This window comes from Thamnophis elegans, chromosome 11 (assembly GCF_009769535.1).
Source record: "Thamnophis elegans isolate rThaEle1 chromosome 11, rThaEle1.pri, whole genome shotgun sequence".
Taxonomy (NCBI): domain Eukaryota; kingdom Metazoa; phylum Chordata; class Lepidosauria; order Squamata; family Colubridae; genus Thamnophis; species Thamnophis elegans.
This window is the reverse complement of record NC_045551.1, coordinates 44,417,259-44,824,246: the sequence shown is the minus strand read 5'-3', so window position 1 is coordinate 44,824,246 and position 406,988 is coordinate 44,417,259. Positions and strand designations below refer to the sequence as shown.

Genomic DNA, 406,988 nt, shown 5'->3' with positions numbered 1-406,988 from the left:
TCAGAATAACTGCAAATGTTCTTGTGGACCATCATTTCACCTTGCTCTGAGCCATCCTCCCATCTTTTCTGAGTTCTCACCTCCTTATCAGCCTGCCTCCTGAACATTTCCAGGGTATCTTCAACTGGTACCCATTACTGAGGTTGCCATTACCACACTGCAGCAGCAGCAGCAAATTTCAAACAAGGACGTATGAGCTATGCCTAACCAAGAACCTAAGAATCGTTAATGATCCAAGATTGATAATGATCTAAGAATCAGGCATCCAGCATATGTTAAGGAGTCTGGAGTCACACTAGTATATTTCTGTTGCTCATGTTTTTATTGCTAGATTTTTCAATCCCTGTTCCTTAAAGAAGACCCGGGTTTTGGCATCAGCTGAAGAATACAAGGAAGAAAGTCAACTGTAATGGCCGGTTTTATACTCTGCACTGCAAACCATCTGGCCCCATCTGCCACAGTGCAGAGGAGACTATTCTAAAGTACAGCAGGTTGAGAAGCAAAGAAAGGAGAAATTAGACAGCACCTTTGTGGACAAAGCTGCATTTGCCATCTGCCAGACAGCACTGCAGTGCTCTGGAGATCCCTGCCTGCCTGGATGGCTCCTAAGTTGGCAGCTGGACATGCTGTGTCTTTTAATTCTTCCCCGAGCATCATTCGTGCTTTTAGGCCAGAATAATCATGCTGATCTGCCATTTACATTCAGCCAGATATTGGTTTCTCATGGAGTTTTAGAAGTACTAATACTATTAAGAAACCCTTTGATGTAATTCCTTGGTTTAAGGATCAATATATAACTGGCAGGAAATAGGTCTAATTCTTTCTCCAGCAAAATATTGGTAGCTGAAATTCAGTCAGTCTTCTTAATCTGAAGAACTTTCCTGAATTTTAAGGGAGGAGGATGCACTATCAAGTTTTGCACTTGAAAACAAGCCCCCCAACACCCCCAAAAAACCCAGTAACATTTCTGTAGCTATGTGTTGCAGATCAAGCTACTGCTGCATAGATGAGCTTCCATCCATACAGGGCAGTGGTGGGATTCAGCCGATTTGCACCTATTCGGGAGAACTGGTTGGTAACTTTCCAGGCAGTTCAGAGAACCGGTTGTTGGAGGAAATCTCCTTTTGTTTTTCCCCACTTTACAGGGCTAATGCTGTAAGGAAGGCAGGAAGAAAACATTTTGGTGTTGTTTCTAGCCTCATCTTTGTTGACCTGCTTACAGAAAGTGTCTCTCCGGTTAACCCTGATTACATTGTAAGATGTAATCGCTTGTAAGAGCTTAGGCGAAAGACCCATCGACGGGAGTGACGTTGAGTTGGCCACACCCACCCAGTCATGTGACCACTGAGCCCCACCTACCCAGCTGGCCATTAGGGCAGAGAACTGGTTGTTAAATTATTTAAATCCCACCACTGATACAGGGAGTATTCTGTGGGTGAGTTGATACTTTATGTATATCTTGATTACTTCAGCAAGATCTATTGAATGAACAGCCACGATAGCCTGGCTTTATACCCTGTGCCAACACCCCAGAAGATGAGCTCAAGATCCAGATGGATGCCGACCGACTTGAACACTGGGCTCTTATCTAACAAAATGAAATTCAGTGTAGAGAAAAGTAAGATTTTACACTTAGGCAAGAAAAATCAAATATACATTAACAGATTAGGTAAAACCTGGCTCAATTGCATTGACATTGAGAGAGGGATCTTGGAGTCGTACTGACAATTACTTAACTATGAGTCAAAAAAGCCAATGCAATCCTAAATTGTATTAACAGAGAGATACAAACAAGATCATGTGAAGCATTAGTACTGCTTTATAAAGCCTTAGTAAGACCACACTTACCTGTAGAATACTGCATCCAGTTTTGGACACCATATTATAAAAAGATGTAGAGACTCTGGAAAAAGAGCCGAAAACAGGAACGAAGATGATTGGGGAGCTGGAGGCTAAAATATATAAAGAACAGTTGCAGCAATTTACTTCACATTCTAGTGAAAAGGACTTGGGGAAACATACTAGTGTTGCAATATTTGAGGTGCTGCCACAAAGAAGAGGGTGGTCAACCTAATTTCCAAAGCCCCAGAAGACAAGAAAAAAATGGATGGAAACTAATCAAGGAGAGAAGCAATCTAGAACTACGGAGAAATTTCCTGACAGTGAGAACAATTAATCAGTGGAATGGGTTGCCTTCACTGAACGCTTTTAAGAAGTGTCTGGACAGCCACTGTCTGGAATGGTATAGGACCGTGATGGCGAACCTATGGCATGCATGCCCAAAGTGGCACATGGACCCATGTTGCCTGATATGTGCAGCCTCACCCATTCCTCTTCTGGGTTTCTGGAGTGCATGGACGCATGGCAATCAGCTGGCCTCCTTACTTGCGGCAGTGCTGGAAACTGGAAGAGTTTTCTCTTCTGTTTTCTGGTGTGAGCATGCCTGCCGGCTAGCTGATTGTCAACACACATGTGTGCCATTAACTAGAAGACTAGCTGGCCGGCGCGCATGTGCATGCTGGAAACAGGAAGTTTGTTTTCTCCCTGGGCAGCTCCACTTCCGGGTTCGCCATCACTGGTATAAGATCTCCTGCCTAAGCAGAGGGTTGGACTAGAAGACCTTCAGTGCCCCTCCAACTTTGCTCTTCTGTTCTGTTCTGCTAAGCCATATTTAATAAACCACAGGTTTTACAAAAACCTATACTTCTGCTTAATATAGATGATTAACTCAGATGGCATCATCCAAGCCATAACCTGAATGTTTGTCATTATACCAAACACTACGATCAAAGATTTCATACCATATCAATAAAAAGTAGTTTGCACTTTCTAACAAGTCAGTGTTTTGAGGGATGTTTATACGTGAGAATGTCAGCCATGGTTACCTCCATAAACTCCCTTAGATCTGCTCTAATTAGGGTTTCCTCCCCCATAATACCAAATTTCCACTTTATTTCTGATTGAGCTGCGGCCTACTTGAAATTAAAGCTGAGCTAGCTGAACTATTTGAGATATTGCAACGCCATACAGCTTATAGATGATTCCCCTCCCCCAAATACTTTTATCCATCCTTCCTTATCCTGGACTGAATCTGTACTAATGAGGCTTTCAAAGAGAAAGATGGCTTGACAGCTTGGTGGCCTTTCAGCTCCTTCCTCATAGGAATCATGAGGATTTTATTTGATTGATCAGTTTGTTTATTTGCGGAGAGCCAGACAAATGACTGCAACTGTAGGAGGTGTCTGTAAGTTATTCATCTTTCCTTTGGCCTTGAGCAGAGTGGAAAAGATGGTGTATTGTTGTGGTGTTCCTGCAGACTCCGTGCCAGTGGTGGGTTGCAGACGGTACACCCTGGTACGGGCATACCAGTGCCGGGAGCACTGGGTACCATTCCAGTATGGTGCTCTGGAGGACCCGCCTGCCCGCCTAAACTCCTTACCTGTATTTGAGCTCTTTGGTGCTTCCACATACGCTCACGGAGCGTACAGCACCTGCACGATGCAGCTGGAATGTTGTGGAAGTGTCATGGAGGTAAGGACGCATGTGCATGCTGCCACTTGTGCGCGTGTGCTCTGCGCGTCCATGTGGGGGACGCTGGGCCCCATTGTACCGTACCAGTTGCAACGGGATCCAGAACCCATCACTGCTCCGTGCGCAGCGATTTCTGGGATTTATCATGGCTTCTGAGCCTGTGATGGTGGCATTCATCTTCAAACTCCACTTGAGGAACTGAGGATTAAAAATGATAGCAATATTCAAGAGTCAAGAGTCATGTGTTGCTATACTTACTCCTAGTGTGAAGATGTTAGCTGTTTTGTAAGTATCTTTTAGCTTTTGAACACTAGAGGGCCAGCATTCCCTTCACAATAATTTCCCTCAGCGGAGAATTGGACATGAGAAAAATTTTCTCTCCCTTCCACCCTCTCAGAAGGTATAGTAGCGAAAACGTTTGTTCAGTTTTTAAATTAGACTGATTAGACATGTACAGTACTTTTCTACGAATAAGCTACTTTAAACTAGTTTTTCAGTGGATTTTCAAGCCGATTGTTGGTCTCTTTCTTGTTTTATTCCTGTGTCACTCTTTGCTTTTTTAAAAGCAAAATTTCCTTCGAGTTAATTTCAATTCCTGGAGATTCACATGTAGGTGGGCATATGATTTTCTTGACAAGAATATGGGTGCCTTATGCTACGGTGTTTTCTTCTTCCAGAAAGGTCTGATGATGTCGTTATTGTAGTAACTCCCCTGTTGGGCTTCTTGCCAAGATATTTCATGAGAATCTCCTATCCAAATACTAACCTGTATTTACCTTGCTTAGCTTTCCAGGATCAGCCAAACTCAGGTAACCCTTTCCTATTTTTTACTGTTAATCAATTAACTTGTTTTTATAAATATCTCATTGTTAATCATGGACATTTTATGTTACTGTTTGAATATAATACATCCTGGATATTTGATAAAATAATAAATGAATAAGGACTTGCATAGGTTCTTGCTCAGGATAAAAATATTTGGTAGTGTTTATCCCAACCAGCAGTGGGTTTCACATTTTATTACCACTGGTTTGCTGCGCATGCGCCTGGTCTTCCACGCATACATTTTGCTCTTACATGCATCTGGCCTCAAAAATATGCCTAAATAGGATGGCATACAGCTGGGGGGGGGCACCCACGATTTCCACTATTTGTTGGGGCAAACCGGTCCAAACTGGCTGAATACCACCACTGATCCCAACTAATAAATTTTATTAAGAGGCATGAGAGTTTAGCCACTATACACAGCTGTCCCGTTACAGTCATTTAGTAAAAGGAGATGAAAATAATATTACGTGCTTTATTTTTTGTTACATTTTTAAAAGAGATTACCGTATTTTTCGGAGTATAAGAAGCACCTTTTCCCTCAAAAAGGAGTCTGAAAATCTGGGTGCATCTTATACACTGAGTACAGCATTTTTTGCCTCCCGAAACTCCCCCTCCCCCTCACCAAAGTGGCTATGCATAGCTTTTAGAAGGCTTTCAGAGAGCTCCTGGGGGCTGGGGAGGGCAGAAATGAGAGAAAAACAGCCCGTTTTTGCCCCTCCCATCCCCCAGGAGCACTCTATAAGCTTCCTAAGGGCTATTCATGCCCTTTTTTTAAAAAAAAAAAAGGCCAACTTTTCCTCGTTTTTGCCCCCCCCCCAGCCCCCAGGAACACTCTACAAGCCTCCTAAGAGCTATTTATGCCTTTTTTTGTTTTTTGTTTTTAAAATGGGCCCGTTTTCATGAAAAATGGGTCATTTTTGGGAGGTTTGCAGAGTGCAAAAACTGGGTTTTTTTCCCTCTTCAAAACCTTGCTGCGTCTTATACTCCGGTGCATCTTATACTGAAAAATATGGAACTTAAGCTGAGAAAAAAAGAAATTTCTAGCAAATGTAGAGATGATAATAATAATAATCAAAGGTAGTACTAATAGTGACATGTATCTTGGGTTCAATCCTCAAACAACTGGAGCATCAATTGAATACCAATGACAAATTCACCATCAGTCAGTTGAAAAGGGCAGCTTTACTTGGAACAGTTTACATCCTGTGATGATATCTCTAACACCATAAAACATCAACATCAGCCTATCTCAGAGCCTTGGGAAGGACTTGATACGTGGATAAAAATGCCAAATTCACTCTGAACATCTGGCTGACTGTGCAACGAACCATAATAATAAAGCAGTTAGAGCTTTGTTAATGATTTGCCTGACTTAATTTCTGCCCCATGTGGTTTCAAACATGTCAGGAACCCTATCATGAAAAAAGTTGGCACTGGTCCTTCACATATGAATATTTTATTGATTTATGACATTTATACCCGACAGCAATCCCACAGAACTGTTGGCAATTCAGATTTGCCCTGTTGCAACTTTTGAAACCTGTGTCCAATGGTAAGATTACGAACCCCCATATGCTAGATTGCACACTTCTAAGACAAGTGATTTGTTGTGTTTTCTGTTTGGACTGAAAACAAAAGGTATGTTGAGTGAAGTTAATCTGAGCCATTGGATCTACAGCGAGGTTTTAGTGCTTTTAGAAGACCCAGGGACACAGTGGCTCAGTGGCTAAGATGCTGAGCTTTTAAATCAGAAAGGTTGGCAGTTTGGTGATTCGAATACCTAGCGCCATATTTATTTATTTATTTATTTATTTATTTATTTATTTATTTATTTATTTATTATTTATTTATTTGTTTGTTTGTTTATTTATTTGATTTATAGGCCACCCAATCCCAGAGGATAACAGAGTGAGCTCCTGTTACTTGTCCCAGCTTCTGCCAACCTAGCAGTTCAAAAACATGTAAAAATGCAAGTAGAAAAATAGGAATCACCTTTGGTGGGAAGGTAACAGCGTGCACCTTTGACGTTTAGTTATGCCGGCCACATGACCATGGAGAACGTCTTCGGAGAGCACTGGCTCTTTGGCTTTGAAAAAGAGATGAGCACTGCCCCCCTAGGAATGACTAGCACATATGTGTGATGGGAACCTTTACCTTTACTTTAAAGAAGACCCATAAATGTGAATGTCTGGGGAATTTTTGTCTTTACAGGTGTTTTTAAACCACTAATACATGGTGGTAGGTGAGTTTAAGAAGGTTTCTTTCTCACTCTACTGAAAGGAGGGGAAATGAGGCAACCTTTGCCATTATAAGCTAGAATTGAAGGTTTTATATTAAGGATGAGTGAGAGTCAGTTTGACATAGTGGTTTCTAGACCAGGCTAGAAAGCACGAGATCATGGGACCTAATCCTGCCTTGGCACAAAGATAGCTGGGTCAGTCACTCTTTTTCTGAATGAGAAAGAAGGCAAAGTCACATCCCTTTTGAAAATCTTGTAAAGAAAACTGCAGGGATCTGTTTAGGCTAGTGTTTCTCAACCTTGGCCACTTGAAGATGTCCGGACTTCAACTCCCAGAATTCCCCAGCCAGCGAATGCTGGTTGGGGAATTCTGGGAGTTGAAGTCCGGACATCTTCAAGTGGCCAAGGTTGAGAAACACTGGTTTAGGCAGTTACAACAGAGGGAACTTTGGCCTGAAAAGTGGGTGACATAGCCAATAAATCATGATAAAATGAAGGAACCGTTGCTTACCCCAATATGTGAACCCAGTCATTATCTGTTCCGACATTATATTAAGGTAAGATTTATGAATGAGACATACTAATTGTTGTTTTACAATATCTGAATTCTCATAAATGGCTAAGCACTAGACAAATTATAAGACTTAGCACAATATATGAAATTAGTGAAATTGAGGTGCATTAAACCATGTTTAAGGTAAAATGTCCTGTTTCCATGGAATACCTGACATAAATAGTGGATTTTCAATCTGACAATATCAGATTATTGCTGATAGACAAACTCAGTATTAATAGCATATAAAATGGCAATTTCAATACAACATAACATTTGTCTGAATAAACTAGTTCAATTGCTAATCAAAAATAGTTGCTGCCTGTCATCATTGTAATGAGTTTCATATAAATCAACTTTTCGTGGCATGAAAATACATATTTCTCCCTTCTAGATATTTTTGTTTTCTGTTCTTTTTTTCCTGACTCCTTTCTTTTTCTCTTTTCTTTTTCCCCTTTTTTATGTACTATATTTTTTCTTGAGTGTTGTTTCTTATAATATATGCAAAATCTTTTAATAAAAACTACTTTCCAGTCATTAAGAAAGACCTTATAAGCCTGCACAGCAATAGATAGTAAAAGCCAAAAGATGCAAATAGAATAAGTGACTAATTAAAAGAGGAGTGGTTGCTGAAATGTGTTGTTTGTTTTAACATTTTAATTCATGATTTTAAAAAACACATTTTTAAAAAAAAAATTAATTCATTCAGCTTTTTTTATTTATTTGAATCTTGAATCATTCAACTTTATTTATTCGAACCTGCCACTCCTAGGCATTATACTTTTAGCGTTACTTTGACCTAGTTGGATAATTGAATTAAAGCTATGATTCAATGAATTTTGGTGAAGTAAAGATGGCCCAGTTGATTATCACAATGAATAAACGGGGTTCTAAAATTTGGTTGAGGGAAATATTATTACCGCGCGTGTTCTAAATTCTGATTGGAATTAGCAGTAAGGATCCATCTTGTATGAATGAACAGAATGAGAACAGAAGGATGAAGAATTACTCATTTAAATAAACAAATAAATAACCTTTGTTATTTCTTTAGGACATACCTTTCTTCTCTGCAACAGTTCTCATGCAAGTGTTTGGAGAGGCAGATTCTTAGCAAAATCAAAACTATATTAAACATTGATTTCCTTTGATGTTTCATTAATACAGGTTTTAACTGGAGCTATACTTAAATGCATAACACTAGTCAAAGAGAGAAGCAGGAAATTGCTAGCAATCTGTGAGAGGGATCTAAAAGTCCTAGTGGACAACTACTTAAATATGAGCCAGTAGTGTGCTGCAGCTGCCAAAAAAGCCAATGCAGTCCTAGGCTACACTAACAGAGGGATAAAAGCAAGTTCACGTGAAATATTAGTTTTATTTTATAATGCCTTGGTAACCAGCTACCCCCAGAGGTCCGGACCTTATCCACTCTCATGGCCTTCAGAAAAGCTGTTAAAACCTGGCTGTTCCAGCAGGCCTGGGGTTGTTGACCTTATTGTTAAGGTCCAGCCCCGATTAGAAATGTATGCGTGTTGGGAATTTTTAAATTATTCTTTTCTTTTGCTTTTCTTTTTTTCTTTTTTCTTTCCTTGTAAGCCGCCCGGAGTCCTCCGGGATTGGGCAGCCTAGAAATTTAACAAATAAATAAATAAATAAATAAAATAATGCCTTGGTAAGACCACACTTGGACTATTGCTTCCAGTTTTGGTCGCCACGATATTAAAAAAAATGTTGAGGCTGTAGAAAAAGTGCAGAGAAGAACAATAAAAATGATTAGGGGGCTAGAGAAACATATGAAGAATGGTTACAGGAATTGGGTATGTCTAGTGTAGTGAAAAGAAGGACTAGGACTGACATGGTAGCAGTGTTCCAATATTTGAGCAGCTGTCAAATGATGAGCGGGGAAAACTATTTACCAAAGCACCAGAAGGCAGGGCAAGAAGCAATGGATGAAAACTAATCAAGGAGAGAGCCAACCTACAACTAAAGAGAAATTTCCTGAGAGTACAGCAATTAACCAGTGGAACAGCTTCCCTTTAGAAGTTGTGGGTGCTCCATTACTGGAGGCTTTTGAGAAGAGACTGGACAGCCACTTGTCTGGAATGGTATAAGATCTTCTGCTGGACCAGGTGGTTGGACCAGAAAACCTCCAAGGTCCCTTCCAACTCTGTTAGTCTATGCATTTTTGTGCCTTTTCCCATGTGTTTTAATTTAATGATCTGGAGCAATAAACAGGAATGACCCAAATTGATTTGGGTTTCAGATGATCCTGGTGTAGCCAATCTTTCAGGTTTCGGATGATCCTGGTGTAAGCCAATCTTCACCTATTTAGAGTAATAGAAAACAAGGAGTGCTGTCATTTTGCCACTGATTGAATTACATGTTGGTTTTCTCAGTCCTCTGCAACAAAGGAGTGGAAAAGAGAAACAATTTCCCCAACCACCATCTTACCTCTTTTTTGAAAAGTGCACATTTCATTCAATTGCAAAATACTCTTCTTGCAAGAACTGAATGTTTTCAAATGGCTCCGAAATTGAAATGGAGTGAGGGCAATACGAAGGATAAAAGCAGGATGTGGCTATTGAGATGTCAGCTACTGGAGATTTTTAAGTAGAACAAATTCTTGTTTGAATAGAGCGAGTTTTAGAAATAATTTGTATTAATAAAACAACTGTTAGCAGATCAGGTGGAAAATAAAATCTTATCAAAGAAAGCTTCTGAACTGGAGTCTCTATATTTCTCATTTTGAATGACCACTTATTATTGAATCTCCAAAGCAAGAGAGCAAGAAGACATATTCTCATTAAGTGTTTATTTATAGTTTGTATTTAGAGATAATACATTTAAATGTAAATAAAATTGAAATAATTATCAGTTTGATATAGTGGCGATATACATTATGGCATATTGCTACAATAATGTATAAATTGTATAGCATTTTGGAAAGGCCAGTTTCATCTTGGTGTTGAATTAACTGCTCAATGTTCCACAAAATAACACAGGATATATAAAATTCTAACTAGAATTTTAGAGTAAAGATAAAGGTTTCCCCTGTCCAGTTATGTCTGACTCTACAGAGTGATATTCATGTCTATTTCCTAGCCAAGGAAGCCAGCATATTCTGAAGAGATGACTAAACCTAAGGCACGTGGAATGCTGTTACCTTTCCACCAAAGTGGTACCTATGTATCTACTTGCATTTGCATGCTTTTGAACTGCTAGGTTGCATTAATTTTAACTCAGATATAGTCATGCTGGCCACATGACCATAATTGTTCATAGCGTGGTGATTTAGGTTTCATTATATTTTCAATATAAAATATGGTGACTTTCTTTGATATAGTGTCAGAGACAAATTGCCATTCATATGTTTATGGAGAACAACACCACACTTTTCTGTGTAATCTTGTTTAATGGTAGTCAGCCTGGAGTTCTCCAGATGTTTTGCATCACTCTTCTCTTTCTCCATAGTGCTGATGCGTATTGAAGTCTAAAGTATATGGAAAGGTGTCAGATTGTTTACATTATAAAAATTTAAAGGAGGTAGGCAAGAAAGTTTAATTCATCTTGTAACTTTGCTTGGAAATGTGAAAAACTGTTAATAAGAAATCCAGATCTCTGTGAGCTGGTTGGGAAATTCTGGGAGTTGAAGTCCACATATCTTAAAAACACCATCTTAAAGTTTTTTTAAAAAAAATATTTTGTCCAATACTTTGGACAAAAATTTAGTTAACACAGAATTTGGGGGATTATTGCTTGTACTTAATTCATTTTTCTTTGGCCAAGAGTAACACCTTCTTATGCTATATTGTTTTGCCTCCAAATGTAAACCTCTGAACATGTCATGTCCATGAACCCAATCCAATTTCCATAAATAGCTTTGATCGCTGGATATCCTCTAGCGATGGTGCTTTAAAAGTCTTTAAAAACGCTTTAAAAACATCCTTTCAGGATGTTTTTCACAGCCAGGTGATCCAGGGTCAGGATGTTTTTCACAGCCAGGTGATCCAGGGCCGGTGGGTGAGTAGGGGAGGGGCAAGTACAGCAAGGACAAAGGCAAAATGGACTGCTAAATTGGCCACGCCCACCAGAGGTGGGTTCCTACAAGTTCGCACCTATTCAGTAGAACCGGTTCATCAAATCTACCGAACTGGTCAGAAGAGGTTCCACCAGTGGACCCGGAAAGCAGGCCACACCTACAGAAGAGGTTCCAAAAATTTTTGAAACCCACCACTGGTCCTTGGATATGATTATTCTACACTATCATGCTCATATTTATAAAACTCAGTGCCTCTGTGAAAGGTAAGGATGACTACTGTGTTTGTGGTGCAATCAGAACATTGTGTGTGTTGAAGTTGTTTTAACGCAAACCAAAGATGCCTTTTAAAAAACAAGTTTACATCATATTCTTATGCATGCCAGTGCTGTGTGTGAGGTAATTTAAGGTGATTCTGACAAGTGTCATCGGCATCTTCATATGCAGTCACATGGGCGGCAAGCCACTCCCATCCGGTCACATGGGTGGTAAGCCACTCCCACAAAGGAGGCCACACCCACAGAGTAGGTTCGAACAATTTTTGAAACCAACCACTGATGCCCACCCAGTCACATGACCACCTAGCCTCATCCAGCCAGCCAGTCCAGCCCCCCAACAGTCTGAGGGACAGTGAATCAGCCCCCTGTTTTAAAAGTTTGAGGACCCCCGCCCCGGTATACACAGACATATTATTGTGGCCAGTAACATTGCTGCAAACCATGTGTCTGGGATGCACATTCAGCCTCAACAATGGGACTTTGCTGCAGTCATAAAATGTTCCATCTCATTATTCTTATTCAGTACTGCTTGCTCATTCTGTTATTCTTGGAAGACTGTGGCACTGATCGCAAGGCCTCCTGCTTCCTTTCCTAATGAGACCCTCGGTGAAGAATGTTATGCAACCTGTCAGGATGACAGTTGTTTGAGCATCAGCTTCCTCAAACCAACCCCCCACAACTGAGGAAAAAAATGGCACCATGCCTTGCCTGCTTTGCACATTTGAAACATACTAAATCTCCAGTGCCTTGTTTTCTTCTTCTCAACAAGTACGCAGCTTTCGAAATGAGATCATTTACAGGAAAAGAAGGAGGAAACTGTTTTCCAAAGCACCAGAAGGCAAGGCAGAAACCAATGAATGGAAACTATCAAGGAGAGAAGCCACCTAGAACTAAGGAGAAATTTCCTGACAGTGAGAACAATCAACCAGTTCAACGACTTGCCTTCAGAAGTTGTGAGTGCCCCACCACCAGACATTTTCAAGAAGAGAATGGATAACCACTTCACTTCAGGGAGTTGGACTAGATGACCTCCAAGATATCTTCCAACTCTGTTATGCTGTATTCAATGTTCTTTCCCATCCTTAAAATACATCTTAAAGAAGATAATGTATATATGAAAGTTGAAATAGCAGGGATCCCTTTGCTTCTCTTGCCCTCAAGTTGCTTCACTATTTATGTTTTGAAGGAGTCTACCAGTAGCAGCTGCTGCTACTGCTGGTTCGCTCAGGGATGCGCTGTGTACATGCGCTTGATGCACACTATGTACGCATGCACAGTACTAAAAAATGCCAAAAACAAGATGGCACTGCCTAAGGAGCTGCCCATGGTGCTGCCGAGAGAACCGGTTCGGGGGCTTGGCAGGCCTGAGTCACTACCAGTTCCAGCAACCCAGGCCGCCAAGTTACTACTGGTTCAGCCAAACCAGTCTGAACCGGTAGGAACCCATCTCTGGAGTCTACGTAAAATAAACCCTTGCCTGGCTTCCACATTCAGAATTGTGCAAAGAGAAGCTGCATTAGAAAAAGTTCTCCATTGCCCAGAGTTGATTTGAGTGCATGAAAGTCAATGAAGAAAGTGGAACTGGCATATTTTTCCTCTGTTCTATCCCACTACTCGTTAGTCTGTGTGCAGATCAACATGCATCTAAACCCACCTATCCTCCAATAAAACAGACTGTCTGCATAGATCTGAAAGCTTTATTGAAAGAACAGGATATGGTGAAACTGGGGAAAATAGGAATACATACAATGAGAACCATATACAAGATAGGCAATATTGAGTTACTGCCGAACATAACGATTAATAAATACAAGTAATTTAAATCTCACCAGTGATGCTCTGTGTGTGGGATGTGGATTTGTCTTTGGATGACCATGTGCCACAGATTGAGATGGATTCTTCTTTGTGCTTCTGCCGTCTCCAAATGCTAAAGGAAATGGAGTCTGGCTTCCCAGCGTGCACTTGTTTGAGAGTGCTGGCTGATGGGTAAAATGGGTTGGGTCAGCTTCAAACAATATAATTGGTATTTGTCTCTCCAATCACTAGATGGGGCTAGAGAGCAACAACAGTATATAAAGATATGTTGGGGCATATTTGTCCCACTGGCCACTAGATGGGGCTATAGAGCAACAACAGTATGTTTAAAAGTTATATGCTGGGGCATGACATCCTCATTGGCTCCCTTTATTGTGAACAAATAGCTTAATTTTTGTATCCTTTGGTTAGGCATTTCATATTTCTCCCATTATCTATTTTCATTCCCATCCACATGATTAGACAACTAAAAAATGTTTAATGGAATTTTGCTAAGACTCAAAAATATATTACCCAACTGTGGCTTTGAAGAAAGCTATTTCCTCCCCATGGGTCTACTTTTGCAACAAAAATGTTAAATTTGACTATGCTTTGATCTTTTTAGATTAATGGAGATGTGCATTTTCTTCCTCTATTTTGTTTTTTTAATAAATAGATTACAATTTCTATCATCTCATTTTTCAATCCTGTTGATGAGAAACAAGCTGAAAGTGTTGCTTTAGCCAAAAACAGATATAACTTTTGTCAAATTAAAACTGATTGGTCAATTGGGAATCACTGATACTACCATTTACTAATTCTTGCTATAATTTAGAAACATTTCTACAAATTGATCTCTTAAGAAAAAATTGCAGATAGTCTCTAACTGCATATTAAAATATAAAACAGGTTGCCTGCTGTTTGATGACATTATTACTGCATGAGGCACTCATCAGATTAGCTCTTAATACTCAACAGAAATCATCAGCGGTATCTTAAGGATATAATCTTTTTTTCCACTAAAGAAAAGAATATGTTTCATATTAAAATATGTTTCATTCCTAAATTTGTGTTAGCATTGAAAATCAATAGCAATATACATTTGTATTGAAATTATTAGTTAGAAACTCAGTAAATCTCATATCCAGTAAGAAACAAGCTGAATTTAATTCATTTCTCAGGGAGGGAGGAAGGAAGGAACAAGAGAAGGAAAGAAAAAGAGAGAGAGGATGGATGGATGGATGGATGGATGGATGGATGGATGGAAGGAAGGAAGGAAGGAAGGAAGGAAGATTTAAAAGAATGGAAGGCTATAATCTTACAACTTTTCTTTCTATAAAACCATCCACAAGGTTTCAATATGGGTACAGTAGATATTCTAGAAGCATATCATTCTTCCTTTCTTCTCAAGTATAATTGGAAGTAAACCTTCACTAATTTCCATGGACCAAAACTAACATCCTAAATGCACAGACATGAACACCAATTTTTGCTACTCTAAAGTCAGTTGCCTTTTGGAAAAAGGCACCTTTGGGACAACCATGACCTGGGTGATTGACAATCTCCACATAAGGACCCTTTCGATTTTTGCAACCTATTTCTGATAGACCTAGCCAGATGCGTGTGAGGCATCTGATTAATTAGTGTTGCTAACATTTAATTTATATTCTTTAGTCCATCAAGAGGAAAATGAAGAAAGTTTATAATTTTTTCAAAATTCTTCTTAAAAAGCACTGAAAAGTGGGATGGTGATTGAGATAATAACAGAATTACAAAGTTGGAAGGGTCTTTGGAGGTCTTCTAGTCCAACCCACTACTGAATAGCAATAGCAATAGCAGTTAGACTTATATACCGCTTCATAGGGCTTTCAGTCCTCTCTAAGCGGTTTACAGTGTCAGCATATTGCCCCCAACAATCCGGGTCCTCATTTTACCCACCTCGGAAGGATGGAAGGCTGAGTCAACCTTGAGCCTGGTGGGATTTGAACAGCTGAACTGCAGAACTGCAGTCAGCTGAAGTAGCCTGCAGTGCTGCACTCTAACCACTGCGCCACCTCGGCTCATAAGCAGGAAAACCAATACAAATGCAGATATATGATTGTCCAATCTCTTCTTTAAAACCTCCAGTGCTGGAGCACCTCCAGAGGAACTTGTTCCACTGAATAATTGTTGTAACTATCAGGAAAGTCCTCCTTAGTTCTAGTTCTCTCCTTGATTAGTTTCCAAGTGTTGCTTCTTGTCCTGTCCTCAGGTGCTTTGGAGAATAGGTTGACCCCCTCCTCTTTCTGGCAGCCCTTAAATATTGGAACTCTGCTATCATGTCACCCCTAGTCCTTCTTTGTCAGCTTAGATGTCTTCATTGTTAAAGATGTTCTTTTGATAGGAACCCAATGAACAGAAAAAATAGCAAAAAGATATACGGTAGATAGTAGACAGCAACATAGTTTGGTTGAAGAGGAGAGGAGCTGTGCACATGCATACAAGCCCCGCATGCGATCAAAGCACATGTGTGGAAGGCTGAGTGCATGTGTGGACAGAGAAGGCCCCATTTGCGAACTGGTAGGGAAAGTACGTGAATACCACCCCTGTTCCTCACCTATTTCCACTCAACACCACTCAACCTGAATATTCAGCATCAGAAAAAGGGAGAAACTGCTACTTTCACATGAGTGAAGCTAATGCTATCTTAGATTTTCTTAGGCTGGGGTGAGATAAAGGTAAGGTCATGAGGACATGGCAGAAAAATAATATTTCCAGCAACTGGGAGGTGGAACAACAGACACAGACGGTGAGAAGCTCCTAACACAAACTTCAGTCCTTTATCTTGTCCTCTTTCAATGAATTCTTCCTACCATGTGCTCCCAATTTCATTAGAGTAAAGGAGACACCCTTGCCTGTAATGAGACCAGAATAATTCCACTGATACCAGTGGGGACTCAATTGCAGCTCTGCCAAAATAAATCACTCCTGTTTTGCACTAAGGATGATTTGCAGGGAGATTGTCAATCTCAGGTCAGGGTATGGCAAAATAACAGCTTTCTCCCTTCCCTGCCTAATACCTTTGTCTAGGATTGGGTCATTTCCTGTAAATGGGTTCATAAAATGCTTTCAGACAATGTTTGTACAGGGATGCAGTAAACGCTGCCGGGGCTAAGATGCCCCTTAACAGAATATCTGTTCTCCTAAACTATTTTAAGAGTAAGGTGAAGGTACTGTGAATAATACCTTAATTGCCTCTTATCTTGAATATTGTAAGATTCCTTGAATGAAACTGCCTTGAAAGGACTTTGGCAACTTTAATATGTTCAGAACGTTGCAGCCAGTTTTCTTCTAGAAGGGAACTATAAGGCTGTTATTATTTCTCTTTGGGATCAACTGCATTGATTGAGCTATTGATTTCCAAGGACAATTCAAGCTACCGTTTTTGATCCATAAAACACTGAGTTTCTTTGAGACAGATCACCAGCATCCTGCCTTAGAAGTGAGATAGAAAGTCCATTTATTGATTGAGGAAGAGGTAAATCTCGTAGGTAAATAAAGAGCCCATCGATAAAGGTAAAGGTTCCCCTCGCACATATGTGCTAGTCGTTCCTGACTCTAGGGGGTGGTGCTCATCTCTGTTTTTATGCCAAAGAGCCAGTGCTGTGCGAAGATGTCTCCATGGTCATGTGGCCAGCACTGACTAAATACCGAAGGTGCATGTAACTCTGTTACCTTCCCACCAAATGTGGTCACTATTTTTCTACTTGCATTTTTACATGCTTTCGAACTGCTAGGTTGGCAGAAACTAGGACAAGTAATAGCAGCTCACTCCATTACACAGCACTAGGGATTTGAACCGCCGAACAGCCAACCTTTCTGATCGGCAAGTTGAGCATGTTAGCCACTGTGCCTCTACGTCCCTATATAAGATAAAAGAGTATATAAGATATAAGAATATATACCTTGCTAAATAACATTTGTAATCTATCAAGAGGAACTTCATCTTTGTGGATTAACAAACCATTAATTAAAAAAAAACAATTTTCAGAATATTTATAGCTTACGCTGCTGGCTGACTGGCTTTCACTCTACATCTCTAAAAAACATTCTTTCTCCTCCTGATTGGCTTCCTAAAACCAAAGTATTCTGCAAAAAAAGTTAATTTGCTCCATTGCTCTTGAGGTTTTTGCTTGGAATAACTTACTACTGTGAGAGCTGTCTGGCCTGAAAATTTATCAATTTCTCATCAAGCATATTGCAGGTTTGTTCATTGCAAACTTTTCCCATGTTACCATTTATCTCTTCGCACGAAAGCGATGAACTGAACACAAAAGGGGGATGGGGGAAAGAGGAGCTCCAATTGCCCTGACAATCTTCCCACTGGCTGTTATTAGATCTGCCTCATTTTGTCTCCTTTTTGCAAGTGTCAACACCTCCCGTTGTCAGCAATTTTCCACATTTGCAGCAAATACATTGTTCTTTTTGGGGGGGGGTTCTTCCCATCATTGCCCTCTAGGTTCATTTGCTGCAGCTGCCATTTAACCCTAATAGATGGAGCAGCAGTTCACACAACTGCACCACGTATTTCCCAATCCTGCTTCGGAGATGATATTGTTGTGCATGAAACCGTCTCTTTAAAAACTCAAATCAAATATAGATCACTATTGCTGGTTCCATATCTCCTAGAAATTCCTAGAAAGGATATTTATTTCCAAACACACACAGCAAAGGAGAATCCAAAAACTTATTTCCCTTCCCAGAAAATAATAGAATGGTTGATGTATTTGGAGTGTGAATGCCTTGTGGGTGGTGTGGATGGTGTGTGTGTGTGTGTGTGTGTGTGTGTGTGTGTGTGTGTGTGTATGGCTCTGTCCGTGTGTGTTCCAGTGTAACTCTGGAATGCCTCCATCAATTTCAACCAAATTTAGATTAACACAAATTAACTACTCTCGGGAAAAAAAAATACTGTGGAGATAAGACACCCCTAACACCCCTTGAGGTGTGTGTTATGTTAAGATACAGCCTGTTGTGCCTTAAAATGGCTTCTACTGTACTGCCGTAAAATGGCTTCTACTGAACAGCACAGTGGAGTTGCCATGGTAATAGCTTCACAGTACTCGACAAGGGGGCTTCCTCTGGTAAAGGGGAAAATCCAACATTAGAAATTACGTTTGGTCAGAACATTTTCCCCCTATAAATAAATATCTGGGCAACGCCAGGTTATCTGATAGCATGATTTCAAATGCAGCTGGCTTCTCCTTCCATAGACCCCCTCCCAGTCACATGACTCAGAGCCAAACACATGCAGACCCCTCTCTGCTTCTTAGTGCATGCACACATATCAACTCTTATAGAGAAGTTGGGAGAAAAATCTGGTTTGGTTCCAAGCTGGGAGAAAGGCGCTGTAAATAAAATGGAGACTGATCGGAAAGAAGGGCTCTGTTTATTGATGACAAAACCAGCAATAGCACGTAGTTCTGGGGCAGCTGATCAAAATGGGGTTGGGATAGGTAAGCTTATGTACATTCTTTGAGGTTTTGTTTTTGAAATGTTGTGGTTGTGCAAGGTAGTGAGCTTCATGTCTTTGATGGCCTTCTTGGCCAGTGTTGTTGAGCAAATCACTGACATTAAGTGAATTAGTTGGACATTAGGCAAATTCCGCTTCCCCCACTGACTCTACCTGTTACAAGCTGTCTGGAAAGGTCAATCACATGACCTTTCCAGTAATGCAAGTGTTATAAATATGTGTCAAATGCCAATCACCCAAACTTTGATCACATGACCATGGGGATGCTGCCATGGTCACAAGGGTGAGGACTGACTGTAAATCACTGTTTTTATTACTGTCGTAACTTTGAATGGTCATTAAATAAATGGTTGTAAGTCAGGGAGCAAGTAAATCTTATTTCATTCTTGGACAAAGTGACTAAATTAGTGGACCTGCAAAATAGAATGGACATAGTATACTTGGATTTCAGTAAGGCATTTGACAAAGTAGACCCCAACCTACTTTTTGGTCAGCTAGAAAAATGCGGGGTAGACAGCACTACCACCAGGTGGGTTTGTAACTGGCTGACAAATTGTACTCAATGTGCAATCCTCGATGAAATTACATCCACATGGAGAGAAGCAAGGCTCCGTTTTAGGCCCAATACTCTTCAACATCTTCATAAACAATTTAGATTAGGCAATAGAAGGGGAACTCATCAAATTTGCAGATGACATCAAGCTGGCATAAATAGACAAAACCCCAGAAGATAGGCTCAAGATCCAGATGGCTCTCAACCAGGGGTGGGTTCCTGCCAGTTCTAACCTCTTCTACAGAGGAGGTTTCACAAATCTACAGTGTCGTTTAGAACCGGTTCCAGCTCCCTCCCCCGCCCATCCGCACATCATCAAGATGAAGAGCGAGAGGAGGAATTCTGGGAGTTGAAGTCCACAAGTCTTAAAGCTGTCAAGTTTGAACACCCCTGGGTTTTTTTTCTAAAGAGTTATGGTGCAAGGGTCTTGTAACTTGACAGCTTTAAGACTTGCATGCTTCAAATGCCAGAGTTTCTGAGCCAACATTTTGGTTGCTAAGCAAGAGCGTTGTTAAGTGAGTTTCACCATATTTTACAAGTTGGCCAGGCCCACCCAGTCACATGGCTGGCAAGCCACTCCCACCTGGTCACATGGCCAGCAAGCCACTCCCACAAAACAGGTCATGCCTACAGAAGAGGTTCTAAACAAATTTGAAACCCACCTCTGCTCTCAACATACTTGAACACTGGGCCCTATCTAACAAAAGGAAATTCAATGTAGAGAAAAGTAAGGTTCTACACTTTGGCAAAAAAAAACACCAAATGTTCAGGTACAAATTAGGTGAAACCTGGTTCAATAGCAGTAACTGGGAGAGGGATCTTGGACAATCACTTAAATATGAGCCAGCAGTGTGTGACAGCAGGCAAAAAAAAAGCCAATGCAATCACATGAAGTATTAGTACCACCTTAATAAGAAAACACTTAGAATATTGCATCCAGTTTTGGTTACCATAGTATAGAAAAGACTCTAAAAAGTATGCAGAAAACAGCAACAAAGATAATTGCGGGGCTGGAGGCTAAAACATGAAGAACGGTTGCAGGAACTGGGTATGTCTAGTCCAGTGAAAAGAAGGATTGGGGAAGACATGATAGCAACTATTGGACATGTTCCAATATTTGATGTGCAGCCACAAAAGAAAGGAGGGTCAACCTATTTACCAAAGCACCAGAAAGTGAGACAAAAAACAATGAATGGAAACTAATCAAGGAGAGAAGCAAACTGGAATTAAGGAAAAACTTTCTAACAGTGAGAACAATTAACCAGTGGAACAGCTTGCTTTCAGGAATTGTGGATGCTTCACTAGATGTCTTTAATAAGAAACTGGACAGCAAATTATCTGGACTGGTATAGGATCTCCTGCTTAGCAGGGGATTGAACTAAAAGATCTTTAAGGTCCCTTCCAACCCTATTAATGTGTTCTGTCCTGTAGCTGTTTTTTAATGACTAAGTGGTTTATGAATATCTGAAATACAAATACTTTCTCAGAGCTATGTCCTTGAATTTCTGCCTGCCCAGTTTTCAAATATAAGCCAGATGTGATCTTCCATTGAGTTGATTCCCTTTCTTTTACCAATTTTTTAAACTGTGAGAAGAGAATGGAAATCAGCAGCATTAAAGTCTGCAGGCAACATACAGTTTAAGCTTTCTATTCCTATTTGTCCTTTGCAATATAAGGGACATTAGGCATGCTCAGAATCCCACTGCAGTTTGCTCAAGCTACCAAAAGTGTTAGAACTATAAATCCCAAAATCCCAAATCCAAAAAGGTTTCTTGGTGTGCTTTTGGTCACTATAGAAGCACAGAGAAACCAGAAAGTTTAGCACACAAGTTAAGTTGGAGAAGAAGAGGAAGTTTGGGAATTGTAGAATGTTAGAATGGACCTATTATTTTTTACATTTTTAAAAGAATTCTAAAAGCTCAAGAATTCTCAAGAATTCTCCTTAAAAACTCAGAAAAGGGTTCTTGAAAAATTGAGATGAATGCTTTTCGATGAAAATATATTCCAGTGAATAATAAGCTGCAGCACAGTTCTAGGCTACATAAATATAGGCATAGAATCAAGATCGCGTTAAGTATTAATGCCAATTTATAACGCCTTGGTAAGGCCAAACCTGGAATACTGCATTCAGTTTTGGTCACCATGATGTAGAAAAGATGTGGAGATTCTAGAAAGAGTGCAGAGAAGAGCAACAAAGATGATTAGGGGTCTGGAGACTAAAACATATGAAGAACGGTTGCAGGAACTGGGTATGTCTAGCTTAATGAAAAGAAGGACTAGGGGAGACATGATAGCAGTGTTCCAATATCTCAGGGGTTGCCACAAAGAAGAGGGAGTCAAACTACTGTATTTTCCAAGGCATCTGAGGGTAGAACAAGAAGCAATGGGTGGAAACTAATCAAGGAGAAAAGCAACTTAGAACTGAGGAGAAATTTCCTGACAGTTAGAACAATTAATCAGTGGAACAGCTTGCCTCCAGAAGTTGTGAATGCCCCAACACTGGAAGTCTTTAAGAAGATGTTGGATAGCCACTTGTCTGGAACGGTATAGGGTTTCCTGCCTAGGCAGGGGGTTGGACTAGAAGACCCCCAAGGTCCCTTCCAACTCTGCTATTGTATTATATTATTGAATAAGGCTGTTTTTCAGGGTATGCTGCAAGCTGGCCTTATCCCTGAGGAACATTAAAAACAGCATTCATCCAGATTCTTCTGGAATGCCAGCTTATTTGTTTATTGTACTGTTTGCAGTGTCTGATCTTCTTTATTTATTTTTACAAATGTTCCTGTTCAAAATTGAACTGCAGCCTGGTGCACTTCTGCTGAATCTCCTAAATGCCAAAGGCAAAACAGCCTGAGTGTTTTGTGAAGATAATCATTTGTAGGGAAAATAGCAGATGTTGAGTACGTTCTGCCGTGTCATGAGTTTCTCTCAACACTAGGCCTTTTTTTTTCCTGAATGAGCAATCTAGAAAATTTGGATGCTACAATCCCAGGATAATTTGCAGAGTCTTTTTCTGCACACAATTTTTCTAATTTGCTCAGGTTCATGAAACTTCACCATATGTTTCTTGTTTCTGTGATAAGAAAAAAAAACAGGTGTTCCAAAGGTTTATTTAGTTTTAGTAAATAATTGGTTTACCTTTTCTCCAGAAACTCAGCGCAATCTATGATATTGCTTCATTTTTCCTCTTCAACCAACATTTGAAGTAGGTTAGACTTAAGGAGTAATTAAAACTTAGCCAATAAAATCTCCATAAATTGAGTGAAGCTGAACATAATCTCCAATCCCTGAATTGAATGGTGGGTGATGTGCACATGTGGGGGAGCCGCACATGCATGTGGGGTGCATGCAAGGGCTCATGTGCATATGCATGGAGGGCGGGGCGCACGTGGGTGGTTGTGCACATATTGCATTATGGGTATGTCCGTGCATGCTTTCGGCACTCAGAGACAAAAAGATTAGCCATCACTGGTCTAGTAGCTATTGACTGTCACAGCTTCTTAAATGCGTCTAATCTCTTTATAAAGCTGATTAAATAATAGCAAGCCCCATAACTTAACTACGGTCCATGGGATGAAGTACATCCTTTTATCTGTCATCATTCAATTTCATTGGATGATTCCAAGTTCCAGTACTGGAAGAGGAATTGTTTATCTTCCCCTGTTTTCTCCATATCATGCCTTATGCTCATGTTGCAAGCTTACTTTTTTCCTAAGCTAAAAAGCTCCCGATGTTGCCAGCTTTCTTTCATAGTAATGCATTTTCCTGAATGCTACATGTAGATGTTCCTTATCTTGCTCTACATGCAATGGGCTGATTTGTCATTTATGTAGTAAGAAGAATATGATGCTAAAAGTAATCATTTTTTCCAACAGGAGTCAGGCCAGTGGCAATTAGCTACAACATAGTAAAATATCTACTTTTTAAAAACAAATTTAACTTTTATCAACGGTTCTAAGCAATTCGCATTCTGCATCCTAAACATTTCCAAAACAAGAAATAAATGTTTTCTTAATAGATCCACGGAATGGGAATGTATTAGGTAAGGATTTTAAGGAAAAGAAAACATCCAGAAACTTCCTGAATGTTACATGGATCCCAGCTAACTGTAAATGACCATGAAGGAAAAATATCTCAGTAGCCAATATTTTTCTCTGCTGGTATCAAATGAAATTCATTTGGTATCAGCTGGAGTTTCTGTAGTGTTAATGGAAGTTATTTTCAGTTATCACATCAGCTCCTAAGTATACAAAGACTGCAATTTTGGTGGTAATCTAAAGATCAGTCGGAATGTAGGGGGCATCTTTAGGCTGCTTCTGCAGTGACAAGTCTTTATTTTAATACATGGAGTATACCATAAATAAAAAAGAGAAAAGAATGGCAGAAACATTATACTAGCTGGAAGATTAGGGTTGGGAACATTTCACAGTGTGAACATCTGAACTCCAAAACACTAGCAATACCCAGAAAAGCCAGTGTTTAATAAAGGAGGATTCTGCCTGAGAACTAATTTTATGCCAAAGATTTCTTTTTTAAAGCTTCAGAGATGATGGATGACAACACTGAAATGGACCTCTTTCTTGGCTACTGCTCAGTACAATATCTGTAACAGTCTTCCTTAGTCAAGTGATTCAATTACATTAATTGGCATTGTGAGGAGTTAAACCTAATACCTCTGAATGTCAAACGATGGGCGAAGGTTAAATCTGACTCTTGGCCTAAAAAAGTATGGTTTTATCCAATATTGTTTATTGCATTTGGCCCCTGCAACATTTGAATTAATTGGAAGTGCTGCCAACAGCTTGATCATGTTTATCATCTTTATCTGGAGATAAGAGTTGGAGAAGCAACTTTGGTGCCATTTCTGTTTCTTAATCTAGGTGTTAACATATGCATGATAGACTTGGTAATGTCTTGTCTTCATACTTACTAACCAAGAGTTGTTCATTCAACTCTAACCAAGGCTTTATAAGATCCATTTTAGAAAACATGTGCAGAACCCAAGAATTTGGTCTCTCCTGAAGCTTAAAATAATCATACCACAGTACCCAACAACTGGAAGAGAAGGGTGTGTCTATAGCAACCCACGTGGCTCATAAGAATTGGACTTCAACACCTGATTGCATTGTCAATCACATCATTAATGAAATCGCTTAATCATTTCCAGAGCAGAAAACCACATCCAATAAAGTGGAAAGACGCTACTTTAGAACTGGAATAGCGAAAGGAAACCATCAGGTATCTCAGTGATGGTTTAGCAAAAGTAAAATTATAGGGACAGGGAATTTTTAAAAACACATTGATAATAATGATACCATGTTTGAACAATATGTGACCTACATTTGTCCTGAATTGATTAAGAGAAGGAATTTCTAAGTACAAGCATCAACTGATTTCCAGGTGTCCATCCATTCTGACTTGCCTTGAACCACTCTTAAGTATTAGTGTCCCAAAGAATAGATGAGTATTAATTAAAGGGGGTGCCTAAGCTTAAAGCCTTGTTTTCTATATATCTCCAATGCCACCCAAATGCATTAGTCAGTTAGCTTGATCTTCAATGAACACAACTCACAGGACCTTCCTTGATCTCTCCTTTCATATCAATATCAAACTATTGGTCCTATTATACTCTCACAACCTGAATCAAATCTAGAGCTAATATTCATTTACATTGAAATTCTTTTGCTATAAAATTCAGCTTGGAGGTTCCATCCGGTAGATAAATCCACATCTTCTTGTATTTACAAACAGAGGTTCGTGCCTTGAAGAAGCTTTCTTCTCCATTTGAACTGTTGAATCATGAGCTAATGGTCATGTTAACATAGAACATAGAATAATAGAGTTGGAATGGATCTTGGAGGTCTTGTAGTTCAACCCCCTGCTCAAGCAGGAGACTCTATACCAATAGTTGTCCAATCTCTTCTTAAAAGTTTCCACTCATAGACAACTTCTGAGGGCAAACTATTTCATTAATTGATTGCTCTAACCTTTAGGAATCTTCTCCTTAGTTGTCCATTCCTTCTTTCCTTGGTTGGTTTCCATCCCATGTTTTGACTGTCTCATCTTTGTAGAAGCCCCTCAAATATTGGAACATTGCTGTCATGTCTCCCCTAGTCCTTCTTTTCATTAAACTAGACATGCCTAGTTCCTGTAACCGTTCTTCATATGTTTTAGCCTCCAGCCCCCTAATCATTCTTGTTATTCTTTTTGGCATGCTTTCCAGAGTCTCAATACTATGCAGTATTTTGCATACAAAACTGAATGCAATATTCTGAGTGTGGTCTTACAAGGCTGTGTAAAGTGGTACTAGAACTTCACGTGATCTTGATACTATCCCTCTATTAATGCAGCCTAGGATTGCATTGGCTTTTTTGGCTGTCCTCACACACTGTTGCCTCATATTTGTCCACTAGGAGTCCTACATCTCTGTCACAATTGCTGGGATTAAGCCACGTTTCACTGAGTCTATACTTACATAGTTGGTTTTTCTTGTCTAATTGTAAAACCTTAGTTTTATCTACATTGAATTTCATTTTGTTAGATACTTTTTCTTTTTAGTAATTCATATAATTTACATTGGGTACATACATAGTTTGAGACTTTAAAGATATCAAGCAAGCAAGCAGAAACACCTGGAAAAATGGGCTTTTAGTTCTTTTTTCTTTCTTTCATGCTCTCTTCCCCACTTTTCCTGCTTTTTCTTGTGCTCACAAGTAGTCTAGATTAAAGGACATTTCTTGACAAATCAACAATTAATCTATGCCAACTCTTAGTTATAAAGTATCTTTACAATAGTTGATGTGAAAATAATCAGTCATCAAGTCTGTGACTAACATATTAACAGTTTTCTCATGATAAATAAAGCTTCACGTTTAATCTGCACTATAGTCTTCAGCTATGTTTCCCCACTTGATGTAGCTATTTCCTTACTTTCTTGAAACACAATGAATGAATCATTGTGTACAAGTTGTTCTTTGTTCCTCCATTTGTTATCTGTGTGTAGTTATGAGTTTCTCCAATGCACAAGAATGAAAACATTCAGTTACAGCCCTCTGTGTAAAGCCCTTAGCTTCTTGCTTTGTGTTTTCTTCTAATATATTGTCTAATTAAGCAAACCCATTACTCCTTAGTCTGTTTTAATGTTTGCAGATTGATCTCTTTACCTATTGCTGTTTTTGTAACTGTTGATGTTAGGTTTATATTTAGTCCGTCTTCCAAGAGCTCAAACAAAGCGTTCCTGTTTCCAAATTTAATCCCACAACTGACTTTGTAAAATAGGTTGAGTTAAAACCTACTGGCCAACCTCATGGCATCAATGTACTTATTTCTGTGGCTAAGGAAAGACCAGCTGAGATATTCAACATAATCACTAATCATTTTTGTTCTCTTCCTTCTTCACTTCCTACCCTCTTTTGTCCTTATTCTGGATATTCTATTAGTCAGACAATGAATGCACTGGAGTTCCAGCTACACAGTATATCAAAGCCAGACAAGTCATAATAGCAAACACAATGATAGGATGCATATTTAAAATCAGGCAAGGGCATTGGTCATATTTCTGTAGCTGTTACATACTGACAAACAGTATGGTAGTTTCCACCAAGGTCCTCTGTTTCAGTGGCGACAGTATTCAAATCTGATTGGTTGAATGGTCTGACAGCTCCCTATAAAAGGGCTGCTGCCAGACAGAGTCTTTGCTGTATTGTACATAGTTGTCATTTAATAAAGAGCTGTTTGTTGCTGAAGCCTGAGTCTGCCTCATCCATTCACCCTATCTAACAGTAGCTACCATCTTAACTTTTTGCCACACTTTGCAAAGTTTTAAGAGAGCCCAAAAATGATTTGGAAAGCAGTCATAGCACAAGGGACACGGTGACTCAGTGTCTAAGACGCTGAGCTTGTCAATCAGAAAGGTCGGCAGCTCGGTGGTTCGAATCCCTAGCGTTGCATAATGGAGTGAGCTCCCGTTACTTGTCCCAGCTTCTGCCCATCTAGCAGTTTGAAAGCACTTAAAAAATGCAAGTAGAAAAATAGGAGCCACCTTTGATGGGAAGGTAACAGCGTTCCATGCATCTTCAGCGTTAATCATGCCAACCACATGACCAGAGATACGTCTTCAGACAGCGCTGGCTCTTCGGCTTTGAAATGGAAACACTCCCTAGAGTCGGGAACAACTAGCACATATGTGTAAGGGGAACTTTTACCTTTACCACAGCACAAGTACAATGCAATCAGTATTACTTCGTGACAGCTTCTATCTACTTGAAGCTGCTGCTAAACACAGTTACTGTGATGTATATAACCTGAACAAGGGAATCCTGATTATAGTTCTGTCAAGTACAGCAAAGCTAAAATCCAAATCTGTTGCATTTTGCAATGGGAAATGATGTTTGAGCTTTGGAGAGCAGTTACCAATAGACTAGGCAGATGCAGCAACCTCAACTGGTCAACAGGAGCTGGAAAGACCCAGAGTGGGTTCCTACCAGTTCGCACCGGTTCGGAAGAACCGGTTCGTCAAATCTACCAAACCGGTTAGAAGAGGTTCCACCAGTGGACCCGGAAAGCAGGCCACACCTACAGAAGAGGTTCCAAAATTTTTTTGAAACCCACCACTGGAAAGACCCCATCCTTGATTGGGTTACTAATACCCTATTACAGTCCAAATAGTTCTCCCTTAGTTCCAACATATATTTTTCTTCAGGCCACAAGGCTATTCTGTAAGCAGGGGGAAAAAATCACAGCTTTGTTAAGGAACTGCACCCAAGAACAGATAGAGTATCCACACCTGATCCTGAAACACCTTTCCTGCTTCAATTCTGAATTCTGCAGACTTCTAATCTTGGACATTTTACTCAACATGTGTAGATAAACTTGTAGGAAAAAATGCTCTGCAGTCAGGGTGTTCATTCTATAGGAAGGAATATACAAAGAATGCACAAATTTGCATAGATAATACACACATTCAACTTTTCATTGCCATGCTGGCTGTTTTGCTTGTTTGTAGTCCTTTAGTCCTTCTTCTGTAAGAATTTGTGATGGGGTGCTGTTTCCTCTTCTTTGTTATATATTAAAATGAACCAAAAGATTCAGTAAATTAATTTGCTGTTGTCTTGTATCAGCAGATGGAAGCACTGCCCAAGTTTTCTGAGCTCAAAAGCTAAACAGAAGCAAACCTGGGGAAATCTAGGCATTGAGATCATCCCAGAAGAAGTCAATGACACTTCCAATGTCATTGCATTATATAGTTGCATTATTTTGTTGTGAACAAAATAACACAATTGTATTAATGTAGCCAGAAGTCAAGTTTAACACTAGGGCTTCTTTAAGAACTCTGGCTTAAAATTGATAAGACAGAAACAATGTTTAATATGTAAATGTAGACTCAATCATCCAGGACAAAAGCATGTAAAAGTTTAAATCATGGCAACTGGACCAAAGTTTATTAAACAGAGACATTTCATTACTTATCCAAGTAACTTCTTCAGTCAAAAGGACATTTTTTGTTTAGGCATAGAGTCAGAGAGTTGTTGGGATAAACTAACTCTTGCAGGGATTTCTCTCCAAAATGAAATGCAATTGAGTCTACATTTACATATTGCATTTCATTTTGGGGGGGGAAACCCTGCAAGAGTTAGTTCACTCCAATGACTCTCTGACTCCATGCCTAATCAAAAATTGTCTACATAAAATTACCTATAGGAAAATGCAAACTTTTGAAGTGCTCCAAATTTTTACCAATTCCATAAGTGGGGTGGATGCTGCAGAGACTCTGTAATTAGATGCTATCTCCTCTCTTCCATCTGCAATTCAAATTGTGTTGAAGTGGAAAACCAAGAATCCATCTTCACTTTCAGTGGTATAACAATACATGAGACATACACTTAGCATTGAAAAGATCCCAGTTCAGCTAAAAATGGTAATCTACTCTAACGGGAATGTCATTATTGGGAAAAGTAGTTCCCCTTCTCTGTTTAAAGCAGACACTATTGAGTGAAAATCAGATATATTGATTAGCCTCTTAATTAAAGAGCCTTTAAACTTATATTTGTTTTCCCTTTAATAAAAGCCTATCAAGCTTGCTGGCATTTCTATTAAATGCCTCTATGTCTGATTCTTTTCTAAATCTAAATCTTCATTATTCTGTCATGCTTATTTTTAGTTGCTAAATTACCTATTATTGTTTTCATCTCTTTTGTTTTACAAAATATAATGGTTCCATATTTATATTTATACAAACACAGACAGAACATTTTTAAACAGGGACCGGCTCCCATTAATAGCAATCATCATAAACATTCATGAACCTATTTTAAAAAACAGATGAAGATAAAACTATAGATATGAAAGTTATTTTATGTATTGCCATGCTGTTGAGCACACTATGAGATTTGTCATGTTTTACCCCTTCCTTCCAAATTTGTATACTATCAAAACATTTGACTTCTGGCAGCTTTTAACAAAGTAAAATACAGTATAATAAAAAAAAAGAACTTTGACATTTAAAAATTCCCAAATCAATGAAATATTCAACACCAAAGTCAAAATGAACTCAAAATGAGCAGTAATAATTAAAAATGAAAATAACCAATAAACACATTTTTGATATGAATGTTTGTAGATTCAGAAACACACAGAAAATAACCCAGCCAATGTGTCCTACATTTCTAAACTGTAGCAAACTATATTCTGTTGCCTTCTTTCTCATTTTGATTGAGTTCTGCAACTGCTTATCAAAGCAATTCCACATTTCATAGAGTGGGTTGCGGATTTCTCTTTACTGAAAGATGAGTTTTATTGTGGCCTCATTATAATATTGTTATACTTAAATAGAATATCCATATGATTTACATGCTTAACAACACACCCCTGAATCTATATCCTTCTTTTTGCAATTAAAGTTTTTTTTTCCTACCATTACTTTTTAAAAAAAAATGCTAGTGAAAGAGAAAAAGAGAGATGAATTGACTTATATTTAGGTGTAATAAAATGCACAATTAAGTTATGGATGTAGAAGAGTGAGAATTATTGTACCAGTAGGAATTGAAGATAAAAGAGAATTGTAGTCGATAACATGTAGCAGAAAAGGACTGAAAAATGCCAAGAGCATGTCAGAATCCCGTCCTACCGCTAAGATGTTGGAGTGATTTTATTGAGCGATCCTTTTCCAATGTCCCAGGTGTAATTGAGGTTTAGTGACCCAGTTAATCAATTGATCATAAAAACAGTTGTAATTTAAGCCCTTCTATATTTAGGAATGTTTCTTGCTCCATTTGGTGACCTGAAATAAGAGACATTTGTTTCTATAGCCTCCTTCTTTCATCTTACATATTCAGAGCTGGTCAGATGTATAATTCTGGCAGCTGTCTAAAGAGGCTTTAGGTGGGATTGTTCAGACCAATTTTAGGGAAAAAAGAATATTTATTATTTTAGCAGAGCAAAAGAGAACAGGAAATCTTTCTGGCATTAGAGAACTTACTTTCAGTAGTCAATGAATGTGGAGAATGTGGCCATGATTGGTGGAAACAAAGAATGTTAAACTTTGGTTTGTTTAATGACCATGGTTTCACTTAACAATTGTGGTGATTTCACTTAATGACCACTGCAAAAAGGGTTGTAAAATTGGGTTAGGGTTAGGGTTGAATTGTTGTTGTTTTGCTCCAGTTGACAGAATTGCTTGAAGCAACATTGTTACAGTCATTACTTTCAAACTCAGGGTTGTGATTTCCAACAATCTATTTTTTCTACCTTTATCTCCTCTCAAGTATCAAAAGACTATCCTACTTGTACTGTACTTACAAAATTATATAAAGGAGAGAAAATTTTAAAAATAACAGCGGAGGAAGATTTTAAGAAACTCAATTTACCAATGATAACATGCAAACAAAAACAGATGATAAATGGGTCTATGACCTATGATGAATGGCAATTTTTTTTTTAAAAAAAAACTAAAATAGAGAAAGTGCCTGCACCAAATAGCCTGCTGGCTTTCTATTATAAACATTTCAAAGGTAAATTTCTACAACCTGTTAAAAAAATATGAATTCTATTTTAGATAGCCAAAAAATAGAGACAACTGGATAGGTGCAAATATTGCATTAATTCTTAAAGAAGGTCAAGATTAAACTCAACCAAACAACTATCAACCAATGTGTTCAGTGAATAATGATTATAAGATATTTATAATGGTTTTAGCTAAAAGGATGTCTTGCAAGATTATATTTATGAAGATCAATACAGTTTTTTTAACCAAAAAGAAAACTAAGAGACAATATTAGAAATATTCTTGATATATTAGAACATTTGGAGTAACACAATGAAAAACAAACCACACTGATTTCCTTGATGTGGAAAAAGCAGTTGATAATTTGAACTGGACTTTTTTGGTCAAACTCCTGGAAGATAGGAGTTTGACTTTGGAGATAATTCTATTAAACTGATGAAATTAATTTTATTATTAGTTTAAAGGGAATTGACAAAATCAGGTTAAATATGCAAAGGGACAAGGGAAAAACATCCCCTTTCACCATTGCTATTCATCCTAGCTCTGGCAATTTTAATGGAGACATCGGACAAAATTGCCGGGGTGAAGGTTAAAAAAGAAGCATATAAAGTTAACTGTCATAGCTACCATTCTGCTAGCCAAGCATTGCAAGCTGACAGTCTGACATGAGCAATGGGAAGAGGGAAGGGAGGATTGGAATGTAGGTAGGAATTAGGGAAGGGGAGGAAACAAAGATATGCTAACCCAAGGCATGAGAGACACCAGCCAGCTGAAGGTCAGCCATTGGTATTCAGAGCTGAAAATCCCACAAACTGGGGGTCTGTTACCCAAACAATATCCAAGTACCAAACTGGATATTAACTGATAACAGCGGGATGGCTGGGGGGAAAAGAAAAGCTAATTGTATCATTTGCACATGAGAACGCCAGATTCAGCTTTGCTACACCTGTAAACACTTAAGCTTTAATAAAGTATACTGTTGGTGAAACCTTGGGCCAGGAGTCTTTCCATTCTAGATGACTGAGTGGGATGGTTGACCTAAACTAAGGGCATTTGCTTATGATTTGGCTTTCATTTTGGAAAACCCTATGGTGAGAATGAGAAAGGCAAGGCTAGATAAATCAAAAGTTGGAATTAATATTGCCAGGAGAAATATCAACAATTTCACATATGCAGATGATACCAATCTAATGGCAGAAAGTGAAGAGGAACTAAAGAGCCTCTTGATGCGAGTGAAGAAGAAGAGTGAAAAAGTTGGCTTCAAACTCAACATTAAGAAAACTAAGATCAAGGCATCTGGCCATCTCAATTCCTAGCAAATAGATGGTGAAGAAATGGAGTCAGTGACAGATTTTATTTTCCTGGGCTCCGAGATCACTGCAGATGAGGACTGCAGCCAAGAAATTAAAAGATGCTTGCTCCTGGGGAGGAAAGCTATGGCAAATCTAGACAGCATACTAAAAAGCAGAGACATCACCCTGCCAACAAAAGCGCATATAGTCAAGGCTATGTTTTTCCCAGTTGCAATGTATGGCTGTGAAAGTTGGACCATAAGAAAGGCTGAGCATCAAAGAATTGAGGCCTTTAAACTATGATGCTGGAGAAGTCTCCTGCGAGTCCCTTGGACTTCATGGCGATCAAACTGGTCAGTCCTAGAGAAAATCAACCCTGACTGTTCTTTAGAAGGCCAGATCCTGAAGACGAGACTCATATACTTTGGCTACATAATGAGAAGGAAGGACTCACTGGAGAAGAGCCTAATGCTGGGAAAGATTGAGGGCAAAGGAAGAATAGGATGACAGAGAATGAGATGGCTGGATGGAGTCACTGAGTGGAGAATGGTAGAGGACAGGAGGGCCTGGAGGAACATTGTCCATGGGGTTGTGATGGGTTAGACATGACTTCATAACTAACAACAACAACAAAAACAATATGGCAAGAATAGAACTATGAATGGGGGGAATAACATATATATATATATATATATGTTATATTTATGCTGATAAATAAATAAAGGGAGACTAGTATAGATCTATTTCAAGCTATTTAGCTCTCATCAGCTAGCCATACCCATATTGGGAATCGAACCTGTGCTCTGTTGCCTCTCAGGCAGATGTGTTAACCATTGAGCTACAGAGCTCGACTCCTTATATATATATGTAAACACATATATATGTATATATATATATACGACTCCTTATATATATATATGTAAACACATAGAAAGAACACCACCACTTATTCAGGGCTACATTTTGCATTCTTCATCTGGTCAAGAGAACACAGCTTGAATATGGAGTATTCAGTGTTTTGAAGTCGGCTGTGATGAAGGCAAATGTAGACCAGCTTAGCTCAATATCTGGCACCGTATTTTTCATATGTGGATTTGCATCAGAGTTTATTAATTACATTCACAAAAGAGTGCTACCGAACCGAGTGCTCTCAAATGTTTGTTGGCTGTCTTGAATTTACAATAAAATTGTGTTGCTAGGCATTACGGTATAGTTATAATTTGTATAATACAATTAACCAGAACTGAAAATTGTTTTTACCAATACCCGCTGCTTCAATGCCAGATAAAGGAAAGAAGAAGAAAAAACTTCCTGTGAGTTGAGCTTGACTCATTTTGATTTTGTGAGCATGTCTGTGCAATTTTCTTGGCAACAGGAACAAAAGAGATTGCCACTGCTTTCTTCCTGGGTATTTTTTGACATCTCAGTCTAGCCTACAGCTCTCCTAGAGACAGCTTAATCAATAGAATAATATATTTTGGTTTGTATCTAGTGCACGGGTTTGTAAAAAGAAAGCTGATCATATCCAAGATATTTTATGCCTGTCATAATAAATATTCTCTTGCTGCTTCTTCTATGTCTTGGAAATCATGCAGAAATGTCATTTCCAAGGTTTATAAGGATTGACAAGAAAGATGATTTTAATCTGCATTGGCAGAAAGATGCAATTGTGTTTCCAATCGTATGTGTCAGAAATTCAAGGCAATAGTCAGCAAGGGAGCCTCATCCTTTAATCATTATCTACTTCAAACATAAGGTTGCCACTGAGTTCAGGTATCAGATGGAACTGCACTACTTCATAGTACTGGAAGCTACTTGGGGAAAAAATCTTGGGTTTATAGATCAAAGTGTTGCACTCCTAAGGACAACATGCATTTTTTTATCTGCAGTTTCCTATCTACATAGAGGCTTGAAAGTAGATGAAATTCTGTGGGAGGCAAGACAGAAAGATAAAAGTCTGATCAGCATTACAAGGAGAACGACATGGGGCATGCAAAGAGAAGAAGGCAAAACCTACCTGGATGTTGTTGTTCTTCCAGCCAAGGAGAACAACCCCATCTGACAAATGAAAGTTAATATAAACACTGCAGGATAAAACAGGATAAAAACACTGCAATGAACACATTCATCTTTGCAGCTATTAGGATTGTTGGATGAGCAGGCAGAAAACAGCCAGGGAATTGATCGAAGCCTGGGAAATAGGCCCCTCATCAGTCAATAGGAGTGCTGATTTACCATCAGCTTACCAAGTACTTAGAAAGTGTGGGCTGGGCAGCACAAGCGAACAGCCAATGGCTTAAAAGCCAGCCATCAACACACCCCAATCAGCATCTAAAAAGTCACATACAACAAGCACCATATAAATGCCACACACAGAACAGCACACACCCTGCTAGAGAGAAGTTCCAGGAAGATGGGCTGAAACCTTGGAAGACAAAATCTCTGGTCCTAGTGACTGACATAGATTGGACCACATCTGAGATTAATTCTGATCATAGAAAAATATTTAGAAGGCATCTGCTGTGGATGCAGGCATGGGCAAAGCAATCACTGAGTAAAGCAATCATTTTATCTCCCACTTTTCTCAGCTTTTTTATTCATTCATTCCCTATCTCACACACAAAATCCAATCATGCAAGCATATGCCCCCTTCACACACACACACACACACACACACACACACACACACACACACACACATATATACATACATACCAGAGGTGGGTTCCTACCAGTTCGCACCAGTTTGGTAGAACCGGTTCGTCAAATCTACCGAACCGTTTAGAAGAGGTTTCACCAGTGGACCCGGAAAGCAGGCCACACCTACAGAAGAGGTTCCAAAAATTTTTGAAACCCACCACTGATACATACATACATACATACATACACACACACACATACATACATACATACATACACATAGACACATCCAGATGTAAAGACAAAAAGAAATAAAAGTAAGTAATAGTTAAAAAGTGATAAGTAATTGAAAAATAAAAAAATTGAAGGCAGAAAAGAAAGAGATAAAAGAAAAAGGTTATTTATTTATTTATTTATTATTTATTTATTAAATCAATTTATAGGCCACCCAATCCCGGAGGACTCGGATAATAAAGAAGTAGCTTCCAATCTTCTTTACATTTACATTTCAAAAAATAATAGCCCTACTTTCTATATACACAGATTTATTTAATATTAATATTAACATTTTCCCCCATGCTATCACTCTTTTAAACAATTAATTTCTACAACACTGTCTTATGCCCTGAGATGTCAAGCCATGTAGTAGGGCTGTATTATTATTATTATCCTTCTCATCATCCCTATTGCCTATTTCTTTAGCTTCTTATCACTTTGTTGTTTGTATCATAGGATTTATGTTGATTGCTTTTATGTTTGTGATCATGATTTTTCACTTGTTGGTTGTGTGTATATTGAGAGTTTACACACTGGAGACAAATTTCTTGTGTGTCCAATCACACTTGGCCAATAAAGAATTCCAGTCCATTTCATTCCATTCTATATGATTTAAATCATGGTGAATACAATGGCTTTTTTGTTTCAAGCAATTCCTTTTAACTTTATTTGCTACGACAAAACTTTTTACTCAACATCAGATTTGACTGATTATGTGCCATCAAGTTTCTCCATGATGATCAATCTATATCTGTCCCTAACCTGTCCTTTCAGGACTCTCAAGGCTGTACCACCAGAGGTGGGCTGCTACAGGTTCGCCCTGGTTCGGGAGAACCCATAGCTAACGTTATGGCCAGTTTGGAGAACCTCCAAAGCCCACCTCTGGCTGGCTCCTCCCAACTCATCCCTCCCAGGAGTCTCCATGCAGACTGAGCTTCCATAGAATTTTGAAGATCCATGATGCTTACCATTTCTAGTTTTCTTTCAAACTTGCTTCTACAGTAGGGGTGTCAAACTTGCAGCCCACAGCAGTGCTGAAATCAACTTACCTTCGCTACCGGTTTGCAAATGTTAGCTCATGCGAGCTTCTGCGCATGCGCAGTGTCAAAAACAGGACGTGATGACGTCTGGGTGGGTGGGTGGGTGGAGCCTCCCGCTGTCTGTTCTCCCGAACCTGTTGGAACCGACTAAATTTCACCATGGCTCACAGGCTGGATGTGTCATGCACTGGCCACGCCCACACATGGTTTAGCGAAGGGAGGGAAGTCCTGGTACATCACGTGTCAACGCCATGATGATGTGACTTTGACACCCCTGTTCTTGAGTTTCTGTTTCTTTGCAACAAAAATAACTTTGAATGAATGGTTTCTGTCTCCGTGCTTTCTATCATTGGGAATAGTACTATCTGAGTTGGTTGTACGAGGGATTACCCATGTCAACCACTGGAACACTGGCCCTCTTGGTAATATTGTAACCAGGGTATCCAACAAAGTAATGATGTAATAAAATCCATTGTTACCTGTGTATGTTAGTGGAGATCTTTTCTTTAGCACATTCCAGTGAGGCAAAAACTGGTGCACCAGAAAGAGAAGTCTGTAACCCTGGTTCTAACCATGCTAATTTGTAAGTAGATTATCTCAGTTTGTCAAATACTTCGTAAGCCTCCATTAACTTTTCAGAGTTTGCCAGGTCACAAGTCACATCTATATCCACACTGTTTCTGTGGTTCTGATGTGTCATTCATTCTTACAGGAATCTATTCTGTCATCTAGATTTATTTCATAACAAAGTTATTGTATTTGTCATGTATCAGATAAATGAAATTTAAATAAATATCAAGAAAAATGATCAAATTTGATTTGTTTATAAGTGAAATCAAGGCAATTTTCTATAGCACATGCAATTTGAACCTCTAAGACTGGGAGCAAGAGATTTCTGATGTCAAAGGTTAAAATAATCAAGAATTATCACTTAAAAGCTATAATCATAATGTCTTTACTCTTTTTTCATATGCATATGTTTGCCATGAAGAAAATCCATGTGGTCACAAGAAGTAAAACAAAAAACAAAAACAATGGCACCTCCATCAATCAATGACTCAATCAATCAAATGTGTATTCTCTGTATGTTTAATTAAAAATAAATGGATGGAAGTTATTCATCTCAGTTTTCCATAGTTTAAGTAAAAAATTCTTGGGCCTTTTTTGTAGGAATATATTTTGTAGGAATATCATTGGGCATGTCCATTGCCTACATTTCTTATTACAGTAGAGGAATTTGAATTAAGAGTTCTGGAAGAGAATTGATTAGTTCTTTATACATCTTAAAAGCATATCTACATATATGCCTACACATTATTACAATAAAATAGATATGAAAATAATTATCAATTGTGATTATAGAATTAGAATAAAGGAAATACTATAGAAACACTGCTATGAATTGTACAGGTGAATCACCACAATATTTTGAGCAAAAGCAAAAAGCCATGAACTATGGGAGTAATTTTATTTCTGAATTTTCATTGAGAAGGTTAACAGCTTTCTTACAACAGCAACATTTTTATTTCTCATTACTATATACAGGTAGTCCTCGACTTACAACAGTTCATTTAGTGATCATTCAAAATTAAAATGGCGCTGAAAAAAGTGACATGATCGTTTTTCACAATTACAACCTTTCCAGCATCCCAATGATCATACAATCAAAATTCAGATGTTGGCAACTGGTTCATACTTATGGCTGTTGCTGTATCCTAAGATCATGTGATCACCTTCTGACAAGCAAAGTAATGGAGAAGGCAGATTCACTTAACAACCAGATTATTAACCTATCAACTGCAGTGATTCACTTAACAATGAGCCAAGAAAGGTCATAGAACATGGAAAAAATTACTTTAAAAATATCTCACTTAACAACAGAAATTTTTGGCTCAGTTGTGGGTGTAAGTCAAGGACTGCCTGTACACATTTTTATGAAATCCTTATTTCAGGGATTTTGTTTCCAAATCCCATAGGGTTTAGCTGAAAATTCTCCTCATCAAATTCAGCATGCTTTAGCCAAGAATAATTTTAGAAGTTCTTTTGAGGTGCCACTTCACAATCTTTCTTTCTCTCCTAGAGCAGCTATGGTTATAAAAGAAAAAATAAAGAAGGCCGATGGCCCACATCTGAGGCTGAACATACCCTTTGTGAGTGAACCAGAGTTTATCTGCTTTGACAAAGCTACACAGACCTCCTCTGAGGACATATTAGATAATCCACAGGAAGCTCACCTATTTGTGCCAGAAATAGAAGAATACTATGTGAGGAAAAGAAGAAGAAGCCTACAAGAGAAATGTCCCGCAGTCCAATCAGGGCTGGATCTTGAGAACTTCCTTCTGGAGGAAAAACATGAAACAGGGATTACAGGCTTGGATCATCATGGCAGTATCTCCTTGACTCCGATTACAGAAGAATGTAATGAGGTACAATCAATCTATGAATCGGAAGACTATTAATTCCAAAAGTCTTCTGCTTATGTTCCAGTTCTTCATACTTCATAACTTCTATTTTATTTTTATTTTATTTATTTCGTTTGTCAAACATATAAAAGATAACAGGTATAAGTATAAACATGGACATGAACAAAGGAAATGAGTACAAATAAATCGGGACAGGGACGGTAGGAATGTTGCAGTGGTGAGATTCAGCCAGTTCACACCTATTTGGGAGAACCGGTTGTTAACTTTTTAAGGAGTTGGGAGAACCAGTGGTTCTCCTTTTGTTTTTCCCCACTTTTCAGAGCTAATCTTATAAGGAAGGCAGGAAGGAAATATTCTGATGTTGTTTCTAGCCTAATCTTTATTGCCCTGCTTGCAGAAACTGCCTCTCCCGTTAATCCTTATTACATTGTAACAGCTAAGGCGAAGCGCCCATCGACGTGAGTGACATTGAGTTGGCCATGCCCACCCAGTCACATGACCACCAAGCCACACCTATTCAGCTGGTCATTAGGGCAGGGAACCGATTGTTAAATTATTTGAATCCCACCCCTGGAATGCTTGTGCGCTTATGCACGTCCCCTTTACGGACCTCTTAGGAATGGGGTGAGGTTCATGGTAGACAGTTTAAGGTTGAGGATGTAACAATGGAATCAGGTAGAGCATTCCAGGTGTTGACAACTCGGTTGCTGAAGCCATATTTTCTGCAATCAAGTTTGAAGCAGTTAACCTTGAGTTTGTACATATTGTTTACCTATGTATTATTGAGGTTGAAGGACATTGTAGCAGACAATTTTGTGCACTATGCTTAGGTAAGACCATCGGTGGCGTAGTTTCAGGTTGTCCAAGCCCAAAATTTCAAGCCTGGTGGCATAAGGGATTCTATTGTGAGCTATGCAGCAGTGGAACTATATACTTTCCCAATACAGCTACTGAAAGCTATTAATAACATTTAAATTAAATCAAATGCATTTTTAATCTACCTCAATCCACTTTTTTAGAGACTCTATCTGTTTTGGAATATGGCTTCTAGTATATGCTGCTCAAAGACTAACTTTGGTTCTTAGCCAATTTCTGCATATATATTGCCTTGAGGCCCAGTTTTCAATTTATTTTAGTTCATTTAATTTCATGTCCGATCACCATATACACTTCAACTAGCATTTCCCAGTTTGGTCTCCTCCAGCCGTGTTGGAATTCAACCCCCATCTTTGCTAATTAGCATAATTTGTGGTCTTACTACTTAAGCATTAGGAGAATTGTAGTCTCACACAGCTGTCAAACTTTATATTGGAGAACCCAGAAGTAGACATAATGTTATGGTCCAGAGCTAATGCTTAGAGCAGTGATGGCTAACCTTTTTCCCATCGTGTGCCAAAAGCAGGAGGAGCCCAGGTGGGGGTCATGCATGGGCGTGCCCACACCCATAATTCTAAGTGCGTAACCCCCCCCCATGCATATGCACGCATGACCCCCTCCCCCCCTGCTTTTGGCATGCAATGGACCTGTTTTTCACCCTCACCAGGCTCCAGAAGCTTTCTAGGAGCCTTGGGAAGGTGAAATGGCCTCCCCCGCCCCCCTGGAGGCCTCCAGAGGCTTCAGGATGCTTCCCTCAAAGTGAAAAATGACCCTACAGACAACCCAGAAGTTCGGGAATGGACTTCCGGTTTGTCTGTAGGGCCATTTTTTTGCCCCCCCCCCCAGAAGCTTCAGGAGGCTCCCCTGAAACCTCTGGAGGGAGAACACACCCAACACACAAACTTTCCTGAACTTCTGGTGAGCTCCTGTTACTTATCCCTGCTTCTGCCAACCTAGCAGTTTGAAAGCATGTAAAAATTCAAGTAGAAAAAATAGGAACCACCTTTGGTGGGAAGGTAATAGTAATAGTGGGAAGGTACATGACCACGTTGGATTGTTTTTCACCCTCCAGAGGCTTCAGAGAAACCTCCAGAGAGTGAGAAACAGCCAAAAATGAAGGCCAAAGTCAGCTGGAGCTGACAGGGCAATGTCTCGCATGCCCTAACAAATGGCTCCTCATGCCACCTGTGGCACACATACTATAGGTTCGCCATCACAAGCTTAGAGTGACTTGTCCAAGACTTTTCCTTGCAGCAAGGAGTAAAATTTAATAAAAGCACAAGTGGGCTCTGCCACTTGCTTAAGAATTGCAGATATTTACACTTGATCTCCGATTATAAATATGTGTTCTATGGCGGCCTCTTCTCTGTCTCTTTCAGAAACCTCTCAAAACCGATCCAACAGCCACCGTTACTGGGCAGATCCTCTTGGCAGTGGCTAGCCTGCGGGACCCAGACAGAAACAATATCCAGGCAGCTGCAATTATGCTGAATTCTCTTTTGAAGAAAGAGAAGAACAAATTAAGGGGAAAGGTAAGAAAAGATGAGAGTTTTGCAGGTCTCATTGTCAGGTTCTATGTTGATTTGATGCTCAGATTCACCCTGCAGGTATCTTGAAATTATGCCTTGCCGTAGCACTGCAAGTTTAAATAGTAACAAACTGATTTGCACACTGTTTCAATAGCAACCAACCTATTTTGATTTTTTTTTCAGTGGTACCTGCCCCCATAAATGGCCATTACCAGTTGCTAATTGCATTATTGTTTCTTTAAATCAAACATCATATTACAGCATAATCACTGTAATCAAAAACAATTTTGATTTGCTGAGCCATCTCTATAGTGATGTTCCTGAAATAGATGTAGAGGTGTCAGACTGGCCACAAACCTCTAAATAAAAAACAACCCTGTCTCCATTTGTTGAGAAAGGTATAATTTATTAAAAACCAAGTGTAATGCAAAGTAATGCACCACAATCCCTAAATTCTACTTTTCCCTCCCTTAACTGTCTCTCATTGCTCACCCCAGCATAACCAATCAGGTTCAGACAAGACGTTTTCCTAATGGTTGGTCCAAGTCAGTGGTGGGTTTCAATTTTTTTTAGAACCTCTTCTGTAAGTGTGGCCTGCTTTGTGGGAGTGGCTTTCTGGCCATGTGACCGTGTGGGAGTGGCTTGTCAGCCATGTGACTGGGTGGGAGTGGTTTGCCAGCCATGTGACCTGGTGGGAGTGGCTTGCCAGCCATGTGACTAGGTGGGCATGGCCAACTTGTAAAATGTGATGAAACTCACTTAACAACGCTCTTGCTTAGCAACCAAAATGGTGGCTCAGAAACTCTGCCATTTGAAGCACGCAAGTCTTAAAGCTGTCAAGTTACAAGACCCTTGCACCCCTAACCCTTTAGAAAAAAACCCCGAGGGGTATTCAAACTTGACAGCTTTAAGACTTGTGGACTTCAACTCCCAGAATTCCTCCTCTCGCTCTTCATCTTGATGATGTGCGGACGGGCAGGGGCAGGGAGCTGGAACCGGTTCTAAACAGCACTGTAGATTTCTATAGAAGAGGTTAGAACTGGCAGGAATCCACCCCTGGTCCAAGTGCAGCTTGGGAAGCAGCCCCACTCCTTCTTCTAGCTGGAAGACCTTGAGGCAACATCTTCAAGGGATACAGGATTTACTTTCATTTCCCTCCCCACCTGCTCATTCCCCCTCCCCACAGTTCATGGCAGTCTTTCACCACATAGCAGCAAAGCACAAGCAAGCATAAGATGGCAGCTAACATTAAGGATGCATTGATTATCAGTAAAAACTTCATCATCATCATCAGAAATACCTATAATTCTGAATTCCCTAGATCAGTGTTTCTCAACCTTGGTGACTTTAAGTCCTGTGGACTTCAACTCCCAGAATCCCCCAGCCAGGAATTCTGGGAGTTGAAATCCACAGGACTTAAAGTTGCCATGGTTGAGAAACACCGCCCTAGATGAAGCTGGGTGCAATTTTACTCTTCAATACTAAGAATTCTAGAAACAAAAGAATATTTTTCCATCTGACATTACATGCGCATTCACTGATTGTAATCTGTATTCTGAAATACATGTGTCCAAAGATTACTAACTCAGAATTGCATTATTGTTCCGAAGCAACAGGATTCATGTCATTCATATTGCTCAATCCTAATATGATGGAGATAGTCCTACACTGGGAAAAGTTGTATTGCAATATTTAAAGTTCTAAATAAGTGTTTCCTAAGAGAAGTGCTCTGAAAATATTTTGTGACTTCAGTCAACTAATACACACTTTTCAATTAATAGGGTGCACTTATTCATCTTTCAAGAACTTCCAATTCATTATGATCCAGTTTTGGTCCTTTTTTTTTTTTTTTTTTTTGCTTCCTTTTGTTGTTTAGATTTTCAAAACCTTCATCAGGAAGTCTTACACCAGCCTTGTCACTTAAGGTTCTTACACTTCCCAGTGAGGTGCCCTCTAACTCTAACTAAGTGCCTGCAATAACAATAAAATCATCCTATATCAAAAGTGTACTAGAAGGCAAGGAGGTGCAATAATAAGTCATGAGCTATTCCACTTCAGAACCCATTCTTTTTCTTCAAGTACTATTAAGATTTTTGAAGAAAACTTGAAAAATAAATGAAAGTGCATCCAGCCCATTTCATGTTAGTTACTTAATCTCTTTCCAAGCCAGAGCAAATGAACTTATCATATTTTTCAGAGTATAAGACGCACCTTTTTCCCTCAAAAAAGAGGGTGAGAGGACTTCCGGGGGGTGTGGCCTGTTGCCGAGGAGGGCTCCACCGAGCTCCTCAGAGATCTGGTCTGTATATCTAAATAAGATCATAGATAGCACCCCTTTCTGGCTAAGAAAGGGGCAGGGAGAATAGCCCCGTAGGTTAGGATCTAATCGTAAACCACAGCCTTTTTTCTTTTTTTGGCTGTGGAAAGAGATTAGTTCCGGCCGAAGCGGAGCTCTTATCTCCAGCCATTTCTTCTCAGCTGCCTTTTTTTTGGCAGCCCCAGACAGGCTAGCCCCCCCCCAGGACAAGACAAAGTTTTTTTTTCAAGCTAGAATTGATACGGGCGGGTCCCACCCCTGTGAGATTTATGTTTTTAGTACTATCGTAAATACCAGCACCATTCGTCTTAGAGACTTCTTTGTCTAATTAGACCTCAAAATGGCGATTTCTCTCCGTGGATGATTGATATACTTAGCCGGTGTTATCTTCCTGCAGACTGCTCCTTAAGAAAATAAATTTTTCTTTTTTGGAAATAGAGGGGAGCGAAGCTCTGCTTACTTGCTTATTTATTATGCCATCCAAATCAAAGAAGCGTCTTGCTACAAAAGAATTTAAAGAATTTTCATTGGAAACACAGCCTTTGTCTCCTATGTCTTCTGTTGAGGAACTTTTAACACAGGAATATCTCCTTAAAATGCTTAACGCTTTTAAGAAAGAAATCAGGGAATTTGTATTGGAATTATTTGATGATTTACAATCTAAAGTTAATCAAATGAAGGCGAATACTTTTGCAGCTGTGTCTGCCCTGTCAGATTACTCTGCTGAAATAGAAAACAAATTGGAAAGTCTGGAGAAGGCTAATTTTAATTTGACTACCAATATTCAAATTTTACAAGAAAAAATTAGAAATAACGAAGAACAGCTTATGATACTAAATTTTAATAGGAAGGCATTTGCAATTAGAGTCAGAGGATTCCGTGAAAAGAAGCAAGAGAATTTAAAACAGACCTTTGCTGAAGCCTTCAGCCACGCGCTGGGAAGCCCGGGACTTAACTTTGATTGGCAGATTCGGAAAATCTATCGCCAGAACTCATTGATAGCGGAACAGCGACAGCTCCCGAGGGACATAATTATATATTTCTCTACAAAAGAATCTAGAAACGCGATTGTGCAAAATTTTTATAATAATAGGCTCCGAATTGATGATCAGGACCTGATTGTCTTCAAAGAGATTCCTTTCCAGATATTGAGAGCAAGAAGGGACTACGCCTTTTTAACTAAAGAGCTTAGGAGTCAACAGATTCGATACAGATGGGAGGCCCCTGCCGGCATCACGGTTACATTTGAGAATCAAAGATTTCGTCTTAACTCTATTTCGGAGGCTCAAGATTTCTATTGTAGGATTCTGAAGGCGGGACTTCCTGACGCGCTCGGAAGAGAGGAGAGACAAGCGGAAGGAGAAAGCAAACGGCTGGCCATGCGGCTGCAAGATGGAGGGGGTAGCCCCTCCTCTCTCGGAGAAGCAGAAGAACGCAGATCGAGAATTTAGATACTTCAAAAGACTTCCTAAAGTTGAGGACTGAATGGGGGTTTGAGACCTCTCTCCGGTAGAAAAAGTGGACTAATTTTTATCAGAAGGGAAAGCTGGATGAAACTACTTTGAGCTAGATTCTAAAGTAACGTTAGCACAAATTTGATAGTGGTTAAAAGAATGCGGAATGATTTATGTTGTTTAAACTTTGTTAGATGGGACTATTTTAAAATAGAAGGTTAACTGACTCTTGCTGAAAGTATTATTTGAAAATGATCCATGCTATTTAACTTTTATTTGAAGGGAAAGTTGGTTGTTATAGTTACTTTTTAAATAAACGCTAGTATAAATTTGATAGTGGTAAATATTAGACAAGCAAGAGATGAGGGTAAAATGTATGTGGAATGAATTATGTTATTTGTGGTAAATACCAGACAAGCAAGGGAAGAGGGCAAAATTTACGTTGTTTAAAGCTTATTAGAACAGGAAGCCGCTTGGGATTATCTTAAGATAACTGTAAAAAGAATGCGGAATGATTTATGTTGTTTAAACTTTGTTAGAAGCGACTACCTTAAAATAGAAGGTTAACTGACTCTTGTTGAAAGTATTACTGGAATATGTGGAATGATTCATGCTACAAATCGCTCTGAGCTATATTTTAAACAAATGTTAGCATAAATTTGATAGTGGTAAATATCAGACAAGTGGGGGATGAGAGTAAAATGCATGTGGAATGAACTAAGTTATTTAAATTCTACTAGAAGGGGAAGTCGGTTGGAATTATCTTAAGATAGAAATTGATTCCTGTGTAAAGTAATATCTGATCTATGTTGCTTAACTTTACTAAGAAGGGGAAATCTGGTTAGATTATTTTGAATTACGGTTTGAAAAAGGGGTAAAGAAAGATCATTCACGTTGTTTAAATTTTACTAGAAGGGAAAGTTTGATTACTTGTCTGTAAAGTTATATTTGAATATATGGCAGGAACTATGCTGCCTAAATCTTATTGGAAGGGATCATGAGGTTTAGGAAGGGAACGGGAGAGTCTACAGAAGATCGGGGTAAATAGCAAAGAAGTAAGAGACGAGAATAAAATATAGATAGAATGATTTATACTATTTAAGCATAGATAAAGATGGGGGGCTGAGATCAACACAAAGAGTGGTTTTTTTTTTTCTTTTTTATATATTACTTTTATTTTTTAATCCATATATTTTAGATAGAAGGTAGTGCCAGGTGTGGGCCCTGGGAAGCCGGGAGGATTAGGGATGGGGATTGTGGGGGGTGGGGTGGGGGGGGGTTAACATAATCTTAATAAGAACAAGAATGTATTTATATACGGTGGTTCCTTTTTTTTTTTATTATTATTATTATCTTTTTTTTTTTTCCCTTGGTTCATTTTACATTTATTAGATCAAACAACACTCGAATAAAGGCATACACCAAGGAGGGAGGTAGAGGGAAGGAAGAGGGAGGAGTAAGGAAGGAGTAAGGGGAATGTAAGGAGTATGTAAGGAGGGTGTCTGGGGAGTAAGGGGAGAAGGAAGGTTTGAGGGGAAAGGGAAGTAGGAGGGGAGTGTTAGAGGGAGAAAGGAAAGTTGGAGGGGGTAGATGGGGTGTATGGAGGATGCAAGGGTTAGGTGGGGTTGGGAATGATGAGTTGTGTTTCCTTTTTATCTGTTCGTTTTATTCCTTTTTTCCTTTTTTTTTTTTTTCTTCTTTTCTTATAGTAAATACCCTGTGTATAAATGATTGCAAATGGAATGTGAAAATTGAAAATTGAATAAAATATAAAAGATTAAAAAAAGAGGGTGAGAATCTGGGTGCATCTTATACACTGAATACAGCACTTTTGGCCTACCGAAACCCTGCCCCTTTGCAAAAATGGACAAGCAGAGGGTTTGGGAGTCTTGCAAAGTGCTCCTGAGGGTTGGGGAGGGCAAAAATGAACAAAAAACCAGGCAGTTTTTGTTCATTTTTGCCCCCCTCATCTCCCCCCCACCCCCACAGGAGCACTGTACAAGCATCCCAAAACTCTGCATGCCCCACTTTTTTTGCAAAAAATGAGGCATTTGGAGGGTTTGGGAGGCCTGCAGAGTGCAAAAACTTTTTTTTTTATTTACCTCTTCAAAATCATGGTGCATCTTATACTCCGGTGTGTCTTATAGTCTGAAAAATACAGTATGTAGCCAAGTTCGGAAGATTGTAGGGAGGGTTTACCAAAACACAAGAAAGTATGTAGTTATCAATTAACCATGGACTGTCTATTTCACTGAGATTGTTACTGGCGGAAGGGATAACCTGCAGTAAGAGTGCTATTTCAAACCAGAAACACAACCAGTTGTACTAAGTCTATCATTATTGTAAGGTTACATTAACAGAATCTTGCAAAACTAAAAGGATTTCACCTTCCTTTCCTTTTATTCTCCTGAAAACTAGAGTGAGTCCCTTCTGAAATGTTTCCCAGGCCCTCCCTCCTTCAGTAGACTGAGATATCTTTTTCATGCCAGCTGTCCAATCTATACTCTCCCTCTTATTTACCAAGGTCATTCATGCATATCATTAGAAAGAATAATGGATTTGATGGAGTTTTAGTCAATACCATTCCAAAGATCATACCATCTTCATCCAATTCTACTACATCCTTCCTCTTGCTCTTAGTGTCAAAGTATACATTTCTTCTTCCATTTCTTCATTCATTCATTTAATTTGCTACTTTAAATGCTCTTTACCATTTGACCCTCTAACATTGTAAGTAACAATCTTCCATTATCATCACTAGATGAAGTTCCATAGATTGGCCTCCACTGCCTATCATGTTTTGGTTATGCTTTCATAATATTTGTGATATTTTGAATGTTTGAATTGTAATTTGTAATATTAGTAGACTAGAAAAAGATGTAGACACAAACTATAGATATGCTTGTGGCACATACAGCATTAGCTACTAATGATAAAGACCATAATAATCAATGTTGGCACATTATTTTGTACAACCACAGCCCAATTTAATTTTAAGCATACTTGTGCTATTTGTTGCAAGCCAGGATCTCTAACCTAAAGATTACCCCAGAAGTCAATCTACAGTTGTTGTTACATAAATCCCATTGGCACATAGTGTACTAAGAGTGTACCGTAGTGTACTGAACACCCAGAAGGCTGATACCCATCAGTTCAGATAAATTTTGATCCAGGGAATAGTTCAAATTCCTGACTTTCGTCAGGATTCAAAATGTATGGCAAAAATGGGTTGCATTCTTATTATATTTTGCAACTTACAGTACACTAATCTCCAAGATTGTTTTTCTAAGGACCATTTTCCCAAGAACAACCCAATGTTATCCAGATGCTCAGTACATATTTGAATGAATCAATTATGTCAAGCTCTAGAAACTCAAGAAAATACAACCCTTGGCAATCTCTCTTTTCTCCTTTCTAGGTGCCAGAAATCATAGATATTATTTATTTCCACTTGAATGCTATCCAGGATCGCAGTGCAAGAGAAGCAGCAATAGGAGCTGTTTGCCTGTTGGTTGAAGCACACACAGATGAGGCCATCTCAAGTCTTCTGAAGCTCTCGCTCTTTTGTGACAGGTTAGTCTATTAGTGCCTAAAGTGATGGACTAGGAGTGCGGAAATCTGAGTTCTGTTCCTGTCTTAAGCAAGCTGGGGAAACTTTTAGCCAGTTATTTTCAAAAATCCCTAGGAAGAAGGCAATGGCAAGCTAGTTCTATAAATGGTGGAAACTAATCAAGGAGAGAAGCAACTTAGAATTAAGGAGAAATTTCCTGACAGTTAGAACAATTAATCGGTGGAACAACTTGCCTCCAGAAGTTGTGACTACTCCAACACTGAAAGTTTTTAAGAAGATGCTGGATAACTATTTGTTTGAAGTGGTGTAGGGTTTTCTTCCTAAGCAGGGGATTGGACTAGAAGACCTCCAAGGTCCCTTCCAACTCTGTTATTCTATTCTGTTCTGCTCTGCTCTACTCTACTCTACATAATACCAATGACCCCACCATTTTGAATACTCTGCACTTTTATTACTGGAATACTGCACATAAATGCACTCATTTGTCTCTTATTTATTGGGTTACTGATGATTCACTTCAATTGTTGAACTGAAGCAGGGGATGCTAATGCAATTGTCAGTCTCTCTTTATTTGGTATCAATGCACATGTAATCAAAATACAAAGATTCATTCAAATCTATGAGCTTGGGGCATGTACTTATGAAACCCTACCATGGCAAGACAAGCCAGTAATCTGCAGAGTCCTCATCCGGTCATAGTTTAACAGCACTGCCCAGACAAAAATGAGCATGAAATACAAGAAATTGCCTTATGTCATAATCACATCCTCCCACAATTACTAATGATAGCTTTTGAGAGATTTCGATAGGGATCTTTTCCATGCCTGAAAATACCAAGGGCTGAATTTGGAATTCTTTGAATGCAAAAGAAGATTATGCCAAAATTGAATATTATCTTTTGAGTTGATTATATAGGTAAAAGTAAAGGTAAATGTTCCCCTCGCACATATGCGCTAGTCGTTTCTGACTCTAGGGGTGGGTGCTCAGCTCCTTTTCAAAGCCGAAGAGCCAGCACTGTCCGAAGACATCTCTGTGGTCATGTGACCAGCATGACTAAATGCTGAAGGCGCATGGAACACTATTACCTTCCCACCAAAGCCGGTTCCTATTTTTTCTACTTGCATTTTTACATGCTTTCAAACTGCTAGGTTGGCAGAAGCAGGGATAAGTAACAGGAGCTCACCCTGTTATATGGCACTAGGGATTTGAACCACCAAAGTGGCAACCTTTTGATCGACAAGCTCAGTATCTTAGCCATTGAGCAACTATATCCCTTTGATTATATAGATTGTGCTGTAAAAATGTCATCTTCTGAAAAATTCCATGTTCAGTCTTGGGCTATTTTCTAATTAGCAATTTAGACCATTTTCTGGAATCACCCTATATTTCTTTTGCCAACATAACAGTAAAACAGACAAGCTTTAGGTTGGCACAACAATGGTTAGACAATTCTGTAAATCATTAGTTGGAATATAGTCATAAATAAGAACAGCAGAAATGTTCCAAAGCAAGATGCTGAAAACATAAATTTGAAATGCCTAATCTAAGAATTAATCCCCTGTGATCATCTTTGGATGAACTTGAATTTGGTTGCATGACATAAAACTAAATTCAGGGCAAACTGCACTGCGAATCTGGTTTCTGAGGTTGTTGCTTTCAAGGTGCTACGTTATAAGATTGCCTCCTGGAGACCCAGCCACACAAATTGTGCATTGAAGACGAAACATTGACTTTATTGATGCCAAGAATTGTACGTTATTTGTCTCCTTCTGCATTACTTAGCTGAACTTTCATGAGCCTTCCGTGTATGCTTCAGCAGCATGGAGTGTGCTTTCTTTGCCGCTCCAATTATTAAAAAGATGAAGCAGGGACCAATTCACAAATCTACTAGAAGAAGAATGCTGGGAACAACAAAGCAAAGTTGGCGAGTGAAAGGCAGCGTCTGAACCGGCTTGTACAATCTGGAGCTGTGGTTATTGAAGACAACAGTGTCTCAGTTTCAGTGAAAAACAATGACAAATGCTCCTTTAAAATACTTCTCTAATCTTCGTAGTTTAAAAAGCAAATCACATACTGTATGTATCCTCTGCAGTCTTTAATAGCCAAGAATCTCCAAGTTTATGGAGATTCTCAGTCATCCAGGTCATGGTTGTCCCAAAGGTGCTTTTTCAAGAGGCAACTGGACTTTCTGGTTTTCTTTGAAGACTTATTGGATAAGAAGCAAAACACGAGGTGGCGCAGTGGTTAGAGTGCAACACTGCAGGCTACTTCAGCTGACTGCAGTTCTGCAGTTCGGCTGTTCAAATCTCACCGGCTCAAGGTTGACTCAGCCTTCCATCCTTCCGAGGTGGGTAAAATGAGGACCCGGATTGTTGTTGGGGGCAATATGCTGACTCTGTAAACCGCTTAGAGAGGGCTGAAAGCCCTATGAAGCGGTATATAAGTCTAACTGCTATTGCTATTGCTATTACCTTCAAAGAAAAACCAGAAAGTCCAGTTGCCTCTTGAAAAAGCACCATTGGAACTGTATCCCAAACTAGGTTTGAGAAAGTAATCAGCAATGGCTCTTTTTTAAAAGAAAAATCTTTGTGTGTCTTGTTTTCTATTTTCAGACATGTTACTCAAATTTGGGAAGCCCTGGGCCAAGCTAAACAACCTGTCAGACTCCAGGTCCTTGCCAAACTCCTTGAAGTCCTAAAAAGGAGACCCAGCCTCAACAGTGAGCCCCTGGCCTCAGACCTAAATTTCAAGGATAACAATATTTCCTATTCCCCTCTGGCTGTGAGTTTCTTCCATGGTTACTTACTCATTTGAGAATCCAAATAATGAATGATATGTGTTTGGCACATAAGCACCAGATTGTCTAGAATTTAGATAATGTGTTTATCTCTATTCTTTTCCCAGGCAACAAAAGCCCTGGGCATAATATTTAAGGATAAAAGATGCAAAGTTCCTATGAATAGCTTTTACGTCTCTGTGATAATTTTCCTGGTCATTCAACTGCACTACTTGGTGAGCTCTTTAGATGCTGACTACGAGCAGGAGGAGATCCTCAAAACATCGCACTACATAAGGTAACTAGTGGGATACAAAACAGGTAATATCGGTGTTAGATGTTACATAATAAACTTTTTCTTATTTCCTGTTTCTCAAGGACAGAGACTTGTAGGGATATTGATGCTTGTGTACATCAGCGTGAGAGAAATTAAAATGTTCCCCTAGAAAATTCCTTAACCTTGAAAGAATGATTGTCACATGTTGTGACTAATCATCAATTATGGCTGAACATTCAGTACATTGAGAAGTAAGTTCCAGTGGATTCAGAAGCAGTTAGTATCAAGGTTGAAGCCAGACCTTAATCATACTTCTACAAATCTGGTGACCTGGAAAGAAATTGGAAAAATTGGAGAAAGGACAGGAAAGGGTGAGAGGCTTTTGGGGGGATTCATTCAGAATTCCTCTGATTGTTTCTCCTAAGCCTTCACATCTTTAGCAGTGGAACACTTTTGTTCTTCTTCAGAATTCAGATGAGAAGGAAGAAAGAAGGGAGATAGCATCGTTCTTGAATGCTTCTCCAATCTTTATTGGATACTTTTCTTCTCTTTTGATCAATTAATAGAAGTCATCACTTCCACAACACTTCCTGAACAGAGATGACATGGCCTTCTGATATCATTAGATTTATAGCATTCAAAATGGCAGTTTATTAAGGAGATATGTGGTATTTCACCCTTTACAAAACTTCTTTTCTTCACTTCCGCACACCTTCTACAATTACTGCTCAGAATTTGTTTGGATTGCAGTGGTGTGTGTGCATCAGTGGTGGGTTGCAGGAGGTATGTCCGGGTACGGGTGTAACAGTGCCTCCCGGGAGTACTGGGTACCGATCCGGTATGGTGCTCCGGAGGGCCCACCCACCCGAGTTCCTTACCTGTATTTGAGCTCTTCAGCGCTTCCGCACACGGATCATACAGTGCCTGGGCGACGCTCTGCCGAGCAGCTGGAGCGTTGCGGAGGCATTGCAGAGGTAAGGACACACACGCATGCTGCATGCATGCGGTTGCATGGGGATCCGGAACCCACTGGTGTGTGTGTGGATATGGGTGGGAGACAGAGAGGGAGGGAGGGAGAGAGAGAGAGAGACTTATTTATCTCCTTGAGAGATAAACTCTTATGAGAAATGCTAGATTCTCCATACTCCACCAGTCAAACGCTTTTCTTGTCCTTAATTCAGCTGTACCATGGAAACCTTAAAAGCCTTGATTAAAAGGGAGAGATCATCACAGACATGTTTTACAAGTCTCACAGAAAACTGGGAACTTCTATCTTCACCAGATAATTATCTTGAAGGTGTTCTCCTCTTGGCCAGGTAAACCATAGAGGGGGAAAAAAAACTCATGGTAGAGTTCGCCATGTCTGTGATATATAATAATTTGATTAATGTTGTTGTTCTAGAGCTCTTGTCAAGCATCATCATGGGCTTGATTACGCTGTGTTCACCAAAGTGATACCATTTCTCCATCATGGGGATGACCAACAGAAACTAACAGCAATGGCCTTTTTCACCGCAGTAGGTTTATTTCCTCCTTCATGTAGCTATTTGGGACAGATTAAGCCTAAGCACTTAGGAGCTCTAGCTGAGAAATGACATATAAAACCCTGAGCATTCAGGGATATAGGGGAAGGTTTCCAAAAAGATCAAGATTGTGGCCACAACCAGTGCAATACAAACACAAATGGACAAAGCTTTATCCATGCAATGGTGACTGACATCAATATTTTTATTGCCATAAATGTCTCTATGAGAAGATATGATAGTTCACTGTTAATAGGCATTTATGGGTTCATTTATTTGCAATTCATGTATGGGTGATGATTGAGACATTGGTTGCTACATTCCTGTTCCAACTAGCTAAAATCTGTAGGTCTTACCACCTGCCAGTTTGGCAAACTAATATTCTAATTTTCATCCCAGCTAAACCGGGTATCATAATGTTATTTAAAAAAAAAACATTATAAGGGGAAACCCAAAATTCCAAATGGAATTCTTATTCTTAGGTCATCTCAAGATTATACACCAATATTTCTGTTGTCCTTTCTATCCTGTAGCATTACATGGCCTTTTTAATTCATCAACCAATAAATGAACAAATTCCTAATGCCTTATTTTGCTGCTTTTTCTTAGGGATCATAGATGAGTTAAAAATAGATGTGGAAGAAAAAGAGGAAATAGAAGCAGGGAAGGGTTAGAAAATCAGAGCTCCCTCCAGGGCATCCTAGAGAGGACAAAAAAGTCATGACCATATAGCAAAATCCCTAAACATGTCCTTCAATTGAGCGGTGATGGCCACCATCTTGACTTTCTTGACCTCCTTCCCCAAAAATATAGCCCTGATTTCATCTTTATCTTTCCACAGCTAATGGGGGATAGGTGAAGTGCTCTGATTTTCTGCCACATATTTACTGATATATGTTGTTCAGCTTCTTTCTTCTGAGTCTACCTATACAGTGCTACAAAAGCATTATATCTTGAGCTTGTTAAAGAGTTGGCAGATTGATTCAAATCCAACCTACCGCTGGCTAAGTCTTCACGGGATGGGGAATGTAATTCAGCATCTGCAAAATGTGAGTGATCATGTTTTTCCCCCCATCAGTGATTGAACCTGGTGTATTATTTGCATGTTTGAAAAAAACTTTAACTTATGAATAAGATTAACGTGATGAATAGATCAGTTGTTTCTGAAGAAATGAAGCTAATTTGGTGCTGGTACCATTCAGTCAGGCTACTGTGAATAATGCCTTAGCCGCCTCTTATTTTGAATATTGTAAGATTCCTTGCATGAAACTGCCTTAAAAAGACTTTTGCAACTTCAGTATGTTCAGAGCGTTGCAGCCAGTTTTCTTCTAGAAGTGAAATATAAGGCTGATATTATTACTCTTTGGAGTAATTAACTGAATTGATTGAGCCATTTATTTCCAAGGACAATTCAAGCTACTGTCTTTGATCCATAAAACACTTTCTTTGAGACAGATCACCAGCCTCCTGCCTTAGAAGTGAGATTGAAAGTCCATTTATTGATTGAGGCAGAGGTAAATCTCATAGGTAAATAAAAAGTCCATAGGTAAAGGTAAAGGTTCCCCTAACACATTTATTATTATTATATTTCTATGCTGCCCTTTTCCCCGAAGGGGACTCATATGTGCCAGGCGTTCCTGACTCTAGGGGCGGTGCTCATCTCCATTTTAAAGCCAAAGAGCCAGTGCTGTCCGAAAATATCTCCATGGTCATGTGGCCAGCTAAGTCATGCTGGCCATGACTAAACGCCAAAGGTGCATGGAACACTATTACCCTCCCACCAAAGGTGATTCCTATTTTTTCTACTTGCATTTTTGCATGCTTTCATACTGCTAGGCTGGCAGAAGCTGGGACAAGTGATGAGAGCTCACTCCGTTACGCAGCGCTAGGGATTCAAACCGCCAAACTGCCAACCTTTCTGATCGACAAGCTCAGTGTCTTAGTCACTGAGCCACCTTCCCTTAAATAGTCCATAAAAGTGCAATTTTTACCTCTTCAAATATTAATAAGGTGGGAAATGTCTTTTATATTTTTGTAGCCTAATTCTCTAGAAGCCCTTTGCTGCCTGCAATTTTGGGAAGAATTACATCTTAAACTTTCAAATCCTAGAAAAAGGTTTTATTATATTTAGCATAACCATTGCTGATCTATTCAAGAATAGTGGTATCAAAGTATATAAATAGAGAAATACAAAAAGAAAAAAAGAAGAAGAATATGTGTTGATGTCATTTCAGGGGAAAGAACTCACATCCCTAATCCTGAGTATACTTCCAAACTTCAATGATTCTGATGAGAAGGTGACATTGACAGCTTTTGAGGTCATAACCAAGGAGGTTGCACACCACAAAACTGCCAGCCATGTACTTCTAAAGATTGTCAAACATCTTCAGCCACTTTTGGCAGATGTAAGTTTAGAAGATATCATTCATTCACATGAGGGAGGCTTTTCAAACTGGGAGGATAAATAGAAAAATGGTGGATTTGGGAAATCTTTAAAAATATCTTTTTCTTCTATTATAGGAGAAATGTGGCATAAAGCATTTCCCTTTTTTATCATTAATAAATTAAGTTGTTTTATGCCACTTTTCCTTAGGAAGGAGCCTAAGAGAAAATAGCTTAAAAAGCTAGATCTTCGTTTTACTTCCAAAGTTGATATTTACAAATCTGATAGAAATTGAAGTATTTCCTTTTCTTCTGAAATTCCAGAGGAGGAACAATATATGTTGTGCTGCAAATCAACTGTTTCAAGACATCTTAAACACTTTGGACACAAAAGACAAATCCTCTATGCAGGATCAGGCTCTCAATAGTATTGTAACACTGATGCTAAATCTAGAAGATCCACATCTAGATGCGACAAAGGTAAACCAAGTTGTTCATATTTGTACCCACCTGGTTCACGCTAGGAGGAGGAGGAGGAGGAGGATAGCAGCACAAACATCATGAAATGATGACATAATCCATATTGTAAGATGGATAAACATTACATCTTTTGTGCTTTTGAGCAAAGGCATTGTGATGTATCTGACGCAGGGGTGGGTTGCTGCCGGTTTTACTACCGGTTCATAAACCCCGCACACAAACCCCGCATGTGCCCAACATGCACTGCATGTGTGTGCATTGTTCAATGTAAATTGTTCTTCGCGCATACGTGAACTGTGCACACGCAATCACGAAAAATCAAAATGGCAGCAGCCCGGTGGCAGTGAGGGAACCGGTTCAGGGGCATGGCAGGCCTGGGTCGCTGCCGGTTCTGCCACCCAGGCCTGAATTCCACTATCGTTTTGGGAGAACCGGGAGCAACCCACCTCTGATCTGACATCATTTTCTCTCTGGTTCTCTTCTATGAATTCCCACAATAGGGACAGAAGCAGAATGATATCAAGAAAGTCATGGTGTAACCACAACTGCATGATCCTGTTACACAGATGTAACCACAACTGCATGATCACAGCCCATCAATTTTTACATGTGACACAAATTAAAAAGAGCGGGGGGGTACAGGGCTTCCATTGCACATTTGTAAGTGTTGCTTTGATTTTTTTTTTTTTTTTTACATTTAACTTATAGAGTCTCCTGCACAATACACACCCTGAAACCGGAACATAATAAATTATAATGCTCAAAAAAAAAAATTAAAGAATGTCAGACTTAAACAACTGTCTTATTTGACAGAAGGAAAAGCATCATTTTCAATATGGAAAATGCTTATGGGTTTAAAATTATGTATAGCACTTTTTTATCATAATTGTAACATTTTTCAGGGTGCCACTGTGATTTAATTTAAAAGCATTTGTCATAGTAAAAGTCAGAAACTTCCCTCTCAATATTAAAGCTCAAAACATATTAAACTTCCCTGAAAGAATTATAACTATATATCGTAGTGAACTCGGGACCCTTTTTCTTTATTATCTGGATAAACATTTGCTTGTAATAGCTTGTTAAAGAATGTTCTTGCCTTCCTTCCCTCTTATTTTTCAAATCCTGGTCTATTCACTCGGAGGAACGTTTTTATTTTCTCTGGATTTGCAGTCTCGTGCTGACAGTTTACAACTTTGCAAAGCCTTCTTGGGGTGGACAACAAGTGACAATGAGAATTTTTGGAATGTGCTCTGTAAGCATCTGGTAAGCCCATTAAAGCATATTGGGCTCTTTTTAGTCCTATGTTGCTCCTTTTAATCTATTGATTCCAAATCATCCAGTAAAGATGAAGACGGTGAAGGAGGGGGGGAGAAGCTTCCTTTGTTTAGCATGCATGCTTCTTAATAAGCCATTTACCCTACAACAATTTCCCCAACCAGGTAGGAATGTATTCCCAGCAGTGGTGAGCTCTGGCTCCCATTGCAACTGGCACACTGCAATGGGGCCAGGCATCCATCACGTGCATGCGCTCAGCGCACACATGTGTACCCACTGCCCACGACACTCCAGCTGCTCGGAGGAGCGTTGCGCAGATGTCGTACGCCCCGTGCATGTGTGCACATGCCCCGGTCGGCTCAAATTGTGGTAAGGAGAGTGGGTGGGCAGGTGGGCCTTTTGGAGCACTATACTGGAACAGTACCTGGTGCTCCTAGCAGGCACCGGTATGCCCGTACCGGGGCGTACCAGTCATATCCCACTACTGATTCACAGCTATCGTTTTTCTCCCTTTTCTTATTATTAGGAAGAAAGATTTCTCTGTGCGCTACCCAGGCAACATGCTCACACCAACCCTGCCTATCACACAGAGCATATACTGTTGAAGCATATTAGTTTTCTCCAGGGTTGGGCTTCAAAAATATTAGCAGGGGGGGTCTCTGCCCGGTTGCTGGGTGGGCATAGCCATGGTGGGTATGGCCTAGTCAACCTCCTGCAGCATGGAAGGGGGGTGTTTTTACCCTCCCCGGACTCAGGAGGCTTTCCTCGAGCCTCCAGGAGGATGGAAACATTCTCCCCAGGCTCCGGAGGCCCTCTGGAAATGGGCCCATTTCCGGCCTTCCCAAACTTCAGGTAGGCCCATTTTCTGCCCTCCCTGAGCCCCCATGTGCACCCTGCACTTATCAGCATCCAAAATGGGCTGGGTGGGGACTCCTGGGAGGTGCAGGGTGGGGTGGGTGAGGCCAGCCAGGAGTGGGATTAGGGGATTCTCCGAATTGCACAGAATCATAGCTGGAGGTTCTCCTGAACCCCTGCGAACCCCCAGCAGCCCACCACTGGTTTTCTCCATCTATCCAATAGCTCTTCTCCACCCTTTACAATCTCAGCATGTTGTGCAAGGAAATCACATTGTTGAGAATCTTTCCTAGGCAAGGAAAATCCAACATATCGATCAGCCTAAGGCTGATCAATTACCAGGTTTTGTTCATATGCACTGAATTTTTCAGTATGATATATTCACATGTGGGGTCTTGACATGGATTGCCAGAGATACAAAAATTGATCGGGGAACTGCAGATGGGTGCTGTAGGGATCCAAGAGATAGATATTGTGGCAGATGAAATATTTAGATTAAATAAATGATGAAAGGAGTTACAAGATACCGGGGGAGAAGCATGAAAGGTTCACCAAAAAGTTGACATTCTAAAAAGGGTAAGAGATGATGGATAGATATAGAATATTTTTTAACATGGTGGGTTTTTTTTATTAAGTGTTAGAAAAAAGAAGTAGAAAGAAGAAATTGGGAAAACAGTATTGTGTATACTGAAATATAATAAAATATATTATAATTATTATGTATACACAAATGTTGGAAGTTGAAATATTACGATTGTGTATATTTAAATAGTACTATCGTTATTAGAATTGTGTGTAAAGTATATTGACCCAGACAATACATTGTTCACCAAGCACTTTTGGATGTTAAAGAAAAAATATATAAATAAAATTATATATTAAAAAAGAGATACATTTCAAGAGATGTATAGGCATTATACATACATTACACATGTATAGGCATTATACATTATACATATAATGCCTACATTATAGGCATTAGAGAAAACATCCAAAGAGACTACCATTCTAGTTCTGCTTTCTCCAATCTAGTACCTTTCAGACATGTTAGGGCTGTAATGGCTATGAGCTACAGCGCGCATGCAGGTAGCAGCCAGCTGATTTTCGGCCTTATGGAGGGCCAGGAGAGGCCATTTTCACCCTCCCCAGGCTTCAGAAAAACCTCTGGAGCCTGGGGAGAGGGAAAAACAGGCCCAATGAACTTCCGTTTGGCCTGTTGGGGTTGTTTTTCACCCTCCCCAGGCTCTGGAGGTTTTCCTGGAGCCTGGGGAGGGGGGAAACAGTGTTGTCGTCCCCCCGAGTAAATACCAAGCTCAGCTTGGAGAAGAGTAGTGTGGCGCATGTGGGGTGGGTGGGAGGGGGAGTGTGGCCGCATGTGCATGTGGGGGCATGTTTTGCATTATCAGTGCCAGCACGCACACACGCAAGCTATCACACATGTGCCCTCGCATTTTTGGCACCTATCAACAAAAAGGTTAGTCATCACTGTGTTAGGGAATGGGCTTCCAAAATATCATGATGGCACAAAGTTGGGGAAGCATGGCCTAACTCAATGGGGATTTCATTCTTATTGTATCTTGTAGATTACATTGAGGAGTGCTCCTTAATATGGAACAAAATTATTTTCTAGGTTAAAGAGCATCCTGGAAAACTGAGGGGCTTCTTGGACCAAGCACAGGAATATACTCAGAGCCCACAAAAGTCTTCAAGGATAGCAGCTGCCACATTTATAGGTTAAAGTATCAATAAAATTATTTATATTTCCTTTTTCCTATTCTTCCACAGGCCCCAAGGTTATTTCATGTAATGGTCAGAATAGCTCACCTATTTCGTCTGAGGATTCATAAGTCATATAATCGTTGCTTGCATTGTGAGCAGCTTAATAAAACTTTATAGCAGTAAGGTCTTGGTATTTCTGGAGATCATCGGTTTCCCCCAGATCGATTGCTTTCAAATGGTGTTCTGAAGAACCATCAAGTCTTCAGAAGAGTATCAGGATCCTTCTCTCAGATAATTTCCAAGGCCTTAAAAGATTCTCAAAGACCCAGTTTGATTCAAATACCCAGCATTTGAATTGTATGGTACAGAAAATGATGAGACTCTAGAATAGCAACATGATATCCTTCAAATATGTTGAAAGGATGACTTCTAAAATTCCCATCTAGCATGTCCTGGCAAAGTTCTGACTTTGCCCAAGCATTTCATGGCTATAATGTCGTTCCCATCCCAAATTAGCAGTGGGGAGACCCATATTCTGGAAAAATCTTCCCATGGATGTTTGTCAGGATTGCTTTGTTAAGCACGTAATAATGACTGCAAAGAGCTTCAAGCTGCAGTCAGTCACCTAGAGTCTGGTGCTATTTTGCTGTTTTTATTTTATTAATCATTTCTTGGAGTCACCTTTGGGCTCTGAATGAGCTACATTGTAGAATATCATCATCACTGATGATCTGCACTATAGTTCATTGACATTTGTCTGTCCTTTCTGTCTGTCCATCCATCTGCCTGTCCTATACAGCTGGAATTTTCTAACAACCCAACATTCAAATCATTCTGCTTAGATTTTTCAGGATCAGCCAAGATTGGGTACACATCGTCCACTTGCTTAGTAATAAATATAAGTGCAATATGTACATTGGTCTCGAATAGGACAACTTGTTGGAGCGAATTCTCCATGGCCAACTTACCACAGGACAACTCACTGTGGGATAATTCGACAATTCAATTTAATTAATTAAAATAATTTAAAAATCATTTTATTTTTTGTCATTCATAATTCATTTTGTCCCTCCTTTGGTATCCTTTCTTTAATTATTGAATTCCACTATTTCTTCGATATTAGCATAACTCTTGTCCCACAGAAAGTTATCCCATGGTGAGTTGGCCATGGCAAGTTGGCTGTGCCAAGTTGACTGTGATGAGTTGGCCGTGCTGACTTGTCATAGACCCTGGTTAGTCAGTGCAGTTGCCATATAGCCGTGATGGCGAACCAATGGCATGTATGCCAAAACTGGCATACGAAGCCATGTTGCCTGGCACACATGGCCTTGCCTGTTTGTCTTCTGGGTTTCTGGTGTGCATGCACATGAGATGATCAGCTGTTCTTCGTATGTGTGGCAGTGCCAAAAACTGGTGTGTGCATGTGCGCTGCCCAGCTGATCATTGGGCATGCATGCATCCTAGAACCTGGAAGTTCAGCTTTTCTGGAGCACAGCTCTGACGAGCATGAGTGTGCAAGTGACATTTCCATGTGACCTTTTTGGCACTCTGTGCCAAAAACGTTTGCCATCACTGCCATATAGCAACCTAATTATTGCAGAACATGGTGAGAAACATAAATAGTAATCCTCACCTCCAGGAAGCAGGAGGAAAAGTAAGAGAAGGTAATGAAGATGTGCTTTTTGATGTACATTTAATCTAACTTATCTTTAGATTGTCTCTTCCAGCACATGGAATCCAGCCATATGCAAAAATCAGAAGTAGACTACTTGAGGAAAGGTGAATGTATTAATAACTTTTTATGATATTCATAGGAGTTTTTTCTGTTACCACTGGATTTATCTCCTCATTGCCAGCCACACTGATAAAAACAACAACAAGACAATATGCAGAGAAATAGGATTCTGTGGAAACAATGTGCATTCAAAAGACTATTTTCAACAGTATTTAGCACTATCTGTTTAAGGCAGGTGTTGTTTCCGGCAGAGACTACTGCCGGTTTGTCCAGTAGGGGCGCACACGCTTGATGTGTGCTTTGCATTCATGCGCAGCACAATTAAAATTGCTCTGCGCATGCACAGAAGTAAAAAACAAGATGGCTGTACCTATGGCGCTGCCAAGAGGACCAGTTCGTGGGTGTGGTTCCAGCGACTTAAGCCACCAAGTTACTACCGGTTTGGCCAAACCAGTTCAAACTGGTAGGAACCCACCACTGGTTTAAGGATATATATACTTTTACAAAGCAAGCCATTGCTTTCTTAATGTTGTTTAAAAAAATTATTTCAAAGAGTTGCGTGCTTAATATGCCCTTTTGTTTTTCTTTCTCCATCCCTCTAAGGAAAGCTTTGGCCTTGTTTAACCTGCCACAAATCCTCTTTTTTTCTGTAATCCAGAGATAACTGACAGAGATTCCTCATCACTTACCAGAGTGGTTGGGACACTCCTTTGCCTAGTAGGTAGCAATTCCCAAACCGAGATTGGACCCTTCTTCAGAAATCCATCCTTAAGCAAAACATTGGGCTACCTAACCAGAAGCAACCTGGTTCATTGGGTTTCCCCCAGGTCCACTTGTTAAACAACCCTTGCTCTTTGTTTTAGCTTTGAGGTCTTTTCCATCCGAAAGATGTTCTGTCCCGGTTGTTTCGGAACCAGAGAAAGTCTGCAGGTATTGCCCAGATCTATTCAGATGTTCCCGCTATTTCCCAAGGTATGCTATTTTTCCCATCTGGAGTGAAAAAGGAATAATTGCAAATTTTGTAATGGCAAGATGGAGAGGAAATATTTAATTAAATATTTAATTAAATATTCATTTAAGTCATGATAGGTTTGGTTTGGTTTGGTTTTGCGTGATTGTGTTGCACAAAAATACAGCCATTATGATTTGTGAATTGTGAATTATAATTAATAGCTTCACCCAATGGGCAAATATAGGCAATTGTGCTTTATATAACAAACTATCATTAACCAGCTCTTTTCTTAGTACAAGCCCTAACTTGCTGCTTGTTATGCCACCCAAAATTAGCTGTGGGTGTCCTGACCCAGCTCCCCGAACATGACGAACCCTCTTCAGTTAAATCAATGGTTCCTTTATTAGGAGCGCCAGCAGCCCCAACAAAAAGTTTCTCTTTCACCCCACGCTAACAGGTCTGTCTGGCAGGGGAGATGAATAGTTCCCTGCCACATCTATTCATCTCCGCCCCCTGCCTGTTATCCCCATAGGGCTTCGCTAGCAGCAGTGGTTCTTCCGTCCCAAGGATCAGCCCACAGATTTTCACTGCTCTCCTCTCCTCTGTCTTCTGCGCATTTGTGCATCAGGCACTGGAGTCAGCTGTTCCTCCTCTTCATCATCATCCACCTCCAGACCTGGGGGCTGTTGACTCTCCATCTGAAGGCTGATGTATGGCCAGAGGTGGGTTCCTACCGGTTTGGACCGGTTCAACAGAGTAGGTAGTAACCTGGCTGCCCACGCCCCTGAACCGGTTCTATCGGTGGTGCCATAGGTGGCGCCATCTTGTTTTTCTGCACATGTTTCTGCACATGTGCAGAAGCAATTTTTTCACTACCGTGCATGCCTGCCCGAAGCAAATCGGCAGTAAAAAAAATCTGGCACTACTGCGCATGCACACCCTGAGCGAACCGGCAGTAAAAGAATCCGGAACCCACCCCTGCATATAGCTTAGACTCTGGCCCTCCCTCTCTGCCAGCTCCATTCCCTCTTCTCCCTCAGAGCTCTCAGGTTGTCTTGAGGATGACCCTGACTCCCATGCCTCCTCCTCCTCATCTGATTTAGCTGCTGGAGGGGCCAACAGCCGACAGGCCACAACAGTGTGACTCTGCCAGCCACAATTTTCCACCTATTTTAATCTATGAACATGGCAGACATATGCGTTATAGTCTTTCCCTAAGATTAATCTGACTTGGAATGTAAAGGTTTTTTTGCAGCGTGTATTCTCTGTATGGTATCCCAGTCTGGATCCTCTGTGTCTCACCATTACATCACCCAGATCAGGGTTGGGTTCCTGCCAATTCTAACCTCTTCTATAGAAGAGGTTCCACAAATCTATAGTGCTGTTTAGAACCGGTTCCAGTTCCCTCCCCCCGCCCATCCGTACATCATCAAGATGAAGAGCAAGAGGAGGAATTCTGGGAGTTGAAGTCCACAAGTCTTAAAGCTGTCAAGTTTGAACACCCCTGGGGTTTTTTTTCTAAAGGATTAGGGGTGCAAGGGTCTTGTAACTTTACAGCTTTAAGACTTGCGTGCTTCAAATGCCAGAGTTTCTGAGCCAACATTTTGATTGCTAAGCAAGAGCGTTGTTAAGTGAGTTTCACCACATTTTACAAGTTGACCATGCCCACCCAGACACATGGCTGGCAAGCCACTCCCACCCAGTCACATGGCTGGCAAGCCACTCCCACAAAGCAGACCACACCTCCAGATGAGGTTCTAAAATTTTTGAAACCCGCCCCTGACCCAGATCCACTATCAATAAAACAATCCACAGCAAGCAATAAAATCTCTCAATTAAAAATGGCAGGAGGGGCAACAGCCCATATAGATAAAACACCTCCTACTCTCCATTACCAGATATTTAGGCATCTTCCAAAAAAAATTGGTAAAAGGGGAGGAGCAGTCTAAGTTCACAGAGCAGTTTGTTCCACAGGACTATGATGTCCTGTTTTCAAACTTCCACCCCTCTCGCTGCATGATTGGTGGGGGGGTCTTCATTTTCCATGGGCAGGGTGGGAGGTTCCACATGGAAGAGATTTCTTGCAGGTAAAAAGGATTTAATCTGCATAACTTTTTTGAAGCTGAGTGGCAGACAATGCAACACCCTTAGAATAAGCACGCTATCCACAGCCAGCCAGCCAGCTAGTGGGCCTTCTGAGTCTTCAAGGGGAGCCCCACATAGAGTAATTTACAATAGTCTAGAGGCAAGAAGCTATGAGTATAATTGTTGTGCTGAGTAATCTAATCATACCCAGATTCTCATTTCTTGCTGCTTGTTTTTCAGATCCTGTATTTGATGCCTGAAACTGAAGCTGATATTCATCTGAATAAAGAACACTGTATGAAATGGCATGAGAGAATATCATTCTGGATCCCCTTGGTAGGATTACCCACCTTGCAATGTTTTTATTCTGACCCAGCACCTGGAGGAAATCATGGCAACGTAAATTATGCGGTGTCCACAGCTGTCCCTTCCTATGCAACTAAATGGGCTCCTATCCTGCTGCTGTCTGTACAGTTCCTTCATGTGATGCCATCAAGGCAGCTGTTGGCAAAACTCCCCAACTAAAATGTAGATATCACCAACCGTGCAAAGAGTGAATGTAGTTTAAAAATGGTGGCCAGTTCCTCGAGGCCTTCAGGCCAAAAATTTTCCTCTTTCTCTTTGAAAAAAATAGCCATCCTGTTGACCTAATCATCGCAAGATGGCAGCTAAGAATTTATCTTAAATTTGCACAGGACTGTTGTAACTGCTAGAGTTCAAGAGAGAGATGTTGGTATATGTGTGGGAGAATGGTGTGCTCTTGGGTTTATCCAATAATTCCTTCACCATTATTATTTGCTTGTTGATTATCAATCTGTCAGCCATTAGATGGCAGCAAAGAATTGGAGGGTGGTTTCTCATGTCTGCCATCTACTGGTCATCCACATTCATCCAGGTGAGATACAGCTGCTAAATAAATCTACCTCAACAGCTGGAATTTGATACTGATATCAGATCACAACTCATCCATGACTCTGCTTATACGATAGGGAAAGAAATACTAATGTATAGGTGGGAGCCATACCTTTACCAGGATACATTCTGGGATGAAGTGAAATTATTTTTTAAAAATTCTACGAGGTGAGAAACTGAGAAGTCAGGGATCCGTTGCTAAAAGTGACCTGGGAAGTGAATTCCATGCCACATAGGCTACAGATACTGAACAGAAGAGTCATTTCAATTGCACTTTCAGTTACATGCACTTCAGCTGCCTCCTCCATACACCATGTAGTGTCTGGATGCATCTTCCAACATCACAGGGAAAATATGACTTCCATGCCAAGACCCCATGAATTGGCTTCATTCAACCTGCCAATATATGATTGAGGCTCTATTATGAGGACAAAGCTTGGCAAACAATAAATGGGGCATCTTTGGACTAAGATCATGGACATTTCTCTGCCCGTCCCTATTTGAGAAAAGGCTGGTTTGGATGACAGAACGTAACACCAGAGAGAAGACAGTGAAGGTTGAGAAGGTAACCTTCACACAATATGCTAAGTCTTCCCTGGATGTTGCCCAGCCATGATTTCCATTCCCTGAATTCCCCAGTCAACCTAACCATTGCTAAGCATTCTGGAACTTAAAAGTTTGCACCTCTGTAGGAAGCAAGTTTACCAAAGGCTACATCAAGAATGATAGGGATGCAGTGGCTCAGTGGCTAAGATGCTGAGCTTGTCGATAAGAAAGGTTGGCAGTTCCGCAGTTCGAATCCTTAGTACCGCATAATGGAGTGAGCTCCCTTTACTTGTCCCAGCTTCTACCAACCTAGCAGTTCCAAAGCATGTAAAATGCAAGTAGAAAAATAGGTACCACCTTTGGAGGGAAGGTAACAGCATTCCGTGAACCTTTGGCGTTTAGTCATGCCGGCCACATGACCACGGAGATGTCTTCGGAGAGTGCTGGCTCTTCGGCGTTGAAGTGGAGATGAGCACCGCCCCCTAGAGTTGGGAACAACTAGCATATATGTGTGAGGGGCACCTTTACCTTTTTACATCAAGAATGTGTTTTGTTTGAATTTAGCTTAATATAGCTTGCAAACTCAACCAACCATGCTTATTCAATAAACAATGGTTGAACAAACTAGAGCTTTGTCTGACATAACTGTTCTTTTGCATTCTCTTATTGGAAACCAGCTCTCTTCTAAATAATACTCAAAATTCTCCTTTGGACCCTAGTGCTTCAACGTTTCCTTTTAACAGTTTGTTAGCAGCGTAGAATTGTCAGCATTCAGCAACTTGTTCCACACTCAGACTGACAATATAAAACCAGTCATCCAGCAGGTTTATATGGGGAGGGAAACAGACTGAATAAATGTGATGGATTTCAGAATAGGAAGAAACAGAGAGGCAGGAATGAGAGCGCACAGCTGGTGGAAAGGTCTCTTATTCATAAATAAACAATGCTTATTTGTGGAAATGATTATAATGAAGATTTGACATTTTAAATGATGAGCTGGTTCAGGAAGCTATACTTTCGAGTGAAAGGTAGCTGTCGTCGCGTGTGTGTGAAGAGTTCAATTTTTTTCTGATGGGTTTTTCTCATTAAAATGGCAGCCTATCAGAGGTAGTATTCAGCCGATTTGGACCAGTTCAGACGAACCGGTAGCTCTGATGATCAGCTGACCCTACCCAACTGCCCGCCCCTGTCCTATCCTCTCCTTTATTTCCTGCTTTCTAGCTCATCTCAATTACGTGGCACAGCTGATTTCTCCCCACCCCCTTTCACTGTTCTACTTACCATTGGTGACTTAGAAGGTAAGCAGCTGAGCTTCTAAATGCTCCATTTTCAGCACTGGGCGCAAGTGCTATAGGCACGCATGCACACGCCTCACTGAACCTGTTGTTAAACCATCAGCATCCCACCACTGCAACCTATCTGCTATCTTCTCCACGTAGTACGGTTGAAAGCTTCCCTAGCAATCTATGAGATGGGATATGGTGATCTTGCTGGAAAACATGACTGTCATGGCATTGTCCATTCTATCATTGGTTGTTCCAACTCCCAGCTTCCACAAATTACTACCATGTTTAAAAATGAAGTACAATTCCTACTTCGTTTTCTGAAAGAGCAGGAGCAGTTGGTTCTTTATTATTCTGCCCTGAACAATGTCTAGGTTGTAGCATCATGACTAGTAAGTACCACAAGTTGCAAGTAAAAACCCAGTCTGGAATTACAAGAAGCAATGAGGGATTTGTGCGCCAGAAGGAAAACAGTCAACAATACAATTATCTGTGAAATAGAAAGGATGTTGCTAGAGCCATTCACCTGGCATGTTCTCCAGAGCAATTCAAATAGCAGAGACTTGCAGTAATGACTAAACCTGACCTTTTCAGATGAAAAAGTTACTCGCATATTCATTTCATTTGTGCACTAACCTGGGTGCACAAGCTGGAACAGAACGTTTTCACGGCTATTTCTAATGCCGCCTAATGAGCTTTTCATTTTCTTCATAAATCCACAGCAGCAGGAGCTTGTAAGTCGCTTTGCAGACAATATTGTTCACAGAACTTAAACTTCAGAATTAGCCCCCAAATAATAACAACCTGCCAGTACACTCCACTGATAATATATGTTTACAAACTTCGTTCAAGACAAAGTCTGACAGCCATTTCTCAAGAACACTAAGGCGAGTTGTCCTTTCAGTTCTTTGATTTGGCTCCAAGGAATTAGAAATTCTGTTTACAAATGATGTGCCTTGGAATGTATCCTGAAAGCTTGCAGCTGCTGGCAGAAATAACGAGGTGATGGAGGAACACAAATAGAAAACTGAAGAGGGGGGCAGAAATACTGTATCTTATTTTTTTGTCCTTTGATCTATATAACATAATTTATATGTAAAATTATTATATAATATAACATAGTTTTCTACATAGCAATAGCACTTAGACTTACATACTGCTTACAGTGCTTTACAGCCCTCTCTAAGCAGTTTACAGAGTCAGCATATTGCCCCCAACAATCTGGGTCTTCATTTTACGGACCTGGGAAGGATGGAAGGCTGAGTCAACCTTGAGCCTGGTGAGAGTCGATCTGTCAAACTGCTGGCAGCCAGTGATCAGCAGAAGTAGCCTGCAGTACTGTACTCTAATCACTGAGATCTTCTAGTTTGATTTATCTGTGCTGTGCTCCTTGGAAACTGATTAATGTGTACCGGTAGATAGGAACCGGTGGAAAGGGAAATTTAGGAAAACTAAATTACAGCCCTCTCTAAGCGGTTTTACAGAGTCAGCATATTGCCCCCAATAATCTGGGTCCTCATTTTAACAATCTCAGAAGGGTGGAAAGCTGAGTCAACCTTGAGCTGGTGAAACTCAAACTGTTGACAGTTGGCAGCCAGAGAATTAGCCTGCAATACTGCATTCTAACCACTGCACCACCATAGCTCATTCAAGAATATAAAAGAAGCTAATAGAATGCAACTACGTCACACTATTCAAATATTATAATAAGAGATGTGTGACTTACAAAAGCTGCTTGGGACTTCAGACAAAAAAGTTGTTTTTCTTCCCCAGGTATGTTTAAATGGAGTCTTTGTGAAAAACAATAATGAAGTTCATGGAAAAAGGCTTTATGTGTTATCAGTCCATTTCACTGGGACAATAAAAGAATGAAGTCACTATCCCATATTGTATTGATGCCCTGCTTAGTTCCAGCATTTTTGGTCAATAACTAATCAGATGCATCTGGGATGTTTCCAAGCAGAAAAAAAGATCATATTTCTCATTCTTTATTTTCCCCTGAAATTGGTATTTGAAAGCCTGCTGCTCCCAATATGGAGGTACATTGAATTCCAAGAGTAGTGGTTCTTGATAGCCCCACTTCCAATAATTTATTGAATCCTATTTTAAAAGCAATGGAAGTTAATGATTTTCCTTGGTATCATAATAATGAACTCCCTGGATTTGTAGTGTGTGAAAAAGCACTATTTAAGATTCTGCTCTAAGTTTCCTTCTAATCAGTCTCGTTAGCTGATTCCAGTCTGAGAGAGGCAGAGGGGTGCACTCTCTCCATTCAAGGAAAAATTTTATCCCTTGATCACCTCAGATTCCTTTTTTTAAGTCTAAAGAGTCCCAAACGTTCTAGTTATTTTCTCAAAAGGTGTTTGAACTCTCTGAATATTTTGGTTGCCCACTGCTGCATGTTTCCCAGGTATCTTAGATCCTTTTTCAAATGTAGCCCCCAAATGGGTGACCAGAACTCCAGCTATTCTAACCTCACTATATTACAGATCTGAAAGGTAGCATTTACACCAGACTCTTTTTGATACCGTATTGGTCCACTTCTCTACAAAGTAGGTGATATCCACACAGTTTATGCCAGGTGAACAAGTTTTCCTGTGAGCTATACAGCCATTGTAAACCTGTTGCTCTGTTTCTAATGATTGAATGAACCACAATCAGATGTCCTCCTTAAAGGGGTGGGCTGCTATGGGTTCGGGAGAACCTGTAGCTAACATTATGGCTGGTTCAGAGAACCTCCAAATCCCGCCCCTGGCTGGCCCCGTGCACCCTGCCCCTTCCTGCCCCTCCCAGGAGTCTCCATGCGGCCTGTTTTGGATGAGAGGTAAGTGCAGGGCCTGTGTGAAGGCTTGGGGTGGGGGAAAAACAGGCCTCCTGGAAGCTGCGGAGGGCCTCCAGAGCCCGGGGGAGGCAGTTCCCCCCCCCCCCGAGGCTCAAGGAAAGCCTCCAGAACCTGGGGAAGGCAAACCCCCATGCCATGGTGCGGAGGCTGACAAAGCCCATGCCAACCATGGCCATGCCCACCCAGCAATCGGGCAGAGACCCCATTGCTGAAACTTTTGAATCCATCACTGACCTCTTACCTCAAAAAGAGTAACCTTACGACAGAGGATTGGCTTTGTTCCCCCAAGAGACTGAGGTTCCTCAAAAAGTGTGCGCACACTCTAATCTCAGTTGAAGAACTCTAGTCAAGATCCCAATTCTCCCTGACAGCAAGAGATCTATAGTCCCACAACAAACCTATCTCATCAAAGAAGATCTCATCTACAAATTTCTAGGCTGCTCTAACATTGTCTGTCCATCCACAAACGGAAAGGATTTTTTCCTGAGACCCGGAGCTCATTACGCTGAGCATAAACCCATGACTAATTGTCAAAAGGCAGATGATACTTTTGACACACTGTGCACTAAAGTAGAAAACACCTTCTCCCCTGCTACTTTTCACCTTTCCACTAATGATGTTTGGTTTTCTACTTCTTTAGGAACTGTTCATCCTGAAAATAAAAATCTAGTCATGTTTTATTTTTTCATAGCTTGAGCCTTGGCTTATCATCTTTATTTTGGCTATCAGAGGTCAATACACCTTTCCCCTAGCACACACACACCTTTCCTCTAGCAAAATCCCCATGTTTCTGTTTGCCTTCCTATTGCTCACTCGTGTTCAGTGGTTCTCAATCTTTAAGAAATGGAAATTTCAACTCTCATCTGGCTGGGGAATTCTGGGAGTTGAAGTCCACACTTCTTAAAGCTGCTGAAGGTGAGAAACACTACTCTAGTTGCAGGATCCTGGCTGAGGAAAGCCACTCCATCCACTAATCATACAGACTATTTTGAAGACTACAAGTAGCTATCAGGAGTGAGAAAGCAACTTTAAACATAGAATAACAGGGTTAGAAGGGATTTGGATCAGAGGTGGGTTGCACCTACTTTAACAACTGGATGGGGGTAGCTTCCTGCACATCTGCTACGTCAGCCATAGTTAGTAGAACAGGAGAGGCGTGCCAATTAGCTGGGCTGTGGGGTGAGCCGGAAAGTGAGATATCTAGGACCATATAGCATCGGGACAAGTGGGCGGGGCCAGCCAGTGCTTGGAACTACCACTTCGGGCAAAACAGTCCAAACTTGCAGCAGCCCATCACTGATTTGGATGTCTTCTAGTCCAAACACCTGCTCAAGCAGGAGACCCTATTCCATTCAGATAAATGGCTATCCAATCATTTCTTGAAAACCTCCAGTGATAAAAGCACCTACAACTTCCAAAGGTAAGCCATTCCACTGATTGATTGTTCTCACTGTCAGAACTTTATCCACAATTTCTAGGTTGGATCTCTCTAAATAAGTTTCCATCAGAGCCGAGGTTACACAGTGGTTAAGGTGCAGTACTGCAGGCCACTTCAGCTGACTGTTATCTGCAGTTCAGCAGTTCTAATCTCACCGGCTCAGGGTTGACTCAGCCTTCCATCTTTCCGAGGTGGGTGAAATGTGGACCCAGACTGTGGGGGCAATATTCTGACTCTGTAAACCGCTTAGAGAGGGCTGAAAGCCCTATGAAGCGGTATATAAGTCTAACTGCTTATTGCTATTGCTATTACTTCTTGTCTTGCTTTGGAGAATAGATTGACTCTTTCTTCTTTGTGACAGTCTCTCAGATATGGACACTACTATCATGTCGCTTCTCTTCATTAGACTAAACATACCCCATTTAGGGAACTGTTCATCATAACTTTTAGCCTCCAGTCCCTGATCATCTTTGTTGTTTTCTCTGCACTCTTTCCAGTGCCTCAATATCTTTTTTGCATTGTGACCAGAACTGGACCCAGAATTGCAAGTGAGGTCTTATCAAGGTAATATCTAGCAGTAGTAAAAGGAAGCATAATTCTTCTTCGGTTCCTTCATCTATCTTGAAATCAGAAGGAATATAATAGCACCTTTTACAGAGTAACATTTTATTAAAAGTCACAACTTTCAGGAATGTCATTCATTTCATCACACTTACGTAGCAGTTAAACTGTAGTAAGGCTTAAATTACGATAGGTTAAAACAGAGGGAAAGGGTGGAGAAGACAGGATTGTTATGCAGATCTAAGTATACATAAGATTACAAAATCCTTATCAAAATCTTTATCAATTGTGACATTTTAAAAACCCATTGTTCGTTGAGACTTTCAGAAATAGCCTGAAACCTAGGTGTCCAACGTGTTAAAATATAAAATTAAATTGAAATCATAATCATTATAATATGTAGATATAGACATATATGCGATAATATCAATCATTGAATACTATCTTCCATTATAATATCAATTACATAACCATCAAAATATTTACTAATCAATTTTTCTTTCTCATGTAGTTTCTATATTGAACACTGTTCAATATAGAAAGGGAATTGTGATATAAACAATAAAATATATTAACAAAGAAATAGTCTGAAATCTTTAATGTACATAAGCTCCGCATTCTCTCTCTCATTTGTTTCTTGTTTTCAAATGAGTACATAGTTTAAAATCTGTAATGGAAAGTCAAAAGTAGTAACACACATACAAAATAAACATATTAAATGATCTTGTAGAACAATAGAGTTCTAGAGTTTGACTTGCTGTCTGATTAATAAATTGGTCATGAACATTACATACATCAGCTTGTGACAGTAACAAATTCAGGTTGTCTTCTCAAAATAATATTTTTTTAAAATGAAGAATACTGTTATTTTTGCCACAAAAGATCATTATAGAGCAGTGATGGCTAACCTTTTCTGGTTGGAGTGCCCAAAGCCCCGCGCGTGCACCCAAACCCCCAAAATGCAATGTGTGCATCTGTTCTGAACCCCCTCCTCCATCCAGTAATGAATGCTGAGACAAGCTTAGCTGGAATGCCACAACACTTTATTAGCAGGACTAATAATCTTGGTGGCTGAAAGCCCAAACACGAATGAACAGATAAAGAACCTTGGCAGCAACCCAGACTCCGACAGATACAGATAACAGCTTCTCCAGCATTGATAATTAAGTTGAATCCTGCAAACAGCCTCCTCCCAAAGTCTCTGCTTATATACTATCTTGAGAGGAGCCTAATTACAACCACCTGGGTCCAATTATCTTCTGTATCTGCATAGTTGTTCTCTGCGTCGATCTGTCCGCCATTGCCGGGCATCCAGGACCAACTCCCTTGTCTCCTCCCCACTGCTCCAAGGCCTGAGGTCAGGAGCACCCTCCCTTTGGCTTTCACTGCTGCTCCATGCCTCAGGCGCCTCCTGGTGGCCAAACAGCCTCTCTGGTCCCTGCTTGGAGTCAGAACCCTGTCCAGGGTCCTCCACATCTTCCAGAGCCGACTCATAGGGCCCCTCTCTGTCGGAGTCTGTTTGCAGCTCCAACGGCTCCTGCTGGGACACAACAGCACCCCTGTGCATGTCCCCCATGCATGCGTGTGCGACCCCCACACACTCAACCCCACACATGAACAGCAGAGAGCCAAAGACCAGCTGGCTGGTGAGAGGCACACACTCATGTGCGGTGGAGCTAAACTAGAGCGACGGCTCGCATGCCATCAGGGAGGGTGTCTGTGTGCCACCTCTGTAGGTCCGCCATCACAGCTACAGAGATTATAGATACATTAATGAAGGAATGAAGGAATGGACATTGAGTTGAAAGCAAATTCAACTCGTGATCTTGTGAATATTTCAGCAAGGAGTGAGCTCATCATTTTAATGCTGGTCCCCCCGTTCTACTGATACAAATCATTCTGCATTTTTGTGGGAGATGATTTTTGGGTATGCACACATACAGCTAGGAAACAGTAAAGATCTGCCTCCAATTTTTCTTTCCTTTATCATATAGCCCTGAAGGAAAAAGAGGAACCTGAACTTTTGCTGCTTCAAGCCATCTACTTGAGTTCTGTTTCCAGGGAGAGGAAAGAGAAAAATCTGTTTTAAGTTATTCCTGAATGAGAGTAATGAAGGAAGTGGGTGGTCTGCAGAAGAAAGAGAAGGTCTGGGGGCAGAGGTGAATGTGAGAGAGGAAGGGGGGAATGTGTGCTTGTGTGTGTGTGTGTGCGCGCGCTTATTCTTTGAATTTAGCTTATTCTTTGGAGATGCTGAGGAAAAACCAAAACAAATCCATGTTCTTACAGGTTTTGTTTCCTGCCTGGCTGTGAAGGGCAGAGAATATTTGCATTGGGTAATCTGTGCCTTTCCCATGGTGAACATTCAATCACAACTAAGAAGTAGCCGCAAGGACAACTTGTGGGGGGGCGGTATTTATGCATTTCCAAAAGTGTATATAGTTTTACCTTGATTTTTAAAAAGGATGCTGTCTGGCTGGAAAAAAAAGAATGTGGTTTATTCCAAATTGGTGTGCGTGATTAGCATGCCAAGATTGTGTTGGCTGAGGAGCTGGAGCAGGGATCCTGTAATGTTATCACAGTAGGACAGGCGGACTTAAATATAGCCAAAAGGTTGAGAGTAAGGTCAATATGTATTGGGGAAGAAAGACAGGTCTCTCTTTCTCCATTCCCCTTGAAATTGGAACTCACAGTCCCTATTAATGATATTTCCAAGTCTGCATCATTATTATTTTCAACAGAGATATGGATAATATTGGCAGGGGGCAAGAGGCAGTGGTGGGCTTCAAAAATTTCAGCAACTGGTTCTCTACCTCGGTTGCGGGTGGGTGTGGCCATGGTGGGGCCTGGTCTAGTCATCTAGCACAAGGGTCTCCAACAGTGGTGGGTTTCAAAAAAATTTCGAACCTACTCTGTGGGTGTGGCTTCTTGTGGGAGTGGCTTGCCGGCACATGTGACCTGGTGGGAGTGGCTTGCTGGCCATGTGTTTTCTCTCTCTCTCTCTCTCTCTCTCTCTCTCTCCTTCCTTTTGTCTCTCTGACCCTCTTTCCTTTTTTTCTTTCATCTCTCACTTTTTTTTCTTTTTTTTTTTTCTTTCTTTCTTTCTTTCTTTCTTTCTCTCTCTTGTGAGTCTATGTGTGTGTGTGTCTGTGTGTCTGTGTCTGTGTCTGTGTGTTTCAGTGGTGGGTTTCAAAAAATTTTGGAACCTCTTCTGTAGGTGTGACCTGCTTTCTGGTGGAACCTCTTCTAACTCGTTCGGTAGATTTGACGAACCAATTCTACCGAACTGGTGCGAACTGGTAGGAACCCACCTCTGGTCTCCAACCTTGGCAACTTTAAGACTTGTGGACTTCAACTACCAGAATTCTTCAGCCAGCTGAGCAATTCTGGGAGTTGAAGTCCACAAGTCTTAAAGTTGCCAAGGTTGGAGACCCAAAGCTGGCTGAGGAACTCTGGAAGTTGAAGTCCACAAGTCATAAAAGTTGCCAAAGTTGGAGAGCCCTGTGCTAGATGACGCTTTTCTATCCCCAAGGCAGGTCATGCACTGGCTTGCTGAACCTTTCTGACCAGGCTAATTAAATTTACTGAAAATATTCCACATTGAGACAGGATTCTAGATTTACATCCAGGACTGGTTATGTGCTACTCTGCAGTTAAGAGAGAGTGCTACTCAGCTCTCAGCTTTCACTTTGCTTCCGGCTTTAAATAGCTTTGCTCAGAGAGAATCATGACCTCTCCCACATTTTCTTCATTAGAAAAAGCAGTGCTAATATTATTGATTGAGGATTTTGTTTGTATGGGGGCCTCTGTGAATTGATCGCATGATTTCTCCCCATTTCCAGAAGGGAAACCACCACGTTCCAACGAAAGAAAACCCTCCCTCAAAGTCTTTTTTATTTTTATTTATTCATCTTCCACCCACCCCACCCCCTGCCCTTCTGTTTAGGCAAATGTTCAAAGCATCTAGCAACATTTCTTTAAAAATTGCAAACATACAGTACATCAGCCCTCCAGGGTCTGTCCAATTTATTATCATTAGGAGGACTCTGTGTCCTTGGAGGCCCACAGACCAGGGGTGAAATGCTCTGAAGGTCTGCTACTAGTTCACTTTGCATGCGTCGTGTGCCAGTGGTGGGTTGCAGGCAGTACACTCACCTGCCCGCCCGAGCTCCTTATCTGTATTTGAGCTCTTCAGCACTTCGCGCACATGCACAGAGCGCACGGTGCATGCGTGACGCTCCACCAAGCAGCTGGAGTGTCGCAGAGGCTTGCAGAGGTGTTGCAAGAGGTAAGGATATATGCGCATGCTGTGTGCGTTCATGTGGTGGACGCCGGGCCCCATTGCACTGTCCCGGTTGCAACGGGATCTGGAACCCACCACTGGTATGTGCACCAAATGTGTGCTTCGCAGGTGCTACCACACAGTGCTAAAAAAGGAGAAATTAAGAAGCCTTTTCTGAGTCTGCAAAGGTAAGTAGAAACAGTGAGGAGGGAAACAGCTGTGCCGCGAATTTAGATTTGCTAGGAAGTAGGATTTCCTGCTTTCTAGCGATATAAATCGCGTGGCACAGGGATTGTCACACAGCTGATTGTTGGAACATTAAAAATGCTATCGGTTCACCCAAAACAGTAGCTTTTTTTTTTATTACCGGTTCGGGCGGTAGTAACATTTGCCCTAACTTCAAGGTGTCTCCAGGCTTTTGCTCAAAAATTTATTAGATATGAAATGATTTCTGAAACATTCTAGTCCTGGACCAGGTTGTGAACCCGGGAAATCCCACCTATTTACATCCCCCCCATCTTGCAACTTTTAGAGTACAAATACAGGAGAACTTCATAGTAAACCTAATGATCTAATATACCGGAATTCCTGTCAAGAGGCAGAGATCTAGGGATAAGAAAATTAGCTGTGTTTGAGCAAATCCCAGGCTTCTATGAAATAAAGTTTGAAAAAACCCGTGGAAGTAGTGGAATGTTTTGTAGGATGAAAAGCTTTTTTTCTGCTGCTCTGCCTTAATATTGTATTTTCTGGGTCTAAAACACAACAAGAGAAGTAATACTAATTATAATAGTCCAATCATTATGTAAAAATATGACATCCTGTATCCAAAAGGTCATGGGAGCACAAAGTGGAAAAAGTCACCGAAAATGGGACGGTGAAGATCTTCTGGGACTTTCAAATACAAATGGATTGTCATTTGAAACACAACACCCCAGATATCACAGTTTTTGAGGGCCAAAGCGTAGTTTATTGATATCACTGTACAGGAGATGTCAGACTCAAAGAAAAGAACTGGGGGGAAAATCATGAAATACCATAACCTGGCCATCAAAAGTATGCGATTATGGATGAAACATGTAACATTTTAAGAAGATACTTGGTTGATACCTAGGATACTGGCAGCAACCCGTATCAACCATTAGCACCAGTCAATGGTATTTGTGAAACATTTTTAAATGTTCAGTTGACTGAGGTTCATGTTTAATGAATAAAAGGTAAGGTAATAGAAATAAACAATGAAGGCAAGCAAGGGAAGTACCAACAGTAATAGGCACCTTGGGTGCAATCTCAAAACAACTGGAGCACCACTTGAACGCTATTGGCATCGACAATTCGACATCAGTCAATTGCAGAAGGCAGCTTTACTTGGAACAGCTTCCATCCAGCAATGATATATCTAGCGCCATCAAAAATCCATCCCTGCCTATCCCAAGTCCTGGCTGACTGTGCGATGATCAATAAAATAGATTAAGATCTGCCGTACTGGGTAGGTCAAAAGTCAGTTTGGATTTTGGGTCATAATATTTGGTGGCCTTACCCCTCTGGCATTACAAAACGAAGAGCAGAAACATTGCTTCTTGTTTAAATTGTAATGAAACAGGTGCCCAGAGGAGTGAGACCACCAGGAACTCACTTTTGTTTTATTCCCCTACTTGGTCAAGTTGCCCCTCAATCCTGACAATAAATAACAGATCTTGAGGTTAGGCAGAACTTTCTGGTAATTCATCAGTGGTGGGATTCAGCCAGTTCGCACCTATTCAGGAGAACCGGTTGTTGGAAAAAATCTCCTTTTGTTTCTTTCCACTTTACAGGGCTAATTCCTGTAAGGAAGGCAGGAAGGAAACATTCTGGTGTTGTTTCTAGCCTAATCTTTATTGCCCTGCTTACAGAAACTGCCTCTCCCGTGAACCCTTATTACATTGTAACTGCTAAAGCGAAGCGCCCATTGATGTGAGTGATGTTGAGTTGGCCATGCCAACTCAGTCACATGACCACTGAGCCATGCCCACTCAGCCGTTCATTAGGACAGAGAACCGGTTGTTAATTATTTGAATCCCACCACTGTAATTCATCTATTCCACTATGAACAGTCCATTTCTGGCTAGGCAATCCTTATAAAAATAACACCCTCCCCTCAAAACTTGGCCCTCTTTACTTTCCTTTTACCTCAGCGTCACCGTTTCTTCCTGCATTTTAGTTTGTAAAGAGCCAAGAGCAGGGAGTATCTTATTTTAATAATCTTCATGCTGTTCTTGGAATCATTCAGGAGGAACAGTGGGGTATCATTGCTTTAATGTGTAATTCAATATACTTCTAATGTTTGGCCATTGGCTATCACAAAATTTAAAAATAGGGAAATCAAATAATCTACATAGCCAGATCTGGAAAAAGTTTACATGCCGCATGCAAATTTAGCATATGCCTCAGTAAAGGTCATAAACTATAAAGGAAAGCCAATTTTTGTGACACTGAGCTGCTTGGCAACTTATTTGAAGTAAATGAAAAATATGTCTCTGCCCTTCAGATATTACTAAAATATGCATATTAAAATGCATATTTCCCAACAATTCACAGATGAAACGAAAGAAATTTGCATAGTTTATTCTTAAATCAAGGATTACTCATTATTCTATATAACCAGCATGCTGCTAAGTGCAAGACTTTCTGAGGAAAATAAATCTGTCATATTATCATTGAAATTATTCATAATCCATCCTATCCAGAAAGTCTCATATCTAACTATACCATTAATAAAACTTTGGACTAATTTCTGAAGCAGGCATCAGGAAGGTGACAGCTGAAATGTCATGACATCATTGATGAAAGGGCATGAATGCTATTTTGTTATTGTTAGTTGCGAAGTTGTGTCCCCATGGACAACGTTCTCCAGGCCTTCCTGTCCTCTGCCATCCTCTGGAGTCCATTTAAGCTCACGCCCACTGCTTCGGTGACTCCATCCAGCCACCTCATTCTCCATCGTCCCCTTCTTCTTTTGCCCTCAATCTTTCCCAGAATTAGGCTCTTCTCCAGTGAGTCCTTCCTTCTCATAAGGTGGGCCAAAGTATTTGAGTTTCATCTTCAGGATCTAGCCTTGATTTGCATCATTTCCATTATGTCACCAAGGATGTCCTTGCGAGAAGTTCTTTCATATAATGCAATCCTGTATGTATCTACTCAAAGTAAACATTGAGCTTAATGGATTAAAGTTTAATTAAAGAGCAGATATATCAGACTCAAGAAAACATATAGCTTGAAATCATGACTAATCAGACTGCAGTTTTACAATCTGCGTATAGCACATGATACAGAAGGATGAAAGAAACAATGTAATTTACAAATTCAACAGTAATATTTGCAACCAATTCTACAATTCTACAAACATCAATTGAAAACCAGGATCCATGAACACCAGTTGGCAGTCAAACACCATGATCCCAAATTCTTAATCTCTACCCACACTGACACCAAACAATACCAATTTGATTGGAAGAATACAAGAATCATCGGTTATGCCACCACCTGCCACACTCACAAGCATATCCATCAACAGACATACAACCAGCCTATGAACCCCTCAGAATTCAGATTAACTGCACAACCAATCAGAGACAGCCCCAATCCTCAATCAACCAATGCAACTACCTCCAACTAGCACATCACCTCCCAACGTGACCCTCTCCTAACGTGACTTCCCCATCACAAGACCCACACCTGACCCACCACAAGACCCTCACTTGACCCAACTCACACTTGACCCATCACAAGATCCACCCCAAGATCCATCACAAGAACTTGACCTGCTATGACCCTCACTTGACCTGACCTCACCATCACAAAGCCTACTGACCACACAAAATAGCTCTGACCCAACTCCCCAAGCACAACAAACCCTCTGTAGTTGAAACAATGATTCCTTTATTAGGAGCGCCAGCAGACTTGTTAGCACCTCAGGCTAACAAGTCTGTCTGGCAGGGAGGGATGAATAATTGCCTGCCACATCTATTCATCTCTGCCACCTGTCTTTATCCTCAGAGCTAAGGTGGGGCCTCACTAGTAGCAGTGGCTCTTCCTTCCCAAGGATCAATCCATAGATTTCCACTGTTCTCCTCTCCTCTGCCTTCTGCGCATCCACATGTCAGGCACTGGACCCTGTTCTCTTCCTCATCAGCAACTTCCAGACCTGGGGGCTGTTGACTCTCCATCTGAGGGTTGAGGGACGGCCCAAACTCCACCTCTGTCTCTCACTCTGCGAGCTCCATTCCTGCTTCCCCTTCAGAGGTCTCAGGTTGCCTTGATGCTGACCCTGACTCCCACACCTCCTCCTCATCTGATTCAGCTGCTGGAGGGGCTCTTGGCCAACAGGCCATAACAGAAGCCCCTATAAGCAGAAGAATACCAACACTGGCATCCTCTAAATTCTGCTGAAAATGTTACGTAGCCAAGTAACGAAACGTTCAGAAACTAACCCCAAACCTCAGAGAATGATCCTGTACCCTCATCCTACACCAAAGCTACAGATATTCACCATTATCGTATATTAGAGGTGGGTTGCTACCAGCATTACTGCCAGTTTGGTGCACGTGCATGCCCATTTGCACAAAAATAGGTCTGCACATGCGCAAAACATTAAAAAAAGAAATAAAATTAACTTGTGCAATTACAATTGTTCTGTGCATGCCCAGAACTGAAAATCAAGATGGTGGCCCTGCAGGATAACCAGTTCGGGGCGTGGTAGGCCTGGGTCACTGCCGGTTCCAGCGATCCAGGCTGCTAAACCACTACCGGTTCAGCTGAACCAGTCAGAACTGGTAGGAACTATTGTATTCAATGGGGTGGCAATGGACTGAGGCAAGGCAAGACTTGGCTAACAAGGCTTTATTAAAACAGCTAACGCAACAGCAACTCCAGAACCCAAGATAAAGAACAGTTCCCGCTTGACAGCAATTTATGTGCAGACAGGTCCCGCGGTTAGCCAAATAAGAGAATGGTGGACTCTCCCGCTCTGGCATACCATGCGTCTCGACCAAAGGCAAAGCCTCAGTGACAAAGCCACATCTCCGAGGCTAAGACATAACAGGAATCCACCTCTGTCGCATGTAACACATTTTCAGACACATTTATATCTTAGTGTGAATCAGGTGATGTGGGTGGGACTGATAAGACAGAAATTGTGTATTGGATTTCTAGAGTCTTATCATCTGCAGCTTTTTAAAGTATACATTTCACATGCCTTAGAATATATTCATATGGAAATTCAAGTAGATGCATAAGCATTAGGCCATCCTTCCCTCTCAAAAGAAGTCCTATTTTTCACCCCAATTAACAGTGAGGAATTGGGATAATGGCCAAGTTCATTATGTTAATATTTATACTAACAAGTTTTAAGGATATTTTCCAACTCACCCAAAGGAGAATTGATTCAACCCAACTATTACTTAAATATGATGTTTAAAAATACATCTTCCCAAGTGTTTAAAGCACTGGTAGTCTTAGTGCCAATAATAACTTTTATGAAATAATAGTAGTAGCAAGCAGTAATTATATGCTTATAATTAAAGGCAGAACAAAAATATAAAGCAATGATTGATAAGTAATGACACCACAGTTTAAAATTTCAGAATAGTTAAGGAGCCCTTGAATTAGAAACTTTATGAAGTGTAATAGTATTAATTTCAATCCAGTCAAATTGATATGTAGGAATCTACCCCTTCTCTCTCTCCTCCTCTCTCTCTCTCATATCTCTCTCTCTCTCTCTCTCTCTCTCTCTCTCTCTCCCTCCCTCCCTCCCTACCTCCCTCTCTCTCTCTCCTCTCCTCTCTCTCTCTCTCCTCTCTCTCCCTCTCTCTCTCTCTCTCTCTCTCTCTCCGCTCTCTCTCTCTCTCACACACACACACACACAACACACACACACACAGACTTTTATACGGCTAAGGCTCTGAGGTGGTATCAGGCAATGGATATTTTTCTTCAACATTTCCCAGCAGTATGCAGGTAGTTCTTGATTTGCAACAGTTCATTTAGTGACCGTTAAACTTACAACAGTCCTGAAAAACATGACTTATGATCGTTGCAGCATCCCCATGGTCACATGATCAAAATTTAGATGCTTGGCAAGTGGATCCTACTTATGATGGCTGCAGTGTCCAAGGATCTTATGATCAGCTTTGCGACCTTCTAACAAGCAAAGTCAATGGGGAATTGAAATTCACTAACTTAACAAATGCAATGATTCACTTAAACTGAGGCAAGAAAAGTTGTAAACTGGGGTAAACTCACATAACAAATGGTTCGCTTAGCAACATAAATTGTGGGCTCAATGTGGTCATAACTCGAAGACTATTTGTATACACTTAGCCTGTCGCTTCTGAAACTGGGCTCATGTTGCATCAAAGTAGACTTGTTAGGCTCATTAGGATGCATTATGGCCATTACGGCTTACCTTAAAAAATGATGTAGAGACTGTAACTTAGCCATGAGTGCAAAATTCTGAGTGATGAAGTGGTTGTGTCATTGCCTTCTTCGACGTGTATGTGTGTGTGTGTGTGTGTGTACAGCATATGTATGTATGTATGTATTTATTTATTATATATACGTATAGATAGATAGATAGTGTTCTGACCCCCCTCGTCCCACACCAAAATACTCCAAGCCAAAGATACTTTACGGAATTTATTCACAGACAGACAGGTCCTTGGCAGCAAACTGGCACAGATAAGCTGGGGCAGCAATCCAGCACAGATAAGCCCTAACAGCAATCCAGCCTGCCAAGCTCACAATACTGTTCATCCAACATTAGTTAATGCATTGACTTCTGCAAAAGGGACGTGTGCACAAGTATTCCTTTTATAGTCTGGAGAGGAGCCTAATTACCACCAGCTGAGTGCAATTACCTCCTGTAACTGCGTAATTGTTCCTTACACCTATTAGCTCTGTGGTGCCGGGCATCTAGGAACAACTCACTGCTGACGTCCGGATCACACTCCCTTGTCTCCTCCTCACTGGTCCAAGGCTCAGGGGCCTCCTGGTGGCCAACCAGCCTCTCTGTGCCCTGCTCGGAGTCGGAACCCTATCCAGGGTCCTCCACATCCTCAAAGCCGACTCATAGGGCCCTCCTGCTGGGCCACCTCAGATGATAGACAGACAGGCAGACAGATAGACAGATAGATAGACAGACAGACAGACAGACAGACAGACAGATAGACAGAGAGAGAGAGAGAGAGAGAGAGAGAGAGAGAGGAGAGATGGAGAGAGAGAGAGTTTCTGGAGTATGGGTTACCTTTGGACTGACAGTGTTCATTGATACTTTGAAGACTGCATCCTTTTATATCCAAGTTTTAATAAACGCCCCTTCTTAAAGATCCAACTCATCCTTGACATCCTTTTTTTTGAACTATTACCATCTGGCAGACAGTACAGGATAATAAAAACGACAGTGCAGTGATGACTAACCTTTTTGTCCTCGTGTGCTGAAAGCATGTGCTCGTGCGGGATAGTGCCCACACCATAATGCACTGCAGATGTGACACACTCATACATTCCCTGCCACCCTGCACATGTGCGCATGATACTCTGTGCTCCCCCCACCCCCCATGCATGCGTGCGCAACCCCCCCCAACACACACACACTCCATTTTGGGCTTAGACCTCCCTGAAGGCTCCTTGAACCAAAAATGGACCACGGAGGGGGTACCGCACCTTCTCCGTACTCCTCCACCCCATGCATGTGCATGCAACCCCCCGCATATGCATGCATGGGTCTCCCACACATGCATGTGAATCTCCCACATGCACGGCAGAAACCTGAAAATCAGCTGGCCGATGGGAGGTGCATGCACATGCATGGTGGAGCTGAGCTGGGTGAATGCTCGAGTGCCCACAGAGAGGGCTGAGCATGCCACCTTTGGTACACGTGCCATAGGTTGGCCTTCATGGGTATAGTGCTATATTAATGCATATGGGTTTTCAATTTAATTGTATAGAATGTGAAGGATGTGTGTTTGTGTTTTATTTTTATAGTTATAATGTAGACTGAAGATGGCATTAATTTCGTTGTACAAAGGGCAATGAACAATAAAGCAAAGGAAACTAAACTCTCAAAGCCAAACAGAGCCTTTCATCTTTCCCCAGTCCTCACGTAGCAGTTCCAGTAAATATGAATCAAAATAGCATAAGAAAAGATCGCAAGCAATAAATCTTCTAGGCTGGAAAATTATAATCCACAAATAAATATTCCCTCACTTGCTTCATTAAATGATGCAAAATTTTAGAGATGATTGCAGCCCTTGAGTTGTAATATGCAGATCACTTACATACATTTCACTTCGGCTTGCAACCAGGACGGGAGCAGGAAGAGTAAAAGAGCTAGATGCTTATTTTGAAAAGAATTATTAATGGGAGTAGCACTAAGCACCAAACGATGTGGATCATCAGATAATATGAGTTGCCGTTGCTTTCAATAAATCATTCTTCCCTGGCAGCAATTAGTGATAGGTGAGGAAGCAAAAGATTAAAAGGCCCTGGCAGGTGTTTGAAATTGCCAAAAGCTGTTTATTCAGCTTTGCTGTTAAATTATTAAGGCAATGAACTTAAATTACCCATATATAGTAAACATGAAATGCTCATTTCTAGCAACCAATCACTTCTCTAAATGCTGGAGTCAGCATCTTTTGAATGAATTTGCATACCCTCTGGTGTTCAAAGTCCATTTTAGATCAGTGTTATATGATACGTGTGTTGGGAATATAATCTAACGGTTGGGTTGGCAATATATAAATCATATAATAATGCCACATCTGTTTCTTTAAATCATACTATAATGTGATTGGTTGCTGTTTTCCTCAATCGGCCATAAGAGGGAGCCAGAATGACTGTTAGCTCTCTGTTAGATGCTGGGCTGATCTGATCTGAGTGTTTTGGAAGCTGGCTGTTAGAAAGTGCTGTGAGCTATTGTAAGTTTTGCAACTGCTAGCAAACTTTGAGTACTGAACTGATTATGATACTGGACTATGTTATTTTGATTATCCCTTAACTGAAAGACATTGATGACTGACTGTCTTATTCGTGTATTACTTGGACTGTTTGATGGACTCTGATACCTCTATTGTGACACATTTGTAAACTTCAAATTTCATTGGAGATTGTGGTAGATAAAGAGGTTTCCAATTTCATCAAAGAAATATCTTTACATTTAAATGTACTTTCTCTATTATTTTCTCTCTCACACATACATATACAGGCAATCCTCGACTTCTGAGCACAGTTGAGCCCAAAATTTGTTGCTAAGTGAGAAATTTGTTAAGTGTGTTTTGTCCCATTTCATGGCTTTTCTTGCCCCCATTTGCTAATGGAATCACCGCAGTTGTTAAATTAGTAGCACCGTTGTTAAATGAATCTGGTTTCTCCATTGACTTTGCTTGTCAGAAGGTCACAAAAGGGATCACATGACCCCGGGATAATGCAAATGTCACAAATGTCAGTTGTCAAGAATCTGAATATAAATCACATGAACATAGGGATGTGCCAATGGTCATAAGTGTGAAAATGGCATGTTACTTTTTTCAGTGCCATTGTAACTCCAAATGGTCACTAAATGAACTGTTGTAAATTGAGGACTAGCTATATAAGCCCCCACGCTCTCTTAAAGTAATAGACTGAGTGTCAAGTTCAGCTGTAACTTACGTGAGGTCAGATCTGACTCTCTGTCAGGTTTCCGAAAGATGCCCTAATTAATTTATGAGCCTCGAGCCAAGTTTCAAAAGAAATCCAGTCATTTATTAGGAACATTTCAGCAATACCCGACTGAGTCGGATCTGACCTCATATAAGTTATGGCTGAACTTTGTCTCTGTTTCCCCCCTCCCCTAAGCCTGTGTCATAAATCACATTATCCAACGAGGTGCTCTAGCAGGCTGTAGAATCCCACACCTCACAACTGCTATGGTAGTCTGAGATCCGACTCTAGCCGAAGGTATGTGTGGAATGCGCTCCCCCCTTTCCTCACATGGCAACTCGATCACAGACATGGAAATGCTTTATGAGTTGACATTCAGCATTTACTAGGGCCATTCAGATCATTGGATTCCACCACCTGAGTATACAGTAGTTTGGTCCTCTGTGGTGACCAAGCCATTCAAATATGGTAGTTTAGAATAAAAAACATATAACTATGGCAAATCCCATTTATCAGATCAGATTGAGAGCCACATGGATATTTTGGGAATTCCCCTGAACTGAAATCTGAGTGGAGAAGCTCAAGTGGTGTTGATGGCCATCAATGTTACCAGCTTAAATTGCTTCCCTTATGACCTTGAAAGTGAACTTTCCATCAGAATTCCATGCAAATATGATTTGTGCTGAATAGTATAACGCTTTCTACACTGGTTTCCTTTTAAGAGACAGTTTGGAAACTTCAAAATGTGCAAAATGTAAGGAAGGAAAGGTGAACAATTTATTTAACACCTCCTGGGATTTGCATTATGAGTGAACATCAAAGTCTTCTGCAGTTATTGAAAAACTCTGGCTCCATACATAAATTCTACAATGCTTCCAAACCTCCCTATAGCAAGTGCTAGATTAGTAGAAATGAAGAGGAGAATGGCTATACAATTGTGAAATGCTATATCAATCAGGGAAACCTTTTAAAGGCCTCTAAAGATTCATCTTTCTTACACAGAATTCTTTGTAATTGGATTTTTGGAACTTAGATGCACATTAATTGCATTTATTTACTGGACTTTAGAATTTTTATTGGACTAGATGTTTTGATCCTATTATTAATTTTCAGCTGTACGGCTTTTGAAATATATAGGTGTCATGTTTTAGATGTCTGAAACTGCTGCCAGACGGTTTTCAGTACTAAAAAATAGCTTTTTATGTTTTAATTTTTTAAAAAAAGATGAGCTGTGAAATGTTTATAGTGCAATCTAATGCCAGGGACACTGCAATGCACTGTAATCAGAGACAGTATCCTTCAAGATTGAGCGCTATCACAGGCAGTTCATTGTGTCCAAGTATAATCTTGTCCCGGTCTTACAGAAAACAGATTGTGGGTCATTTTTTAATAGTAAAGGTTGTGTGGGTCAGAGGAGGGCAGAGGGAAGGAATTGTCCTTTGTCCTGGCACGATATCCATCTATATTTTGGTATTTCAGGATATTTTCTTCCCATAAGTGCAACCAGCATAAATGTGCTCAAAAAGATGCTTCAAAAGGGGAATTGATGAGAGCAGAAGCAGGACTGAAGATTTTCTATAATCCCCAGATGAATAGCAATCGCACTTAGATCCAGATCCCACTTAATTGTGGTTCACAGCACTCTGTAAGCGATTTACAGAGTCAGCATATTGCTCCCAACTATCTGGGTCATCATTTTACCGACCTTGAAAGGATGGAAGGATGAGTCAACCTTGAGCCGGTCAGGATTGAACTCCTAACAGTGAGCAGAGTCAGCCTGCAATACTGCATTCTAACTACTGTGCCATCATGGCAGGCTGTCCTTTCTGTTATTAAAATCAGGTCATCCAATATTTGATCAAGTTGAGAATGATGGTCATCTAGTTTGGTTTTAAGTTTGGAGCAGGTCACATGATGTGCATATATTTGCTCTGATACCTACCAGACTCTTTCCTATCTGTTTAAAAAGGTCTAATTAAAGTATTAAATAGGAAATTAGATAAGGTAACCTTTATTGTCATTTTTTACTGTGAGCCACTGGCAGACATTAAAATTAAATTCTGTTGCCCGCTGTCAAAAAGTGTGCGTGTGTGCGCGTGCGCTCGCATGTCTGTATACACATACACACACATGCATATACACATACACAGACACACACACAGACCACACACACACACACACCACACAGACATAACACATACATATTCATGTTGGGATTGATGTCTTTGTCCCCACAGAAATTGATATGAGTACCCCCCCCCATTCCACATCTGAAAAGTGGAATGTTTTATCTTTTTAGTGAAGACTTTCATTGTACCTCTTGGAAAGCCTTGCATTTCTTAGTGTTTTCCCCAGAAATTGTTTGCATACAACTTGAAATTTTCATATACAGTCAGTACTATAGCACAGCATCAATGTATTGCATGTCCCCACCCCATACATACATCTAGTGTACTTCCAGAACTTCTCCATTGTGGGTTGCTTCATCACTGAAAGCTTTCAAGAAGAGGCTGGACTGCCCTCTGTCAGAAATGGTGTAGGGTCTCCTGATTGGGTGGGGGGTTGGATTAGATGACCTACAAGGTCCCTTCCAACTCTGTTATCCCCTTATTTCCTTTATATTGAGACTTCATGTCACACCAAAATGCCCCACCATGTCAGAAAATGCTGCAGAAAGATAAGGAGCAAGAAGCTGTGTAGGCAAGCAGATGCCCACTCAAATCATGTTGGATAACATTAATTTAAAATGCCAACCAATCTTGGGTGACTTCCATTAATCAAAATACGCAAGGAGCCAGGCTCTGCTTAACAAGCCTTTTAATTAGGAGTTCCTAATCGGGATTGTAATATGGTCAGACAAATCTTATAGATTCAATAAATGAAATTTAATTTAATAAATGACAAAACAAGTGACAAATTTTCTATTTGAACCCATTAAATATAAGCTTGCAAACTACAAGTCCTGCTCTAAAAGTCAGCTCACTTCTTTATCTGGTGTGATGGTTAAATACTCCGAATTGTTAAAGCTGAACCACATTGTTGAACTTGGACCATAAGAAAGGCTGAGCGCCAAAGAATTGAGGCCTTTAAGCTGTGGTGCTGGAAAAGACTCCTGCGAGTCCCTTGGACTGCAAGATGATCCAGGTCAGTCCTAGAGGAGATCAACCCTGATTGCTCTTTAGAAGGCCAGATCCTGAAGATGAGACTGACATACTTTGGCCACCTAATGAGAAGGAAGGACCACTGGAGAAGAGCCTAATGCTGGGAAAGATGGAGGGCAAAAGAAGAAGGGTGACGACAAAGAATGAGGTGGATGGATGGATGGAGACACCGAAGCAGTAGATGTGAGATTAAATGGACTCCAGAGGATGGTAGAGGTGCTACTTACCACCATAAAGCCCTTCATGGTAGTGGATCTGCGTACTTGAGAGACCGCCTCCTGCCAATTACCTCCCTGCGACCTATTAGATCGCATAGATTAGGCCTCCTCCGAGTTCCATCTGCCAGTCAGTGTCGACTGGCAACCACACGGAGGAGAGCCTTTTCAGTAGTAGCTCCGACCCTTTGGAACGACCTCCCCGTGGAGATTCATACCCTCACCACCGTCCAGACCTTCCGCACAGCCCTCAAGTCCTGGCTATCCCGTCAGGCCTGGGGATAAAGATCGTAATCTGTCCCACCCGAATGATGAATGAATGTTGTGTATTATTTTTTACTCATGTATTGTTTCATGTCTACTGTTTTGTATCCCCTCCCCTATATTTTGTAAGCCGCCCTGAGTCCCCTCAGGGAAAAGGGCGGCCTATAAATAATAATAAAACTAAACTAAACTAAACTAAACTAGAGGACAGAAAGGCCTGGAGGAATGTTGTCCATGGGGTCATAATGGGTTATACACAACTTTGCAACTAACAACAACAAATGCATGAGTTATGGCAGCAGGTCATCATTTTGTAAGCATTGTTGAAACAACCATTGGAATGAGCACTGCACAACTCAGAATGCTTCATGGAAAGCAGGGGTGAAATTCAATTTTTTTTACTACCGGTTCTGTGGGCGTGACTTGGTGGGCATGGTGTGGCTTGATAGGTGTGGCAGAGGAAGGATACTGCAAAATCTCCATTCCCACCCCACTCTGGGGCCAGCCAGAGGTGGCATTTGCCAGTTCTCCAAACTACTCCCAAATTTCCGCTACCGGTTCTCCAGAACCTGTCAGAATTTGCTGGATTTTACCCCTGATGGAAAGAGAAATTGAGCAAAATGTACCATTTTCCCAGATCACCACTATCCAGACTTTTCAGAAGTCATCCAAAGGCTTTCTAAAAGCAGGAAGAGGGGAGGAGAGAGAGAAAATTACACACTCGCTGTCCTCAATTTCATCAAGCAAGGATGGGAATCATACAATTCCCTTTCTTGTTCTCCAAGAGCATTAATGAGTCTCACCTATGCCAGTTGGCTGGAGGACAGCCTTCTCTATTATGAGAATTAGGGCTCTCTTTCTATTAATGCTGGGGGTCTGCTCCTTTTTCCAGTTTGCTAGAAGACCAATATGATAATCTTGGCAGGATATCAGCAATGAGTGAGAGAAAATAAATTCCAAGTACTACCAACTGGCCAAGCAGAAGACATTTCTCCAGGAAGCACTTTGAAAATAAGCTCCTTTCATGCCTGGAGATTTTCATCACAAGGAAGCAACTAACATTAGGGACAATGACTGGTGTTAGTTTTGTTTTTGATCAACGTGTAAATTACAGAGGGAAATGTCCATCTCGGTGCCTCTCATGTACTCCGGCGAATCTAAAGTAATGGTGGTACCAAAATCATAATGGGGAAAAACAGGAGCCAATTCTTCTATTTCTATTTTCAATTTTCTATGGGTCTGCCAATAAAGAGGTTCTTGTTACAGCATATAGAAATCAACCATTTAAAGCAATTTTAAATTTAGATCAACTTAGAGAGCCAAAACCGATATTATGTTCATAGCAGGTGTCCCTTGCTACTTTGCATAGCATCTGCTCAGTATAATTCTACCAGCCAATAGGCAGTCATTTAGTGAAGGGGCTTTTGGGTTAGGGGGGAGTTCGTTTGAAGCTTTGTTTCTTTGAAGAATTTGTAGCGAATTGTACAAAGCATGTTTCTACATACATACGTGATTCAACTGAGTACAAATTTACCAGATGTCACTTTTAAATCAATGGAATTAAGGAACAAAGATGGCATTGTAACCAACTGCTACAAAGCGTATTTGAGAGACTCTCCTTTACCTTCTGGCAGGAATCAATGTTAAATTCTTGCTTACTGAGATGCCAGAACTACAAAAGGAGCATTTAATAACTTCTGCGCCCGAATCATCGCAACACATTTTGCTGCTTGGGATGTAAAACAAGATGGCACCATTTCCTGTTTCTTGCAAACAAGAAGACTGGAAGGCATTCCTTCCACACTGCTGCTATGGAACAGCGTCCTCTAAACTGGTCTTCCTCAACCTTAGAATAAGTGTGGACTTCAATTCCGAGAATTCCCCTAGCCTATTTTACGACTGCCTCCCAGAAGATGTAGAACAGTGTTGGTGAACCTTTCCGGCACCGAGTGCCGAAAACAGAGGTGCATGCGTGTGCCGGAAACCAGAAGAGCAGCCACCCAGTGCGCATGCTCATTCCGGGAAGGTGATCTTCCAGGTTCCGGCATGTACATGCACACCGCCCAGCTGGTCTTCACACACCAGATACCGGAAGATCAGGTGGCCAGTGAACATGCGCACACTGGAAACTGGAAGATCATCTTCCTGGCACACGCATGTCCTCTGGGGAGCTGCTCTTCCAGTTTCTGGTGCTCCCGCACACATGAAGACCAGCTGGTCAGAGTGCCGGAACCCAGAAGAGCAATGGACGACGGCTCGTGTGCCCGGAGAGATGGCTCTGCGTGCCACTTCCAGCACAGATGCCATAAGATCGCCATCACATGTATAGAATTTTAACTTTGTTCTCTTATTTGGTGTGTTCAGAGATTTCTAGATAGTTTTGGTGACAAATTGCACACTTTTCTTTTCTGGGTTTATCTACAATAGAAGAGAAATATAGAGCAGATATTAGAAGGTGAAGAAAGAGATGAGCTGCCCGTTGTAGCTACAAATGTTATTTAATTTGGTGGATGGCAGCAAAGACTGAGGTGGATGAAACAATAAAGTGAAATGAATAGTAGTCATATCATATGTAGCTGGAGTTGGTATGTCTCAAACCAGTAACTCTGCAACGTATTCCGGAAAATTTTATGATGCAATTCATATTTCTTGAAATTCAAAACTTTCATCTCTAGTACGTTGCAAGATTTATTCCCCATACTGCATAGCAACAGCTCTATTCTGAAAGCCTGACATGATTGCTACCTAGTTTTCTATTATTTTAATAAGAATATGCTTATTAAAAATTCTTGCCATATTCACCGTACATACTGTATACCATTTTATTCTTTTGGTAGTTCCCCTATAAACATCCATTGTGTAAAGCCAGCACAGCAGGTAGCCAAACTTCAGTGTGATAATAACTGAGTGTATCATTGCCATCTCCTAAAACCTCAGCACCAGCATGAGGGTCAGATGCCAGGGCAAGCCAGGAAAAAGAAAGGGGCATTCTGTCAGTGTAGCAAAAATCAAATGAAAAATGAAGCTGGCTTAACCTCCACACCGCCTTTGCCCCCTTTCAGGAAAGCTTCCAAGTCCGCAAGACACTCATATATATTAGGATTCTTGAGATATGACAGTAGCTATACTGTATAACTGATATTAATATTCATACGGCATTGTGGGACAATTTGAAACATGAAAATGAGAGGGAAATTATGGGAAAGGAGACATCTCCCCTAACTTCCCTTCCCTACTTAATGAATACATGATTTTATCATTCTAAATTTAATCATTAAAAGAATGAAGTGGATAAAAGAGGAATGTCAAGATGCAAGAACACCATTGCCCTTGAATATTTCTTAGCAATTGATATGAAATTAAAACTACTGGTTGCAGTGAATATATATTTTAAATAGTAAGTGCAGGAAAGATTCTGATCTGTCTGAAGTATGAAACCAGAGAAGGATTGCAAAATAATTAGAAATCTTAGCCATAGCACAACTAGTCACTTATACTACACAACTAAGAATATGTATCTGATGTGACAGCGGATACAAGGAGGAGAAATCCCTCTTGTGTCATTAAAGTTAATTTGGAATAGTCCTTCTCAAAGAACTTTGTATGGTTATTAGGGATCTGAATATGCAAACTGGACTATGGTACAAGGAGTGTTAATGAACTTCTCTACTGGAAGCAGTCTTGGGTTGGAATTTATGTTACTACTGGTTCACTCATGTGTGCATGCTTGCATGATTGCGTGACACTTCTGTGCATGCACAGAAGCGTCCAGGCATGTGGACGGAGCCTCCCACTGCCGCCACTACCGGTTTGCCCGATCCGAGCCAAACCGGCAGCGATCCACCTCTCACTAGAAGCCATCACTGGAATGCGACATTCTTTCATTTCCAGTCTGAGCATCAAGATCAATGATTTAGATGAGAGGATAAAAGGCAAACTCATCAAATTTGCAGACAAATACCCTGCAAATAGCCTAGAGGAATAGCCAATACTCCAGAAGATAGGTTCAAGATACGAAGTATATTGACAGACATGAACACTGGGCCCTATTTAACAAAATGAAATTCAGTGGTGAGAAAAGTAAAGTTCTATATTTAGCAAGAAAAGCCAAATGCATAGGTATAAAATAGATCGGTGATGGCACGCGTGACACAGGTGGCACACAGAGCAATTTGTCATGGTCCGTGAGGCTTGCTCTGCCCGTGCTGGCCAGCTGACTTTGGCCTTCTTTTGAGGTCATTTTTCGCTTAGCCTCCGGAGCATGAAAAACCGGCCCTACAGGCAAACCGAAAGTTCAGGAACAGACTTCTAGTTTGCTCGTAGAGCGGTTTTAGCCCTCCGGAGCTTTCAGGAGCCTTCAGGAGGCTTCCCTGAAGGCTCCGGAGGGCAAAAAACAACACTACGAGCAACCAGAAGTGACTTCCAGTTTGCTCTTAGGGTCATTTTTTGCCCTTCAGAGCCTTTAGAGAAGCTTCCTGGAGGCCCCTGAAGGTTCCGGCGGGCTAAAACCGGCCCTACGAGTAAACCAGAAGTCCATTCCCGAACTTCTGGTTTGCCCATAAGGCCGGGTTTTTGCATTCTGGAGGCTTCAGGGAAGCTCCTGAAGTCTCCAGAGGGCCTCCGGGTGGGGCAAGGGAGGCTGTTTTCACCCTCCCCAGTCTCCTATAAAGCCTCTGGAGCCTGGGGAGGGTAAAAAGAGCATGCCAAAAATGGGGGGGAGTGCTGGACATGCGCATATGAGTGCTGTGGTCATGCACATAGCATTATGGGTGTGGCATGCCCGTGCATGACCCCCATGTGCTCCCCCTGCTTTTGGCACGCGAGCCAAAAAAAAAGGTTCGCCATCACTGGAATAAGAAATACCTGGCTCAACAGTAGGAACTGCAAAAGGCATATTAAGTGGGCAATCACTTAATATGAGCCAGTAGTGTCCTTCACCTGTCAAAAAAGCCAATGCAGTCCTGGGCTGCCTTAACAGAGGGATAGAATCAAGATCACGTGAAGTGTTAATACCAGTTTATAATGCCTTGGTATGGCCACACTTGGAATATTGCATCAGTTTTGGTCTGTGTGATACAAAGATGTTGAGATTGTAGAAGAGTGCAGAGAAGAGTAACAAAGATGATTAGGAGACTGGAGGCTAAAATGTATGTAGAACGTTTGCAGGAATTGAGCATGTCTATTTTAATGAAAAGAAGCACTGGGGTGATATTATAGTAGTGGTCTAATATCTAAAGAGCTGCCACAAAGAAGAGGGGGTCGACCTATTTTCCAAAGCACCTGAAGATAGGACAAGAAGCAGTGGGTGGAAACGAATGAAGGAGAGAACCAACTGAGAACTAAGAGAAATTTCCTGACAGTTAGAATGATAATCAGCGGAACGACTTTGCTTCCAGAACTTATGAGTGTTCCAACACTGGAACTTTTAAGAAGTTGGACAAGTATTTGTCTGAAATCATATAGGGGTCACCTGCTTGAGCAGGGGTCCCTTCCAACTCTGTTATTCTGTTAGTCTGTTAAATAACCAAAAATGCAGGGCAGTTGCTGAGTCCCCAATATGCAGTCATCTGACCACAAGGACTCCCAGGTGTCAGAACTTTGAATTCAGATCATAAGTACCTTTTTTCAGGTCCATGGGAACTTTAAAGCATTGCTAAGCAACCCATCATTAAATGAGGACTATCTGTTCAAAAATCCAAAAGAAGTGTTATCTCAATAGAACTCAGAAAGATGATAACATACCAGAAAAATGATATTATTACCTGCTCACTAAAACTGGGAATGAAATAGTCACTTCTCTGTGACAGCATATTAGGGGAATAAATAGAGAATTTGCAAGGAATATAATACAAATAGTACTAAGAACTGTACAGAGAAAAACAAGGGGCATTACAGCCAGACTTTAGATATGTTTTCATGCAATATCCTTGCACAAGACAGAATATTACCACTTACCATTATTGCAACACACATTTCAGTTCTGTTTTAACATGCTGTGTGGCATCTGTTATGTACAGTATTTTAGCAGTTTCTACCTTCTGGGCAGGAAATAAAAGAAAAAAGAACATTTTAGGGAATATCTAACCATGTGACAGGCTTTTTTCAAGTTTGCACATGTACTTTCACTCTGAATGCAGAGTCTCAGGCTCCTTAATGAGAATGCCTTTCCTTTGGTCCTAGTCTTTCTTTAAAGTAAACATAGCATAATAGAAATTATTCCCTTAATCAGTAGAGAAATAATATCTGTTCCTTTCTTATGAAACTAATGGATTAGATAGAATTATTTTATGGATCAATCACAGGTTTTCACCACTTTGGATGTCTTTTCTGTCCATACAAGCCTCTACAAGCTTTTATAACAGAATAACAGAGTTGGACTGGACCTTACAGGTCTTCTAAGCAAACCCCTTTGCTCAGGCAGAAAGCCCTGTGTACCATTTCAGACAAATGGTTGTCCAATCTCTTCTTAAAAACTTCCAGTGTTGGAGCATTCACAACTTCTGGAGGCAAGTTGTTCCATTGATAAATTGTTCTAACTGTCAGGAAATTTCTTCTTAGTTCCAAGTTGATTCTCTCCTTGATTTGTTTCCATCACTGTTTCTCGTCCTGCCTTCTGTTGTTTTGGAAAATAAGTTGACCCCTTTATATGTAGAGGCTTGTCAATGTAGAGCTGTAAATTCATAAAATTCCCATAACTTCTAACTGCGAGATGATGTTGCAAATAGTTCATGATAGAGATGATCTGATCATCAATGCTTAGTAACTAATGAACCAATCCTAATAATATGCAGATGTCTCTCCATTCCTTCAATCACTAAATGCCTTACTTTTTCATGAAAACTATCCTCTTTGGATAAAGATATCTTGAGACAGCTCCATACCTAGAATCTATATCTGTTTTGATCTTATTTAGAAAATCAATATATTAGGGGAAAAATGGGGCCATCCATCAGTCTATCTATTGCTCCATTTGTCTATCCATCTATTCATCTTCCTGTCTGTCCATTCATCTGCCTGTCCATTTCTTTAACCATCCATCTCTCTGAATGTCAGTCTGTCTGTCCCTTAGTCCATCCATCAGTTCATCTCTCTCCCCATCCATCCATCTGCCCAGTAGTCTGCCTGACTGGCTGTCCATCTGTTGACCCGTCTGTCAGTCCATCAACTTATCCATCTGTCTATCGATCTTTCTGTACATCTTTCTATTGTCCATGTGTCCATGCATCCATCCATCAGTCTATCTGTCCATCTGTCCATCCAAGTGCCCATTTGTTTGCCCATTAGTGCAGTTATTTCTCTATCTGTCAGTATAGGTGTAGTTTCAGCATCGGTATAGGCTGGAATTGAAACATCATTCCTGATAGTACATTCACTTTTATTAGATAGTCTAACAAGCCACTTTTCCTGTACCAAGGTCTAATTAATTATGAAAACAGCCACGCCAAGACTTTAATGTACCGTATTTTTCGGAATATAAAACAAACCTTTTTCCCTCAAAAAAGAGGCTGAAAATCTGAGTGCCTTTTATACACTGAATACAGCATTTTTTTGCCTCCTGAAACCATGCCCCCTTCACCAAAATGGTCGTGCATACCCTTTAGGAGGCTTTCAGAGGGCTCCTGGGGACTGGGGAGGGCAGAAATGTGCAAAAAACGGGCTGTTTTGGGGAGGTCTGCAGAGTGCAAAAACTTTTTTTTTAATTTTTTTCCTCTTCAAAGTCTTGGTGCATCTTATACTCCAAAAAATACTTTGGTCACTGGAATACAACTTTCACTACAGCAAAACTGCCATGAATCTATTTGCTTTGTATGACGTGAATGTAATCTGGATCACTCCAAGTTGAGAAAGGAAGAAAAGCCACATTGAGCCTATGTTAACCAGGATTAAAATTCTCTTCATTTCCAGCTAGGAGGCAAATTTGGAAAAATGCTCAAACATATACAATAAAAGGATGCCATAGGGAAGCTGAGCAGAAGCTACTTTCATTGCTGTGGAAACTAGAACCAGAAATAATGGCCAAGTTGCGGTTATCTAGATTTCATTTCAACATATTTAGTCCTCGATTTATGACCATAACTGAGCCCAAAATGCCTGTTGTTAAGTGAATCTGGCTTCCCTATTGATTTTGCTTGTTGAACGGTTGCAAGAGGGGAATCACATGACCTTGCGACACAGCAATGGTCATAAGTAAAAACCAGTTGCCAAGCATCTGAATTTTGATCATGGGGCTGCTGGAAAGATTATAAAACTGTGAAAAACATTAATAAGTCATCTTTTTCAGTGCCATTGTAACTTTGAACGGTCACTAAATGAACTGTTGTAAGTCAAGGACTACCTGTAGAATGAAATGCTTTCGGATTGCTAAGAGTACACCAGAGTGGAATATGCTGCCCATGGAGACTGTGAATCTTCCAAGTCTTAAGAGCTTAAGCTGGATAGCACCTCCCAAGGGTGATTTAATTGGTTTTCTTGCATATGTTCCCATCAAACTTCATAATAGCAATAGCACTTATATACCACTTTCCAGTGCTTTCCAGCTCTCTCTAAGCAGTTTACAGAGTCAGCCTATTGCCCCCAATAGGGTCCTCATTTTACCCACTTTGGAAGGATGGAAGGCCGAGTCAACCTTGAGCCTGGTGAGATTTGAACTGCCAAATTTGCAGGCAGCCAGCAGTCATCAGAAGTAGCCTGCAGTACTGCACTCTAACCACAGCACCACCATGACTCAAGATTGCCTCTATAATTGTGCAAGAATTCTATAGTTTTATCATTCATATTAAAGTGAAGAGAATCAAATGTGATTTTATTTTTTTAGATTTCTCATATATATTTAAATAGGTTTTATAACTTTTAACGTATTTTATTTCTTTGCCTTGAATAAATGGATTGGCAGAGGATTCTTTGATTTTATGATCTGTTTATCTTTGTCTTGGCCTATTAAGTAGATAATCTCAACTAAAACAAAGCAGACAAAGTTGGCTTTCAACAATCAGGACATATTGTGAATGTGTGTGCATGTTATCTAAATAATACATAATATTTATCTATATATATAAAAGCCAAATACCACTCACTCATCACGAATTCTTCAGAACCGTAAAGCCTACAAACTTGAAATTTGGCACATATGTTCCTCTTGGCTTTTAGGTGCTCGCTAAGAAATGATTTTTTTGAAATGACCATCAGATCATTAGTAGTTTCTTATACAGTAATTAACACTCTCTGATGCTAAGGAGGTCTACTCCCCCTCACCACCTGAAAAGAACTCTGTTCCAAATGCCAGTTGCCTTATATTAACACACTCTGATACTAAGGAGTTAGACATTCTACTCCCCCTCCCCACATGAAAAGAACTCTGTTCCAACTGCCAGTTGCCTCACATTCCGTTACCTCAGTTCAAACTGGCAGATGTTCCACTCCTTCACTCGGGAGCGGTCTGGGGTTCCTTACAGTACTAAAGATCGGTACCTCACCACAATATCTATGCCTTCTACCTATGGAACTGCTTCCAGAGTCAAGGCAGCAGGAGCGATATTCTCTTATGTGTTTCAATCACTGACCACCATTGAGCCAATGGATTGAACGAGAGTGACCGAATTTCTCTAGAATTGCCTGATGGCTGTTTCGTCGCATGGATATCCAGCTAGTTAATAAATAAAGCTTTATTTGTCATTTTATTAAAGCAAGCAGTCTTTTTTAAAAATGATGTTTGATTTGGAAATAAATCATTTGGGCAGGCTTATTCCTGTGGTGTCATAGAATACCAAATGCAACTGAGGTAAAAGATCCAATTTCCTTGACTTCTTTGCAGTTTTCCAAGAAATACACTGTCTCTGAGGCTACTTTGAATTCTAGACTAGAAAGATCTGAGTTCTAAAGCAGCAGGGTTGTTGTTTTCTTTGCATCTGGTTCATTATAATCTTTAAAAATCAATGATTATCAAATTCTGCCTCAATCAAAGGGCACACAAGGCAGTTTGGTGTAGTGGTTAAGGTGCTGGCCTAGAAACCAGGAGGCTGTGAATTCTAGTCCTGACGAAGCATGAAAGCTGGCTGGGTTACCTTGGGCCAATCACTCTCTCTCCAACCCACCTCACAGGGTTGCTGTGGAGAAAATAAGAGGAAGAAAGAGTATTATGGAGGTTTGCCCCTTTGAGTTACTTATAAAAACGATAAGCATAGGATAAAAAAATTCTAATAAATAAGATACTTAGAACATAAGCCATGCCCATGAGTTATACTCATGCATTTTTAGCAGCTGAAAAAAAAGTTTAAGGCAAGGCAGAACAGTGGCCATCTAATACTGCTTATTCAGTTTAACTAAACAATGACCAGGAGATGCTTCCAAATTTATTAGCCTTCATTTCTGAAGATGCTTAAGCAGAGACTCGACAGCCAATTGCAGTCAAAGCCATTTGTTGGTGCTTCCTAGAGCATCCCATTTCATTTTAAAAGCGTGATACTTTCCAGCATTTACAGAGTTGAAAACTCCTCAATTTCATGTATTTTCTTTTCTTCACAAAGTAGTGCCTATTTCCCCATCGCTCTTCAGATTTAGGTTAGAGTCTAAATTAATCTTCAGCAACCCTACAGTTTATACTGACATATAAACAATTACTGTCCTTGTAGATTCGACCGCCTTGGATATTTCTAAAAGAAGTTTAGGAATTCTAAAAGAAATTCAGAAATACAGTACAATATAGGAGGGGGTCAAGAGAAAGACCTCACCATTTCAGAGCCCTCATAAATTTCCATTTCTTTTGGGGAAAAAAACTCTTCTCTCAGGATCAATTTCTACCTGTCTTTGCTCTGCTCCATGGAAGACGAGGCCTACTTGAAGTAGTAGCTAAGTAAATCTGTGCCCCAAGGCCTGCCTGTGATGATGATGATGATGATGATGATAATGATGATGATGATGATGATGTTAATCTTTGGTGAGATTCACAGCCTTTGGTGCTTGTTGGTAATTCAACAGCTCGAGTCCTAACCAAGGACCTAGGAACTGTTAAGGTAACATCGGAGGATATAAGTTGTTCCAAGTAAGGTGGTTTTTTGTAAAATCAGAATGTTCAAGTCCAATAAATTTAAAATTTCCAAATAACGAGGTAGCCCTTTAGGTACTGCTCCAAGGACTCCAATTACAATTGGGACAACACTCGATTTCTTTTTCCACAGTCGCTCAACTTCAATTTGCAAGTCCCGGTACTTTGTGATTTTTTTCTTGCTGCTTATCTTCAATTCGCACATCACCAGGTATTGCAATGTCAATGAACCAAACTTTTTTCTTTTCAACTATTGTTATGTCAGGTGTGTTGTAGGCGAAGTGCTTGTCAGTCTGAATTCTGAAATTCCACAAGATCTTGACTTTTTCATCCTCTAGGACCTTCTCAAACTGATGTTCCCAGTGATTTTTGCTGTACTCAAATCCAAACTTCTGGCAGTTTCCAGTGAATGATCTTAGCAATGCGGTCATGGCATTGTAGGTAGTCAGTTTGTGAAATTTTGCTGCACCCACTGATCAAGTGATCGACTGTCTTGTCTTTCTCATTACAGAGGCGACATTTGCTGTTGGTGGTAACATGTTGAATTTTTGCCTTTATGCAGTTTGTGGCTAAGGCTTGTTCTTGAGCTGCCAAAATAAAGCCTTCTGTTTCTTTTTTTTAGTGCTCCTGATCATAACCAGTTCCAAGTTAACTTTTGGTCAGCTTTGCCTTCAATATTTTTCAAGTATTGGCTACGCATAGCTTTGTTTTTCCAATTTTCAGCTCGCTTCGCAATTACTTCTTTCTTATATTCAGCTTTTGACTTAGTTGTCTTTAAAAAGCCTCCTTTATTTACTTCCTTAATCATTGGTTCTTCACTTTTCTGGATGTAATCATTCAAGCTGTGTTTTTCTTCTTCCACAGTCTGTTTTACTTGTAGGAGTCCTCGACCACCCTCCGCTCTTGGTAGATATAATCAGTCAACATCACTTTTAGAGTGCAAAGCATGATTCATTGTCATAAGCTTCCTTGTTTTTCTGTCCAAATTGTCCAACTCCATCTGGGTCCAGTCAATTATTCCTACAGAGTATCGAATCACCGGTATAGCACAGGTATTTATGGCTTTTATGATGTTCCCTCCACTCAATTTGGACTTTAATATCTTGTGAATTCGTCGAATGTACTTGGGTGAAGTTAATTCCTTGACTTTATTATGCATTAAGTCAGAGGCCTCTAAAATCCCCAAGTACCTGTAGCCTTCTTCTGGTTTTACTGCCTTTATCATTTCTTCATTCTCAAGTTCTATTCCATCATCTTTTATTAGTAGCAGCAGCAGCAGCAGCAGTAGTAGTAGTAGTATTTGTTCATTAAACATGAAATGTAGTCAATTGAACATTCAAAAATGTATTACAAATACCATTGATTGGTGTTAATGGTTGATATGGGTTGTTGCCAGCGTCCTAGATATCAACCAAGTACCTTCTTAAAATAAACAGGTAGTTTCGACGGCCAGGTCGTGGTATTTTGTGATTTTTTTCCAGTTCTTTTTCTTCGAATCTGGCATCTCCTGGTATTGTTGTTGTTGTTGTTGTTATGTTAATCTTTGGTGAGCTTCACAGCGTTTGAGGCTGACTCAACAGCTCAAGTCCCTAGGAACTGTTAAGGTAACATAGAAGGATATAAGCTGTTCCAAATAGGGTGGTTTTTTGTAGAATCAGAATGTTGTTATTGTTGTTATTATTATTATTATTGGAATTCATAAGTGTACCAACATGCCTACCATCCTGATGTCCCCACTCATTCATATCCATTTCCTGTATTCATAATCATGTTTATACTTATATCTGTTATCTCATACATGCTTGATAAAATAAAATAAAAAAAATAACTACTAAATTCCTAAGGAACCTAGCAGGCTTTTCTACAAAAGAATAATTCCACCCAGCTCACGGGGGACACACATCCAGTTAGGATCGCTCTGCATTTCCCATTCCCAGCTAAATCCTCCAGGATCGCGCGGTTGCAGAAACCTCCCACCCACCACCCAAAAGAATCCACGCGACTCGACCCTTTCCACACCCCACCTCCCCCACGCCCGGCCTCTTCCCCGCCCGACTGCACCGCCCCGCAGACGTCACTCCGCCCGTCAATGAGTGGGGGGCGGTCCTTTGGAGAGGCGGGGAAGGATGGCGAGCCAATCCGCCACAGGCGCCTGCCTTCCGGGAGCGAGGAGGCCAGAGGGGCTCCTCCTTCGGTCGACCGGTGCCCGGCCCGCCCATCCCCGTCTCCGTCTGCGGAGTGAGGGCAGAGTTCCCCCGCGCGGGTGGGCGATGTCGCTCGGGCTCCTTTTCCAGCTGCAGGTAAAGCCCGTCTGGGGCGAGGCGTTGTGGCGGGACGGGCAGGGCTGGCGGGTCCAGGATCAGGGAGCTGCATGCGGCGGGGAGGCTCTTCCGCGGCTCCCTCCGCACAGAGCGCCGCTCAGGACAAAAGGAAGCTGCTGAGGAAGCCACGCCGCAAAAGCGGCGAGTGGGTGGGAAATCTCTCGTGGCGGGCAGGGAGGGGTCCGGCCCTTCACGCCACTTTTCCAGGCGTTTCCCCGCCTGCCTGCCTGCCCGCGCCCGCTCCATCGCCCCTCTTTGCCTGCCCCGGACGCCGCCTGCGATCTCTGCTGCGATCTTTCCCGGGGACCTGCTTCTCTGCCCGGGCGGACTAGGGGGGAGCTTCCCTTCCACGTTCCGGGAAGGACCCACTCACTTCCATCACCCCCTGCGCAAAACTTCGCTGCTCGCACGTCCTAGGGTACCTGGTGGGCTGGGTCCCTTCGGCCTTTTAGCTGCCGGAGGGCAACGGGTGACCGCTGACCTGCATCCAGCCGACCTTCCGCGGCGGGTCTTTGCAAAGAGCGAACTTGGGACCGCCGCGCCTTAAAGGACCCGGGCAGTTAGCTAGCCAAAAGAACCCGCGTTAAATCCCAAAGGTGCCTTTTTCTCCCCTAAGAGGCAACTGGACTTTCTTGTTTTTCCTATGAAGACGTTTCCTTCTCATTCAAGAAGCTTCCTCAGCTCTGACTGGATTCCATTCCCCCACCATCAACTCAGAGCTGAGGAAGCTTCTTGAATGAGAAGTGAAACGTCTTCAAAGAAAAATCAGAAAGTCCGATTGCCTCTTGAAAGAAAAAAAAAAGCATCTTTGGGACAACCCACGTTAAGGCTTCCTGGTCAGTCTATCTTAGGAATGGATTCAATAACGGGCCACAATGGAAATTTCCTTCTGGCAAAACGTGTAGAACGAATCCTCCATCTGTCAATCTTCTGGGGTATGCATGGGACATATTCCAACCTTAAAATAAATCTTTAAGGTGATGAGTTTTCAGTCAAACATCAGAAAGTTTCGTGTATGCCGGAGCCTTGCAGACAGCTCCTGATTGATGTCAGAATGGTCACTGTATGCTTGCTTGCATGTAATCCCATTGAATTGCATGGGACATATTTCTAAATAGGCACAGAACTCCCCAGTCTTTCTGTTGGGGAGACCGCAAATATAGAATATTTTTGTCTATGTTCTGAATGCAAAACACACACACACATACACACCCTTGGGCATATTAATAAATCTCATTTGAGTAAATTTACAGTGTATGTAAGTGTGAGATTGAGGGAGGGATTCATTCTGGAGAATTTCAGAACTTCGTTCCAAAGGATACTCTTTGCCTAGAAAAAGATGGCATTCTTCTCTTTGGGAAAGTCCTTTATAACTTTGCTAAAAATTGTTATTAATCTCCTATTTACCTTTTCACCCTACTAAATTGTTTTTGTCCGGAAGATTGGCTTTAAAACAAAAAGGAGTGGCAATGATAGCATGAAAACAAGAAGATAATTAACCAGAGTATACCACTTTGTGTATTTTTATAGAAATCAATATAGGGGATATTGCTATAGTAACCGTGGCTGGATTGTAGACTCAACAGATTAATGTCCACTACAAATCAATTTATTTCCCATTCTTAGAAAGGGTTTTGCTTGGGAGGTCTGGTATCATCTATTGATCAAATCTTAACTGGTGTTTGTTTTCTTTCTTTCTTTCTTTCTTTCTTTCTTTTTCTTTTTCTTTTTTGCTCTCCCAAGTTTTAAAAAAATCATTAAGAAATATTTTTATTTAGCACAGGAATTGCAATGTTTTGCTTGAATCCCGCCCCCAATAATATAGGGCCACAGATCATGATCAGTGAAATGAAATTGGAGACCCCTTGATATCTATGTTCCAATATTTTAAGTTTTGAAAAGGTTATCTAGGTTCAATTAACAAAGTGGTTGTGGGTATTAACTGTAATGGAAGATATTTTTTCTTGTTTCCTTGAGATGATAGGCCTAAAGAGTAAGAGAGATAAAGAAAGGAAGACAATTTTAAAATGTATTTTGCAGCCTGCATTCATTTCAAATCCCTCTTGTACCATTGTCATCTAATATATACTTGTTTGCAAAAGCAAGCAACATATTAATGAGATAAGGTATATTCTGTTTTTTAATAGTTCTCTTTTTTAATAATAATTTTATTAAAAAATACACTTAAGAATAAAAAAATAATACAAACTAAGAAATAATATAGTAAAGAAAAAAATATAAAATGACTTCCCTCTTATAAATATAAACAATTTAGTAATCCACCATCTTTCCATGTCCCATCTCTGATCTATAAACAAATCCTTGAAATCTCATCATTTCAGTCCTGATTAGCAAAAGTCCATTAAGAGTTACCAGAAATAACAATATATCTATTTTATCCTTGATCAAATGAACCAACTTTGTATTCCTAGTCATTTGTAATGATCTTTAATCTCTTCAAATAATATCCTAGAACTTGATTTATATTTATTTTTATTTGTTCCTTCTCAGAAAATTACCCAGGTCTCTCTCTTGGTTTGTTATTTATGTATCTCTTGTCTAATGATGTCTATTCAGACTTAAGATGATTTCTCTTGCATGTCTAGTTTAGCATATTTTCCATGTCATTTTTATAAGCTGTCATTTTAAAATCCGCTTCCCACTTTCAGCTCAGTTCTTCTTCCATAACACATTTTGAACACAGTCTATCCTTCAGGTTTTTTTAATATTAAAATATTATGGCCCATTCTATATTAGTAAATCAAATTTGTGTTCTTTAATTATAATCTTTAGTTCCTTCTAGTTCTCTCTAGTGTCCCATCGTATCTTCTTTTTTTAAAGTATTCAAAGCAAAGGCACTTTCCCTCAGGAGAGGTTCTTATAATTAATTTCAAAATCTTATTTCAAATCCACCTGGACACTTAGTTCATTTGTATCTTTCTAACATCAAAGTTCTATTGCTCATTGGTATTTTTCATAAAAAACTAAAAACCCTTAAATTTGCATTTAAAACTCAAGAAACTCAAGCAGTGTTTTCAGACTTGTCAATCTGAAGGTTTCTAATAGCTGAAAAACAGTTAAGAAGCAATTTATGAAAGTAATTAGAAAAAGAAGTATACAAAGCCAATGCATTCCCAAATTGCAATCCCAAAATTATTGAGAAGATTTATGGTCTGGACACTCAAAAATAATAAAGCTGTAAGGAACCCTTTAAACCCTGTTTATTATATAGAAAAGCCCTTAGTTTTATAACACAGTTAGAACTTTATCTTGTATGAGGAACTACTAGTCTTTATAAAGATATGACTTTGTTTGGGATGGAGGGAAATGGGGAGGGGGAGGGAAATGGGGAGGGGGAGAGAAAAGAGAAGGTGGAAGTGGAGGAGCTGCCTGATACTGAAATCCATCACAAACATTTTTAAAAGAAGAAACATTGTCCTAATAAGATCAAAGAAAACATATTGACTAGGAGAATAATTTCATCACAGGTCAAGATTGTCCTGCACTGTGAATTGGCTGGGGACAAGTGTCCTTTGGCAAACTGCCCTGGATGAGGGTGCAGGGGAGGAGCACCAGTGGAGGGTCAGCCAAGGACCCATGGTGGGTCGACTCTGCAAGGGGTCCCATGATGAAGTAGACCCAGCCACGTGCCCGCGGCTAATCATTCTAGAGTAGCATGCCCCAACCTTTCTGTATTAACAGCCTGGAGGGGGAGCAGGTGCATTACACGTGCATGTGCACATGCAAACAGGGCTGCAAGCACGATGCTTGTGTCAATGATAACACACATGTGGCACTTGCAGTGATGCTATCGCAAATGGGGTGTGCGCACACACTGGCCAGCCACTCAGGCAGCTCAGTGGCCAAGAATCCATGGCCCTTTAGTGGGCTCCAGCCCACAGGTTGGGGATCCCTGTTCTAGACTTTTCTAAACCTGCTGGAGACTGTTGTCCTGCACTCCTTGTGAGGAGCAACTGTCTAGAGCACTTGTATCTCAAATCCTCTCCTTGTCCAGACAGGAATCAGCAAAGAGCCGGTCTACTTGCCAATTCTTCATTCTAATGTGGTCACCTAGTTGTTACCTTGTTGGATAATGAAACAACCAAGCTTAGAATGCACCAAGGACTTGACAATTCAATCCTTAACTACATGTAATCTCTTCTATTGGAAATTAAGAATTCTCTGCTAGTGGTGAAAAGGAACAGTAAGATTTAATTTTGAAATACCCAGATGAAGACCAAAACTTCCAAATTTCCAGCCATTCATGAATTTGCATCATTTGGGGCCTATCTTGAAGAAGATCTTCAGGGTTCCTCAAAGCCACCCCAAAAATCTGGGTTAGCAGAATTTACAATACAATAGCAGAGTTGGAAGAGATCTTGGAGGCCTTTTTAGTCCAACCTTCTGCCTAGGCAGGAAACCCTATACCGTTTCAGAATTTGCTGCTCTCTGTTATCCACACTAATGGGTAGTCAGTAGAACTTTCATTCTTGATGTTTTTGCATTGTCAAGTTCTTTCCTTCTTTTGTATACCCTACTATTCCATACTAGCCCTCCTACAAAAGCAGAAATTTTATTTTCCATCATTCTATGGATGAAGTAACTGTTAGCTAATTCGGTTAGAGTTTGGGAGGAAAGATGAGAATACAAAAAAGGAAAGAAGCATATGTCGGTTGGATGATCGATTTGCTTAAAACTTTGCTTGGAGGAAGAAAAGAAAACTAGATATTAACAGGATAAAAATTGAAAAGAGATGCAAATTAGTCCCAAAAGCATAAGTGCTAGAAGTTTTGATGAACTTGCTTGTGTTTAACCATGTTATTCTCATATGAAAAAGTCTAGTAAAATGAATTATAGTCAGCTATCTCAAAAGACTTTTAGAAGTAACAGTTCAAAGGAATTTACTCTTAGCTAAGGTCATGAAGAACTGTAGCCTGACTGTATTCAATATCGTAAAAATAACATTCTACTTCTAAGCTAGCAGAAAATCTGTTTGTATCTTGGCATAATAACATACTTAAAATGATGACAATGCTGCTTACATAAAGGAATACATAAGCTGTTAATGGAGGAAAAAACAACTTAGGAAAGTGTTGTCTTTGCATTCTTCTTTCATTGTCTGGACTTAAGCAATATTTCCTTCCTTGTTGCTTTGGTAATGGATCTCCCTTGTCTCCATCAAGGCCATCCTCTTTACTCTCTATAGTGGGTAAGGAATTTACAGTTCTTCAGATGTTGATTGTATTCTCAGTTGACATATTTAATCACGAGAGTCAAGGAGTTCTAGTTTAGCAATATTTGAAGAGCCACAAGATTTCTGTTCTTGTTGTAGGATCTTAGGAAAATCATGTATGGACCTTTATCAATAAGATTTCAGGTTTGCTTATAACACTGAGATAGCATTGTTCATGTATGTGGGTTACTTTTGCAGGACTCAAGTAGGAGGCCTACATCCATTCTTGTCTTCCTAAATCTCAGCAGTCTGTGATACCATCAACCATAATATTCTTCTGGAATGGCTTCAGGAGTTGAGTATAGTAATGCCCATTGTAGCGGTTCTCCTCTTTCAATATTGATAGGGGAGAAGAGGCCCAGTCCTCCTAGACCTTCTTATGTGGATGAAGATTCTTAGTCATCCAGGTCACAGTTGTCTCAAAGATGCTCTTTCAAGAGGCAACTGGACTGTTTGATTTTTCTTTGAAGGCATTTCCCTTCTCATCCAAGAAGCAATCACTTTTGGGACTTCCTGTGTCCAGTGTCTCTACTCATTTCTCATTTCTATTTAACATCTACACATGAAACTTCTGGGTGAGGTCATCAGTCAGCACAGGGTGAAATTTCACTACATTGATGACATGCAACTATATATTTCCACTCCTGGCCACACAGTTGTATTACAGGTAGTCCTCAACATACAAGAGTTCATTTAGTTCAAAGTTACAATGACACTGAAAAAAGTGACTTTTGACCATTTTTCATACTTACAACCACTTCAGCATCCCCACAGTCACATGATCAGAATTCAGACACTTGGAAACTGATACATATTTATGACAGCTGCAGTGTCTCAGGTTCATGTGATCACCTTTTGTGACCTTCTGACAAGCATATTCACTGGGAAAGCCAGATTCATTTAACACCCATGTTACTAACTTAACATCTGCAGTGATTTACTTAACAACTGGCCCCAAAGGTCATAAAATAGGGGCAAAGTTCACTTAAATGTTTCACCTAGCAACAAACATTTTGGGCTCAATTGTAGGTCGAGGACTACCTGTATTTAAGATGGACAATCATCTACTTTTTCTTAAAAAATAATAATAATTTATGTTAATAGAAAATAGGGTTTGAGTTCCAAAATCTTAAAGTATTGGATGCCGACACTGTCCAAGTAGTCGTTTAAAAACAGAATGCTTACAATAACTTACCCAGGCTGTTGCTTATTACAACTTTTGTAAGTATCAAAGATGTTTAAACTACACATTTGTATACAGCTGAAAAAGAGTTTTTATAATAATGGAAAGGAAATTTTATTTTGTTTTCTCCTCATACAGCCCCCTCTCCTCCAACTACCAATATGTCACAAATGATGTACGATCCATGTGTGTTACAAGTGGACTACGGAATATTTTTACATGTTAATAAATACATGCAAAAAAATTTTTTGGGTAAAGTTGAGTTGCCACAGATAGAAGAGAGTAGTTGTACCTCAGGGCTGAGTTAGTTCTTTATGCATTTATGCTGTATGTCTTTTAGATTCACAACCAGCATAATGTTGGTACTCCAAATGCTTAAACAGAAGTGTGCAGAATGGCGCAAGGAGAAGTTAACCTGGACCATGATATACCACTCCTGACCCTTCCACCATATTGGGCCAAAACCATTGTGGGACTTTTTTCCATTATCTGCTTTGTGAACAGTTATGATGGAGATTTTGTCTTTGATGACTCTGAAGCTATAATCAACAATAAGGTTAGTGATGTAATGTATTGTTGTAAATAGGATTAAAAAGGAACACAGTTTTACTTGTGCTTCCGATAATTGGTTACATTAATCAGATGAAAACCTTTTAAACAGATTTAGAATACATCTCCGGTTAATTAAAAAGAACACTTGAATATAATGTAACTTATTTAGAGTATATGTTTTAAGAATACAAAAGAAAATGCCTTAAAGAAGTTAAAACTCTGTGTTTTTCTATTGCATTAACAATCTTAAAATAGTACTTGAAGTTGTTCTGTCATTTAGGAAGACAAATGTGGCAAATAACTACCGTATTTTCACCCATATAACCCGCCCACGCAAATAACCCGCCCACGCGAATAACCCGCGGGTTTTCGGGATCGTGTAAAATATTTTCCGTATACCCCGCCCACGCATATAACCCGCGACGAGTAAGAGAGAAGGGAAACAGCTGAGATGGGGGGGGGAAGAAACGGAGAAAGAAGCCTGCGCAAGCTGGGGAAGAGGAAAGGAACGGAGGAGAAGGAAACAGCTGAGATCGGGGTGGGGGAAGAAACGGAGAAAGAAGCCTGCACAAGCTGGGGAAGAGAAAAGGAACGGAGGAGAAGGAAACAGCTGAGATCAGGGTGGGGGAAGAAACGGAGAAAGAAGCCTGTGCAAGCCTCCGATCGTGTAAAATATTTTCCGTATACCCCGCCCACGCATATAACCCGCAGGGGGCGCTGTGCATGTAAAAACCGCATATAACCCGCGGGTTATATGGGTGAAAATACGGTATATTTGTGGTACACTTTCAGCATCACAGCTGCTGCAAAATAGGATGATTTTTGGGATGAAAAATAAGGATCTGTGGTTCAGGTTTTGTAATAGGTTTTATGTACATTATATTTCTTTTTGTGTTTTCCTGTTGTGTATGTTTGTATCAATTAAATCAGTGATAATGAATCTTTTTTGGCTCGCGTGCCAAAAGCGGGGGGAGCACAGGGGGGGTCATGCACGGGCGTGCAACACCCATAATGCTATGCACACAACCCCAACACACATGCGCACATGACCAGCACTCCACCACCACCCCCATTTTTGATGTGCTTTCTTCGCCCTCCGCAAGCTCCAGAGGCTTTATAGGAGCCTAGGGAGGGTGAAAACAGTCTCCTCTCCCCCCCCCCCCCGAGGCCCTCCGGAAGCTTCAGGAACTTCTCTGAAGCCTCTGGAGCACGAAAAACCAGCCCTACGGGCAAACCAGAAGTTCGGGAACTGACTTCTGCTCATAGGGCCGGTTTTAGCCCTCCGGAGCCTGCAAGAGCCTCCAGGAGGCTTCCCTGAAGGCTCCGGAGGGCAAAAAATGACCCTACGAACAAACCGGAAGTGACAAGCCTCATGAAGGCCCCTAAAGGCTCCTGAGGGCTAAAACTGGCCCTACAAGCAAACTTCCGGTTTGCCAGAAGGGTCGTGTTTCGCCCTCCGGAGCCTTCAGGGAAGCCTCTTGAAGGCCCATGAACACTCGTTTTTGTCCTCCATGCTCCAGAGGGCTAAAACCAGCCCTACGAGCAAACTGGAAGTCTGTTCTTGAACTTCCGGTTTGCCCATAGGGCCAGTTTTTTGCGCTCCGGAGGCTTCAAGGAAGCCTCCGGAGGGTGAAAAATGGCCTCAAAAGAATGGGTCATTATGTAATCAACCGAAACATTTTTGCAATGGTCATTAAGCGAACACCAGTTGTAAAGAGAATGCTGTGGTTGTTAAGTGAACCATTGTTCTCAGTGGCTGGATTTTGTTGGAAATTATATTTTCTGACAAAAATGTAAATCACTGTCATGTGACCAAGGGGCAATGCACTCAAATTGCAGTCACATGACTGGGGGAGGGGGAGGGCAGCTGTCATAACTTTGAAACTGAATCATTAGTACCTTTTTGGCGGGGTGGGATTCCATCATAACTTCAAGTCATAAGGACTACTTGTACTACGGGAAGTAGTCCTAAATTTGAGATTTGGGCATGATTTCATACACTTTGCTTAATCTTCCGCCACAACTTAATTTTGAAATCTAGAAATAAATTTAAAATATAATCTGTTAATTTTCTGCGTTTTCAAGCCCCGGAAGCAGCTAAGAGAGGAAAAAATACAATGCATTGCCTTTATGAAAAAGGCATTGCCTTTTCACAAAGGAGAGAAAATGTGGTTTAAATAATTTATTCCAGCAATTGATTTTAGGGTGGGCACATTCTGAGGTCCATCTTTTTGCAAGTAATCCACTATCAATTCCTGGGGCCGCTGCTTTACAGCTGCTACCCGGGTCATCTTTGGGGGAGGAGTCAAAAGTCGAGATAGTGGTCATGGCCACATGATCAAAACCTTGTCTTCTTTCTATGTACATTGGAGCTTTGGTTTTAAAGTCACAGTGGCCATCTTTGCACGCGCATGCACACACACGCACACACACACACACACACACACACACACCCTTGGCTGCTGCTCCTCATTACAGTAACAACCTGTCTGAATATTTTTGAAGAGATTATTTGATTCAACCATCCAAGTATTCCGAAAATATTGGCTGAATGAAATCTGTCCACCTCTGACTTCCTTCTCTGACCCCCAATTGCCCTAAAGTTTGGAACTGCCGCTGATTTCATTTAGCCAATATATCCTTCCTAAGTCACTTTGGGGATTAAGGAAAAACCCTGTTCAGTTTGATGAGCTATACGTCGATACAAATAGACCTCCTTTAATGCCTGGTCATCAATGACTGTAATAAAGGTATTTGATTAACTCCATTAACAATTGTTCATGGACATAGTTGCAAATTAAAAAGAAAAAACCCACATAACCATGCCATTTAGGGACAGCAATTCCAGAAGTCCCGGTTACCATTTTTAATCAAGGACTGCACAGGTCCTTGAGTGAGGACCTCACATGACCGCAACTTCCAACTTCTTACTGGCTTTTTCATTGTATTTGCTTGTGATGATTACACAAGAACCACCTGTGTAGCTTCCTTTCCTTGAGGAGCCCAGAAACAGCAGCTTGTCTGCTTGGACTCTGAAAGTTGCCTCAGCCATCTTGATTTCTCCACCAGCAAATTAGCCCTTGTTCTTTTCTCTTCGACAGCAGCCAATGTTTATCCCCACAGGGCAATCTCTGCATTGTGATGCCAGCTGTCGCTGAATTTCATGGAGTTCAAACAGTCTTCCAGAGGCTTTCTAGCTCATATAAACATCTCTCTGTTTTGTCTTGTTTTAAAACATGGAGCAATGATTTATCTTTGGTGCGTGTAGAAAGGCAAACATTTGATCAAATAAAGCATTTAAGGCAGAGTGCCTCTCTCGGAACATGTGTTAATTAGAACAATGTGTCTTTTGCCAAATGTTACAGCCTGCAACGCAAAGACTGCTGTTGAAAATCAAGTGTGGAGATTCTGATCCAACAGAATCATATGCACATAATTTGTCTAATGAATGTGTGCTAAATCAAGCTGAAAGGAAAACAGGATATTTTTTTTTCATGATAGACTCCCTGTAATAAGAGCACAGTTTTTAGACGAATGCGTTCCCAGGATTCTTGGCCTCCTGTGACTTGTTTGTTTTTTGTTAAGTCAGATTCACACAACTGCTTCTCAAGCATATGTTCTAAGTGTTCTGATGCGATATAAAAATTGTCAGCCGAGATTGAATGCCAAGGTGATGTGGCTGTCGGATCTCCTGCTCCACAGTTATCCGTATGCCAATTTCCATTGTCGCTCTAAGCATTTCTATCACCTCACATCACAAGGAAGCAAGGTGCCACAAAATCCAGGAAAGCTGAAGCCACATGTGGCTGAACTGGTAGCCAGCTGTTGTTGCATATGGAAATAGTGGGGTTTATTGGCACATCAGAATCAAGACCTATTAAAAATGATTCTAAGATGGGTTGGACTTCATAGACGTAACCAGTTTTCAGTTAAGATGGCAGAAAGAGAGGGAGCTATTGGGCTGTCCTCATGAGTGATACTTGTGCATTGATTGTTTGGTGAAAGCACTTTCTTGGAAGGAGAGGACTGTTCAGAATGGAGGTTGGAAGCAGGCTGGATTAGACTAGAGCAGAGCATTCTGGAGAATAGCCATACTTACTCTTTTACTACACTGCCCAGTTTATGGTGTTATGCAGTGATTTTGCGGGAACATTTTGCAAACTGTTGAGCATTGCCTTCTGGACCTGGCAATATTTTTTTTAAAAAAAATGGGTTCCATCTCCTGGTCTGTTTTCCAGAGAAGCAGGTTCTTTTGTATTTTCAGAGGAGCAAGATGCTGCTAGATGCTTTTGGGGGGAGCAGTTTTTGGTGGGTGCTGCTGTTGGACACTTTTTTTGCTATTGCTGGGGCATTCCATTGAGGCTGTACTACTGAAATCCTTCCTTCCCCATTGCTTGGTCTTTTCCTGTACGTTTGTGCTTTTGTTGGCCATTGTGGCTCAGGGATTTGAGTGGTAGCTTGGCAGGTGAAGGCTATAGTAAGGTGCAGGATGTTATGGGGCCCCACAGAGGTCACCTTGCATATCCTCTGGGTAGCCTTCTAGGAGTGTTGATCTGTATGAATGTGTGGTAATGAACGTGAGGTGGGGACTGGATATCCTGATGGTACCAATTGCTGGTGAAGCTATTGTATCTTTGAGTGCTCAGTTTCCCTCCTAAGGATGTCTGGTGAGGAAAATGGGAGGTTCTCAGTCCTTTGTCTCGATGGACTTGGTTTTAGAGATCCTGGTGGTGATACATGGGAAGGGATGGTGAGAGACAGGGAGTAAACCACTCTCAGAGTATGTGGAACCATTGTCTAGTTTTGCATTCCACTCCTTGAACTCTATTCTGTCTGTAGACCTTCAGTGGTCCAGTCCACTTCTACTGAGTGCCAGGTCAATGTGTAATAAGGCTCCCCTCATCAGCGATTTAATCATTGATGAGAGGGCAGAGCTGGCATGTATTACCGAGACCTGACTAGGTCCAGAAGCAGAAGTGTTCATTCTTTCAGAAATATGCCGAGTGAGATTTGGCATGTGGCATCAGCTGAGACCCTGGGCCAGGGGTGTGGATGTGGTAATTGTCATCCAGTAAGTCCTTCACAGTGTTGCACCAAGATGTGCTCTCAGGGATCAGTTTGGAGTGTAGCTGTTGTACCAGCCTCCCACCTGCACAGTAATCTCCCTATTTGAACTCCTTAATTCCATTTCTAGGCTGGTAGTTGAGTTCCTCAGACTTAGGGTTCTGAGGGATGTCAATCTGCCTTTTCTAGGAGTGAGGTCTGAGCTTGCTCTGGAGTTCATGACCAACATGATGACCATGGGCCTATCCTGGGTCATTCAGAACCTGACATGGGACAATGGTCATACTTGGATCAGGTGTTCCTGTCAGAGCAGTGGCCATGTGACATGAAATGGGCAAACTCTTGGTTTCTCCCTTGTTATAATCGGATCACCGCCTGATTTCCATGGGATTCTCTAATGGCACCATCCACTGCAGTGGGGGAGAACCCATTAGATTGGTTTGTCCTTGAAACTGATGAACCCAGATGGCTTTTAGAAGGAGCTGAATGTTTTTCCTGTTAGTCTGCTATAGGATCCATCTGGAACCTTGGTTGTCACTTGGAATAAGGGGGTGGCTGAGGCCTTGGATCAGATCATGCCCTTGCAATCCCTCTCTCCTTGGAGATCCCACCACTTCCTCTGGTTTACAAAGGAATTGACAGGATAAGAGATGTCTAGAGCATTGCTAGTACTCAACCAATGGAGGAATTTGCCCAGCATCTATTAGACAAAACTACTGATTTTTTTTGCTATTATTTATAAGAAGAATGTAGTAAAAGTGTAAAAGGTAAAAGTCTTTTATTTCCAAATAAAGGGACAATAACCAGTGTAGCATTCCGCCACCTGCCGTTGTAAAATGAATTGGAGTACAACTTGGGTTTCCACTGATAAATAATTTTTCTGATGCTCCAGCATTAAAGAATGCTCGAGTATTAATTACAGTAGTGCATTGCCTAGAAGTAGTATTACTCTGGGAGTATCTATGTATGAAGAGGGAAGAAGCCGAGGTGGCGCAGTGGGTAGAGTGCAGTACTGCAGGCCACTTCAGCTGACTGCTATCTGCAGTTCAGTGGTTCAAATCTCACCGGCTCAGGGTTGACTCAGCCTTCCATCCTTCCGAGGTGGGTAAAATGAGGACCCAGATTGTGGGGGCGATATGCTGACTCTGTAAACTGCTTAGAGAGGGCTGAAAGATCTATGAAGCAGTATATGTCTAACTGCTATTGCTAAGAAGACACCTTGCATCATTGGCCCTCCTTCCTACGATTAATACTGTGGAAAGGCCATTTTATAACATTGGGGACCATTCAAGATTGCAGTAAGAAACTGGTTGGCATCATATATCCAGAGTACATGAATGATGATTTTTAAAAGCAAGAATAAACTGCAGAACATGATAGGCACTAGGAATAGTTATTTCAGGAGACTTGGCTCCACTCAGTTACCTATCATCAGAAGCCTCTTGTAACAGAGCTACAGAAAACTTTAGTAAACGTTTTAAGACCCCACTGCTAGGGAAAGAGAGCCATGCTGGTCTATAATGATAGATGCAGTATAAGATGTCATTGTTAGATCAGATATATAACTCTGTGGTCAATTAGGGACCATAATCTTCTTCCAAACTCAATGCATAAGAATCCTGACAGGAAATCCATAAGACCTGACTCCTTGACACCAAGTCCTTGGTTGTTAGGTTGGAGAAAGCTTTGCAGCAGTAAATCAGCTGGAGGATTGATGTCCTTTTTATTGGCACAAGCCTATTCTTACATGCTTTGACAAAGTGACATCTTTGTAGATTGTTTGAGAAATTCCAGCAACCAATCTATGCCCTATAATATGAGATTCGGGTTGTGGCATTGTACACGCTAGACAGAGGGGAACAACTGGAAATGGAATTCTATTATAAATATTCTGAAATTGTTGGCTGATGTCAAATGGTTTTATTTATTAAGGATTTAACTTTAGCCTGTTCAACCTTATCTTGAAAATACTTAAAAGTATATGCATTGAAGCAAGGGTTGCAAGAGAAAGGAACCCAACTAATCAATTGCTCTTCATTACTTGTGCAAGTTTCATTATTGTCTCCCTAGATCAGGGGTGTCCAAACTTGGGAACTTTAAAACTTATGGACTTCAACTTCCCAAGTTTGGACACCCTTGCCCTCGATCATACTCAAGATTCAACAAATATTTCAAGAACATAGTCTCTGTTTAAGTGCATGGCACATTTCTCTCAGGCAGCAAACAAAAAAGTACAGGTAGTCCTTGACTTATGTCCACAGTTGAGCCCAAAATTTATGTTGCTGAGTGAGACATTTGTTAAGTGAGTTTTGCCCCATTTTACGAACTTTCTTGTCACAGTTAAGTGAATCACTGCAATTGTTAAGTTAGGAACACGGTTGTTAAGTGGCTTTGGCTTCCACATTGACTTGCTTCTCTAAAGGTTGTAAAATATGAACACATGATCCCGGGACACTGCAACTGTCATAAATATGAACCAGTTGCCACCACCACCCCAAAAAAAATTTCAATCATATGACCATGGGGATGTTGCATTAGTCGAAAGTATGTAAAACGGTCATGAGTCATTTTTCCAGTGTCATCCTAACTCTGAATGGTCACTAAATGAACTGTTGTAAGTTGAGGACTACCTATATTGCGTACCTTAGGATAATGCTCTGAGCTTTCTTATAAAAATACTAGCTGATAACCCAGCATTGCCCGGGTATTTATTTATACTAATCCTGTATTAGACAGGAAAAGGAATGAATTATATCTATAGTGTCAAGTCAAAGTAATTCACTATAAATATAATTGATTCCTTTTCTTTTCAGCGGCTCAGGCATTCTAGAGTTATGCTGGAACACACACACACACATACACAAGCACACATGTACTTGAATCCAAAACGCACACTATCATTGTCAAAAGTACTGTGATTTGACACTATGGATATAATTCATTCCTTTCCTTTTCAGCGGCCCAGGCATTCCAGAGTTATGCTGGAAGACACACACACACACACTGAGGGGTGTTAGGGGTGTCTTACCCCCACAGTATTTGTTTCCAGAGAGTAAGTCATCTGTGTACCAAGTTTGGTTGAAGTTGCTCGAGGCATTCCAGAGTGTGTGGGGGGGGGCATTTCCATGTGCTATAAAATGCCATATTTTTAAGTCTCCTCTCCTCCCCATTGACAAATTCTCTTCTCACCCAGTGCTAAACATTGCAAAACACCCATGTTTGAAATTCTGTGCTGTATACTAACCTCTAGCTACCAGCTGCTAGAGTCCATCTAAGGGACAGGAGTACATTTTTATGCGCACATTATCAGGCCTGACCCAGCTTGGATATTCAGGAAAGAAAAAGACCCTTGACTCCATTTGTAGTGAAAAATCTATTTTTATTGAAGCCCAGTGGTTACAGTGTAGCAAAGCCAGATCCAAGGATTTCCTGCGCAACCTCGGTAATTTTCCCCTTTGGTCATCTTTGTGATGTCCAATAAGGTTCCAATTAGATGTTTTGGTAACAGTTCCACATTTTGGTGCTTCTTTGGATGTGCGTTTCTCATTCCATTCCCAGGCTTGTGATCTTGGATCTTTCAACCGTTGTCTCTGGATGGTGCCTCTGGTTCCTGTCATTCCCCCCTTCCTATCTTCCCATTCCCACTCCATACATTTTATGGTAGGCTACCATCAAAGTGAAGCAAAGCAGGGCTGAAGCAGCGGTTTGATAGCAGATCTAACACACATACTGGGGGGAAAACCATAGTTGGCTGGGGAATTCTGGGAGTTGAAGTCCACACATCTTTAAAGTTGCCAAGGTTGAGAAACACTGTAAAGAATCCATCTGTTGAAGTGAGCTTTGGATTGTGAATGTGGATATGCCAATGGATATTTTTAGTCTCCAAAACATTATAAGACTGTTGGTTGGCTTCCTGTCAAATTAACTCCCAGAAAGATTGAATATGCCCTGATGGAGGCAATCATTAACTAAAAATGAAATCTAATGACAGAGTGGATTAGACCTTGTTTGCTAACTGACCTCCACAAGTCAGGCATTTTTACAGAGGTTGTCATTGTCCCATTTGTCCAAGTAAAATCCTTCCTTGATTTAAAGTAACAAGAGGTTCAGTGCAAACTGTACTAATGCCAGAATTTCATTTCAAACTGTTTTTTGAACTTTTGGTTTGCTTTGCCTTATTTTCTTATTTACTAAAGATAAAGGGGAAAAAATCCCATGGATATAAGCTGTAGAATACATTATTCCTGAGTGCTGTAATACTTTGGGCAGCATGCATGAATAATTTCTTATTGTTTGCATTCTGCCTTATGGATGTAATGAGACGGCCTGCTGTTTTTTTGCTAAAGTTTCTATTAGTGCAGAACAAATATATTAATATGTTCCTGCTAACTCTGAAGTATTTAATATGGGGGAGAAATCCTAGAAATTACAGTTCTGTGTGCTTTACTTCTCAACAAAATGCACTGATTAAATTATGACTCGCTTTTGATTAAACATGCCTAGGATCGAGCTGTACAATTATGAAGACTTTTTAAGGCTTTAAAATGTAGGACATGGATTCCAACAAATTGATTTATTTATTTCATCCTTCTCCCAGTTGTTCATTATACTGTAGATATTACAGGCATACGTTGGACACTCTTTCAGAATGCCTACAAAAGTTGCCAGGTAATTATCATTTTTAATAGTACAAAAGAAGAAAATAATTAAATACATAGGAACGGGTCACAAAGATTTTATTTAATAATTTAATTGAAATTATTATTAAATTAAATCTAACATAGTTCTTGGCCTTCTTGCTGTGGGGTAACTGTTGTAGGACGGTTTGTGTGTGTGTGTGTGTGTGTGTGTGTGTGTCAAAAAGGCAAATATGTCCATAATGGAATCACTACCTTTCTCATATGTCATCTAAGCTTCTCAGTACTGTTCTTTCTTGCTGGTTTCATATCACCCCAGTAGTAGATGAGAGCTTGAATGTTCTCAAGCTTTCTTGGGTCAATGTCTGGTTCATCACTGTAGTTTTTAAAGAAAAGACTGGACAGCCACCTGTCTGAAATGATATACGACAGTGATAGTGAAACTTTTTGGCACTGAGTGCCAAAAAGGGAGCACTTTGCACGCACATGAATGCTCGTCTGGACTGCAACCAGAAAGAGGAGCTCTTCAGGGGGCACACGCGTGCCAGAAAATGAACTTATGGTTTCCGGCACATGCATGCGCACCGCCCAGCAAGTCTTCCGGTTACTGCCACGCATGCACACATGCCAATCACCTGGCTGGCACACATTCTCACTCCGGAAAATGGAAGACCAGGTCTTCCGGTTTCTGGCACTGATGCACACACAAAGGCCAGCTGGTTGTCGCATGTGCGCCATGAATCCAGAAGAGGAACGAGCGACGCCTCAAGTGCCAGGTAGCGTGGCTCCACTTGCCACTTCAGGCAGGCATGCCATAGGTTCGCCATCATGGATGTAAGGTCTCCTGCTTGAGCTAGGGGTTGGACTAGAAGACCCCCTTCCAGCTCTATTCTGATTGATTGGTCTCTAAAAGTCAAAAATAATTTGATGGCTCATAATCAGTCAATCTGCTATCTTGCTGAAGAGAGTTTTCATCAGACCTCAGATCTACTGCATGGATACAGCTCTCTTAAGTTGGAATGCTCTTGGCTTCCTTGCCTGGTGTTGTGTAGAGTATAGTCTTTATTGTCATTGTACAAAATAAATACAATGAAATTGGTTGTTATTTCACATTATTTATCTTCCTGTCAATTACATACTAATGTGTTTTACCTCACCTTATCCAAAAGTTTTACAGACATTGAAATAAGAATGCAATTTCTCACTTAGCAGAATCTCTTTTTGTCATTAAACAAGTTTCAGAGTCTATCGTTCCAGCCCAAAAGTAGGGCTTGAGCATTCTAAAGGGTTATATACACACTCTCGGCACAATCTCAGCTGAACAATTATTTTGATTTACATCTTTAGAGCTCAGATTCTGAGCCATGATGATCACCTAAATTTGGGCCTCATTTCTTTCAGGATCTAAGGGCTGATACCCCACTTGGTGATCTGTGGCATCATGATTTTTGGGGGAATAAACTCAGTAGCAATACAAGCCACAAATCTTACCGACCGCTTACTGTATTGACTTTCAGGTGAGATATTTTAAGCTACTTTAAGATTGCTTTCTTTTTTTGTGGGGTTGGGGTCATTAATGGGGATAAAATTCATTGAGGTGCTGTCTATTTAGTGAAATAAAGTGTCATTTAGTATTGTAAATATAGATTGATTTTCCCATCTGGATGCATAATCTGTTGGTGGATTATATTATGTGACCATTATTTTGGGTTCCTCAACCATGAACATCTTTGTATAGAATAACTTCTCTTGTTACAGACAGTTGAAAACATCTCATAAGTAAAATGTGGGCCTCACTTCTTGATCACTAAGAACCCTGAACATATGCTGTGTTTGCTTCCATAAACCATATTAACAACATTTTAACACAACATGCAATTTCATTGGTGCTTGCCATGTTCTCTTGGCTGGAAGGTTGCCATTGTGTTATGGTTCTCATTGGAATATATGGTCCACTATTGTACACTTGCTGTCACATCCACATTCTCAGAACCTCTTGAGGAAGAAGTGTGTAATCTCCAGCCTTCCTTCGCAAGCCCATTGACCGGTGTTAGTGGGATAAATCCAGAGGTGGGTTCTTACCAGTACAGTACGGTTCGGCCGAATAGGTAGTAACTCCGGTGGACATGTGACCGTACCGGTTCTATCCTTGGCAGTGCCATCTTGATTTTCTGTTCTGCACATGCGCATAACAATCCTCGTTGGAAAAAAATGTTAATTTTTATCCCTTTTTTAATGTTATGCGCATGCGCAGACTGTTTTAAGTGCAAATATGCACACGCGGTAGCGAAGCGAGTGTTCGCACACAAACATTTTTGGGTGCTGAACCATTCATAATGGAGGCAGGAACCCACCCCTGGATAAATTCCAATGTAAGCATATAACAAGGAAAGACTAACTATTTATTTATTTATAAACAAACAAATAAAATGTCATTTCCACTCAATGTGCCATATTGCTATATATTGGATGGGTGCAAGGTTTCCACCCCTACTCGGAGTTGCCAAGGATTAAACTTGGGAGCTTTGGCCTGCAGGACACGTGGTGTACCATTTATACATTCATCTGGCTTCAAAATCATTCTTCTTGATTGCTACTATTTTAATGTTGCCCTGGTACTAACAGAGGTTTGGAAACTGTCCTGGAACTCAGGTTGAATCACTGGTTGGGGAAGACCAAAAGAAAAGAAGAAGACACTTGAAAAAGAAGAAAGGACCCAAAACTCTTTTTAAAAGGATCTTTTATTTCTAGGTTGAGAAGGACCTATTTCCTATTGTTGATGCTTCAGAAACAGGAGTGCTAGTTGCTAGGCCAAATGTCTGCCTTTTGCATCCCTGTTTGTCACTTCCCTTCAATGTCTCCTCTATACTACGTTACACTGGCACTGCCATCTCTCTGCATACATCTAAAGCACTCTTTTGGATTATTTTAACATATTCTAATTTCATTTGTTCCTGTATTTAACTTCACTATTTTCTTTTTGTCTTCCCTTGTATAGGATTAATTACCTTTTAGCTGGAGGCTTCCACCCATTGGGCTTTCATATCATCAATATAATACTCCATTGTATTATTTCTGTCTTAATTGTTGATGTCTTCTCAATATTATTGGGTGGGCTGCACTACACCAATAAAGGAAGAAGGCTCAACTTTGTCCCCAAATCCTCCTTCCTAGCGGCTTTGCTGTTTGCTGTACATCCTGTGCACACCGAATGTGTAAGTACCTAATGACTCAGGTGTTAAGAAGTGCTCAGAAATGTTAGGGTTCCATCATCTAATCTTTTGCATTCTTGCAAGTTACCTGTCTGTTATGCACTCCTCTTTTGTGTATTTGTGTACAACATACCTGATTTTATGTTGCAACTTCTCTTCGCTTGTGTGTCCTTTGCATTGACATCTCTGGTATATTACTAATCCCTCAGAGAGATTTGGGGTTTCAAAAGATGGCAATAATTTATATAATTATTTATTTTTAAAGTGTATCTTGATTGGCATAAAGACTGCATGGTGTATCCATAATTGGGGAGATCAATGAGAGCACTTTGCTAGGAGAAAGTTCTGCAGGACTTTGCCAGCCAAAACAGGGTGCAGAGGGGATGTGTGAGCCCCCCACATAGACTTCATTTTCGGCCAGGACAGCTTTCTGTAACACTTTACTGGCCAAAACGGGGCATGGGGGACCATGCAAGGCCCTCCAGCACCAGTTTGGGCTGCCAGAGGCACCACAGGCTAGTCCTTTACTATTTCCATCCCATCTCCTTCCTCCCCCCAGCTGGCTCGCGAAGGAAGACTGCAATGCTGATCTGGCCCTCAAAGAAATCCAGTTTGACACCCCTGTTCTAGCCCTTTTATTCCGTGAATCTCAGTTTGGTTTTCAAAAACTACAGGTAGTCCGTGGCTTCTGACCAAAATTTATGTTGCTAAGTGAGACATTTGTTAAGTGAGTTTTGTCCCATTTTATGACCTTTCCTGCCACAGTTGTTAAGTGAATCACTGCAGTTGATAAGTTAGTAACCCAGTTGTTAAGTGAATCTTGTCTCCCCATTGAATTTGCCTTGGGAAACAGCAATGTTCGTAACTGTGAAAAACATAAGTCACTTTTTTAAGTGCCATTGTAACAGAGGTGGGTTCCTACCAGTTCGCACCTATTCGGTAGGTCCGGTTCGCCAAATCTACCGAACCGGTTAGAAGAGGTTCCACCAGTGGACCCGGAAAGCAGGCCACACCTACAGAAGAGGTTCCAAAAATTTTTGAAACCCATCACTGGCAAGGATCTTGTAACTTGACAGCTTTAAGATTTGCATGCTTCAATGCCAGAGTTTCTGAATAGCTACTTGGACCGACCTAAGTACTAATTCATAATTTCATATCCGGTCACATGGGCGGCAAGCCACTCCCACAAAATAGGCCACACCCACAGAGTACGTTCCAACAATTTTGAAACCCACCACTGCATTGTAACGATGACCAAATGAACTGTTATAAGTCAATGAGTACCTGTATTACAATGTGTAATCACTCTTGAGAAACTATTATAAAAAAGTTATGCTTATTGTTTTTATTATGTACGCACAAACATACACATTCACACACATTTGAAAATAATAGATAGGTTTCTTGCAGGCATTTGCTAAGGGTAATCAAATGAAAAAAATATTTAATGTTGAAATTGTGAGGCTTCTCTAATATTGGGTTAGTTGTTACCCATCTTTCATTAATAACAAACAGATGAAATGGGCGCTTTCCATAAAAATGTTATACATCTCACACTTCAGTGCATATTTGTGAGGAAGAGGCATAGATCTCTTATATGAAATTTAACATGGAGCCCCAAAGTGTTTCATAGTTGCAGGAGTCCTTGGATTTTGCAAATAGTTGTATCTTCCCTCTATTTCTTATGAGAATAGTTGAATCTTCCCTCTATTTCTTATGAGAATAGTTGAATCGTACTTAGAGTCACAGTTGTTGTCTTTGTAACTTTAAATAGTCACTAAATGAACTCTCATAAGTTGAGGACTACTTGTAATTTAATTGACTGTTGCTGAATAAACTGGCTCATTCACTAACTCTGAACTCTTTTTCCTTTTCTTTTTAAGATTGCAGGGATTGTTGGCAGAGCTGACCTCTTGTGTGCTGTATTCTTTCTGTTATCTTTTCTTGGCTACTGCAAGGCCTTTAAAGAGAGTAAGTACTTTCCTCCTGAATATTTTTCAGTAGGCTATGCCATTTGATGATAAACATGAACATAATGCCTGAGTTTGAAGATGAGAGAATGGTTTCTTTTCAGAAATCAGCATGTCCAACATGTCGCTTTGTCTATCTCACCTCCATTCCCAACTCGCGTGCATTAATAGCAATTTAATTAGCAACCCAATGACTGATTGGAAGAATCATTTGAGCAAAAAGGAATCATTAAAAAAAATTGCACTATTGTGCATAGAAACTACAGGTGATTTTTCTTCTGCAATTAAAACATTTCCTTTGGAGAAAGCATCTGTTTTGTTTTGTTTTGTTTTCACCTTTGAGTCAATTTAACTTCTTCTAATTATCACAGTGCCATTTTTTGAGCAAGCTCATGGAAATATTTTATCATTTCTTTCTTCTGGATGTTGATTGTTTTTAATTTCCAGTCTAGCATACAGTCCTGGAATGTCAACAGATGTTAACCAGGTCGAAACCTGCTTAGTTTAGACAAAACCAACCACTTCTCCATGCTGATATTGTTTTAAAGAAGCAAATTAATTCTAGGAATACTGTGTGGACATGCCTTTAGACCGGGGGCGGGGGGAGGGCACTCAAATTTTAACAACTTTAAGACTTGTGGACTTAATTCCCCATGCTGGCTGGGGAATTCTGGGAGTTGAAGTCCACAAGTCTTAAAATTGCCAAGCCTACTTTGGACTTCCATATATATTATCAGCAGCATGCATGACATTGTGTACAAACATTTGGTTAAGATGTCTTAGGCCGCTTCTGTGTTTTCTGACTCATCTCCTTGCTTAGAAAATAAATATTGCGTACAGACTTGGTGCTGGGAGAGACTGGAATCCCTAGGGCAGGGATGTCAAACTCAAGACCCGGGGTGCTTAGAAATGGCCTGTGGGGCCACCCTAGAAACTGCAAAGGATTGGTCCGCGGTGCCTCTACCAGCTAAAATGGAGCTCGGGAGGGCCACACACAACCCTCTCAGGCTCCATTTTCAGCTGCGGCAGCCTCCTGCCACCCTCCGCCAGTGAAAATGAAGCTCAAGGGGGCTGCACACGTCCCCCCCCCCCAAAGCTCTGTTTTCACTGGCAGAGGGCAGCGGGATGCCGTTGCAGCTTAAAACAGAGCCCGGGAGCCCATTTTCCCTGGCAGATCGCTCGTGCCACCACAGAAGCCCCTGAAACAAGTGACCTCAACCTGGCCACGCCCACCCTGGCCATGCCCACTCAGGGCCCTGAGGTCAAACACAACCCTGATGCGGTCCTCAATGAAATAGAGTTTGACACCCATGCGCTAGGGTGTTTTATTATTTGGAAGGAGGTGGGCCTCCCAGTCTCTTCTTTCCAGTTTTTCACATGGCAATTAGACTTCAGCTGTAGTTAGTGTCAATGCTGAAGCTGGACCAAACCAGCCTTTGATGTCTTCCTCAGCTTCTGCCCACTCCCTCTTTCCCTCACCTGTGCAAAAGCTCAAACAAAAGACAAAGCCAGCAGCGTTTTAACACTGATGCTAGCAGAGGAAGCTGTGACTGTGATAGCTCCCTCTAGCAATCAGAAATAATGCTGCCCTCCCCCCCCCCCGCTTTTCAAACAGAGGGAAGAAGATACTTGCTTCAGTTTTGTGGTTCCAAAGTGGGCGGGGGGGGGGGGAGAATGCAGCATTATTTTCATCAGGAGGAGCTCGGCTACCCAAACAAACTTCCAATCAATAGTGCTTGCTAATGATGAAGAAAATAGCTGCGGGGTTTTCTTTCATTCTTCTTCATTGTTGTTATCACATGGCCCAAATGGTAACGTCTTCAAAAAAACATATTATTATAAAATGGCACTAAAATGGAATGAAAAATTGAAGGGATACATGAATGATCCCATTTTTATAACATGATCCTTAACACACTGGTAAAGATCAGAGTGGTCCTTGTGTGTTCGCTCTCTTTCTGGTTACCCTATCGTCAAGCCAGGAAGATTTTAAAAAATGATTTAATATAGATTTTTTTTTAAAAATTACTCTTTTTTTAAAAAAACAACAACAACAAATACAGTACAGGTAGTTCTCAACTTACAATCACAATTAAGACTTGTTAAAACAAGATGGTGGTTCAATGAGTTGCATCCAATTGTATGACCCTTTTGTCCTGATTCGAATCAATGTAATCGTTAAGTGAATCAGCAGGTCATTAAGCATATTCGGCTTCTCCCATTGACTTTGCTTGCAGAAGCCAGCCAGGAAGGTTGCAAATGGGGACATTGCAGTGGTCATAAGTACATGCCAGTTGCCAAGCAACTGAATTTCGATCCTGTGACGGGAAATGCTGCAGCATTTGTAAGTTCCTTTTTTCATTGTAGTTGTAGCTTTGAATGGTTCTCTTTGTGGATGGTTGTAAATTGAGGACTACCTGTTTTGAACTCTATTTATACTGCAAGTTACAGACGTTCAACATAGTAAGAGGCTTCAGGTATGGATGTTCAGCTGAGCTTGCAATCTAAATACAGGTAGTCCTCATCTTACAACAGTTCATTTAGCGACTGTTTCAAAGTTACAACAGCACTGAAAAAAGTGACTTATGAATGTTTTTCACTTATAATATCCCATCGTCACATGATCAAAATCCAGACGTTTGGCAATTGATTCATATTTATGATGGTTTCAGTGTCCAAGGGTCATGTGATCACCTTTTGTGACCTTCCTACAAGCAAATGGGGAAACCAGATTCATTTAATAACAGCTGCGGTGATTCAACACAATACAATACAATAGCAGATTTGGAAGGGACCTTGGAGGTCTTCTAGTCCAACCCCCTGCCTAGGCAGGAAACCCTATACCGTTTCAGACAAATGGCTATCCAACATCTTCTTAAAGACGTCCAGTGTTGGGGCATTCACAACATCTGGAGGCAAATTGTTCCATTGATTAATTGTTCCAATTGTCAGGAAATCCAAAATCTCTTTGACAGTTACTATTATTGAGCAAGCTACCACCTATAATGTACCTGTGCATTTTGTTTTTCTTGCCTAAATTCGTTTAACAACTGTGGCACAAAAGGTCGCAAAATGGGGCAAAATTCACTTAACAAATGCTTCATTTAGCCACACAAATGCTGGGCTCAATTATGGTCATATGCTGAGGATTACCTGTAGGCCTTTATCTCAGGACAACTTTCATTGAAACATAAACAGAATGTATAAATTTCACAATCTTATAGTTTGAATAATAATCCAATTATATAAGCTAGATTCGCTTCTATAAAATGACAGAAGCACTTGTGGGCATTGTATCTTTTGGAACAGGAATCAAAATGCTTGCAGCAAATCTTTGGCATACATTAAGCTTGTGACCATCTGCTGAGGGTGGCAGAATGCCTTCCCACAATATGGTGTACCAGTTTAAACTAGGTTCAGGTGCCAACCACAAATGAGTTCCATTCTCTGACAGGAGATCATGGTGGGAGAAACAGCATAGTTGTAGAATGTGTGCTTCATTAAACTGATTAACACACTTGGCATGTACTGTATCTTTGGAGTCATAATTGGCACTTTTTTTTTTGTTGCTTTACTTTTTCGAAGATTGAGATGCAAAAGCTACGTTTGTTGTTTTGAGCGCTGCAACATATATCTTGTTTTTTATAGAATACCCTGGCAATGAAAAAAAAATTACAGGTTATTGGATCAATTGACTGATAGCGATTGATTTTAAAAAAGCAAAGTGTCTTCAGTCTTAGCCATAAGGGCATTCAGCTTCTTCAAACTGTGTGATAGCGTGGAGCAAGCAAGCTGGTCCTGGGAGCAAAGATCTGAAAAAAGAAATGCTTGCATTTCATATGAATTACTCTCCAATAGTATATCTATTTTTCATGAGCTAAATCTACATCTATTGAGGTCTAATATATTGGTTTAGAATCAGTGTATTGTCTCTATCTTCCTTCCTTATTGATTAAGATGGTGGTAAGTGAAGATAGTTCAGGTGGATTTGCTTAGGAAGGCAGTTCAGAAGTTAGAAATCCATTCAGCAGAAATAGCCAAGTCAGGGACAGTGGCTGACTATTTAAAAGAAATTTTAAATTTTAGAACGAGCCAACACGATGTCTGCTTAGGTCCAGAATATTAAGCACATGACAAGAGAACCAATATTGTTATTTTTTTATTTTTCTAGTGCTTTTAAATAAATAATAGAAAGATAAAAATAAAGCAAAAGCATAATAAAGATGCATATACACTCTCAAAGAAAAAACACAATTGAAAGTGCTTTTTAAAACACTTGAAAAATACAAAAACCATCATTTTAACAGTAAATAATTACAACTATATATGTTATATTTTGCAGTCACAAATTGCAAAATGTATGTTGCACGTTGTCATCATCTGACGTATTGTGACTCCCCCCCCCCTTTGCTAAACGAGTTGGGCATGGCCAGTGCGTGACGCAGTTTGACACCCCTGGTATATATTCTCTCTTTTGTCTTTTCTTTTAAAATTGATAGATAAAGAAGGATCCCAGGTCTCCATCAGTTGGGTTTTACTGAGTGTTTTCCTTGGCACTATGGCGATGCTGTGCAAAGAACAAGGAGTTACAATACTGGTAATTTTAAGATTTTTTGGCAACTCAGTTCAGCGGTAACTAGAGTGTTGTACACAAAGACACATTTCTTGTATTTCCACTGTCAGAAAAATAAATTCTATATATTGTCTATATATCAAAGAAATGGTCAAGGAGACTATGATCAACAAATCTTATTTCTCTCATCCACATTACTCAGGATTTCTTACCATTTCAGCAACTTTCTTTTGCTCTGAAATTTTTTTAAAGGTGCATTGCTGCTTCCCCTTATTTATTATTATCCTTGCTGTCATGAGTGACCAGACACTGCACTAAGCCATAATTTGATTTAATCATGGTCTGGCTATATTGACAAAGATTTGGGTTTTCTGGAAAATTGTGGACATTTTCAAGTGCAAATTAATTTGATTCAAAAAAGTCCATTCGTCTCATGATCTGTACCTTGCAGAAAGAAATATTTGGGTTGCATGATTTGAAGTGAAAAAAAAAATAGTTTAAGCCTATTTTATGAGATTTGAACAGTGTATGTCAAAAAAAGGTAAAAGCTTTGATACGTGGAGAAAAAAATGTTTTTTCCTAGGATGATGAACATTAAATTGTAAAACATCATGTAACCTAGAAAGTACCAAACTTGCATTGGTAGGAAATATATCTCTGCACCTATATCTCTGTTATCCATATTAGTATGCTGTAGTATAAACAATGATTTATAAATCACAAATGACTGGATTTGTCTATATCAGTTTTATATGTGTATGTGTGTGCGTGTGTGCATATTAGTCTTCCATTATTTAATATTTCTAATAACACCGGGATCAATTTCCAGATTGATCCAAAATTTAAAATCAGCAATTTACTGGTTAATCCAAGGCATTCACATTTTGCTGTAGTTCAGATGATCTATTCAAAGCATTATGGATTTATTGTATATTTTAATCAATTTAAAATAGCAACTCTATGCAGCTAAGATAGAGTTTAAAAAACACACAATATAAAATAACAGTATAATAAACGCACAATGGCAACTGAGCACAACACCAATCCACAGTAAATCAGCATCACCTCATGGGCTCAACTAACCTCCTGACCCCCATTGCTAAATAATTTACTAATGGTGACGCTATAGACTTTTAAGGAGAGTGAAGGCTTTTTATGTGACAGCAGTCAGGCCTTTTAGATTATCTGCAGATTTGTGAAATTGTCCCGTGTTTATCCAAATTTAGATTAAACTAGGATCAAACTCTTTTGCTAACCAATTGAAATAAACCACACTTGTGCAGGTTCTGTATGGAACTGGCTTTTCCTCCAAAGTAAAATTGTAAACAGAAATATGTTTGGGATTTGTTAAATGCCTCAAGACAAATGTATAAGATGATTTTCCTGCAAAATGGGGAATATGCCTATATTATGTAGCACAGCTCAGAGTTTTTAGATCATAAATAGAGTTTAATTGGATTATCAGCTATGTTGCGAGCCCTTAATACTGAAAAAAGAGATTCTTCCTGAATATCAGTTTCAATTTGCTACACAAGTTGCGGGTTTTTATTTACCACTTTCTCTTTATGTTCAACATCTCATAATTAAGACTACAGTTCTCTCCTGTGTCATCTGAAAGTAAGTCCCAGTAAATTCAACAGGACATTGTTGATTATAGATAGATGGATTGGACTTTTTTGGGGGACAATTTTATACTGCTGAGAATAAGGCTACATATTTACCCAATGCTAAACACCAGTAAATAAAATTGATTTTATTTTTGGATAATCTCACGCACAGAGACACACAAGCACACAAATAATTTAAATCATAAACATAATTTCTATTATTTTGGAGAATGTTTATCAAAAATGTTTACCAGAAAAATGGTTAATAAATGTACTCTGAAATATTCATAAATAAGAAATACTGTATATTTCAAAAGTTCCATTCTCTGTCCAGATTTTCTTTTTATCCCTAGTTTTATATTTTCTCATACAGAGAGAGAGTATTTGAGTATTTGAAAATTTATTTATAGGCCGCCCTTTTCCCTGGGGGGACTCAGGGCGGCTTACAACTCATGGGGAGGGGGTTACAAACAATAACACATAAGAGCAATACATAATTAAAAATAGAACACAACATTCATACCATTCGGGTGGGGGAGAGATTCTTTCTCTCTTTCTTATTACTTGGTTCTCTTTGTATTTTTAGGGTTTAAATGCTCTGTTTGATGCTGTCGTGATCAACAGGCTCAATATTTTGGAAGTTGTTTTGAAGATAATTCATAAGGACAAGTCAGTAGAGGTAAGTCCCTTTGTTTTTAGATTGAATAAGGTATTGTGTGAGATACAGGTAGTCCTTGAGTTATGACCATAGTGGACTCTGCCCATTAGGGTCAGAAGTCAGGACAGTGCTTCTCACCCCTTGGTGGCTTGTATGCAAACACACAAATGATTGCCTTGCCAGCAAGAAGCTATGGGGAAGGAAAATGTTGGGCAATCCTGCCTTTCTGTAAGAGATGACCAGGCCGAGCCCAAGAGAGGGGTCAAGCAAGACATTCCATTGACCCTCATCTATCCATTTGCTTCCATCATTAGTAGTTTAGATTTTGGTAGAGAATGTTAGCATGTAATAAATATATCTCCCTCCCTCTCCCTCTCCCTCTCCCTCCCTCTCTCTCCTACCCTTCCTCCCTCCTCCTCCTCTCTCTCAAAAAGCCATCATGTTAAAACTAGAATATTACAAAATGCTGTTCAACTAAGTTACTTAAGTCTGTTGCCTATCCTAATCTTGCTTTTAGCACATGGTTTCCATTTATTTCAGTGGAGTTTACCTCCAAATAAAATGATAGTTGGAATCAGAATGTTAAATTTAGGAATAGAATGCATGCACCAATGCCCAGAATAGATTTCTTTGGATATTTCATTATAGCTGAGAAGTTTCTGCAAGTAATGATATTAAAAGTACCTGTTCAGTCAGGCATGACATATAATGCAAGGAGCATGGTTTTCCATAAACGTGCACGTAGATTGGATATAAAGGTTCACAACTGAAATCCCAAACTTCTAGAAAGTAACAGTAGAGGAAGTCAGCGTAAGAGAGATTTATCTGCAAAAATTACACTGTTGCTCCTGTGGGAATAATCAGATAGGTTTGTTTGTTTGTTTTCATCAAATTTCTACATTGCCATCTCACTTAAGTGACTTGTATTCTCACCAAGAGATTTGACAGCACTGCATATTTTATTTTACCTCACACTTCAATCATATTGCATGATCAATAGGGGGCAAGTTTAATAAACAGTTTTTAAAAAATTAAACATTATATATGGCTGAATGTTTTTAAAAAACAACAAATAAAGTATCATATCAAAGCTTTAATGTGACATCTGTCCACAGCTTTTGAAACCTGACTGTTAACTGTAATATTGGCTTTCTTCCTTGTTTAATTTGTTTTCTCAGTTATCAAACACAGTGAATAGTAGTATCAGATAACTGCCAGATGTCATAAAGGATTGCATGTCATCTAACAAATTCAAAATATTATAAAATGCTATTAATGTCAAATACTAAACACTATTAATATTCTCTGTCAAATAATTTTTAAAAAAAATTAAATACCATTCCAGGCTACTATTGAATTCTGTTACATGACATCTATAAATATTTTTAATATCTAGCAAAAGTGTAAAAATATACTTTTTCAAATTATGAACAGTTAAAGCAATGGCAATACTATATAGAGTTTGTATACATTCACATTGACATATCTGAAATAAGTGTATTGATACATATAGAAGGTAATGTTAAATAATTATTTTAAAAACCTTTAGCAAGCTAACAAATATTTCCACCAAATTTCCTTCCAAATGTCTTCTCTGTTGATTTCAGTGAAAGTAGAAGTTTTTATTTTATTAAGCTTGTGAAAGCATTGAAATTTATAGAATTATTTCTTAAGTTTCCCTATTGTGGTACAGTACTATAAAACAGAATGCTTGTTTTTAATGACATTTTATACTATCCAACAATCATGCCAGTGCATAAATGTACAGATCAATAAAATCAAATGACCCCAACATAAATTCAATCAGCAAGTAACACTGACGTGGATGTTTCTGCAATGAGGAACTGTATTTCAATATCTTTTATAGCAAAATATATCATGATAGATGCTTCCCAAACTTCGTTATTCTTATACAGCTATGGAATTTAGTTTGGGCCATGATCCAAAACATTTATGCCTCTAGCTTTCTGGAAAGCACTTAAACCATGATTTGTCCAAAAACCTTGGGGGTCCCATGGGGAGCATGCAAGATGTTGTTATTATATCTTTGATCCTGACCTGCTCAAGGTTGACTCATCCTTCCGAGGTCAGTAAAATGAGGACTCAGATTGCTGGGGAAAAATATGCTGACATTTGTAAACCACTCAGAGAGAGCTGTGACGCACTGTGAAATCATATATAAGTCTAAGTGCTATCGCTATTCTCCCACAGTCTTGATTGTTTTAATGGCTGTTACAATTGTTTTTAACGAGAGCTAGTTAACTTTTCTCATTCTTACCCAGTCTATGCATACTTACCTGCTCTGTTTCTATTTTTAAGAGTAAAAAGCAGTTAACAACTTAGATTTCTTTTTTTTTTTAATAATTATCATTTCTCTTTTCTTCATAGAGCCTAGTGGTGTTTAGAAAAGGACTTCTTTTCAGAATTACTTTTTTGTTATCTGGAGGAGCCACTGTTCTATATGCCCGCTGGCAAATTATGGGCACAGGGCCCCCAGCATTTACAGAAGTGGATAACCCAGCTTCATTTGCAACCAGTCCGTTTGTAAGGGTAAGTGGGAAAATAGGGGGTTTTGCCAACATTAATGATTGTTCAAAAGATCAGACAGCAGCAATGTGAATGTGCTGTATAAATTGTGTTCCCTGTTCAAGTCCATCTATGCCAATAATAGTTTGGGGAAAAATATGTCTACCAGAGGTAGCTGATCAAAATAGACAATAATGAGGCTGGGTGGATCAGGATCTCATGTGGTTGTATAAGTTCATATCAGGGCCAACAGGGAGGAAGGGTTAGAATCTAAGAAATGAAAACAGAGATGACTTCTCCCACATTGAAACTGTGCCTCTTTTAATAGCATATACACAAGAGGCTTGTATCCAGTTGTGTGATCACTACAACCATCTTGAATTTTAAACTTTCCATGGTGGCCTGTGATTCACACATACATTATACATTATTTCTCAAGGAAGTGAAATCATCTTGACCTGCAAGGTCATTCTGTTCACACCGAGATAACATTATGTTACTTACATTCAGTGGTGGGATTCAAATAATTTAACAACCGGTTCTCTGCCCTAATGACCGGCTGGGTAGGCGTGGCTCAGTGGTCACGTGACTAGGTGGCCGTGGCCAACTCAACATCAATCACGTCTATGGGCACTTCACATTAGCTATTACAATATACTAAGGGTTAACCGGAGAGAGAGTTTCTGTAAGCAGGGCAATGAAGATTAGCCTAGAAACAACACCAGAATGTTTCCTTCCCGCCTTCTTTACAGAATTAACCCTGTAAAGTGGGACAAAAACAAAATGAGATTTCTTCCAACAGCCAGTTCTCTGAACTACTTAGAAAGTTAACGAATAGGTGTGAACTGGCTGAATTACATTTCACCACCAGGTTGAGTCTCTGTGAAGTTTCTTTGGTTTGATTCGGTTTAATTAGCTGGAAAGTTTTCCTTGAAATTCAGATTCATTCGTGAAATGTTGATTCCCTTCCCTGTTTTTGATATTCCCACGAGCTGTTATATATGTACATATATTTTTCCCTTTCATTGACAGGCTGTGAATTATAATTACTACTACTCTCTGAATGCTTGGCTGTTGCTATGCCCCTGGTGGCTGTGTTTTGATTGGTCAATGGGCTGCGTGCCCCTTATTAAATCAGTCAGTGACTGGAGAATAATTGCTCTGGTGCTTCTTTGGCTGTGCCTGATTCTGCTGGCGTGCCAAGCTTTGGGTTCAAAAGATGGCCAGAAAAGAAGGTAAATTTGGGTCAACGTGTTGGTAAGACATTATTGCACGACATTTAGCACCACTCTTCTTGGTGGAATTAGTGGAATCAATATCACTTAGCAAATACAGTGCCAATAAATATTTATAGCAGTACTTTCCTAATTTGGGGCCCATCTCCATTTCTACTGGCCATGGGGAAGAAAACCTGAAGGGGAAAGTGACTGCTTTATCTTCCTCCTGAAGGACATTTTGAGCTCCTTAACTCTGTAGGAGGTAAAAATAATAATTTGTGCTCAGAATAACGTATAATAGATCTGTGATGTTTTTCAGCACTGTTTCTCTGGCAAAAGAAAAAAATAAGAAGCTGAAAAAAGAATTATTTACATTGGTCGTGTTAGTTTTAAATGGAATTTTGCCCCAGGATGATTACTCTTTTGTTGGTAAACAGATCCAGGGAAAATAATGGGAAAACATCTTGTCATTTTTAAACAAATGAAAGGTGCTTGACAGAATTGAATTCTTAAGGTACACTTCTGTGCTGATTAGATAATCAGCAATAATTCTCTCATCTGCAATTGTTTTAATTGACAAAAGGGACTGGGTTCAAATTAGACATTTTCTGTGCACATCTGCTTTGATTGAGATTGCAATTTTTTAAAAACAAGAATTAGTTTTAAAATAATAATTTTACTTGCATCGCAGTTCTTGAACTGTTCACTGCACATTACGTGCATTATTGTATAGTCCCATAACTTGCAAGGAAGGATTGTCCTGATAATGCAATTGAATGAAAGAGAAGTGGGAGAATTTGCTGGGAAGAAATTGAAAACTTTCTTTCTATGAATTTTAAGAGCCAAGGTGGCGCAGTGGTTAAATGCAGCACTGCAGGCTACTGCTAGATCAGCAGGTCAGCGGTTCAAATCTCACCGGCTCAGGGTTGACTCAGCCTTCCATCCTTCCGAGGTGGGTAAAATGAGGACCCAGATTGTTGGGGGCAATATGCTGACTCTCTGTAAACCGCTTAGAGAGGCCTGAAAGGCCTATGAAGCGGTATATAAGTCTACTGCTATTGCTATTGCTATATTTTTGTGAGATTATTTATGGTACACTGTGAGTCCCATTTGAAGCCAGTCACCCTGTCTCTGTGCCAAAACCTCCACTACTCCATCCAACATTTTTTAGGAGAGACCCATTTCTACAGAATGTTTTTCAATAGGCAATTGAAAAGACCAGGAGACTAGAGAATAAATATCTAGTTTATTTATCTTAACACCAGGGATGGGTTGCTGCTGGTGTTACTGCCGGTTCACTTCACTTGAGCGTGTGCCCACTGCACGTTGCTTGTGCATGCGCAGTTGCCTGCTAATTGTTCTGTGCATGTGCAGAACATTATAAAATGAGTAAAAAACCGAACGGGGAACCAGTTTGGGGGCATGGCCAGTCAGCCGGCCCTACCAATTTGGCGACCCAGTCCCAATATCCACTACCGATTCGTCTGAATCGGTGCGAACCGGTAGCAACCCACTTCTGCTTAACACCCATCTATCCCTCCACATACATGCATACTTTCTGTTCTGCAGATTTTTACTCTACACACCTTAGATTTTTTTTTCTTTTCTATATTACCCTTGGATGTTTACATTTTCCTTGATACTGATATTTTTCTCAGCCATCAAAATGTGTTTTGTTCTGGATATGCAGTATGTTCCTGGATAATATCTAGGACTGGTCTTTAATATCCCTGAAACGTTAAAAGGAAATAGCTAGATTTAGGCCATTGATCTGCTGTGTCTACGCATTGATATGGGCGGGGGGGGGGACCAAAACAGAGAGCCACAGTCCATGAAAACAAACAATAATGAAAAAGACCTTGTAATAAACCTGTGAAACTCATAATTAAATAGCAGTCAGCTTTTACAGCTCTTCTACAGAGATAATAATTTCTTCAGAATAAAGAGGATAGTTTCAACAGAATTATTAGATTGAATCATTTGTTTCTAAATGGATGCAATCCTTTAATAATGGAAGTTAAGGACTGTGCTGAGAAGCCTATATGTTCCCCCCCCCATGTTGATTCTTTCTGGGGAATGGAAACTTAGACAAATGGCAACATGCGTTTAGTGCAGTGGTGGGTTCTGGATCCCGTTCCAACCGGTATAGTTGGAATGGGCCCGGCGTTGTCTACATGGACACGTGCAGCGCACACGCACACATGGCCAGAACGCGCACAGATCTTACTGCCTCTGCGAGCCTCTGCGACACTCCATCTGCTCAGCAGAGCATCGTGCAGGCACTGTATGCACCGTGCGCAGAAGCGCCAAAGACTTAAAAGACCGGTGAGGAGCATGGGCCCTCCGGAGCACTGTACCGGAACGGTATCCAGTGCTCCAGACAGGCTCCGGTATGCCCATACCAGGGCGTACCGCCTGCAACCCACCATTGGTTTAGTGGCATAATGACACAAAGCTTTTTGTTAGGAACTGATGTCCTTACGTTTGACTGTAGTACAGGGGTGTCAAATTGGATTTCTTCGAGGGCCAGATCAGCATTGTAGTTCTCCTCTGCAGGCCGAGGTGGGGAGAAACGAGACAGACACTTTCTGCAGCACCCTGCTGGTGAAAATAGGATGGGGGGGTACGTGCAACCCCCGGATGGCCTGTTTTTGGCGAGCAAAAATCGGATGTCCCGTTTTGGCTGCCAGAGGCACAGCACGCCGGTCCTTTGCTATTTCCATGCTGGCTCCGCATGCCAGATTTAACCACGGGACAGATCTGGTCCGCGAGACTTGAGTTTGACACCCCTGCAGTAGTACATTAGCTGTGTATGTTTTGTCATCACTTGCTCCCTACGTCGTCGTCCCCCCCCGTCCCCGGGGACCCATGGGGAAAGAATGGAAAGGAGTCAGACAGTCATGGATTTTTGATGTTACTGAACCCCACAGAAGGACAGGGGATAGCAGAGCTCCCTGGCAACGTATGGCTGGATGCTTAAAGATCTCATTCCAAATCTAAATTGCATTTCTTGCATCATATATATTGTAGTAAGAGTTTTATTCCATGTTGTAAAATATTTTTTTCCCCTCTGCATTTCAGAATCCTTACCCTGGGATTGGGATTTCTCATCATTCCTTTTCTTCCTGCAAGTAACCTATTTTTTAGAGTTGGGTTTGTTGTTGCTGAGAGGGTCACCTATCTCCCCAGTATTGGTTACTGCATATTGATTACATATGGATTTTGTCTGTTGTGTAAACAAGCTAAGAATAAGGTACAAGCAACATTATCCTAATGGTGGGCAAAAAAATGGAAAAGAGATTTAAAGGCTGAGATTTCTAATAAGTGTCTTCTTTCTCAAGAAATTGTTGGTTGCTGCTCTGCTGGGCCTCTTACTGATAAATGTGTGGCGTTGCATCATCCGTAGTAACCAATGGAGATCAGAGGAGCAGCTCTTTAGAAGTGCTTTGTCTGTCTGTCCACTGAATGCCAAAGTAAGCATTTGCGTTTTCTAAAAATAATAATTCCTATTGTTCCATTATGGTAAATAATTATCATTTCTGGTATTTATCTTCTTGCCCAATCACTTTAGGATTATTCTCTATCATATCAGCAGTTTTAGTAACTAAAGTAGCACCTGAACATTTTAATGAAGGCATTTATTCCTATTGATTTGTTTTAGCTCAATTGTTTTCTGTATACATTTTTATTATTTCATTTCCTAATTAACAAACAGGACTCCGGGGAGTAAAATCCTATGCATTCTATAAAAGGTCACATTAAAACCATTTTTTATAATAAGTGAGCAATGTTTCAAGTCCTATTTAGTGGTACAGTTGCTGTGTTAATGATAGCTAATAAGAATAGTGTGTTTCCCCGAAAATAAGGCAGGGCCTTATTTTCTTTTAACCCACAAAATAAGCACTTGGCCTTATTTTCGGGGAGGTCTTATTATTTTTGAGGTGCAGGAGGAGGCGGGCGTGGTCACCTCACGGTTGCTGCTGTGTTGCAATATTTTTGGGGAGGGCTTATTTTAGCGCATGCACTCAAAAGCCCAATTGGTCTTATCCAGGGAGGTCTTATTTTCGGGGAAACAGGGTAGTATCATATTTCTGGAATAGAAAAACAAGAACATCTTCATTGTGTGCTTTAGAGAGGGTGTCACATCCAATTTTATTGGTTGGATACAGGCACACTAATTAACACAGTCTTGATTTCTGAAATGCCATGGGCATCTTGCCTGAATTAAAGCTTTGCCTTCAGGCCTCAAATTATTTTTGCTTCTCCATCACTAGATTTAATTTGAATATTGTTGATGTTTGAATGTGGTTAAAAAATGATGAGGATTATATGATCTTTTGTGATACAGTGGTGTGGGACACACAGTCACAAGCTGGATAGCATTTTTTAAGCATAATAAATCCAGTGAACAAATGGCTTTGGGGCGTACATATCCCTTATTGTATAGACCAACAACTTCAAATGCTTTTATACACTTTTCGATCTGGATGTTTGAAGGGTCCATGAATAAATTATACTACTTTGCTTCTAAGCTTAACAATTATTAAGCTAGTATCCTCAAGAGGGAACGGGTGTTGAAGATTTTGTTTACTTACGAGCATAAGATGGTTGCAAATAACTCAGATTTTATGTTATTTGTACGGAGGTTTTCTGCATTATTAAAAGCAACTGGATGCTGTTAATAAAGCTATTAATAATATATTGTATTCATTGGGCACAGATGTTACATGATCTTCATCCTACTCTCATTGCAGTTGCTTATGTCTAAAATGTGAGCAGCGGAACTATTGCTATTCCTTCTTACGTCTTCCTCTAGAACAGTGGGTCTCAACCTTCCTAATGCCGCGACCCTTTAAATACAGTTCCTCATGATGTGGTGACCCCCAACCATAAAATTATTTTATGTTTTCTGTATTTTTTCAAAAATATGTGTTTTCCAATGGTCTTAGGCGACCCCTGTGAAAGGGTCGTTCGACCCCCAAAGGGGTCCCGACCCACAGGTTGACAACCACTGCTCTAGTATATGTCAAAAGGCAGGTTAATGAGAAAAAATCTGGAATATAAGCTTCAATATGAAGAAAATGTGATATTGTAAATCAAATCAAAATAGAAATAAGTCTTTTAATTCTATAAAGAGCTAGTATTCTGCTTAGATTGTTACATTCAACAATAAATGTTCCCCTTAATGTTCTGTAGGGATACAGGCTTATATTAGTAATTATAATACATATTTATAGTAAACGGCAGAGGTGGGTTCCTACCAGTTCGCACCAGTTCGGTAGAACCGGTTCGTCAAATCTACCGAACTGGTTAGAAGAGGTTCCACCAGTGGACCCGGAAAGCAGGCCACACCTACAGAAGAGGTTCCAAAAAATTTTGAAACCCACCACTGACACACACACACACACACACACACACACACACACACACACAGACTCACATAGAGAGAGAAAGAGAAAGAAAGGAAGAAAGAAATAAAGAAAAAAGAAAAAAAGAAAGAAAAAGTGAGAGAGAGAGATGAAAGAAAAAAAGGAAGAAGGGACAGAGAGACAAAAGGAAGGAAAGAGAGAGAGAGAGAGAGAGAGAGAGAGAACATATGGCCGGCAAGCCATTCCCACCACGTCACATGGCCGGCAAGCCACTCCCACAAAGGAGGCCACATCCACAGAGTAGGTTCGAAATTTTTTTGAAACCCACCACTGGTAAACGGCATTGGTTTTTTAATATTTCCTGAAACAGGGGACCCATTTTCAATTTAATTTGGAGTACAGTTCCCACCAAGACAAAATGTGAAAATATATTGACTGTATAATTATATTCTAACACACAGCTGAACTTAACCTTTTAACATTTTTGTTGCAGAAAGCAATCCATTATAGTCATAGAACTTGTATATGTAACTCCTAATTTTGTTTTCTTAATTACAAAGGTTGTAATTCTTAGATTTAATTTTGAAATCATAATATTTATTTTTGAGATTGACTGCATGAGAAAGGCAATTATAGAACCAACTGAAAATATAGTAAATTTAAATCTGACATAAACATCATAGACAATTGCCAATATCAGCATCAATTTGATTTTCATTTGGGAATTACTTGACTTAGATATGTAATTAAAATGCAATCTTAGTCACTTTTTGAATAGCATTTCCATTATCAAAGAACAGGTTCCGTAATCAAGCCAATTAACCATTGAGAATATTTTTTTTCATTCTCCAACAAATTGCAGCATGGATATCTGACAGAAAAATATCTTTCAGCTTTCAAATAAGCTAGAATTCTGCAGAACCTTAACTAGCTTGGAAACTAGGATGCATACAGTTGTGGCATTTCTCCAGGAGTTGTCCACCTGGGGCTCATGAATGTTTTGATAAGGATTTATGACCATTGAAAGTGGTGGTGATGAGGATAAGTTCTAAGTCCCATTAAGTTTTCCTGACATATGAATGGTGACCAGAGCCTTTACATTTAAAGCTAAGAGAGAGCTCTTTCAATATTCTCTTTTTTTTCCCCTTCGACTCTTGTTTTATCTAAAACAATAACATCTGTCTCTTACACAATCATCGATAGTTATACCAAGTATCGTGTTAAAATACATGAATAAAAAATGCAATCTATTTAAATTGCTATAATTGTCCCAATCAAATTTCTATAAACCAAAAGTCCTATTCGTTGAAAGAAAATTACTGTCTAGAATGATATGATTCTGACTTTTGCTTTCAGGTCCATTATAATGTTGGCAAAAATTTGGCTGATAATGGCAATCAAAGTGCTGCAATCAGCTACTACAGAGAGGCTGTAAGGTATGGATGATTTGGAGTCTGTGTGTTTTTTTAATTGTTGGTTTGTTTAAAAAAAATCAGAAAGCAGATACAGGGTAAGAACTTGACCATCAGAAAGATCATCACCTGTGATAATAGAATATTGCGGATGTATTAAGTAAATACATTCTAAGCTGTGTTTGTTTTAACAATGCATTGTTAAATGAACCATTGTAGTTTAGTACAGACAAAGCTAAACAGTGTATCTTGTAACAGTGGCTGGGATTTTATAGTGCATTAAGGTAAAACTAGTTTGATAAAAAAATAAAAATAAAAGTGGCTTATAAGAATTTGGAAATTAACCCAGTGATTTAAAAATATTGGTGATGTGGTCCAGGAAAAATATTTTTATAAAATATTAATTGTATTAACTGGATAAAAGTACATATCTGTAAAATTTGAAGACACATTTGAACGTTGACACCACCTCTTATTACTAGAATGTGTACTACCACATGGATAGCAGATTGCAGGGCAATTGTGTGCTGGAAATGACATACAGATTCAGCATTATTGTAAACAGCATAGAAAATGTTGGTTATTCTCTTTTGATTTGCCATTACAAAATTGAGTTATGGACACATGAAATAAATGAGTTGCCTTTAAAAAAAAAATCAAATAATGAGGAAGTTCAGTTCCAGACTTTAATTAATGGTGAAGCTACACTTTCTGGTATTGTCCTTAATACAGATTGTCCTCAATTTATGACTACAATTGGAGCTAGGGTTTCTCTCACTAAGCAAGGTGCTTGTTAAATCAGTCAGGCCTGATTTTACAACCTTTTTTACCTCAGATGTTAGGTGATTCATTGCAGTTGTTAAATGAATCAGGCATCCCCCCATTGACTTTGTCAGAAGCCAATAGGGAAAGTTGCAAATGGCAGTCATACAACTCGGGGGCTCTGCAACCATCATAACTGATGCAATTGTCAAGGTTTTAAATTTTGATCATGTGACCATGGGGATGCTGACAAGGTTATAAGTACAATGAGTAGTTTGCAACCTTAAAGGCTGCTAAACGAACGGTCGTAAGTTGAGGGCTACCTGTACAACAGGTAGTGAGCAATAAAGCATTGATGATGAAAGCCAGACTACAAAAATGCATGTACACAGAAACAATTGCATTTGATGCTCATTTTGGAGACTTTTCCTGCCTATCTAACTTGTTTCATTTTGATTTGGGGTGGAGGTGTTCAGTAGTCCAGTCCTGAGTGGGGTTGTGTGGGCAGTTTAATACATATTTGAGGTGTTATTACATGCCTACATCTGTCTCCAATTGATATAAAAATGACAGTGGAAGAGAAGAATTGTGGCTGCATAGACAGATAAAATTAGGAGAGCTGGCTCCTTTGACTGAATCATTCTTGAATTGGTTTTTGTCTTTTCAATCCCAGATTGAATCCTAAATACGTACACGCTATGAACAACTTGGGAAATATCTTGAAAGAAAAAAATGAACTTCATGAAGCTGAAGAACTTCTCTCACTAGCTGTTCAAATACAGTATGTTTTAAATGCCAAGCTGTAGGGCACCAACATATTGTGGTATTATCTGGATGTTGTCTTAGTTAATCTTCTGGAATATACTCTGTGATGCAGTTATGTGTAAAGTGTTTCATTAGAGGAAACTCTAGAACATTCCTTCTCCAGATTACACAATGCTGTCTTTTTCAGGATGTTTTTCATAAATGGTCTATGATGTATATATACATGGTCTAGACTCCAAAAGTCTGGTTGAGATAAGAGAAGATTCCAGAATTTCCCAGAAATTTGGCCTTGAAGGGTGTGGAAATAGTGCCGTTTCTACAAAATGGGGCTATATTAATTCTTGTCATATACTTTGGGGATCAGTGCCATTGGCTACTGGTTTGCTTCTTTGGCATAAGGAAGATTTAGACTGAAGGACCATCCCCTCTGTGTTCAGATGCCCTTCTTTAAATCCCGCCAAGAGAACTTAGCTTAATTCAAACACAGAACAAGGATTCTCTGACCTTGATCTTAGCCAAAAGGCCGAGAAGCAATGAGAACAAAGATTCTCTGTAATTATTTATGGATTATAGAATATGTTTCCCTTCACTTTAGTTATAGGACAGTGATGGCGAACCTTTTCAGCACCGAGTGCCCAAAACGGAACGCCCATGCACATGCGCACACTGGAGCACTGGAAACCCGAAGCCCAGTTGGCTGGTGTGCATTCCCACTCTGGCCAGCTGGTCTTCGCGCATGCCGGCGCATCAGCTAGGGGGTGGTCTTTGGGTTTCCAGCACTCCAGCAAGCACAAAGACCAGCTGGCTGCGCACCAGAAACCAGAAGAGCAGCTGGTGATGGCACATGTGCGCACAGAGAGGGCTCTGTGTGCCACCTCTGGCACACGTGCCATAGGTTCGCCATCACAGTTGTAGGGTAATTATATTCAGCCTGGCTTTAAGTGCATTTTGTCTATTTCTTGTATTTAAATTATTATTCTTCCCCTCGCCCCCACTCCCTTGTCCTTAATGTAGCATGTTATTACATTATTGTTTTGTTTTAAAAAAATACTTAAATTACTTTACAGTTTTAAATTCAGATTGCATTTTTAATTTTATAAATAAGTAAGGGGCATCAAAGCTGTACTTGTACTTGATATGCTAAAATGTTCACAACTCTCTTTGCCTAGGCCTGATTTTGCAGCAGCATGGATGAATTTAGGGATAGTGCAGAATAGCTTAAGAAGGTATGAAGAAGCAGAGAAAAGCTACTGGACTGCAATTAGACACAGGAAAAAATACCCAGATTGTTACTATAATCTAGGACGCTTAGTAAGTGTACTTATTTATCTTTCTGCTAATGATCCTAGATCAGCCTTTCTCAACCTTAGCAAGTTTAAGTTGTCTGGTCGTCAACTCCCCAGAATTCCCCAGAAAGTAACACCTTGGAGTTGAAGTCCATACATCTTAAAGTCGCCATGGTTGAGAAATACTGTCCTAGATACATAAGATGCAGTAAGTTTTGAATGTTGATCAGTTGCTTATTAGAGAGTAATTTCTTGGACTTTGGATTTGCTTAGAAAGACTTCTTAGGATCTTTCACACACTGAAGTTGTAGTCTAAATTTTAATAGAGTGAATTATAATATAGGATTGCATCAGGGCAACCAAACCAAACCTCACATTGAATCTTCTAGTGTCCCAGAAATGCTCAAGTAAAGACTCTTGTTTAGGAACTAAATGTTTCTTGTACTGTATATACGTACAAGAATATACAATATGTAAAACTATATATTAAAGTGGTAAAAACTAGCAGCACACTGTGTCCTGTATCAGGGGTCCCCAACCCCTGGTCCATGGACTGGTACTGATCCGCGGCATGCCAGAAACCGGGCCGCGCAAACAAGCGAAGCCCATCTGCAGGATGCAGGCAGCACACAAAACCACGTCCCTTCCAGTCCATGGAAAAACTTCTCTCCACGGAACCAATCACTGGTGCCCAAAAGGTTGGGCGCCTCTGACCTATATAATTACTGAACAGGGTTGGGTTCCTGCCAGTTCTAACCTCTTCTATAGAAGAGGTTCCACAAATCTACAGTGCCGTTTAGAACCGGTTCCAGCTCCCTCCCCCCGCCCGTCCACACATCAACAAGATGAAGAGCGAGTTGAAGTCCACAAGTCTTAAAGCTGTCAAGTTTGAACACCCCTGGGGTTTTTTTTCTAAAGAGTTAGGGGTGCAAGTGTCTTGTAACTTGACAGCTTTAAGACTTGCGTGCTTCAAATGGCAGAGTTTCTGAGCCAACATTTTGGTTGCTAAGCAAGAGCGTTGTTAAGTGAGTTTCACCACATTTTACAAGTTGGCCACGCCCACCCAGACACATGGCTGGCAAGCCACTCCCACTAAGTCACATGGCTGGCAAGCCACTCCCACAAAGCAGGCCACACCTACAGAAGAGGTTCTAAAAAAAATTGAAACCCACCACTGTTACTGAAGTACAGGTAGTCCTCGACTTACAACAGTTCATTTAGTGACCATTCAATGTTACGATGACATTAAAAAATGTAGGCTTATGACCACTTTTCAGTTACAACCTTTGCAGCATCCCCTTGGTCACATGATCAAAATTCAGATGCTTTGCAAGTGGTTCATTTTATGATGGTTGCAGGAGACAAGTGATCCTCTTTTGTGACCTTCTGACAAGCACAGTCATTGGGAAGCCAGATTCACTTAACAACCAGGTGGTTAACTTAACCAGATACAGGGATTCACCTTTGTAGCATCCCTATGCTCATATGGTCAAAATTCAGATGCTTGGCAGCTGGTTCATACTTATGACCGTTACTATGTCCCACGGTCATGTGGTCACCTTCTGCAACTTTTCGACAAGCAAAATAATAGGGAAGGTAGATTTCACTTAACAACTATGTTATTAATTTATCATTTGCGATGATTCACTTAACAATTATGGCAAGAAAGCTGTAAAATGGAGCAAAACTCACTTAACAAATGCTTCACTTAACATCATTTTGGACTCAATTGTAGTCATAAGTCAAGGACTACCTGTAATTGAAGAATCTAAAAGTCTAGGGAGAAAAGGGCTAGAGGAGAGTATTAATTTAACAATAGCAGGGATAAATGCTCTTTAATAAAATTAGTATTTCTCCCAACTGCTCTTTTTGGCAGTCTTTTTTTTGGGGAGGGGTGTTCAACTCTCCCCTATTATCGCTCACCAAATTGGGATGAGAAGTAATTTTATTTCTTAACACTGTACCGTCATGCCAAAGATTAGCACCAACTAGGGATTGCGAATGTCACAGTTTGGGATGTTATGCCACCACAAGATCTCTGGTTGCTGCACAAAACTCAACTTCTCCCACAAACCTGAAAATATGGGTTCTGGGAGCTTCTTGGATTATAAACTATGGATAGATCATCCGTGTCCTATTCCTAAACCAACCTGAATATTTCAGACAATAACTGGATAAATGTAAATAATAGGCAAATTTTGCCCAGCCCCGCACTTATTATTATTATTCTGGTGATTTTTGTTTGTGGTTTTGTTTGCTTGTTTGTTTTGCTTGCTTTGCATTCCAACATGTAAGACACCTAGATTGTATCAATTGGAAAAGCAATCAATTTCTGCAATCAATAAACATTAATCTTCCTTCTAAAACAAGACAAGCACAGAATGTTGGGCCGTTTCAATGTTTAAATCAGAATATGCAGCCTTTCTGCTTTAAGCGCGAAGGAGGTCCTTTGGGACATTCTCCCAATCACCATGCTTTTAGAGAGGGCAGAAGCACTGACCCACAATATGGGCACTACCCTTGAAAGAGAGGCGGCTTCTTTAAAGAATTGCAGATGGGGGCTCTGTGAGACCCTGTGTACTCTGAAGCCCCTCTTAATGGTCAAGCCCAAAGCAGAACACAACCCAAAGACTTACAGACTGGGGACCTTTCTATAGAGAATGGGGCAAATGCTCAGAAAATATGCAAACTCCTCCACCCAATACACAATTACGTGCAATTCTTAGTGTAATTTCCCCCCCACATTTGGCATTTATAAAAACACTTTTCTGGAATTATAGCTACTCACAGTGCAGATTTATTTGGTGTGCAGAGACTCTCATACAGTGGGACCTGAGCAAGGGTCACTTTCCTTGGCTTGTTATCTCACAGCCAATTGTGTTACTTTCAGTATGCTGATCTAAATCGCCACATAGATGCATTGAATGCCTGGAGAAACGCTACGGTGTTGAAACCACAACATAGTTTGGCTTGGAACAACATGATTATATTGCTTGACAATACAGGTACAATCTGCTTTTCTTGTTTCCAGAGTATTTTTTTTCTGCATCTTGTTTAGATTTCCAGCTCATTTTTTTAGATTACATGATGTTGGGGCTTTAATTCTAAAATAGCAACTAGAATGTCACCAACCCAAGATTTTACAGCTACTGTAAAACAACATATCTCACAATCTGTAGGTAAACTTGCCACTGTGCCAGAAGTGTGTCCTTAGAGATCAGTTTCCCATCAATGTCTTGTGTTCCAAAACACATTGGCAAGTAATGATTCAGTACTTGGAGGCAAATTTCAAAATTAAACAAGAAATAAATTTATTATTATATTCTAGTGTTTGGAATCATAACGGATGCAGAGGTTTCAGGCAAGCATCTTTTGAAAAGACTCACAATGTATTATGTCAGTTTTATTTCATGATGGATTGGATCTTTCAGTATCAAATTAATTGATTAAGAGTCCTAATTTGTTTAGCTTCAAACAAAATTCAATTAAAAAAGGAGGGAAAAAATCATTCTAGTAGCTGTCAATTTACTAACCAGCTAGAAAATCTTTCATTCTGCTGATGGGTCATTCTATTCTTTTTTTCCAACAGACCCTCGGGTTGCTGACAAAATCTTATTTCATGTTGGTGTTCTTCAGTTCATTTCTGTGTTTGATATGAAGAGTTATTAATCTGGTTATATTCACATTCTAATCATGAAGTTGTTTTAAATGCATATAAATGCATAGTAGCTAAACATTTATTTTATATTTTACATCTAGAAAAAAATACCATGCAAATTTTAATACTCTTCACTTGCAATTCATTTTTTTAATCATTTGATTTGTTCTTCAATGCTTTCTTTAAGGAAAATAGCTAAGCATCTTCTTTTGATTAAAAATAGCTATTCACCCTCATTCCATCTCATTCTCTCCTTTAATTTCTTCCTAGGGAACTTGGCACAAGCAGAAACAGTTGGAAGGGAAGCTTTGGAGTTAATACCGAATGATCATTCTCTTATGTTTTCGCTGGCAAATGTACTGGGGAAATCACAGAAATATAAGGTAAAGTGTTTTTCTAACCACAATTTGTAGATATATAACTCCTACAAATATTATTTCTCAATGATTCGAGGACTAAATATGTCCTCAGAAATGTGACTCAGTGAAAAGATTGCCAGTGGATTTAAGTTGGAAGCCAACACAGCAAAATATGTATTTGTACCCAGAGTTGTTTTTTTTCCGAAATCACAGGAGAAAGAAATCTTAAGAGAAAATGTAAGTCCTATCCAAATGTCCTTGCCTGGTTCCTAACAGCTGTTACCAGGTCAATTTCATTTTTTTCAATCTGACTAAACTGAAGCGCTATTTTTTTTAATTAGGTGATAGAAATATACAAGCGTGAGTCTCTTCTAGAGAAATCCAAAATCCAGATACAAATATGTCTCAGTTATTACAATTAATTATTATATGAAAGAAGCTCAAACCACAAATATGAGGGTGGGGGGAAACTATTTTGTTCTTCAACAAATTTGTGAACTTGATGCTAATTTTTAGATAGTCTTTTGTAATAAAAGTAGCATCAAGTTCAAAAATTGTTTGAAATACAAGATAGTTTTTTCTTCCTACTTTATGATAAAAACATTTAAAACAATGTAGGTTGCATGTGGTTACCGTTCTTTTGATCTTACCTATTAAATAATTCCTTTCTTTTAACAAAAGGAAATTGACTTAAATATAGTCTTTAAAGCCTTAAGGATGTCATCCATAAAGGATCTGTACGCCTTACAGAAATCATTTTGAAAAATGAATCATGACAATGCCCACTGTTTTCAATTGTTCAGGCTAAGCTAGTTATTTTCAGCCTCAAGTGAAAATGGAAAATTGGGAAGAATTATGAACAGATATGAAACAAAAATTGTTAAAGAAATAGTGAAAATTATTTTGTAAAGCTAGAAATCCTTTTAGGTTAGAGTTGTTGACTCGGGGGGAAGGGGGGGATTTTCTTGTAAAAATATTTTGCTCCAGTTTACAAGTGAATGTACCTCAAATACTATAATGTCATTAGAAGTAACTAAATGCAAAAATCCACATGAAAGGCAGGATTCGATATCTGTTTTCTGCACCGAGAGATGGTCTGGACTTTTGCAGCTTAGATCTGATAACCTTAGATTCATACCATCAATTTTCTTAAGACTAAATTTGTTGGAATGTAGAAGCCTTTGGTTTCTAGTGCAGCCCACAAGTGTTTTTGTGTTCTTACCAACACTAAAGTAATTACTGTCTAATTGACAGCAACTACCAACCAACAGCTGGATCGGCCTGTGAATTACGTTATATTGTCCGTATCTCCATTAGAGAGAAGTGGAAGTGTGAATGCATGTGGAAAAATAAAATAGGGTGACATAATCACATTAATAGACCATAGAGCATGAGGTAATTGGGGGTGTTTGGTTGCACTTGACATTGTAGGCACTACAAAAATAGCTTGTCCTGTTGATCTCTTTTTCTGAATTATTCAGGAATCCGAAGCTTTGTTCCACAAGGCAATTAAAGCCAATCCAACGGCTGCCAGTTACCATGGCAATTTGGGTAAGACATTTTATCGCTCCCCTGGTGCAAACTTTTTTTAAAAAAAAAAAATCAGACACTGGTTGATTTTTTTTTCGCATTCAGTGTCTTGCAGGCATTCTTCTGCTAGCTAGATTTCTCGTCCGCCTGCTTGCTAAACAAATTGCCAACAAGATACTGGGGTTCTTAGAGCGGGTTTCCAATAGTGTCAAGCTGATCACATTGTATGCCAGGCCAACCAGGCAGGCTGCCGGCTGCATCCCAGAGGTGGTGCATATCAGTGGTGGCAAATTGGTTCGTCCTGTGCTTGCAAAGCACAATGAGCTCTCCTGACAAAAACAGCCATTGATGGCTCTAGCACAATCTACTCTTGTCATTCCTTGGCCTGAGTGGCTCCAAACTTGTCTGCTCCAGCTGGCTACAGAGCAGCCTGCCACTGTGCCGACCGCCAACCAAATGTTTCAATGTTTTCTAAGTAATTGGCAAGATTGTCGGCTCGTCAGCAACGCTGCTAACAAAAAAAATCTTCTTTGCTGTTTCAGCTGTGCTGTACCATCGCTGGGGAAATTTCGACTTAGCCAAGAAACACTATGACGTCTCTCTGAAGCTTGACCCCACAGCAGCTGGGACCAGGGAGAACTACAGTCTTTTAAAAAAGAAACTGGACCAACTGCAAAAAAAAGGGTGATGCCTGAGGTTTCTTCTCAGGCTTTGAATGCAGATTTCACAGAACGTGGCTACAGATGGAGAGGCATTGTCACAGAACACAACAACATGGACCGTTCAGAAGTTTCTTGAAATTTCTAGCGTTAGAATTTCAAAGTGGGGGGGGAGGGAGCCCTAGTTTAGAACATTTCATTTAGAGAATTAAAAGGGCTTGCTTCTCCTTTTAGGGGAGGGGGTGTTTTGAGAAAGTGATGAAATTTGATGAATATTTATACTGATGTTCAATCATTTGCACTGGTAGAGTCCACGTTAAAATGAAGAATTGCCTTCAGCAAAGCGTATGAACAGAGAACTGTCCCCTGTTTCAGAAATGGAAGTGGATGGTAACTGTTTGCTTTCAATAGGAACTCCAGTGCAATCCTGGTATAGGTAGCCCTTGACTTACAACTACAATTGGGACTGTCATTTTAGTCCCGAAAGGGATGCGGTTATTAAGCGAGACATCCCATGACTGGCTCAGAGTTTACAACCATTTTAGCGGTGACATTAAGCAGACTACAAAGTTGTTGAGCAAACCTGGCTCCCCCAATTGACATGGCTGGTGGGAAGCCAGCTGGGACATTGCAGATTGTTAACACATGATCGCAAGGTAATGCAACTGTCATCAATGCGCAGCAGTTGCCAATAGCCCAGATTGCAGTCACATGACTGCAGAGGTTGTATGATGGTCGTAACTTTGAGGGTGGGTTGTAAGTAAGTTTTTGTGTGTGTGTGTGTGGTTGTAATAACTTCAAACTGCCATGACACAGATAACTGGACGTCAAAGACTACCTGTATGCAATATGACCTTCTAATAAGGACAACACTTTGAGCAGGGAAAATTGATCTGTACATGGAGGAAGAGATGATTTGCTTCGATAACCCAGAAGTTGAAGTTGCTTTGACTTCTGGCCAGGCTTTAATTGCTGTCCATGTGTTGTAAACAAACCTGCTGAAAATGAGCAGGTCGAGATTTTTCCACATTCTGCAAGAATTCTTAGAATTCATAGTGCTCCTATGAATTTGTTATCATATGTTAAAGTCAGTGTTCGATTGGGATACAAAGGAAGGCTTGCTATTTTGAAGTTGTAAAATTGGGGGTGGGGGGGGTGCCTGGAAGGTGGCATAAATTATTTCAGCACTTCAGCTGAGAGTCCAATTTAAGACAAAGAGGCTTTTTTTCTCTGGGTTTGATATGTTGGTGCCTGTTTTTGTGGCCCTATGAGCAGCTTAAATCCATACAATTTCTTGAAGTTTCTTCATGTCCTCTTGGTGAGTATAGAGATGCCAAAAACATACTGTTAGTGTTATATCTAAGTTTGTCGAATAACTTAAGGGTCGGGAAATAGTTTGTTCTTCCATGTCCATATTTATTCTGGGTGGAGTCTGTATTTTTCTGTGCTGAGGAGAAAGAAAACGATATGCACTGAGCCAGGATACTGAGAAAGAAAGAAATATGATGTGCATATACTGTATTCTAGAATCTTAGTCCCCAGTTTCAGGTTCTTCTAAAAGAAGGACCACTATGGAAAGAGGACTTTTAAAGGATTCTTAGTTTATTAAAATATTAAATATTAAAATATTCAAACAATAGATTCTATTCAGTGTTGCACTGTTTTAGCTATCATGGACTTTTTTTAGATATTAATATTCCATCAGACAAGGTAGTTATAGAGCAGAGTTCCTCAATCTCGTGGACCAGCACCAGGCTATGACCCACCAGGAACCAGGCTGGGCAAGCAAGCAAAGCCTTATCTGCGCATGTGCAGAATCCAAGTAGCATGTGAAACCATGCCCCCCCCCCCAAATCTGCAGAAAAATTGCCTGAAAGGTTTCTTCCTGCTGATATGCATCAGATTCATGCTCATTCAATAAGAGCAATTCTTTGGGAATGGAAACCTCTGGATTTGGCAATGCAATACAACACAATACAATAGCAGAGTTGAAAGGGATCTTGGAGGTCTTCTATTCCAACCCCCTGCCTAGGCAGGAAACCCTATACCGTTCCAGACAAATGGCTATGGCTATCTTCTTAAAGACTTCCAGTGTTGGGGCATTCACAACTTCTCGAGGCAAGCTGTTCCACTGATTAATTGTTCTAACTGTCAGGAAATGCATGTTGCTTGTTGCAATTTTGAGGGTACCATAATATTGTAATTTTGTTTTTTCAGCTTTAAATGTGTTCAGGTCTCATTTATTCAACATTAGATGAACAGATTCAAGATAGAGATAGAATCATTTCTGAAGTACTTGCATATGTTAAGTGACAACTGTGTTCAAAATGTTCCCATATACAGTTCAGTTTATCTATTTATATACAAGTACTGAGGGTCTCTTGGCATTTAAAAGTCTATTGTTTTAATAATTTTGTAAAAAAAAGAATGATGTAGATACCAATCTTGTCAGACAAAATATCTGACTGGATAATAGAAATCAATGTCACAGGCTGTCAAAGCTTTGTGACATTCAAAAACCCCGTTTGTTTAGTGAGTTTTTCCTGACCTGTATCATTTTAATAAGGCTTCAATTACAAAATCTTCTAGATTTTAAAATACTCCTAGCATTTGATAATAATTTATGGCAAAATTGAATTTATTTGATCAGAAGTAGCATAATTTATTCTGTTATGGGAACACAGGAGGCACTGCTCAAGATTTTATAACCAGGCTCCACAATGAGGGAGAGAAAGATATTTTATTTCTTATCCGTTCTTTTCCTAGTAGAACTGTCTTAGACCAGCCCATGTGAGTATCACAGATGCTTACTAGAACAGAAATTATGCCCCATTTTGTCATCCTTACTAGCTGGACCCAATAAGAATTACAACCAGATGAACAAATTCTATTCTATTCTTGTGCTGTATTTATCATATCAGTAATAATTGGATATTACACTGGATAGTACTGATAGAATTGGGGGAAAATATTTCCAGTTTGAGTAGAAATGGTGTCAAAATACCTTCCTACCTTCAGGATGGAAGCAGTTGTTTTGAATTCACACAAGCCGTTCCAACTTTGTTAGAAATTTTTCAAGTCCAATTTGAAGCTCAAAATATCTGGCCCAAATTTGAAATACTTTCCTATAGGGTCTATGTCGGTCAGAACAAATATTTCAAACACAAAACAGAGAATTTCAAACTTAAATTACTTCTAATCTGAGACATTTTGCATAATTGCTGATTATGCACAATTGTTTTGCATTATGTGTTCTGAATTAGAAAATCAAGACATTACAATGTGAAGTTTATTTTAAATTTGTGGGTTTTAATTTTTTTTATATTTTACTCTTTGTTTATATTAACAAAGTATTTTTCTTTTTTTAAAAAAAAAACTCACCAATTAATTAAATTACTGTCCCCAAATCCTTTAGAATTCTTGTACATCCTGGCAGAAGTTCCTTGTAAAAGTTTACATACATAAAAATCTTGAATTCAGAATGTTTGAAATTATAGGTCTTTGCAGAAACTAATTTCAACCAACACAATAGGATAAAATTGGTTCCATCTGTTGTGTGAGATGAGGCAGTTGGGTTAATCCAAACCATGATTCAGTTAACCAGCATTACATGTGATACAACTCAGATCAAGAATAAACCAGCAGGTAGCTGGATCAGCAGTTAATTCCCTTTCTAATATAGTTGTAAAATGCATGTTGTTACAAACATATTGGGTACTCAGTGACATTTTTAATGTGTGCTTGTTGGTTTGCATGTGTACATATGGGTTTTTAGATGAGATGTAAATTATTTTCCTTTCGAAAATGATAAGTTTTAAACTAATTTATTTTGGAGCTATTTGAATAGTATTTTAAAGCACTATAAAAGTCCATTAGACCTCATAAGAGCTACATGAAAGGCTAAGGTTAAAGGTTAGTCTTTCCCCTTAACTCTAGGTTTCCTAAACCTAATATATCAAGAAAGGGATTTGGATGACTTGCTCAGATTATTCACTAATTGTTCATGATTATCACATGTGTTGAGCACATAGTTCCACAATGGAATATTCACATGTCATTATTTGCTTCTGGTAATTCACCCAAGAGTCTTGCGGCTGTGTTAATTTCCAGTTGTGGTAAAAAATTCCAGCAGTTACACATGAGGAATCTTTCCAACTTGGTCTACTGAAACATCGGCATTTTTTTAAAAAAAAAAAATCAAGATTGTCTCTGCCTGGCTGAAACCCCTGTCTTTTTTTTGGTTGGGAGTTGCATGTGTGACCCCTATAAAAAACATTGGACTTCCAGTTGCACAGAATTCCTTTTGACCTACTGATACTCCCTTCCCCTAGAGATAGCCCTGTTTTTCTACACAGTTTATCTTCTTAGAGGTGCAAAACATTTATTTTGACATAATTGTTAGTGAGTGCTAATTAACTTTACTGGGACAGATATGAAACTGTACGAGGCTACTTGGAACGCTGCATTCAGTTTTGGTCCCACGATGTAAAAAAGATGTTGAGATTCTAGAAAAAGTGCAGAGAAGAGCAACAGAGATGATTATGGGACTGGAGGCCAAAACATATGAAGAACGGTTGCAGGAACTGTGTATGTCTAGTTTAATGAAAAGAAGGACTAGGGGAGACATGATGGCAGTGTTCCGATATCTCAGAGGATGCCACAAAGAGGAAGTCAAGCTATTCTCCAAGGCACCTGAGGGTAGGACAAGAAGCAATGGGTGGTAACTAATCAAGGAGAGAAGCAACTTAGAACTAAGGAGACATTTCCTGACAGAACAATTAATCAGTTGTTCCAGAAGTTCCGCTGATTAATTTTTCAGCACTGGCCGTTTTTAAGAAGATGTTAGGTAACCCTTTGTCTGAAGTGGTGTAGGGTTTCCTGCCTAAGCAGGGAGTTGGACTAGAAGACATCCAAGGTCCCTTCCAACTCTGTTATTCTATTCTACTTGTTTATGTCTTTGACCATAGCAGCATAGAACATTTTGTAACTGATCTGGTGTCAAATTTGTGAGACATTTATACACTTTGGTTGTTTTTTTTAAATTATTGCCTGGCAATATCAGTGGGATTTATAGTAGAAGTACATATTATGCATTAGATTTTTAAAAAATTTTAGAAGGTGATGATTGATGGAGGGTAGGCTTAGGGAGGATAGGAACATTTAATCAATTATCTTCCAACATTTTTTTTGCACAAAAACTGTCCGTATGTCAAGCTGCTTTGATTGGCAAATTAACAAATCAACCTGATGATTTAGATGGCAAATCTTTCTTCAGACTTCTGGATTCTGTATAGTAAGGCATTTAAATTAATGCCTTATTTGTTTGCTCTCCAGTAAAAGCCACAGGATCAGTCTATAAATCATGCCTTTTTCTAAAATAAAATAATAGCTATTTCAGTTATAAATTCCTTTAATGTTTATAATGCCTCTGACTTTGAGGATTGTGGCTTAAGGTTTAGAGCTGCGTGCAAGTTTTTGCTCTGAACTTTAATCCTCTGTACAGATAATCCTTGGTTTACAGCCAGCATTTCTGTTGCTAAGTGAGACATTTGTTAAGTGAGTTTTCCCCCATTCTACAGCCTTTCTTGCCCCCCATTGTTAAGTGAACCTCTGCAGTTGTTAAGTTAGTAACATGATTGTTAAGTGAATCTGGCTTTCCCATTAACTTTGCTTGTCAGAAGGACGCAAAGGATCATCACCTTACCATGAGACATTGCAACTGTCATAAATACGAGTCAGTTGCCAAGCGTCTGAATTTGAATTGTTCTAAGTCGAGAGGAGCAACGAGTACTAAAAACGAGTACTGAGCAAACCACATGACCTACTCCGTGGTCCTTTATTTCAGCGGGAAGAAGTAGCGAGTCATGAGGCAGCTGACACTAGCAAGTTCTACCTTATGCGTTGAGGACTGGGAGAAAAACAAATACCGGGACAAGGTTTTCACTTCAAAATGCATCAAGTACCAAATTTTACAAATTTTAAAGCAGCCGAGTGCCAAGATATGACTGTATTAAATTGGATTGTAAGAATTGTAGCTGTTTGTTGTAAACATTAACAATTTTGTAAGTATGGATTTTGCACAGGAGAATTCATGGAATTTCTGTGTGTATTAGAACACATAGAATTATCTATGGTTAGTTTGGTGATATGTTCAATGTTTGTTTGTCTATGATACGTTAGAAGTTTATTCAGGGAGGGCTTGTTAAACTGTAATAAAAATTTAGTAATAAAAATGCATGAAGCCTCTAAAAGTAGTGTCTGTTTTGGATGGAAAGCTGGATGTCTTAATGGAAGTCCTTCAGTGTTAATAATTACAACATTGGTGCCACATGTGATTTTGCAGGTTTGTATCTGAGCAAGTCTTAAATTTCAAATCAGTATCTCCCACAGTGTGAAACTATCTTCTGCCCAAATGTGTAGATAATTAATTCCTGGCTGTATAGGGCAGGGCTGGGTTCCGGCAGGCACTACTGCCGGTTCGCTCATGTACATACTGCTTGTGCATGCGCAGTGCAATGAAATTTTTTCTGTGCATGCGCAGAACTGAAAAAACAAGATGGCGGCACATACGGTGCCACCCAGGGAACCAGTTTGGGAGTGTAGCAGGCCTGGGTCACTGCCGGTTCCAGCGACCCAGGCCACCAAACCACTACCGGTTCGGCTGATCCAGTCCAAACTGGTAGGAACCCAAGACTACTATAGGGGTGGTTTTTGACTTATGATCACTCACCAAAAGATACTTACAACACACGGTTCTGAAGTTCTTCAGTCGGTTCTGAAGGTAATACAGTTGACGGTCACACACTTTATGACTGTCACAGCCAGTGGTGGGTTGCAGGCAGTACGCCCCACTATGGCGTAACCGGAGCCAGCCCGGAGCACCAGATACCGTTCCGGTACTGTGCTCCAGAGGGCTCACCTACCCACCTGATCTCCTTACCAGTCTTTTAAGTCTTCTGCGCTTCTACGCACGGTGCATACAGCACCTGAGCAACACTCCGCTGAGTATCTGGAGCGTTGCGGAGGCTGCACACGTCCATGGGGATGCCGCCGGGCCCGTTCCAACTGTAGCAGTGGGACCGGATCCGGAACCCACCACTGGTCACAGCTTACATCTGTAGTGGGCAGGCTCCATTACTGTTGTAAGTCAAGGACTACTTGTATTCTGTAGTTTCATCCAGGAACTCAAAGCATGCACATCCTTAGAGTGTACAAGCTTCCAAATGTACAACTTTACAAACTTCCTTTACAACAGATTTCCATGTTTCAGGCTTTGCAGACTGGCAGGGAGGGAAGGGATGGTTCACCTAAGCGCCCGGCAAGTACACACACCACTCCATTTGCCTGAGCAGCATGTATGCACGCCTACCACCCACACAAATGGAGCATACACACTCCCCCGCTACTCCACAAGTGAGGATACTTGTGTGTGTTTGTGTGTGTGTGCGCGCACTCGCCGGCGGTTTCCATGGCTCAGCTGCAAACCCCTCACAAGCCACTAGTTGGGGACGCCTGCTTTACAGTATCACCTAGAGAGCTTCCATAGCTGAACTAAATCCTCCCAGTGCTAGTTCATACCAACAGACCAGTTCTTGGATCAAGAACATCTAGACAGGTTGCAAAGTTCAACACTGAATATTGTATTTCTACAAACAAATGGCTTCTGTAAGACAAGGACTACCTTATTTAGAGAAGCAGTGGCTTTCCAGCTGAGTGGTGTCCCTATGGATTGCAACTGCATTCTGGGTTTCAGGCAGGGTTTTTTGCTAGCTCCCAGATACACTTGCCTGAGATTCAAATACTTAACAGTGTGTTCAACAAAGCCTCTCTATGCTATGAGTGCATCTTTCCCTTTAGGGGGAAAAGTAATGATTGCTGTCAGGTGGATGTATCGAGTGGAAGACAGAGACATACCGTGGCCACCATAAGAGAGAAACCTGTTCATAAAATGGCTGCTACAGTGAGCTTGGCTAGTATTTATCAAAAGCTAAACCAGCCTCCCGACATGCTTTCTATCATCTCAGTGCGACCACGACATTCCCACAAATAAATTTGATAGCAGAATCTTTTTTTTTCCAGCTAGTTTGCCAGTTTCCTATTTCTATATCCACTGTTCGCACTACAAGACACCTTATGAAAAAGTTCCTATGCTGGCATGGTTTCTCTACATCTGGAGTATTACTCTTTCATTGCTATGTGTTTGAAACAAATAGGAAACCTCAATGCAGTTTAAATTGTCAATTCTTAAATTATTCAAGAAGAGGATCAAAGGGTTGCTGGGGAAAGAGTCAGCCGTTGTATCAATTACAGTGACACAAGAGGAATAGATCTCACCAGCATAGCCAAAAAAAAAAAAAAAAAAGGTTCCTCTTCAGTCTTTGTCTTAGACAATAGCTGTCCTCATTTCCCTGGCAATCGGGTTGCCCTGTTACATCTCTTATATTAAAGCTTATATTAAAATCTCAATATGAATTTGCAGCAGCGATTTAATTGGCTTGCCTGGAAGTGCAGAATTAACTTCCCAAGAAATGGCTAGCAAATAGATTTGGAGTAAATTTACAAATAGTGGCACACACACATACACACACAGAGAGAAAGAGGCAACACAATTTTCATTACAAATGACATGGATTCATCTTAACCTTATTGCTTAACCCATCCTAAGATATAAAGGGAAATCCACTGGTTGTTTTGGCAACAGTAATCTCCTCCCTTGCCCTTCTTTCTCTCTGACATCCAACAAATCTATGGGCATAGAACAGTGGTGGGGTGCAGGTGGTAAGCCCCGGTACAGGAGTACTGGTGCCTGCTCGGAGCACTTGGTACCATCACAGCCAAGCAGCTGGAGCGGCACAGAGGTGTCGCAAGAGGTAAGGATGCATGCCGCGTGTGTGTGCGTGCTGCGCACATTCATGTGGTAGATGCCAGGCCCCGTTGCACCGTACCGGATCCAGAACCAGGGGTGGGTTCCTACCAGTTCTAACCTCTTCTATAGAAGAGGTTCCACAAATCTACCATGCTGTTTAGAACCGGTTCCAGCTCCCTCCCCCCGCCCATCTGCACCATGTTTGCCATGCCCACCGCTCACCAATGGCTGGCTCACCAATCACCCCACCCGCCTCTAAGAGTCCTATCTAAACCTTAAAGTCTTAAAGCTGCGAAGTTTGAACAACCTGGGGATTTTTTTCTAAAGGGTTAGGGGTGCAAGGGTCTTGTAACTTGACAGCTTTAAGACTTGCATGCTTCAAATGCCAGAGTTTCTGAGCCAACATTTTGGTTGCTAAGCAAGAGCATTGTTAAGTCAGTTTCACCACATTTTATAAGTTGGCCACGCCTACCCAGTCACATGACTGCCAAGCCACTCCCACTCAGTCACATGACTGCCAAGCCACTCCCACTCAGTTACATGGCCAGCAAGCCACTCCCACAAAGCAGGCCACACCTACAGAAGAGGTTCTAAAAAATTTTGAAACCCACCACTGTCCGGAACCCACCACTGGCATGGAACTAGTATAGTCCCATCAAGTTGGATAGCTAGAAGGCACATTCTTCCACCCCTCTAGCTGCAGCATGAAGTTGTCCTACTAAAATTTTTAAATAACAGGTCCTTGGAGTTCTTCTAGTCCAACCCCCTATTCAGGCAGGAAACCCTATGCCATTTCAGATAAATGGTTATCCAATCTCTTCTTTAAAAGCTTCCAGTATTGGAGTACCCATAACTTCTGGAGGCAAGTCGTTCCAGTCATTAATCATTCTATCAGGAAATTTCTCCTTAATTCTAGGTTGGTTCTGTCCTTAATGAGTTTCCATCCATTCCTTCTTATTTTGCCTTCAGGTGCTTTGGATAATATTTATTTTTATGTATTTATTTATTTATTTGTCAATCTTTTACAAGATAATAGGCATAAGAATAAATATGATTATGAATGAAATGTGTATAAATAAATGGGGACAGTAGGACAGGGACGGTAGACACAATGGTATGATTATGCACACCCCATACAGACCTCTTGGGAATGGGGTGAGGTCAATAGTAGACAGTTTATGGTTAAAGTTATGGGGATTTGAAGATGTAACAACAGAGTCAGGTAGTGCATTCCAGGCATTGACCACTCTGTTGCTGAAGCTGTATTTTCTGCAATCAAGTTTACATTGAGTTTGTATATCTGTTGTGTGCTCTTGTATTATTGCTGTTGAAGCTGAAGTAGTTATTGACCAGTAGGAAGTTGTAGCAGATAATTTGGTGAACCTCTTTTATTTGTGGCAGCCTATATACACAGCTTACAATTGTCTTCAGCTGTTTCAGTTTTTAAATAAGAGTTTTTTCTGCTTCTCCCAGCACACTTTCTAAAAAGCTTCAGCATCCATGTGATTGTTGATGCTGCCAGGTCTAGGATCTCCCCAGCTTCTACTGACCTCCTGATGTGGCACACATATATGCCCTAGGTGAGCATTTTTGATTGGACTGCAAAGATATCAAAACTGGCTTACACTGTGCATCTCCATGTGCCTGCCCAGAATTCTGAATAGCATCAATCAAGCACTATACACTTTCTTTATATACAGAGACGTCTCCTTCGGAAGAAGGCTACATCTGCTTTTAAATACTGTATGAATGTAGAGCTTTATTTTATTTTTTTTGAACCAGTGCGAGGTCTGCAATTAACAAACAGAACTAGCAAGAACCTGTCAGTTCTGTGATGCAAATGATCTGAAACAGACCTGGGTTCGGTTAACTGTCTGCTCCATTGTCAAGTTCTTACAGATGCTTTAAAGTAGGACATAAAGTGAGATTTGGACATTAAGAGTGAACATACGGGGTCAGGCTGGATAGCCCCTTTCATCTTGTTATTATAAAGTAAAAGATGGAGTTTGAAGCTTGCAAAAGAACAGGAAGTATGAAGCCTAGCCGCAGAGTTCAGTTAAAGTTCACACAAAACCACAGAGTTCAGCTAAAGTTCTTACAAAGCCACATAGCCATTATGAGACTAGACTAGAGCGGCCCAGACAAAAGGGGAAGCAAGACAGTATCTGCTTATAAGCTTCTTTCCTCAACGTAACCAATCAGAAATGGGTCGTATTTCTGTGTTGTGCTGCTTTTGACAAAGTATAAGAATGTGTGCTTCCATTAGAAGAGTTGTTCAGAAGTTACATGCTAGCCTTTGACTAGCTTTTCTGAACCTGGCTGCCAAATAAACTTCTCCTTGATCCTGAGACGTCTAAGCCCTGTTATTTTCTGCAACAGCTTCACTGACGTCAGTTAAGAGAGGTGTAGAATGAAGTGGAGGATATTCTCCCAGCACCTCAAACAAACTTGAAAGTTTCCTCCCAATTTACCCTCTGTATTTCTGCTGGCCCTGTCAACTGAGCTACTTTGAGACACTTCTGGTATCTACACTTCTGTAGATACCAGAAGTAGGCTATTACTTTCTGTATCTCTTGTCACTTTGTTTTTCCAGGGAGTTTTGCAACCGAGCTCTATAGCACAGCCCCAGTTGGAGTTACAATTTTCATTGGTGAGGAACTGTATCAAATATCATGGGAATGCCTGTTTTAAATTCAGTACACATTAAATAAGGCTGGTTAACCAGCCTGGCTGTAAAGAGAAGCAAAAGTGCATAGTTCCTCACTTCTGGGTATCCAAGCCAACCACTGGTCAGACATATACCAATTCCCACAAGAAGCATTGAAGAATTAAATAAAGGACAACACTTTGGCGATTTAAAAACAATGCTAAGGCAAGCCAAATTTGCTTGGTACATGGATGCAGGACCTTAGATAATCACCTAGCTATAAAGAGGGGAGGGGGACACCACAGATGGAGTTGATGTCAAAGCACTTATTCTTGTTGCCAAGGATGGCACTACATGACATGCCAGCAAATTCTCTCAAGAGTCTAATTGGCCTCAGAGACAAACCCTAAACCTAACCGTAATCCTTTTTAAAGCTTGCAAGGGAAGTTGTGTTTTGCCTGGCATCGGTTTCATTATTATACCAAACACGATTCCTAAAGTTCAATGTTTCTACCCAGCATTGAATTGTATGGCAGGATTGTCAGTAATTATTACCATTCTGGGTTCACAAAAATTAAGCTTTAAATATATTTTGCTAGTTGGTTGATCATTCTATGGCCAGCACCATGTGTCAGTGTGAATTTAGGTAATTGGGCTTCTCCAGTAAACAGTGGCTCTCTTAGCATGACAGGGTAAGTTCAACCCTATCATTGGAAAGGTTGCAATAATTACACTGTAAGATTTATGGGCTGCAATCAAATTCAGTCCTGCCCCAATACCTAATTCAGCAACTCTGTTTCATAAATACTGTAAGTGCTTCTAAGAACATATACAAAAATGTATACACAGGAAGAGAGATCTTCAGAACAATGATGGCGAAACTACGACCCACGTCAAAGGTGACATGCCACAACATTTCCAGCATTCACCAACACACCACAACTATGCTTTCTATGTGCCTTCTAATATGATTTTTGGAGTCTGTAGAGGCCACACAAGAAAGCTGCATCTTTGAGGAAGATGGACATTTTAAGTGGCCCTAGAGCCGAAAACATGAGGCCAGGGCTTCTACTACAGGCCCAGCCTTGGCACTGCTATTGAGTGCCACTATTCATAGTGACCTAGATGGAGGGGAGATAGGCAAGTTTTTATTTCATTTGGAGCAAGATGATACACCAGCAGAGTCAAGTTAGGCATTTCCAAATTTTTGACACGTTCTGACCAAACTGTTGCCATCACCAGTGTAGAACATCATGCCCTTAAAGATCAGATTAGCTCAGATCTTGCTGGCTGAACATGTGGTTTTGCCAACAGGCTGGAGATCTGGGAGTGTGGCAGAGCCCCTGCTGCAACTGTTCACTCATGGTTTGTTTTGACAAATGGGTTTCCTGGCTGCGAGTTTTATGCATATTATTGTTTTATATGCTTTCCTATTTTTTTCTCATTTTTGTTGTACAGGTAGTCCTCAATTTACAACAGTTTATTTAGTGAGCGTTCAAAGTTACAATGACATTGAAAAACGCGAGTTATGGCTGTTTTTCATAGTTATGATCTTTACAGCATCCTTATGATCACGTGATCAAAATTCAAATGCTTGGCCACTGGTTCATACTTATGACCATTGCTGTGTCCCAAAGTCATGTAATCCCCTTTGTGGCAATCATCTGACCAGCAAAATCAATGAGGAAGCCAGATTTACTTAACAACCAGGTTATTAACTAATCAACTGCAACATTCACTTAACAACCATGGCAAGAAGTCATAAAATGGGGGGAAACTCACTTAACAAATGTCTCACTTAACAGCAGAAATGTTGGGGTCAATGGTGGTCATAAGTCGAGGATGACCTGTATTGTTATTTTCTGTGGTTTTTATATTTGTTTGGTTTGTAAGTCACCCAGAATTATATATATGAGCTAGTCATGCATGCCTACATGATTGTGTGTACAAAATCACATGTATATGTAAAGGAAAATGAATAAATATTTGCAACATTTGGTGGGGAAAATATGCCACACCTTGCCAACAACTTCCCCATCGTCTACATCAGGGGTCCCCAACCTTGGCAACTTTTAAGGCTTGTGGACTTCAACTCCCAGAATTCCTCGAGGCTGGCTGAGGAATTCTGGGAGTTGAAGTCCACAAGTCTTAAAGTTGCCAAGGTTGGAGACCCCTGGTCTACATAACCGAAAGTCTCTTTCTAGTCCAGCCCTATTGTGACAGAAGGCTGCTCCGCCCAATCACCCGCTTTTAAAGGGCCACAACCCGGAAACGACTGAGTTGAAAAGGCAGGTGAATTTTACAGTCTTAGCAAGTCGGTGGAGGTGGACTCGACGGCCGTTCAACCTGGCAGGTGAGCTTTTTAAAGGAGTGGCAGAGTCCAGCTTGCCTTAGACCTCCCCCTTCCCCCCTCCGCGAGATTTTGCCAATGTTTTCGAAGGTGATTGGCTAAGAAGCGTCATGTGAAATTCGTGGAGGGTCCGGGGAAGAAAGGGGGAGGGGGGTTAGAGTGAGAGAAATATCGAACGTTGGCTCAGCGGGCTTTCAAACGGAGCGGCGCGTGCCCCTCGCAGGGTCACGTGAGGGAAGGCGAGCCATCGTATTGGTCGACCGCGGTTTAATTAAGACCCCGCGATGGAAGGAGCTTTCGTGGTTGTCAGTGGCCACGGGCGGGCGATCTCGGTGTCTCTTTGGCTCGAGGGAATGAACTCTCTCTCCCCTTGAGCGGGGTTGTAAAGATTAACTGTTATAGTGGGAGAAGACACAGTAAAAATGCGCTGACGAAAACGTCCCGTCCGGGATAGCGCTTGATTACCCGAACTGGTGCGCAGGCGCAGAAAGCCCTGCCCTCGGACCGGGGACAAAAGTTTCATGGATCTATCGGTAGTTTCGGGGGGTGGGGGGGAATAGCTTCCTCCAGAGGCTGGACTCTTTTGAGTTGAAGCGATCAGGCCTCAGGTGTAATGGCTGATTTAAACAGTAACAGAGTTGGAAGGGACCTTGGAGGTCTTCTAGTCTAGCCCCCTGCTCAGGCAGGAGACGTCATCCCGTGGAATACCTTTGAGAGTTGGAACCAGAAAATTTAATGTTTATCTTTATCTAATCTGAATAGAGCTGGAAGGGACCTTAGAGGTCGTCTAGTCCAACCCCCTGCTCAAGCAGGAGACGCTGTACCATTTAAGACAGGTGACTGTCCAGTCTCTTCTAAAAAGTCTCCAGTGATGAAGCACCCACAACTTCTGAAGGCAAGCTCTTCCACTGGGTTAATTGTTCTAACTGACAGGAATTTTTTCCCCCTTAATTCCAGGTTGCTTCTCTCCTTGTTAGTTTCCACCCATTGCTTTTCCTGACTTCACGTGCTTTGGAAAATGTTGGCTCTCTTCTTTATAGCAGCCCCTTACCCTTGTAATGCGCACGGATCAAAACCATATTCCAAATTTCAGCCGTGAGAACTTGATCAGTTTATATATGCCATGTAACAGAGAAGGGATTTCTCTACGGACTTTAAAATGGGCTTTTTCTGAAAAGTATCAGAACAACATATATTTTACCTTTTTTACATATATAAATAGATGTCAAGGTTCCATTTTGGTTATGGTGGGGTTCATATTATAAATTGTGATGGTTGTGGGGTTTTTCACTTGCTATATGGTGTGAAACAAGCTATTGTGACCTATAATATATTGGTTTGGTTAGCCCAGCCATTTTGGGGTTACTAAACCATAGCTGGTATCTCTCCACATCTAGGATGTGCAATGTCTTCTTCTGACAAATATATTAGTGACTTTATTATGTTTTTTACAAAAGTATATTGCATTAATTTAATGTATACATAAATATTAAGATTATCTGTTGCTGATCTGTGAGCATTTCCTTTTCGGGAGGAATACACCATGATAAACTAATTTAAATCTGATTTCTCTCCACTGATCAGAGTGGCCTCTGTTACACCACTATCCCATAAGTTGCACTGGCTCCCAGTTTGCTCCCAGGTGTAATTCAAGGTCTTAGTTATCACATTTAAAACCCTTCATGGTACAGGTACAAACTATCTGAGGAACTTTCTCACCCCAATGACACTGGTCTACCCAACTCCTGCTGGCAAGTCCCATTGATCAAGGAATTTCAGCTGGTGGGGTCCAGGCAAAGAACCTTTTCTACTGTGGCCCCTGCCCTTATCCCCAAGGGGAGATCCACTCCCATCCTTTTGCTTATCCATAAGGCCTGAAGACCTGGCTATGGCAGTTGCCTTGAGCCTCAAGGGGGGAGTATTATACTGGAGGTGGTTGACAGATTAAGAGAGAATCCCACTTCCCCTCCCGTGTGCAGCCTGCTTCTTTCCTCCCCATCTTTTAACTACTTTATTACTGCTATTAGGAATATTTATTGTTCATGGTGTTATTGGTTTTTAATGTTTCTAAGCTGTCCAGAATCGAGAGAAGAGTAGCAAATAAATAAATAACTAAGTGGAATTTGCCTGTTCTAGTAACTTAAAACAGAATAATACTCTGATCTCCTTTTCACAACTGTGTGAAAGTGGAAGGTAAGTGGTTCAGTCTGAAATATTTTGTGGCTTATCCTAATAATAATAATTAGTTTTGCTGTACATCAGATGAACCCTGAGATGAAGTGCTTTCTATTATTCCAAATAACTTGCAGTGCAGAATGAATTTATACAGGCATGAGTTCAGTTTACCAGAGAATCTAACAAGGTATGCTTTAGGCTACATATATTTATACTATTATTTATCATATAAAATGTCTGTAAAGTATAGCATACCTATTTTTGTTCTCTTCCTTGCTTCCTGGAAAGACAGACAATACTAAGGAATCTTTTGCCATTGAGGATTATACTCTGGAATAAATTGACGATTCTTTTTTTAAATGCAGGGTGTTCCTAGGAATATGAACCACTGAATGCATGTTTAGAATTGTAATAATAATGTCTCCTTTTAGCCTGTTTTGAGCAAATCAGAGAAAATTGTTGGCTATCACGTAGTACCTATCTATTATTTATCTATGGGGGATTACAGGGCTCAAAATGCCATATATATTCATGAAAAAATGCTGAGCCAAATCCCTTTAGTTTGAACTAGTAAGTCATATAAAATAATCAGTGACTTGGAGAGATATGTTTTTTGTACACTTTGCCCTATAATAATGCTGTAAATAGATTAAAAATTCTGCAAAACTTTACAAGTGCAGTCAGTCATTTTGTGACATTAATACCAAGGAGGATAAAAATAAAACACACAAAAGGAATTATTGAATTGTAATGTAATATTTAGGTGCAGAGAAGTGTCCTTTACAAAATAAATAGAACATTAAAGAAAAGAAAATCTTGTTTTTAAAAATGTTAGTTCTGAATTGTTGCTAATTTTTTGCCTTAACTGAAAACATAGTTTTATTTTAATTCACTAACTCTTAAATAAAATTTTCAAGAAGTTCAAAACTTATTTTTTTAGGAATTTGTAACCTAATATTCCCTCTAGCTCAAAGTATTTATAGTAGAGCTGTATAATAAAGATTTATAAGAATTCTATCCATCAGCATGATAATTGCTTCAAAAAATATAGAAGAGTCTTGAAATGCTGTTGAAGAAAGATAAAGAGTAAATTGGATTGAATGTGAGTAAGAACCCATATTTGGGAGTACATTTTGCTGACAATGGAGTGAAACATCCTTATTTCTTGGCCTTTATTGTATATACAGTTGTCCATCATCCAGCCCCTGATTTCAGGCAATCTGGTCCTACTGGGAAAGAATGAGCTGCAGGGCCACTGTGAGAAATATTCTCATATTTGGCAGATAAGAGTTGTTCACATTCACTCAGAGTTGAGCAAGACCTTATGTAGTTGTCTGGAATGAGTTCAGTCCTGTGTTTCGGGTTCTCTGGTCTATTAGATCAGCCACCTGTTCCAGGTCCCTTCTGACTGGCAAAAGCCACCCAGGAGATGACCTGTAATTAGGTTCATACAATGTCTTAAGGAGAACACCACTTAAATTCTTTAAGGAAGGAAAATATAGTCCCTTAATCCTTAAAGGAGCTTGTTGGTACACATATTCCTTAAGGAGACACTAGACCCAACAGTCCTGGACAACTATCATTCAGTAGTTCCTTTTATAGAGGAGGTCAGATTTCAGCTCTAGAGAACTTGAAGGAAGCAGATTATTTGGACTTGTTTCATGTCAGCGTTTAGTACAGAGAGACTGGACCGATTGTGCTTCCTGGTGACTTGTGACCAAACCATGGTTTTAGTTAGGCATGTTCATTGCAGAGACTGTATAGATCACTCTTTTGTGGAGCTGAGGTGGGTGTGTCCATAATGCTCCTTGATCTCTTAGTGCAGTGGTTCTCAACCTTCCCAATGCCGTGACCCTTTAATACAGTTCCTCATGTTGTGGTGACCCCCAACCATAACATTTGTGTCTCGGTTCCTAAGAACCGATGGTCCTTAGGCGACCACTGTGAAAGGGTTCTTTGACCCCCAAAGGGGTCCCGACCCTCAGATTGAGAACCACTGTCTTAGTGGCTTTCGATACCATTAATCATGGTATTCTTCTAGGCAGGCTATGGGGATTGGGCATTGGGAACACCATACCATGGTGGTTGCCTATTTTCTCTGGCTGGTTTCAGTTGATGTTGACAAGAGGAGAGAGATTGTGACTTGTGAGTGCTGCAGGGCTTGACATCTCTCCTGCTGTTCCATATCACCATGAAACTGCTGGATGAGATCATCGGTTGGGTTGAGTATGTGATAATGTCCAATTATATATTTGGCCTCAGACTATGTAAGTGATGTTATTGATGTCCTGTCCCTGTTCCTGGAGGCTTTGCGGATTTGGATGGGAAGGAACAGACCTAGGCTCAATCCCAGCTGGTGAGTCTCCATCTTTAGCCTTGGATTCAGCTGTGCTTTCCTATTCAAGGCTGATGCACAATTGGAGAATAATTTTGGACTTGTGGCTTCTGCATGAAAAGCAGATGGCAGCTGTGGCCAATGGAGAAAGGGCCTTTGCAGTGATTCATCTCCTGTGCCAGTTGTAGCGATTCCTGAACCAGAAGGCTCTCCAGATGGTCACTAATGTCCTAGGCAGTGGAGCTGCCCTTGAGGATCACTCAGAAGCTTCAGCTGGTTTGTAAGCATGGGCAGTAATAAGCATGCTGCAATACAGATAGTCCTCACATCATGACTAGTTTCTCATCAACCATGCAAAATTTTGATGAGCCCCCAAAAGGTATTTATGACTCAGATTCAAAGTTCTGATATCTGCAGTCATATGACCATGATTTATGGGTGGTGGTTTTGTTTTAATGGAAGCTGGCGCTTATTTTCAGTTTCCAGCAAAAAATGCCAAATGCAAATAATGAGTTTGCTTAACGACCACTGCAAACAAATGTCATAAAATCGGATTAATCTCTTAATGACCAGCACAACTTAAAACCATAATTCTGGGCTCAATTATAGTCATACATTGAGGATTACCTGTATGACTATGTGACACCACCCTCTACGAGTTGCACTCTTTTGGGTTTTGAGTATAATTCAGAGATTGCTAATTTCCAACACTACCTATAAAGGAACGCACACATGGGTACTAACTACCATGTGGATAACAGTTGGTAATCTTATCTTTTTTTTAATGTTTAAACATTTCTGTTGTTTGATTAATAATTGTGAAGAAATGCCTGTTATATTACTTCATCTTATGGTTATCTATTAGCAGGCAAAAAGTAGTCTAGCGTCTCTGGACTAGTCTCAAATAAAAGTATATTAATGATTGGTACAGCATCAATTTGGATAAATTTAATAATACATTTTATATTTATCACAGTCAATTTTTACAATGAAGCAGTTAATTCTGCTTAGAATTTCCAATTAATCTTCACAACTACAGCACGTGTGAAGTATTGTGAAGCACATTCTCTGTTAAGTCAAGATTACTCGCTGGGCTTCATTTCATGCTTATATGTTAGCCCAGTGCTGAAGTGGAACATTCTGCTTGCAACTTCAGTGTGGAAGGAATGTCATGTGTACAGTGCTATGCCTGACTCATGTTTCATACAGGAGTTTCCACGCATTCTTAAAAACAGGCATTGGAGTATTTTGGCTCAGGGAAGACTATAAACATATCACGGCAATGCTATAGATCACCAGTCATTTGGGAATTTAGAGAGGAAGAGGATGCAGTTTGAGTCTAGAATTTAGTGAGATGTGGCCATCCTTTATGTTACCTTTCAGATATGTATGTTTAAAAATGATTTCATACCTTCCTTCATTTCTTTGGGGACTTCTTGACCTTTAAAAGACAGCTGCAAGTAAACAGTGGTCCTGTTTCAAATGAAATTCAAATCACCAAATACTTAATCTGTGTGAAGTAAAATACAAAGCATTCTCACAGGTATTGTTCAATGGTTGTAATGCTGTTTGTTTTCACAAACCAGGATTTCATAGTTTCAGAGCGGACAACTGCTGAGAGAAGGCTCTAACCTTTTGATTTCAAAGACGCTGTGGTTTCCACTGGTGCCTCCCTGGCTAATGTAAGAAAGGTGTTTAGCCATAAACGCTTCTGAGATATTTGGTAAGGTTGGACAGCGGCTGGCCCAAGCAGGAAGCCCATGGTCTGCCTCTAAAGAAAATAGCAAGTTACAAAATGAAAGCATCAAAGAACCAACAGGATGCAGTCCCAGGAGTCTCTTCTGGCATGTGGGTCCTTCTTGAAAGTTAGCACTGAGTGAAGAGTGACCTTAAAACTCGCTTTATTCAAACAGACTGCGCTCAGGTTTAAAGTTCAAGGCATTTTGTTTTTTCACCTGCTTCCTACAGTTTTCAGGAACTTCTAAAGAATTAATATGTAACTATATCTGGTCACTGAGCCAACAGTGAGTGCTTTTTTTTTCCTTCCAGAGAAAGTAAAGTTATTGAAGTAAAAAGATAAGAAAAATAGGATGCTGTGTTGCAATAAAGTAAGAATGGGTACGTTAGGATCTTTATAGAGCCATCCGTACTTCGTCTTCTGCCCAACGGATCTGGAGGTTTCCTATGTATCTCATATGGAAACTATTTTAATAATTTAAAATTTAAATAATTTTAAACAACAGAAATTTTGGGCTCAATTGTGATCATAAGTCAAAAACAACCTGTAATACGTTTTTTTTCTAATTTTTTAGTATATATAGTAATCAAAAGCTTATAAAATCGAATCACAGAAAATCACACGTAAAATATATCCATTTCAGCTTTTATCTTATGAAAATGGCTTCTATCATATCAAATTCCTAGCTCTTGGTTATTGAAGGTTTTATTTTGTTTTGTTTTACTTTTGCTGGATTTATCTAGACAAAAAAACCTTGGTGAGGTGTGCTAGGTTTGGCCAAGTGAGAATCTGAGATAACTTTTTACTAATATACTGCTCTTCATTCAGCAGTTATAAGCAAAATATTAAAATCCAGAATCCAACATATTGTGCTAATATTCTTGCTAGAAAGTCTTGAATTATATTGTAAATTATCATTTTTTATGCTTGCACCACTATTAAATAAATAAATACAGTATACTAGCCTGATTGACAGATCAGTCAGGTTTAAATCTGAGATTTCTTCTGGGGATGAATAAAGGTAGACTTATACCAGTATTTTAAGTCCTTTGGATTTAAGTTAATTCACTCCGCTTGATTCCCAAATAATGGCAGATAAATGTGGAAAATGTAACACCGCAGCGATTCATCTGCTGCTCCCTCCATCATAGTAACAGCTATTTTGCTAAATACGGGCATTTCCTAGCACTGCATTACATTCTTGCAGAACAAGAAACAAAATCCAGGAGAAGCCAAACAATGAGTAGACAGCTTGTCCTTCAATGTCTCTGGTGGGATTCAGTGAGAGCTCATTTCCCTTTTAAGTGCCTTAGAGCATCTCTTGGCACCAAAACAACAGGCTTTCCATCACCTCAGTGATGGTTCAGGGATGTTATAAATACACTATTAGTGGGGAACTAGTATAAGTAAATTAGCTGCATTTTTTAATAGAAGTTTTAATAAAAGGGGGGGGGAGATAAGGAGCAAAAACAAACTCTGCTTGCTGACACCAGGACCAGTTACAGCTGCTATTATTATGCTTCTAATGCTCTTATAGGGAATTACTGAATTAGTAGGCTTGAAAACAAAAGCATCCTAACAGGTCTGAATGAATGATCCTAGTTAAGGTTTTCCAATTATTTTAATTTGTTCTCCCCTCCAACCCCAACCTATTCCATCTGCTTCGTTGTTGTTTTTTTTAACAGTTACTTTTCCTTTCTCAGGTAATAGCAAATAAGCCTTACCAGCAATCGGATAGGCTGTCAGTTATAGTTAAAAGAAATTGCTTTTAAAAATGACATACAGATTTCACTCATTTTCCCACGATATTAAACCTTAATGGCTGCAGTATGAATATTTCATGACAGAATCTTTTCAATGGTTCCACCACAAAACCGCGATGTCCTTATCCGCGCCAACATAAGCGCAGAGGCAAATCCGCGGCGTCTGAAGCGCTAAGAAAAAAACGACCCTACTGCCGCGACAACAGCGCGGCGACAGAAGGGCGTTCTACATGCTTCGTTCTTTGCCTCCAAAGGTAGCCCTCCTCCTCCAGCTGACAGCGGCAGCGGGCACGGGGCAAAGCGGGGTGCCCAGCAGCAGCAGCCTGCGGGAAGGGTCCAGCTCAGCCGTGGGGGGCAGCAGGAAGCCCGAGCGGGGCCGCCGACACCAGCAGTGGAGGACGCAGCAGCGGCGGCGGCTGAGGCTCTCCCGGGGCTGGCGAAGTGGGCTTGCCCGGCAGAGGCCGCCGCCCGTCCAAGGAGATGTTGTTGAGGAAGAAGAGGGCGGCCTGCCTCCGCTGGGCAAGCCCGCTTCGCCGGCCCTGGGAGAGCCTCAGCCGCCGCCCCTGCTGCGTCCTCCTCAGCCACCGGCATCGGCGGCCCCACTCAGCCACCCCGCAGGCTTCCTGCTGCCCCCCGCAGCTGTGCTGGACCCTTCCCGCGGGCTGCTGCTGCTGCTGGGCAGCCCGCTTTGCCCCGTGCCCGCTGCCGCTGTCAGCTGGAGGAGGAGGGCTACCTTTGGAGGCAAAGAACGAAGCATGTAGAACGTCCTTCTGTCGCCGTGCTGTTGTCGCGGCGGTGATGACGCGCGGTGATGACGTCGCGGCTTTAGCGACGTGATTTAATCTCCGCTATTTTGCGTAGCGCGGTTTTGTCGTGCCACGCTTTTCAATAAGTTGTTTTGTCCTGAAGGATATTGTGAGGCCTAATTTCTGACTAGTCAGAACTAGTTAAATACTGTAGTTGCCAACTTTTTCTTTTGGAATACAAACTAAAGTCCATCTATGTTGTTATATATTTTCTTTACACTGCCCAGTTGTTTATTTTTTTACTGTCATTGTATAAAATTAAGCACCAGCTATTGTTATTTCCACTTGCCACAAGATGGCTAATTAGCCTTTCAGTGGAGGTGAAGTGATTTATTTATTCACTTTTATTTAATCTATTTTTATTTCCACAATAGAAAGTATCCTCACATATTGCATTGCAGTATGGTACACTGGTTTAACAGCTGCGGACAGGAAGGCACTACAGAGAATGATCAATTCAGCACAAGAAACCATTGGTTGCTCTCTAACACCACTGGGTGACATTGCCAGGTCTCGCTGCTTTAGCAGAGTAAGGAAGATACTCAGAGATGATTCACACCCTGGTCAGTGTCTCTTCGCACTTCTACCATCAGGCAGAAGACATCAAAGCATAGCCAGCCAAGCAAATAGGTTTAAAAATAGTTTCTATCCTTGGGCTGTCAGATTCTTAAATACAACTACAATCACTCTACACACATGCAGAAATGTATGACTAGTTTTTCTTTCTTTTTTCTTTTCCTCTAATTACCTGCATTGGGATTATTTTTACTATTTATGTTGTTTGTATTTGTTGTCATGGATTGCACCAGTGAGACTAAAACCAATTTTGTTGTTCTTATTTTGTACAATAACGGCTATATTATAACTATCCTTCTCAACCAAGTAAGTAGGTTAGTGATGGTTAACCTTTTTGTTGTTGGGTGCCAAAAATGCGAACGAGCGCACGATAGCCCGCGTGCTTGCCAGCACCCATAATGAAAACTGCCTCTCCTGAGGCCAGAAGCTGGAAATGGATAGTTTCTGAACTTGCATTAGACCCGTTAGGCCTGTTTTTCGTCCTCCCCAAGCTCCGGAGGCTTTCCTGAAGCGGAAACAACCTTCCCTAGCGCTCCAGAAGGCCGGAAATCAGATGGCTGGCATGCGCATGCACACTGGAGCGGACCGCTCGCGTACCAGTAGATATGGCTCCATATGCCATCTGTGGCACACGTGCCATAGGTTCACCATCACGGAACTAGGTAGTTCTAAAACTATAAAACAGTTAAAATAATAAAGCATTTTTTAAGAAGAGCTGCAAGTCCTGGAGGAACAGAAAAGTTAGCATCCACATTTGTCTTCTTAACAGCAACATGGTATCCTTTTGCACAAAATGATTCAACTGCAAGTAATTTTGCAACCTGGATCCCCCCCCCCCAAAAAAAAGCTGGAATTCTGATTGCAGGGTACAGCAGTGACTGAGGGAGAAATCTGTTTTAAACAATGCCTGCAGATTAGTTGAAGGAACAGAACATGGAAGGTTGCTTGGGATGGAAACTACTAGGATCCCTTTCTGTGTTCCATGCAAAAGAGAAAGAAGAATGAAGAAGTTCCAGATGTTACACTTCTTCCCTCCTCCACCATCACAGAAGCAGCAGAACCCATGGGGAAAAAACAGCTGGCTGGTTTTCCATTGAAGGGAAAAGGGAAGATGATTGCCACTCTTTCTGTATCCAAGCCAAAGCTAAACCACCAAAGGGGACCAGAGTTGGTCCTGAAGCAACCAAAGTCATGCACACTTAAGGTTACGGGGTGTTACTTGCATGTAATTCCCCCTTAATTAAATGCCACCTGGAACATGCCGCCTGAACATCTAAGCCAGGGGTGTCAAACTCAAGGCCCAAGGACCGGATCTGGCCCATGGGGCCATCCTGAAAACGGCGAAGGACCAGCATATGGTTTCTGCCAGCAAAAACAGAGCTTGTGAGGGCCATGTGAGGCTCTCCCGAGCTCCGTTTTTGCTGACGGAGGGCTGCAAGAGGCCATGGCAACTGAAAACTGAGCTTGGGAGCTTGTTTTCGCTGGCAGAGCCACCATCTGCACCCCTGACAAAACATTGACCTGGCCACACACACCCCAGCCCCCTGAGGTCAAACGCAACCCTGAATGCAGCCCTCAATAAAATTGAGTTTGACACCCCTGATTTAAGCTAAACAGTGAAAGCAAAATGTGACGAATTTCAGCACTTGATTTCTCATTCTGGTGTTTCATTTTTGGAAATAGATATTTACAGTAGATTTCAGTTTAATCATTTTGTTTTGATTTGTGGAGGGTAATAAAGTCATAAAATCCAAATTAAAATTCTGGTGTGAAATCATATCCGTGAGAGAAACCAATATTCTGTGAAGTACCCTTAAATCAGTGCTTGCCCAGCATTTGACAGTGAAATCCCAGTTATTTAATTCATGATAATTTAACTGATTTAAATTAAAGTTAAATGATTCCCACTTAAATTCCAACAAGAAAAACAGCACACACACAAAACCATCACAACACGCCAGTCTTAAACTCCACTCTGAGAGCTATCTTGTATAGCATTAAGTCACCAGACTAGAAACCAGGAGCTTCTTTAGCCACAAAGCCAGCTGGATGACCTTGGGCCATCCCATTATCTCCGCTATGGGCAAACCATTTCCAAAAATGGTGCCAGGCACTCATCAGAACCCATGAGCAACCTGAAGTCACACCCATACTGAGCCTTCTGGCCTCTTACAGTTAGATATTTCCTGGTCACTTCATCTCTTTTTTGATGCATCAGCGAGAATAAGTTATCTCTCACACCTCCATCACTTTTCTCTTAACCACTGGCATATTTCACAAAGTATGCCAGTGGTTAAGAAAAAAGGTGTGGTGTGACAGATACCTTGTTCTTAGTGCTGTCACACACTTTGTGGTGTCCTGCTTCTGTTATACCAGGACACTCGTTTGATTATGAACATTTCAAGAATGGAAGGGTAGAAGCTGCTGAACGTTGTAATCACGTGTGCAACCCAGGGTTATTCATCTTGCATGCTTGGTCTCAGAATTCAGAACAACTAGGGCCGTGATGGCGAACCTATGGCACGCATGCCCAAAGTCACATGCAAAGCCTTGTTGCCTGGCACGCACAGCCTTGCCTCTTTGTCTTCTGGGTTTGGGGCGTGTATAAGCACGTGATGATGATCTGTCCTTTGCATGCACGACGATCAGCTGTCCTTTGCATGCACGGCAGTGCTGAAAACTGGTGCACACATGTGCACCTGCCACCTGATTGTCAAGTGCACGTGCATGCAAGAACCCGGAAGTTTGGCTTTTTCTGGAGCGTGATCTCTGCGTGCACGGCAGTGCCGAAAACCAGCATGCGCATGTGCACCAGCCAGCTGATTGTCAGGTGCATATGCACACTAGGACTTGGAAGTTTAGCTTTTCTGGAGCATGACCCCGATGAGCGCATGTGATGTCACAGTGCTGAAAAGGTTCACCATCAATGAACTAGGGAGTGGGAAGGCCGAGCAGATAGCCGAAGGATTTCTGCTACAAACACAAACATTAGTCTTATTTTAAGCTTTAATTTCCTGACTAGCTTTTTACTTCTGTGAAATAGACTGCCAATAACCAGGATCTAAAAGGGAAAGTATATTCCTATATTTTAAGCAAAGCCTTGGAGAGATTTTTTTGCCTCATAGAATCAATTCTGTAACAGAATAACCAAAGGTTCGTTTTTCCATGATACATAAAGATGAAGCTTTTTTTTTTGTGAGGAAAAAAATTCTCTTTTGTTAAAACATAGATCTATGTTCCCAATGAAGAAATTGCATAATGTAAATAAAGTATATCTTTTGCAGATGGATGTGAAGATTTTAATGTACATTTTCATTTCCTTTTTTTATACTTACTAAAACTGTTACTAACTCAAGTGACCTCTTGATTGTGAACAATTTGTTTTACAGTTCTCCATTTAGAATTCAAAGTGAGCACAAGTCCCCAATGGGGATTAACTGCACATTTAACTCTGATTCTTTTTCAATCCCTCTTCCTAAAGGTCTGCATTTTTTACTCAAATCACAATCTGGAAAATAATGGTGTTTGTGTTTCAAAGGGGAGCCAGACAAGAATACAACACTATTTCATGAGAGAGAAAAGAGAAGTTGCTATAGTGGGGTATTCTATGCTGTTTGCTACTTTGGCTTTGTCATTGTCAACTTGGGCTTACATTAATAACCAGTATATTGTAAAGTCTTACAAAGCATGAATTTTCACATGATTTCCAGAAGATTTCCGAAAATTATAGCTTGAAAGCATAAGAATTCAGGTTTTAGCCTAAGAGTACCAGTACATCAAGAGGCAAACTCCATGTCTATCAACATGGATAGATACAAAAAATAAACTTTCATGGGTACATTGTAGGGTGGATTTGATTTAAATCATAATTTTTAAAGAGCAACACTAATTTCTGTCCTGCAGTGGCTTTTCCTCTTACCTGCTTTCGACTCACCGACAGTCCCAATATTGCAGAATATACAGCTTCATGCTACATAACTAAGCTCCATTTCATGCTGAATAAACTAACTTATTAATGTAAGTTAAATAAAAAACTATCTTTAGATAGATTTTTTACTCCAAAAGCATTTTATTAAAATAAATTTGATAAAAATAAAAAAAATGATCAAAAAAATCTGATTTAAATTTTTAAAAAATAATGATTTTTAAATCATATTTTATCCACCCTGAGTACATGGCCATAAACTGCCATATGTATACAAACAATGTCCCAAGATATGCATAACGTTCCCCATGCTGTGAATAGACGTAAGTGCACACATGTACATTAGGAGGAAAGATGTATCTCCAGAGGCTCGGGATGGATTTTTTTCTAGAAATATTTTTCTGGGTTTGGCGGTTCGTTCATTTACTTGGTTCACTTGTTTCATTTGCCACTTACAAGCATTTTGGACTGTTAGAAGGCCATTTTTAATATAGACAATTACGATCCACAACACATGTTCTAATGAATGGGGGGGAAAGAATAAGGATTTGGAAGAAGATTAAGTTTATGCATAATTAAGTTCAGGTTCAGGTGAATTGTCCACCCTGTAAAGCAAGGATGTCCAATCTTGGTAATATTTAAGCCCTGTGGACTTCAACTTCCAGAATTCACAGCCAGCCAGAGTCAACCATGTCGGCTGGGGAATTCTGGAAGTTGAAATCCACAAAGTTGTCAAGGTTGTTGGACACACCCATTTTCAAAGTATCTCCATTACCTTTTCTTGACCTACCAGATGGTTGAATATAGTCATTACAGTGATCATCGCCATCTCCAGTGATGCAATGGGTTATAGTCTAACATACAGAGGACACCAGCCTCTGCACCTGAGAATTAGAGATTACATTGTTGCGCTAAAAAACCAGATCTGGTCTTTCCTGGGCAGTTTTTGTCAGAGGAAAATCCTGAAAGCATCAGGTGTATTGAGCTTTCATTAAACAAAACCATTGGGGAGAAAAGGGGGGATTACTGGATCTTGTGACTTAAATAAATATAAGGGCTTTTTCCCCTTTGTGCTAGAAAAGCTAATTTAAACATGGGATATAATATACACACACAGAAGATGAAACCCAACACTTATTTCTGTTAGTGGCATCTTCCCTTTTAAAAAATAAGATGGCTTTTAAAAACTCACTGACAAATAATCTCAGAGGCTGAGCTAGATTCAGCATTACTCAAAACACAATTTGCATCCTTTATTAGAAGTATTGTTATTTGACCATTTAGTTGTGTCTGACTCTTGGCAACTTGATAGTGCTCTCCACGCTTAGAAGTATTAGAAATATGAGAACTTGTTTCACTTAAGGATGAAAATGCACCTCAAGAGGCCACCAGATGTTACATCCCTTAACCTTGTGTGTGAAAAGTATATGGAGCCCTGTGATTCCTTGTATTTTCAGGTGTAGGGAAAGACAGCTAACCATGTGTCTGTCTTCCCCTTCATCCTTCAGTACTGAAAAGAGATATGGTCTCAAAGGGTCAGTGGACTGAAGATCTGATAGGATTTGCAACCTCTGAGCAAACTGTTCACAGACATAAATTATGTCGAGAGATTGCAATCAAATAATTTACTTAAGATTTTCTTTTGAAGCCCATCTTTATTGTTTTTTGTAAATAAGGTGGCAAGTGTACATACTATTCCTTCCTCCACCTATTTTCCCCACAAGAAATACACATTCCCTGTAAATTCCCTGTAAACCTTTACTGTTTTGGTTGTTAGAAGCCAGCTAGGAAGCTTGTAAATTCTGTTTGTGTGCCTGTTGTGAAGACACTTGACTACTAATAAGACTATGGATGCCTTACTAAGCTTAAGGCCAATGAAGAGACTGGGCAATCGTTTGTCCGAAATTGTGTATAGGATCTCCTGCCTGAGCAGCTGGTTGGACTAGAAGACCACCAAGGTCCCTTCCAATTCTGTTATTCAGAGTTAATGTGAATTGGGATGAGAGAGACTAACTGGCCCAAAGTCACCTATTGGCTTTCATGCCTAACGTAGGAATTGAAAGCCTCCTGCTTTCTAGCCTCGTGCCTATTAGACCAAACTGGCTCATTATTTATTTTAACTCTTAAGTATAACTTTATTTTTAAAAAGTATGAAAAGCCCTTATATCAGATTTTTTGTTGTTGTTTTGATTTTTTTCCCTTTTAATTTCTTGTCCTTTTTTCCTTTGTTCTATTTAATTATTTAAAGGCAAAGTTATGATACTGCAGACACAGGTTCTTGAAACTGTCTTGATCTTTGCTGAGTTGTCAATATTCTTTTACTGAACATTAAAGAACTTTAATAATTGTTTGTAATAAGTGGCTTTTTTGGAGGAATGTGTTAAACCATTCTCAACTGGGCACAGTTGCCAGATCAGATGGGAAGAGAAGTGATCTTTATTACCTCAGATTGTAGGTGCAGAAAGCACTGGAATCACATGTACGGCTACTTAATTCAAATCATAAGACTTTTTAATGCGGTTGCGGGACCCAATAGAACTTTATAAAGCAGGGGTATCAAACTCAAGGCCCGGGGGCCAGAACCAGTCTGCAGGGTGCTTAGATCTGGCCTACTGGACCACCCTGGAAACAAGAAAGGACCAGCCTGCAGTGACTCTGCCAGCAAAAATGGAGCTTGAGAGGGCCATGGGCGGCCCTCCCAAGCTCCATTTTTGCTGGCAGAGGGTTGCAGGAGGCCATCAGAGAGCCAAAAACGGATCTCAGGAATCCATTTTCTCTGACAGTGCTCAGGCAACCACAGGTGTCGACACAAGTGATGTTGAGCTGGCCACACCCACCCTGGCCAAGCCCACCCTGGTTCCCCGAGGTCAAACAACCCTGATGCAGCCCTCAATGAAATCGAGTTTTTCATCCCTGTTATAAAGAAATTAACTTATTACAATTGGGAAGTTGTCTAATATGCATAACAATAATCAACTACACATTACATTTACTGTAGAGATAGGTTTTTACAAATGTGAGAAACAGCAGTTTATACTGTTGTCTTGTTTTAAACAAGTGTATTTATTGCTGACATAAGAGATTGAAAAAGCCTGCTAATGCAAAATGCAAAAATTAATACTTTCTTGCTTTTTTTTCAGTCCCTTCAGTTGGAAGAATGGCCCGTGTCTTCGTCTACGGGACACTAAAGAAAGGCCAGCCAAACTACCCCCACATGATAAATGGGGTTCATGGGACATCCCAATTCCAGGGCAGAGGACTTACAGTGGAGAAATATCCACTGGTGATTGCAGGCAAATACAATATCCCTTATTTGCTGAATAATCCAGGAAAGGGGCACCGTGTTTCTGGAGAAATATATTCCGTTGATGATCAGATGTTGCAATTCCTTGATGAATTTGAAGGATGCCCAACCATGTATCAGCGTACTCCAATGAGAGTTGAGGTACTCGAGTGGGAAAATAAAAATAGCACATCTAAAGAACTATCGGCAATTAACAACATCCTGGAATGTGATGTGTACAGCACTACAACTTACCAACCTGAATGGATGCATCTCCCTTACCATGATGACTATGATTCTTTTGGGAAGCATAATCTTTTGTACGTCTTGAGAGAAAGCAGAGAATAGAAGTAGAAAAATCAAACAATACTTTTAGCTATGAACACCTACCCAGGTGCAGAAGAACATCTTTACTATTTTATGCTGAAATGCAGTCCTAATTTACCTCTTCAGAACATAATTGAATTAATTTATATTATTAAGTGAACGTCCAACTGAACAAGATGATGAAAGAATGATCCGAACGCAAGTACTCATTTGTTCTTGCTAAGGTTAAACAGGGTAATTTAAATATTTCAGTTATGTTAGACTACCATCAATATTCAAATAGTCATATCTCTTCCCAAAATGTGGAATGAATGAATGGGGGGAGGACATGAATGGAAGAGGAAGCAAAAGTAATACTATTATGTCTTATTTTTTCATTCCTTATGGCCCATTTCTGGTTAATATTTCTACTTGGCTATTCATTTTAGTATATATAAATTGCCTCCTAATATCTTCTTCAGCTATTTAAAACTGCATTGCTTATTTTTGGTTGAAAGTTCTGAATCATCAGTATTCTTGCATTTTTATCATCAGTGTATAAGCTTTTTATATCAGTGATGTACCTACCATATTTTTCGGAGTGTAAGATGCACCTCCCCCCCCAAAAAAAAGACGGTGAAAATTTGGGTGTGTCTTATACACTGAATACAGCATTTTTGGCCTCCCAAAACCCCACCCCTTTTGCAAAAATGGATGTGCAAAGGGTTTGGGAGGCTTGCAAAGTGCTCCTAGGGGCTGGGGAGGGCAAAAACGAGCAAAACACCATTTTTGCTCATTCCCCCCACCCCCCAGGAGCACTCTACAAGCCTCCCAAAGCCTCTGGATGCCCCCCCCCCCATTTTTTTTGCAAAAAACGAGGCATGCAGAGGGTTTGGGAGGCCTGCAGATTGCAAAAACTTTTTTCTTCAATTTACCTCTTCAAAATCATGGTGCATCTTATATTCCGGTGCGTCTAGTCCTAAAAATATGGTATTTCTTTTTTTCCATTAGCTTCTTGCAATACTGTATATAATTTTAATACATCATGCTGCTTTTCTTCATAATATGAATCCTCTTAAAATTGTTAATTGTGTGGGTTAAAATTGGACAAAATTCATATATTGCTACTGGTTTCAAATAAGTTGACATAGATTTTGATATATTTTAAAAATCACACTATTTTTTAGAGTTATAGGACCTGAAACATGTAGTCTCTTCCATTTGAAATAAATCTAGACTTTCTTAAATGTGGCAGTATATAATGAGAACAGAGGACAATAGTACATTGCTTCTTCATCTGCTGCAAGGGAAGGAGAGGCAGAGTCAAGAGAGGAATCAGCCTGGAGTCTGCATAACCCATAAGCAGTCCAAGTCCAGCCTTTCTTGAATTCCCTTAATTCTTATCTAGCCAATTTAGTGCTGATTGTTAATTGACTAGATTCCTGTCTATATGCATTACAATAAATCTGATTAACAGCAACTTGATTCTTTGTGCCTTATATCTGCTATCTTAATTGGTCTCTGATACGCTACTCCATCAAAAAATTCATCTATATCCTTCATCTGAGTGTATGAATCTGGTAACATCTGAAAGGCATCAAAATAGCTCAATTTTGTCCTTGGTTGGATAGAAGTCTTGTCAGCTAGACTCATAATGCCAACATATGGTCAAGCTCATTACATAAAAGTTCAGATTGTGCAGGAAAATCTTAAGTATTTTAATATAATTTTACTGACAAATTTGTCAGAAAATATTGCCAATGGCATATATACATACACACACTTAAAAAGTTTAAACATCTTAAAATAGTTTATCTTAAAAACTTTAAACATCACACTTGCCATATGCCAAAATGTTGATTTTATTAATTTTGTTCATGTAAATAGATCTAATGAAAAGAATTACAAATTTCATATATACAAATATTTATAATATAGGGAAGTGCAAGTTTCAGGGAAATGTTAATTTAAGTTGTGAAAGCTCACCTAAATCAACTCACTCCATTTTTATTTTGTTTTTGTTTTTTAGTAATTTAAAAAAAAAAAGGATAGCAATAGTTGAGTTTCTGTAACTCCTTTGCTTTCCATAAGCATTCATTTTAATTTCTGGTTGACCATAAAAGAGGCTACTCCGACTGTGGTAAGTTTAGAAAGAAATGATTTATTCCAATTCCACAAGTTCATCTCCTTCCCCAACAGTATCACCAATTTTGCAGTATACCGCTTTCACCTGCAGCATAAATACATAATAAATCAATCAATCAATAAATAAATACATGGGTTCTAAACACATGATTATTTCTAAATTGTAATTAGTTACACCTGCCAATGATTGGAGTGGCTTTGCCCAATTACCATGGCTAGCCAAAGTATACTTTGTATATAAGTGTCTGGGGTGGGGAGCAGTATGTATTAATGTGTCTATGAAGGCCCTTGAAGTGGTTGAAGTGTGCGTTTTTGAAGAAGTGACGGCCTTAGTTCCTCAAGGAACATTCAGAGGTTGCATCGCTAATGGCATTGCCCTGCACGAAGTCCTTTGCAAATGGGTTACATGCACCTAAGCTCATACATAGTCAATTCCATATCAAGTATGTAAACAAACATGAAATTAGGCAAAGGTAAAGGTTCCTCTCGCACATATGTGCTAGTTGTTCCCGACTCTAGGGGGTGGTGCTCATCTCTGCTTCAAAGCCGAAGAGCCAGCGCTGTCCAAAGACTTCTCCGTGGTCATGTGGCCAGCATGACTAGAGACCGAAGATGCACGGAACACTGATACCTTCTCACCAAACTGGTCCCTATTTTTCTACTTGCATTTTTGCACGCTTTAGAACTGCTAGGTTGGCAGAAGCTGGGATAAGTAATGGGCGCTCACTCCGTTACGCAGCGCTAGGGATTCGAACCGCCGAACTGTCGACCTTTCTGATCGACAAGTTCAGCGTCATAGCTATAGCTATGCCTCCCTAACATGAAATTACTGATACCCTTAAAAAAATGCCTTTTGGAAGCTCTTTAGACAGGTTGTGTACATTTTGCATGTTTCCATTTCTACTCAAACACTGTATCAATAAATGAATGTTTGTTCTTTAACGCTATATATTTTTCTCATCAGTTCGACCATTCTGTAGAAAGCAGGATGCAAGAAGCTATAAGGGGTAGTCCATGTGACCTTTTCCATCTTTTCTTGGTTTCGTTTCTGGTTTTTCTAAACTCAAAGCAGTACCTGAGATTACATCATTCTGCTATCTTTATTATTTATTAATTAGATCAATCGACACCGCTGGCCCTCTTACCATCTTAAACATTCATTTTAATGTTCGGAATGAACAGACAAATGTTTTGAGGTTATGAAGAAAAGCCAGGACATAAATTTAGCACAAACAAAATATGCTAGTCCAATTGAAGCAAGCAAGGAAGGTCCTTATTCCAGTTCTATAAATGCACAAATTTGCCCAGATGCGTAATACATAAAAGGTGGCTACGCAAAAAGTTAGACCAAGGCACACTTTGTGAGACATAATGGGACACATCTAAAATGAAGGCTGGGAAAAGCTCATCTGGAATCTCACATGTTAACACAGATAGTCCTCGACTTCCAACCATTTGTTTAGTGACAGTTCAAAGTTGCAATGGCACTGAAAAAAGAGACTTATGACCACTTTGCTCACTTAACGATTGTTGTGGTATCTCCAGGGTCACTTGATCAAAATTGGGCATTTGGGATGTACTTAGGACAGTTGCACTGTCCCGGGATCATGTGATCACCTTTCGTAACCTTCCCAGCCATCTTTCGATAAGCCACGTCAGTGGAGAAAGCCAGGTTTGCTTAATGACCATATGGTTCCCTTAAAAACTGTGGCAAAAAAGTCATAACATGGGACCAAACTCACTTAACGATTGCTTTCCTTGGTGACAGGAATTTTGGCCTCAGCTATGGTCATATGTCAAAGTCTAACTGTAGTGTTTTGTATTTTACTTTTATTGTTTTATTTGTTTATTTATATCCCACCTTTATTATTTTTACAAATAATTCAAGGCAATGAACATATCCAACCCGGTTTCCTACAACAACTCTGTGCAGTGGAATGGGTCAAGAGAGAGTGACTGGCCCAAGGTCACCCAGCTGGAACATTCCAGGAACAAATGATGCTTTCGCTATTAAATTGTGACATTAAACATTTTGGTAGTCCAAGTCCTGGTATACCACTACAGTCTCAGTATAATACTCTGTAATGCCAGATTTTCTGAGTAATACTTTGCTTTCTTTAAATAGCGTTATGTTCAACCTGTCGAGTATTATCAGACACTGGAGTGTAACTAAGACATACCTTGCCAGTTTTAGAAGCAACCAAACTGTTCTGCATTTTCATAGCTTCGATCACGCAAATTTCTTGACCTTCTGCAACCTGGTAAAAGCAATAGATAGAACTGAGGTTAAAAAAATAAAAAAATATGCCATCAAGCTGTTTCAATCTTTCAGAACATTAATAAAGCGATTCTGTTTGGACACTGTTAGTAGAGGAAAGCAGGCAGCTAGTGATCCATAATTCAGTTCCATCTACCTATGAAACCTGCAGCTATGCATGAGATTGAACACATTGTTTCCTTAGAACAGGAGTCTCCCACCTTGGCAACTTTAAGACTTGTGGACTTCAACTCCCAGCCAGCTTTGCTGGATGAGGAATTCTGGGAGTTGAAGTCCACAAGGTTTAAAGTTGCCAAGGTTGGAGACCCCTGCCTTAGAACAATTAAATATCATGGCTGAAATATGATAATATTTTTCCCTAATATTCTCTTTGAAACTGCTTCTGAAGAAGACAGTGTGGACCACGCCATCCACTCTGGACCAACAAGATTCTGAAGGGGATTGAAGACGTGGAACAGAAAGGGAGAATATAAAGAGTATTCCTGTTTGCCTCGGAGATTTTGTAACATTACTTCCAAAACACTGACCGCAACAGTTTACGATTCTTCCGTAAAATGGTCTCAAATACCAGGTGAATTAATAGGGTCAGGTTAATTTAAAAATTAGCCTCCCTTCCAATCTTTAATGCTTATTTTGTTTAATAAAGTTTCAGGAAAATTCATTGAAATTAATAAATAAATTCTTATTTAAATAAGTAGAAATTGAAATATAATCCGTTTCACCTAATGCATATATATAGTAAACAAATGGTACAGAAGAACTACCATCTATAGCTTTAGATAAAATTCCTATTACAAAATTGTACATTATAAAGAAGTAATATTAATATAAGCTCTGAATATAAGACATTCAATACTGAAATTATTCTATATATTATACAAAGCCAGAAAATCAAATTCAGAGCACAAAAAGTCGTGTCTCACCCATCGCTACCCCATGGACAATGTTCCTCCAGGCCTTCCTGTCCTCTACCATCCTCTGGAGTCCATTTAAGCTCATGCCTACTGCTTCGGTGACTCCATTCAGAGCTGCTCTATATCAAATTATATACTTATTGGCATGTGTGGGCTTATACTGCTTAATGTTTCTCCTGCATGTACCAGTCAAAAACATCAGGGAAAATTGAGTGAAACTTCTCAAAAGTGTTTAAATTTTTCAAGAAAGGTTTCTTGTTATTTTTGTGCCTTCTTTCCATTTATACATTTTATATTTATAACCTGTAATTTATAACCATTTATACATTTTATATTTATAACCTGCTAAGATACTATATTTTTCAATTGTATTTAAAATTTACAGTTCTTATTCTTTTAGATTCTGATCCTAAAAGGGGGGGGGGATGAAATATATTAACAAATAATATTCCTGTCATACTTAAAATCAACTTATGGTATGCATATTGAATATTCATTTCTTTGTAAAGGATTTTTTTTAAAAAAAACTGTCATTTGCTAATCTAGAATGATGCTTTGTTTACACAATGACATGGGTGTCCAGTCATCTTACTTCTATGTTCCCATCAATTTTGCAAGCAAAGTCATGTGACCTAAAAGGTGTCAGCTATTATCTACCAGTTGAGAAGATGCTGTATTAAAATAGTTCAACATGGGCAAAGGTTAACATTTAGGATTTTCCCATTGTTTGTTTTACTTGCAAAACATTCCTATAAATTCCATCTGCAGGTTTGCTGAGTCTTTGGGAAGTAATACATGAGCTACAAGGCTTTTATACACAACAGGCTATGATCCTCCCATCTATTTCCTTGCTGTCCACCTTTTTATCTATACTATGATACATGAAGTGTATGATCACACACAGATTTCACAATATACATGACTAGAAAGCTTTTTCTCAAATGCTTATAAACAATAAACTGTTTATTTACTATGGGGTAAATAGTCACCTCATATTAGTGGTACATATAATGGTTCACATGAGCATGATATCCCAATAGAAAATTGGTTATATGTGAAGTTGGCCTCTGAATAGGACCAATCAATGTGTTTTCCAAGCCAAAATATTACACTATAAGCCATCTCCCCTGGAAATATAGGCATGCTTTTCTTCTTTAAGGTTGAAAGGTCTATGTGAATTACATAAATATATGGGCAGGACAATACAGACCTTCCTACTGAATTAACATCTCTATTTCATTAGAGAATTATGTTGGGGGGGGGAGAACAAATCTGTTCTTTTGAAGGCAGTCCTATTTTTGTGTATCAAATAATAGGTGTCCTTCAAAAGTGAGCTCTTCTGAATTTTGTAGTGGAGTTCTTAAATAAAGAAGAATTTTAAAAGAAATCTGTATTTGGAAAAAGAGCAAGTAATAGTTAGAAGCCTTTGGAGATAAACTCACCTATTTAACTTTTTACCTTAAGGGAGGAAAAAACTGTATTTCCATAGATACCCAACATTTAAACACTGTGGCTTTACTTCTAATAATAGTTAATTTGTCTAAAATGGCTTTAGTGAAAAGTATCACTTAAAGCAACCACATTTAATAATTATTCTTTATGTCAATCCTTTATAGTCTTTTCTTCCTACTGTGTTGCAAAACAGCAAATCCTAAAATTAGTCCCCAATATCTCACAATTTCCTACTTCATTCATTCTCTAGGGCTTTGTTCAGTTTCTTTCACTGCATAATTGTGTGTATCTTTTTGCCGGCCTGTATTATTTAAGCCGGAAAATGAATATCTTAAGAGATCTCTTAACATATCCTCTTTCGTCATTTAAGGATTAAGTTCAGCTTTTAAAAACCCAGTAACTTTTCCAAAGAGATTGAGCTGGCATAAAAGTGCACATATATACAAATCATATCCCATGGTATAATTTGTATTAATTAAATCCACGTGATTAAAATGTGTCTTTATATATCAGTGGTTTTAATGAAGGTTTGAAATGGGGAAAGGGATTTATCAAGTACAACCCCAAAAATGCATTCACCAATACTAATTTCAGCCTTAAATTCTCTGATTTCTAAAAAGGCAAATTTAAAAAAAGAAAGAAAATGGAAATTATGTTTCAAATATATTTTTTTTTCATTCAGAAGAAAAAGAAACAAAAGGGCTGGGATTAAAGATAAATGTGAAAAATAATATTTAATATTTCACTCTAAAATGAAGTATAACATCAGATTCAATGGTGACTTGCATCAATTCTTCAAATTCCATTTTTAAAGTACAGCTGTTCATTATAGCAACTGAAAACAAAATGTGGGCTTAAATTGAGGATTTGTACAGCCTTGAGGCTTACGCAAAGAAAATTAAAATATGGCGAGGTCTTCTTGAATAAATAGTTTTTTGAAACTGGCGCACAAAAAAAAACCCCAAAAATTGCTAATGGTTTTTCTATGGACATTTAGAGGTACAATGAGGTCTCTAGGACCGATTTTTGTGAACCTAGCCCACTTCCCTAATACTTCTGTGAGTCATCAAGACTTAATTATTGTGACAGGGTATCTCCAATGTTAGGCTTACAAAACAGTCACAAGCCTTGCAAGTCTTTTTGATAAAACCAATCGGCCCTGATGTATTTCTCCACTCTGTCTAATTGGTGTAAAGTTTGGAGATCTGACTCTCGTATCTTTCGCCCAGCTTGCTGCATCCTCTCCTCTGACACCAGGTCAAGGTTCACATTCGCCTCTGATTATCAAAGTGGCATTCATTAGGCAGCGGTCTGCCTCGTACCAAAAGGAGCTCGCTTGAAGGAAAGAAACCTCGTCCCATTTACTCAGCAGATTTTAGCATTTTAAGGAGCCCCAAATGTCACACAGTATTGCTATGTTTTGAAGACTTTCAGCTGATGATTAATTGTGAGTGATGGGAAATAAAATCCAGTAAAGCCAGCTGCTTGCCATGGTTGGCAAAATTGCTATAATGGATATAGGCTGCCAATTTTCCAGTTTTACTGGCAAGTCTTCCAAGTGTAATTAAGGGAAGTTATAAATGATATGGAAATCTATCAAGTCCTATTTATTTCCAGAGAACTCTTTCCCCAGAGACTTTTATCTTCAAGCTTATCATTTGCTTTGTTGTGCTAATGATTTCATCCATTTATTTCTATTAAAGCCCCCATATTCCATCCTAACGAGATAGATCCACTTCTTTCACAAAGGTGTAAAGAAATAGAAACCTCTTAAGCCAGACTCCAAGCTCTCTATTTTCTGTTTGTAACATTTAAGTGGTAGCTTTGTTTGCTTTGGGGAAATTCCATTTTAAAAGACTCATCTTTTTCTCTCTTTTGAATCAGCTGTGAAACCTTGAAGAAGCATTCCCAGATTTTTGAGACGATCAAGTCACCTGCCCTTTAGGAAAGAAATACAATAAAATGTCAGCAATGTAAAAAAAAAGGGGGGGGTCTTTGATGCTACCCATTGAGCCGAGAGTGGGGTTGCTCACTAATGTAGTTTGATTTGGAATAAAAGCATGAAAATGATGTGCACTGGTCTAAAATTGGAGAGGTAAAGGATGAGTGCACCGTATTCCATTTCTCAATTTCATCCTTCAGAACCACAAAATGGGGGGTTATACAGTTACTGGATGAGATTTATGGTAACAGCTGTGGTCCTCCCACACAAGGGAGGACCTTCTAATGGGGTGAGGTCTGCTTAGAACAGACGGGGAGTTACAAAACAAGATTTCCTATTAAGGACGAGCCCTCATATCCTGCCTAAAGAACGCAACGAGGAAAAAAAAGTCAAATCGCCTTTAGGTAACCTCAAATCCTACGTTTTGCAGCTTCAAGGAGACGCACAACCTGCAAAATCTGGAGCTATTTTTTTCAAAAATAGAAATGGCTTATAAATGACAGGATGCAAAATGAAGAGCTTCCCCCCACCCCCCACCCCACCCCACCCTGTTACTCTCTAGCCACTGGAAAGCCTGCACAGGAAACCGTGCCAGTGGCATATGGCTTTCTACTGTGCTAAACATTCATACAACAGACAGGTTCATCAGTCATTGGTATATCTGGACCGGGGGCTGGAAGAGGGAGGGGAAAAGGCTTCTGATGGATGCTATTTAGAACTGACCTGCTGCTAATACTTTACCAGGGCTGGAAACTCTCCTGACATTGGAACAGCAGACCATGAAATACAGCACATACAAGAACATGCACCATGTTTGCCAGCTTCCCCCCAAATAATAAATAAGCTATTTAAACTCTGCGCCTAGTATTGGGCCTGCTAGAAGGAAGCCTGGGTCAGTCCTGCACAGGCCAATTAATGCACAGCATCTGCTGCACAGAAGCAGCACACGAAGCACTTCCGAATCATTTCGGCAATTAAAAGAAAATTGTTTCCTGCCTGTTACGACAGCAACTGTTTCAATGCAAGAGTGAGCATCAAATCATTGTCTGGAGCTGAAAAAAATTAAGTCACTTTTTTGGGGGGGGAGGGGGTAACCGAGGAAGGAGAAGGCAGGCGGAATGGAGATTTCTTATGCTATAAAATCATTCTTTTGTTGCCCTACGTTGTTTATTTTCTGCCAAATTAGACACAAGGCTGGGAAGACTTGCAAGGACTTTCTACTGTATCACCTTTTGGTGCACTAGATCAATATCCACCTCTCTGACTGGTCTGAGAAAGGCTGAAAAGGCTGCCATTTCATTTTCAGGAGGCCTCTGTATTTTAGAAAAGAGTCCTAAAGTTGGGAATAATCGTATGTAACAAAACAACAAAATAAAACAACTGGGCGTAAGAAAAGAAAAGACACTGGACCTGAGCTATCGTTGGAATTTCACGTTAGTATCATCTTCAGTCTGAACACAGAAACAATATATTGATGTTCATATGGCCTTACGTTTAACCACGATGGGGCAATGTGGCTGAAAAAAATCATAGATTTACAAGCTATAGTTATTTGAAAACAGGGACAAATTCTGATTGCAAAGTAATTTTATTTGCTGCAATCAACACATTTACATTGTCAAACAAAAAGCATTATCAGACAAAAAAAGGTGAGACAAAGGAGTGTGTGTTTGGGCTTAATAAAAAAAATGAAGTTTTTTTTAATCTCTCCTTATTTAAACATCATGTTTATTTTATTAATATCCTGTCTCTTTTTGCAACCACCCGATTGTTTTGGCTACTGTTCATCCTTGCATTTTTTTCTTACTCGGTGATTTCTTGGTATTATGTGTCTAACTATAGCCCTGATATTGTTCAAATCCATGTTTAAAAAAAAGTACTGTTATTTCTCCCATACATGCTAATTCTGAAACAGGAGAGCTACCAAGATGAAAATATAATTAACAGTAATTAACAGTGCTTGACAGATGATTATTAAACTTTTTACGCCATCCTCTTTTAAGGAATGAATTTCAGTAGAGCGCATCCCAGATTTTCTGACCCTTGATTAACCAAAGGTCAGAGATGTTCCCCTGACAGCAATAAGTAGCAATCATTGTACCCCCACTTTTCCAAAACACAATTGTTCCCAGAGGTTCTAGAAATGTCCAAGGTTCCCTTTGGGAGGTTGGGTTAGTTTAACAGCCAGAGGGAATAAATAAGCGGGGATAGAATTTTAGAAATATTTTGAGCATGCTCTGATTGCTAAAAGGCCATGTTTGCTAAAGATGTGTTCTTTGTCTACAGAAATCAGAATATTTGCTTTTATTTTCTAATCCAATGTATTGGCTCTTGATTTGAAAACAAGGAAACCACCCTGGTACATTTACAGAGAAAAATTATATTGAATTATAGAGCCTACACTGAAATATGTATAATGGTATCGGATCCTGAATATGAAACTCAAATACTTTGGCCACCTAATGAGAAGAAAGGACTCACTGGAGAAGAGCCTAGTGCTGGGAAAGATTGAGGGCAAAAGAAGAATGGGACGACAGAGAATGAAGTGGCTGGATGGAGTCACCAAAGCAGTAGATGTGAGCTTAAATGGACTCTAGAGGATGGCAGGGACAGGAAGGCCTGGAGGAACGTTGTCCATGGGGTCGTGATGGGTCGGACATGACTTCACAACTAACAACAACAATCACACACACACAGACACACACACGCACACACTTTCCATACATTTACAAGTTGCTGTATGTTTTTATTTGGGGCATCAGAGTGACTCAAAATGCTCTGGTGCCCCATATTGTTTTCAATGTGAAATGAATTTAGCACACCAGTACTGAAATGGAGCGCAATCTTGCTTAAACAAAGGGCTAAAATCAAGTAATATGGGAAAAAATGATCAGTTACTAACATAGGTATGTTAAATACAGCAAACAATATTTGGAATCCATTAAATTGTATACAAAACTTCAAAAAAGGTACTTTAATAAACACAGCCTTAATTATACCAATGCTTTTGCCCGCTTCAAACCTCTGCTAACGTTAAAGCATTGAGTATTTAATTGAAATATAATAGCTGAGGAACATGGAAGACATTAAAGGAGATTACAAACAACAGGTTGGATATTTGAAGTCCAACCTCATATTTTACAAGAAATCACCAACTCCTATAGTGTGCTCAGTGAAGTGAAGGAAAGTGCTTGGTGTTTTTAGATTGCTGCATTTCAACATGTTGAGAGATCAAACAATGGCAGGGCATTATCTGTAATCTCAGCAAGATATAGTTTTCTTAGGCTTTTTAAACTGAGTGTTAGAGAGTTAAATTGTGTGAGTCTAAAATTGAACACTATAACTCTGAAATCATACACTTTCCATTTGACTAGTGAACGCTTTCAGTTCTCCCATGAGATATCTAAAGGGACATTCATGTTTCATTTTGGATCTGAAATGACTGCTGCCTGCATTTATCATAGGCCAAACCGTTCTAGGTTCAAGCCATTTCTAAAAAATAAAAGACACTATTCATGTACTTATGTTTTTTTCCCTCAAGATGTTCTGGTATAGATATTCTTCATTGTACTATGGCACATATTCATATACTTTCCTCAATAAAACAAAAAGACAGAGGAAAAAAGTAGGTGTGAAGCATTGATGATTGTGAAAATTCAAAGATTCTTTTGAATTCTCATGATAAATAGCTCATGTATATTGATGTTCAATATCTAAAATTTGTTTTAGGCTGATATGGTTGTGTCTTCAAAAAATATTACTTATATTTAAACGTAAGTAAAGAAAAGATAAGGCTCTGTTAAGAGATCCCACTCAAAACCTTAACATTTGGCTACCTGTATCTGATAATTCCCAACAAGAATTGAACCAGTAATTCAATGCCTTCTGGTGGATACTATAATTCAACACTTTTGGAATTTCGCTTATTTACATGTAACATAGAGTAATGCGCTTAGCATATGTCCATAATTATTTACCCCAGTTCAAACTTGGAAATGCTATTAGTACCTCACTGTTAATACAATAAATGTATATTACATTAAAAGAGAACATTATGTGATATAAAAGAAACCGACTAAGATGCCGTCAAACAAGAAGTATTTTTAATTTGATCTCCTTATCAAACTCTTTTAACTTCAAATCTATTGCTCAATTCACTTACTATTTAAAGAGTACCATTCTGTTTGCACATATGCAAAATGATTTTGTACTTACTTTTATGACCTTCAACTTTCTTCCTATCAATGTAACTTTTCATACACAACAAAATAATTTTATACTCACTGTTGAGGATTGGCTATGCCCTCCCTCCCTTCCTTCCTTCCTTCCTTCCTTCCTTCCTTCCTTCCTTCCTTCCTCCCTCCCTCCCTCCCTCCCTCCCTCCCTCCCTCCCTCCTGAATATAACCCCAAATCTGTACTCTTTCAAGAGCAGAGATAATCTTCAGCAGCTCTGAGTAAAATAAATAAATGTTTTGATTCTAAAATTCCTAAATATCAAACATTAATATTAAATTATTCGAATTTAAAAAGTTAAAAGTTTAGTTTAATAATCCACTATGTTAATTTAAAGAAAAAAATGACCAGAGAACTACATAAAGAATCCTTAGTTCTGTGTGAATGAGAACATTTTGAGCTACTTTTTCTAATACAGTCCTTCCCTATAAAGCAAACTGAAAAGTTCCAATGACATACCCAAGGGATACCTATTTTCACTTACAAGAAAAACAAAGAACTCTCATCAAAGGGGCTTCACAAGACTAATGAGAAAAGTCTTATCTGGTATACTCTGATATTTATACACATTGGAATGGACTGTCTACGTTGGAATGGACTGACTCCAATGGGCACATTTAAGTAAGATGTACACTGTGGATGTTTTTTTCACTATAGACAACCCGTTAAGATAGAGTAATGCCTCCTTTAATACATTTGATGGGCCAAGAGGCCTAAAATCGTATGTCCTTTTGAAGGTAGACAAACCATTATGTAGAAATAATCCCTACTCATGTGGTACCTGGCATACCTAGCTTAGTAATGAAACATCTGCAAGAAAGCCACCAAACTCAGAAAGCACCAGATATCCCACAGTTCAACCATGAACTATAAATATTCCCTTTTATCAGCAATTCCTGCTTGTTTCAATATAATGTGATAGCTGCATTCTCTTTCAGTAAAGGATAGATCTCTAAGATATATTGATCTCAGTAACAGTTAGTCCTTTATCATTTAGTACAGTACTGTATACATTCTGGTTAGTTTTTGGGCCTGGCCCATACTTTTCCAAACCTGGGGAGGAGAAACTATAAAAAACTTCAATTGTGTTCATCACAATACAATGTTTATCTCATTGTTGATAAGCAGATAGTATCTTAAGAGAAACCAAAATACAAAAAAATAATGAGTGAAATAAACACCATCATTTTACAACTTCAGACTATGCCTAGGCCCTAGACTGAAAGAAAGTTATAGCCATCCTAATATTTTCTTATAATGATGCTGCACTCTGCAAAACAGAAGCCTCTTTGTGAGATATCACAAAATAAAATGTCATCTCTGACCCCCATTCTCATGCACTACTAAACTCCACTGATAATCAATTCTCATATCTACCAGTTTAGTATAATGGCCTACGGAAAATGTTTTTGACATTTCTTGTAATATTGTTTCACACTTCATTACATTATTAACTAGTAAATACACTAGAAAATAAAAAAGAGTACTTAAGTACTCCTTAAGCTGCCTGAACAGTGGAGAGGAAAACCACAAATCAAGACACATTCAAACAGGGGAACAAAACCCCTGGTGTATAAGAATCACGAGGCCTTTGAATAGCTGCAATAATGATCTTTGTCCTGATGGACAGCCAAAACATATAAGCCGAATCGTACCACCTCGCCACTTATTCAGTCTGGGGACCTGATACAAACTCATCTCCCTTCAGAAAAAAACTTTTTGACATCAGTCTTGGAAAGGAAGGATTTACGCTAAACCCCCTTTCAACGCCACAAACGTGTTTTTGCAATTAAAGCTGCCCAATTATCATTGACAAGGCCAAATCACCCTGAGCTGTTCAGAAGCCCTGCTTCTCGGTGCCTCCAGCAAAACCCTGCAGGCATAGGTGTTGGGTGAGTGGGTGGGGGGCAGAAATAGGGGAAAGAAATCTCTCTCATTATTTAACAACTTCTTTGGATTCCACTGTGTTGCTTTTAGAATAATTGATTGTCTGAGAACGCTTTCTCCGTTTTTAATTTCCTGGCTCAATGCCCATCCTCTTACAGTTCTGTTTCTTCATGCAGACAAAATATTCAACAAAAGCAGTTCAACAAAAAGATGCACTTTTTAGCATCTTATTATTTGAATCTCAGTCTAATTCTACTACAATAAAGTAGGCTTAATAGAAAATACCCACTCTTCCCCACACTCACACACAAATATATTTGTTTTCTACCTCCTCATTTCTTCCAACTGTTTGGCATAGAGGAAAGGCTGGCTTTGCACCTTCATAGGACAGGGGGGAAAGTAAGCAATAGATATCTTTCTAATATCTGCTCAATTCTTCTGGATGATAATATATGTTAATGTGAAATTCTTACAAACACTTTCTCAGAGCTTAAAAGGGAGCACGTAAAGATTAAGAGACAAAATAATATATTTTTGAGAGCAAAGCTCAAGTACAACTTGTTCAGCTAAAGAGGTTATTTCTGAAGCACATGTTGGTGTGTGTATGGAAATCTAGCTAAAGCAACACTTTAAAATGAATTACTTGTCTTTTTTGTAACTAAACGTAACTGTAAAATATTTCAAACTGTGTGCAAATGCAAGCAAACCTCCCCTTTTTTGTGGGGCAACAATAAAAAGTGAAGAGTTTGCTGGTTATGTTTCGGTAAAACTATGCTGAACCTAACTTACATACTAATTTATGTAATAACAAAGTTCACAACATTTATGCATTTACTTAAGAACTATAGAAAAAAAATTCTATAAGTAGTTTTGTTTTTTTAATTCGGCTTAAGAGTTTTTTCCTTCAAAATATAATAACAACACAGAAGATGAATTATCTGTCAGTTGGACAGCATGTAAATGTTTTTATCTCCTTTGCATCCTTTGTCTTTCTAGTTTTTGATAAGGGATGGGATGCTAACTCAGGGACATCATCCAGCTGCTTTTTCTTTTGTAAAATTTAATAAAATAAAACCAACGTGAATTAATGAAAATAACATCCAGCTAATTTATTCAGTTGCTAAGCTGGGGAATTCTTCTAAGTATAGAATACAGGTATTTCATATGTCTATATGTCCAGAGTGTTGTAAGTGTGCGTGGGTGCATATGTGTAATAAATGGTACGGTAGGCATGGGGAGTATTCTCACCTAGTTTTCAAAAAAAAAAAAACAACCATGGGAATCATCAACTTGTGTGTAGGATGTTTCACTACGTCTAATGAATATATAAAATGCAAATTATCAGTACTTCCCCTCATTTTTACAGGTCTTAGAGGTTAATTTTTTTATTGCCACTGGTATATAACATCCCAACTACCTAACTTTAATGTTGGTCTTGCACAAGATTTTTCTAAGTTCTGACTGAAAGCACTTTTCTGCTGGAGATAAGTAGATTATAGGACCAAATTACTGCTTCAAGAAGGATTAACAAATTTATCTATCATTACATGAAGTCCCTATTTCAGAGCAACCCATTCTGAAATTCAGCATAAATAGGAACAATTTTCCATCTCTCCTCCCACTACACAATATTGGACAACTAAATTTATCAAGGTCGGCTATTTATACTGTCAACTTCTCTCCAAAAGAACCAAAAATAGTAAGCTTGCTTTTTCAACAGAGAACCTCCTACTGATTTTTTAAGAAAATAAAAAAAAATCTTTAATACTTCAATGAAAAATATTCTTAATTTAAATGGACATTAGGAAAAGAGCAGCTCTTACCATGTCACCAGGTTTTATGGAAACTGCCACTACTGCTCCAGGCATTGGCGATCTTATGATACTTGTGGAATCCTCCGTAACTTTTTCTGGCATGTATTTGCTCAGTTCTGCAGCAAGTTGGCTCAACACACGCAATTTGTACTTGGATAAAGGAGAAGAGATGAGAAGGAACTGTTACAAAAGCATATATCAAAGCAGTATTATTTTTTTTAAAAGAGCACAGTATCTAAAATCTAGAGCAAGTATGTGTTAATATCTTAATCTTGCTTGGACACCCGTAAAATGAGAAAAGAAATGTTGCACTTTAAAAAGATATTGGTCGCAGACTAAATTTGATAAGTCAATTAAAATACTGTTGGGTTATCCCTAAAATAGAAAATACAATTTGCGTCTTTAACAAAGTAAACTAATATTTTAAAATGTGTGTATTATAGATTTCATATATAATCCAGTATTTGTCATTATATACAGTTTAACAAATAGACCAAATTTTGTCTTTCTGAAAATATTCAAGTGTTGTAAACATTTTATACTTTTATTTGGTACATTACAAACCTTAACTAAAATTATTGTCTTATTTTAACACAAATTACATATTATAGGCATTTTTCCCTATCATGCTTCCAAAAAGTATATATGTAAATGTAAGAAAATTGATAACTTGTCTAAGAGTTATCCTATTAATGTACAAAAATCAAGATATTCCTCTATGAAACAAAAATATGAAACAAAAAGATAGTTTTAATTTTTTGCCGAAAAGTACAAAGGCCACATGTTACAGTCTCTAAGATGATAGAATTCTGAGAATATAAGTTCAATTTAAGTAGACTATCAAAATAATCAGTACAAGCTATGCTAAATAAGTAAATGTTTTTGAACTCATATAAACTTTCTGTGCTTTGCAAATAAATTTGCTTCTGTGCAGATTTTTATGTTAATGCAATCAAAATGACTGACAATGTTTCAAGAGGCAAAAACATATTCTCAGTTTTTACTATTTACTAATACATTTTACATAGTCACTGAAATTCCAATGATTTTATCTTCCCATTAGATTCTTTTCCTTTAATCTTTTTATATGGCCATCTGCTTTTAAAACTTATTCTGGACATTGCTTTTAGGCCTCCAGCAGATGGCAGCAGGAGTCCATGAGAAACTTTATCTTTGGCCATCAGCAGACAAAAGAACAAATGCAGATCTTTCACTAATGATTGGTCTTGGTTTTTAAAAATATGGGTATTAGAATGGCAGATAATAATCTAATATACACTGAGACCAACCAGCCACAATATCAAGGATTTCTGATTATTTTAACTCAGTTTTCACTAGTAGAGCCTTAAAGCTCCAGAATGCAAATAAAATTAAATAATATTTTAGCTTCGATAACCAATAGCTATCACTTTAGAATATCTCAAGCATTTGCTACATTAATCCATCTATGGTAGGATCTCTGCCCATTGAAAAGTGATATATAATCAGGGTTATGCCTAATATCACATATATTATATAATACAGTAAAACAAACAAATTAATAATGTTTGACCATTGAATCTCAGGACTCATTCTCAAACTGATATTTTAGAAATAATTTGGCATAACCTTATAAGCATAACCCCATTTCACCTTGAAAAAGCAGAGTGGATGAGGTGCTGGCGCGGTCTAGCAAACTTGCCCTAGAAGCTGTCCAATGATCTAGTACATCTACTGTAACGGAATGATGGACATGTTTAAAGAAAGTGTTCATCATTTCCAGATTTCTCACAGCTCCCCTACATTGTAAAGAATACCATTTAAATCCTCTGATTTATCCATAAAGTAATAATAAAACAGGAGACAGGCTAGGGAGCTTACTGTTCTTCAACCTCATAGTTTACATTTTATTTCTTGGTTACCCGAAGAGCACTCAGGCCATCAAGAAATACCAACAGAAGATCAAAGTGATAATACATTTCATGTTTTTATATAATTCTCATTCATTTTTGTGAGGTTTCAATATCTCTCCTTAATAGGGGGAGGGAGCATTAGGTATATCAGCTTGAGTTATTCAAAATAAAGATAGGATATAAAATGAATGAATGAATAAATAAATACAGTATTAGTTTTATTTTATTGTGCTGTTGTGTGCTCTGTATATAGTCCATTTTTTTAAAAAGTTACTCTGCAAAAAAAAAAAAAACACTTTTGGGAAAAAAATACTCTGTAATTCCTTTATAACCAAAGCTAAGCTAAACAACATTTCTCTCTGTCTCTCTCTCTGTGTCTGTCTTCCTCTCTCTCCCTCCCTCCCTCCTTCCCACATACGTAGACACATAAACTAACCAGGGCACCCATATACAGTAGAAATCAACACTTATGCAGAAATCAGCAAGCACATCACCAAATAAAATCTGCAACATAATTATTCCATGCTGTAATAATGTTTAGTGCATTTTGCTTCTCAACATTCAGCTAAAAACTATTTTTGTTGCCTTGTAGGTAACTGGGATTACTTTCACCCAGTTAGATAAATTATTATTGTGAAGATTGTATTTTAATTTACACAATCTGCACTATTTATATTATTCACTGATTTACAGAGAAATACACATCTAAAATATATAGACATTACACATTTCCTTGAGACAGGCACATGCGTGCACAACACACACATACGCGCGCGCGCACACACACACACACAAAACCTTCCCTCAAGCACTAGCTTCATTATTTTAAAATATCTTTCCCCACCACAAACACCCATACATCCCACAAACACAAAATGGGTTAGTTTTGATAAAAACAATGAATTTGGTCTTCCTATAAAAAAGACTTAGGAACCTGTTGTGATACATGTAGGCATCTGAATAAGAACCACAAATTAATAAAATACATAGAATGGATTATAAGGGATCCAAACTGTTAATGCTGTTCTAAAAACGAAGATTTAGCTGTTATTTTTTTAAATGTAATTTTTTAAATTAAAGTGACTTGAAACGTAAGTTTGCTAATTTCAATTTACAATTTCCTAGGAAGAAAAACATTTTCCAATTGTAATACCCAAATAACTAACCCATGGAATCTCTTTTCAAACAAAATGGACCTTATTGCCTAGAAATGCACATCTGCCACAAAGAACATAGGAAGGGACCTTAATGGGATTTATAACAAAACTTACCAGAATTGCTATGTTCCACAATAGGCCAAATAAAATATTCTGCTTGTACTGTGAGTTTTCAATCAACATGTACTAAGATCTGATTTAAAGGAAATGGTTCTTTCTGGAAATTATAATGCCAATAGTTTTCTTCCTTCCGTTACAATCTAAGTTATATGGCATGACAAAAAAAGACTTCCAAAATAAATTATAATACCAATTCTTTGCAAAGTATCCATTCATCAAAGGATGAATTACCGTTTAAAATTATACCTGAGTGTAATTTATATCAAAATGTACAGTTTCAAAATCTAAAGGAAATGCCTTTTTTAGATGTAGATGTAAACCTATTTTGTGGTATTTATTTTGTACAATGACAATAAAGACTATACTATTTAGATTGGAAATGATTACTAAAAAATAACCACCTTAGAAAGAAACACAAATCCAGTTAGATCTCTAGGTCACCATCAGATATTATTTGGCTTCATATTGTAAAATACGTTTCCTTTTGATGTATTTTTAGCATTTAAAAAAATCTGTAGTACTTCAAAAGTAACTTTTACATGTTTCTGAAAGTAACTCTCAAAAAGTTTGCAACATTAAATGGAAAATAGTTTCAGTTCTCACAATCACCCATCAACCAGTACCAAAGAATATGTCTGAGACAGCACAGAATTGACACTGAAAGTGTCTCCCGACTGCTGTGTAGCACAAGCTTCCTTGTCTCCATTATGTCCCCTACCCATCCTTCTGCTTATTCCTATTTTAGTATTCCCCTCTCTTCTGGATATTTTCTCTGCAGGACTCTTTGCTTTGCTTGGAATGAGATGTGAGAGCAAGTAAGCGAAAAGGCTTTTAAAATGCAGGCCTTTGTTATTGATGAGTTATTCCCTTTCCTTTTGTATTTGTTTATTGTTCTTTGGCTTGTTTTGAGGGGGGGTTGAAAAAGAGCTATTGTAATGTTTTTTTAAAAGTTAGCTTCAACTGTGAACTTTGGGGGGGGGGTGGAATCCTTTGGAAGCAGAGTTATGGACACACACACTAACAAAAAAAAAGCCTTCATGGACACAGGATGTTAAAAGTATTATAAAGAGGATCCTTTTCTTTAAAAAAAATGCTATTGGGTGAATATTTTGGCTTCATCGAATCTCAGTTAATGTCATGCGTCTTCCAAAAAGCATTCCTTCATCAAATAGCTTCTCAGTTTAAGGAAAAAAACAGTCTGAACCAACAGGGTCTATGGATTGCGCAACACATATCAAGAAGTTAACCTCTGGGCTGGTTCAAGGAGAAATGTAAGTTGAGGAAATGTAAATGTGAAGAATGTGAGAAGACCCTAAGAACTCAACCCTACCTGGCTGTGTAGGGGGGGAAAGTGACTGAAAGCTTTCAAACATCACCAACTTCACACAATGCAGCACAACTACTTCTTGAGTGTAAGTGGGATGAAATGAAAAGTGACTAAGCCTTACATAGAAAAAGAAGGATTTTAAACTTTAAAATAAAGCAAAGATTGAAGGAGGAATGCTGCAGAGGAGCAGTTGAATTAGCTTATTGAACTGGTGGGGAGGGGTTTGCATGAATTAGGAATTGCAAACAGAAAACGTAATTGCAAAGAAAAAATAATACTGACCACAAGCTGCCTCTAACCTCCTTAAGTGAGGCATCAGTCACACCTTGCTTCATTCAATGTTCTTGTAGTAGGGGCTAGCTTTGCCAGTTACACTCAAACATGCTCCCTTAGGCAAGAACGTCCCAAGAAGGACTAGGCCTTACAAAGCAGATTCCTTTTGCTTTAAGTTCAGGTTGACCAATCAGAGTGAAAAGCACACAGAAATAGACTGTGTGTGCAGTTACAACACAGACAAGGTAAAATGAACAGATAACAACTCAGCTGTTTGAATAGCAGCGCTCTGTACATCTGCAGTCAGTGGAGCAGTCTGTTAGCATAATGCTTTGACAACTCCATCAGTAAAGTCTCAAGGTTCCTGTCAATCAGGACGCATCATTTAATACAACAGCACTCAAAGGATTTTCCCTTCTATAAGCCAAATGACAGCATATCTACAGCTCTATTTACACCAGCACTTACTTCTGTTTACAAGGCTCTCGTAATTAGAAAGTATGCAACAGGCAGCAATATTATTCAGATCTCCATTTTGCCAGCCTGCCATGCAAAGTGTGATCTTACCTCACAGAGTCATGCTAAATGACAAAAGCGCTATTTTTCTTCAGTCTCTGTGCTCAGACAGCACTTCATTTGCAGCTATCTATAATTAGATTAATGGTGTAGTGCAGCACAAAGAAGGCCCACTTCACATCAGCTAGCATATGAATTAGGACAAACACTTATTTCAATTCCAGGCAGAGAAAGCAGTGACTAGGGTATTTAGCATACCCTTTATGGTGGAATGAGATGTTAATTGTGTACCATTTACCTCTAAACTGCTTGCTTGTTGTATAAATCACTGGGCTAATTGATGCAGAAATAGAAACGTAGCCACAGGCAAGAAAGCAGGGGAATGAGAGCTGAAGATGGTGGATAAAGGATTATCCAGTAAAAACCATATGGAGATGAGGTTCCTTTGAAACCTGCTCATGAGCTGAAGACTTCTTGAAAAACTACAAATAAGTGACATACTGATGTGTTGAGAAAGAGTTTACCTCATGGTTTAAGGAACAGTGTATTGAGAAGGGAGAGAAAGTAAGGAACTTCAGCAGAAAACTAAATTGTGTTTTCAAGTGAATTCCAGTAAGATGACATGTTAGTTTGTTGTAGGAAAGCCAAATCCAGTAACCATTGGTTTATTATGATTCTAATTCTTTATGAACTAGAAGCTATTTTAACAGATGCATGAAAAGGGCTCTAATCCACAAATGGAGTTTGGTTATTAGAAAATTAGAAGTAAAAGAAATAAATACACACCAGTACAATTAGAGTTTTCATTTAAGATATCAAAAGAATCTTCAGACTTGTTCAGTTAGTACACTTTTGGGGAGGGGGGTACAAAGAACTAAAAAATTATGCAAAAGGAAAAAAAGACAAGGCTGAATTGAAGTTAGAGAATTAACAGCTATAAATAAGGTAATTCTCAGAAAGTAACAATTGTAAAGATTTTCAAAACACAAATGTTCTACAAACCCCAATGTTGATAAGCGCAAAAGAACTTTTTGAGAGTTTTCCCTTTATAAGTAGTCAGTGTGGTGAAAAGGGGAAAATTTTGTCATATTGTTCACGATATCAACTCATAAGAACTCATGTGTTCTTATTTCTTACTATTGCTAGATAACTAATAGTATTTTTCCAGTTCCATTGAAGGAGTTTTACATACTATTTTTTTCCATATAGAAATAATATTTGAATTGAGTAACATAAAATTGCTTTATCTGAATTGTGCATTTTGCAACAACCATTCATCTCTTTATTTTTTAAAAAAGAAAGTTAATTGTATAACCCTGATAAACATTTGAAATAAAATTCCAGATTTTATTCTAATCTAATTCACATTTCAGGCAAAAATTATGTAGATTAATTTCAAATTTATTTTTTAAAATATGCAGAATATGTGGACTGTACAAAAAGTTATTTTAAGCAATTTATTTGTGACTATTAAAGTCCTGGATCTAACTGGAAGTATGTGACATAAGCATTATCAAAACTGGGGGGGAAAACATGAGATGAAAGGAATGTATCCATATTATAAATCTGAAAACAAAAATTAATACCTCTTCAAATTTATGGCTAACTTAAGCTTTTCCCTAGCAGAGCTATTAGCATTTTGATTCACAATTTGTTCCATTGTTCCAATGATCTTCGTGACTGAATTATAAAAGTTAGGATGTGAAAATGATTCAAAACATGTAGCATTAGCTATACAAGCCAGACACATTCTAGATAAAAAGAGGTATTGTAAATGGTACAATTAATGAATTGATTCATTAAAGCAGTCGTGTGTGTGAAAAAAGTGGATTTCAGTGGAATATTGTCTGGACATGGTCTAACTGAAGAATTGAAAACCACTGCAAAACAATTCCTACTTAATTAATCTTTCCAGACCCCTCAGAAGGATATTACAGTATCACAGAATTAGAGCTAACACAGGGGAATAAGAAAGAATGAGCTAATTATTTTAGGCAAATTTGTATAGAAGATTACAAGCCCTGAAAAAGAGGAGAGCATGAGAAATTTGAAATAATCCCCCTTTCAATTTTGTTTATAGATGGAACAGAAAAAATCTGGACACACATCTTATGAAGGAAGTATCACACAATCTGGAAAAAAAATATTTACCTACTCTCTGTGTACTATAGAGACCAAGAACCATTCTTTTTTTAAAGAATAGAATTGAATGGAATAACCTCTAAATGGGTGCTAATCCATACTCAGTTAGAATCACCCAGAAGGATTCCCATTCTTCCCATATGTTCTCAAGCAGTTTGTTCTTCTGTTTCATCATTCAGAATGCATAGTAAACCAACATGTTAATTTGACTTCCCTAATGTAACTCAATAAGGTCAACTGAAGGATTTAGCAAAGCAAGAAAACATATTTTTTTAAAAACTCAACTAATCCCACCTGTGTTGAAAGTAGATGATGGGTTTCAGATCCAGAATGTGTAAAAGTCCCTGAGAAAATGATATTACTTAATTTTTCAGATAAAGGCCAAAACAAATTTGCTTGCTAGGAAAAAGCCATTGTAAAAAACTAAAGAGGTATAGACAAATGCCAACTTAAAAACTCAACAAAATTGCTAAACCATTGAATGACTGGCCGTGATGGCAATTGCAACTCTTTTGGTGACTCCAGGAACCTGTCAGCTAAAATGAAGAGATTATCTTCCTCCTCTGAGAGTTTAGAAATACATTATTTGATGAGTTTGCCACCCCGTGCAGTGTAGATGCATGAAAGCATAAAGCATGAGAGAGGTGGTTTCAGTTTCTTGCAGCAAGCACAGGCAAAACCTCTCTTATTCAAAAGATATATTACTGAAATTTCCCCCAACAATTACAGAATCTTATTTCTAGCAGTGCAGATAGCAAAATATTGCAATGGCTGAACATTTTTCTGGAAGCAAGTGAACTCAATCATGGCGTGATAGAATGGTTGCTCAAGCAAGCCTGTACCATACAACATGGTGTTTCATTTAGGCTGTGTTGGATATCAGTATTAAAGGCTGTTTCTTTCAATTCAGACCAGTCTATCTGAGGGCCAAGAGAAGTCAGTTGGCGAACTGATAGTCTTCAGTATTTTAAACCTGTAAAAATATCTACCATTTGTGACTTCCAAGTTGTCCTGTATTGAGATCATTGTGCTACCTCCAAAAATCATCCAATATTTCAAGCAGCAAAACCACATGTGGCACTCCATGGAAAGAAGGTGAGATTCCAGTCTCAGGAAGAAATGGGACATGCAGTAGGGTACTTGTGACCAAGTTTGCCAACAGTTTAGATTGAATGATCTCTAAAAAGCTTAAGCCATGATAGCACCATATCTATGTACATACAAGCTCATAGGTGCCAGATTAACTTGGTTTTGAAAATTTTCATTAAAGCTTGGATATGATTCTTGCCCTGATAGTTAGCACAATGCAAAATGCTAGTGGTAATGTTAACTTGCTGTTGTTTTCAGGTCATCAAAGCTTAAAGAGATATACTGAAATATAAATAAATATAAAGGCTTTAATTTGCTCAGTGCTAAAGCCATTAATATTCCAACAGTGACAGGGAGAAAAGCCCTTTAGTGAAAGTGATTACTTTAGATATGTTGTACAACCCCTAACACCTTCTTGTTGCAAAAGTCGCAAGAGCATGGAGACTCCATCTCATATTGATATTAAGAAGAGGATTGCTGCATCACATTTTGGAGAAGTCTCTTCAGAAGTAGGGCATCAGATAACACAAGGACTAGGGCTTCCAGTGACTGAATGTGAAGTTCAGTTGCAAATAGAAAGTTTCAAGAATAAAGTTGCTTGAGGCCTAACAGAGCCCAAACGTGGCTTAGCGTGCAGCTGATCAGGCCGAAGCCTCCACGTGAGAGGGGTTGAAATTATTCAGCAGCAGCTGAATAGCACCACTCACCTCTCCAACGATGAGAAAGATCAAATGCTCCTAGGTGTTGAATTGGAGATCCAGGTATGAACTAATCCTGTAAATCTGACCAGAACTGAGGGAGAAGGGAAAAAAAGACATCTCTTTGGGCTAGACTGAGTTAAGAAACTGCCTCCAATCAAGCCAAGAAGGCGTGTCCAAATAATTCAAACTCAGTCTCTGGGCAGATGGATAGAAGTTATACCCACACATGGAGTCTCCAAACAGCGCACAGGAGTCTGTGTATGCCTCATCTTGATGAATGAGTAGAATTCATAAATATGTTCCTAGCAATATGCTTTTATATTAAGCTATGTGTAAAAAAAAGGGGGGGGAGTTTAAACTGGATGTTTTATCTCAGAGACCAAGACAACCATCATAAATATGTGTGGAAGGAACAAGCTTTTTTTTATTCCTTGGCCTCTATTGCTAGAGGTTGAAAATCTCATTGAAAGCTTCCACCAAGAACTCCTGATAGATAATTACATCAGGGGTCCCCAACCACTGGTCTATGGCCTGATACCAGTCGTGGCCCGTTGGGAACCGGGCTGCGTAAGCAGTGGGTGAGCATGCGAAGTTCCATTTGCGCAAGTGGCACGCACATGCACTAAAATATGCCCTCTCCCCCCACCACCACCATGGCTGCAGTTCCATGGAGCCAGAAAGGTTGGGGACTGCTGGATTAGATGATCATCAACCATCCTATAGTTTAGATCGGGCTGAGGAACAATGACTGGTCCAAAATCTTCTAATGAATTTCAATGGGTGATGGTGGTTTAGATCTTGGAAGATCCAAATCCAATATCCTAAGGCAGTAACAACTTTCCTTTAAAAGAATCATTGTGTAATTTATGACAACACATTGTTTTTCCCCCCTTATGAACAATGAAATATTGAAAATGATAATGAAAGTACTAGGAGCTTTCCACAAAATGCTTTTTTTCTTTGGCTGTAAAAAGAATCATGGTGGATCAGATCAAGTAAATTTTCTATAAATTTTCTGTCAGCCGCAAGAAATTAGGATAAAGTTCAAAAGTACTACGAGTTTATTTCATGCTACTTATACACAAGAATCTGATGTACTAATGATGAAGGCAAATTGGCTCCAGATAAGAGGGGTGGGTGGGTGGACCTAGGCCTCTTATGGAGGCAACTCCAAACTGATTATGCATTTGAACACAGACACACACCCCTTGGACTCCGCCTAGTCATTTCTTTCATCTTGTTTCCAACAATAATCAAACAAAAAAATGATCAGATGGTCTTTAAAACAAGTATTGATGAAGAAAAAAGTTGGAAACTTTGCGTCAGTTGTACCATATACCTTAGAAAACCTAATAGCCTTGCTACTATTGACTCAGAGAATTCCAAAAGGTTGAGAGAGATGCCCAACAAAACCACAGAGATGTGAAGTTTATTAACAGAAGGGCACTAATGTGTATTGTTCTAGAAGCTGCAGAGGCAATTTCTTAATATGTAGCAATTATTGCAATTATATGATGACAGCTTAATGCTCAACTAATTTCAATAGCTCCTCCCAGATGCAATCATGTAACCTCCAACTTGGTGTGCAATAAAAGAAGGATCCCTGTGTCTATCGTGACACTCGGGTTCAAAAGTTGACATTTTAGTCACCAGGCTAATAAACAGCTGCACATGATCCTCTTCTATCATTACTGGAACTGACACGCCCAAAGTAATGCAAGCTAGAACCGAATTACCAACGGGTCTCATGAAATGGAAACAAATAGAGACAGAAATAAACTATGTTGATTACATGGAAATAACATCTCCCAAGTGTGCAGCTAGTTGACACAAATGGAAATGCACGGAGGGGGGAAAAAAGAGCTGTGAAGCAGAGTTCCCTAATCATTAATCACTTTTTTTCCCTCATGACCATTTAAACCATCCCATTACAGCCTGCAGCAATAGGGGAAAATCCCCATCGGTTGCATGTCAGCAATGATGGTGTTAAAGGGAGAAAATATATGGTTTGTTCACTTAGACTCAAGTCCCACAACATTTGCTCCCTTTAATTGAAAAAGGCAGTTAAATATGAAGTAAATCATTCTATTAGCTTGGCTATTTGATAACATCCAATGGATAGTGTCAATATGTTATACTGACACAATCCATAATTTAATCATTCCTGGCTGTACACATGGAGCTCTGATGTTACTGGAAATTAGTTCTTTCTCAATCTCTTTCCCTCTCATTTAGTCAAAATAAAAATCAGGGAGGACAACTTTCATCTCAAGATGTGTTTTCTAAAATAATCGTAACAGTAAATGGTACCATTTGTGTTCCCCGATTATCTGCATCATTTGTGGACTTTTTAAAAACCCAAATTAAAAAAAACTGCCAAAGAGGCTTAGTCATCACCAAAATTGTTGCAAGATGGGTAAATACAAAACAGTAAAGGACAAAACTTGTGACAATGCTCCCTTCCATACTCTGAGGACCCTCAGAATATTTACTATCAATACTTTTATGTGTTTTTGTCTTTTTATGGAGCAAGTTATTAGCTCCACTAAATAAACTAGGCCAGGAAACTAATTTCCCAGGAAGATTAGTCCTACTATATGAAGGGTCCCCCACCCCAGGCCGTGAGCTGTTCAGAACCGGGCCACCCAAAGCAGCAGGCCAGTGCGGACATGCACATCCTCACTTGTACAAGCAGCAGAACCATCCTGTCTCCCCTACCTGCCAGTCTGCAAACCGGAAAGGTTGGGGAATTCTGTACTATACCATTATTAGCTCATCCCAGTTCTTGCCTTAAAATATATCCAAAGAATGGCAGATAGGTCTTGGCACATGGTACTTAGAGGAGAATCATAGCTGTGTCAAATAGAGGATATCTAGGATCAGAACTGTTGATACTTTCAGGCTCAAGTTAACTGGCAACAAAGAAAGGAGCCTTCCCATATTCTTGAAACTAGACTGTGCAAGTTACCTGGCTGTAAAGATTCATTGGAAGTTGGCAATCAAAATGCTATACGAGGTTACTGGTTCAATTAAAGAGTAAGGTTTTAAGCATGTCAATAAGAAAAATGAAGCTACTTCAAAATGTTATCATTATTCTAGGTGCAAAATATAGTAACTCTTTACGTGACTTAAAGATGGGGAAGAGAATAATTAATATCGTAACAGGTATGTATGTTTCATTTCTCCAAGAGTTTCCAGTTCAAAACTGAACTCCTCTGTAATTCTTCAAAATAAACCAACACAGTCATTATAGTAGGGAGACAAAAGCTGATACGTTTTTTAAATGTTTTCTCTATTTATTAACATTTAAACAAATGTACACTGTTGCTCTTCATTTTCCCCATATTGCAACAGAGGCATATATCTAGCATTTATGCCATAGTGCCTCAAGATCTGACTTTATTACATGTCTGTATTTTATTATTTATTGTTTAATAGAGAAAATTCATTTAACAACTGATTCCAATGATTTAAAAAAAGCTAACTGGGCTTAGATCTTTGATGACTAGCAAACTATTTAACATTTGAGTACAATGTGCTTTATATGTCATATACGAAATGGTACTTTCAGGGTACCTAAATTAGTTCACTGAAGCGGAAGAATATCCACAAAGGCAATGTGAATATCTAGAATTATTTACAAAGCAATACTGGATTTTAAACGACCTACTCTCAACAAGCAGAAAATATTCTGTTAATATACCAAACAGTTTTCATCTGACACTATTTAGAGATTTCAAATACATTCAATAATAACTAAGAAGCTTTGCTTAAAACCATTATATGATTTTCTGGTATCACAAAAGAAAAATCAACTTAAAGCAACCTATTGTCTGTGAGACTCCCCCCTCCCTTGAGATTTTACAAAATAATCAGTAGCATTATTTTGTTTACTGATTATACTCACCATTTTTTAATTAAATAGGTTTGTGTAATCATGCTGTGTAAGACCTGCTTTTCATTTTCTTATCTAGGGAAAAATCGTTAAGACTTCATCTTAATGATCAATTAAAGAAAAACTATAAAAGATGGCTTACATTATCTTCAATTCCTCAATTGTTTCTGGATTTATTTCAGCCAATAGTAACATCTGCTTTAAGTGACTAACGCTTCTGTAGCAAATGCCTCAATATTTTCTGTACTTTACCCCAACTCAAAAGGTAAAGAACATGTTCTAGAAAGAACACATTTATTTTTCCTTCCAGTTTTTTTTTAAATAGTTATTCCAATAGGGAAAGAAACTGACCTCAAAAGTCATGAGAATTAAAAACACTGGTAGCCATTATATTTGAGGGAGTGGAGGAAAATATCACGTAGTCAGTCATACCTTCCATGGCTTTGTAAATTTGATGTTAACTATTGGGACACAGGACTATGTAAGACTGACCCAAGTTCTGCATATAAATGAAAACTGAATACTCAAGAATAACACTGAACTGTAACTTCACAGGAGAGGTTGACCACAGAGTAGAAAATAAGCACACTTAGCTTGAGATGCAGAACAAAATCCTTTAGAAAAAACCTAAACAAAACATTATTTTGTTTCTTTGAACAAAGACCTTCACAAGCCATTTGCCAAAGTTAAAAGAGTGGACTGCTTCACCTATTGTAGCTGAGAGACCACAGAGAAAGAGAGAGAGAGAGGAGAGAGAGAGAGAGAGAGACAGACAGACAGAGACAGAGACAGAGACAGAACGACAGACAGAGACAGAAAGACAGACAGACAGACAGACCAATCCTCATGGTCATGTGATCAAAATTCAGACACTTGGAAACTGACTCATATTTATGATGTTTATAGTGTGCCAGGGTTATATGATCATCTTTTGCAACTTTTTGACAAGCAAAGTCAAGAGGAAAATCAGATTTACTTAACAACTAAATTACTAACTTAACAACTGCAGTGATTCACTTTACAACTGGAGCAACAAAGATCGTAAAATGGAGCAAAATTCACTTAACAAATGTTTCACTTAGCAACATTTGTAGCTCAATTTTGGTCTGTATTTTGGCTCTTTGTGTATATCTGTCTCATTATGTCTCTGAGATGTCTCCAAAGGCTTGGTATTAAAGGCATATGATGATGATGATGATGATGATGATGATGATGATGATGATGATGATGATGATGTTGTTGTTGTTGTTGTTGTTTGTATTCTTAGTTAAAATATCAAATTCAGAAGACAGCATTTTGTATGATTATTATTTAATCCACATACTCAACAGATATAATAAGAGTCCATAAATGGTAATTAAGAGATTTGTGATATAATATTATCAATATATCAATAATATTTCTCTTTATATGTAAATCACATTTTGCTTTTATAGGTTATGGATTGCTATGTAGTAAAATAAATCTTATTTAGAGGAAGTTTTTTGAATGAGTGATCCTTGGGTCTACTTACTCTGGGAAATTTTTAGAAATGGATTTTGCTGATGCTCTTTTATCATATTTTGCTATTGGAGGCCAATGGTGTAATTACTTGCAAAACCTATTTTATCAGTTTCAGCTACTGCATTATTGGGCAGTACAAGAAGACACCAGGATTATCATAAATTATTCACTGGAAGCTTTTAAATTGTGTTCTATGAAAGTCTGTCCTGGAGTCAGTTCAAATTTGCAATGAAGGAAAAATGAATGTTAGGTTACTTAGAGGAAGATTAGCTCTGTTCACATAGTATTCAAAATTGATCACATTTAACGGAGATATTTCCAGTGTCAACTTAAATATGCTTTTCTTTGCATGTGTAATGCTTTTCGATATGCTTCTGAGAATTTGGTAGGCATCTTGATGCAAACTAGTTTTTCAGCTATCATTCAGTCATAATTCTTTTTATTCTGCAATGGTCCGACTATACGCATTCAGCTAGGAGCAGAGAATTAGATGTTAAGAATCTGGAAAGAAAATATTATAAGGAACCGCTGCAGATATTGGAGGTGTTTAGCCTGGAGAAAGTGGCGGGAGTCGAAAGAGCTCTCTGAAGGGCTTTCATGTAGAAGATGGGGAAAATGTATTGTATTTAGGGTTTATTTCAAAAGGCAAGACAAGAAATAATGAGTTTCAACTACAAGGATGTATATTTCAGCTGGATATCAGAAAATAAAATTCTCCCGATATAGTTTAAATGGTATAGCTTCCTTGGGAGGTTAAGGACTCTTATTCACTGGAGATGTTTAAACAGACGCTGGTTGTCGACTCTCGGGAATGCTCTAATAGTATATTCCTACAACATACAATAATGGCAGAAAGTGAAGAGGAACTAAAAAGCCTCTTGATGCAAGTAAAGGACATGGCATCTGGCCCTCTCAATTCCTGGCAAATAGATGGGGAAGAAATGGAGGTAATGACAGATTTCATTTTCCTAGTATCCAACATCACCACAGATGGGGACTACAGCCAAGAAATTAAAAGATGCTTGTTCCTGGCAAATCTATGGCAAATCTAGACAGCATACTAAAAAGCAGAGACCTCACCCTGTTAACAGAAGTGTGTATATTCAAGGGCTATGGTTTGCCCAGTTGCATGTATGGCTGTGAAAGTTGGACCATAAGAAAGGCTGAGCGCCAAAGAATTGAGGCTGTTGAACTATGGTGCTGAAGTCTCTTGGACTGCAAGGCGATCAACTGGTCAGTCCTAGAGGAAATCAACCCTGACTGCTCTTTAGAAGGCCAGATCCTGAAGAGAAACTCCAATACTTTGGCCACCCAATTGAAGGAAGGACTTACTGGAGAAGAACCTAATGACGGGAAAGATTAAGGGCAAATGAAGAACGGGACGACAGAGAATGAGGTTGCTGGATGGAGTCACCAAAGCAATAGCCATGAGCTTAAATAGACTCCGAGGAATGGTAGAGGATAGGAAGGCCTGGAGGAACATTGTCTATGGAGTCGCGATGGAGACACGACTTCGCAACTAACAACAACAACAACAACACTGTACAAGGACTATAAGATTCACAAAATATATCAAGTATTCCATGTTCTATAAAATAGAGATTATGTACTTTATTCTTTTAATTTTACTAGTAAATTCTGATTATTTTCAGAATTATATTGAGAAGTATAGTAGATACAGCCTGGGCAAGCGACTTTTTTTTTTTAACTCAAGAAAGAATAAATATTTTGCACAGGCTCAATATCTACTAACTTGATACTAACAAAGTGAGATTGATAAGCACGTAATAGACTCAATGGGGAATATTTGTTATGACCCTGTGGTTCCATGGACTGTTTTTAATAATGTGTCATGATATAAAATAAGAAAATGCAACAATAAATCCTTCAGGATAGCATCTGTAATTATCTAAAAATTCTTCATACCATGGATATACAGCTCATACGTGTTTGCAGTACTAATAATGGTATCCTCCCATGTTTTTTTCATAGTCACATTTTATTCATTTCTGCACTCAGATTGAGTATTGGACTTGAATAAATAAAGTTGAACTTTTTGATCAGAACAAACTGATAAAATTCGGCCTTCCTCTTGCACATGTGCAATAAGATGCGTAAATGCATCATTTATGTCAAATTCCTGCTAAACAATACATAGAATGCACACAATGGATAGATTTCATGATTTCATAATTGGCTAACAATATATAGCAAACTAAACGTGGACCAAGCTAATGACGAGATCATTTGTATAAGGTACTGTTACAATGACCTTAATAACAATATTGTACTATTTGAAACACAACAAAACAGAATCAGTTAGGCCATTTGGAATAATGTAACATTATTTTCACATTAGAAATGTGGAGAACATGTTTTAGTATGCATAGTCAACTAAATATTGAGTGATATGATAAAATGCTGGCTCATAAAAATGTGCAATATTTCATAAATATCAATCTACATCATATGGGCTTTTTATAGTTATAATCTATAATCTTCAGAGACGTGACATGTATTGTGTACTATAATGGCAGTGAATTGAATACAGTGTAACCATCACTGTTTTCAAGAATCTGTTTTATATACCACTTGTACACCTAAAGTGACTGTTTCCAGCGCCGAAGACTGCCTGCACAGCCATATCATGGTTCCATTTACGGAAATAATGATTATGCATTGGTCTAGAAATGGCACACATTTAATGCTTTTATGAAATTATGGGTCAGATTATGCAGTGTGCTGGAGACAACTATTTGTGAATCGTCTTTAAACATTAGATATATTTATTGAGGAGAAAATACATAAAATTGCAAATTTAAGTGTGTTTGTAACAAGAGAGTTTTCAACTCTTTCCACCCTGCTGAGCCAGTCTCTAAATTGAAGCTTTTTCTGCCAAGCATTTCACATTAAATTATGGAGTTTTCTCAAGGGCTAAAGAAAACAGTTATTAAGAGTGTGAGCTTTGGCCGTTATTTCACAATTGAGTTAACCTCCATCCTCAGGGCAAAATTTTGCAGCTGTTGTTTGAAGTGAGTTAGATTTTTGTTTTTGTTTTCTAATTAGACTTAATTTTAGTGTGTTGCAGTTAAGAATACAGTACAAAGACAACCTATACTTGAGGAGATATCTTTTTTTCCAGGTAATTGTAAATTATATCTGATCCTCATCTGGTCAATCAAAACTGGAAAAGTATTTTGGAATGAATGAAATGTATAGGGCTATGACGTCTATACTGGATTGAGGCTGAGATATGGGTTATTATTATGAATCAACACATAACGATATAAGACCAAGAAATAGTTGCTTTAACGGTATAACATTTAATATGTGTTAAATGTTAGCATACTTTTTAAATATTTTATAAATCAATGCAATCAATTTCACAATTTAGCTGACTGATAGATCCTGGTATTGAAGACAATAACAATTTGAAATTTGACACCAATCGGACCATAATTTGCATTTATCCTATTTCATGAGGATTTTTCTACAAAAGAAAATGTATAGCGGTAACAAGAACAATATTGTTCAATAGGAAGTAAAAGAATGCTACAAAATTCTGTATTCTCAGTGGGGCTATGATGGCTACAGATTCCAGCCTGATTTATAGCTGGAAATTTTCTCATTATAGGAAATAATTTCATGGTATTTAATCATTAGTACAATGTAATTAAATATATTATCAGATTTTATATAATTGGCTTTAAATGACAGAATTAGTATTTTAAAGATAAATTAGTTCCAAGATTTATCAGAGATTGAATTAACATCATCAAGTAGTTGCCAAACAAAATATTTTGAAACAGAAATGTCAGTGAAATTAATGTTTTGTAATATAGCAATAAAACTTGAGAGAGCAATGCAGAGTAGTTATTTTCATTGACATTAATTTGGATTTCACATCTCATCTATGCTTTGAAATTTTGTGTGGCATCAAATTACTTTACAAAGGAAGACACATATATGGTCCATAATAAGTATTATTAATATGTGGTCCATTATTAATAATAATCCAAAAAGCTATAATTTTACGTAACACTAAACTATTTCATACAATTTAGTAATAAAATATGTTTACCTAGGTAGATCAAGTGAAAAAACAGTACAGTTTTTTTTAAAGTATCATTTTCATTGATGAAATCTTGTACAATTCATCATGACTGTGTTTATATGAACACTCTATTAATATTTCTATTTAGTAAGATTTAAAGATCTGGAGCTAGTTCAATGTGTCATATATCAAACTACATGTAAAGCCAAAAATGAATTTCAATACTGTTTCGATATTCCTCCTTGTTGTTAAAGCCGTAGCAATGAAATAGAGACTAAGTCTAAACTTTAAGACAAATTATGATTGTTTGAACTATTAAAAGTGGTTTCTTTCAGTTTAATTATAGCACATCTTAAAACATGGATCTTCTAACAAAACAAGTTAACCAACACTTTATTAGCTAAAATCTAAATTGTTAAAACAACTAATCTTTCTCAATAATAATTACATGCAACAATAAAATCAGAGACTTCAAAGTAATAATATTTCTTCACCATAAGCCATACCTTCAAGGCCTCAAGCATTTATCATTTAGTCTGTTATTTCAGGAAGCAAAGTGTATAAACATTGGTAATGGCAAACCATCCAAATTATTGCCAAGAAAACTAATGAACGTGTCCAAAACTTAGCAAGAGGAAAGATGGACTCAAAGGGACTTCATCATCACTGAAATCAGTAATGTGTAGTGTGTAACATTAGTCACAAAAAATGAAATTTATTACTTTTATATTTAAATGAATAGGAGCCATGGCGCATCCTGTCTGGAAGCACACCGATCCAATGTTCTGTAATTGCAATTTTGAAAATGAATGTGTATTACAGGACAATAAAAGATTCTTCCCTCCCTTTGTTGGATTAGATCTGTGTTTTTTCAACCTTGACAACTTTAAGATATGTGGACATCAACTCCCAGAATTCTTAAAGTTACCAAGGTTTAGAAACACTGGATTAGACGAATGAATGTTTTGTTAAAAAAATTGTATTGGCTGTCCCTTATAATAAGTCAAAATGCCACCGCTTTATGTTAATTTATTGATTCCTGAAACTCCCTGTGAACTTGTTAATAAAGAAGTAGCAGGATCTTGAAAGCCGCAGCTTCAGTTTTACCACAAATGCAGGCCATCTAAGACTAGAGAGGACAGGATATGAGCTACTTATAGCAACCAGTGAACAAGAATAGCAGGAAGGCTGCTCTTGTAGCAAAGGACTTTGAAGCAAACAATTTATTAAACCTCGGTATACTCAAACAAAATCTTTGAAGGCAGGTTATCCTTTCCACACTATGCTCCATTGTGAAGAATTGCTTCCTGTTCCTTTTTACATTTTTTTTCATTTGTGACACTGACACTCCAATGGTTTTCTTGAGAAAAGTAGGCTACTTACTCCTACATTAACAGAAGTCAGGAAAATCTTGAGTATGTGTGTATATATGTACTGTATATATATATTGTGTGTGTGGCTTCTTCATTGGTATATTGTAAGCAATGTCCCTTTTACCAGTCTTTCATAAACAATTGAAATAACTAAAGAATCCATATCCTAACTGAAATACCTACAAGGGTATTAAGATATCCTTTCAATTTGTTTTTCAGGTTTTATTTTTTAAAGTTAATCCACAACTTTACTTTTCTGGAATATGAATTGTTCATTAACAATTCCAAATTCTCCAATGACTCACCAATTATTTGAATAATCTCAGGTTATTGTTTCCCCCTTAGCAAATCTTAGCAATACTCATGGGGAGTTCAACTTTTCAAACGAAAATTAATAAATGAATATTCTCTCTAAAATATATGTCCAGAATGTCAAATAAAGAGATAGTGTGTCCATGCAACTAGATCAGATAAACCAAATGTCTTGTCTCCCACTTCTTTCCCACAACCCTTCAGTAGAGTGCCTTTGTTACTGTTCAGTGATTCAGTTGTTCTCAATTTCTTGTGATCTGATAGACAGCCAAGTCTTTCACCAGGATTGTCTGTTGGTTATTGCTTTCTGGAGTGCATGCATGCTCACACTTCTTTTAGTGGTCAAAGTATCTAATCATCTTGACTTCTCTTAAAACCCTTTTTTCAGCATTTCCCAAGCATCTGCATTTTCCCAACAATTCTTGTTTTGCATTGTGTGTCCAAAACCTTTAAGCTTCAGTATTAGTGGCCCCAATGATTCTGTATCTTCTGGTACTAAATGATTTATTCTGCAATCATAGAACATAAAACTTCATCAGAGTTGAAAGCACCTTGGAGGTCTCCCAGTCCAAACCCCTGCTGAAGCAGGAGACATTATACCATTTCAGAAAAATGGCTCTCCTTAAAAGCCTCCAGTGATGGAGCACCCATAATTTCTGAATGCAAGCTATCGTTCTGACAGGAAATTTCTCCTTAGTTCCACGTTGCTTCTCTGCTTGGTTAGTTAGCATCCATTGCTTCTGGTCTTGCTTTCTGGTGCTTTGGAAAACAAGATGACCTCCTCTTGTTATCATGTCATCCCTAATCCTTCTTTTCACTAGACTAGACATACCCAATTCCTACAACCGTTCTTCATATGTTTTAGCCTTCAGTTTCCTAATCATCTTTGTTGTTCTTCTCTGCATTCTTTCCAGAATCTCAGTGTCCTTTTTTTTACATCATAGTGACCAAAACTTGATTCTCTCTTAAGTTAATGCAGCCTAGCATTGCAATGGCTTTTTTTGGCACTGCAGCACCCTGCTGGCTCATATGTAAATGATTCTCTATAGATCCCTCTCGCATTAACTGCTATTGAGTCAAGTTTCACCTAATCTGTACCTGATTTTGATTTGATTTTTTGCCTAAGTGTAAAACCTTGCTTTTTCTCTACAGTGAATTTCAGTTTTGTTAGATGTGGTCCAGTGTTCAAGTCTGGATTCCGATGGATTCCCGATGGATTCTTGAGCATATCTTCTGGGGTGTTGGCTGTTCTGCCAGCTTGATGTCATCTCCAAATTTGAATGAGTTCCCCTTCTATTCTTTCATCTAATACGGGCCTAAGACAAACCTTGGTGTACCCCATTGCTTACTTCTTTCTGTGTTTAGCGGACCAATTGTTCTTTGATATTTTCAATAATTTTATATGTTGAAAAAATATTGTATTATTTTTGACATTTGTCATAAATCTTAGTTCATTAAGAACCTTAGATGCGGGCTATGTGCTAGTATATGTGCTACCGTATGTGTCCTTCTTTCAATTTTTTATACTTATCCTTTTTGTCTTTCAAATTATCCGAGAGTTCTTTTGTACAACCATGCTGATTTACTCTTGGATTTCTTTTTTTTTTCTTGATATTGTGTGAAACTGGCTTTTATAATCATATTTTTAGAGTTCCCCAACCTTCTTGAGTTGTTTTCCCCTTAAGATTTTCATCCATTGAATCCTTCCCAAGCTCTGTCTGTTGGTTGAAATCAGCTCTTTTAAAGTCTAAGGCACCCAGTTTGAGAGTCTGCATTATATTGAATTCCAATATGACATGGTCACTTTCCCCCAAAAAAGTTCCTGCAACATCAATCCCCTTTTATCATTTCTGTCTATTAATAAGAATTAGGCCCCAGGATAGTTTGCTCTTCTAGCTCCCTCCTCTACCTTTTGGATGAGAAAAGTTATCAGCTAGGTTAGTCAGGAATTTGTTCTATCTCTCACGATGCAGAGCTTGTCTCCCAATTTGATATCAGGGTAGTTAAAATCCCCATTACTACTGTGATGTGTTTCCTACATACATTTGTTAACTGGCTAGGAAAATGTTTATCTATTTTTCTGCTTGGTTGATGGCCTGCTGTATATCTCTATGAACAATATTCATTCTTTTTTTCCTTTTATATTAACCCATATGCATTCTAGGAAGCTTTCAATTTTGTTTTTATGCATTTCTGTACATATATGCACCTCCAGCTTCACTTTTGTTAGGTCTGTTTCTTTTGAACAATTTATATCAATTTTTCTTCATTCAGCCTTTCTAATGGTCCAATTTTCATAGACATATCAAACTGAAAAACCATGACCTTCATACTTATGGTGGCAGATTGATGTCTGTGCATTTTAATATGCTGTGATATATGACAGTATTTTTCACAAATAACAGAGGTATTTTTATTTTATAGCTACAGTTACCACCTCTAAGTATTTTTGTGCTTATGGATAAAGCCTGTAACTTCTTACATGGTTGTCAACATTGGGTTGCCTTGCCTGTTGTCATAGTTTTCTCAATATAGAGCAGTACTTTTGCATGCTGCATTTCATTTTTAATAAGAGATGCCTTAAATCTTCCTTACATCCAGTTCTGGAAGTGGTAGAATCAGTACACTGAAGTTTCTCCAAGCAATTTCAATATACACCCTCCTAATTCCTGAATCATTGAACTGATCCCATTTCCCCTTACTGGCCAGGAAATCAGATGCCTAGGACCTTTTTGCCCTGTAACCCTTCCTTCTATACATAAAAAATTATTTTTCTATTGTTTGGCTCCTTCTTTCTTGTAAAGGAGGCACCCAAAATTGTTACAATAAAACTTCTTCTCATTGAAGTGTTTCTTCTTCCGACTTAATCCACAAATAATGAAGCAATGAGTTGTGAAGTTAAATCAGTAAAATGGTAATGTAATTAAATGAACTAAGATTATGCTTGCAAGATCTTTTGCAACTATTAATACAATGTGATTATTTTATTATTTATTTATATACTGGTATGTTTATATACCATTTTATTTACCCCTTCAGTATCAATCTCAATATTTCAAATGTTCAGAGTATTAACAATTATATTAACCATGTTTTAATCATGTTGGTATCCTGGGGAAAAATAGGATATTGACAGACAGCAGAAGACAAAACACAGAACTGTGAGGATCTAAAGTAAGGACTTTGATTAAAAGTAAATGAAATGCTACAGAATGTTACTGGAACATTTTACTCTTTTAACAAGGAATTAAAAAAACAATCAATGATAGTCTGGGGTGTTTATATTTATTAAAATTTCTTTTTATTTATTAACTAAGTGAACTGACTTCTCAGGGTATCATATTTCCTAACTCCATAAATCTACAGTTTCCCAAAAGATTATGTAACATTTTTTTTAAAAAAATCTATTTGACTTTTTTCCAGATTATGTTTCTTGCATGACTTACATGACTTAGTAATATTTTTTTCAGATGGTCTACCATTGTCATTCCTATCAAGCATAATTGTGATTTATTTACATGATCAGCATGAATAGTGATTTCTGTAGACACACTATATTTATTTGTGGTATTTGATTTCTATTATTCATCAACAATTCTAGCTTTATATGAAACCTCCCCAAAATGAAGTACCTAAAGGATGTAGACCTGATACTGGAGATAGCATGTGAATTCCCAATACTTCCTTTTTAATCTTTTTGAGTTCTATATAATGAATTCTCATAATGGCAAAAATGTTGCCGTTCCCAGTGCCGTTTATAATTCTTAAAGTACTATCATTATACACGTAATATTTGAATTGGTGTTATTATAGTACTCTGTAGTTACCAACGAACTGAAAATGTTGTTATGATTTTATCCTCTGCGTAATACATTTATTGAATCACACCATCTGCTTTTAGAAGGATTTGTGGTTAATTGCATCACACTTGTTATTTTTTGGAATCTGACTCAGGATACAGGAAGACAGACTGCTAACATGTACTTTCTCAGATAATTCTGTGGACATATTTTCTCGAGACTTAACACACAGAACTAAGAGGATATTAGGGTTCTAAAGCAAACTAGGGGAGAATCCATAGTTAAATCCCACAATTAACAAGCATGGGAGAATCCAAGATTCACAGTAGCAATGTTCAACAAATTATCTTTTATGCTTCCCTTTTCCCTATGATATCATATATAGTCTGTTGTGACTCAGAAGAAGTCTCCTGTGAGTCTTTTCGGGATGCAAGATTAACAATGCAGCTGGGGCTCGTTAGTGGCATCTTCTGGTGATAAAAGGACGGATGGTGCCACGCCCTGGTTGGAGGAGTCAACGTTCAACGTTCATTGATCATCTGTCTTGGTTGTTTGTGAGAGGACACTTGGAGAAGTGATTTGCTTTCTGTAACCCTGATTCAAGGAGACACTTGGACAAGTGCATTGCTTGTAAGAGTTTTGTTTTGCATTCTGTTATCTTGTCAGAGATTTTATTTATGTTTATTTTTGGACTCGCATCCAGTCTGAGCCGAGAACTGATAAAGTTCTTTCCTTTTAAGTTTGTCTGCCTGTCGTCTGTTAACAAGCGGAGAAGGGGGGACAGAACAATAGTCCATGGTATATGAACACTTACTTGGGCTAATCCCTCCTACTTTCTTACTTCTTCAGCCATCATAACTGTAACAAAACAGTCATGAGCTTTTTGCCTTGAAAGATTCTAAGCCATATGAAAACGCTGCCACTGTACAGGTAGACCTTGACTTACAACAGTTCATTCAGTGACTGTTCAAAGTTACAACAGCACTGAAAAAAGTGACTTATGACCATTTTCACACATATGACCTCTATATGGACCCAGTTGGAATGGTGGTCATGTGGTCAAAATTAAAATGTTTGGCAACTGGTTCATACTTATGACCGTTGCTGTGTCCCAAAGTCACATGGTCCCCTCTTGCAACCTTTTGACAAGCAACTAAATGGGGAAGCCAGATTCACATAAGCATGTTGCTAACTTATCAACTGCAGTGATTCACTTAACAACTCTGGCAAGAAATGCTGTAAAATGGGGCAAAACTCACTTAACAAATGTCTTACTTAACAACATAAATTTTGGGCTCAATTGTGGTCTTAAGTCGAGGATTACCTGTATAAAAATTTCCACTGCATGTCAGGCCTGGAAGCCATCTTTTGCATTAGGCCTTCAAGCCTGCCACATTCACTGCTGTGGGAAAATGGGAGGGCGGGTTATATGGAGTATGGGAGATATATAGTTATAACAACATTCCTTTCTCAGAGTCAAGGACATCTTGCCCTGTACCTGGAGGAGTATGACTGGAAGTATCTCCAATTGGAATGGTGCCTGATTGAGCCATATGACGGAGATGTGGGTTCTGGGCAAGGGCTAGGACTTTCACTTGGTTGGGGAAAACCTGGAAGCTTTCAGATTCGGGTTTGCCCAGGTGTGCCAATATGACATCTGTAATAAAGTGGAACTTTGAGGAACTTCAAGCCTCAGAGTCTTCTTTCGCTGTGGGTGTTACTTGGAAGCCTGACAGTGCACTTCTCTGGAGAGGAGATATATGGTCCCAGTCTTTATGCACTTCAACAGAGAAATGCAAGCTAAAGATCTTACATTTATCAAAACTCTGTCACTCATTCACAAGCTGCAATTATTAAAGACAAAGGAATGCAAACTCACTGAATCATCCATGTTGTCAAGGATGCTAGGCAATGTGACGTAAGAGTGGTAGGTTTTCATGATTTGTAATTTTCTAATTTCCTTTTCATGCCAGGGATTCACAGGAATGAAAAAAAAAAGCTGTATGAATTTAAGTCAGCCTAAACTATCTTCTGGCACAGTAGAAATGTAAGACTGCCTGGCCCTTTATTCTTCACGAGACATAAATCATATACCACTTTAGTCAGCCCTTAATGGAAGAAATTAATTAATTGAGGACTTTCCTTAGTCTGACTCAGTGGGCTCAGTCATAGAAAGGGAATTTGGTCTTCCAGATTCAATCATAGAAAGAAAAAGAAAACTCATCTTCTTGAGTTCAATTCTTCAAGCAGGTGCTTCATTTGTCTGAGGAATTTGTTTTTGATGGCCCTTTCTAATGTTTCCTGGGTGGTCGCCTTCCTTTTATCTCTTCTACATGTCATTCAAAATTTAATAACCAAATGCAGAACTTTTTAAGTCTAACGCCTTATTCCTGTGCAAAAGTTCCATTATGAATTCTTAACAATTCATGAATGTCGTCCACGTGTTTACAATTCAATAGGTGGAATGTTCATCATGGAATATTTCCCTATCTTGCCAAGAAAATCTCTGCATATAGTCATTGGTCCTCACAGGAAATTAGAAAAAACAGCAACTGTATATTATGCATGCACTATAGCATTTGACTACAATCCTAACTATGTCGAAGTGCAGAATAAATGGGCATGAGCACTGCCTTTCTATTTTTACAGCTGGAGCTGATTATATGCAATATCAATATGCTCCTTTTAACCATAAGGAATAAGAAGTTGAACAAATATAAATAGATGCAGCTATGCAGTATGTTTTCTTGTGTCGCAAACGCTATTAAATATTCTACACCCTTTGGGCTAATGTATTTATACAACTCTACTTTAAACAAAAACGATTCTTCTTGTTGAAGTACCCCGTGAAGTAGGTATTCCAGCATATTGCAACAAATTATTCAAGCCCTTGCTTGGAATGACTCTCAACACATTCCAGGAACCCCATAAACAAAGCCAACATGTGCAGCATTAACTTTCCCTTTTATGCTGACAGCTTCCCCCGCCCCGCCCCATTCGGCATAATGACCTTCCTGCACAGTGTGTGTTGCCATAAAAAGAAACAGAGCTTTGTAAAATTAGAGGAACTGTTTAATATCAAATCGTTTTATCTAAGGAAGACAGTGACTCCAGGGTAAACACCAAAGAAAAGCAGAAGAATTAGAAATATTTGTTTTTGCTGCTGATTCTTTGACTTTACATTGTTCAAATAAACTTGTCCAAGATTTTTTTTTAAACCCTAAATATCAGCTATAGCTTCATAGACTAAAAAACGGTTAGCACAGAAAATGTTTGAAAGTTAGGCTGGAAATGCAGGACGCTCCTAATATTCTTTCGTATTACAAAAACAAAAAAGGGGAAAAAACAATTGTATTACAAAAAAGGGAGGGAGGGTTTCAGATACTTTTGCCTGGTAACTATGAGAATTAAGACAAAGCCAGAGGAGCTTTGGAAATCAAAACAAAAAATGATCGAACCCAATTTATTACTAAACAGATGGCAAAAGTAAACATGCCAAAAAAATAGAGTACATTTTGCAGATATTAAAAGTTAGGCTGGAAACATAATTGAGCTTTTCATTGTACTGTCACAAATATATAATAAATAGGAAATCCTCTTAGCTTACTGACTACTGAAAATAAAGCCTTCGATGCCTAGTTTATATGATTTTGTCAACACTTTCTAATGGCTGAATTTACATGTTCTGTAATCAAACCAGAAGCGTCCCCTGTAAAATACACAATGTAGGGTTCAGAATATGGCTAGCCACATTCTATAGAATACATAGAATTCTAGCAGTATTTGGCATTCAACATCTGACTTAATTCCACATTAAAAGATTCAGGTACTGATAAATTAGTACCTAATCCATTATACTAAAGAGGAAGATTGGTGATACTTCTGCGTCCATGTGTGCTTGAGCAGGAAAAAGAGAATTCCTAGACATGAATGCAGACTCATCTGACCAATTTCCCCCCTACATTTATGATCATACTGGTAATGGTCACAACTCACACATTCTGATGATGATGGAAGCTGTAATCTTTTTAATCTGGAGAACACCTATAAATTTAAGGTACTCAATAGATCATCATCAGATGATTCCTGATGGCCTTTTATTTTTGAATGTTTTTAAAGCAGGTGCAAAATTACTAACTTATTAAGTCTAGTAATACAGTTTTGGGTTCTAGCATACATGGGCACTAAACATCTTTGTAATTTCAGTATACAGATGAACAAGCGCAGTGCTAAGAAAATTACCTCAGTGATACATTGCTCATTGTAGTAAAATGTTCAGCATCTATGTCAGCTAAGCTGGTAGGGACCATTTAAAACAACTATTAAATAAATAGAAGATGGAAGAACAGGATACATTACAAAAGAAAAAATCTGAAATTATGTGTTTTAAATAATGTAAGAAATTTAACCAAAAAGAACCTGTATTTTAGGGTTTACTTTCTCATAAATATTACCAAAGTCTGCACATGAATAGTAGGTCAACAAATGGGACATTTTTCACCCCACAATTAAATCTATTTGTATTAACATATTTAATGAACCAAAGCCCGTTTAAGATCAATAGATGCTTCTTTGTTGGGGATGCGAGGTGTATCTCCTACTCAGCATGTAATATATATTACATATCCTACTGAATTATATTTTATTTATTCATTTAATTTGTTCGCTGCCCATCTTGCTGCAAGGCCTGCTCACTCTCTGGGGGTGGGTTACATCATCAAAATAAAAGTGTGTGTGTGTGTGTGTGTGTGTGTGTATGTGTGTATGTGTGTATGTGTGTATGTGTATATGTATATATGTATGTATGTATATATGTATATATGTATATATGTATATATGTATATATATATGTCATATATGTATATATGTATATATGTATATATGTATATACACACACATACACACATACATACACATAAACATACACATACAAGTGTATAAAATTGTAATAAAATCATAAAAAAATACAAATCATAACTAAAAGATGGGGAGGAAAAGAGCAGAATGTTTGAGGGGGAGGTGGGAGTCACTATTAGCCAATCATCTACCTCCACTGTGAAATTCCCCCATTAAGGCCCCAGGCCAACTGGCAGAGCCAGGTCTTCAGGCCTTTGCGGAAAGTCAAGAGGGCGAGAACCAATCTCATTTCAGAGCAAGATATTCCAAAGGGTTGAGGCCTCGGCAGAAAGGCTCTTCTGGATCCGCCATCTGAGATTCCTTGACAAATAGAATCCACAGCCTGGCTCCTCTGCCTATCCCATTGGGGTGAGACAGTTCCTCAAGTAACCTGGATCCATGCCGTGCAGAGCATCGTAGGTAACAAACAACACCTTGAATTGACCTGTAAGCAGACTGGCAGCCAGTGCAGCTTATGGAATAGTGGTATAACATGGGCCACTCTAGGGACCCAAAGACTGCCCACACCACTGCCCTCTGCATCAGTTGACACTTCTGCATGATCTTCAAGGGTAGCCTGATGCAGAGCACATTGCAGTAGCTCAAGCGTGAAATGACCAAAGCTTCAATGACTGAGGGCAAGGACTTATGATCAGTATTCTTACAAAATACTAAGTTAAGGCAAGACACAGGGGGGGGGGGAACCTTATTGTGATATCATAAAACTAACCAGGAACTGTGCCATCCAGCCTTTCTGTGTTTTCCTGATCATATGCCAAGGTAGGACAAATCATGCATTGGCTTTTCCATTACCTGTTTCCTCAATTAACAAGGCTGCCAGGTTTGAGAAAGGAAACAGCAGCAAATCCATTAAGCTTAAATGTAGAAAATCAAACCATACTGTATTGAAATAAGGTAAACCTATAAGATGTTTTACTCAAGAATGTGGACAAATATGTAAAATGTCTGATTCTCCAAGCTATTTTTTTTGTCTGATTACTGCCAAAGGACCAAAGAAATCAACTGATGATCACTGCACTACGGAGACTCTGATGCTCTTATCAGTTCACATTCTAGAATGGTTTAAGAGAGTGGTTTCCTCTCTTTTGTACACATTTTAAATTACTATTCCTAGATTACTGCATACAAATGCCAACATGTCACATAGAATGTGGCTGTTATGGCATGCCTTAGTGAATAGAAAAAACAGAGTTTATCACAGATTAAGGCTACAAATATTTTCAGAACTGTATTTACATAATTTTATTTCTCTTCTGAAGTATTTATTATTTATTTATATGATTTATATAGTTGCCTATCTCAACAAGTGGCAGTTACAAGGATTAAAACAGAGAAAATTTGTCACATACAACTCACAAACATCCAAGGATAACCAATAACCCAATTCACTACTCTTTTTCTCACCCTCTCACTATATATAATTTAAAGGTGATTGCTAGAAAGTTAGTCCTGCTAAAAGCTTGAATATTTATTGCTTTATGCACTAACTTACTAATTGTACTAAAGCACACTTTTGTACATTATCTTTCTTATTATTGAATTTTTTTGCTGCATTTTCATTAGTTTCTCATTAGCCCTCTTCCACTCAAATAATCAAGCACAGAGTAAGAGAAACAGGAAGGACACTGTACAAATCTATTACTCATACCACAATCTGTTGTGTTAATCTTTGCTAAATTAGGAGAGGGAGTACATGTGTATGATATCCTACGCTAATCAAGACCTAATAAAATTTTCTGCTTTTAAATTTTCTTTTGGAAATCTCTAGTAACCCAATTTTTTGTACATGCATTTATTGACAGACATAACTTGGAAGTATAAATTGTAATCTATTATTTTAAGTATTTTGGTCCAGCTTTGTCCAAGAATAAGTAGAACTTCTGCTAAAGACTTTTTTGGATCATAAAAGATACTAGGATGTAAGTATCATAAAGACAGCTTTTCATGAAATTGCATAAATGATCTCACATGGATTCCCGTAAAATTTAGCAATTCATTGAGTAATAAATACTAGTCTAAACTAGAAGAGCTTATATAAGGATCAGGAAGAACAATGGAAATTTACCTTCTAATCCATTCTCTAATCAGTTCTTCAAATCCAAATAAAATACTTTTATAAATATAAAGCCACACCTTAGGTTTGGATGGCGTTGATAGTTACAGCACGATAAAGTTAAAATTAGTGTGGATTTTAAAATAATTTTATTAAATGTGCCATATTGAGACTATGGAATAGATATAAACCCAAGTTGTGCCCCAAAATACCTCTGTGGATCTCTGCACAAGGATTCCATAGAAGAGAAACAGGAAGCAAAGACAAATGGTTGATATATCAGGAATTATTGGAAAATCACAAGCTTTTCAGCACATGCATGCCTGTTTCTTGGCCGTTTTTTGGGCAAAAACAGCCTGGAAATTGCCTGAAAATGGCCTGAAAACACTCCAAAAACTGTCTGAAAACGGCCTGGTTTGGGGCCATTTCCGGTGCTCCGGTGCCCACGAAGACCAGTGGGCAATGGTGCACGTGCCCACAGAGAGGGCTCTGCGTGCCACCTCTGGGACGTGTGCGATAGGTTTGCCATCCAGATCTAGGCTGTATAATGGCCTTCTGTTAAATAAGGAAGTCGCTAGTACCATAAATAGGTTAGATGAAATTACCTGAATTAGAATTTAAGATATAAAAGTTCAGTGTGATAAAGGTTGGTAAAACATAAATATGTAACTAGTACTACATGACTAGTACTTATTAGTAAAATTAAAAAATATAAAGGCCAAAAACAGACCAGCAGAATTGTCCACAAACCTTGTAACAGAAATATCAGACAAATCCATCATTATCAGTGGCTTCCAACAATTTATCTACACTGAAAACCAATGAAACTTTTAAGTATTCTAACATATATTGTACCTTCAAACATCTGCTTTGCAGGGCTAGTTACTTTCATTCCTCATACGTAATAAAAATAGGAAAATGCGTGGTACAAACAGAGACTTGGTGTATAATTTTCCATGATCTCAGATGACAAAACGTAGCACAAGCTTCATCTCTTGCTAATTAAACGAATCAATTAAGGGACTATTGTTGCAACTGTGTAACTGCTGTTCTATAGTGCCAATAACAATCCCACAGGGAGGTCTTTTACTACATTAAAATGCTGTCCTCCACAACTCCATCAGATATTATTAGAAACAGTTATTTGCGTCTTGCTGTCATATTAGTAGCAGCAGCAAATTATGGAAATATGCAGACCAGAATGGTCCCAGTATGAGTTCAGGTTTGGTTTCCAGCCTCCAAGGGAACAAATGCTGAAAATTCCAAAGTTCCCCAAAGTTCATTAATGGAACTGATAAATTTACCAGCACAGCAGCTATTTTACATGCTAGGTAAGGGTCACATATTTGCATATTTCCCTGCTAAGATGATACAATTCAACTAGATAAATTATCATATTAAGTTTGCCCTCCTGAGTTAAACTGATGGAGTTCAAAATTGTTTCCAATGGTTGTCATTAATCGCTGTTACATCTGAAATGCTTCCTTTGAAATCTAATTGTGATGTGGTGTCAAGGGTCATATTAATAGCATTCAAGTTGTTCAAATATTGTAAAAAACCTGCTTATTTTACTTGTACATTGAAGCACTTAAGAGTAATGAGAAATAAAATCTCATCTTTTAATTTTTTTAAAAAATATTGTCAATAGAAAGAAAATTTAATTTAAAAGGAGATTTAAATTACATTAACCTCATTTGATTTTGTATCACTGAGATTCATAGTAGAACCGTATAAATATAAAAGGGAATCCACCAGTTACATTCCAAATGCACCATTTATTTCATCATACCCAACAAACAGAAGTTGAAATTCAAATATACTCTTAAACATAATATTACATATATATTATGTAATAATAGAATCATGTATAGCTTCAACATGCACACAGCCAGCCAATCTGTCTTGTATTTTATATGACATACAAGTAAATGTGACAAAGCCTGATTATCACTTCTAGATTAATTGGATGCAGAATACAGGAGCAAAAAGCAACCAGTCATTTCCCTGTTTTCTTCCTGAAATTCTTCCAAACTATTTATTCCCAGCCTGTTTTCAGAGGCACCCCATAAAAAGCCTTCTACCTCATTTGAAGAGAACTGCAGGGAAAAAATGGCAAATTGGAACATCAGGAATTCACAACTGAAGGTTGTGGCTCCCTATCTGAAACCAGAGTTTTGAGTATTGCTAAGCTGATGAATTCATTTTCTATCTGCTTCTTGTTCCTGACAAAGACTATAACAATTCTACAAAAAGCAACTATCTCATATTCTTTAAATTATTATATATGTTACAGACTGTTGATTTGAATCATATTAGGTAAGTTCACTAAATGTATCTGCTATTTTAATAATGCTTAACATTTTCTCTCTGTGTGTGTGTGTATGTGCGCGCGCGCGCACGGCCAAGCCAGTGATTTGCAGCTACATGTTATTGCCAATGATGATATAATTATTGGTGGATAGAAAGATATACAGTGTGATGGCAGAGAATGATGTTTTGTCAGAAGCAATGGCTTTAGGTCTATGTTTGTGGGGTATGTTGGGATTTAGTGCTTAGGAAGATTACAATATAATGTCGTCCTAGACTAGCCTTATGTTGGGTTGGTGTTACCTAGTTTGGGTAATGAAACATGTGCAAAAAACAACCAAGTCATAGAGCACCAAGGACCCCTCATTTCAACCCTGAGCTACAACCCTGTAGAAAGTGCAATTAGGTAAATTGTAGAGGATTCTTCATTCTCAGTCCTTTAGAAATGATGTCATAGTTTTTCATTTAATTTACAATTATGTCTGTTTGGATTTGGGCCAGTTCTTTAATGGGTTCTATGGGTATCCACTCCATCCAGTGCTGGAGGAGGAGGAGGAGGAGGAGGAGGAGGAGGAGGAGGAGGAGGAGGAGGAGGTTATTATGCATGACAATCTGTTCTTGCAGATATTAGCAAAATTGTATGTTATTGAACTTAAAATCTTGAATTTGTTCTGTCACATCTTTGATCCTTGTTTCTGGCAGACAGCCACTTTGCAAGCTGACATGGCTAGACAGCATACATTTGTCTGAATTTCACATAATAGTGAGTCACCAATTATCACGACTCTTTTCTTTCTCTTCTTAAGAGGGCAAAGATGCATCCTGTCTTGTCTTGAAGGATCTACTACTGTTATGTTTTCTGTTTTGCAGTGTTTCTTTTCTTTCCTTAAATGATCACAGCCCATTTTATCTGCAAGGCCTCAAATGTATTTATTATTTCTAGCAGAATCTTCTATGTCTCTTGCTTTTAATTGTTGTATTTTATTCCAATTCCATTTTAAATCATATTTTATCAAATTTCAATTTAAATTGCTTTATCAAATGTTAGTAACAATTGTTTCTGGAACTTTGGACTTTGATATGGCCCAAGGGCTAATCAATAAAGACTCAATGTCAATGACTAAAAGTATGCACAAAAAAAGTCTATTGTTTGATTGTGATTCTGTTGAAAAATATGAATGTGCTTCCTCTCAGCTGAGAATTCAAGTCAGACAAAGGCCAGTTGAAATTCAGAATAACGGAAGGCCATTGGAGGTTCTAAATCCAATCCGTGTTCAAACAGGAGAACCTATACCATTTCAGACAACTGGCTTTCCAATCTCTTCTTCAAAACCTCCAGTGATGGAATATCCATAATTTCTGGAGGCAAGCTATTCCACTGATTGTCCTAGCTGTCTTTATTTCTAAACAATAAAAGCTCAAAATATGGGAGGGGGGAGTTTTTCCTCCTTTTAATCAAAATACAAGTACTCATACATAATTAAATAATACAGAAATGTGAAATGAACACCATATATTAAATGTGTATAAAATGTAAAATGAAACTGTATGTTAATTTTTTATAAAAATGTCTACGAATACCTGGTAAAGTTTAGCATTACTCACCACTGTTCCAAGAAACTGAATGCTAAGATTTCCACCAGCATCTCGAGAAAGGCACTGGAAGGAACAGAATAACAATTATAGTCTTATCAACAAGAAATTTTCTCCCTAAGAATTCTAACAAATTGCTTATGAAACCAGAGACATTTGTCACTTTCAATGAAACTCATGGTTAAAGCAGAAATGTATGTGATACAAGAAAATAAGAGTTATATTAATGTTTGACAATATTTAGTTTTCACAGCTGAATGGAATGGACACTGGATTCACTTACCTTTCAAAAATGGACTATAATCAGCCAAACAATCAGAATTGACTATAATCAATCCTCTTTTCATCAACCACTGATCAAATAAGATAGAAATCTTAAATGTCCACATATATTGTCAGAGACTACTACTATTTTTTTTTCTATTTGTCTTGCATTTTTGTAAATTTAGTCTATTTGTCTTGTTTCCACTTACACAGAGCTCTGCAACAAATTAATTTGAGCTCAATACAGTGGGTTAATTTTTGGCCTATGCAATAGATCTTAATCTCCATTCAACCATAAAATGTACTTAATGATTTGGGACATTGTATGAGAAGATCCATGTTATTCTATGGTGATAAAAAAAAAATCAGAAAGCATCTGGTAGCATCTTTTCCAACTCCCAAATTTAATTAAAAGGCATATGCTTTGGAGAGCTGCTGCTTACCCTCAGCAGATGCACAGTTTTGGGGTAAGTGGCTTGTGGACTTCAACTCCCAGTATTCCTCAACCAGCTGGCTGAGGAATTCTGGGAGTTGAAGTCCACAAGTCGTAAAGTTGTAAAGTTGCCAAGGTTGGAGACTTCTATTAAAGATGACTCCTTAGTCTTGGGATAAGTAGCCTTGTAAATTACTTTTGTTTTTCTTCTCATTCTTAAGAAGAGTAATTTACAACATACAATGACAAAGAATCAAGATAGGAAACAATTCCCTAATGAAAGAACTACCAAAGAGAAGATTAAAATTGGGAACCAAATTAAAATCAGGAAACCGTGAGTTCTAGTTCTGCCTTAGGGACAAAAGTCAGGTGAGCACCTTGGGCCACCACCTTTTCTCAGCCTTAGGAAGAAGGCAAAGGCAAACCACTTCCACAAAGCTTGCTAAGAAACTATCAGATCTTGTTCAAGCATTTGCCAAGAATCACCTGCCACTAACTTGAAGGCACAACAAATAAACAATCAATCAAAGTAATCAGGTTTACCCTTTGTCTTTGCTTTGTTTGGTCAAAATGTCTATTTTACATTCAGTGGAATAAGGAATATATAAGGAATAGTAGGATAACATAAGTATTTAATAACACACATACATAGAAATACATATAGTATGTACTTTAAGATAACTGTCATATTATCTAATTTTCAAAGCTTCATGGAAGGAATAATTATTGGAAGCATTTCCCTTTTAAACAATTATGGCTGCATTTTAAATAAGAACAATAATATTGCCTTTTCTTTTTACTTTCAATTAATACATCGTGTTTTAGCCCTCTAGTTTGTTTCATAGGAAAACAAAGCAGAATGAACAAGTCTGGACATATTTCAACAAAATGATTAACAAAATGGAAAATATGGGGAAAATCATACAAAAAAACCTGACATTTACATTTGTAAAGGAAACAGGAATATACAGTTTTCCCAACTGCTGGAGGAAACACAATCACACTTTGGAAACTGTAAAGAAGAACAAAGTACCAGGGCCTACAATGAAGAATTTATGTGCCAAAACAAACAGATACAAATTAATCAGGAGGTTGTCAAAACTAGTTAACTGAAAAATATTCTTTAATTTAAAAAAAAATTGAGTGCTCTTCATCTTTATATCTTTTATATTGGAATTACAACAAATTTCATTATCTGGAAAAAAAATCCACTACATGAGTAAGTAATTGATATGGGAAAAATGATAAAAGGGATCTCAAGATCAGGCAGGTGTTTTATTTATCAGTTTGTTTTTTTTTAAGGCAGAACCAGAATATTGTATGTAAGTACCATAGCGTGATATTTTCTGACTCAGTTTCCATCAAGATGAAACATTGTGTGTATGAGGGTCCAAATTCCAAACTTTTTAATCTAAAAGGATGAATCTTACATATTTTAATTAGGACCAATCTTTATTATTTTTATCCAGAAGAAATAGTATACATGATATAGTAGGACATAGATTGCAAAATGCATCTGAATGTACCGTATTTTTCAGAGTATAAGACACACCTTTTTCCCTCAAAAAAGAGGGTGAAAATCTTGGTGCGTCTTATACACTGAATACAGCATTTTTGGCCTCCCGAAACCCCGCCCCCCCCAGGCCTGTTTTTGTTCATTCCCCCCCCCAGCCCCCAGGAACACTCTGGAAGCCTCCTAAAGGCTATGCATGTCCTTTTTTTGACAAAAAATGGGCCCGTTTTTGGGAGGTCTGCAAAGTGCAAAAACTGTTTTTTTTTTAATTTGCCTCTTCAAAATCTTGATTAGTCTTATACTCCGGTGCATCTTATACTCCGAAAAATACGGTAAATGTTTTTTCGTTTAAAAGATAATGTATCTAGTCCTTTTATTTTAAAGGTAAATAAATTATAAAAAAATATTCATTATTAAATATACTTTATGCCACCACAATAGTAAACTTTCATAGGAAAAAATACAATATAAACATACCCAATACAAAAACTAAAAATCTATACGCTACTAAAATTTTATGACTGCAACTGTTAACCAGCTGAAACGCTGCATTATTTTGGAACAAAGGTGCCTCAAACTAGCTAATTTATAGAATACATCAAAAATATAGGATCCATGACTCCAATGGAATAGAAATTTGGCAAATATAACATTTATATTTGATAAAAATGCTCATAAAGCATTTTATGATATAATACAAAATGTCATAAAACATTTCCTGTGGTCAACTGCTGATGTTTGCCTGTGATATACACTTCAACATGGGCTATTTTCAGGAAGAATATCTCCCTAAATTTTAAAAAGTGTGTTAGAAGCTCTGCAATTGTTGAAGGCATGAGATAAGGAAGTATCTCTGAAATAATGAGCCAATGTACATGGGTACCACATCTAGTGATACCACCCAATAAAGAATAAATTATGGGAATATTAAATCAAATTGGGAAAAGGCTCTCTGAAATAGCTCAGTCTACTAGGGCTTTGAGAAGAAGATACTCTGCTCTCCACAAGAAGGTTATTCCAGTGTTGGGGTCACCATGGAACACAGCACCTTCTTGCCTCAGCCCCCTTAGTTTTAGCTACTGAAAGATGCCAAGCCCCGAAGGACTTCATAGATCAAAACCCACACCTTAAATTGGAACCAGAAACCAATTGGTAACAAATACAGGGACAGCAAAATCATACTTAAGTGCTTCCCAAAGGGAGGAGCCCAAAAGGATGCAGATCACTGATTATGGAACACATATTCTTTAAGGGCAGCCCCAAGTATAGCTCATTACAGGCAGTGTAGCCAGGTGATGCTAAGGGCATGAGTTACTCTTACCAAGTGTTCCTGGCCCAGGTAAAGCTTCAACTGGCACACCAGTTAGAGTTTGGCCACAATTTCCATCCGCTGCTCTTGCAGAAGCCATTAATTCCAGAAGGGCCCCTAAGTTACAAATCTGCTCCCTGACAGTTAATGCTTGCCCATCAAGACATTAACAACAATCCAAACTACAAAAAGCAATTCCAACTTCCAAGGGTTCTAACTTCTGTCCCCTCCCATCCAGACTCCTGACAGCTTACCTCAGTGGTGGGTTCCTGATCCCATTCCAACAGGTACGATTGGAACAGGCCCGGTGGCATTCACATGGACGCGTGCAGTGCACACATCGTACTGTCAGAGATGCCTCCGCGATATTCCAGCTGTACATGTCGTACGTCTGCACGGAAATGCCGAAGACTTTAAGACAGGTAAGGAGCGCAGGTGGGCAAGTGGGCCCTCTGGAGCACCGTATCGGAACGGTACCCGGTGATCCAGGCAGGCTCCAGTATACCTGTACTGGGCGTACCGCCTGCAACCCACCACTGACTTATCTGCACAACCTCTGAGAAAGAGTGTCAATGTCATATCTCCCCCATGGCTCAAAGTAATGATGTATAAGTGGGTATCATCAACAGATTTATGGTACACTCCCAAACCATCCTATGATCCTCCCTATGGTTTCACAAGATGTTAAAAAGCAGGGAGATAAGACCAAGCTCTCAGACACTCTATAGGTCAGGGGCCATAAGACAACCTCTCTTACTTTAGCAAACCAGATAGACAATGTTATTTATTATTTATTAAATGTTGTTTGCCAACCCATCTCACCATGACACAATATGCTACACAACTTTTCAGTAAGAAGCAAATTTGGGTTTAATTTCCAATATAGAGGGTATGAAAGAAATAAGTTCAGAAGTCTTACAGTAAATATAAAAACATGTAATATTTAGATTTAATTTTTTTTCAGTTAGCCTCCATTTATGTGAAGTTACTCAATATTTTTGAGAAGAATATTCTGAAAGTGTCTTACACCCTCTCAATGGATTTTTGAAAGTGCATTTTCTAGAACTTCAGAAAAGTATCATTTTCTACAAGTTCCATATTAAACCAAATGTTTTAAAAAGTGTCACTCATTGTGTTGTAACTGTTTTCTGTACATTGTGCAGGTTGTTGTACATAGAACAACTAAACATTAAGACAAAAATGAGATAAAGCAATTATAACTTTTCTTTGGAAACTGACGCGAAGAGAGAAAAAGAAACAGAGATGGTGAATTGTCATATTCAATGCTGCAACTACACCATCTTAGAATTTTTATCCAAGTGGGCGGTATTTGCCGAACAGTTAAAAGGCATATTTGGATGATTATTCCATTGAGCAGGTTAAATCATTTAAATCCCCAGGTATAGTCTTTTCATGTGAAATGCCCAGGGAATATGTAGCACAAAAGCCCAGAGAGCTGCTGTAGCACTGCAATCATCCTAAACTAAAGGGGCCTTACTTATCTCTGCTGCACGCCAACCGTACTTAGCCAAAGTTAGAGCAGAGCTGTTATTCAGAGTCCAGTTTGCCTATATAGCTTTTTCTTCCTTTAGAACAGGTTCAGACAAATTCTTGTAGGTATGCACTCCAAGCTCCTTGCTGTATCTCCAACATGATACTTCACTCTGAAGTAGAATTCTGACCAACATTGGTTGCACATTTTTATATGGGAAGCCGCAATATATCTTCACCCTGTAGTCTGACACCTCAGATCCTCAACAATAATGTTATTTCATTCTGGTCTAAATTAAAATTGGAGATCCTTTATATTCTTTAAGTCAGCTCTGTGCAGTTGAATATGAGCACTCAAACAGCTTTAAGGCAATGACTTAAAGATATTCCAATTGGATTTGATATCTCTTCTCAGAACACATTCCCAACTAGCGCCTTCACTCTCTATGGATGTGCCATATGCCTAGGCAATCTCAATCCCTAAATATACAGAACTATGGTGCTTGGGTAAAGCTAACCATACTTAACTGCTCTACAGCTTAATTAATTGCTCACAAAAGAAAAAAACAGCTTTAAAATGAAGATGATTAAAAAATTCAAATGTTACTTTCTGCTTTCATTTAGGAAGAAAGCTCTTCTCATTTTCCCTTGTTTTATTCATATTATTTGATTAAGTAAACTGCAGCTCACAAAACATATGCTTTTTTAAAAAAAAATGTTAGAAGCACCTCCCGATTCTCTGTCACACTAGACCAATGCAGCTTTTCTCCTAAAATGCCTAATCACATATGTACATTGTTTAAAATCTTCCTGTTGTTAAATACTTACACCTCAAGAAATCTTGTGAATTATTGTGTCTAGCATTGTCTCTCATTGCCTTGACTGGCAAAATCTCATCAGAATGTTTGTTTTGTCATTGTTTCTTAGATTTCCTAAAGTTTATCTTTGTCAGGAAATATATAAAAAGCTCTATCAGTGTACAGGAGAGGGTATAAAGGTAACAAGATAAAGAGAGATATACTTATGGTACACTTTCTCCAATTCTGAAATTTAAAATAAATTATTAATTGCATCTTGTCTGCAAGTTTCAATACTGGAAATTGTATTGAGACAGCCTTGATCACATTTTGTTGATGACATGATTTATCTAAGATGGGGAAGTACAGCTGTCATTGATTTCTTGGTAACCTTCAATATCATTGATTATGACAGCATGTTGGATAGCTTCCTGAACCATGTGAGGGAACTAGGAGCCAGGTTTACAGTAGTTTTCTCCCTTCCTTAAAAGACATTTTCAGTTGGTGTTCATGGAAGTACAGATCTAGATCTAAGTCTAAGCTTTAGGGGACCTCAGGATTAGATTCTCTCTTCATTCATATTTAATATCTACATGAAGCTGTTTGCATGAAGTCATCCATCGGAATATGGTTAAGCATTATCATACATTGATGATACCAGTTACATATCTAAATTTTAGACCAACTAACTTGTCACCAAAGTTTCATCTCTAGATACTAAGAGAGTCTGTAGGGAAAATAACAGGCTAAGGCTCAACCTCTAGCAAGACTGAGGCCCCCATTCACTGTTATTCATGCATTAGCAATTTCAACCTATTACAATGTGCTCCACATCACGTTTGCTCTTTAAGATGATTCAATTGTTATAACTACAAGTAGTCCTTGATTGGTCATTTAATGATCATTTGAAGATATGAAGGCCTTGGAAAGGATGCTTCACAGCTTTGCATTTCTTCATTGCAGGTACAAATTAAGCATGTGCCATTATAATCTAATGTCCCGGATTTATAACACTAATTTCCAGATTTTAAAATGGTGTAGACAATTGTAAAAAGCAATAGCAACAAAATATTTTACCTGGATAGTTCTATGAACCTCATCCACTTGAAGAGATAACACGGCTGATGCCAAATTCCATTCACCGGTCACACAAAGTTTTCTCCCATTGACTTCCACCTGTTGTAAATAAGGAATTCTTACCATAAATCAGACAAGAAGCAAAACTCAAATTCATCGCGGCAAACAAAAGAGGAAGCCCAAAGTTTCTGCCACAAAAGGTAGGGCTTGTCAACAAAGTCTTTTTAGGATTGCTGAGGAAAAGTGAAACACATTTACAGAAACTGCCTGTGGGAAATGTTAAATAATTTGTACAAAATGTTATGGACTTGGAGTCCTCAGAGTCCAAGGCTGAACCTAAGCAACTTAATTCAGCAGGCTGCCAGCCTCATGAGTTAGCAGAAAATTGCCACTTGGGATGGACTCAGCATGTACAGAGGAATCAGGAAATAAGGGGCCTGAAGCTGCCAGACCACCTAGTTCCAGGATGCGTCAACAGCTTCAGAGAGCCAAGCAAAAGCACTCTGCTCATGTCCTCTCCTCATTCTTATTTTTCTACATAAAGCTGTTTGCATCAAGTCATCCATCAAAATGTGGTTAAGTATTATGCCTAACAAAGGTTCCAGCATCCAAAACTAAGCCATATCTGTACCTGTTCTGCTTAAAAGCAGCTGGCAGTGGTCTATCCTTCATTGAAAACCACATGCCAACCTAAAATTTCCATTTCTATGTGTTTACTTCCTGCTGTTCCTTGAGTCTTGATGTTTAAATTTGAACCAGTTGAGTAACCCATGTATTCAACTCTTGGATTGTTGTGGATTATGGGTTTTTTTTTAATGCATGATCCATTTGATTCTGAGCTAAAATCTCTAATCATTCAGTTCCCAGGAAAGGCTTTTTGGTTTAGAGAATTTTCCCTATTATTCAGAAAAATTATGCATGTTTCTGATTGTTCAAATGTTTGTATTAAAATATTAGATAAGCAGAGTAAAATTTATTGATCTTAAAAGCTACAAAAGCAAGTAAGTCCTATGATGTAGTTTAAAAACAAAATAACAAAAAGTCTGTAGCTTTTGCAAAAATAAGCACAGGAAGCAACTGGCAAACTACTGAATTGTAATCCTTGGAAACTATCTGCTACTGAAGTGGGTACATGTTGTAGAATATTTATTAACCAACCATGATATGAGACCAGCTACTGGGATGGCGATTTTGGGAGAAGAAATTGCCAAGTGAAATAAAATAGGAAGCCAATCAGATGAAGACCGAACCAGCAGCCTGAATGCATCCATTGAAACACTCCATAACAAATGAACAGGATATGTATTAGGTCATTCCAGAAGTTAGACTTAGCAAATAAGAATGTAATACTGGAAATCTATTTGTGGCCTTAATATAGTTTGATATAGTTTGATTGAATAGAAATAATAAATAAACCAACTGCATTTTACTACTTTAGAACAATATATTATGAACACCTACTTTTGTACATCTCTGACTGGCACTCTGATAATATCAACTTACAGAATTCAAATTCTTCCCATAGGATATTCTCTGAGGTTTAAACACATTCTTTTTGTATCAGATTCAACTTTGAGAAATCTATCTTTGCCTTGCATTTTTGAATAGACGTTTGTTGCTAAAATGCTAGAAATAATACCAAAAATTCTGATGTTTTTTTTAAAGTTGTAATGCTGCACAGGCTCACAATTTCCAATGATGGTAGTGACTTCTCAGGCAATCTTATTATTTACATTTAAATGCAATTGAAATTAAAAAGCCTTAATACTTTTCTTCAATAATTATTTTTGTTACATTCTGAGGCCTGTTAAAATGGCCTTGGGAGGGCACTTGACACTGAATAACAGTCATTGTACTTTCCCTAGAATATGCTGCCCATCCTTGCTATTTAGTATAAATTAACTTTAATCTGGATTTGCTACCTTACATTAAAGAATCAAACATATAAATGTTGGAGTTGAATCTCTGAAAAAAAGAACACTACAGTGAAACAACACTAAAAACATTACTTTTTATGGAAAACTCCATTATTCAATTAAATTTTCCAATTCGTACACAGATACCAAGCTTAATAAGTATTCTCATCAGAAAAAAGGTTATGAACATTCTTGATAGGCTAAAATATGTTTTAAAAGGACTTTATGTCAAGGGCAATCTTGTAAAAAGTAAAACCACAATCATATCAAGGTTAACCCAATTAGTAATTTTCTAAAGGTAAAGGTAGGTAATCCTAATCTGGTGCCAATTTTTTCCCGGGTGTGCACACCTTTTCCTCTGTACTTACGTAAATTGGAAAACTGAATGTTCCAAATAGTTTATGGAAATGTTTTCACACTAGCTTTTTATCAATTCAATACACAAAAAGTAAAACACATCAAAGTATCTACCATGAAACAATGAGGGAACAATACTTTATAAAATTAAGAGTTGCTGACTGGTTTTATCTGATATGAAAAGGAAAAATACTTATGGCAAATCACTTAAATCTGGTTAATCTTCCATTGTCAAAACATGAAAGTAGAGGGCTTAAGGTTATTTACGCATTCAAAACACTCCCATTGTTCACACTACATTATTCTGAGAAATAGAAAGACATTTTTTATTAAATACAGAGAACAGATTCTATCCTGAGCTACTAAAACAAACTGGCAAACGATGTTACTGGTACCACTTTTAAGTGTTCTATAGGAAATGCTTTTTTCTGCTCCTACAAATTATATTCTGGGGCAACCAGGAGAACCTTCCAAATAAAAAATTCAACTAGTGGCAAAAGCCACATACTGGTAGCTTAAAGCTGCCACAGCAGTGCCATACCGGGCTGCATTTGTTGCCAGTCTGTGTCTTAGGCACTAGCTCTGTTCTGATCACAGCAAAGTTATTAATAAATTATCAGAAAACTAATATTTTAATTTCTGACCAGCATTGTTGTAAAATTAACAACTGGGAAATAAATTGGACTCATATTGAGCAGGTGTGTACCTACAATATCCTGTTTCCTTATCACGGATCTTTCCGGCCTCCAGAGGGCCTCTGGAGCTGGGGAGGTCATTTTCGCCCTCCTAAAAGTTTGAGGAACGCCTCCGAAGCCCAGGGAGGGCAAAAATACCCCCCCTGTGGTGCAGGACCCCGAATAAGCCACGCTGACCATGGCCAGGCACGCCCAGCAACCAGGCAGAGAAGACCTTGCTAAAATTTTTGAAGCCTACCCCTGATCACAAGATTTTACCACCCAAAAGGAGCACATTATTTCCCAGTAAAAGAAGCTAGATACAGAAGTTTTACTTCCTAAAAATTTATACTGAAACACATTAGTATTTTGTTATCACACTAAAGTATGCTATTGTAGAAGTAGTAGCATTAATAAAAATGAATGCCAAACATTTAATATGGCCCTTAAATAGGCATTGTTTCAATTATGAAGTCACACCCTGCACTTTGTGTAATTTATATTCCCAACTGTATTCAAATGACCATAAAACTACTACATTTATGTTAATCACTCACTTAGTATTTACTCTATAATTTGACCCTTTTGCTTTCATCACATATGCTAATTACTCACACTTCTTTTGAACTAGCCCATTTGTTATTTTTCTTTTCCAGTTCTCTTGATACAGAACTATCAGCTCCATGCTTATTGCTAACCTTTCATGACAGTATCTTATGAAGCCTCTTTCTCCTTGTTTCTACAGTACAGGTAGTTCATGATGTACGACCACAGTTGAGTCCAAAATTTCTGTTGCGGAGTGAGACATATGTTAAGTGAGTTTTATTATCTTTCTTGCCTCAGTTGATAAGTTAATAACGCAGTTGTTAAGTGAATTGCCTTCCCCATTGACTCTGCTTGTGAGAAGATTGTTTTACTCCATTTTATGACTTTTCTTGCCACCGTTAAGTGAATCACTGAAGATCTTCACTTAGTAACACTGAATCTCACTTCCCTTTGTTATCAGAAAGTTGTAAAAGGGGATTTATGACTCCAGGGACATTGAAACTGCCATAAATGAGTCAGTTGCCAAGTGCCTGAATTTGGATCACAGGACCATTGGGATGCTGAAATGGTTGTGTAAAAAATGGCCTTAAATAATTTTTTTTCAGTACTCTTTTAACTTTGAACGGTCACTAAATGAACTGTTGTAAACTGAGGATTACTTGTAATTATGATAATTAAAGATAGCTTACAGAGTGATGTTTCTTTAATGCTTGTGTTTTTTACAACTATGTAACTGAATCTTCTTTAAAATGCTTTATATACGTTTCCTAGTTAATATTGACCAAAATTAAATACAGATACCAGTAGTCCTTGCTTACTGCCTCATTCAACACTGATCAAAGCATTAAAAAATCAGAGTTATGACCAGTCCTCAGAGTTGCAGAAGTTGCAGCATTCCTACAGTCATGAGAGTGCAATTTGGGTGCTTGGAAAGCCAGGTACATTTTTGATGGTCATACCATCCCCGGGTCATATGATCACTATTTATAATCTTCCTACCCAGCTTTCAACCAACAAAATCACTGGAGAAGCTGGCAGGAAGTCACAAGTCATGGTCACATGATGTTACACTTAATGACAGAATGGACAGCCCCAATTGCTGTCGGTAAGTGAGGACTATCTACATGCAATATGGCTTGTTGCTGACATTACATTATTTTCCTTTACAAAAGCAAAGCTCTCCAGTAAGTAAAGAGTATATTGTTTTCACTGAATAAAAATAATTGGAAAAATCTAAGACAATACAGTTATATTGGGGACCTGTATTAGTTATTTTTAAAGAAAGGAAAGGAAGAAATTTAAGCATAAAATATTTTGCTACCTGCTAAATGCCATAATAAAACAGATAAAAGACCGAATTTTATTCTGCCATACATAACTCTTTTATGCATGGTCAGACATTATAAGAAATAACTGTGATTTTGTGAACTTGCACAAATGCAGTCAACTATAACTACATTAATGGATTATGCCAGCAAACCTGACAATGGTTTGGTTTTTAATGTTCCAAAATATATTTCCTGAAGAGAAAAAAAGGACACACTGAGCAAAAAGTTACAGACATCATTTTAAAGAATAGGCTGCAATGTAATCTTGGTATGATTAGTTTTTACTGCAAAAAGTACTTGGATGCTGTATTTAAGTGTTTTGGTCTATGATTATACCTAAATTATTTTAAGGATAAATGCAACATTAATTGATTATATTGTTAAAATTAGGTAGCAGCTTTTTTTTAGCGAGGCCATTTAAATAAGGTATATCAACTGCTTTTTGTTTTTCTTCTTTGATCTATTTGAAAATATTGAAAATAATTAATCTGAAAATTATCTAATGAAATTGGCTACAGATGTATGGAAAAACAAAAGTATTTCATATAAAACATAAGAGTTTATACTGTTCTGATCCAGAGATGATCACTTTCTTAATGCTTGTTTGTAAGGAGAAAAGGTTAATTAAAATATATAAAAGTAATTTATGCATCATTATTACAATGCACTCTTGTTGTCCCAGATCATTAAAAAAAAAGCACTGCGTGTAAAGCTCGATGGCTGACAATAATATAGTAGTTAAGTATTTTTTAACTTCAAAGGTAATATGCTGAATACTGATATCTGGTGAGAATCGGAGAACAAGGTATTATTTATAAGCTGATCATTTATTTCTATAAAAACAACCTTTCCGGCAGGCCAATTTGGAAGACTAGATACAAAATTATATGAACTACTCTGATAAGTAGGCTTTTCTGACATCACTTTAGATAATGCTTTATTACAGCAATGAAGAAAATATAAGAATGCTTCTACTAAATGAAACCATTGAGTACTAAAAGCTATTTTTAAAAAGTGATATCTGACCTTTTTGTAATTTCACAGATCTTTGTTAAAAAGAAATTTTACACTCATAAATAGATATTGTTCTAAGAGATGAGCTTTGATGACTAAGAAAGTGAGATTCTGGCTTTGAACTGCTAAGAATGAATTTCAATCACCACCGTGTCCTCTTTTTTTAAAATAATGTGATAATAAATCACAAAAAGAATGCTTATGAAAATTGTCTCATAATTGTCAGATTTATCATAGTCCAACACACACTATGCGCTATTTTTTTTTTAGAAAAATCAAGTACAAACTTTCATCTTCTTGTGAATTTTTGCAAGCTTTAGGTTCAAGATGCTCAGATCTTGCTGAGAAATCAAGGACAAACTTGGGTAAAGGTCTACCTGAGATATGAGTCTGATATTTGATTAGATACAGGCTGAAAACCAATCAGAAATTTAAATGATAGTCCCCATTCCTACATAAATTAGTGTACATGGAGCAATTGGAAGAGCGAAGATGAAGACCTCCTTCAGTATTTACTTTATTTATATTGCCACCCTTCTTGCCAAATCAGCTCTACAGCAGCAATTTCTCCCTCTCACCAAAGCAATTGCTACAGCAGTAATTCCTCCTACTTTTAAAATGGTTCAATCTGATGATATAAAAAAAAAAACCTGGAGTAAAAAAGCTGAGAAGAATCTTCATGCTAGATTCTGCTCATTTTTTAAAAATTCATGAGGGGCCAGATTCGTAAGCCATCAAGTCAAAGTTACATTACAAGCACACACATTCATTAAAAAGATCCTCAAAACAAACACCAATATCTTTAGTTCAAATGTGACCAGAGTGGGAAAGACCATTGTGAGAGATTAGAGCAGTACTTCTCGATCTTGGCAACTTTTTAAGATATGTGGACTTCAATTCCCGGAATTCCCCCAGCCAGCCATGAGAAAGAATGGATTAGAGCTGGCCAACAGTCATAACGAGAGTAAATGACTGACTAGATGCGTGTTATTTGCATTCCGCTACTTATAAGACTGTCTTCATTTCTAATAAATGAGCCTACTGTGTGAGAAACATGTAACTGATCTTCCCTACCTAATATATCAACATCTTCTACTTTTACCAACGTCAGATACTGATGAGTTCTTCAACAAAGCTGGGCTTTCTTAATAATAACAGTTGTACAACATAAGGTTCTCTTTGTTAAAGAGAAACAGACATCAAAAAGCAGTAAAACATGGAGCCTTAAACCCCTTTCTGTTGGGAAAAAAATGTGTTTGAACTGAGGTGTTTCTAGTTATGGTGTGAACGCAATGAGAATTCAGCTGCAACAAATAGGCAGCCATTCCCTAGGAAGGACTAATTAGATCCATCTGAGCAACTATGTCCTACGCTGCTTTACACGTTCAAAAAAGAAGCTCTGCTCTAGTCTTTTGAAAAGGCTACATCAAAACAGTTAGTCACAGCTGATGCACATCTAGTCAGTACAGTAGTGTTATTTTCTTTCATGCTATAAAGCCTTAAGAGCCACATTAAAGTCATGGTAATAAGCCTGTCTTGCTCTGAGAAAGGCAATGAAATTTAGAGCAAAGAATGCAAGCTTTGGCAGCATCATTCTGAGAAATCTCCCCACTGGGCATGAATTTCAGAGGTCCTGTAACCAGATGAAATAAGTTGCACATCAGACATGTCCCATCAATGAAACAGTTAAAAATGAAGAGCTAATATTCGGGATACAGAGAGTTAACTATTTCTTTGGCAGATTTATATCTGGTACTTCAACTTTATCGTGAAAATGCTAATAGATATAATTGAGTATGGCAAACCAGCAGCAGGAGTTCGCGGTTATAAGCTATGACTTCAAAGCAGTTGGTCACAGTCTACCTACTGTGCAATTATGTGTGTCTCATTTATTTCAGTGATGCCAACATTAGGACTGGCATAGTCAGTGTGGGCTTACAGCAGAGTTCAGATGTTTGCTAACACTGGGACCCGAAAACCAAGGACCTAGCAATAAAAACAGTGACTACCAAATAACTTCTTGAAAGATTCAAAATACATTAGAATAACCATTAGAAGCTATTTTGCTTCTATTGCTAAAACTTTTCCTAAAAAATGGATCTATGCCCATAAGCCAGGTATGACATAGAAATGGAACTCATTCTGGTTCCTCTAATGAGAAAAAATAAATATTACTACCCCACAAGACATAAAACAGAAAGAGTAACGGAAAAAAAAAACTTTTAAAATTGACTTTTGCAACAGATTATTTTCATTGTAGTAACTCTGGTTATTTAGGAGTCTACTCTTCATGATGATCTGCAGCAGAAGTAAAAGAAAGAGCTAGAGACATGTCCCTTGCCATAGAACTAGAAAAGAAGGAACCAAGCAACTCGTTAGTTCTAGATGTCCTAACTGAAGCTCCACAGTAGAATCCAGAAATGTAAAGAAGTTAAAAAGAAGCATTTCCTTTTTAAAAGTTGAATGCTATATCCCATCACTTTCATTGAATAACCCAGAATTCCAGTATTTTAAGCCATATTTTAGAAGTAATGCCAAATCATCTAAAATATATGCCAATATATGTCCATTAGGACAATTGATAAGAAAAATAAACGAAAAAAAATCTCTTGGGGCAACAATTAAAAAAGAGGATAATTGATATAATAGAAAATAGAGCTGGTTAGGATAATGAAATAAAGAAAACAATTGCCCTTAATACCTTTCCAGACACTTGAGGAGAGAATATATATTATATAATATTTTGTCCATTAGATGGAAGGAAATAACAGATTGACTCATGATTTCGCTGTGTTGTCTTTGACTTGGACCTCATATCAATATGGCCCAACTAAAACTATAATCTTCTAACCTACCATATATATCTTGATAGATTCAGGATAATGATGCTGAAAATGTAATTTCTGTGTGTGGCTGTCTGTACAGTAGTACTTTTAATATTTATTTCCTCATACTCATTTACTACCTTTAATGTGAACAAGAGGCCCTATACAAGGTTGGACTAACATCCATATTTAAAGACAGCAGTTGAGAAACATGATGGGGAACCCAATTATGGTTAGAAGGTGTATTAATCAACAAGGTCACTAAAGCAATGGATGTAAGATTTCAAACAAAAATGAGTGTGAAAAATTAGAAACAAAAGTGCTTCAAAAGAAAATATTTCAACACAGTAGCATATTTATATGGAAGAAACATGCTAATATTGCCTGGAGAAAATACAAGTTTGCCAACTAATCAAAATGCATTATCTGAACCAAAACATCACAATAAAACTATTTCAAGCTAAAACTAACAACCTTTAATTTTTTTTTTCATGCTGGTGCTTTCATAAAAGCAGTGAATTATTTCCTGATGTGAGAAGACGGCATATGAAACTTTTCCCTAGAAAATCTGCAATATACTGTTCCTTATTTGGTTTCCGACCACAAAGCAAGATAAAGACTTGTTGGAAGTAAACTCACTGAAGAAATAGTTTCTTTGCATTCCATATCAGAACTATCAGGTGTGATTGCAGGGACAGTAAAAAGACAAAAGCACAAAGCAAAACTACTCTGAATTCTAGATAAAATATTTGATATTTAAACAGTTGGAAGTATGATACTTCCAGAGCTAAAATCTCGATTTATTCCCAAGATATTTAATATCAGGAGGGAATCAAAAATGAGCATGTTTCCTGTTTTCCAATTGAGAGATATACACAGCAGAGAGGAAAATAAACCAAACAAATATTGAGAGAGCAGGACTGAGTTAGGAGGGGGTCACTCCACAATTATTTGTATTTATTCTTTTGTTCCTCACCAGTCTCTGTGGAGCAGAATATAGGACAGTATAATTCTATTATGTGTATCTATGTTTCTAAATTTTACTATTAGTTTTGCTCTAAATTTAAAAGTATATTTGTCCTGTAAATAATCTCAAGAAGGAAGTATGTTGACATCATTTCAAAGCCAAATTATTCTCTACAAATTAGCTTCTTGAAAGATCAGGGTAGCTCACAATGAATGGAATAATTGCTAAGTAGGACCTGATTTTGAGGAAGGGCATACATTATACAAGTAGTCCTTGACTTAAGACAGCAATTGGGACTGGAATTACTGTTGCCAAATAATACCTGGTTGCCCCTGCTACCTCCCCACAACCAAGTCAGTGGGGAAGACAGCAGGAAGTTGCAAGTCCCAGATGCTTGCAAGCAAGCAAATAGGTTCTGTCAGATGGGGAAGGGCAGAAGGGGCATACAAGGATGCAAGGGAGATATGGCAAGGATTGGGGAGGGCCTGCCAGCCATGTGACCGAGCGGGAGTGACTTGGCAGTCATGTGACTGGTGGGCGTGGCGAACTTGTAAAATGTGGTGAAACTCATTTAACAACACTCTTGCTTAGCAACCAAAAATGTTGGCTCAGAAACTCTGGCATTTGAAGCATGCAAGTCTTAAAGCTGTCAAGTTACAAGATCCTTCACCCCTAACCCTTTAGAAAAACTCCCCCAGGGATGTTCAAACTTTATAGCTTTAAGACTTTAAGGTTTAGATAGGACTCTTAGAGGTGGGCAGGATGATTGGTGAGCCAGCCAATCAGTGAGCAGCGGGCAGGGCAAGCGGGTGTGGACAGGCGGGGGAGGGAGCTGGAACCGGTTCTAAACGGCACGGTAGATTTGTGGAACCTCTTTTATAGAAGAGGTTAGAACTGGCAGGAACCCACCCTGATGTGAACCCATGTGCATTCTGAAACACCTTTTCCTATTTGAAGCTGAACTGTACTGTTAAGAGAGCATATGTCCCAGTTGCGAGGAGGGCTCAAATGGGGAATTAAGGTCTGACTGCCCCCCCCACCTTTTAAATGCCATTGAGCCTTATCTAGTCTTTCCAGGCAAATCTGTAGTCTGGGAAGTAGGTATAGAAGAACCATAAATTAGCTAGTTTGAATTCTATATAGGTAGTCCTTGAGTTACGACAATAATTGATCCTGAAATTTCTGTTGCTAAGCGATACATTTTAAAGTGAGTTTTGCCCCCATTTTACAAGCTTTCTTGCTACAATCAATATAATTACTGCAGTTATTCGTAACAATGTTGTTAGTGAATCGGGCTTCCTCATTGACTTTGCTCCTCAGAAAGTCGCAAAAGGTGATTATGTGACTCTAGAACACTGCAACCATCATACATATGCGTCAGTTGTCAAGCATCTGAATTTTGATCATACGATCCTGGGGATGCTGGAACAGTTGTAAGTGTGAAAATGATAAGTGGCTTTTTCAATGCTATTGTAACTTTGAATGGTCACTAAATGAACGGTTATAAGTCAAGGACCACCCGTACATTTGGGTCTGGTTGTTCATGACTAACATGTACATTTATTCTGACATACGTTTTGATGATTATATTACATAAGGTGCTTTTGGATAAAATCAATCAAGCCCCCAAACTATTAAATTAAATACATTTGAGAGACTTTAAGGTACAACAAGTTGATTTCCTAGAAGCAGATAAACAGAATATCCCTCTCTGGAAATTATTCAGATGTTTTATTCAGTCTAAGTCTTGTAACCTTAATCAAATATACCACACAATTACAAAATGTTATTATTACAATAGTGAGAATACTTACAAAATAAGTGGATCCTTGATGAGAAGCTACAACGGAATGAGTTGTGTCTCCAAGCTGGACATACAATTCCCATTTTTTTGTATCAGGTTGAGCAAGAGAAATCCTAAAACAAAACAAGGCAACATATTATAAATACCTTCAGTTAAGTTAATTAAGCTGGTTAAGAGAAGCTTTTAGTTGTAAAGAAAAAAGTGATGAATCTGCTTCTTCAAACTCCACTCAACTTATGCTAGTTTGCGGTGGGAGCAGGGGTGTCAATTATGTTACAGTCTTTGGTTTTACGAGTTTGTGAAGGAGGCTTAAGCTCAGTCTTGAAACAAGACCCTAAACGCTTTAGTCTGACATGACATAATGGTAGCTTGGAGGCAGATGTATCTACATTCTAATTCTCCTCTGAGAGTTAGGGCTGTTCTGTAAATAAGCAATGTCAGAAATATTGTGCTCCTACTTTATCTTAAAACATAAACAAGTTGAACGATTTTCTTATTAATAGAATGGCAACAAAGCTGCAATATAGGATCCTAGTGTTAAAACAGAGAAAAATACATAATATTTCCTTACTGTAAATTCATTGAGTCTTTGAAAACAGATCAATTACAAGTTTTAAGAGAAAGAAGCAATATTTGAATATATTTCTGGAAAGAAACACTTCAAAGAACAAGAAGCATATAAATGAGTTTTAGACAGTATTCCAATCAGTAATGTACAAGATTTCTAAAATGAAAATTTCAGGGAATTACTAATCTCCCAGAGCAAACTTTATATCTTTCAATAACTGCCTTTACAATCATATCAAGGAGTTTGTCCTTTCACACTGTCCTTAAACTGCATTCAGCTGTGATGTTCTAGACATCTGACAATGTTTAGGCTATGCCAGCTGCTTACCATGCTAATCATAATTTCACATTGTTACCCTATGCTCTCTTCATCCTTTTCATGTGGCTACCTGTTCATTTATCATAATTGGCCCACTTTTCTCCTTGAGTTCCTCTCCTGTGATTGTATGCTCTTGTTATAACTCAACATATGTTTAGTGATTTCATTACACCAGAAGCCTATCTCTTTTCAGTTCTCTACAAATACTACAAATAATCCTATACCACGCTATTTTTCTTAATTACATCTATAGAAAGGAAGCCTAGTGAACTTAAGCCCATTTAGGAAGATATGTTATATCATCAAGAAACTTCTTGACAACCAGAAACGTAGACGACAAACAATTATTAATAATGGAACTGAATTCTCGATGTACACTACAGTATGTAAATTAAAACTATAATCTGTATATAAAGCAATCAATCTTAAACTATAACAGCAAATTCATAGATTTAAAAGATTCTGTATCCTAGATAAATCGAGTTTTTTTGGATTTATTATATAAGGTTAATTGTTCAATACAGTAGATTTATGACATATCTGAGGTACAATTCCTTATATCTTCAGTTTAAAAAGCATACAGGTAGTCCTCGACTTACAACCATTTGTTTAGTGACATTTCAAAGTTACAACAGCACTGAAAAGTTTTTCACACATCCGTTGCAGCATCTCCATGGTTATATGATCAAATCCAGCTGCTTAGCAAGTGGTTCGTATTTATGACAGTTGAAGTGTCCTGGGGTCATGTGATCAGCCTTTGCGATCTTCTGACAAGCAAAGTCAATGGGAATCCAGATTCACTTAATAACCATGTTACTAACTTAACAAATGCAATGATTCACTTAACGACTGCAGCAAGAAAAGTCATAAAACAGGACAAACTTAATGTTTCACTTAGCAACATAATTTTGGGCTCAATTGTAGTCATAACACAAGGACTACCTATAGTAGGTAGTCCTCAACTTACTATAACGAGCTTGTTATTATGGTCACAAATCATGACAGCTATAAAGTGGGTTACCATGCCATGTGCAAGTCGATTCGTGGTAACCATTTAAGCAAACTTGGCGCCTCAAGCCAATGGTTTACTATGGGCCAGTTTTGCTGAAAACTGGAAGCAACTCAATTTTTTTGGCAAAACTGTCATAAAACACAGTCACATGATTGCAGGATGCTGCAAATTACCATAAATGCAGGCCAGTTACCAAGTGTCCAACATGCAATCGCTGTGGAAGGGTGGGGTTCGAAGTTCAGAACAGGTCAAACTGTTTTAACTGTCAGTTCAAACTGGAGAATCCTGAGCTAGATAGCTCTATGTATTGCTTGAGGAAACTTAGGGACGAGGTTCCTCAATAAAATAAGTCACAGAGGATTTTTTTTTAAAAAAAAAAGGAGCAATGGCAATGCTAGTATGTTACTAGGAGAAATCAAAAACATTTTCTGCAAGCAAAATACTCCTCTTAGATCTGCTTGATTTTATCGCAAGTATTAAGGTAATTGTTACTGCTACATTGCAATAAATGAAAGCAAAGAATGTTCTTTTTATTTAAATGGTATTTCAGAAATATGTTTGTGTAACTTCGTTTTGTTACCATTCAGCAATAGAGGTAGTCCTCCATTGACAACAATTTAGTGACCGTTCCCAGTTACAATGGCATTGAAAAAAGTGACTTATGACTGTTTTCATAGTTATGACCTTTCCAGCATCCCATGGTCGTGTGATCAAAATTCAGATGCTTGGCAACTGATTTGTATTTATGACCGTTGCTGTGTCCCAACATTATGTGTTCCCCTTTTGTCACCTTCTGACAAGCAAAGTCAATGGGGAAGCCAGATTCACTTAACAACTGGGTTAATATCTTATCAACTGCAGTGATTCACTTAACAACTGTGGCAAGAAGGTCGTAAGATGGGGCAAAGTTCATTTCACAAATGTCTCCCTTAACAACAGAAATTCTGGGCTCAATTGTGGTCATAGGTCGAGGACTACCTGTAGTATCTTCCTTATTATTGGCGTTAAAATACTAATAGGCAGCTTGGGTTTATTCAGGCTTTGCATCTGCAAAGATATACAATTTTTTATTGACTTGCCATCACCCTATTGTCTGTAAACTATTTAACTACTTGAGTATTAATTTAGTAGGTTCTACTCAACGTGTCTATTATTAGTAAGATATATCACAAAGCATGGGGATAAAATGACTATATCCGTGATGGCAAACTACGGCATGTGTGCCAGAGGTGGCATGCAGAACCGCCTCTGCTGGCACATAGGCCGTCGCCCCAGATCGGATCTCTGTGGCGTTTCTTTCGTGAGCTTCTATTTCCCTGCAAACGCCAAAACAGAGCCTCACAACAGAAAAAGATCTTACTTCTTGCCACACTGCTGGTGTTGGGATGCCCGCCTCCCACCGGCCATCTGGTCTTGGGGTCTCTGCTGCGCATACCCGCACATGCAGACACCCATGCATGCGCACATCCATGCATGCCTGTACACATCCATGCATGTGCACCTTCAGGTTGGGCATGTGCATGCGCAGTTTGGGCGCTCAGTGCCTAAAAGCTTTGCCATCACTGCTCTATATTAATATGACATATAAAAACTGGGCTGTCCTTTCTAAAGCTGTCAGTCTGAAGATCAGCCCCTTGATCTTAGAGGGAAAAGGCCTTCTGAAGAGAGAGTTTGCAATTTCTACTCTACTTTCTACTTGGAATCACAATGCTTGATTGTAAGGCTAGAAACGGTTGCAAATAGATGCATCGAGAAACTTCCATGCCATATTACATTCTGGCACAACACATCCATGCTCAGGCTCTATTCCCAAGATTTAAATCCATACAGTTGAACCATCCTGCTATGGAACAGTGAGTTTCCCTCTTGTGTTTGACTGAACTGGTAATCACAGAGTTCAGCTTCTGCTTCATGATAGTGTGAGTAGTAATGCTGTTATCCACCATCTGGAACCATGGACAAACTGAGAGAAAAGGCCGCATATTCACAGCCAGTTTACTAGTACGTACAGCTTTTCTATGGACATGTTGCAGAAGGCTTCTATAATAGCTTCAAGCTACTCCATGTTCCATGTAAAACTTTTTTCTTGACTAATTTGCTGGCTTCAGATCTAGAACAGCTCTTCATTACCTGTTCTTCTTAGGCATAATGTAGCTCAAACAGTAGATCAAGATGATCAGATATTCTCAGTGGATGCCACTGGCTTAATTGCTCTGAAATTAGCCATGTTTCTCTTCCTGAAGCTGTCTTGATGATAGGACAAAGTGATTATCATAAGTTTTTAGTGAAACCTAAAACTTTGGAACATGTTTTATAAATTTATATGTTGGGTGTTACTTAGTTTCAGAGGTTCATAATTCAACAATTACCTGAGGGTCATGATTATTATTGCTGTTTGGGAGTCCTCCCCACTTTTTTCATCTTTTGAATATTAGGAAAAGTAGATCTTTTTGAAGATTAGACAGTTGTTCTGGTTTTAGCTGGGATTTTCTATCAGAGGTGCAAATTACCTTGAGTTCTTGGTTTCTACTCTTATGGCAATAGGATGGAAGGGAGAAGGAGTATAATTGGGCTATCTTCCCCTACTTCTGAACTTCCCGTTTGATAAAAATAAAGAGTTTTTCTTCTGCAAAAGAATTAGAGCTATCATCAATAAAGGACAGCTCAATAGTAAGAAAGACACATCTTCATTTTATGAGATACATGCCTATCAAGATAAAATGGGAACAAGGAACAATTCCAAAAGAATAAAGCTACTGGCAGGAGAAATAAACTACTGGCAGTTTACTTAAACAACCAACAAATTATGAAATACCTGAATTTTTTTTTTAAAAAAAGATCCCAGTTGGAGTCCCTTTTGTCCAGATTGAAAAATGTCATGTTCTTGTACTGGAAGTTGGGTCCACTTTAGTTGCAAGAGTCTGCTGAGTAATCGATGAATGAGTGCGAGAGAAAATGCAAGCAATGAACGTTTTGTTTCAATAGGCTTGGCATTTGAGAATTTGTTTAGCATCAACTGTACATCACTCTCTTTGTGTGCAGGAGCACACAGTTATCAGCAAAAGGGTTTCTTGAATGTCCGCATAGAGGCACTTTCATATGTTTAAGTGGTGACGGTTAAGAGAGAGCTGTCCAATTGGTACTTGATTTTACACTCCCTCTTTCAGACAGGACATGACAAAGTACAAGTGAAGAGGTGAGAAGCTGGCACACAACTCTGCTTCACCTCAGTAAAAGCGGAAAATGTAGGTGATTTATCACAACTGTGAAGAACCTATCCTTCATTTCATCATAGAGCAACTGAATCAACTTCACAAATTTCTTCCGTTATCCATAACAGGACAATCCTGAATACAGTGACAAATGTCTTTGTCATGTCAATGAAGACAGAGTAAAGAGGTTTGTTCTGCTTGTTACATTTCTCCTGGGACTCACCTCATGACTACTGTAGCCCATTCTGGCCGAAAGCCACACTCTGAGGGTTTCTTTTCTGGCAAGTATGTCCAGGAGAATGGGGGGGGGAAAGCATTGTCTGCAATGGACAGCAGTGAAATATTCCTGTAATATCTGCAGTCTGATGTGCTTCCTTATTTTTATAGAGACACATCTATTCCAGGAGGCCATCTTGGAATCACCTATCTCCTCTGTGAACCAATCCCACTTAGCCAATAAAGAATTCCATTCCATTCCTTCACACTCCCCAAGGCCATAAGACTTAATGAATTATGTTTGAAATTAACTGAATTGCACAATAAAAACTTGTGTGTGAGAGACTTTTAAGTGGAAAGCCATGGAACAGGAGCAATCCCACTTTCCTGGCAGAAGTCACTTTAATGCAGTGGCATGGATACTGATTACACTTGGGGTCCTCACCTGCTGCAGTGCATGACCAGATGTCTAAATGTCTTCTTGTGCTCTTATCATTCCATAACACATGCTGGGCTTGCATTGTTGACCCACTGGATTATTCCTCTGCTCAATTTCATCAGGGCCAGATTTCTTATTGCTAGGATAGACAAATCCCCTACCTCACAAAGGGTTGGAGATCCATCAGCAACTCTCACCTGGTTTGACCCATTTGCCAAACAGTTTACCAGGGTATGGACACTCTCTGTGTTACAGCTTATGTGGATCCACAGGTGAGAACTAAATGGCAGGTAGAGATCAAGGTGAACAAACAATTCTAAAATCACGGAGACATCTTCAGACCGTGCTGGCTCTTTGGCTTTGAGACAGAGATTAGCACCGCCCCTAGATTCGGGAACGACTAGAACATATGTGCGAGGGGACCTTTACCTTTACCTTATTCTATTTAAGCATTGATAGTCACCAATTTACCTCCATGCATGAAGTTAATTATTTGGTTTGCAGAAAAAAAAATGATGGATAGTCCCATCTACATTTGCAACCACTCTAGATGATACTTAAAAGATGTTAAGAGTTATGAGAATATGTCTCATTAAATTTTGAAGTATTAGTTGACAAAGAAAATAAAACTACATTAATTATGTCTTTTCTACATTCACAGAGATCAAATCAACCCCAGCATTGAAAAACAATTTTGCGTGACACTCACCTAAACTAAGAAGTTATTTTTTTTCCTGCTGCCCAATTACCTATTTCAGCCGCTAAATAAAAATGATACATTGACTTTAAACAATATCAACGGTCAAATCATAATTAAGAAATCCTTCATCATAACTTTCACAGTTGGAGGCCTGTAAATGATCAAGAATAAATATGTTATATTTCTTAGCCTCTGATGACAATTTTAAATACAAATCTTTACCACTGGAAGGAGGGGAGGGTTTGGGCGGGAGGAAAAAAAACTTCAGAAAGTGGGCCATTCATCTGAATCAAGTTCAGAGAATTTCCAGGACTGTGAAAAGAAATGTTATGCAAGCACATCAATGTATTCTGTGGGGGTAGACTGAACCAGCTACATGGAGACTACAAAGGAGCCCTCCCATGGCTCATGAATAAGTTGAGGAAATGATCAGAAAAAAAATAGAGAGATGTTTAGACAGATGGCCCACTTAAAATGCCTGGGACAGGGCATAAGTAATTTTAATGAAACTTTAGATCTAGCGTAAAATTGTGGTTTTCTTTTAAAGGGAAGGGCAAGGGGAATAAAGGCAAATAGATTTTTAACAGTTCGCATACCACCCATTTTATGGCAGAAAAGACAAAACAATTTCAGCATTATTTGTTTAAAAGTTCAAATCAGAGACATCTTTACAGTGTCTTTAGCTATGCAGAATACAGAATTTTGGATATAAAGATGAAAGGAATTTTAAACAGAAGCTGATTGCCAAACAAAGGAAAAAATGCTCTCCTATTTAAATGTTATCAGTGTTTTCACACAAAACAGTTTTAAACATTTTAGAAAGCTTAAAGCAGAACTTTTTGTTTCTATTTTCTAGCCTTTTGCCTTCTGTACAAAACTGACTCTCATTTTTTTATTCTCTCAAGCTCAAAGACAAAAGAACATTACAGAGTGCAGGAAAGGAAGAACCAAACTGTGCTGTTGAGTTTAACTTATATATATATGAGAGCTGATGAGAGCTAGCTGATGAGAGCTAATAGCTTGAAATAGATCTATACTAGTCTCCCTTTATTTATCAGCACAAATACAACACACACACACACACAATATACATATACACACACACACACACACATTCTTTAAATATGCAACTCTATGAACGTATGATTTGGATGACATGGCAATTTTCTTTACAACATTCACAGATATCTGAAGTTGACATTGACATTAATATAATTTTATAATTTTATCATATTTTATCTATATTTAAATTATTGTATTATATTTCCAATTTCATTTTAGACTATTTTATTCCAATTCCATTTTAAATTGTATTTTATCCAATTCTATTTTAAATTGCTTTTATCAAATTTTAGTAATGATTTGTTTCTGAAACTCTGCACTTTGATAGGCCCGAGGGCTAATCAATAAAGACTCAATGTCCAGATCTCTGAAGTTGTATCAAATAGATTTAATTTTTAATGCCAATGCTGCATAAACTCACACATCATCTGTAAAAGACTACCAAATTAGGATATCAAGCAATAGTTTGAAACTATTCAATTAACAATTATTTGGCTTTGATATCTGAATTGAAATAATTATAGCACCTCACATGAATATTATATGAAGTATTCGGGGCACAGAAAACAATGCAGAACTGTGGTGACCATCATTGTATATTGGGAGCTCTAATTATGGCATGGAATGCTTAACTTTGATGAATAGAACACAGAATATAGAAAAATAGAGTTGGAAGGGTCTTGGATATCTTCTAGTCCAATCCCCTGCTCAAGCACCCTTCTAATTACAGAGAAGGGAACTGAGGATTCATTTTGAAATAGAGCTCTCTACACTGCAGGCAAATCTAAATTTTTTAATGATTTGGGGTTTCCAGTCCCCTAATCATTCTTATTTTTGTTCTCTGCACTCTTTCTAAAATCGCAATGTTTTTTTATATTGTGGTGACCAGAACTTGATGTAGTGTTCTCAGGATAGTGTTACTAAGGTTTGGTAAAGTGTTACTAGAACTTCATGTGATTTGAATCTATCCCTCTATTAATGCAGCAAAGGACTGCATTGGCTTTTTTGGCGGCTGCCTCACATTTAAATAATTGTCCACAATGAGTCCAAGATGTCTATCACAGTTACTGGCATTAAGCCAAGTTTCACCTACTCTGTATCTATATAGTTGGCTTTTCCCCCCTAAGTGTAAAACCTTACTTTGATGTACCCTGAATTTCATTTGGTTAGATAGGGCCCAATGTTCAAAGTTGTCAAGACATACTTACATGCATATACATACATATACATACATACATACATTGCTTGCTATAAGATTTTCAATATTAGATGGTTTCTCAATAGGTGAATGAGAACAAAGGGCAAAAGAAAATATAGCATTTGGACAATACGGAAAATAATTCTAAAATATTTGTCAGCCATCTCAGTAAATCTGACAGGAAAAATGACAAGATGAACCAATTCTACTTTATTGTAAACAGCTTTAACAGAATCTGGTAAGTTTGAAGGCACAAATTTCCCACCTCCATTTTTAACTGCTTGATCCGGTAAGGTGGATTGTACTTGAGTTTCTTTCTCTGACATTAAGCCACTCTTGTCAAATTGTTTCCTGGGCAGCATCTCTTCCCCTCTTTCCTTGGGGTTGTTCATACATTCCACTACTTTTAGAAACAAGCTACACTCACTACATTTGTAGATATTACTCTTGATAATCATTCAGTTTCAGAATAATTGATTGGACTAGATAACCCAGGCCCCTTTGGGTCATCATTTCAGATCCCATAACTCAGTTGCTAAGGCTTCCTTACTTTTGTTGTTTTTATTAGTTGCAAAGTTATGTCTGACCCATCGCAACCCCTTAGACAACGTTTCCTCCAGGCCTTCCTGTCCTCTACCACCTTTGGAGTCCATTTAAGCTCACACTTACTGCTTCGGTAACTCCATCCACCACCTCATTCTCTGTCATCTCCTCCTTCTTTTGCCCTCAATCGTTCCCAGCATTAGCCTCTTCTCCAGTGAGTCCTTTCTTGTCATTAGGTGGCCAAAGTATTTTCTCTACTCTCTGTTAGTCTTAATGCACCATGCCACCGTTTCACAGAACGTTTAAAGTTTAGAGCAGGTACAGCTTTCCTCTCTCCCTCAAAAGAATCAGCCATTTTTCAAAAGAAATCATTCCAAAAACAAATGCAAGGTGAGCTAAAAATTAATGGGGGTGGGTAAAGAGGTGATACTGGCTGGAGAGAGTTTTAAATTTTAGCTTTTTTATCAGCTTATAACTGCTACGTTCAATGTGAGGGTTTCTGTAATGATAACAATGGTCTGCTATCAAGTACATATTGTGGTTGAATGCCCACATTCTAAGGATTGCCTGTCTAGCTAATAGATCTAGTTCATATGGAGACTCACAAATGAGTCAATTCGCTAAATGGAAGTTGCAATTAGATTCTTTAAAACACTTTAAAATCACCTGCTTATCGAGCTTCAAAGTCTTTTCAGAGTCTTTTCCAGCAGTCTGCCACTCAGTCAGTTCTCCACCTGGTCTTGACTTGTGGGATTGACTTTATTTCTTGTCTAGACAGCAACCCATCCAAAGTAATCTACTTCAAGATGTCCTTGGGGCCACAATTACAACTGCCTATCTTAAGAACTGGATTTTGTCTTCTTGTCAGAAGACAAGTTTATCGCATTTGGAGATGTTTCATGAAAACATTAGCAACAATGGAATAATTTAGTCTATCAATTCAAAATAAGAAAGAATTAGGTTTGTTAGGGAACATTCTGAATTTGTTTATAATGATGTGTCACTGTACTTACTTATGCCCCAGAATTTTCTGTAATATATTTTATGGCAGTATTTATTATACAAATTATGTGCATTCCTCATAGACATGATGTACCGCTGCTAAAGACAAAGGGTAATTAAATAAAACTTCTATAAAGCAAATACTGATGAAGGATGTGAGATAACATTAATACAAATAAAAAGAAAGCGTAAAATGTCGTTCCTCCTTTTTCAGAGAAAGCAAAGATTCATAAATGAGTAATTGCTGGTATCACTGGAATTTGATATCTGTAAGTGTACTTATATTTTTCAGATGGAGAGGAGTTAAGCATTTTAAAATGATTTTTCAACATGAGACTGATATGATTTGATTCATTCAAACTGATACAAATAACTGCCTTTCAAAAGCTGATTTTAACTGCTTTTAAAATCCCTACCTTTTTGTAACTTGGAGACCTATTCAGCTTTCATGATTGGTCAAGAAGTATAAAAAGGAAGGCATAGGGGAGGGGATTAATTTGAAAAAAAGGTAATCAACAAAGATAAAAAGAAAGTGTCAAAATACTGCGATACTAACGTTAAGGACATTTTAAATAAACTTTCTATCTGTACCAACAATCTTAATGAAGAGGAACTAGGTCATTTGCTGTGATCTGCACTGTCTCTTTAAACAATTTCTAAATATCAGTAGCTACACATTCATTAAAAAGGGCTGGGGGTGGGTGGGTGGTTGAAATGGCTTTGGAGATACAAGATGACTGAACAACAGCAAGGAAGAGCTGGTTACAACCAGTGCAAATATTTGTTAGCAACTCATCATTTTGTCACACTGCTCTCCATCTCTCCACTTGCCCTGTGCTTCTTGGCACAATATACGTAATGTATTTCCCCCCCCCCCCATATACGTAAGTGCTTGTTACTAACAAAATTCTAACCAAGCTGAAAAGCAGCATGAGTGCAAACCACATGTGTATCATATGAGCATGCCTGGGTACAGTATAAAGAGGGAGAGAGAAAAATGCAAACAATCACTAATGAAATGAAAACAGATCGAAGAGCTCACATTAATAAAGATGTAGACCTGTGTTTGTCCATTTATGCAGAGCGCCCCCACATACACAAACACCGAGTGGTGTGATTTTACAGCTTCCTGTAGTAATAATTAAATAATAATAATTTGGATTTATGGAGGCTCCTAGTCATCTGATAACAGATTGGGATTGTTTGAGTTCAATCATATTATTTCTTTGATTAATATGGTTGACTGTGATGGACATAAGCTTCATTTAAAAGCCTACTTCTATCTTAAATATCAGATTGCAAATCAATTCTTTTTGGTAAGAACAGCTCTGTCATGAGGGTCAAGCTACCAGTAAATTAACTGCTACATATGTTAGGTTTTTTGGGCTAAATTCTGTCACAAACCTTGCCAAACCACTTTTTGGCAGACATGATAACAAAGTAGCTTTCCCTCTAATTTAAACAAGGAACTAGAATAAGGCTTATAAAATTAGCCCAAGAAATTGTTTTTGTAAGCTAACTGAAAAGACCAAAGGGAAAAAAAATAACATTAGGGTGTGAGTAACTACAGCAAATAAAAATAACAATATCAGCTATATTATTTTTAAGATACTTTCTAAAATATATAGCATAAAAACTTTAGAAAATAACAGTATCAATTGCATTGTCTAACATCCTAAAAATCACTTTAGTGTTTTCATTTCATGCACTTCTATCTAAGCATAATAAAAGATCTACTTGTTTATATTTGAAGTTAGAGACAGAGAAAACAATGGAGATTGCAACTTTTGTCTACGAGACATAAAAATTGATTTAATGTTACTCTTAGAAGTATCCAAAGAGAGTTTCATAAATTCATGTAAGAAATGAAAAATAGGATGAGAGCAAATGTGAAGAAGAGAAAGAAGTCAATCATTTCATACCAGGATCACAAAATGTACTTTTCATAAATATAATAAATATTTAAAAAGTCTTTTTAACATTCATCCTTAACGTGGTGATGTGTAAACATTTTTATTTCCAATTATAAATGCTAGAAAGGTAATGTGCATTACAGGCTATATGAATAATTATGTTGGGTAACATTACATTTGTGTCTATCTGTTGGAGGTGATCATTACTTATGTAGAGAAGATTTTTATATTCTATTTCACTCTTTCAGTTTTTTACCAATCATCTCTGACATTTTAAGAGAGTTTTAGAAGAGACATCACATTAGTTCTTCATGAGATTGATCTTAGATTATTTAAGAAGGTTAAACAAAAATGCAAGCACTTAATGCAACATTAAGCATGCAAAATATAAAGCTGATTGCCTAGAGGAAGCATGCTCTACTGTTACCCTAGTGACAAGTTAAAAAACAAAAAGGAACGGTGTGAAAGCTGAATGGCTTTATGATATGAAATTAAAATGTTTCACACTGAACAATCCAAAATGAATTGGGAAAGGTTAGAGCAGAGGAGGGAGAAATCAATTCTCCAACAGCAGTGGTGAATAGAAAAGAAGTATGAATAGGATTTGCCAGTGGGGTGCAACAGCTGCCAAGTATCCTGCAGCCAAAGAACTACAATAATACCAGTGAACTGTGCAAGAGCTTTTGGAATCATCACAGGGAACAGAGGAGTATACTAACAATAATTATGCCACTTGGTCTTACCCATCTTTTGCAGCAGGAGAATCAAAGGGAAGATTCATCTTCAAATCAAAAATCCCGGCTCACAAATATGTGTATGAACAAACATACACTTTCCTAACAGGATACCCCCAAACTAGTTCCACAAGCAGTTAGAGTCCTTTGGATGTCTTTTTCTTCCAACTCGTTTCATTTTTCTCTCGTGGCCAACTGCTTGGAAAGTTCCAAACGCACTTAAAATCACATGGGATCAACTGTTCTGACTGAGAGTTTGTTACATACGGTTTGCATTCTTGACTAAACCAAGTATCTCCAGAAAATTGTGGGAAGTGTATCCACTCATACTGTGTGTCTGAAATTATATATACTGTGCATAATGCATATGCTTGCATAATGTGATATGGTGTGTATGCGTAGCCACAGATTTTACATGCAGACAACTGTGTGTTGTAAGAATTCTATATGTATAGTTATTGCTACCAGAAAATGGCTCATTTAGGAGATAGATTATTCCCAGATAACTAGTAATTCAGCACTCCTAGAAATGCTGTTCAAATTCACCAGGTTTTTTTTTTTTTACATCATTGCGATTTCAAAAAATCAAGAGAGAGAGCTTCATGTCTCATCTTGATTTAACAGCCACTAGTGAATATATAAAACTAATCCAAAAACTATTAATATATTGTTAAAGCTATGTTGCAAAGGCACTCATATCAAGATGCCGTGACAATATATGTCCCTGGTCCTCTGTATTATTCATCCACTATATTGAATAATTACATCTAAATGAACAGTATTTTGTACAAAACATTGTTTTAGAGAATCACAAGAGGATTTGGACTCCAAATCTATTTCTTTGAAATAACAATGTAAATGTAGCTGTTTCAAGTACAGTATGTACTTATATTTCTTTTCATTTCTAAAGTGTCTCAATTAAGCCCTGAAATTTTACAATCCTTATATCTTTCAACAATCTGTTGCCTCCATTTCATTATCCACAAAAGGAAAGTCTGATTTAAATGAAACAGAACAAGAACCCAACAAAAGGAAAGAAAAATGGGACCAGTCTACCTAGACAAGGTCTTCAAATGGCTGCTTCTGTTATCATCTGATATCCTCTAACTGTATTGATTTCACCTTCTATAATTTCCAGCTGCTATAATCAAAATCAAGGGCATCCGGAGGACACTAATTTGCAAGAAAGGTATCCTACTACCTTCAATAGTAGGTAAATTGTTTAACAGATTAAACAAATAATTTGTTGCGGATTTTAAAAAGAATTTGTCACATTTTAAGTACAATATGCCATTGTTGGTAATACAGTGGGTTTTTCCATGTTATGGAACGCCAAAACTAACAGTGATACTAGGAAAATATTAGTAGCCAATACAAGCAACACATAGGAAGTGCAGTAGGTGTTTGAGTTTAGAAATACAACCATTACACTGATAGACCCATGAAATGTCCCACCTGGAGCATTTATTCTCCTAATCTCCTACATAATTAGAATTCCAGCCAAATATAGGGGATGAACAACACTTTAAATTGGGGGAGGGGGGTATTCAAACAATCTACTTTCATTTAAGCCAAAGGTTTTTCCACTTGAAACAGTATTCGTAACATGACAATTGCAAGACTTTTGTTTCACTGCATAATATAAACTTGATCTTTATCAAAAAGTGGTACCCGCTATATAATAAATCAGGATGTTAAGTAAACTGAGTAAAACCTAAGCAAAGTATATAAAGCACTTAAACACATTAATTGTTCATAACTCCTTTGCATAATGGCTAGCTCTATTATCTGCATATCGTCTGTCAACTAGATTTCTATAATATCGGACATTTTGATAACTAGTTTGAAGAAATAACTGTGACACTGCCCTTAGGGGATAAATAACTGAATGAACAGTAAGTTTTAAAATTCCAAGCTAAAAAGTGGAAAATGCAAACTTGTGGTAGGAATATATCTAGTTACTGATTTTTTTTGGACTATAAGATGAACTTTTCCCTTCCTCCCACCAAAAAAGTAGCTGGAAATATCTGTGCATCTTATAGACTGAATACAGCCCTGTTTTTGGCCTCCTGAAACCCTCCTCTGCATCCTGTTTTCATCAAAAATGGGCTCGTTTTTGGCACAAACAGGACCCGTGAAGGGTTTGGGAGGCCTGCAAAGTGCTCCTGGGGGCGCGGAGGCCAAAAACTATTTTTTTCTTGTTTTCCTCTTAGAAATCTAGGTGCATCTTATACTCCGGTGCGTCTTATAGTCCGAAAAATATGGTATTTGGGGATGGGGTGGGGAGGTACACTGTCAGAAACAACACATCTCATACCTGCAAAGGTAATCTGGGAATCCTTGCAAGCCACAAGTTAAAGATGACATAAACTAAAATGCTAATAAGAGAATGCACCAAATCATGGGTGGTTATTGCTGCAATCTATCTTGTCTTGGTCAGACCCATTTGGAGTTCCACTTCTGTAGACCACTGCTCAAAAACAGCAGTGAGAAACACATTCAGAAGAGGCTCACCATGATAATGAGGGATACAGAATCAACCACAGTAGCAAGTTTTACAAACATAAACACACTGTGGCCATTTGCTGTCAGAATGATCATTTAGAGGTCATCCACTGAATATAATAATACCACTCCCAAAAGCTAATATCATGAGAGCACTTCAGATGATCTTAGAGAAACTTGAGTTATTACATATGCTAATAGTTCACACTACTTTTCCATCACAAAAAGTATCATAACACAGAGATGTGTCTTTGATTAGCAATAAGCAAGATGTAGCCTTCCAAATATTGCACAGGTAGTCTTCACAACCCCACAATTGAAATCCAAAATTTCTGTTGTTAAGTGAGACATTTCTTGTGAGTTTTATGATCTTTCTTGCCTCAGTTTAAGTTAGTAACCTAGTTGTTAAGTGAATTGCCTTCCCCATTGACTCTGCTTGTGAGGAGGTCGCAAATAAACCAGTTGCCAAGCATCTGAACCAGTGGTGGGTTGCAAATATTTTTACTACCGGTTCAGGTGCGCTCCCCGCACTCGCTCGCGCAATGCTTATGCACATGTGGGCAGGTGGGTGGGGCCTCCCGCCACCGATACTACAAGTTCAGCTGAACCTGGCCGAATCGGGAGCAACCCACCACTGATCTGAACTTTGATCACATATCATGGGATGTTGTAATGGTCGTTAACTGTGAAAAATGGTCATAAGTCACTTTTTTCAATGGTCATTAAATGAACTGTTGTAAATCAAGGACTACCCGTGCTATTCTAATTCCCATAAATGCCTATGGCCAACTGTGAAGGTTCATGAGAATTTATTTGCAAACAGGACATTCAATAGATGCATTTAAGACAACAATTAATATAGATATGGAATATGAACCAGCACAATAAATCCATGAGATTTTGAGAATTCAGATGTCAAATTGTTGCATTTTTAAAAACAATGCTGCATCTATAACTTTACATTTTAGAGTCTTTATTCCTTAAAAAAGAACCAAGAAATTACTATCTTATTTCAATTAGAGCAAATTCGGCAAGCACAGAGGATGCAGAGAGGAAGAGCAGAAGGGAACTTCCCATTGTGTGAGCAGATGTCTACTTAAAAAGGCTACCCTCTGTATAAAAAGTAGCTCAATGAAAACAATTTTAATGATCAAATATGATTTAAAGCACCCAAAAATGAAATGTCCAGCCATAACTAGCATACATATGCCTAAGTTATAAAAATAGGTTTACAGTGATAGTACTAACCAGGAGACAGAAAATTCAGGCAACATATTGAGTATTAACTATTAATTTCATGAGATTTATATCACATAATTATAATTTAAATATATTGAATGCATATTCCCAAATATATGGATGAAAGCAATGGAGAAGATATTTCTTTTTAGAAGAAAATGACATATGACTGAATGCTTCATAAAATTTAAAATTAGCAACTTATACTGTACCATTTTGGTAATTTATATAAAACTTAGTACTTCTCCCAAAACTTAGACATTTGATGTTACACCTATCCTCCACGAGCTGCACTGGCTGCCTATTGGGCTCCGGACACGCTTCAAGGTGCTAGTTGTTACTTTTAAAGCCTACATGGTATCAGACCTGGGTACTTGAGAGACCGCCTCCTGCCAATTACCTCCCTACGACCGATCAGATCCTACAGATTAGGCCTCCTCCGAATTCCATCCGCCAGCCAGTGCCGACTGGCAAATCCCCGGGGGAGGGCCTTCTCTGTGGCTGCTCCGGCCCTATGGAACGATCTCCCCGTGGAGATCCGGACCCTCACCACCTCCAGGCTTTCCGCAAAGCCACAAAGACCTGGTTGTTCCGGCAGGCCTGGGGCTGATGAATTTCCAGCCCCACTTGAAATGTTATGACTGTTGTTGTTTTTACTCTGTCTGTCTTTTGTCCTATTTGTATCCCCTTCCCCCCTTTTTGGTTGTTAGCCGCCCTGAGTCCCTCGGGAGTGGGGCGGCATACAAATTAAATAAACATTCCAACATTCCATTCCATTCATACAATGGATGATTTTCATACTGGAGGTAGTTGACTAACTAAAACTTAATCCCATCTCCACACCCACACCCAGTATGTCTGACTCCCTTCTTTCCCATCTGGTGTTAATGGTTTGTATTTATTAATGATTTTATCCACTGTGTTTTATGATTGTTCATTGCTCATTGGATAGCAGATAGGTAGCAAATAAATGTCATACATACATACATACATACATACATACATACATATCAACATACATACAGTTATCACAGCTTCCATATTTTTATATTCAGCATGTTGTTTGAAACAGCACAGTCTGTTTAACAAACAGAATTTCTTCTTTCTTTCTTTCTTTCTCTTCTTTTCTTTTCTTTCTTTCTTTTCTTTTTCATTCATTCATTCATTTATACATAGTATACTTTGACTCATGAGGTCATAATCAAAAATTACATAGCAGTCAGCACAAAATAAATTCATTTTATTTCAAATGAAATTAATTATTACAGTTAATAAGATATTTATTCATTTTCTCCCTCTCCTGGATTTTTAAAGAGTTTCACCCAAATGTCTGAGGTAGTCTGAAGTTTTAGATTGTTTATCTACAATCTATGTTGACTTATGTCCAGATGACCTTTAATAGGTAACATTCATATTTAAAATGTTTAAAGGAAACAAATAATAATCTTGTCAATTTTCAACAGCTCTCTATGACACCATTAACTAACAAAATGTTCTAGAATCAAACTTACCTTGGAGTTCCCAGAAATCTCTGTGATCTAAGTCGTTGAGCCATATATAGAGACACTGCTATTACTAGTAGCTCCATTTTTTCAGAGTCTTTCAATCTGTGCCCTAGATTTTGAAATCAAATTTCAAATGAATTATATGTATCACCATCTTATTTATATTCATTTTAGTTAGAACAGGAATTGTTATGTGTTTGCAGTCAATGGGCACATTAAGAAATTTTAAAGTACATTGCAACATTTATCATAACTTCTTGCCAGAAGATTTCCCAATTGCAAAATGAGACTTCTTCAAATAAGGTACACACTGAATAGAAGGCACAAGAAAGATGATCCCTCATCCAACTTTAGTCTCACAAGATGATGACTACCATTCCAGGTTATCTTGTCTCTTCTTTGGGCAGGGTGCACAATTCGAAATATCTTGCTTGTAGCCATATACTATTTTGTTTTCTAGGAGTGCCTAGGACAGTGGTGGCGAACCTATGGCACATGTGCCAGAGGGCGTAGTCAGAGCCCTCTCTATGGGCATGTGCATCTTAGCCCCAGCACAGAGTTCACCACACTTCTCCAATTGGGGCAGCCCTGGTGGGATCAGGCATCTTGCAGGGAAGCCTAGAGGGCGGGTCCTTGCCCTGGCAGAAAATGGGAGGGGGGAGAAGAGAAGAGCCTGATGGAGCTGGAACTGCAGAACCGGAGACCGATGTTTGGTCTCTGTTTCTGCAGCTCCAGCACCGTCAGACTCTTCTCTCCCCCCTCACTTTCTGCCAGGGCGAGGACCCCTCCCCTTAGGCTACCCCGTGAGATACCTGATACCACTGGGGCTGCCCCAATCCCCTTCTTGAGCCCTCCACTTTCAGAGGAAAAGAAGCAAGGAAAGACTAACGTGAAGTGCTTGGTTAGAAAGTACCGGAACCTTTCTCTGTGGAGGACAGGCAGCACCGAGGTTGTGGGCTCGTCAGACAGGACCGTAGATAGCCCTCACTTGGCCAGATCCTGAATTAACTGACTTAGTTTGGCTACTGTGGTAAAGTCACACCTGAATCTTGATGTAATTTGTAAATATGTACAACTACAAGTCTCATAGCACTCTAAGTCATAAACGGATTTTTTGGCTTGGCAAAGTCATAAATTTGACTATTTTGAGGAAATCAGTTATGCAAACTATGACAAATGTTACATGAACATGACATTAAACATATTCATTGATGCAAGTTCTAGATTGGGATCATACTTCATATTAAGGCACAATAGGATTTGTGATAGGTTGTGTTCCTCATCCTCCCCAAAGAAAGCCAAGATAGATCTTTTTGCCAAAAGGGCCAATAAAGACACTAGCTTTTAATTGCTGTAAATAATCCTAAATCCATAAATTCTCAATTGTGGCTAAATTGATAGGGATATTAGCCGATGTGTAAAGGACCTCAAAATATTCATTTGATTGTGTTATGCAACAGACTTCTTTGACAGTTTACCGAGTAACAAAAACCTCTCAATGTTTTCCCCTATAGAGGTTAAAATCAATAAACTAGATGTGACAGTTAATATCTTAAAAATAAAACAAAATTCATAGGCCGGAATATCAGCTGAAAGTAACAAATAAAATTTAATGGAGGCATGTAATGTTCTTTACTCGGGGGAGAAAAGATCAAATTATTTATAAAATGGGGAACTCATCGTATGAAAATAGAACCTGAATAGATCTTAGAACAGCAGTTGATTGAAAATGGAATAGAAGTTAGCAGTATGATATGGCTGCAAAGAAGGCTTGTACAATTTTGGACTACATCAACAGATTTAATTTCCAAGTCACTGGAATAAAAATATTCCATTCTTTTCTGCTTTGATCAGATCCCACTTAAAATATTCTCGCTATTTCTGAGCATCATGATTTAAAGAGTTAGGATTAGGCTCAAGAAGAATTTAAAGAAATTAAAACAGGTAACTGAGAGGTTAGGATTAGATTAGGGTATGGGTTAGGGCAATGGAAAAACTATCACATAGAAATAAAGCCAACACAAGTGTCTTTTCCTTCCAAGTAGAAATTGTGGACTAATAAATTTATTAGTAGTGAGGAGAGAGGGTGGGAATAACTTCCTAACAGTAATATCAGTTCAAGAGTAATTAACCAGAGAAGTTAAGGGCTCTATTCTGCTGGTTTCATTTATTTATTTGTTTTTTTATTGAATTTGCTTTTAGCAGCACATGTTTCAATTTTTATTTCCTGACTCAGAGTGATATTTCTAATATTAATCCTGAAACAATGTGCAACAATTAGGTTCTATGCAGGTGCATATAAAATAAATCATGCGGTAACTAATCTGGTCAGCAAGTATCAAGCATGGTCAGCTGGATTGGTTTATTCCCAGTATTCTGCATAAAACTGATTTTTTTTCTATTCATCTTATATACTTGCTGGTTTGTCAGGTGTTTAAATTCTTTTCAGCTGGTTTATTGTTTTTATTTGGTGGCATCCATTTCAATGTCATTTGAAATGTTACTTGAAATGTTACATTTGAAATGTTACATTTTTACAATCTTAATCTTAATAATTTTTAATTACTTTCTTTTAGCTAAAAAAAATTTTGACATAGTTTTTATTTATTTTAATACTACCGGTCTAGCCTATAGATCTATGATTAAATGAGCTTCCTGATTTTCCTCTGTACAGGTTAATGGGGAGGAGAAGGAGGATGCAAAAATTAAGCATGTATGCATAATTCTCTTGCTTATGCATACATGCTTTGTCCCTCATGGGCTTTGACTTGATGTGCATAGATGTTCCAAGTCATATATAGTATCCAAGAGTCCTTTGTGCAGCATAATCTCTGTGAAGTCATTTTTCAAAAGCTATGCTCAACTAATATATTTGAGAGTTTTATAAATTAATCCCAGTAACCTATGTCCATATTCAGAATAGAGGATTTATTTTATTACTTTATTATATTATACGCTGCCCATCTCACTATCCATATATAGTAAGAATGATGTTGCCTTTATGCTATCACTTGATCATATTAGTCCAGAGGTCTCCAAACTTGGCAACTTTAAGACTTGTGGACTTCAACTCCTAGAATTCTCCAGCCAGCATGGCTAGCTGAGGAATTCTGGGAGGTGAAGTCCACAAGTCTTAAGAGTTTCAAGTTTGGAGACTCTTGTATTAGTCCCATTCAGATCTTCATTTCCTATAATAGTAATGTACCAACCTAGGTGTCAAGAGTTGGCCATTGTAATGTCAAACGAATGGCACCTGTCTCACAGTATATTTGGGCAAATGAGATGATTATGTAATATTTCATGGCATCTGATGCAAGAACACAGTTGCATCATTAGGATGAAGACAAGACTTATTTACTTCCCCCTTGTCTTCCATATAAAGAGTTGCCTATTAGCTCTGGTACAACTAGTTTATCTATCAGCATTCAAGTAATGTTAAATACTTTGCTGAATTTTCTAAAACTATTATTAGTTTTGACACATTCTGACAATTCTGACATTCTGACCACAGCAATTCTAAGAATCATAACATCTATTAGTCATATAGCAAGGTAAGGTAAAGGTAAAGGTTTCCCCTGTCAAGTCATGTCCGACTCTAGGGTGCAATGATCAACTCAGTTTCTTAGCCAAGGGAGACAGTGCTGTCCAAAGAGCTTTTCCATGGTCACGTTGCTAGCATGACTATACGCCAAGGAGCACGGGATGCTGTTACCTTCCCACCGAAGTGGTACCTATTTATCTACTCACATTTGCATGTTTTTGAACTGCTAGGTAGGCAGGAGTTTGGGGCAGGTAACGGAGTTCACTCCATTGCGCAGCACTTGGTTCTTGAACCTGGCCTTCCAGCTGACAAGCTCAACATCTTTAACCACTGAGCCATCATCCCCCCTTTATAACAATTACGAAAATTTCAAAGGATTTCAGGAGTTTGATTTTATCCTCAACATGTTAGTATGAATTTGCTAATCAAAGTTTATCCCATACACGAATAGGGAAACAGAATTCTTGTGTGTTTCATCACATGCAAGTAGCCTGTGATGGTTTAAGGCTTTGTTTTCACTGGACTGTTTTTCATTTATTTTACAAGTCAAAACATGTTGGAAAAATAGCAGTAGCAATATAGAATATTAAAAGATTTTTAAAAAGAGAATATAAAAAAAGAAATCTAATTAAGTGATTTTGAAAAAAAATTACAGGAAGTCCTTGAATCACATGGTTGTTAAATGATTAACTTTGTACTTACTGAAAATTTCAGTTTCTAATAAAATGAACTAATTGAAAAAAATTCAAAATAATTTTCCAAGTTGGCATGCTGAGACATCCTTCATGTTTATGTTGTATAGTTCGCCTGAGTAGAGGTTTTTTATAATTATAGAGAAGTGAAGAAAAAATGTTTCCCTATACAAAACCAAACAATAAGCAACTGAAATAAAGAGATTAAACCAGAACAGCCTTTTTTGGCAAAACAGGCATTTTAACTTCTTTATGCCAAGCAGTAATGAAAAATATTGGTTGCCATTCCTTTATTTTTTTAATCATGAGTGGAAGAGAATCATGGTTTATTTTGTAATGGTTCTGACTCTTTGTAATCATTAGTTCTTAATCTACATGGAGTAATGTAAAATCTAGTAATATTTCTTTGACAATATTAATGAAAATAGCACATGATTTTCAAAGTTAATTTGTTAGTCTATCAATGCATAAAATATATTTAAATCAAATACAGTTGAGCAATGTCTCTATATGGATTGGTTTAAATAAATAAACAAATACATTGCTGCAAATAGATTAAAAAGAGAATATTCTTTTTATATTGGAATCATCAATATTCTTATATTCTCTTCACTATTATTTCAAAAATGAGATTTTTAAAAAAAACATAATACAAGCATTTTTACCTGGTTCTCCTATTCCCTGAAAAGAATACATGTTTAATCCACTTATGCTTTTGTCAGTGAAGATAACTGATTGTTTAATCAATCCTCTTTTGAAACTTAGTAATATCTAATGCAACATGGTCCTCGTGATCAGCACCACGTAGAATACTCCTTCTTCAATATTAAATATAAAAAACTTCAGTTGATGTAAATTTGGTTGTAAGCCGTTTTATATACTATTTATTACATAAGATGCTAAGTGATACTGAATTAAAAAACGGCAAAATGGTTTATTCAGTTATGGCACTATTTAGTCCAATTTCTAAGTTACAAAGTATACATATAACATATCTTATATGCATAATTTTTGATTCCTTAATAGCTGTCATGTCATGTCAAATGTTTATTACAGTCAAAAACCAGTACAATTAAAAATATTCAATGGGTATCTAGTTAAAAATTCTAAAATAAATAATAGAAATAAAATCTATGTTAAAATCATAATTTAGCATCCCGTCTGTCAACTGTACATAAAGAACACAGCTAAGCTATAATATAATATTAGTCCCTAAATTGTGAAGGCCTGTTGTTAAGACACTAAAATGCAACAAGGCGATAACACCAAAAGATTTGGTACATTGTTTAATTAGCTATAATGGATTATTTATCAGGTTCCGAAGAATCTTTAATGCTGCTGCACAGAATCTAGCTACCTGTGCTGTGACTACAATCCATCCGTCTTTAAACAGCCACTGAAGATAAACGCTGTCTGAATGGACAGGATGCCTATGATCTGGAAAATAAATTTTGTTTGAATGTCTCTTTAAAAGAAAGCAAAGAAGGATATGCCCAGTTTTCTCCACCTCTCCAGAATACAGGAACAAACCCTTTCAACCAGGATGGCTGATGGAAGTGCAGGACATCATACAAGTGAGAAGGTTTTGCAATGATTCACTGTCTCTAACTGCTATGATAGCAGGCAGGAGTGATAGTATATCTGGGAGCAGAACTTGAAGTCTGCTTGCCTCTCTATGTCCTCTACCTCTGGGTTTGTTTTTGCCTGAAGATTTCGAATTTTGGAGATGGAGAAAAGCCTGATTTAACAAAGTTGGACTCAACAGACTGATACCTAAAGATAATTTTGTTTAAGCCAGCATATTTTGAAATAAATATACTGAGGTCCATCATCTCACCATTTTAGCCATTGTCTATCCACTGCAGGATGAAAGCCTCTTCTGCATATTTACTCCAAAATAAGCTGCCTTACAAAAAAAAAACTCTCCTTATCAATACTAGTACAATATTTTGGACTAGTTGAACATTTCAGAAAAAGAAAAAAGGAAGATAAAGTCTTCATTGCTTCAAGTATATGGAATTTTATTGCTTCTAGGTAGAAATTCTATAGCTGTAGAAAATTGTCTCTCATTCTTAGATGGTTAACAAGTAAATAATTCTATTCATTCCCTTTCTCTATGTAAGTGTTTTGTTACTAATAAAAAGGAACATGTTTACTTGAAATTAGCCTGAATATGTGTCAAGTATTTCACTCCAAGTAAAAAATGTAATTAAAAAATTGCTAGCAGAGGTTAATAGGAAAGCTGTCAAGACATTTCATAGAATTAAAATACATTGTTAAAAAACAATGTTTATTTCATTGAACCTTGATTGCAAAAATCTTATTTCCCTCCCAACACATGTGCACTTTGTATATCCAAGCTTATCAGCTTAACTACCATAAGCAGGAATTGTATTTCAATCATAAAAGGAATAGTTGACTTCAAAGTTCTTAACAATAAAAAAGCAAAGGATTATAAAATTATTTCTTAAATTGACAAATTCAGTTTGTCTAAATGGGAAACTGGATCTCCCTTGCTCAAAACTGAATGCAAGTACTTTATGGTTTCTCATATCCTTTATTCCCATGATTAGTGGAAGAATTAAATGGAATCACACTAAATGCTCACTAGACATAAAAGGCTATATTATTTGGAAATTCAATGATATAAATTTTATTTTTCAGAATCAGTTTTTGGACTCATAGAACATAGCATGAATCCATTTCAAGCAGTAGTATGTCACTTAAATAGTTCGTTAAAATGAGTAAAATAAGAATTTCTTCCTCCCTTTGAACTAAAACAAACACACAGACATTGTTATGCAAAAATCAAGCCTTTCCCAAATGTGTTTAATTTACGACATTGTCAAGAAAACCAGACCCCGTAATATTTATTTGAATCTCCTTGAATGTTAACAAAACTTTAAATTAACCAGATTAAACTCAAAAATTAGAATTTAGGAAAGAAATATTTATAAAATTAGAATTTTTTGAGAAGAAAGAAAAGAGAAAGAGAGACAAGAGAGACAGAGACAGAGACAGAGAGAGAAAGAAAGAAGAAAGGAAGGAAGGAAGGAAGGAAGGAAAAAAGAAGCAAGGAAGGGAAGGAAGGAAAGAAAGATGGAAGGAAGGCTGGCTGGCTATTTCACATAATTATTTCTAAAGAGAGAGTTTTCCTTCACCTTGAAGCCTTCGGTATACACCTCAGGAAGAAACTTCGTGCTGATGTCTCCCTGGATAAAGCGTGATGCTTTATTACTTCACGTAGCAATGCTATATTATGAGTAACACCTGAAAATAAAACATTTATTCCCATTAGATTAGCAGCCAGAGAACATATGCTTAATGATATTTGAACTGACAAGTCAAAGCAGCCCCCGCAAAAAGCTCTAAATGAGAAATTCCTGAATAAATGAGTTTTAAGGTCAATAGTGTTTACTATTTAATAGAACAAATTGGTGTAGTGGATTAGAAATCAGGCTAGAAACCAGGAAACTATGAGCTTTACCGGCACATTAGGTACACCCAAATTGGGTGATTTTGGACCATCACTCTCATTCCTAAGTAGGAGACAATGGCAAACCGCTTCTGGAAAACCTGACAAGAAAATTTCAGGAACTTTGCCAGGAGTCAAAAAGTAACTTGAAGCAACCTCCGCTCCCAAAATTGTGAAGCACAGCAATCACTCAGGAATAATCCGAATATTGAGCAAAGCAATTGGCTTCCATTTGGATGGAAATACAAGTTCCATACAGCAAACAGGCAACAGAGTTGTAAATAATGAAAATTCAAAGCTGAAATGGAAGTAGACAAGATGGAGAAGAAACTGTTACTGCTTCACTTCTTTTTTTAAAAAAGGGGGGGATTCAATATGAAAAATGTGATGCCTTCAATGGATATCTTCTTTATTCATGAAAGATTATCATCTAATTGAGGATTCTGGAAAATCAGAAGTGGACAGACAGTCTCCATAGATATAGGAGATTTATTGAAGAGGTAACTTACACATGGAGAAGAATAAGAAGCTAGGAAACTAGCTTCTTATTCCCAGGTAAGTATATTTAGGACTTCTAATCCTGTTTGAAGTCCTAAATATGATTACCTGGGAATAAGAGCTAATTTATCTAATCAGAATTGCTACAGATAATTCCTTATTCTTATAGCCCATAATAAAATGTATTATTACTTCATTTTCTTTTTGCACAAAAGAAGAAAAGCCAACTCTGGCACTCCAAGTTTCCATTTCATAATTCCCACCTCAGTTTATTGGAATAAACTGGGATAAAAGATTTCATCCTCAACATAGTAGGATGTGGTGGCACAGTGGTTAGAATGCAGTGTTGCAGGCAAAATACTGCTGACTGCCGACTGCCAGCAGTTCGACAGTTCAAATCTCACCGGTTCAAGGTTGACTCAGCCTTTCATCCTTCCGAGATCGTTAAAATGAGGACCCAGATTGTTGGGGGCAAAATGCTGACTCTGTAAACCACTTAAGAGAGGACTGTAAAACACTGTGAAGCGATATATGTCTAAATGCTATTGCTATCCCTACCATGGAAGCCTGTTGAGGAGATATGAGTGTGGACCCTTTTTTCTTTTTGTAAATATAATAAATAATTGTGGGAAGATTTCTTTACCAGCTGAGCTATGTGTGCAAATTTTTCCACACATGCTTTTAAAAAGTCACTCAGCAGATTGCATGATACAGAATCTTTCCTGTAAGCCTCTCATCTATGTTTGTACTTTTAAAAACTAAACAGAATGCATGAACTCCTTACTCTAACGTCTGCTGAAGGCTGACAGGCAATGGCTACATATTAGAAGCAGTATTTCCTATAATGCTTGTTTCCTATAAAAGGACTTCTAGCAAAGGGTCTCTTACCAATCAGATGTTAGCAGACTATATATAGGTGTTGCCTGCTAGAAGTGATATCTTAGTTTTATCACAAGGTCACTTATTTGAGTTCCCGCTCAAATTACACACTATTGTTTATTGGAGATGTGATGAGATATTCCCCAATAAGTGCCTGTTAGAACTATAAATACCTCTGGCATCGTGTCCACTGTTTGAGGTTTTGACCAAGTCACTGATAAGATATGCCACGATAAGATATGGCATGAAGCCATCTCCCAATGTAATTATACTCCTTGTCTCTTAAAAAAGTATTAAAAGGTGGCAAAATCCTTCAAAAAACTTAATCACAGAGTAGACCTACAACCCCCAGCAAGAAGTGTTCTATGATTACTGGTCAGCTCAGAGGCATATCTGCTACTACTTTTGTTAGTTTCTGGTAAATAAAGTTTCTGATAAAATCTGAATAGGTATATATTTCTCTCTTAATACTTATCAAGAACACGCTCAAGGGAATGTCACACCATAGCCCAGTGTTTCTCAACCTTGGTGACTTTAAATCCTGTGGACTTCCACAGGACTTCCACAGGACTTAAAGTCGCCAAGGTTGAGAAACACTGCCCTAGCCCAATTTATCATCTTTAGAATTCCAAACAACTTGTTGTCTCCTGGCTGGCCTCCAGGTAGCAGTATGTAGTAGCCTTTATTAGAGTCATTAATCGGAACACTGAGTTAATAAAATAATTAAACAGTTTAAACAAATAAATTAAAGCAATGTAACATAAGAAATAAATCATTGATGTGACCAGAGCATTTCTAGTTTTTCTGGGTACTTGAGAGACCGCCTGCTGCCAATTACCTCCAATAGACCGATTAGATCCCACTGATTAGGCCTCCTCCGAATTCCATCCGCTGGCCAATGCCGACTGGCGACTACTCAGAGGAGAGCCTTCTCTGTGGCTGCTTCGACCCTCTGGAACGAACTCCCCGTGGAGATTCAAACCCTCACCGCCCTCCAGGCCTTCCGCAAAGCCCTTAAAACCTGGCTATTCCAGCAGGCCTGGGGCTAAAGAGCTTCTGCCCCCCCTTCTCGAATGGTATGGTTGTTGTGTGTTTTTAAATTGTGTATTGTTTGTTTGTCTTTGTATTCCCCTGTTTGTACCTCCTTTCCCTTGACTGAGTTGTGAGCCGCCCTGAGTCCCCTTTGGGGAAAAGGGCGGCATATAAATGAAATAAATCCTAATAAATCCTAAAGGGAGTATAAGAAAATGTATCCACGTTCAAGAATGCAAAGTGGTATTAGTCTCGTAAAAAATAATTTCACATAAAATAATCAGAATAGTTCACGAATTTTGCCAAGTAGAACATTATAAATAGGCTCTCCTTTTAGAAGGCACAACATAGCAGGGTGTGAACTATGGCAGGGGTCTGCAACCTCTTAGAAACCAGACCTGGAAGCAAGTAAGCAGCAACTGCACTTGGGCAGGATCTAGGTCACATGCAAAACCATCCCCCTCATCCCCGTCTGGTCTGTGGGAAAAAACTTTTCCAGAAAATGATCCATGGTGAGGAAAAGCTTGAGGATTGCTGAACTAGAGCCCAATCTTAAGTTTGTGAGGAAATATTTTATATTTATCCTCAAGAACGTCTGTTGAGAGGACAGTGAAATGTGCTAATGTTAATGCTTTTTGGAATTTAGGGCAATTACTGATAAGGTAAAGGTTCCCCCGAACGTGTGTGCTAGTCATTTCCGACTCTAGGGGCGGTATTCATCTCCGTTTCTAAGCCAAAGAGCCAGTGCTGTCCAAAGACGTTCTCCATAGTCATGTGGCCGTATGACTCAATGCCAAAGGTGCACAGAGTGCTGTTACCTTCCCACCAAAGTGGTCCCTATTTTTCTACTTGCATTTTTTATGTGCTTTGGAACTGCTAGGTTGGCAGAAGCTGGGGCAAGTAATGAGAGCTCACTCCGTTATGCGGCGCTAGGGATTCGAACCACTGAACTGCCAACCTTCTGATTGACATGCTGCTTACTTAATGGCTACTCGTTCAATGAATGAAGTTACAAGATGACTTGCAACAGCAGTACAGGTAGTCCTTGACCTATGACCACAATGAGCCCAATATTTCTGTTGTTAAGTGAGACATGTTTAAAGAGATTTGCTCCATTTTATTACCCTTCTGATCACAGCTAAGTTAAGTAAATCACTGCTGTTGATAAGTTAGTAACTCGGTTGTTAAAGTGGAATTTGGCTTACCCCTTGACTTTGTTGGTCAGAAGGTTGCAAAAGGTGATCACATGACTTTGAGACTTTGGCACAAGCAATGGTATGAACCAATTGCCAAGCATCTTAATTTTAATTTTAATCATGTGATCACATGGGGAGGCTGAAAAGGTCATAACTGTGAAAAACAGTCATAAGTCACTTTTTAAATTGCCCTTGTAACTTTGAACGGTCACTACCTGTATTATAAAAATGCTTCCATAATATAAATTAATTCTCCGAGCATATGTTTTTCTTTTGCCCAAATTTGGATGCTTAACCAACTAAGCAAAGTTAGAGCTTCAATTCTCAACCGGCGTGTTTTTTATACCCAAGACTTCAGAAATTTCAGTGCATGATTTGCAGTTTAGCTTGACCCCAGTGAGAGTTCACAAGATGTCCCCCATCTGTGTGAATAACTATGAGGCTACAGAAACATGGACCCCTATTGGAGTTCACCGTTGGTTACCTGCTGTTTGAAAAACATCAGCCAGACATTATCCCTACATTCTCAAAGGATCAAGCAAAGGCCAACCTATATGCACATTGAACTATAAATTCATCCTTCAATGATATTTCCTCTTGTACTTTTTTTTAAAGAAATAAACTTAATACCCCAAGTAACTGAGACTAAAATCACAAAACTAGATAGATAGACAGACACAAACACAGGTAAACAGACATTGATGCAAAAAAAAAAGTGTTACCACTTTTGATTTCGCTCCGAAGGGAAAACATGGTTAGATTTAGCTGAACAAAGCGCATCTTTCATTGCACTTTTAGAATTAAATTTCTATCTCTTTTTAAATATATATTCTTAATTCTAAAAAATAAATTTTAAAAAGCACACAGGGCACTTTCATCCATTTTTAGATCAGGCAACTTCGTGACCAAGAGGTATTTTGGCACTACACTTCGCTTTCTTTGCTCATATTCATTCCACAGCTAATTCCAGGCACAATTCCAGTGAACATATCAACTGCCTAACAATAGCAAACTCCAAAGTTCTGCATAATTTTCCTCCAGTTATTTCATATTAAACAGGAAAGGCAAGCAACCCTGTAGCACATCGTAAATCAAAGAAAGAAAGGCTAGTAGTATTCCTAGCTGTTCCTCCTTCTGCAGTTCTTTTGACAACCCCAATTGTAATTTTTGCAATTGTAAGCAAAAATGCCTCATCACTTTAGGCTTTGTGGAATACAGTAAAATAAAAATGAAAAGCAGAAAAGTCAAAAGTATAAACTGTTTGTGTTCAGTTAAAGAACTATCAAATTCTACTCTTTAAGACAAAATTGGAACAGATAAATTGCAAATTTTTAATAAATTAATTCTTAATAAATTAAAATTGTAATTTATTATCAGCTTTAAATATGGAGTAAAAATATTTTGAATGAGCATCTCATATGCCATTTATCACCATAGTCTACATAATGGCTTATGTATATTGTACAAAAAGATACAGAAATTGCAAGAACATGGTGATCCGAGTCATAGAATTTAATTAGTAAATTGAGAATAAACTGCCTGTGGCACTTCATCATTCATGGGAAACATTCTTCAATATAAATATTTACTGACACTAAACATATTCTGCGTTGATTAGTCCTTTTTACATATTCAGCTTCTGTCAACTTGACATTCGCAAAACACAAATTTGCATTTTTCCATGTAAACTTAATGGTGTCCTATGTCTTGCCGTAGATAAACAATTTCAATATATTTAACTTGCTGAGAATTTTAATTGAGTTAAGTGAAATTAAAAAACTTCATTCACATAGTTTTTAGTTGTAAAAACATCAAGTTTTCAGAGCAACTTAAATAGTATAATGATATTGAGGACTGCTACTTTGCAAGACTATCTTAGAAATGCACATTTAATAGGTATTTTAATTTATTTTAAATAGCATTAAAGGCAAAAGGCAGACAACTACTACATAACATTTCCTGAAAACTACTATGAAAAATACAAGGAAAGTACTTATTCCAAACAATATTAAAAAACAGTTCTTGGCAAACACTGCATGTGTCAGCCATCCCAACTTAGTCAGTCAGAAAAGGAAGATTCTTGACTCCATTCCTAGTGAAACAATAGTTTACTAAAGCCAAGCGATTACAACGTAGCAAAGCCGAATCTGATTTTTCATGCCCAAAGCATCTGGTTAACTCTTCCCATTTCTCCACCTTTCCCTATGGATGTCCCCCCTTGTCCAATTACATCTAAGGCAAATTGTTTGGTAACAGTCCCTGGCTTGGCAGGCTGGAGGGTGTTGCATTTTATGGTGTAACCTTGGGACCGGACAATATTTACACAGGAAACCTAATTGTTCTGTTGCATGCTATGTTATGACACTTCGTTTATGATCTATTACTACAATAATAAAACTTATTTATATTATTTTTCAATTTCATAGTCCTATAGAGAGAAAACAATAAGATGCAAGAAACATGTACATTATCTTCAGCACCTTGGAATAAATGTGTATTATGTACTATTGCTATTGCTACAATATATTAAAGTATATAAATATTGCAGTATGCTAAATTCTAACCCAGGCTGTTATTGAATTGTATCTAGACAAACATCTACAATTTTACTTCATTTCATTTTTTCACATTTTCCCAGTTTTCAGATACATACACATTTTTCAATTCTAATTATCCCATCTCAACTGCAATACAGTATTTGCAGAACAGCATGTTTGCCCTGAGCAGAAAGATTTGACTTAATAACTTCAACGCTTTTTAACTCTGTTCATCTTTGTAATCTTCTTGTAGATGCATATGGCATTAATAAGTCAGTTGTTGTAGGATGGAACTGTGATCAATACACTCCTAAATCACTTTAAGCAAATGTCACAAGCCAACTTTGGCCTAGCAGGAGATTCCCGACACATTTGGAGAACACAGGAGGAAAAAGGCTGAAACATTTTGAACCTCTTTCATAAAGGTGCTCGAAAAAAGGAATGGAAGAGTGACAGATTTCAAAGAAATAGTGCTTTAGATATACAAGTACTTCCCAATTAAAAGTTCTTTTATTTTCTTCCATGAATGCTGGAAAGAACATTTTGCTGGTACGAACAGAGAGGCAGGTGACATACAGGTAACTGCAGCTAAAATATTTAATCAAATATAACTGATCATTCAAATAATTTGTTACAGGGAAAACATGAATTATATGCCCAAACAAGCAAAAAAATACATGCCTATGGAGATTCTCAGTCATCCAGGTCATGGTTGTCCCAAAGGTACTTTTTCAAAGGCAATTATACTTTCTAGTTTTTCCTTTGAAGATGTTTCACTTCTCACCCAAGAAGCTGCTGCCCAACTGACTTTTAATGACTCCAAACACCTTACAAATATAAAATTCCAGTACTAAAATTAAGAAGTCTTGTGGGACCTCTGAAATGGGATGGACTTGACCCACCATGGAGAATGTTCCATAAACCCAGCGCCCTGCCTGAAAAGGCCCATCTCCTTATGCTCGTCAAATCTAACTCCCTAATAGCAAATCATATGGAAAAAGCATGAGCAAAGTATAAATATGCTCTTTAAAAAGAGTTAGACTAGTATGTTTTCATTTTCCTTTTTATTCCAGGAGAGTAAAATTCCTATCCATCTCAACTTCATGTAGTTATGATAATGCTCAAGATACTCAAAATTCAGGTCCACTATTTCTAATAGATTGTATGATGAATATTTATTCTTCATTTCCTGGCATGGATTACATGCAAAATCCCTACAAATTAATTTGTATCAGGTTTAAAATAAAGCAGAAGGACTGATGCTACTGCTAAACATTATTACATATGTTAATAATTCCTATGCCATTTATTCTGATTAAGGATTAAGGCTTTTCCTCAATTGGGCTTTTTCAGAATTAATGTTCAACCTTGAGCCCTGTGAAAAACAGTCCTAATTAAAATAAAAAACATAACCGCTATTCCTTGTTAGCAGAATCAGTAGTTAGTTTTCTAATAGACTACAATTATATTAATTAATTTATGCCCAAAGGTGCATCCTATTTTTTTCTTCTGACAACTGAAATAATGAGAAAAGAGGGGATGATAATTTTTCACAATAACAGGCAGTGAGGGGTATTTGCTACTTATTGAATTTCTAGGCCACTAAGAGTTCTTAGTATATTTATGGTGGAAATAGAACTGTTAAACAAGTAAACAAGCTGGCACTCAATCCAGACAAGACCGAGTGGCTATTGATGTTGCTCCTCAAAGACGGTCCAGATATTCCATCTCTCAGCCTGGGGGTGAAACTATACACCCCTCAGAGAGGGTCCACAACTTGGGTGTCCTCCTGGATTCACAGCTGACATTAGAACATCACTTGTCGGCTGTGACCAGGGGGGCTTTTGCCCAGGTTTGCCTGGTGCACCAGTTGCGGCCCTACCTGGACCGGGAGGCACTTCAAATGGTCACTCATGCTCTCGTCACCTCTAGGCTTGATTACTGCAATGCGCTTTACATGGGGCTGCCCTTAAAGAGTGTTCAGAGACTACAATTGATCCAGAATGCAGCCGCGCGAGCGATATCGGGTGTACCTAGATACACCCATGTTATACCTATCCTCAGCGAGCTGCACTGGCTTCCCATCAGTCTCTGGACGCACTTCAAGGTGCTGGTCATGATCTTTAAAGCCCTACATGGCTTGGGACCTGGATACCTGCGGGACCGCCTCCTGTCACATACCTCCCAACGACCCATAAGATCTTACAGGCTGGGCCTCCTGCGGGTCCCGTTGACCGGGCAATGCCGGTTTGCGACCACTTGAGGGAGGTCTTTCTCTGTAGCTGCTCAGGCCCTGTGGAACGATCTCCCCGCAGAGATCTGGACCCTTCCCACTCTCTCGGCCTTCCGAAAAGCCACTAAAACCTGGCTGTTCCGGCAGGCCTGGGGCTGTTGACCCCAAAATACGGTCCAGCCCCATCTAGAACTGAGTGCATGGAGTGTTGTTTTTAAATCTATCTTTTCTTTTCCTTATATTTTTGTTTTGATTTTACTTTGTATCGTAAGCCGCCTGGAGTCCAACGGGATTGGGTGGCATATAAATGTTATTAAATTCAAATTCAATTCAATAAATAAACTTCTAGTCTTTCTTTCTTTAAGGACCTAATGGCTAATGCTTGCTGCTTTGGATTCAGGTTGCTTACCAGGTACATCTGATATACAATCTCATCTATAAACAATATGGTTGTGGATAATAGGTATTACTGAGAACTGGTTGGGTGAGAACAAGGATGTAGATTGTTGGAAATTTTTCAGTTGGAATTTCTGACCCTCCAACAGATATGATCCAAGGTCAGGAATGGAAGTAGCAACAATTGCTGCAGTGATCATCTCAACTTAGGGATAGTAATATTGTTCCAATGGTGTAACATCTGGCAATAGTTATCAAGGGCTCATGGGATTTTGTAAAAAATCAAGGAAACAGATTAGGTTTTCTGTAGGATGAACTCCCTAAAACCCTATATACCTTAGGAATGAACTCCAAATGGAATCTTCTCTGTCTGTGAAAATATGTAAGGAAGGAATGCTTGCAGTCCTGTCTCCGCAAATCAAGGGACCAAAGACACAACAGTAATCTGTCTCCATAACAACTTCTTATCCCTGAAAATTGTTAAACAGACATTTTTAACATTATTTTTCCAATTTATTTATTTGAAACGATATGTGGTACAGGTGTTATTTTTAATATGGGTTGGTTATTGACATTAGATATCTCCCTAGGAAATATTTATTAGTTACTCAGCTTTTCTCTTTGTTCTTTTTAAAATGTGTGTGTGTGTGTGTGTAGTGTGGTGTGTATGTATAGATATGAAGAAAAAGGAGGGAAAAGAAATAGAGAGCTTCACAAGCCATGTAGCTTATAAAAATCTCAAAATAATATTAATTATTACAATAATTTATTTAATAATATCATTATTCATCATTTTAGCCATTGTCTATCCATTAAGGGATGGAGACCTCTTCCGCAGGTTTCCAACCAATACAGTCTTGAGTTTTCTTTTGCCAATTGGGCTCGCAGTACTTGCTGATGTCATCACTCCATCTTGTCTTTTGTGGATGCTTTTAATCAAGTGGAATCCATTCTATGACTGCCTTGGTCCACCTACCATCAGGTGGACCATCAATTGAATAGCGTGTTAAATGTGGTTGGCAGGTATTCGGCAAGCTAAGCATAATTTTCAAGAACAACCTCCCACTATGCCTGAAAAGTTTTTGATCAGTCTGTGCTACCTGTTCTAACATATGCCTGTGAACCATGGACACTAATCTCACAATCGATACAAAAGCTACGAGTGCCGCAAAGAGCCATGGAAAGATACACACTCGGCATCACAAGGCAAGACAGAAAGACCTGCACATTGAAAGGATGCCATCAAGAGAGTAAAAGAATGGAAATGGGCTGAACAACTGATGGCAGGTGGACCAAGGTATTCATTTAATAATATATTCAATAACATTAATTGCTAGAAGTTCTACAGTGATATTAACTGTTTTGAAATTAAAAAAGATACAAAATTAACATAAGTAGTCAATATAATAATAATAGAACCCATAAAAGCTCAGTCTTGGAAGCTGGTTAGTATGTAAACATATGTAAGTAAGTACAGGTGGTCTTCAACTTTTGACCATAATTGAGCTGAAAATTTCATTGCTAAGCAACAGGTGCTCCATGACCATAAGTGTGAAAAATGGTCGTAAGTCATTTTTTCAGTACCATTGTAACGTCAAACGATCACTAAACAAATGTTTAATGTACCTGTAAGTACACTGAAATATTTCATTCCAAACAAGAATTTAATTATACACAAGATAACTTTCAGGCTACAACTCTGAACGCAAATCCTGAACATTTCCTAAACAAGAATTCTGCAAGTAATAAACAGATAGGAATTTCCTTGTTCATATTAACATCGAGTACTGTTCTGACCCCCTCTTCGCTCATTCACAAACGACAGCCAGACAGAACTTCAAAGGAAATATCTTTATCAGTCCCGGCTCAAGCTGGCTGCGAGCCCAAAATAAACATAGATAAAGTCTCTGGCAAAAAGTTACACAGCAAATGCAAAAACAAAACTCTTACAGCAAACCAGGTTTACAGAAAGCAAATCACTTATCCAAGTGCCTCTTTGAATCACTAACTCGAACAGGAACGAACTGAACTCACGAACAAACAAACAACGAACGACGTTGACTTCTGCCACTAAGGCGTGGCACCATCAGTCTTTTATCTGCAGGAGAAGACCCTAATGAGCAACAGCTGCTCATTATCCTGCATCCTGAAACAACTCACAGGTTTCTGCTGAGTCACAAGAAGTACTATTAGGTTAATTCAGTGGGCGGAGATATCAGAAAGTGGTATGAATATACAACTGTGGAGTTATTTAAACGTGCCAAAACTCTATAAGTACTATCTAAAAGTTTAAAAGGTAGCTGTATTTTATATTGTGCTCCATTATATTTCCTCTTTTGTAACCATTTGCCAATGCTACATCTTTTTCAGATGTGGACCTGAACAGCTAGAAAGAAATGGCCAAATTAAAACTCTATATTACTGATGATTCTGATGAAAAATTAGCTATGTACAATTATCAAATAAAAGCACAATTTCATATACTTTCAAGATTTTTCCACAGCTGGGTTTTTTTTATAAAAGAAGGAAACATGTGCTAAAGCTCTCAAGTTACTAGACTTCTCTTTCTTGGAAGTAAAGGTCACATAAGCAGAGAAAAAGTAGGAGGGAAAGCTTTCTACATTTCTTTCTTTTAATGCACTGATTTATCGGAGTTCAGCAATGGGGGTTAGGAAGAAAGATGTCAAAACCTTGAAATCCAGCAGTGTTGGAATTACAGTTATCTCTAATGGAAAAAAAAAGTTAAAAGCAGATAACTTATTTGGGGAGATGAAAAAAAATCAAACAGCTCCACTGGAATTCTGTTTCTAAATATTATCACATCAAATCTTTACCTACTAGTATTCAAATAATAATAACTGTCCATAAAAAGAATTATGTAGGCTTGATTAAATACCTGCAGATATTACTATTGCTTCTGCGTGTAGTTAGATGCAGAGAGTAAACCATGCGATCTGCTATGTTACCTCGGCATTATGTAAACATTTTATTAAAAAGGACATCTTCCCAAACTTACAATTTTCATTCATGATAGCAATCTAGAACCAAATCTTTTCCACAAGTGACAAACTGAGGGTTTCCTCAAAGCAATCTGACAGCTTCAATTTCAGAAAAGAATGATGTTTTAAGAAAAAAAATGGCCCAATAAAAATAGCAGTTGAAGAAAGACTTTATACAATCTAACAAGATAGAAAGACTCCATCCAGCTCAAACTAGATGAATGAGAATATCACTTTTAGGACACCTAGCCAAAATTCAGAGATGCTAGCATGCAGTATATTTTTTTCTCCTGATTTGAAACCTTCCTCTCAAATATCTAATTCAATTACTATATAAAGACATAATAATATATTTCTTTAATAAAAAAATTCTTGCATTTCATTTCTTGTTCTAAATTTATAATACTGAAATGGAAATGTCAGATTTCTGAAAGATGCCCTAATTAAGCTTTACGAGTTGACAGGAAAATAGTAAAACTCATTAAATAAACTAAATTAGAAGGACTGCAAACTGTTCATCATCTTATACTTTAATTAAAAATATTGTTGTGAAATATTTGCAAAATTGACCTAGCTGGACTCTCTTGATCTAAAAATCTTATTCACTATTAGATCAATTCAAACATTATGGTAATTATCCCGGAAAGTGATTATTTTGGTTCTTTTCTCATGCTTTGATACTATGAAAATTATATGAAAAATTTTGTTGTAAACTGGGATTTATACTTTAGATTAACTAATAGAAGAAAATTCAATTTTTAAATCATTTTCACTTCAGTGCAAATGTTGTTTGCTTCAATGGATCAACAGCAGTATTTACAACACCTACTAACATCCCAGCCTGGCTTGCAACATTTTGAGTCTTAGAAATACTAATCTACTATAGGCAATTAATAAATTCTACTGAAACTTCCTTCCCATTATGCTTGATAAAATATTGTTAGTGGTGAAAAATTTGATACTCAAATCTAATTCTTTGATACTCAAAGAATTAGATTTGAATTCTTGTAGACAACAGGAAGATACATTTATCAATAAAAAAATTTTTAAATAATGCTTTATTTGACAAAAAATATTTCAAGCTTACTAGACTCAATTGTCCTTATATAGAAAATATCTGAATAACTGTGTTACTGCAGATGCAATGAGATTAATGCTTCATTTAAACACATTTGTATTCAGCTATCAAATTGTTCCATTTTGGAAGGAAGAAAACCATTGACCAGAATGATAATAAATATCATATAATATTATAAAACACTAGAACCAATAGGTAGTATATAACATAACTGTATAAAGTTAGCTTAAAATAGATCTAAACTAAAAGATTTAAGACAGTTAAATAAGCCATGATACCTAGAAAATATATTTGTAATTTACCTCTTATAACATAATTATCCAAGGCTTCTTCCATTCTTTGCAAAGCTTCATTTCGGTTGGATCCATAGGTGATCAGCTAAAACATTTAAAAAATGAACTCTATATCAACCAAAATATTTTTGTCTCAAACATGCTGCCTATTTTACAATTCCTTTTTAATATTATTAAGTTTTAATACATAAGTTCACTCCTCAACCTTTATGATTTCTGTTAAGTCAGAATTTTGTTTAGTATCTTTGCCAAATGCATGACAACATACAAACCTCACTGCATATGGTGTCCATAAATCTTATTCTAAATTAGGAATCGGATATCCAAAACGTAAGTTATATACATGTTTCTAGCTTTTTCTCTCAGCACTGGCAGGGTGCCATTCAAGCAGACTCCTACATCACACTCTACATCTGGTAATTTTATGAAACCATTTATTAACTTTTGACAAACTGGCATCTATAGAATCGATAGTTACATGATTTCTGACAAAAACAAAATGGACCGGCAGTGATAGTGATGCTGTTAGGTTCAGACTGGAAGAGAAAGGGTTTTTTTATTTGTGTGTGGGTGAAAATAGAATTAGGCTGTACCCATTGATTCCATCCTACCAATAAACACTGGGAATATCATATGGCAAATTAAAACATTTTTTATTATTATTATTTTAATGTGGCTGAATCACATTTGAAAAGGGACACGACATACAGGTGCTTTCTGAGTTTTGGGGATTTTCTTGTAGACATTTAATTATCAAGCAAGGTAACATCATCAGTGCTAGAAAGGAGTGAGGTTTCCTCTTATTTTTATATACTATGAAATATCTGCAAGAAAACCACCAAACTCAGAGAGCACCAAGAACCCCAAAGTTCAACTCTGAGCTATAAATATTCTTTTCTATTGGTTCTCATTTATCTGCTGCAGTGTCTAAAATATCAATCCTAGAATGGTTATTATTCAGATGCTTGTCTGTTTTTTTAAATCCAAATCAATGGGAATGATCAATGGTATTACTTTTGTGGCTTCCTGGATAGTATTGCAATTAAACATCCACTGTGAGCCAACGTTCTAATCTGTAGCTTGCACATCTAGGAAGGTCTTCCCTATAGTGTAATATAGGTCACATAAAATAACAGGAGAAATATAGAAAGATTACATTATTTATTATATATCTCTAACAATATAGCTGTTAATATATCTATAAAATTTCTGTTCCATTCAACTGGAAATCTATCAGGATTTGCCCTACTTTCATATATTATATTGTCTCCACTAATTTCTTGGCAGTTCAAAAGTTTTGCTAGTTCATTATCTTCTTCCAAGAGATTACTTCCTTTTCAATACTTCCAAAGAAATAATTTGCTGCTCAATTACAGATGTCTTCAATGCATGTAGCTCTAGTATAAAATAATAAAATTAGCAAATATCAAATTCTGTGCCTTAGGATAATTGATCTTGGAAACAGCCAAAGAAGATGCAATTCTAAATTAAATCTTAACTGTTGTTTGTGCACTACTGCAAGATATGGTAAAACCAATAAGGAATCCCGATCACAATGGTGTTATAGCTAGTTTTAGTGTGTAATGGAAGTTGTTAACTAGGTGCAAACACAATCATATTTGAATAAAAATGGTGAAACTTCTCAAAATAGAGATGATTAAAATAAAAGAAACCAAAAACAAAAGAGAGATTCTTTGAATTATAATGGCTAGAGGACAACTGAAAAATAAGGTAACGAGGTTCAGCTGAAATGTATTCTACAATACAAAGAAGTATGAACCATACTAAAGAAAAGACCAACATAACTCTCTGGAAAATCTTCTATTACAGTTTTGTGTTACAGAATAAACTCCTGCAAAGTTTTCTGCTGGAAAGTAGAAAATCTATTACAACAAGAAAAAGAGGAAAATTAAATCTGGCAGTAAAAAGAATTTAAAAAGCAAATGGAAAGAAACATTAAGGGAAACCTGAATGAATTCTTTACATATGTCTTCACAACAAATTATACAAAGCATATCCCTAAATGTGTACTGACCTTTTCAGGACATGAATTGGAACAATTAAACCAAATTGCAGTAATAAGTGGTGTGTAGGACCTTGAGGAACATGTTTAATGCCTCTTCCCTTAATATAAATTTTGGGGAAATAGCATAACAAAACAGATGAAGGTGAAGCAGCATGGATTTTGCAAAGATAAATCTTGCCTTGTCACCTTTTGCATTCTTTTTTGAGAGACAGGTGTCAACAGGTGTGTAATATAAGTGTGCTGTCCATACAGTATCCTGGATTCTCAAAAGGCCTTTCACAAAGTTTCTCAGGAAGGATTCTTCAGAGAATTTACAATCAGTAGCATACAACAAGGACCTATTCTAGTTTGTGTGCATGAAATAATTAGAAACCAAAGAATACAGATAGTAATCAATATTTTCAGTGCAAGCAAGGACTTCAAGTGCCTACACTGGAACCAATATTTTTTAAGTTATTCATACAAGATATTGACTTAAGTGACCAGAAAGCTGGACAGACTGGAAATAATACCAAGTAATTAAGGATATGAAACGAAAAGTGATTATGACAATATAACGAAGGCTCTTTTTAAGCTAGAGAAATGTTGAACATGCACTTAAATAAGTATAAATGGATGCACACTGAGGCAAGAGGATTTCACATTTATTCTAATGATCTGTATCACTAATTAGGAAAATCTCATTTGAACTATAGTGGCTAACTGCACTGAAACCTTCACTCAGTTTTCAGTAGTTGTTCAAAAGCCAGATCTGATGCTATTGATTACTAGAGAAGGGATTGAAATGAAACTGCCTACAATATACCTTCTATGAAATTACGATATGTCTGCACTTGGAATAATACCATGTGCAGTTCTCCTTGCCACATCTGAAAAATGATATAATACAGTAAAATACATATAATGAAAAAAGTGCTGAAAAGAGTAGCCAAAATAATTAGAAAACTCTAATTCCTGGGAGAAAAGGCTAGAAAAGCTGACATCATTTAGCTTAGGAAAAGAACAAAAAAGGAAAGCATTTGAAGCATATGAAATAATGCAAAAAATTGAAAGTGGACAGAGAACTTTTCTTCCTGTCTCACAATATAAGAACCAAGAGTCATTCAATTAAACTAGCTGGAAGGTGAGTTGCTGCCAGCGTTACTGCTGGTTTGCTTTGCACACGCTTTGAACGCGCTTTGCACGCGCTTTGCGCACTTTGTCATTAACAAAAACAAGACAAATTTAATCCTTTTAAGATAAACTAGAAGCCATGAGGTTTATGAGAGTCTACAAGTATTAGTAGTTCATTCTACTATAGCTTAAACATCTTCAGGTTAAACATCTAAGCTCAGGATGCCACAACTCGAGATAATTAATCAGAATAAGAATTAGTTTTTTGCACCTTTCAATTAAGAATGGACAGCTCTAACTAGTGCTCTTACAAAGCAAACTTCAATTATTATTACAAAGCAAACTAGTTATGAAAACAATCACGATTCAATATTATGACTTTTCAGAACCTTGTTATCATAATGTCCCAATTTAGATAAATAGGAATTAATAGTTTATTAGAAATGTTCAGGTTTAATTGTGTCTTGGTCAAAGACATAAAGAAAGGGGATAGTAAAGACTTGTTTATACTTCAGTTAACTCAGATGTCACTATTGTCCCTATTAAAGCTGAAAGCTAAAAGAAAAAGATTTATGCTCACAAAACACTGTGATGAATTGCCTAATTTTAATTCTCATCTTTTCAGGAGGATATTTTAAAAATTTGTAGTAACACAAACATAAGATTTTTGTATTCCAAAATAAAACTATTTCTTAAATAATGACATTCCTGTAACAATGTTATATCATGACATATATTCTACTGAAATGGTATCCTGTTACCATACAGAATAAAACAAAAGTACATTTCAAGAGGTATGAAATAATTATATACTTTCAAGGGCTCACTATAGCAAAGATTTTATCAAAAGAAAAGAATCTCTTTAGCTGAGGAAATTACACTTTTCAATATGCACACATTTTCAAAAATAGCATGTGTATTTCAATAGATAGAAATTGACTTACTTTTGAAATCATGGGGTCATAATAAATACTAATTTCACTTCCTTGTTGTATGCCACTGTCAACACGAACCTAGAACAAAATGAGATAAATTAGTTTTATAATAGGAGGAGGTTGGGGTTAGTTATTATTAATAACAGTAAGTGTGACCATTACTCTTTTCTTTGAATGTTGCATTTATTGTAATGGACCATAGACCGTTTCCACAAATCTTATCTCTGTATTTTGATATTTAAGTCTTAAATCCTCCACTTGGGAATTCACCACTGCCATAAAACATGTTTGTAGTTATTGATTTTACCAACAACATGCACAAAAAGTATCAGTGTTTTGTAATGATACCATGTATATCTTACGACACCCAGGATTTTACCACTCCAGAAGAATACTCAGGTATACCAAAAAGAAACTTTAGACCTGATAAGCTAGCTTCTATTAATTCTTGGTTTCTAACTTTCATAAATGCAACCATTTCCTTTTCGGTTTCACTTTCATCTGAAACTATTTTTCTCAAATATGCAACTCTAATGACATTCAGAGAGGTTTTTTTTTGCAAAGTTATATTCTGCAAGGTTACAGTTTTAAAGAGGTTTCTTTAAAATTTCATAGACTGGATGGGGAAAACATCAACATATGAAGGCATGTGCGGGCGCACACACACACACACACACACATATACAAGACTCTGGTAACTATTGAACTGTTTGAAGTATCTGGTAACTGTTAATTAACCCACAAAACTTAGTGTTATTAATTAATATAATTTTAATCTATTTACTTTTTACCAGGGTGAACATTAAAAATAAATCTTAATTATTGAATAACTAATTCCAGAATAAGTCCTTGATGTTTTTGAAATTTGTAAAGCATGTTAACTGAAACAAATAGACTTTTCTTTAAAAAATAATAATATAATATAATAGTCTCTGATAATTTTGAGAAGAAAAACTAAACCTGATGAGGTGAAAGAGATATAACACAAAATATTGCATTTGGGTTTGGACGGCTGAGGGAAAGAAGAAGCTTAGAAACTCCCTTCAATCTTCACCTGGGGAAAAGAATTTTTTGTAATAAAACAGCAGTTCATCTGTCTGCAACAAGGCAGAAAGAGGTCAACCCAACGGCTGTTAGGCTTTTAGATTTTAATTTAGGCAATTATCAAGGGACCAGATGTAGAACCTCTTGTCTACAATATCCACATGAGGTCACACTGATGACTTTATTATCCAAATGACATGTCCTAATAGGCTTTACTCTATGAAAACTGCATCACATTCTTTCATGATGAAAAAAAAAGATGAATTGTGCTTTATAATTACACATTTACTAATACAGGCTTCTTAATTCAAACAGCAACTGTCAAGCACCTTCTTTAGAAAACAAACAAGATACCTTAGAAATGCCCAGTCATCAAAACAATGATGCCAGCTATCCTCATTCCACAGAAGAGAAAATATGCAAGCACAATTATTGAAGTTTGAACGGAAACTAACTTTCAAAATTCTGCATCACCACAAAACATACCTAAAAACTAAAATTTTAGGAACAAAGCAAGGAAGGGTACAAAGTAATTTTCCAATATAAACATATCTCTTCAAAAAATTCTAAGCTAAAGAATTAAAAATGAAGCCACAGTAACCCAAAAAGAAGGGAATATTTTCTCATGAAACAAAATTTGTTATGCAACAAAGTGGCAGTAATCATTCGAATTTGTTATGCCTTTGAGGTTTCAAACATGCACTATTATTTGCAAGCTAACATAGCAGGGCTGACGATTAAAAAATTGCAAATATTAAATTGCAAGGTAAATGAAAACTTCTGAAATTTGTAAAGGCAAAAAGGTTGTTCATGATGTCTGAATGTCTACAGAGATTTTTATTCATCCAGGTCATTGAAGGTTCTTGGATGAGAAGCAAAATGTTTTCAGAGAAAAAAGTCAACGAAGTCCAATTACCTTTTGGAAAAAGCACTTTTAATGCCATTGAGTAGTTACATTCTATTTAAGATTCCATATGGATCGCATAGGATACTGCAACTTATATACGTTAACGGATAGTAAAACAGTGCTCTTACACAGGTAAAAGAGGATTTTTATTTACTGATTGGTTCTATTTTTGCAAAAATCCTAATGAACTTTATGGTGCAGTCTTCTTCTTAAGGGCTTCCTATGTTAATCTCTACATCTTAAAAATAGGAAGTTGATAATGTTATTAATGTTTCCTGGACTAGTGGTTCTTGCTTGGCTGAAGAACACATGGAAATAAACCGACAAAGAGAATCAAATTTTAAAATTTAAAAGAAAAGTTATGCTCAATTTTCAATGTGATGGCATACAGTCTTGAGTGAACAGATTAGATTTTAATCCTAATTTCCATTAAAATAGTGAAACACAGATAATTTCCTTCTGTAAATAGGAAATTAGATATCTAGGGCAATGCTATACGAAATAGCCTTAACAGCTCAGTAAAACTTGGCACCAGTAATTCTTTAATATTCTACATATATTTTTATTCTTCTAATTGCCTTCAGTTAGTAATTGTTGTTTTTTAATACAATACTATTTATGCAAGTACAATCTAATATGTTATAAATAATACTAGGCTATTTCAAATGAAGTTTAACAGTAACAGTAACTATAGTTATTAACCTCAAGATTTTCAAGCCTCTGTCCATAGCACCAGAAAAACATATCTTTTTAATTAATACTATTTAGGATCAAGCAACTTCTGACATTTTAAAGGCAAATATCACATATAAACATACCAGAGATGGAAAAAATGCAAAATTATAAATAAACCACTAAAAAAGCTATTTTGAGTTTCAGTGGGTCTGATTACCAAACATTTTTGTTGTATTGACAATACGGCTTTTAGGGTTCCTAACATATCACATCTTAATTTGTGAGGGCAGAGAAGCTTGTTTATTTTATAAGGCTAATAAAAGAAAGAATGTTTCCTATCAACATAAAGGTCAGCACTACAGAAAAATGGAAGGAAATGAAAAATCTAGTAACCTTCTTTTCCTGAAGGCAAGGTATGAATCTACCACAGGAACACAACACCGAGGTTAAAAGCAAGTTCTCTGTTTCATGCACAAGCATTAACCCTCAAAAGCTTCTCAACCTGACCAATATCTAGATGTGGAGATTTCAACTCTCAAAATTCTCAACAATGATCATGATAACTGGAGAATTCGGAGAGCTGAATCAACCTTAATGGCATTCTGACTGCCTCAGAAGGCTTCAACTGGGAGACTAGGCTTCCTTGTGCATTTGGTTGCCCACTTTGAGAAGAGCTTGCTGGGTGACTAAATGGGCCAGAGGTCTAAACCAGCAGGGCATCGCCTATGTTCTTAAATGTGCATAGCTGGTAATTGCATGTAATGAGGAAAACTAAGTATTTGTTGCCAAGGGTATTTAAAAAATGAGTGCATATAAACAAGAGTATGTCTTGTTACTTTATTTGTGGCAAGTCTGACCCCTTATGTAGACTCTATTATGCTTATATTAAACAAATAATAATGATTTCATGACCATTGCAAGTCTGGAGCTTTAATCAACAAACGCAACTGTACTTCTGCACTATTTTTATTTATTTAGTGTTTATTATATCCTGCCATTATTTTATAAATGGCTCAAGGTAGCAAACATACCTAATCCTCCTCCCTATTTTCCCCACAACAACCCTGTGAGTGGGTTGAGCTGAGATAGGGTGGCTGGCTTTCTTGTCTATGGCAGAATTAGAACTTACGGTTTCTTGTTTTCTAGCCTGGTACTTTAATCACGGGGGGGACGCAGTGGCTCAATGGCTAAGACACTGAGTTTGTCGATCAGAAAGGTCAGCAATTCGGTGCTTCGAAACCCTAGTACTATGCAATGGAGTGAGCTTGTCCAGCTTCTGCCAATCTAGCAGTTCGAAAGCACATGGAAAAAAAATGCAAGTAGAATAATAGGGACCACTTCGATGGGAAGGTAACAGTGCTCCGTGCGCCTTTGGTGTTTAGTCAAAATGGCCACATGATCAAGGAGACATCTTCAGACAGCGCTGGCTCTTCAGCTTTGAAACAGAGATGAGCACCACCCCCTAGAGTCAGGAACGACCAGTACATATGTGCGAGGGGAACCTTTACCTTTAATCATTAGATCTCTCTGACTATACCTTTCTCTTTTGGCAAATAATTTAGTTTTGGTCAATTTTGGAAATAGAAGAAATTAATCTTTATAAGGAAAATGCAAAGAAATGTTCTACTGTACTATTTCCATAGACTTATAGGACCCTTGCAACTGAGAGAATATTCTCTTAATTTCAAATGTGCCCTGCTGCTTATAAAAGAAAAACAAAATAAACCAACACAATTTGCAAAAAAAAAAAAGAAGTGCTATTTTAACACAGTGAGTGCACACCAAAAGGGAAAGGCCCAGGCACTTCATATGAAATCCTCAAAAATCATTACTCTTCGGCGTCCAACATAATTAAAATTTCTTCCCTCAGTATCATGATGGAGCATGTGAATCTATCAGGCATCTCCCACCCTTCATTTTCAATTCACCTCTCCCCTAAGCACAGCTCCCAACCCACCATGTCTACCTGACAAGTGACAGCCCAATCTGATTAAATGCTTGCAAAGGAGGGGACTTGCAGGCCTCCATGACAGGCCAAAAGTGATCACCATGGAGATACATAATTACAGCTGTCAACGCATCTACTGTCCTGCTGGCATCAATTTGATTGCTCCCAGCAATAATGATAGACAAAGCTTAGCATGCACTCTCTTGCACCCAATCACTTTATCTATTTTGTGATCCATTTAGCTGACATGCAACATTCGCACAAGCAAATAACAGCAGTAAGCAGAACATTTAAGGTATTTTAATTGTTTTTTTCTTTCTCTGGATGGCTCATAAGTGCAAATGTTATTACATAAACTCCTGCTGCAGCATTAATTGAAGAAAGATTTGGTGGGACAAAGACCATAGGAGGTAGAGTTTGTCCATTATCACTTGTACTTTCAACAGGTCTCATGTTCGGAATATTGCAAATTGCAAAAACTTGCAAGGGCAAAATATTTGACAACCTGTTAGCTATTACACCATGGTGAAAAACCTCAACCCACCCCAGAGTAATTACTGGAAATTCTTCCTTAGTTCATTTGGTTTTCATTAACCGTGATTAAGACACATTCTGTAATGTGTGTGTGTGTGTGTGTGTGGTGTGTGTGTTTGTGTGTTTTATAACTCTTCCATTTAATATCATGTAGAATTTACTAAACCTTTATAAGTTGTATTTCTGCTTTTAAACACAGCTTGAATTCTTAAAGCCCGCCCCCCTCCCCCCAGGTCAACATCTATAGGAATTATACAAGCAAAAAAATTTTAGAAATCAAATAAATCCTACATTCAGTTTCATCAAATTTAAAATTCAAGAGAATAACGATTTCCCCATGTAACTAATATTGGTAAATAATCTTGTTTAAAGTAGTATCCCCGTTGTCATTTCACAAAGCCAACACCATTCCATGCTTGGTGTTGTACCCTATTTTGGCTACCTTGAAGAACAGAAATGCATTTGCCTTGCGTATAACAACCAATTAAACAAGAACTTTAAAAAACCCTTTGTACAGTATAATAAAACACTTTTCACTATGTATAGAAATTGCCTTTCATCTTTTAAAAAGATTCCAATCTAAAGAAATAGAAGCATTCCATTATAAAAGCTAGAATTATATCCTGGCTAGTCCAAATCTTTAAAGAATGACTATGTAGAATGGTTGAGTTTATTTAGATGTACATCCCGGGATATATGGTGTTTGGGTGTTTGTTTGTGTTTGTTTTAGGTACAGTAAATTCATTTCTAATTACCATTAATTAATATATTTAACTACATTCCTCCTTGGTTTATAGAAATAGTTTAGGACAACTAGCCTTAAGACAGCCTGATCTCTTCTAAATCTGCAAAACACTACGAAATCTATGAATTCTTCATGCTTTGAAAATAAGAAATAATAAAGCATCACAATGACTTACATTTGGGACATGCAGGGGCTCTTCGTATTGAGACAATCTGCCAACAGAGGGCAGACCAAAAGATTTGTAAGGGTCCTGAAATGAAATTCAAAACACAGAGTGGTATTAACTTTGTAAGACAAAGCACAGGAAGCAAGGTTAAGCTACTGGGAAACTAAGCATTTCCTCTACTTTAAATATGGACCAACTATATTTTGTTCTCAAAATGACTTATTTTAGTAGGGTTATGAAACTGCTTCTTCCATTCAAGTCATGGACGATTTGTTAAAGCTAAAACTTCCTGCTGTGCCTTTATTAAAGCAAGGGCAACCTTTCTAAAAGAAAGCACAATACTAGGGGGCAAGCTAAGAGCACACGTTCACCACATTCACTCACACACACACGCACGCACGCATGCACACACACAGTAATACTCCGCAGACAAGTACTTCTGGAATTGTACACAAGACTCGGGGTTTTTAGTATCCCACTCTGTATAAATTAATAATACTGTTACGTTATATTTAAGGCATGCATCCCAGTATAAAGGCAATTTGCACTGTTTGACCCAAACATGTGGATAAAATTTTCACATTATTGTATGTATTATGTATTCAAATCCTCAGTCATGTAAGTTGGATTTGAAGAACACTCAGAGGAAAAAAATAAACAGGGGTGGGGACATAAAATAATATTTTATCCAATATAAAGAAAAGTGAACCAAATATTCTAACAGTGACTTTAAAATAAAAAACAAGTTCTTCAACTTTTGCTTTCAAATCCCAGTGGCAGAGTTTATAAAATTTAACTTTATCAATTCCAGATAAAAAGGGATGTTTTAAAAATACTACTATTGGTTATATAATATTTAGCTGTATAGCCTATTATAGATACATAGTCTATAATATCTACTGGAAATGTACAGCAACCACATTTTCTTTTCGGACCATTTTTTAAGGACTTAGTACGTTGCCTTTGCTTTCATAAATAAGTAAAATTGTACACAATGTTGAAATACCATTATAATCTTTTCCCCATATATATTCTCTAGACTATAGAGAATTTTATAAAATGAATGAAAAAGAAAAACAAGATAAAAAGAAATCCTAGCTTCTCCCAACACCTAACAAGTTTCTTCTACAGCAATTCTCCTTCGGCTATTAAGTTATTTTTTACCTCCGCATATACTCGACATTCAACTGCCCAGCCGTTGATGGGGATATCAGCCTGCTTGTGCTTGAGAGGGTATCCCTTAGCAACACGGATCATTTCTTGGACCAGATCCAAACCGGTAATGCATTCTGTGATGGGATGTTCAACCTGCAAGGTTAAGAACTGTCAGTCAGTAACAACACAACTAAACTTTCTAATATCTCAACCCGATAACAAAAATTGGGGAGGGGGGGATGTTAACTTACAATAAGGACTATGGATGATCCTCTTTGTTACACAAGACGTACAGAAACTATATGTTTATTATTTATTGCAGAAAATAGATATGCAACAAAACCAAGCAAAGAGTAATTGCAGATAATGGCTAAAACAGGCTGGCTAGATGGATGGACAGATAATAGTACATTTGTTTTGGGGAGGTGACTTTAAAAAAGAACAACTTTTAATCTAGAAATACAAAAGCATTTTGACTGAATCTCAAAAAGCTGGCTGATAATCAGCCCGTTCTGCTACACTTAACATGGTCTGCTACACTTAACATGGCATGTACAGGAGCAGCCTACAATCTTCCATAGAATCAGACTAGCTAAGTCTTACCCACACGCCTGCTTTCACTAACCTGTCCTGACAAGCAACGAGATTAGCGTAATCTTACATCAATGCAGTGTAGCAGAAATGAGCAGATGGATACTTTAGGGTTGTTGGCTTTTTTTTTCCATACAGACTTATCTCTGTAGTGCTTAACATGCATAATAGCAGAGCTGGACCAGTAGAATCACTGCATGCTCTCAACAAATAGCTGCTAACAACTCAGGATGATGCTGTCATGGGAATACCCTCACTCCCAGTTAAACCAAAAAGGAGAAGTGGTGCAAGAGTTGCTCTGACTAGTAAGACAGATTTATATAATGTATATTTTAACTTTGCAAATTTGACTTTAAATAATGATAAAATAAGTACATTTAAAGAGCAGGTTAGCATAATAGGTGCTGGAGGGAGGAGGGAAGGAGGGAGGGAGGAAGGAAAGGAAGGATTTAATCATTTTGTTTTATTGTAAAGTGTTATTGCAGTTGAAATACTATGTCTGTGAAATACTGTCTTAAGAAACACTATTTCACAAACATTTCTCCATTAAGAGTTGTCATACTTCATGTGTTTGTGACACAAAAAAGGTCACTGAACAAATGAAGTATTTGTTTGAAGTACATTTGAAGGATAACATTTTGTCGGATGTAATATCTCCATAATGGTCTTTGCCAAAAAAACGAGTAAAATTAACAGATGGCACTTATAATTAGCTCTCTGTGCATTTAAAATTTTACACCACCATATTTTAAGATAACTTAGCTGTTTCAGTGACATCACTGAAATAAGCACCATTCTAACTATATACTAAAATGAAGGTTTTATTATATGATTAAGATGCTTCTTTTAGGACTTAGTGTCAAATGCGTAATACTTTAACAGGTATATCAATCTTATTAAGACTCTTGATGAAATGACAATCAATTCCTCATCTACACTGAAGTTCTACCCTGTCAAATATGTAAATTATTTTATTTTTATCTATTTTATTTATTTATCATTAAATTTATATTGCCACCTGAATTCGCCCATGGTGACTCAACGTAGCTTACAGTAAAGCTATTTTTAAAAGAATCAAATAAATTAATATAATAAAATCACCCTCCACCTCCTGCCCCAGCAACAACAGATCACACGGGCCATTTAATGGGCTCCATCCCTCCCTGGGTTCCCCAGGTCCACTGGCAGAACCAGGTCTTCAGCTCCTTCTGAAAAAGTATTAGAGTGGGGGCCATTCTAATCTCCTGGGGAATGATGTTCCAGAGAGAGGGAGCCACCATGGAGAAGGCCCTTCTTCTGGGTCCCATCAGGTGTCTCTCCTCAGGGATGGGGCCCACATATTCCCTGCCTCCCCGCAGGGAAATTATCAACACACTTGGGGGGAAACATTTATTTTCTCAAGAAATCTGACTCTTTTTTTTACTGTTTTAAGATATCTATAACTACTGAAATTTTTTTCAATATATCTGAAACTTCTGTATCATTCTAACTGTGTCATTTTATTGTATTTTTTAAATTAAGTTTTCTTTCTAATGTGAAATATAGTAACTTCCCCATAGTTACCATAAAGTAGTGTTTCACTTTTTATGGTCAAGCTAGGTACAAACTCATTCTGAAAGCAAAATATTTCTGCAGCTTTAATATTTATCAACATTTATATAATTTAATCGCTGTCTATAAAAGCATTATTGCCTGTTCCATCAATATGGTTTCTTTGTAAAAAGCAGTTATAAAAGGGTGGGAGAGCAAAGTACATGCAAAAACAGTTGGATGTTTCAACAATAAAATCATTTGATTGAAACAATAGTTAATTGTCTTTTTATTCTATGTTTATTTTCTTACTAAGAACAGCATACACACTTTCTTGTTATTTTAACAGTGAATTTATTAATTTTTGCATTTTTATTTTCTATTTCCAGTAGCCATTTTGGAAACCACCCTTAACTTGGAAGAGTTAGGCTCCACCAGATTCTGCCTTTTTACCAGCTGTCATGAAACAGCTAATCTATCAGGCTACAGTAAAGAGAGAAAAAAGAACTAAAGCCCCTCTATCAGGTCAGGAAAAAGATTAGCAATTTCCTTTTCCTCCATTCTTTTTAGCTAGTCTTCATAGCAACAAACTATGACTGGGTTAAAACCATGCTTACCATCTTTTGCACATTGTATAAGGTGACCAGATTTTCAGATTGGTAAAGAGGGACACCTTTGACCGGGGGGGGGGGGCGCTTGCTTAAAAATTTTATACAGAGCAACAAAAATTTTCATACAACGCAAAAATAGTATTGTAATTTTTTTTTATTTCAACGTAACTACAATTTACAAATATAAATTGTAACTGTTGCCAAACATCAAAATTTTGATCACATGACCATGTGGTCATCAGTCACTTTTTTCATGCCATTGTACTTTGGTCACTAGACCACCTTTCTTGCCACAGTTCTTAAGTGAATAGTGCAGCTGATAAGTTAGAAAGATTCTATTCCAAAATAAATTGAAGTGAAATCATTTTAAAAATTCTATGCACAATACTTTGAAATATATTATGCATAGAATTTTAAAAATAGTTTTACTTCTATTTATTCTGTGTGGAATAGTTTGAAATGTTTTACTTCAATTTATTCTGTGTGGATTCTTTTTTTTAAATTGTCTTAGACTATTAAAAAAAGATTCTATCCAAAATACAAAATACCAGCTGCAGTTATTCACTTAAGAACTGTGGCAAGAAAGGTGGTATAGTGACCAAAGTTACAATGTCATTGAAAAAAGTGACTGATGACCATTTTTCACACTTAGCTATCCATTTTCACACTTAGCGACCGTTGCAGCATCCTCATGTTCACAGAGCGATCAAAATTTTGATGTTTGGCAACAGATTCGTATTTATGATGGTTTCAGTGTCCTGGGGTCATATAATCACCTTTTGACAAAGTCAAATGGGGAAACCAGATTCACTTATGTTACTAACTTATCAGCTGCAGTTATTCACTTAAGAACTGTGGCAAGAAAGGTGGTATAGTGACCAAAGTTACAATGGCATTGAAAAAAGTGACTGATGACCATTTTTCATCAGAAAGAGCCGAGGTGGCGCAGTGGTTAGGGTGCAGTACTGCAGGCCACTTCAGCTGACTGTTATCTGCAGTTCAGCAGTTCTAATCTCACTGGCTCAAGGTTGACCTCAGCCTTCCATCCTTCCGAGGTGGGGTGAAATGAGGACCCAGACTGTGGGGGCGATATGCTGACTCTGTAAACCCGCTTAGAGAGGGCTGAAAGCCCTATGAAGCGGTATATAAGTCTAACTGCTATTGCTATTGCTATTGCTATTTCACATTCTTTGGTACTCAGCCTTCCTTCTGGTCCAACCTTTACAGCCATCCATTGCAAATGGGAAAACCACAGCCTTCACTAGATGCACTTTTGTTGCACGGTGATGTGTCCTGCTTTTTAGGATGCTGTCTAGAGTTGCCATAGCTTTCCTCCCCAGGAGCAAGCGTCTTTTAATTCCTTGGAATTGGTATGTCTATTTAATGAAAAGAAGGACCGAGGTATTGTATTGTGGTTGCTGCAATTAATAAACTTAATAACTCCATTTTTATTCTTTATTTTTTAATAATAATTTTCATAACAGTTGCTCCCGTTTTTGTAATTACTGTTTTATATTATTATTTTAGTGGATTGTTGTACACCCCTGAGAGTCATTTCTATTGAGATGTACACATTTGAACAATGTCTTTATTTTCATATTTAAGGAAAGGCATCATCTATAAACTAAGCAAAGGTTTAGCTTCCAAGATGTGCCCTTGGGATCTTGAAGTTGGTGGGAATCTACTCAGAGATTAATTGAGGAAAGCTTAATAACAGGGAGTTCTTAACTTAAATCCACACAGAATAATACTATTTTAAAAAAATCCTATGCACAATAAATAAAATATTATTTTAAAATACATTAAAAAAATAAAAGAAAAAAAGCCAGGTCACTTACCAGCAGGCAGACATTCCAAGTCAACCCAGAATGATATAGATGTTAATACAAAGAACTGAGCAAATTAAAATGGTAAAATAGTCCCAGGGAAATATTTTCAAAGAAAAATAGAAGCCACATGAGCAGCCCTCCAAACTCCATGCCCCTCCCATCCGGGAAATCCAGGAAGGACTGTTGCTAGTCTAGGCAGCTCTGTTTCCTGCAGCTCTATGGTGCTTGGTCATTTTTCTTATAAAATGAGGTAAAAAAGGGGTGTGTGGGAGGAGGTCCGTTTTCTTGCTTTAAATGTTTTAATATCTTCAATGAAAGTACTGAGACAGAGAGAGAGGTTAGTTAGACTTTTGTCTTGCCCCGGTTAGGATTTCTTGCCCCGGTTAGGATTTCTTAAGCAAATCCACTGGGCTTTCAACATGAAGCCAGAAAAAAATCGGGACTTTTTTAAAACGCAGAGGGAAACAGGACAAATTGTTATAAAGCGTGATTGTCACGCTGAAATCGGGACGTCTGGTCACCCTAACATTGTACTAAGTTATATATGCCTGACATGAGAAAAAAAAAATCTGGTTTAAATCTACTGCAAATATTCAGTTTTGATTCTGAACAGAAAAACAGAGGAGCAATTGTTCAAATCTGTTTCAAAATTCTCTATACTTGAATAGACCATGAAAGTGAAATGCTAACTGCAAAGTGACATGCTGAATCTGATTGAAGTTAATATAATTTAATATATCTATCATATTAAAGCATATGCCAACACCAAAACAATGCTTTTGTCACTAGAATTTCTTCTTAAACTACATTTATAATTGGAAAAGTATTTATGAAACCTTTTCGCATTCTCTTTGTAGCCTTATTCATAGAAAAGACATTTCCTTATACCTTTGTCAGAATCTTTTCTCCTCTTAAAGGAAATCCTGTCCTTTGTAATGTTCGGGTGGAAGGGTGTAACTGTTATACAGCAAATAATCAACATCCACTCTTCTCCAAGTGTTGCTTGACTACCCATTTCAAACCAAGATTGCCTCAGAGCCCATTCAGTTTCAGTAGTGTTAAATTATGTAACATTGTCCCCAAGAGAATCAGAGATACATAATTATCTTACAAAGAAAAAGATCACAATTCAAATGAAACGTTCACCAAAGAGAGAGAAATTTGCCAAAACAAACTTAAACGCTTGGAGGTTTGTCTGCCAAAAATGCTTCAGCTAAAGATGTAAGCCCATCGCAGTATTCAGGTGCTGAGATGATCATATTTGCTAAAGCTTGCATATCAAGTGTCAGCCCCTTTGTGGGACGCCAGATCAAGAAACAGGCACCAAAAGACATACAAAAAATCCACTTTATTGATACAGGCCATAAATACAAAATCTTTAAAGCCTGACAGTGTTGCTCCTTCCCTCTCTCTTAAATCAAAGAAAATCAAGGCAGAACAAGCTGACTTTCTTTCTCACATCTTCCCATTTCCCTGTTGAAGTCTTCCCAACATTTATTGCTTATTTTTTTCAAGCCCATTTCTGTAATCTTCTACATCAGGCCTGTCAAACAGGCGGCCCACCTCAGCTTCACAAAGGCAAAAAACATCGCGATATGTCCTGATCTGGCCCGTGACGTGATCGCATTTGACACCCCTGCTCTACATCAACAGAAGACGAAACTGCTTGTGGCATCTTAAACATTTGTCCCCCCTATAAAGCCCTTCTGCTTACATTTTCTCTTTTTCTCCCTCATTCCAAATGCTTTACCATCTCTCAATTCGATAAAAATCAATGTCCTTACTGATCTATTTCCAGACCTAAGCAGGCTTAATCATGGCCTGAATTCTCACATTTCTAGTCAGTCTTAGGCAAATGTAGGTAATCATTATCTTTATGAATCATATTTTCAAGCTGTTAAAAAGTATTTGAATAGTTTGATTCTATATATTTGTGTCATCTTTGTCTTCAATAGGAAACATCCTCATTTAAAGGAAACTTGGAGTATAATAATTGGTAAAATAGCCAAAATCAAGGATCTCAATACACATTCAGAGAGTATTCTAGCTAAAGGGTCCGTATAGAAAAATATGTTTCATTTATACATTTTCATGTGTAGATCAAATTAGAATTTGGCATTATGTTTCCAGTATGAATCAACTGATCAAACATTCTGAAAATTTGTGTGTACGTGGCTAAATGGCAGTGGTGTGGTTTCAAAATTTTTAGAACCTATTCTGTAAGTATAGCCTGTTTTGTGGAGTGGTTTGGCAGTCATGTGACTGGGTGGGAGTGGCTTGGCAGTCATGTGACCGGGTAGGAATGGCTTGGCAGTCATATGAGCAGGTGGGAGTGGCCAGCTTGTAAAATGTGGTGAATTTCACTTAACATCACTCTTGCTTAGAAACCAAAATTTTGGGATCAATTGTGATTGTAAGTTCTCTTTATTTTTATTTTTATTTTTATTTCTCTCTTTCCTTCCTTTCTTCCTTATTTCTTGTGTCTCATTCTCCCTCTTTCTTTCTTTCCTTCTTTCCTTTCTTTTTCTTTCTATCTTTCTTTTTTGTGTCTCTTTCCCTCTTTTTTTTCTTTTCTTTCTTCCTTTCTTTCTCTTTCTTTTTCCTTCCTTCCTTCCTTCTTTTTGTGTGTCTCCCTCTCCCACTTTCTTTCTTTCTTCCTTGTTCCTTCATTATTTCTTGTGTCTCTCTCCAACTTTCCTTCCTTTCTTTCTCTTTCCTTCTTTTCTCTTTCTTTCTTTCTTTTTCTCTTTCCCTTTTCCTTTCTTCCTTTCTTTCTACTTTCCTTCTTTCTCTTTCTTCTTTTCTTTCTTTCTTTCCTTTTCTTTCTCTTCTCTTTCTATCTTTCTCTCTCTCTTTCTTCTTTCTCTCTCTCTCTCCCTTCCTTCCTTCTCTTCTTCTCTCTCTCCCACTCCCTTCTCTCTCTCACACACACACATCCCTTCCAGTTGGCAAAAATTTCATGTTTTGCCAGCTGGAGGCAGGCAAAAGAAGCCTCACTATCCATTTAAAACTAACCCTATCACCCTACGCAACATTTAACTGAGTGAGTGGAGTGGGGGTGATTTTCCTGGGGGGAGAAGAGGTGACTCGACCCTTGATACCGAAGTCTTCACTCCCGAGATGCTCCCATCTTCCTACCTATAGCCGTAGGCATTGAAACCCTGAAAAAGCCACCCCCGCATATTCATGAGGGCAAGCGGCTCCACAAATTGCATCAGGGAATCGGGCCAATGGGCAGCAATGACTGGAAAGGAGAGACATTTAGCTTTTGGGGCTCCTGGTCAGCTCCTGGGAGGGCTTAGGCAGTGGTGGTGGCAGCAACTCCTGGAGAGTGAAGTCATCGTGGCCATTGTCTTCCCTGAGCTGCCCGCTGAGTCTGAGGCACCTGTCGCTTGCAGGAGGAGGAGGAGGAGTGGAGGCGTAAAGCAGTGCCATCTGAGTAAGCCTCTGAGTAAGCCTCTGAATAACTGGAAAGAAAGCCGCCCTTGAAACCTGCCAAAAATTGCTGCTCAAAAAGCTTTCTTTCCAGTTACTCAGAGCTTTGGTTTAAGGTGGTGCCCGCCTTATGCTGCCCCTCCTCCTCCTGTTGCACTAGATTTCTTTTCTTCCAGAACAGCAGGGGGGGGAGGGAAATCCCACCTCACCTTTGAGCTCCAACACTACAGCTCTGCCAGAAGGGGGGAGACGGGGCGCGTGCGCACACACACACACATACACACATTTCCCTCATACCCGCCACTAAAAGAGGTCAAAGAAAAGAAAGTGGCAGAGGAAGGCTTTTTCAGGAGGCAACACCAGAGTAGCGCTGAAGCCCGATCCAGCGTGGGCTCTCCCCTCCGCTACCTTCGCTTTGAGAAGCACCCTGTTTCGCAAGCTGCTTGTCAAAGAGAAGGAAGCGGCAGAGGAAGGCTTTTTTGGGAGCCCACATCAGAGCAGAAGCCTGATCCAGCATGGGCTCCCCCCCCCATTTCCTTCGCTTTGAGAAGCACCCCGTTTGCAAGCTGCTTGTGAAAGAGAAGGAAGCGGTAGAGGAAGGCTTTTTCAGGAACCTAGACCAGAGCAGTGTTGAAGTCAGATCCAGCATGGGCTTCCCTCCACCCTTCCCTTTGACCCGCCGTACTGTTTGCAATGAGGTGGGGAGAAATCCATGAGTTGGGGGGGGGAGAAGGCTGAGCTTCTGCTAAAGAACAGCCTTTCCTACCTGTAACGCACAGATTTCTCCCCCAGCCCCATTGCAAACAATACAGCTGTCAAAGAGAAGGAAGCACGGGCTTCTTCCAACTACCGAGTTCTCCGCTCCAGCAAAGGAAGTGGGTGGATGGGGCAAGCATGGTGTGGACAGGCGGGGAGAGTGGAGAGAGAGAGATCAAGCGGCGACTGGGCAGGTGGGTGGAGCAAGCGAGGGGGGCAGGCCAGGGGAGAGATCGTACCGGGACAGGGCCTCCAGCTCTAATAGTTTGCAAACGTATGCCCAATTTCTGGAACCGGTCAGGGGTACCGGTGCGTACCAGTAGAAACCCACCACTGCTAAACAGCAATGAGACAGGGACCACTACTAAATTGCCAAATTGGACACTGGAATGCCAACAGCTTCTAATATCATTTTTATGTTGCAATATTGTCAGTTTCTCTGCATCACTGGAATAGGCATGCCTACCAAGATATTCAATCAGTCTGATTTTCTGATTATTATTTACAGTATCATCTTCATGATATAGTGTATGCTATATCTAATAGTCTAATATTCTATCAAACCACAAAGGTGCATATTTGTTTGTTGGTTGGTTTGTTTAAAAACAATTTAAAAGACATAAAAACAGCCACAAAATAAATATGTTTAAACAGCAGATTTGATAATTAATCATTAATAGTAAAGTCAAGTAATGGGATCCCCTTCACATATTTCTAGCCCTAGGCCCAGCTGCATAGTGAGATTTTTAAAACTGTGTGAAAAGTCAACAGGTAATCTCTCTTTGTAATCTGATAATAAAGTTTGGAAGTCTCTGGAGTAAGTGATAAGGCAGAAGCTACAGAAGAAAAAGCCTTTCTTTTTCTCATTCCCACCACTTGAAAAGCCGCTCTTTGGCTAACAAGATCTGTAGTATGCCCAATCAGTTGGATCTGATTAAATGGGTAGAAACCTGTAAGTGGGAAGCCCCCCACCTTAAAAGAATGAAATATTTTGAGAAATATTAAAAAAGCAGATTATATTTCCCTAAAGGATAAATGGAGAAGCATGCTCCTAAAGACAGAAAGCAGCCCCCAAGCTTTCTTAATAGCCCACAGCAGATGCCAGCACTTAAGAGATAAAGATCTTATTGAAAGAGGAAGTATCTAGATAGCTCTATTCATAAGCAAAGCAAATACTGCAGGCAGAAATCCATTCAAGACAGGATATTTCAAAACTTCTTGGCAAAATGGTAGGATTAGAAAGCAGCCCCTTACCCAAGAGCCAACACAGGATGAAAGCCATTAGCCACAATAGGAATTGCCTAACAACCTTTCAGAACACAAATCCCTTCAATGCACCTCCCCCAGTACAGTCCAAACTTCAAAGTCACATAAACCTAGAAACTTAGATAAACAATAAGCCAAAGGTTGACCAGATTGGCTCAGACAAGCACCTAAGATTTGCATTTCCTCTTTTACCTATGGAGCCAGCTATACCCCCTACATAGCCCCAACATCTGACAACAGCCAATAGAATATTAAAGGAGATGTTCTTGCACAGGAACAGGAAGCTCAAACACAAAGCCCAAAGAAGGTATAAAAACGCGCCCACTCTCAACTCCATTTTGTCAGCTGCCCAGAACCACATGTGGTTGGTGGTTCTGCTTCATCAATAAACCTTTCTTTCCAATCAGCCTCCATGTTTCCAGTATCTTTCTCCCAGCTTAGAACTGAACCAAATGGAGTTTCCTTCCAACAACAGGTAGGGAAATTAGTTCATTTTTTAAAATGGGGTATCTTATTTTGCAGTCATTTAACTTTAACTACTTGTATTTAATTTTTTGCCCCAGCCCTTTCACTTTTTGTGGGTGCCTCCTGGCCAATATGTACTTATGTGTGTATATAAAAGTATTCTTCAGGTTAGGTGATTACAATCTAAAGCAATGCAAATTCATTATATTATAGCTTATTAATAATGCTCTGAGGAGCTTGAATTGTGAGTTCAACAATTCAGCAAGGTACAACATGGTGTTCCGTTCTGGTTTTGTGTTCTGTTTTTAATGGGTCCTTCCTGGCTTTATTTGATTTACCTACTGATCTTGTTGAATGGGTATTTTAATCTCCTGAATTCAATCTTGATATCTTTATCAAGTAGGTAAGAACAAATATGGTAGAAATATAGAGCCTTTTTTCACTCAGTAGATTTACTGGTAACTTCTGAGTGGAAGCATGTAGATATGCACGTCAGACAGTAGGTTTCTGTACAACATAGGTTTTATGTATTCACTGTACAATTTTACCATGATGTTAATAAAGTAGTCATTTTCTATAGATAGTTGGGGCTAAGATGTGGTGAGGTGGAGATTTATGAAGAATAAATGGCATTTAATGAAAGATTCTTTTCCATTATTCTAGGTGAAGAATATATGAAAAACTGGTATTTAAGAAATTCTAATTGGAAGATTGCAAGTAATTGTTTTATTTAGGGAGAATATGAGGCAAGGTTATTGATATTTAAATGAGCTTACTGTTATCATTCCTTCCAGACATGTTGCAAGAAAAAAATAAGTAAAGGTAAAGGTTCCCCTCGCACATATGTGCTAGTCATTCCTGACTCTAGTGGGCGGTACTCATCTCCATTTCAAAGCCGAAGAGCCAGCACTGTCCGAAGACGTCTCCGTGGTCATGTGGCCAGCATGACTAAACACTGAAGGCGCACTTTCTGACCAAAGCAGTCCCTATTTTCTACTTGCATTTTTATATGCTTTTGAACTGCTACGTTGGCAGAAGCTGGGACAAGTAACAGGAGCTCACTCTGTTATGTGGCGCTAGGGATTCGAACCGCCGAACTGCCAACCTTTATGATCGACAAGCTTAGCATATTAGTCACTGAGCCACCGCATCCCTGCAAGAAAAAATAGGTGTGTGTAAATCTGCTAAATGGAAACATATTCAATAGTGCATAAATAGTAAGTCAGTATTTGAATTGTTATCGGATGTTTTCTAGCATCAGCACAACATTAAAATAATATTCCCCAGTAAGAAAAAAATGAGTGATCAGTTAAATGAACTAAATTAAAAAGCAAGAAAGAAACACAACATGTTTTAGTTATAAGTTGAACTTGCTCTTAAATAAATATTTTTTAAAAAAAATTATAGCTAGTTTTAAAAGAGGGTTCCTGCACAGGAGATTAAAAAGGAGAGCCATCTATAAGGCGGCCACTAATAACATAGTTAAAGCAGAATGCAAAAAGAAAAAAGAAAACAACAAAGTTAGATACTAGTGGGAGGAGGAGAAAATCCCATTCAAAGTGGCTGTCAGCAAAAACACATCTGCAATGTTATAATTGTAGAGTTAAATGGGGGGGTCATTTAAAATTTGATTCTTTGTGAAAGAAAACAAAAAGAACGACTAGATATAGGTCTGCTAACTGCTATCAAACTTGAAGGCTGGAGAAAAGTGACAAATCAACTGGGAAAACTGGTGTTGAGGCCAGTAAGATTGCTACTCACCAACTTCAAACTGAAACACTAATTAGAGACAATATGCAACCAAGACAGAAAAATTAGAGAAATGTACTTGACAAACATTCTAATTAAAGGTTAGTATATTTCTGATAAAGTTGGAAAGAACAAATCTTCTCAAATTGTCTAAACAACATTTAAATAATCTTTCTTTCCAACTATAGTGGTTTCTCCATCTGGAAAGGCTTTGCTTCCATTGTTCCTCAGTGATCACAATGAAATAGTGAAAAAGACACTAAGCTCAAATAGCAAATAAAGCAACAAACCCTTGCCATTGCAAAATAAATAGCAGTAAGCATCAAACTGTTCGGCTTTCCAACACTCTTCTTTCACAATACAAGCAAAAATATTATAAAATTCAATAACATTACCCTACAGTAAACCACTGCTTACAGGCAGTCCTCATTCTACAACTTTTCACTCAGTGACCATTTGAGTTATCTTAATTGCTGAACAAATGGTGGTTACAACCAATCCTTTGCGTTCCAGCCATCCCAGCACCTCCACGATCATATGATCACAATCTGGGTACTTGGCAATTGGCTTGGAATTACAGCTAGTTGTAATACCCCATGATCATATAATTATCATTTGTGACCTTCCCTGCTGGCTTCCTCAGAAAGTTAATGGGGAAGCTGGTAGGAAAATTTGCAAGTCTTGGAGTAAGTGTCTCCCATTCATGACCTCTCCACCAGTCCAGTGGTGGGTTCCGGCTCCTGTCGCAACTGGTACGCTGCACATGGGGCCAGGCATCCTCATCAGGCACACATGGTGCGCATGCATGCACAAGCCACCATCCTGAGACACTCAGCTGCTCGGCGGAGGTTGCGCAGGTGCCGTACGCTGTGTGCGCATGTGCAATTGGCCCAGTTGCTTCAAAAACAGGGAACGTGGGCGGGCAGGTGGGCCAAACGAGTCATCGTACCAGTACGGTAGCTGCTGCTTCTGGCTACTACCAGTACGGCCGTACCGGGCTGTACCTCCCGGAACACACCATCGCGCCAGTCCCTCTGAGCTTGTACCACATCAGCCACTTACATATCTTACAATTTCATGCCACGATTCCCATTGACTTTGATTGTGGAAAGCCGGAAGGAAATTGCCTTGCCTAATCACCATAGAATTCAGTTTACAAAGGGAATTGGAACTCCAGGGGTTGCTCTTACAAGCTCATTGCATAACAACAAAAATTTCAGTCCAAATTGTTTTCATAAATTGAGAACTACCTGTACTATTCCAATCAACTATGAACTTCTAATTAATAGAAACAGAACTGTTAGAACAACCCCTTCACTAGCAAAGAAAGAAAGAAGGAAGTTAATCACAGGTTGTATTCAGCAGGTTCTGATCAGTTCTGGTCCGTAGCAGAAATTTTGAGCAGTTCGGAGAACTAGTAAATACCACCTCTGATTGGCCCCGGCCCCCATCTATTCTCTGCCTCCCGAGTCCCAGCTGATCGGGAGGGATTGGAGATTTTACAGTATTCTTCCCCTGCCACACCCACTAAGCCACACCCACTAAGCGGTGCCATGCCTACCAAGCCACACCATAGAACCGGTAGTAAAAAAATTGAATCCCACCACTGAAGTTAATGAACACAAGCATCGTCACCGCACATTCTTACAACACACCATTCAGAATATTTAATTGAGGGGAGGGGGCTCCAAGTAAAAGCAAACTTGAAAAAGAGTTTTGATAATAAGAATTATTGTGAACAGAGGTCTATCAACTTAACTGCACATTTATATGTCTCAACTTAATGCAACAAGGTGTTTAGGATGTTTCTAAAGTCATGGTAACTCCCTTCCAAAGTTATTGGCAGAACAGAAACTATCTACTGTCTAGTGTTTCAATAAATATGAGAGAGAACACATGTTTCACATAAAAATCCATGTGGACTGAAACAGAGCTATCTAGCCATTACATTTTTCTACTACCAAGATTTAAAAATTAACTAAAAATATTTTTTAACAGATTTCTATCATAATATATATTTAGAAGAGGAAATCTACCTTGAATAAAGTATTTTCTTAATGGTTGGGTGTTTTTTTGCACTAGATTTGAAGGAGCAAACTAAAATACAGTAACGCATTTTTTTAGCATTACAAAATCATTTTTAACCCCACTGGAATCGTAAATACATTCCCCTCTCCTCCCATCTTTTTTATTCCACCTACCTGCAGTCTGGTATTCATTTCCAAAAAATAGAAATTTTTTTTGAATCCACAAGGAATTCCACTGTTCCCGCTGATGAGTATTTTACAGCTCTGGCAAGAGCTACAGCCTGTTCTCCCATAGCTTTACGAGTTCCAGGATCCAAGAAGGTGCTATGTATTTTAAAAGGGGGGGGGGGAGAGGTTAAAAAGAATTCTGTAAAAATACATTTGACTATTTTATGCCTTTTAGAAACTGAAATATAAAAGAAAAAGGTAAAATAATAATTATGCTGCTTAACATACATTCACAGTTCTATAGACCAGGGGTTCTCAACTCCCAGGCTACAGCCTGTTTGGAACTGGGCTGTGCATGCACGAAGCTATCCTCAGGTGAGCTGTGGCTGTCTTGTGCTTGTGCATAAAGCTCCATTTGCACGAAGGGAGGCACATGCACCAGCCGCTCACACAAATGGAGCTGCACATGTCTTCACGTCCCTGCCTGCCACTCACAGGGAACTATCCCCTCTCCCTTCCCTCCACCAGGCCGCCAAGTCAGAAAGGTTGGGGACCACTGCTATAGACTATTTGCTGACTACACAGTATACATTCCCCCAAGGGACAGATGCTTTCTTCACATACACAACAGCAGATACCCCCACCCATTTTTTTTTCTTTTTACAGAAAGAAAGGTTTACTCATTTTAAAAACTACAGGCAGAATTCTGGGAGAGGCTGGAAATGAGGCCAAGAAAATCATCAGATTAGTTATAGAATTGTTTCCAGCAGCCTCTGATTAAAATTCGATGTTTCCAAAGTGAACAAGTCCAAGAAAATTGAAGCAAAGAAACAAATGGTTGAAACAAAGAACTGAATCCTATATTCACATACCTGTATGCTAAACAATCAAAATGTGGCTTTATTTGAAATTATTTCAACTCTTGTCTTTTGATCTTTTAATTGCTAGAAAGGCTGCACGCTGCGTACAAGTTATGCCTGTTACGTGCCAGGCTTAGTAATAGGATTGGTTATACTTAAATAATGTTTTAGTCCTTTAAAATGCAAACACTATAGTTGTCAGGCCTGCAGCGGTTCCTTTAAGAATCTTACAATAGTATTATTGCACCAGATAGACAAATCAACGAAACTTTCTTTCACTACTTTTACTAAATCACTACAATAAATTTAGAAGAAAATATGAGGCACAACTATGATTTACATTCTAAGAATTTTAAAAATGATGTTAGTGAATTTAAAAACAGTACTATGTTTATGACTTAGTAAATAAAAGTATGCAATAAGTTCGATTTGCAATATTTTATGTAGACGTTTACAGTCTACTTGCTTTTTGTACTTACAAATGAGTAATGCATTATAGAATGTTTCAGAGAAAAATCTGAAATGAAATCCCAAAGCTTCAAACTGAATTGCCATTTCAACTTTAGCCTACAACACGGTATTTGACATCCAGTGACAGTAACAGCTTGCATTTTAAATTATTGTCTCAACTTTACTCCAAAACTGAAAGTTTTAATTTTCTATTTTTCTTACTTTGATTCATCTGTTTACACAGCATGGTTCCTCCAGGTTCCACCCTGAGCACAGCTGTTCCTCTGCCTTAGAGCACAGTTGTGAAGCCCTCTTGGGATTCACTCTCAAGACTGCTCCCCAGCCTGCAAGTCTCCTCACTACAGGACACTAAATATATCATCTTCCAGAGGCCAAAGGCATATCAACTCAGAAAAATATATACCCTGGCAATGTCTTTTCATTGTATTCTGATAGTACTTCAAAACACTCAAAGTTTTTATCTACCTTTACAAACATTCACATTTTTCTACAAAACAATGTGTAAGACACATGAAGCAGATCAGATGTGCAGGTTTTTTTTCCATTTAAAAAGTGTAATCTCATAATCGTAGCTATTCTCATTTACCCCTATTCAATGCAAGGACCAACAAGTATGTTACTGTGTTTCTTATATTAGCGTGGTAAATCAAAGAAAAATAATTATCTGAACAGCAAGAGAATCAAAGAATAAACTGCAACAGAAGGTATTTCCTGTGTTCAAAATGGTTTTAAAATCTGTGTTTATTAAGTTTCTATAAAGGAGCCAGGCAACATACAGGAATAAAGATAAATAAAGTCAGTGTGCCTGCTCATCAACTAAGAAAATAAAATACACTAGGGAAGGAAGGAAAAACAAAGAAGGGACATAACAGTTGGATAAATAAAAGGAGTATTATTTCAAAAGGATCTGCAACATTCACAGCACTCTTGTTTTCCTAAAACATCACTGTTGCATATTCAACTTTTACCTCAAAGAAGTAGAACAAATCATATCATATCTTGGTGCAGCGGTCCCCAACCTTTATGGCTTGGCAGCCCAACGGGGGAAGAGAGAAACCAGCCCACTACTGCCACAAGCTGTGCACGGGCATGCACTGCCCAGCCACTCACGTGGTCCAGTTTCAAATGGACCATGGACCAGTAGTGGGCTGCAGCCCGGGGGTGGGGACCCGTCTTAGTGAACACAGAGTTTAATGTGAGTGTAATAAACCCACAGAGAATGGATTTATGACAAATTTACCTCCTTCTTCATTAGTATGTAACGCCTACATCCAAAGAAACTTTTATGAGCATACACACAAGGGCAATTCTATCATGCATCAGCAGTTCTCTGAATCATGACTTCTTTCCATTTCTGAAAGAAATCCGTTTGGAAGGAAGCAGTCTATAGCTGAGTGGAAGCAAACATGATGGTCTGGACCGAAAGAGAATATAGTGTATGAACTATGAAATGTATATAAAAACCAGGAATTTCTTTGAGTATTCAGTTCATTACCGTGCCAGATTGCAAATCAATGGGGGGATTTAATAAGGCACTAAGGTTTTATTCCTCTCAGCAGTGAAGCCTTTAGGAAACACAGCTAATATATAACACTATGGAAAAATCATGTAAGGTTGTATTATATTTTTGGAAATTTATCTGCTACTATTTATTGTTAAAAGTACTCTAGCATTTGAAGAGCTAAAATATAATATTTTTATTTTCAGGGAATCAGAAACAATAAAGAAATCTCTCTCTCATCAAAAGATTTTCAGGCAACAAAGCGTTATCACTAAATAATATTGCAACCATTAAAATATAGTAGTTTACTCTTCTTTTAAAAAAATTCAAGCTCATGAAAGGACTTCAGTTTAGCAACTAGTTCAATGATCCTTAGTTTTTATTAACATTAAGTTATATAATTCTGTTTTAGCATTTTATTTAAAAAAAATTATGCTTATTGAAGAGTACATTGCACTCACCTTGGTGCCTCTTCAATAACTTTCTGGTTTCTTCTCTGAATTGAACATTCCCTTTCATTCAGCCATAATGCATTGTCATGTTTGTCAGCCAATACCTAATAAGAACTCAGGGTTAATTATTTAAAAAAATTACATTCATTCTCTACTTCAAGTAATTACTAGTTTCAGTGAAAATATTACATCAATGTACTCTGGAGCATCTATTTGAATTAATAATCTATCTGTTCATGTTCTATGCAGATAAGGAAAAGCATAAATATTAGACTTCTATTCGGTTTAGGTTTTTTCTCCGTGAAAGGAATACTGTAAAAAGTAGGAAATATGCTAGAAGAAGGTTGATTTGTTCAACCCCAGAAAAAGTCTGAATAGGCGCCAGCCTCTTGCTGAGTCAGATTCACTGTGGTAGATCACTAGGCTTGGCCATCCAGAGAAGAGTGGGGAATAAATGACCGATGAACACTACAGCATCATGATGAAATATGTGGCTCTTTTGTACATGTGTGATGATATCACACACACATGTTTTTTTTACCATCCTGACTGATGAAAAGCCTGAAGAGTTTGAAATCTTTCAGACTATTTTGGGGCCCTTATTACACTTCACTACTCACAAGACCTACTGACCGCGTGACGGCCTTATAAGGACACTGACATCCCTTAAATTCCACTGAAGAGGTCACCTAGCCTGGTAACGAAACGTTTGTAAAAAAAAAAAAAAAACCACAAGCTCAGAGAATGAAACCCTATCCTCAACTTACAACACTGATTTAAAAGGGATTGTTCTATTATGGATTACTTATCTTTTTCCTGCAACTGGCCCTTTGGAACGATCTCCCCGCGGAGATCCAGACCCTCACCTCCCTTCAGGCTTTCCGTAAAGCCGTTAAAACCTGGCTGTTCCGGCAGGTCTGGGGTTGATGAGTTCCCTTCCCCGCTCGAATTGTGTGACTGTTGATTGTTTTTAAATTTTCTCTGTATCCTGTTTTTGCCTTGTCTGTATTACCCCCCTCCCCTGGGTTTGTTAGCTGCCCTGAGTCCCTCCGGGAATAGGGCGGCATATAAATGAAATAAATCTATAAACCTATAAACCTATAACCAAAATGGTTGGCTATCCTTTTCTTGTGATATTGGTGAAAAACTGATAATCAAGGCAACCTCCACCAAAAGAAAAAGCTTTTAAAATTTGTACTTGAAAAGTAGTTTACACACTACAGAAGCAGCTCCTATTAAGGAAAACATTGATCTAAATCTTTTTAGGCATGCAGACTCTTTCATTTCTAGGTAGTTACAACATTACAACATTAGGACAAAAAGGAATAATAATGGGACTATTTTGCCAAAATAAATGATGTTAAACTGTTTTTTTTTAATCTCGATGTTCTTTAATACAAAGTGTTAAATTAAGTTACTGAGTGGCTTTCACTTCAGTAACTTTTACATACAATAATTCACAGGTTAAAGTTCTTCATCTATCTTTAGCATGAAAAATCATTCTTATTAATTTAATAACAAAGGACAATACAATGGGGGAGGTAATAACTCAGCAAAACCTATATAACAACTCCACACTGAAAGTCGAAAGAGAAGAACACAAACCTGAATTTCTATGTGGCGAGGATTATCAATAAATTTTTCTATTAATAACCGATCATCACCAAAACTTGAAGCAGCTTCTTGAGATGAAAACCTGAAACCTTCCCTTTATAATAAAGGAAAGAAATCCATTTAGAAATATAGACAATATATTATTTCTGCTTAATAAAAGACTAAGAATCCCTGCATGTAGAAATAGCTTTGGCTTAAAAGGCCTCAACTGCTGAAAGTACAATAATGAGTACATTTTCATTTTATAAGCATAAATGCCATGATTCATAAGTATTACAAAAGGAAGCCAGTTATAGCATGTTAAATCTTAAAAAACACTGCAGGTGGTACCACCTACTCATCCTTGACTGATTCTGAAAGAAACTAGGCAGTGGTGGCCCTGTCAGTACCTGAACAAGAAATTGCAAGGAAAATTGACAGGCTAAACTAAGAAGTCAAAAACATTCTGAAAAAGGCAACAGCAAATCACTTTACCAATAATGTTCAGGTGAAATTATAATGAAGTCATCTGCAGAATGGGAGCATTAAAACCAATAAGATGGCAGACAGATTGTTACGCTAGAAGCCCCATCCCTTTTGCGTGTGTGTTGCTGTCATACACATATTCAAAGGGTATAGCTTTTGCATTGCAACTCTGCATCTTGCCAATCTTCTGCAGACATCATCGTTAATTCAATATATACTGTAAATGTCACATTGGAATACTCAAAACTGCAGACCTACATTTGCACAATAAAGGAGTATTATCCTCTTATTGCCCAGGAGTTTATATATTTGTGGTGTTTTTTAATGCTATTTATTTCCTAAGGTAGATTTTTACATTTTTATGTGTCATTTTTACATTTGGGGTTTTTATCCATTTATTGTGTGCCACCCAGAGTCACTTTTGGTGCGATGGGCAGCTATATAATCTGATTAATAAAATCAATAAATAATAGCAATAATTTCTTAAATTTCTCACAACAATGAAAGAATATATAAATATATATATATATAAATATATATTGATACATATAGTCATGCAGAGAATTTTAAAAATTAACATTCAGATGAAACTGGAACTTTTCTTTTCTTTTTTCCAAATTTTTTTATTTTTTAAATAAAAACAAACAAAATCATGTTCCATTACAAAATTGTAGAAAGTGTGTCAATTGGTTACAGAGTTTTCGTGCATCCCTTCCATCATCATCACCTCTGATTCATATCAAATTATCTATTTTACATTATATATATATATATATATATATATATATATATATATATATATGTATATGTATATGTATATGTATATGTATATGTATATGTATATGTATATGTATATGTATATGTATATGTATATGTATATGTATATGTATATGTATCATCAATATTGTTAAAACAATATTAAAACAACTATGGTCATATGAAGGATGAGGTATGCTATCATCACACCTCATCCTTTATATGACTATAGTTGTTTTAACGTCCCTTTATAACAAACATTCGAAAATTTAAAACAAAGCCACATAGTGCCATTCCCTTATCTATTTTCAATATCATCCAATCACATTATACCTTTATAACACATTCAAAAAAATAAAAAAAAATAATTATGTTTAATAACAAAAAATTTAAACTTCTTTTCTTAATCATTGTTTACAATTTATATCCAATTTCCCTTTTATTCTATCAATACAAATTATTACATTATTATCATTATCAGTCATTTGTTTAACGATAGTTTGACTGTTTAACTTAATCATTGTTTACAATTTATATCCAATTTTCCCTTTTATCATGTCAATACAAATTATTACATTATTATCATTATCAGTCATTTAGTCTGACTATGTTTAATTTACTTTTTCCCCTTTTTTCACCATTTAAAAATTTATACCAAACTTCTTCTTATCAAACCAATACATATGTATACATTGTTATCATTATCAATTATTTACCTCATTATCACTACATTTTTAACATAATGCTCTAATTTTAACTAAATTTAACTAGTATTTTATTATTAGTTTTCATATATCAACCTGTGTCTTTCCAGTAATAGTGTAGTCCTATTTCTTTTGCCATTTGTGGAATTGATCTTCTGGTTATTTCCTTAATCAAATTTATTTGGACTTCTCTTCGCAACTTGTTGCTTATTACATATCTTGTAAAATCTCGAAACCCTCCATCAACTTCCTTAATCAGTTTATCTTTGGATATCAGTAGTGTTTTGGTCAAAGTTTCTCTCCTTAAGTCCATCCATTCTTCTCTTTTTCCTTCTTCTATACCATGAAATCTGTAGTAAAGCACCTTTCCATCTATCTTCCCTTTCCTTGTTCCACTCTTTCCATATCCAACCACACTCAGTTCACTGTCAGTATCCACGGTTATCTTGCCTCTTTGTTCATTTTTCTCCTGGGTTTTTAGGACTACAGCCTCCACTTTTTCCATTTGCTGAATATCTTCTATTTGCTGAGAATCTTCCATTTTTCCATCAGGTTTTGCCACATTAAAGTTTATATTTTCTATATTTTCCAATCTCCTCTCAATTCTCTCTGTTGTTTCTAATAATTTTTGAATTCCCGACATAATCTGTTGTAATGTTATGGTTTCTTTTTGAAGTCGTGTCATACTTGCAATTAATAAACACTGCCACTCTAGTTTAAAAACAAATCTTTGTTTTCACTTCTTTTCAGCTAGTAACAAGCATCCAGAGAGCACCTGCGTAAACAATCGAAACTGGAACTTTTCTTATTGGAACTTACAAACACTCAACTAGAAAAGGCTCATGGACAATTGGTTTTAATATGATAACTGCAGGGAGGCTATTATATGCCCAGAAATAGAAGTCTACAGAAACATCAATAAGAAAGAAAATGATTATGAAGATGGCTGAGTCTGCAGAAATGGCTAAAATGATTTGTTTGATTAAGGAGAATACAACCACTTTTTAAAAAGACTGGAAACCCTTTAAAGACTTTTTGTTGAAAATAGATAAAAAATAAACTGCTAATTTTGGGGTTTCTTAATTAAAATATTTGTTTGTGGGAAGAAGGCAACTATAATATGCAATATGGAAGGGTGTAGATGGTAATTAGTATGTTTAGACATTTGTCTCTCTTCTTATTATAAAGTTATTTTTCACTTTTTCTTTACATTTTCATAATATTTTTTTCTATTCCTTTTAGGCTTCTATAGTTCCTTAAATCTTTCTGAAATCCTCTTTGAATAAAATTAATTTAAATGTATATTTTAAAAGTCCCATTCAATCACTTAAAAACCTCAATGATAAAAATCATAACTGCAGCAAATGAAGTATATATAATACAAACATTTAATTTACCCATATACAGGTGAAACTCGAAAAATTAGAATTTCGTGCAAAAGTTCATTTATTTCAGTAATGCAACTTAAAAGGTGAAACTAATATATGAGATAGACTCATTACATGCAAAGCAAGGTAGTTCAAGCCGTGATTTGTCATAATTGTGATGATTATGGCTTACAACTGAATTTCTCCACTATATCAAATCCACAATCGCAGAAAATTAGAATATTGTGAAAAGATGCAATATTCTAGGCTCAAGGTGTCCCACTCTAATCAGCTAATTAAGCCACAACACCTGCAAAGGTTCCTGAGCCTTTAAATGGTCTCTCAGTCTGGTTCAGTAAGAATCACAATCATGAGAAAGACTGCTGACCTGACAGTTGTGCAGAAAAACATCATTGACACCCTCCATAAGGAGGGAAAGCCTCAAAAGGTAATTGCAAAAGAAGTTGGATGTTCCCAAAGTGCTGTATCAAAGCACATTAATAGAAAGTTATGTGGAAAGGAAAAGTGTGGAAGAAAAAGGTGCACAAGGAGCAGGGATGACCTCAGCCTGGAGAGGATTGTCAGGAAAAGGCCATTCAAAAGTGTTGGGGACTTTCACAAGGAGTGGACTGTGGCTGCAGTCAGTGTATCAAGAGCCACCACACACAGACGGATCCTGGACATGGGCTTCAAATATCTTATTCCTCTTGTCAAACTGCTCCTGAACAACAAACAACGTCAGAAGCTTCTTACCTGGGCTAAAGAAAAACAGACCTGGTCTGTTGCTCAGTGGTCCAAAGTCCTCTTTTCTGATGAGAGCAACTTTTGCATCTCATTTGGAAACCAAGGACCCAGAGTATGGTGGAAGAATGGAGAGGCACACACTGCAAGATGCTTGAAGTCCAGTGTAAAATTTCCACAGTCTGTGTTGATTCGGGGAGCCATGTCATCTGCTGGTGTTGGTCCACTGTGCTTCATTAAGTCCAGGGTCAACGCAACCCTAACCCTAACCCTAACCTAATTCAATGACCGTGGGATTACTGTGCTTGATTGGCCAGCAAACTTGTCTGACCTGAACCCCAGAGAATCTATGGGGCATTGCCAAGAGAAAAATGAGAGACATGAGACCAAACAATACAGAAGAGCTGAATGCCGCTATTGAAGCATCCTGGTCTTCCATAACACCTCAGCAGTGCCATAGGCTGATAGCTTCCATGCCACACTGCACTGAGGCAGTAATTACTGCAAAAGGGGCCCAAACCAAGTACTGAGTACAAATGCATGCTTATACTTTTCAGAGGTCCGATATTGTTCTATATACAATCCTTGTTTTATTGATTGCATGTAATATTCTAATTTTCTGAGATTGTGGATTTGAGGTTTTCATGAGCTATAAGCCATAATCATCACAATTATGATAAATCACGGCTTGAACTATCTTGCTTTGCATGTAATGTGTCTATCTCATATATTAGTTACACCTTTTAAGTTGCATTACTAAAATTAATGAACTTTTGCACGATATTCTAATTTTTTGAGTTTCATCTGTATATCCATGCACATGTGGAAGTGAAGAATTGTTATTAAATTTATAGGGCATATAAAATATACATTCCAATATGTCTCTTTTTTTGTTCATACTATGCTAACCTGCTCTCCTCTCCCATGCTATATGATCCACAAAGGAAACTATACAAATGCAAAAACCATTATAAACCCAGCAAAAAAGCTATTTGATAATAAAACAGAAATAAACAATGACTATGTTGCTTGGGGATTTCTACACCTTAGGGAAACATTCATATCTAATATGTGTATAAATGAAAAATCTTTTAGATCAACATAAATGTCTAATTAGTGGCCTGTTAGCCATAATTTACATTTTTTAAAGTTTTTAATGTGCATTTTTCTAGCGAATTAAAGATAACTTCATAAATTACATTTCTAAACTATAAAATAAAATTAAAACTCCAATCAAAACCATTAGGGCCATCATCTGGTGAACCATCTCCATGTTCAACTCTTTTCAACTGCAAAAATCTGTTGATGAACAATCCCTTTTCTGTTTCGAATGCCTTAATTTAACTATGTGTGCTTGTGGGTACGAATAAAGTTGTTATGTACACAATACTGATTGGATATTCTGGATGAAGAATCCTGATGTTGGCAAAATAACTGTTTTCTTGTTATTATTAATTACAGGTAATCAGCAATCATTAAGATGATAAAGCCAAAAACCTTTGCAATAATATTACTGAAGATATTGAAGATTGGTGAAAATAGCAACCAGGCTTGCTAAGATTCTGAAAAAGAACATGGTTAAACACCCTCCTCAGTTGACATGCAAACTGATATGAAGTTGTGAGGAAGCTATTTGTGGGTCCTTCCAACATACAAACACATACTTCCTACCAGCCCAGGGGTGAAATCCAGCAGGTTCTGACAGGTTCTGGAGAACCGGTAGCGAAAATTTTGAGAAGTTCGGAGAACCGGTAGCAGAAATTTTGAGTCGTTCAAAGAACCGGAAAATGCCATCTCTGGCTGGCCCCAGAGTGGGGTGGAAATGAAGATTTTGCAGTATCCTCCCCCACCACGCCCATGAAGCCACGCCATGCCTATCAAGCCATGCCCACAGAACCGGTAGTAAAAGAAATTGAATTTCTTCACTATACCAGCCCCATCAACTCATCTCTCCAAAAGTGAAATCCTGTTTTAGTCACTGAAAATATTTGAAAGTCAACAATTATATTCTATTGGCAGAATTAATTGGATTATGTTGGTGAATAAAGCAAATATTGTAAACAATTAATCAGCTAATGTCATTATAGGATTTGTTTATTTACATATTCAACACCTTTCTATCACACTGCAATCAAAAATGAGTCTCAACAGCTTACATAGACTATAAATAGAAATAATTTACCAGAAATACATTTAAAATAAAGGTAGGAGCACAACAAATATTAGCAACAAAAACTGTCCCCCAAAAAGAGTAAAAATAAAACAAAAAATGGATGGCATTAAATACTGTACACAGTCAGGGGAAAGCTTTATTCAACCATTACATTTTCAAATTTCCCCCAAAAAATCAATGAGGCAGCTAGCCTGATTTCAATCAAAGAGCTGTTCTGTGGCATCAGTCCTGCCATTAAAAAGCTGGGCCATCTTACTTCAGGCTCCCAAGCTTCTGGAAAATATGGGATTAATGTATCTAATGTATGAATAAAATTATGGAATAATAGTTGAATCATACGGACAGAAAATATATATATATAAGCATATATATACAAAAGTCCTGTATAAGGAAAGTGTTAAGGTAAACCAGGGTATTTTCCCCCATGTTAGCACGTTAGCTGTTCTACAGGAACAGCTTGCCCACTGTCATACTGATTGGGAAAATGGAACTCGTAATTCATCCTCCTTAGAATGAAGCACCACAGACCACAAATGGTCTTACATCGCTAAATGATGGGGCTTGTTAAATGGGTTGCACCCAAGTTTATGAGCTTTTTTGCTGCAGTTATTAATCAAGTCATGTGGTTATTAAGTGAAGCAGACTTTCTCCATTTACTTTACTTGCTGAAAACCCCCTGAGAATATCATACATTGTAATCACGTGACTCCACAATGCTGCAACAGTTGTACGTACGTGGCCAACTGCCATGTACCCAAATTTTGATCACATGATATTAGTGACTGGTCATAAGCAACTTTTTTCAGCATTGGCATAATTTTGAAGAATCATTAAATGAATGATCATCAATTGAGAACTACCTGAAACAGACTGCCTAGGGAATAAGAGCAAAAACTTGTTCATTTGCTGCTTAACTGCTAGTTTATCATAGTTTATGAGAGCTTTAAAAAGAAAGAATGGCATAGTTGCATTGAAAACAGATGTAGTCATCAAAACTGATTTCTGGACAGCACTTCACCTGGCTTCTTCATCATTCCATGCAACTCTCATGCCTTTTCCACCACCACCTGCCGAAGCCTTGATCATCACAGGGTAGCCTAGCAGCAGGGAACAATTAAGACAGAAATTTAAATTTTGATCATACATTTATGACAACTGACCACATGTTCAATGACAAGGTCAATAACAAGCTTATTAAAAAGCTTTCTGCTGGGAAGAGGAATTTAAACTGAGTTATCTGTACAGTAGTGTTGTTTTAATGACAGCAATCGCCTGAATTTAAGTTTATCAGATTGAATTAGCCAACAACCAATAAAACACAGCATTTTAATAAATATCTAAAGCCCTGTTTTTTTCATCAAAAGATCCTCAAACAAGCAAAACCATTTTTTTAAAAAGAAATTGGAATTTCAACTTAACATGATATGAAGACCTACAGAAAAAAAACAGTGTGTTAAATTAATGGCATCATTTCATTAGTCCAATCAAAGCACCAGATGTTAAATATGAAGCAGTCAGACCATTCTGAGGGTTTTTACATTTTAAACAAAATTGTGAAAAACAACCAATATTTGGATAATATATCAATAAAGAAGTCTTCAGTTGTAAAGTAAACTTGGTGTATATGGAGTCCTCAAGTCACAACCATTCATTTAACAACTATTCAAAGTTGCAATGGTGCCAAAAAAAAAAAAGACTTATAACTGGCACTCAATCTCATGACCATCACAGAATCCCCATGGTAACATGATCAAAATTCAGGCACTTGGCAACCGCCTTCTTTTTACAATGGTTGAAGAACCCTGAAATCACATGGTCACCATTTCTACCCCTCCCAGCCAGCTTCCAACAACCACAGTCAATGGGGGAAGCCAGATTCGCTTAATGATCATGTGACTCAATTAAAACTGTAGTGATACATTTAACAACTGTGGCAGAAAAGGTCATAAAATCAGATGTGACTTACTTAACAATCACTTTGCTTAGCAATGAAAACTCTGCTCCAAATTGTGTCATAAGTTAAGGACTACCTGTCTTGTATTTCATTCAGCTAACATACTCTCTTCTCTTTACTTATGTAGGTGATGGCTACCACAATGACTTTTAAGTTTTGATACCATCTGATCTTATTTTATTAAATATAATTTTTCTGAATGTGCGTTCTTAAAAAGGAATTGAAAGAAAAGGAGATGGCAAGCACTTCACCTCACAAGGAATATTATGTATTAAAGTTTTTTAATGTTTTTTAATGTTGTACGCCACCCTGAGTCCTTGGGAGAAGGGCGGCATATAAATCCTACAAACCAAACCAAACCAAACATAATTGGCTGTATGAAACAATATGATAAGATTATAACCAATATAGATTATGAGAGTGATGGAAACTCCCAGGGTTCTTTTATTTTTACCTGTATTGATTATCATTGCTTAAATATCATTAGATGAAGAGTTAAGAAATGCTCTCTCTTTTTTTTTTTTTTGGCTAATTTTATTTCCAATTAATTAAATTGTTGGCACAAAGTTAGTCAGTTTAAAATTTGACAGCAGTACATAATTTTGAATACAGATTTTATCTGATTTGATTATTAAGCTTAACATTTTCATCTTGCTCTATGTCAACTGAATTTTCATGTCAAAAAATGATTCTTACATAAACATTGTTGTATATAATTTTTTGCCACTCCTACATAGTAAATTGTTTCTGCATTATCTGAGTATTTTTAGCATGAATTGTTTATTTTTATGAGGTTTAGATCTAGAATTTAACTTGGACATTCCAAATTATACTGAGGTTATTTCTGACTTCCTGGACAATTTCATGCAGTACTTTCTCCCTACCAAGACTGGGAATCATGTCTCAATGGAGCCCTAGAAATGTAAGAAATCTCTCCAGATTGTATTAATCAATTTAGACTCAATGAATACCTATCAGAGTGGGATATGGTGCATTCTCTACAATCTTTGAATGGAAAACTTCAAAATTTGTCATATGTGTATTGGGTAGAAAATTGAATTGACTAGAGATGAATCACTTTTTTGCAGTTGCACACTTCATGCTGGATTGTTATTTTTATGAAATAAATGAAAAAGCACCAAACTTTGGTGTTACTTCTTTACTCAGTCCATTTACTTATCAATACAACTCACATTAAACTCTTATCATTGGCAATATTATACTAACATCCCCCACTCCACCTCGAATTAATAACTCATTTAAATAAAACTGGCAAAAAGAAGCCTGTACATTTCCTATTCTGAAAAGGGACATTAGGAAGGTGGACAATCTCTAAATCAAGGATCCCCAACTGCCGGGCCGTAGCTTAGTACAGAGCTGCATCCCAGTCAGAACTGGGCTGTGGAAGCAGCGGGTGAGCGCTCCATTGTGCAAATGGAGCTGTATGCGCACACTCACCCACCATTTCTGCGGAACCATCCTGCCTCCCCTGCCCCTTGCCGGTGTGCAAAGCCAGAAAGGTTGGGGAACGCTGCTCTAAATAATTTGATATGCTGAATAGACCTAGAGATGAACCACTATCCTTCATTGGACAAAGAGTCAATTTATCTCCCCACAGAGTCTGCCTTTCATTTATGCTCTGTATTTTGGAAAACTGGGGGGGGGGGGGGGAACCTCAAAGAAACAGAAGGAGAAAGAGAACCTGCCTAAAAATATCAAAGCAAAAGGTCCAGCTTATTCAAGGTGATAATAATAATATTGATTTTATTTGAAATTCTGTACACAATTGTGATTGTAGTCTTCCCTGTTCGCCTATTTCCATTTTCCCCAAAACTGCTTTTTGTACCTAGAAATTTAGCTTTGTTTTAGAAGAAAATTTCTCATTAAAACATTCCTCATGTGCAAGGTCACAAAGTTAGTCAACTATGTCTTATGTTTCATAACAACCATAAGACTTCTTAAGTTCTGCATTTCTTAGTTTGGGGAAGGGGAAAAGGGATAGGGATAGGGACAGAAAAAGAATCAGAATTGTTGGAAGAGACCTTGGAGGTCTTCTAATCCAACCTCCTGCTCAAGCAGGGGAACTTATACCATTTCAAACAAATGATTATCCAATGATCGAGCACCCACAACTTCTGAAGGTAAGCCATTCTACTGATTAATTCTTCTGTCACAAAATTCTCCTTATATCTAGATTGGATCTCTCTTTTGTACGTAATTTTCATGTTCTCCCTTTTCGTATAGGTTACTTTGACTAAGAAATAACAACTGGCCAAAGATTTCTGAATAAATTTTAGTCTCTCTAAGACACTATCACATAATATAGGCCAAGATCAAATATAAGTTTAAATTTAATTGGATTTATAATCTCCATGCCACCTTAACAGGGGGTAGCATCTAGTCAACTTTGTCTTATTTCAAAACCTAAGCAGGATGAACTCTGGTTAGTACTTGCACATCCAGATCAAGATAGAATACCGCCAGCAAAGTTGCATGAATGCTGTCACCAGAAGTCAACCACAGTTTGGAGGAATGGTTACTTCTTACACTTCAGCCATTTCAAAATTTCAAACAAAATATATATATTTTCTGGAAGAATGAAGTTGTCAAAATATAGACAATGATCCAGAGAAATAGTTTAGGTTCTCCTGATTCAATAACTGACTTCAAAGGAGTCAGCTGACACCCATTCCAAGTATCAAAACATTTTTAAACCACTCAATTTCAATGAAAAATTGTTTTGTAAAACAAGTAAGAAGGTTCTATTATTTTAAAAAGTCAAATTTGGAGGTAGAATGAACATAAATTATATCCTTATTTGTAGCTCACCAAAGCCTACAGTATATTGGATCACAAATCAACACATGGGGGAAAATTAGAATAAGCACAATTATATCAGCTCTCTAAGAATCAACTCTGGTCATGTCCTAGCAACAATTTACAACAAAATTTAAGCAAACTCATGAAATACCCGATTTTTAAACAGATTAGGGCTATGTCATCCTGTTGGCAACATAAATTGCTAAAATGCTATTCATGTAGATATAAATATAGAATTGTGCAAAGAACATCTTCCAGTTCTTATAGCAATAGAGAATTTGAAAACCAAAATCATGTGTTCCACAGAGATTCCTGATTAAATAGATAATTTAGTCAAGAACATCTTCTGAAAAGCATGCGCATCTCTTGCAGTCCCCATGTAAAGATACCCTAACTTACCAATTTCCCTTGCAATTCGGACAGCTTCATCTGCATCCTGTAAAAGCAGGAAATTGGACCCACCATTAATCCCATCAATGACTCTAGGGCAATGATATATTACACTGCCTTTTTCAGTATATTTAACGTTTGATTTTACAACCTTCTGACCCACATCATTCAGAGAAATATAAAAATAATTCCAGTGAAATGTAAATTTTACCTTGTCACTTGCATTACACAGCCCTTAAGCAATGAAGAATCACTTAGTGAAACACAAAACAAAAAGCAACAGGACTACAGAAGGATTACTCAAGTTGCCCAAATTATTGAATTTTGAAGGTTTTAGTAAGAAGCAAAGATTAGAACATTAGGATTTGTCAGCAGCCAGCTAATACCCTTTTTGTTTGCTTTTTTAGTTTTTTCCTGTCTTCTAAGGTACCGGTGTATCATGTTGGCCTAGATATAGTCAGCAGGGGGAGTTGATTCTCTATTGTTTGGCTAAGCTTCAGCATCAACACAAGTCTTAGAAGATCTACAGAAAAACTTCAAATATAACGTTGCATAAATTGGGTGAAGGGAGGGAGTCAGGGTGGAGGTTAATAATTCAAAAAGTAATCCTAATCTTAAATGAAATTTCAACTCACAAACATTAATAGCAATTGGCATTTTAACAACAGAATACAAACTGTTACCTCTACTTATTTTTATTTTAGAATTATGATACACACGTGGAGAAAGTAACAAAACATAGTTCAAATAATGGTTAAAGGGGCATTATTGCTTTATTTTTCTATAGAAGATCCCAATCCCCAGCAGTTCAAACAAATCTTGAACTACAATCTTGAACAAATCCACAAGATCTCCTCTGACCACATCAGTGCAAATTTCTGACACTCAACTGTTCAAAAATAGCAACCAAAACTATTTCTCCTACTGCAAAGAAATAAAAATAGAATAAGTGTGAGAAGATTTATCCTTGGTTAGGCCTGCCTTTCTAAAACTCAAAGCAAATTGGTGAGCTCTCAATTCTTTGTTCCATGCGCTGTTGTTTTTAAAACTGCTGCTGGATTAGTATATAGTATATTCAGAACACTCCAGCTAATCTATATGACTTAATCCGTAGGGACTGACTTTTGAACATTAAAATGAAACCTGATATTTTAAAACATTGGGTTTAATTGAACAAGAATTCTCCTTGCCTCAAAGAAAAAGGAGGTGGCAGATTCTTGTTAACCAGTCATTAAAACAAAATCTTTTTAGTACCTACTAAGAGTGTGAGGAAGATTAAGGAAGCTGATACAGGAAGTAGTTAGAAATTTTAATTTCCTTTCATTAACTATTCTTCTCTGCAAATAGTGCCTGTTAAGTTCAAAGCAGCCCTGAAACTAGTATCAGCTTTAAATGTGCGGGTATCTCTGTATGTGTATGTGTATTTAATTCAAATAGGCACATCTATTAATGAGATTTTACAAACAAAAACTCCTTTTAAACCAAACAGAAATCCATCCCAAAAAGCAGGAAAGAATAAAATCAAGGTTTACTGTTACACCTTGTTGTTTTCGCTGCAGCCCCGGCAGGCACCAAGTTCTAGCTTAGAGGGACTTTTAAAAATGCATGAAAAGGGTCATTTAAGAATGTTAGTGATTTCCACACATTGAGTCTGAAGGTTCTTTGTTCCTGCCTGTGACAGTTATGTGAGAATACTTCCCCTTAATAGCCTCTCTGTCAGGAAGTGTTAAACCTGCCAAATACAGACAATTAGAGCCTCTTGAATAAAATGCAGGAAGAGTGAGGACTGACGAAGAGCCTGATTACTGTAAAGCCAAGGAGGAAACTTCCATATTTCTTTTTCTCCCAAAAATTCATGCATAGCTTTATTAACAGAATTTTAAAGTTGAAGCAACCTAGTTTTTCCTCTCTCTTTTAGATACCTAAAACCCAGGAATAACTGCTTCGGACTTCAAGCTTATAAGAAGTCAACTAGTTACTGTATGCCATTTACATTTCAAAGTGGCACTAAAATTACTCTTTATTACTCCTTTTATTAGGCTGTTATTTATTAGCAGTGTTAAGCTATAATTCCTTTCAAAAATAAAAGCTATTTCACCATCCTATCAGCGCACTGTTTGTGAAAATATTAGAATAATAAATGCTCTTCCTCTAGTCAGAGCACATAGATGCATCGAACCTACTCTCTTCTACTTAAAAGTCAGCCAATCTACTTCTGAAAAGAGAAAGAACAAAAAGAAAAAGTTAAGAAGTCTTCCTTTCTTATTTCCCCAGGATTTTCTCTCCATGTTTTTTTACTTCTTCTAGCCATTCCCAATCATGGAAATGTTAAGCTTCTATTTATGTCTTCTTGGTCTATAAAACTAATCCAGTAAGAATTTCAAGAAACAGAATTCTGAACGTAAGCCTGGATACATGTTCTGGAAACCAAATGGAAAGATCTTTTCCATTTCTAATTCTTTTGCTCTTCCAATTAACAATGGAAAATATTTTGTTTTTACCTCCCCAAGCTTCATTGCCATGCAGGATCTGGATTTCTATGTTATGCTTATAAGGAGGAAAGGTTAGTTACACCTTTTCCATCTTCTCCCTGCTGCAATCCTAGACCACCTCCTTACCCAGATCTGACTTACAATGAGAGTTCAGATTTAACATTGGTGCAAATATCTTACCACTTGGGGGAGGGAGGTTTTATTGGGAATAAGGGAAACCAACTAATGCTCTAGTTTGTTATTCCTCTGAAGATTATCACATTCCTTTGCCAAAAGACAAAAGCTTAGGAAAATTAACATTTTTCTAAGTTTAATTGGCATATAGGTGGGGATCCTTAAAATGGTGTTTACTAGCTGATCTCCTTCTCTTGACACATAAGCATCCATACATGCTGCCTGGACACATCCAATGAGGTTCTATGGACCTATGGACCATCTATAGAAAGATGAGTCTCTTGAAAGAGGGGAGAGGAAGCTTAATGCCCCAAATTATTTTCTATTTGTGAAAAGGTAAACAAATGTAATGACTTCAAGTCAGTGATGGGTTCCGGATTCTGGCATCACACATGTGGATGTGCGCAGTGCGGACACACATATGCGCAGCATGCACATGCGGCATACTTGCCTGCGACGCTTCCGCAAGCCTACGCAATGCCCCATCTGCTCAGGGGAGAATCGCGCAGGTGCTGTATGTGCCATGAGCATGCGCGGAAGCGCCAAAAGCTTAAAGCAGAGGTAAAGAGCGCGGGCAAGCAGGTGGGCCCTCTGGAGCACTGTACTGGAACGGTACCTGGTGCTCCGGGCAGGATCCGTTACACCCATACCAGGGTGTACCCCCTGCCACCAACCACTGCTTCAAGTGTACCTTTAGGCATGTACGCTTGCATATTTTGTTCCCGATCAAGGGGAAATATTTTATATATTCTCCAAGAAAGGCAAGACTTAGAGATGTCAGGATTCTGACATCTGGGGAAGGCTCTGATGAGGGCTCTATGTCGGAGGCAGAGAGGGGGTCAAAGCCAGGGATGTGCAGTCACTAGAGGCAAGGGAGGCGGAGCCTCACCACTCTCCTCAGGAAAAGAAAAGAAATTTAAATATATTTTTTAAAATAATTAAAGCCAAGATAGTTGCTACCAGATTCCAGGTCACAGTGGCTTGGTGTCTGCTTAGTGTTAACCAAAGCAGGAGGCGAGAGAACTCGGGGCCTCTTTTCCATAAGGAATTTTTCGCCTTCTAAAAGTTAAGAAAGAGTTAAAAGGCAAAGAAGTTCAGATGGAAAAGAGGCACTAATTCTCCCGCCTCCTGATCTGGAAGCAGCCAATCATGTCTTCTTGAGCACGCTTACGTTGGACGGGTTATTTCGGAGGGTGCGCTTCAGAGAGAGGAGTGGGGGAGAAGGAGGAGGCTCGCTCTTCACCCCTCCCCAACCTTCCCAGGGTCCAGATTCCCTTCGCTGCAAGCCTTGCTGTCTCTTGCATCCCAAAGGTGGGTGGGTGGGTGTGGGAGCTTTGGTGGCCCCAATTCTTCTCTGAGGGGTGGGGGGTGTCTCCTGGGGCTGCTGGCTAGATAGACTCCCGAGGAGCGACTCCTTCCCTCCTAGTCCCCCTGTGGGTGGCTGGAAATGTCCGCGCATTTCAGCCAGCCACAAAACGCTTAGCCAGGGGTTTCCTTACAAGAGCCAGGGTTTCCTTACAAGAGCCAGTTCTGAGCAGCGCCGGGAGGCCACGGAGAAGCTTCGCTCCGCTTCTCACTCAGCTTTTCCCCAGAGGTGATCCAAGACTTCAAGCGGCGGAGCTTGGAGAAGCAGCGGCCGCAGACCGGGTCAGCGGGTGGGCGGCGAGGCACTTTGCATCGTGGGAGCCGCCAAGCACCTTTGCTGCAGACCCGGGCACTTGGCGGCTCCTGCGATGCAAATTCCCCCCCCCCACCGCTGAGGCCGCAAATTCCCCCCCCTCACCGCCGAGGCTTCGCAAAAGGATGCCCAGCTGAGCCTCACCAGGCATAAACCTCACCACACGTCACTGGTCAAAGCGTATGCCAGTTATCAGCTGCCTTCAGAGTCAGACAAACAGCTGGACCCTGTTCCCAATGTGCACACAGGCAGAGTTGCCACACGAATAGAACAGCTAAAGAACAGGGGTCGACTTGGGAGTAAGGCCACAGATGGAGGATGAATGGCCCTTCCCAGAGGAAATAAAAGGGGAGTGAAAGGGGAATGGAGCTTGCAGAAGACAATTAGTTCATTTAATTGGTTCGTGATTCTCTGAGACTCCTTGCCACGTTTTGCAGATATTGGCCTGTCAGCTCTCAGATAAGCCAGATAAGGTCTGTGACTGAAAATCCTCCCTTGAAAGACTTTGCTGATGTGTATGAGCAGAATTCACAGTAAATTATTAAAAGTGGTTTTTATCATGCTCTTGGGAAGCCTAGGTCAGAACAGGTGGAGGAATTGTAACAGGTAAACGTACATTTCTACAGAAGCCTACAGGAAAGTAAAAACAAGCCAAGAGTCCCAGTTTCTTTAAGGCCCATTAATGCTTATATTTGCACATGGCTTCCATAACCAAATCTTTATTTTGGTTGCATATTTTGTTCAATTTACCTTAATGTCTATATACAATATCATATTTAGCATGTACAGAACACCTTTCACATTTTATGCTTCATATATTTTTTGTCTATATTATAGCCTTGGTAAGTAGGATGGTATTATTCCCAATGATGCCCTAATGTAAAGACCAAGATAAAAAAAACATTGCAAAGTTTATTTCACAATTGAAATTGGCCCCCGTTTGCAGTTCCATATAAAACAGCGCTGGCAAATTTTATGCAAATAGGTGTCCTGTAGCTATGGATTTGGGCCATTTTAATATCTAGCAATGGCTGTCATGGGAACTGATTCGGACTGAAGGCCAAAGGTAGTGAAAAGAATAAATAACTATTATATTGTTCAAAGCTATCTACACTCTCTCCCCATAAAACAAAAATTAAACCCATATTTTACTTACTTATTTATTTTCTTAAATTTATATTGCTGCCTACTCACTCGTGGTGACTCATGGAGGCTTACAGGAGATAAAAACACAAAATAAAAGAAATAAACATAATAAAAATAAACATAATAAAAAACACACACCCACCCCGAGAGCAACACACCCTCATACCAGCCATTTAATGGGCTCCATCCCACTCTGTATCATATCATATTTTGTATAAAATACTTATCCAAAAGCCACTACATTCTTATTTTAAGTGATTAAGGCTAATAAGATCGGTAAGGGGGTGTCTGCAGGATATGATCCAAACAGTCAGAAGAAAAGCTGTATTGGTGTGACTGTAGAGCACCCTACCAGAATTAAAAAAAAAAAACAACAGATGGAGTTTCAATGATGCCATCACAGTAGTTGTTTGGACTTTCATTTAACTGTACCTTGTTGACAACCTTGTGTTTGACCCACCTTTTTTCTACAGTAGATATCAGCAAGGTACAAACATTTCCAGCATAAGGATCCATGCTAGCTATGGGTCAGAACTAGGCATGTAAGATGCAGAATTTGTATCATGATGCAATACATGCTTGGTCACTTGCCCCCCTCAACCCATGATTTCTGCAAAGGTTTCTTTGTATGGTCAAAACAAGACAAATTAAAGTGAAAGTCCCTGACTGGCTCCAAAACAGGAAATATCCCACCTGCATTTCTCAAGCTAGAACCCCACCATCAAACTCATTTTGACCCAAAATCTATGCTATGCTATTGCACTACACCAGGAGTGTCAAACCCAAGGCTATTAAATATGGAGCCTGGAAATATCCAAGGACCAGAGCCTGCAGTGCCTCTGCTGGCCAAAATGGGCCGCAGGTGATCTCCCCGCAACCCGTTTTCAGCCTCCACTGCCTCGTAAAGCACTCTGCTGGTCAAAAACAACCATGCCTACCACGGCCATTCCCCACCACCACCCCAGGCCCTCCGAGGTCAAACAACCCTGATGTGGCCCTCAATTAAATAAGAGTTCAACATCCCTGCACTACACAATATGAACATAGGTAGTCTTTCACTTACAACCATTCATTTAGTGACTATTTGGTTACAATAGCACTAAAAAGAGTGTGAAATATGGCCCAACAGCACTTTTTTCCAAATGGCTACTAAATGAATGGTTTCCTTAAGAAACTTGGAACAATATTACAATCAGCAAGATACAGGCAGTCCTTAGTTAACAAAGGTAATTAGCTGTAGGAATTCCATCGCTAAGTAATATGGTTGTAAAGCTTAATGTTACATGACCACACTGACTTATGATGGTAATTCTAGTTGCAATGATTAAGTGGTTAACCACTGCACAGTAGTTAGGTGTGATGTCACCTGTGACTTTCTGCCAGTTTCCTCATTGACTTTGTTGTCAAAAGCTGGCAATGAAGGTGGCAAATGGACTGTCTGCGTGTTTCCTCATTCAGCGGTGCTGTAACTCTGAACTGTTGCTAAGTAAACGGTCAGTTACCAAGGACCACCTGTACTATGTTTAACATTTAAAGCACAGCAGAATTTTTTCATTCACAGGTCCCACAATTTTCATGCCTTTCTCTACTATATCATATTTCAAGTGATCATGTAATAGGGGCCATGGCAAAACTGCATAGCTGAGAAAATTGATTCTTAACCATTTTTACCACGGTTTGCAATGATTCGTGTTATTTGATTTGATTTTTAAAACATTTACATGGCCTAAATCAAAGCCCAGGCGGCTCACAATTCTAATTTGATTTCCAAAAGATACTTCATGACACGTAAAAGAAAAAGTAGCATGTTAACGACGCATTAAAGAAGGTAGTCTGAAGCAACTTCTTAAAATTGAATTAAAGTACTATACAGTATCATTTTTGTGGGAAGGGAAGTGGTTTAACTCACACATGCGGCAGGGTTGTTCCCAAATTTTCCTTTCTTCTATCTACCTATGGCAGTCATATCATTCTATGGGGAAACAAATCACTAGCTCTTTAAAACACTGTTTTTGTGAAGAAAAGCTTCTCTCTTATTGATGTATTAATTTATTATTTAACTATTTATTTATACTTGTATTTATCCCACATAGTTATGCAATCATAAGACTAGGGAGATCACATACATAGTATTATGTGAGACAGATCATAGTGATAGTTTTGAGTTTACTATTCTTTTACACAAAATAAAGAGTTTTATTCATCTCAACAACTTATCATATGCAATATTTCTGTCATAAATCTCACTGCCAGACTGAACATTGTAATTATGTACCTTATGTTTAACCCTAATCTTAATCCAGGAAGGGCTTTTTAAATTAAAAACGAGGTTATATAACTAGCTAATTTTTTAAAAAAATCTTACCTTTATCACCCCATCATAACCCGGTATAGTATTGACCTTTGCATTCTTGGCTAACAGTTTGCTTTCTATCTTGTCTCCCATTGCGTGAATGGCATGCATATCTGGTCCAATGAAAACAACACCTTCTGATGCCTGTAGAAACAAAGAAGGAAGAGAAGAAATAGTATTACAATAGACCTCTTTGAACATAGTTCACATACGTACTACAAGTACCGTAACTTTAACTTGAAACAGTACATTAAGAGTACATATGAGGAAGAGAAAGCAAAGATCTCATAATTACTGTTTGTACAAATCAAAAGGAAAACTAGCTGAAAGTTATAAAATATTTTGCCTGACTTATCTGTAGCATCTCATGAGTGAGAAAAAGGCAACTGGGTCATAACTCTAAGATGCCACAAGAGCATAGTAAGATATATTGTGTAATATAGCTCAGGATTTCATTCTGCATTCTTTAAGATTCATGTAAAGACAACTTTTTTTTTCTTTTATAAGGGCTGAAAATATGCAAAATGGACTTTTAGTTTTTTCCCAGAAGAAGAGATTTCTAAATATCAACTTTCAAGCTAATCAAGAACATCTTCCATTTTAGTCTGATGTCCTAAAGAGATACAGACAGACAGACAGACCAATCTCAAACATGGGTGAAGCTGGATTCATGACATTATTTGAAATAAGTATTTTTTAATTTCTGTACCTTCAACAGTGTTCATTCCTGAAAGCTGCCATGTGGTTTGCTATTACTTTCCTCTTAGGGCTGAGATTTTGGCTGGTCCAAAGTACCCAGTTGATTTCTGCATCTAATGTGGGACTATAACACAAAGCCTCGCAGTTTCTAGCCTGATGCCTTAAGCACTGACTCTCTTAAATGTTTGTTTGTTTGTTTGTTTGTTTGTTTGTTTGCTTGTTTGCTTGCTTGCTTGCTTGCTTGCTTGCTTGCTTGCTTGCTAAATGTTTATGCATCTTCCCTGTAAGACAACTCTAGGCACTATTACTTAGCTGTAATATTTAAAGGAATAAATGAATGCATAAAATATCTGTAAACAATACATGGATTCCCACATTCACTTTCTGTCACATCAACCAAAAACTAAAAGAGTATAGGGGGTTAAAATCTTTGAAAAGGAACTGCAGCTAGACAAAACCAATAATCAGCATCCAAATCTATTTTTGTTTTAATATAATTGTGTACTTTTCCAAACAGAACACCGAAATAATCAAGGAGCGTATAAAATCATGAAACCAAGAGAGAACAAATAATCAAAGTAAATAGAAAATTGCATGCATTCCAACAAATATTCCCTGTAACTATCAAGGTGGTTACTGATTTAGATAGAAAGAAAGTGAAACATGGAAGGAATTTTCTTTAGATGTTTTCCATATAGGATTTCCTCAGTTCCTGGCAATCAAATCAGTCATAGATTTTTACATGATAAAAGGAATCTGTGGAACTAATCCTAGAAACCTCTTTCTGTTTTCTTGCATAACACCTCCAGGCACAGAAGAGACAAAATGCTTCATTTGCATCCTTAAACATTAGAAACTGAGAATGAACCTTTTCAACTGCAAATGTTATTGCATCTACATTTCCAGAAAGACGGAAGGGGGGAAGGTTACAGAGTCTACTCGGGTTTATGTTAACTCATCTCTTTTTTAGTATTACTGATCAATACAAAGAGAAGGCAGAAGCAGCAAAGCCTTAAGAACTCCAACTTTTTTCTCCCTAAAGAAAAAAGAAGAAAGAGATAGAGAGAACATGAGGATGGATAAGCTGAAGAAAGAGGAAGTGACCAAAGTAAAAACAGCAAATATTAACCATGGTAATAGTTTTTCTTTTCTGATAACATTTGGCCAAGATTTGCTTGTGTAATATAAAAAAAATAGCAATAAAGATTAGACCAGACTGAATTAAAAGCATTTGTGTAAATAAATAAAAAATCACATACCAAACTTGAAACCTAACAGCATAGAAATGACAACTATTCCAGAGACCGTTTTTGTTGATTGTTCTTGCAATTATAAAATTCTACCATCAAATTCGCTACACTAGATTCTGTTAAAATAGCTTGGTAGTAATATAGCAACATTAAAGAAATTTTAGGTATTGGCTCAATCACAAAATTATGAAGTCTCCTGTAAATTAAGTTCAACTCTTGGTCACTTCACATCCATGCATTTCCATTACAAAAGCAAGGTCCTATCACACAGGAATGCAATTAGGACTGGACAAATGTGCCACTTTTACCATTAACAGATGAAAAATAATGAAAATTGGAGGAATCAAATGCCCTATAGCACTTAGCAATAGCACTTAAGACTTATATATTGCCCCATAGTGCTTTACAGTCCTTTCTAAGGAGTTTATAATGTCAGCATACCACCCCCCAACAATCTGGGTCCTCATTTTACAGACCTCAGAAGGCTGGAAGGCTGAGTCAACCGGTCAGGATCAAACTTCAGGCTGTGAGCAGAGTTAGCTTGCAATATTACATTCTAACCACTGTACCACCAGTAGAAATAACATCAAGAATCTGGATGAAGATGATCACTACAAATACCTGGGCAACCTTCAAGCTGACAACATCAAGCACACTGAAGTCAAGAAGAATATTAAAAGTGAATACATCAAGAGAGGAAGATCTTAAAACCCAAATTCATCCATGTAGCAATGTTGACAGACTCTATTTACCAAGGAACATAGGTGGGCATGGGATTTTGCAAATACACCAGACCGCTGAACAAGGTGAATGGGCATTGGAAGAATATCTGAAGGGCAGTGAAGAAGATGCCATGAAAGCTTAACTAAACACCCAAGGGACCAAACTGGCCTGCAAGAAAGACCTAATAAAAAATAGAAAAGAGGTATGGCATTCTACAGTATTACATGGCCAGTATATATTTTTTTAAAAACCTAACAGGAAAAGCAGTTAACAACAAGACTTGGCAGTACAACTCCAAAACATTTGGAGCACTAATGAATTACCATTGGCATTGACAAAATAACTATCAGTCAATTGCAAAAAGTAGCTTTACTTAAGACAGCTTGTATCTTGCAGTGATACCTTTAACAGCATCAACAAATTTGCCTAACCCAGGCCCTTCTTTTGAATGTGTTGGTGCCTTTCTAACTTCTGGTATTTGACTTGGCAAAAAGACTGTTTATAGCAATAGCACGTAAGACTTATATACTACTTATATATCCCAACAATCTAGGGCCTCATTTTACCAACATCGGAAGGATGGAAGGCTGAGTCAACCTTGAGCCAGTGAGACTTGAACAGCCTGCCAAGCTGCTGTTTATGTGAATTGGATGACTGTAGTATTTCATCTAAATCAGAGACTCGGGCAGAATTACTGAACAAGCAGGAACTACCTATGTCCTATCTGATGATTTGAAGAATCTTACTCAAATGTGGCTGTAATACTACATAGCACCATTTTGGATGGTGGATTTTGGGTTAGAAAAAATATACCAATCAAAACATAAAGCATATGAATAAAATCCAAGTTAAATGTATGGGCTGAAAGAATGACACACAATAGTACATTCCTTTGCATAGTTACTTGAAAACAAGTCATTTGGTTAAAGGAGTGTTTCTTGCAGAAAACTAATAGTAGAAAAGAAAATACAAAATGAAAGAAATATTCTGGATTATTTTAATGTCTTAAAAACAAGATTTGTTTTTAATTCTGTGTCTAACATTACTAAATTATAACTTTTTAGATGAAAACAGAGATTATATCTCTCCACTCAAAAAAAAATCTTGTAATGTTTGAATTTTATTGAGATTTGCTCAATAGTGCTGGGGTTGAGCATGGATTACTGAAGTCATGATGATTCAACTTTAGATAGAATAACTTCATTTCACTTTTATTTTGTTATTTAGAACTACACAGTGCTGTTTCCAATAGTCATTTCAATGCTTGACAAACTCCAAGGTTCATTGCTCCTGTACATTTTTCAAATTATTAGCTTCTTAATGCATATGGCTTTAATTTACCTCCTACTGACATCCTTAAATGGTTTTCAAGAATTTTGAAAGTAGAACTACTATAGTTATTCTCCACACTTGGCCTTGATCGCTGACACTGAATATCTTAAGTAGTTTCTACAATTAATAGGATGGATGTTCAAACACTTCTACTGCAAAAGCTCAAGATTCCCTTAAAAATAGATTTGTATTTGGATTCCTGTAGTGTGTTTGCTCCATTTATTTCTAATGAGTTCCCAGAAGCATCTGAGAATGTTTGTTTTGTAAAAAATAAAAATCAGATTTGATTATCTATTAACATTGCAGATTTTTTTTAGTCTTCAATATGTATAAAATGTGAGCACTGTCATTTGAAGATTTTTTTTAACACTAAAACAGGTAAGCAGCACAATCTCTCTTCCCCTAATTATTCTTACTGATAATAATGTATGATGCATTATACTTTATTCAAATGCTTCATAATTAAGCCATACAGAGTGTTTAAAAGTTTGTGAACCCTTTTGAATTTTCAATATTTCTATTGACCAGCTATGTTATCTTTTCTCCCCGCAAGAGCTGAAACTAGAAAAAGAGAAGCCAATTAACAAATGAATAAAAATTGACATGTGGTTAAAGTATGTGAACGTAAGTATTTGTATGTAAAGTATTTCAATACGTGATGTGTCCCTCTTGGGCACCAATAACATTTTCAATAACTGGATTGCGCATTTGGCTTAGAGAAATTTTAGCACACTCCTCCTTACTAAACTGCTTCGGTTCAGGAATGTTAGTAGGCTTCCTCACTTCAACACTCTATTTCAGGTCCTTCCACAATATTTCAATAGAATTAAGGTTTTTGACTTGGCCATTCCAAAATATTAACTTTCTTCTACTTTAAACATTCTTTGGTCATAAAGTCATGGTCTTTTGCTGCATGATCCACTGTCTCTGGAGTTCATGAATAGTTACTCAAACATTTTCCTATAGAATTTGCTGGTGCAATTTAAAATTTGTAGTTCCATTAATAACAGCAAACATTATTTTTTGTTTGGGGGGGGGGTTGGTCCCTTCAAGTCAATATTGACTCCTGGTAAATTATCTGAACAAATTCCTGAAGTTTTCCTGACAAGATTTTGTGGAGTGGTTTGCCATTGTCTTTTTTCTAGGACTGAGCAAGTATGACTAGCCCCAAATCACCCAACTGGCTTAATGGACAAAGCAGGACCAGAACTCACAGGCTCCTATTCTGGTGTCTTCACCACTATACCAAACTGGCCTGCTGAAAGTGCTTTTATTATCATTCAGTAGCAGTTGGAAAAGTGCACTGGTAGAATTCCTGTTTTCTCCTTGAAGCCTAATTAATTTGAGGGTGCAGGATTAACTTCTGCAGGTTATTACTAAAAAGGTGGCAGTTTTCCAAAGACATGAGTCGATGATATGATCATGAACTATAATCAAGAAGTTTCCATTCATTATGATCTATAAAACATATAGAGATAAATAATTAATATTTCAAAAACAAAAAAACACTTAAGTTTGCTTCAAAAGTACTCTGAAGCAGGCAGGTATCACTAAGACTTTTTTGAACCACTAATGTAGCAATAGCAATAGCATTTAGACTTATACACTGCTTCACAGAGCCTACTGTCCTCTCTAAGCGGTTTACAGAACCAGCATATTGCCCCAACAATCTAGATGAATAGAAAGTGACACAATTGATAGACTTTGAGGAAATTAGTATAGGCTGTTATGCTACATTTAACGAAAGTAATTTAAAAAGTATTAATTTTAATATTCTAGTCCTGATATTGGAGTCAATGCATCCATCACCGGAAATCATTACCGCAAAAGCTTGATTTGATGTAACAGACTACACATGCAATAAATCAAATTTACAGTGGTATACATTGTTTGCCTGATGACATTATTAAACATCAATTGTGCAAATGACATAATTTGTGTGGTATGTGTAGAATTGCCATTCAAATTGCTTAAATTGAAGTAAATGAAGTCATTGGGAGTATTTGCACAACATCATCATACATGACATAAATTGTCACAATGACATATTTTTGCATTCAATAAATATTTCAATCCATTAAAAGGTTTTACAGTACTTCTATATGATAATTTTAGATATTAAATAAAAACCCCAAAAAGTTTAATATGTGTAATTTTGACATTTGAAATTAAAATATATAGGGAATATTAATTAATACAGTATGTCAGATTATACAAAAGTTGAAGAATTTAAATAAAGGAACAACTTATGGGGTATCATTGTTCAAAGTCTGAAATCAATTCCCATTATATACAAGGAAATAGTATATTCTCATACTCAGATTTTAAATAAATTGAAATGAGATGATGAAAGATACAAAATTTATTTCAAAGGCACCTTTTCCAGCATGAGAATGACTGTGAAAAAAATAATAACTTTCATCCTAATTCAACAGAAGGGATGACCAACGTCAGTTGTGTGAGTATTCATATGTAGACCTGGTCTTTCATGCCTGACAAGGGCCTCTTGGGCCCAGAGACAACAGCACATGGAGAGCTCCATTTGTCCCATGGAGAGTATTGTTGGAAGTAGGTGAAAACATTTCCAAACCCAGGTTCTTTAGTTGCTATACCAAATTTTAGTATATCCTTCTATTTGACAAATGTTAATCTTCTCAAGTCAATCCTTCTTGACGCTAGAACAATAGAATATGGGACAATGGATTAGTGGCAGGTATGCCAACAAAATCATGCTGCCTGCAATTTGGTAGTTCAAATCTTACCAGCTCAAGGTTAACTCAGCTTTCCATCCTGCTGAGATCAGTAAAATGAGGACTCAGATTGTTGGGGAGCAATATGCTGACTATATAAACCACTTAGAGAGGGCTGTAAAGCACTGTGAAGTGATATATAAGTCTAAGTGCTATTGCTATTTTTTTCATAATATGGGCTTGTTTAAAAAAGATTCCTCTGTATTTTAAATTTGAATAAACATTTCTTAAATAACTTTGTCTAAACATGAATCTTTTTCTTCTATAGCTACCATGTTTCCCTGAAAATAAGACAGTGTCTTATTTTCTTTTGACCCCCGAAATAAGCACTTGGCCTTATTTTCAGGGAGGTCTTATTATTTTTGAGGTGCAGGAGGCAGCGAACGTGGTCACCTTAGGGTGCTGCTGTGTTGCAATACTTTGGGGGAGGGCTTATTTTAGCACATGCGCTCAAAAGCTGACTGGGCTTATTATTAGGGGAGTTCTTATTTTCAGGGAAACAGGGTAGATATGCAATAATCACTCTTGACTATATAACCTTCCCTTTAAATGTGAATATTGCTTGCTGCTCAAACTGTGATTACTATCCTGTGGACAAAAAATGTGTTAAAACCTTCGTCTCATTAGTGACAGATAGAAGTGGTCATAAAATAGTTAAAAGCATGAGCAAACTGTGACTATGACTGATTACTGCAATCTCACTCAAAAATCCTAACAAACCATCCAGATTTTTTAAAATTGTTTTAGCTCTAGAGCTTTTTAGTTTTGTTTTGGTGTTAGTATCAAGCAGCAAAATGTTAACCAGCATGGATGAAACACTGGTATGTTTAGGATTGTGTCGTATTGTTAATAAATATATTGTAATATTTTTCTGTGTAGACAGTGCATCAGTTCCAATATAGATCCACATGTCTAAACAGAGTATTGAAAGCTCTGGCTGAATTACTGTGTTCAATTTAAATAAAAAGTGAACTTTCTGATAAAGTTTTTTTAAATTATGTTAGTATAAAGTATTAAAAGACAACATAAAGCAGGTAAAATGCTGTATTTTCTTATTCTTCTCTGAAAATGCAAAATGAGGACAAGGCACTGACGCAACTCCCAAAGGGACCCAAGTCAACCCACACATCAATTTTGTAAAATCTGAAAAGGCTGAAATTTCTAAGAAAGTTATTTCAAATAATACAATGCATTACTTGTGTTTTATAATAGTATACTTAAAAAAGAAAAATATTTCAGGCTTTTCAGTGACTTCCTAATGCAGCACTCCACACAGAACAATACTGTTATGCTTTATTTATTATTTTAATACTGATACATGTTGTCAATATAATATAGTTAATTTGATATTTTCAGACAACAGGCAATGGTATTTCTTTAGGTATCTCCTGTATCAGGAAAACATATCTAGCTTATGCAAACATTTGAAAAAGAAAGAAAGACAAAGCCATATTGAAAAAAAGAATATTTTTTCCAGATCATTAATTGTGTGCTAACTCAGGACTTTATTTTTTATTCACTACTTCAATTTCAAAGTTGCTTAACTCCAAAATGGCTCTTAGTAGCGTATAAAAAAAATTAAAAGCAACATATGTATATCTTAGAAAAAAACAAAGAAACTTCTGTGTTGTTCAGATCAATTAAAAAAATAATAAAGCTGTGCCAATGATTGTCAAAAACAGTAATGCCTAGATAGGCATGCTCAGATCACCAGTATCATACCCTGTCAACACAATATTCCTCCAGTTCATGCCATTTGTCTTCTGCATGATGTATATGCCGTCAAATTAAACATGCTACCACAAGCTAGCACCATCAAGCCAAATAGGAGAATCAAGTCCCAGAACAAGAATTCTGCAGGATCTCTCAACTTTATAATTTGATCCCAGGGAGCTGCAAAGCTTATTAAATCTTTTGTTTCTTCAATCCTCATAACAGACTTTACTTACAGAGTGGGGGGGGGAGAGGAGGGAGCAGAGAGAAGCAGCCTAGTAGACATTGCGCTGTTGTCTTGCTTTGTCTCCAATAAGCTGGAGTTCCACGTTCGGAGAAGGATTAGCGGGAGAGAAAAGTTAAGGAGGATGGCTATAAAAGTAGTAACAAAAGGAGATTTAAAATAGGATATCCCACCTGCCATAATTTTATAGGCTTTATCTTTTTATTCTCATAATGCTCCATGCAACACTAATCAGTTATCTATTGGAAACTTCAGGACCCAGTGAAAAGCCTGGCAGGGTATTTGGCTTTCAATTCTTCTACTCTGTTTATTCTCAATACAAGTATGTTCAACAGCCTTAGAAAAAGCCCTTGAACAAGAACAGTCACTTAGCAATGAAATGTAAATTACTGACATGGACTGCAGCTTGGACTTGCCACTGCTAATGAGTGCAGTAAAAAGGGAAACTGCATACTAGATTACTATAACCTTTTCACTTAACCCTATGTGTGCTGAAAGGTACAACTCAGCCCATATCAAGAAATTCTGTCTATATCAAGAAATTCCACACCGCAGCTTTTTATTTATTCCAGTAATTCATATTATGATTGCTCCTCAGACTCTCAGTGGATTACAATATTATAACATTGAAACACAACATAACAAACGAACAAAAAATTAAAAAAAAACATGTTTGTTGCTGTCCCACAATTAAAAGTTTTCCTCTCTGTATAGAAACGGACTGTTTTCACTACTTCTGAAGGGTAAAAGGAGAGCAAAGTTGATCAAAGGCGCCAAGCTGTTGTGGAGCAAGGGGAATACCACAACTCTCTTCATCTCTTAAGGAGTGAGTATTGGCTGCCTTCTATTTTGGCTATACAGCAGGGGTGTCAAACCCATGGCCCGCAGGCCAGATGCATCACACGCTGGCATCACGCGCTGGCATCACGCACTGGCCATGCCCATCCCAATTTAGCAAAGGGGAAAAAGTTGTGATACGTCACGTGACGATTATGTGTCATCGCGAGTTTGATACCCTTGTTATAGAGTGTAGAATGGATATGTTGTCCAGAAACAAGGATACAAGCCATAAGAGGCTTGATAAGAAATCATCATTAGCTTGAAGCCTACCAAGAACCACTGCAGCCTCTGTCAAATAGGCATTATTTTGCTGAACATATATGCACATCAGCAATGGTATTCTATTTTCTTCACTACCGGTTCGGTAGTGAGAGCGCGTGCATCTGGGCATGCGCAGAAGGTTCATGAAGATGTCAGGGTGGGTGGATGGGCGGAGCCTCACACCGCCGCCACTACCAGTTCGCCCGAACCAGTGCGAACCAGCAGCACGTGGAATATATACCACCTCTGATACATATTCTACTTAATGTACGCCCTTGAAATCTGTGCCAGCTACAGATTTTGGCTATCTAGGGCAGCTTGACATAAAGTAAAAAACAACAGTCTGAGAGATGACAAGAGCATAGATCACTGTTGTTCAGCATTACGTGATCAAATACAGCTATCAGACAAATCAGAGTGGGCCAAACATTCTTCTGGCCACATCCTTCATCTATTCTTCTAGTAGAACTTCCAGGTTGTGCATGTGTTTCTTCAGAAGAAGTCCAATCCTACCCAGAGCAATTTATGAAATGTGCATAGACACTATAGTAAATCTGCCTTGCTGGGTTTAAGTCTGTACGTTCTGTCCATATTCCATCAGCCATTGCCTCTAGCTAGTAGGTAAAGATTTCTGCCATATCTCCTGCAGAACAGTCTGGCCAAAGCCATGGAAAAGGAAATCAAGGATGGTTACATAAACATCATAAACATCAGCTTAGTTCTAAAAAGAGGGGAGGAAACAGAAAGGAAATCAAACATTGATTCTCTTTGCTGTAAGGAGGGTGGGGAGAAGGAATACATTATTTGATGATTAGACAATTCTGAAGAACCTTTTAAGATTCTGTTGTTGTCCTTACAAAAATAAAAGTAGAGTTCTAGTAATCTTTTTGCATTTTGTTTCCCACCCTTTCTACCTGATAGGGATGACACCTCCTGATTGGTGGGATGAGACAGAATAAAACTGGTACTATCAGCAAATTGATATTTAATGCAAACCAACAAATTACTTTCCAAATGCCTTCAAGTAAATGTTAAATAAAATGGAGTCTCTAGGGCCCTCATCACAGAACTGCCCAAGAGCTCAATCCATTTAATTGTTGTTACAGGAAAGAAAAAAATCAACAGCATTATGTAGGTTGCCTAAAGTTGTACAAAATAAAAGTGGGATATAAATGTAGTACCAGTCAATCAATAAGTGAATCCTTTTTTGTCTCAAAACCACCAACTGGAATGGCACACTTTTGAAGGACTAGAATAACTATAAAGCAATGTCTCTAATCCCAAATTCTCTAACAACATATCTCTGCTCACAAGTAAGCTTCACTAGATTCAATCAAGCTTATTTCCAAATAAGTATGTGCAAAATTGCATTTGCAAATAAAATAGCAGTTGGCTGCATTATCAAATCCTAAAGACAACCCGCTGAATCAAAGATGTCCTCTTCTTTTGTTGGCTATATAATTATCTTGTCTGAAGTTATTGTGTACTTACCTTCCTCCTCAAAGGAAACAGGACAAAGACAATTTAAAGATTTTTGAACATAGTATTTTAATCTGAGTCTTCAAATTTAAATGTACTTTATAAAAGACACCAAAAAGACATGACTTAAATGGGAGGAACTGAAGTATTTAAGTTCTTCAAACTTTAGACCAATAGATGTGATTTGTATATAAGCATTTTTGAAGATTAAGATGGTTACTGAAACTATTTCTAGCTTCAGCTGGAATTCATTATCCTCTGATTATGTAAATTTGCTTTCTATGCAATAATTTAGCTTTTAGCTTTTAACTTTATCTTAGGCATTTAATTCTAAAATCAGTTTCCAGCATTGTATCTTTATGTATATAATTCAGATTCCAATATTGGAATATTTATCCTATACCCATCTTTTTTGAAAATAGACAATATATTTCCTGCATTATAAACAGTTCTAAGCTAGCAGATCCATAAGATATATGTAATAGTTTGGTATCAGAACAGAACTAATAGTTTTCTTATTACACTTCAGAAGATAGAGGCCTGCACTAATTAAGATTTAAAGTAAAATTACGTTCTATTGTTTCTTCTGAGAGGGGTCTCCAACCAATCATGAATGGGACTAAATCCATGCTGCATAAATGGGTCAGCCCCTTCCTTCTTCCTGCTCATCACTTCTCTCTATATCAGAGGTCCAAATGGAAATTGCAGGAAGGTTTTAAAATTGGGCTCAGGGCCAAAAATAGAACTGATTCAATAATAAAAATATATCTACCTTGGTTAAGAAAATAGTTCTATAATTTAAAATCATTTACATATATGCTTGTGCCAACTATGCTCCAAGTTATATTTCAGTTTGATAAGTTGTACACAAAACAGGGAACTAACAAAGGTACATAAGGGCATATATCCATGCTTCTCCAATGAAATAACTTGAGTGGAAGAAACAATTTTTACAAAAAAATAGATCATAAAATCATAAATAAAAGAAGTCTGATTTTCTTCATTTGTAGAGAAATGAAAAATCCTATTGACATATAGTGCTACTTGTCAGTTTATGACATACAAAAGAATATCCAAGAATAAAATGAATCCTGGCTGCATTACTAAAAGTTTGGCCAAGAATACTGTCACCAATCTTACAATCCAAATCCTGAAAACCACCAGATTGCTAGGAAATGAGCCAGGGGGAAATAATGATTGCAAAATTGCCAAATTTGGCAGCTACATAGAACATAATAGCTTCACAACAACATGAACAAATGCTTTTGTTTCATTGTTTTATATTTAGGGAAATTGCCAACTAATGCCAGCCCTGGGACAGTGTAGTGGGAAAACCATTTGCTTCAGAATAAAAAATACTTTCTATGAAAGTTCAAAGCATTCAACTTCACACCTCCTTTTCTTCAATAAAAAAGAGGGTCAGTTTTTAGTATAATAAATTGGTTATTCAAATAAAGACTACACATTGCGCTAAAATGACAAGTTACTGCTTGGAAGCCAATTTAATGGATCAGCTCATTCTACATTTAAGAATGGAGAGAAGCTTAGTAAAACTACAAGAAAACTCCTGCTGGAATTAGATTTTCATTTGATGAGGGAGTAAATTTCATAAATAAATCCTTGTTTCATTAACAAGTAATATGTTCTTATTCTGGGAAACAGGGAGCTAATACTGAGCAAAGGACATAGATCAGAATCAGAAGTGGTATTCTACCATATCGGACCGGTTCACCTGAACCGGTAGCGGAAATCGTGGGTGGGCCTGCCCACCTGACCTGGCTCTATTTCATCCTATTTAGGGACAGCTTTTGAGCAAAGCGCATGCATGGAAGGGCGGGTGCATGCGTGGACGGGGCGCATATGAGTGAAGCGAGCGCATGCACACACATTTGCAAACCAATAGGGAAGGGAAGTGAAAACCACCCCTGGTCAGAATACATAGGCAGGACCAAAGCTGGGAAATTGTTCTTTTTTCACTGTGATTATTATATGATGCCAATATATGTTATTTATATTTAAATAGTCAATGTAAACTCCAAAAAACAGTATTTCCAATAAGGACAGCAATGAAAGAAAATTTAGTTATACCTAGTAAACTATAACTATTTAAATACAATCCATCATCAGGGGCAGCAATCCACCAAAGGCAAAAACGGATACATTAGCATATCATTGCATCTTGACATAAAGTTCTGTATTAATGATTTTAAATGCAGGATGCAACTCATAAATCTAAAAGCAATGGATGAATTAACATGGTTCTTCCTAATTTTTCTAAATGCCCCCAATGCTACTTGCCACTCAATGCTGCTTCACATTACAAACATGGACCCACCATTTTTACATAGCACTACTTCCAATCCTAATTATTATCATGGTGTGAGGTGCACTAGCCTTTTAACATACATAAGAAACACAGCATGGTGATTTGGTAGAGTAATGTATGCATTTTCTCTCCCAATTCCCAAACATCACTAGGGAGAACTCTTCAAATTAAAAAACCAAACATATGCAGCAGATTATTATATATAAGCCCCTTGGACATTCAAGTATTAGGCATTTAGAAGCCACCTCAAGTTTCTGCATAAGTGTACAGATTTCCATTATCTTTTAATATCCCCTAAAAGAAAACTGCCTCTTGGTGCAAGTATGCAGAACTGTCTCTGTTGAATATCTTATTAAGTACTAAAGCATATGAACCAAAAGGTGTGCACATTTAAATAGGACTCTGAATGTTTTTAAAAGGATATTAGGTATTTTATGGGCTGAAAACACTCTACACCCTCCTGTCTTATAAAAACATGTGGATACCTGAAGCTCAGCGTGAGAAAAGGATGGAACACAAAAGTGCACCTTCATGAGTACATAGCTTGCTTCAGCTCTGGTAAACTGCAGATTACAATAATGCATTTTATGCACTATGCCTCTAAAAGCTATACAGTATGCAGTTCCTAGATTACCAACTGGGCCTTGGAGTTATAGTTACATTATATGTATGCTTTCCCGACTGAATTATTTCCAAATTGTGGCAAATCAAAATGCTGGGTTTTGATCACTGAAGCCCTTCATAATGTATAATCAGTGTATCTGAGATTTGTGTGTTTTATTTATTGCCCACCCATTTTACCATAGGGTAACTCTGGGCGGCTTACAGTCTATCTCTCTCTCTCTGTCTCTCTCTCACACACACACATACACACGGGTGTGGGTGTATCTATCTATCTATCTATCTATCTATCTATCTATCTATCTATCTATCTATCTATCTATCTATCTAAATCAGAAGTGGTATTCAGCAGGTTCTGACCAGTTCTGGAGAGCCGGTAGCGGAAATTTTGAGTAGTTCGAAGAACCGATAAATACCACCTCTGACTGCCCCCCCCCCATCTATTCTCTACCTCCCGAGTCCCAGATGATCAGGAGGAAATGGGGATTTTGCCGTAACCTTTGCCTGGAGGGAATGGAGATTTTACAGTATCCTTCCCCTGGAGTGTGGTAGGAATGGAGATTTTACAGTATCCCTCCCCTGCCATGCCCACCAAGCCACGCCCACCAAGCCATGCCATGCCCAAGTCATGCCCACAGAACCAGTAGTAAAAAAAATTGAATCCCACTGGTTAAAACATAAAAAATTAAAATGCACAATACAAATGGAGGGAAGGGGCAGAGTGGGTGGAGGTAGGATTACACCATCAAAGACCTCCACTGTGGTGTTCCTCTATTAAAAACCATTTATTTTTATCAATGTGCACAATGTATCTACAATGACACCTCTGCTATCTAAAGAGGTACCGTATATACTCGAGTATAGGCCGGCCCGAATATAAGCCGAGGCACCTAATTTTACCACAAAAAACTGGAAAAGTTATTGACTCGAGTATAAGCCTAGGGTGGGAAATGCAGCAGCTACCGGTAAATTTCAAAAATAAAAATAGATACCAATAATGTTTTTGAATATTTATTTCAAAGAAAAACAGTAAACTAGCGGTGTATTCAATGAAATACTTCACTCAACTCATGATGCTGATGTCCCGCTGTGATGATGATGTCCCGTGCAGCCGTGGGAGCGATGTCCCGCCTCCTATGACACACGGCACAGTGATTCCTATCATTGGATCACTGTACCAGAGGAGGTGGGACATCGCTATGTGGCTGCTTGCCATAACAAGGAGGAGGTGGGACATCGTTGCAGAGCGGCAGGAGGGGGAGGAAGGGGAATCGTAAGACAGCCCTGCATTACATTAGAACGTGAGGAGGGGGGATGGTGCGGTGCGCGCTGCGCGGCAAATTAACACAGAGGGAGGGGAAACTCACAGGGGCGCCGGGCCATTCACGAGCGTCACCCAGCGGCATGGCCCCGCCCCCTTTTCTCCTCCATTTCGGGCAAATTTTTCACTGACTCGAGTATAAGCCGAGGCGGCTTTTTTCAGCCCAAAAAGTGGGCTGAAAAACTCGGCTTATACTTGAGTATATACAGTAAGTTGCCAGCAGATTATGACCGACCCAATTTGTAACAACTCCTGAATGCTCTCCCTAGAAAATTTGCCCTAGTATCTACTTTGCTGGTATTTTAGCCCCAAATAAAAAATTTTGGGGTTTTTTTTTGTTTGTTTGTTTAATTTGAGTCCTTCTATCGGTATTGTTTTAAGGTAATATGTGCTATTTACTCTAACATGCTAGTGAAAAATGGACACTAACCTCACAACTGATAAAAAAGCTACAGGGGGCACAAAAAGCCATGGAAGGTACATGCTTGGCATCATAAGACAAGATAGAAAGACCTGCACATGGATTAGAGAACAAACAAAAATATATGATGCCATCAAGAGAGTAAAAGAACTGAAATGGAAATGGGCTGGTTACATAGCAAAAAGAACCGTTGCCAGGTGGACCAAGGCAGTCATAGAATGGATCCTACTTGATAAAAAGCATCCACAAAAGAGATCTAAAACAAGATGGATCGACAACATCACAAAATTGTGGTTTTGTGGTGTCCAATTGGCAAAAGAAAGCTCAGGACTGTAGAAGAGGCCTTCATTCTGCAGTGGCTAGATAATGGCTAAAATGATGATGATGAATTGTTTCATGGATCCTTTATGGATGTTATACAACTTCATAGCTTTCATCCACCTTATTGTATCTGACTTTAAAAAATGTTTATCCTAATTTGGAAATTTTAAGGACAATTATTAAAATACTTTTAAATACCTATACAGTAACAATGAAATAATTTCTATTTTCTCTGCCACTGCAAGGAAAAACACAAAAAGATTTTTAAAAAACCAAGGAAAAAAACCACAATATGAGTATGACAAGACCTTCCCTCCAAGGTAGCCATTAGAGGACCAGACCTTAATGACCTGATACTTTTGCAAAGTATTACAAATCCAATGAATAAGTAACTTTTCTACCATCTGAATCTTCTCCCACTTCCCTTTAACCCAGATAAAGGAAGGAGACAGAAAAAGTAGGAAATTAAAACGCCATCAAAAATTAGGATAGAGGAAAATCTTTGAATGGAAAATGACAAAACCCCTCCCTAGTTGCAGTCACATCCATTAAGATAATGAAAAAAGAGGCAGAACAAATATTAGGAAAGACAAATAAGTTTTAGAGATACAGAAAAAAAATAGATGAAAAATAAGAGCACAGAACAGGAAAAATAAATGCATGTAGCAACAAATAATACTATAGATTTGGATGTTAGAATGCTTGGAAAAAGAAACAAATATTGTAGTACAGAAAAGAATAGGGACATACACTATAAGAGGTTAAGGAGATAAATGAAATATATCTAGAGGCAGGCCATTCAGCAGCTATGCCAAACAAATCTTGAAGAGATCAGTTAGTTATAGAATGATCTGTAAAATATTAACTGGATACAGTGGAACCGAACAGGTATCTAAAATTCTATATTTCTATTTTGCCAATAATATACAGTCCCTGCTCCACTAGAGCATAGGTTCCATCTTCATTCAAGCTGTGGTGGATACTGCACTTCCACTGAATGAAGAACAGTATTTTCCCAGTAGAAAAACAGCTCACATAAATCCTAAATTCTGTACTACAGCAATCCCCAACCTTTCTGGCTCTGTTGACCAACAACAGCAGTGGCGGGGGGGGAGGCTGGTTTCGCATGCGCAACTCAATCCTGCACCTGCGCAAATGGAGCTTTGAGCACTTGCCCTTCGCTTGCATGGGCTGGTTAACAGGCCTCAGACCAGTATCGGGCCATGGACCAGGGTTGAGGGCCTCTTTTGTACTAGATGCTGTTCAGGGGTGGGTTGCTGCCAGCATTACTGCCGGTTCGGTGCATGCGCAATTTTGGGGAGTTTCATGGGCATAATGAATGACAAACCTTGCAGGTCATTCAGACAACTCCTTTTACCCCTAAAAATCCTGGTGTCTGTTTTTTGGGAGCAATTCTCAATATCTCACAGAAAGCCCATTGAAACCTTCACTGTGCTGGAAGTTGTACATTCAAATCCAAATGATCACTCAACCCAAAATAGCAATAGCACTTAGACTGCTTTACAGCCCTCTCTAGGCGGTTAACATAGTCAGCATATTGTCCCCGACAGTCTCAGAAGGATGGAAGGCTTAGTCAACCTTGAGCCAGTAGGATCAAACTCCTGGCAGGGAGCAGAGTCAGCCTGCAATACAGCATTCTAACCACTGCACCACCACGGCTCACAAAAATTCACTCACAAAAGTTGTGAGTGAATTCATTTCCTAAAAATATAGGGAGGAGGAGCTGTTGCATCATTCTGAATAGCTATTGTATAAAAGGCCTTTCCCATTCAGTGTACATAACACAATCCCAGTACAGTGCATTGGTAGCCTAGGTAGTGCCTGCTGTTGTGCATGCTTCTGGATACTCTGAAGTTAAGCATCACAAAAATAAACTGAAGAACTACTATACTGACAGGGTTATATTCACAGGTAATATAACTGCCTTTTATAATGTTCTAGTTAGTTGCAAATATATACTTTGTTATAAAAACGTACATTATATTGCCAAAAGTATTCGCTCACAACTGAGTCTGATTATGTGGATGGGTGAGCGAATACTTTTGGCAATATAGTGTATTAGCAAATTGCTTGTTTTAGGGAATGCATGTACTGCAAACTTGGGAAATCGATTAAATCATGTCCTAACACAATTGTTTATTTTCTTTTTGACAATTAAATCAAGACTTAAATCTTAGCCAATATCTTCCACGCAAGAAAGAACAAATTGCTAATTAATGAAACTTATTTGATAAATATTACAATCTGTTTCTGAATTATGTAATACTTTAGTATACACACACACATACATATTCCGGAATTAGAAGCAGTCTCATTCATTTTTATTTCATTATTTTTATATTTTTACTTTGAAAATTTCCATACAATAGCACTCTAAGCACATACATTGTCTGCAGATATTCTAATAATGCATATGTCAATAGAATTTTTCCCCCACTGTTTGGTGAGAGTTAGCTATTTTTTATTTCAGCTGCAGTTCTTAGCAGATTATCAAATAGCCAGTGAATACAAGAGTAGCATAGACATTATTACTACACATATTCTTTGGCTCTTAGCTATAATCTGGTGTCTATTATTCTCCTTCTAATCAAAATGGAGGGGAAAGGAGCATTTTACTTTGTAATAAGTAAATGAATACATAAATGTGCTTATATTAATTCTTCATAATCTGGCTATACTATCTCAGTCCTCCTGATCAAATGCTTCAACAATGTTAATAACAACATGAAATCCAAATTCATTCGAACTTGTACACTATATTGCCAAAAGTATTCGCTCACCCATCCAAATAATCAGATTCAGTTGTGAGCGAATACTTTTGGCAATATAGTGCATGTAGGTACAGTATGTGGGGATAAAACTATCATCTTACTTGCTCAGATACATTGACTGATACTTTCTAGGAAATATATGAATAACATTGTAAAAAAATTAATATTCATAAAAATGAGTACCAAATTTTTAAATCCATCTAAATGCAATAGTTCAGAGCCAATATTATAATAAAATTAAACAGAATATAATCAACATCTTATCCCGGACATCTTTGTATGATTTTTAAAGCCACAATTATTTTTACAATAAAAAGCAAGTAAAATAACCCAAAGGAAGGAAGGAATTGATCCATGAATACTATATAATATTTTTTTACTAATTCATGCTAACTTTATTCTTGTTGCTGCTGCTGATGTTGCTAAAAAACAAGATGCAAAACTTTCACCACACATAGCAAGCTTTAAATAAATATATTTTGGATTTAAAAAAAATAAAATGAAGCTTTACACGATAGCAGCTGCTCCCCCCCACCCCCAAGAGTCATAATTCATGAGGAACCTGCTTTCTTTCCTCTCAACTTTCATTCCTCTCCAGTAAATGCTGGGAAGGTGGGGGAGGGAGAGAAGAGGTAATTTTAATCTCTGATTTCAACTTCAGTGTATAAATCCTACCACTAATAAGATATATAGTCTGCACCTATGTACAACATAATTTCTCTGAGGAAACAAATGGAATAATTTTTTTTAAATTACCAGACGCTTGGAGAATTCTTTGTTTTCTGAAAGGAATCCATATCCTGGGTGAACCTTAAAAAAAATAAAAGACAAAATTAAGTTTTCTAACGCCAGGCACACAGAACTTAATTTGCACAATATACACTCAGATTTTACTTTATATTAGATGAAATTATTCTGCTGAATCATTTCTTTTGAAATTCATTGTAAAAAAATTTCTTTCTATTTGAAATGTTTGCACTAATTACATTTAAAAACCTCAATTCATCTACTATATCTAGCACTTTTTAGGCCCCATTTACATATGTGGCACCTTTAAAAAAAATAAAGAAAAAGCACTATCAATTTACTTAAAATTACATAATAAAGCAGGCCACCCAACATTACATGATCTGTGTGACATCATTCCAGGTCACACATTTCTGATGTAATACTCTGCATGCAAGTGTGTATACTTAATTTATAGAGAACACCTAACATATATTCTAGATACGCTAAATATGGATCGCCCTAGTTGAAAACAATATCCGTCAAAGAGATAGATATTTGACAGGAATAGATATTTGACTAGTTTTCCATCTATTTTTTTTCCACTTAATTGAACCATTCTCATAATTTGTTACATTTCTTTCAACATGATCTTTTCCATACCATTCAAATCTGTAAGTATCTCTACTTTACCAAGTTTATAGTTTGTTTCTTTTTCTTAATCATTTCCTTAACTGTTGCTTCACCCAAGTTCCTAGCATCAGTATGAATGCAAAGTTTCAAAGAAAACAGAATATAAAATCTGTAGACTGAGATAAAATGCTAACATGCTCCTTCACCAAAATAATGAACACATTATGCAGATCTCTATACAACAAACAACACTTGATATAATTACAAAACAAAGTAATGTGAAAAAATAGTCAGTTTCATAATTTGAATCATATGTAAATTCACAACTAAGAAAATATATGCAGTGAACTAAAGATGAAAGCCTGAACTATTTTTATCTCTATTAAGTCTTCTTAACTAACAATGTAAACATCTGCAGTGTCTGTTGGCTAATTAATGTTGTTTGCCATTTTTCCACCCCCTCCCCCTTTGCAAATGCGCCATACTGAAACATTTATTTCAAAAGAAATGATAATGCTAATTGAGACACTCCAGGGTAATTGCTGGTGTTGGCCGACTCCCATCCCTTGCATTTTATTTAAAGATGCTTTTGCATTCAGCGGTTCTGAAGACCACATTTGCATTCAATGATGCAATAATAGCCCTAAAAGTATGTTGTTGTTGTTGTTGTTTTAAAAAAACAAACATTCCTGTAAAATTTTGTATCTAGTCCTAATTCAGCAGAAAAAACAGACTAGATGGAAGTAGCATGAGCACTGATCTACTCCAATACATTTCGTCAGTAACACAACACATTTAAAAATAGTATCTGGTATAACATCTAATATCTGGATGCACCATGTATTTCCATGCAAGTCTTTGCTGCGTGCACATTCTCATACTGGCGAGATCATTAAAAAGTTTGAAAATAAAACTATTGTTAAAAAATCAAATCACACGCTATTGTAGGGAAGATCCAAACAAGAAGCTATGGCACAGAAAGGGTTAGTGTTCTAAACTAATTGGGATTTTTTTTTCCCCAGCAAATTTGGAAATGAACTGAAGCTGCTCCCTGGTGTGAAAGCTGAATCCAGCAGCCACCTGCAGGATCAGCGACCGGCACTGCCAGATGCTACAAAAGCCTTTGATTTCCAGTAGCAATTTCGGCCACATTTAACTCATGTGACATGAACTAAACTGAAATAGCATATTCAATCATTCTTCCCCTCACTTTTTTTTAATCTTTAAATACAAACTCTAGTGTCCTTGCTTTCTATATATGAAACAGCTGCAGAGGAGAGATTCATTCAGACTCACAGCTTGGGCCCGCGTTTTTTTAATGGCTTCCATGATAGCATCCATGTTGAGGTAGCTTTTACTAGTGGGAGCTGGGCCAACACAGACTGCTTCATCGGCCATTTTCACGTGGACCTGCAAAGACAAAATGACTACATTTTAATATACATGTGCCAGCCAATGTTTACTACTATTTCCCTAAGCTATTAATGTTTAAGGAACAAAAACTGACACAAATGGCATATGAATACATTGTGTAAATTATATGCACATATAAATCCCAGCACTCAAAATCAGACATACAAGAGAAGGATATAGATGTAAATAATGAAGACAGGTACACACAATGCAAATAAGGATATACAATAATAAATTTCGCTTTATGCTGAAATACAAGCATAAGGACTTTATGATAAATTCAGGGATATTTAGAAACACACAAATACAAATCTGAACATAGTACACTGATCATCTATATGTAAATTCAGAGTCTAAAACCATTTTGTTAAATGTAACAGCCTAATATCTTACTACTTAACAACAAACATTCACGGCTAGTTCCATCTAAGCAGGCTCCCCAGGAAGTTGGGGATAATTAGAGTGAATTGAATGAAGGGATGCAGTGGTGTCCCTGCACAGCATCAGGTCAACTCCATGCCCAAATTAAAGCATATGACTAAAGAGTTCAATATCACTGCACATGAACCAGAAAATCTTGAGCTTTTTTTAAGCAACCTTAGATTCCCAAATTCGTTCTGATCCTTTTTCACACAGACTATTGTCAACTATAATATTTCCAAGCAAATCTGAGAAATATGCAATAGCTAAATAAAATTTCAGAATCAATTTTGAAAAAAAATGCATATTCTAAAACAGCTTTCTTGCTTTTTATTTTAGAGACACGATCTTTTTTTTTAAATGATCAGAAAGCATCTGTCATTGTAATAATTAGAAATGGAGAAAAGGCTTCAATTTTTATTAAATAAACAATATTTAAAATATTAGATAATATTCAATGAAGCATTGCGATATAGTTGTTTTCATTTTTTTCCCTTTATAGCCTAAATGTAAGACAGGAATGAAAGTTAAAATTACATTTAGGAGGAGGTTCCTTAAATGAATTTAAATTTGTAATAAGCAACAGCATCCAAATGTCAGACATCTGGAAGTATTAAAGAAGCAAAAGAAAATTTAAAGACTTGAACACTAATCCTAGTGTTTATTCTTCTAAAAAGATATCTAAATAGCTACTGAACTTAAATATAGATTTTGATGAACAATTCATTATGTTACAGTATTGCAATATTCAAGTTCCTTAATAACTCCAATCAGTGATGGACAATGCTACCATTCAAATGTTAATATATTCTGCATAAGATTTATAAAATGCTATCCTTTTGTATAATTTTTCATTACAATGTAAGATACATATGAATCATATAAATATGTATTTTTTCTGAATTTCTCTGAAATTTTTTATTTAAAAAAACACATACATGTATTTTTTTCTCATCTTAATCTAAAAGTGGTAAATGATCCTTTAACTTCATTACTTTTTGTTATTTTTTAAAAATAAATATATTCTTAATTATGGAAAAAATCTAAGAGATTGGGAAATGCATATAACTTTAATATGCATTCCATTTTCCAATTATACAAAAGCTTAGGAGAATTTTCCCACTAAATTTAAAAAGAAATGATCTACTGGCAACAATACCATTCAAAAAGCATCCTAAATGATGTGACGTTCGAAGCAGGGTTGTTTACTGCAGTCCTTTGTACCCTTTTCAACTGCTGAAATGATTATTTTATTCTGAAATTAAAAGTGATCCTATATTCATCTCCATTCTATATTTACTCCAACAAATAATTGATAGTTTTTAGAATGAACTTCTTCCCTTTTATTTTACCTGTATACATCTACATGTCAGCCCTTCCCTTGAAGAGAGGAGGAGGAGGAGGAGGAGGAGGAGGAGGAGGAGATAAATATTTGCTAAAATGTTTTTAGAGTTTATTTATGTTAGAATTAAAATTTTAAACTCTGTCTTTCTATATACTGTGATAGCTTAAAACAACACAGAATTACTTTAAGCAAAAAAAAAATAAGACAATATATAATTTACAATACAATAAAATTGCAAATAGCAGCCAATAGGGACAATTAATGTATCAGTAAAGTTATGAAGCCAGTAAATAAACAAAGTCACATGCAAATGGAGAAAAGGCTTCCATTACTTTATTAAATAAATATTTTAAAATATTAGGTAATATTCAATGAAGCACTTGCAACATAGTTATTTTCATTTTTTTTCATTTGTAGTCTATGACAGAGCTAAATGTAAGATAGTAATGGAAGTTAAAATTATATTTAGTGGCAAGTTCTTTTGATGTATTTAAATTTGTAATAAACAACTACATCCAAATGTCAGACAAATAGAATATCAAAGAAGCAAAATAAAATATAAAGACTTGAAAACTAAACCTAGTGTTTATTCTTATCAAAAGATATCTAAATAGCTGCTGAACCTAAATATAGATTTTGGTGATATCATTTATGATGTTACAGTATTGCAATATTCAATGTCAGTTTGAATAAACAAAACCTCATGCAAAGTTTACAAGAAGTCAAGACACCACTCTGTGAAAGCCATTCCACCATCTAGGCACCATGGTCACATCCTCCCACTATTTCCTCCCCCCACACACACACACACTTATTGGGGCAACACAAAAGCCCCTGAAATTGATAATATTCAAACAATATTCAAGCAAAGGAAAAAACTTTGGGAAGAAGCAACATCAGAAAGACTTCAATTAATCAGGAGGAAAAAAAGCAAAAGATAGCATCCTTAACAAACATATTGACAAAACTGGATCAAAATTAACATATGATTCCTTTAACTTTTAGGAGCCATGGTGGCGCAGTCGTTAGAATGCGGCATTGCAGGCTAATTCTGTCGACTACCAGCAGTTCAAACCTGACTGGCTCAAGGTTGACTCAGCCTTCCATCCTTTCAAGGTTGGTAAAATGAAGATTCAAATTGTTGGGGGCAATATGCTGACACTGTAAACTGCTTAGAGAGGGTTCTAAAGCACTATGAAGTGGTCTAAGTGAGATACTATTAACTAGTTTTAAACCGCAGCCTGGTCATAGTTTGTGGAAGTTTATGTATTCTTCCAAGGAAAGTCCCAATGCAGAAATCCAATATGAAGGTAACAATTCTCAAATAGCTATGACTAAATCAGACAAAAATGAACTAATAGATGAACTGGGATATCAAATTAAGTCCGTTAGAAGCACTCTTGGCTGCTATTCTCATCTGTACATCCAAACAGATGTTGTTGTTTCTAAATAATTACAATTCTATCAAGGTCAGGTTGAATATGATTTACAAGTTGATCAGACACCTCAAATGATAATATTTATTTTTAGGTGAATTAAATGTTTAAACTAAACACCTAACTCATGCTCTCTCTGCACATGTAGGTTACAGAAAGAAGACAAAATGTTTCTATTTACAGTATCCTCCAATTTTAATCTCAGAAGTCAGCACAGAAGTTAGATGAGGGAAAATGTAAATAGAGAAAGGCCATCCAGTGAACTTTAGGATGGAACAGATGTGTAAACATAGTTGTCTCCAATAATCAACAGTCTAATCAGAAAAATACAGAGAATATCTTAAATCTGAAAGCACTAACTAGCACTTCATGGCAGAAAATCTTCAGAAAGACTATTTCAAACATCATAACTTAGATCATTGGATATATGTTAGGATACCAATATAACTCTATTTTCTTATTCTTGGGAGTTTAGAATACACTGATAAGAAATGCAAGAGAAGAAAATATAGTACTATAAACACAAATATTTTATTTAAATACTTTTAGATAATGAAGGAAGAAAAGGAAGAATTTTATTTTTTAAAAAAACACATGGTGCAGAAAAAAAATCCTTTCCTTGAAGATAGTTGAAAGCATGTCATTTCAACAGCAAAATATTATTTACTTACCTAGAAAATTTGGAAACTGCCTTTGCAGTTGTCCATAGAAGCTGACAAAATACATAACCAACATGGAATGCAGGATGGAATTTTACCAATGTATTTTTAAGTGGGGAAAATTCTTTCCAACACACTTTAACACTATTCAAATAAGGCAATTTCTGAGTTTTACTTAATTTAATTTATTTTAATTCATTCAAATTATTATCCTTAAGTATATACATAGATAAATACAATCAAAGAAATCAACAAACAACATGGTAAATTGACTCAAATATATATATATATAAACAACAACAACAAATCTTTATGATTTCATTCCATGCGAATTTCAAATCTAAATGCCTACATTAAGTAAATTTCTATGATTTACAAAATTTGCTAAAATTAAAACTCCAAGATGAAGGATTGCAGGCTGAGGGCTTTGAAAAGTTTGTTAATTTTAAATATCTAACTAAATGAAAATTTTACTTTATAATACTGATTTTTAACAATCGCCAGTATCAATAATAGAATATTATATGAAAACCAGAAGAATAGCAGCATTGTTAACAATTCTGGTAAATCAATTGACAGTTCTGGTAAATCAAATTTTAAGTGTTATAGTAAAAAGTTAAATATAGCTCCATAGTTCCCAAAGTTTTTTCGATAGAGAATCTATATAGAAACCAGTGCATAATTTACAGATAAATTACAGATTCTCAAAGTAAAAACCGAATCAGAAGACGACAATAACAATCCTTTAGCCAAGAATATTATAGGATGTATTATTGTATTCTACTCAAAAGCATCTTTGGTTTTTAAAGTAAAGTCTTTCATTAAGAGTTGAGTAAAATTTTAAGTATACTACTCCAAAGTGGAAATGTAAAAGTTGTGCAAATCCATCTATCATTTTGCAAACTAATTTCACTGTGAGCTTATCTATTTATCTGTTTACACACACACACACACACACACACACACACACAAAGAGACCCCAAAAAGAAAACAAAATTTGATCAGCTGGTTGGTTCACATAGCCAGAGCTACCTGCATTTACTATTTTAGATAACCATTTTTACACTTTAATTAGTTGATTTTCCCCCCATTTGGTAGATGCTTCTTACATGAATCTAAATGCCTAATTAAAAAGAAACCCAGCACAAAGATCCTTCTGGAGAAATGAATGCTTGGGTCACCCACTGTTCCAGTTATGCAGAGTAGACTAACCCTTGGCACATTCGAAGGTCTTAAAGCAATGATTCCGACAACATTGCACCACACAACCAGTCTTCATTGCAACGCACTTTCACTTTTCATTCCTTTGTTCTTTCTCCAACATCAAAGGCATAAGTACTGTATGCATTATTCGATAAGACTATTTTGAATATCAGCTGAAATCTTGCACAATAGAAACTTTGTCAACCTACCCACCTTTGTAGCTCACATCAACATTATAGAACAATGAAGGATTCCTCACCATAAAGTAGATGTGTTTAATTTACCCAATGAGCATGCTATGCCACAGCAAGAGAAAGCACAATTAGCTCATCCCATAAAATAAGTTAAGGTTGTTTCTCACTCTTATACACATCAAGGCACAGCAAAGTCTTGAATTAAAACTCAATTTAATGCAAATTGGTGGCCTTCCAGCTCCAGCGGTCCTTGGAGGAAGCAAACTATCTAGACCCCTTCCAGTCAGGCTTCAGACCCGGTTACAGCACAGAAACCGCTTTGGTCGCATTGACCGATGATCTCTGGAGGGCCAGAGATGGAGGACATTCCTCCATCCTGGTTCTCCTCGACCTCTCAGCGGCTTTCGATACCATCGACCATGGTATCCTTCTGCGACGACTGCGGGAGGTGGGAGTGGGAGGCGCCGTGTTGCGGTGGTTCTCCTCCTACCTCTCGGACAGGTCGCAGTCGGTGTTAGTGGGGGGGCAGAGATCGTCCCCTAGGCCCCTAACTTATGGGGTGCCTCAGGGCTCGGTCTTATCCCCCCTACTATTCAACATCTACATGAAACCGCTGGGTGAGATCATTCGCAGGCACGGGATTAGATACCATCAATATGCGGACGATACTCAACTGTATCTGTCCGCCCCGTGCCAACTCAATGAAGCGGCAGACGTGATGAACCGCGGCCTCGAAGCTGTTATGGACTGGATGAGGGTTAACAAGCTCGTGCTCAACCCAGAAAAGACCGAGTGGCTGTTGTGTTTCCCTCCCAGAGATTCGACCAATATTCCATCACTCAGGCTGGGGGGTCAAATTCTACACCCCTCAGAGAGGGTTCGCAACTTGGGAGTCCTCCTGGACTCACAGCTATCGTTTGACCACCATTTAATGGCTGTGACCAGGGGGGCATTCGCCCAGGTTCGCCTGGTGCGCCAGTTGCGACCCTACCTGAATCGGGAGGCTCTCACAACAGTCACCCGGGCCCTTGTGACCTCTAGGCTGGAATACTGCAACGTGCTCTACATGGGGCTGCCCTTGAAGAGCATCCGGCGACTTCAGCTAGTACAGAATGCGGCCGCGCGAGTGATTGTGGGTGCACCTCGGTTCACCCGCATAACACCTATCCTCCGCGAGCTGCGCTGGCTACCTGTCGATCTCCGGATGCGCTTCAAGGTGCTATTAGTCACCCATAAAGCCCTACATGGCAGTGGATCTGGATACTTGAGAGACCGCCTTCTGCCAATTACATCCCTGCGACCAATAAGATCACATAGATTAGGCCTCCTCCGTATACCATCGGCCAGCCAGTGTCGGCTGGCAACTACAAGGAGGAGGGCCTTCTCAGTAGTAGCCCCGACCCTTTGGAACGAGCTCCCCGTAGAGATTCGCACCCTCGCCACCGTCCAGGCCTTCCGCACAGCCTTGAAGAACTGGCTCGCCCGTCAGGCCTGGGGACAAGGATAATTCCCCTCCCGAATGATGAATGTATGTTGTTTATTATTTTATTATATGTCTTATCTTAATGTCTGTATCTCCCCTTCCCCTATTTTATGTGAGCCGCCCTGAGTCCCCTCAGGGAAAAGGGCGGCCTACAAATATTAATAAATCTCTAAATCTCTCTAATAAATTACCTTCAAATCCACTGACTCAGCAATTAATTACAATAAAGAGGTAGCATTGCCAAGCCTTGGTCAGAATACAAATCTAAACAGATTTAGTCATGCAGTGTTCAATACCAGACAATAATGTTCAAATCAAATCGCACTGGTAAAGGTGATAGTTCACAAGAATGGCAGTGTGAATTTAAAAGTGCTTAATGCCTATATTAAGATTTAAAAATAGCCTCAGTCCTGAGATGGTGATTTCAAAAAATTCGTACAAACAAGAGATTAATGCTATGACTTTTAGTACAGCACTAAAAATCAGAATTGTTTCTGTTCAGCACCCAAGATTTCCCTGAAGAAACACACTCACATTTTCTGCTTTTATTTTGTTTTTTTTAATATAAAAGTCTACTAATGAAAGAAGCTGAGACCCCATAAATTTCTAAGTGGATATATTGGAATAGGCTTTCTCCTTGAGGTATACCTCACATTATAATAAAAAGAAAGTGAACATACTACTTTAGCCTTCCCCTTGGGGTACCTGGTTGCATATGGCAGGGACTGTAAACTCTCCTGAATTCTGGACATTTCATAAATGTTTTTTATGTAAAAATAAATTCCAGTTGCAATCCACAGCTGCAAAGAGAAATCTGATTACTGCATAAATACCGCACACTTTCAATGTTTTGATACAATACTTTTTCAAAACTTTAATTGATCACTCCTTCTGCAGAACATCACACTATGACATCATGAACAAATTGTTCTTAAAACATATGACTAACAACCAGAGGTGGTATTCAGACAGTCCTCTCTGGTTTGGGCAAACCAGTAATGGCAGTTGTGCCCACCCACCCTGACCTAATGCGTGTGCGAGTGAAGTTAGAGATTTGTGAACCAGTAGGGAAGGTAAGTGAATCCCACCACTTGTAACAACCACAAAATTGCAAGCATTAATATGGGGAAGCTGCCCAACAATAATACCATGAACAGCTTTACAGAATTATATCAAGACGCTTGTCTCCTGATCCCAAAAGCTTATCACAATAGCAATAGCAATAGCAGTAGACTTATATACCGCTTCATAGGCCTTTCAGGCCTCTCTAAGCGGTTTACAGAGAGTCAGCATATTGCCCCCAACAATCTGGGTCCTCATTTTACCCACCTCGGAAGGATGGAAGGCTGAGTCAACCCTGAGCCGGTGAGATTTGAACCGCTGAACTGCTGATCTAGCAGTAGCCTGCAGTGCTGCATTTAACCACTGCGCCACCTTGGCTCACAATAATTTCAAAAAAGAAAGTTAATAAAAAGTAGTGGAAAAACATCAACAAATGATGTAGGATATTACTGTATCAGCACAGGAAACATAACATCAGCCTGTACCCAGATTAGAATTAAAGCACATGCCATACAATTGTAGTGTATACAATTTAAAGAAAACCTACCAAAGAAAATACACATACAGTGTGAGATTATGATGACATACTACATCCTTCAGAAAACCTGAGGTAGTTCATTCCCAGCCTCAATAAATTATATCAAACTTCACAGTTTTCCTGTCTTCAAAGTAAAAAGAGTTTCTAAAATTATATATCCATTAGGTCCTGGAGACTCCAACATCAATAAAGTTAAAGAGGAACGCAATAAAAAATAAATTAGGATCAAAAGATAAAACCATTCATATTACCAAGAAAAACTGGTGTATTATGCTAGAGAAAGGAAACCCTTTGTAATGGGTAAAGAGTATTAATTGCCTAAATTTGCCTGAATAGCTCTCCCACTCTTTGTTGTGTGCCTATAGAAAGAAGAGAGCAGAATGCTTTGTGTTATACAAGGAGACATACACACACTCTCCAGTTTGAGAGATTCCAAGACCAGAATTCCTCTTAAAAGAGATGAAAAGAACTGGCTTTACTGGATGGAATCTAACCCATCAATCTGCAAGGGAAGACCTGACATTGACTTGCTCCCTAGCAAGGCAGAACTGCTATGGAGGTCTTGGAGAAGTCCCAAATGCCATATAAGGAATCTGGATTTTACAAGTTAATCAAAGTGTATGTCACACATAACCATGCTTATTTAAAATCACTAATTACAAGACAAACACCCACGTAATATATGCAGACTCGGTAATGGCCATGCATTGTTTGTGCAAGGGATATAGATAATTTGCTTCCAATCACCCTAGAATTAGCCATTTCCCTCTCCTCATGATAGGATTTAGTTGACATTTGGATGAACTTTTATCCTAAAAGAGGCATACTGGATCAGTAGCTAATTTTCACATAAACATTGTCTTCTAAGCACTTTCACACATTACAGGAGATTAAAAGAATTCAGAGCTGTGGGAACACAAAGATCTTAAACTGTTTATACCAAAGCCACAAGACAAGTCTATCAGGCTTTCCAGTGGATGGAATCCCACAATTCCAGTGCATTTGCTATCACAAAGCTCGCTAGTCCTTTAAGGCAACAGAATATAGAGGAATGTTGATGAACTTCTGCTTTCTTAGGACTTAGCTAGTAGGCCTATAACAAGAGATGAAAGAAGCCCTTCTTCAACTAGATCTTACTGACCAGAATGCTGCCCAATCTTATCTTAGGTATACAGATTATTATAGGTCCAAAGATAATTGCTTAGACAAAGATAGGAAACTTTCAGCAGACACTTTTCCCCTCAGTTCATTTCCACTGAAATACACATGAAGTAGTATAGTCCTTATTGTCATTGTACATCATGTATACAATGAAATTAGTTACAATTGAAATACACTGAAATACAATTTCCTTTTAAAACATTTTCCTATTGATATCAATGACCTTTATTTATGGCTTTCATTTATACATTTAATTTACTTACAGTCATCATCAAATAAAACACTACACAAAAAGCATAATGGACATAACCATCAAATGGCATTCGCCAATCTGTTAGTCTTCAAAATTTAAGAATGATTCCATCTTGACACCTTTTCAAAACAATGTCAGGATTGCCATCAATCTAACCTCCAGCGGAAGACAGGTAAAGCTGACACTCAAAAGCCCCCACCAATCTCCCTTCCTATGATGTGAAAAACTGAAAAGTTTCCATCATGGATTAGTGTGCTGGATGGGTCACTTCTGCCAAAACAAAACAGTCCTGTATGTTATTTCCTGATGCACAAGTCAAAACTTAAGGATATTATTTCAAAAAGATGCACATTTGTCATCTGCAAAATATAATTTAATAAGCAAAGGGTTGGCACTCATTTCATTACTTGTTTTATTTATTTATATCAATTTAGCACACATTTTAAAGCACATAACTGGAGGACCTTAAAACAGTATATTACCTACACCATAAAATAAAAAATACAGATTATGTGACAGAAAAGGGGAAAATATTTTTAGTAATAAAAATATCACATTACCACAGTAAAAGCTAGATATTACAGTGTACCATCTTTCAACAATAAACATCAATTGAAACAATCGTATTATGAAATGTAGATTTTTTTTAAAAAATGAAAAAGAGGACATTATATTTGGGCAGCATAATTTTTTAATATATTTGAAAATAGGTGAAAAATTCAAAGTGCCTGCTGTCTATACCAAATGAGATCAAACAGAGAAATAAATTATAGATTTCCTTAACAACAACTTTAATGTTGGAAATGTTAAGTATTTATATTTCACTTTTATCAAAGATTTTTAAGCAATCTAAAAAATGAAAGGTAAAAATATTTACAATAAATACCAGACAAAATTATGTTTTATGAAGTCAGTATATTTTAAAAAATAAAAGTAATAAAAACGTTTTTAAATGCCTGAGTGAATGAAATTTATTTTACTTGACACTTATCAAATGCGAAACTGGAATAAAGGATACCTCACTCAGGAAGGAATTTCAGAGCTGACCATCAACCAATGATTCCACCATATGGGAAAAAGTTTTCTTTAAATATATGGGTCCCATGTCGTTGAAACATTTTGCACTCCATTGAAAAGTAATGAGGCAGCTATATGAAATTATTTCAAGACTAATGAAAAATTCTGCATTATAGCAATACTGTTAAAATCAGACTGCACCATTTAGAAAAACTTCGTGCCATTTGGAACAACTTGAAGTTTGCAGGTGTCTTCAAAAATATCACAGAAAGCTGTGACTACACAATAGTAGGGTTGCATACAGTGCTAAATTAGAGCTTGTTCAACCACAGTTTTTTGGATAAACCATAGTTGTCTACCTTCATGATACACACTAAGATAAAAACCATCTACACACAATACAGTGATTTAGAACCCAATAAATCAATTTATGGCTTACTATAAAATGAAATCCAGATCACTTTCTCCTCCTAGGAGAAATCCCAGAATATCAACCAAAACTGATATAAAGTTCTCAGGTATAATATATAAACTTATATAGTCTATATAAACTATATGTCTATACACTTATAGACTAAAACCATCAGTCTGCCTGTGGACCATGAATGGAGACAGAGCCGATCAAGTGACTGATTTGATTGTGTTATTGTTGCCAAGGGAGGTGGGGTGGGGTGGGGTTTATTAGGTTTCTATTATCTGATAGATTTTTAAAATTTTGTAATTTTGAGACACCAATGTGTGAGTTGGGCATAAATAAAATAAAATAATAATAAAATAAAAAAATAAAATAAAAAATAAAATAAAATAATAAAATAAAAAATAAAATAATAAAATAAAATAACAAAATAATAAAGTAAAATAATAAAATAGTAAAATAAAATAATAAAACAATAATAAAATAAAATAATAAAATAGAAAATAAAAAATAAAATAAATAAAATAAATAAAATAAATAAAATAAATAAAATAAATAAATAAAATAAATAAATAAAATAAATAAAATAAATAAATAAAATAAATAAATAAATAAATAAATAAAATAAATAAAATAAATAAAATAAAATAAATAAAATAAATAAAATAAATAAAATAAATAAAATAAATAAAATAAATAAAATAAAAAATAAATAAAATAAAATAAAATAAAATAAAATAAAATAAAATAAAATAAAATAAAATAAAATAATAAAATAAAATAAAATAAAATAAAATAATAAAATAAAATAAAATAAAATAAAATAATAAAATAAAATAATAAAATAAAATAAATAAAATAAAATAAAATAAAATAAAATAAAATAAAATAAAATAAAATAAAATAAAATAAAATAAAATAAAATAAAATAAAATAAAATAAAATAAAATAAAATAAAATAAATAATAAAATGCTATATTATAATTTAGACTGCTTTTCTTTCTGGATACTATGTTCACTCAGGACTTCAATTTTATCAAGAGTTAAGCTTCAATTTACAAACTTTATCTAACCTATTTGTGAAATAAGACACCAGTTGAAAACTATAACCACTTCTTCTGATTCAGTTTTATCCAAGTTATTCTAATTTATATCATGCAGTCAATCCTTTTTTTGTAAATTGCACATCAACTGGGGCTTACTTTAAACGAGCTAGTTTTCAGAAAATACCAAATCACTATTCATACATGTGTGTATTTTTAAAACAAAAATAAAAGCTTAGTTTGACAAAAAATGTCAAATGGAGGATTAAATTTATAGATTTTTAAAAGCACTATTTAGAAAAAAATATTGCTTTGGAGCACTTTTAAAGACATGTATATACTGTATGTATGTTTGTGTGTCTTATGTATAAATAAATAAATAAAAGAACAAATAAAAAGAGAATTCTTATACAAATCAATAAATGAAAATTATTTTTCTAATCCATTTTTATTTGAAATTTAAGCTGCATTTTGAAGGTTATTAATCATGTATGTATTGTATTGTATGTATTTTATTATTTGTATGCCGCCCTTCTCCGGGAGGACTCAGGGCAGCGAACAATTCAAGGGGGGAAAAAAGGGGGAACATAAAAGACAAAATACAAATAATAAAAGTAGACAACAGTCACACAACCATACATGTCGAGAGGGGAGGGAACTCATCACCCCCAGGCCTGTCGGCAAAGTCAGGTTTTGACGGCTTTTCGGAAGGCCTGGAGAGAGGTGAGGGTCCGAATCCCTGCGGGGAGTTCATTCCAGAGGGCCAGAGCTGCCACAGAGAAGGCCCTCCCCCGGGTAATAGCCAGGTGGCATTGGCTGGTAGATGGCACCCGGAGGAGGCCAACCCTGTGAGTATCTAATCATCCTGTTTTAGATACTTAAAACATCCTCTACCCTTCTTGGATTCATAAGTGAACTCAAAAACTACTTTGCAACTGAAAAACAATTCCTATAATACTGCAGCACCTCTTCACTTATTGAAGTTAGAGAAACTGCTGTCAATTTAACTGGATAGTACATTGTTTTATCAATTGCAACCAGATCTGTATATTATGTGGGTCAGAAGGAGGGCTGAGAAAAGATCTACAGACCCCCTCAAAATCCTAGACATAAACTGTTTCAACTCTTCCACTTGGGACGCCACAACTGCATGTCACAATAGCTAGATACAGTGACAGTTTCTTCCCTTGTGCCATCACTCTTCTGAACACCTAATTCTCACAATTAGGACATGGTGCCAAGTGCCCCAATGACAATGGGTATCACTGTTTACATGCTTCATCCATAGCCATGTAATTTCGATGGCCAGGTCACAATATTTCATTATTTTTTCTAGTTCTTTTTCTTCGACTCTGGCATCTCCAGGAACAGTGATATCAATAAACTGTACACTTCGGCCCTCTACAACCGTGATATCTGGCACGTTGTGCTCCAAATGACAATCCATTTGTATTCCAAAGTCCCACAAGATCTTCACCTTCTCATTTTCGATAACTTTTTCCACTTTATGTTCCCATGACTTTCTGAATACAGGTAAATCATATTTTTTTACATAATGACCAATGGATTAATTTAGCAACTCGGTCGTGTCTAGCTTTGTAATCAGTTTGTGAGATTTTACTGCATTCCCATATTAAATGTGAAACAGTTTCGATTTTGTTATTGGAAAGTCGGCAGTTTGGGTTGTCAGTGGATTTTTGTATCTTCGCTTTCATGGCATTAGTTTGCGTTGTTGTTGTTGTGATGATGATGATGATGATGTTGATGATGATGATGATGATGCTTTGCATATACAATAAGAGCTCCTGCACCAAAGGTGCACGTGTCTCTTCCCACACTTGGCCAAATAAAGTATTCTATCCTATTCATACAAACAAAATTTATCAAAGGATTAAGGTTTATGTATAATTTTCATAAAAATATTTACCAAGAATTACCTGTGCAACCTAACTTCTAAAGAAAACTTTAAAAGTCACACACACGTTCTTAAAAAATGTATGTGCACACATATACACATATGTATGTATTACTTATGGGGATATTTTTAAAACAGCACACAGGGTACACACTAAATCCTTTTTCAGGTTTGCAATTTTTCCCTATTTGCTAAATAAAGAAATATTCCCTGCTGAGGCCAAATGATTGGTTTCCCTATAACTCTAGAGGCCTTAGCTATCAGTCCCTTTAAGAAACTCTGACATTTTAACCTGCTGGGCTCACAGCACCCTTGAGGGGACTTTACTTGCAGTTTTACTTCTGATGCTGCTGACCACTAATACTGACTCCATAGATAATGGATTTCAATAACAATCTCCTACAGGTTAACACTTTTGAGCTGCATTGTGATACAGCTTTAATTAAGTTAATACATGATGGTCACAGTTTGGTAGGAAGTTTTTAATAAGTGCATACAGTAATAAAAAATATGTTGGTCCTCATCTATACAACAATTTCAGTGAAAGTTTACCTACAAATATGAATTCATTTTGTGGATTTATGAGATGTTCAATTTCTTTTTTAACAAGTTAAACTCAATGTGTTACTTTATTAACTCTATATATATCTATATATATATATCTATATCTATATCTATATCTATATCTATATCTATATCTATATCTATATCTATATCTATATCTATATCTATATCTATATCTATCTATCTATATCTATATATCATCTATATCTATATCTATATCTATATCTATATCTATATCTATCTATCTATCTATCTATCTATCTATCTATCTATCTATCTATCTATACTGGCAGTTTCATGAGTGATATGAAAGACAGGGTTTTGGCCCTCCTAGGTTTATCTGGTTATTAAACAGCCAATCGCGCAAGGATTTGGAGCAGAATATGGTTCAGAATACCTTTGGCTGGAATCCGACCCCGAGGGTCGCAGCCACTGGGCCATGGCATATTCGGAACCTGGCCATACGAGTAGTAGGACAGCGCACATGCACAGGTGTGCAGCTGTACTTGTGCAAGTAGTGGGCCGGCATGTGTACACGCACAACTCGATGTGCAGAGGTTGAGCTGTATATGCATGAGTGTGTGCGCTGGCCCGATGCTTGCACAAGTTGAACAACGCATGTGCCTGCTTGTCAGTCCCCTTCCCCTCTCCCCCCCCCCACCGCCAGTCCACCAAGCTGCAAAGGTTGGGGACTGTTGGCTTAATGAAAAGACAAACTATTTTAAAGAATAAACTTGTGCAGCCATTTAAAATACTAACAAAACTGTAGATAGAAACCATATCATTTCTATAAATAAATTATGGTACATACATTAATAAAATTAAAGGATTCCAACTGTTATACTTTTAACTGTGCCATTGTAGCATCTGACACTGTATGTTTTGAAATGTGGACTTTATAGTTTTTAAGTTTTAGAGATTTTTGATAACTGCTTACTTACATATTAAACTAGATGCAGAAAATAATTGTTTCAAAATTCCAAACCTTGACAGACAGTACAGAGAACAGAATCAGAAACCAGCATGGAACTATTTTAATATACTTCTTGATTAACTCATGGCCCATCCACTTTTCCCACAGACATGTACTAACATGTCATAATCGTCATTATTCATTATCCCCACAGCAAAAACACAAGCTGCTTGATTAGTACACAACTCCCAGACGAGCATTACTAATACTAAATAATTCCCTTCAGCCTCCTGCTATTAGACTACAGACTCTCCAATTAAATATAATGTTGCTGATTAAACATGTTAACCATGTTTCTGCCAGGAATTCTATACTCTTTACTACTATCCAAATGGGGTGGGAGGGATGTCCATAGATGGCAGTTCTCAAAATACAATGAAGTCATTTAATTAAAATCAATATCAACATAAACATTTGAACAGAAAGATTAACAGTGGAAAGATAGCATTTAATATTTAAAAAACTGCAAGCTTCCTTTTTAAAAAAAATAGAATCACACACCTACTTGAAGCAGTGTTTATATTTCCATTTTTGATAGGATTTTTTAATGCTAAACTGAAAACATGATAAATTAGATTCCAAAGAAACTTCATAATATCAGTATGATGTTTCATTGTCCTGACATTTTTAAAAAAAATAAATTTATTGATGATTTTACAGAGTAAGAGACAAAGCTAAAGATGGATGGATGGATGGATGGAAAGAAGGAAGGAAGGCTTTGAAATATGATTTCAAACCTTCTTCTTACCAGATATTAACAAATCTATTATCTTCTTCCCTCTTAATTCTTCTAGAGATCCCTTCAGTCCCTTATTTAATATTTATTTATTTCCATCATTAAATCTCCTTAAATCACCATTTTACTTTTTATTCTTCCTTTAGCAAAATGTCCATAAAAGGTTTCCAGTCTTTCAAACAAAGCACTTGTTTTCTCCCTGGCCTGAAAAGGCCGTTTTGCCAGTAGTTCTGACATTTTTACAATCCATTCCTCCATTGTAGGAACTCTTCCATCATAATTTGACCCTATTTTAGAAGTATAGGGGAAAGCTACAGAATCATACAGATTAGGGAACTGAAATTTCATGAGCTGTGCTTCAAATGACAGTGACATAACTAAATTAGCTTCTATGCATGAACCCAATCTAATTCTGACTTAACTATTTAGGAAGCAGGGCAAGGTAAAATATGAATAATATTTTTAAAAACCTAATATCATTTTCCTTAATACTGAATATAACAGTCAGTGCTGATATGACAACATCCTAAACATCACTACTGAGAAAAAGATCCTATAAAAGCAGGGATAAGATTATAAGAAAATTCAGACATTTGCACTTTGCAGGTAGTTCTCAATTTATGATCACAAATGAGATTGGAGCTTCTGTTGTTAATGATGCAATTGCTAAATGAGTCACCCCGATTTTGTGGGCTTTTCTGCTGTGACAGTTAAACAAATCTAGCTTCCCCTACTGACTTTGCTTATCAGAAGCCCCTTGGGAAGGTTGCAAATGTTATGACACAACCCTAAAATGTTATAACTATTGCAAATATATGCCAGTTATTAAGTGCTTGAATTTGGATCACATAATCACAAACATTCTCCAACAGTTGTAAGTATGAGGACTGATCATGAGCCACTTTTTTCAGTGTTACCATGCAGAGACCAAAGCTGTGCAAAGGCTCTCCTAGCTACGACTTCCATCTGTTCCTCAGCAGCAGTCCTGAGTCCAGGAGGACCCCCCTCCCCGATTGCACGCAGGGTCTGTTTGGGGCAATGCAGCCCTATCCACAGAGGTGGGTTCCTACCAGTTCGCACCAGTTCGGTAGAACCGGTTCGTCAAATCTACCGAACCGGTTAGAAGAGATTCCACCAGTGGACCCGGAAAGCAGGCCACACCTACAGAAGAGATTCCAAAACATTTTTGAAACCCACTACACACACACACACACACACACACACAGAGAGAGAGAGAGACAGACTCACACACACACACACACACAGAGAGAGAGAGAGAGAGAGAGAGAGAGAGAGAGAGAGAGAGAGAGAGAGAGAGAGGGAGAGGGAAAGGGAAAGAAAAAGAAAAGGGGAAAAAAAAAGAAAAAAAGAGAGAGAAAAAAGAAAGAAAAAAAGAAAAGAGAGAGAGATGAAAGAAAAAAAGGAAAAAGGGAGAGAGAGAGAGAGAGAGAGAGAGAGAAAGAAAACACATGGCCGGCAAGCCACTCCCACCAGGTCACATGGCCGGCAAGCCACTCCCACCAGGTCACATGGCTGGCAAGCCACTCCCACAAAGGAGGCCACACCCACAGAGTAGGTTCGAAAAAACTTTGAAACCCACCACTGCCTATCCAGCACCAAAGATGGTGTAGTTCTAGAACCAGAGAGCCCCAAAACCCAAAGCCCAAAGTCTTCCCATGGTTCAGTTGAAGCTTGTTGCCTATACTCTCACAGCCTCCAGCACTAAGATAGTGCTTCAGCCACACCATTACATAATTTGCTGGGAGCGCAGATGTACATGATATCTCATCCAGTCGTCTCACCCAGTCATCTCATATCGCTGTTAAATAGGAGAGTGGGAGCACCAACCCCTGCAGCACTTCCACATATTAGGGGTTGAACACTAGATCTCTCCTCTCCAATCATCAATTGGAATTTGCCCCAGAGAAAGGAGGTGAATCAGCCCAACCCATGCTTTCCATCTCCAATTTCTGAGTTTATCCAGAAGAATATCATGGTTTGATGGTATGAAAAGCTGCTGAGAAGTCAAGAAAAGCAGGAAAGGGATTCACCACCATCACCCCACCCACACCAGAAATCAGCCAAAAGCACAACTAAAGCCGCTTCTATTCCATACCCACTCTCAGGTTTGAAACCTAACTAAAAAGGATCCAGATAATCCACTTCATCCAGGGCCCTCTGAATCTACTGCACAATGTTCCCCAAGAAGAGGAAACTGGATACTGAGTTGAAAAAAAAGTCCCGTAGCAAGAGGCAATTATGAAACACTGACTATCAAGGGATAAAGAATAGAATAGAAAAATAGAAAATGGGGGTGAAAAACCATAACTTGAAACAATAATAGTTTCTCCGGTGAAATTAGTCTAATGTAAAACTACTTTTCTTTTATCATTATCTTCTCTAGTATGTAAAAATTTCTCATAAACATCTTTCTTCCATCATAATGCTAAAGTCACTCATGCAATAGCAGCAGCACTTAAGACTTATACACTGCTTCCTAGTACTTTACAGCCCTCTTTAAGCCAGGGCCTGCAGGCCGGATGTGTCATGCACAGGCCATGCCCACTCCCGGTTTAGCGAAGGGGGGGGAAGTTGCAATATGTCACATGACGACAATGTGTTGTCATTAGTTTGACACCCTTGTTCTAAGTGGTTTACAGAATCCGCATATGCAACTATCCTAAACTGAAGCGGGAAAGCCCAACTTGCCAAACATATATAAACTGTTTTAAATATGTTGCTGTTATTATGCCTCATAATTAAACAATGTATTCTTTTTCTTTAAAGTTAAATTTGTACTTTAATAGGTCTAAATGTTTGCTTTTATATAAATACAATAGAGAGAAAGCAGTTAATGATGCATGGTCTCATCATTTATTTATTAAATTCCTGTATCATCTCATAGCAAGGTGCCTCAGCAGCATATATTAGAAGCTATTAATGGCAAGTGAGTACAAGTGAGCAATTAGAAAACATAACTGTAAAAAAAAGTATGAAATTTTGATAAGCTCTTCCCAGAGGTCTTCTCATCTTTGCCTATGCTGGTGCATTTCATTTTAATTTACCTGATTGTTAGCTTCCAGTTTGTTCAGCTGGAAACCACAAACAAACACTAATTACTTTGACATCACAAAGTCATATTGTCCTTACCACCTCCCCAGACAGCAGGGATAAATTATGAAGGGTAGACAAGATAATAACTTGATAAATGATGAGTCACATCACCTCTTTGTCAATCATCCATGAGGGCTCACACAAGATACCACTCAATCTCATTACTAAATCCTAAAACTACAATGACAATACACACCAGGAATTTTATTTCAAACAGCAAGCCATCTTGCTGGATACAATCCAATAGATGGTGACTGAATTTCCACAACATTTCTCTAAAAAATATTCAAACATGAGAGGAAAAAAAACATAGTGGAAGCCACTACTTACTTGCTGCACAAATATATAACATTTTGCACATTACGATGTTCAAATTTTCCAAGTTACATTTTTATTCTTGGACTTTAATCGTATAAAGCACACTTTATACATTCTATTATATATTCCATAAATGTTATTTCTAGGCTATTGCTGTTGAATTTTCTGAAATAAAATGTTCTCTTTCTGACCCAAAATTATTTTGAAACAATTTAAATAAGCACTCAACCACATTTATTTTCCTTTCATTCTGCTATCCATCATGCTCATATTTTTCTTTCCCTTTGTACATTGTTTAGACTGAACTGTTACATTTCTAGTATAAGGCTTCCCTAAAATTAAGTTCCACCACTATTGTAGCAATCCTGATTGAAAGAAGTTTAAATGAATACACTGTGATCATCACTAAAAAAAACATATACAATATTGTCACTAGTATCTAATTCAAGCCAAGAAAAGAACAAATGTTTATTCATGTCAAAGCAACTTCTGAGGAATCCAAGAAATATCATTAGTGTTTTTAGTGAAAATATCCATCAAAACATTTTCCTCACTTTTTAGAGAGGGAGAGTTAGTTTGTAGAGTAAAAAAGAATGGAAGTTGTTTCTTTAAATATTTTTTTCTTTTTCTATCTATACTGGTTTTTATACTTTTTTACCATTTTTTCTTTTTCAACATTTCTTTATATATGTTCATTTGTTTATGTAAAAATTAAAAAACAAAGAATAGAAATGCAAAAAAGAAAGCTCAACCAAATAATAAAATGTAATTTTAAAAAAAGAAAATTAATTCCCATTTAAAATAATTTCCCAAGTAACATATTCCTAATTAATAAATAATTTCAGCTTCTGAAAATTTATGTCAATTTATAGTGAAATACAATAAGCCTTTGGGAACATGATAATTAACTGAAAAGCATGCAGTTTTGTTAAGCTAACCAAATCGAGGCCTTAGTTCATGCAACAACAATACACTGCATAACATTACTTGGAAGACAAAATTCAGCAAGCATTTAATTATAAGCCCACTTATCATCTATCAATTTGTTAAACACTGATGAGGATTTTATCTATTCACATCAATATTTGGATTTCAAAGAAAACTTGTCACTAATAATATGGACTATTCCTATGCATCCCTTGAATATCCTTGATTTTCAAATACATTACCGCCCTGGTGCATGGCATTCTGATATTAAGATCTAATTTTTTAACTGTATTCTACATTGTTTAAAAATTGTTTGCTTAAAAAAATACCTTTATGTTATTGACATGGTGGGAAATCCATATATACAGTAAGTATAAATTACAATTTCCTTAGAGAGGATTTTAGGAAGATCTTGAAGAGGCATACAACATCTTTAGTACTACCTGCCTAGTAAAAATATGGTAGAAGATATGTTATATGCATATTAACATCAGAAATTATTCTTCTTTCCAAGCTTCCTAAGATGTTGTCTCCTCTCTCAGCTTTCTAAGCTCTCTTGCTCATACCTAGTATATACCCACTGTGGGCTTATTGTTTCTATGGTAGCAGTGACATCATAAAGCACCACTGTATTATCCAATCACTTGAGGGCAATGCACCCACAAGTCATTTATTTTTTTAAATGTCCTCTCTTACTCCATAACTACTATATATTGATATTGAAGAATATATGAATGTCTATTATTTCAGTCATTGTTGAAATGTGGAAATTAGCTTTTGCACTATGAAGAATTCAAAGATGTATTTAAAGATAAATATAAACTTTCTATCATGATTTGGATCTCCCATCTCATCATATTATTTGTTAATAGAATTTTGGATATCTCAACATCCTTTTCAAAATATATTTGATTGAATAAAAAAGATTTGTAAAATGATATTTCCTTAAGAAGAGACATCCTATTAAAATGTAGCTTAAAATAATGGCAAATATTCATTGAGTATTTGGATGGGATCAACACAGATAATAATCTAGAAAATAATGTTACAACAAACAATGGGTACTTACAGCATTTGAATCAACATCACTGTGTATGGCAACTGTTTTAATTCCCATCTTCTTGCATGTTTTAATTACCTAGTCAGGGAGTGAGGAGGGAAATATTGTTTCTTTTAGTTAACTGCTTTAAGTAAAAGCAAAGAACTACACAATAACTACAATTTTGAGATGTTACTTACCCTGCAGGCAATTTCTCCTCTGTTTGCAATAAGAAGCTTATCAAAAGTCTAGTGAAGGAATGAGGAAGAAAAAAGTATCCTTCATAAATATAATGTAAACAGAGACATTTACACTTACATTTGATGTCATTCAATTAATACAAAAATGTGAAATCTAATAACTAAATATATTAAAAATGATTATTTACAAAACGTTAGTATGATTCAGTGGTGGGTTTCAACTCCTGTTCCAACCGGTATGGTTGGAACGGAGCCAGCATGTCCTCGTTCTAGCGCCTCCGCGATGCTCCAGTTGCTCCGTGGAGCATCGCACAGGCACTGTATGCGCTATGTACGTGCGCGGCAGCGCAGAAGCTTTAAAACACAGGTAAGGAGTACGGGTGGGTGGGCCCTCCAGAGCACCATACCGTAACGGTATCTGGTGCTCCGAGCTGGCTCCAGTATGCCCGTACCGGGGTGTACCTCCGGCAACCCACCACTGGTATTATTTCATAGAAATAAAACTTACCTAAGAGTGGTAAACAGACTTACAACAAACTTGTGCACTCTCTTTTTTAAAACCTTTATTTAGTTAAGCAGAACAACAATAAATTCCTTTTAAAAAAGGAATAAGAGGATAAGATTATCACAGAAATGTATATGAATGTATATGTATGTGTATATACAAAAAATATTTACACAACAGTTTCAACAATGGATGCTATATTTGATAATAATCTATACATTACCTACAGTATATCTGTAAAGAATTAATTTGTAAGTTGCAAGTAACTTCAGGTCATTGCAAATAGGACAATAAATATAGTTTTCCAATGCTGAAAGACTAGTGCAGGGCTGTCAAACTCACAGCCCGCGGGCCAGATGCATCACGCACTGGCTACACCCACCTGGTTTAGCGAAGGGGGGGGAAGTCACAATATGTCATGTGACACGAGTTTGATACCCCTGGATTAGTGTGTTAACACTAAGAACACAGCAAATCTACTGTTTGTATATTCCCTTTTTATAGTCCCTTATTCATGGATAAGACAGGGTTGAAATATGCCAGGTTTTTTGATGGATGAATCACAGTCTTTATAGTTATTTATCTGCCATTGATGGTATCTAAGGCTCTTCAAATTTAGTTTTGTTTTGATATAGTTAATGTCCATACAATAGTATGCTAAGAACCAAAGAAAAGTTTCAAAGCAACCTAAATTAAAGAGAAAGTAGCTTTCAGCATAAAGAAACATAGGCAACTATCTATTATTGAGTTGAAGAGAATAGAATTCTATGTCAGTTAAGGTAGTAACAATTTATATAAATACTGAAGAGAACATAAGCCATAATACAGTCCTGTGTCTTTAATGAGACATTAGCAGAGAGATGGATGTCCCTATCATATCTAACCTATGTAACTGTACAACATCTTATTAACCAAAGTAATCTCCAATCTATGGATGAATGAAACAACAATAGAAGCTGATTTTAAATCAATAAATAATACAGGAAAAATAAATCTGATTTCATTTTATTTAAAACAAATCTTACCAATGAAATTGAATAGTAAACATAATTGTAGCCATGAATTAAATGACTTGCCCCTATTGTTACACTAAAAATTACAATCATAATGATATTTAAAGTCTGAGGAAACCATTCTTCTCCTTTAAGTCTTAAGACATATACTTTAACTCTTTACTGTCCTAAAAATAAATATAAGCTATACTGTATCCAAAAACGTCCACATAAATAATTACCTTTTCATTTGGATTATAAACCGTTGAGTGAAAGCCACGAGAAGTAATAAGGCACCATCTATAGCCTGCAAGCTGTACAATATTCTGCAAAGGAAAGAAAATAAATGAAATTACTATTAATCACACATCTTGGGAAAAGGCTACTTTTTACCAACTGTATGACAAAATAAGAAAAAGGAATTTTGCCAGCTTCTGAAAATGTTTTGTATGTCCATCATACAAATATTAATAAATAGTATTAAATATGTGTTTTATATTTATTAATATTAAATAATGGAAATATTATTTTTAAAATGTCAGGTATTGTAACAAACTTCTACATCAGATTAATGACTTGATTAAACATAAAATAGTCTCAGAATTACAGAACAGAATTGGAAGAACCTTAGAGGTCTTCTAGTTCAACCCCCTGCTCAAGCAGGAGACACTATACCATTTCAGACAAATGTCTGTCCCATCTCTTATTAAAAATCTCCAGTTGATGGAGCACCCACAATTTTTGAAGGCAAGCCATTCCACTGGATAACTGTCCTGTCAGGAAATTTCTCCTCAGTTTCTCCTTAGTTGCTTCTCTCCTTGATTAGTTTCCATCCATTACTTTTTATACCGCCTTGAGATACTTTGGAAGACAGGGTGACCCCTCTTCTTTTGGAGCCCTTCAAATATTGGAACACTGCTATTGTGTTACTCCTAATCTTTCTTTACAGTTGATTAGACCTACCTAATTCATGCAAGTGTTCATGTTTTAGCCTCCAGCTTCCTAATCATCTTTATTGCTCTTCTCTTTCCAGAATCTCAAACTCTTTTTTATATTGTGACAAACAAAACTGAATGCAGTATTCCATGTATGGTCTTACCAAGGCATTATAAAGCGGTACCAATACTTCATGTGATCTTGATTGAATCCCTCTGTTAATGTAGCCTAAGACTACATTGGCTTTTTTTGGCAACTGCAGCACACTGCTGGCTCATATTTAAGTGATTGTCCACTGGGACTCCAAGATCCTTCTTGCAGTTACTAGTATTGAGCCAAGTTCCATGAATTGTACACCTGAAGATTTGTTTTTTCTTGCCTAACTAAAATTTTACTTTTCTCATAACTGAATTTCATTTTGTTAGATAGGGCCCAGTGTTCAAGTCTGTCGAGATTCATCTGGATCTTGAGACTATCTTCTGGGGTTTGGCTACTCCTGCCAGCTTGGTGTCATTTGCAAATTTGATGAGGTCCACTTCTATTTCCTCATCTAAATTATTGATGAAGCTATTGAAGAGTACTGGACTTAACACAGAACTTTGAGCTACCTCACTGGTTACTTTCCCCTATGTAGATATAGATCAATTAAAGACTGCACATTGATTGTAGTTTGTCAGCCAGTCTCAAATCCAGTGATGATGCTATCTATCCCACATTTCTTTAGCTTACTAAGAAGTAGGTTGTGGTCTACCTAGTCAAATGCCTTACTGAAATCCAACCCAAATTCTATGTGTGCAGCATTTCAGTGGTCCATTAATTTATTCACTTTCTCAAATAATAAAATAAGATTTGTATGGCATGATCTGTTTCTGACAAACCTGTGTTGGCTTCTGATTATAACTGTGCTTGCTTCTAGGTGTTTGCAGATTTGTTATTTGATTAAGATCTTCCCAAGTATTGATGTCAGGCTGATTGATCTCTAGTTTCCTGGATCCATTTTCCCCCTTTTTTAATATGGGAATCACATCAATTCTTTTCCAGTCCTCTAATAGTTCTCCAGTGCTCCAGGGTCTTTGAAAGATATGATTCAGTGGTTCCGAGATCACGTCTGCCAGCTCCTTCAGAACTCTGGGATGTAATCCATCTGGTTCTGATGATTTGGACAAGTGTTCTCTTACCATTTTCTTACCCTGTTTTCCCCAAAATAAGACCTCCCCGGATAAGAAGCCCAATCAGGCTTTTGAGTGCATGCACTAAAATTAAACCCTCCCCTGAAAATAAGCCCTCCCCAAAAATATTGCAACACAGCAGCAGCTATGAGGTGACCATGCTCGCCGCCTCCTGCACTTCAAAAATAATAAGACCTAAGGCCAAGTGCTTATTTCGGAGGTCAAAAGAAAATAAGACCCTGTCTTATTTTTGGAGAAACATGGAACTTACTTTAATTTGGAGTCCTAGTCTGTCTTTTACGGCTCTGTTTTTGCTGGGTTAGGCTATTTTTTAGTTTTTACGGGAAGACAGATGCAAAGAAATAATTAAGCCGCTCTACTTTCTTCTTGCTGCCCATCACTTCCTTGCCATCTTTTCCCATTAGTGCACTGATTATTTCCTTGCCTTTTTGTGTGTGTTGTTTTTTACATGTTGAAAGAAACTTTCGTATTATTTTTGACATTTGTCACAAGTCTTGGTTCAATCTGAACCTTAACTTTCTTGACTTCATCTTTTCAGATTTGGGACATGTGTTGGTATTCTGCCTCAGTTATGTCTCCCTCTTTCAATTTTTTGTACTTATTCTTTTTGTTTTTCAGTTCATCAGAGTTCTTTATGCAATCATGCGGATTTCTTCATGGATTTCTTATTTTTCTTTATAAGTGATACTGTGCTGGGCTTTTATAATCATATTTTTCAGAGTTTCCCAAGCTTTTTGAATTGTTTTTCCCATAAGATTTTCATCCATGGAATCCTTCCCAAGCTGTTTCTAAGTTTGCTGAAATCAGCTCTTTTAAAGCCTAAGATGCTAGTTTGATTTTGTTCTATTGCTTGTGTCTGCGTTATATTGTATTCCAATAAGACATGGTAACTCTCTCCTAAAGTTCCTGCAACTTCAACCCCCTGTATCATTTCTTGTCTGCTAGTAAGAATTAAGTCTAGTATAGCTGATACTCTAGTTCCTTCTTCTTCCTTTTGGATTACAAAATTATGAGCTAGGTTTGTCAGGACCCAGTTCGATCTCCCATTGATACAGAATCTCAAATAATTTAATGCAAAATATTTTAAAGTGATACACAATTTTATGGCTAATAATACCATAAAACACTATATTTAGAATACAATAAAATAGAATGGAATAAAAAATTTGTATAGAATAAAAATCTAAGATAATTTATTATTTTTACAAATAACTCAAGGCAACAAACATATCCAATATATCTTCTCCCTCCTATTTTCCTTATAACAACAACCCAGTGAGGTAGGTTGGACTGAAAGAAAGTGACTGGCTCAAAATCACCCAACTAGCTTTCAAGGCTAAGTCCGTTTCTAGCATTAAATAACATTAAATAAGCATATAAAAAAGAAAGATGGTTTTCTAATGCAAAAGGAATTTGAAATAACAAACCAACATACTAGGAAAATATGCCAAATAAGTTATCTTTTATCAATCAGAAAAATTAATAAAATTATTTTGTCCAAAACAGAAACTTCAGCTCAACTCTAGATACACAAACAACAATATTCCAGTGTTGTTAGAAAACCATAGATGAGAGGAGTTGACCAAAATTAAATTAGGCTACCTTTTCCCTTCAACCCAATTGTACTTCATCCCACAAAAAATGAGGCTGTATTAGACAAGTACAAGTATCCTTTTTCATTACATCCCTACATTGGCCTCTTTTAAAGATAAAATTATTTAGTTATGTAATATACTACCGTATATACTCGAGTATAGGCCGACCCGAATATAAGCCGAGGCACCTAATTTTACCACAAAAAACTGGAAAAGTTATTGACTCGAGTATAAGCCTAGGGTGGGAAATGCAGCAGCTACCGGTAAATTTCAAAAATAAAAATAGATACCAATAATGTTTTTGAATATTTATTTCAAAGAAAAACAGTAAACGAGCGGTGTATTCAATGAAATACTTCACTCACCTCATGATGCTGATGTCCCGCTATGATGATGATGTCCCGTGCAGCCGCGGGAGCGATGTCCCGCCTCCTATGACACACGGCACAGTGATTCCTATCATTGGATCACTGTACCAGAGGAGGTGGGACATCGCTATGTGGCTGCTTGCCATAACAAGGAGGAGGTGGGACATCGTTGCAGAGCGGCAGGAGGGGGAGGAAGGGGAATCGTAAGACAGCCCTGCATTACATTAGAACATGAGGAGGGGGGATGGTGTGGTGCGCGCTGCGCGGCAAACTGACACAGAGGGAGGGGAAACTCACAGGGGCACTGGGCCATTCACGAGTGTCACCCAGCGGCATGGCCCCGCCCCTTTTTCTCCTCCATTTCGGGCAAATTTTTCACTGACTCGAGTATAAGCCGAGGCGGCTTTTTTCAGCCCAAAAAGTGGGCTGAAAAACTAGGCTTATACTCGAGTATATACAGTATATTAACTTTGTGAAATTTACTAAAATGTTTTATACATAATATTAAATTAAGAGGGGGAACGCTGACTTCTGACTTCATTTCTGTGAGGAATTTTAAAGGAGTGCAAAAAAACATGTTGTCGGTGAACATGTAAAAAGCAAATCAAATATCAAGACTCGTCATTTTCAGATACCAAAAAGTAACTCCTCAAATTATCATAGAGATTGTGACCTGGATCTTTTGGGAAATGAAGATGATAGGGGAGTAATAGCAGTATTTCTATGGTGGTTGCCACAGGACAATGAGGGCAAATTCTTTTGGGCTCTGCATGTCAACACTTCAGAAAATGCCTAACTTCGCTCTGCTGGTGCGTCACACACCTCACACAAAATAAACAAAAGACAAACAATTCCCTGTCTGCCCCCACCTGAAATTTTCAGAGGCTCAGGAGGCTATGTGAGCACTCACCCCATTTCAAACAGCTTTCACAGCCTTTGAAAACTGTATGAGAACTGAAGTTATGCTTTCAAGAATATTTGTTGTTTGTTAGTGAATACTAGCAAGTCACCCAAAACATTGTGGCATGTCACCTTTGACCCATGTCATATGTTTTCATAGGAAGTATAATGAAAGGCAGCAAGTGACCCATTCTATAGGGAAGGAGATTGGAAATGGGGAACAGATCCCAATTTTTAGCCCACCAACCTCAGTTCCAAGGTCAGATGACAGGATTCTGATGGCCTCAGGTTAATGCCAGAAGTCTGCCTAAGATTGTGTTACTCCACAACATGCAGTGAATATAACCACAGACATGGCTTATGTAACAGAGACCTAACTGGGTTGTGATGATGACATAGTCCTGTCTGAAATTTGCCTGCACCAAAAACCATGGTGTCATGGCAATTATGTTTTATGACATCTTAGCTGCCACCAGAAACTCTGCCCCACATATGACTGGATGTGACTGCCTATATGTCGCATGAGCCAGTGGTGGGTTTCAAAATTTTTTAGAACCTCTTCTGTAGGTGTGGCCTGCTTTGTGGGAGTGGTTTGCCAGCCATGTGACTGGGTGGGAGTGGCTTGCCGGCCATGTGACCGAGTGGGAGTGGCTTGGCAGTCATGTGACTGGGTGGGCATGGCCAACTTATAAAATGTGGTGAAACTCACTTAACAACGCTCTTGCTTAGCAACCAATATGTTGGCTCAGAAACTCTGGCATTGAAGTGTGCAAGTCTTAAAGCTGTCAAGTTGCAAGACCCTTGCACCCCCTATAGGAAAAAAACTCCAGGGGTGTTCAAACTTGACAGCTTTAAGACTTGTGGACTTCAACTCCCAGAATTCCTCCTCTCGCTCTTCATCTTGATGATGTGCGGACGGGTGGGGGGAGGGAGCTGGAACCGGTTCTAAACAGCACTGTAGATTTGTGGAACTTCTTCTATAGAAGAGGTTAGAACTGGCAGGAACCCACCCCTGGAATGAGCCTTAGGGACAGGATAAAGCTGTGGCTGGTAAGCATGTTTATTCCTCTATTCTTAACCTGTCTGAAGAATTGCATTCCACAATTCTGTTCAAGGTTACCTGGTGTCTTTTAAGGAAAAACTAGGATACAGTTATTCCTACACGCTGCTGTGGTATGTTTGCAAGGAGTTTTTTTGGAGGGTGGAGGAAACCACTCAGTGTAGACTCTACTTTGACAGGGCTAGTGAGGTGTCTTGAGTAAGGTCTTGAGGGATTATTTGGGATTCATTTGACTGATGAAGTTGGATAAGGTTCTCGTTCACATGAAATCTGCTACCTGCAATTAAAGTTCTGTCTTGCTAAGCTGATTCATGTGGCCAGGAAAAGTGTTTGGGGCTCGATTCAGGCTATGTTTAATGCTTCGCTAAGAGAAGACAAGGTCTATTAATATTGAGATGGTTATTGTGCCCCTTCTAAAGAACCCCTCTCTCAGTCTAACCAATTTGGACAACTATCAACTAATCCTTAATAAAGGTGGATTCCCACCTTTTTGGCCACACTGTGCATATTAGAGGTTTTGGAAACAAAAGCAAAAGCAGCTAATAAAACTGGATATTGGTGGCACATCTCTCTGAAACCACCTTCAAATGCTGGACCTTCAGAATCCTCAAAGGAGAAAATGCAGGGAGGGGGGGGAGTTCATGAAATAAATAAACTCTTGAAGAACTTCTCAGGGGCTCCCTGAAAGCTCTGCTTGAAAGTTCCACACTTTTTTTCTCTTTTGTGAAAGAAGTGGGGCAGTCAAAGCATAGAAAAGTATTTTCAAGCATTACCAGTGAGAAAACAGATATATATGTTTTATATAGAGTATATAGTAAATTATATAGTGTAATATAATTTCCAAAACAGCAGATTTGATGGTTTGGCGGGCCTCAACATTCCCCAAGGGGAAGCAGCGGCCTTAGCAGTTGATGCTGGGCTTGTCGATCAGAAAGTTGGCTGTTCAAGATCCAAGCACCACAGGACAGGGTGAGCGCCTGTTCTTGCCCCAGCTCCTGCCAACTTAGCAGTTCGAAAGTATGCAAATGCAAATAGATAAATAGGTACCATTTCGGCACGAACATAACAGCATTCTGTGCTTCTTGGTGTACAGTCATGCCAGCCACTTGACCATAGATGTTATCTTCAGACAATGCTGGCTCCCTCGGTTAGGAAACAGAGATGAGCACCTTTACTGTTTTTTTAACATTCCCTAAACTTAATGTTTGTGATGACAGTAACACCTAACTAGCATTATGGTTCCCAATTCTATTTATTTCCCTCTTCTCATCTAGTTGAGCCATAAACAGCAGCTCAAAAACTCTACTTCAATTTTAAATTAATTTAGTGTGTTAGATTTGAATCTTGAATTGTGCTCAGTTTTTACTATTTGGTAAAATAAGTTACCATAAATTGAAGCTTGTGTGAATATAAGAATGAAGCAGGTTCTTTACAGTTCTTTCAGTCTCACAGAGTGTTAACTTTAAATATTTCCTCTTCGGATGTTCCAGTAGTTTCTGATCAATCCATCTCTAGTAATCTCAGAAGAATGTTCTGAACTACATGTAGCTATTAAATTTTACAGGTATACAACCATGGAGGATAACGAATTAGGAAGCAAATAATATAATTACCATATCATACGATTTTATTTTAGTCACAGCTATTACAAGTAGAGGTAAATAACTGTAAAATAAATGCAAAAACCCCAGGGAGCAACTTTAACATAACATGTGTAATAAGATAAGGCTGTTACACCATGAGATGAACGTTTATAGACATGCAAGCTACTGTACTAAATATTTCTACCACTTTCATATTGTTTCCATGCTAACCATTTCTATCTCTTTTTTTCCCTTTTCTTGATCTCTCCTTTCCTGTGTCCCTTAAACTAATATTTTATAACCTGTTAAAATAATAGTTAAATGGTTTAATGGTTTTAAACATTTAAAAATTGATAATTTTGCACTTGATTATGTTTTCCTAAATGAATGAAGTTGCATGCAAAGATTTACATTTTTACCATTTAAGCACAATTTTGGAGAGCATCTAGTGCAATCTACAGCCAATTTTGAACCAAATGCAATCCAATAAAGCACCTCCACAATCCACCCAAGACTGGTTAAACATCCGCCACTTTTTATCTCCTTACCTATTTTAACCTTTTTGGTTAACTATCTTGCTTATAAACAATTCTTAGAAGCTTCAGCACTTGCAGATTATGTTCCAAACTGTTTTCTAGCCCAGTGGTTCTTAATCTGTGGTCCACGGGCCCCTGGGGGGGGGGGGACACAATGTCACCACAGGGGGTTCACAAAGGCTTGAAGAAATGTTATGATTTAAATATTGAGTTAGCAATAGCAATAGCAATAGCACTTATTATATTCCGCTTCATAGTGCTTTACAGCCCTCTCTTAGCAGTTTTACAGAGTCAACATATTGCCCCCAACAATCTGGGTCCTCATTTTACCCAAATCAGAAGGTTGGAAGGCTGAGTCAACCTTGAGCCGATGAGATTTGAACTGCCGACCTGCAGCTAGCAGTCAGCTGAAGTAGCCTGCAGTACTGCACTCTAACCACTGCGCCACCTCAGATCTAGTTGCTGTAGTTCATGGCCATGGTTCTTGGTCACCAAAGATATTTAAAGGGGATCGTGGTGAAGAAAAGGTTGAGAGCCACTGTTCTAGACTATTTTCAGATAGCCAAGTAAAGTATTGACTTAATAGGATTTATGGTACTAAAAGCTAGATAGGTTCCAACATAAGCTGTATCTCTTTTAAAATGTTTCTATGGTTTGCTGCTTTGTGCCCAGCAAAAGTATTAGTATGTGCTGAAGTAAAAGCAAACCAATCTAGTGCTTCTGACAGACTTCAAAATTGACAATTAGTTACACCAGAGACTGAAAAATGCTCTCAACCAATAGAATATATTGAGACCATGAATAATTTTTCAGGAAAATTAAAAGCTTTATTCATCATTTTAAAAAGAAAATAACCTTCTTTCATCTGTAAAAGGATGTCATAGAAAACAGTTTATAAACTACTCAAAAACAACCGATAGAGTAAAGTGATTGCACGATCCCTATACTTTCCCAATCCAAAATTTAAGCGCCAGCACTTGTTACATCGGAGTAGAATGTGCAAATGACTCTTCAAAGATTACACAGTGCTTAATACGAATCAAAACAAAGGTAAAGATTTGTTTTTCTTGCACTAAGCAAGCTATACACACACAATCTCACCTTTCCCACTCAACCGTTAACCAATACTGTCTGGAGGTGATGAAAGAAATATGGTTCAGGAAAACTCAATTATGCCTTTTCTTTCGCAAGGAGCTGTGGCTGGGTCGATCCATATTTACACTTTATAGCCAAAAGTTTACAAGATGGCACTGCTTTTACTCAGGCCTAATATATTATACATTCCATAATAAGTGCATAAATGTGACCAACTGGCTTTCAAGGAGTATCCCTTACAGTTCAATGTATCACAGTAGCCCAATGTGTGCTGAATATTGGACTGTCAATACTTTCTTCTTTATAATATACATTGTTGTTGTTGTCATGTCCAACCCATCGCGACCCCATGGACAACATTCCTTCAGGCCTTTCTGTCCTCTACCACCCTCTGGAGTCCATTTAAGCTCATGCCTACTGTTTCAGTGACTACATACACATACATACATACATACATACATACATACATACATACATACATTGTAAAGGGGAATGAGACTAACCCTGGGAGACAGGAGGAAGACTACAATCTAGACAACAGTTTGGTAAACAAATCCTGAGTCCAAAGAAATGGTGAGGATGGCAAAACGTATTCTCAATTTGATGGGAACTTTCTATGAGATTGCAGAAGAACTGTTATTTGTTAAAGTTATTTGTTAAAAATCTTATCCTTGTGACTATGGTAATAGGCGGCAAATGTCAGTCCTTCAAGACAGTTCAGACAGGAAATCATGAATACCAACTAATACTACTTTTATAGTAAGAGTACAGTAATGACAGTACTTCTGAATGGGCATGTTTTTCAACATTGGCGATCTTGGGACTTCATCTCCCAGCATTCCCCATTCAGTAGGATGAACAGTGATATAAACCATGCATTAGAGATATAAAATGCTTCAGAATCAAAGTCAGAAGGTGACTTGCATGCGTGTTGCATCTACTGGCAATCCTTAAAGAAGTTGCACCTTTTCTTGGGTTTCTAGAGTAGCCGCACAATTTCTAGAAAAATGTACACTTGATCTGAAGTGGTGATCACAGTGCAACCAGCTGTTTCATAGCCCTGAAAATTCCTGGTTCATTACTATAGGAGCCAGTCATAAAAGCCTCAGATTCTCACATTCCAAGTTGCAAAACCCAGGCCTTTTTTGAGTTTAAACAGAATCCCAATACAAAAACCCTCCAAACTTGCTTCTTGTGGCCACAGTTGGCATGAAAAAAGAAGCGAAGCAAAAGTTTCTTGTGGATCATTAAGATAATGATGAACTATTTTATTTGGTCATTGGTCACTTCCAGCTCTTTGTGACATGGTTTACATTATTTGTCTAGGATTGTTTCTTTGCATCTGTTCTTTGTAAGTAAGTTCACATTTGTGCCTTCAGCAAGAGTGTGTAATCACCTTGGTCTTCCCTTTTTCTTTGTTGTCTTTGGTGGGTTTTTTAAAGAATTTTACTTTTCAAGCATTCTGTGAATCTCATTTTTGCATGCAAGAGCAAATTCCTAAACATTTTCTGTGGTGTCATTATTAGTGCTTTTGATGAACATATTTTTACTTCGTCTAGCATTGAATTATTTGCTCTTCTTGCACTCTAACATATTCTCAGCTATTTTTCCCATTTGAAATATCAAAGAGTGTAACATGAATGCATTTTTTTCTTTCATTACCAATACAAGATTCCTTAAGTTGCATTTAATTTTATTTTCCAGAATGACTTTAAATTAATGACCAGACTTTATATATAGCGTACATTTTAGGACTGCCTTTTATGCATCTTTATCATTTGCACCAAATACACAATAATAGACTTATTTATTGTTGCATCTTATCGACAAGTTTAAAATGACGGATGGTCTTACTTTGCCTACTCATTTCTCAAACATGGATTTCAGTTTTAAAATTACAGGTTTCACTTCAAGCTCTCCTTTGTTTTTCATTTGCTCTTTAAAGCAGCAACTGCTGAAAATCTGAGTCACACGTATGATGTTGCAAAGGAAATTAGTACTTTCATTATTTTCTTGCTTAATTATTTGTATTCAGCTTGCACTTTAATCAAGATTTCAGGAACAAGCAGCATTTGGAACTTGATTCTGAGAAAGATGTCAAAACAGAAATCAGTTAATAATTGTTCTTCAGGAGTCAGCATCTCTCTTTACAGTTCAACAAAGGTTCTCTAATCCAGTTATGCTTTACATTTGTATATCAGGAAAATATTTCTTAAAATGGAATTTCACTGAAAAAGATGATTTAAGCTATAGTTCTTCATACTGTCACCATTTTGTATTGCTACTTTCAACAGAGCATTATACACAGTGAAATATTTCCAGAAATTTACTTATTTTCCTATGACACAACTTATGTTTTTTAATTAAAGAATTTCAATTGTCATTGAATTGAAGAATATATTATTGTTCACATTTTATTACCTGGCACGAAGAGTAATCAGATTCATCTGAACTTACATATTTTGAAATGTTTGAAATCTTTCTTGGAATTTTTAAAGTATATTTTTACATATTTTGCTCAGAACCTAAACTATATTTGATTATTGTGTGCTCTCTTATTTAAATGAATATCAAGATGAAATCCAAGTATACCCTCCTTCCTCTTTCCCATTAATCTAGCACTAGAACTTGTCACTTGTATAATTTAATTTTCGGAACCGGACAGTATAGCATACAAATATTTTGTACCTATAGTGTATATAAGGTTTTATAGGAATTTCTATTCCTAATCTCATTTTGTTAATGCTCAGGTCTATTACCTTGTCTAAACTAGAAGAAAATTTGCCAATATAATAAAGTTTCATTAGTAATTTTGATAAATAAAGGATTGTCTTTATTTTATATTCTTATTTTTTCATTGATCTTGGTATAGGGATTTTCAGGAAAGTTTCTCAAATTCAGACATCTACTTTGATGCACATAAAAGGTAAACTAAATAGAGTTCCTCTGAATATTATACATTATAACTTTATATTTTTATTCAAAAAGGTATTGAAGGTATTAAAGAATAAATATGACTAATTTTCTCAAATAGAAACAGAAATAAAATAAATGGGGGAACAGAATAAAACTTGTAAAATATCATACTATTTGATTAAAATTACACATTTAAAAAAACCCTAAACAATACAGCTTAACTACAAACACAAACCTATGAAGTCACCCAGACAATTTTTCATGCCTAAGGCAAGACTAGAACTCGAAGTCTCTTGGTTTCCAGCCGGAGGGCAAGGACAGCCACAGAAAAATTACAGTATATCATTTTAAAGATGTACCCTGGAGCATGCCCGGTTTATTAGACCTATCAGGACAGTGGATAGAAGTGGAGAAAGCTGGTCCAGCAAACCCTGAGTTTTTGAAAGCTATCTAGATGATAATCAGAACAATGGAAGCCAACTGGCAGCTTACAGAGCAGACATGTTACCAAGTAAATTGTGCCCACAAACACCTACACTGTTACATCTTGAACCAGATGTAGCTTACAAGTTATTTGCACAAATGCAAAATAACCGAGGCACAAAACTTCCCAATTCAGGAAAAGATATAATTGGTGAACACACTGAATCTTTGCAAAAGTCCTCCTGGAGTCTGCCACCTGCTATTTAAGCAAAAGTCATAAGTACAGGAAGAGCTTCAAATTACATATGAGTTCCATCTGGGAAAATCCAATCCTATCAAGAATTAAAATGAAACATTCCCTGAAAACTGAAGACCCAGGAACCAACAACTATTCAATCTTCCTATGGTTGAATCTGAATCTGTTCCTTTCTGAGGAATAGTAATTCTGACACTAGGAATAATCTGAGGCTTACTCCTAGCACCAGCAGAATGGTAACTATGTGCTTCCACCTTAACAAAGTTGCATGTGAAGCTCTAAAGGTCTACTTAAACAACTTACTTCCATATAACCCCACTCGAAGTACCTTGTAGTAACATTGGACCAGACTTTCTCCTATAAGATAAATCTAGTGAATATGGTGGCAAAAATAATGTTAGAAATAACATACTCCAGAAATTATGCAGAACTAAATGGGGAACTTTAGCTGCCACTTTCAGGTCATCAGCACTAGAGCTGGTCTACTCCGCAGCAAAATATGCCACTGTATGACTTAAGAACTGCCATACTAGATGCCAGAGTCAGTGACATCATGGGGATCATAAGTGAATGGAATATAATAGAAGAGAGGAGAGAGGCGAGAGGAGAGGGTAGAGGGGAGAGGGGAGAGGGGAGGGGGGAGGGGGAGAGGAGAGGAGAGGAAAGGAAAGGAAAGGAAATAATAGAATACAAAACAAGAGAGTTGGAAGGGACCTTGGAGGTCATCCAGTTCAACACCACATTTCAAGCAAGGGACCCTACCATTTCAGACAAAGCTGTCCAGTCTCTTCTTGAAAGCCTCCAATGATGGGGCACCTACTATAGAAGACAAGCAATTCCACTGGTTGATTGTTCTCACTGTCAGGAAATTTCTCCTTAGTTCTAAGCTGATTCTCGCCTTGATTATTTTCCAGCCCTTGTTTCTTGCCTTGCCTTCTGGTGCTTTGGAAAATAGTTTGACCCCCTCATCTTTGTGGCAGCCCCTCAACTATTGGAACACTGCTATCATATCTCAGCTAGTCCTTCTTTTCACTAAGCTAGACATACCCAATTTCTGCAACTGTTCATGTTTTAGACACAAGCCCTCTAATCATCTTTGTTGCTCTTCTCTGCACACTTTTCCAGAGTCTTAATGTCTTTTTTTATATTGTGGTGACCAGAACTGGATGCAGTATTCCAAGTGTGATCTTACTAAGGCTTTCTAAAGCAGTACTAGAATCTCACGTGAACTTGATTCTATCCCTCTATTAATGCAGAGAAGAATTGGATTGGCTTTTTTGGCAGCTGCAGCACACTGCTGGCTCCTTTCTAAGCAACTATCCACCTGGACTCCAAGATCCCTCTCACAGTTACTGGCATCAAGCCAAATTTCACCTAGTCTGTATCTGTACAGTTGGTTTGTCTTGCCTATATATAATACCTTACAAAGGCAACATGCACTAGTGAGAGAATACAGAAAAATTATGAACAACTCACTTTTACCAGTACACACCAACCCTCCTCATTTATCAAATCCAGGTTCAAATCCAGGAAGCTTCCACTGGCACTTGCACAACATATACTCAACAACTTTGACATCAATTCGATTCAATTCAATTTATTACAGTCATAGACTAAACTAGAGACCAGAACAAATAAAAACAGTAAATATGCAATTTAAAATTCCAGTATAAAATAATATAATAGTTAAAATCTATGATAAAATCCAGTCTGTCAATTATGCATGGTCTAACTATACTATAATTACAATCCATGCTTTTCTTTTCCTTTTAGTATTAAACTGACTATGAGCCACAGAGTTTATGGATTATAAATTTAGTATAGTTAGACCATGTATAATTGACAGACTGGGCATCAATTCCCAATGGAAAGCCAAATGGGTTGCTGAACATCCAGACATAGGAAGACATAAATGACCTCATAAAAAGGTACCAGGATTTGAACTACCATGCCAGGAATGGACAATCTGAATAGGATTCACTCCTCACATGTCATCTGTTAGGATTCACTGTATAAACGGGGCATAATACAGCTGTGAGAACCCATGTCAAACTGTAGAACACATTGTGACCAACTGTAACCTGACAGCAAGTACAGGCCCAATATTTTTTTCATAAAAATGATGCTGTGTATCAGTGATTAGATGGCCTAGACATTGATATCTGAATACAGATATCTTTCTACACAGCATATTTTGTTTTTTTTTAATCTAGGTAAAATATTACTATGATATGATATGCCATACACTAAATAAATGAACGTTCCTTTTTATTCACATATTAACAACCTCCAGACAATCAGATTCTCAATAGCATCACTTGGTTGGCTAGAGGTCAAAATACATAAGATACAAGATACAGTGTCTGCAAGCTGATAATGCCTGAGCTCATGCCCATAGATTATGTTAACCAGAAGCCTTATATAGATATTAAATAGGAATTGGGAGTATTGAACTCTGAAAAACGATAAAAAGGGGTCTTGGGGTCCACCTCTTCTCTCTTACCCACTGAAAATAACCTCAAAAAAGGAGAACCATGGAAATATTGTGCCCCTGCTTTCAATCCAAGAAGTTGGAAGGGGATACCATAATTGATTATATCAAAGATTAACTAGTGATCAAGCAGGAACAAGAGAGTTACACCACCTCCATACTGGTCATCTGGTCACCACAAGCACAGTTAATACTATCTCTGTACTGTACAAGGCCTGAATCCTGACTGAAAATGCTCCAGATAATCTGCTTCTTCCAGAGCCCTTTAATTTACAGGCCTATCGTCTTCTCTACAATATTTCCCAAATATTGCCGTCCTTCTATTTTAGGTAAATTGTATTACTTTGCAATTATTTAAATATCTTAAACATGTTGTTGCAATTAACCTATTAAGATCAATTATCCCATTTATTATGCATATACCACCCCAAAAAGTTTCACCTGCAATTTTAAATAGAGGGGTTCTTTTCAGTTTTGAAATCTATAATTAGAACAAGTACTTGCAAGAGTTTCAAGGATGACAGATAATAACTTATAGATCATTAATCAGATCCCAAAAAAAATGATGAAGGTGAAATCTGTAAAATGCATAACAGCATTATCACATGTAAGCTGAACCTTTAAGAAAGATATTTAAGTGCCTAATCATTTCTCAAGAAATTTACCATTAATTTGTCAAATTGTTTACAATATCTTAAGTGGAATTAACAAATAAAACATGTTTGTTTTTATACATTTATTCTCTTCAACTTGAAATATTCTTCTAGGTTAAACAGGGCATTTCCTTAGAAATGATTGCTCCCAAAACAGTAAACAAAGCCAAAAGAATAATCATAAAAATATCTTTAGAAAGAAAAATCTACATCTGATTTTCAGCAACAGATTGCTGATACATGATCTTTGTCAGAATTTAAATTAGGATGGACAAGGAAGTATTTTAAACAATATAATAAAATATTCTGGATTACTGCTTATAATATGATTTTCCCAGATCCTTTTTTATTATAATTATTCATTATATTACATTATTCATTATAATACATTGTATTAGTTCTATTTTATTCATTTGTGTATTCATTTTATTAGGCTTATAGGCCTCTTCAATTATAAACTTTGGAGCAGCATACCTCCCACTTTAAATCAAATCAAAAAATATAGTAAAAACAGACTATCATAATCAACATATAAAGAACACTAGAAATAATCAATTAATCAATTCAATCAAAACCAAAAAGAAACCTGCTATTGCTAGAGTTAACAAATGTGCATATTTAAATTAACTTCTCTATTATTTATCTCACACTGAAAAATTCATTGTATATACTACCACAATCAAACACAGTCACTTAGATTAATTATTGGGCATTTCAATGAATATGTTTTCTTCATGTTATTGTTGTATGATCTCTAGTCTTCAGCATTTGTGAACTGTTTTTAACCAAAGAGGAATAAAACCAGTCTTTCTGTACCACCTGGGAAGAATGTTTCAATCCAAAGAATATCAGATCAGCCTTGTTTTAAAAAGATATAAATCTTTGTGGAAAATATAAAAGATCAACATATACAGTATCATCAATACTGAAGAAACAACATATTAGCACATATATCAGAATCTGATTAACATAACAAGATTAACTTTCTCTTTGTGTAAAATAGATCCTGAAAAACAATTCAACTGTATTAACTTGTCATTTTAATCCCTTACTTCTATTAAAAAAATACATCTGGTTAATTAATTATTTAAAGACAAATTTCACCAAGTGAATACAACAAATGCTTTAGAGCAAGAGCATCACTGAGATGTGTTTCTGAAAATCATTTTAGAACCAAACTATGCAAAAAATATTTAAAACATCAGAAACAGACTTTACAGATTTCAGTGTAGCCAATAAGGAACAAATAGAAGAGAAGTGATTACTATTCATTAAGAACCCAGTTAAAAATTACAAAGGACAGATTGTATCTGCCTGACCCTGGCTGTTTGGAAGACTGCTCAGACTGTTCCTTGTTCACCTCTACAAAAGGTTTCCTGTAACCCCCCCCCCCCCCAAAAAAATAGGACCGTTTAGAGCGATAACATGCAACGTAGCTTTCCCCTGATCACTTTTGGAATCAACTTGATTAATTAAAGTATGTATGGGTATGAATGTATGGCTGTATGTCCCAGTGTATCTGTACCAACAATAGCACTGATTTCAGTAATACATGCTGTTAAATAAAGTGTAAGTGAGATTATACTCATTATGATAGAAATATAAACTTCCATAACTCTACCTAAACATACTTCTTCTCTTCTGCATTATTTTATCCGATTCAGCTGCCATGCATCACGTCCTTTCATGTATGTTATCACCACAAGAACAGAGGAACAGCGGCGATGTTTTAGCCAGCACTAACCTCAAGACCAAGCCGGAAAAACCAGGTACAGATAAGCCTCTCCCGAGCAATTTATACAATGCACTCCTTCCTCCCTCTGCAGGAACCTGTGCATATATCGTAGTACCATTCCGCCTTGCAGTCTAATGCAGCTTCAGATCCCATCCGCCACACCCAGAACGCCTGTTTCCAGATTGGATTTGTAGTCCCCAAAAGCCAGACAGTAGAACAGAGCAGTTGCAAACCGTCAGGCAAGAGAAGACCCACGGAGACAGGCGTCCCATCTGCCGGGTTCATATACACGTCAATCCACCCGCTCCCTCCAGACCGCTCTTGGCGCAGCAAATGCAGCCTTGTCCCAAACGTGGGCCGGAGAAGGACCGGCGCTCCGGTCTCCAGCGCCTTAAGCTGCTCTGCGGGGAGAACGCCTGCCTGCTTGCCTGCTCCCGCCCCGCTGTGGCGGGCGATATATTCCCTAAGTAGGTAGCAGCCAACCGCCCGCTAGCCGCCTCACCGTTGACGACACGAAGAGCCGCTCCAGATGCCTGTATCGCCACTGTTGCCAAGCGCTGCCCCGGCACAGAGAGGCCGCCGCCGCCGCCGCCGCCGCCATCATGCTCGGCCGCGATTCTGTCTTCGGTGCCTAGGCCGCCCTTTCACCTCGCGCTCCCTCGACCAATCAGACGCTCCCCTTCCCGGCGGCGCCCACACGCCCACGCCCCGCCCCTTCGGCTCGCGCCTTGTCTGAGAGAGGCGGCGGAGGCGGGCAGGCTTTTCCGCGGACAAGCCTCGGGCGCGTGGAGGCGGCGGCCCGCGTAGGAAAGACAGGGCTGCGGTGACCTTGGTCGGTGAGAAGTCACGAGAAGAGCCCCGTGGTCAGTCAGTGTACTGTGCAGCTGGGCCTAAAATCCACTGGTAGGGATAGATGGAAAAACTAAGGCAAGGGTCACCAACCTTTCGGACCTCAGGGACCACTAAATTCATAATTTTCAATCCCACGGACCACTCATATGATTTTTTTTTAAAGTTAAATAATATTGTGGAAAGTTATCACCCAGCCCTCCCCCAGAAAAATGAAATATCCTATGAAATATTGAAAAGGCAGAATATTATATTTCTCTAGATGTGAAAAGGAAGAAAAATGTTTTATAAAGAGAGAATAGCTCCCTGTAGCTTCCTGCCTCCACCCACTTTGTCAATGGGCCATTAAGAAGGCCAAGCCAGTCCCTTTACATAATAAAGAGTTCTCCCCTTCAGCTCCAGGGGGATGGGATTAAGGCATGATAATATTGGCCCTTAACTCAACCAAACCTGGATTCAAAACGCAGCCTAGAGAGTTGCCCCTGCATGGCTCCATGGGAGTCTGGAAACCAATCAGAATTCAAGATCAAAGGCTAGAGAGGGCATAAAACCAGGGACTCAGCTTCTCTTCCTGGCTTCTCTTTTCTCCACCAACATTGAAGCATGTGATCACCTTTTCTGTTCAGGACTCAAGCCATGTGGTCCTGTCCACCATTAAAACCATCTTTCCAAGCAGCCTCCATGTCTCCAGTGTCTTTTTCTCCACTTGGAGCCGAACCCAGAAGGACATTTCTTTCAACAGTATTTAGTGCAATATTTTAAAAATGCAAATAATTTTTCTGCACACCACCAAAATTTTCTCACGGACCAGAAGTAGTCTACGGATCACTGGTTGGTGACCACTGCCCTAAGGGATGGAAATGCCATTCCCTTGACTTTAGAAATGTGGAGTGGGCGGTTAGAAATCTAGGTACCATGAGGGATGAGGAAGATTGTAGGTGGAGGTTTTTTAAGAAACGACTGTCTAAAATGGTACAGGGTCCCTGATTGAGCAGGAGTTGGGTTCTAGTCCTGGGTTGGACTAGAAGACCTCTAAGGTCCCTTCTAGCTCTGTTCGGATGGATGGAACTGATTGAGATGCTTTCCCTGCGACACTGTGTGTTGAAAAATAACTTTGCTCCCAAGTATGTTGGCTTGTTCCAGAGGTGGTATTCAGCAGGTTCTGACCAGTTCTGGAGAACTGGTAGCGGAAATTTTGAGTAGTTTGGAGAACCAGTAAATACCACCTAGCCTGGCTAGGTGGATCAGTGACTAAGACTCTGAAGTTGTCGATCAGAAAGGTCGGCAGTTCAGCGGTTCAAACTTCTAGTATCGGTCTCCTGCGTGAGCAAAGGGTTGGACTAGATGACCTCCAAGGTCCCTTCCAACTCTGTTACTGTTAACTGACTGATCCTGCTCCCATCTATTCTCTGCCTCCCGAGTCCCAGCTGATAGGGAGGAAATGGAGATTTTACAGTATCCTTCCCCTGCCACGCCTACCAAGCCACGCCCACAGAACCGGTAGTAAAAGATTTTGCATCCCACCACTGGCTTGTTCTTGATCTGATGCCCTTTGAGGAAATTTCTTGGTAAGAGGATCAAAAGTCATTGGATGTGTTTAAAGAATCAGGTTTTTAAACACAGCTTGATCCAATACAGCTCTCTGTCAATGATACATGGTACAAAATGAAAGTGGCAATTGGTCCGGGGGTTTTTAAAGGCAGCAATCTTAATGACATACATGCTCTTTATTATTAATTTGAGTTACAGGTAATCCTCGACTTACAACAATTCATTTAGTGACCAAAGTTACAACGGCCCTGAAAAAGTGTCTTACAACCGTTTTTCACACTTACCACTGTTGCCGCATCCCCGTGGTCACATGATCAAAATGCAGATGCTTGGCAACT

The 406,988-nt window shown here is 38.0% G+C and overlaps 4 protein-coding genes across 5 annotated transcripts; 3 read left to right on the top strand and 1 right to left on the bottom strand.

The window, feature by feature from the left end:
- The first annotated feature begins 38,654 nt into the window (after positions 1 to 38,654).
- Positions 38,655 to 80,309, top strand: LOC116514640 (maestro heat-like repeat-containing protein family member 6). The gene is made up of 16 exons (XM_032226256.1): positions 38,655 to 38,993; positions 41,246 to 41,398; positions 48,585 to 48,739; positions 51,350 to 51,518; positions 51,642 to 51,811; positions 52,972 to 53,106; positions 53,193 to 53,307; positions 54,219 to 54,362; positions 55,548 to 55,718; positions 56,020 to 56,175; positions 57,346 to 57,438; positions 59,936 to 60,038; positions 61,738 to 61,803; positions 62,013 to 62,022; positions 62,630 to 62,731; positions 80,054 to 80,309. Exons 1-16 carry the CDS (start codon positions 38,655 to 38,657, stop codon positions 80,307 to 80,309), a joined length of 2,337 nt encoding a protein of 778 aa, XP_032082147.1.
- Positions 80,310 to 103,190: 22,881 nt separating this feature from the next.
- Positions 103,191 to 153,409, top strand: TMTC4 (transmembrane O-mannosyltransferase targeting cadherins 4). 2 transcript variants are annotated; one of them, XM_032226509.1, is made up of 18 exons: positions 103,191 to 103,307; positions 110,085 to 110,300; positions 121,399 to 121,514; positions 122,996 to 123,212; positions 125,093 to 125,180; positions 129,679 to 129,776; positions 131,946 to 132,038; positions 134,406 to 134,567; positions 135,576 to 135,778; positions 138,842 to 139,013; positions 139,102 to 139,233; positions 142,486 to 142,565; positions 143,977 to 144,084; positions 145,238 to 145,379; positions 148,245 to 148,359; positions 149,283 to 149,395; positions 150,853 to 150,922; positions 151,444 to 153,409. In XM_032226509.1, the coding sequence occupies exons 2-18, from the start codon at positions 110,139 to 110,141 to the stop codon at positions 151,587 to 151,589; spliced, it is 2,217 nt and encodes a 738-aa protein (XP_032082400.1). In that variant the 5' UTR covers positions 103,191 to 103,307; positions 110,085 to 110,138; the 3' UTR covers positions 151,590 to 153,409. The 2 variants fall into 2 exon arrangements, with proteins under 2 accessions (XP_032082400.1, XP_032082401.1); XM_032226510.1 differs by lacking the exons at positions 103,191 to 103,307; positions 110,085 to 110,300 and adding an exon at positions 119,964 to 120,028.
- Positions 153,410 to 165,298: 11,889 nt separating this feature from the next.
- Positions 165,299 to 182,691, top strand: GGACT (gamma-glutamylamine cyclotransferase). Its single transcript, XM_032226958.1, has 2 exons — positions 165,299 to 165,426; positions 181,882 to 182,691. The coding sequence occupies exon 2, from the start codon at positions 181,899 to 181,901 to the stop codon at positions 182,370 to 182,372; it is 474 nt and encodes a 157-aa protein (XP_032082849.1). The 5' UTR covers positions 165,299 to 165,426; positions 181,882 to 181,898; the 3' UTR covers positions 182,373 to 182,691.
- A 1,343-nt stretch (positions 182,692 to 184,034) lies between these two features.
- On the bottom strand, positions 184,035 to 404,890 carry PCCA (propionyl-CoA carboxylase subunit alpha). The gene is given in 26 exon segments (XM_032226371.1): positions 184,035 to 184,560; positions 186,656 to 186,733; positions 199,006 to 199,146; positions 234,033 to 234,086; positions 240,905 to 241,003; positions 252,346 to 252,448; positions 270,508 to 270,612; positions 277,897 to 277,966; positions 277,969 to 278,004; positions 291,360 to 291,435; positions 295,434 to 295,502; positions 301,453 to 301,527; positions 302,608 to 302,751; positions 317,032 to 317,075; positions 317,078 to 317,181; positions 320,319 to 320,413; positions 321,915 to 322,017; positions 329,148 to 329,226; positions 333,303 to 333,339; positions 341,149 to 341,280; positions 360,986 to 361,039; positions 362,885 to 362,998; positions 384,847 to 384,915; positions 385,017 to 385,064; positions 386,756 to 386,839; positions 404,753 to 404,890. Coding segments are annotated over 26 exon segments (2,184 nt in total). The 5' UTR covers positions 404,855 to 404,890; the 3' UTR covers positions 184,035 to 184,491.
- Positions 404,891 to 406,988: the final 2,098 nt, after the last annotated feature.

What these genes read in the sequence shown, in the direction of transcription:
- LOC116514640 (XM_032226256.1), top strand. Translation starts at nt 38,655, where the DNA reads ATGGTTATAAAAGAAAAAATAAAGAAGGCCGATGGCCCACATCTGAGG. An exon ending in CTCTCGCTCTTTTGTGACAG is followed by an intron (nt 48,740 to 51,349) that starts GTTAGTCTATTA and finishes TTCTATTTTCAG; the next exon opens with ACATGTTACTCAAATTTGGG. An exon ending in TTTCCTATTCCCCTCTGGCT is followed by an intron (nt 51,519 to 51,641) that starts GTGAGTTTCTTC and finishes TTCTTTTCCCAG; the next exon opens with GCAACAAAAGCCCTGGGCAT.
- TMTC4 (XM_032226509.1), top strand. Translation starts at nt 110,139, where the DNA reads ATGGCGCAAGGAGAAGTTAACCTGGACCATGATATACCACTCCTGACC. An exon ending in ATCCTGTGCACACCGAATGT is followed by an intron (nt 123,213 to 125,092) that starts GTAAGTACCTAA and finishes TTTCTTTTTAAG; the next exon opens with ATTGCAGGGATTGTTGGCAG. An exon ending in TCACTAGCTGTTCAAATACA is followed by an intron (nt 144,085 to 145,237) that starts GTATGTTTTAAA and finishes CTCTTTGCCTAG; the next exon opens with GCCTGATTTTGCAGCAGCAT.
- GGACT (XM_032226958.1), top strand. Translation starts at nt 181,899, where the DNA reads ATGGCCCGTGTCTTCGTCTACGGGACACTAAAGAAAGGCCAGCCAAAC.